At 41.3% G+C, this 508,194-nt stretch overlaps 8 protein-coding genes and 2 long non-coding RNA genes across 21 annotated transcripts; 3 read left to right on the plus strand and 7 right to left on the minus strand.

The window, feature by feature from the left end:
- Positions 1-294: 294 nt before the first annotated feature.
- On the minus strand, positions 295-22,683 carry man1b1a (mannosidase, alpha, class 1B, member 1a). The gene is made up of 14 exons (XM_004075104.5): positions 22,258-22,683; positions 18,151-18,291; positions 16,132-16,240; positions 15,623-15,810; positions 13,374-13,519; positions 13,132-13,253; positions 12,337-12,528; positions 11,761-11,909; positions 11,123-11,311; positions 6,669-6,859; positions 6,081-6,201; positions 5,340-5,534; positions 3,469-3,600; positions 295-2,145 (listed from the first exon to the last, which is right to left on the minus strand). The coding sequence occupies exons 2-14, from the start codon at positions 18,253-18,255 to the stop codon at positions 1,936-1,938; spliced, it is 2,049 nt and encodes a 682-aa protein (XP_004075152.1). The 5' UTR covers positions 18,256-18,291; positions 22,258-22,683; the 3' UTR covers positions 295-1,935.
- A 1,925-nt stretch (positions 22,684-24,608) lies between these two features.
- On the minus strand, positions 24,609-148,911 carry si:ch211-196i2.1 (uncharacterized). 4 transcript variants are annotated; one of them, XM_078955693.1, is made up of 68 exons: positions 148,668-148,911; positions 105,380-105,527; positions 104,357-104,515; positions 101,472-101,664; positions 99,534-99,671; positions 99,178-99,258; positions 79,895-80,545; positions 74,131-74,175; positions 72,806-72,925; positions 69,883-69,921; positions 69,601-69,654; positions 69,473-69,526; positions 68,118-68,225; positions 67,983-68,036; positions 66,653-66,706; positions 65,968-66,012; positions 65,598-65,651; positions 62,495-62,539; positions 62,353-62,406; positions 62,075-62,119; positions 61,931-61,984; positions 61,779-61,823; positions 59,879-59,932; positions 59,418-59,462; positions 59,284-59,337; positions 58,793-58,900; positions 58,315-58,368; positions 57,512-57,565; positions 57,362-57,406; positions 55,462-55,515; positions 54,144-54,188; positions 50,278-50,331; positions 49,893-49,946; positions 49,740-49,793; positions 49,375-49,428; positions 48,888-48,941; positions 47,872-47,916; positions 47,709-47,753; positions 47,313-47,420; positions 47,134-47,187; positions 46,979-47,032; positions 45,965-46,018; positions 45,406-45,513; positions 43,709-43,762; positions 43,514-43,621; positions 43,311-43,364; positions 43,132-43,185; positions 42,731-42,784; positions 42,594-42,647; positions 42,404-42,511; positions 42,234-42,287; positions 42,094-42,147; positions 41,950-42,003; positions 41,546-41,599; positions 41,404-41,457; positions 41,282-41,335; positions 41,096-41,149; positions 34,904-34,957; positions 34,725-34,778; positions 34,543-34,596; positions 33,975-33,992; positions 33,846-33,899; positions 32,510-32,572; positions 32,255-32,420; positions 30,207-30,316; positions 28,616-28,696; positions 27,711-27,893; positions 24,609-27,168 (listed from the first exon to the last, which is right to left on the minus strand). In XM_078955693.1, exons 1-68 carry the CDS (start codon positions 148,771-148,773, stop codon positions 27,019-27,021), a joined length of 5,448 nt encoding a protein of 1,815 aa, XP_078811819.1. In that variant the 5' UTR covers positions 148,774-148,911; the 3' UTR covers positions 24,609-27,018. The 4 variants fall into 4 exon arrangements, with proteins under 4 accessions (XP_078811819.1, XP_078811820.1, XP_078811821.1 ...); XM_078955694.1 differs by lacking the exons at positions 99,178-99,258; positions 99,534-99,671; positions 101,472-101,664; ... (1 more) ...; positions 105,380-105,527; positions 148,668-148,911 and adding an exon at positions 91,232-91,468; XM_078955695.1 differs by lacking the exons at positions 99,178-99,258; positions 99,534-99,671; positions 101,472-101,664; ... (1 more) ...; positions 105,380-105,527; positions 148,668-148,911 and adding an exon at positions 91,232-91,355 and having other exon boundaries at positions 66,661-66,706.
- A 14,833-nt stretch (positions 148,912-163,744) lies between these two features.
- On the minus strand, positions 163,745-390,409 carry cacna1bb (calcium channel, voltage-dependent, N type, alpha 1B subunit, b). 5 transcript variants are annotated; one of them, XM_078955697.1, is made up of 53 exons: positions 390,275-390,409; positions 388,284-388,593; positions 384,925-385,203; positions 383,556-383,661; positions 381,177-381,316; positions 302,190-302,281; positions 301,007-301,159; positions 290,548-290,735; positions 275,489-275,592; positions 269,447-269,562; positions 269,283-269,372; positions 262,751-262,840; positions 260,520-260,741; positions 260,331-260,443; positions 260,140-260,252; positions 258,553-258,684; positions 248,209-248,238; positions 240,613-240,685; positions 240,240-240,357; positions 238,858-238,925; positions 238,653-238,759; positions 234,552-234,614; positions 233,966-234,013; positions 230,643-231,350; positions 230,324-230,526; positions 229,564-229,693; positions 227,762-227,891; positions 227,194-227,253; positions 224,387-224,493; positions 223,657-223,668; positions 216,052-216,148; positions 213,647-213,807; positions 213,378-213,515; positions 211,694-211,895; positions 211,290-211,454; positions 210,453-210,563; positions 208,461-208,544; positions 206,323-206,439; positions 203,291-203,356; positions 198,073-198,164; positions 197,850-198,000; positions 196,775-196,902; positions 195,335-195,431; positions 190,822-190,927; positions 190,595-190,702; positions 189,389-189,498; positions 188,302-188,480; positions 187,745-187,874; positions 187,527-187,637; positions 183,158-183,196; positions 179,321-179,576; positions 172,176-172,387; positions 163,745-165,682 (listed from the first exon to the last, which is right to left on the minus strand). In XM_078955697.1, the coding sequence occupies exons 1-53, from the start codon at positions 390,330-390,332 to the stop codon at positions 165,134-165,136; spliced, it is 7,572 nt and encodes a 2,523-aa protein (XP_078811823.1). In that variant the 5' UTR covers positions 390,333-390,409; the 3' UTR covers positions 163,745-165,133. The 5 variants fall into 5 exon arrangements, with proteins under 5 accessions (XP_078811823.1, XP_078811825.1, XP_078811826.1 ...); XM_078955699.1 differs by lacking the exons at positions 388,284-388,593; positions 390,275-390,409 and adding an exon at positions 385,296-385,436; XM_078955700.1 differs by lacking the exons at positions 195,335-195,431; positions 223,657-223,668; positions 233,966-234,013; positions 248,209-248,238 and adding an exon at positions 194,631-194,727.
- On the minus strand, positions 242,470-244,651 carry LOC144996289 (uncharacterized). The gene is made up of 4 exons (XR_013659287.1): positions 244,453-244,651; positions 243,552-243,730; positions 243,343-243,472; positions 242,470-243,167 (listed from the first exon to the last, which is right to left on the minus strand). It is a non-coding gene; the product is annotated as an uncharacterized LOC144996289 (long non-coding RNA).
- LOC144996290 (uncharacterized) lies at positions 380,394-384,931 on the plus strand. 2 transcript variants are annotated; one of them, XR_013659288.1, is made up of 4 exons: positions 380,394-381,223; positions 381,323-381,379; positions 383,349-383,590; positions 384,436-384,931. It is a non-coding gene; the product is annotated as an uncharacterized LOC144996290 (long non-coding RNA). The 2 variants fall into 2 exon arrangements; XR_013659289.1 differs by lacking the exon at positions 381,323-381,379.
- Positions 390,410-392,607: 2,198 nt separating the features above from the next.
- ehmt1b (euchromatic histone-lysine N-methyltransferase 1b) lies at positions 392,608-445,577 on the minus strand. Of its 3 annotated transcripts, none has more exons than XM_020707861.2 (26): positions 445,503-445,577; positions 423,071-423,152; positions 422,466-422,980; positions 416,944-417,154; positions 416,708-416,856; positions 413,930-414,067; positions 411,228-411,299; positions 410,949-411,051; positions 408,804-408,926; positions 407,978-408,246; positions 403,398-403,630; positions 403,098-403,313; positions 402,928-403,010; positions 402,730-402,836; positions 402,517-402,639; positions 401,983-402,084; positions 400,571-400,675; positions 400,217-400,371; positions 399,973-400,143; positions 398,053-398,197; positions 397,891-397,968; positions 397,696-397,811; positions 397,239-397,325; positions 396,417-396,495; positions 396,165-396,340; positions 392,608-393,845 (listed from the first exon to the last, which is right to left on the minus strand). In XM_020707861.2, exons 1-26 carry the CDS (start codon positions 445,521-445,523, stop codon positions 393,665-393,667), a joined length of 3,840 nt encoding a protein of 1,279 aa, XP_020563520.1. In that variant the 5' UTR covers positions 445,524-445,577; the 3' UTR covers positions 392,608-393,664. The 3 variants fall into 3 exon arrangements, 2 of the variants coding, with proteins under 2 accessions (XP_020563520.1, XP_020563519.1); XM_020707860.1 differs by lacking the exon at positions 445,503-445,577 and adding an exon at positions 426,000-426,191; XR_013659290.1 differs by lacking the exons at positions 392,608-393,845; positions 396,165-396,340; positions 396,417-396,495; ... (2 more) ...; positions 397,891-397,968; positions 445,503-445,577 and adding exons at positions 398,389-398,479; positions 426,000-426,191 and having other exon boundaries at positions 398,061-398,197.
- Positions 445,578-463,260: 17,683 nt separating this feature from the next.
- On the plus strand, positions 463,261-466,815 carry ssna1 (Sjogren syndrome nuclear autoantigen 1). Its single transcript, XM_004075087.5, has 3 exons — positions 463,261-463,999; positions 464,718-464,917; positions 466,624-466,815. Exons 1-3 carry the CDS (start codon positions 463,948-463,950, stop codon positions 466,714-466,716), a joined length of 345 nt encoding a protein of 114 aa, XP_004075135.1. The 5' UTR covers positions 463,261-463,947; the 3' UTR covers positions 466,717-466,815.
- A 14-nt stretch (positions 466,816-466,829) lies between these two features.
- Positions 466,830-487,720, minus strand: tprn (taperin). The gene is made up of 4 exons (XM_011482058.4): positions 485,425-487,720; positions 472,957-473,146; positions 472,070-472,185; positions 466,830-469,577 (listed from the first exon to the last, which is right to left on the minus strand). Exons 1-4 carry the CDS (start codon positions 487,519-487,521, stop codon positions 469,515-469,517), a joined length of 2,466 nt encoding a protein of 821 aa, XP_011480360.1. The 5' UTR covers positions 487,522-487,720; the 3' UTR covers positions 466,830-469,514.
- A 675-nt stretch (positions 487,721-488,395) lies between these two features.
- On the minus strand, positions 488,396-491,369 carry tmem203 (transmembrane protein 203). Its single transcript, XM_004075086.4, has 2 exons — positions 491,233-491,369; positions 488,396-489,828 (listed from the first exon to the last, which is right to left on the minus strand). Exon 2 carries the CDS (start codon positions 489,738-489,740, stop codon positions 489,327-489,329), a length of 414 nt encoding a protein of 137 aa, XP_004075134.1. The 5' UTR covers positions 489,741-489,828; positions 491,233-491,369; the 3' UTR covers positions 488,396-489,326.
- A 5,293-nt stretch (positions 491,370-496,662) lies between these two features.
- On the plus strand, positions 496,663-505,318 carry alad (aminolevulinate dehydratase). 2 transcript variants are annotated; one of them, XM_078955701.1, is made up of 13 exons: positions 496,663-496,834; positions 498,110-498,195; positions 498,913-499,038; positions 499,183-499,233; positions 499,555-499,651; positions 500,762-500,897; positions 500,996-501,079; positions 502,339-502,427; positions 502,530-502,585; positions 502,665-502,752; positions 502,822-502,908; positions 502,981-503,110; positions 504,988-505,318. In XM_078955701.1, the coding sequence occupies exons 2-13, from the start codon at positions 498,110-498,112 to the stop codon at positions 505,047-505,049; spliced, it is 1,092 nt and encodes a 363-aa protein (XP_078811827.1). In that variant the 5' UTR covers positions 496,663-496,834; the 3' UTR covers positions 505,050-505,318. The 2 variants fall into 2 exon arrangements, with proteins under 2 accessions (XP_078811827.1, XP_023816677.1); XM_023960909.2 differs by lacking the exon at positions 496,663-496,834 and adding an exon at positions 496,922-497,114.
- The last annotated feature ends 2,876 nt before the right edge of the window (positions 505,319-508,194 follow it).

The raw sequence follows: 508,194 nt of genomic DNA on the forward strand, positions 1-508,194 counted from the left end.
TGCATTTACTCAGGCATCTGATTGGTCAGCTTGTAATTTGAATAAATTGCAATAAAGAAAAATATATCCTGGAAAAAAACAAGGATTATCATGAACGTTTTAAAAAAAAGGTAGGAGAGCAAGAATGGTGATTTTGACAGTCACATCGTCCAGTTCTCCTATACAGGCAATGCACATCACACATTCATCCACACACCAAATGAGGGGGACATTTGTTTGGCTTTAAGAAAAAACAAACTAAATGTAAAATGAAAAAGGTTTTACACTTTTGAGGAATGTAATTTTATAAAAAAGAAAAGAGAATTTCAGCAAAAATCCAACGTAGTGCTGTGTAATCCAGGAAAAGTGTTGCAAACAGACAGGATACACATGACAGCAGCATTTCTGAGTGTTTAAGAAATTCAGTGTAAGTGTAATATTAAGTTAAGTTATCTTATGCTAGCAGAAGGCTGGTTTAGACGAGTCTCTGTGTTAATGGTTGACAGGAAACTATTTGATTTTTGTGATCATGGCCACAAAAAAAAGGGAGGGGGCGTTTTTAAAGCAGAAGAAAAGTTTATGGCACAGGACTGAAACCCAATGATTAATATTAAGTTACATTATAAATAAATTCATCATATTAAGCACAAACCTTAATTGTCAACCCCCCCCGGATCAGCACTCAGAGCTGATGCTAAAACATCTGCATGACCTCTTGGTGTCAGAATAAAGCAGAAAAGATCCAAATGTAAACACCTTTATAAAAAAAAATATTATGTGATAATATAATATGAGTGAAGGATAGAAGAGCTTCTTCAAGAAGACCTTATTAGGGTGTGAAGGTCTTATTTGCCGGAGCTAAATCTTCATTTTCTGCACCATTATTCAAATAAATTCATGATAATTAAACAATGTGATTTCCTGGATGAAGATCAGAGTTCTCTGAGCTTTTTTAAGCTAAATCTGTGTCAAAGCAACCTAAAAATGACTTTTTCCAGTTGAAAAAGCATCACATTTAAATCAGTTTCTCTAGTGATGTAAAACAAAATTAGTTTCAGTAACTAGTTGGTCTCAACGCATATTTTACCGCCTGTTTTTACATGAGGCTCCAGTCCAGCCGACTTCAGTCCCTCTGCATGTTGTATGGTGACATTTTAGTTCAAGTCAAAAACCCATCACTGCTGCATTTCTGGACTTCCCATGGATAAATGGAATAACATGTTTTACGATGCCTCTCTTTGTAACTCTGTCATTTTTTTTTAAATTCTTGTGAAAAAGTGACGCTCTGTGAATCAAAAGTTATGAAAGCCGTTTTAACTGTTCCTCTTTACTGACATTAACCATGGTGAAGAGCGAACACTGACACCAGCACACAGGTTCGAGCCCCCAACGGGAGAAAAAGAGCATCCGCCCAGAATGACTATGGCTCCATTCAAAGTGGTGAGCTGACTGATGACTCTGGACCTTCAGGAACCCTGAGCAGACAAAGCTGCAGCAGCAGGCCACAGGAACTCCAACCACGGAAACCAGGACGGCTTTGGGTCAGCGGCCCGCTGGAACCGCCCGCTGGAACCGCCCACAAACTTCACTTTCAGGAGTCCGTTTAGAAAAAGCATGCATGTTTTGTCTTAAGAAGTGAGGGCCTCCATGAAGGAGGCTGAAGGCTCCGACTGCTGTTCTCCTTCAAACAGGAACTTGGTCCTTGACTCGTTTCAGTCACAGCCGAGGTGAAGATGTTCACGGTGCTCCATGATGAGGGCTCCGCCTCCTATATTCAGTGAACCTCTCCTGTCACAAACCAGCTCCATGTTTTTTTCCACAAACTTCTTTACATCAGAGGCCAGCTCCGTCACAGACTTTTCCTTAGGAAAAATAAAGCAAACCTAGGGGGCAGCGCAGATCCGCTGAGCGGTGCAGCCCAGACGGATGCCCGGAGGAGCATTTTCACACGCCTCGTCACTTGGGAGGAGACGGCCATATGGGGAGAGGGTGGGCCTCCGTGTTGAAGACGTACTTGTCTGGACTGAGCAGCTCCATGTCATCAGAGAAGAGCAGATACAAGTACTTCAGCGTCTCACCCAGAAAAAAACTCTCCATTTTGTCGCGGGGTCCAGGGTTGGCAGGGTCCCGGACATTGCTGATAGATGTGTAGCCTCCGTTCGGCACCTGCAGATAGACAGTTTTCAGTCAGAAGCCGTATGTCTCACTGAGAGGTCAACAAAGGTCAAGTCAATCTCCTCCCCCACAGTCCAGCAGTTACACATAAAACCACAACATTTCGTGTGTCCCCGATAAGAAAAATTGAAGACATGGAGACCGCTAGTCCCTTCTCTCTCTTTGGTGAAGTTCCACTAGGATCATCTATTTTTAAAGCGTTCCCAGTGGTCTTTTAAATGATGACGATGCTGTTTTTAGGCCAAATTTGAAAAACCTGTGTCGTTTTCTAGGACATACGGTGGGGAAAAAACCATTTAGTCAGCCACCAATTTGGCAAGTTCTCCCACTTAAAAAGATGACAGAGGCCTGTAATTTTCATCATAGGTAAACCTCAACAATATGAATTTACAAAAAAAAAACAGAAAATCACATTGTCTAATTTTAAAGAATTTATTTGTACATTTCGGTGGAAAATAAGTGTTTAGTAACAAAAGTTCAACTCAATACTTTGTTCTATACCCTTTGTTAGCAATGACAGCAGTCAACCTTTTTCTTTAAGTCTTCACAAGGTTTTCACAAACTGTCGCTGGTATTTTGGCCCATTCCTCCATGCAGGTCTCCTCTAGAGCAGCAATGTTTTGGGCCTGTCGCTGGGCAATGCAGACTTTCAACTCCCTGCAAAGATTTTCTATGGGGTTGACTGTACAGTATACTGTGATGAGAATTACAGGCCTCTCTCATCTTTTTAGGTGGGAGAACTTGCACAATTGGTGGCTTACGACCGTACATACGGTTTTGCTCCATTGTAGTTTTTGCAGAGCAGCAGAAGTTTACATCAGAGTTGTGGGCGAGGAGCAACCCCATCCCCCCCTTTTCCTCAATTTTTGCTGAGGGCTCTTTATGCGCTCTCCCACTAGCTTACAGCCCAAACCTAACATTAATGGTGTAACAAAAACGGTGAGCAATATTACAGCTATCCAGCCGTACAGTTCGGATCCAGATTCAATCTCAGAAAACAAAGACGTTCATGGATCTGTTTGTCTGCAAGTGGATGCATCAGAATGGAGTGGAGCAGCAGCCCGCCTAGTGGTTTTTCTACACAACAAATACAATGTTTTTCAAACTGCATTTTTTCATCTGCTCCTAATTCACAATGATCTGAATATAGAAATGTTCAGAAATGCAATTTTGAGCTTCATTTTCTTAATATTTGTCCTCCATCGTCAGAAAAATTCCACAAGAAAATGATAAAAACACCAATAATAATCCTTTTTTGCTGTTTTAAAACTCACTACCAAACACATGGCGTGGGCCTGTGAGGTGTGTTTGTACCTTTGTGTACTTGTTGAAGCTCTGCAGGATGTCCCACCCCCAGTCTCTGTACTTGGCGTTCTTGGTGAATCTGTACATGTAGAACAGGCTCTCCACGGTTTCTGGTCTCAGTAAATTGTGTCCATCTGCAGGCTAAAGGAAGATCTGCATTTTAGCTTCATGTTTCGTCTAATGCGACGGGTACCAGACGTTCTTCAGGAGACAGACGCTTTGTGAGATATGATGAAAATCTCATGAAGGAAAAGCACAAAGAACCAAAAAGCAAAGCCAGAACAGTGTGGACTTTTTTTAACCACATACGGCTATCAGGCACGGCTTTAGAGGAACAAAAGATAAAATAAAAAAAGAGTGAAAAACAACTGAATCAGAAATGGAAAAATGATGACAAGGACTTACTATATACAGACCCTTCCAAAAAACAAGACTATCATTAAAACGGTACATTCTTCTCCCTAATTCCAATTAAAAACTTCAGCTTTTATAGAATATAGATTCCAGCCCCATTGATTAATTGAATTCAAGTATTTGTTATTTACTTTCTTACATAAATTGGGGTTTTATCTCATAAAACCAACAAAAACAAGATGTCAAGAAATTAGAATAATGTAGAGAAATCCCCATTTACTTGTCTTTGAACCAAACGTAGTGAATTGAATGACCTGCGCAGGTGCTTTGAGTTAAGTGGAAGATTAGCTCGTTCAAAACATTCATGACCTCAGAAATTTCTCCACAGTATTGTAATTCTTTTGAAATCCTGTTTTTGCGGGCTTCATGAGCCAGAACCCTGATTTATGTAAAAGAAATAAATAAATACTTGAAATAAATGAGACAGTGTGTTTAAATGATAGACTGGAATTATGAAAATGAATAACCCCTTTTCTTGATATTCTAATTTTTGGGAAAGGGTCTGTATTTATTACTCAACACGTGACATATAACAACGTCTTCCTAGAAAAATATTTTCAGATTATAATCAATAAGAACTTCTTTTTTGAAAACGTAATCATAACTCTAAATAGAAGTGAAGCAGATAATTGCAGTAATTATGTTCTAAGAAAGGTTACGTAAAACATAATTGGGGTCAAAGTGTATAAGACTATTTCTTTCGTCTTACTTATTCATAAATCGTTACATGTAATGGATTCAATGTGTCGTGTGTACTGTATGTACAAGAGCAAATATGTCTATGATTAGGAGCTATTATAATGTCAGGAATATCCCTTTCTATGATTACACGGTAGATCAAGACCGATATTATGAATCCAACTCATCCAGCTATGGAGCTTCAACGAGTGAAACAAGTTTAGGAGGTTTCTGCGCTCGGCTGTTTTTTTTTTTTTAAGAACCATACATTGATTCAAACAACTGTTATCTGGCTACATTTCAATCCAAGCTGCTCGTGGCCAAACAGCATTAAACAGAGATAATCTCCTGAGCGTTCAAAAGCGGCTCGTTGGCTCAGGGTTCCTCATTAGAGACCAACTAAAGCTTTCATTAACCAGCGTTTGTTTTGTTCATTCATGGAATAGAAATGAGCTCTTTAAAAGGGTTTGATAATTATATCTGAGGAGGATAAAAGCAGCAGCGGACCAGAGAGAAAAATACACACCGATATGAAGAACATGACTCTTTGTAAAAACAAAAGAAACCCTCAGTATTGTTTTTAACCTGTAAGGTGTTCTCTTGGATTTTGTTTACTTTATATTGTTTTACGTAACAATATATGCAACAACTTTTAAATTGTTTAGTTGATGATAGTATGACTGTAGAAAATCTTTTAATGCGCTTCATTTAAAGAGAAGTTAAAGTGAAATATACATTTTGGCTCTTATTTTGAAATGATTTCCTCTATACCGAAGCATGCAAGTCACCTTGACAACCACATCCTGGCCAGCGCCGCCCTGCAGGCTGAAGTGTGCGATCTCTGGACTCAGCCCGGTCTCCATCTGTTTGTACATTTGGTAACAGGTCTCCATGAGCTGCACAGCTAGATCCATGTGGTCTCCTGGGAGACCGTTGTGGACCCCCAGAGCCAGGGTCCCTGGCAGGAAACACACCAGGTGATCCTGTGGAGCAGCCATAGACAGACAGCTGATGAAAGATGACAGAAGATGAGGGGAAGGAATTCAGTGGACTTATTCATGAAAGAAGGAAGCTGACTATGTATAATTGGATGGATGGAGTCTGATTTAATAAGGCAGTCATTGGCTGCGTTCAGGAATTAGTGGGTGCTGCGGCTTTTAACGGTGGCTTACAGGCTGGAAACGCCAAGGTCACTCATTGGTTTTCCCGCAAAGAAGCCAGGAGTGAATTATCAGAATTTTCTGGCTGCGTTATCAGTCACCGTTAACGTGTCCTTGACAAAGACACCGGAGGCTCCGGCTCTACCGGTGCAGGATGTGCACCTGCACAACTTTACTCGTCGGTGTGAAAAAGGCGGATGACACATTTCTGTTTGCATTCAAATATGCCGCCAACGGACAGATTCTTTTTTTTCCCCTCATCTCAAGAAGCGCTTGTGCTTTGAGCTGAGATTTGCCCTAATAAGCAACTTCTACGTCCCTGAAATTGGAACCAGAAGTGGGGGAAAGATGAAGGAAAAACGTTCCAACCATCTTGGCGCTGAAGCGGTAGTGAGACAGCTCTCCAACGATGGTCAGCCTGCTGGGTCCCGTCTGTCTCACAAGGTGCTTTTTCACTCCCTCTATGGCCTGCAGGTAGTCCTCCAACAAGCTGCACAAACACAGAGGACAGGGGTGAGGGTACTACACAACAACACAACAAAAAAATCCAGGAGAAGTCAAAAACCTGGGCTTAAACCATCCAGACTCGATGGATTGTTCTTTTTGTGCTAAACCCTTCGGGTGATACATTTATAAAATGATCAATAAGGTACACACTTTTATAACTATTCCTTTTTTTAATTTTTGAAAGGCTGAAACAGTAAGTCACAAAAAACATCTTCAGATATAAAAAAGGGGCTGAAGGGGCTAAAGCTCTAAAACAACTATAATCTTTTCTGTTTAAAGGAGCTTAACCAACTTTCTGACAGAAAATCCTTGACAAGTTCAATTAAAACTATGCACTTTGACAATAAGAACCCCCACAAACACATAATCCGTTTTACATTTTGTCTTCTCTGATTTTAAAACTTGTTATTTCTATGTTGGACAGACACCCAAAGTGAATGAGTGAATTACTGGTCCTCCGTCTTTCCGCCCTGGATCCACTGTTTGAGCAGGTATTCATAGTAGCTGTCTGCTCGGGCGCCCAGAGTGAAGACTCCTTTGTGGCTGAACTGGCCACTGTTGGTGTTGATGAACATGGGCACCAGGCCGTCATGTTTGCCCGGCAGTTGGTGGACCAGCTTTGATACTTCATTCACGACCTCCTGGAAAATGAAGACAGGATCACATCCGTAAGGAGAAAAATCAGAGCTGGTGATGCTGAGGATGCCTGAAAGTAACATCATGGATGACAGAGCTGAGACACATTTTGGCCCATAACTGACACCTCAGAGTGTTGGTGAGCTGATCTTAATGTTAAAGTTTCAATGAACTCAAACCTCCATCTGGACATAAGCATGGTAGTTTTTTTTCTAAAAGTCAATCTGATTCAAATAAGTTAAAACTCAATTTCCTGCATCAGGGCTCCAGACTGCGAGCAATTGGTTGCATTTTGCGACCAAAATTTGAGAGTGTGCGACTGAATTTTACATCCATTCGCACATGTGCGACCAGTAAATTTGCCTCCCCCACCCTTCATATTTTTTTATACATTAAACGTGGAAGGGGCACGTCAATGATCAATGAAATAATCAATGAGACGCGAGCGCACACGCACGCAGGCAGACACACACACTCGCGCACATACTCATGAAACGCGAGCACACACTCGCGTGATGCCTGTGTGTGAGGCGGCCACTGCGTGTGAGAAGAATAGGGAAAGCCACTGTGAGTGGCTAAAATGCGTGTAGGGGGAGGGGCCTAGAGCTGACCAACCAATCACAGTGGGGTATATGACTCTTGGGGGCGTGACAATGACAGGGTTTGAAAGCAGGACACCTGACAGCCCCCTCCCTCCCCGGACCACATTAAGAAGTTCCTTACTTTCCTTTAGAACGTATCTTTTCGCTCGTAATTTTCTAAATACATGCAGTCCGTGCTGAACTTTTCTCTGGGTCGCACAGACCCGGAGGAAGGTTTAGGTTTTGGTTACGGCGGCGCATCAAACGGTTATGCACGGCCGTTACGGCAGCACACCGCTCCCGCGGGAGTCGGGGCAGCTGAGGAGAATAAATGTCCCACACCTACATGCGTGACAGCTAACGGGGCTTGAACTTTAAACACGCTCGAGCAAAAACAACATTAGTTTTAGACACACTGAAAATACGTGGGGAAAATGCAACGATAGACGTGTTTGAGATGAACCGGCACCTCGCCTGGATCGTTTGGGGGGGGGGGGGGGGGGGGGGGGGGGGGGGCTGTAAGATGATAGCGAATCTGCAGCAAGACTGAAGGAGAACAGGAAATCGGAGTTGTCCTTAACATTCAGTTTAGTTTTAATATTCTTCTCCCCTTCAGTATGATCTGTGTTATTATATATTTTATGATTATTTAAGGTTTTGTGATGTATGTAGCCTTTTTTAATGAATTGGTATTTTAAATTATTTTAATTAATCACTCCACTACAAAAACCATCAGGACACATGTCCCATAATGCATTGTTTTGTAGTCTGTAGGGCAGCTTTCAGTCAGTTCAGTTTCCAGCTGTGTCCGGGTAGGTTTGCCCCTTGCTCCCACCCCTTTCTCCTGAAATTTTTGTGATGATTGACAGTTAATGTTGGAGCAAAAACAAAAATATATGTCTCACACCAGGTGATCTGCGCAGCGTTGAGTTCACCTGGGTGATCTCAAACACGCTTATTGTGCATCTTGGCTACACCTATTTGGTGTCACCAAGATAAATTTCCATCAGTTTTCTTAACTATTTGTATTGTCATGACAGCGATGCTTTTGTCAGTTTACCTTCTTTGTGCATCTTCAAAAGTGCAGAATAAAATGTGACACTGAATTTGAAACAGCACATTGTAATTTCTGCATCTATTTTTAAAGTATTTATTAGTAATACAGTGTAAATTAGTAGATTTGGTTAGAATTTTGATTTACGGTATGCACCCCTAAATTTTCTAGTTGTGCCCCTAAAATTTTCAGTTAGGGGCCACTGTGCTCCTAGTGAAAAAAGTTAGTCTGGAGCCCTGTGCATGTGAACCCCAGAGAGCGGAGGATTAAAGAGATGAAATAAGCTTTAAAAAGGTATCTGAGAGTCAGAAAGAAATCCAAAAACTTTGAAGTCACTTGAAATGTATAAACTCACTGAAGAATTTAAACAGAACCATAAAGACAGATGTACAAACACCATACTAAATAGCAAAAGGGAGTAGAAGTTGAATCACCTAAAAAAAAAGTAGTGCCTTGTTTGTCGTGGGAGTTACGTTCAGGGCTGAACGTAAGCCGGTACAGTCCGGTACCGTGTACCGGTATAAGATCTGGTGGAGGAACGCCGTACCGGCAGGAAGATCAGCTGTGCGGCGGCTCTTTGCTGCTTTAACATTTGCTCAAAAGCAGCTGCAGGCTAAAACTGTGAACCGGGCAGAACTTTATCACATCAGTTTAGTGTCTCTGTGGTTTTTAGTGTCTCATCATCGCTATGTGTTGTGATTTACGACCCTCTCTCCTTTCACACTTTCCGTTAATTCTCTCACTTACCGAAACAAACACATTAAACTGCGCGACTTGCAGGGTACCTTCAGGCTACGTTCACACCGCAGGCTGAAACAACCCAATTCCGATATTTTTGCCCCAATGTGACCTGTATCTGATCTTTACATGACAGTCTGAATGACACAGATCCGATCTTTTCAAATGCGACCCAGGCCACTTGGTGTGGTCCTGAATCCGATACGTATCCGATCTTTTGAAATGCGACCTCCGTCTGAACGGCCAGGCCACATGAATCTGACCCGTACGTCATCGATACGCTACAAACGTCTTAATTCTGCATTGAAGTAGGCGGGAACTAGAACATAAACATCAACTATGGCGGACGATGCTGCTGAGACCAGTCAGTGGAAGGGAAGCGAGGTCACCGATTGGATTCATATTTGGGCTGACAGCTCCATTCAGGCCAAACTCCACGGCTGTTATCGCAACCAGGCGGTTTTTGAAAATATTTCCAGAGAAATGGCAGAGCGTGGTGTTGAACCTTTCCCGGATTACTTTTTTTTCCTTTCCGACCCTGGTCAGAAGCGCGGGGGAGATTTTTCTCCAGGCTGAAGGCGGATCCTCCTTCGGGGTTCACTTCCCCGTTCGGACCCTCAGATTCTGCAGAGCGGGTTAATAAAGATTCAATAGCATTTATTCTGGGGGGAGCCTTCTGTTATTATCGTTCTTGTTCCTCCATAACACACAACATGAATGTGCGCCTCCACTGCCCCCCTCATTCCCTACTGCGCTGCACGCGCGCTCTCCTCTCTCTTACACACACGCGCGCGGTCCCAGCACATAAACATCCCCATTCCACAACAGTAGGTACAGACGATCCGGCTCCAATGCCTTCTTAAAATGAGAAGATTGTAATTGTGCTGGCTCCTTTGTGAAAATAAATGTATTAATGCAAAAAGAGCTCCGCTGTTGACAACACTGTTGTTGACATCCATTGTTAACGTTAGCTACTTAAGCAAACAACAGTGACGTTGTTCACCGTTGAGTCCTCTTCTGCGCATGCGGGTCATTTCACGGTCACACAGGAGATCACAAAAGTTTGCATTTAATTGGAAATGTGAACGACCCTGCAAAAAAAAAAAAAAAAAAAAAAAAAAAAATCGGATTTTTTCAAAAAACAATCGGAATTGAGCATTAAGCCCTTCAGTGTGAATGTAATTTGATGTGTGCGACCTCTCAATTCACTCACAGTCAAGAAGACAGATTTATATGCAAGCTAGTTTGCAACGTGACAAGAAAAACAATAAATGATTCCTACAGCCTTTACAATACTACTGTGATCAATAGTTCAAGATAAAACCTAAGAACAAATTAATTTATATTTAAAAAAAGAACAATGCAGAGGAAGATTGTTCAAGAAGCAGATTGCAGTGAGGATGCAGATGTACAAGCTAAAATAAGTAGAGAAGAAAATGAGAAAGAAAGAAAGAGGGCATTTCCTCATTTTCAAGTTCTTTAGTACAATAATCATTATCAAAGTATTTTTTTACACGAAGCCCCGTCAACATTTATACGTACAGTTAAGATTTATTCTTGACACGTCTTCAAACCAAAGACGTCTTCGTGGCAAAACAGGCACAAAATAAGCCCCGCCCCTTATCTTTCAGGGACTGTTTTAAAAACTGCTAGAGGTGGAAGAACTGGAGGAACAACTGTATACTAACTGGAAGATGCTTCATTAAACTTAAAAAAAAATATATATATATATATGCCCCAGCAGCAAATCAGATTACTGAATTACAATCTGACCAAGCTGTGTGATAACATCAACTTTATAGACTCTTGAATTTTCCACATTCATTTTATCAGAAGATTTAGAAAAGGCTGTAAAAAGTGTGACGCCTCATCACAGCGCCTCCTGTTGTCCTGACCTGGTACTGGGGGTCCTGGGTGAGATGGCTCAGCTCTCGAAACTCCAGCTGGATACTTGTGACTTCAGCCACTGTGCTGTCCGACGTCCACCTGGGGGGGTGTGCCGTCCCCTTCCCGATGTTGACATCAGAGTACGGGATCTTTGAGGGGGTTTTGAACGCTGGCATCAATCTGGAACCTAGGTCTTTCTTTTATGGGGAGAAAAACTTTCATTAAGACTAATGGTAATAATCTGCATAAAAGGACATCCGAGTTTTGGTCAGAGGAAGTCTTTTGTCACTTTCCTTTAAAATCTGAAAACACAATTTCTTATCATCTATAAAAATATTTTACATCCAAATATGCTGGTATGTATTAAGGGCTTTTTATAGTTAAACTGTGTAAGTCATGATGTTTCTGTGAATGAATTACTATTTATATTTAAAAGTAAAAAAAGTACATAAAATGTATAATGTGACATGTATTATAATTATATAATGGGTTTCTAAATGTCATAGTCTTTTTTTTTTACTTTTCCTAGTTTTTTATTCTATTATTATAATGTTTCCTTATTTTATTCTATTTATTTCCCATTCAATATTATTTTTCTTTGACATATTGACTTGTGATTGAGCTAAAAAGCTGCCAACAAACTCACAGCTTTCTCCAGAAAGACCTGCTCTCCTGATAGGTGGTAGGTGCTGAGCAGCCCCCCCAGGACTCGGATGGTGGTTTCAAAAAGATTCACGTCCACGTTCTTGTCGAAGGACAGCTCGTTTTCCACCCAGCTCTTTGCTTCAGCAAATTCTGCATCAGGGGGGATGAATCACAACAGGAGGAGACGGAAAAACCTTGAGAACGCAGAATAATGCATCTGCAAAAGCCCGCTTGACGGGAGATGATGGAGTGGTGGAGCGAGGCCTGCAGAGTGGGACTGCGGTTTGTTAGAAACACCAGTTTTCACAATGACATTACTGCTGAAAAGAAAAATAAAGCTGGGGTGTTTTTAGCTGAACATTTATCTCCTGTCCGCATCATTCAGCAGAACGAAGTGAAACTGCTGTGAAGCCAGCAGCTCAAATGAAGCCGTTACCTCGTTCAACATTTCATCATCCCTTTCATCCGAGCACTTTAGTGTAATCCATTTTTAAAAACAGAGTCTTCCTCCTGGCTTTGCGCTCCTCCCTCTGAATCAACCACATGCACGAGTCTGAGGCGTTTTGTGCCGTTTTACCTTCTTTCAGGCCCAGAATCCACATGGTGTCCAGCGAGTCGACGAGCGTCAGCCCCAGCCCAAACCACTCGCTGAAAGACTTTGAGATGGGCTTGAGCTCGTCGTGACCCCACGCATAGTCCTTATAGCCTTTCCACGCGTGCCTGAAGGCGTCACGCACCGCCTCCAGTCTGCTGACATTCCCAGAGGAAACTGAGGAAAATGCAGAATGGACATCAGTGGAGATATCCATGAGTCCATTCACTGCAAACTCTAAGGTTCTTTCATTTCGTTTCAAATGTGATCAATCTAATTAAAATTCAATTTTCTGTAGTTTCAAAATCTACTTTCTTTGGTTCAGTTTCACATGAACAAAACCTAATGGAAATAAACCCACAGAGTAAAATGAAATAAAATCAAACCCGCCAAAGAATTATGAATCAGACTCAAATTGACACAACCTTTGATTTGTTGTTATAAAGAATCCTCTTCTTGCAAAGAAAAATAAATGATTTCAGTGTCTGCAACAGACTGGCAACCTGTTCAATGTGAGCTCTGCCTTCACCCAACGGTATCCGCGTTTTCTCCAGCGACCCCAAAGCAGGTTCAGTAGATGGATGGATGCTATTTCGATTATATGACACTTTTAACCTCGTGAGACCATACAACACTCAGAACGAAGACATCAAACTGTGGGCTGCATTTTCACTGTAGTTCATTCTGATTACCTGGGGCCCTGTGACTACAAAGTAAAAAAAAGCAATTCAAACACAGATCTCGGGTCTCGAGAGGTTGAGAGTTGATGAAGTTACAGACCCTCCAGTGTGGCGGCGGCGGCGGTGGGGTCGATGGGTGGCGGGGGCGCCGCGGCTTCTTTTGGAGCGGCTGACGGGGAGGGCTCTGTGGCGCGGTCCGCTTCGATCATCGCCCCTCTCCAGCTGCGAGGAAAAAAAAGCAAAGTTTTGGATTCGGATCACTTCCGTCTACAGATGTTCAGTGAATGGTTTCTCAGTCTTCTGCGCCATTTTAACATGAGAGAGAAAAGGCAGAAGAACCACCTGACGATGGTCTTGTCTTTGTCCTCCTCCTCTTCTTCACCTGCTTCCTGTGGAGCCACGTCTGGTTTTCCCCCTCCGTTAAGGCGCGACACATTGGCATCTTTTTGAAGGCTGGGGGGACCTCTTTTGTTCAAAGATGTTTTTCTCTGTCGTTAGGAGGAAGTTAAACAGGATAAACAGTTAAGAGTCGGATGGTGTTGACTTTCCAACCTGTGTTAGACAACAGAGATGACTTTTAAAGCTTTTTCTTTTTTCATGGAAGACATCAAGTCTAATTTTTTAAGTTATGCTCTTCAGGAACTGTTAAAAGACAACCTAGCCTAAATAGGCTGATACGAACCTCTTCAAGCAATCATCTATCAAAAAAGATTATAAATAAAAACTCTGGAAGCTCAGGAGCATCTTTGAATTCTTAAACTCTGTGGAATCCTCACTGGAGTCCAGAATAAGAGCAGGCAGATCTTCCAACATTCGTCCCTCTTCAGTGTTAGTGGTTTTTGGCTGGAGAGGGATGGCTGCTGCTGAATTGTTGCGAGAACATTCACACGTGGTCGTTGAGGTGCCTAATATGGGCAGCAGCCAATGCAGCCCTGAAATGTGTACTTCCTTCCATGAGTGCACTTAACTTCTGGCAGAGATTTAGTGATGTATGGCACAGCTCCAGCTCAGAGCTGGTTTTTGAAGATTTTGAATCAAACAAAATCCATTTCTGATCAAGCTGAGACCCAGACAGCTCTGGATGGCTGGAAAACCCTTCCGATTCAGCGAGATAACTGTTTGTTTAGGACGATTCACAGGGACGACCTGTTAAGGTCACCCTCTGTTAACATGCAACACACTTTATTGATCCAAACAGTCTCTTCAATCTGAAATGACATAAAAGTCCTACAGGCTTAAGAAAAAAAAAACGAAAGAACACAGCATCTCCGGATCATTGCAGGCCCTTCAGGTGGTGCTTTGTCACTTTGACAACTTTAATAATGGAGATTTCTTTATCATCAAACAGGTCCTGTTGGTTTTATGCCGTGCTCCAGCTGCTGTCTCTCTACCAAAGCCTCATGTTATTATCAAACCAGTGTTCAAAACCTCAGTGTGTGGTACGCTTGGGGCTACATGTGGGGTAGGTGAACCCTGGAAGTAGCATTTCAGAGAATACATTTTAAAAAATACCATAACAATTCCGGAAATTCTTCATTTCAAATGTGTGCATCTAAAAAAAAGCTCAATCAGAACATGAACTTCATCAACAGTTATGATTCCTCTGGTTATTATCTCATCTGCAGTGCTGTAATCTATGTACAGAAAAGGATCCACAATTCTTTGGTAAGTCTTCAGTTATTTTTAACTTCCATGTGTTTTAAGATAAAGTCCTAAGCAAGTGACATTTTTTCAACAGTTTTAAAAGTTAATATATTGTGGATTGATATGATTCTTTAGTACAAACACAGGAGACAAAAGGGACAGACTTACCATTAGGGCAGAATATGAAATAAAAACATCCAAAATAATCTCTCACTATTATTTTACAGTCATTAAAAGACTGCCATTTTGTACTTTGTCCTCCCCGTCCATCTGCAGCAATAGACTATTCCATCAAACAGCAAGTTTACTAGCAGAGAAAGATGCTTTGAAGGAGATTAAAAAAATAAAATATATAAAAAATGATTAAGAAGGCGGTAAAATGAAGTGTAGTTGTCCAAGCGGATGAGGAAAAAGATGAGGCAAAGAAAAAGAAAGAAATTTGCTGCCACACTTTCAAAAGTTCAAAAAGACAAAACAGGAAAAAGAAGAACAGAATTTAAGCAACTAAAAAGAGGAAGAGAAAAGCGACTGAAAAAGAGAGGAAAGGCAACGGGAGGGGCAGAAAATGGTCATTTTGAGAATATTTTTCTTTTTATTCGACACCACTCCATAGCGTCCCGTTCTGATCCATCATTGAAGTATTTTTGTTTCTTTTTCCTTGTTTAGTACAACTTGACAAATAAAAGAAAAGCCCTCATTTGTTCATACCAGATATTGAGTGGGAAACTAAGAAGTGCATTCAAGACAGTTCACTGTTTTTAAATGCTTATGAAAAACATTTGGATTCTTGATATTCATTCCGTTTACAAGCTGACCAGTGAAGAACTTGTTCAATGTTTGACCCTTTGTAAGGAATAAAAAAAAATGTTAAAATACAACTGCTGCAGAGGGCCCCATGTTTTTGCTGGCCTGGTGTCCCCAAACTGTCTGACATTCACACATCTGACCTTTGCGGGAAGCTTGGCCAAAACGGGGACATGAGGCTCTTTGGGTTTTGCCAAAGCGACTGGATCCGCAGCAGCATCTCCCAAATGCGGCTGTACCACCGGAGCCGGAGCTCTTCCTGGTGCAGGACTCAGCTCCGCCTTAAAGCCTCTGTCGTTCAGCTCCAGCCACTCCTCCTTATCGGACCAACCTACACGCACAGACACATTCTGCAGTTTGAGCCAAAGATCCCACGGATCCTTCACGGCACATGCACAGTGCAACACGTCGACGACAAAAGCTCTGACTTCTGTCAATGAGGACATGTTTTCCCCGGGAAAATAAAAAAGTCCTTTGCTTATGTGAATGATGAAACTAAAGTTTCCCGATTCTGTGGTTTAATTTGAATGTAATTTGGTGCAGTGACAGAAACAGATAATCTGCATGTTGGACAGCAGTGTCGCTGGAATGAACGGCAGCCTGGTGTCTGCATGTGCACGCATGGGATTAGCCCTGAGCGGGGATGGTTTACCTCTCCACTGCTCTGACACGCTGGGGTAGAACAGCAGTCCTACCACGAGCAGCAGAATCAGCAGGAACAGGATGAGGCTCCGCTGCAGCCGAGACAGCTGCTTCCATTTCTGTGGGCAGATAAAACAAACATGTTTACAGCTTGGAACTACAACCGCACATTATCCAGGTACCTCCCTCCTTCCTCCAAAACAACCCAAGAACATTTTGTCACTTTTCCCAGGAAAGAAAAGAGTAAAGGCGGGATCCAGAGATGTCTTTAGAAAGAGCAACCTGACATCATTTCCCAGCAGAGAGCTGGACAACAGTGTAACCTGCTGTAATTATGCAACACCAAGAAACTGTTGAACCATACTAAGTGAGCCGTGGGATCAACACTTCCATTTCCACTGCGTCTCTAATGTTCAGACCTAACAAAGGTTTCAAACAGGTTGTTATGGCGCAAAAAGCAATCAGACCCGTTAAAGGGTGATCCACAACACCAGAACAACAGAATCAGGAGATAACTGCAGAAAAGAAACAACAGCAAAGCAGTAAATATAAGTGTGTGAGAACTGTTTCCCCTGAAATAGGAGACGCTTGTTGTTAAATCTATTATAAAGGAAAGCAAAAGCTTTCAGTTCTAAGCCATTTTACAAAAATCTTGTATTTCATTTTGTAGTTGCCATTTTTAAATTAGGAGAGTAAACTTCATGGCTTAGGGTGAGAAAGACCTCAGCAAAAAACACAGTTAGTTGTACTCGTTTAAAATCACTGTTACACACATTTTCTAGTTATTTATTTGCAAGAACATTTTAAAAAAGCAACAAACAAGTGAAGTTGAGGCAAAAGAAGAACATTCAGCCGTTTCAGCTCCTCTGTCCTTTCAAATGAATCCACAGAGACCAATGTCTGCAGCTTAAGACCCTTCTGCAAAATCTTCTTCAGACCTTTTTTTAAATAATATGCAGGTGGCGGTTAAGGAGGAAGCTGATCTTGCTTAAATAGTGTGCTCAGACAACCGTTTAGCTGTCAGAGAATCCTCTAAAGAAAGTAAAAGTCAAGTTAGTCGTTTATCCTACATGGCCCTGAAGGAGGCTTCCTCCAGAGCGATCCCATGTTATTCCTCTGACTTTGAAGATTTAAAACGGTTGGCACGAGCTCATGTCACCCATGTTGAGAACATTAAACACAAACAAGAAGCTACGTTCCATCTGTCCCGCTGGAAAGGTTTTGGAGACAGACGTCTGCTCCTCAGCCTCATTCCTTTTTTGTTGTAGAGAATCAGATTTTCCACATTTTCCCATAAGTGTAAAATATAAAGAAATGGATTCTATATTTTATTCCTAAACTTTTTCTTTGAAACACAGTTTTAATTTTACATTTCAATTTCTTGCTATTTAAAAGTTTGAGTTACATGCAAGACAAAAGATAAGATAAAGAAATGGATAAAAATGTCAAATATGACAGATTTTTATGAGAGCTGGATGCTTAAATGTTAGTGGTGCTCCCTAAAAACATCCAGGGTTCCAACACGTTTCCTCAAGTTTAAACTAAGACTATTTAAGACCTTTTTTGTGACATGGGCGGAGCCACCAATTAGTGCCAGAGGCGGAGCCAGCAATTTGTGACAGGGGCGGAGCCAGCTAGCATTCAGTGCCAGGGGCGGAGCCAGAAATTTGTGACAGGGGTGGAGCCAGCTAGCATTCTGTGGAGCCAGCATTTTTTTGTGATGGAGGCGGAGCCATCTTTGTGTGAAGTAGAATCGATTCTACGATTTACCTTTGAGTTCTCACTTCATTTACTTTCTTTACTTTCAGGTAAACAGTAGATCTCTGCAGAAAAGCATGTCAACCAGAACCCAGAAAAGGATCATCAACAGCTTCATGTGGTTCACAGAGCTTCATGCTTTCATTGACGAGATAAAAGCGATTGGAAGTGTCTGCAGGTCGTCTGGATCCACATCTGCACTGAAAAAAATGTTTTAACTTGTTTCTTTTAGAGAGCCCCCCCCCCCAGCCTGACCCGCAGCAGCACTCACCCTCCAGCAGGACCGTCTCCGGTGTTTTCCGTTGTTGTAGGCGTCGCGACTGTGTGGGTCACTTAGTGTCAGAGCGATGAAGTCCTTCCTGGGGGGCGGATACATCCTCTGATCAGATGGGATGATCGATCGTCATGGAGCCTGCAAGGAAAATAAACAAACCAACAAGAAAATAAGTTATCTTTTCCAATGTTGTTTCAAAAGCAAAGCTACAAAAGGCAAAAAGAAAAGAAAAAAAGGTTTAAATTCTGGTGATCTTAAAGAAAAACCTGCATTGCATGTTTGGAACTGTCTGGATTTAAGGTTTCATTGTCATATGCACAGCAAAGAAACAGGTTTCCCTGTACAATGAGATGCTTTCTTTGCTATGTTCACTCTGAATGCCATAAGGCGTTTAAGGTTAAATAAAAACATGGAGAAGGATATTCACAGGATATCTAAATATTAACAAAAATATAACTAGGCTTCAGTAAATGACTAAAGCTCCTCTCCTTCCTCATGTCCACTATCATGTCCTGGGTCTTGTCTGTGTTAAGGGTGAGGTTGTTGTCCTCACATCATGTCACCACAGCGGCCACCTCCCTCCTGTAGGCTGCCTCGTCCCCACCAGTGAGGTGTCCTATCACTGCGTTGTCGTCAGCAAACGTCAGGATGATGTTCTTGTGAGAGGCCACACAGCCGTGGGTGAACAGGATGTAGAGGATGGGACTGAGGACACAGCCCTGTGGTGTGCCAGTGTTTGGGACGTTTCAGTCGTGTTCCCTATTCTGACAGACTAAGACCTGCCACTCAAAAAGTCCAGGAGCCAGTCACAGATGATGGGGTGCAGTCCAAGGGAGAACAGTTTGTGGGTGAGCTTGTGGGGAACAACTGTGTTAAACACAGAACTGCAGTCAATAAAGAGCAGCCTGATGTAGAAGTCTTTATTCTCCAGGTGTGAGAGCATCTGAGGTGGACCGGTTGGACCGATAGGGGGGTCTAGTGTGTCTGGGATGCTGCCCTGAATATGGGTCGGCACCACTGTATTGAAGCACCTTATAGTGATTGGAGTACTGGTGTCTAGTCATTCAGGCAGGTGGGAGGGTTCTTCTTGGGGAGGGAAACAATGGTAGTGGTCTTGAAACAGTAGGGGACAGTGAGGTCTATGTCATGGAACTGGTTTCTTTTGTTTTGTTTTTTTTAAACTTTTCTGGCTCCTTAACTCCAGTTTAACATATTATAACCCAGGTTACAGAAAGAGATTAGCCTTGATTATATGAACCTCCACTCTGACAGACCAGGGGCCTCATTTATAAACGTTGCGTACGCACAAAAGAAGGCGTACGCCACTCTCTACGCAATAGTTGAGATTTATAAAAAGCAAACTTGACGGGAAAATGTGCGGTCATTCACGCAAGCTCTGACACAGGCGTACGCACAAAAACGGGTGAAATGAGAAACGGCGACACCGTCGGCAGATGGAAGAAACACGTGGAAGTGAAAATGACAATACAGCCTCTCATAAATAACATGAAGACTTCACAAAGCAAGTCTTACAATCAACAGCCTACACGAACACCCGTTTGACCGATCAGCAGTGAAACAAATAAAAAAATCAAACGAAAATTACAACAGAAATTCAAATGAACACTTATTTGCAGAAAGAAAAGTGAAATATGTTCTGCAATATTGGAATGTTGTGCAATTCATCCTCATAAATAATATAGTTTTACAGAACGAAATAATGTACAAAACTGATATTCTCGTCAGTGTGTCCGTCTGGCGGAGCAGATATAGGTGCGGGCGTGCGGACGGACGGACAGACGCGTTAATTGTCCACTGGGGAAAGTTGTTTTCATATTAAAACATTTCTTCATAAGCTATGGAATTATGGTATTCATACATATGCCTTTAGTTTGTTTTATTTTTGATAAAACAATGTATGGCGTATGTCTCACCATTCACAAAGCAACAAGAAATTACATTTGCGCTGATCAATTTCCCATTTCCACGTCGATTTTTACCGACATCTGTAGCTTGTCAGATGTAATTAAATGGAGGGAAATAAAATGCTCCATCACAATGCGTAATGACGCACAATGGCTGATCTTGCGCTCTTAGAAGATGTGGCAAATGGAAGAATTCGGAGTGAACGCATCTTTAGACAGCAAGAAGAGGACGAGTGGCTTATGAGCCGGTTCCGACTTCCACGAGCCGTCCTGTTGGAGCTTTTGGGGGGGTGTCAACCGGTGCATCTGGCGCGTCGGTGTTCCCCCCGCGCCTCAGTCACCACTCCACTTAAGGGATTCCCCAATTATTGCCGCCAGTCTGTCATCAAGAGGGGTCAGCTCCGGTGTCCCCCCCCCCCCCGTGGCAGACACACTCTGCAGATGCAGCGCCAGACGTTTTTTCGCCTCGACTTTGATGTCCGACCATTTCTTTTTTATTTCGGCCACGGTCCGAGGTTGTGAGGCTACAGCATTTACGGCGTCTGCCACCGTTTGCCGCTCACCTGCCTTTTTTGCATTAGTAATGCCCACCCTGTGCCCTCCAAACAACATTTTTCTCCTCTTTGCCACCTCGGCAACGATAACTTCTACTTCACACTGAGTGAAGATACGTTTTTTTGATTTCCTCTCTGTGTTTGCCATGATTTCGCAATCAATGAATATTCATTTGTGGGCGTTTCACGGACTATTTATGGGCAACTATGGGCGTGTCATGAAGCCGCAAAAGCTGCGCTGCATTTAGAATTGGATGTGATTTATTAAGGGAAAGATGCGTAGGATGTGGGTGCGCAGGGTTTTATAAATCCGAATACTTCTGTGCGTACGCACGTCCTATGTTTCATCCGTACGCCACTTCTGACGCAAATCCTACGCAAAGTTTTATAAATGAGGCCCACAAAAAAGTAAGAGTTTCCACGTGTAAAGGGGCTGCAGTAGTGCTGCACGCACCGCCTTTTCTCTTTATATAACAGGTGCATGACCTTAGGTGCTTCAACTTAAACTGTTCACAGGCAATTCAGTAAGTATGAGACATTACAGGAACATTTGGACTCATCCTGGCCGAGTCTATAAGATGAGATAAAGAAGAGTAAGAATCTAAATAGAGGCAGATTGATCGACACAAGATTGAGAATTATGGAAAAATATAGGCATCATAGATAAATGCTGCAAAATGATAGTTAATTATAAGTTAATATGAATTTTGATAAGTTCCATACATTATTTATAGTAACCGTCATAAAAGGCCAGCTGAACAATATTGCAGCTTGATGATTTAGTTTCATATTTAAGAAATTAGATTATTTCTTTCTGCTGCTCACATGTGACCCACTCATGTAAAAGCTCTGAAACATTCACTTTCTTCAGTTTCTATTTTTGATTTCTTTCAGAGGTTTTGTCACATTTCAATTTAACAGTTTCAAACTTCCTGATATCAAATCATTCAGCTCCTTCAGGAGACTCATCCATCATGTTTTGCTTTTTCTCACATTATTAAATAACTTCTATGTTAAAAAGTAACTAAAAAAAAAGTTTACAACTTTTCAGCAGTGTCCCAAGCTGACATTGTTTTAACCAACTTCCGAACAATACACATTTTTGATTATTCTTTTGCAATATGTTTTACATTTGTCAATATCTGGTTTGTAAAAATAACTGTAACCTCTTTACACCTTTTGATGCCAATATGCAAGGTAATAAAAAGTTTTTTGTAAAATGTTCTGTGTCAAACTTCTTTAAGAAAATCCACATCACTGTTTTCGCAATAAATAAAAAAGCTTTTTCCTATTTAGGGTGTCTGTTTCAGCACCAAGGACAGCGCAAATTATGATCCTAATCCATTTACATGAACACGAGCGTTTGATTTATCAGATTACTTTTTTTTTAATTAAATGTATAAAGAGCACACTGTCCTCTTTGAATATGTTTTAGTTCAAACGCAAGTTTAATGTTAAAGGGCGTCTCCGTCACGTGGAGTTGTTGACTGTTCACTTCTTTATGAATAAACAAACGGAACCGGAAACGAGATTAGGCAGAAAAACCAGCTTTTCTGGTTCTTTTTGTCTTTTATCAGTAAAAGATTCAAAATCGAACCTCATCCATGAACCTGAAAACGTCTCACCTGTTAGCAATCAGGTTGTTAGCCGAACGGCTAGCTGCCTCCAACTGCCCCTGGTTCCAGCGATGACCCGTTTTAAACGCCACACCTGCAGGGCGCTCAGGTGTTGCACCTCCACCTGCAGCCTGTCACCTTGGAGCTGCTCGGCTGCTTCACGCCTCCACGGCTCCGAACAGCTGTGTTAGCCCGACCGGGAAGCAGCGCCTCCGCGGCCCGGAGCTGACCGGAAGCTCGCAGCTTCGCTGTCAGGAGCTCAGACGGAGGCGTGTCTGCTGCTACACGAGCGGACAGCCGCTGCGCGGAGGTGAGCACACCTGAAAGGTCGAGAAAGACCGACTCCACCTGACGTGTTATTGCAGCATAACGGGGATGCGGAAGTGGACTGTGCGCGGGGGGTCACGTGACGCGTTCACGTGGTCTTCAGAGGGAGATTTAACTCTTTCAGCTGGGAATATTTAGAGAAGTTGTTCAAAAGTTGTATGCAACAATTAGATCATATTAGACCATCATGTGATCTTTTTTATTTATTTTTCTGTTTTGTTAACTGCTTTAAAGCTAGAATACATCAACCTTATTTTATTCAATAAAAAAAAAAAATCTAAAATTGTTGCCAATGTGTCTCCAGGCAAAGCCACAGTAATGAACTGCGGTGAAGTTAGTTTTACGTTGGATATTCGACATACATTCAGCGCGGATCTCCAGTGAGGACTCTTAGGGACAGTCAACAAATTCACGAGTGCATAAGATGGAGAAGATTTTAACTTGGCAAAAATTAATAAATTACTATTGAAAAAATTCTCCTTTTGTGTCTTAATAAAAAAAAATCTCATTTTGTGTCTTAATAATCTATCTCTTTTGAAAATCTTACATTACTTTTTGTTTTAAAATTACAGATGTTCACATATAAAATCTAATTCTTTCTTCAATAGCTCCCAAACCACCTGACCCAAAGATCTGAAACCTATGCCGAATTGTTGTACTGACATCCCAACATCAGACACACCTCTTTATTTTGTAATCAAAGATGTGAAATATTTTTTATGAATTATTATATGGAAATTCCTTAGATTTGTTTATGAAAGTTGGTCAATTTTTTTTAATAGCTCCCAAACCGTACAATCCAAATATATGAAACCTATGCCGAATTTTTGTACGGACATTCCAACATCAGTCATCATAGTTTAGTTTTTTTAGTTAGTTCAATTTGTTTTTTTCCTATTGAATTCTATGTATTCATGATCCTTTCGATTTTATGTTTACTTCAATTACCGATACGAAGCCCATTGAGACGACAGTTGTGAATTTGGGCTATACAAATAAAATGAAATTGAATTGAATTGAATTAAATTGAATTGACATGGTCACATGAGTCACTGCCATCCTAGTGGGCCCTGGCACTGTCTTTATTATGTTTTCTGCAGATATGTTTGTCTGACGCATATTTGGGCACGAAGACAAATGTATTTCACCATTCTTTGATATGAATGTCTTGCTTGGAGGAACAGGAATAGCAATTCCCTCATCTGGTTCAAAATCAGAATCAGAATCAGAATTTAGCTCAAGATAGTCTTCTTCTGATCATGATCAGTGATGACTTCCAGAGCCTCCTGGACTGTCACATTTCTGCTTCTGCTGCTCATTTTCTAAAGGTCTGCCTGTGTAATGCTGGAAGGACTCCCATGCAGAGAATCTTTTAAATGTTTTGCCCCTCCCCTGTTGAGTGTCCACTGAATGTGGGTTGAGTTTTCCCACTAGAACATAAAAGGTTCCTGTCAAAAGTCATAACAACTATGCACCTGTGTGTGTGGATGTGTGTTTGTGTGTGTGTCTGTGTGTGTGATTGGGTTAAAATATGTCTCACAGCTGCAAATAAAGGAAAACTAATAAGACATCCTTGTACCTCCAGTTTGACTGCCGGGTCAAATTGACCCGAACAGTATCTATGTAATATAAACATGGGGAAGGGGGGGTTGCATATATGTGAGATGAACCATTTTCATAATATATGTTGATTACGCTAATTAAGGCAAGCAGAAGAAGTTTGATGCTGAAAAAATACTTTTAACTATTTTTCCTAGATGTTCAAACTTTGAAACGGGTCAATTTGACCCGCAACATAACAGAAGGGTTAAACAAAAAAGCTGATCTTTCCTGAGGCCAGTGGCTTCAGGAACATGATCCACCTGATTCAAATCGTGTCTCCTGATCTTTTGGATGAAGTGCAACTCTTTTCATAGTCTGTATCAAAAAGCCTCCATTTAGGCTAAATTTGTAACTTGTGTCTCTTTGACTCCAAGTACACAATGTTTAAATTCACACGATTATAGAGCTAACAAAAAAAGCACACCAAACCATTTTCATGGGTACACATTTTTAATACGCCGATCACCGTCCTTTGAACAAGAGAGATGTCCAGCATTTAGTTGAATATTTTTTAAAGATCATTTTCACAGAGCCAGCAATGTAACAATGATCAGTCTCAGTCAGCTAAGGCAGTCTTTACAATGTTTCCACAAAAGTAAGTACAAAAAAAAAGATGAATCCAGAACACCGGGACAGAATGGACGACCTGTGACTCCCCTCTGAAGTTGAGTCTCTTCAAAACCAGATCAGGATAACTCAAAATACTTGTTTTGTTTCCCCCTGAGATCTCCCTCCAAGGCAACCAGCAGCGTGAAAACAGCAATGCTCTGTGCTAAAGAACACAAACAGCAACAGAGCTGAGTAGCTACAGGGTTTGCTCCTTTTCTCTTGTGGGATGGATGACGCAGAACGCAGGTTGAGCGAGTCCGTTCAGGGCTAAATGAGCACCAACATGCACCGATTTACAGTAAAACACAAACAGGTTAAAGAAGAAACTAGAAAGCTTCCATGCTACCAAGCTTTTCATGGGAAGATCACAACAATTAAATTCAGAATTACATTCAAAATTCAATAAAAAAAAAGAACAAAAAACAAAAATTTCAGTCTTGCTAATTTAAAAATTTCTGGTAAAAGTCTGATTAGGGCTCGTTTTTTTGTAAGAGGAAAGGGGAACAGCTGGATGCAGAAATCACAAAATTTAATATATGTTATTCAGTATATACCAATACAGCAAATCTGTGATGATTCATAATGAGAGATTTAACAGTGACGTCAAAAAGCCTAAACTTCAATCTAAAAGGTAGCCTGTGTTGACTTTTTTCCCTCACATACTGCCAACGTTTTCTTGACCTCTTAACATGTCTTGGTATTTTTCTTAAAGTATATCTATAACTAAGGTTGTGTCTGAACTCCCTCCCTACTCATTGAGTACAAAAAACAATAAAGCATAGACTCTTCAGTGCCCTGGATTTTAACAGCAATTCAGAAACCAAGTTGCTCGCTACTTTTTGTTTTTGAACGGAAAATACACCGTCACTGATTTCCCAAAGTAAATGGATCCACTGGGCTGTGATGATGGAAACTTAGATGGCTTATAAAAAGGTCAATTCTGAGGAAAATCTTTCAAACGCAAAGCATTGTGGTTAAATTCACCAATCTAGCTCACTGGATTTTTGCAGAGACTTCTTGGAAATTTCCAGGGCAATGAATTTTGGAATTGTAGATCCAGACAAATGGTGAGCCCCCTTATCGTGAACTAAGCAGTGAGAAGTGATGGAATTCTGACACAATTTTACATTTTCTAAAAGCAAGGCCCAAAATTCTGGTCCCAAAAGGGAGGAGGAAGTGTTAAACAATGGCACTGCATCACAAGTGATGAAGAGTAGAAGGAGCAGTATTTCACACCTCCACGTGTTTCAAACTAAGTCACATCTGAAGTTGACCCATAAATTTAAAATTTAGATTTCCTGAGGTAAAAATCATTGTCGTCTGTTGCAACCAATAAGATGTTGGGAGTTTTTATATTTGAGTTCTGCGTTAAAACATGCAAAGATTTTTGTTTGTCCTTTCTGCATTTGTCACCTGTAATCAATAGACCGGCGTGCAGCTCTTTTCTGGTCGATGGCACTAAAAAAAGTGCAAAAAAAATAGTTTCCAGCAAATGATTTAACTCCTTATTCTTTCAGCTATTGTAGTTGATTTATCCAATTACTTTTCCATCTAGCCCATATCGATTTATGAAACCAGAGCAGCTGACAGCGGCAGATAAGGTGCCATGGTGTGATATTGATTTATCATACCTGAGATTGAGAGAAAACACTTTTATTACATAAAGCTGTAAAAACTATAGCAGTTTTTTAAAGCTGAGGAATGTCGGTTAATGGACAGCACCAAGTGTGAGTTAGATAAACAAGTGTCCCTTTGTGCTGGGAATAAAAATATAGGTAATTTAAATAAAGCTCAATCAGCACCATCAGTTAAATGTGAGACGTTTGGATCCATTGCTGGCCTGGAGAAGTACCACCAACACAACAGAAGATGCTGCTGCTTCAGGAGCACACTGTGGAGGTCAGTGTGGTCTCACTCTAACACCAACAGTAATCGGAAGATCAACGAACCTCGAAGAACACATCACAACCGTACGAAACACGTTTTTCTAATCTGATACACATATTTAAATTAGTTCATAGAAGAGAAATGTCTCTGTAAACAAAATTGACGTCTCCGTGAAGAAAGCACTTGTGCTCTGTCAAATTCATTCAGACGGAGTCACTTGAGAGATTTCATCCCCCAAAATGCAGGGAAATCTTCAAAAGCTCCACACGTTCTCCTGGGGTCCTTAATAAAGTCTCATCTCCATGTTTTCTGAGGCCCCCCAGACGTCACAGTTTTGCCCCACCTTTAGCTGAAACACACGGGTCCAACTGTGAAGGCAAACTGGTGCGAGACCTTTGCTCCTCCCATCAGCGCCACGTCTCGTAGAGGAAGAAAGTGGAGGTCCTCGAACTCAAAGACAGTCTCCCGAGAGCCAAACTCCATCTCCTGTCCGGGCTGAAACGCAGAAAACAAACAAGAAACAGGCCTGAGACTTTAGTTCAGTGATCCCGTTGGGATGACTCAGTTACGGTGGCCCTGAAGTGCAAATCACTTCAATATTTTAAAGATCATAACAACAACTAAAAAAGGTGCAACAACTCCAGATTTTGGGCCGTGCATGCTGGAAACGTGCAACACTGGAGCATAAAGTAGATTTGCCCTGTTGGTGCCTGTCTGCTGCCTCATACAAACAGCAGGCCTTCTTCAGCTTGGTGGAGTGTCCCACCAGTGGTTTTCACAAGAGTTTGCAGACACAGACAAGTTCAGCTCGGCCAAATGCCTCAAGATGGGAGGTGGTATAATCAGCAATCTCAGTAAACCAGATCAGAATGCGGCTGAAGTTCTATCATCATTTTTCTTTAGTTTGACCCAGACTTTCAGACAAACATAAAAAAAACACCACATCTCCCTCTTCCAGCCAACTTTTTCAAACAGCTGTTTACATATTTTAAAAAAAGAAAAGAAACATCTTTTCTCTGCCTCTGATGAATACGTACCATACAGTCTCTCAGAGCTCCGAGGTAGCTTTGCCTTCTTGTGTCTGTAAGAAATTTCACGCTTCGTTCTGTTGGGCCTTGTCTAGATCCTGGATGACATGAATAGGTCACCCTCTGTACAGCGGTGACGCTGTGCAACCTCAGGAAACGCATCTGGACCACGCTGGCATCTGGATAGGAGAACTGATGAGACATGACCGAAAAAAGTCTTTCAGAGATGAAAGCTGCAGCAGGAGTTGGACAACCTGACCAATGAAAAGTGAGTGGCAAAGTAAACGGCCTCCTTAACCTCTATATTTACAAATGATGACGTTCAAGTAACCATGAAAAATGTTGTCATAAGATGAAGAAGTACGTGTTCTTTGTTCTTTCTGCTAGAATTGATGAGGTAAATTGTAAAAAAGTTTACAGTTTACTGTGTCTGTTGTGTTGGATTGTCAGGACGCCAGGAGGAAACGGGTTCGGCTGGTGAAACAGTTAATTCTGAATGAAATCTGATGTTCAGACTTCCTGAAGAGGATTCTCTTTTATGACCTTCTGCATTTTGGTGGTTTGATTCTCCTTTGTGCAGTTTTCTCCATCCCTGGAGCTGCAGAAAAGTCTTTAGGTCCCTTTCAGGCTGACACGGGTCACAGACCTACTGGCTCTTTCTGTAGACCCAGAGTTTCTGTTTCTCTGTGGGCTAAATGGGCTAAAATTCCATTTATTTAAAAGTGACAAATGTATGAAAACCTTCTGAAGGAAACAAAGACCCTTTAACAGCACTTCACCTTTCAATCTGTTCGTCAACTGAACTTTGACCATGAAGTCCCTTTTTTAATTGTATAGGATTTTAGTCCTCCAATGATCGACAGCATAAGTTGTCATAAAAAAAACAATATATTTTTTTAAGCTTAGCTGCTTACCTGATAGCCCTGATCCATTTTGCTGAGCCACTGAAAGGACTCTTCTTCAGGAAATCCCTCCATCCAGGCCTTCATGGGAAGCTGAGGTAAAGATAAAAGACAAAGTTAAACTGATTAAAATTCAATGAATAAAGGCTGATTCTGCCAAGGCTGACCCAAGCAACAGTGTGAATGTCCTGACAGTTTCAGTGTCATTTCAAAAAGGGAATTTAATTGTTTTATTTGTTACAGTTATTTTGTGTTTTTTCTGTCTTATATATGTTGGCTTGTTTTCTTTGTTTCTTTATATTTTCCAACACTTTTGCTGTGTCTGGTTTCCCTCAGCACTCCCTAAAAGAAAATGTAATGTGGGACTCTCGAGACTCAAGCTTCTGTATCCCCTTCTGCCTACCAGAGGGAGCCATCTCTTGAGTGTTGACTTCACTACATCTCCCATCAGCCACCGGTCACTGTTCCCGGACTTTCCACCGGCTGTTCTGCATAATCACCACCAGTGTATTTGATCAGGCTTTGCTCTTTGTAAAGTCTTGTTTTGCATTTGCTGACAGGCTGAGCGTTACTTCTCTGTTTATTCCTTCGTCTATTTTGACCTTTGCATGTTTTGACTTCGCTTGCCATCACCCATGTCTGTTTACCCATTCTCTTCTCGGCTCCTTGATTAACCTCTTGAGCCCTGTTTGTGTTAATCAATAAACACAGTTGCACATGGATCCAAACGCCTCTGCCTCTTCATCACAGGGATGATCTTGAACTCTTGATTTTAATGTAATTCAGATACGTGCTCACTACTTAAAAATAAATGTAACTGCAAATACGATAGCATCCATTTGTCAAAGGAAACCTTAAAAATATGAAGACCATTCATGATTTGATGATGTAAACTTGGATGATTTATATGAAACAAGATCAAATACATTTTTTCAGAGGAAAAATCATTTAAACAAAATGCATTGTGGTCTATATTCGCCAAATAAGTGAGTATCAATGCACACAGTTTTTTTTTTTCTGCAAAGAGTTCTGGGAAATTTCCAGAGCACTGGATTTTGGAATGTAGAGCACTGAGTAGTGTGTGGTGGGGGAATTTGGACACAACGCTTAGTTATTTTATTGTGTGAAAAATACAGCAAAAAACAAAGTGTATTAATTCACATAAAAGACAAATAACATCCTTGAGGACAAAGGTTGTAGATGTTTCATAAAATGTTTTTTTTAATCATAAAAAAATTGCAGTTAAATATATAGAGCTCAGTCAGCTCTGGTTTTAGCATCCTATACATCCATCAGGGGGTCATGGATGTTGTTGGAGTCTGTCCCAGGCGGGGTACACCCTGGACACTTCCCCGGTCCCAATTTAAGCATTTTATCTAAAATGATAAGTATTTATTTTACCTGTAGATGTGCCAGCAGTAAATGCATTTTTATAGCTGCCTCACCACCAACTGCATTCTAAAAATGTAGAATTAGTTAAAAAAACACAAAAACTGGATACTGGATCGTGGCTGATCCAGAGTCCTTACAGTGAGACGGAGCTATTACAATGCGGCTGCATTTGTTCAGCAGGACATCATCGATCGATCTGATGCGGTCATACCTGAGGGTTTTCAGGATGAAGGCAGGTCTCTTTTGATGAAGAGGAGAAGCTGCAGTAGGCCAGCAAAGCGTCGGCTGGGCTACCCTGGTTGGGGTCGATGTAATACATTCCTGCAGGGCCAAAGGTCAGCAGGATATAATCAAACCTGCTGTGATCCAAGGGTCACACCGAGCATTACTGGACGACCCGACAAGCTCGCTCTTTTCAGCACACACGACGGCAGTCTCCTGTTCAACATAGCTCTTTTTTAACTACATTTTACACAATAACAATCACAACTGAAAACAAAAAAATACAAATTTATATTGTTGATTTTTTTTTCTTTTTTTGTTTCTTTTGTACAGGGTAAAATCAACTCAACAAAAATTTTTGGTGACGTGGCACCCCCTTATTGAATATGTGAAAACATTTACTTTTGACATTTGAGGATTGCAGGTGGGAAATTGAGACTGTTATCAACCATATCTCTTTTGTTTCTCTTTGTGTTCCTTCATCTGTTTTTAGAGCCTAGGGTGGGTTGGGTGGGAGGGTTTTTTATTTTTTGATTTTTTTGTTTGTTTTGGTTTTCTTTTTGTCTGTTCTTGCTTATTTCTTAGTTATATTCTACTTTCTACCTGTTACCTGTTTATGTATAACAAAATTTTTTGTTTTTGTTTCTGTTTCCGGTCTATATCTAAAAATATGAGCCCAACAATACTGTAACAGGATACTGTGAATGAAAAAGCTGAAAAATAAAGTTTGAAAAATAAAAGGAAACATTTGTGAGGATCAGTACCTTAACATTTGTTTTGCATTTTTATTTTAATCAGTTACATCATGTTTAGTTCATCTCACCTCTAGTTTGTTTGGTTTTGTTTGGTTATGGTAACTAGTTTGGCTTTCTGCTCCTGTCCCAGAGCTCACACTATTATTACTAATACTCAAGTCCTGAGTTATTACAAATAAAAATAAGCACTTTGCTTTCTGCATTGAAGCAATTTTTTTAAAGACCCACTCCAACAAAAACTGTGTTTTTCGTGTTTTTTTTTAACAAGTTCTTGTAGTATTTTTCTGATGTTGGAGGACAATGGTGTTTCTAAGGAGCAATGCTATTTAAAAAGCTTGTAGTTGTTAAGTACAAACTACAGTCAGCAGGCCTCAGCATTCCTGCTCCGCTCCATTCTGATGCATGAACTTGCAGACAAATAGATCCATGAACGTCTTTGTTTTCCTCGTCGGAGATGGAATCTAGATCAGAACTGGACGGCTGGATAGCTCTGATATTGCCCACCATTTTGTTGCACCTGTAATGTTGGGTTGGGGGTGTGAGGGGTTATAAGCTAGTGGAAGAGAGTGAACGTAGCACTATCACTATCACATTGTCGATTCATGACAATGAACTTAGACTGTAGAACAGTTTTGTAGAGGCGGGCCGTGTGAGAGGCACGGCTGAAGTCCACAGCTAAGCCTGTGATGCTGCTTTAGGATCCTCAGTTAACTGCTTTTAACCCTTTGCTATCTAAGATGACCCCACCCTTGCATTGACGTGTTCTCCCTACCATGACAAAGGTGGATAAAGGTGGAAAGATTTCATGTAATCCATGGACACCAGTGAAGATCACAAATCATTGAAGAAAAAAGGTTCAGTGCACTGTCTAGTGGGTCTAGATGACCCAACTCCCAATGTTAAAGTGCCTAGGACAGCACAAGGGTTAAACAGATGTCCACAAACCCCAAAGTAAGAAAATAACCTATAAACTGCAGATCAAAGCACAATTTGGCTAATAAGACTAAATGCATGTTCCTCTATGGCTTTAAAATAAAAGGTCACAACAAAGTCATGAATAGATTATGATTTTTATCGTGAATGTTTTATCCTCTGGCTATAATGCTGCTGTCATAGCAATAAAAGTATACACACTTTAATGCACCCTGCTGGTATTAGACCTGAATGAACTCAAGCTACAACATTTAATTTCAGTAGAGTGTTTTGGAAGTCTAACATTTCTGCAACACAGATGAAACGAAGGGAAGTGGTCCAGCTAACTCTGTGAAATATGGCATCTTACCGCTGCTGTACTCTGGGTGACAGAGCCACAACTCCAGACAGGTAGTGGCGGGATGCTTCCGGCTGCCATCCGGAGGGTCCAGCAGCAGTCGCAACTCCAGCTGCAGAGAGTCCAGCAGCGTCTGGATCAGTGAGTATTTGGGCATGTCGGACATGTATATCAGATCCTGAACATGGGAGAGAGAGGAATATGAAAAACATTAAAAAAGCCAGAAACAAAACACAACCGACAACATACGAACACAAAGAGTTTTGCCTTGAGTTGAGTCAGGGTCATGTTCAGGGACTTTCCTGGAGGGCCTGGAACACCAGGTGGACCCTACAGATGAGACAGAAAACATACAAGAATGTGTCATTGAGTGGCAATTATGAAGCTTAGGAATATTCTTAAATCAGAAAAAACTGAGCAGTTCCACCAAAGATGAATGTAAATGCAGACAGCTGAAAATGTCGAATTAAGAATTAAAGGAAAAGTAGAAGTTAACCCTTTTTTTGGCAGAAAAAGATGTTTCTTAAGGGTTTGAAGCTTTTCTCAACAGTTTTTATTAGCCCTGTTACGCATTAAACCACTTAACGTGATTGATTTTTATTTTTCAGAGCTGGAAATAAATTCAGAGGTCAAGGGGTTAAAACCAGGATCTTCAACCTTCAACACTTAAAGAGGCATTTCGGTCAATTTCCCACTAACTACAACCCATTAGGTGCCACAGAGACTTATTTCACCGTTTGGAAAAATAAGACACCAGTTTGCATTTATGCTATTGTTAAAATGAAAATTTTTTTTTTTGGCATAAATAAAACAAAGAAAGTAGCCTTTTTTTTAAGTTTACATCTTTAGACAGGTATATTTGATAAGTTCAATAAAAAAAAAGACAGAATTACTTTTTTCAAAATAAAAGACCCTGTGGTGCTCATCTCAGTGCAGCAAAAGTAGTACTGTGATGTCAGCAGTAATGCTTAAAAAAACTGTTTATTTTTCTCTCTGTGGTGCATCTCAGCCAGATGAAATCAGAGTTAAATATGTAATCCCTACCGGAGGCCCACTTAAAATCCTTGAATTTGGTAAAAATAAAAAGAAAATCTGCCTTATATTCTTGTGCGCCTTAGGTATGAGTTCTAGTTTTGCTTACTGGCTTAAAATTTATTTTCTGCTCAAAAATCAGTTAAAGTGTTTTGGTACAACGTTGGAAAACTACAAAGGATTGATTGGAGAATTACAGCTACCATAGTGAGGAACCTTTTGGAGTGATGAATACTCCAAACTGTTGTCCTTCAACAGTTTGTGAATGAATTGAATAAAGTTTGACTTTGCATTTTTACTTTACTAACTTGCTTTAAAACTTTTGACTTTTCTTCAATCGGAGTTCCAGATTTATGACTGGAAGTGTATGAAAAAAGGATCCCTCTTTAAGCATTTACAAAATAAAGAATTTTTATAATAATGTTGTGTCTGTACATAAAACTATTCTATCAATAAATGTATTAAAAACAGTTTTTAATAAATGCAAACATGAGAACACAGCCCTTTTATTGTATTGGAATAACCTGTAAGTTAAGTTTAACTTTTGCAGTCTCCTTCCTTGGTAACTCACCGGCAGCCCCTTTCTGCCAGGCTGTCCGGGTGGACCTTGGTAGCCTTTCAAGCCCTGAAAACCAAAATTGAATTTATTAATTCCGTAGCAAACCATCAAAACAGGTTGAACACAGAGATGGTTCCATACCTTCAATCCGAACAATCCCTGCAACAGAGAACACAGGAGAGTTTAAACACTGAGTGAGGGCAACCGCCTGAGAAAGAGCTCACAGGTAGCTTTACCTGCTGCTCTCAGACCCTGACAGACAGTGCCTCCTGTAGGCCTCGCTAAACTAAAAAGGAATCGTCTGATAAAAAACTAGTATCAGGTCGAAGTTAACAATGTGACATGATTTTTTATTTATTTATGAATGTTTTTTGTGTTAAACTATTTTGTTTTAATGAACAAGTGCAAGAATATTTTTGTGTGTATTTAGTGGAAAAAGAGGCAGAATTATTGTTTTTCCTAAATGACTGAATAAGGAAGAAGCAGAAAACAAAAAGAGAGACATGAAAACTTGAGGAAAAGACAGCAAAACAATGTGAAGTAAAGCATTAGTATAGTTTATCATACATTTGTTTGGAGTGAAAGACACTGAGTGCAGGAGGACATATGCGGTTGTGAACGCAGGTAAGCACTTTGAGGACATGAGCATGCTCAATGTCAAGTCTGGCTTAGCCATAAATTGATGGTGGAGGGGGGGGCGGGCACCTACGGGTAATCCTGGCATCCCCAGCGATCCTCTTGGTCCTGGAGGACCAATGTTTCCCTGCAACAACAGAAACCAGAGAGGTCCAGTGTTTAATCTAGCAGAAACAATAATGAAGTGAGGACATGACAGCAGCGTTTTCAAAGGGACAGTTCACGGGTGAAAACAGCTTCTGTTGGTTTTTTTACCTGTTCCCCCTTTTTACCCACTGGGCCAGGTGCTCCAACTGGACCTCGAATCCCCTAAAAAAACATTTAAGATAGCAATCACATAAGAGTTCTAATGTTTAATTACTGATTATTTATTTTATAGGATCCCACATCCAGGCTACTGTCTGAAGATTAAACAGTTTGTTTTGCAGAATTACCTTTAGACCATCTTGACCAGGGGGACCTGTCAGTCCTGCGTCTCCCTTCTGACCCTGATGGGACAAGTGGTAGAATTAAACCTCATCATGTGAAAGTAAATCTTTACAACTGAAGATAAACCTTTACAATGTAGGTATAGAAACAAAAGCGGGAAAGGTTTCTCTGCTGCCCAGGTTCATCTGGTGGACTCCGCTGGTGATGTTTCAGGGACTGGTGTTGGAGAGTAAACACCTGTGAGGAACTGTGGCTTCAGTTCTTAGCTTCATCCTGTTAATTTGATCCTTTTCTCGCAGTTTCTGATCATCAAATCAAATTGTTTTCGGATTTTCATATTTGATCAAAACTGCGTTTCTTGAAATAATCCATTCTTATCTCTGGCGAAAAACATGAAGATGGGCGGGAATCACTTGCTGTAGACCTTCAGTAGTGGTTCTGGAAGGTCCACATTGGGACTTCCATCAGTAATCACTGCTGTCCACACCTTTGGAAGAACACTACATCCTCTAGGGACGTGAGCTCTCTATCAAAATACAACTTGCTCAGTCAGACCATGGTGGCAGTCACTTCTTCCACAATGGTCTGGGGTTCTGTAAGGACCCAGAATTCTTGTTCAGATACGTTTTTCTTAAGCTAAGCAATTTTTCTTTAAAGTCCCACTTTGATCATCTTTTGATCCTATTTATAAGTATTCCAGCGGGTTTTTTTTTTTTTTTAAATTCATGATTAGGGTGTTTTTTAGGGCAAAATAAAAAAAAAAAACCTGTGTCATTTTCTATGACAGTTTCTGCAGGGCAGCAGTAAAACATAAGAAATTTGTAGCCGAGTTGAATGTGGGACGGTTGCCACGGAGCAACCCCGCCTCCCCTTCCCATTGCTGACAGCTCGGAGCAGGTTCCTTCTGGCTATCCCAGTGTTATCTCTGTTACGAATAAGATCTTTTTCAAACAGCAGGTTTTTTTTGTTTCCTTTTTTTTTCTTTTTTTTAATTTAACCATGTTTGAAAATCTTGGGTGTTGGACCGGACGGAAAAGGAAAAAAGGGAAGAAGAGAGAGGGACGTTAGAGAGGGGGGGGGGGTGTAGGAGGGTGATAATAGGAGGGGAGGGGGGATAAGACCATGAAGCAGCATAAAGCAACAAGTTTACTGGTTGTTTATCATTACGGTAAGGTTCAAATGTAGTACAAAAAGGGCAGGGCCTATCCACACACACACTCAGATGTTATCAACACACCTGCTAGCTGCAAAAATGTCCACATGTCAACATGTACACAAAACAGATAGTGTTCACACGCATACTTATGCCTTAAAACCAACTAGTGTGAAATCTTTCATTCATTCAATCATGCAAACTGTTAGTGCAAAGGTGAGCTAACACCTGTGCTCAGGTGAGTGTTTATGTTCTTCTAAAATGGATGGTGGAATGTGAAAAGAAGGAGGGAGAGTGCCCAGCCATCCCCACCCCCAGACCCCCGCCTCAGCGGCAGCCGGAATCTCCCCAATGCCACACGGGAGCCGGCAGGGAACAACCGCCCCCCGGGCGACCAAGCCCGCCACCCAAGCCAGGGCCAGCAGGACCGCCGCGAGGCCCCCAGAGCAAGAGAGCAGGGAGGCATGGAGGGAAAGAGAGCGCCGTCCCAGCCCAACCAGGAGAGCGGCCCCCCCAGCCGCGCCGGGAGAGCCCAACGCAGGGCCCCACCGGAGAAGGACGCCCACAGCCCCAGAGGAGCACCCCATCACCACCCAGGAGTTCCGGGCATCCCCCCGCCCCAACCCCAGGTACGAGCCAGGACCCCCCAAGGGAGACCCGCTCCGCACTCCAGGCAGCCACCCACCCGCCCCACAGTTGGTCCAGGGAGGAGCAAGGCAGGGGCCCGCCGCCCCCGCCCAGGAGGGGGGAACCCCGGGGAAAAAAGGGTGCCCACAAGGGGTGTTGTAAATATGGCCCGACCAGGCTCGGCCACAGTTGGAAATTTGGCAGGGCCCAGCGCTCAGGGGCAAGGACCAGAACCCAGCCCCCAGGGACACGAACACCCCCGGCTCAGGTGTAATGTGAACCCCCCCGCGCGCGCGGAGAGAGCACCGCCGGGCCCAGGTGACGTCCAAGCAGCCCCCCTACCAAGGGCCCTACATGTCGAAGGTCAAACAGCAGTTTTTAAATCTGCTACTGATTCACAATGACAAAGAAATACTCAAAGACAATGTCATTTTAATCTTAATTTTGTTTATGTATGTCCTCCATCAATTTTTCATTATTTCACGGATCTTCAAGAGAATAAGATTTTAAATATCATGAACTCCTCTCTACAGACGGGTATTTTTCCTGCTGCCTTTAAAACTGCAGTGATGAAACTGTTACTTAAGAAAACCAATTTAGACCCTTCAGTTTTTAATAACTTCAGGCCTGTGTCCAACTTGCCATTTTTAAGTAAGGTTTAGGAAAACTTGTTTTTATTCAGCTGAATGAGTTTCTCTTACAAAACATTTTTTTTTTAGATAAACCACTCTGGCTTTAGAACAAACCACAGTACTGAGACAGCCTTGTTAAAAATCATTCATGATGTCAGGTGTGCCTTGGATTCAGGTCAGATCTCAGTACTAGTTCTGTTAGCTCTAAGTGCAGCTTTTGATACTGTTGATCACCTGATCCTTGTAAACAGACTTAAAAGTCTTGGCCTTTCAGGGACTGTTCTCAAGTGGTTCGAATCGCATCTCATGGAGAGAAACTTTATGGTACGCATGGACAGACACCTTTCTGGGGTCCATGAAATTAATTGTGGTGTGCCTCAAGGTTCCATCCTTGACCCCTTGCTTTTTAACATTTACATGCTTCCTCTGGGGAATGTAATCAGAAGCCACAACATCAGTTTTCATAGCTATGCTGATGATACCCAGCTGTACATAGCTATTTCTCCTGATGACACAAGACCAATAGAAGCACGTTTTAACTGTATTTTAGATGTGAAATTATGGATGGCACATAATTTTCTGCAGCTTAACCAGGAAAAAGCTGAAATTTTAGTTATCGGTCTCGAAGCTAAGAGAGAGAAATAGTTTCTGAAGTTAAAAGAACTTTCATTAAGCCATTCAGAAACAGTCAGAAACCTGGGCGTTTTTTCCGACTCTAAAGGCCCGTACACACCGGGACGAATATTCGCCAGGCGTTATTCGCCAGCGTTTTTCGCCACGTCTTTTGTGTTCACACCCAGGCGATTTTCGCTGACGATGAGCCGAGCGAACATGCAATTTCATTCCCTGACATTAGATGGCGCTTAATGTAAACAGAAATACTCCTGTACACAAGGTGGCGCTGCGCAACTTTACGATTCTTAAAGTCGCTTTTCACTCAGAAGAAGAGAGCAAGTATTTACGCGCTTGTCAGAATCATACAAAGAAAACATGAATATTTCAAGCATCAGTAGCTCCAACTGGTACTTGGTAAGGGGATATTTAAGAATGTCCGTCATTATTTCTTCGCGGCAGTGTAGACGCTACTTGGCGTCTATCTTCTTCGCTGGTATATGTGCTCAGAAAGGCAGTTTTGTGTTTGAGCGCCCCCAAGTTGTGTTTTACTGTAACTTCAGAAGCTCCAGACACGTGTGCAAAAGCGCAATTCTCATTGGTCGAATAGATTTCGACGCAACGCGTCGAAAAAAAAAAACGAACCCGAGGCGTTTTTTTTTTTTTTGACGCTTTGGCGCGTGGCGTTTTTTCGCGTCGGTGTGCACACTCACATTGGTGCCCTTTGTTTAGTCACGAGGCGTTAAACGTCGGCGAAAATCGCCGGCGAAATTCGTCCCGGTGTGAACAGGCCTTAAGCTAACTTTTATCCCACATATAAAACAGGTGGTTAAAACTGTTTTTTATCATCTCAGTAATCTAGCTGGGGTCCACCCAATACTCTCTCTTGCTAATATGGAGATGGCAATGCATGCTTTCATCATGAGTAAAATTGATTAATGCCCTGCTTGCTGGTCTTCCAAAAACCAACATTAAGAACCTTCAGCTTCTCCAAAATTCTGCTGCTCGAGTTCTCACCAGGACCAGGAGGCGGGCTCACATCACCCCAATTTTAAAATCCCTGCATTGGCTCCACATATGCTTCCGGATTGATTTTGAGATACTTTTATCAGTTTCTAAATGTTTTAACGGTCTTGGACCTTCTTATTTATCAGACCTTTTAGTAAAGTATGAACCCTCGCGGACCCTGAGGTCCTCTGGCACTGGTCTGTTAACCATTCCGACTTTAAAAACCTAAACCTACGGAGAGGCATCTTTTTAACACTATGGACCCCGTTTATGGAACAGTCTGCCAGAGGACCTGAGAGCCGCAGAGAGCATTGAAGTTTTTAAGAAAAGGCTAAAGACCCATCTTTTTAACCTGGGTTTTAGCTAATTTTTAACTACGTACTTTTATTTATTGTTTTTGTTATTTATTTATTTTCCTTTATTTACTTTTTATTTTTTCAGTTATTCATTAGATGACAATTTCCAACAACAAACATCTTGTTTTCGTGCCTAGCCTATTTCTTATTGTCTTTCCCCATCAGTTAGGGGGTGGGAGGTGTGAAAGGAGTGGGGGGTTGTCTGTAGGTACGGGGAGGAGGCCCTATTTTTTTATTTTTGTGCTTGTTTATTTTAATTTTCATGCTTGTTTTATATTATTTATTTTGTTATGTTTTACTGTAAAGCACTTAGTTTTATTCTTTTATATGAAAAGAAATAAAGTTGATTGATTGATTGATTGATCAGCAGAAAAACGCAGCAAGAACATGATAAAACGCCAAACATGGGATCACATCTGCTTTATGGTTTTCTACCGGCAGATTTGCACATCTACTGTTTCTTGTTCTTCTTTTTTTATCTTATACCTTTTTATCCTTTCAGTTCAGTTTTTATGTCATACTTTGTACAAAAATATTTGTCACGAACTGGTGGTGGAGGATCCAAAATGCAGGAGACCAGGATTGGTGACAGGAAATAAAACATTAACAAACTCAAAAGCATGACAAAACAGGAAACCTTTCAAAATAAAACAGGAAACAGAACTCAAACATGACAGAACAAGATATAAAGCAAAACCCAATACTAAGATACCCAAACCATGACAGTACCCCCCCCTCAAGGAACCGCACTGAGGTTCCAAAAGTAAACCAAGGAGGAGGGGGCCTGTGAGACGAACTTTGAATGGTGACAGAGTACAGGGAGGCCGGGCTGGGCACACCAGTGAGGCCAAGAAAATGAGTCTAGAGGACAGCCGGGAGGCCGTGCTGTCCGCCGTGGCAGGTCCGGAGGACGGCAGGGAGGCCGCGCTGTCCAGCTTGGCAGGACCGGAGGACAGCCGGGAGGCCACACTTTCCGGCGAGGCAGCTCAGGAGGACGGCCGGGAGGCCGCGCTGTACTCTGTCACCATTCAAAGTTCGTCTCACAGGCCCCCTCCTCCTTGGTTTACTTTTGGAACTTCAGTGCGGTTCCTTGAGGGGGGGGGGGGGGGGGGGGTTACTGTCATGGTTTGGGTTTTTTTTTGTATTGGGTTTTACTTTATATCTTGTTCTGTCTTGTTTGAGTTCTGTTCCCTGTTTTATTTTGAAAGGTTTCCTGTTTTGTCATGCTTTTGAGTTTTACTTCCTCCCAATTTTCCTGATCATGTTCACCTGTGTCTTGTCTGTATTTAAGTCTTGTCTCTGCTTTCCTCTTGTGCTGGTCCATTATCGTCTCGTCTCTTCTGCCATGTTCATGTTTTGCCCACAGTGAGTTTAGTTTTGTTTTCCTGCTCTGCAGTGCTTTTTGTTACGTTAATAAACCCCTTGCCCTGGAACCGCGTGCTTCCGTCTCTGCATTTTGGGTCCTTCCTGCTCACCAGCCCCTCCCAACCTGACAATATTTAATTTCTGTGCCTTCCACAAACACTGTCTGTTTCATCAGTTTTCTTTTTCATTCAATTTTCATTTTTTTGTTGTTGACTTTTGACCATTCTATTAAATTTTCAAATAAAAATATATTTTTGAGGCACTTTAATCCTTTTTAGGAATCAGCATAAATGCTAGAAGAAAAAACAATTTTATTATAAATAAAGAAGTTTTCTCATTTCCCACTGATTCACAAAGAAGACATGTGGTCTGCAGCATCGTAATTCAGCTCCTGCCCTCTGGACCTGCATACAGAAGTATCTGAGTTTGTGTCCTCCCTGTTACCTCTTGGCCAGGTTCCCCTTTATCCCCCGGCTCTCCTTGTAAGCCAGGGAGTCCCTTGATAAAAGAAATAAAAAAATAAAAAATCATAAATACTTTAAAAAAACAGACAAATCAGGTTTTGGGTACTCAAACAGGGAAATGTCATATTTGTAATGTGCATAAAAGCGAGTGCATAAAGTAACTCACCAAGACTCCCGGCCAGCCTGGGAGGCCCGCTGGCCCCACGTCACCTTTTTCACCCTTAATAACACAATCTTCAGTTAGGTGACTCTTTATTAAGGTGTGGTGCTGCTTTGCAGCTGTCCCACCTTTGGTCCAGTATCTCCTCTGATCCCCCTGATGCCGGCTTTCCCTCGTTTTCCCTGTTGATGAATTTCCCAACAGAAATGTTATTTTAAGTTTTGATTACTTCCTTTTATCAACTAAAGCCTTTAAACCGTGAGGCCTTACTCTCCGCCCAATGTGACCTTTCTTCCCTGATGGTCCAACCTGTCCATCATCTCCCTGATGACAGAAAACAACTTTAAGGACTGAGGAATTCACTAAAAAGCACTGAAAGGATTATGATTCAGACATATTGTAGCTAAAATACTCTGAGGAGGATTAAATTAAGCAAAATTAAGCAAAGACAATTGAAAGACAAAAATGTCAGAGTGAATAAGACCAGCACGTGTTTAAGTTTCTGTTCCAGTTCCATAATGAAAGGATCACAGGTAATACCAATAAGAAATATTGGAAGTTTCAGTTATCATTTTAAATTTTATTTTTCCTACTATTCAACCATAAAGTTGAACTAAAATTGAATTGCCCCCCTCCCCCCCCAATGAAAGTCACTTTTTAACTAAGCAATTTACCTTTTCTCCTTTCATTCCCTGTTTTCCTTCAGATCCTGGTCCTCCTTGCTTTCCCTGCAAAATCAGAATTTCCTAAATGTTAAGCCACAAAGCAAAAGACAATCTCAGCATGACAAAATCCACATTTCATCTTAAGACTCTTACAGGAGTTCCTTCAGGACCTGGGGGGCCAATGAACCCCATTTCTCCAGACAGTCCCTGGAAGAAAGATGCCAGCGTCAGAAGTATTACAGCAATAAGCAGTCTGCAGTTCTTTGCTGTTTTCTGTTCAAAGCAGTTTTCACCTCAGATCCTGGAAGACCTGCAGGACCTTGGATTCCTGGAGGTCCATCGTCACCCTGCAAACAGAAATGTTTACTGAGGTTTGAACAATAGCACACAGACTTAAAAACAAAACAAGAAGAAGAGCCTAATGTATCTGAGACACAAACAAGAGTACTACACAGACACTTACCTGATCTCCAGGAAGACCTACAGCTCCCATTTCTCCCTTTGGTCCTTGTGTACCAGGTTCTCCTTTGGCTCCTTGGTCACCTTGAGGTCCAGCCAGTCCGACTGATCCCTGATAAGCAGGTGCCACAAAAGCATGAGAAATTCGTCCTGGTAAATGGGTCAGGTTCAAAGAAACTTGCTCCTGTCCTTACAGGTGGGCCCAGTTTCCCAGGGTCACCTCGAACACCCGGCAATCCACTTGCTCCCTGAGAAAGAAACAATGAAATAGGAATGATTGGTTCTCAGAACAGCTGCGGTAGTGAAACAGTGAAGTCTAATTGAAATTTACCTGAGGACCTGGTGGTCCCGGAGGTCCGGTAACTCCTAGAGATCCAAACTCCCCCTGCAGAGAAGAGTTTTGTATTTTTTGTTGAAGTTTAGCTCATATTTGATTCTGCAAAAGTGCATCCTGAACATTTTAACCATAATAAAACAAAACAAAAACAAAAAACCCTGAAATGTCATAAAACATATATTGTTCAACAAATCTGCATTTTTACTTCTTCAAAGTAAGACTTCCTGTTTCAGAGGAAATAACTTGTCTTCAAATTCATCAAACTCCAATTCCATTATTAAACCTGCTTATCTTTGAGAAATGGTGCATATTTACAAAGACCTAAAATATGCCGCTAACCTCTTTCTGTTCCACCGTGACGATTACTTTGTCTAATTATAAACTATTTCAGTTACCTTCTCTCCTGGAGGTCCATCAGGTCCTGGATGTCCTGGAGGACCAGAGGTTCCCTGAAACGAGCATGAATAACAACAAATACGTTTGTGGATTCAGTGTTGGCTGTAAATCTTTCAGTAAAATCAGTAAATGAGAATTTAGAGCAGATTCTGCACAGCATTTATCTCTACATCCTTACCTGAAAACCAACCAGTCCTGCAGGACCCAAGTCACCAACAGGTCCTGGTTCACCCTGAGAGAGACTGCCGTTAAGGAGTTTCCATTCAGCCAATACGTTCAACACTCATAACATTCATGCTGCCAAATGTTATGCACCAGTGGCTACTGACAGATGTCTCTTCCTGCTTTAGATCTTTTCTTAAAGGGCTTGTCTGTGCTCACCATGAACCCAATGAAGCCTTTTTCCCCCTTTGGACCCCTGTTTCCATTTTCCCCAACAGCTCCCCAGGGGCCCTCTCGCCCGGACAAACCGACAGGACCAACTTCTCCCTGCACACAATTTGGTCTGAATCACTGAGGATGTACACAAAAAAACATGCAGCATCTTCACCAGAAAACAGTGTTGGATAAGTTCACCTTGTCCCCTCTGGGTCCAGGATCCCCACTCCCACCGGGACGCCCAACATCCCCCTGTACAGCACAGGTAGAGTGGAGATAAACGGATGTCTGATTTACCAAATAGAAGAATAGGTTTAACACATTTGCAGATTAATGCATGTAGAATCGAAATTAAAATAAAGCCAGACATGCTGCTATATTTTCAAATAAAATCTGATTATAATGAATAGGTTGAATATTTTTGAGTAAAAATATGGTTGAAGAAAATAATTTGATATCATGTAAAGACTACACAAGTTTATGGACACATCTCCAGGAGAAGCACTCCTGCAAAGGTGAAGCTGAGACTTCAGGGAGGAACACAGAGTGGAGCTTCTACCTCTCCACAGCCAGATGAGGAATTTTAGGGGTTTAGGCAGGTGAAAGAACCACCTGAACACCTAGAGAGGTATCAAGGCCATGTCCAACCCAGCAGACTAGTTCAAATCCCGTTGCTCGCCTGGGAACGCCTCGGCATCCTGCTGGAAGAGGTGGAGGAGCAAGGGCATCCCTGCTAATACTTCTGTCCCCAGGAGCCAAACTCCTGGAGAGGCAGCTGATGATGCCACTGATGCTGATCCTTATTTCATGATGCTAGATTCTAACATCATGAGCAGCAAGAACATGGTTTATGTTTTCATGTTGAAGCATCCAGGTTTTTACATATTTTTAGTGTATGCATGTAGCCGGGGCTAAACGGTGGTATTGTAGTTGGCACTCTAGCCTTGCAGCAAGGAGGTTCTGGTTCAAATCCCAGCTGTGGAGTTTGCATGTTCTCCTCGTGCCTACATGGATGTTCTCTGGTTTCCTCCCAAAGACCTAAAGTTTCCCTTGGATGTGAGTGAGTAAGTGTGTGTGGTTCTGAACCCCACCTTCACCCAAAAATAGCTGGAATTGGCACCCCCAAAAGGGATTAAGTGGGATCCAAAAATGGAGGGAGGAATGACTGTATGTATGTATGTGAAAAAAGTTTTTCTTGTTCAGTTTATTTCAATATTACCCGTGGAAAAGACTCGACTTTTAGCATCACTTCTATCATACATGCAGTGACTGACATTTAACCTGAGACCTGATGAGTAATAGTTTCATTCACTCATTTTTGTTCCTTTCATAACAAGTGTTGAATGCCAAATATGTTTACATGATTTTTGCACAATTGAACATTTTCACAATTGGAAAGGGGCAGAAGTGAAGAATACAATTCTTGTAGTTGTCTGCCCCCTTTTAAACGTTGCATAATTTCTACATTTCTCACACCATCACCTGCGCTCAGATTTCTCCATACACAGTTCAAATGAACACATATTTTAGTAAACGCACAGTCATGAACAATCCCAACCTGTTCTGGTGAGTTTTGGACTTCAGTGCTTTGCTGACGGGAGTCTGTCAGACAGTGTTCTTTAGGTAAATAGCAGCACACTGCCGCCCCCCGTTGGTTGCTCTCATTTCTGCAACCATGTACTGCTTCTGTCCAACTATCAGACTCATTTTTAGTTTATGAAGATCTCTGTTACCACCAGAAGCTCCTCTGTGAGGCTAAGAAGTCAGTGAATCAGAATATGGGATGAAGTCCCAAAATTCTGAATTTTCAGCCTAATAAAAGACAAAACTATCAAAGGGAGACCGGCTAAACAGGTCTCTCTAACAATTTTTAAGTAGTTTGAATGAAAGCCTACCTGTTTACCAGGTGGTCCAGGTGGTCCCTGTAGTCCTTTTATCCCCTCAAGGCCCCGTGGTCCCATGATCCCCCGAGGCCCCTGTTTCCCAAAGGGACCTTGGTCTCCCTGTTAAAGACGGAAAAAAAACCATAAAGTTAATGTTCTCTGTTCACTAATTCTAAACACATTTAGAGTGACAGGGCTGGTAAAATGCAGCAAATCCTGATAAAATGATTACTTGTTAGACAATAAATCCTTATCTTATCTTATCTACCTGATTTTTTTTAATATTGAGTGAAATTAGTTGGTTAGGAATGTTCATAAATATGACATTTTACAAGATATTAAGATTTCTCATTGGTTCTCTTGTTGTTATTGCCTAAAACAGACTTACTGTACTCAAATTACAATTAAACAGAATTTGTCAGTTCAATTAAGTTTTGTACTTATATTCCTGCTAATGTTTGATGAACAATCTCAGCTTTGAGAGGCTTTTTTTTTCTCAGTAGCTTTTTGTGTTTTGTACAACACTCAACATGCAAAAATGCAAAGAGTAATACATGATGTTTCGTCTGACCTGATCTCCTTTCTTTCCAGGTGGTCCTTCAGTTCCTGTCAGTCCGGGCAGACCCTTAAGAGACAACAGTGGAGATTCAGGTGATTTTACTCTAAATTCTTAAGAATGCTTTTTTTTTTTTACCGCAATAAACTTTCTCACACCAACATTTTTTGGGTCACATGTGCTTAAGCTCACTGTAAGTCCAAGAATGGAGTTAAAACACAAACAAAAAAAACAAATTTGGTTGGCAATATAAAGGTTCTCAGGTTTCCTGTAGGTTGAGTCATGGCATCTGGACTTTTTTCTTTCAATGTTTCACCACTCATCCCGGTGTAATTAGAAGCTGCTTTCACTAGGAACTTTCTGTTTTCGTCTGAGACACAAAGGCTTTAGGTTTTGAACTTTTTCCTCTCTATGCCACTGAAGCAGAGAGCTGCAGTAACAACTGCGCTCTTCCATTAAACTACAGTGTCATCAACTAAAGCCTCAGTCACATGCGCCTGCAGGGTTGATCCGTATGGGTGCGGTGGGTTTTTGGGTTGTTCGGGCCTGTGGAGAGTCATAAACACGAGCGGCTGCCTCTTAAGGGGAGTGCAGGTGTCTTACAATTCCTTGGAGGCTCATAGAGCCACCGTGATTTCCTCATTTTTTCCATCATCCTTCACTTAAACAGCACCAACAGGCTCCCTGCGCAGTGCAGGAGGTAAATAAATCCAAATTATGACGTATCTCACCTACTTCACCCTTACCTACCCTTACGTGTTGCTTAAGTGTTCACTGGAAGCTGATGCACACAGCAAGAAAAGTGAATTTTTGCCTTACGGATTTATCAGGTTTTCTAGTATCTTCCAATTTTGTTTGGTTTACCTGCGGCGCACAAGTTTGCCCATTTTTCCGTGCAGACAGCCCGTATCCACTCGTACGGATAGTTCTGACTAAGGCAGAACATCCATAATGTGATGCAGGAAGAAGATGAACCATGATACTTGTGTGGGGAACAACGTATGCTTTTTATAACATTGAAAAGCCAACCTGGGGTCCGCTTTGTCCTGGGGGGCCATCACTCCCTGGTGGCCCTGGTAGACCCTGATTGTACAATTAACAGTTTAGTGATTAAAATGACATAGAAGCAGATTTTATGCATAGTATGTAAACAATACAGTTCCATTGCATGCATGTTTTTGCACCCTCTGTCCTTTGTCCCCTGTGGTTCCAGGTAACCCAGAGTCCCCCTGGAGGCCCTGAAGAGATCAACACGAAAGTCTGTTTTTATGCTTTTCTTGCTGCAATCCTGCACAACTTAAATAATAAACTGAGCAGAGTTTTTGTGAAGAAAGACAGTGGTCAACTGTAGGTACCCACTCACTGGGATTCCTGCTGGTCCCTGTGGGCCCTGAGGCCCTGGGGTTCCAATGCTTCCAATGGGACCATGTTTGCCAGTTGCACCATTGGGACCCGGAAGACCAGGAAGGCCCTGAAAAGCAGGGAGGAGTCAAGTTATGACCGTATTGTTCTGTCTTTCCATATTGAGATGAAAGGTTCTGTGGGAAGAACAAAGGGCTTGTAGAAGCCCAAAGTAAAATAGAAAAAAAAAACTTGAAAAGTGTTTAAGTCTCTAGAGTCAGCTCTCTTGGACAAGTCAAAGTTGTTACACTTTTAAATGTTTTACGATTTTGTACATTTCATTCTGTTCCCCACATTCCATGACAGGGACCTATTATTCAGAAGAACACATAGTATTCCCTGCATTTTGAAAACTTACCGTTGGGCCGTTAATCCCTTTCAACCCATCATCACCAGGCCGTCCCTGAAGGAAACAAAGCAATTAAGTACAAATCGAAAGTAAACCTGGACCCTAAAAATGCTCAGGCTTTTTCCACATATATGCAAAAAAAAAAAAAAAAAATCATTAGAATTTTTCTCACCTGAGGACCCCGGGGCCCGTTCTCTCCTGGAGGGCCTGGGGGGCCCTGAAAACCCAAAAAAGATAAAATCTGATCCAGAATTGTTTTGCTTCTTGGTAAACAAACAAAAATCAAAACTAGCATTGGAGAAAAAAGCCTTTAATCTTATTTGTATCTCAGACTAAAACAATCAAAACTTCTTCCAGCGTTTTTCAGTTTCAATGTAGATCTCTGTACAAGTGTCAAAACCGCCCATGGTAAAGAAGACAAAGTCCATTAACCAACTAACCTACCTGTCAGACTGTTTACAAATCAAATTTTGGACGGCAAAACCTGTCATTATTAAAGACCCCCTCTGATTATTTTTCCAGTGGTATTTTAATTATGATTATTTCATTTTTGGCCAAAATCAAAAAACTTTGTAATGTTTTCTAGGAAATATAAAAGGACATCAGTTGTGGGTGAGACTGTTGGCATTGAGTAAGTCTTCCCCCATTTCCCATCATCTATTTGTTTACACTTTCTTCCACTAACTTACAGGCCCTCACAACCCCAACCCAACATTAGTGGTGCAAAAAAAAAAAAAAAAAAAAAAAAAAAAATGGTGCGCAATATTGGAGCTATGCAGCCCTTTTGATCCAAATTCCAGCTCGGATTAGGAAAACAAAGACTCACATGGATCTACTCGAATGTTAGTGGATGCATCAGAATGGAGCGGCGCAGGGAGCTCCACCCATTGTATTGTCAACATCACAAATAAGCTCTTTTAAAGGAAATGCTTTTTATCTTCTCCTGATATACAACTTAGCTTAAAATTGCATTTCTGAGTATTTCTTTCTGAAATACTCAGAAATGCAATTTTAAACCTAATTTTCTTTATACGTGTCCTGCTTCATGACAAAAATGCCACAAGAGCATGTTTAAAAAAACAACAAAATACATGTTTCATTTGAATGGATCTCTAAGCAACATTCACTTAGAGATGAAGAAATAAAGTTGAAGTCAAACGAGTCGTTTTGGACTGATGACACACTTACAGCAGGCCCTGGTTTTCCAGGAGAACCAGGGAAGCCCTTCAAACCCGGCCCACCCTAGTAAGAAGATCAGAGACAGTCTTTGATGTGTTTTTTAATTTAAATTCATGATCTTTTAGTTTAATAATAATCCATTTTATTTAGCAGTACCATTCAATAAACAATAAGACACTGTATGACATAAACTGAAACTCTTAAAATGATGTCAGGGGTGTTAAACTCCAAGCCGCGATGGCCTGTGTCCTACATGCTTTTCAACTAATCTGCCACTGAAGCTTCTTATTGGCAGAACACACCTGATCCAAGAAACCAGTAGCAGGTGGGACTGTGTTATCACAATAACCAGCAGGCCTGGTGTCTGACACCTCTGCTTTGGTGCTTTTTTAGGATTTTACAAAATACTCAACAACATTTTAGAAGTCTCTTTCTCTCAAAAAACAAGATCTGCTTCTGTTGGCATGCAAGAGAGGTGAAAGCAGAAAGACCGTACCCTGTTTCCTGTGAAGCCCGGGAGCCCACGCATGCCCACATTACCCTGAATGCCCTGGTGGCCAAGAAAAGCAGAAATACATATTCACAGAAACTGACTTGTTCAAATGCCCAACATCTATCAGAAAAACAGAGAAAGTGCCCTTTGGCAACTCTTCCGATACTGTGAAAACGCAAGATTAAACACAACAGTTTCTTAGTTTAAGTTCAGAATTTACAAAAACATGAAATGAGAAAATGAGAAATATCTTTAAAAATCCTCTTTTTCCTGAAATACACAAACATTACAAGTGCAAAAATGTTTTGCTCGTTTATCCATTTTCACACGAGAAGGGCACACACAGTGCAAAAGCATGAATCACTTACATACATGCCAACTGGGCCCTGTGGTCCTTCCAAGCCAGGCTTCCCTGGAAAACCCTGGAAACAAAACACTTCCATAAAAAAAAACATGGCAAACATGCAGGATACTGTCCCATACGTGTTACTTGGGATATGAATTCTCCATGGGGCTCTAACCTTCAGTCCCGGGGAGCCTGGTTGACCTGGGGCTCCTGTCCCTCCTTGAGGGCCCTGTTGAATATTTATCTGACAGTGACTACAAAAGCCAAAGGTTTAACCATAGTCACGTTGGCTAATTTCAATGATTAATCAGCTTCACAAACTTTACGTCGCCCAGTGAGAAACACTGAAACCTTTGATTTCTGCCTGTGTGATGAGCAGCAGTTCTGTGCGTGCTAAAACTCATCAGATCTGATGAAAACCAAAACTTCAGTACTTTCAATATCTGCATTCAATATCAAATCTACTAGGCTTAAAGATAATCCCTGTATTAGTGACTTTTACATTGCAATGTCCCTCTATTTCTCAGACACTGCGAGTGTAAAATGAACAGACAACACACCTGTGAACCTGGTGGACCATCAATTCCTCTTTCTCCTGCAATGCCTTCAAATCCCTAAAAAAAGACCCAAACAAACAACAAAAGAAGTTCACAGAAGTTTAAAAAAAAATCTCTGCTACTCTGCTGATAAAAAACTATGTTCCCATGTAAAGAAAGTTTGAAGGTATTTTGGGAAAGCTAAAATAAAATAGCTTTATAGTCCCTTGAGTTTTTGAGAAGAATGGGAGCAAGGAAGCACAATTTTCACACCTTTTTTAATTTGTATTCACGTGTTTGAAAGGTTTAAGAATGTCAATGTAGTAAAGGAACTTAAAAAAACGTAATTATAGAGTTTGACGTGGCCCAATGATGTCTCCATACACAGGGACAAGTACATCAGCCACATCTCCCACTATAAGGACTCCATCTCTAAAGCCAAGTCAGCATATTACTCCTCTTTAATAAACACCTGTGAAGGGAATTCTAAGGCCCTGTTTTCCCTCTTTTCCAAAATGACACAGCCTACTAACCAACTGCCTCCCCATCTGTACACCTCTGACTTCTGTGACACCTTGGCTTCCTTCTTCAGCTCAAAAATAGAAAACATCCATCAGGAACTATTAGTAAATCCTGACTCAGATCTAGCTCCCCTATTCCTGTTGGTCCCACTTCACTCATTTTTATCATTTTCTCTACCATCAGTCACCGAAATTGCTGAGCTAATTAAACATTCTAAATCATTGACCAGTCAACTTGATCCATTTCCTACAGCTTTGGTTAAAGCTACTCTTTCCTCTCTGTCCCCCCTCATCACCAACGTGATTCAGTCCTGTCTCACCACTAGAATTGTTCCCTCTAGTCTCAAAAAGGCTGCTGTAATCTTCCGTTCATCTCTAAAATCCTTGAAAAAACTGTTGCAGAACAACTTCGCATGCATCTCTCTCAGAATAACCTTTATGAACAATTCCAGTCTGGCTTCCGTCCCCTTCACAGCACAGAAACGGCTCTCCTAAAAATCTCCAATGACCTCCTCCTTGCTGCCGACTGCCTACTCTCCATCCTCCTCCTACTTGATTTAAGCTCAGCCTTCGATACCATCTCCCACACCATCCTCCTAGACAGACTATCCGCCATAGGTGTCACAAACATACCTCTCAACTGTTTCCACTCTTACCTCTCTAGTCGCACCCAATTTATTCAATTAAAACAATTCCCTTCTCACACAGTTCCTGTCACTACAGGTGTGCCCCAGGGCTCCGTCCTGGGACCCCTGCTATTTGTCATTTACCTTCTCCCTCTTGGTCAAATCCTCCGTAAATACAAAACTCACTTCCATTGTTATGCAAGACGATACTCAGCTTTACGTCTCCACAAAGCCTAATTCCTCTTTACCTCCCACTTCCCTCACTGACTGCCTTCTTGAAATAAAATCCTGGTTAATACTAATTTCTTAAAACTAAACAACGATAAAACTGAACTTCTCCTGATCGGTACCAAATCCGTTATAAACAGCATCCAGAACTTCTCCATTCCCTTTGAAACCTCCTCCATTTCCCCCTCCCCTCATGTTAAGAGTCTGGGTGTCATCCTCAACAGCACCCTTTCCTTCACTTCACACATGAATAGCATCACCCGGTCTGCCTATTTCCACCTTCGCAGCATCCGTCGTCTTCGCCCTTCCCTCAGTCCGCATTCCACAGCCGTTCTGGTGCACAGTCTTGTCACTTCCCACCTGGATTATTGCAACTCCCTTCTTTTTGGCCTACCACAAAAAACTCTACGAAAACTACAGTATTTTCAGAAATCAGCTGCCAGAATTATCTCTCAAACACCTTCCACCCAACACATCACACCTGTTCTGCAGCAGCTCCACTGGCTACCAATCACACACCGGATTACATACAAAATACTTCTCCTGACCTTTAAATCCATCCACAACCTTGCTCCTTTATATCTTTCAGATCTTGTTCATGTTGCCACACCCACCCGTACCCTCAGATCCTCCTCCTCCCTTCATCTGAATGTCCCCACTGCTCGCCTTGTCACTATGGGGCGCATAGAATTGCGCCTTCAGCTGCTCTGCCCTTCCGGCTCTGGAATTCTCTACCCACTGACCTCAGAAACACTGGCTCTCTCTCACAATTCGCCAAGAAACTGAAAACTCATCTTTACCAACTTGCCTATTTCCCTCATAACTTCTTATTTCTGGCCTATCTAAATCTATATTTTATTGTGCATTTTATTGCTTTTATTTTCACTTTTATGTACGGCGACCTTGGGTTCCTTGAAAGGGGCCTAACAGATAAAATGTATTATTATTATTGTTAATGATGCATTGGCCGCCTGTCCCCAGTGTTCCCCTCCATCAGCCTAGCTGGGATAGGCTCCAATGACCCCTGTGACCTCCGTGCACAGCACTAAGAGGGAATGGAAAATGAACGGATGGGATTTGATTCAAAAATATGACAAACTTGCTTCTAAAGATGACTGTAATTTGCATTCTTCTGGTTTTGCTTATTTCCACAACTTTTCACAATAGTAGGAACTCAGTGGCTTGTTTTCAGAGGGGGATTCCTGGACAGTTTGACAGCTGGTAAAGCTGCAGGGAATTTTGGCTCTCATTGTCACATCTGTTTTGTGGTCATGCAAATGATTAATGGGAGGAATGTCCATGATCATGCAGAACTGAAGACTAGAATGGAATTTGGTAATTCGGCAAAAGCATATAATCAGTCTGTGATTTATGAAAGAGACTTAGACACACCCAAGAAAGAAAAATATGTTCTTCTTTTTGTCTATGTGAACGTTTTACAAATGACACTGTTATTGTTTATGTAGGTGTTGGACTCCTTTACAATATATACAGAACATCTGGGATATAATTTTTAAATAGTATTAGCATATTAGTTGGAGTAGAGTTTGTTTATTAAATTGTTTTGGTATTCATCATGGGGTTGAGATTCCAGCTGCACAGATAAAAGATGAGATAAAGAAAATGAAACAAGAAGAGGGATGAAAAATACACAGACTCCAGGTTGGAGAGGATGTTGCATTAAACTGTCAAATTAAATTTGAGACGTATTCAAAAAATACTCAAAAAAATGCAACAGTCTTATACGCTCTCCCTTTAGCTTACAGCCCCTCACAACCCCAACCTAACATTAGCGGTACAACAAAAATGGCGAGCAATATTGGAGCTAAAGTTCTGATCCAGATTCCGGCTCAGACGAGGAAAACAAAGACGTCCGTGGATCTAGTCGTCTGTCAGTGGATGCATCAGGATGGAGCAGAGCAGGGACCTTGCGGCTCATCGACTGTAGTTTTTATGCAACATTTTTTTTGTCTGTTCCTGTTTCACCGCGATTTGAATAAATAAATACTCAGAAATGCAATTATAAGCCTAATTTATTTTTATAAGTCCTCTGTTATGAGAATGTTTTGAGAACTTGTCGAAATCACACACACACAAACATGATTTTAATCAGTGTGGTTTCACGATGTCCCTCCATCACATAATTACCGTAGGTGAATACCACGGCCGTCTAAGAGGCTCTAAGAAAAGTTGACCATTGTAGCATCAGCATTGTGTCTGCATGCTGAAAAGTACACACAACTCTGTTCCAAGATAGGTTCAGAGAAGAAAAATGTCTCTGCATGTCTGGAATGTTTTTAGAAAAGCCCTTTTAATGTTTAATGTTCAAAAAGATTTTAATAATTTGGATAGATAGTACTTTTTGTCAACACACTCATTCAGTCCCTGTGACCTGCAGGCACTGGAATCCTGTTTTTATATTTAATTAAATCTGAAGATTATAACATAGAGTACAAAGCTGAGCTATTAGAGTGGTATCATGTCCTTAAGGACCCCCAGGGGACAACAGTCTTACCATTGGTCCTTTACTGCCAGGACCCCCATCTGCACCAGGTGGGCCCTGAAATGCAGAAAAGAGCAAAGAGCATATGAATGTTTAGATCTTTCCTTCACATACTCATTATTTTTCTAAAAAGCATAATTTTTACTCTTTTACCAGCAGTAAAATATGATTTTTTTATAAAAATCTACTAGAATGCTAACAACGAAAGCTAGGTACAATCATGCGGAAGATGCTTTAGCACAAAAGGACATAGATGAGCTGAAACCAGATGTAGCTTAAAAGGTCAACAATGCTTTAAAAAGCTGTTAAAAGATGCAGGAATCAAATATAAATCACAAATGCTTTTAAGTCATGGAGTCCTGCAAATGCAACAATAACTGCACGCATTGCTAAAATGCTGAATTAACTGGAAACATTTTGTTTTTTTTAATTTTTGAATAAATCCAATTCTGAGGACTGAAAGAGTCCCAAATATTGAATATAAGTGATGCAAACCTAATTGAATATCTTGATTAAAAGCTTGCAGTTGTAAAAGCAACATGATTTATAAACACAATGTACAAAAAAATTTCCTTACAGGCAAAACTCCCACAAAGAGTTTATTGCCAACTGACTGTCAGGAAATTCTCGGGAAATCTGACACTTCTATGAAAAATAAACCTCAATAAATGTAAAAAACCCAACAGAGTTTATACAAACCAAAAAAAAAGTCAAGAAGCCCAATGTTTTTGTTCCAAACTTAACCTTTTCAACTAAAATGATGATGACGTTGTCAGCACTTAAGAAGCATAAATAACTTTTTAGGACAGCCCAGTATTTCTAAACATGGAGAGTGAACCAAAGCATCAAGCGGGAATCTCCAGAAGAGGCGGAGAAAAATGTAAAAAACAAGAAAAATAGATTTTGAACAAAAAAAACTGAACAGAGAAATCACATTTGATCTATTTTAACCCAGAAAGTGAGTGTGTGAAACATTTCCTTCCCTTGCCCCTGGATGGGGTCAGATGGGGAGAACAAATTTTACACTCACATGACTTCAGATTGTGTATAAAATTGTGAGCGCCAAATGCAAAAAGCTTTGTGTTTAACAAACTGCACCTAAATCTCCTCACTGTCAGACTGAAAGCAGATTTTGCGGAGATTATTAATAAAAGGAACAATGTGAGGGATAAGTAAACGGAAATGTACACTTTAGTGAGCACACACACACACAGGAATAAATATGCCCAAAAAGATTAACATACATATAAGCACATACAACACATAAGCAAAAACCAAAACACACACAGTTCTTTCATTTGATGGGATTGAAATATGATAGAATGGGAACCTGTGTACCAGGCTTTCCTTCTGGTCCCTGTGGTCCAGGCAGTCCTTGTAAGCCCTGAAACAAATACACACATGTAAAACAATAAAGAGTTTAATAGCTTGTAGGCGTGTTACACTGCTCTCTTGGTTTTCCAGCTTTTGTTTGTGAACTGACTAAAGATACGAGAAACCACATCCTATGACGGGCCGTACAACACAAATTTCATTCTGAACCTCTCACATACGTACATTCATACATGTCCCTCTCACATATATTCACGTTTCTAAGTGCTTCATGTTCAACAATTATCTTGATGCAGCAGATTAAGAAACCTGTTCAATTCATATGAAGAGACAGTTGTGAACACCAACTCAATGGCCAAGTGGTGGAGTGTCCCCAACTAAGACTGTAAAATTGTGGGTTTGAATCCAGTCAGGTCACATCAAAGTTAGGACCTTCCCTTCTTGGCACGTAGCATTAAGACTTGGACTGATGGGGTAAACCACCACAACAAGTTTCATTCACCCAGATTCTTACTGTAAGCAATATAAATTCACTGGCCACCTTGATAGTACCAGGTTGGACCCCCTTTTACCTTCAGAGCTGCCTTAATCCTTGGTGGTATAGATTTAACAAGCTTCTGGAAACATTTCTCAGAGATTTTGGTCCATGTTGACATGAAAGCATCACGCAGTCGCTGCCGATTTGTCGGCTGCACATCCATGATGCCGATCTCCCATTCCAGCGCATTCCATAGGTGCTCTATTGGGTAGAGATCTGGTTACTATAGAGGGCATTTAAGTCCAGTGAACTCATTGTCACTTTCAAGAAACCGGCCTGAGATGATTCCAGCTTTATGGCGTCTTACCCTGCTGGAAGTAGCCATTAGAAGATGGTCCACTGTGGTCATAAAGGTATGGACATGTTCAGCAACGATACTCAGGTAGGCTGTGGCGTTGGAACCATGCTCAAAGGTGTGAAAAAAAAAACATCCCCATACCATGACACTACCACCGCCAGCCTGAACTGTTGATAGAAGGCAGGATGGAATCATGCTTTTATGGTGTTGACGCCAAATTCTGACCCGACCATCTGAATGTGGCGGCAGAAATGGAGACTCATCAGACCAGACAACATTTTTCCATCTTCCATTGTCCAGTTTTGGTGAGTCTGTGTGAATTGTAGCCTCAGATTCCTGTTCTTAGCTGACAGGAGTTGCACCCAGTGTGGTCTTCTGCTGCTGTAGCCCATCTGCCACAAGGTTGGACGTGTTTTGCATTTAGAGATGCTCTTTTGCAGACCTCGGTTATGACCAGTGGTTCTTGAATTTCTGTTGCCTTTCTGTCAGCTTGAACCAGACTGGACATTCTCCTCTGACCTCTGGCATCAACAAAGCATTTATGCCCACAGAACAGTGCTGTTCACTGGATATTTTCTCTTTTTCGGACCATTCTCTATAAACTCTAGAGATGGTTGTGGGTGAAATTCCCAGTAGATCAGCAGTTTCTGAAATCCTCATACCAGCCCGTCTAGCACCAACAACCATGTCACAAACAAAGTCACATTAATCACCTTTCTTCCCCATTCTGATGCTCTGAACTGCAGCAGATCATCTTGAACATATCTATATTCCTAATTGCATTGAGTTGCTGCCGTGTGATTGGCTGATTAGAAATGTGCATCAGTGAGCAGTTGGACAGGTGTGCCTAATAAAGTAGCCAGAAAGTGTATTTTTAAAATGCTAGCCTGTTGGTGTGAGGACTGAGTGGCACCAGCCAAAGATCAAACCTGGATTTTTCTGGTTGTGCAGCCTCCGTACTGAACCCCTATACCAGTCCTGCCCCTCTCAGATTTGGTAGATTTGACAATATAAGAAATATTTTTTCAGACATTTGCCAGGAGCCTCAGGATTAAAGCTCACCGATGGACCAGGCTGACCGGAATGTCCCCTGTTTCCAGTCACACCCTGTAAAAAAAAAAAAAATGCGACAGACTAAACACGATAAAATCACACATGTACTCCAAATTACAGGTGGATTTTAGGATGTGTGCAGCTTTGCACATGGTCTACCTTGTTCCCTCTGGGTCCTGGTTTCCCGGTGCGTCCATCGAGTCCTCTGTTCCCCTTGAGGAAGGATAAACATGTTTAATTCTGAGCTCCAACAGCACACAATCTAAAGTGGTTTTAATCACAGTTTCACAGCAAAGTTAGAGTTTTATATTAACATATCTTTTTAGTTTTTTTTTACATTAAAATCTTGAAGACGTTTGCTCCAGATTTAGCTACATGTGATTTCACATCTTCCCATAGCATCTTAGGAAAACAAATACAAAACATTCAACAACACAAACATCTGCTTACAATTGTCACAATTATCATTATCATAATAATTTTCAGAATGTGGAAAAAAAAACAGAAACCGCATTAATTGTTTTCTCATACAGTCCTTAACAGATAAATTAAAGAGTAAATTGGTAATGATGGTGATGATGTTAATGATTTTGTCAAAGAAAAAAAAAAGATAAATGAAGCTGTCATGTGAGAAACAAACAGCTGTTTGAAGGTTTGATTCCTCCTGGGGGAATTCTACATTCAACATTGACCATGTTAGTATGAAGGCAACATCCATTTCTTTCATGGAGACCACAGTCATTTCACGGATTTCACAGTCATCATAGATCTTCTTAAGTCCTCTGGATATTAGAGGTCATAAATTACTGAATAGCTGTACGGTCAAACAAAACCCTGTTTTGAAGACCATTCAAAAGTAAACATCCTTCAGCACATGAAGTTCATCATGAAGTACAGCAGTTTGTGACATTTCGATTTCAGCAGATGAGATCTGACATGTGTTGGTTGGAATATTCTCTGACCTTCAACCCGATGCTTCCTTTCTTCCCCAGAAGACCACTTTCACCATCGAGTCCCTGAGTGAAGATCATTACAGTTTGTGTCATTATTTACCTTCACCAGGCTGGTTTCAGATTTTATATGAACAGCAAAAGTAGATAAAAAGTTCTTTAAATTCAAATTTCAAAATTGTATTTGACGAGCAAAACTGCCTTTTTTATTCTACTGATCTCAGTTCATTTACAAGGTGCTCTAAAATCAATTATTCTTAAATGTTTTAAATGCCATTAAAAATTCATAAAATTACCAGAGTTTTGGCACATGATCGAAAATTTTATATTTTGTTTTTTTCTCTAAACGCAAATTCTACATAAAAATTACAATAAGTTTGAAGTTTTTTTCCAACGTCAAACTGTGAGGAAGCATATTCTCATTTTCTTCTTTGTAGAATAATATCTTTTTGTCTTTACTTTATACTTGTACTTGTACTTCACTGTGTACCTCGCTGCCTCGAGGGCCAGGAGGGCCAGCGACTCCTGAAAAACCTGGCAGACCGATGAGACCCCTTTCTCCTTGAGGACCCCGAATACCTGTGGCTCCCTGAAAACCCTGAACCAGGAAGACAGACATTTGAATGCATCTGAAGCGATTTTGAAAAAGCTCAAACACATTTTGGGTTATCAAATTTGTTTTATACGTTTAAAAAATAAAATTAAACTAAAGAAATACCTTTCCTGGTGCATAATTTAAATATAATGTAAAAACACTGACGTTTTCAAATTTCAAAATACTTGATTATTTATTGCAATAAATATAGTTTACATAAATTGTTTCTTTAAGGATTCAGTGAAGGCTTATAAATTCTTGAATATTCCAGTCAGCGAAGAACAACTCAGCTTCACATCATTATGGTGTGAAGAGCAGCTTTTCCGAGAACCCTGAAGAAAAAAGTACTTCTCAATTTTCTTTAGAGTTATTTATTAAGTTCCTACTTTGTCCCCTTTGGATCCTGGATCTCCCTTGTCCCCATCTGCGCCTCTTTTGCCCTGATAGCAAGAAAACCAGGTAAAGACTGAGAGGACCAAAGAATGCAAAAACATTTGTAAAGCTTGGAAAGGTTACACACCATCGCTCCTGGGAAACCTGCATGACCACGGATCCCTCTTTCACCCTACAAGAGTGGGAGAGCAACGGTCATCAAGCAGCGATCAGCAGTGATCATCAAAACATCACAACCATCAATAAAAGATATGAAAACTAAGAAAAGTACAATAATGGAGGCATTTAGGAATTCCAAAATTGGAAAGTTAACCTATTAAGTCTTCTGTGAAATGACATTTATTGCAAAATAAAGGTATAAAATACTTGAGGTTGAGAGTTTCTGCAGTTGTGAATAAAAACGGTCATTATTGACTCATCACCAGCAGAGGGCGCTGTAGTGCCTTAAGGACATACAGTCCATTGCAGTCTGAACTCTAGAAACAGCTGACACTAGAGCAACTCCCCCTTAAGTCTCCCTGACTGTCTGGAACTCCATCCTCAGAGGAAGGAGCTCAAAGAGGGACGTAGGTCTGAAATGGAACCTACCATGGGTCCTTCAAAGCCAGGTTCCCCCCGGGCACCCATCGGGCCCACAGGTCCCTGATTCAAAAAAGAAGCAATCATTTCAGTAAAACATTTGGTAAAACAGGAAGACCATTTTTAAACACTACGGAAGAAAGCTACAAGAGCAATTTAAAAATCAGACGTGATGCTTTAAGTTAATTATTCTACAGCAGTAAAGTTGATTTAAAATATTGTCTTGCACACAGACAGTACTTTCCAATAACATAAAATGTAATTAGGATTAGGGATGTGAGGTTTTTTGGCTCCAATCCGATTCTGAGTCATTTGCTTTTGAGTATCTGCCGTTGTCAAGTCCAGATCCGATACTTTTGTAACACATTTACAAAATGAACAAATTTAATAAAGAGATTCAGGTTGTCTCTGATTTTTAACCGTATTTTAACACTTACACATGGCACCTCTCTGAAGTAACTTGAACAATCAAGTAAAAACAGTACAGCTGTTACCTAGGAAAATGGGAAACGGCCATGGGATTCTTTTTTAACCTTGTAAGACTTTTAACCTCTTCACATATCACATTTTGGGTTTCATCACGACAGTTCATTTTCTTAACTCTCTGCCAGAGAAACAAATAAGGAATGTCATAGAAGAGCTTAGGCGTTGTTTAAGGGGTTGAATCGTGGAGCTGGCAGTTAGCAGCTGCTGTGCAGCCGTCTCTCCGTCTGCAGGACGGAGACGTTAACATTAATGAGAAAAATGCATTTGTAGGTCGTTGTTTGCGTTAAGGCAGGCCAATATAGATAATTTTTATTAGTTTAAAATGTTTTTAAGAGAGTTGTTAATCCGGAAAGTCCAAATTTGTGAACATCCGGCTCATTTGACTGAAGTGTTTCTGCTAGCTTCCTGATTGAACTGCCGCCGTGTTCTGGTGCGTGCAAACTTCTAGTGGAGCATTTATACAGAATAGTAAGCTTTAAGTATAAAACCTTGTGTGATGATAGAGCTCATATTTATCCCTGGTGTAAAGATGTGTTTAACATTTTGTCCTCTGTGAACCTACAATCAATATTTTTAACTGTTTGAAATGTAAGATAGTTAATGTTAAAGAAACTCTAGTTGATTATTATGAAAAACACTGGAAAATGAAACTGCTTCAAAAATCAAAATTACGAACTTATTTGCAAATTAAAGACAATTTTCGACTGAGCCATATGTTATGAACAAATTAAAAAGAGGACAAAGATCCTTATGTGCTCAACTTAGAGCAGGAGTGCTCCCCCTGCAGGTGGAAGTAGGGCGCTTTAAAGGCATTCCTGAGGAGGAAAGACTCTGTGAGGTCTGTGAACTGCAAGTGGTGGAGGATGAATTTCATTTTTTGTTTTATTGTTTTTTGTATGGACAACACAGACTTTGGATGTATGAGGTAATAGAAAAGAAATGTCCTGATTTATTACCTGAAGATGAAATTTTACGTTGGCTTTTTAAAAATTACATTTTTTGTTTGGCAATTTTTGTGGCAAAGGCTTGGACAATAAGAATGGACACTTAGTACTCTGTTAGACTCTGATTGGGTGGGTCATTGTATTTTTGTGATGGACATTTTCCTGTATTTTGTCTTCCAGTCTCGTATAAGCCCATGAAGGCTGGGCACATTAGTGCATGACAATTAAATAAAATCAAACTCAAACTCTAAAGTGCTGTTCATAATACAAACATATTAAATGATTGGGAGACGACATCCAATATGGATGGGCCAGTTTTCCGATCATGTGATCGGATCGGCACATACCTAGATGTAAATCCCGAAACAATGGAGGTAAACTTTCAAACACAGCATTTTCTGACATGATTTTGTCAGTGACCCCGAAAGAGACAAAAATGGGTTTAGAAGATGAATGAATGAATGAAATTGTAAACTTACAGGATCTCCTTTAGTTCCTGGGCCCCCCATCCTTCCAGGATGTCCCTGTTAACACATGTAGACTGGAATCACCCTTAAGCAATTTTCAGGCAGTAAAGTCATCGGCCCAGCGGCTCAGATCATTCTTTCCGCCCTCATGTACCGGTACTCACTTGTGGCCCTCTGCACCCTGGAGGTCCAATCTGTCCCTCTAAACCTGGAGGCCCCTGGTAAATAAAAGAAGGGACAGGTAAGGCAGTGACGTCAAACATTTTCAGAACCTGTCCAGTGTGTACATACTGTAAGCCTGTGCATACCTGAGGTCCCTGGGGGCCAATGCTGCCAGCCGGCCCCATGTCCCCCTGAAGGAAAGATTGAATGCTTTGTAAACAAACCTGTCAAATTAGTCTGAACATTCAGTTTCATGTTTATGAAAGCATAAAACAGGTTTTTTGGCATCTCTTTGATGAGAGTGGAGGTGAAAAGCATAATTGAAAGGAGCTGGAGTTCATTAGAACAGATCCTTGGGGATGGAGGAATGTAAACATTCCTCTTCCACAAATGGAAATAGTTCATATTTTGGATTCATGCCTACCCTCGAGCCATTAACCCCCTGAGCGCCGACTCGTCCGGTCATTCCCGGAGCCCCCTGAAACACATCAAACCCCCAAACGTTTGTGCAAAACACCATAAAGGGGAACAAGAAAATGCTTGTTTTCACGTGCTGGTGTCCTTACCGGAAGCCCAGGCAGACCTGGGGGGCCGTCCAGTCCACTCTCCCCCTGAAGATGAGCGTGAAAAAGTGACAACCTCTCACGGAGAACAAAGCAGCTTGATTAAATAAAGCTAATAAATAGTGTCTATTTTTGAGTTGTTTTACTGCAAATGAAAAAAACGTTCTACTAATTATGACAGAGTGAGGAAAATATTTCCCCCCTACTTGGCCTCTGGCGGCATCTGGGACACTTTGATCCCCAAAGAAAACCTTTTTTATGCGGCTACATCTCTGTTAGAGGGAAGTCAAACAAATAAAAGGACGAGTTCTTGTTTAACAAGTTACCAAATGTTTTCCATCTACACTGACCAAAAATATAAACGCAACACTTTTGTTATTGCTCCCATTTTTTATGGTATGAACTCAAAGATGTGAAACATTTTCCACATACATAAAATAACCAGTTCTCTGAAATATTGTTCACAAATCTGTCTAAATCTGTGATAGTGAGCACTTCTTTGCAAGACAATCCATCCCACCTAGCAGGTGTGCCATATCAAGATGCTGATTAGACAGCATGATTATTGCACAGGGGGGCCCTTTGACTGGCCACAAGAAAAGGCCACTCTGAAATCTTCAGTTGTATCACACAGCACAATGCCACAGGTGTTGCATGTTTTGAGGGAGCGTGCAATTGGCATGCTGATAGCAGGAATGTCCACCAGAGCTGTTGCTAGGGGAATTGAATGTCCATTTCTCCACCATAAGCCGTCTCCAAAGGCGTTTCCGAGAATTTGGCAGCACATCCAACCGGCCTTACAACCGCAGACCACGTGTAACCACACCAGCTCAAGACCTCCACATCCAGCAAGTCCACCTCCAAGATCGTCTGAGACCAGCCACTCGGACAGCTGCTGAAACAATCGGTTTGCATAACCACAGAATTTCTGCACAAACTGTCAGAAACCGTCTCAGGGAAGCTCTTCTGCATGCTTGTCGTCCTCATCGAGGTCTCGACCTCACTCCAGTTCGTCGTCGTAACCGACTTGAGTGGGCAAATGCTCACATGCGATGGCGTCTGGCACGTTGGAGAGGTGTTCTCTTCACGGATGAATCCCGGTTTACACTGTTCAGGGCAGATGGCAGACACCGTGTGGGTGAGCGGTTTTCTGATGTCAATGTTGTGGATCGAGTAGCCCATGGTGGTGGTGGGGTTATGGTATGGGCAGGCATACAGTATGTTACGGGCGAAGAACACAGGTGCATTTCATTGATGGCATTTTGAATGCACAGAGATACCGTGACGACCTGGGGCCCATTGTTGTGCTGTACATCCAACAACATCACCTCATGTTGCAGCATGATAATGCACAGCCCCATGTTGCAAGGATCTGTACACAATTCTTGGAAGCTAAAAACATCCCAGTTCTTGCATGGCCAGCATACTCACCGGACATGTCACCCATTGAGCATGTTTGGGATGCTCTGGATCGGCGTATACGACAGCGTGTTCTAGTTCCTGCCAATATCCAGCAACTTCACACAGCCATTGAAGAAGAGTGGACCAACATTCCACAGGCCACAATAGACCAGTGTTTTTCAACCAGTGTGCCGCGGCACACTAGTGTGCCGTGGGAGATGGCCAAGTGTGCCGTGGGAAATTGCCCTCATTAACTGATCTAAAAACATTTCCCATCTCCAGGATTTTAGCTCTCTGTTCATCCAAACAGGCCCTGATAAAACACTGAGGAGTTAGGAATATAAAAGATCGTAAAATACCTTTTCTTTGCGTTTATTTTATTTTATTAAAGACATTTTGATAAGAATGACGTACCGCGATTCAGCTGCACCTTCGGCTGTAGTTTGGAAAAGTCCCGTTTTGGGGGGGTTAATCACATGTCATCGGTCTGACCAAATAGAAGTGCTTAAAGTCTTCACTTCCTTGTCCCGATTTAGCTCGTAAAGTCGCTCAGTTCCGACAGAAATACCAGCTAAAGCTCGTCTTTAGCGGTGTAGCTTTCCACAGAATCCGGTATCAGACCGTGGAACAAGTGAACAAAACAATGAAGCTCCGAAAACCGATCTTCGGCCGTTTAATGCACTACATTTCCCATGATGCATTGGGTTGTGAGAGTGACAGCGCAAAAGGAGATCTGTTGTTAAACATCTTGAAACTAACAAACACACAAACTGTTTTTAAATCTTCTAACTTAACTTTTATTGCATCTTTTAGAAAAGAACAGCTGCAGTTTCCAGCTTTTTCTGTAACAATTATCTCAAAAATGCATGTGAGATTGTGCAGGGGCTGTAGATCAATACAGACTATGAGTTTCTCCTTTTTTTTAAATTTTTGGATGCAAGTGTGCCGTGGCTCAGAAAAGGTTGAAAAACACTGCAATAGACAACCTGATCAACTCTATGCGAAGGAGATGTGTCGCACTTCATGAGGCAAATGGTGGTCACACCAGATACTGACTGGTTGTCTGAGTCCCCTGACCCCCTCAATAAAACAAAACTGAAGATTTCAGAGTTGCCTTTTCTTGTGGCCAGTCTAAGGGCCCCCCTGTGCAATAATCATGCTGTCTAATCAGCATCTTGATATGGCACACCTGCGAGGTGGGATGGATTGTCTTGGCAAATCACAGATTTAAACAGATTTGTGAACAATATTTCAGAGAACTGGTCATTTTGTGTATGTGGAAATTGTTTCACATCTTTGAGTTCATACCATAAAAAATGGGAGCAATAACAAAAGTGTTGCGTTTATATTTTTGGTCAGTGTAAAACTAGTGATGAGGACTTGAATCCGACTTAAGATAAGTCTCACATGCAGAAACTTGAGATTTGAAATGGAAATGATGTATTTAAATGTTTTGCTATTTGTTCATGTATCGCAAGTTTTATCATCATCACAATGTTGATCATTAATATAGCAAATCGCAAGTTTTCCTTATATCGTGCAGCCCTAATCTTGATATGCCATGTTGACACCCTGCACAGAGATTTGACTATTTTTCGCCCTTGGACAGCCCATATCCACCTGTAAGGACAGTTGCAACGCCAAGACCTGACACTTGACTTGGACTGCGAAAGGTGACTTGTGAGCATCTCTGTCTGATACTCACATCAGGACCCAGGGGCCCCTCTGGCCCGGTCCCACCACGAAACCCAGGTGATCCCTGCAAAAAATTAAACTAATGTCAAATAATAATGTTAGAATTGAATACAGTGCTTTTTAAAGAATAGTTAATTAATCATAAAAAGGCCTGCAGTTTAATGGAACGCATTCTGTCTGGCAAATTGTAAAGGTCATTTCTGTCAAGTTTAGAGAAATTCCCTTTTCAGTTTAAAGTCTTAGATTCCTTTACCAGGGAATACGAAACTTGTAAGTTTTTAACTCATACTTCAGTTCTTTCATGTAAAGCCAAAAGTAAGTGTCACATAAAAAAGATCCAGATTATTTTTTAGAAAATAAGAGGATTTTCTGAAACTCACTGAAAGGCCGACAGCTCCAGGGGGGCCAGGCAAACCTTTTGATCCCTGTAAGATTTAAAAAAAACCTCAACAACGTTATTATCTTACAGATAAAATAGTTAAACGTTTGTTTCTTTCAAACCACGTTAGATATATTAATTACATTTCAATCCTTAGCTAAGGTTGTACTAAAAATGGGGGGGGGGGGGGGGGGGGGTAACCTTTTCACCTCCATACAGCCTGATCAAAAACTAGTTCTAGTCAAAGTTTTACAGTTAAAAAAAATTATTTTCCCAATAACATTTCCTTGATATCTTTACGGTAATCAAAATCTTTATTTTATATTGTTTTTCTTTATTCTAGCATAATTTCTGTTATTTATGCAGAATATCATTAATAGAGAGAATATCCCTGAATTATTATTGTTATTCTTTTTTAACATTATTCTTTATTATTTCAAAGTATTAAACTGAAATGTACAACATTGCAGACCGGGTTCACACTCTGCAGGTAAAAAAAAGTAAACTTACTTTCTGATTAAGGAACAAAACTACGATTATGGGATGTTTTCAACCCATTAAAACCACCTGCTGTGAATTTGAGTGCAGAGCTCACTTTAATAAGACTCTTTAACCATGTGAGCTCAGAAACAGGCAGATGGCCCAAACATAAGAGACGGAGGAGGAATAAATGTATGAAGGACTACCTTCTCACCGGGTTCTCCGGTTTCTCCTTTTGGACCCTGCAGACCCAAGAAACCCTGCAAAAAAACACATGGGTTGACTTTTTATTTTTCACCAACTTCTGTTTTCCTCTATAGGTGAACTAGACGAATGTCTATCGCCCCCAAGCCACCAGGGGTCCCCAAAGCTGCATGTTCAGCCTCTTCTGAGAATTAAAATGTATGTTTTTACCTCTAGCTACCTCCTGTTTATTTTTCCCCCCATATATGCATAAAAATAAACGTTGGCTATGAATGAATAAAAAAACTGCAATAATAAGCTGTGGCTAATGTTTTTAGGCATTATTAGGTCTTTGGACAATACTGTCACACAGTTGATTAGAGAGACGGCGACACCCACAGATATGGTGGGAATGATTGACAGCTACTATTCAGTTTTAATAGAGAGGGTTTATTAAAAAAAAAAAAAAATCAAAGACTGTTGAGACACGCCATCAATCATGAGCTCTCCTAGCGGTGTGAGAAAAACTCAAGACAGGGAAACCTGATGAAAAAAAACAGGCAAAGGTCAGTCATTTGTTGATGATGTGGGCTGTAGAGGTAGAACATAGCTTTATCCCCCAAGTTTGCTGCCCTGCTAGCTAATTAGCAAACATTAAATACTGGTCCCGCCAAAATCCAAAAGGTATCCTGACCATTGCCTGTATATGAGAACTGTAGTAGGTGAAATGGTTTAATTCTGGATCCAATCAAATCGAGTCAATTCAGTCGCCATTTTTCTTGCAGTATGGACACCACCATGTTGGAGCCAGACAATGTCAGTAAGCAGTGATTGGTCAGAGTTAGTCAATAAATGTTTCTATGACAACCACTGTCATCAATCAGGAGTGAGCTTGTTGGAAGTCAACAGCCCTGCCAGCAGTTACTGTAACACTAACACAGCATCTTTCCCCCATGGAGCTAGAACCGGTCCTGGTTTCTCTATATATGTTTATTTGTTGATAGTACATTTTTCTAAATTTTTGTGTGAAGTGAATATGAAAGCTTCGAATCATATGTAAAATGTTAGAAGGTGTTGTACTGAACCTAGCTTTTTATAGTGATGCAAAAGGTTCATCAAATGAGACATCACTGTGAAAATTTGCTGTCCTCCTTCTCCCCAGTAAGGGACACGACATTCATTATTAACCAGACTGTGTGTTTCAATTTGACTATTTTTCTTTTTTGCACAATTTTATGTCAGATTATATCAGTGTAGTAATAATTGGGCCAAAAATCTGGTAAGACTCAGTTAAAACAGTCGACTCCAGCATCATCAAACAACAACCCCCGTTTTTTTGGGGATAATTCTCACCTCATCCCCTTTTTCCCCTTTGGATCCTCGTTCTCCCCTGTATCCCCACAGACCCTGATGTTGCACAACCAATGAGTTGATTAGCATTCACAGAACAATTGGACTTTTTGGATCTGTCAAAATTTCAGCACACACTTGTGATCCAGGAGCACCAGGTGATCCCGGCTGACCATCTTCCCCATTTTCCCCATCTTTTCCCGGCATTCCAGCTCGTCCTGGAGGGCCCCTGGGGCCTCGTTCGCCCTGTCAGACAACAGTGGGACAGTCCAGTTTGTAATGAAATTCAAACCTGCTGTTTTGTCCCTTAAAGTGACTTTTAGGATCGGAAATGGATTAACACAACTTTGCAGCATCCTTTAAGATTGACTTGCACAAAATTACAAAATAAAAAATTGTGTTTTTGATAAAATTATTATTTCGTGATTAAATTTAAAGTTTCAAGCCTTTGTATTTAATCAGGTTTTATTAAGTTTCTTACAAAAAGTAAACAAGAACTTCCTGAAAGCCACAAAGAGATAAAAGAAAAAAAAATCAGAAAAAAAGCTGACAATATATTTCCAAAATATTTAAGTTACGATAGAAACAAAATATGGACATCAGAAATCTGCCAAAAACAAACTTATCACAGCTTTTCAGTTCAGGGGAACAACACGTTCTCTTTTTTATGTGGCGTTTTATCTCCGTTCTTGTCTCAGGCCTTTATAGTTCACTACCACTACAGATTTTTGGAACATTAAAAGTCATTCTTGATGGCCAATTCAAATTTTAATTCCCTCTTTATCGCACAATAACATCATGAATACATATGAATGTTGTTGTTGTTCACCTTTCAGCATATCCCTTCAGGGGTCGCCACAGTGAATCAGCTTTTACTGATTTACTGATGGATTGCCATCAGAGAGTTTTATACTGGATGCCCTTTCTGACAGAACCCTGTATTTTATCTGGGCAGGGGACCAGCACAGGGAGACCCACACTTGGGCCCCGTTGTGGCTACATAGTTAGGCAGTAGCACAAATGGTCTTGCATAAGGATCCACACTGGATGGAGCTCATTGCATCTCCTGGGACTCAAACCCTAGTTTTACATGTGGCAGTCCTGCATGCAGCCAACTGAGCCATCCAGATGCTACATATACATATCAAAGTAGTTTTTAACAACAAAATGCAATTAACTGGATTTGAATGAACTTTATTAAGACAATAAAATATTAAAAGAGTTTCTTCTTGCCACTTTGATTTGTTGGATGTCAGGCTAAATTTGAGGCCAAAACCTGTTAAAAAGTTGTTTTGTGGTGAAAGTTATGCAATGATTTTAGGTTTTTCACATCTCGGCTTTTCATATTTAAAATTTGGTATATAGCTGTATAATGGTCGTCATTTGGCCCACTGCTGCTCCAAATTCTGGTGCTGTTCATGACAGTATCAAACATTTCATTTAATTCATTTAATTGAATTTATCATTTCAACACCTCACACAAATGATCATACCGTCTCTCCTGGACTCCCTGGTTGTCCTCGCTGTCCAGGTTCTCCTGGTGGCCCCTAAACAAACAACGTCTGATAAACCAATAAACTCCACAAACATACTCAAAACAAGTCTTTGGCCCATGTCTGACCTCCATGCCAGGTTTGCCCATTTCTCCAGGGGGCCCTTGTGTGCCTTCCTGAGTCTACAAGCTCACAAAAAAGAAACCAGCCTCTGAATAAATACTTCTAACAAACTAGGTTGATTCATCTCAATAAGGAACAGCTGTTGTTCCACAGCATCAAAAATAGCAGTTTATGGTAACAGCTTGAATCTCATAAAAATGATGCATTATTTGAATTCCATGAACAGTGAATCCATAACATGCTAAAACATCTCAGTCTGGGCAAGAAAAGCTAGAGGACATACTTACAGGCCAACTGGAAGAAAGAAGTTGATAGAAGTTGGTTTGCTGCAGAAAAAAACAAGCACAAAAAAAAAAAGATTTGCAAATTCCATAATGAATGAGACAAAAACAGTTGTTGAAAAAACATAAAAATGTATAGTGTCCCTGTTTTATCAGCATTCAGTTTTTACAGGTTGAAAATGCTTTTTTTTTCATGACTCTCCCTTTTCAGGTTTCAATGTAAACCATTGGTTGTCCTCCTTAACACCTTATGTAATCTTCATAAAGCACAAACAGACTTCCACCTGTCCAGTCTTTTTTAACAATAAATCAAAAGTTCCCCATTATCAGAATCCATTGTTACAAAGTCATACAGCTGTGATCAGAGCTGAGAAGCAGCAAAAATAGACAGCAGGCCCAACGTGCAAAGACACTAACTGTTACGCTTAAAAACCCACTCTGATGAATAAGAGGTTTTTGGGTTTTTAACATGTTCTCGTGGCATTTTTCTCATGATGGATGGTATATCAAAAGAAGATTACGTTTTAAACTGCATTTCTGAGTACTTCTTTCTTCAAATTGTTGTGAATCAGGATCAGACGAAAAGATGCATTTTATCGTAGTTGTTTATTACGTAGAAGCTACAATCGGCAGGCCACAAGCTCCCTGCTCTGCCCCATTTTGATGGATTCACAAATAAATCAATGAATGTCTTTGTTTTCCTCGTCAGAGCTGGAATCTGTATCAAAACTGTGCGGCTGGAGAGTTGCAATATTGGTTGCCATTTTTGTTGAGAGAGTAAACAGATGGATGATGGGAAGTAGGAGGAAGGCTCACTCCGGGCCAATGGTCCCACCCACAACTCAAAGATGAATTTCTAATAAACTCCTGCCGCTCTGGAGAAACTATGTCCTTGAAGACAACACAGTTGTTTTTTTAAATAAATTGCAAAATAGTAAGTAAAAGACTACCGAAAACACTTTAAAACATTTTTGGGGAATGGGTCTTTAAATCAGAATTAGGTCTTAGTGGGTTAAACCATTTTCATCTTTTCTTTTGCTAAATGACAGTGACAAAAGAAAAAGTAAATCCGGCCCGCCAGATGGTTCAATCCGGCCCAGTCATGAAGAGTAAAAATTATAAGAATGTTTAAAAAAACAAGCACGTTTCTAGTCCATTCCTGTGAAGAGTTGTGATTTTTTAAAGAAATAACCGAAATGCGCAATTCCGCCACTAGGGGGAGCAAAGGCTGAGCAAAACAGGTGAAAATGCATATCTTTGCACCTGCCAAAAGTGAAACCTAATGGCTCTGTGTCTGAATAAGATGTAGTTTGGTTCCCCGCAAGCCCCACTGCTGTTACATTGTTATAAGAAGGATCAGTAGTGACACAATAATGACCGAAATGTGAAAAAAGAAAAAAAGGGTTGAAGTGAAGTGCTGAGCTTTCCAGGAAAAATGGACAGTTTTATTTGTTTACGGAATTGAATGCAAAACCGGCGTGCTTGTTATGTCATCAACAGGTGGCAGTGCTCAAAGAATATAAAATTCAGCACCACTTTGAGACAATGAGGAAAGTTTCACCATTTGCAGTTAAGAAAAGAGAGGATTTACCAACTAAAAGCTGGCCTGAAAAAAAACCCGTCTGCATTTACTGCAGCGTGACGTCAGTGATGGAGCAGTGACAGACACCTGATTGCAGACAAGTTGGAGCAAACATCCAAACCATTTTCAGATGGTGATCCTATAGAAAAATGCTGAAGGCTGCAGAAGTCTTGTTCCCAAAAAGCAGTCTGTCAAAGATTATGATTACAGACACAACATCTCTGAGGAGACTTGGGCGCCATATTAAGGAATTCAGTCATTTATTGTATTTGCGGTCACTATTAATGAAAGCACAGATTCAGATATTGCACAACTGTTCATATTTCTTAGAGGTGCTGAAGAGAACGTCATAGCGGAGTTTCTTGAGTTGATGGACACAACAACAGCTGATGACATAGTCAGCTCTCTAGTTACTGTGCTGGACTATTTTGGAGTAAACTGGTCACCTGACGTGAGTTTGGTCATTGATGGTGCCCATCAAAGGTCTGGAAAAAGGCAGGTGTTGCCACAAAATTGAGGCAGAAACCAGGAAAAGATTCTTGGACGTTTCATTGTGTTTTGCACACTTGAATGACAGTAAATAAGTTTCTGTACAGGATCTTAATCCTGATATTGATGGCTGGCTGAAGTTTGAGGGGAGAAAGGAGGTTAACTCCAAATTCTCGTTATGTTCACAAATGTTTGCAAGTTTAATTTAGTTTAATTATTCATTGATTTGAGGCAGGTGTTTCATTTTTTTTTCCGTAGTCCCTCTTGAGTTTATTATAAGGATTGATTCAGTGTCAGATGTAAAATATTTAGTCTGAATAAAATTAAATAAACCAATTTTTTAAGTGAAATACATTTTATTTTACATCCATTGGCCTCTGTGAATGAATGTGTAATAATAAGTGATTAGGCTACAATGTTGGTTGAGGCATTTTTTCCAACTGAGTAAAAAAACATATGTTTTTTGCTTCTATGTTACTGCTCCGGCCCACTTGGGATCAGACACCTTGAATGTGGCCCCCGAACCAAAATGAGTTTGACACCCCAGAGTTAAACGGTGTTGATGTAAACTCATATGGTTCAGTAATAGTTCCACCAACTTTGAGCAGCTTTTCCAAAGAAAGATTCTGATTGTTGCGAAAAAATGGATCCAAAACATTCCGAGAAATGAAAGGAAGAAGCATCATGAAAAGCTGAGTTTGGAATTTTCTTCACATTTACTTCTTGTTTTGAGTTTTCTTTATATTTTTTCTATGATGTGGTAAACTTTATTGATACGATCTTTTTTTTAGAATAAAGCAGACACATTTCTTATCATCAATAGTAGGTGTTTTAACGTGTGGTTTATTGAGAGTATACCTGGAAAGCAGTCCAATCCTCAGCAGTGTTTCTCCATAGGTAGAAGGTCGGTAAACCCGGTGGACCAGGAGGCCCCGGCACTCCTGGTTTTCCTCGTCTTCCTTCATCTCCTGTCTTACCCTGAGTGAAAAGAACGGCAACATTTAAGCAGGAGCAGGAAAAATCATTTCAGAATAAACATTAAACAATCAACTTCCATCCATCCATCTTCTTAACCCACTGTATCCCTTTCAGGGTTGCGGGTTGCTGGAGCCTATCCCAGCTACTATTGGGCAAAGGCGGGGTACACAGGTCACCAGTCTGTCTCGAACTGCCCAATCTCACACATGCACACCTAGGGACATTTTAAAGCAGTGTTTCTCAATTATTTTTTGCTAGCCCCCCCCCCCCCCCCAGGAGAAATAAAATGTTTGGCATCCCCCCCCCTACCCCCCCCCCACACACACACACAAATACACTTGCCGTGGTGACATTATATAGGTTAGTATCTATAAATATTGTGTAAGTATACCTAAAATTGTATCTTTCAACATAAACAAAAGAAAAAGCAATATAAATCCACTTTTAACAAATATTAACTTTATTTTGCCACACAGAAACCCTGTTATAGTCTAAAACAGAAAAAAAAAACTTAAAGTGCCTGAAATAAAAAAAATCTGTCAGTCCTTATTTAAACTAGAAACATTTTGACCAACTGAACCATTTGATGCTGAGAAAAATAATTCAATCAATAAATAATATTAAATGTAAATTGATCTGAAACATTAACACAGTTTTCCTGCATTACCTGCTGTCTTTCTGTCAAATACTGACACCAACTAAACGACAGACAGACAAAGAAAAACATTGATGGAAAATAAACACACATCATAAAGATGTCTACAATAGTTAATAAAGAATGACATTATTAGCATGAGCTGAGTCATCTAAAGGCACGTGATGATCCAGGTGTTGCACAACAGCCTGAGCCCACTATCCCTCCCCTCTCCTTCTCACACACGACTGCGTGTGTGAGAAGGAGACAGAAGCAGCTGCAGGGACGGCAGTTCACAGTTCCAGGCTGTTATAAACTCTGTGATACAACAGATAATAGTAAATCAATTGTAGCGCAGATTTTTTTCTAAGCACTGACCCGCTGTCACCGCCGCCCCCCTTTTGCACCCCAAGCAATTACCTATATAACCTGTGCCTAAAACCGCTACTACTAACCAATATTTAGAGGAAAGAAAAGAATACAGTGTTTTCTACAAGCTGCATATCATATGGTATCCATGACAACCCGTTTAGACTCTAGCAGCTCAATGATGGTTAGGAGGATCTGTTACCTTGTCACCTTTAAACCCCGGAGGTCCTGGCTCCCCGGGACAACCCTGTGGAAACAGAAAGTTTTGATAAAGCAGCAAAGAAAAAGAAAAAGGAGAACTATCAGGACAAGATGCACGTCTGAATATAAAATGTTTTTCCTTCTTTTTTAACTGTTACCTTTCAGATGATTCGCATCGAAAGCCATTTCTTTTGGTTCAACAGTTCTGCTTTCACACACACAAAATATGACTGGTTGGAGAAATTATCACCAGAACTAGGAAAGGTGCGAGCTCGAGTCAGAGGAGACTTTTTCTTTACATGAAAATTTTACAGTAGTTGATTTGATTTTCGTGAATTATTTTTTTGTGCTTCTAGCAGAAGAAATGGAGACTCAAGCCTGGCTTCATGGTCCATGCCTGAACAAAGGAGAAGCCACAAAGGCTGCCCCCCTCTCCCCCGCCCATTCACCAAAACATTCTCTTCATTTTAGCTCATGTGTCAGAGTGTCCCCTGTGTGCATTTTGATGTAAAAAAGCAAAATAACCTATCAGCACTTTTAGCTAAAGTAACTTTGATAAATGACTGCCAACGGTGGGTATAATTTTAGAGGCAGAAGGGCGAAACGGAGACATAACAGGTCGGGGTGGGATGATAACCGCATCACCGCATCATACGGTGAAGAGGTCATCACCCCATGTTTTTCTTTTTTAAAGTTCTGCATGTGGTGCGTGATTAGAACTATAATAAACACATTAAACACATTCATCTTTACTGATAATTTACTTTTTCTGCTAGTCCTGTGGTCAGACTAAGTGCTTCTGGGGGAAACCTTTTAATACTGTTCTCCTTCACTCCCTGCGCCTCTCACCTCTTGGGCTAGATGTGCTCCCTCTTCTTACACACACGCGAGCGGTTTCAGCAGCACACACACACCCTCAATTTACAACAGAAGTTTCCGTCTCGCGAGGAAATACTACAGATTTTCTGCGTTCTAATTATTAATTTCCATTGTATTCATTTTCATTACAAGCCGCGTGCGGCCACCCGCCGGAGGATTCTGCGTTGGGGGCGGGGGTCGCAATGCTGCTTTATCACAGCGGTGATCAAAAATCCCACACTGTCACAGCTGTACTAAAGAGCGGTTTAATAAAGATTCAGTCACTGTTTTTCGAAACTTTCATTACTGTTCTCCTTCACTCTGCAACACCAAACATGAAGGCATACTGTTAGATTTCGATGAATATAACTACATGTTTTGTTTGGGAACTATTTTGTGCAGCGCAAAGTTACGTGTCTGCATAAACAAAGGCAGAGCTTCGTGCCCCGTGTTCTTCATGGGTGTCAGGTTTCATGGCTACCAGAAAGGTGACAAAGTGTCGCAATCTCGTTTATTACTGGGCAATATATAATATTCTGGGAAGATGTCTGTACCAGAGGGCACAGGTGCAGCTAGAGAGTGGTCCGCTGCAGAAGAATCAACACGCACCCCCAACACACTTGTGTGCGCTCCTTCCTCTTAGACACGCAGCGCTTTGACACACATACACATATTCTTTCTACAACACCTATATAGTTAGTTTACTAGTTAGTTAGTTAGTTGTCACTGCTATTTGTTAATAAAGAATACTGCGCTGTAATTGTATTCTTTTCCGACGTGGCCGCCGGGGGATTTTGTGTTTGGCGGGGTGCGATTAACCACGACACTGCGCCCCCTCTACTGGTTCATCACCGCGTTGATCAAAAATCTCACACCGTCACAGCTCTAATAACAGGATTGGGTTCAGAATGGCAGGCGCCTAGAAAACAGATGTATTCCTCTTCGCCGCCTGCAATCTTCTTTCAAACAACATTAAATGCTGTAGAGACAGAAAAAATGAACTGCTGGATGTCCTCCATTGCTTTTGTTGTTAGCTTCACCCCCCCTATTCGCGGGAAGGTCCAACTTGGAGTAGAGAGCAGGCCATAGAGTCAAATGAGCTTTAGAGCATTTTTGGTGTGCAAATCAGGTCTAACTTTTTAAAGTGCGTTTATGGTTGTTATTCAGCCTACACTGCCCAATGTGTTAAACAGTGTTTCCCAACCCTGGTTCCTGGGGCACTATGTCCTTCATGTTTGCCATGATGCCCTGCTTATAAACACTTGCTGTGCACAGGCACAAGACTAATAACTAGACCAGGGCTGGCCAACCCTGGTCCTCAACAGCCACAATCCTGCCTGGTTTCCAGCTCTCCTTTACTATCTTTCTGCTGATTGGCTGACTCAAGTGATTCCACATCCTGGTTGACTGAACATACCTGGTTTAGGTTTTTAGCATCAAGCAGTCCAGGGAAAGCTGGAAACCAGGCAGGGCTGAGGCTCTGGAGGACCAGGTGTGGCCACCCCTTAACTAGACTATTAACTCCTTTCTGCGACCCACTTTTTTTATTTGAGGCAACTTTACTCACACTGAGTATTTTGCAAAAGCACTGTCCATTGACAAAAACTAGTCAGATCATGTGTACACATGTGGCTTATCACATAGAAAATTGTAAAGCCTGACTCTTTGATCCAGTCAAGGTGAAACAGCCAGGGTGGTGCGACAGGATGGACTTGTTTAGCATAAGCGAGCAGAAGCTTGGATGAGTCTACTGACAGTGGCAAATGAGAGTCTGGGCCCTAATAAAACAGGGCGTGTCTTGTGTTAGTGATGGATACTCTAAAGCACAGGTCTCAAACTCCAGACCTCGAGGGCCGGTACCCTACATGTTTTCTGCCATTGATGCTCCTTTTTGGTTAAACACACCTGATCCATCAACAGCTTGATACAAGGGAAGACTTGAAGCTGCAAAAACTATGACAGCATCACTTTTGTCTTGACTGACCTATATTTCAGTTGTGTATGTTGCATGAGACAGGTGAAACACTTGCAACAACCATGGGCTATAATGGGTGTAGATATCAAATGGCACTTTTTCCTCATGATCTCTGCAGCCGGCTCCAATCAGGCCCTCCTGGGGTGTTAAACCGTAAATCCAGATGGAAGCACATGTGCTTTGCATGGCCCAACAGTCACCAAAGTAACCTCCACAAGGTTGTGAACTGGATAAGATCACTTTATTCTTCCAAACGCACTTCCAGTCTGAGGTTAGGTCTGCCACACTAAATAAACATTTAACAAAGAGTTCCTCATGCATGCAGCTAATATGTGACAGAAATGATCAAAGAATTGTAGATGAGCAAGTGTCTGAAGCAGCATGACACCGCCCAATTAGATCCAGATGACAGCTGCTGCAGAGCAGAGCTTGTAATTTGTAAAAAAAATTCACAATCATCATGGTTGTTGAGATTCTTCTTCATCCAAGTTGCAGTATTCTGTTCTTCAGAGTAGCTAGACTGAAAAAAACACTTTCTTTGATCATCAGGGTATCTTCTTCAGTTCTAACAAATGTCAACAAACCAGTAATAATTAGAGTGGTCAGCTAACATGAGATCACAGGTTTGGTTCCTACCTTGCCTGCCCATGTGTCAAAGTGTCCTTGGCGAAGACACTGAACTCCACATTATAGGTTGGTGTCTTCAGTGACTGTATGTGTGTGAATGGGGTGAATAGGAGTGTGACTGTGAAGCACTTTGGGCCTTTAAAGAAGGTATTAAAAGGCAATCAAAAGATACGCCAGTGCTTTAAGTGGGCTGGTACTCCCCGGTACTCTTTAAAGTACCACCACTTTTTTTTGTCCACTTAAAGCGCTGGTATTCACAATTTACCATTCTGCTATTTGGTGGGGGTCTTACTGTAGTTTATTGAATGTGTGATGGATGTGAGTGGGGGCCTAGTCTGCTGTGTAAATATGTCAAACAAGATTGAACACAAGAGAAAATGTGCCCCCATACCCCCTCAGCAAGAAAAGGTTTCTTCCATCGCACAAAGATGTCTTCCTCAAGTCCTCTCTTAAGCCATCTGTCCTCTCTGTCCAGAATGTGGCTGTATTGTCTTAAATGAGTGTCTACTGTCCTTCAGTACTGGCCTGATGTTGTGATTCTTCTGTGATGTCATCCAGGGGGGTGGTCGTTGACTATTCAGGTGGGGTTTCTACTCCGAGTTGGACCTTCCCGCGTATAGGGGGGGTGAAGCTAACAACAAAAGCAATGGAGGACATCCAGCAGTTCATGTTTTCTGTATTTACAGCATTTAATGTTGTTTGAAAGAAGATTGCAGGCGGCGAAGAGGAAAACATCTGTTTTCTAGGCGCTTTCTTTTGACCTTCAGCCAATCAACAGGTTTTAACAGTAGCTCGGCCCTAACCACACCATTCCATTTTCTATCGATCTACAACCAATTGGGACCCAAAAATGGTACGATTCGGTCTGGCTTTATGAGTCCATTTTATAATGGAAACGCTAAAAATACTAGACTGGATCAGATTGTACAGCTCAATGGAAACGAGGGAAAAGAAGAGAAACCGAACTATACACCTCTCCTCTTTTATTCAATCTAGCCTCCTCACAGGGTCATTGGAAATGGTTGCGCTTGAGTTTTTGGTCTTCTTTGGATTTAAATGAAAGGGCAGCATGGTTAAAAAGCAGACACATTTTGTCTGAAGCCTCCCCTTCTGCTGAGGGGAGGGTTTTTACTTGTACATGTAGTACCTCTCTGACCCTTCTATCGAAACATCTGTCTTCTCTGACAAGAATCTGTGCATTTTGATTTTCAAATGAATGTCCCTCGTCTTTTATGTGGGATTAGACACCTGAAATTGGTACGAAAGTGTTGTTTATTCTGTGCTGGTTCATCCTCTTGTGCATTGGCTGTTTTGTTTCTCTAATTTACAGCTTTGAACAGTCTTCACTGAACTGGACTGAATTTCATTACTTTGTTTTTCTTGGTGTTATTTGGGGTGAACTCGCTTCTACTTTTGTGCATTGGTCGGTTGGAAATGGGCTTGTATTTGATAAGTTGGCCAAAATGTTCTCAGGTTTTCAGAAAAACTGGTGATGTATGAAATAACAATGTTCTTGTTTTGGTCTTTGGAGCCTTTCTCTGTATCCTTCCAATATGAGATGATGTCTTGCTAAAGATCTATTTAGAATAATCACAGGTTTTCAGAGTTTACATTAAATGGACCTCTTCCTTTTTTCTGCTTCCAGTGAGGCTTCCTACGTGTCAAAGTTATTTAAAGGTTGAAACCTGTGTTTGAATCTGGATGTGTTTAAGATCACCAAGCACGCTCGTAGAAAAGTGATATGATTGCTTTTTTCTTGTATAGATATGGTGTTGAATCACCAACAAAAGCCCCCACCTCTGGGCCACTCTAAGACTCCCACCAAGTAACAGGACATTAGCTGCTCATTCTAATAATCACTGGGTTGTTGAAATTTGCATCTTCTCACATGAGTTATTTCATTTTTTGACATATATATATATATATATATATATATATATATATATATATATATATATATATATATATATATATATATATATATATATATATATATATATATATATATAGTAAGTCAGCACAAAAATAACCAGAATTCTTTTATCAACAGTTAGAATGCTCATGTTGTCTTCATTCACAATGATCACTTGTAATCCCACATTCATCTGCAGATTAATGTGATGCCAAAACTGAGTTTGAGGCTTTAGCTTGTCTGTCAAAGAATCCCAAACACCTTGGTTATCTATGAGGGAGAAAAATGATCCCAGCTCTGGTTACTAAAAAAAATACACCCAGTCACCCCTGGATGGCAGCAGCATCTGCACAATGACAAAGGAAAAACAAGAGGAAAAACAAAGCCACTCACCTCTAAACCCGGGGGACCCATTCTGCCAGGTGGCCCTCTTTGAAGCCTGTACTTTTTCCCATCTGAGCCGATGGCCAGATCACCTTCTTTGGACACTATAGTTATAGTCCCAGAATGCCCCTGGTCTGGTTGTTTTCCTTTTCCTATATGCTTGATTCTTTGGTCAAAAGGCATGGTGGTCTGCACAGGTATAATGATCTTGGTAGGTGCTGAGGTAAAAGTTTTTGTCTCCTCTGTTTCTTCTAAGTTGTTGGAATCTTTGGATGTTCTGGGACTTGTTGGGGTGTTGGGAAGTGGAGAAACCCCAGCTGAAGGTTTTTTAGGGGTATTTCCAATGTCCAAGTCGATTATTTCATCTGAAGGTTTTTTGGGGAACTGCAGGGAAGTTCTCCCACTAGAATCTGTCTTTTTCTCTGTTGTGACATTGTCCTCAAACTTTTTCGGTATTTTGTCAATTTTTCCTTTCTGTCGTCCCTCAAGTCCATTTTTAAAAGGTTTCCATTGAGGGTTCACATATCCACCATTTTGGAAGACAGGATCCAACAAGTCGATGTCCTCGTCCACCACAAAGACATCTCCACGTCCAGCTGAGCCTTTTCGGTCGGGTCTGGAGGGTATGGTGCCATCGCCCCGGAGTCGTAGGAATGCAGCCTGTAGAGAGAGATAACAAAGTCAGACTTCTGAAAGGTTTATTCCCTGGTTTTTGTTTTCTTCTAAGAGGAATGGTGAACTAGATTGTTGCCACTCGGATAAACAAAGCTTTGTCTCCAGCTCATCTCACTGATAAGTGCATACACCTACACCTTCTTGCCATAAAACAGCAGAGAAGCACTCCAGTGCAAACAAACTCAAAACCCCATTGGTATGAGCTCTGAATACTGAAGTCTATATTAAATAGCTGCTCATTTGATTTATCTTGTGTTTAACTTAACCTCAGTGAAAATTGTGTTTTTGGTGTTTTAACGTGCTCTTGTAGCATCTCCACCTTCCACCAGTCACACCAAGGAGGAAATGATGACAAATTAACAGAGAAGAGGAAATATAATTCCCGGAGTCCTGCGAATGCCCAGATGTGAAAGCTTCTGTCAGGGAGAAAAAACACGTTTTTAGTGTTTTTAACATGTTCTTTAGCATTTTTTTGTCTCATGATGGAGGACATACAGTGGGGCAAAATAGTATTTGGTGAGCCACCAGTTGTTCAAGTTCTACCACCTAAAAAGATGAGAGAGGCCTGTAATTGTCATCATAGGTATACCTCAACTATGAGAGACAACACAAGAAAAATTGATCCCAAAAAATCTAATTGTCTGATTTTTAAAGAATTTGGTGGAAATGGGCACTCAATTTTGAAATTATACTATAGATTCATACAGTATGTCAGTGCAACCAACTCTCATGGATTAGTTGTGAAACTCAAGCATTTGATTGATCTCTTACGTTTTCACGCCACACCTCTATTTCTCACTTACCCACCAAAATACACTTTTTTTAAATGAATGAATCTGCTGAAGCTGAAGAAACACTCGTAGGATCCCGTGCTTTAATTACATGTTCCCAAAACTACACTTGACCCGTATAAAGTGACTTCTTTTGTCTGAGTCTCACTCCAACCTTTTATGAAAAGTTGGCAGCCCTCAGCATGTAGTAAATAGTGAACAGATTTGAATATGACCCAAGTTCATCCCCCAGGGGGCAAGGCTCAGGGTCACCAAGGTTAACAATCAGCAGGAAGGTTTGAAGTCCTACGAACGGTGACCGTGTCTATCTCTTGAACTAAAGCAGGAAGTTGGCTCCAAAGAAGAGGAGCCAGATAGCTAAAGGCTCCGCCTCCATTATAGTTTAGGGAGTTCTGAAACCACCAGGAATCCTATAGACTGAGAATAAAGTGATCTGTTCAGAAAATAATAATTATGAACCCTGACATAAAGTTAAAACCCTATTGTGCAAATTTTACCAGTTGGTAAATACATTTTTAAATCAGAAGACATTTTTATATTCATAATTTTCATTCATAATTTTTCAAATGGTCAACAAACATTTTAGTTTTTTTTTGTTTTGTATCTCAATCTGGTGCTTTTAATAAAAGAATGGTTGGTCTTTTTAGCAAACCTTGCCTCCCAAATGAGCATATGATTCTGTCATCCTCTACTGCATGACAATAAAGCTACACGCCTCCCATCCTTCACCCAAGGTTACTTCCTTCAGAAATGCACGTTGTCCTATGCTTGTCGGTTCTTGTTGCACAGACTTTACAAAGAACTTGAGAAGTTAAAGCTCTGTTCATTGAAATTTACTTTACAATGAAATATAATTTACACAGTGACTCATCTTGCTACACAACCCGCACAAAGATTTCACAGTTCAGCATTAAAATGACTTGCAATTCTTCAAAGTTATTTCAAATGGAAGCTGGTATATGTTCTGGAACTGTTGTTGCTGTATTTGTTTTCAGTCACTTCAGCGCCACCTGTCGCTTTCAAGCAAACACACGTCTTTGTGCAGCATCCAGAGGTGACTGCAAACACTCCAGAACCAGTAGTTCCCCCCTACAGACGACAAAGCAGCAACATGTTGGGCCTCAGGGACTGCTGGCTTAGCGAGAGGCCTCTCAGGGGAGGGGACCAGAGAGCCATACATTCAGTTTGATGCTGCTGCAGAGCACTTCAGTGGATGTGTAGCATATGGTAAACAGGACAATGGGGAGCCAAAAGGCAGGAAGAAAAGATGGATTTTTTGTTTATTATTGCAAAGAAGAGCTTCAATTTTATCCTGCATGAATTATGTATATATATATTTAAAGGAACTTAAAGCTGATTTAAAAAAATAAATAATCCATTTTAACATAAGTTATTATTTATTGTTTAGAATCAATCAAATCAGGAAGAAAAATAAAATTTGTGAAAATTCTGATATTTCCAAGTCTTCAAATAAAAAAGCAATAAAAAAAAATGTTTTTATGTGTAATACCTGAAAATGTCATTTTGATCAAATAGTTCCTTTTTATTTCACCATATTTATACATTTCAAGGACAGTGCATGTTTTTAAATAAACATATCTGTATCCATGCCAGAATTAACCAGATAGCTTTTTTATTATCTGTGGTCCCTCAAAGGGTCTTTTGCAGTGGCGGTTCTACCCTGAATTACTCCCCGGGCGAGACCCTCCTCTGGCGCCCCCCCAATAGAGTCACTTTGTCCATTTATTGTAACTGAAAATACAGTTAGGAAATATTTAATCAAACGCAAATAATCTGAAATAAATATTATAAACTACAAATCACACTAATAATACACTAGAATAAATGTAACTGCAGCACTAAGAACAGAAACACTAACTAAAACCTAACCTTTGTGGCCTTCCTGATGCAAGCTTGTCAATAACGTCATCATATGAAATCTGCTCCCCCCCTGAATGATTGATACTAACAACAGCAGGTTAGTGAGTTGCTCCTGAGACATTGGTGATCTCAGGTATGACTTGATCAACTGGAGTTTTGAAAAGCTAACAGCAGCAGCAGCAGCAGCAGCAGCATGCTACCATCACAGCTTATTTAACATTATGAACTAATATACAACAATAAAACACAACAAAAACTTTGTGTTACAGCAGAGCAGACAGACACACGAATCATAACTAATGTTACAAGTTGAGGCAGAGCAAACATTTAAGAAGAATATCTTAAAAATGACGTTATTTGCAATATTTGGGCCTACTTCAGTTTTTGTCATGATAGACCAAACAAGAGATTTTTCCTCTGCAACGTTGTTGTTGTTGTAGGGCAGGTAGCATTCGAATTTAGAAAACGTGCATCTAGCTATGCGATAATAACCTTTTCTTTGTCTCTTTTCTCCTCTTCTTCTCTTTTCTTTCTAAATTGGGCACCAGCTTTGACCTTTTTTCTCCATATTTCAGATGTTTTTGCATTTAGCATAAATGTCCTGACATGGGTATCAAGTCTGTCGACTAAACCAACTGACATCTAAGTGAATAATTTTTTTTGTTTTCCCATTTTTTATTTGGGCATTTCACACAAAAATAACCAAAAAAGCATGATTTTTTTTTATACCTTTTTTATACCCAAACTCTGTGATATAAGTAAACCAATAGTGGTGCATAAAGTATTTTAGAAGAGCTGAGCCGCTGGCGCCGCCCCTCCGTCATTTTTCCGCCCCGGGCGATCGCCCGTATGGCCCGTGCCTAAAACCGCTACTGGTCTTTTGTAACCCAAAATGGGAAAAAAAAGAAAAAGAAACAAGTGGGGGAAAAAGTAAAGGTGATTATTATGTTATTTTCTTGTATTTTAGCTGAAAAGAATCCAGCAAATAGATCGTAATGTTTTACTGGACAGGAAAACAACAGTCTTTATGCTTCTTGGGACTTAATATCATTCACAGTAAAAGGTTTTGGCACAAACCTGAAATAAAAACAATCAGCTCTAGACACCAGCGTGCAGATGTTGCTTAAGGTGACCAGCTGTTTTCTGCATGAAATTGTTTCTCTCAGCTCAAACCCAGTGAGGAAACCCGTCTAACAACAGCATTCTGTGAAAGGATTACATTTAGCTAAAAATCTGAGTAAAGGAAGACCGTTTCCTCATGAATGCAGCTCAGTTCTGGTTCCGTTCGGGAATTACTACATGTCTGTTCAGAATTAGATCTTAAAATAACTCCCCTCCGGTATTCAACCCTCCGTCTCTCGCTGCTGGTCAGGATACAAGACAGAGCTTTTCTAAACAAACTCAAATCCAGCAGAAATTAATAAACTGTTATGGCACTTTATTTATTATAAACGATATTAGAAACATCTGGAAGTGGACTTAAACAACCTGACAGGGCAGACTGCAAATGTAGATGCAGAAATTAGACTCAAAGTTATCTTTATTTCTAAAGATCAGAACGACAGCATAGAGCTGATTGGTGAGTCCTGCAGCTTCTCTGCCCAAAATAAAGACCATGACAGAACCCCGGAGTCGGCATGCTTGGGTATAACCTTGAAGAGGGTCGGGCTGCAGAAAGTTGGTTGGGGCAAGAGAAAATTGGGTCACAGAGTTGTGAGGACAGTAAGAAGAAGTCCGTGTATCTTCAGATGTTCAATGCACCTCATACGTAAGAGCCAAACGCTGTGTGTTTGACATAGGGCCAGATTTTAAACAATTACCTCTTCCAGTTTGGGAAAGCACTGGCTTGAATGAAAATCATTTTAAGATCATATTTCACCTTAATACAGTTTAGGCACCAAAACAACCTTTCCAAAGAAAAAAAAAGACTGGTTTCATGATTTAACTTTAAAAATTTTTAAGGCAGACATCAGTTGAACTTGCTTAAACCCCACCATAATTGTATGATTGAACATTTTACATCAACAACAGATTATTTTAATGTGCATTCCATTCATCAGGTCTAGAACATATCTGAGTTTGCATTCTGCATGTGCTGTGAAGCCCGGAGACGAGCAGGAGAACCAACACACGGCTGCAAGCCAAAACAAAAGCCCTTTCTCCTTCTCTTGTTCTGGGCTGCATCCAAGCAGCCGGTCTTAGCAGATAAAGCGACACCGGATCCTCTCAGGTCAACACTTCCCGTCTCCTTATCTCTGCTCCTGTCTGCCAGATATTCATTCAAACAGGAGCTTGGTCCATGCTTAGAAAATAATACGTGAAATGCTGAGTAGCCAGTCATCAATGCTGCATTAGGAGTGATCATCCTAGCACTCAGTTGTCATTAAAAACTCTGATTTTGGGCAGTGGTGTGACAAACGGTGCACTTCTTCAAGGAACTCACAAAGCAAATTTTCCCAGCAAAAAAATTCAGCTCAAAAGTGAAAAAGAACAAACGTATGGAAATGTTAGAGTTCTTTGGGGCGGCAGTGCATCAGGTGATAGATAGAGCAGGTCGTCCAATGACCGAAGGGTCAGCGGTTTGATCCCTGCTCCCCTCAGTCAAATGGCGTCGTGTCCTTGGGCAAGACAGTTCACCCTCCCTGCCTCCAGTGCGGCTCCACTGGTGTGTGAATGTGTATGAATGTCCTGGTGATGGTCAGAAAGGCAGTGGGCGCAAATTGGCCACCACGCCTCTGTCAGTCTGGCCCAGGGCAGCTGTGGCTTCATCCGTATTGACCATCACCCAGAATGAATGAAGAGGGAATGAATAATGGACACATTGTAAGCTCTTTGAGCACCAAGGAAAAGTGCAGATAAATCTAATCCCTTATTATTATTATCTTTCCTGAAACTAATTTAAGATGAGAAACACAAACTGGACCCCTAAAGTGGTGCAAAGGTCAAGCATGGCACACTGAGGGAGTATTGAGTGTTTGTCCATAAACTGGAGGTCAACCTGGAAGAACCAAATGTTATAGTTTTTCAGATGACCACTGGAAGCTGGTTGCAGAAGAGTATTTTCACACCATGCATACATACATGCATGCATGCATACATGCATACATACATATATATATATATACACACACATATATATATATACACACACACATATATATATATATATATATATATATATATATATATATATATATATATATATATATATATATATATATATATATATTTATATATATATATATATACATACATATATATATATATACACATATAAATATATATATGTTGCCTTGCTTCCAAGTCCACTGGAAAGTTGCACAAGCCAGTAATTTTTGAAGACTGAAGGGAATAAACCTACAGGAGCTATGCTAAAGCCAACACGCTAACGACCGACCGGTACAGAATCAAAGATGAGCAGGTCAATTAATTTACCATTGGCTAATGAATCTGTCAATCAAACTTATCAGCAAAGCGGCATGCTCACTTTCAGCCAATTGAATGGCCTCTTAGACTTTCTCTAAGCTTTCACACAGGTGACAAAAAAAGCCCCGCCCATCCTAAATCCTAACCATTTTGCACAATCTTCACTGTTTTATTTTTTCATTCATCCTCTCTCGTTTAGAGTGACTCAGGTCAGCTGGGACTCTCCAAAGCTTTCAATTTACAGTCTTTTTATTAGTTTAGATTCTAATTTAACAAGCAGAAGTGCAAAAGACCAAACAATCAGCAACTGATGCCAAAAACAAAACACAAAGTTACATAAAAATGCGCAGAGGGGATTCATCACAAATGATGAAGTTGTTGGGTTCTAGAAAATCCACAGTTTTTCTTCAAGTTTCAGACTTCCATGCCTGCGGCATCTGCTGCCTTAACAAGCAGGAACTGGATTTTTCTGATCCATCATGCTCTCTTGTTTGATTGCTCTCTCAGTAACAGGATCATTGTTTGGAAACGCCGTTGAGTAAATGTACATATCTAGATTGGTTTCATTGGACCTTTGTAAGCATTTCTCATGATTGCTGATATAAAATAAAAGGCCTTAAACTTCTTTTGGGCTCTGAAGAAAGGCAGGATAAAGGGTCAGATTATGACAGGTGCACCTGGTCTTGATTAATGGTTATGGTTAATCAGAGCAGCGTTTGTCAGCACGAGAACCCTCAGGCGTTTTCCTTTCATGTGAAGATCTTCTGTTACCTGAAGACGCCCGACAAAGGGGCTACAGGCTACGGCGCTCTCATCAACACACGTGCACGCGCACAAACAATGAAAGTGCTCCTAAAAAGAGCCAATCAGACCACAAGGACTGTAAATCTTACTGAGACACAGGCATGCATGCAGGCTGGCTGGGTCTTGCCCAGAAACAGTTTGATCTGGAAAACTTCAGGATGACACATTTCTGATGTTTCAGGACTCATGAAGACAGACGTCTACTGCTTATGTGAGAAGATGCAATAAACACAGAAACCAGATGTAAACAACAGAGGGAGCTGTTTGAAGTCTGGGCATGTCTGCACTGCTGTAGGTGATGAAATAAAGCAGAACTCACTGTTTGACACACCGGCGATCGTACATATGAACATGCGAGTGTTCACATGCATCCAAGTGAATCAAAGGTGGCATCAGGCTTATTGTGTTTGGGGGATTTTTATTATCCTGGAGCACTCATTTCAAAATAAAAGCACCTGGCAAACTGATTGTGGACTTCTCAGGATGTGCAATGAGACCATGAAGGGTTTAAGGGAGGGGCAGAGGGCCCCTTAGCTCTGCGTGCTGCGTTTACCTGCAGGAGCCAAACGTCTAACCTCTGTTCGCTGGATAAAAAGGTTACTTGAAAACGAAACAAGAAATGATTTAATTTCCTGATATTTCAGGGAAAACTCTGCAATGTTACAGTAGGGAAACAGAATCAAGTTATGCCTCTGGTTTGCCGTGACTGAGATTTAATAATGAAAACCCTGGAGAGCAAATTATGACGGAAACTGAAGCACAGGAGGCATCTTAAGGTTAAAATGTTTTTTTTTAAAGCATATAAAGTGGTAGAGTTAACAAATCTGCTGCTGAAAAGGCAAAGCAAATGTCCCGTTCAGATAAAGGTGAGTGCTACCTCAGAAATTATGAAGGCATATTTCTGAAATGTAGACTCGACATTTCATTAGAGAAGCAAGTTTGTCACTAAATGTTCATGGATCTTTCCTGCGTCTCCCACTGCTAACATCTTCATTTGTCTCTGCGTCTCCCTTAAAGTTATGTGTGATAGTAGCACACAAACACAAGGTCCCTATTAGAAAAGGAGAGTGAAAAAAGAAGGGTGGTGTGTTTGTGGAAACTACAGAGGAATAAAGCTGATGAGTCACAATAAAGGTATGAAGACTAGCAGAAGGTAGACTGAGATCAGAAGTGAACATTTGTGAGCAAAAGTGTGGATAAAGAGAACCACGGATGCAATATTTGAGGATTCTTCTGGAGAAGAACGGAGAAGGTCAGAAGGATCTGCATTGTGTCTTTGTAGATCTAGAGGAAATCTACGACAGGATCCAGAGAGAGGAGCTGTGGTTTGGATGAGGAAGTCTGGAGAACATAAGGGACAGTACACCCTAAAAATGGAAGCCAAAGATTAAAATTAGAACAATATTATATCAGTCTCTAAGAATAAAATATAAAGGCTGAATTGGTTCATATGAAAATATCTTAAAAATGTTTTGTTTTGTTTCCTGATTAAGGAGAATGTGTTACTATGAAACATTGTTTTACAGTGTTGTTGATGTTCTTCAAAGCGTATTGTCTTTGTCAGTTTGTGCAGTTTGATAGTCACACACACACAGACACACATGTCTAAGTCACAGATGCTGATTAACACACATGTAATATGAAAGTCCAGCCCTTCTGTTCTTTTTTCACACTTCTTGAGAACTTGCCTTAAAATGTTCATACGTGAGACAAACATCCATGTCTGCCCTCTGCAGGTGAACATCTTATTCTCATTTTACAAATGAATTCTATGCCAAACATTTCTGAAAAGAGAACTTTACTGGTGGGGAAGACCAGGACAAGGGGAGAGGGGATAGGAGGTCATCACAATTTAAAACCAAGTTCACCAATCAGAAAGCCAAAACGGTTTCTTGGAACATCAATCAGCCAATCAAAAATGAGAAGAGATCTACAATCAAGACAAGACAAGATTGATGAAAATATGAAAAAAAAACTGTGGTTTATGGTTTTTAAGAAAGAATGTGAATTTTATTTAAAATGTTTGAAAAAATGGTTGCCTAATAAATAAATATGTACTCAATACTTTTCTAATCCATTGTAAGATAGCAACTTCTAAATAATCGAGCAGTAACAAATAGGTTAAATCAATAGTATCCAAAGTCTAAGTCAGGGATCTCTGCAGAAATCTATAAACAGAGCGATCTATTTTTCTTTTAGGGTAATTATTTTTCAGTTTTTTTGGAGCCTAGATTTGGCTAAAACCTTTAGTTACTACTTCAATTTATATATAGTAATTTATAAAATTATATTAATATAAACAGGAACTTAAACACTCTTTGAAAAAACTGGACTTCTATTATGAAATGAAAAAAGAACAAGATAAACTCGCCTTTACATGCAAATCAATGCTGTGTTTTTTTTTATTTCTTCCTTTTTTCTTTCATAGCAGTTTTTGGTGCTCCATTTTCAATTGACTCTCACTTTGGACTGGCTGATTGAGGTCCTCCTCTGGTTACATGATCAATCAGCACGTCTGGTCCCTCTCCCGTCAAAGCCCCTTGATCTCCTCATTGGTTAATAGTGCTTGAAATGATTTGTTTTTTCTTGGTCATACAGCTTCAGAGGGCATCCTTGTGAATGCCTATCGACAGAGTTTGGGCAGCAAGTATGCTGCACTAATGGACGTTTTTCTCTCACAAATTCTGAAGCTGTTTGCTTGGGGAATATAAAATAAGAAAGCATGTGTGGCTTTCAAATGAAATCCGTGCAATTCAGCATCTGTGCTGAGTCACATGCAAAATCCCAGGTGTGTGGCTTTAACATTACATGTGGCTGACACAGACGCACACCTCCCAGCAACAGCTTTTCCTCCATTAGATCCAGCTTCATGCTGGACAGAGCTCCTCCAACATTGTACAGAAGTAGCTGCTGTTCCTGTTCATGTGAGCACAACTGTTACTCCAATTCCTAGACGTTACCCTCTTAAGCAGTTTCTATTACAAAAGTGGAGTTAATGATAAATGGTGGAACTCACTATAATGTGAGGCGCCACGGTCCACTGTAAAATTGTGAATGTGGTTAGGGTTAGGGTGAGCTCTGGACATTAAATTTAAAGATAAATGAAGTCTGTTGATCCTGATGTAAAAACATCTCAAGTTGATTCAAAATTGTTTGGATATTTGCAATTTGCAATAAGTTATCCAACACTACAACACTATTTTAAACTCAAAAGTAGGAGAGACTTGGTATTTTATCTCCTGTCAAAGGCAGAGGTTTAAATATCAATCCGTCAATGGAAATGTCCGCTAAAATCCAGTACTGTGCATCCTGAATTATGTTTATGTAATCTTCCTTTACCTAATCTAAAATTAGGGTTCATGACACCTCAGTAAAGATGTGTCCTTTGACTGTGAACAGAATTTAAAGTTGTTGTTTTTTTTTAATCCAACCAGCTTCTTTTTTTAAACCAGAGCAAAAGTTTTTTTTTTTTTTCATTTTGCAGTCATTTAACAAAGTTCACCTGAAAAGTTTTCCCTTCTACTTTCTTACTGATTAATTAGGTTGATTGATTAATTAGGATGATGACGATGCACACAACTGACGTTCAGCAGCATCACTACAGAAGTGCTGAGCTTTTTAAGTTTGTGTGAAAAGTTTTTCAAACCAAATGGACTGAATTTTGACGCCAGATGTTTAAAGACTGAGGCACTGCATGACAGAAAGAGTTAAAGGAAGCAAACCTATCCTGTGTTTCTATAGTATCTGTGCCGCATGCAGCACACATTACCTGTTCATGCTGTTGTCTTTCGCCTCGAACATGCAGGCCCTTTAAATCCAGCAGCAGGCAGCCCAGCAGAAGAGACCGTCCCACATGGCAGAACATGACTGCAGGAGACACAGCCGGTCTGTGCTCTGCTGCTCTGCTCAGGCAGGAGTCTGATCAGGCTGACACACCCACACACCTAAAGCCCCCCCAGAACGCACTCCAGAGCAGACAAAACCCAAACCCGTGAGCTCTCAGCCAGGCAACCCCAGCAAAGCTGTGTTCCAGAACAAGCTTTAAATAAAAACACATTCTGCTCTCGCATACATGCATCACTCTGCAAAAGGCTGATCTCCAAAATGTCCCAAATCACTGTCAGCCAGGGAACTTCCGATCACCCCCCCAAAAAAACAACGATTTCAACTGTTGATGAGGAAATGGAGAACGTCTCCAAACAGATGAGGTAAGGGAATCCCTGCTGTCTCCATGTATGGAAGGAGTTTGATGGGAGTTGGGAAAGCTCCAAAGATTCAGTGAAATAACCACAGCTGAAGGAATGAAGGTCCCCACAGACTCTCTGTGGCTGATTTTATCATCTAGTCAGACAAGAGACCTTCTCACTCCTCACAGTGGGAGCTGCTCATCCCAAGAAGCATTGCGTCACGTCTATCACGAACAAAAGGTTTGGAGCATAAACAACGATATGAGTAAACAAGTTCAGTGAGGTTGATCTGGGGGTAATAGAACCTCAGAAAGCGCTTTATACTTTCAGAGTCGATGTGCTGAGTTTGAATTTATAGGTTTTCTTCATGTCTGCCCCCATGCAGGCTCCTTTTTGAGAAATCTGCTGTGCCGCTCACTGAACTGCAGAGGCAGATTTTGGAACGTTTGTAATTTACTGATGTTTCATCAGCAAACAGTCGACCACATCTGCTCCATTTCTAATACCCCAGCTTTCAACCAAATGATTACATGCCGAAACAACTCATGCTGACAAAATGCTTCTTATCCTGACAAGAGCTTCATAGGTCTACCCAGACCCCCCCCCACACCCAAAATTCTGATTTCAGGGGGGTCCTTTCGTGCTTTAATTAGTTCACTATGGAAGAGTATCCAAACTTTCCAAACTGATGGAAAATTATAGCAGATCCTCCTTTGAAGTTCCCAGAAAAAAAAAAACGTACAGGGTGCAGAACTTTCCTGCTGATTAGAAGAAATGCTAGGCGTCTGTTCTTCAAAATTACAAACTGTTTGCAATAAGAACTGTCCGTCCTCCACTGACAGGGTCGTTTATTATGTGGCCTTTTGTCAGCACCCCGTCTGTCTGCTTCATGTCTGCCCGTTGGTGGAGAGGCATTAGAGAGCGTCTTACAGCTTTTTTCATTCAGTGGAGCTGAACACATGAAACAAATAAAAGTCGTCATTCCTCTTTTGCTGGGCTGGTCCCAGGGGCCTTCTGCCAGCCTGCTCTGCTCAGAAACCAGAAATCTAGATTTCCAGACTCAACTTTTTATGCTTTTTAGTACAAGATTACCATAAACATGCAACTCTTTTAAAACCACAAGAACATTATCAAAGTCCTTAAAGATCCACTCAAAAGAAAACTGTGTTCTTAACATGTTCTTGTGGCATTTCTATGATGATGGAGGACATATATAAAGAAAATTAAGATTAAAATTGCATGTTTTAATATTTATTTATTTATTTGAAATTATAGTGAATCGGGAGCAGACAAAAGTGTAGCTGTGATGTACAGCTACGATCTGTAGGCCACAGCTCCCTGCTCTGCTCCGTTCTGATGAAGACAAACAGATCCATGTACGTCTTTGTTTTCCTTGCCTGAACAGGCATCTGGTTCAAAACTGTACAGCTGGATTGTTAGCTTGAGCATGTGAGGGGCTGTCAGCTAGCAGGAGAGAGTGTAACCTAAGATCTGATGGGAAATGAGCAGAGGCCAACAGTCCTGCAAAATCTGGACAAAACAGACACTGTATATCGACCCGAACTGGCAGGAATTATTTTTTGGTTTCATTTTCATGATAAGATGCTTTTTTAGTTTGGTTGGACACAATTTGGCAGCGGTATCTGTGCTTTGATAATCCTGGATGCACAAAATCATTTAGAACAAGACTTGCCACGGAGAAAATCTGATTACATTAATGAGCAAAACATCTTGATAAATGCTTTGGTGGGATTTGAAGTTAATGATGTCAGGACAGAGAACGCAGCAAGCTTCATAACTATGTTGTCTCAAATGTGAAACTATGTTGCATAACATTTAATCATGCATTCAGCACTGAGTCTCCCAAAGCTTGAGCCGGCCATCAACTGATCGTAAAATGGGGTGTTCACACCATCCTAAAACCTCAACCAGTTCAGACGGAGACGCAGATTTATTCAACCAAGATGGGTCTGTCCTCAAAAATGTTGGCAAAAAAAAGTTAAAAACATTGTTATTGTAAAGCAGCAAGCAAAACTAAAACAGGAATGTTGGGAACATGGTCCGTTCTTATATGTGAAAATGTTCAGTTCACCACGGTTGATAAACACAAACATATGTTTCTATTTAGCTAAAAGTCAATTAATGGACAACTTGTCACTTTGGGATTTACGTCTCCAGATAAATGTATTTTTCCTGCACAATATTGGAAGGACCAAACAGTTCCATCAGCTAGTGTTCAATCAGAGGAGGGGGTAATTGATAAGTTTATCTTTATCCTTTTTAAAGTATCTACAGCTGCATTATACTTTGTTTGTAGACCAAATGTCATGTACGATCCATTCAAATGTGATCTGTATTTCCCCTTAGCCCATATCTGCGTCAGCCTTGCCCGACATTTAAAGTGTGATGAACAAACACAAAACAGAGGTCACTAAACCTGTAATTTTCTAAATATAATAATAAACTTGAATCCACCATTTCAGCAACCTTATTAGCAGCATTCTTGTAACATTTGACAGGTGATTGCTGCATATTCTGTATTATTAATATGGTGTGTGGGAACAATTGTTGCAATAAATCCTTATTTGGCTTTTATCTGCCAAAAGAAACTTTCCAAACTCTTTTTGTTATTGTTATCTTTATTAGCTTGGGGGTTTCAATTTAGTGGTCAGAGCAGTCGCTCAAAAGGATGGATGGATTTTCCACACGTGATCAAGTGACTTGACATGTGTCAAGAATGAGTCGGATGTGGCAAAGAGAATCCATATGTATCCCTGCCAAAAATGTTGCTTCAGAAACAAATTGTTAATAAAACAGAAAAAAATGAAGGTCATGTTATTTCACTTTCAGTAGCCAGGTACCAAAGGACTGTAGCTGGTTCGCGGTCTTGAGGACCACTGCACTACATCATATCCGAAAAATCTCATGCATTCCTGTGTGTCCTAGCCCTTCCTTAGCCAACAGAGTGGTCAAGGTCTGGTGAACCTGTTTTGCTCCATCTTGTCAGCATCGGTGTCAGTTTGTCCCTGGACCATATTCTGTCTATGGACACATTAGTTGGGAGACTGTGGTCAAAAACAGACATTGCTGTGGCCTTTTTACTACAGATTATCACTCTTTTCAAACTATTTTGTGCAGCTGGTGTTGACAATTGTACCAATACACAGGATGGTTTTAAAATGCTTCATCACAGTCTGAAAATGTTCCTCAGATTTTCAAATCCCACATTGGACTAAAGAATGACCCCAGGGTGGTGGCGTTAGGTGCTGGGCCTGCTTTGGTAGCTTTAAGGTGTTTCTTATAAAGTAGGAAACTGTGGAAAAAATGATGAGTTTCTCAAACGGGGGTCTTTTCTGATTGAAAATGCATTTTTCAGGGTTTAGTTGGAGACCAGATTTCTTAAATGCAGCTACTCACTGTTTTGCTTTTATTTCATGAACAAAAACGTTTGCCATGACAAACATCATGGAGGCCAGTGACAGCTCAAAGCCACAGAAATTATTTCATATAGATGGCAGACTCAGAGTTCAAAAACTCTGACCAACAGCAGAGCAGTGGACCGAGCATGGCAACACTCCTGGAGAGTCTGATCACTATGGCTGTTGATCTTACAGACACTAGTGACAGAAAAGCAATGACAAAGACAAAAGAATACAATGAAACCAATCCCTTGGCTGGTTCCCATTACTTTGCCAACAAACCCACAGCTGAATAAGTCCCCAGACATGCAGTCTGGGGACTTATGCCCGGATGGCATTCCTGGACGTGTGCTTAGGGCATGTGCAGAGCAGCTTGCAGGGGTCTTCACAGACATTTTCAACCTGTCCCTCTCCCAGGCAACTGTGCTAACATGTTTTAAGTCCACATCCATTGTGCCAGTACCGAAACACTCCTCCCCTACGTTTTTTTTTTTTTTTTATTTGAAATGGTTTATTTCAAGCAATCAAAATAGAAATAATACACAAAAACAATATAATCATCAGTTATACATTCATACAGTAACTAATCAAACTTAGGATAATTAGACATAATTAATAAATATTGCTTGAAAGGGAGTGGAAGGAAGCGAACTTATATAATCCCACCCCGTTATACTATAACCATTTTATTACATGATTTATCAATATCCGGTTCCTAGGTTTTATCAGACAGAATTAACAATCATAAGGTATCAATAAGGCACATGCCAAAGATGAATTACTTAAGTACTACGTCAAAAATAACTATTTTAGAAATCAACATGGCAAATGCAGCATCTGAAATATATGCAAATTATGTTGCTTTTAAAAGTCATTCGTATGCTTTAAAACATAATACTATATCAGTAAAATAGACACAACACTGTTTCAGGAATTTCCATAGCAAAATTTCATCAAGTATCAAAAGTTAAAAACATGTGCAAAGTTATGCTACATTAGGAAAGATTTTTGAATCAATTTATCAATTTTAGGAGCTAGTGAAGTAATATCATCAAAAGTCAATCAATTTAACAATTTTCAAAAGTGATAAATCATTTGTTTTACTCTTTTTATATTTTTTTTGTATTTTTATTTTATTTTTTTATATAATAAAGTAATGCTGTAGGGGAAAAATAAAAAGGGTCCATAAACTGTCGAATTGTCCAAGGTTGGCATTTCTTCTTTTAGTGATAACAGCTGATTTTCTTGGTTTAAACAGTTAATAGTTTTCTTCCATGTTATGTCTGCAGACATTAGATTCAGGTCCATATCCTTCTTCAGCTGATATCAGCTGCGGTGAAAGTTGAGGTCAAGTTGTCTGCAGGTCAGAACTCTGCTGTTATTCAGGTTACGTCAGACATACAGAGAAAGTGATGATTACAGGTGTCATATTTCTTGAAATTATTTGGCTCTTTGATTTATTACTCCACGTTGTTTCAGACATCCGTAATCAAGCACTTCTCAAAGTCCTTCATGGTGTTCACGACCAGAACCTTGGATCGGTCCTCTGGACCGAGTGGTTTGACGTAAATCCTGCAGCCTTTAACCCAAGTGTTCTCAATCTGCTTACGCTTCCTGAGAAGCCGTGCATGTTTTGAGATTTCAGCATTCCTTCTGGTCAGATGGTCGTTCAGATAAACAGCAGATCCTCTGAGATTTTTGCGTTGATTCATCAGAGCTAGCTTGTGTTTGAGATTCACAAACCTGATGAGGATCGCTGGTTTATCCGTCTCCTTTCTCCTGGGGAGCAGGTGGCAGGTCTCGATGGTATTGAGATCCAGGGAAATCCCTTTAGATGTGAGAAATGAATGTATTTGCTGTTGCAGCGTCGCTGCACCCATCTCCGTATTAGAACTGCTAGCTACGCTAGCGCTAGCATAAGCAGTACTAGCTCCAGCTGCATTCAGCTTCGCTCGAGGCTTGATTGGTACTCCAGTGAGAATGACATTATTCATCCTTACTTGCTGTTCCACATCGTCCAGTCTTTTCTCCAGAATCTCGACCCGGTTTTCTCGCTGCTCGTTTTGAGCCCGAAATCTTCGGAACTCTTCCATCATATCCCAGAGTGGTGTTAGCTTAGCCGACACTTGATCCATAAAACTTTTCAGCGTTTCTTGAATAATGTCAAGAGACTTTTTGAGATCTTCATATTCCTGGGGTTTCTTCGGGGGCATGGTCAGCTCTCTTTTTTGGAGAAAAATCAACTTTTTAAGTAATTTGAAGATAGTTGTATTCGCAGAGAGGCACGCCACGCGTCCTGCTGTATAACCCGGAACCGGAAATCCGTGACTGAATGACTACCGCCCCGTGGCACTCACACCCATCATTATGAAGTGCTTCGAGCGACTGGTCCTAGCACACCTCAAAGACTGCCTCCCACCCACACTGGACCCACACCAATTTGCCTACCGCAGAAATAGAAGCACAGAGGATGCAGTATGCACAGTGCTGCACTCTGCACTCACACACCTGGACAATAACAACACATATGTTAGGATGTTGTTTGTTGACTTCAGCTCAGCATTTAACACCGTCATTCCCTCCAAGCTGACCACTAAACTTGGAGACCATGAAATCAACACCTCCCTCTGCAACTGGATTATGGACTTTCTGACCAACAGGCCTCAGCATGTTCGGTCAGGTCACACCCACTCCACCAACATCACAATTAATACTGGCGTACCACAGGGCTGTGTGCTGAGCCCATTCCTCTACTCCCTTTACACCCACGACTGCAAGCCCGTGCATGGATCCAACTCCATCATTAAGTTTGCAGATGACACCACGGTGATTGGCCTCATCAGTGACAACGATGAGACTGCCTACAGGGAAGAGGTACAGCACCTGGCCACATGGTGCGCTGACAATAACCTGCTCCTTAACACCAACAAGACCAAGGAGCTCATTGTGGACTTCAGGAAGAAGAATGGAAGCACTCATGACCCCATCCACATTAACGGGATGGTTGTTGAACGTGTTTCCAGCTTCAAGTTCCTGGGAACCACCATCTCGGAGGAACTGTCCTGGGCCACAAACACCTCCAGCCTGGTCAAGAAGGCTCACCAGCGCCTTTTCTTCCTCAGGACACTGAAGAAGAACCAGCTGTCTTCATCCATCCTGGTGAACTTCTACCGGTGTGCGATCGAGAGCATCCTAACGAGTTGCATCTCAGTCTGGTATGGGAACTGCTCAGTGGCTGACCGCAAGGCACTGCAGGGGGTGGTGAAAACTGCGCAGCGCATCACAGGGACACCACTTCCTGCTCTTGAGGACATCCAGAAGAAACGCTGTCTACATCGAGCTCGCAGCATTCTCAAGGACTCCTCTCACCCTGACCACGGACTGTTTAACCTCCTCCCCTCCGGGTAGCGTTTCAGGAGCCTCCGGACAAGGACCACAAGATTCAGGAACAGCTTTTTCCCTAAAGCTGTCTCCTTGCTGAACTCTTCCCTCTGACACCCCTAAAACACCCCCCACACCACCATAGACTCCTCCCCCCCTCTTCAACACTCTGAATTATTTATCTATTCACAACAAGTAAAACAGTTACTTGTTATTACTTGCACTACTGTCTGTTCATCTGGGAACACTGTATAATCCATCTGCACATTGTAATATTTTCCATGCACTTTACTGTCCATTGCAATACTGTAAATTATGTTCATAGTTCTGCCTATAGTGTTCATACACTCTTACATAGCCCATCTGAATAGTTTGTTCATAGTACACCTATCTGTATATCGTGCTTATAGTATTAATATCTGTAAATTATGTCCATAATATTTACCTGTATAGTTATTGTACATACTATAGACCTTTATTCTGTACTTACTGCTTATTGCACTTCTGGTTAGATGCTAACTGCATTTCGTTGCCTTGTACCTACATGTGCAGTGACAATAAAGTTGAATCTAATCTAATCTAATCTAATGCAGTCCCCTGCCCATCAACCTCAGCTTAAGATGGGAAAGGCAGCTGCATACTTATTAATCTGTAACATAAATGCATGCTTTCCCAATGCTCTTAAAAAAGAGAAGCTGCTGGTTTGCTTTTTCTATTATTCTACTCACAGTTTGGTCAAAGCTCAAAATGGAGTCCTCCTTTGAATCCACCTGCAGGTCTTTCAGGTCATTTGAGGACAGCAGTAGTCTCTGAGAGGAAGAGAGGTGGTACACACTGATGAAGAACCAGACACTAGATTCATGCAACTGCTTCAAAAACCCACAGGATTAAGGAAAGTTTTGACCCTAAATCCACTGAAAGTCCATTCTAACGCTTAAGCCACTTTAAATGCAACAGTCAGCACATGGACTGCAGGAGTCAGAGCTGACTCCGCCTCAAACACGTTCATTTCCATGTTGGAGCATCATCTGTTCTGTTACCGAACTGTTCTTGGTTTCTGTCCTTTCCATTTACTGTTCCTCACCTCAGAGGCCTTCATGGTGTGTGCAGAGGCACGAGGGGACTTGGGGGCGGGCTTTTTGCAGAGGGGTGGGTGGTGGCTGCAGTGTTGATTGGCGCCGTTAGGGTCACCAAAGCGGATGACCAGCTGCCGAAGATGACCCTGCATCAAATATTGGAGAAACAAAAGATTTTATTTTTATTTTGTAAGAGTGAAGTTATCTTTAACTGAAGGTACTAATATACTACGCACTATGTAACAGAAGAATACTTACTTTATAATTTCACTAACAGAAAAAAAAAAATGTGAGAGGAAACGATAGTTGTCTAATAGGCCCATGATTTATTCCAAAACATCAGAAGTCATATTAAATCATTATGATAGGGAACTACCATTTTGTAAAGTTTTAAATAATATAGAAATGAATGGCAACAACTCAGCTTTAACAATACATATACTGTATGGGGCAGCAGTGGTGGAGAGGTAGAGCTGTCGACCTCTGATCAAGAACGTCCTGAATGCACATTACTAAACCTAGTTTTAGCATTGTGTGTATACTTGACTGTTGCCACTTGATACTACCACATGTAGCTAAAGTACAGTTGAAAGAAGTTTGGTGCGAAATGTTAAAGTGGTGCGAATCCCACAAATCTCACTCAGGCTTTTGCTTTCACAGATCTATTCTGATACATGAAAGAATTGGTGATATAAGTCTGGCTGGGCACAAACGGCAATTGATAATTTCTCCTCCATGATCAATTTTGTAACTTCCATCTATTAAAAAGGGCGCCATCCATACGTCAATGGCAAATCCGAGTCCCTGATTCGTCAAAGTTCAACTGGTTTAACTTTTAATCTGCGTTCAATGACTTTAGAGTTCAGTAAGATCCCACTTGACAAAGAGAAACCATTTTTTGATGGTACAAACAAATCCAGATGCAGAAGTCATCTCACCACAGTCCTCCTGCTCCTCAGATGACACGCTACAGTGGTTCTTGTAACTAAAGACATACCAGAATGATTGCTCTTTAGGCATTAACATAACAGTTTCATCCACTTAGATGAAAAATCACCACAGAAGGCTGCAGCTCCAGTTAGCAAAGGTCCTTTAGAAGTTCAGCAGACTTCAAGACTTTTGCAATTTAAAGCAAAGCCATTTTAGTTCTGTTCTTTGTCGAGAGGTTGCAGCAGAATCACTAGAAATGTTTAAAAGTGGCTTCCAAAGCCTTGAATAAAGATGTTGGAACGATGATTTTAATAAATGTTTGGTCATAAAGAGGACCAGAAAATACCCAACTATACAGGTCAAAACCCAGCCAAAACCCACTTTAATGCATGTCTAGTTTACTGACTGTATAATAAAATTGGACTGAATTACTCCACCCTCACATTCCAATTGCAGTACCTGCAAAGTCAAAGAAGACAATATCCCATAGACTTCTATAGCGAAATAAACAGCTGTTACTCAGCCACTATATTTGTCAGAATATCCATTCTTCCTCTAATACCTTTTTTTAAACGTTTTCTTTCCAGTGGGGGTGGCCTTTAAACAAGCTTACTTTTAATTGGCGACCATGGTTGCCATAGAAACATTTACTCAGACCAACTCAGACCAATCACCGTCATCTGGCTCCAAAAAAAATGGCGACTGAATTGATTTCATTAGGCTGTTTTCAATGGGTGATGTTACTCCTGCTCAGTCCTCTTCTGTTATACAGTCAATGGTCTAGATGCACTGAACTGCACAGCTATCAGTGCCTCATGTGTTCCTACACTGATGAAAGAATTCGAGCTGCACTTCTATGAGGTTACACTGATTTTTTGAAGGCTCAGAAAAAGCTGCAGTGTTTGATTGGGTGGGGTGTTGGTGGTTTCCGAGGGCGGTGTTGGAGTGGTTGGAGCTGCTTCAGTTCTTCTCTTAGTGTTTGGAAAAAAGCAAAATCTTGAAAAGCTGCCTCTTACTTCAAAAGGAGTCTCAAAAGCCTCGATGATGCCTCCAACCATGAGCAGGCCATCGGTGCCGATCCCCATACCGAGGTTCACCCAGTCCACGCTTTCTAGCAGAGAGCAGTCAGCGTACAGCGACAGGTGCTGGGAGGACACACTGACCCCCACATAATGCCACTCCCCGTCACACAGACCCCCCACCGGGAACCTGAAACACACATATAAGGTCTGATTACAAGATTTCTGAGTTTGATTTTTTAGATCAATAAACAAACAAACAAATATTATACAAAAAGTAGTTCTAAAAAAGAAGATTAGGGTTAAACTAAATTCTTAGGATAAAATGTATAAACAAACAAAATTGTGATTTGGAGCCACTTTTAAGCTGTATAGTTTTTATTTTTTAGTGTTATATCCACTGCGACTGGTGACCTTTCAAGGATGTCCCCTGCCTCCACCCATGGGCTCCAACAGCCCTGTGATTCCAAAAGGGACAAAACGTGGATGGTATCAATTCAGCGCCTAAAGTATTGAGCATCAAAACCGTAAAACTGCGAATCGAAACCCCAAATCCGCGAATCAAAATGCATAGTTTTTAGAATCAAAACCGCAAAAAATAAAACCACTCAAAAAAACAATTTCAGAATAAAACCGCAACTCAAAACGATGATTTCAGAATGGTGAGAAAACAAATCGGCAGCTGAGAAATATGATTGTGCTTTGGGTTATATCTTTTGGTTGCAAATTGTTGGTTTTGGTTCTCAATTTATACATTTTGATTCGCGGATTTGGGGTTTTGATTCGTGGTTTTACGGTTTTGATGTGCAATCTCTGTGAAGATATTGGATGTGTGGTAAAACATTCATCTCATTTTCCTACATTTTAATAAATCTGAACCTTCAAATAATGCATAAGACCAGCGACAGATGGTTGTGTCCACCAAACACAATCTAGCTGAATGAGGAACAATGACTCATAGGCATGGAAAACAAACTGCGCTCTACGGATTATCGCCTCAGTCAATTACCCCCAACCCCCGGGGCGTGAACCGGTACAGGTCTGTGGGTTGACATGACCTACATTTTTTCCTTTTATCTTGGTTTCTATTTGGAAAACTATTGGATTCCCCCCACAGCATTCAACTCTTTCTTGAAGCATGTCAAGATGTTTGGATGTGGAAAATCCATCCACTACTTTCTTAAAGCGTCTGCAACAACCGCTGCATTGAAACCCCCAGGCTAACAAAGTTATTAAAAAACAGACGTATTTTGGAAAGTTTTTTTTTTTTTTGCATAAAAAGCCAAACATAGATTTATTGTGTCAGTTGTTTCTATGCACTATAATAATGCATAACATTCAACAACTGGCTGTCTAATGTTACGTGGACCCTGCAGAGGATGGTGATCAAAGGGTGGATTCATGTTTAGTATTATATTTAGAAAATACCAGTTTTATTTACCATTTTTCTGGTATTTAATCATTGCACCTTTAAAAGTCACTCAAGGCTGGAGTTGGTGTCCAAATTTTTTAGCTTCCACTTTGACAATTATGGGTCAGTGGAAAATTTGGATCACATTTTGATGGTTCCTACACAAAGTCTAGTGTAAGAATAAAGTTTGAAGCAGCTCCAGATATTTTACTGAGGATGAAGATAAACTTTCAAAGAAAAGAGGCCGAAAAGATCAGCTGTCCACTTCAGCCTCATACAGGTCAGCCTGTGAAAATATTGTGTGATATAAAAAAGGTTGCAGATCACCTACCGAAGTTACCTGTGTTTCATTTTCAGGGGAACTTTGTAATTTAGCACTAAATTCATCCCATTTAATGCTCTTTCGTCAGTGTTATTTTAAATTCTGACTTGACAACATCCAACTGTATTTGCAAAATGAAAGACAATTAATGAGCAGCTCAGCTGCTGGAGAAACACCACAAAGGCCGAGTGGAAGAGGGTGATCCGCAGACAAAATGAACTTAATCTGTGAATCTGAAGCTCAGCTTGGACTCCACAAACACAAAAACAAAAGGGGAGCTGTGCAGATGCAATAAAGAGCAAGCAGACAGCATCAGGAAAAAAATAACTGGAGGGGAATTTACTTCTAAAACTCTCATTAATGGTGATAAAACTCTTAACACATTGATGCATATAAAAGGGAAGCCTGCATGTTTGAAGTGCCGCTATAAAAACTATAAAGCCTCCTCTTTGCTGACAGAGCAAAATAATACACAGTCTGTCAGCGTCCACATTTGTGTTTGGAGCCCATCAGTGAGGCATTTCATTCAAGCGCTGCGGTCCCCAAAAGGCAGGAATCAGCCAGAAGATGGCAAATAAATCATTACATCAAAGAGACAACCAATCTGAACCCTTTCCAAACAGAAACACATGCATAAAAACATGCTCTGTACAGGTTTTTCTGACTTTAAGACATATTTGCAAATAACTTAGACAAGTACCAGGTCTGGGCACACGACAGATGCTGTAAACATCTTGAAATCTGTATTTTTTCTAAGTAGGAAATGTGTAACAGTAAGAACATGCACGTGTTTGGAGCATCAACACAGAAATACTCTGGGCACTTTTACTCAATTATTCACCTAAGCTAATGTCTTTCATTTCCCAAAGGCTTCCCTTAACTCAGAACATGACATTTTAGATGCTGCCAAACAATTCTAACAGTTTTCCAAAGTTACTCTGAAAATAAATCACAGTTGCATTTAAAAAAAAAAGCCATGATGATCAGAGTTTTTGTGGTCGGAATTTTTCATTTCCACACAAGCCTTCTCTAATGAAAACCTGCTGATGAACATTATATTCGGATTTTGCCCGTAGATCATTTTAATTGTGCAGAGTGAGGCTTTTATTTCCAACTGGGAAAAGGGGGGAATGAGATGGGGTGACTTACTCGTAGTGTCGCTGCTGAGTTCCGATGAAGATGACAGCACGGGCGCTGATCCGCAGCTGCAGCATGATGTGGCTGTCAGGGCTCAGCACGGTCAAGACGCTGCATTCCTCCTTCTGATGACTCCGAAACTGCACCGACAAACTGAACTCATCTGCAAAACTAAGCGCAAGGCATTACTCTTTTACTTATTTGCATTTTAGTAGCTCCCTTTCGGGGATAATGTCTCCATCGAATCCTCTCCTCTACATCTTCTTTGTTCATACCATCCAACCACAGGTCCTCTTTCTCTACATCATGAACCTCTTTCTCTGGTCTTCTGTCCTGTTAGCTCAGCATCCTTTTACCAACATCCTAAACGTTCCTTCTCTCTACATGTCCGAACCATCTCAATCTGCTTCTCCGCATTTATCTTATATAACATTTCCCATGATCTGTTCCTCTGATGGATTCATCCCTGATCCTATCCATCCTGGTCAGAGAACCTTAAGATAATCATCTAAGCCTCCTGCTTTGCTTTCCCATTTTCAGAGCCATGTCCTCTGAATCAGGGATGGGGACCAAGTGGCCCATTCCTGCTTGTTTTCTAGCATAACCTGCTCTGCCATAATTGGATAGACACACCTGATCCAGGCAGTGAGCCTAGATTAGGGCGTAGATATCTGGAAATCCTTCAGAAACACCGGCCATTGAGGCCTGGCTCTAAACCAACAACATTGCTGCTATCGTCACAGTCTTCTACACCTTTCCCTTCAGTCTTGATGAACTCTTTAGTCACACATCACACCTGGCAAACCGAAGCCTTTCTTCTGTTTGAAAATAATTCAGGAGTAATGATACCTGTCATGAGTGCGTGTGTTTTTTTAAGTGAGGTGTCTTGTTCGGATGTCATTACATTTCAATAAATTAAAAATAAAAAACTTTGACCTACTGTCTGCATAATTATAAATAAGCACACGATCAGGATTAAATGATCGTAACAATCTTCCTACTGTTTTTCTTTTTTATAATAGTTTAGAAACCCACCTGTCAGGGAAGAGCTGCTGCATGGGAAGAGCCAGGGTGGAATACTGTCCCACCTGAAGGACCGGACACCTGCCATCCTCCACTGTCAAAGAGGCATTGCTGCTGTCTGACACTAGATGGGAAAGCTCCTGCAGAACATCCACTTCCTCTGTGGACAGGGAGGGAAAATACAATTCATGAAAAACGTGATAATATAAAAGAAAGATTTAACGGAACGTCATAAAACAAAAATAGAAAGAAAGTAAATGACCAATTGAAATAATTATGTCATCCACTAAAGAATGCTGGGTGTCTATTTAGGAAAGAGTTACAACGGGCTTTGGGAGATCAGAAAGTTGTCATAGATAGCCTGGACTAAGGTTATCTAGTAGACTGGGGGAAAGTTACTTTATGTGCCATCAGGAATGAGGAAAGTAGAGGAGAGTTGGTGGTGGAATGAAGAAGTTCAGGGGAGTGTTAAGAGTAAAAAGGCAAAGTGGGACACTGAGAGGAAGGAGGAGAACAGATAAGAGTACAGGGAGATGCAGCAAAAGGTGGACGTGGCAAAGGCCAAACAAAAGGTGTAGGCTTAGGGAACACAAATGAAGAAGATGAGGTTCTGACCAGGACGGATAGAAATTTTTGATTTTTGAATTGAAATGGTTTATTTCAAGCAATCAAGTAAGAATAATACACAAAAAACATTACAATAGGCAGTTTTACATTCATACAATGACGTATCAAACTTAGGATAATTAGACATAAAATTAAATATTGCTTAGAAGGGAGTGGAAGGAAGCAAATTTAAATAATCCCACCCCTGTTCTACCGTAACCATTTTATTACATGATTTATTATCAGCGGTTAATAACTTTTATCAGACAGAATTAAGAATCCTTAGGTATCAATAAAGCACATGACAAAGATGAATTACTAAATTTTTGTGTAAAAATAGACATAACTATTTTAGAAATCAACATAGCAAATGCAGATCAGTTATCTAAAATATATGCAGATTATATCCATTAGAAAAATCATGAATCATGAAATGAATCCATCAGAGGACCAGCTTATGTTTTTGGAGGTTTTGGAGATAAATTCAGGTAATTACATTGAGATGCTATGGACACATTGGTTAAAAGATGCAGAGGTTGTATCTACCAAGACAAAAATCTAGAGAAAAACCAAAGAGGAGGTTCATAAATGTAATGGAGGAGTACAGGAAGGTGGTTGGTGTTTGTGTGGAGGATCAAGAGAAGTGAATTATTGGGAGCCAGATGACTGCTGTATGGTAAGCAGCCAAAAGACAAAGAAGCTGAGTGAATCACAGACCTTCAGTCTTTCTGTAAACATCGGAACAACACAGTTATTTTGGGTACTGGTAGACATTTTGATGCAGCTAAAAACTATTGAGGCATAAAAACCTGAAGTGAATAAAACTCTGTCCAAGGTTGCAGCAACACCAATGTATTTTTTTGGCGTTTTTCCTCCAATCAGACCCTTCTATTAGCCATAATAGTAATGATTGAAGCCAAACATATCTTCATTTCGGAAAAGACTTGTTTTGTCATGATTACTGACCCAATGATCCGTGTTTCTGTATGATAGAGATAACCAAAGATCCACCAATTTTATCACAAGAAGAAATGAGACATCCCCCTATACACTTTCTGTTTAGGTTAATTTTTCCTGCAGTGTTCAGAGTATATAAATATATACCGTTTAACTCATATGTGAGGCTGTTAATTTCCTAAAATAGGCTTTTTTTTTCTTTTGCATCTTTGGCTTAAACGTTTTGGAAGTGAACCATGTTCATGCTGTTCTTAACCTGTAAATAAATCCTACTGTAGACACAGCTGAACTCGTAATCTTTTTTAAGCTTGAAATCTAAAGGGAAAAATGGTCTATCCTTATTCATTTCAGAACCTGAGAGTCAGCCGACCCGCATGGCAACTCCCTACAATATCAAAACCATATTAAGAGTAAAGGAAAAAAAGTAGCTTTTTTTTAAATCAGAAAGTGAAAAAAAGTGGAGAGAATCTTATGTGAAGTTAGCAACTTTTCAAACTAAAGAGCGATTGTTCAGAGACAGAAAATGAAACCCTTGGCCAGAGAAAAGCCATATGGTTTGCATGTCATTTGTGCAAGATCCATGTAAAGGTTTGGAACATTTGAAGCTTAAGTTCACTGCAGACCTTCAGCTCATTGAAAACATGAATTATCCATTATGTTGAACAATTCCCCTGCAACATGCAACAGGGACTGGGACAGGCTCTGGCTTCTTTGTAACTCCAAAACGTATTTCACTGGTTAAGAAAATGGAGTGGATGAATGAAATTTTGAAGTAAATTACATATTTCTTCAAAAATGTAGTCTCAATTCTGCAATTCAGTCTTGTCACTTGCAAATAACTTTTTTAAGATGGTTCAAAACTTGATTTCTTAGGTTGCTTTGTATCAGACAACTTGACAAATTGTTCGTTCAAAACCTTTTCGGGGACTCAAATTGTTCTTGCATAAGTGCAATAAAATTTCTCCTTGTTAGAGTTGGTTTTTATCATGTCTTTGGAACATTTATTGACAAATCTTCTCCAGATAGATTTGTTACAGGTATCTTAAACAGTTCTCACTCCCCTCAGTCAAATGTTCAAGACATGGAGCAAGCATTTTGGATAATCTTTTTCCAGGATTAGAATAGCATGCGATCAATTCAGCCAACAGAGAGGAAAGATTCAATGTATGGTTGGCCATAAGAAACCTGCACTAAATTTTGTGCTGAAAGGAATAAAACAGACAAAACATGTTTTGGTCAAAAAAAAAAAAAAAACACAAAAGAACACAAGGAATTTACAACAAACAGAAAACCAGTTAACTTTGACTCCAAGCTGAAGTGAAATATCTTGTGACTGCTATGACCCTCAGTAAAAGGAAAAGCTAGATTTTAAAATTAACAAATAACAAAACTGTGTCAAATAAGACATCAGCCCAACAGGCGTCTGTCATTGTCTAGACAGCTGATTCAACAAAGTCTGTTGAGCTGTCAATTGTTCCCCCAGGAAACGGAAAATGTTTTCTTCCACATATAGATTTGCTGCTCAGATAGTCTTAATTGTGCAACGGCAGCCTTCAGAGAAAATGTCTTGCCCTCAAGGAGAAACCTCAACAAAGACAGGAGCTTTTGCCCAAAACTGCAGCAAGGGATCAAGAGGGGAATGGGCCGATCACACAGTTCTTTTATGCAATATCAAAACACGTTTGAGTCACGCTGATGTGTAAAGAGCAAACTGTTGGCTAAAGCTTTGGAAAGTCTTCTACTCTTCAGGATAGACGTTAAGTTGTGTTTAAGCTGTTCAAAAGCAAAAATGTACATTTTAAGAAAGCACTGTAAGCCCAAGTTGTGATTTAAAATGTATTTTCAGGTGATTTGGGGAGATCAAATCTGCAAATGGACAAGGGTTTATGGGAGAACACAAGCATTTCTCATGGGGGGTGTGGGGTCAGGGGTCGTCAGTTTTGCTCCTAACCTGTTTGGTGCAGGGTCACTGCCCTTCATGCTCCAACAAGAACAGTGTTCGTCTGTCAGCTTGCTGACACCTCTGACAACCCAGCGGTGAACTTTCCATGCTCACAGCCTCCAGCTGAGGGCCACTCTGGCAGGTGAAGGCGGGGCTTACTCAGCCCTCACCTTTAGGGGAGGTCATTCCCACCTGGCAGGCGGCTCTAACAAGCCCAACATGTGACAACAAGAGCGGAGCTGAAGCACATAGGTTTATAAGCTCAGGACAGAAACACATTACACTGATAAGACAAGAACTCAAACACTTTGCTGCACTAAAGTCATGTGTCTGTGACATGCTGGATGGATGCACAATCTTTCACATTTGAGACGTAGCTAAGTCACTTGCACTTGCAGTCAACCGCTGACTTTTAAGGGGTAATCTGAGCATCAACCACCACTATATGTGGAACAAAAGCCAGAATTACGGTAAAAAAAAACAACCAAGAATTACGGTCAGCCGAACATTACTGTAAAACTGATATTATCGTGCCAGAAGGACAAGCGAAAACAATTATTAACTGGAACTTCTACTCATATCTAGAGAGATCCGTACTAAAGGATGGTCAGGCTCCTAGTCAGGCTTTTCCATAGCTAGCACTTAGATTGTCCATTAAGGATATGTTTGTTGTTCGAGCAGAGGTCGACTGCCCTACCGCTGCCCCCACGGCGTCACTCACAAGTGCGTCGACATTTTAGTTTTAGGAATATTTTATGATGCATTACCACACACACGTATGCTCCATTTTTAATTAGCCTCAAAGGAACCGCAACACACACCTTCGCTCAACTTTGGGCCAAGACAAACCAATAAACCCATAACGGTCAACCCCCAATCAGGTGCGCGTGACCATGGCTTAACCGGAGCACATTCTGAATTTAAAGGGCCTATCATCCAAAGATAAACTTTTTGAGCTTTTAGGTTGTATAACAGGTTATAATTCTGTCATTAAATGTTTGATTAGTCTGGCAGGCTGGGCCTTCTCCTGGACGTCCTCCCCTGTGAGAGTCACACCTGCTATCAATTCTCATTAAGCTCCTATATAAGATGTGGCTTTTCTGTGTTCTGTGTTGGAGCTACACTCGTGGCATTAAATCTATTTGCTGACTTGATGATCTGTGTTATGTCATTCCTAATCCTGGCTTTCATCCTTGGCCAATCCGTCACAAATTCCTCTCAAAAAACCAGCCCAAAGCTGTATTTTGATCCATTCACACAACGCTCAGTATTCTTTTTAAAAACCTGCACTCTGAGCACAAGCCTCTCCCAATCAACGAAAACAAGCGGGTCCTGACATTGTGACATATATAATGGAGGAAAAACCCCTTCCAGGTAGAGTCTGCGCTGCCAGCACCCTGTCCCCTAGGCTAACACACACACCCACTCTCTCCAAAGAGCTAGCTGTGATTGACTAAAACACTTTTATGTTATATGCACAGTATTTACATCTATCTTTGCAAAATTAGGATGTTCGTTTAAGTGGAGACACTGACACGCTGCTGAGGCTGGCTCCGGGTTGACATCAGGAAATGGGCGGCACCCCCAAGGAGCAAAAAGTGACGCTTCAGAGATCGAGTTGTCTTACTTCCGGGTACGAAAATAAGCTACTAAAAACGTTTTCCTTTAAAAAAAAATTGTTCCTTAGTGTGCCAAAGGTAAAATATTGTCATATATATGGATATAGTTTACGCTGAAAGGTTTAGCAAAAGCACAATGTAGGCTCTTTCCGTATTTAAAATCACTGGAAACTACATTTTCGAAATGGGACCTGTAAGGATGTAAACAAACCGTTAAAGTGTTCAGTTTAGAGAAGCCCTGTTCCTAAACTGAGTACTCCAGGAGCATCTTGAAAACAAATGATTGTACTAATATATTTAAGCGATTAAAGTAAAGAAATCTGCTACTTTATCATCTGCCTTGTTGTAAAACCTGTAATTTCTTGCAGAATGTATCTGTTCCTCTGTCAAACAGGACTGAGCGTAGATGTTTTCAATGTTGCTGAATGCTGAGGATAATGAGTGCTGATCATTATCAGTGCTTTTGGAAATTCTTTGCACTTTGGGGCTTGGGCAGATTGTTTCCATTCATCTGGCAGGGCTCCTACACTCAACACTCTTCACATTTCATTAAGAGCTGATGGATCTTTGCCCGGCTATGAAAAGATGTTTTACTCTTTCAACAAGCTGAGACTTGCTTCACAGCTTCACAAAGAAAACAGCAACGTAATAACAAGATCGAGCCAAGTTTGCTCTTCTCAGGAATGCAGTAATAATTACAGTTGGGTTCTAAATGTACAGTATGAAGTAAGGAGCCACCACAGAGGTGCTTTTGCTTCCATGTCTGTCTGAACATTTGCAAACATCCTTTAACCCTCAGACCTCCTGATGGGTGACAACTGACCACTAGTGCAGTAATCTACATGCACCTCCTGAAAAACAGACGGGCATTGAGCAGTCTGACATGGGTTTGGCACATGCACCTTTGTTTGATGAAATCTCTAACACAAACACAGACCTCCACACATGCTGGCTCTGCACAGCGTCTATCAGATCTTTCCCCTGTAACCCCGGCATATGAATCATGAACAGACTGTGCCCAAACAATGCCGTCTTCCAGAGCTGTCATGTAATCTGTGATAAATATCCCTCTGACAGAAATACAAACGACTTGTTGAAACTTTTACCAGACGGCGGAGGGGGGGTTACATTCAAAAATGCTTTACAGAATAGGTAAAGACTTGTTCATCTTCTGCAGAGTGAGGCCCCAAACATTTGCATAATGACATTTTCTCCAATATGTGCTACTAGTTGCTGTTGTTCTTCATCTTGTCTTTAATTTAGATGTTTTTTGGTTGAAACGTTTCCAATAGTTGTCCACTGGCTGTTTAAGTCCTGGCAAACTTACATCAAACATAATTCAGTCCGAAGTTGAAGAAATTATCTGAAAAGAATGTAATGTGGAAATGTAACTTTTTTGTTGCTCTCCTCATTTGGTGAACTCTGATTTTCTTTGTATTTAAAAAGTGGATTTGTGAAACAGAGAAGTCTCAAACATGAACAGACCTGCAAAAAATAGAAACAAAAATAATAAAACGCAGAAGAAGGAAGACAGGCGGCATTACAAAATGGATTCTATTGAATTAAATTGAACTTAATTGAATTAAACTTTATTTATCTCAGGCAGAAATTCACTCATGGCAGCTTAAAGAAATAAACAAGTGATTGTACAATTACAGCTCACTAGACATCAGATCAAGCAAACAAATAGGTAAATAAACATATTTGTGCACAATATCATTTAACATGATCTTATTCCTCTTTCACACACTACATTTTTGGTTTATGACTTTATTTTCCTCTGGATTTTGTTAAACTTCATTTCTGTTCAGTGCTGATATTTTTTTTACTTTCATTAGAGTGTGCCTATCTTCTTTACTGGTTATGATTTATCTGCAGATCATAATTTGTCTAGCTTTCCCATGGGTTTGAGTTTTGGAGGGTGGGGGGTTCCATTCATCCCAACAGCTCAACACTAGCTCATGTTAGTCATGTTAAGAGGAGATGAAATTGAACCGCCAGCAGTCCAGCCCGTTAATCGTGGATTTGTTCCACTGTTTGACACCCTGAGCCTTGAAGCTTGAGAACCCTCAGGGCAGAGAGTGGGAGGTCAAGGTCAGTGTGGCTGGAAGGGAACCAGTTTCAGAGTCAAGGTTGGAGAGCTTAAGATGGATGTGGTCCCTTTGGATGAAAAGACTTCATCAGGGTAAAGAGGTGTACTCAGTCTGGAAATGACTGTCAGGCTGAGACAATGAGGAGTTAGACTTAACAAATAACACAACATGAAAACGCTAAAGCGTAAACTGAACAAGAAAATACAAAAGTGGAGGCAGAGCCACTGAACCTGATTACTTATTGATCTGTCAGACACATAAGGAATAAGCAGTCAACTGTTTCACCTGCAGCTCCGGGAAGGCAAGTGCTGCAAACAAATCATTGTATTTTAAGTGATGTTTGCTGCAGAGCTGCAGGAAACCGCTTTGTGATGAAGAATTTCTTGTTTTAGCAGATGTGAGAGCTGAGGTGGAGGGTGTTTCACTATTCAGTGAGGGGATGCCAAACCTACATCCAGCTGCAAGTTTCATCCTGTAATGCACCTACAGGGATGCTGTGCAAATAAAGGGAAAGTGTCCTCACAAACTGAGGTACATCTGGATAAATGGAGTCTGCACACAGCAAGTCTCTAATGTCAAATAACCCTGAGTTCTGCGGGCAACATGAGTCCTTCTTTCACCATTTCAAGCCCAACGTTTAGCTTTACAAGTGAGTTTTATGTGATTCCAAATCTATTATCACTATTTGAACACAATTAAGTCTTTCTGTAGTTCCAGGAACCACACTGCCAGATGAGGAATGTGCCGCCTTACCCTGCAAACACATGCTGGGGTGGGGGGGGTGGGGGGGGTGGGGGGGTGGGGGGGTGGGGGGGGCGACACTCTGTGGGACGACAGTCTGACATACCAGCAAGAAAAATAAAGCTGAAGAGGGCAGAGGGGCTTGTAAATTAAGCTTTTACGTGAGATGAGGACAGGAGTGAAGGGCCGTCAGCATGTCCGGGGGGGTTGGAGTGTCAGGTAATGAGTGTCTTGGACCACTGAAGGTATCGTAACTGGATTGAAAAAGTGAACAAACCCAGCGAATCCACCTGGAAGAGATTATCCAGAAGATTACAAAACGAATGGCCAAGAAATCCACAGACAACCTTAAAATGTGTGCCAAACTGTCCCAACAAACATACAAAAAGCTTTAATGAGGCAAATATGAGTCATATTGGAACACAAAAGTGTGTTTTCCAGATCAAATGGCTGAATTGTTCTTAGATTTGTTCCTGTTCATGTTGATCTGAAAACATGTTTCTCTGTCAGTGATTGGATTCAAGAGATTTCTGTACTTGTGAAATATTTTAAATCATCTAAAAAACGACTAAATGCTTACGTTTCTATGATATTAATACAAGAATAATTAAATCACAACTAAAAAAAAATGTGAGTGGATTGGATGGATCATAGTTTTTTTGGGTCATTTATTTGTGTTTTAACAAAATGCTACAGAGAAACATCTGTAAGGACTTTGTAAAAGCAACTGCTGCTGCAAAATTTAAAAAAAAAACTGTCAAAGCACAGTGGTGGGAGTGTGATGGTTTGGGGTGTTGGACCTCGCCCCTAGCACAATACCATGGGGCCCTCTCCATCATTTGTATTAATTATCCTTACCTATAGGGTAAAACATCGAATAACTTCCTTCCTGGTCCACTTTTAGACAACATCAATTTCAAGAATCCAAAAGTTTTGATAAGAACTTAAAAAATGAAATCACGTTTAAATGTTAAAGAAGTGTATTTTAGGTTATATATTTTATTATTATGCAACATTTTTATGATATATATTTAAATTATTATTATTTTATTACAATTTATTTTTACTGAGGAAAAACATTACATTTATTAAATTCACTAATTTGTTAATCTCTCACTTCCTAGAAGGAACAAATTATGACTTTCTGTCTTTTTTTTTATTTGTCAGGTTTTACTAAAGAAGCAAAAGAAACCTTTTTTTTTAAACGTGAAACACATTACTTTTCAGTGTTTTTCTGAAAATCTGTATGTCAAACACTTATCATGCTGAGGTCTTATCAGCGAATAAAGTTGTTTTTCTGTTTTATTTGTCTTCCAGCCCTTTTGGAAGTTTTGTAGCAAATGTCTTGTTTTTTCTTTGCCCTCAGATCACTTGGCTTCATTTGACCACTTTTTAAAATTTGCTTTGAATTATCATTTATGTTTTCCAACCTAAAAGCTATCTAAAGGCCACCAGACCCAGCAAAAAACCCAAATATTAATCAGTGATTCATTAGCAGTAATTAATCATCCATTAATTATTACTTCTTGGTTTGATTGAAAGTCTAACTTTAACACATTTTTAATGATATTAAAACCGCCCTGTTTGCAGTCCGTCAGAGAAAAACATGAAATAATGGACTCTTATCGAACTTTACTAACAACCACTGATGTTCGCTCAGACATTAAGGTAAAAAAGGAAAGTGAAAAAAACACAAATAATAAAATATTATAGGAGTTCTAGTTTAACTTATCAGCCTAATATGAACTAAAGTGGAAATTGTTCTTGTACTTTTACTTTTCATAAATTTAGGTTTGGTAAAATAAAAGTAAATGTCCTTTTGAGAAGTAATAAAGCGGAGTTTAATTTAGAAAAACCTGTTCCTGTGAATATAAAAATATCCAAATAATAAATAAAACATTAAGAACTTTACAATATTAGCATTCGGTGACTAAACTAAAGAAACATCAACCTTCTCTGAGGATTGCGTAATCTCTCTTGCTTTAGAGCTCGCAGCCTGTACTGAACTTAAACAGGAAATAAAAAAATTAGTGATTTTGAATTAAAAAAATTATTAGAATCAAACTTATAAATTGCGTTTATGAAACGGTTTTGTGGACACATTCATATTATTATCAGTAGAGTTTAAATCTCGTGCTGGGAGGTGAGGAGACAACAGGTGAAGCATTCCCTGTCAGTTGGCTCTCCCCAGACTGCACTGCCCTGCTTGAAACGTGTTTCAACCAGAAACTAAAAACCCCTGAACTGATCTGAAACCTGCCCAAATTATGTCCATCCACCTAAATCAAAGTCAGATTAAAAGCCATGCTATGGGCTGGACACCTCCCAGACTGGTAATGCTGCCTCTGCTCGCTAATTTACATGTCTCTAGACTTGCTGTTTACTGGAATATACCACTGCTGCTGAAGGACGGGGGAGGACCAAACACTTTTACATGATCAGTTAATGCAAGTTCACTGATTTGGGGATGTTTTTTCATGACAGAGTTAAATAATAATGGTCGTAAAATTTATTTTAGAAACTTTATTAAGTGTTCAGCTCGGGGCCCCTAGAGAGTTGGGGGCCCCATGTGATCCCCTTGGTAAGTCCAGCCCTGCTCAGTCATTGTTTAAAGTGAAGACAGATCATCTGGGACAGAGTTTTTTCCTTCTGGTGGGTTTGAAAACGTAGAAAGAAAAAGTGATCTGTAAAGCATCAGAACAAGCAACAAGATCTCTGAAGAACAGCATGCTGACCACACAGGATGACTGAAAGTAGTGATTTGTGCTCAGGCATAGCATCACTAGGGGTATAGTTCTACACACAAAATACTACCTCTATGCTAACTGGACCGAAAAATATGGCACCAAAAGTGTGGAAGTTTGTGCCATGGTAGATTATTTCTGTGTTGAAACATTGCTTCTTGGTAATAAATCTTGTACATTTGGAAGGCCTGTTTATTTCCTAATTAAACTGGGCCATATGTGTAAGAAACATGCATTTGTGGGATAAGATGCAGAGCCAAGTATGTGGGTTGTGTCCATAAAAAACCCAAGTCTTCTCTCCCAAACAGCATATTCTTTCTGTTCATGTCGACTCCTGTTTTGGTCTTCTGGTGCCAGATTGGCGAAAGCGCGAGTCCAGCTGCAGAGGTGAGCAGGTGGTCCAAGAATCTGGATACCAGGATTTGCCGTACCAAACGACTGATTGCTCTCTTCACAGAAAATCAAGATGGTACTGACCCAATTAGTAGTTTCATGGAACTGTCTCAGCTGCCCCTCACCATCAGCATCATGTGCATTGGAACCTTAACATGTGGATGAACGTCATGTGGATGTGGATGAACGTCATGAAACTCATTATTTGCTCAATGTGGTAAACACAGAGTTAAACAAAATCAAATCATGGATGGATTAGAACAAATTATGTTTGAACTTAGATAAAACCAAAGTGATGTTTTTTGGTAACTACAAAGCCAATACCGAGCTCTCAATTGAAATAAATAATGACCTAATTGAAAGAGTTACAGAAATCAAATTCTTAGGGGGTGTTATCGATGACAAACTAAATTGGAAGCAACACATCAGACACATCCAAACTAAAGCCTCAAAAAGTATTTCAATCATAAATAAATATAAACATTTATTAGAATAAAACAGTGGATATTTATTGTCCTGCTCCTTAATATTACCATATTTCACCTACTGTATAGAAATTTGGGGGAATAATTATAAGAGCTCACTACATCCTTTCTTTTTACTTCAAAAACGAGCCGTCCGAATTGTACATAAAGCCGGATGTCTTGATCACACAAAAAAATTATTTTATCAATCTCGACTAAAACTCAAACTGTATGACCCTGTGGATTTTTACACCAACAACTTTTATACTGAGTCAGTGAGAAATCGTTACCATTCAACATCCAAAAACAGTTCTTAGAAAATGAAGGAGGCTACAAACTGAGGGTAAGTAGAAACTTCAAGATCAAACTGATAAGAACCACAAAGAAAAGTTTCTGTGTGTCGGTGTGTGGCACTAAACTTTGGAATGGGTTAAGTAATGAGCTCAAACAATGTTAAAATCTCCAAATATTCAAGACAAGGTGTAAAGAAACTCTAATTTCACAATATGAAGATACGAGGAGTTAAGGATCAACAGGTGTTTGAATAATTCAAAATGTCTTTCCAAAAATGTGTAAATTTGTTTTTTTTTTTTTTTTTAACTTGTCCTGTCCAACAGCTAGGCAAACAGATGAGAGCTGAGGGCTTCTTGTGTTGGACATATTTTATTTTAACAAGAGGGGTTATTCATCTTCAGACAAACCAAAGGTATGTCTGAATAAACCCCTTTTGTAATTGAGGCCAAAATTTATTAATTTCAATCATGCTTGAAAATCTTTGGTGTTGGACCGGACGGAAAAGGAAAGAGGGGAAGAAGAGAGAGGGACGTTAGAGAGAGGGGGGGGTAGGAGGGTGATAATAGGAGGGGAAGGGGGGTAAGACCATGAAGCAGCATAGAGCAGACAGGTTTACTGGTTGTTTATCGTTACGGTACGGTTCAAATGTAGTACAAAAAGGGCGGGGCCTGTTCACACACACTCAAATATTATCAACACACCTGCTAGCCGCAAAAATGTCCACATGTCAACATGCACACAAAACAGATAGTGTTCACGAACGCATACCTATGCCTTTAAACCAACTAGTGTGAAATCTTTCATTCATTCAATCATGCAAACTATTAGTGCAAAGGTGAGCTAACACCTGTGCTCAGGTGAGTGTTTATGTTCTTCTAAAATGGATGGTGGAATGTGAAAAGAAGGAGGAGGAGCGCCCAGCCACCCCCACACCCATACCCCCGCCGCAGCAGCAGCGGCAGCCGGAATTCCCCCAACGCCACACGGGAACAGGCAGGGAACAACCGCCCCCCGGGCGACCAAGACCGCCACCCAGGCCAGGGCCAGCTGGACCGCCGCGAGGCCCCCAGAGCCAGAGAGCAGGGAGGCGCAGAGGGAAAGAGAGCGCCGCCCCAGCCCAGCCAGGAAAGCAGCCCCCCGCCGCGCCGGAAGAGCCCAACGCAGGGCCCCACCGGAGAGGGACGCCCACAGCCCCAGACGAGCACCCCACCACCACCCAGGAGTTCCGGGCATCCCCCCGCCCCGACCCCAGGTACGAGCCAGGACCCCCCAAGGGAGACCCGCTCCGCACTCCAGGCAGCCACCCACCCGGCCCACGGTTGGTCCAGGTAGGAGCAAGGCAGGGGCCCGCCGCCCCCGCCCAGGAGGGGGGAACCCCGGGGAAAAAAGGGCGGCCCACAAAGGATGTTATAAATATGGCCCGACCAGGCTCGGCCATGTTGGAAGTTTGGCGGGGCCCAGCGCCCAGGGGCAAGGACCAGGACCCACCCCCCAGGGACACGAACACCCCCGGCTCAGGTGTAATATGAACCCCCCCACCGTGCGGAGAGAGCACCGCCGGGCCCAGGGAGCCGGCACCCAAGGGACACGGCCGCCATCGCCAAGGGGCCCGCACCCCCCACCAGGGAAGGGGTAGGGGACAGATGGACCCAGGTCCCACCTTCCTTGTAAAATGTGTGTGCGTGTATGGGTGTTTGAGAGGGTGTTTGTGTGCATGTGTGTGTGTTTATGTTTGAATGTATATATTGAAGGGGGAGGGGTGTGTGTACTAAGGGGGGTGCAGTTAAAATTGGCGAGTAGGGCACTAAGGGGACATCTCCTGATTACTCACAGTGATGTCCCCTCACCCTCCACACCAAGGGGCCCTAAATGTCTAAGGTGCGGTTAAAATTGGCGGGTAGGGTGCCAGGAGGACATCTGCTGCTTGCTTGCAGTGATGTCCAAGCACCCCCCCTACCAAGGACCCTACATGTCTAAGGTGCAAATAAAACCGAAAGAGGGGGGGCCCACTCCATACGGCAACCATAGGAGGGGGGCCACTCCCAAGTAGCCCCCCCCCCAAGGCGCATCGCAGGCTAGACCCCCCACCCCTTCACCCTAATATGAGGTTATATAAGGAAGGGGGTAAGTTGGGGACAGCTGGTAGACTGTCCCCCGGTGGTCAAACAGCCGTCCCCCAGCCCACCCCCAGCAAAGGGGCCAGGGCCACCCAGCCCAGGGGCCCACCCCCGGAGGCGCCGACACCCCAGGCCCGGCACCACCCACCCCACACAGAGAGAGAGGAGCCAGAAAGCGTCGCCCCCCCCCGGAGCAAGCCCAGGCCCCCACCCCCAGACGCCGGCCCTAGAAGAGCTCTGGTCAGGCCTCGACGGGACCGAGGAGGCCAACCGGCCGAGGCAACCACTGATTGCCTCAGCGGAGACCCCGACCCGCTAGCCCCCCCGACCCGTACTAATAATGGGCCCCCCCTCCCCCCCAGAACGCCCCCCCCACAGGGCAGGGCCGACAAGCCCCCCACCCCACCCCACCCCAGACCCCGCAGCCGAAGCGGGTGACACCCAGAGCGACCGGGGGCCCCGAGAGGGTTGTCCCGTCCCGTCCCAGAGCCAGGGAAGGGCCGATCCCAGCCCCAGGTGCAGATGGGCAGCCCATCCGGCGCCGCTGGGCCCCCCCCACCCGAGCAGGGCCCCCCGCCAACCCCCCCCAGCACAGGCAAAGGGACCACCCCCCCAAGCCAAGCCAGACCACCACCCCACCCCCCCACCACGCACCCCCACACCCAAGCCCAGAGGACCACGCAGCGCCCCAGCCCGCCCCACCCAGGCACCGGACCCGACCCCCCGACCAACGGAGCCCCCCACCGCCCCCGCCAGGCACCGGAAGCCCCGACCCCCACCCCAAACCACGGCAGAAGGGCAAGGAGCAGCGACGACCAAGCCCCCCACCCCCTAAGTCATGGAGTCAACCACAGGAGACCAGAGAGACTGAATTCTTTCAAAGTTACTTGAGCTTTGGGCTGACATTTTTTCCAAGCTGATATGATCAAACAGCAGATTTCTGTGTTGACTTATGTTTATATTTTTCTTGTTTTTCCAATTTATTAAAATAGTTTTTTTGGCAATACAAAGAGTTATGAAAATGATAGATGCTAATCCTTCTTCTATATCGATGGCACTCATGTCACCAAGCACACAAAGTGACGGTGAGGCAGTGATTGAAACCTTAAGCCAGACTGATAAATCGGCACATACCTGCTGCCAGAGAGCCTGGACAGGAGTGCAGAACCACAGTGCGTGCATGTAGCTGTCGGGTAGATTATTATCACAGTGCTCGCAAATGTCTGAGTTACTGAGACCCATCTTGAACATCCTCTGTCCAGTGTAGTAAATTCTGTGAAGAGTTTTGAGATGGATTAGCTGCAGATTTGGACTTTTTGTCAGTTTAAAGGTGTTTAGACAAAGTTCTGACCAGAAGCTTTCATCTGTGCTGATGCTCAAATCTGCATCCCATTTTTTTGTTGGAAGGGCAATATTGTTATCTAAATTACATAAAAGTTTGTATATTTTGGAGAGAGTTCTATTCATTGAAAAATTAATCAGAGTGGTAACTACATCTGGTAGCTTTAAATCGTCGTCTTTAATTTTATACTTTTTAGTAATACTTGATTTAAGTTGCTGATATTCCAAGAAGTTATTTATTCCATGTTTGTCTTGAAGTTCCTGGGGGGTTATGAATCTTCTATCAATAATTACGTGCTCTAGTTGTTTTATGCCCCCTGCTTGCCAAGCTGGGAAGTGAATCATTTTTTTGTTAATAAGGATGTCCGGGTTGTTCCAGATGGGTGTCATTTTGCACGGTTGAATTGATGATTTTGATATTTTGAGAAATTCCCACCAGGCTGTTAAGGTGGCATTTATATTAATGCTTTTGAAACAATCCTGTTTTTTAACTGTTTGGCTAATAAATGGTAGCTGTGACAGGTTGATCTTTCCACATAACGCCTGTTCCAAGTCTAACCATGAGTTGGTTTCTGGATTATTTTTTAACCATTTTAAGATGTATTGTAATCTATTTGCAAGAAAGTATTTGTGGAAGTTAGGTAATTCTAATCCTCCACAGTTTTTTGCAGATTTTAAAGTTTTTAGACTAATTCTTGCAGGTTTGTTGTTCCATAGAAAGCTTGATATGGATGAGTCTAATGTTTTGAACCATTTTAATGGCGGTTGTGTGGGAATCATTGAGAAGAGATAATTAACCTTGGGTAAGATTTTCATTTTAACCGTGGCTACCTTGCCCATAAGGGACAAAGGCAGGTTGGTCCAGCGTGTTAGATCGTCCTGTATGCTTTTCAGTAATGGGGTGTGGTTTAGCTGCACCAGTTCTGATAGTTTGGGGGAAAAGTAGATACCCAGATATTTGATATTTCCTGTTTTAACTGGAATTGTGAGTCTTTGTTCCATATTCCTGTTGAGTGGTAATAAAACAGACTTATTCCAATTAATGGAATAGTCTGATATGGAGGAGAATTAAAAAATGTGTAAATTTGATTGTGGTGAAGTAATCAACGCTCTTTTAATTACAATCAATGAGTATTACGTTGTAATGTGCAATAATGAATACTGAAATGTAGAAATTACAATCAATAAGCTATTGATTTTCTTTATTTGATCTGCAATGCTTAGCAATAATTACTGGTTTATTGTGATAATGTGTTCTAATAATGATCAATGATTATTACATAATGGTTACCGATACCGTTTACTAAAATCAAGAATGAATGTTTTCCGAAGATAATCAATCATTTTGTTACTTGAAGAGACTCTATGGGATCAGAACCGGATTACAAAAACTGTAAAACTATAAAATGTATTAACTCAGTAGGGGTGGGATTATATAAATTTACTTCTTCCCACTCCTTTTCAAGCAATAAATCAAGCTCTACTTGACTTTAGTTAATAATCACTGTATTTAATTAAGTAAAATGTGATTTAAGTGACTTTTTTGTTTTGTATTATTTTATGTCTTTTTTACGACGGAGTATTAGGGCCACCAAAAAAAATAAAAAAAATTAGAACCACCAAAAAAAAAAAAAAAGTAAAATTACGAGATTTTATCTAAAAAAAAAAAGTAAAATTACGAGATTTTATCTCGTAAATTTAGGAGATAAAAACTCGTAAATTTAGGAGAAAAAAAGTCGTAATTTTAGGAGATTACAGTGGAAGTTAGCATGCAGAGCAGCAGGTGAACGCCGTGCAGCAGCAGAGCAGACCGACTAAACTTTGTTGAACAGGTGAGGTGAATGTTTATTGATAACGTTCCAAATGTCTGGAAGGTCATTTGTTTTATTTACGATTCATTAAAGTTTTATTTATTGATGGTTGGTTTGCAGGATCTCTGCAGCCCGATGAAGCCGTCGTCGGTGTCCCTGCAGCTGTTCGCTTGAATCCTTTCTCCACCAAAGACAAGACTCTACGTCTGTGTGACGCTTCCGTCACACAAAAGGAGGAGCACTTTTTTTTGGCATTTTCAACGTTCCAAAGCTAATATGAAACACTATTTTCATTCCTCTTTATTGTTTTATGCTGAAACGGGACATTTCATCTGCAGGAGGGGGCGTTTGTAACACTGTTTACTTCCGCATTGGTGTTGGGATGACAGGTTCATGACGTAATGAGACAAATCAAATGAACTTCAGAAAATGTGAATGAAAAGGAGAATAAAGGCTGCAGCGATTGTCTACACCCAAACGTGTCTCTGAGCTCCTTATTTTACATATTAAACTCCGCTTTACTGACTCTGAACCCTGGAAAGACTGCTACACGGAAAATAATCTGATTTTGATTCAGAATCTCTTTGTTTTAAACCTATAATAATCCGGAAATGAAGCTTCACAAAAGGCTCCACATACTTCATCTTCAAGCTAGGTTCCGATAAACGGACAACTTCAGTGTTTTTTCCTTAATCTACGACTTTTTTCTCGTAAATTTATGAGATTTTAAGTCGTAAATTTATGAGATAAAAAGTCGTAAATTTACGAGTTTTTATCACCTAAATTTACGAGATAAAATCTCGTAATTTTACTTTTTTTTTTTTTTTTGGTGGCTCTAATTTTTTTTTTTTGGTGGCCCTAATACTCCGTCGTACTTTTTAAACTATGCATTTCAACATTTCTGTAATGATTTTGATAAATATGTGTAAAGTCTTTATTGCTTTGACTACAATGCTTGAAATAAATCAAATCAAATCAAAATGTACATAGGGGGAAAAAATAAAGCATTGTTGATTTCAACACTGATACTGTAGCATATTTTGGTGGAGGCAGTGTGATGGTGTGGGCCAACATCTCCTCAATGGAAAAATGAGATTTGTCATCACTGGAGGTTATTCTAGTGGAAAATATGAAAATATTATTTTACAACCAGTGATAAACCCATATGGACATGATCTGGAACTCTCTTCACACCTAAGTCACAATGCTTGCCCCACACAACGGGTTTGTCACTATAATTGAAATGATGAAATAACCTGCCAGCAGTTCTGACCATAAAACCCCACTGAACGTGTTTGTGTCACATGCATAACCCTTTGATAAAGATAATCCAAAATTCTCTATATGTTGTGTTGCCACAAAACATTGCACGTAGTTGCTTCATTTTGTTTTTGTTGTTTTCTTGACAACTGTGTTTCTATCTAATGCCATACTATTAATTTTTTCTAAAAGAAATTCTTTAAATTTTTATTTCTATTTTCTTTCTGAATTTCAGCCAGAGCAAAACCTCAGCTGGATGCCTGCGGCTGAAGATGAGGATATGTAAAACCATTTAAAATAAGAAAGTAAAGGCATAAATCTGAATCTTTACTCTCGTGGTAAAGTCGAAACTGCACTTCAGGCTATGGTGAGGGTACGAAAACACAACAGCAGAGTCATTAAAGTGCTTGTAAAGTCTCTAGTAAAAAGAGGAAAACTTTACAAGATTTGCTTCATTCTGACAGAACCGTATGAGCCCTGACCTTGAAGTCCAAAGCAGGCGTCTGTCTGAGTCCAAACAGAAGGAGAGACCTGTGAATAAGAGGTTTTGTCTTTTGAAAATGAATGAAAATGAAGTTAGGAGATTGAATGTCTTGTTTTTCTCTTCTGGAACCCTTGTGCTATCCTAGGCACTTTACCATTGGGAGTTGGGTCATCTAGACCCACTAGACAGAGCTCTGAACCTTTCTTCTTCAATGATTTGTGATCTTCACTGGTGTCCGTGGATTACATGAAATCTTTCCACCTTTATCCACCTTTGTCATGGTAGGGAGAACACGTCAATGGAAGGGTGGGGTCATCTAAGATAGCACAAGGGTTAATAGAAGAAACAGCAGGCCATTATTTCTGAGGAGACATACCATAATTCAATTCCACAGTCGTTGTGTTTCCAGCATTGAACCCAAAGTGATTACTGATCAGTCTTGATCACTGCAGAGAATCTTCAGACACATTTGTCATCGTCTTTCTGTCGTAAAAAATTGGCCAGGATTTACAAAGGCGGGCAAAGCAACGAGAGCATGACTAATGGAAGTCCTGCACTTTGGAATCCTTGTCAGGATAGTTCACTTTTTCTAACTTTATATTTCGCTGACTATTTTTAAAGACCTGTATTAACGTCAGGTTCAACACTTCACTTGCTGCTTTGGTCCAGTGGAGGCACGCTGCGAGGCGGTTACTGAGGAGGTCAAGGCTAAGAGGGTAAGCTGATCAGTGTTTGACATATAGATTTTCGAGAAAAACTGCGTGAAAAGTAATGTGTATCACATTAAAAGTTGTTTTGATGAGCCTGCATTCATCCGACCACATCCTAATGAGTTGCTGTTGCATCTCTGTTCCATGTTTGTCCGCTGCTCTCTGTTTACATCTCATAAAGACCGGCTACGGCAGCCGTTTTGGTCCGGTTGTTCTGCTCCGAGTACGGAGCGTATTCAGACTGAGGAAACTCAGAGGGAATGAAATATCTGATTGGAAATGAACCGAGAAAGATGTGCCTGAAAACGGATCCTGGTCTCGGACCAAAGTCTGCTTTTGTGTATTAAGACTGAAAATGTGTTCTGGATTTTCGGGGGAAACAAACTCTGGTTCCAGTCTAAATATAACTTAAAAATAGCAGCCAAAGACAAAAGTAATATTTGGGAATACTGGTTGTTTTCACCTCAATTAATTGAGAGCTGAGATTTTGATTTAACAGATTTTTTTTTCCAAAGCAAAATACATAGACAGACTTTCCTTCAGCACATTTAAACTTTTCTGTGCTTTTGAAGTTTCTCAAGTTAAGGCATGAATCCTGTTGCGTTTTTCTTAATAACAGCATTACGTTTCTTTGTTCTCATGTTGCCACAAATCCCGGGCCCCTACAGTGTTACACCTGTGTGGCAGATAAATCAAATGCAGTTAGGCAAACTGTTGATACACCAATGAATATGAATAATTTCAAGGATTAACTTGTCAAATATAATAAAATTGGCTGATGATGTGAATCAATCATTATGTGTTTTGTTTCTTCATCGAGTTATTCCTGGAATAAACTGTCTGGACAGCAACAAACGATTTTCATATAACATTGAAGTAATATGAATGGATTTTTGCAGGAAAAAAGGATTTATGTATCATCAACATAGAATGTGCTTTATTGACACTTAATGATTCTTAATTCTGTTTGATAAAGTTATGAACCGGATAATGATAAATCATGTAATAAAATGGTTACGGTAGAACAGGGGTGGGATTATATAAGTTCGCTTCCTTCCACTCCCTTTCAAGCAATATTTATTAAAATGTCTAATTATCCTAAGTTTGATTCGTCGTTGTATGAATGTATAACTGATGATTGTATTGTTTTTGAGTATTCTTATTTGCTTGCTTGAAATAAACCATTTCAAATCAAATCAAATCAAAAATCAAACACTAAAAAACTGCCATCTGGAAAAACACTCACAAATTTTAAGATGGTGTGCATACAACTCAGAATTTATTCCAAATAACCATGACAGCAGATTTAGAATTGGACTAGCAAAGGACTGACTAATTATAGTGCATTGGTCCACAAAGGGACATTTCAGGTATTTGATGCTCTTAAACAACAACATAATCTCGGCCAAGAACACTTCTTTAGGTATTTACAGGTTAGACATTATTTCAACCACAATATTAGAATCCCGCCAGAAAGGCATGGGTTCCTGCAAACATCATTAACTAAATCAAAGTCACTAAACACAATAATTTCAAGTTTATATAGTGGGAAAAAGAAGGGAATCTAACAATGTCAGAAGAAGACTGGGAATGGTCATGTCAGGTGCAATGAGTCACAACCGGGTCGTATTCTTGACGTGAATTCTACTAGAAAATTTTCATGAGATTTTTAATCACTCCAATTCAAAACTGGAATCAGAGCAGTGCAAATGAATGCTGGATATGTGGAAGCAAAGGGGCCAACCACTTTCATACATTCTGGAACAGTTCAGGTATTCAAAAATACTGGGTTAAAATTCACAAACATCTGCAGAACGTGTTTATGATTGATTTCCCATGTCCATTTGAAGCTATGTATATTTGTGACTGGACTTTGGATGGATTAAACCATATTGATGAAAAACTACTATACATTCTTCTGGCAGCAAGAAAAAAAAAGTTGTTACAAGATACAAGATAAAAAGGAACCGCCAACAAGAGAGAAGTGGATTGCCATTACTCACAGTATTTACAGAATACACACAGAAAGCCTATCAGACAGAATGGTTTTAAAATGAAATAATAATGGATTCCATTTATCCACGCTTTACTAAATGCTCAAATGCTTACAATGTGTCCATTATTCCTTCACTCCTCATTCATACTTGGTGATGAAATGTGGTCAAATGTATACATTTGTTAAACCTGTTCAGACAGATCAAAGGCTGTTGGTTGAAGGTTTTCAGTCTCTGTAGCCAACAGGTGATAAAAAAAAAACAAGTTTAAGATGAAGATAAAATGATAAAAATGATTTGGGCCATAATATGAAATAATTTTTAATAGATTATTGGCATTTGCTGTCATTTGCCTCCATCTAACCCAATTCTCTGAGTCTTCCTCGCTCACTCACCCCAACAAGCCTCCTCTACATCCACGAACCTCCTTTTTGATCTTTTAGACCTCTTCACTGGTAGCTCCAACCTCAGCATCCTTTTACCAACATCATCGCTGTCCCTCCTCTCAACGTGTCCAAAGCATCTCAATCTGCTTCCCTACAATCGTCTCCAAAACATCTACCATGAACTGTTCCTCTGATGGATTCATTCCTAAAAAAAAACAGAGTCTGAGGAAGCTGTGAGTGAGGAAGTTGTCGTACTACACTTTAGACAAAACCTACCTCAATAAATTTAACAAAAGTCTAAACAAACTAAACTTGACCTGACTGCCAAAAGCTGCCAAGACGTTCAGGAGAAAAGTCACAGGTCATCTGCAGAAGATGATAGAATAGGTGAAAATAAGACTTTCCCTCCAGCTCTTCCTTGCAGCATCTTCAAGCTAGAACAAAGCAGTTCATGTCAGCCATCAGTCAAATTCTGTCACACCAAGAAAGATAAGCATCAGCACATGCTCTTATCAGTGGTGAACACTCCAAGAGCTTTATATCCGCATTTTCCTGCTTCTGCATTCGACTAGAGTTAATGATGTGAGAAGTTTGCAAGTTTATTGTACTGTATAGATTATACTGTATAAAACTAAAATGTTTTCAGAAAAAGCTGAGGTTGAACATTACAAAAAGATGGTGAAACTAGCTCTCACTAATAGATCAGCGTGTGGTGCTACTAAAAGCCTGAAGCTACCTACACACTGCTCTCGGCAATGGACGTTCAAGCAACCACTTCCAACGAAATGTCTGTAACGCCCCTAAATGCACATTTCAGGCTTTTGCATTCATGCATAGCTTTGCACATTTTTAAGACAGCTTTTGGGCTCTACGTACAAACATATGGCCTTTGAACCTGCATAAAAAGTTAAACCAGGTCCAACTCTAACCAATCAGGTACATAATGTAGATCTATAGTGACCTATGGATGATGTCCCCTTCAATTCATACAAGTGCCAACCATTTAAAAATCGATCATGGAGGAGAAACAGATGATTGTTGTTTGTGCCCAACTGGAATTATTTGACACCAAGAATGTCATATATCAGAATAAAGATGTAAAAGAAAAAGCCGGGAGCAAAATTTGTGAGATTTAAACCATTTAGATATTTCACACAAAGCCTCTTCTAACTGGTAACAACTGGTCTAACTGGTCAAACAATTGAATATAAAGAATAAAAAAGAAGAAGAGGCCCTTCTCTGCTTATTCACCATGTGCTGAATGCTAGATGCACCTTCTTGAATGCATGTCACTTGCCCGATGGGAATGTAGCATTAGACTAAACTTGGACTGGCCTACCCTGGTCCTCAGGAGCCACAACTCTGCCTGTTTTTTCCAGTTCGACCAGTTTGATGCTGATTACCTGACTCAAGTAATTCCACATCTTGATTGACTGAACACACCTGATTTAGGTTGTCAGCATCAAGCAGTCCAGGGGGAACTGGAAATCTGGTAGGGTTGAAGCTTTTGAGGACAAGGGTTGGCCAGCCCTGGACTAAACTGTTAAAGAAGCTGCTGGTAGCAACACTCATATGCACAGGAAAAAAAAAAAAAACATTGCTAGTACTACAGATAAATGTGTTAGTGTTCTAGCTATTACTATGTATGCAGGGCAGAAAAAGCATCAATGTCAGGGTCTAAAAGAGCCAAGACAGGTCATCAAAACAATTCTGAGTTTTAAATTATCCACTTTGTGTCCTGGAAAGCTGTGTTCATGTGGCGTACAGGGAGACGGCAGTTATGTGTGAGCCTGTCTCATTTTGTGAGACAGCATTACCTCACCTGGCATCTATTTAGTGAAGCACAAGCCCATTACACCACTGACAGATGCCCCAGCTGCAGATGTTAGAACTGCCCTCCTGGCTCCACTTTGACTCTTTTAAATGATAAATTACGACAATACAATAGTTTCAAAGGTCCTGTGGGGCAAATGGTTGCTAAATAGAGTCAGGCGCTGCTATTAGACCCCATGTGCCAGTACTGTCACTGAGCCCTGTGCTCGCCATTGCTGTCAGGTGACGCCATTCAGTATGAGTTTATTTGGCCGATCAAACATCTGGCAGTCCCAAAAACATGACCTTTAACACACAGTTAGCACTGAAAAAGCACATGCCAAAGTGATGCTAATTTAAAATGAAGCATGTGGCATCCTGGTAACCCTGTTCCTATGTATTTTTAATCTAAAATTGTGGGTGGTCGTGGAGCTTCACCTTCTCTTAAAAGTTGATCGGCAGAATAATCTCCAGCTTACATGTTGAAGGGTCTGTAGGCAATTCACTGGGCCACATATGGCTGATGTGAAAATAGAGAAAACTGAGCAACATGAAGAACTCACAACAAAAAAATTAGACTGTAAAGAAATCAAAACAGAAACTCCACATTTTATAGCTTTTGTGTTTACAATTCTACTCTAATCATCTTTTGATTCCCAGTGCTCTTAATTATGATTATGCCATTTTAAGACAAAATTTAAAAAAAAATGTCATTTTCTAGGACACTGTAGAGGAGCATTAGTTCATTAGATATTCACCTCTAACTTGTGGGTGGAACCGATGGTGTGGAGTGAGCCTGCTCCCACTTTTCATCATCCCTTTGTTTACAGCTCCTCACAAGCCAAAGCTAACATTACCGTTGGACTATAAAGCTTATTGTTTTGAGCCAGATTCCATCTCATATGAGGAAAACCAAGCTGTACGTTGATCTATTTGTCTACGAGTGGATGCATCAGAATGGAGCGCAGCAGAGAACTTCTGGCTGTAGGTTCTACTTTACACCCACAGGCTTTTTCAAATTTTTTCGTCTGCGTCTGTTTCACCATAATTTGTATAAAGAAACACAAGTTTAAATTTGATTATCTTTCCTTGTGTCTTCCATCATTAGAAAAATGCTACAAGAACATGCTGATTTCTGTGCTACAGGTTTCCTGTGACGGTTTCCTGTGACGTCATTTCCGGGTGAGCTATTCCCAGTGCTAGTCGTGTGTGACTGCTGTCCTCTTGTTTGGCATTAGCCTTACTACTATTGCTTACTCTAAGGGTTATCTGGGTTAATATTCACATGTAGTACCTTTTATTAGCGAATTCACCACTGTTAAACCGCTTGCTGTTCACTTTCTCATTTTGCTAAATAAACCACTTCTCTTTACCTAAACACTGCTAGCCTTAGCTAACCTAGCATGGCCACCACTCCTTCCGCCTCTCCTCCTCTCTCCTGCCCCATGTGCCATATGTTTAGTGATGATCCTGCCTCCTTTAGTGAAGATAGCGGTAGGTGTGTTAAGTGTAGTCTTGTGTTAGACTTGGAGGCCAGGCTGGAGCAGTTAGAAGCGCGGCTCCGCACAGTGGAAGCTAAGCCGGCTAGCCAGGTCGTTACTCGTAGCGCGGGCCGCGCTACCAGGGCTAACTTAGCTAGCACCCCAGCGCCCTCCCAACAGCCGGGAGACAGTCAGGGGTTTGTACCGGTTGGGAGGAAACATAGTGCTAAACGCAAAAACTTAGAGCACCCGAGACTCCACGTTAGTAATAGGTTCTCCCCCCTCGGCGACACACCCGCTGAACACTCAACTCTGGTTATAGGCTCTTCTGAGGTTAGAAACGTGGAGCTCCCAGCGGCTACAGTCAGGTGTTATCCGGGGGCCAGAGTTGGTGACATCGAGGGGAACCTTAGGATGTTAGCTCAGAATAAGTCCAGGTTCCGTCGAGTCGTGATTCACGCAGGCGGTAATGATGCCCGACGGAGACAGTCAGAGGTGGTTAAGTTAAACGTAGTTTCGGTGTGTAAACTGGCTAAGACGATGTCCGACACTGTTATTTTCTCTGGTCCCCTGCCGAACTTAGTCAGTGATGAAATGTACAGCCGCTTTTCATCATTTAACCGCTGGCTTTCTAGATGGTGCCCAGAAAACGGCGTTGGTTTTGTGGATAACTGGAGCGCGTTTTGGGGGAAACCCGGTCTCATGCGGAGAGACGGCGTCCATCCCACCCGGGACGGTGCCGCTCTTCTTTCTAGAAACATTTCTGCTAGCCTTAGTCTGTTAACCTGACAATCCAGAGACGAGACCCGGGCGCAGAGCAGCAGTGTAAAACGCTCCTCTGAGCCTCCCTTAGGGTTAGTGCCGGTGCAAAACCCATGCAGGGAAAGTCAAGCAGGTCCGAGCTTTAGCTTATGTGCTGAAAGACAAATGAAAGGAGCGCGTCTTAGAAACTTAAAAGTGACAGACAGCCAGTGGCGGTTTTTGATATGGGTGATGTGGGCGGTCGCCCAGGGCGGCACTTCATTGGGGGCGGCATTTGCCGTGCCTGATGTGTTGCATTACGCACATATTGTGCTGTGGTACGATAGATGTCTACGATATTCAAAGAGGAAGCTTATAGCTTTTAATATGAAATTGCTTCAACTGCTAACACTTACCACTATCATTTTGATACATCAGACTCTTATGAATGTCTTCATCCTATTTGCTCTTCACACTTATGGTGCAAAAAAAAAAAAAGATGAAATAACTCAGAGTGAAACAACGTGAAACAGGCACATGAAAAGGAATTGGGCAGAACAATCACCCATGCTCAACCCAATTTTCGACAAAAGCAGGCAATGGGGATTATTTCCCACAATTCCTTGCTCTGACACGGCAGACCCGACACGCACGTGACCACCGCCCTCTGCTGCAAGACGTTTGCGGCCACACCTGTCTGCGGTAGTCTTTGGAACATAAGTCAAAAAACTCGAGAGAGGGGCGCAAATCGCCTTTGGCTGGCTGAATCACACTAACAGGTTATTGGGAGTCTTTTTCTATCTGACAATCAACTCTGGGCCGCAGCTGCGCATCCCGTCATAGAGACGGAGCCGCGTGTGTCAGAGGGAAGGGGAGGGGGAGGGGGAGGGGTGGTGGGCGCAGACCATTATTTATGGATTGAGGTTTTTTGGAGGATTTCTGCTGTTGGTGTTGCACAAATTTAGGGAAATGCCCAATATTTTTGGAGTAATCCCACTGATGAGTTCTAAGATTTAGTCTTTAATGTTTTATAAGACCTAAACATATTAATCAAAATAAGTTTGTTTTTTAGATCTAATCCCTCTGATATGTTTCACAAAGACACACACAGGACGTCACACATTAAGAAATTATTGCTAAAAATGAAGCAGGAGTCTAGCTCTAAAAAAATGCTCTAAAAAATGATAAAAGAGCAAAAATAAAACGGAATTATTTGATTTGTAATTTCTTATTAATATTTCCAAGCTTTCTTTGTTTTGTTCTGCAGCATGTTCATATTTGTATAATTTTGACAGAATATATTTCTATGGAGAGCAAAATATTACAAGTTATTTAAGGTTTAACTTGTGTTCCTGTTTTTATTCATATTTATGTTCAAAAAGTTCAGTTTAAAAGGTTTAAAAGTTTAAGTTTAGTGTGTTCAGTAAATGTTTATCTTCTTCGGCCCAAAACCTTAAGCGTGATTTTAACTTAGATCCCTGTGTGACTGAGTTTGACCCCCCTGTAATACGACTCTAGAACATTCATGCATCTTTTGTGTAAAATGGCTAAATAGAATATAGGGAACACAACAGATGTTGTTGTCAAATTTTGTATATGTGCGGGGGGGGGGGGGGGGGGGTTACTCGCCCAGGGAGTAAGTCAGTGTAGAACCACCACTGCAGACAGCAGTACTCACAAGCAAAATTATGATGTAATTAAATGCGGTTTATTAAACATTAGATCCATTTCCTCCAAGTCCCTCTTAGTCAACGAGTTAATTACTGATAACAACCTTAGTCTTTTAGCCTTAACAGAAACTTGGCTCCATCAGGATGACTATGTTAGATTGAATGAAGCAACCCCCCCAGTTATAATAACTATCAGAAATCCAGGATTTCAGGTAAAGGAGGGGGTTTGGCAGTAATATCACAGTCTAGCTTACTTCTCAGCCCTAAAGTTAAAAATGCTTATAATTCATTTGAAAACATCATATTGTCTTTAAGTCACCCAAACAGGAAAACTCCAAAACCTGTTTTACTCATAATTATTTATCGCCCCCCCGGCCCATATTCAGAATTTTTAACTGAGTTTTCCGACTTCCTATCGACTATTGTCTTAGATTCTGATCAAAATATAATATTAGGGGATTTTAATATTCATGTTGATGACCCCAGTGACTGCCTAGGAAAGGCTTTTGCAGCTTTATTAGATGATGTTGGTTTCACCCAAAGTGTGAATGAACCCACTCACTATCATAAGCACACCCCAGATCTTGTTCTAACCCATGGTATAGAGATCAGCCAGCTGAGTGTCCTTCCTCTTAACCCCATCATTTCTGATCACTTTATGATTACCTTCCGGTTTACACTGGAACATCCTTCTGCCCCAGTGAATAAGAAACAACTTAGAAGAACCTTAACTGACCGTTCTGTGTCTGAGTTTAAACACACAGTTCAGCCAGTACTTAGTGATATTCTGAGAAAATACTCTGAGACCAGCTCCCATAGTATCAGTCCTAATATAAATGACCACTTTGTTAATGATGCCTTACAAGCCCCCAGGAGTACACTCGATGTTGTTGCCCCCTTGAAACCTAAGTTCGTCAGACAAAACCGAGTAGCACCGTGGTTTAACGCTGAAACTCGTTCTCTTAAACAAGAAACCCGTAAGTTGGAAAGAGAATGGCGCCGCTCCGGTTCAGAGCAGTCTCTGGATATCTGGAAACATAGCCTATTAAATTATAAAAAAGCTCTGCGTAGAGCTAGAAGCCAGTACTATTCAACCTTAATATCAGAGAATGGAAATAATCCAAGATTTCTTTTTAGCACTATAGCTAAATTAACTCGCAGTCAGAGCTCAGTAGAACCACATGTTCCTGTTTCTCTCAGCTCTGATGATTTTCTTACATTTTTCGACAGTAAAATCTCAAATATTAGACATAAGTTAAATCAAGTTATTCCTACTATCAGCCCAGAACAGGCTGAAGCGGTAGAAATGGAGGCATCCATAGAAACCTCTGTAACATTGGACTGCTTCACTGCTGTGGATCAAGCGGAAATAACATCAATTATTACGTCCTCCAAATCCTCATCTTGTCTGTTAGACCCAATTCCCACTAGACTTTTTAAAGAAACCTTTCCCCTAATTAATGATCCCATATTAACAATGATAAATGCCTCTCTGGAAACGGGTTACGTGCCACAGTCTTTCAAAAATGCAGTTGTTAAACCTCTTCTGAAAAAGCCCAGTTTGGATCCTAGCATCTTGGCCAACTATAGACCGATATCAAACCTGCCCTTTATTTCTAAAATCCTAGAAAGAGTTGTAGTTAAGCAGCTTTACTGCCACCTACAGGACAACAGCCACTTTGAAGACTTTCAGTCGGGGTTTAGACCTCACCACAGTACGGAAACTGCACTAGTTAGAGTCTCTAATGACTTGTTATTGGCCTCAGAAATGGGACTACTTTCTATTCTGGTCCTGTTGGACCTCAGTGCAGCCTTTGACACTATCGACCACGGTATTTTACTCCATAGATTAGAGCAGGACATAGGGATCAGAGGATCTGCTCTCCAGTGGTTTAAATCCTATCTGTCCGATAGGTATCAGTTCGTTAATGTAAATGACCGTTCCTCTCAGTGCACTCGAGTCAACTATGGAGTCCCACAGGGCTCAGTCTTGGGACCGATCCTGTTTACGCTTTATATGTTACCCCTAGGAAACATAATCAGGAAACACAGCATTAATTTTCATTGTTATGCCGACGATACGCAGTTGTATTTATCCATGAAGCCTGACCAGAATGACCAGATAGAGAAACCGAATGCCTGCATCAGTGACATCAAGACCTGGATGACAATTAATTACCTCCTCTTGAACCCAGAAAAAACTGAGGTCATTATACTTGGTCCTAAAAACCTCAGAGATACTCTGTCTGCTCAGATAGTCTCCCTGGATGGCATAAGTATAGCCTCCAATTCCACAGTTAGAAACCTTGGGGTTTTACTTGACCAGGATTTATCATTTAAGGCTCACATATCTCAGGCGTGCAGAACTGCCTTTTTTCACCTGCGGAATATTGCTAAGATCAGAAATATACTTTCTAAGAGTGATGCTGAAAAACTCATCCATGCATTTGCTACGTCTAGGCTGGATTACTGTAACTCCTTGTTAGCAGCGTGTCCTAAGAGTTCCTTAAGAAGTCTCCAGCTTGTTCAGAACGCAGCAGCTAGATTGTTAGCTGGAACTAGCAGAAGAGATCACATCACTCCTGTGTTAGTTTCGCTCCATTGGCTCCCAGTTGATTCCAGAATCAAGTTCAAGATCCTCCTGTTAACCTATAAGGTCTTACATGGAATGGCCCCATCCTATATTAAGGACCTCATAGTCCCTTACCATCCAATGAGAACACTTCGCTCGCAAAATGCAGGACTGCTTGTGGTTCCTAGAATTAGTAAAAGTACGGTTGGAGGTAGAGCGTTTAGTCACCAAGCCCCTGTCTTATGGAATAAACTCCCAGCTCATGTAAGAGAGGCCGATTCAGTTTCTACATTCAAAGCTAGACTGAAAACATTCCTCTTTGGACAGGCTTATTGTCAGACTAGTTAGTATTCAGAGATTATTTAACTTATGGTTAATTTGTTTAAATTAAACTTAATAATAACTATTTCTTTTAAAAGGCTGCTAGAAGTTGAAGCTGGGGTAACTATGGTGCACTGGGGTTCTGTCCTCTTTCCTTTTTTTACTTCTACTCTTCCTCTCCTCTATTCTTGATCATAATTTATCATTTAGTTCTCCATGCCTCTGTTTGGTGCAGTGCGATTCATGTATTGTCCCTCTTTTCCTCTCCCCTCCTGGGGAGTGGGAGTGCTTCCAGACTCCAGTTGTTTCATCCGTGCTCCAGTTCCTGACCGTTTACCTCGCCTTTGCTCCTGCTCCTACACCTGGCTGTGGATCCTGCCTCTGGCTCATCTCTGGCTCGTCTCTGCTCTGTACCTGACCGAGTACCTCGCCTCTGCTCCTGCTCCTTCACCTGGCTGTGGATCCTGCCTCTGGCTCATCTCTGGCTCGTCTCTGCTCTGTACCTGACCGAGTACCTCGCCTCTGCTCCTGCTCCTACACCTGGCTGTGGTTCCTGTCTCCGGCTCGACTCGCGCCTTTGACTGTCCCCACAACCACGGCTGGATGAAGCTCGTCTGCTGGACTTTTATATATGTAGTTGTAGATTTAGATAAGTTAATTCTTCTCTAAGATTTCTGGTAAATCGCTTGTCCGTCCTGGGGGAGGATCCCTCCTTCATGTGGGCACCCCTGAGGTTTCTTCGTTTTTTCCGGAATCCGGTTTTTTGGGGAGTTTTTCCTTACCGCGAAGGGGGGTCTAAGGGCAGGGATGCCAGTATAGCTTAGTCAGTTTGTTAGTTCATTTTAGTATTTTCCTATTGAACTCTTTGTATTCGTGATCCTTTTGATTTCATGTTTTACTTCGAAGCCCATCGAGACGACTGTTGTTGTGATTTTGGGCTATACAAATAAAATTGAATTGAATTGAATTGAAAAAAAAAACACAATTTTCATCAAAGTGGGTCTTTAATCCAAACAACTGCTCTAATTTATGTTTTTCCTTAATTGCATGGACATATATCATGTAAAGAAAAACTCGCATTATAGCAATTTCCGGAAGCTGACTAGAATACATATTATTTAATATATTTTAATATATTATTTTTTTGACTGAATCTTGTTAAAAAAACTAGAATAACCATGCATTTGTTGCTTGAGTTCCTATGATGTATCTTAGAAACTATATAAATGCATAAAAGTGTGTCAATATAGTGCAAACACAGAATCTGCTCTAAATTAAAACACACTAATTCTTTAATTTGGAAATTAACCTTATTTGCTGTTAATTAATATGGCAGCAAAATTAACCTTTGTGCTATCTTAGATGACCCCACCCTTACATTGACGTGTTCTCCCTACCATGACAAAGGTGGATAAAGGTGGAAAGATTTGATGTAATCCATGGACACCAGTGAAGATCACAAATCATTGAAGAAAAAAGGTTCAGAGCACTGTCTAGTGGGTCTACATGACCCAACTCCCAATGCTTAAGTGCCTAGGACAGCACAAGGGTTAAAAAGTGCACCATTAATGAATGGTCTATTTTTGGCCTTATGTCTTATATAAAACACAAGGAAAAGATATAAGTCAGATATAATCAGACTTTACCAACTGTTTTCACAGTAACTTATACAGTAAGTGTAACACTACACTTTAGCAATGTTAGGAGTATAAGTGTACTACAATACCAGTAAATCCACACCTTGTTTGTAACATGAAAAAAAAACAAAAACACAGTCCCGCTACACTGCTGCGTGCTACCCGCATTAGCCTATTCACATTCCCACCCAATTTAGTTAGGATCTTGTAAAAAAAAAACAGACATGACATTTTCAGAGCAGTGTGCAGCTCTCAAAATCCCTTCCACACTAGTTAACACAACCAGAATGAATCCATGTATCAGGCGCAGGTGACTTTTCTTTGCATTTCATCTCTGTTCTGCCATCAGCATCCTCAAAAACAGCAGTGCAAAGCTTTGTTGAAAAAGTAGATCTACAGTTTGATGGCAAAAAAAGGAACATTTTCAACCTGTTAAATGCAACGTAAGAACCTCAAAAAAATCTCATTGGGCCTCCTTTCATCCCCTCACTTAGCTCACTATTTAAAATTGGCAGGCAGGTGGTTGACATTTGCAAACTACAAAGAAATATGCTATAATATCATATATCCACATGTAAGCAGATCTGTGCAGCACAAGAATAACAAGAGTGTTTAAAATTGCCCTCTCCGTCTGTTCACTGCAGGCTCCGGGTTCTGCAGCCTCTTCATTCAATCTGATCACCAGGTGACAAAATGATACAACAAAGTCATCCCTGACATAATGCTGTTAACACACAGGAAGTGGAAAAAGTATTTTGTTTTGTTCGTTCCCAACTTCAAACATCTAAAACAGTCTGGATGTTTCAGCCCACTTCTCCTGCCATCTGGTTCCAGTTGAAATGAGATTACATTGAAGAAGGCAGCTCTGGACCGACATGTGCTCTGCACCTATTCCCTCACATTACCTTTTCTTCATAAACAGCTAACCACAAGCTAAGACCTGCTCTGAACCCAGAACCAGACTGAGGACCCACTCTTCTTATAGAGCATGCAACAGCACATGTGAGCCCCGGTCTGGTTAAAAGGTACCTAATGAACTCCAGACTAGCCCCCCCTAAATCCCTTGATCTAGTTCAAATTAGATGCAGATGTCTGCTTATTGATCTGTCATTACATCGGCAATGACATCATGAGTTCAACTTGCAGGAAGAAAGTCTGAGCAACACGGCAAGGTCCTGTTTCTGAGCCCCTGTAACCCCACAGTGCTGACATGAAGCAGAAATCCGTCCGTGTGACAGGAACTCTGACTTACACACAAAATCAACACAGCAACTGTCAGCAAAAACTCGACATATGCCGAATATCCAGTTAACTTTACTTGTTACACTAAATATAAGGCAAACTGATCTGACAGGTACAATTTTACCAAAGCAAAGCATCTTGTTTAAGTAAAGCCATAAAACGTATACAAGCTTTTTACTTTGAATGGGCAAATGAATCTACGAGCAGCATAATTCTGTTTAACTCTGGAGAACCCAACAACAATTTTCTTCAGGGCTTTCAATTTGGTTTTTGTTTGTTCGCTTTGAGAAATGCAATTAACAGCATTCAACAAATGAAAAATAAAAACAAAACAAAAAAATACATCCACAAAAATGATAAATAAACAACACTCAAAAATAAACCCATGGGCCAAATTTGACCACTTGGGTTCTCCTGGGTCATAAAAAATGTCAGATTTGACCTATTCAACCGATTCGTGCCACCATAAATGTCCACGTGTTTTAATCAATACTTTTTTTTCTTTTATTTAGTAGTGTTGCGATTGTTTTTTCCAGAGTCAATATCTGGATTTTTTACCATTTTATGTTTTTGTTTTTTTTAATTACTGCTGTTCCTTTATGTTTACATGAGGTTTTAGGCCTTTGATAGTGTTCCTGTTGCTCATTTATATTTATACTGTATTCTTACCCTTTTACAAGGTAGATATGTACTCATTTATGTTTATGTTGTATTTTTGTTGTTAATTTAACATAGGTTTTAGGTAAACACATTTACCACCTGGCCATTGACAACAGATGATGAAAGATGCTTTTTAATGCCCGATGGCTCTCTTAAATAAACCAATTAATTAATAAAACTGTGTTTCATAACAAGTGAAATACATTTCATTAAAATTACTTGGCGAGATTTTAACTCTACAATGTTGGAATCAGATGAATGGAATTCATCACGTTTCACATCATAATATTAACTGTCTAAAAAAACACATTTTGGTGGAGTTCCTAAGAACCTCCAGTGAACCTCCAGTGTTCTGCAACAAACAAACAAACAAAGATTTGCTGAAGCCTCTCCTCATCCTGTTCTTCTCTTTTGTTTCCTTAATCACCAAACTTCTGAAATGTTGTTATACTGAAATCATCTGTCATTTTGGAGAGACGTTCTGTTCCAGCTCACAGCGATGGATGACGAAGGAAAAAGTATTTTAAAGAGTGATAAACTGAAGCATGTGTTCGACATCATCTGTGAGCAAACAGAGGGATGGAGGGGGGGGGGGGGGGTTACCATATATGTATGCTCATCCTCAAATCTCAACCTGTTGGGCGTCCACGTCAGAGTCACAAAAAAACATGAAAAGGATGGGACAGGATGCAAAAGATAGAGACAACCGGGACCCCTCTTAGGATCCTTCCCAGCAGTCCCTCCAGCTGCAAAGTCCCACAGGTCAGAGGTCACACACAGGTATTCCACTGCTGGGGGTCACAGCTGGAATTGATCCCAGGAGGAGTGGATTTAAGCTGAAGCAGATCAAGTCTTTTGCTTTTGATCCGAACTGCAGTTGTTGAATCACCTGACCTAGATTTGGACAGATCGTCATGAGCATATGGGGGAGCTTATTTTCTTAACAAAAACACGATATTCGGCCAAATCAGAATTCTTCCCCCACCCCTACGGCTTCTCTCTACGCCAGGGGTCGGGAACCTTTTTTGCCGAGGGGCCATAAACGCCACATATTTTTAAATGTAATTTCGAAAGAGCCATACATTTACGTAGTGTCCCTTTCCCACACTGAGGCACTGAGACTTAACCTCTTTTAAGGTTCTTTATTCTGGTTACTGCAGACCACAACAAACGCCGAACAATTAATTCAGCAACTCCTGAATCTCTCCCGCTGAGACGAGAGCGATTCTCCCAACTTTATATTCCCCTGATCCCGCTCCAGCCCTCCCATTTCCCTTATTCGGCCCATAGCTGAACCCCATTGGTCCAAACTACCTAACAACAGGCTGAGCGACAGAACTGAGGGCCAATCAGATCTCTGCTTGATGCGTTCAATGAACTCCAGAACTTTTAACGCGGCCCAACAGCCAAGTTAAACTCAGTCCGCGACAATATGTTTAAAACTAAATATACAAGTGAATGTGTGCATTTGATTTAATTTCAACATTTTTAAAGTACAATAAGTCTGTGGATTCTTTTTAATAACATTGTTATGCTGTTGCTAATAAATGATGAATATTTCTCGTGGTAGTTTTGCTGATGGTTTAGTCTGGTTGATCCGTGGTGAGTTTCTGCTTCATGCAGCCGTTGAGACGTTAAACGTGATCATAAGTTGGTCTGAATGTTCTGTAGATGTGAGACAGACTGATCACATGCAGACGGGGAGCCAAACACACACTCACACGCTGCAGTGAGTGACGGGCAGCGGGTTTTACGTTTTTACAATCCCAGCGCGATTCACCTGCTGCCTGTACCCATACCCCCCCACACTCTGCTTTCTTCCTCACACATCCCGTCCCCGCAACTGCGCGCTCTTTCTCAGAGACGGGAGGGCGCAGTTTTAGGCACGGCAATTCACAGGTTTCCGGCTGGCACAAACTCTGTGAAATAACAGATAATAGTAAACTGATAATGCTGGCGCTGAATTTTTCTCTCTAAGCACCGCTACTACTGCGCGCCTCTGGCATCGCATTGCGCCCGAGAAGGACTGGTCTAATGAAAAAAAAAACTATAATTAAAGATTTGTCTGCGAGCCACATGTGACCATCAAAAGAGCCATATATGGCTCGAGAGCCATAGGTTCCCGACCCCTGCCCTACGCTCATAGTTAGCCCTCCAGACGGAGAGTTATGGAAAACTAGTGGCTATGTCCGAATACCCACCCTACTCCCTTTCTACTAAAAAACTACACATTATGGGACTATCTAGTGGCCTGGATTTTAAAAGCAATTCGGACACGATGCTCACTACGTTTTTATTTTTTAAATGGTGAATATGACATCATTGATTTTACGAAGTTAAAATCTTATTGATATGAGCGTTTTGCGCATTAGTTTATGAGTCCACTGTCTTCTGAAGAAAAAAACATTGATATTTTATTTGAAAAATTACATTTAAATATATGTATTTTTTGGCAAGAATTGTTCCGATGCAATACATTGTGGGCTATATTCGCCAAATATAGTGAGCATCGATGCACACTGGTTTTTCGCAGAATCTTCTGGGAAATCTTTAGGGCACTCGGTTTTGGAATTGAAGATTCGGACAGCACTAGAAAATGTCGAACACCTTATATAGTGCACTGAGTAGTGAGTAGGAAAGGAATTCGGAAACAACCAGTGTCTTTGAATTTGGACGTTATTCCAATTGATTACTTACACTTGATGACATCATAAATAATCCCCGCTCAGCTATGTGTATGTTAGCACAGAGCGGCTAGACATCAGAAAACACATAACAACATTGGTATTATAACTTTCAAAAAGTCATGCTAAAACAAAAATTCATTCCTTATTGTACATTTATATGTAAACGTCTGTGCTTCTGAGCCCACCCACGTGAAAAAAAGCAAATCTCCTCTGAGGCACAGCGCAATACGGAGCACCCTAGCGGCAGAGGGATTGGCATCCTTCCACTGTGAGGGTTAGCTCTTAGGGTTAGGACCGTTTTTATGGTAGGATTTTAAACTGAATTATGGCAGGAAGGGCATCCGACGTAAAGTCTCTGATTCGCTGTGGCGACCCCTGAAAAGATATGCTGAAAGGTGACCACCAGTTTGCTTTGGAAAAACTATTAAACTCAAAATGTTACGAAATATTCTTACAGGAACAACAATAAAGGTGTAGCCTGAAGTATCTGCCAGAACAGTTGATGGAGAACGTGAATAGATGAGGTTTATTCATGAACATCAAAAACCTCACATGGTTTTTGTATTAATGCTGTGGCAAGCATGTTTTCACAGCAGTGCTCAAGACCCTTTACTGTTCAGCAGCTTCATTCAAATCTAATTAAATACTATCTGGATGCTGCACATTCATTCATCTTTTTCCGTTTATTCCCTTTCGGGGTCATGGGGGTGCCGGAGCCTATTGTGGGCGAAGGCAGGGGGCACCCTGGACAGGTTGCCAGTCTGTCGCGGGGTAGAGTGTTCACAATCACACACCTGCGCACTCTAACATCCACACCTAGCGACAATTTAGATTTACCAATTAACCTATGAAGGATGTTTTTGGACGGTGGGAGGAAAACAAAGTCCTGTAAAACAGGACTTTGGGGAAAAATATCAGTTTGAATGAACCAAAAATGCTTCATACAGTTCCTGTGATTTACAGCAGACAGAAGGTTACAATATGAAGGTGAGTGATTGCTCTGCAGCACTTTGCAGTGCATGAGCTTTGACCCCCTTTGTTCTCTTTTATCTGACAAATTCCTCAAACTCTGGCTGAATGATGTCAGGTTTTTCTTCAATGATAATTGAGGACCTCTCATATGGAATCACTCCATCTTCAAGTTAAGTCTGGTTCCTTTTGCAGAGACGGTCAAGTACAGCAGGAGCTGCGCAGCCTGCACAGAGGAGGCAGGAATGTTACCGAGAACTCTGGACCAAAAATTCAACACTCAATCTGTTCCGTGCCGACATCAAAGAACCAAAGAAAAGATCGCCCAGTTCTGTTTTACTGCGAAGACGAGAGGCTGAGGGCAGACAGGCGCATCATTGGATCCAGAGTTACGACAATCTCAAAGACAAACTGTTCTTTTCTTAGAAATCAGCAGAGAATTCACAAAAATAAAAATAAAAATCAAACAACAATTTAAAGAAATAAAATTTCATGCAGGTTTCAACTCCCAGCAAATACTGCTGTTTTAGGTACAGACCACTGATTACTGATTCGTGTAAATGAGCTTCTGCTTGCGCCTGACAAACCCATCACACACACTATACCTAATCTGGGATCAACCACCAGGAAAAATGTGGGGGTCAGTTTTTTGTCCAAGAGCACTGCAACACATGAGCGGGCCAAGCAAAAACCAAAACTGCAATAGTTTAATCAGAGGTCAACTGCTCTACTTCAGCAACACTTACAGGTTGCACCTGTTTACATTGACAAACTGCAGGATTCTCACAGACTTAATGATGTATTTGAATTTGTATTTATTTATTTAAGGGACAATGCATACAACGAACAGTGTGGAGTGCTTTAAAAGTAGTGAGACGCTGTAAATATGCAGGATTGTAGCCTAGGCTAATTTCCATCCTCTGTCCCGTTCTGACCATGGCCAGCCTTGATGATGTAAACTTATTGGTTTACATCTTATTGTATAAACTTGTTATTTTTACCATTAAAACACTCACAGTATTTTCCTCTGATTTTTCCAAAAGTTTGTGTGAGCAGATGATGAGAAACAGTGGTTTTGAGGCCTTCAGACTCCAAAGTGGACTTTGTGGATATAAAATGTAGGCTGTATTTTTTTTAACTAGTCCTGTCCAAAAACTGAGCAAACAGAAAACAGGTAAGAGCTGAAGGCCTCTTGTGTTGGACACATTTTACTTTTACAATAGGGGGTTATGCATTTTCTGATAGCCAAGGTGTATATTTATATAAACCCCTTTTGTTTTGTTTACTTATCCATCAAAGTTTTAGTTCTATCATCTCGTCACCCCTGGACAGAGTAGGTCAAGGCGCCCAACCCGGGCAGCTCGAAGACCACCAGGCAACCACAGCTCCACCCCTACCCCCACCCACTACCCTCTACAATCCTCCTCACCCTACTCCTGCCTCAACCCCTCCTCCCGTATCTGGCCCCAGTGCCCTCCCCATCATACAGAAAGGAGGGTGAGCCCGATCGGGCCCCAGAGAGGTAGCTCCTAGGATTGTCCCCACTCATGCACTCTCACACATTCTTCTACAGTCTCTAATTTGTATTATAAACATGCAAATGAGTGTTTTCTTCTCTAAGCAGCAGTGGGAGTCATGCGATGAATGCTATTAAATGTAATTGCCTGGAGTGAAAAATTATTGTTTCATTGTGGTCTGGGCTTAGCCAAACAAAGTTGAGTTCACTCTCATGCCTCGGTAATTAAAGGAAAGAGAACAGCTTATTTCTTTGGAGTCACGCAGCACCGAGCAACACTTGATGAGACCTTTCATTTGGGTCCAAACTGAGAGAACCAAATGTGGTCCAGCTGAGAAACCCGGATGTGCCCCAACCAACCTGAACCTGCGGTTCCTTCAGGAAGAATGATGACGAGCTGCTCATCACCAAGAAAGAATATGGCTTTAGTCTAAGTATACTCATAGTTTAATGAGTATATTCATTTAATCTACATACAAAACAGCCATTGAACGCCACTGAACACGCATTTAAGGTTAAACCAAGATGAACTTTGATCAGCCAGGGACACAGATTTGGTAATGACCTCTGAATGGCATTACTTTTCAGTTCACGCAAGCCCCAACTGTTGTAAATATGATCATGAATGAAAAAGTTGAGAAATTAATAATTGCAATTTGTGCCCGGCTGGAATTCTATGACACAAAGTCTTTCATTTATTGAAATAAAGCTACGAAAAAGAAAAGACTGGAGCAAGATTTGCGACATTTTGCAATTAACCTCTTCTAACTGTAGATGGCAGATATGCGCTGGTAAGCAGTACAAAAAGAAAAAGAAGCAAGAGAATCGCTGCCATGCTTGTCCAGTGTGAACCGTGGACTGAATGTTTGTTCAATAACCCATGCCGTCATGTGTCCTTTGCTTTAAACCAGTGCTTCTCAAATAGTTGGGCGCGCCCCAGCGGTTTTAGGCACAGGTAATACGGGCAATTGCCCGGGGCGCAACTTTAACGGGGTGCGGTGGTGGCAGCGGCTCAGTGCTTGGAAAAAAATCTGCGCCTCTATTGGTTTCCTCTCATCTGTTATATGACAAAGTTTGTAACAGCCTGAAACTGTGAACTGCCGTCCCTGCAGCTGCTCCTGTTTCCTGTCACACACGGATGTGTGTGTGAGAATGAGAGGGGAGGGGTAGTGGGCTCAGGCTGCCAGGTGGAATGCCCACGCTGCCTCTGTTCTCTGTTGTGCAACACAAGGATCATCATGTTCCTTTAGATGACTCAGCTCATGCTAATAATGTCATTCTTTATGAACTATTGTAGACATTTTGATGATGTGTCTTTATTTTCCATAAAGGTATTCTTTGTCTGCCTGTCGTTTAGTTGGTGTCAGTATTTGACATAAAGCCAGCAGGTAATGCAGTAAAACAGCTGCACTTTATGAGATCATAAATAAACAATCGATCATTTAGAAAAAAATTCAGCACAATGTTTTTTACCTGTTTCTTCAGACTAAAAGGGTTAAATATATTGGCGCTGCTGTGTTCATCTTTCAGATCAATTTACATTTAATATTATTTATTGATTGAATTATTTTTCTCAGCATCAAATGGTTCAGTTGGTCAAAATGTTTGTAGATTAAATAAGGACTAAGATTTTTTTATTTCAGGCACTTTAAGATACTTTTCTGTTTTACACTTTAACAGGGTTTCTGTGTGGCAAAATAAAGTTAATATTTGTTAAAAGTGGGTTTATATTGCTTTTCTTTTGTTAATGTAAAAGGAGGTGACCCAGCAATTTTAGCTAATTATAGACCTATATCTAATCTATCAGTATTGTGCAAAATTCTTGAATCTCTTGTAAGTGAGCAATTAAAAGACTTTTTATTTTCCAATTCAATCTTGTCAAAATATCAGTCAGGCTTTAGAAAAAAACATAGCACTGTTACAGCTGCAATGAAGGTGATAAATGATATTATTGTTGCTATTGACAAGAAACAATATTGTGCTTCGCTTTTTATTGATCTGTCAAAAGCATTTGATACTGTCAATCATGGTGTTTTAAAGATAAGACTTCTTCGGTCAGGATTGTCAGCTTAAGCAGTTGATTGGTTCTCTAATTATCTGAGTAATAGAACCCAGTGCATTAAACATGAAGGTCTATGTTCTGAATGTGTTACTGTCTACAGGGGGGTTCCACAGGGTTCTATATTAGGCCCCCTCCTATTCATTATTTATATTAATAATTTGGGACTAAATGTATCTGATGCCAATATGCATTTTTATCTGATGATACAGTTATTTATTGCTGTCAACTCTTGAGCAGGCCATTGAATCCTGGCAGAAAGCCTTTGGTGCTGTCCAGCAATCCTTACTTCAACTCAAATTAGTTCTCAATTCTGATAAAACCAAGCTTATGTTGTTTTCTAATTGTAAGAAGATGCCTCATACAATTCCCACAGTGTCGACTCTTGAAGGAAACAACATAGAGGTGGTTCATGAGTATAAATACCTTGGTGTATTGATTGATGACTCCCTCACTTTCAAACCTCATGTGGAGAATCTTGTCAAGAAACTGAGACTAAAATTGGGTTTTTATTTTCGAAATAAGCTGTGTTTTTCATTTGAAGTAAAGAAGCGACTTGTAGCTGCGACTTTCCTCTGTGTGTTGGATTATGGAGACCTGTTTTACATGAATGCTTCAGCTCAATGTCTTCAAAAAATTGACACGGTTTATCATGGTTCATCACTAACTGTAAAACAATGACACATCACTGTGAGTTGTATTCTCGAGTGGGTTGGCCTGCCCTGGCCATACGGAGGAGGATTCATTGGTACACTTTCATTTATAAGGCACTGCTTGGACTATTGCCGACCTACATCTGTTCCTTACTGTCACAGAGGAGCGTTGATTCTTATTCTCTTCGCTCACGTGATCATGTGTTGCTCTCTGTTCCATTTGCTCGCACCGAACTGGGCAAAAAGGCTTTTTTCCACTCTGCACCTTATGCATGGAACAGGTTGCAGAAGGATTGGAAGTTGACAGAGTTGATTTCCTTGAATGCTTTTAAAGTTAAACTGAGAGGTCTCGACGCTGACTCCTTAACATGCACTTGTTTTTTATAATCAGTTTGTTACTTCCTGTTATTTTGCTCTTTGTAATTATGTAACTGTATTTTAGTCGCTGCTGCCGCTTGGCCAGGACTCCCTTGGACTCCCTTGGCCAGGACTTTCCTGGTTAAATAAAGGTTAGATAAAATAAAATAAAAATAAAAATGTTAAAATATACAATTTTAGGTATACTTACACAATATTTATAGATACTAACCTATATATTGTCACCCCGCGTGTGTGTGTGTGGGGGGGGGGGGGGGGGGGGGGGGGGGCACGAAACATTTTCTTTTCCTCCCAAGGGGGGCCTTGCAAAAAATAATTGAGAAGCACTGCTTTAAACTATCATTGTTCTGAGAGAAAAAAAACATAAAAAAGTATGCAACATGTCATAATTGATCCTATTCCAAATTGTATTTGTCTATTTATTTTAGGGGTTTAAAAACATCAGAGGAATAAAATCTGGGGGAAAAAATTCAAATTTTCTGTAATTTTATTGGTGTAGTGGGCTTTAGAGGATTAAATCACTAAAGAAAGATTAAAATTACAAAGTGTAGGCTATAGAGCAATTCAATTCTGAACAAGACACCAATGGTAAAGTGCCCATGGTGGCCAGTTTTCACACTTGCAATGTTCAATGCCCATGATAAAGAAAACTAACACAAAATTAAATATGGAAATACAACACTGATAAAGTTTAACAGAAAAAAAGGCTCTGAAGGATTCTAGCAGAATATTTTTGTGGTTAAAGTGGCAAAGCAGAACAGAAAAAGAAAAAAAAGAAACTATTTATTTTCTTTTTTTGTTTGTTTGTGTTGCTAAATTACTGGAAAAACTAAAAGTAGCTTGAAAAAAAGGGTAAAATTTTTTAAAAAGAAGGCTTGGAACAATTATAAAGAGGAAATACTACCTCAGTGCAGGTTTTTGCACTGGTGTGATGCACCTGTATTACCTGTCAGCATCCCGGAGCCGGACCCTCCTTCAAAATCACCGGCAGGTAAAGCGGCGTGTGCCGTTAGGAGCCCGAGGAGGCACGCGGTCCATTCAAGTATCAGCATCTTCACAGATTCTAGACACTCTCTTCTGCTCTTAAGCTTCAAATTAGCAGCATGGTTGGTTCCCACAGCTGAACAAAAGAGACTAACTAACTTCTGCTCCTCTTCATCACTCCTCCTCCAGCAGCTGCATCACATCACTGAACAATCCGACATAAGTCCCGCCCCTTTCTTCTCATGCAAACCAAAAAAAAAGGGGAAATATCCTCCACCCATTCTTCCTAACATCCCAGTCCAGTCCACTCCAGCTGTATGGACTGGACTGGGGAGGAATCCAGATATTACAAACACATGGATGTTCAAAGTGGAAGAAACAGACTGGAGGTTCTGAAAAAAATGGGATTGAATCTGTCTGAACTTTAATGAAGTCAGTGCTTGGATCGGAGGACTCGGGAGCTGGAAGACTTAATAAAAGAGCCAAACAATGCAGTGTCATGGTTCACCTGCTCCAGAACATGGTTTTGGTTTAGGCAGCAGATTAGCAGCTTCCCTGTTTTTCTTGTGAGCAACTGTGAGCGTTGTCGGTCTGATCCAGTGATAGGCAGGTAAAGAAACCTGACTCAGCTGACCCTGAGAAAACCAAAATCAGAAAAATGTGGTTGATAATTCTCATTCTTTACAGATGATGCTGTCTTAAAGTCGAGTCTTGGCAACTGGACAGAAAATCTTCTTCCTTGTAGTCCAATGAACCACCTTCCTGATCACATTTGAATTTATCTGTCAGTGCTTCCATGCAGATGTTTTGGATTCTCCTCTGTGTCTGCATGTGTCTTCTTTCTTCTGTGAACACTTCCACCTGTGCTGTGATCTGCACTCTTTCCAGGTTTCTTGGAGAAGGAGGAGAGAAAAGACCGAAGACGGTGCCCCCACCCCCCCCCCCTCACCCACCTCAAGCCTCAGCGAGTAACATGAACTTTCCCTGCTGTAAATCTGTCTCGCCTTCGCCGGACATCTGAGCACGCATCTCGGGGCCGCAGGAGGGAGCTCCTCTCAGCTGCTCCTCCTGAGGCTTCTGGAGTATTTTCATTAAAATGCCAACAAAACATTTAGCTGCAGATTAGAGATGATTCCCTTGAAACCAAACTCTGAGTCCGGACACTTTTCAGTGCATCTCCTCACAAGATGCAGGTTAATCTGGCTTTCTCTTTATTCAATCACGGGTACAGTCAAAAAGACAGAGCCGGTTTTCAATCAGGCATCTGAGAATTTGCTAACGTTTCTTCTTCTTTGGCTGCACTTCAGAAATTCAATCAACTCATGTCGTCTTTTTTTTTCTTGATTTTTGTGTGTTCAGGTGAAAAAAATACAACAAATGGTCCCGCTGCTGGTCATGAAGACTTAAGCTACATTCACACCACCCTCGGAAACGCATGTTTAGACAGGCACTTCCAATGGAAAGTCAATGTAAATGCCAGTGACGTGAAGTGACGTTCAAGGCCGGTGAGGCACTGAGGTCATCACAACTCTTTTTCAGTCTGATTTACTCTGTAGGGTTAAGTGTTCCTTTTCTTTCTTCACTTTTAAAAGTCTCTCTGCCTCAATGGACTGACGTGTGTCCACTGCATTTGACTTGCTGCCACTAATTCTATTGCTCTTTAGCCGCGGTGCTGTATTCTTTGTGATCACCAGCGCCCTCTGCCTTGAGGCACAAAAACTGCGGTGAGGCAGGCGTGCTGTTGGCCTCAAATAGTATATTTCTAATGCACATTTTTGGAAGATAAAAAAAGACTGAATGAGTCTCAAACTGGCACCAACGTAATCAGACAGTTGGCCATAAATAGAAAAAGAATTAATTAAAGATGATGTGTATCTTATGATGATACAAAGACCAAAACAGCAAAGTGCATGTGTGGGGCAAAGCCTGGGTGCATGAGAGGCACAGGCGGCTGTTGCCTCACCTGCCGCTGTCTCGTGTTTTTGAACAGGAAACTCATAAATGTGCTATTTTTTTATTTTTTTTTTACCTAAGAAACACTGAAAACACATAACGAAAAACGTAACCATAGAATAGACATATCTAAAAAAAGTATATTCATCTTATTTGATTTATGTATTTCTTAAGCTATATTTTGCTGGTGAGACTGTGCCTTACCTGCCTCCCCTGACTGCATTTTGCATTTTGGGCTTCCACGTTCAAAACTCTCGCATTCACACACAGCAATGCAAGCTTATACACAAGTAAAAAATATGTAGCCAATGAACATGCATTAAAAATTAAATCAGGTCAAATTTTGACCAAGAAGGGGCTAGGACTTAGCACTGATATATGGATAAAGTCCCCTTTAATACACAGATGATCGAACCATTTGAAAACGGATCATGGGATAGAAATCATTAACTGTGGTTTGTGACCAGCTGTAATTCTATGAAACCAAGTCTAACATATTTTGGAGTAGAGCTGTGAAAGAAAAAGTCTGGAGAAAGATTCACCTGATTCCCACTACTTCAACATGTTGCACCAAGTCTCTACTGACTGTAGGTGATAGATATGCGCTAGTTAAGAGTAGAAAAAGAAGAAGAAGGCCCTCCCTGCTTCTCCAGTGTGAACACCACAGGCTAAGCGCATTCTTGAATGTGTGTCAAATGTAAACGTAATTCAATTTTCTTAGCAGGTGCATTTTCTTTCCAAGCAGACAGGGGGAATCATAAACACCAGCAGAGGAAAAACTTGGCAAAATGCATCTTTTTGTGGCTGACTGCGAGTCTACTCGCGAATGGATGTTTCTTTGGCAGTAGTGTTTTGTTTGATTTGCTCAGTCAGGAGTTTCCTTTCATAAAATCATTTAACCCTCACTGTAAATGGTAAATCATGTATACCATAATAAAAAAATAGTACAAAATAGTAATTTTTGTTTCTCTTTGGGAACAATTTCAGTACTTTTACTTGTTAAACTATTCCTCTGAAGACAAGGGTTATGATTAATGAACAACTGACTTCACAAAATTAAATGATAAATGTTCCAATAAGGTCATTTTTTATGTTTCATGTTATTACATGATTTAGAATAGCAAACTTTAAAAAAAATGATAAATGAGATACTTCATCTTAATAACCTAACGGACTGAACTGTAATTATTTTCTTTGATTAAATATAAGATATGGAAGTCATTGCTGCCTTACTTACGGGGTGGAAAATAAAACAGACACACAGTCAGATGATGGTCTGTGTCTAGCATTGACTGAATCAAGTGAGTGTGACGTCACCCACAGAGTCAATTCAGTCTCCATTTTATGGTGATATTGGAAGCAGAAATCTTCAGTCAGCAGTGATTGGTCCGAGTCGGTCTGAGTCAACATGGCACCACTCTTTCCAATTAGGAGCGAGCTTGTTGGCCACAGCCCTTTCGCTTGAAAATGGTATGTTTGACGTGAGACTACATGCTTTTATCGAGGCATCTGATTGGTCAGTTTATAACTTGAATAACTTGCCCTACAGAAAAAATGTTGTGAAAAATTGATACATGTTAAAAAGTTATCAGAGCAAAAACGGTTATTCTGACAAATAGAATAACTGAGTAACAGCTGTTCATTTCTCCACAGAAGTCTAAGGGATTTTGGCTTTTTTTGGAACCAGCGAATACTTCCTATTTTGAACACCTGGGGGGAGGAGTCACTCAGTCCAATTCTCATATACAAAAAAAAAAGCTTGGGAATGCCTCTTTGTTTGTTGATCATGTATTTTGGCAAATGCTTTCATCTCTTCCTGTCCACACCTTGGTTTTCTCACTGCTGACTCCTGCAGTCAAAATCCTGTTAAAAATCTTGTATTTTAACATTTATTGAAGGTTCATCCCTTGTGCTATCCTATGACCCCACCCTTACATTGACGTGTTATCCCTACCATGACAAAGGTGGATAAAGGTGAAGAGGATTTCATGTAATCCATGGACACCAGTGAAGATCACAAATCATTGAAGAAAAAAGGTTCAGAGCACTGTCTAGTGGGTCAAGATGACCCAACTCCCAATGTTAAAGTGCCTAGGATAGCACAAGGGTTACAAATAATAATAATAATAATAATAAATTTTATTTCAAGCGCCTTTCAGGTCACCCAAGGTCGCTGTACAAGGTTAAAATAAGAAAAAAAGAATAAAACGTCAATAAGAAATTATCAGAGTAAAACATGAGTAGACATAAAGACATAGTAAAAAAAAAATAAAAAATAAAAAATAAAAAAAAAAATTCAGGACTGCTTGAGGTTTCTAGAATTAGTAAAAGTACAGGTAGAGGTAGAGCGTTTAGCCACCAAGCCCCTGTTTTATGGACTAAGCTCCCAGCTCATGTAAGAGTGGCCGACACATTTTCCACATTCAGTGTTAGACTTAAAACATTCCTCTTTGGACAGGCTTATTGTCAGACTAGCTAGTGTTCAGAGAATATTTGCCTTACTGTTCATTTGTTTAAATTAAACTTGACAATAGAGGGCTGCATTGGGATTGGGTCCCGCCGGGTCCCGCGGGACCCAACCCAAATCTCGCGGGATTGGGCGGTTTCAATTGTGCTGCGGGCGGGAGCGGGCGGCGAAAAAAAAACCCTGCGGGATCAGTGCTGCCATGAATATGTCATGAATATATATTAGCGGACTACGTTAGGCTGTGCGGCTGTTGGATTCTTATGTACTGAAGCTCCGTGAAGGCACCAGGCAGAGACGCCCAATGGCCTCTGTCATCTAACCTGTTGTTGGGGGTGTGCAACGCCCCGCCCCGCCTCTTAGTGTGTTCCTTAAAGCCTGATACCGCGGTCAAGTGTAGGCGGAGCTACCAGCTAGAGGTTATGGTCTGATCGCTACATGGAGCGATGTGTGCATAAATGCATGATAGACACGAAGAATGTGGAGAGATCAGGTTTATAATTTTGAAGAGTTCTACTTGGTAATCATGTTTCCATGTTTGGGTTTATAAAATCATCCCAGAGAAAGTCTGCTTCAACTCCCGCAGTAAAAGCTGCATCTTAATCTGACGCCCGTGTTTCCATCTCTCTGACAGAGTTTGAAGCCAAAGCCCCTCCCCTGCCTCTATACCTGCTTTTCCTCTCTACCTGTTCATATACTCTGTAGCTGACAGTTGTTTTTCCCCGCGCTCCCAGTCTGTTCTACACAGAGAGCGCAAAATACAGTCATCATAGGTTAACACGATAGTCAGGGCGCTCTAGCGCAGCACACGGATGAAAGAGCTGTCAATCTATCCGGCAACACTGCGCGGATAAGGATGGAGCAGGTTACCTGGCAGTGACATGATGTCAATGGATGAAGCAGAAAAGAACCACAATCGAGGTTCATCGTGAGTCAGGCATGGTTCTCAGATCTGCGAATCAGCAAAACTGGAAAAGGCTGAAGCTAAAAGTATTTTTCTGTCAGGAAAAAAGTAATTCATAGATTTTCAGCTCTGTTGAACCATTAATGTTTTTTTCCTCCATAAATTCAAATGACTTTGACCTGCATCTTTACCGGCTGGTTCAGCGCGCTTCAGGCCGTCTGTCTGCGCGCGCACACACGCACACTTTTAACCGAACAGGATTTGTAAAAATATATTTAATAATTGTTAATTATTTAATAGCTGAGGAAGGAGGTGATGCTGTAGTATCGCGAGACCCAGCGAGACGAGTGTGGTGAGTCGACTTGGCGGCGCGTAAGCATTTGAACAAACATTTTCGATCTTGTTTCATTTTTCCGCCATATTAAAATATTTCCTGCTAACTAACATAACCTGTTAAGAGTATTAAGCTTCTGTCAGCCTGGAGGACCTGGAGAATTTCATTGACGAGTGTTTTAATACCTGCAACATGGTGAAGCCCAGAACCGCCACCACCACCCCCTCCGCCAAGCGTGAACGGCCTGAGGACTCTCCCGGGGCTGTGTCGTCTCCAGGCAGCGGAATGAGCGATATCCTGGATTCGATTGATAAAAAGCTCTCCAGCTTTGATGGCCGCCTCAATTTGCTGGAGATCCTCCATAGAGAATTTCAAGGTCTGCGGGAGTCTCTGGAATTCAGCCAGCAGCAGGTGCGGGAGCTCGCAGCGGAGAACCAGGCCCTCAGAGAGACCGTGAAGACCCTGGGCAATGACACCGCCCGTCTCTCCGAGGAGAACCGATCCATCAAGGAAACCCTCCTGGATCTTCAGTCGAGGAGCATGAGGGACAATCTAGTGGTCGCGGGGGTTCCAGAGGAGAAGACCCCGAGGCCACCGTTAGATCCTTTTTACAGGTCCACCTGAAGCTCCCCAAGGAGGAGGTGCAGAAGATCTCTTTCCACAGGGTTCACCGCCTCGGAGGAAGAAGGTCCGACCACCAGCGCCCGCGTCCTATTGTGGCTAAATTCGAACATTTCAAACAGAAGGAGTTGGTGAAGGGCCGCGGACGGGAACTGAGAGGCACGCATTACAGCGTGAATGACCAGTTCCCGGCAGAAATCCTCCGCAGAAGGAAGATCCTGTTCCCGCTGAGGAGGAAGCATCTTGCTGCTGCTTCGAGAGCGATTGTGGCCGTTGACAAACTTTACGTGGACGGCCGGCTGTTCCGGGACCCGGAGATCACCCCCTGGCTGTGCTGAAGGCTTTCAGATCCGCGCTGAGAACATCTGCGCTGCCCAGAAGAAACCCGCTAAACTAACTTCAATGAATGGAAAACCGGATCATCAATAATCCACACCTCGATCGCAGGAAAACAGTCTTTTTTTTTTCTTCGTCACCTCAGTCCCACTGATGTTTCTATTGTTGTTTTGTTGTTGTTTTCGTTTTCCCTTCTATCTCTTTTTTTCTTTCCTTTACTCTCCCCCCCCCTCTCCCCCTCATTATATGTAAATCACCTGGAAGCAACTCATCCTCGGTAAGTATTTATTTATGCACGGAGCGGGCGCGCGCACACACAAGCGCACACAGGGGCGTGCACATGCGATCCCGCACACACACGCCGACATACTGCAATCACCTCACACAGGCTCTCATAGGACGCACGCGACACGCAGCTCACATAGCCAGAAAACGTTCACGCGCACAGCGCTTCTCAATGCGGGCACGCGCACACGGACTGGTACACAAGCACTACTTAGCTTTACACCTTTTCAGTCAGAGCAGTTATGAACAGTCTTAACATCGTTAGCTGGAATGTGCGTGGACTTGGCTCTGAGCCAAAGAGACTGAAAGTGTTAAATCACCTGGATGGTCTAAAAGCAGATATAGCTCTACTGCAGGAGACCCATTTATCGAATTCTTTGAATCACCTTATGTGCTGCTTACAATTTCCAGTTATATACTCTGCCAGTTACAACTCCAAACAACGAGGAGTTGCTGTTTTAATTAATAAAAATCTTAATTTTACTCATAAGCATACAGTTACTGACCCAGAAGGCAGATTTGTAATCATTAATATATCCATTCAGAATAAGGACTTTTGTATAGTGAGTATTTATGGTCCTAATGTTGACGACTCTTCCTTCTTTCACAGATTCTTCACCTCACTCTCAGTCCACTCTGACTCCACAATCATTATAGGAGACTTCAACCTTGTTTTGGACCCTGAACTTGACAGACTCAGCACAGCAGCAAACCAGCGCACATGGAGGTCTGCAAGTATTCTAAAGCAGTACATGAATGATCTGGGTCTCTGCGACGCTTGGCGCTCATGTCACCCAAGCACTAAAGGGTTCACCTTTTTTTCTCCAGTTCACTATTCACACTCCCGTTTAGACTATTTATTAATCAGTAACTCTCTTTTAAAAAATATTCAAAGCTCCAATATCCATCCAATTAGTATCAGTGATCATGCACCAGTCTCTGTAAACATTTCTAGGGAAAAATCCACACCCTCTGGTATAACCTGGACGTTTAATACGTCTCTGTTAAAGGACCAGGAATTTCTTGAATTCTTTAAAAAAGAGTGGGCAACCTTCTTAGACTTCAACAATACTCCAGACATCCCACCGTGCGTTCTTTGGGAAGCAGCAAAGGCAGTCATGAGAGGGAAAATCATTTCTTATTCAACGCACAAAAAACGCAAAGAGAAAGCAGATTTATTAGAATTAGAAAATAAAATCAAAACCCTGGAGACTGCTTATGCTGCTTCTGCACAGGAACACATTCTGGGAGATCTGAAAAATTTAAAGCTGCAGTTAAATGACATCATTAATAAACAAACACAATTTCAAATACAAAGGCTACGACTTGAAAGATTTGAAAACTCTAATAAATCTGGCAAATTTCTGGCTAATCAGCTTAAAATTAACAGAGAAAAATCATCAATCACCTCTATTATGGACCAAACAGGAAATGTCACCCATGACCCGGTCAAAATTAATAACGCATTTGAAAACTTTTATAAAAACCTGTACACACCGCAGATCAATCCGTCAGAGCAAAGTATTGACTCATTTCTTAATAATGTAAACCTACCCAGGCTAAATGAGGATCAAATCACAAACTTAGATTCTCCGCTCTCGCCGTCTGAACTTCATGAAGCTCTGTTACTTATGCCCAATGGTAAAGCACCAGGGCCTGACGGCTTTCCTGCTGAGTTTTATAAAGAATTCTGGGAACAACTGGCACCAACATTTTATAAAACTGTCACATCTATTAATGAGAGCCAATCAATGCCACCTAACATGAACTCAGCCAACATAATTCTTCTTCTAAAACCAGACAAAGATCCCACTAGCCCTTCAAGCTATCGCCCTATTTCTTTAATCAATGCAGATGTAAAAATTATCTGCAAAGCACTAGCACAGAGAATAGAAAAAATCACTCCTCACATAATTCACTTCGACCAGACTGGATTCATCAAAGGCAGACACTCGGATGATAATGTCCGTAGACTAGTTAATATAATAGACTTTGCCACCATTAAAAACCAGGAAATGACGGTACTATCGCTGGATGCTGAAAAAGCCTTTGACAGAGTTAATTGGAAGTTCCTTATTGCTGCCCTCCATAAGTTTGGTTTTGGAGAAGCATTCATCAATTGGATCAAAATATTATATCACAACCCCAATGCATCAGTTAGAACTAATAAACAGACTTCAAACAGGTTTTTTCTTGGAAGAGGAACCAGACAGGGCTGCCCACTCTCTCCTTCTCTTTTTGCTATATTCATTGAGCCTTTAGCTGCAGCAATAAGACAGAATGAGAGCATTATAGGAATAAAAACCAAACACAGCCATCATAAAATTAGTCTTTATGCAGATGACATATTACTGTTTTTAAGGAATTTACATTCTGTAAATGAAACAGCAATGATCATAAATGAATTCTCCTCCATATCAGACTATTCCATTAATTGGAATAAGTCTGTTTTATTACCACTCAACAGGAATATGGAACAAAGACTCACAATTCCAGTTAAAACAGGAAACATCAAATATCTGGGTATCTACTTTTCCCCCAAACTATCAGAACTGGTGCAGCTAAACTACACCCCATTACTGAAAAGCATACAGGACGATCTAACACGCTGGACCAGCCTGCCTCTGTCCCTTATGGGCAAGGTAGCCACGGTTAAAATGAAAATCTTACCCAAAGTTAACTATCTCTTCTCAATGATTCCCACACAACCGCCATTAAAATGGTTCAAAACATTAGACTCATCCATATCAAGCTTTCTATGGAACAACAAACCTGCAAGAATTAGTCTAAAAACTTTAAAATCTGCAAAAAGCTGTGGAGGATTAGAACTACCTAATTTCCACAAATACTTTCTTGCAAATAGATTACAATATATCTTAAAATGGTTAAAAAATAATCCAGAAACCAACTCATGGTTAGACTTGGAAAAGGTGTTATGTGGAAAGATCAACCTGTCACAGCTACCATTTATTAGCCAAACAGCTAAAAAACAGGATTGTTTCAAAAGCATTAATATAAATGCCACCTTAACAGCCTGGTGGGAATTTCTCAAAATATCAAAATCATCAATTCAACCGTGCAAAATGACACCCATCTGGAACAACCCGGACATCCTTATTAACAAAAAAATGATTCACTTCCCAGCTTGGCAAGCAGGGGGCATAAAACAACTAGAGCACGTAATTATTGATAGAAGATTCATAACCCCCCAGGAACTTCAAGACAAACATGGAATAAATAACTTCTTGGAATATCAGCAACTTAAATCAAGTATTACTAAAAAGTATAAAATTAAAGACGACGATTTAAAGCTACCAGATGTAGTTACCACTCTGATTAATTTTTCAATGAATAGAACTCTCTCCAAAATATACAAACTTTTATGTAATTTAGATAACAATATTGCCCTTCCAACAAAAAAATGGGATGCAGATTTGAGCATCAGCACAGATGAAAGCTTCTGGTCAGAACTCTGTCTAAACACCTTTAAACTGACAAAAAGTCCAAATCTGCAGCTAATCCATCTCAAAACTCTTCACAGAATTTACTACACTGGACAGAGGATGTTCAAGATGGGTCTCAGTAACTCAGACATTTGCGAGCACTGTGATAATAATCTACCCGACAGCTACATGCACGCACTGTGGTTCTGCACTCCTGTCCAGGCTCTCTGGCAGCAGGTATGTGCCGATTTATCAGTCTGGCTTAAGGTTTCAATCACTGCCTCACCGTCACTTTGTGTGCTTGGTGACATGAGTGCCATCGATATAGAAGAAGGATTAGCATCTATCATTTTCATAACTCTTTGTATTGCCAAAAAAACTATTTTAATAAATTGGAAAAACAAGAAAAATATAAACATAAGTCAACACAGAAATCTGCTGTTTGATCATATCAGCTTGGAAAAAATGTCAGCCCAAAGCTCAAGTAACTTTGAAAGAATTCAGTCTCTCTGGTCTCCTGTGGTTGACTCCATGACTTAGGGGGTGGAGGGCTTGGTCGTCGCTGCTCCTTGTCCTTCTGCCGTGGTTTGGGGTGGGGGTCGGGGCTTCCGGGGCCTGGCGGGGGCGGTGGGGGGCTCCGTTGGTCGGGGGGTCGGGTCCGGTGCCTGGGTGGGGCGGGCTGGGGCGCTGCGTGGTCCTCTGGGCTTGGGTGCGGGGGTGCGTGGTGGGGGGGTGGGGTGGTGGTCTGGCTTGGCTTGGGGGGGTGGTCCCTTTGCCTGTGCTGGGGGGGGTTGGCGGGGGGCCCTGCTCGGGTGGGGGGGGCCCAGTGGCGCCGGATGGGCTGCCCATCTGCACCTGGGGCTGGGATCGGCCCTTCCCTGGCTCTGGGACGGGACGGGACAACCCTCTCGGGGCCCCCGGTCGCTCTGGGTGTCACCCGCTTCGGCTGCGGGGTCTGGGGTGGGGGGCTTGTCGGCCCTGTCCTGTGGGGGGGCGTTCTGGGGGGGAGGGGGGGCCCATTATTAGTACGGGTCGGGGGGGCTAGCGGGTCGGGGTCTCCGCTGAGGCAATCAGTGGTTGCCTCGGCCGGTTGGCCTCCTCGGTCCCGTCGAGGCCTGACCAGAGCTCTTCTAGGGCCGGCGTCTGGGGGTGGGGGCCTGGGCTTGCTCCGGGGGGGGCGACGCTTTCTGGCTCCTCTCTCTCTGTGTGGGGTGGGTGGTGCCGGGCCTGGGGTGTCGGCGCCTCCGGGGGTGGGCCCCTGGGCTGGGTGGCCCTGGCCCCTTTGCTGGGGGTGGGCTGGGGGACGGCTGTTTGACCACCGGGGGACAGTCTACCAGCTGTCCCCAACTTACCCCCTTCCTTATATAACCTCATATTAGGGTGAGGGGGTGGGGGGTCTAGCCTGCGATGCGCCTTGGGGGGGGGGGCTACTTGGGAGTGGCCCCCCTCCTATGGTTGCCGTATGGAGTTGGCCCCCCCTCTTTCGGTTTTATTTGCACCTTAAACATGTAGGGTCCTTGGTAGGGGGGGTGCTTGGACATCACTGCAAGCAAGCAGCAGATGTCCTCCTGGCACCCTACCCGCCAATTTTAACCGCACCTTAGACATTTAGGGCCCCTTGGTGTGGAGGGTGAGGGGACATCACTGTGAGTAATCAGGAGATGTCCCCTTAGTGCCCTACTCGCCAATTTTAACTGCACCCCCCTTAGTACACACACCCCTCCCCCTTCAATATATACATTCAAACATAAACACACACACATGCACACAAACACCCTCTCAAACACCCATACACGCACACACATTTTACAAGGAAGGTGGGACCTGGGTCCATCTGTCCCCTACCCCTTCCCTGGTGGGGGGTGCGGGCCCCTTGGCGATGGCGGCCGTGTCCCTTGGGTGCCGGCTCCCTGGGCCCGGCGGTGCTCTCTCCGCACGGTGGGGGGGTTCATATTACACCTGAGCCGGGGGTGTTCGTGTCCCTGGGGGGTGGGTCCTGGTCCTTGCCCCTGGGCGCTGGGCCCCGCCAAACTTCCAACATGGCCGAGCCTGGTCGGGCCATATTTATAACATCCCTTGTGGGCCGCCCTTTTTTCCCCGGGGTTCCCCCCTCCTGGGCGGGGGCGGCGGGCCCCTGCCTTGCTCCTACCTGGACCAACCGTGGGCCGGGTGGGTGGCTGCCTGGAGTGCAGAGCGGGTCTCCCTTGGGGGGTCCTGGCTCGTACCTGGGGTCGGGGCGGGGGGATGCCCGGAACTCCTGGGTGGTGGTGGTGTGCTCGTCTGGGGCTGTGGGCGTCCCTCTCCGGTGGGGCCCTGCGTTGGGCTCTTCCGGCGCGGCGGGGGGCTGCTTTCCTGGCTGGGCTGGGGCGGCGCTCTCTTTCCCTCTGCGCCTCCCTGCTCTCTGGCTCTGGGGGCCTCGCGGCGGTCCTGCTGGCCCTGGCCTGGGTGGCGGTCTTGGTCGCCCGGGGGGCGGTTGTTCCCTGCCTGTTCCCGTGTGGCGTTGGGGGAATTCCGGCTGCCGCTGCTGCTGCGGCGGGGGTATGGGTGTGGGGGTGGCTGGGCGCTCCTCCTCCTTCTTTTCACATTCCACCATCCATTTTAGAAGAACATATACACTCACCTGAGCACAGGTGTTAGCTCACCTTTGCACTAATAGTTTGCATGATTGAATGAATGAAAGATTTCACACTAGTTGGTTTAAAGGCATAGGTATGCGTTCGTGAACACTATCTGTCTTGTGTGCATGTTGACATGTGGACATTTTTTGCGGCTAGCAGGTGTGTTGATAATATTTGAGTGTGTGTGAACAGGCCCCGCCCTTTTTGTACTACATTTGAACCGTACCGTAACGATAAACAACCAGTAAACCTGTCTGCTCTATGCTGCTTCATGGTCTTACCCCCCCTCCCCTCCTATTATCACCCTCCTACCCCCCCCTCTCTCTAACGTCCCTCTCTCTTCTTCCCCTCTTTCCTTTTCCGTCCGGTCCAACACCAAAGATTTTCAAACATGATTGAAATTAATAAAGTTTGGCCTCAATTACAAAAGGGGTTTATTCAGACATACCTTTGGTTTGTCTGAAGATGAATAACCCCTCTTGTTAAAATAAAATATGTCCAACACAAGAGGCCCTCAGCTCTCATCTGTTTGCCTAGCTGTTGGACAGGACAAGTTAAAAAAGAAAAAAAAAAAAAAGAAAAAAAAATATATATATATTTAATAATTAAGTTGCAAATTTCAAAAAAGAGGAATGCATGAAAATATGAGGCTGGAGGAGGGACACGAATCTCTTTAATATCATCAATACAAAATACGTGTTTTTTCCTGCGGGACGGGAGATGATACAAAATCAATGCATCTCTATTACTGTGGGGGACTAAATTCTCTGAGTTTTGCGGGTGCGGGCGGGATTGGACATACATATTGCGGGAGCGGGCGGGAGTGTAACGCATACCTTGCGGGAGCGGGCGGGATTGGTCAGAAATTCAGCGGGCGCGGGCGGGAGCGGGATGAAGAAAATAGTCCCGCGCAGGGTTCTACTTGACAATAACAATAAAGTCGTCACTAGCCTGTAAAGGGGGGGGGTACCCAGGCGCAGAGAAGGAGAGGAGGCAGGAGGTTGCAGGAGAACGGGGTTTTAATAACAAAACTAAAGACAAAACCAAAACCACTGCATACAGCAGGCTAGAAACTCGAAACACTCTAAGAATGCACTAAGCTCAAAACCGGGGAAGAATGCAATATGGACCAGCCTAGGAGGAAGGGAAAGACAGGACTTAAATACATACAAGGCAACAAGACACAGGTGGAAACACTCAGGACTGATGGGGCAAGGTAAAACTCAAAATAACAACGAAACAGGAAACCCTACAAAACAAAACAGGAAGTGAAACTCATACCACAAGGGCAAAGAAACAGAAACCGTAACATAGCCTGCTAGAAGTTTGAAGCTGGTGAAACCATGGTGCACTGGGGTTCTGTCCTCTACTCTCATCTACTTCTCCTCTCCTTCTCTCCTCTATTGTCATAATTTATTCATCATTTCGTTCTCCATGCCTCTGTTTGGTGCAGTGCGATTCATGTGCCGATACTGTCCCTCTTTCCCACTCCCCTCCTCCCCTCCAGTTGGCTAATCTGTGCTCCTGTACCTGACCGTGTACCTCGTCTCTGGCTTGCCTCTACTACTGCTCCTACACCTGGCTGTGGATCCTGTCTCCGGCTCGTCTCGCGCCCCCAGCCATCTCCCAGCTTCATCTGGACTTTAAACATGTAGTTGTAGAGTTAGATACACTAATTCTTCTCTCTGAGTTCTGGTACATCGCCTGTCCGTCCTGGGGGAAGATCCTTCATCCATGTGGGCACCCCTGATGTTTCTTCATTTTTTCCAGAATACAGTTTTTTTAAGGAGTTTTTACTTACCGCGAAGGGGGGTCTAAGGGCAGGGAGGCCAGTTTAGTTAGTCTGTTTAGTTAAAGTTTTAGTATTATCCTATTGAATTCTGCATTTCTGATCCTTTTGGATTGAATGTTTACCTTACAATTACCAGTACGAAGCCCATTGAGACGACTGTTGTTTTTGGGCTGTACAAATAAAATTGAATTGAGTTGAATTGACTTATTCAAGACTTTGTGATTTTTTTTATCTTAGTGTGTGAACAGAGGTTTTCCCACCACACCTTTAAAAAGCTTAAAGACAAACATTTCAGTGTTTTGCTTTCTTTAATGAACGACATTGTTCCTCACACTTTACATATAGAAAGAATATGAATTTCCTGGCAAGTTTAAAGCCACTAAAAGGATTTAAAATACATCTTGATCCAGTTTTATTAACAGTGGTCCTTCAGAACAGACAGCCAACCTTTGAACCACAGAAATGCCCCGTATTTCAGCTTTGACTGTATTTGTGCCTGACTGTGTTGTCTGTACATCATTTAATACACGGATCATTTACACGTTGTCATACACAAAATTTGGTCACAAGAAAGCCTGAAACTTTCCGAGGGTAAAGCTACGGGCCAGGTGAAGTGTCGTCTTGTTGCATAGCCCTACGTTTGAGTCAACAGTCATCTGGGACAACACCAGACCTGTGAGTTCACACACAGGTACGTGAAACCCCGCCCCCCCCCGGCTCTGCTCTCAGGTCAAAGCTTGAGAGGAAGGACGCCTGCAATTGTCAGGCTAATATGGCAAACAGGAAATCGATACTGCATGCTCGACGAGGGATGTGTCTCTGATTTATTCCATGAATGGCACTGTTCCCGTTTTCAGAGACTTCATCTGGAACAGGCTGGCAGTAACAGTTAAAGAGAAAGGCAAATGTTTAGCACACACGCTTTAACCAAAGAACAGACAACAAATGTGACAACCCTATCATGCACTACAAAGCTTACTTTGGATTAACTGGACTAAATCACATGTATCTACCACAGAATTTAGTTAAAACATTGTTCATGTTTTTTTGCATCCTCACTTTCTTCTTGGGTTCCTCCTATTGTCTGCTTTTTAGAGCTTCTGCAACATCAGTTCATTTCTGAGCCACATCTCAACACGTTATGGTAAATGAGGCACTTGTTTTTTTAGCCACTTAATGCCTGAAAGCATTCGCTCCATCGACTCACCGTGAAAACTGCAGAAACTAAGCTGTAGTTTCCCTTGTAGCTCATGAATCATCAGGTTTGATGATGCTATGGCCGAACTTTGATGCCCTAATAAAGGATTCGTCACCCAAAAAGACAGATCAAACAAACACAAAAGTAAAACTGCAGTGAGCGGCCATGTCAGTATCAGAGCTGAGGCTCTCTGATTGGTCGGAATTTCCAGATACCACCTTTGTCCAGAGAAATGGAAATACTTTTCTCTTCTGCTGTGACTATATTAACTATGGCAGAATCGTTCATGTGCTGGAATTTCAGTGCAAATGTTTATTTCTATTCTTTCACATCATTTCTCCCTGACTTTTTTTTCCTAACACCCCTCTCTAAGTTCAGTCCAGCAGCCTCCTGCTGTTCTTGCTGAATGGAGCCGACATCGGGGCAAAAAAGCACTCATATGTAGCCGTGTCCAGCTGACACTCAGACCGATCAGAGGTTTCAGCACCAATCGTCTTTCTCCCTCTCCCTGAGGTTCCCCGTCCCTCTGTTCCCACTTCCAGAAGCAGCGTTGACACCGAGGGTGAAGTGGTACCCGTTGGGCACGCCTGCTGCGCGTCCCTGCATGGTGGTGGCTGTGGCAGCCTCAGCAGCACCGCGCTGCAAGGTTGTGGAGGAAGCAGCAGTATTGGCAAAGCGTCCTCCTCCGTGGCTGCTCAAAGCATCCTGGAAGTCCTCTGACTCTCCGAAGAGAGCCTGTCGAGAGGAGTCCAGGTGCTGCCTGTTTAAGTTCGGGTCTGAACCCATGCAGGTGATGGACAGCAGGCCCTCGCTGTGGCCCACAGGATGCCGGTCATGCTCTGAAAGGCCACGGCTCAAGCGAGCCTGGTGTCCCGACGCAACACCACTGCCTTGCAGAGCTGAGGAGCTGGCAGTCTTGTAAGCCACGCCTGGACGAGGTGTTAAGGGGGTCTGAGGGAGCTGCCGGCGCCCTCGACCTGCCGTGCTGGTACCAGTGGGGGGAGCAACTTTAGCCGCACCACTAACCTGCTGAAAAAGCAGAGAAAAGAACACAATGTTCAAGCAGTAGTACTCTTGTGTTCACCTGTTCAGGAACTTTGATCTGATCTTGTCTCCTCCTGACTGTAAAAAGCTGTTTGATGCCTATGAACATGACTGACAGACTACAAAACTTTTGAAACAACGATCAACCCCCCTGACACACACACGGCTGCTGAAAATGATTTTGTTTCTCTGATGGACTCTTTGTCTCCATCACTGTCTTCTCAAGTATAGTAAATGCTGCTTATTTCCTCTCTGTGCTGGAAGTTCATCTTTTTTGATAAGTCCTGCTCCACCTCAAGGTGTTTGGAGGCTCAAGTTATTTCCATCTTCCTCTCTTTTACAAAGGGAAGGGTCCAAAGTCCAAGTTATGGACTAATGTTTTTTTTCTTTTCTGGTACCAAGTTGTAACTGATTTAAATGGCGCCACCAGGGTCCCGCACATCGGCACTTCTGCCATACTCACACTCATCAAGTTGTGTAAACACCGGGCTTGTGACACACATTCAAGAACGAGCTACACGCGCACTTTTGTTCAGCCCATGGTGTTCACACTTGACAAGCAGGGAGGGGCTTCCTCTTCTTCTTCTTCTTCTTTTTCTACTGTTTACAAGTGCATCTCTGCCACCTATAGTCGGAAGAGGCTTGATGAAAAATGTTCAAGAGGTGCAAATCTAGTGAATTTTGAAAATGTTCATGAAGTAACCCTTGTGCTATCCTAGGCACTTTAACATTGGGAGTTGGGTCATCTAGACCCACTAGACAGTGCTCTGAACCTTTTTTTCTTCAATGATTTGTGATCTTCACTGGTTTCCATGGATTACATGAAATCTTTCCACCTTTATCCACCTTTGTCATGGTAGGGAGAACACGTCAATGTAAGGGTGGGGTCATCTAAGATAACACAAGGGTTAAGGAAGACGCCATCCATATGTCACTACCAAATCCGAGTCCCGGATTGGTCAAAGTTCAACCTGATTGAACTTGCCACACATTTAATGGCCACGCATTTTGTACGTAGAGCCCAAAATCTTGCAGTGTGTAAATGTGGGAGTTTGGAACGTGGAACCCAAAACACCTGTGTACGCTTGTCATTGGAAGTGGCCGCTTGAACGCGCAGTGCTCAAGACGGTGTAAACGTAACCTTAGGGTGTGGCAGCTGCTGGAGTTCTAGAGGATCTCTACAAAGTGTGTGGGGAGCATCACTGTTCCCTAAGCAGGGCTCCAGACTGCGACCAGATGGTCGCATTTTGCGACCAAAATTTGAGAGTGTGCGACTGAGTTTTACATCCAGTCGCACATGTGCAACCAGTTAATTTGCCTCCCCCACCCTCCGTATTTTTTTATATATTAAACGTGGAAGGGGCACGTCAATGATCAATGAAATGAGCAATGAAATAATCAATAAGACATGAGCGCACACGCACGCAAACACACACACACGCTCGCACACATACTCATGAGACGTGAGCACACACTTGCGTTTCATTGAGTGATGCCTGTCTGTGAGGCGGCCAATGCGTGTGAGAAGAACAGGGAGGGGGGGGAGGGGCCTAGAGATAATCAAGCGCGCGTAAACATCTGTGGGAAGGAAACGGAGACAAATATCACCACAGCCTGACATGTGCGTTTGAGCTATGAGCAAGTGAACTATTGATTCGTTCTTCCGACCTACGGCTAGTGTACCAGTGCCAGAGTCTACAGCAGGGGTCTCAAACTCGTGGCCCGCAGGCTATTTGCAGCCCCCAAGATGATATGAAAGTTTAATGTTAATGCGGCCCGCCAGTTTGTATGAATGACACCTTTTCTTTGTCGTGCGCGGAGCTGACAAAGCAACCAATCACAGTGGGGTAAATGACTCTTGGGGGCGTGACAATGATCGGGCTTGAAGCAGGAAAAACATTTAAGGCAGGAAACCTGACAGCCCCATCCTCGGACCACATTAAGGAGTTCCTCACTTTTCTTTTTAGGAGATATTTATGCGCTCGTAAATTTCTAAAAACATGCAGTCCGAGCTGAACTTTTCTCTGGGTCGTACAGACCTGGAGGAGGGTTAACGTTATGGTTTCGGTTAGGCGCGCGGCGGCAGATCAACCCCGACCAAACGGTTCTCGTGCACGGCTGTTACGGCAGCACACCGCTCCCGTGGGAGATGGTCAGCTGAGGAGAATAAGTGTCCCACACCTACATACGTGACAACTAACTGGGCTTGACCTTTAAACACGTGCGAGCAACAACATGTAGTCACACCTTAAAATACGTGGAGAAAATGCAGCGATAGACGTGTTTAAGATGAACCAGCGCATTGCCTAGATCAGTGTTTTTCAACCAGTGTGCCGCGGCACCAGTGGCGGTTTTTGATATGGGCGATGTGGGCGGTCGCCCAGGGCGGCACTTCATAGGGGGCGGCATTGGCCGTGTCCGATGAGTAATGTGCTACATACAAAATTCAAAGAGGTAGCTTGAAGTTTTAATTTGAAATTACTTCAGCAGCCAACACTTAATACTTTTGTTTTGACACATCAGACTCTTAATAATGTCTTTCTTCTGTTTCCTCTTCACACTTATGGTGCAAAAAAAAAAAAAAAAAAAAAAAAAGAATAATTTAGAGTGAAACAACGTAAAACAGGCAAATGAAAAGGATTTAGGCAGAACAAACACCCGTGCTCAACCCAATTTCGACAAAAGCAGGCAATGGGGATTATTTCCCACAATTCTTTGCTCCGACACAGCAGACCCGATGCGCACGTGACCACCGCCCTTTGCTGCAAGACGCTTGCGGCCACACCTCTTTGCGGTAGTCTTTGGAACATAAGTAAAAAAAACTCGAGAGGGGAGCGCAACTCGCCGGTGGCTGGCTGAATCACACTAACAGGTGATTGGGAGTCTTTTTTTGGAGTAATCCCACTGATGAGTTCTATGATTTAGTCTTTAATGTTTTATAAGACCTAAACATATTAATCACAATAAGTTTTATTTTTTAGATCTAATCCCTCTGATATGTTTCACAAAGACACACACAGGACGTCGCACATTAAGAAATTATTGCTAAAAATGAAGCAGGAGTCCAGCTCTAAAAAAAAAATGCTCTAAAAAATGATGAAAGAGCAAAAAAATGGAATTATTTGATATGTAATTTCTTATTAATATTTCCAGGCTTTCTTTGTTTTTTGTCCTGCAGCATGTTCATATTTGTATAATGTTGACAGAATATATTTAAATGGAGAACAAAATATTACAAGTTATTTAAGGTTTAACTTGAGTTATTCTGGATTAATGTTCCTGTTTTTATTCATATTTATGTTCAAAAAGTTCAGTGTAAAAGGTTTAAAAGTTTAGCTTTAGTGTGTAGTTCAGTAAATCTTTATCTTCTTCGGCTCAAAACTTTAAGCGTGTTTTTAACTTAGGCCCCTGTGTGACTGAGTTTGACCCCCCTGTAATACGAGTCTAGAAAATTCATGCATTTTTTGAGTAAAATGGCTAAATAGAAGATAGGGAACACAACAGGATGTTGTCAAATTTTGTATGTGTGCGCGGGGGGGGGGGGGGCTGGTGGGGTTACTCGCCCAGGGAGTAAATTAGTGTAGAACCGCTATAGGTACCGGATGTTCTCGGGTTGCCGGATGTTCTCGGGGTCCTTCAGGGTCCTTCAAATAAGTTATATCACTAGAGGAGACATCACGTGGTTCCTCATGGGAGGAGAGCACCGCCATCTTGGTGAGGTCAAGTTTTGAAGACCAAACCACTTTTATAACATATAATAAAGAGCTCTGTTTTTGCTTTCAATCACTTCATTATATGAAAAAGAAGAATGGCTTGAAATTGCTTAGTTTTGTTCAGAAATACAAACTTCACGAGTACCCCTAACTACTTAGATTTTTTCTATGTTCCTTTATTTTATTTTACTTATGTTTTTATTTATTTGTGTGTTATGTTCATTGTTTCTTTTTTTCCCCTCTATTCTTTATTTTCTATGTCAATATGTTATATTTGGCAATGGTGACTGATCTTCGAGGCAATATTGATTACATCGTTATTGTTCGTTGTTAACGTTAATGTCATTGTTAATGTATGATACCGCAATTGTCAATAAAGTTTTTTAAAAAAACTTAGCGACGTTAACTCATTGGTCGTGGCAACTTACAGCCAATCAAATAGTGTGACGTCATCATTGGTCGAAGGACCCCGAAGGACCCCGAGAACATTCGGCAACCCGAGAACATCCGGTACCCACACCGCCACTGCGCGGCACACTAGTGTGCCGTGGGAGATGGTCAAGTGTGCCGTGGAAAATTGCCCTCATTAACTGATCTAAAAGCATTTCCCATCTCCAGGAAATCAGCTCTTTGTTCATCCAAACAGGTCCTGATAAAACACTGAGTAGTTAGGAATATAAACGATCATAAAATACTTTTTTCTTTGTGTTTATTTGATTCTATTAAAGACATTTTGATAAGAATGACGGTAACGCGAAATAGCTGCAGCTATAACTGTGTAAGGAAAAGTCCCGCAGCTTTTACTGTCTCCACGACTCCACCAATCATTCTTGAAGGCTTAATCACATGTCATCAGTCTGACCAATCAGAAGTGGTTAAAGTCTCCACTTCCTTGTTCCAATTTAGCTCATAACTCAGTCAGTTCCGACAAAAACACCAGCTAAAGCTCGTCTTTAGCGGTGTAGCTTTCCACAGAATCCGGTATCAGACCGTGGAACAAGTGAACAAAACCATGAAGCTCAGAGACGCGAGTCTTTCTGCCGTTTTCTCGCAGTTTTCACACTACATCTCCCATGATGCATTGGCTTAAAGGGACAGCGTCTTGAAAACACAACGAACATACAGTTTGTATGTAACTTAACTTTTATTACATCTTTTAGAAAAACATCTGCAACTTCCTGCTTTTTCTGCCACAATTATCACAAAAATGCACGTCAGATTGCCGGGGGGGGGAGGGGGGGGCGGCTGTAGATCAAAACAGACTATGAGTTTCTGCTTTTTTTTTTTTTTTTTTGGGATGCTGGTGTGCCGCGGGATTTTTGTCAAGGTTAAAGTGTGCCGTGGCTCAAAAAAGGTTGAAAAACACTGGCCTAGATTGTTGGGCACACCAGGTGGGGGGGGGGGGGGGGGGGGGGGGGGGGTAGGGGGGTGAATGCAAATCTGCAGCGAGACAGAACAGAAAGTTGGAGTTCTCCCCTAAACATTCAATTTAGTTTTAATCTGCCTCTCCCCTCAGTATATATATATATATATATATATATTATATATATTTTATATTTATTTGAATGTTTTTTAATGTATGTAGCCTTTTTTTTAATCAATTGGTATTTTAAATTATTTTAATTGATCACTCATATACAATAACCCATCAGGACACATGTCCCATAATGCATTGTTTTGTAGTCATCAGGGCAGCTTTCAGTACTAAATTTCCAGCTGCGTTCGGTAGGTTGGAGCCTTGCTGCTCCCGCCCCTTTCTCGTGATATTTTTGTGATGATTGACAGGTGATGTTGGAGCAAAAACAGAAAAATACGTCACATACCAGGTGATCTGCGCAGCGTTGAGTTCACCTGGGTGATCTCAAACACGCTTATTGTGCATCTTGGCTGCACGTATTTGGTGTCACCAACATAAATTCCAATCAGTTTTTGAGCTTTTCACTGATCTCAGGTATCTGTATCGATTGTTCTTATTTCCAGTGAACAGTGCCTATTCTTTTACAAACCACAGTTTGAATTCAACTATGAAAATATAGGAGTGGATGACCGGCTGCTCTAAAACAACATGTGACCAGGGTTTAAATGTGCAAAAAGTCATAAGAAAAAAAATCCAAAAATGGTAACTCTGAATTTTGTTTTTCCTTTACTGATTTGTGGTTTAAAGAGTAGACTTTAAAAAAAAACATTCAACACAGACTCAGAATTGGGAGCACATACTCTCTGACGTCTCAAAACTGACAGCGATGGTGCTGTCAGTTTACCTTGTTGTTGCATATTCAAAAGTGCAGAATAAAATGTGACACTGAATTTGAAACAGCACATTGTAATTTCTGCATCTATTATTTAAGTATTTATAAGTAATACAGTGGAAAAAGTAGATTTGGTTAGCATGTTGATTTACGGTATGCGCCCCTAAATTTTCTGGTTGTGCCCCTAAAATTTTCCGTTGGGGGCCACTGTGCTCCTAGTGAAAAAAGTTAGTCTGGAGCCCTGCTAAGGCAACCCAAGTTGCCTTTGACTAAAAGAAGCTAACCTGTGATCTAGCTCAGATAATGTGGTTGTCTTTCAGAGTTACACAAATCCAACTTTTCTGCCAATGCTGTCTTATTTTTCCAGAACTACAGTTTTTCCATGGATCACAATCTGACAGTAAAATGATAAACTGTTTCTATATCGAACCAGTGACTGCAGGGTGGAAAAAAAAGAAGCTGCAGCTTGTTGAGGAAAGACAGGCTTCCTGGACACCTTTGTCACACAAACCTCACCTGTTTGAGGGAGCCAGAGTCCTGGCCTTCTCCTGGAGATGCGGACCGGCTGGGGCCGGCCGACCGGGCCTGGCAGGACTCTCTGCTGCCATAGCGTTCACAGGAGTAGTAGCGCTGCTTCTCCCCTGCAGAAGAGTGGTGCCTTCTTTCAAGGGGGCGACTGCGATCCCGCTCTCTCGGTCTTTCTCTGGGAAAAACGTCGGCTGAGGGGTCTAAATGGAGAGGGAAGGAGAAAAAAACATCCCATCTGTCACTTTATGGGGGATTATTGAAGAAACGTAAGATTTATTCACATCAGACACTTTAAATAGTGTGGAGCAGCTGCTGTTTTGCCTCCTCCGCTCCCCCCAAACTCACAGGGTCAAAGACAGTCAAATTCAACCCACATTTTGAAGGAAACTTTCAATCTTGACGTTTCACAAGTTCAGTTTTTACTGTTTTCCATTAACCCTTGTGCTACCTTAGATGACCCCACCCTTGCATTGACGTGTTCTCCCTACCATGACAAAGGTGGATAAAGGTGGAAAGATTTCATGTACTCCATGGACACCAGTGAGGTTCACAAATCATTGAAGAAAAAAGGTTCAGTGCACTGTCTAGTGGGTCTAAATGACCCAACTCCCAATGTTAAAGTGCCTAGAATAGCACAAGGGTTACATGTGTGGTTCTACTCAAGCTCTATTTGACTTCACATTTTACACACCATAAAACATTTGTGGAAATTCTGTTGGATTTAATTATAAAAGTCAAATGAGGGATTTAGTGAGCGTCCAACTCTTCCCTCTCATCTGTGAAACAACTAATCGCTCTGCGGGGAATTAACTTCTTCAATCCCGCATTTGGGCTGCAGATATATTAAGTCCACCAACAGATACCAATTCATCACAATCTCATAAGTCAAGTCTGCCAAAAAGTTTCATGGCCTTAAACTCAGTCTATCTCTACACCTAATGTTCTCCTTTCTCACCAAGTCGGGACAATAAATCCTGTTTGACCTGTCCTCAGCGGCCTTTCATCTTAGCAGTAAGACCCCCCTGCAGCCTTCATGCCACCGGCCCTCCAGCTCTGATCGCTTCAACAGATGAGCTCTAATGGGAAAAAAAACTGGAGCCGTGATACTAGAAACAGAAGGGGCTTTACTCTGGGGAAGGGTGCATTATGTAATAAAATTTTACAATTGAAACAATATTCATGAAATGAAGCTCAAATGGCTTATCACTGATGGAAAAAAGAAAAAAAAACTGAAAAGACTGTGATAAGGCTTTATTTTTCACAATGTTATACTAATGAAAATCTCCCACTGATCTCCTTGACTTCCTTCATCAGAAAAATCTGAGAGAATTATGAAGCAGCTGTACAGATTTGTGTGTTTGGCATTGACCATCCCCGTGTCCACTGCGTCTGTCTAGCGGACATTTTCGGCTCTAAAGCGGATTAAAACCTCCACAAAAACACAACTGGACAGACTGGGCTCTCAGCACTGGCCTTGATGGAATAGAAAAGAACTTCTTGAAAGAACTGAAGCACAATAATCCACACGACAGGGTGATGAAACTGTTTTTGAGGAGAGAAAGGAGGATGGATTTTGTCTTCAAATAATACGATTTTTTGATGATAGAAATGATAAATATCATAATAAATAATATTTTAAGTTTATGTGGTTGTTTTCAATGTTTTTTTGCTGGCTGTAGCTGCATAGTGAGATTTGTTTACTGTTTTGTTAATTCAGTTTATTTGGAGGCATAAAAATGCTAAATGAGGGAGGGGTTGAGTGATTCTGATGTAGCACGACTGAAGGCCCAGGTCTGTAATGCACGGTCCGCCACTGCTGTCCTTAGACCCTTCTTCTCAGTAAGAAAAAACTCCTAACAAAAGAAATTCCAGGAAAAAAAGAAAGAAACCTTAAGAATGTCCACATGCAGGAGGGATCCTCTCCCAGGACGGACAGGCGATGTACCAGGACCCCTCAGAGGAGAATTGGCTTATCTAACCTACAACTACATGTTTAAATAGTCCAGCAGCTGGACTTCATCCAGATGGAACTGGGGGATCACAAGTGTGCGGCTGGATGGTTCCAATACCGCTTGCCATTTTAGTTGCACAAGTGATGGGGGTGTGAGGCTATAAGACACACTCAAAAAACGTTCACTTTGAATGAACATAAAAAAATTATGGAAAGGATTTCCACATGATTAGATTGCGTTACTTGAACAAAAATGAATCATGTTGGTCCTACTTAATTTATTTAGGTTGGCTCAACTTAATGTATTTAGGTTGGGTCAACTTAATGTATTTAGGTTCAAACTAATAAATTTAAGTTGATTCAATTTAAATAGAGCAGTTGCACCCAACTTTAAATTGATATTGTTGCTCACTCTAAAAAGAAAAAAGTTGAACCAATTTAATTGAATCACTTCAATTGGTCACACCTAAGTAAATTAAGTTTATTTAACTTGAATTTCTATTTATTTCTATAATTTTATTTATTCATCTGTAATTGATATGTTGTTCCAAAGTTACAACCAATGGGTCTTTTAATTTTCACATCAAAGACATGAATTACCCAGCAAAGTCCCACATCACAAGACAGGAGCTCAATTACTGCGAACTCTGTGTTAAGTATTGGAACATTAACAGTTTGCCACACAAGGGGGTTGGTCTTCATCCTCTACCAAACTTTAACTCATGGTGCAAAAAAAAATAAACATAACAGTTTAAATCACTAGTTAAAACAGAGTAAAACAGCTAGACAATAAAACCCATGGACAAAAACTCACACTTAGACCCCAATCTGCCCAGATAGACAAAGAAAATGGAATCCCACAATTCCTTGCGATTACTAATGCATCCAATTTAATGGTATCATGTTGGATCAACATGATTGAAATTAGTAACTTTTAAATGGATTATTTTTATGTACAATCGACATGATTCATTCACGTAAGATTTACAAACATAAAATTTTCTGGTTGAAATGACAAGTTACTTTTTCGTTGACTTAATTGGCTGGTAATTTCCTTTTTTTGAGTGCAGCGAGAGAGTGTGAACAGAGAGCTCTCAGTTATGTGTGAGAGGAAGGGGGTATGTGGTTGTTCAGGGGTGAATTTCTAATGACCCACCACCGCTCTGCAGAAACTACATACATGTGCTAAAAAAGGACAAATATTTTTTTTGTGCTAAAACTGCACTAAAAAAACATTGGGAATGCTTTTACGATAGATAATTTAATAAATATGTGACCCAGTTCACAGAAATGAGTCCATTCAGCTATTATTGATAATAAATCTAAATCCTGTCTGTCCCTCAACTATAATAAGTAACAGGTTTTATTTTATTGCAAGGTTGTGATGTTTTGGATGGAAGCCTATTGTATTGAATTTAAAAAAAAATTGTAAACACACCTCTTAGACCACAACAATATACACTCCAACACACACATGCGCACACACACCAGCACACATACTTTATACAAGTAAGATGGACCTCTGACCTTGTGTCCCCTACCACATCCCAGGGGAGGGGGCGGGGTCCAGGCCCTCGTGTTTTTACTTTTACAAATATTAAAATTTTCTGCAGCTGAGCCACTTAAGCTTTAGTCAACTGGATCATGCAAACACTAAGCATGTTGAGTTAAAAGTCAGAGCTTCTCACCTTCTTCCCAAAAATAACACTGACATGTTCCGCCTGTTTTGTTTTTGGTTTTCACCTTTTGATCTTGTGCTGGGGGGTATTCCAAAAAGCAGGTTATGTGAGTTACCAAGGTAAGTTTGAGGTTAAGGGAGCAGTTAACTTCAGCTTTCGGTGTCCATTTGAAGATGATTTAGTGGATGAAGAAGCTCAGATAATACTTTTTCCACCTTGAGAGGGTGATAAGACCACGTATGGATGTTGGAAAGATAAACTTTCTTACTTTGATCTAACTTAATTATTTGCTTCAGTTAAGATAAATCAATTTTTTGAGTTCAGTCAACTTAAATTTAACACGTAGTTATCAGACAGTTATTTCACTTTCATTTAAATTAATTTTATTAAGTAGGTGTAACTTTGGTGCTGCTGTTAAGATTGGCAGCGCAAGGAATTGTGGGATACTATTCCCTTTGCCTGTCTGGATGGATTTGGGTTTAAGTCTGGGTTTCTGACCAAATGTGTTTAGATGTCTAGCTGTTTTATTGTGTATTGCCGAGTTATTTTGTCCTGTTATGTTTAATTCTTTCTGCACCATGAGCGAGAGGGAGGGAGATAATGATGAGTGTATTTAGCACCACTACTGCATTATAAAGTTGTAAGAACTGAAATTAAAGTCATGATAGAGTCATGATAACCAGAAGCATGTTTCATTATGCAAATCCACAGTGAAACATTCATTTTAATGTTATAAAAATGAGAATATCTGTGGCCTCAAACTTAGACATTTGAGAGTTGAAGAAGTACAATAACTTAAGATGAAAAAAACATTTAATTGAATTGGAGTAATATGACATTTAGTTAAATAAATATGTAAATTTGAGATGTATAAACAACTATTGAGTTGGACAGACATAAGAAATAAGGTTGAATAAATTTAACTCAATTACTTGTGACCAATTGAATTAATTCATTTAAGTTTGATAAGTATAAATATATATATATATATATATATATATATATATATATATATATATATATATATATATATATATATATATATATATATATATATATATATATATATATATATATATATGTGTGTTCCAATGTGTTTGGAAATGAGATAGAAACTCATGCTCTTACTTTGTTCTCTCTTTCTTTTGTTGATGCAGCCGTTTGACTTTTTTGATGGGTTTATAATCTTCATACGCCGTCATTAAAATCTCAGACTCCGTCTCACTGAAGTATAGCCCTCCCTTTTTTTCTCCACTCGTTTCCATGGTAACCCTGGAAATCTGCGATCCATTGAGAATGTATATACTTGCCGTGCACGTGCATTAACCCAGGGTTACCAAGTCGAGCGTAATTACGCTAACTCATATTTTCTTGTCTTCTTGTCTTTTGGAACCGACATACCCAGAGTAAGCAAGTTCAGGCGGATTTCAGCCAGAGTTCAGGGTTAAAGGCAGGGTAGCTTAAACGTGCCTTCTGGAATACCCCCCAGGTCTGCTGTGGCTTCTCTTTGCTGCTCCGCCCACTCACCTGTGTTTCCTGCTGGAGTCCTCAGCTGCACCTTGTTTAGTGATCGAGTTGTCTGCCTATTTCAGTCACCTTGTTTTGTGTCTCTGTGTTGGAGCGTTTTGTGTGCTATCTGGTTATCATTTGGTGATTCCGTCTCTGCGCCTTGGTGTCTTGACAAACTGTTATTAAACAGCCTTTCAACTTGCTCTATGCCTTAAAGCAGTGTTTTTCAACCTTTTCTGAGCCACGGCACACTTTAACCTTAAAAAAAATCCCGCGGCACACCAGGATCCAAAAATTAAAAAAAACAAAAAAAACGGAGAAACTCAGTCTGTATTGATCTACAGCCCCTCCACAGTCTCACATGCATTTTTGAGATAATTGTGGCAGAAAAGGCTTGAAACTGCAGCTGTTTTTTTCTAAAAGATGCAATAAAAGTTAAGTTAGAAGATGTAAAAACAGTTTGATGTGTGTTCGTTGATTTCAAGACGTTTAACAACAGATCTCCTTGAGCGCTGTCACTCTCACAACCCAATGCATCATGGGAGATGTAGTGCATTAAACGGCCGGCGGAGATCGCGTCTCTGAGCTTCCTTGTTTTGTTCATTTGTTCCACGGTCTGACATCGGATTCTGTGGAAAGCTGCACCGATAAAGACGAGCTTTAGCTGGTATTTTTGTTAGAACTGAGCGACTTTACGAGCTAAATCGGGACAAGGAAGTGAAGACTTTAAGCACTTCTGATTGGTCAGACTGATGACATGTGATTAAGCTCCCCAAGAATGATTGGTGGAGACAGTTAAAAGGACGGGACTTTTCCAAAATACAGCCGGAGTTGCAGCTGAATCGCGGTACGTCATTCTTATCAAAATGTCTTTAATAAAATAAAATAAACGCAAAGAAAAAGTATTTTACGATCTTTTATATTCCTAACTCCTCAGTGTTTTATCAGGGCCTGTTTGGATGAACAGAGAGCTGAAATCCTGGAGATGGGAAATGTTTAATTTTTCAGTTAATGAGGGCAATTTCCCACGGCACACTTGACCATCTCCCACGGCACACTAGTGTGCCGCGGCACACTGGTTGAAAAGCACTGCCTTAAAGTCTTGCTCTGCATCTGGGTTCTTGAGCTCCTTAACGTAACAAATACATGCCAATAATGGAAGCATAGAGTTGTTCACATTTCACAGGGATCACAATAAAAGGTTTCTGTCAAACATTGGAGAAAAGGAAGGAAGAACCGAAGAAAAAAAAACAAGAAATATGAGAAAAGCTGATTGTTTATACTGGATAGACAACAGCTAAACCTCCTTCACTTTCACCACCTGATAATGTAGGTAAAAACCTTTGGAGATGGACGATGTGGGCCGGGTCTGACACGGCTCACTGCTTAATGCCTCACCAGGGAGATTCCACATTTCAGTATGAAAACAATCCTGGTTGCAAACACAGGGCCAACACTTTATTCTTAGATTCCTTTAGGATACAACAAATCCTGTTTCCTTTAAAGACATCTTCATTAAATAAACACAAAAGAAATTCAAGTTTTCTGTATAGCCCTTGTGCTATCTTGTGGGGTCCAGATGACCCCACTCCCAATGCCTCCAAGGCACGTGAACATTGGGAGTGGGGTCATCTGGACCCCACTAGACAGTGCGCTGAACCTTTTTTCTTCAATGATTTGTGATCTTCCCTGGTGTCCATGGATTACATGGAATCCTCTTCACCTTTTGTCATGGTAGGGATAACACGTCAATGTAAGGGTGGGGTCATCCAGACCCCACAAGATAGCACAAGGGATAGACAGTTTTCACCTTGATTTACCAAAACGTGATGAAAAACATCAGCTCCTGTATTATGAAGTTATTTTTCCTGGTTTCAAGTCTTTGCTTTAAACTTTTTATACCTTAGAAGTATTATTGTTGTTTTTTAAACTTCACATCTCAGCTGAGCTTGACCATGACTGGATGGAATCTGAAAGGGTTCCGTCTGTCTCACCTGTGGTGCTGCCTGGTTGCCCAGATGCTGCTTTTTCCAAAGACCTGTGCTTCTTTTCCCTGTCCTTGTCCCTGCGCCGGTGGCAGCGGTGGTGGTGATGGTGGTGGTGGACCCTTTCCTCCTCCTGGATTTGCCCTGGTCCTGCCGGGAGCTGACCGTCACGCTCCAGGTCGTAATCCCTCAGCTCCACCTCGCGGTGGCTTTGAGGCGTCAGCGAGGACGCCGAGCGCTTTATGGGACTGAGGTCAACGATGGGCTGAAATAGTGAAGCAGAGGTTGCAGCGCTTGACCAGGCAGCACAAGTGGGAGCTTCACCCACTGCACCAACAAAATAGTCACCACTTACAAACAAAACAAAAAAAGAACACACGCAATAACAAGCAACCTTTGTCTGAAGGCTGACAATGAAGCCCTTCTTCTCCAGGCACAGACTGCAGAAGGTTTGAGGAGAATCAACACAGTTTTGCCCCAAATCTAGAACTTCATAGAACATAGAAAGCTAGTTGGGAGCTCTCTACTAGTTCAAGGAAGAGGTGAGTGTGTCACTGGCCTCTACTTTTCAATGCTTTTCATCTCTAGCTCTGTGAATGGGTTCAATTTTAAGCAAATGAGACAAGGAATAGAAATAGCACTAAATATCATTTAAGTAATTATGTAAATAGTTTCAATGTGAATGAACACTAAGCTGCACTTAACAGACCAAAACCTGATCACCTTTTTTAAAAAACAAAGAGGAAAAAGTCCAACTGTAGCGTACAAAGGGTCTGAAGAGGCTCCGCTCAGAGCTTCAGCTGTTCTTCAGCAGTCAGAGCTGCAAACCTGCAATCCATCAATGTCCTGAACGTCTTAGAATGAAATCCAATCCAATTTAGTTTAGTCATCATTAGATCCACTAAAATTATAACATTTTTATGAAATATACGCTTTGTTTTGTTCCAAGAAGAGTTATTTCATAACAATGGACTAAAGCAAAACACCGGTGGAAGTTGCGTTTAGTAAAACTATGAAAATATGAAGATGGTTCTCCGCCTCAAAAACACAAAAAATGATAACAAAGAACAACAGATTTCAATAACTGATTTCATACTTTAAAATGTAAGATTAATTTTATCTTTTAAACCATAAGTTTGTTAGCAAATTTTAAAAATGTGTGCTCTTTTTCTTTTTCCAGAAACAAATACCAGATTTCTCTACAAGTTAAAGCCTTAATGACATTTCTGTTGTTGTAAATAATCTCGTTGCATTTTTACATAGACAGTGATAAATAATTCTCCATTTAAAGTGACAGTCTGGAGTGAACTCAATATCCTCCCTCCACTCTTTAGATTATCCAGTACAGCTAACTTTTATTCCATTAATGAATTAACATTCTTACGTTCCAATCAGATCATCTTTCTGTGGCAAATTGTCAATTGAATTGTTTCACCATTGCAAATGAATCCCAGCTCATTTTTCTTCAAGCACCTTTATACTTTATGTTCCTGTTTGATGGAAACACAGTCGTTCTGCTGCTGGAGTTTAGGTTTGCTCATAAAGTGGAAGATAGGGGAGCAGAATGTTTTTCCAAACATCCTTTTTTCATAAATGCTTACTTCTTATTCTTTCTGTAAGAGGTCAGTGACACTCACCCTTCCTACTTCTTTATTCCTTGAGTTTACCACAGCCAGGCTAGTGAGAGAGGAAACCAAAACAGCAGCTGACTTACCACGCCACCTGGTGGCTGATTGGTGGCATTGAAGCTTTTAGGTTTCTTTTTTTCTTTTTATCTTTCTTTTAAAAATAAAACAAAAGCACTTACTTCAAAGGTTTTCTTTACATTTGCTGACAACAGAATAAATATGTGTCAAAAAGAAAATACAGTTGAGAACACTGCAATTCAGCATTTTTGCTGTTAATCTAAAATGGTAAGGTTCAAATAGATACAGCAACCTCCCCAAAAGATTATTTATTTCAATAGGTACCAGATTAATAGACAAAATAGATAATTTAAAAAAAAAACAAATTTAAAGATTTTTGTTTTTTATTGATTAAAAAATGTTTTCAAGATGATTATTTTTACAATGTCACATCACCTGAATCCTTCTTGTTCCTAATTGTTTTTATTTCTAAATAAACTTCTTATCTATATGTAATAAAGAAAATTCTGGAGTTCATATGTGCAGTATTAAGAAAAAAAATATATTTAAAATCCGGGAGCATGTAGACAGTGACTTGGAAGGTTATTGGCCAACAAATCAGAATTTACTCTTTCCTTTATCTAAAGATCGTTTAATCTAGGAAATCTTGTGCAGCAAACATGCACTTCTGTGTTTGTAAAGAAGAGTAAATCTCATGGGAGTTCCCAGCGTTGAGATGTTTTCCTGGAGGGGTTGGAAACACTCTCAGGTCCTGGTTAATGCTCACAAACAGAAGCTTGTTCGGCCAGGAAACCTGGCCGAACAAGCTTCTGTTTGTGAGCATTAACCTGCTTTCACCTGTGGAAACTCCAGGTTCTATAGACATACACTGAGGACCAACACACTGGTCAACTGAAGTGAAGTTACTAGAGTTTAGCCTCACTTTGCCTTAAATGTAAAAACAAAATAAATAAATAAAACACCCAACTTGTTAAGGAATATTAACAAAATGTGTTTTATGGAAGACACCTTATGATTAGTCCCTTTGGAAGCTGAGAGGGTTTGCCTCAGCTTTTCCACATGTGCAACATGTTAGGACAACAAGACTATTTAATAGCTGCTAAGACGGTTGACATGTGAAACTGTGACACGTGTGTGTTTGCCCGACTGCAGGATGTCTGCAGGGATGCCTTTCATTTGCAGGTTTGGGCTGCTGCGCTGTTCTGCTCGTTCCTGTCTCACAGTCTGGCCACTGACAACAACGTCACAACACGGTAAAAGTAACTAGATTACAGTTTCATTCTGTGAGTGTACAGTCTTAAAATCCCACCTTTGAAACAAGCGGTAAAACATGCTTCTACGCTTGGATTCTCCCTCTTTTAGTTCCCGCCACTGAGAGACGAAGTGACGCAAACTAAAAAGTCATTTTTCTGCTTCCCTTTTCAAGACATAAAGAGCCTTGAAATGAATGGAAGTGATGCGTTCAGGAGAGAATTCAGACTTGTTTGCTCTTCCCTTCAGTGTAAGAAAATCCGATTTTAAGACTGAACATCAAAGCAAAGAACAGCAAAAAGAACTGACAGAAGAAATTGTTATGCCAAAAGAGCAGCAGACGTTATTCTGCTGTTAAAGAATCACACATGCACGCTCACACGCACACCAAAACACACACGCACACACAAATTACATCTAAACTTCTGGACAGAGACACTCATGAGTCAAGTCCAAATCACCTTCAGAGTCTTTAAACTACTTTAAACATCTGAATGGGACAGAAATAAGGACATGTCTGTTCTGCAATTCAATGCACGGAAAAGGAACTTTTATTTTTAGATCTGACAAGTCCTTGTGTTTAAAGTCAAGTCCCAGGACTATTTGTGTGAGATTTAAGTGCGACTCGAGCCAGAGTCTTCATCTCTGGTTCTTAGCTGCTGCTTTGACTGGCTGATACAGAAACAGAGGACAATGCCCCTCGATGCAGACGCTTGTGTCTTTGATGAGCTATATTCAAATGTAAACGCTGCAGGTGTGGGGTTCTGTGACGAAGGTACACGTGTTGCTGCCGAGGGGGAATTTTCCATGATGGCAGGGGGTGTGAAGTGTGCGCTTGGATGTAAAGAACACAAATAAGGCAAACAGACATGGAAGTCGAAGGAGAGGACAGAAGGAGGGCAGAGAAGAAAAAAAGGGAAAGAGCAGTGGCACAACAGGTGGTACATACTGCCAGGTGGGTCCCGGGGGCGTGGCGAGGGTGGCTCCGCTATCAGACAGCACGCACAAAAGGAGGTGGGCAAAAACATTAGCAGTGAGCATCAAATAAGGAGAAAGGGGAGACAGAAATGGAGGGCAAGGGAGGGTGAAGGTGAAGTTAGTCAACACACAACTATTGGAGAAGAATGGCTCATCCGCATCACACCATTTTACAAAAGGGACCTCGACAGTACAAACAATAGTCATCAACACTATGCAGCTCCCTTATAGGGAGGGAAATAAGCATTTTATCCCTTGCTGACTTTGTAGATTTGCCCAACTAAAAAAAGAAATTGACTGTCTGTCATCCTATTAGTAGGTTCACTTAAACAGTAAGAGATAGAAAATCAAGAAATCTACTTTAAAGAATGTGTGTGAATTAATTTGCATTAAGAGTTCTGGTTTCATAAAGAGTAATTTGACTCTCCTAATCAAACTGTCACCCGGATTGAAGACACCTGTTTAAACTAATCACCTGTAGAAAAGACACCTGTCCACAGAATCAGTTCAACCGTCAGCCTCTAAACTCTCCAACATGGAAAGACTAAATAAAGAGCTTTCAGTGGATTTAAGGGAGAAGATTGTAGACTGGAATGGACTAGAAAACCATCAGCAAGAAGCTGGAGGTTAAAGGGACAACTGTTGCAGAAACATGACCATCAATCCACCTTTAGGTCTGGAGCTCCAAACCAGATCTAACCTGGTGGGGTTTCCATGATCATAAGAACGATGATGAATCGGCCCTAAAACAACATACCGTAACTCAGTGCTACTGATCTCAAGCACAGAGGGATATTCCAGAAAGCTGGTTATGTAAGATACCACGGTAAGTTTGAGGCCAAGGAAGCGGATAACCTCAGCTTTTGGTTCCAAAAACAGACGTATGTTTCAGGGTATGTCAAGTTGCCATAGCAACTCATGCTCTGAACATAACCTGGTCTGGAGCAGGTTTAGTTGAAGGTTAGTTTGTTTTCAGAGATGTGAAGCAGCATGCCGTGTCCATTTGAAGATGATTTAGTGGATAAAGAAGCTCAGATGATACTTTTTACACCATGAGAAGATGATTATACCGCGTATGGATGTTGGAAAAATACGCTTTTTTACATTAATCTAACTTAATTATTTGTTTCAGTTCAGATAAATAATTTTTTTGAGTTAAGTTAACTTAAAAATAACACGTAGTTATCAGACATTTATTTTACTTTCATTCAAATTAATTCAATTAAGTAGGTGTAACTTTGGTGCTGCTGTTAGATCGGCAGCGCAAGGAATTGTGGGATACCATTCCTTTTGCCTGTCTGGACGGATTTGGGTACAAGTGTAGGTTTTTGTCTAAATATTATTAGTTGTAGCTGTTTTACTGTGTTTTGCTGAGTTATTTTATCCTGTTATGTTTAATTCTTTCCCTCTCACATGAGTGAGAGGCTGATGAGTTTATTTAGCACCACTAGTGCAACGTTATGGTATAAGAACTAAAGGTACAGTTAGAGTTATGATAATTAAATGCATTGTATATAATGTTAATCCGCACTGTATCCTTTATTTTGTTTTTATAAAAATCAGAAAATCTGCAGCCTCTAACTTAGACATATTAGAGTTCAAGAAGTACAATAAATTAATATGGAAAAACATTTAATTGAATTGGAGTAATATGACATTTAGTTAGATAAATATGTAAATTTGAGTTGTATAAACAACTATTGAGTTGGATAGACATAAGAAATTATGTCTATCCATAAAGCAGCAGCTAATAAATTTAACTTAATTACTTTTTACCGACTGAATCAATTCCTTTAAGTTTTATACGTTGTAAATATATACATATATACATCACAATGTATTTGGAAATAAGATATGAAATTCTTGCGTTTATTTTGTCCGTTCTTTTTCCCTTAAACAGAAACTCTTTCTCTTGATGATGCAGCCGTTTTACTTTTGTAATGGACGTATAATCCTCATACAGCATCATTAAAATCTCAGACTCCGTCTCACTAAAGTACAGCACTCTCTTTTGTTCTCCACGCGTTTCCATGGTGACTCTGGGTATCGGCGATCCATTGAGAATGTCTTTATATACCTGCTGTGCACGTGCATTAACCCAGGGTTACCAAGTGGAGCGTAATTACGCTAACTCATATACGGTCTTTTGGAACCGACATACCCAGAATAAGCAAATTCAGGTGGATTTCAGCCAGAGTTCAGGGTTAAAGTCAGGGTAGTTTCGTAATCTTGCTTTCTGGAATACCCCCCAGGGCTACTTTACCATGTCAGTGGGAGAATGGGGGGAGCCATGTGCGGGGAAAACGTGAGTAGGAACCTTCTTCCCTCCACCAGGAGGCTTAAAATGGATCATGGATGGTACTTCCAACAGGATCATGACCTAAAACCTGTAGCCAAGGTAACCAGGGAATGGCTGAAGAAGATGCACATCAAGGTCATGGAGACAATTAACACCAACACGTCATTTATCTGAATGACATAGAAGGCATTTGCAAGATTCCTCCTAATATTTGCACAAACCCGCACATACAAAACATGTCCGACCTCTGTGCTTGTTAAGAACAGCTTGGCAACAAAATATTTCTGGCAAGAAAGATAAAATACGTATTTCCCTCAATGAAATGCAAATGAATTTAAATCAATTCTATAAAGTGAATTCCTTGATTATCCTTGTAATTTTCTATCTCTCACTGTTCAAATGAACCTACCGTAGGATGAAAGACTCTCAACTACTTTTTTTAGGTTGGCAGACCTACAAAATCAGAAAGGATCAAATGCTTATTTCCTCCCCTGTATTTCCCTACCTAGTTGCACACTTTCTTACAGAGTACCTTGATGGTTCCAGTGAAAAAACATTAATCTGCAGTCACCTTGTGAGAAACGTTGGCTAAAAAATTGCCACCATGTCCAGCTGGTTTACTGAAACAGCTTGGAAATAAAATGCAAACCGTCACAGCCTGTTGGCAGAAAACCGCAGCCTAAATCCTCCAGAGAGTCCGAGATGGAAGTAGAGCAACATAAAAATGAGAAAAGCTGGTGTTAAGAGTGTGGGAGAGGACAAAGAGACAGACGGACAGACAGACAGACAGACAGACAAACAGACAGACAGAAACAGTGCAACAGCAAAGACAACAACGGTTTGAAAACATGGAGACAAAAACAACAAGACCTGACATTTCATCAGCAGGAATTCAACAAAAAGTTCAGTTTCATTCATTAAATATAAATAATAATAAAAAAACAACATAGGTTTTTATGTAAAATGTGGCTGCTCTGTTTCCTGGTTTGTTTAATTTTAAAAAAAACAATGAATTAAGAGAAAAAGGGCCACCAGTCTAAAACACTGAAGAACACTGAGATGAGTGTGTGGTGAGGTCTTCTGTTACTCAGTAACATTAGCACTGAGCTTTGTGTTGTAATGCAGCTTCTTTATGAAAGTTTTACACCTTTGAAACTAGAATTCTTCTCCTGCATGCGTTCAAAACGATGTTCCCGGGATGTTATGCCGCAGGTCACCATCAACACTCTTTCACTCTCTGTTTCCATAGAAACAACACCCTGCTGCCCCCACATCTCACAGCCAGCCGACTCACAGCTAGATTCAAGCGTATTATTGAAAATCCTGCTGTTCTCACTTCAGTCACTTATGAAGATTTAAATTATGGCTTTCAAGTCAGTTATGTTCTCGATATGATGACATGACTGTTGAAAACGATCTATTTACATTTTGAAGAACAGTTTCACTTTTTAGGAAAAACTGTGATTGCTATTGGAGGTAATGTTGATTATATAGTTATTGTTCATTATTTTATGTATGATACCTCAATTGTCTATACAGTTTAAAAAAAAACTTTTAGGAAAAACATGTTTTAGGAGTCAAACAGAAACAGAAATGTTTAAAATGTTTAACACGGGGAGTGGGATCTTTTGGGTAATGGTCAACACATGCAATGTCTGCTCATCAACATGGAGCTTTTTGACTTTTAAACAGTCGGGAAAGTAGTTTTCTGAAATGCAGTGGGTCAAAAAGGGACAGAAACAAATCTGCCTTAACGGAGGTGCTTGAAAACGAAAACTTTCACTTCCTGGAACTTCTGTTTCTCCTTTGAATATTGACTGTAAGTAACATTACCAGCTCTTGATCTGGATTGTATCTCACAGAAAAGAAGTGTCTGTCAGACTGTGGGGGTCGGGGTGAGCAGGCTGGGCTGATGTGGGCTGACAGTGAGAGAACCTGTCTGCCTTTTCAGCCTCCTCCCTCATCTCAGCTGCCTCTCCATTATTCAAGCAGGCAAAACCAGAGCGGTAAAACAAAGAGAGGGGGGCGGTGAAGAGCTTACGTGGTGCTCGGCATTGAGTCGGGGCAGCGAGGCTGCTCTGCAGTGGCTCTCCAGGCTCGGAAATCTCTCCGAGTCAGAAATAATCTCCACCTGCCTCAGTTCCAGCTGTTCCTGAAGGATGCAGAGAGGAGCACAGGGACAATGCAGGCCACAGTGTGTGTCAGGACACATTAGGAGCGTGTGTGAAAGGCAGGAATTAAATATGGATGTTTTCATACCTGTGGTTTTGAGGAGTACTGCACGTCCTCAGACTGGCCTCTCTGCAGTCTCCTCCGGGCTTTGGGCCTCTGTGATGCCTGAGAAACATCTCCAGACTGGGAGTGCTTTATGGTATTTCTCTGGTTCAGTCTTTGAATCAAAAGGTAAAATATTACTGGACTTTAGGGGCTTTTTAGCCGTTGAAGGATCAGATCTGCTTGAAAACTTTGGCACACGTTAAAACAATAGGTTTGCAGGGTAGTGCAATGGAAGAGCTGTACTCCCATTTTTCTCATCTTAAATCTGGCTTATCTCAGTACTGCGTTCCTGACAGCTCTATTCATTTTTTTATGAAAAAACTGCATACGAAGACTTGCATCTTGGTGCGCCTGCACATACACAAGTCTTTAAGCCATAGAGGAAGTCCCAAACACGAAAACTTTTTGTCTTAGGAGGATTAGATGTGTTCATTTTATTCACATCTGGCTGAAATTCTCCTGAGATCTGATCTGCTTCTGACCAAAGCTCAGGCTATTTGCTTATTTATCCCTTATTTATCCCTATTTTAGTCACTTACAATGTGTCTCTGCTGGATGTCCTGTCGGCATTGGTGCTGGGAGTTGTGGGCGGGGCCTCTGCTTTGGTGACTGGCTCAGGCTGAGGTGGGAGGGGCTGTTTGGGGCTTGGCATCGGGGGCTCTGAAGCATGGATGTGAGTGAAGGGCAGGACAGGACGAAACAGGGCCCCCAGTTTATTCTGCAACCCAAATAGAGAATGCGTGGAGAAATGGTGAATACGTGTATTGGCTCAGTTAAATCAAGCATTTTGGTTTTTGCTTTATTTGTAAATTGTATTTGAATTAATTGCAATCAAGTAAAAGTTGACATTTAATAAAAATAAATGACAACATGTTTGATTTTTAACTTAAATAGGCAGAATGAGCAGTACAAAAAGGAGCAAAACTGTGTAAAATGTAAGCAGTCTCATGAGTCTTTACAATGATTTGAACTTCATAACCCAAAGGGTCAAATTTGACCCCCCCTTCAACAACACCACCACCACCTTAACTCAGTTTGTGGAAGTTTTTCTGCAGGTTTATGGAAATGTTTTTGCGCTAAGACTAAAGGTTTGACTCTCCGCTCAGGGGTTTCTCTTCCAGCTTGAGATCAGAACAGTGCAGACCAGTCAAGTTTTACCACATTTAGTAGAATTTTCTATGTCTTTATCGACGTTTATGCTGTGGTGTGCAGCCATGTTGGAACAGGTAGGGGAAATTTTCCAGCTGTTGCCAACCTTCATGTTCAGATATCTGTGAGCGATGCTGTCACTCCTGTTGGGTCCGATGCTGTTTATCTTTGAGGGGAGAAAGGTCATCAGCTCACCTGCCAAGTGACTAACTGGAATTTTCTCTTTTTGATTTGTTTTCGTCACAAGTAGCTGATTCAGCTGAGGGTTTATCAGTCCTAGCTCCAACACCTACATCTGGTTTTCTGTCGTACCAGACGGATTGTATCCAGAGATCATGCTAATTCGAGCTATCCTTTTTCAAATACTGACAGGCAACAACATTTGAAAGTTTGCTGTATTAAAAACATGTTAGAGCGTGGGAGAAGCGTCATTGTGACTACTGTGCTTTAACAGTTGGGTGCTCTGTAAAGTTTCACCTGGGACGCTCCTGTGGGGTTCTGCTGCTGGAGTTTCTTGGCTCGGTTTTGCTTGTAGTAGTCAAAGATCATATGAGCTGCATACACTTTCCCCACAGTCAGTTCATTATCTGCAGAGAAGAGCAGGGAGAAACAGCTCCTTTATGCAGACACAAGATGGAGCCAGCTGAGCAGCAATGAACAACATAAGCTGCTGGGGACAAATGAAGAATTGAGCTAGAAAAGTCAAGAAGGTGATTGTGGTTTTTGGATAACGAGTGACTTAAGCCTATTTCCGCAAAGTTGAAAACAGCGCATCCACAAAGGTTTGTTACTTCTAAGATCTTACTGATAAGCCCTAAGATGATGAAAATAATGCCACCTCAACAGATTTCAGTATCAGGGATCTGGATTTCTTTTTGTTTGTTTTTTTACTTCAGTGCTCATTTCTTCTGGTAACATTCTGTGCTGCAGCTGTAAAGCATTTTAAAGAGCATTCAAGACCCGCTCTAATAAAATGATATTTTTGATGGTTTTTTTTAAAGTCCTTGGAGAAATTTTCTATTGATGGACATATATAAATAAAAATTAAGCTCAAAATGTAATTTCTGAATATTTTTTTATTCAAATTGTTGTGGAGCAAAAGAAAGAATCTAGGAGAAAAAAAAAAGCTTATTTGTGACGTAGAAAATAAGCTGGGCAGGCCACAAGCTCTCTGCTCTGCTCCATTCTGATGCATCCACCTGCAGACAAATAGGTCCGTGGAGATCTTTGTTGTCCTCGTCTTAGGTGGAATCTAGATAAAAACTGTACGGTTGGACAACTCTGATATTGCTCACCATTTATGTTGTATTAGTATTGTTTGGTTGGGGTTTTAGGGGCTGTAATCCAGCAGTAAACAGAGAGGTTTCAGCAACGGGAAGGTGTTGCTCCGCACCAGCTGACACAGTGGTGTATATCTAACTACTGCCACTCTGCAGAAACTATTTCCTAGAAAACACAGGCTTTTGTATTTTGGCAAAGAACACCATAATCATAGAAAAAAGACCACTGGGAGCGCTTGTACAATAGATCAAAAGATGATTGGAGTGGGACTTTAGATGGATTAGGAGTAAAAAGTCAACAAGAACAAGTGGGATGGATCAAGTTGAAGCATTTCACTACAGTTACCGAGGATCTGACAGGCAGAGGGCCTCTGGAGGCTCTGCAGACACTGGTGTAGCTTACATTTATGCGGCGTCACCAGCAAGTCGGCAGTTTTTGGAGACAGGTTTGGCCAAACTTTGTTTATCTCCCTTCGCAGGTCAGCATCACAAAGTCTCTGTGCCAGGACCCCTGCGGATAGACCCACAAACATGTCACAGCGCATCTGCACCAAAGCCATCCCTGCCACTCACGTTGGCCTCACCGCCCCCGGTGGGGCCGCAGGGAACCCCGCCATGGTCGTCCCTTACCAGATGCAAGTTTGATCTCCAGGGCGGTGCGAATCAGAGCCATCAGCGTGGAAGTGAAATGAACAGTGTTGTCGTCCGCAATGGGCATGTTCATCTTTACCAGTCGCTGAGGAAAAGAAAGAATCGGTAGAGTCAGAATGCAGAGGGATATGAAGATAAAGGCTAAAACAATCATTTTTAATGACCATTTTCATATTATTTAATAAAATGAAAATAGTGATAGCTTTTAACTGTTTTGAACAAATAAATCCTTTTATCAGAGAACCACCAACCAGCAAACATACCTCCAAAGTCTGACTTTGTTTGGCAAAGTCAGATGTTTTCTGTCAGAATAATACAGCAATCGTAGTAAAGGTGGTTTATTGTTCTTTGTTGAACCTGCTCTGTTTCCCTTTTCTTCCATTTAAAATGGTCACATCAATTAAAAGTCCAAACAAGGAAGTAAATTTGAAAAAAATCAACTGTTTTCTCCATCTGGCGTTAGTTGCTGCTTCTGTTGCTATGACACCACTGTCATAGCAACGCTGCGGTGTCACAGTTTCATACACCCACTTTCTCCTGTTTGGGCCTGCAGGGGTTTGGGGGCGGAGTGAAATCTGGACGGTTTAAAGTTCACCACAGAGCCAAAACGGAGAAAAGCCGAAAAAGGGAGAAGATGAGCAAAGGAAAAGACCTGCAATCGGGCGAGCGTGCAAACACCACGCAGCTCACTGCATCCTACTCTGCCTCAAAAGCCTCTCACCTGATTCAGGTCAAACCATCAGTTCTTTAAAGCAAAATAAAAACCCGTATTGTGTCTGTAAACATGCAGTTTCTATCAGTCAAAAACAGGGTCAGCAATTAGACGCATTCGACTGTTTTTCTCGTCTGCTGTGTCCCAACACAGAAGCAGATCAGGGAAACTGCAAAAAGGAATGAAACGTATTAAACAACCAAACTTTTGAACCATTTTTAGCTCTTTTGTTTCCTCAGTCATTTCACATCTAAAGAAAGAAACCATCACTATCTGCTTCTTCATATAAAACATGACAACAAAAGAGTTTCGACATCTCATTGTCTGCAGAAGCATTGAAGCAGCAGTTTCACTGTTTTTTCCTGATGATAACTGTTCACAGTAACAAAGTCTGCACAGATGTTCCAAAGAGAGAAAAAGAAGACTATCTGGACTCTAAATATCTGCAGAATTTATAAGCATTTAAAAAAGAATACGCAGCAATTTATGACCCCCCCCCTCTCTGAGTTCTGCTCTGGTTGTTTTTTTGACAGCAAACATTCAAACTGTCTCAAATTCAGCTTGTTTTCCTTACATCTTTTTAATGAAAAGTGACGACTGTCTGACAGCTCCGATGAGAGATTCCTGAACACGTCTGTTTGAATTCAGAGCAGAGCTGCAGGTCAAACGCACAACGGATGCTTGTCAGTTTCTTCAAGTGGACGTGAAACGGGGATTTGGGGGGGAAAAAGAAGCACAATTTGCCTGCAGCGTCATCATGCAGATGATGAAGATGTGAAGCACACAGAATAAGAATATGTTGGGTTTGTACCTGGACTTGAGAAGATGAACACAACATGCAAAAGTCTAGATCTCAAACGACAAATGCAGATATGAAGCTATAAGCTCTCCTTCGACAAGTTTAACCCCAGTAGAGTGACGCCTGCATAGGCAGACTTTACATCACCCTCCTCCTCCTCACAAACACAGCACATAGTGGAGGGAAGGACACAACCCCCCAGAAAGAATTGAATGGAGATCGTTTTAAGGAAAAATCATAAAAATGGGGACTGCTATCGGAGGAACATGGGAGGCAGGTTTGCAAAGAGAGGATCAAAAACATCAGGGACAGAAACAGAGAAAATAGGAGAACGTCCTCGTCCTTAAGTGCACCGCTGCTCAGTCTTTGTTCATGTCTTTCCTTGCCGATTCACAACAGCAGCAGTTATATTTGGAGATGCGGCCACGTCAGACTCAGGCATCTTTAACCGGGGCGAGGGCAGGGCTGCTGCTTCACTGATTCACTGCGACAGCTGAGCACACACTGGAACCACTCACATTAAGGCGGCATGTTAAAAGGTAAGCAGCTGCCACAGGAGCCACCTGAGGATTGTTACAACACAAATCTGACTTCTTTCAAGAAACCATCATGCCAGGAGACACGGAGCTGACTCTCCTGCAGTCCATCAAAGAACAGGCGGAGGAGACACAGAGGCATTGGGGAATGTTTCATCTCACCTGCCAGAGTCCTCAAAAATGACAAATTTGGGCTTTTTTTCCAGACACAAAAAAAATGGAATTCCCTGAAAAAAATTTTTATCTGTTTATTTCTCAACACATCCTGGCATTGCTGTTTATTTGCTGAAGCCTAGCAGAAGGACAACTGTTTTGTGAAACAGCTTTTTGCTTTTTTAATTTGAAAAAACAAAATTGTGTCACTTTTTCTAGCGTTTTTTTCTTTCGGTGTAAACTCTGAACACAACAGTTTTTGTCAAGTCACCACTTGCGCACACACGTGCATACGAGTCAAGAATGGTAGAAATATGAACGTTATCGGGTCGCTCTTCCGGGCATCGCCTATTAAAACTCCTCCCTTGTTCTTAGTGCCTGCAGAGGGCAGTCACATGACCAGCCTTTTCCTGCATCTCCACCCTTGTTGAGGCTTCTTTCAGCCATTATAAAGGTAGAAGACGAAGCTTATTAACTCCATCAAAACTAAATAATCTTTGATTCCAAGTTATTAATGCAATATACTTTTTCTTAACATTATTGATTTAGTAAATCCGTTGTATTTAACTTGGTCCATGTTTTTCATCCTGTAGTTCATCATCATTGCACTAGGGGCAGTAGATGCTTCTCATTTCAAAATGGCTACTTCTACGAAATCCCAGAAGCTGTTTGGCTGGAAAAGTTTAGCTAAGTTTTAAAACTTTATGGTAACATTTAATTTATCTATTGTTAGTCATTTTTTACATGACTACCTTCTGCTTTGATAATATGCCACATTTATTATTTTTTAATACAGTTAAACCATGTTTAAAATGTGAGGATCACATTTGAGACAGTGGGTAAATAAGGCGCTATTCTGATGAACACTCATGTCAATAAACTAATATTTTATGACAAAGATTTACTAAATCACTTGATTTATCACTATATATTATAAAAATAGTGTTTTGACATTTCTTAGTGGATTATATCAAAGGGTTTGAAAGAATCGTAATTCCAAAAAATGTGAATTTTCTGTCATATATTTGATGTAGGCTCTACAGGATAAAAAAATATCCTGAGTACCGCAGAAGAAAAAAGGCTTTTTCTAAAGCCTTTTCTCAGCTAAACAAGTAAACTTGCTTACTTACTCTGCAAATAAACAAGGAAAAAAGGATCCAATAAACTCTGCAGAGCTGAGAAATAGATCCTTCTTTGTGTTCTGCCTAAAAAAGAAGCCGTTTGGTGCGTCTGCTGCCAAACACCAAGTTCATGTTTTCTTTTTTTGTCTGTTTTTCCTCAGAATCCAGAAGCGCAGGTGTGTTTTAAATTTAAATAAAACTTACAATTTATTCAAAGCACAAAAAAAAATTTAAAACTCAGAAATATTCCACTAATATTGACTGAAATAATAACTCATGTCCCACTTGAAGTTTCTGCAGGAGCTTTTAGAGGTTGTGTGTGTGAGCAGAACAGGACAGATCTTCACAGATAAACAGACAAATGTCACAACAGCAGAACATCCAGCTGCCTCACCAAGACAGAAGCTGGTTGATGTTTGGAAGATGGAGGCACACAGGAGAAGAGGGTTTAAACCAAAGATTTCTACCTTAAAGGCCACTCGGGGAGGGCATTTCTTTCCCAAACCCAGTGGAGGGCACATGTCGCGAAGCATCTCGTACATATTGCGGTAAGTCACGCGTCCGCTTCCAGGAGGGGAAGGTTGGAAGAAAACCATGGAGGAAGAGGGTGAGGGGATTACATCACAACACAAAATGGGGGGGGGGGGGGGACAAGAGGAAAAACACAGAAATCTTTGTTAATAAGATTTCTGGTTTGATCTGGAATGCCATACTAGATCAAGTAATGGATCCCAGAGAAACAGGAAAGGGATGTGCACCAAAGGATTCCTTGTGCCATGATGGTGGTTTAGGGGAAAAAAAGAGTTTGTTTTAAAAGGAAAACTCAACCCGAAATTAATCTTCCCAGCTGAGCTTTATACCTATACTTTGTGTTCAGGATTTTTTTCCATTACACTGCTCACAACAAATGATTTTTTAGGACAGAGACAGAGTTTGGGAAGTTTCCTGGAACTTTCAGTGGAGTTTTCCTTTAAGATAGCCTCTCTGTTTGCATGCAGACACATCCGCCACAACCAAAGAAGAAACAAAGCAGGTGAACATCTCTGATGCCTCTAGCTGGAGCCTGAAGGCTGTGCGCTGGCTGGTTAGTGAAGGACTGATGGACGCTCGGTCAGTCAGTCCAAAGCTATCACGGTCCCTTTCAAAACAAAGACTGTGTGGGTGTGCAAACCTTGTAGGCCACCCTGTTGGGGCACTTCTTGCCCAGGCCCAGGGGAGGCGAGATAAAACGCAATAATTTGTACATATCCCGATAGCAAATCCTCCCACTGAAAAAGATGAGACACGTTCAACAGGTTAGATCAGCCACTGCATCAGTTTCATCTGGAAGAACAAACTTCTGATGATGTCCTTCTGGCTGTTTTCCTGCAATATTTATGTAAAATAATCATTATTCTTTATGCGATAGATTTGATCATTTAGAACTGGACTAAGTGACCCCTGAAAAATAAACAGCTTTTATTCATATTTGTCAGAATAACCATTCTTGCTCTGATACATTTTTGAACACGTCTCGATAATCAACTTTTTTTTTCTTTATTGCAAGTTATTCAGGTTAAAAACGGACCAATCAGATGCCTCACCTTGAACGATCGAAACATTTGGTTGACAGATTTTGTGTAGCCCACTTTCCAGTCGTAGGGGTGCTGACTTCCAACCAACTCACTCCTGGTTGGCAGGAGTGGTTGCCATAGAAACGGTGACTCAGAACAACTCTGACCAATCACTGCTTTTAGATGTTAACTGGCTCCATTATGTTGGCGCCCGTATTGGGATAAAAATAGCGACTGAATCGACGTCCCTTCGCTGGAACCGGATGGGTGATGTCACTTGGTGCTGTTCTCATATACTGTCAATGGTTTGAAGTATCAGAAACTTAGCCTTCTAGATCAGAAAACTATGGTTTTGCTGAAATATATTTCCTCTCAGCACATAAAACCCAGAAAACGGTCAGACAGGAAGCCTCTAATTCACTCTGACAGAGTGACAAAGAAAAGCGTTGTCTGTATGGGGCTGAAGGCACTTTAGGGACCAGCTCACCACCATTCTAAGGCATTTATAATTCTTCCTCTCTGAATTGTCTGTCAGGTTCCAAAGTTCTGCACCTTTCCTGGGTTCTTGGCTCAGTGACAAAGCTCTTTAATAAGCCTTGAATAATTGGAGACAGATGATGCTTCGCACCGCCTGAATCAATTCTGCTGTTTCTTTTAGGATAAACTTGTCAATTGAGTGTAAAGGGTAGAAAGATGCAGACATAACCCTGCAGAGTCCTATCACAGACACAGGCAAAGGTCTGAGGCAGACAGGACTTTGGAGCCGACGGCTTATCAGGGAGTAAAACGGCTGAGCGGACATGGAGCAGAACGCTGGATTTACATACAAATCAGTCCAACGAGGAGGCTTGTCACCAGCTTCAGCAGACACTCCAAGCTCAGGCTTAATGTCGCTCACCCATCACTGCTTAGACGAGATTTTCCCCCAGTCATCCAACCGGAGCCCCAACACCCAACTGAGAACCCCGTCTCCAGGACAGCCTTTGACAGAGAAAAGTACCTCCTCCGCACTGCTGTGAAAGACCTGTTGATGCGGGAGCTGTGAGTGTGATTCCTACCAGGCAGCTGGGTCATATTCTGCCCAAACGCGGATGAACTCATCCAGGTGGTGAGGCCCCAGGATGGAGGCGTCCCGGGTCAGGTACTCAAAGTTGTCCATGATGACGGCGACGAACAAGTTTAGCATCTGGAAGGAAAAGGAATACAAGATATGACAATGACAAATATGACAATTAAAATAGCATTTACATTTCTGAAATTAAAACAAATTCCATGAACCAAAATGTAAAAAAAAAAAAAAAACATTTTGCAAAACAAAAGTAATTTCCAGAAATCAAAACTAAGTGTAGAGAAACATGAAGACAAAACAAGAAGCTGGAAACCGTAAATATGCAACATCACTGATTGGATGATGACGTTTGAGTTTTAAAGAAGAGGGAAAGCAGAAGCATGTTTTGTCTTAAGTGAGGTAAAGAGTTTATCCAGACTTTTGCAGTGGGCATAGCCAGAAGCTCAAAGAAATATTTTCTGACAGGGAACATTTTAATGACAAATAACTTTCCGTTGAAAAGGTGAACAAACGTCATCATCCAATCAGTGATGACCCAAAGTACCTACCTTTTCCGGTTTCTTATTTTGTTTCATGTCGTTTTACCGTTACCGTTTTTGGATTTTGAGAAAGTTTTGTTTCTGAAGTTTTTCCTTTTTAAATTGTTTCACTTTTTTAAATTGTTTTTTGGTCTCTGGAATTTTGTTATTTGTTGTTTTGATGTTTACTATATTTTTGCGTTGAGCGATTTGTTGATCTGATTTCAACTTCAGGGCCCACACAGGACCCCCCATAAAATAAATAAATAAAAGGAACCCTGCAGTTTGTTCCTGTCTAAACATTTACGATTTCTTTTCATCCGGGATCTTATTCCAAATAGTTTCCTTTTGTACCTTTGTCTCTGTCATGATTGGATGTGAAAAACAAAACAGTCAGCAAACCTGAAACACGTACATAAGACATTTAGAAGAAAGGCTATTTATTGTGAGTTTTCCTTTTTTCAATCATTACCATCTAATTGTTAAAACTGATGTAATAGGACAATTGAAATCAAAACTAAATGATGCCCTGAAGGATTTTCTGACCAGGAAGGAGCAGAGGAAGATGAAGGAGACAAAGTAGAAGTAGGCGAAGTCACTGCCGCACTCCTTCTCCGTGGTTCCTGACAGTTTGTCACACGGCCGGTTGCTGAGGCAGGCCAGCATGATCTCGTGCCACGCCTCGCCCGTGGCGCTCCTGAAAACCAAAAGCGCAGAGTTGGCAGCACACATCGACTGAGGTCATTTAACAGCTTCAGGTGCAGAGTACCTGAACAGAAGAGTCAAAGCCTGGAAGAAGGTCTGGAAGTTGTTGTGGTGATTGATGGCAGTCTCCTCGTTCAACTCGATGTTTCCAAACACCTGAGGGGAGTCAGCCAGCAAACCAAGGACACTGACGTGTTTTCAAAATCATTTTGCATAAATGTATAAACGCCACAAATTCTGGAATATCCGGAGTGGGCTTTGGAGACCCAGACCAAGTTTAGAGCTTCAGTTTAATTTGTGAAAACATGCATTCTGTTTAATGGCCAACAGGGGGAACCTCTCTGATAACAAATTGAAGCCTGACTGAAGAAATATAGAAATGAAGCATGAAAAAAACAACAAACAATCACTTCAGTTTCTAGTCTCAATTACTTTTATCACATGTTCTTTGCAGAAAAATCCTTCATTTTTATTTTACAAGATTGTAAAAAAAAGAAAAGAAAAAGGCCTGCATGGTGGCTCTTGCCTCACAGCAAGAAGGTCCCTGGTTCAAGTCCCGGCTGGGGGACCTGAAACAGAACACCAATGAGGGACCTTTCTGGGTGGAGTTTGCATGTTCTCCCCTGACCTGCATGGAATCCGGCTTCCTCCCACCGTCCAAAAAACATGCTTCATAGGTTCATTGGTCTCTCTAAATTGTCCATACGTGTGAATGTGAGAGTGCATGGTGATTGTGACTCTGCAACAGACTGGCAACCTGTCCAGGGTGACCCCAGCCTTCGCCTGCATGTGGCCGGGATAGGCTCCAGCAGCCCAGTAACCCCAAAAGGGAACAAACGGATTAGAAAACGGATGAATTAATGAAAGGTTGGAAGAAGATCATTCAAAAAATCCAAATTAAAACAAGTAAATACTTCTCCTAGATTTTCTTCCAACATTTTCTGCTCTGAGGCTTATGAGCCTTGTAAGTTGAACTTGTTTTGCACTGCAAAAAAAGGCCCCTTAGAAATCAGTCAAAAATTCCGACATAGGCAGATTTTCATTAAATAAGCAAAAACAAAACGAGCCATAAAGGGGAAGAAAATTAGTCTTACCAAATATTTTTATTTTAAGAAAAAACTTTAGTCATGTGTTTTCTTAAGCCAATAATATTATGCATTTGAGAAATATTAATGATAAAATTATTCTTCATGCAGACAGAAAATAAGACTAGTTTTCTTTTTTACTTTTTTTAAGATTCCCTTTATGCTGTATACTTTGATTTTCTCCTGCTGAGCAACGTGATGATTTATTCTGAATAAATGAAACGAAAATAGACATAAGACTACTCCTACTCTAGGAACTTCTAGATCCCTATAGTGCAAGAACATAGATATTTTTGCATCGTGATTACATCATACCCATGGTCTGCATCATACTCATAACTGCAAACAGTCCTAATCTGCAGTCAATCAATGAAAAAAATTACCACAGACTGTTCAGGTCCAGTTCATCTGGAAATCTCAGTCTCCACAGAAAAAGCCATATTAAACAACTTTAAATGTTCAAGAGCTCAATTTGCTGCTATCAAATTAACAAACTGGATACCAGTTAAGTGCAGAACTGAGGTGCAGGCAGTCTTAAAACCACGCCCACACTGCAAAAACAGAATCTTAAGAAAGTAAAAAATGTCTTATTTTCTGTTTTGCAAGAAAAACAATCTTGTCAAGAACGTTTTTCAATAGCAGAATAATCTTATTTTGAAAAAAAAATTTTATTGATTTTTAAGGGGCCCTTTTTTCTTTCTAGTCCTAGCATCGCGTTTAACAAAGAGCTGAACAACTGACTCAGCATTGCTCTGTCATTTCCACCAACTGCCAAAAAACACAAATGTTTCAGGAACAAGTTCCCCATGAAAATTTCATGACTCACTGAAATGTTCCTGAAACTCAGTGAACTGAATGTAAGAAGCAGGCCACAAACACCCCTCCCCATACCCTCTTTCATCAGAAAACAACATGAGCACAGAGGAGTTGACTTCCAACTATAGCCCAGATTTAAGAAGGTCTGCAGCTCACACCCATCTCTGGAAGGATGTAAGGGGGTCATTCTATGCCTTTCCCAGGGCTGTTCATGTTTATTAACCTATTTTCACAAAGAGGCACCTTTTTTTGAAGATGTACCGATCACTGTGTTGAATAAAAAACATCTGTTTGGAGGGTGAGCATGTTGGGAGGGCAGGAAAAACCAAAGCTTGGGAGGGGTAGTATCAAAAAAGTTTGAGAGCCACTGAGTTTAGTTGACTGACTTAAACCGACATAAAGAAACAGAAAATACTGACTTCAGACAATTTAACCTTTTTTTTTTAATTGAGGAGAGACAGATTCTGAAGAGCTCGGGTTGTGTCATACATAAATCTAAACATTGTTAATTTCTGTTAGTATTTTTGTTTTAAAGCAGATGTTGTTGCTCATATTTGCAGAACATTTTAGAATGTGCAGCAAAAAATGAAAAGAAAGGTAAATAATGCAAATAATATTTATAATTTTGTTTTAGTGAGTAAGTATTTGAATCCTTCCTGATATCATAGGCTTGCCCATTTAAAAAGAAACCGACAGTCTGTCATCCCAATAGTAGGTTAAGTAACCCTTGTGCTATCCTAGACACTTTAACATTGGGAGTTGGGTCATCTAGACCCACTAGACAGTGCTCTGAACCTTTTTTCTTCAATGATTTGTGATCTTCACTGGTGTCCATGGATGACATGAAATCTTTCCACCTTTATCCATCTTTGTCATGGTAGGGAGAACACGTCAATATAAGGGTGGGGTCATCTAAGATGGCACAAGGGTTTTAAATAGTAAGTGATAGAAAATCACATACAAAAAAAAACAACATCAGAAAATCCACTTGAAGACCTTAAATCTGAGTTAAAAAAATGTTTTGACTGCACAAATTTACCTGAGCAATAAATGTTTTTTTATATTTTCCAATTTGCAACAGCAAACTGTCCTTGAGTTAAAAAAAAAAAGAGTTGTGGCTGTGGAAATAGTTTTAATACAATTTTTGACAGATGTGTTTTACTGCCTCTACCAGAATTTTTAAAAGAAAATAATAATTGAAGGCATTTTAACAATGTCAGGCTCAGACAAACGCAGGGACACAGGAACAGGGACGCAGTTCCAGCTCACTTACTTAGGACCTCCTCTATGTGGGTTTTTAAGAACAACAAACACTTCTGGGCTGTGCCTCCCTGCACAGCCCAGAAGCTCAGTTGTGATATCCAAACACTTTTCATTCAGCAAAACAGAAAGTGGTACATATTTTCCTAGAATTTATGCATTTTTTTCAGATTGGGGGAGTCCATTGGTCTGGACTGAGTCTGCTTTAATTTGAGTCATTGGTCAAGAATTACAAGGGCGGGGCAAAGCAACAAGAGACAGAACAATGGAAGTCCTTTTGCAATCACTTATTCAAATTTTGCATTTCACTGACCAATTTTAAACATCTGTATCCACATCAGGTATAACCCTTTTTACCTGCCTCTTTGGTACGGTGGAGGCATGCTGAAAGGCCATGCATCGGTTAAGAGGGTATGCTGATAAGTGTTTATGACACAGAGATTGTCAGAAAAGCAGTGTGAGGTCAATGTATGTCACGTTAAAAGTTGTTTTAATAAGCTAGCATTCATACGACTACATTTCAATGAGTCACCGTGTCTCATCGTTTTCCTAATGTTTTTCTGAGGCTCATGGCTGCTTCCTTCCTACACTGTTTACATCCCGTGATGCCCGGCGTCATGATGGCGGACGTTTTGGTCCAGTTGTTCCACTCCGAGCACAGAGCGTATTCAGACTGAGGGATCTCAGAGCGAACCAAATCTCATTCCGTTTGGAAACTAACCAAGACCACCTCAAAAGATGGGTCTGAGAACGATTACTGATCCTGGTCCAGGAACCGCTTGGACCAGGACACGTGGCTGTCCTGGACCACGGAACGCCTGGGTGTATACAGACTGAAAATGTGTTTTGGAATATCGTGGGGAAACAAACTCTGGTTCACTTAAATGAACCAAATGTGTCCAGCCTGAATACACCCTAATTCTATTTTTTTCTGACCAGGAAGTCCAGGAAGATCCTTCTCCATCTGTCAGGATGGAGACCAGTAAACCCCAGATTACTGACTGAATGTTGCCATCATAAACCTTTCACGTACATCTGTATTTTTATCAATGTGTTGTTTTGTACAATTTGACTAATAGTTATCTATTGATAAGCACTGTTTGTCTCATTGATGCTCCCATCCAACACCCCCATGTGTTGAAGGTTCCTGTGTACAGCAGGAATGCCTGCAGAGCCAGATGTGCAGCTCTAACCTGGCCTCCTCTTCTTCATTATTACTATTAGTTGTTTTGCAACTCAGACAAGTACCTGAGTTGTTTTGATTAAATGAGGTTTGCTAAATTGATGGCGCCCCACAGCTCAAAGCCCCCCACACCCACTCCATACTGTGCTTGTTTGATAATGGACTCTGTGTCATCTCATTTGTTTCAATATTTTGACCTTTCTGATTGTTTACAAAGAAAAAGCAAGTAAAATTAAATTAAAATATAAAAGCATCGATTGAAGAAATTCCTGCTCTCATTTTGTCAAACAGGATCTGCTTTGTTGAGTTGATTTGAAAACAAAAATCCCTGGGATATCTGGATTTAAAGATGACTTACTTGTCTTGGAGTCTTTTTTTTCCCCAATTGAATCGGTTAGTTCAAAAGGGGCCCAAGTCCAAGAGGTTTGTTTTTCCAGGAAGTCATTTTAATTGCATAGCTTAAAAGGAGGCCACACCAAATGATTATTACTTTACCCAGATTTAGCACCAGTTCATGGCTTACAAATGCTATAATATGAAGCACCTCACTTTTATCATTTCAAAGGACTAGCAAACTAAAGTCTCTGGACTTGGGCCCTTCTTGAATTTAAAAGGGGCACTGTGATATTGGATAACAGTGCTGCCATCTATGGGATAAAGCTAAACCCATGCAAGAGAGGCCCAAGTCCAGGAATTTTGCACGTAATGCATTTTAAATGTCAAGCATAGTCAATACATTACAACAGACTTGGGACTTTTTTTGCACATAATCAGATAGCTTTTCCCTTGAAGACCATAGATATACATATAATATCTCTATTTAGAAAAATTGTGGACTTGGGCCCCTTGTGAACTAACCAATTCAATTATAAGGGCATCCAAACAGTAGTTCTAAAAAGGAGTTAGTGTTTCTTCCTGTGCTGGTCGTCTCCACTGACCTGCATCCCGATAATGGCGTAGATGAAGAACAGCATGGCGATGAGCAGGCAGACGTATGGCAGAGCCTGCAAACAAACAGAGTTTGAAGATGCTGCAGCAGAAACCACACACACATTTCCTTTCCCAGCTCCCATGAACTCATGCTCGGCCTCTGCTCTCATCTTGCCTCCCTTTCTGCATGCAGACTCACTAATCTGATTCTCCACAGAGGATGAGCCCCCCTGTAAGATTTCAGAGTCCTCTTTAGAAACCAGAGCAGTCACTTTGACCGCCAGGGTTGATTCTTTTAACAGACTATTTATACGACTGCAAGGAGGAGGAGGCCAACATTTGCTGTAATTAAAGAGCTTCCTTTTTCTCAATTTGACACTGCTGTCCATGCTCATTGGGTTTAAAGGATTTGACGATAAACCCACTGCACTCCTTATAAAACTCCACCCTCCTTGGGAACATTTCTGAGCAAAGTGTCTCCGTGTGGAAGTCCCAACTGCCGTGTTCTGTTGATAGACATCCAGGGCGGTTCCAGAGAGTTCTGCTACTCTTCTGGAGCCTTTGTCTGACGTCTGTCTTCAGTCTTCAGCAGATTTCCAGGATGATTTGATTTTGTCCTTCTGACATTAACAGGGGTGTGGAAATGAGCTCATAGGTCTCCACACCCCGGTGTAGCTTGATCAGTGATATCATTTTAAAATAGTGTTCTCATGTGACTGCGTGGTGGTGTAGTGGTTGCCTCACAGCAATAAGTCATTGGTTCAAATCCCTACGAGGTTCTTTCTGTGTGGAGTTTGCATGTTTTCCCCGTACATGTGTGCGTTTTCTCCAGACACTCCAGCTCCCTCCCACAGTCCAACAACATGTTTCATAAGTTAATTGGCACCAAGACAGATTGGGGACCTGTTTATGGTGTACTCCGCCTTCGATTTATGTGTTTACGTTGAACTCCGCCTTCGCCCAAAAGTTGCTGGGATAGGCAACAAAAACCAATGGCCCGAAAAGGATTTCTTGGGTTTGTTTACTGGGATGTATGGGTGGATTGTGACCACATGGGACTTATTTAATAACGATTTATAGGATTCAGATCATCGTGCACACATACACTTAAACCATAAAGGTAAATAAGGCAACTGTTCATGCATGCATTCAGTGGATAACAAATGTTTACATTGCTATAAACCACTGAGAGGCCAAGGAAACTACCATGGACAACCCAACCATGATATTGTCGTATCTGACAATATCACATCGTTTAAGTGTCATTACAGGTGAGGATCCGTGTATTTGGCTCCCACAGATGCTCCACTGGACTCAGACCTGGGGTTTTGACTTGTGTTAGGGCTGGATTATGATCAGCATGATCAGACATGGGGGATCTATGTAAATCACAACATACTGGACTAGCACTGAGTTCAAAAAGAACATCATTGCAAGTCATATTGACCTTTACTTGGAAAATGCCACACTGTCTATGAGTCAGATCTATAGATCGCTTTTCCTTGAGACTAATTTCTGAAGTCTTCCGACAGAACATTACTCAAAGTAACCTTCCACTCTCCACAAACCTGACTCATTGGACAAGAACCGTTCTGCTGCTGGTTTGAGGTTTAGTTCCAATGACCGCAGCAAATTATCTAGACATTTAGTCACCAATCAATAACTGATCCCGACTTGGATCTCTGAAGGAGATAAGTTGGATTTGAAACACTCAACTCAATTCTTTTTACGACTCACTTGAACTAAACTGTACAGTTCTTTCATTTTTCTGCACATCCTTGAATTTTCTTTTCTTTTTTTCTGTATTTCTGTGAGGATTTCACTTTCATTTGGTGCCCAACAGTTTACTACCATGAGGCGGCTCTTGAAAGAGCTGCGGTCACAGGTTAAGCTCAAAGGGGACAGGGCCTTCAGGCTTTGATCGCTACGCCCCTCCACATATATGAGCTGGGCCTCTGCTTTCTTGCAAAACCCCTTCGTAAGGGAAATATACAGTAAGTCATTTTTATTTCTTGCCTTTCAGAGATGTTTTTTTATATTTTCAATTAAAAAAAATTATTCAATGTTTTTCTTTTCACCACCGTGCTCTTCCGAACAATTTTTGCCTTCCCTTTTGTCCTTGCTTACAAATACAGCTGAGCCAAATGTTGTAAAGCTTTGGTTTAATTTCACTGAGGAAGAAGTACCTTGCTTCCAGGAAATCTGGGCTGCTGTTACTTTACTGTGCATGTCACTCATCAAACATGACTTTTGCACTTAGTAGTTTTTTTGTTGTAATTGTCACTGGTACAACAAAATTCAAAAAGTGCTCTTCGGTCAGTGCATCACTCATACATTAAAACAAGTATTTACTGTGATTTCATTTTCTAACAAAAGAAGAAAAATAAATAAATAAATAAAAAGTGCATTAATGGGTCATTGAAAACAAGAATTTAGAATCAATTCATTTGCAGCTAATTAAAAAGCGCATCAAAATTAAAACAGGGATATGCATCTATTACTAGCGTTAAAACCAGAATAAATAGTAATAAATGTATTTTTTACATTTATTACATTTATTACTTTGTCATTCACCATTGGGCAGTTTTAGCACATTCTTATTTTATTATTTTTCTGCTTTTATTTCCGCTTTAAATTAATGGATGTATGTTTTTCCACATTCTCAACACATTCTCCGGCCCTCCTCCACCCTGTTCTCCACCCTTTGGCATGGTCCCTGCATTTATTTACCTTTAGTGTCGAGACCAAGGCTTGCTTGACACCCAAACATACTAGATCTTTATCGACCTACGGCCTAAACATTAGGTTTTATGGACTTCTTTGTTTGTTTTTGTTTTTTACATATTTCTGTATCGCAGCTTTCATGTGGAAGTCAAGTCAAAATACAAAATTTCAAATGAACTCACAACCAGTTCTTTCCCCGATCTTTGTAAATCCATTTCCGTGTTTACCAATTGGAACAAACAGTGCTCCGCTCAGTAGAGGAGACTAGAGAGTTTCTAAGAAAAAGTGGGTTTCAGGTTCAGCAGTGTGATCCCACCTTAAAAGACTGAACGAAGGTCCACAGCAGGATGCGGATGGTGTAGCCCTGCCGCAGCAGCTTGATGAGGCGAGCTGCTCTGAACAGCCTCAGGAAACTCAGGTTTATCATCTTGTTCTATTGAAGGAGAAAAAGTCAAAATTACTTAAAAAAAAATAAGGATTGAAATGCTAAAAAACAAACAAATCAAAGACAGCTTCCAGTCTAGTTAACACATTTCTATGCAGATCTTAGTTTTAGTGCGACACAGTTAGACAGTATATCTTATGGTAATGTCATCAGGCTTCAGCTCAGTCACTAATTTGCTGAGTTTCTCAGATGTGTGTATTATCTGACACTGAGGATTTAGCAGACACTTTAGACTAAGACTGAGGCAGAAAGTGACACACACACTGACAGGGGAATTGAAAAGAAGTCAGCAGCCAACAAGAAAAGCCACTTACCGTCTGAAGGTGCCAGATGTGACAGAGGAAGCAGAGTGAGGGCACAGGCGCCAGCAAAGACACAAACAGCCACACAGAAACACGGGAGTAAAGCCAGAAAGGAGACAGAGAAGAAGACTAGTGACGGCATGAAGAAAAACGCAAACACCGAGAGAGCTGCAGTAACACAAACACTTCCTCTTTGTGTCGGTAACGGCGGTAACTGCTCCCGGTCTGCTTTGGCTTCATTTTAGGATTATGTATTATGATTAGTATTATTAGTAGTATTTTCTGCCAGGTCAGAGAAACCTCTACTAGACTTAAAGCCAGTGATTGGTTTAAATGTTTTAAAGTCAAAGTTTGACGTTATAGAAGTCTGCTTGGCAGGGTTTTCTCGAATAGTAGTGAGGCAGGCATCTTTGCAAAAGTTACCGTATTTTCCGCACTATAGGACACAGCATATTATAAGACACACCATCAATGAATGGTCTATTCTTGAAATGATGTCATATTATGACAATGAAGTGCTTTAAGCAAAAGAGTCAGAGGTAAGTCCGTCTGTCAGAAGTCAGAGCTCTATCTCCCCCTTTGGTAACCAGCGAGAATTGTCTCCCGAGTTCTAGCCACATGACAGCTCCCAGCATCCCCAGCGCACACACCTAACTCTCATTTGTTCATCACCTGCAGCATACTTAAGCACTGCACTAACCTGAGCTCTATTGTTTGTGCCACTCTGCCTTCCCCACCGAGCGTTAAATATGGACCTGATCTTTTGTCTCACGGCCCTGTTTCTGACTCTGTTTGCCTGCCGCCTGCCCCGACTCTCGCCTGGATCCTGACTACCCTGCCTCTCCTCTGATGATCTCATGCCTGTTATTGACTTCGGCCTTCCTGACCCTGATTTAGCTTTGTGGACTTTTAGCTAAGCTAATAAACCTGCTGCATTTGGATCCAACTGTGATACCGAGGTCAATCAGACTTTATTAACAGAGTTCCAGTAACTCTACCCACGTTAACATATTCACAATACCTGTAACTCTCAACCTTCTTTGCAATCTGGAAAAAAAACATACTCATTCCGCTAAAACAAACGTTATAGCAACTACGCTAACTCCCAACCCTGTTAGTAACACATAAAAAAAAAGTTCAGCACGCTACGTCTTAGCCATGTTAATGTATTGACAAAACACCCAACCAAACATTTTGACAGAGCGCCGTGTACCTCTCAAAATTGCATCAAAATCACTAAGCACAACCAGAATTAATCAACATATAAGGCGCATTTTCGTTTTTTTAAGAGCCACCTATAATTTTTTTAACAGCTTGAAGTAACGACGTTTGCAGAGCTGAAACCATGCCATACTAAATTTACTTTTTATTAATATTGTTTGGAGTTTCAATACTGTCTTGTTTGGGTTGTTATGCTTGTTACAGCCTTTCTCCCTTTCATTTTGGTGTGATGCTTGTAATGACTGCACCTAGCAAGAGTGCACACAGGTTGTCCACAAGTAGTGAGACAGAGGGATGCTTCAGATTAACTCCTCAGAGGCTTCGGACATCACAATCAAGCAAACTGCTTCCAGACTTCTACACGTCTTTCACTACAGTTTTCCTGATCTGTCTCTATCTACTTCGAGTGTGCTTCTGCAGCGTGAGGCAAAGCTTCAAACATACACAGCGATACTTTCTACGACCCACTCTGCCTGCAGCTCTTACATTTATCTCTGTGAACAAAATGTCGGTGATGCTTCCAATCACAGTCACAAAGTCGAAGACGTTCCAGGGTTCCTTCAGGTAGTTCTGCGACAAAAAAAATAAATAAAAGAAAGGTTAAACATTTGAATTGTAACTTAAAGAATGTCTGATCAAATGTAACTGTTTTAAGTTTGGCACTAATTCCTAGAAAGATAAAATCCTTAGATTATCTCACTAATTTGTTCTGACAGTCTCGGTTAGTCTAACTTTGTTAGTTTTAGTTTATGAAGATCCAAGAGTCCTCCATTTCCAGAGTCAACCCAGAAACTCAAGACCTCATTACAAATACTGTGAGGATCTAAGGACTTCAGGTAGATTTAAAAGGAGATTGGAGATTCTAAGAGTCTTGTGACTATTTTAATTTTGCTTGTAGGGTGTATTCATGCATTTTGCATAAATATTGGCTCTGGATCCTCTGGCAGTTCGTCAATCAAAGGTACAGCCTTAAGCATATCGCTTGAAGCTCTGTTAGCGTGACGGTTAGATTCCTCTGCGCAGGAGCACTTTTGGTAAATCGGCTTGGTCGGTAAGGAGCACCAGTGCTTGGAACTCAGTACCTGGGGAGGTCAAGTTGCCAACAACATTCAAGGGCTTCACAAAAAAATGAAAATGGCTTGTCATCTTCTGTAGCTCTCAGCACTAAAAGACAAATATGTTTTGGAGGCTGTGACTACATGTTGTGTTGTTTTAATGCTATAAATGTCGTTTTATGATGTCGGGTTTTATCTGTTTGTATAGAAAGTGTTTGTATGTGAACTTAGTATTTGTATTTATGCTTTTTAAGATCATGGCCAGGTGCTACAGATGAAAACTAGCCTGTGGGTTATTCTGACTTATTTAAACCATGTTCAATCATGTGGCTTTTAAAATTGCACTGTCCCCTTTTAAAAGAGATATTATTATTACCAATTTTATTATTATATTTTTTACATATTGTTTTGCAAATGTTTTTTGCTTTTATTAAGTGACAGTTACTAGTTTTATCCATTTAACATTTTTTTTACATTCATTGGATTAATAAGTAGTTCATTCATATTTAACTATGTTATAAATTGAAAACTTAAACTTTTACTTTATATCTTTTAACTCAAGTGTCTACCATGTACTTTAATTATTTGACAGTTTTCTGGGCTCTTTTTAATTCCTTGCTATTATTTTTAATTAATTTATTTGTGTATGGGATTTTTTCATTGAAATTCTGTGTGCCCATGGCTTCATTTTTGGATAATTTATATTTGGATTATTGGATAATTTCGAGATGCAAAATTGTGATAAAGGGGTTACATAAAAAGGAATTTGAGTTGATGTGATTTAAATTAATTGAACAAAAACCTAAAAAAAATGGCACGGCGTGCACATAGATCAGCATCTGCCTTCAGCTCCTGCTGGTGAAGGCTGGAGCGGCAGCTACACGTCAGCAATTGCAGAAACAGAGCATTCATAAAGCCAGACGTGAGCGCCACAGCCAAGCAGGTGGAGGTAAGTGGCGTGTGAGAAAAGCTATTTAATAAATGGGCCTTGTAAATGGAGCAGGACTGTCAATGAAAAGCCTCACCACGGGGAAAGATTTATCCTTCCTGTCTCTCTGCAGCCTGTCTTTGTTATTTTAGGGCAATAACAGATCCTGTTCATTAGTACATGAATAAATCATATTTTCCTCCTTTAAGAAAAATCCCTGCAAGTCAAAGATCATGATTTTTCATTACATTACAGTTCAGTAGCGTGACATTTAACTAAACTGTGTAAAATTAAACCGGCTTTGATAACAAAAATGATAATTACATAAAAGTGTGTTTTCATATGATTCATTTCTTGGCTCAAACAATGGGTCAATCAAAAGATCTGTCTGTTTGTGTTTGCAGTGACAGTTGGACAAGACCTGCTTTAAGTGAGTCCAAACGCCAGCGTGAGCAGTGAGCCGGCGTTTGGCAGCACACGGGCTCAGCGGCTCACCAGTGGGTTGAAGGCAATAATCTTGAGGATGCACTCCAGTGTGAAGAGGCCAGTGAAAACGATGTTCAGGTACTTCAGCATTGACTTATACAGGTCTGGCGCTCCATAGAACTGGGGGGCGGGGGTTGAAAAACACACTTCAATTACAGTTTTATTAGGGTGTGTGTGGAAATGACACATAAGTTTCCCTTATAGTCCCACTCTGATTATCTTGTGTTAAAGAGAGGGAGAAATACCGCCCCCACTTCCTATCACCCATCTTTTTACACACTCTCCCACTGGCTTACAGTCCATAATTATCACAGGTGATTATCTTATAATTAAAATGTATTTAGATAGAGTTTATACATTTTCTGGGTTAGTGTTGGTAATTTTCTTTACTAGTCCTTACTGTGTCTTTTTACCTCCAGATCAGATCTGGTGAAAAGTTAAATGCCTCATCCTCAGCATTTGATCACTGGAGCCTGGAAGCCACTAGGACATATTACGTATTACGGCCAGCGGAACATCTTTGGCCAATACAAATGGTCTCCATTTCAAACAAGGACCTGTTCAATCCATTTTCTTACTGTAGCGTTGATGGAACTAAGGGTTAGGAACTCAATAGACTCCATGCTCTGTCTGTGCCTGAGTACTTTGCTGTTCTCACCCTCTAGGTGGACATACAGTATATGCTGCATAATGATACATCAGATGAGATAATAATGAAGCACTGACATCAGAGACTTGAAATGGAACCAGCTGAGCAGTAAAGTAAAATTATTGTTTGGTGCAATTGTGACTGTTTTACCATTTTCTATTTGAAAAGAAGTTTACCCTGGAGGAAAAGAAACCCACCTTCATCATTAGCACAATGGTGTTAAGAGCGATTAAAGTCATGATGGCATACTCAAACGGCGGCGAGACCACAAACTTCCACATCTTGTACTGGAAGGACTTTTTGTTCTCTGGCATGTAACGTGTCAGGGGCTTGGCGTTGATGGCAAAGTCAATACAGGCCCTCTGTTGGCAGAGAAATGGTGTGAACGCTTCCAATAAAAGAGCTTCACTCTCAGGCTAGATATGACATTTTAAAACAAAAGAAAGGAGCACAAAGAAGATAAAGTCTTTATCTACTTTGGCTCTTTCACCAATTGGAAGTATTTGGTTGGTGAGAATTTTTTAGAGCATCAACGTCATGTTATTTCGGCAGATATGATCTGACCTGTTAGTATGTATCAGAGTCAGACTGTTTATTTCACCTCATTTTTCTCCAAGCTACAGTCCGACATGGCCTTGTCTCCTTGTTCCTGGAAGGTTATGATGATCAAGGCCACAAATATGTTGACAAAGAAGAAAGGAAAGACCACAAAGTAGACCACGTAAAAGATGGAGGTCTCCATGCGGAAGCCTGGGCTGGGTCCCTGATCCTCGTATGTGGCATCCACAGAGTGTTTTAGGACCCTGCAGAGGTGAAGAGGTTAATTTCAACCATGCAGCAGGAGGGAATAAAGACGTTATTTATAAAATTCTCCACCCTGAGAATCTAACCCACCCTAGACACACACACTCTGCATGATCAAAGCCTCCAAGTGCTTGTTAAAGCTTTAAATATCTCCTTAAGTCCTTAACATCAAGAGCCATTAAATCACTGAAAGAAGTTTTTTTCTGTTGCCATAATTCCGCCTAATGGAAGACAGAATGATAAAACTGAAAACGTTTTACATCAGGGACCACATTTTTCTATATGCCTGTAAAGTCAGCTGGGTGGGGGGAGTGTTAAAGAGCAGATGTTTTGGTTTTAAAGTCATTTCCAGTGGTCGTTTATTTATGATAATGCCGTTTCTTTTAGCCAAATTTAAAACCTTTGTCGTTTTCTAGGACAGAGTCTCTGCAGAGCAGCAGAAATTCATTAGCAATTCACCTCTGAGTTGTGGGTGGGATTGTTGATGCATAGTAACCCCCCCTTTGTTTACAAACTCTCCCACTAGCTTACAGCCCCTTACAGCCCCAACCTAACATTAGTGATGCAACAAAAATGGTGAACAACATTTGAACTATGCAGACGTACAGTTTAGATCCAGATTCCAGCTCAGACGAGGAAAACAAAGACGTTCATGGATCTATTTGTTTACAAATGAATCCATCAGAATGAAGCGGAGCACAATGCTTGTGGCCAGCCGATAGGAGCTTTTACCTCACAACTACAAACTTCTTCGAATGGCATATTTTCATCTGCTCCTGATTCACAACTATTTAAATAAAGAAATACTTTAAATTTTCTTTATATATATATATCCTCCATCATCAGAAAAATGCCACAAGAATATGTTAAAAATACCAAAAACACCATTTTCATCTGCATGGGTCTTTAAAGATTAAGTTATGTTTACACTTTAACATTCGTTTAAGTATAGTTTTCATTGGATTTTGTCTCTAATTGTCTTTGATACATAACTGATGGCTCTTTTGAAAAGACAGCAAAATGTGTGTATGGTTCTCCTATGATCATGGCTGAATTTAAACTTTGGGGCATCACTATTCATTAAATCAGCCCATCAACCTTGGTTTGACCTGCTGGCCGGAAAAAATGAAGGAAATAAGCAGAAACGTGTTAGTATTTGTTAACAAGGATGATATCGGTGATGAGTGAGTCTTCGGTTCTTTGAGTCAGACTGGTTTCTCTCGGAACCGCTGAATCAATGCGCCTTGATTGCATCCCCAGAGAACATGCAGTAATTAAGCCTGGAAGAAACCAGTTGGGTTTTATCTTCACTGTGCTGTTGCCTCAAATGGAGCTCAGTTTGTCTCAGGATGAATTACTTGTGAGAGAAAATAAAGCCTGCAGGACTGGGAGTTTATGAGATGAAAGCTGGCCATTGTTGGCTTTCATGTGTTCGACTCATTAGTCATATTTCAGGAGCAGACGTGTCTATCTGGACTTACACGGGCCAGCCTTCTCCAGTGGACACGGTGAAGAGAGTCAGAAAGGCCCAGAGGACGTTATCATAGTGAAACTCGTACTTCTTCCATTCTCTGGGCTGAGCCGTCACGTCGTCTCGGTCATAGTCCAAAAACTGACCCCTGGAATAAGGAAAAGAGAAAAAGGAGCAGAAGAGCGGGTCTGTGTGATAACCGTGACTGACTGAGCTCTGGGAGCAGACACAGGTCAGCTGAAGCAGGATAGAATAAAAGGGAGGTTTTTAGTCACACACCTGCAGTCCTTCTCCAGGCCCTTGGACTCGTCCGTGCAATAAAAGAATTTACCCTTGAAGAGCTGCACCGCGATAACAGCGAAGATGAACATGAAGAGCATGTAGACGATGAGGATGTTGAGGACGTTCTTCAGAGAGTTTACGACACAATCAAACACAGCCTGGAAAAAACACACACAGCAAATGGCTGTCAACAGGACATCTTTGACGGGTGTTCAAAAGAGATTTGTCAGCTAATCCTTTGCTTGGAACCCAAAGAAAAATGTAATGTTTGCTAATCGCTTATATTTTCTGTAATTACACATGGACCTTTAAGTCATGTAGATTGTGAGCTTCCTTCACAATTAAACCACCAACTGAAGTGTGTTCTATGGAGCCCCTAAAGGGACAAAGAAGTAAACATGTTCTGATGTGCACCGATAACTAGTGATTATTTAACTTTTTACTTTTTATATACTTTTATGTAAATACTTGCTCCGTAGTATTGAGGTTATTTTAGCACGAGGTCTTTCCAGATTCAAAGGTAAAAAAAAATGTTCATAGTCCAGAGTCTTCTACTAAAAACCTGTTTAAAAACATGAACTAAATAAATTAAAGACTGTTTTACTAAATACTCAGGCTTAAGCCATTGACCATTACAAAAAATTCTGAGGAAGACAATCTAAAAGTGTTCGAATTCGGTAGAGTCTCAAATTAAACTTTTGCTTGTGAGCTAAAACACATTTGTGAGGTGTGTGTGTGTAGGAGTGTGTGTATTTCTTCACACATATCAGTTAAATGAAGTACTTTAGCCGGATTTTCCTGACATGTGATCTTCAGTAACTGTTGAACATGGCGAGAGAAGGTTCAGCAAAAAACTATTTATGGCCAAAGTTCCAGTTCTGCTGGATAAAGTTTATTCAATAATTATGCTCTTTTTTTAATAATTTATTTTACCAAAAGTGTCTGTGTTAGGAGACAAGCAAAAGTTTTACTGTACTTTTTACTAATAAAACCGTTTTACAAAAAATGTATTTGTTTATTGTTATAATAGTAATGTTGCATTTTTTTCATTATAAATAAGCAGGAATTTTGTTTCTAGTAAACCCATTAATTAAGGCGTAGAGTAGAGGTTGCCATATAGGGCACATTCACCTCAGGAAAGTCCATTGGCTTACTTCATTTCTCGTTCTTGTTGCCCTTTTTTCAAGTGGACTAAACTTTGTAAACATCAACATGTGTGAATATTTCACTTCAGTCATTTGCCAAAAATCTTAAGGGCGGTGCAAGTACAAAAATGTGGAGGTAGTTCCCAAGAGAGGACGATTTGAAGAAGAGCAGGCTGATGCCCAAGAAGAACTTGATGAGCTCCTCTGAAGAGGCTCAGCTGTTTGTTATTGAAGAGAGCAGCAGTCCTGCAGAAGAGCCTGCATCAGATCATGTTGTTACTATTAATATAACCATTTTAACACAATTCAAAATGCTTTTCAGAAATTTGAAACCATAACAAGAGGATGATTGTCCACAGCAAAAAGACTTATGTAATTGTTTAACAGTCCCCCACAGGATTTGAGTGCAGCTTTCGTCACACATATAGTTCTGTTTAGAAGTATTAGTTCATCTTCAAAAGGGGCCTTACAAATACAAACAGAAGCAAAGGAAAAAGAACTCATGAGCACACACACAGCCTTTCTAGATTGTGAATATGTTTTTGGTCCAGCTTAGCAGCTGTTCTCCTCATCATACCTAAATGACTTTGTTTCAATTTAAGGAGTTTCTTCAGAGGATTCTCTGGAATTATTTATTTTAGAGATGTAAGTCAGGAAAATAAGTGTTTTTGTTCGCCATAAGTCTACTACTAAATCTACCAGTATGTGTGTTATTTTACTGTCAGTGAGGGCTGTCCATTGCTGGTCCTGGGGATCTCTTGTCCTGCCTGTTTTTTCAGTTCTCCTCATTGCTGATGATTTGATGACTCATGTGGCTCCTCATTCTGATTGACTGAACACGTCTAATCAGGTAATCGGCGACACAAAGTCTAGGGAGAGCTGCAGAAACAGCCAGGATGGTAGGCTGGATCTCCAGCCCTTGTGTAAGTAAAAATATTTGTGAAATGAAAGTACAGAGTGGGAATGAATGTCCTTGGTTTCATAAAACCGTGAATCCTGGCATGCCTGATGAACTCTTCAATGTCCTCTGCCTGTCTTTATTTTTTATTTCCAACCCTCCGGCATTCCTGTGCTGAGCACAACCAAGCACACTAAGAGTACACTGTACATTTAGTGTGTTTGTGTTCTGAAGGCCGTGTTTCTCCCCAGTAAGAGTACAAGCGTTGGTTGATGATCAGCCTCCCTGTGAGTGCATTGGTCTGATGTTAGTGCCTCGCTGTGGAGCCCTGGAATATTCAGCACATCTTCTTCCCGTACCTTCAGCTTAGGCAGCCGTTTAATGGTCTTGAGCGGCCGCAGGACTCGCAGGACCCTGAGGGACTTGATGGTGTTGATGTCCTTGCCTTTGGTCCCCCTGCGTGGAAGCAGTGCAGTTAGTGTTCAGTAGCAGTCAGGAGGATGTTTCTATAACTCTGTTTGTTTCTGGTTTTAGCCTGCTGATGTTGGTGGGTTTTTCTTCGGCTGACTATAATTCACAATGTTCTCTTCGTTCTTGTTGGCTGTGGTGAACTTTTGTGAATCTTTTTGTTCTTTATTCACAGATAATATTTTATTCTATTAGAAATTGTGCTGCTGTTTATACTCCAAATGTTCTATGTCTTTTTGTGAGTACAGCTCTCCACAGCTGCTTTTACTTACCCATTTTTTTAACCTGTCATCTTTTAAATCTTTTATTTTTTTCCCTGTATATACTTTTTAACTCTCTTCCTTTATTGTTTATTTTCCTTCTAATTGTTTCTACCACTCCCTTTTTTCTTCCTCTGTTATGACTTCTTTTCCACATTTGTTCCCTCTTGTGTTTTAACCTGGACATCATAAATGTTTCAAAAACGGTTTTGGTGAATAACAATGATAATGTCTTTACAGTTGCACTAAACAAAAGATGGAATAATGGAAAATACTACTTTAGGTTGGACTACAATGCCCTCAGTAAATTTGTTTTATGTACTCTACACTGTAATGAAAGTCTTTTTTTACTGACACTACAAAAATCGTGTTAATGAATTCAAACATAACATCTATGCTTGTATTGATGATTTTTGTTCCACAGGCATATATGTGTGCGAGAGAGAGAAAGAAGTGTGTGTGCGTGTGGGTGTGTTCAGGGTTTCCTTTTTCTACACTGTTGTCTTTTATAAAACACGTTTCCTGCAGATGATCTCTACAAAAAGTGCTTTCAAATTAAGTTTGATTGGAGTTTTAGTTAATTCTCTCTCTATCTGAGGTAGTTTTTGGATGCTCAAATCTCCCCTCTTTTTCTTTGTTTTTTAAAAAACATCTGTTTTTTAATTTCAGAAAAGATTTATACATCCCATGTCCCCATTCCAATCTGCCCGAGTAACACATATTTGAAAGTTTAGTTAAACGGGAGCCTAAAATATCTTATTTTGAAATGTTTTTTTTATTTCTTTGGAAAATATGTCAAGAGCTTTCCGTTTTTTGTCACTTTTACCAAAAATCTCCACAAAGAAAATTGATTAAAAACTATTTTTAGTAGACCCTGTCTAACTTTGGTAGCACATTGCTGTTTTGAGGACAAAAGGAGATGAGTCAGCTTTCCAGTTTTCTTGCTGGTGTTGCTCTAAAGGAGATTGGGGGGGGTGGCTCACCCATCCTCATAGTCTGTCAGTGTAGCACAACTGAGGGATTTCTAACACCATCATCACAAACAACCAGAAAACAAACCTTTGAGCCTTTAGTGAAAAATAAATGCAGCTGGAAAGAAATCATTAACTTTTTTTACCATGTGTTTGGTTAAGGGTTGGCCTTGAACTAGGAGGTTTTTACATCAAACATCCTGCTGGGGGGCATTTTCTTTCACACGGAAAATGCCCAGCAGAATGGCATGCAGCTCTCATGCTTGGATAACCTGCAGTTTGTGACATGCAATCTGCAAATGCTCTTTCAGCCTGCATATTCAAGGACCCTCAGCATGTTTACGTGCCAACAGCGGTCTGCCAAAAGCTTCCTGAAGCGCCTAGGGCCAGGAAGATGGGGGGCGGGTTCATGTGTGGTCACATGTTGCAGCATGAATCAGCACAGAGTGTGACGTGCTCTGCAGTGATGCATGTGAGGACAGCTTGAGTCTTTAGGCAGCTTGAAGAGCATCTTCATTTCTAAGGCATGACATCTCACATCCAGACAGAAGCTCTTCGCCGGTTCTGAAAACAGAGGCCGGGTCTGGCCATGTATCTCAGGGTGCCAGATATACTAATGCAGTCATCCCTCTAACTCCAACTTGTTTATGTGCTCGTCACGAAATCGCCAGTCTGTCTTGTTCTTACTACTTACTCTATCTACAAAAATTAAACATTGGGGGCGTATGGATTTTTGTTTTTGGTCATGCAGAGAATGAGTAACAGCCAGAGTTTTTCAATAAATATGATCTGCTTGTTCTAAGCTGAGAGGTTCGTCTGGATGTTGATGCTTGTGAGGCGGCAGAGGCAGGCAGGGGCTGTCAACAAAGTCGACGAAAACGCCCCAGACAAACTTTCTAAATTTATCAGTAATTCACCATAAATATTCTCTAAAACATCAAAAGTACTCATTATTGATAAAACCAACTCAACAGAAATCCCTAGTATCCATACTTAGGGAACCAGCGTGTTCAAGTATTGCAAGTTGTAAACGTGTTATTATCTTTTAGCTTTAGGAATACAATTGTTGAAGTCCTAAAACATTACTTAAAGAATTAATAAAATTATCTTAAAAACAAGTAAAATTGTTATCAAAAGTTAGATAAAAATGTCTCTCGAAAAACAAAAAAATACTCGAAACAAAAAAAAAATCTTGAAAAACAACAACAACAAAATCTCAAAAAACAAGAAAAAAATCAGATCGTAGAGTAAAAAAACGTATAAAAAGTATTTTGGAAATGAAAAAAAAATCTTGGAAAACAGGCTGCGTGCCACAAAGTTGACCACAGCACAGCATCCTGGTCACCCACAGGCTTTGCTGTTTTGCGCTCAACGTTGTCATCGGGGTTGACTCAAACAAAAATCAACAGTTCATGTTGGTCAAATATTTAATACTTCCCCAATGTTTTGGATCTGTAATGTTTGTGGATAAAGTAAGTAATAAGAACAAAATAGACTGGCATTTTCGCAAGCTAAACGGATCACGTCTGTGACACGGACACATTGTGGCCTTTCATCTTTATTTTCCTGGTTTTCACGAGCAGATGAGGTTAATGTCCACCCTGTTTGTAGTTCTTTGCTGTTGTAGTTCTCAAGAAATTAGAACAAAAAACACCCTTTATTTTTTTTAATAATTACAATACGCTTCCATACGCATCTGTCCAGCTTGATATAAAAATGTAAATTAAGTTGGTGCAAGATTTGTCCATCTTTAGGTTTGATATTAAAAAAAAACACCGCAACAGGAACAGAAAAAGACCTTTTCAGAGGGCAGAAGCTCCTGGCTGAGTCCTTTATTCCCCAACAGCTTCTGAAACTGTTTTTGGTCCAAATATGTTCCTATTTCAATAAAAAAGTTGCTCTAATTTGAAAAAGTCATATGAGATGGCACAAGACTGATAAACAAGCATTAACTTGAACTTGACATGAAATTTTGGCAGATGCATACTCGCACATAGCAGCAGCTTTGCAAGAAGTTCCTACAAGCTGTGAAGTCAACAATATTGGCTTTGGGTTGGAGATCTCAATATTGGCACAGCCAGCTACTTTCTACAAGAAGGAAGGCGGGAGACGGGGTCGTACTGCAAGCAGCTCAGGGTTAGAGGTTAAAGGACTGTTCTGCGTGGCACATGTGGGGGAGAGGGGGGGGGGGGGGGGTTGATTGAGGGTTTTGTTTGGTTTTTTTAGGCAAAAGACAGAGAGGGACAGTTCCCACCTGGTTACGCTTTGCTGTGATCTGATGAAGAAAAAAATCAACATAGAAAGCAGACAGCACAGGAAACAGCAGCATAGAAAAAAGAACAAAGAAGAAAGACTTAAAGCGGAAACCACAAGCGTGAAGATCCACAGACATCGTTGGACATTTACTACATGAGGACACGTGATCAGATGGGAGGACACAACTGGGGGAAAAAAAAAACTTTGTCTAAAAATTACTCAATGAAATACTGAAATACAGATGAAGCAGAAAGGATGGTTGAGACAGTTTTAAATGGAATCAGGAGATGCTTCAGTCTTTAAGACAGTGGGCCGTGGTGCAGCGGTAGGGCGGTCGACCCACAATCGTAAGGTTTGCAGGTTCGATTCCCGCTTTGTTCGGTTAAAGGACTGTGTCAAAGTGTCCTTGGGCAAGACACTGAACCCCACCCAACCTCTGGGAGGTTGGCGCCAGTGTTCGGCAGCTGAGCCGCCATCACTGTGTGAATATGTGAGTGCATGGGTGAATGGGACTGTGACTGTAAAGCGCTTTGGGCCTTCGAAAGAGGGTAGAAATTGCTATATAAGTATACGCCATTTACCATTACCATTTAAGACAGTGTGTGTGTTTCTGCATTCACATGCGCTGAAGGTCAAGCTTTATTGGATTTCACTTCAGGAGATGCTTCTTTTCTAAGAACCTGAAAAACTCTGCATTCTTTCATTAAAATGTTTCTATTGGACATCTAGACAGCCCCTTTTGTGGAGAACCAGTTCAGAGCACTGAGATCCAAACTGGAGTCTACCCAGAGCTTGTGCTTAAGTGCATAGGAGGAGACAAAAACCTGTTAGCATGATGCTCTTAGTTCATCCAAGCACAACTGTGCTGCTGCATATTTACCTAAACCAAACTATAAAGCTACAAAGAACTTGTGCTTGATTAAAGGCTGACCATAACATCAATCGTATTGCGTCCCTACCGCAATCGTGCAGTGTAGTTATATCAAGATTGACCAGTGTCGCTTGTGAGCATCTGTGATTACTGCCATGAACTTCTGGGCACTTGCTCTGCCATTGTTTCTTCTTATTGCTAAAAATAAGTATGGGTTAAATAGCAAATATGCATGTGCTTACACTACCGGCACAAAACTCCAACTATAGATGATCCCATCAACTTGTGTCACATTTCTCAGCAATAGGGGCGATTACCTTACCAACCTTAAGAAGTCCTATTTAAGTTTGAACACAGAAAGGATCCATTAATGCTTCAACCCTGTAATCAGATCTCTGAAACTCTCAGGTGTTTATGAACAGAAACCAGAAACTGCTGTAACTGCTACTAATCTTCCTGAAAAAACGCTGCAACCATTTACACAACAGTAAAGACTTTCAAAACTCTTGGATCTCTCTGAGCACCCGGAACTTTTGGTCCACGGCAAAATTAAAGGACTGAAAAAATGAATGGAACCAATCGGATTCAGAAAGAACATTAAAATTCAAAATAAGTAAATAATCGGATTTGACAAAGGGCTGCAAATGTGACTATGAGTCACAAACTTAGAGAAAATCTGGAGGTTAGTGTCTGTGTTTACCCAGAATCATACTTTGCTGGTATGATTCAAATACTGGATAAACCTTCCGTATGGAGAGAAAATAGACTCACTGGATTTGTGTGTGCATAATTATTGATTTGTAAATTGTTTGTGTGTAACTTTGGATAGCAATGGCAGACAGTGCCTCTCTCTCTCTCTAGCAGTGACGTGAGGTGAGGCAAGTGAGGCACAGCCTCACCTATCATAATCGTGATAAAATGGAAAAAGGTAAATTAAGTAAATATTATTTTAAATATTATTTTCCACTGATCTGTGTTAAATATACATTTTCAGTCAACTCAACACATTTTCCACAGTTTCAGAGGTTAAAATCACTGAATTTGAGCGTTGCGCGATCACAGACGGAGCGGAAACCCTTGGTGAAGATCTGAAGCGCTGTGCCTCATGTCTGACGGCACGACTCAATGTTAACAGAGACGTGCGGTGAAAACGCTGCTGTAGGCCTGCGGAAAAGGCTTCAGGTGAGGCATGCCTCACCAGCAGGGGGCAGATGTGAGATGACAGCTGCTTTGTAGCTAAACTGGTGCCGTAGAAAAACTATGAGAGGAAGAAACTGAAATAAACTATAGGAAAATATCGGCGGACAGACTCAAAAAGTAAGGCCAAACATGTTTGTTTTTTAAAAATAACATGGGAGTAAGTGGGGAAAAAAATGTAGGTTAAATAATTTATTTTATTTTCATGATCATTTTCACAGACAACATTTGATAACACTGATTAAAGCTGAACACATCTGTATACTTAAATTTGTTTACAGTACCTATGAATAATTCATACACAAGAAGAGTGTTCTATCAGTCTATAAAATAAATATTCTCTGTAGGACAAATATGTTCTTGTGTGTATTTTATAAGCTGTTAACTCAGCTGCTATTGGATGAATGGGGAAATATTCAGTTTTTATCATCATAAATCTGACTCCAGAGGATTCAGTGCCTCACCAGCCATTAACCTCACCGCACGTCACTGCTCCCTAGGTGTCCAGAAGGACCTGGCGCTTGCCTGCTATTGTCGTGATTGAGGACCAGAGCTCGGGGAAGAACTCAGCTGTTAGAGGTGGCGCTGCCGAGAGCGAGTGGTGAGCCCTGAAAAACCCTTTTTTTTTAAAGTGTTGAGTGTTTTAAAGATGGTATTTAGACTTTATTTATTTTTAATCTTAATTATTGGTGCATATCTGTATAAAAAAGTGGAAATATGTCATGCTTTTACTAGATATTATTCACAATCCAACTTCAAAGTGACTGATTAAAAAACTCTGATGGCCCAGCATTGTTCCAGCATTCAAACACATCATCTACGCACAAATCAAAGGAGTCTCACAACCCCCTAGTGCACTTGTAACTCTGATCTGTGCATAAATGTGATTTTGTCTGTGTGTTTCAAGCGATTGGTGAGTACTATTTAAAGATCTGTCAAGGCCATTTTGAGCTCACAGTTAGGTTTATGCCAGTGTAATTTCTGGTTATTCGTGCGTGAATTTGTGTTTTGGTATTTTTATATCCCATGTACATGTGAATACACAACTGCAAGTACACACAGGTACACACTAAATGTATTGTATGAGTTTGCAAATCCAGAATTACACACACAGAAATCCAGGAAGTCCATATTTCAGGTTTGTTTTGGTTTATTGCCCTCAGATGTCCCTATTCTTCTGCGCTCACTGACCAAGAGATGGTGATTCTGCAGAACTGTTGATCAAACTTGTGATGAATTCATGATCCAAGGACGGCAGTGCCTCCTCATTCAGGGAAATGAAAAAAAAGCTTTTTGAATGTCTTTTGACTCTGGCGTGAGACGAATTTGGTCTTAAATATCAATGTTTTAACTCATTGCGTGTGTACGCCTGCATGCCTGTGTGCATGCATGTATGAACGAAGGAGTGGCGACCCATTGATCCTCTTTGAATGGCTGTGAATGCAATCTGTCACATTGTTATGAAAGTCAGACGAGGAAGAGGGTGATCTAAAGGAGTGCGTGGGATGAAGGATGCTTAAATCAGATGATCTTTAAACCAATAAATTGTATTTTTATGAGCAGAAGTGTCATGGTGTTAGCAAAAAAGTATTTTTATGAAATAAAAACTAACATTCACTCCAAAATTTGTTTTTATCTTCATCATACATTTTGATTTAGACAACACTTTTAATAATAAACACTTTCTTTTTCACTCTGCTCAGATGAAGCAGGTGGACACAGTCTCTGACTTGAATGCAGAAATAGTTCAGTCACAGAGTGAATGCTAAGTTGATAAGAACAGCAAATAACACAATGTGACATTTGCTGGAAACATTTAGCTGCGAGAGCAAGACAGATGCAGATAATAAACTCAAGAGACATTGGCTTATGGACATGAAGGGAAGCAGGGTACACAAACAGGAAGGAAGCACGAAAACAAAAAGGCAGGAAAGGCTTTACCCCATAAGACTCCTGAAATCAATCCAAGCCAGAAAACAACCAGGAAAGAAGTGGCAGAGACAGCGTCAGCAACAGAGAAAACACAAGGAGCAGCGTCTGTCTGCAGCTCGCACAAGATTCAGACATTAGTCACAGAAACTGTTGCAAAAAAAAGGAGAAGGCGGTCACAATCCATGAAAAGTTACATCCCACATGAAGACAGAAAACATTTTCAAGCATGCTCACTTTTAATATTTAATCTGATCGATAATATTGAATTAAAGGAAAAAGTGAGAGTCACTCTGGTTGTGAATAAAAGGCAAGTCAGCAAAGGGCTGCAGGCTTTTACTAAAGTTCAAAAACTCCTTTAAGTCGTATTTACAGGATTCAGAACTCATACTTTCACCGCCACTCTGTGGTGAGACTTAAACATTCTACTTTTAATTTTTAGCTTGCAAATACTGTGCATCTAATGAAAACTCGTTTTTTATTTAACATCGGTCATGCCTAGTGAATAATAATGTTTTAACCAACAGCTACATCCTTGTTCAGTGATAAGTTACAAGAAAAAGTAAACCATTTCAATCTAGAGAAAAATTATTCTTATTATAGACAACTGTTAAACTGTTAGATTGACCAGGAATCTAGAGTTATGTGGGGCATCAGGGCCTATACTGCAACACAACACATTTCTAGTATGGATGACATATTTGTCCTTCAGAGACTGTGGGAAATAACTAAAGGGACTTACGAGCAGGCAAAGGCCACCAGAGCTCCACTGACCACAATGAAGTCTAGAATGTTCCACAGGTCACGGAAGTAGGAGCCCGGATGAAGGAGCAGACCCAGGTCAATCATCTGAAGTGACACCACACGGACACCGAGAGTGTTGAGAGGAAACGTGACACAGAGAGAGGGAAACAACATTATCCTGGACCTTAAACATCCTCTGGTGGATACATTTAGGATGGTTTGAGAAGAAGACATAGGCCTCCCTATATTGAATGATACTTTAGTTTTTGCTATTAAACTTATCTTCAATTTGTGCTCAACACCAGTTAATCCAGTTTAAGGTTGTACACCGGGTTCATGTTTCTAGGGTTATACTGGCTTCTAGGTACCCCACTGTTAGCCTACTGTACATTCGATGCAGCGGCGGACTTACCATTTGGGCAAAGGCAAGTGATTGCCTGGGGCTCCCAACTCTCTAGGGGTCCCTAGCTGAACACCTAATAAAAATGTCTAAAATTAATTTTACAACCATCATTATTTAATGACACCCAAATCACTAAACTCGCATGAGACTGATCATGTAAAAGTGTTTGGTCCTCCCCCGTCCTTCTGCAGCAATGGTATATTCCAATCAACAGCAAGTCGGAACACTCATAAATTGGCGAGCGGAAGCAGCATTGCCAGACTGGGCGGTTTCCAGCTCAATAGGATGGCTTTTGTTCTGATTTCTAATTTTAGGTGGACATAATTTGGATGGGTTTGGGATCAGTTTGGGGGGTTTTAGTTCCTGGTTGAAACATGTTTCAAGCAGTGGTCTGTAATCTGAGAAGAGGCAGGTGACAGTGTCGTCTTCCTCACCTGCCAGCATGAGATGTAAAGTCTACTGATAATAAAATAAATGCGTCTACACTAACCTGTTCCATATATTCAATTTATAAGTTTAATTCGAATCATTCTTTTCAGTTTTATCCACAAAATTGTTTTATTTTACATATTTCAGAGCAGGCTGTGAGCTCTGCCACACCAGAGATTATGCAATCCTGAGTGAAGTCGGGTTGATTGTTCCTTTAGTTGACTCAGTGTTTGCTAATAATGTCTTCTTCTTTCACTTTCTCCCATCAGGGGTCGCCACAGCGAAACAACCTCCCCATGAGGATGACTCACATGGTAAACTTGGCAATGTTTTACGCCGGATGCCCTTCCTGACGCAACCCTCTCAATCCAACCGGGCTTGGGACCGGCACAGCAGCAGAGAAGGGAACAGGGAATCGAACCCTGGTTTCACGGACGGAAGGCGCCGCAAACCAGCACAAGCTAATAATGTGCATCTTACTATTTGATAGGTCATGTACTTCATTTCAGATCTGATGTGAAGCTGGGCTAAAAAAGACAGAATGAGGCACGAAAACAACTTTTTGTAATATTAATATAAACAACAGATCATTTGTTTTATTAATGCAACTATATGTTTTTGGGAGGATTTTTACTGATGGTGTTGCGCAATATTCCTTTTAACCCTTGTGTTATCTTAGATGACCCCACCCTTACATTGACGTGTTCTCCCTACCATGACAAAGGTGGATAAAGGTGGAAAGATTTCATGTAATCCATGGACACCAGTGAAGATCACAAATCATTGAAGAAAAAAGGTTCAGCGCACTGTCTAGTGGGTCTAGATGACCCAACTCCCAATGTTAAAGTGCCTAGGATAGCACAAGGGTTAACACATAATTAGAAAAAAAAAGTAGTTATTTTGGAGAAATCAGGTGATATTTGATTTACTCCTTAATGTTTTATTTAATACTTGGAAAATGTAATATTGACAAGAACAGGTTTTTCTAAATCAAACTCTTCTTTATTACGTTTCAACAGGACATTTGCTTTTATTTTATTTTACCTCTCCTAAATTCATGAAAAGTAAAAAAACAAGAACAATTTCCAGTTCATGATAGACTAATAAGTTAAACTAGAACTCCTACAGTGTTTGTTTATTTGTGTTTTTTTCTTTTTACTTTCCTTTTTTTTATTGTTCTTAATATTTGAGCAAACATCGGTGGTTGTTAGTAAGGTTCAATAAGAGTCCATTATTTCATATTTTTCTCAGACTGACTGCAAACATGGTGGATGAAAAGAGGAAAAGGCAAAGGAAAAGCAAGAAATTTGCCACCAAACTTCCAAAAGGGCTGGACAAAAAAAAATAGGAAAAACAAGAACAGAATAAAAAAAAAAAAAAAAACATTTTTCTTTTGCTTCTTTCGGAAATTGCTGCCTGGATGATGACATTTGTAAATCCTTTTAACTAAAAGTTATTTGGCAAAAATTGATGCTGAATTTGCTCCCTACCAATCAGAAGACTTTTATTATTATACAGACACGTTAAAAAAAAACACTATAAAACTCAAACGTCAGTAATGACCAAATGTACATACCTTTTCCAGTTTCTTCTTTTGCCTTATTGTTTAATAATAATAATGATGATGATAATAATAATAATAGTAATTGTGATCTTTAATCTGTTTTTGTGTCGAGTGATTCGCACTTTCGGGCCACCGTAAGAGAAGGTCTGAGCCATGCACATGCAGAAATGAACAGGCTGTTGTTGTTCAAAAACAACAACATACTAAGGCTTATTGCAATTTTACAAAGAGGATGCATGTGCAGAGGCTACTTTTCTCCATAAAAATATTGTATTCACATCACATTAAACAGTTTCAGACTAAAAGCCTCACTCAGGAATCTTAAGGCTCAGTGCTCGGTTCACTCTGGAATCTTCTATCCATCTGAGTTTTTCAATAGTGTACAATGATGTCACAGCTTCTTCCTCACCTTAATCACCATCTCAAAGGTGAAGACTCCAGTGAAGACATAATCCAGATACTTAAGAACCTGCAAACACAGAGATGTTTTAAGATGATCTTCAGGAGAAAAAATCTGACGTCTTTTTTTTTTGTTTACGATAATCTGAAAGTTCATCTCTGCACTGTCTGATCTATTCAAACATTGACTGCCTGAAGGTCTACTCCAGCACATGCATGGAAAATGACCCCCCCCCAACCAGAACACTGATGTGCTTGTCTGTCACAGGAAGAAAAATCAGGTCACACCTCTAAGCACATGCACTTCATCCTCTGTCTGAATGCCTGTTACAGTGTCACATGGGGACACCAGTACATAGACATCTGTAGCTCATTTGAGATCTAAAGAGCAGTTTAGGACAAAAAAAATTAATAGCTGTGTTTCTGTGTTTACCTGTTTTCCCTTCAGCATCAATCTGACGAGTCAACTCAAATGAGGAGCATTTATAGTAAAGCAGTGCGTGTCTGTTTTCATTCGGGCCTGTGTGTCCCTGCAGATGTTTGTGTATGAAGTGTGTCTGCATGTCGGCTCGGCTCACGTTGTTGCGCGTTGCGTTGGCCTGGACGGGGTCTTCAGCTGCCAGGGTGATGCTGCTCATGGTGATGACCATCAGGATGCACATTTCAAAATAGCGGAGGTTGACCACATAATGACACAGGCGCCTTAGCCTGTAGAGGAGCACAGGTTTAAACTGCAGCCTGGTGGCGCTGTAACAGGCTGCAGGTTAGAGGAAAAGACCTGTACATGTCAAACAGCAAGCAAATCTAAACCTCATTTGCTTTAGCTCGAAGGTCTGTTAAAAACGTTCATCGAAAGTTTCACTTTCTGCTGAGCACATTTACGATAGCATGATGAGTTGAAGTCCCACACCTCCGATCGTCTTTTGATCTATTGTAAAAGCTCTCCAAGTGGTCTTTTGATTGTTTTAAGCCAAAATTAAAAACATCTGTGTTGTTTTCAAGGACAAAGTTCATGCAGAGCGGCAGAAGTTCATTAGAAAATCACCTCTGAGTTGTGGGCGGGTCTGTTGGCGTGGAGTACGCCTGCCCCAACCCAAGCTTACCAAACTAAGACGTACATGGATCGTTTTGTCTGAAAGAACAAACACAATTTTCATTCGAGTGGCTCCTTATAAAAAAATGAAAGAATTAATTAAAAGACAAAACAATTTCAGTCATTCTTTGTTAAAAAAAAAACACTGGTGTTTTTAACATTTTCTTGTAGCATCTTTTCTGATAAAGAATGACATATTAAGAAAATTAAGGTTAAAACTGCATTTCTTAGTATTTCTGTATTGATGTCATTGTGAATCATGAGCAGATGAAAAGAAGCCTGTAGAAGTAGCGTGACTATTGCAATTAGCCGGTCTCACGCTGCCCGCTCTGCTCCATTCTGATGCTTCCACTGTCTGACAAACAGACCCATGGACGTCTTTGTTTTCATCGTCTGAGCTGGAAGCTGGATCAAAACGGTACGGCAGGATTGGTTCAATATTGCTCACCATTTTGTTGCACCGATAATGTTACGTTGGGGGAGTGAGGGGCTGTGAGCTGGTGGGAGAGAGTGTAAACAAAGAAATGATAGGAAATAAGGGCAGGCTTCCTCTGCATCAACAGTCAACCGTCCACTCAGAGGTGAATTTCTGATGTACTCCTGCTGCTCTGCAGAAACTATATTCTAGAAAAGAACACAGGTGTGGGGATTGTGGCATTGTTGGCTAAATTGGCATAATCATAATTAAAAGACCATTGGGGGCGCTTTGAGAATAGATCAAAAGATGATCAGAGTGGCGAGACTAATGAAAATCTGCCTTGAAACAGTGCATTCAGTTGCGGACTTGACACCGAATTGTTAATGAAAAGCAAAAAAGTTTAGGAATCCACTGCACCTCAGTGACTTTCTAAGTCTATCTTGGTCTTGATTAAAGCATAAAAACACATGGGGAGAACATTTAAAGAAAACGACAAAAACAAAGATGACAAACCAACATTTTCACCAACAGTTCTGGATCCATTTGGGTGTTCTTAGGAGCATGCAGGGCCCAAAAATGTTTGACAAACTGTTCAGTTGTTGGAGCTCTTGCGTGTGTTTGTGGGTGTGGGGGGGCAGTAAGTGGGGATTCTTTACACTGTTGCTGCATAAAAGGCCAAATATGAATATGAAAATATACGTCAAATGTCAATATATATCAAATATGAAACAAGCCCAGCCTGAAAGGGTGATTCATGTGGGGAGGAAGCAAAAAGTCTCAAATGGTAGACACTTAATCCACAAAAGAAATGAGATTTTTTTTTCTCCTCAGTGAATAATCCTCTTGGACAGTGCCCTGTTGTAACTTACGGGTTTGTTTGTCCGAAGATGAACATGGAGCTGTAGGGAAGGATCTGCCGGGGCCCGTTAGTTCCCTCCTCTTCATCCAGATCCTTCTTCTCCTCGCTCAGTTGGAAGATGTCATCGTCAGTGTTGTTCACTGGTGTGCAAACATTCACAAGTATTATCTCCAAAGACGAATCCCCTGCTTCCCTGTGCTCTGTCTGTAGTTATCATTGGTTTCTTTGAAAATGAAGGGATGTTTGTCTGTGTCCAGCTGGTGAGGGAGGGGTGAGGAGCTTAAAAATGCCCCCAGAACATGCAGCAACAATTTTAGAGAGTTTCTCTTTAATTGAACAAATTTGAGACGGTACGTGTTAAATGTTAATGTCTGTAACGAGTATCAGAGAAATGTAAGTTGTATTGAATGAAGTGCAATAGATTGGGCATCAGAATAACACTTGAATGGGATTTAATTGAGATTTCAAAGCCATTTGACCTGTCTGTCATGATAAACGAAATCCACAAATATGTTTTTTTTTAGTCTACAGTGTGAGTGAAGCTAAATTAACTTCCCTGCAAGAAATATTAAACATTTCAAAGTCTGGTTAAAACTAATTATTTCAAGGTTCATCAGGAGCTGAAGGAAAATGTCTTTATTTAATGAGATACTGTCAGAAACTATTACAATTAAATAAATGTTCATCATCCAATTATCTGCAGAGTATGCGGTTTAACTCAATACTGAGCACTTCGTGACTTTGAGGGCAATTACAGGAAAAGTGCTCACTTGGTATGATGGTTTCTCCAGGGGGGGCGGTGACAGTGACGGGGATGCGGATGGCGTTGCTGTTAAGGCCCGCATGGCTGGCCCTGGTGGAGTTCTTCAGGTTGTCGGCATCCTCCTGCTTTTCGCTCAAGGTCAGGCTGCTGCGCGTTTGTAGCACGGGACTGCAGGCGGGGCTGTTCTCTTCCACACCCACCTGCCCCTCCCTGGGGATGAAGATCAGCACCACCTCTTTACACAAATTCAGCAAACTGCAGAAACATCTCTTGCTATAAAAGTCAGACTTGGCTGGGGCGTTGTATGAATGGTTTGTTCCTTTTACCTGTACACCCCCTGCTTTCTGCAGTCACCCCCTTCTAGGGTGGGCTGAGCTCTGGCCTTGCAGGAGTTACGCCCCCTCCTCTCTGCGATGGCGTCTCCCATGTCCCCTCCTCTGCCTCTGCACTCTCCCTGAGCGCCGTTTCCCATGATCCCATTTCCTTCTCTTGGGGGTCGAGAGTGATGGTGACGGTGCCCTCCTGGCTCCCCTCCTCGGCGTCCGTCACCGGCCCCCTCCTCGGGAGAGCTGGCCTGGCAGTGGTGCCTGCACCCCTGCCCCGCATCAAAGCCCTCCGTTCCCTCTCTCGAACCATCTGCTGCATTTTCTCGGCTCCTGCTGTGATGTGTGTGGTGTCTCTCTCGTCTGCTATCCCCCCCGTTTCCATTCCTATCCCGATGGCGGTGATGCTTCCTGGAATGAGCACGGAAGCTGTCCCCCACCTCATCCGGCCTGGGAGCCTCTGCCTCCTCCTGGCCTCCTTCAGATGGTCTGCCGGTTTGGTCTCCATTCTTGCCGTCTACCACAAGCGGCCGGTCCGTGTGCGTCTTCATGTCGGGGTGCAGATGAAGGAGGGTGGAGACCCGGAGCCGTTCCTCAGGGTTGAGCTCGCTGAAGAGCGCCTCGCTACTGGACTTCATGTTGTGCCTCCTCAGCTGATTCGTCCTCTGCTCCCACACCGACATACTCTTTGAGGACCGGTGCTGCTCTCTGCTGCGGACATCGAGTCAAACCCACAGGGAAACTCGAGTGACTTTAGGAAACAATCATTTGGAAGTTTTTAGGAATTCTTTTCACTTTTGTTAAAGCAGTTTGTTCTTCGATTGCATTCACACCCAGAGCTGCTCCACCCACCTGCTACAAACCTGTCCTACAACACTGAATGAAGCAAACGGAGTAAAGAGACGCAGAAATAGGCCTATGGATGGGTCTGCTCAAATGTGCAACATCCACCTACCATGCACGCATGATCAGAGCAGCTCAGGCAGCTGAGATGGTTGAATGTTCCAACTGATGACAGCTGTAACTAAGTCTGCTCAACGCTTCTCAGTTATGCAGTGTGACTCATTGTAAAGTATTAAGTTGAATCAGAAACTATTTTTTTAATATACAATATAAATTAATTGATATTAATTAATTAACATTAATTATATGAGTATATGTTTTAATATACAATATATGTTTAATATACATAATGTTTTACTTAATCTTTTAAACTCTGCAGGTTGGAACAAACAAAGTTTAAAGCGTTAGATGACACTAAAACTTCATGACAGCAACAAACTCAAAATAGCAGAGGGGAGAGAGACATTTAAGACAGGGGTGTCCAAATTCTTTTGCAAAGAGGGTCAGCATTGGTGAAAACGTAAAGGTCAACCAATCGGCCTGTATTCTATGAATACCTATAATAAAATCAAACGTAAACATACTATTCAATGACATTTTTTCACATAGGACAAAAATACATCTAAAAACATTTTTATCAACATCACTGTGACTTTCATATTTAAAGACCAGAAATAAAAGAAAGAAAAAGTCTGGAAAAAAATCTATCATCAACATTAAACTTGGGTTCAAATGAAACTTTTTTTCTGCGCTGTAAACCTCTGAATTTAAATCATCTGATCAGAAAAATTACATAAACGTTATCTTATTTAAACGTACAACGCATTGTGGTTTTAATCACAGAGACTAATCTTTTTACTTTGTTAGGAAATGAGCTAGAAAGTGTAAGAAAACGTCCCGCCACAGTCTTTTCACAGGTTTACAGCAGCATTTGATGAAATGGAGCCAATCACAATCAAGAAATCGTACACACAAATCTTAGAAAGTGCCGCGGGACGCATATTATTGATTTTATGCCAGGAACTTGCGGGTCTATAGTATTTTGAATGCCGGCTGCATTTGGCCAGCAGGCCAAACTTTAGTTATGCCTGATTTAGGAATTGATTGCTCCTCTTCTATATTATTGAAATGTGCTTCTGCCAAATATGGATGTTTAAGGAATAAAAGAGAAAGCTGACACATTTCCCAGGTTTGGTGAATGTCTAAACTCTGGTTCCATATCTGCAACAAAGACTGAGTCCGGGTTCCATGTACAGTCAATGGGCCAACATCAGAGAAGTTGGAGTTCTATTCCTCAGGATAAACTTTACTTTTTAGACTTTGGAGCTTTTTTAACAGGGCAAAAATAATGTAAAACCTTTGGACTAGTACAGCTGAGTTTAAATCTTTAGTAAACATTTCAAAGAAATAAATGAAAAAAAGGAAATACAATTGAAAAATTCTCCTGAAAGGCTTGTTTGGCTCTCAAACAATTGAAAAAAAAGGGCAAAAGTGAAACAATGTCATCTCCAACAGCTCTTTCTGGGTTTGTTGCTGGAATTAAATTTAACATTATGAGTCAAACTGAAAGATCAGGAGTAGAGGCTAAACAATATTTTCTTTGAGAGAACAAATAAGATGGTTGTTGTTCTGTTTTTTTTTTCTGAAGATGAATTTCTACAAATATGTTTGTCTCATGTTAAACAATCTGTTTCTGAGTTGAGTCACTCCAGGTGATATTAGGCAGACAAAGTTAGATGTCAAATCATCAGACAAATAAATTAGCAAAGATTTATTCTGCATTTGTTCAGAATAAATGTGCCACCATGGTTTCAATGCAGACTAATCATCATCATGACTGAATCAGTAAACATGGGAGCTGAGACCAGAAAGGATCTGAGCACAGACCTTCACAGAGGAGGTTTTTTTTTTTCAAACGTTGTTCAGTGAGTGGCAAAGCAAAAGAGCAAATCTGATGACCAAACGTTTAAATGAAAGCAGGCTTTTCATGCAGACAAAACTTTTAGCACATCTTTTATAACATGTTTACTGAACAACATTCTCTCGTGGACAACACCTACCTTCAGAAAGGCCCTCAGTTTTCTCAAGTTCTCCCCTTTTTGGGAAGATTATTTAACATTTTTTTCTATATGTAACAAAAACCTTTTTGATAACAATCTCCGGATGTGCCGCAAAAACACTTTCTGTCATCCTTTTATTAAGTTTAAAGCATTTTTAAATGCAGTCAAAAGCAGCTGTTGTGAGAGCAGAGTGGGCAGGAGGATCATGCTGGAGTTTATCGCCATTCAAAAACGTTATCAAGCAGATCAACAGGGAGAAGCGGCGGTGAGCAGAAATGGGGCCAATGAGAACAAGAACACGGCCAGGAAACTCTTGAATGAGTCTGCAGGCTTCAAGTCGGATGTGCCACGCTGCCACATCCTACTGCTCAGAGCACAGTATGATTAACGTGTGGAACAGCACTGCAATTTTAATTCGGTCACCTGTAGGTTAAGATATGTCGGGGGGGAGAGCAGTAGACAGTATAAGTCCTAAAAGACAGAAGAACACAGAAGACACAGGAAGCCACAGACAGGTGAAGCACACAGACCAAACTCCAGATGACCAACAGGAGGGGACAGGGAGTCTCAGGACAAGGATGCAAACCAAAAACACAAACAGAAAGAGACGGTCCTGAGAATCAATCATTAGAAGAAGAAGGGTTGAAATAAAGTGCACAGTTTCAACTAAGCTTGAAATTCGGAGAAGAAACTTCTGTATCATGATTTTATGTTTAACTGTGTCCTGCATGCTGGCAGAAAAGGAAGCAGGCGTGTTTGCCTACAGAAGGGGAATCAAAGTCACAAACAAGTTTTTATGTTTTTGTTTTTTTCTGGGACATCTGCATTTCAAGAACTTCATTTTACCAGAACGAAGCAGGGACAGTTTATTCTTAAGGATGGTCCACAAAGAAGAGAAGAAGATAGAACACCAGGGAAGAGAAATATGGGGAGCCACAAAAGAAAGGAGGAGAGAGAAAAGGAAGGAGTGAGGACCAGAGAGGGGTATTGTAACAGAGAGATAACTCACGGTGACTGAATGCTGCTGATGGACGACCTGCGAGAGAGCGGATCTCGATTTTGCTTTACAAAACTGTGCATGCAGAACAAAAACAACAAAAGAAAAAAAATGAGACAAAAATGAAAAGGGGACAGACTGAAGACAGTCCAGCCCCCCCATTTCACAGAGAAGAGATCATCTGTGCAGCTAAAAAAGCTGACTTAAGACTAATCTTAGGAGTGACAATAAGAAAAATTGAAATATGAGTCAGGAGTTTCATTACAAAATGACAAAAATAGATATTTTCTTCATCCCTTTTTTCTCATTTTAGTTCTAATTTTGTAATGAAACCCTGAGTTTTGTGTCAAGAAAAAAAGCACCAAAGACTTTATTAAAAAATAAAAAAAACATAAGCCTGCGAACCTGCTGAATAATGACAAAAACACAAAATATCACATAATAACAGTAAGGAGGACTGTGAGGATGGCCAACAGGTGATCACCTTCATCACCTTTCAGCTGTTCCCTCTGTAAAAGCCGATTCTTCCAGAGGGGGGAGCAAAAATCAGGAGCGAGACATCAAGAGCACTAACTGAGCATCATCTTCAGACAACTTGAGTATGGGGGCATCATTGTCAGGTCTCCGCACAGTTTATCAGAGGTCTTCATCACCAGCTCCACCTGCAGGGCCCACTGCTGTCAACCCTTTTAATTGCTCATTTGGACCTCATTACGCTTGAGAAAATAACTGCAGCTGCTCAAGAATACACATACACTCCTGCATTTTGGACAAATTGTGTCCAAAATTCACACCAACAATGTTTTCTCTCGGGTCAAAGTGGGAATAACTCTCTTGGACAGAGCTGCTGTGCAACTTTTACACTAATTCTAAACAGTTTCCTTCATCGGCATGCCTTATACGAATCTTCTGTTCTTAATACAAACATTTCCTGAATAAATTAAAGTAATCTCACTTCATTCAGGCAGTTTTAGTACATGAAAGCGGAAATAAGTTTTACAGCCACAAACCCGTGTCTGCACAGATTCATGTCAGCTTATCCACATTCTAAACCTACGTTTTATTTTCATCATTATGTGCAAAAAAAGAGAAAAAAAGTTTTTTGTTGATTTCTCATAAAAAGATATATTGGCTAATTTTTCATTTATTATTTTATAGGATAAAAAATAACTTATCATAAAAAATATTTTTTTAATTCCTTGAATATCAACAGTTTTATCAATGAAAAATGACATTCATATGTTTAAAAGATCTGATAAAATATGAATTTTCAGTATTTATTTTTATAATCTCAGAATCTGTCTGCTTGTGAGAGCAGCTTGATGTATCTATACGAATCCAAAACTATTTTTGCAACCACTTTGTATCCCAACAGACATTAGAGCCCGCTAATCAACTGACTATTGGTTGTTTGTGATTCAGATGACATTTTAATGTGTTAAATTGAGCCAAATATATTTGATCTTGAAAGTACAGTAGCAGGATTTGCAGTTCTGATAGCTGTCTGACTTTCAGATACAGTGGGGTAAAAAGTATTTATTCAGACACCAATTGTGTAAGTTCTCCCACTTAAAAAGATGAAGGACGCTTATAATTTTCATCATACCTTAATTATGAGAGATAAAATGAGAAAACAAATTGTCTGGCATTGTCTGATTTTTAAAGAATTCATTTGTAAATGTCGGTGAAAAATAAGTATTTGGACAAACAAGCAAGATTTCTGGCTCTCACAGACCTGTAGCTTGTTCTGTAAGATGATTCTCTGCCTCCACTCGTTACCTGTATTATTGGCACCAGCTTGAACTGGTTATCTATAGAAAAGACACCTGTCCACAACCTCAAACAGTCACACTCCAAACTCCACTATGGCCAAGACCAAAGAGCTGTCAAAGGAAACCAGAAACCAAATTATTGACCTGCACCAGGCTGGAATACTGAATCTGCAACAGGTAAGCAGCTTGGTGTGAAGAAATCAACTGTGGGAGCAATTATTAGGAAGTAAAAGACACACAAGACCACTGAGATTCTCCCACCATCTGGGGCTCCCCCCAAGATCTCACCTTGTGAGATCTAACCTTGTGAAGACTAACAAAAAGCATTTAACAGCTGTCATTGCCAAGAAAGGGTATAAAACAAAGTATTAAGTTGAACTTTTGTTATTGACCAAATACTTATTTTCCACCATAATTTACAAATAAATTCTTTAAAAATTAGAAAATGTCATTTTGTTCATTTTTTTTTCTCATTGTGTCTCTCATAGATGATACACCTATGAGGAAAATTACAGGCACCTCTCGTTTTTTTAAGTGGGAAAACTTGCATAATCGGTGGCTGACTAAAGACTTTATGCCCCACTGTAAATACCACACTGACAACAACCAGAAGGAAAAAACAAAAAAATCAAAGAAAAGGATAGCAGCCAACAGTGGGCTGGCTTCATATAATGCATTACGAACGAATTTTAAAATAGTATTTTTTGTGTTTTTTGCATGTTTTTGTGGCATTTTTCTGATGATGGAAGACTTTTATAGAGAAATTTAATCTTGAACTTACATTTCTGACTATTTATTTATTGAAGTCATTGTGAATCAGGAGAAGATAAAGAAATGTTGTTTGATAAAGATCCAATTTTTACGAAGTAAATACTCGGGGCAGGCCACAAGCTCCCTGCTCTGCTCCATTCTAAACCATTCACTTGCAGACAAATAAATCCACGTAAGGCCTTGTTTTCCTCGTCCGAACTGGAATCTGGCCTAATTAAAATAAAAAATAACCTGGAAACACTTTGTTAGACTTTGTTTCAAATTATCTATAAGATGATCGGAGTGGTACTCTAAGGCTACGTTCACACTGCAGGGCCTAATGCTCAATTCCGACTGTTTGAAAAAATTCTATTCTTTTGAAAGGTCATTCACTTTTCCAATTAAATCAGAACTTTTGTGATCTCCTGTGTGACCGTGAAATGACCCAGAAGTGACCCGCATGCCAGAAGAGTACTCATAGGCGAACGACGTCACTGTTGTTTGCGGAAGTAGCTAACGTTAACAATGGATGTCAACAACAGTGTTGTCAACAGAAAAGATCTTTTTGCATTAATACATTTATTTTCACAAAGGAGCCAGCACAATTACAATCTTCTCATTTTAAGAAGGCATTGGAGCCGGGATCGTCACTATTGTGAATTCTGAATATTCTGAATAGAGCTGTCACCCCAAATATTAATCCAATCGGTGACCTCGCTTCCCTTCCACTGACTGGTCTCAGCAGCATCGTCCGCCATGGTTGATGTCTATGTTATCGTTCCCGCCTACTTAAGCGCAGAATGATGACGTTTGTAGCAGATCAATGGCGTACGGGTCGAAAATATGTGGCCTGGCCGGTCAGACGGAGGTCGCATTTCAAAAGATCAGATACGTATCGGATTCAGGACCACATACCCAAGTGGCCTGGGTCCCTGGGTCTGCCTGTTCTTGCAACAAGTATGTTCCTGGAATCATTTGTTAACATGAAAGGCTTTAAAACTGAAAATGAAGCTCAAATGTAGATATTACATTAACAAATGAAGTTAAGTTTAAAGTTGTGGGATATTGATTAGATTCATTTGTATTGTAGTAAAAATAGAAGAAGTGTACAGTAGGTTAAGTACTTAGTGCTTAATCTGTTTACTTCTGAGCTTTTATGGTTTGTAATATCTAAGCGATGTTTATTCTGCAGGTAAAAAATGTTGTTTTAGTGTTAACATGCTGATGTCTTCCTCTTTCTATTAACAATTTTTTTCAGTAATTAGGAAACAGCAAGAACAACAATGTTTGCAGAGCAGGAACATTATTATTTAAATGTTTTAAATTTAAATAGTTTCTTGAATGGTGGCTACTTTTGCAGCAAGTCCACTGCTCACAGGTATACACTAAAAATCTTGAGGGGAATCTTTTCACTCTGGCTTTCTTGAAAGTCGGACAACCTCATCGGTGGGTGTTCATAAGAAAGGCAAAGGTACTCCTGTAACTGAAGTGAAAAGTTGGGACGGACATGCATGAACCACAATTCAAGTACATTCAGGAAATCCAGGCTGAGAGGCAAAATCCTGCAGGTTAGAGATGCTCTAAAACTTACGCAGCAATCGAAATGTTGGCAGCTGACATGGGGCTGACTTCCTTCACTTCCAACGCCTTCTGCAGTGCCAGCTTCTTATTGGCCGCCTCTTCCTGCTCCTCTTCATCCTTCAGCCACGCAACCAAAACAAAAAGGCACCACAATGGAAGCAAGGTACAACATAACTAATATTGGGCTTAGCTGACAGAAATCTGAGCCGCCCTACCTTCGTCAGCTCCTGGGCATTTGCAAGATTGTCCACAGCGATAGCCAGGAAGACGTTGAGGAGGGTATCTGAGTTACAGCAGCATTTAGAGAAACGGCTTGGCATTGGGTCAAAAGTGTGAATCTGCCTTCAATGCATCAACTGCAGAACGAATTTATGATGTTTCATTTTTTTTGTGTTTTTCAACGTATGGGTCAATGTCAGTTTAGCAGGCCAAGCTGCTAGCATAGCAGCCTAAGCTTCTCCCCATGTCCAACTTCTACATCTCTGGAGATGAATCCTACCAGATGAAAGTAGAAGGAAATCATATGATCAAAATGATTAGTGGTACATTGGGTGAAAAATGAGGTTGTTCCAGCTGTAAAGCATGGGGGGGCAGTATGATGTTGTGGGGACAAATGCATTTTGAAGAAAAATGACATCAAGAGTAAACATTGTGACTGTATTGAGACAAAATCTTTAAAAACTTTAGGAAAGGTTACTTGGCATAAGCGAAGGGCTACTCTCTCAGCTCACTTCCTGCTTCTGATGCCCATATTTGGTTGTGTCTGTTGCTGTCAGGTAGTAGACTGGTACTGTTCGACCGTTTGGCCCAGCAATGAAGAGGTCCTGCTTGTTATTCCTTGGCTCTGTTCAGTCTTGCCAGTTCTCTCTTCTCTTGAGTTTTAGCTTAGATTTGAAGCAAATAATTGCCCGTATGAACAGTTCAACTTAGAAACAGACCTGAACCTATACTGTGGTCACCACTAACTCTTGGGTCGCCATCATTTTTGGGTTTGTGGATTACAACCCTGTTATAGCAAAGGATTCCTGCCATATTTCCAGATTAGCCGTGAAGCTCTGCTGTGGACTCTACAAGCTTCACAAAAGACTTGGCAAACTTCCAGAAAAAAAGCATCTCGCAGAGCTTTGAGGAGATTCCACAAAGTTCTTACAAATGCTGTCATATTACTTTCTGACTGTGAGGAACCAAGAAAAGCTCAAACAAATGCCATTTCTGAAATATTTTAACTAAGAAGAACTTGAGACTTTCTCTCTTCATTCCGAAAGTACTTTACTTTACCTTCAATCCTAAAATTATGGCTATGAGAACACTGAAATTCCCAAAGTATTGCTGAGTCTTTAGCAGCCTCTGTGCCTGAAGCACCTGGATATAACTTGACGACTCAATCGGCAGCTAAAACTGAAGAAGATACTAGGATGAGCAGGGACACGTCTTCTAGATCAAAGTTGGTGTATCAAAGTTTGTTGTTGGTGTCTCATCTTCAGGTCTTCTAGATCAACCAAATTTCATAAGTGGTTAAACTTTATTTAAAAAACACTTCTTCCACCAGCCCATCACATGGCCCTCTGTCAGGAACTCCTGCTACCAGAGAGGATACAGTTTCCAAAGAGAGTGAGAACAATAAAGTAGATGGAGGAGAACATGCCACGGCGGACGCCTCCCTGGGACTCAATGCCATGGTACATCACGGCGTTCCAGTCCTCACCGGTCAGGATCTGAGCAGAACAGAGGGGAGCGTGAGTGAGGCTGCAGAGGAGATCTGATCCAGCACAAATGTAATGACTTCTCTGAGTGAGGGCCGATTAGACCAGCTGAGGGATTATCAGACACAAGAGACCTCGCAACACTCCTTCCTTTAAACTAGATGAAAGATCAGTTTAATTCATGCTTTAAGATAATTCTCAGTAGTTCCAGAGTGACCTGTGTTTGTGTGTGTGTGGGTGTGTGAGGGGGGGGGGGGGGGGTCTTACCTGGAACACAGTGAGAATTGCTGCAGGAAAAGTATCAAAGTTTGTTGTTGGTGTCTCATCTTCAAAATTAAACCTTGAGGGATCAAGAAAATGACAAAATTACAAAACAATCACCAAAAAGTGGACTTAAAACCATCTGGTAAACCATGAATCTGCAACTGATACTAAGAGTTCAAAGAGGTGAACCTCTGTTTGGACAAAGAAAACAAGCTCTTCTAAAGAAGCCAATCTAAAACCGGATCAATCAGACTTCACCTGGCTCTATGAGGTGCCGTGTAGGACATTATTCAGAATTAGCATTCACAAACACATGTGAAATCTCTCACACACACTAGTGAAATGCTTGTATACATACAACTGAAAATGTATTCATTCACATACACATGTGAAATGCTCTCACACACACTACTGAAAATGCTCACACACACACTACTGAAAATGCTCTCACACACACTACTGAAAATGCTCTCACATACACATGTCAAATGCTCTCACACACACTACTGAAAATGCTCTCACACACACTACTGAAAATGCTCTCACATACACATGTGAAATGCTCTCACACACTACTGAAAATGCTCTCACATACACATGTGAAATGCTCTCACACACACTACTGAAAATGCTCTCACACACACTACTGAAAATGCTCTCACACACACTACTGAAAATGCTCTCACATACACATGTCAAATGCTCTCACACACACTACTGAAAATGCTCTCACATACACATGTGAAATGCTCTCACACACACTACTTAAAATGCTCTCACACACTCTACTGAAAATGCTCTCACATACACATGTCAAATGCTCTCACACACACTACTGAAAATGCTCTCACATACACATGTCAAATGCTCTCACACACACTACTGAAAATGCTCTCACATACACATGTGAAAATGCTCTCACACACACTATCCAAAATGCTCTCACATACACATGTGAAAATTTCAATAGAAACGGAAGGCATTTCAGTAGAAACAACGTTTTTTTTTTACTTTATTGTTAGAAACGAAGTTGGTCGACTGAAGGCATTTCAGTGGAAATGAACCTGTGTCCGAATTCCTGCCCTGATCCCTAACTACTAAAACCCTATATAGTGCAGAACTATATATAGTTCTCTGAATTTAAAAGCAATTCAGACACCCGTGCTCAGTACTTTTTTCTTTTGGGTGTTGTTCATAACGCGCTTGACACGGAAACAAAGTGGCGCATTACCGCCACCACCTGGTCTGGAGGCGAACTACTCCTATTTAACGCGGAAAATGACACTTATTTGTCAGAGTAAAAACATAATAAATATGAACATTTTACAAAGACTATTTATGAATCTGCTGTGTTCTGATCATGGAAAACGTGACTGATTTATAAATAATTAAATTACAAACACTTTGGTGTTGATTTAATGTATTTGTTCATAAATAAACCCCCAAGTTATTTTTTCATGCCAATATTAATTTTGTTTTTGTGCCGCTGAACGATTACGGGCTCTTGCAAGGAGGCATTTTTTTCTGTAGTTTTCTTACACCTTACTGAAAATGGCTTTGAAAATTAATCTGTCCGTGTTCCTGGCAATAATTCAACCGTTTTTCGTGAGATCAAACTGAAAACGAGCAGATATGCAGCATCACAGGACGGCAAGGACAAGCAGACATCTCAGAAGATTTCCTCTGGATGCCCTGACCAGACAGAATAACTTGTGAGTTAAACTTAAAGCTTTTTTTTTAGTTAAACTTAAACTTTAACTTAAACTTTGTTACTAATCATGCTCAAGGTTACACAGTCTGCTGGGTAAGAGTTTAAGATTCTTTTTCAAGTGAGTTGTGTAGTCCAATTACATGAAACACTTGTGAGTTCAAAGTTTAGAATTTTTTATTCAGAGTCAAACCATATCACTTGTTTTAAACAAAAACAAAACAAAAACTTTCATTTTTAAAAGTTTAAATGACAATCCAAAAACCCAGCCAAATAAAAACCACGAGATTTTCCAGAATTAATAAATACTTCATAATCTAAAATGTAAGACATCAAAATAAATAGAAACATTAAAAAAATGTGATTTAATTTCCTCAATGAAATAATTAATGTTGCATTTTCCAGGGTCTTCCACGTCTCTACTGCTTTACCAACACAAAGGTGTCTGTCCTGGCCCTTTACGCTGACGGTCAGTCCGACACAAGACTGGATTTTCGGTTGACCCGCAGGACCATCGAGCATCTGGGTCGATGGTCCTGAAGCATCAGCTTCGGGTTCCTCACACTCTGGGGGGTCACAGGAGACTGACGTCCTGGTGTTTCTTTTCTGGCTGGCGTGTGGCACATCTTACAGTGTGGTAGCCAGAGTCTTTGACATGACACGGTCCACCGTGAGCGATGTTGTCCACAGGACGGCAGACCGCATCCTCCAGCTGATGAGCAGGGTCACCCAGCTTCCCAGTGGGAATGAACTACCATAAGTCGCCTCTGGATTTTAGCAGCTCGCTTGGTCTTTCTCCTTCCAAAGGGTCACAAGGAGCATTGATGGCTGCCACATAAGAATAAAGGCCCTAAAAGAAAATGCAGCTTGTTATTTTAACAGGAAGCTTTTTTATTCCATTAAAATGCATGCTGTATGTGACTCTAATGCCAAATTTATAGATATTTTTGTTGGGAATCCAGGATCAATCCATGATTCACGGGTTCTACGTAAAAGCCCAATTTATGTAAATCAAACAAACCCACCTGAAGGATCCTTTTGGGTGATGGTGGGTATCCCTGCATTGCACATCCCATCATGCTGCTGACACCCTACAGGGAACCCATGAGGAATGCCATTGAGGCAGTTACAACCAGAACCACTCCAGAACACGCTCTGTTGTGAAGAGAGCATTTGGCATGATAAAGATGAGGAGGAGAGCAATATTTCTGGGGGCACTGGAAGTAAAACCAACCTTTGCAATGAAAATCATTGCCTGCAGTTCAATTCTGCACATTCTGTGCATCAGCAAAGGCGACTGCTTAGCCACAGATGTTGAGCCACACCAGGAACATGCAGGACGAGCAGAGTCACGTCTGTCTGCAAGGACAAATCTTTGCTTTCCTTTCAGCTCCAACTGTGACACACATGACTCTAGAAGACCAGGATTATTGTTGACATGTATAAAAATAAATATTAACATATAAAACGAAATTCTAAATATGTACATCTGATATTTATATGAAATCCTTTTAAGATTGTTAAAAATAGCTCAGATTTAAATAATACATGTAAATTATTCATTTTTGTTCATACATTTATTAAACAAATTGGAAAAACAATGGCTGCATTACATTTTAGAACAATAATTTCAACTCAAGTAAACTTAACAGACTCTCCTGTCGCTGTTCCTCCCTTCTAGCCCTTTCCTCCTCTCTCTTCTGGGTCTTTAACATAAACCTTTAACCCAGTACGACAACGATTAACCGTTTATTAAAATGAAGTCAAATCTGATCATATGTCTCTACCCATCTGGCACGAGCTAGCTTGAAAACAAACAGGCTATCTTTCTCCATCCGCAAATGGATCGGATTTTCCTCATCCTCGTCTGTCCCTACATATATGAACACATTTAAAACATGTGTTAATAACTTGTGACTACGGTTAGAAGTCACTGCTTTTTGATGTAATATCTAGCGTTTGTTTTTAGCCTTCGGCGCTAATTCGCGTTAGCGTTAGCTTTAGCATTACTGAAATTGATGAGCTTCAAAACAATCTAGGTTGTTGATTGAGGAATATAACATATTAAACACATCATCTTAAGTATTTACAAATATATTTTACAACAGATACTGGATATTTTTTAATATACTTACACGTTTCGGTGGTTTTCCTTGCGCAACCGGCTGCCATTTTCGAATGATTCAGACGAATGATTATCTCGCGATAATCAGCCAACTTCCGTTTCTACTGAAATGCCTTCCGTTTCTGTCGAAAATTTCAGTAGTGTATGTGAGAGCATTTTGGATAGTGTATGTGAGAGCATTTTCACATGTGTATGTGAGAGGATTTTCACATGTGTATGTGAGAGCATTTTCAGTATTGTATGTGAGAGCATTTTGGATAGTGTATGTGAGAGCATTTTCAGTAGTGTGTGTGAGAGCATTTTCAGTAGTGTGTGTGAGAGCATTTTCAGTAGTGTGTGTGAGAGCATTTTCACATGTGTATGTGAGAGGATTTTCACATGTGTATGTGAGAGCATTTTCACATGTGTATGTGAGAGCATTTTCAGTAGTGTGTGTGAGAGCATTTTCGATAGTGTATGTGAGAGCATTTTCAGTAGTGTATGTGAGAGCATTTTCAGTAGTGTATGTGAGAGGATTTTCACATGTGTATGTGAGAGCATTTTCAGTAGTGTATGTGAGAGCATTTTCAGTAGTGTGTGTGAGAGCATTTTCAGTAGTGTGTGTGAGAGCATTTTCAGTAGTGTGTGTGAGAGCATTTCACATGTGTATGTGAGAGCATTTTCAGTAGTGTGTGTGAGAGCATTTTCAGTAGTGTGTGTGAGAGCATTTCAAATGTGTATGTGAGAGATTTCACATGTGTATGTGAATGAATACATTTTCAGTTGTATGTATACAAGCATTTCACTAGTGAGAGCTAGATTATGTCCTACACGGCACCTTATATGGCTCCACCAACACATATCCACTTACACAGACAAAGCTACACCCTTATTCTTGTGAGGACCCTTTAAACCAGGGGTGTCAAACTCATTTTCACTGAGGGCCACATCAGCATAGTGGCTGTCTTCAAAGGGCCAGAGAGAACTTATACATGTAACTAAATGTAATGAAAAATAAACGTAACTCCTCCTTAATGTTAAATAACTCATTATTTATTTATTATAACTTTTTAAAGTGACAATTAGAGTTGCATAACAAACGTATGTTTGCTTGTTACTCTAGCATTTCAAGTCTGATTCCCCCTAGATATGAATAAATACAAACCAATTTTTTATTTTCATTTCAAGAAGTTAATGTGCTCTAAACAAAAACACATAATTCCCCTAACCCTCGTATAAAATGGCAACAGTTTCTTGTTAGCCTATTTTTCCTAAAACTTCATGTCAGTTTCTGGTTTTCCCTTTTATTGACTGGTTCTCAAACTCAACTTTTTTAGATCACACCAACCGACATTTTCCTTCCAACAGAACATTGATTACAAAACCACTGTCCTCCTCTTCTTCTTTAGTCTGAAGACAGGTGGACATGGAGTTGATGAGTTTCTGTGTTGGATTTGGTTCCGTTCCTGTCTGGTGTAGGTTTGTGGTCATTTATTTTTCTTTAATAAAGCTTCAGATGTTGTCTGTGGATGAAAAGTATGGACTGCGGCAGGTCAGTTCAGACTTCTCCAGGACTCCTCCAAACTGTTGTAAAGCTGCAGTGTGTGATTCGGCATCTTCCTGCTGAAATAAGGCATTCACAGGAACAGATGCGGGCCAGATGTTGCTCTGAAGACCTTTGAGTGGTCCTACAAAATGGGAATCTGTTTGGACCATCCCATCAGAACAGCTGCTTTGACCTGAACTGTGAGAACAAGCTGGAAGGTCTCCCTCCTCTGTCCCCTGCAGGAAATGGAGTCTGTGAGTCCCAACGAGAATGTCACATTTGGACACGTTTGATCAGAGAATCCTTTAAAACAAATCTGAGTCTTCTGGATCATGTTCAAATATGGCTTCTTCCGTGATGCCAGAGCTTTAGATTCACCTGCAGACAAGGATGATGGAGTTTACCCATAAAGGTTCCTATAGAAGTTTCCTTCATAAATGTCCCTGACACACAGAGATTTCTCCAGTTTCTCTAAATCTGATAATGTTCTGCCCTGTAGAGGATGAGATGTGTAGAATCTTTGCAGTTTGATGTTGAAGAGCATTGTTTTTAAATTAATTCTGAGTATTTTTACGCACTTTTCCGCAGATTGAAGATCATCCATTCTTCTTCAACTTTGAGAGAGTCAAACTCTCTGAAACATCACTACATTAATAATGGTGTCACAGACCTGACATCAGTTAACTTTAGTAGTAGATCGATTAAAAAGACATCTTCTTTATTCATCCATTTGTTACCTCTGTCCTAATTACTCTGAGGCCTTTTCATCAAATTTAAAGTGAGCTTATTCAGCAGATAAAGGTTAAAAATCTTATCTGTGTTCTGTTGCTAGTAAAATGTTGGATTGTGATTTAAGTCTTTGGGTTTTTATTCCTTTTGAATCTACATAAATGTTTAAACTTTTCCTAATTCCTGCCGTCAAGAGCTAAATTTGACAAGTGTTGATGTTTGCCTCGCTCTGTGCTTCCTCTCATTTTAGCTTTCCTTCCCAATATTTTGCTTCTCTTTGCTAATGATTGTTTATTCCATCATAAATTATGTAGTATTTGCAACACCTGACTTTCTCGACCTGCAGACTTTCTGTCTGATCCCTGAATAAACTGTCGTCTTTTGGGAATTGACAATGCAAAATTCTTTTTTCTGTGCATTTAATTTAATGTAATCGATAAAACTTTAGAAAATGCTTAGTAAATAGTTTAAGAAGACCTTAATGAAAACCAACACAAACACTCTTCTGCTGCTTTTCCACAACTTCCCTTTGTCCTCACAAAGATAGAGGTTCAACACAAGAGCGTTAAAGTTGAATATTCCTCAACAGCTGCAGCCAAAGCTGCTGGTACATGAAAGGGGAAGGGGGTGTTATCTGCGAGGGTAGGTGAGACAGAGGGAAGGGCAAAAACACGCGTCACCACAACAGCTTCAAGTTTCAAGTCCAAAACACGCTGCCTCTGCAGAGCAGCGCAGCAGCGTGCTGCTCCATGTTTCCCTGTTTGTTTGCAGGATGAGTCAGAAAAGCCACACTCCACATTAGCATTCAAACAAACCCATTAGATTCAAATGAGGTCAGGTCTACTTTGAGACTTTTTCCTCCTGCCTTTGACATGATGTCTCCCCTTAGAGCTGTTTTTCCTTTTCTCAGCAGCATTAAGGGGAGTGTTTCAGCCCATCGTCTGGAACTGTTGAAGCATCACAGAAGAGGGGCTGGATGGCAGGAGTGGGACATCAAAGTAGTCTGTTTATTGTCAAACAAGGTGGAAATAATGCCGAGTGTGCAGGTTTCAACTCTTGAAATGACAAGAATGTGAGTCGTGTTCATGTAGGGTTCAGATGGCAGCACCGACTTGTTTCCTACAGAGCCAGTCCGTTTTGGGCTCAACACACAGCACATCTGAAGGGGCAGTTTAACATGGGACACACACATGGACACTCAACGAACGAGGAAGAAAGACAGGTTTTTTTCTTCACACCTTCACATTTTCTATTGATTTTCTCTGTAAGTACTTAAAGGTTTGAAGACTTCAGTCTATGAAAGAAGCTGAGCACAAAGCTTCAGGTCCTGAGGTCAATGCAGATACATCAAGCACACATGTAGCTGCAGGGCAAGTTTGCCTTAACTTGTGATTACTCATGAAAGCTGACAGAAGGGACTTGCTCAATAAAGAAGAACTTCCATGGAGCATGCACGCTTTCTACGCAAAGACGCTTTGTCTTTGCAGAAAGCTCCCAAAACAGCCAACAAACCTGCCAAAACCTGAGTCCGTGGTCTTGAAACTACAGGAGACAATCAGAGAATGACACAGAGGTTTACTAGGATGCGTTGCTCCTTCCAGTGAAGGTAACCCAAAACTACAACAATGAGTCAGCTTACAAAGCAAATGGCACAAACTAAAGAAATGTTAGACATGATAAAAATGACAAAAACAGATTGGGATCCTTAAGTTTATTTAACTTTTTTACATAAAATTTAAAACCGGATCTAAAGTTTTTGGACTGAATTTAATGTTTGGTTTTAATGTTTGGCTGCAGTGACATTTAACCAAAACGTTATTGATGAGTTTCTGATTTATCAAACCTTTTGAGTGAAAACTGATTTGTTTTTTCTCTGCCAGTGACGGAGTGAGTAACCGTGGTGGTATAAGTGCCGATATATGGAGATGCTTCTGTGTTTATGCCTCTGTATGTATGTGACTCTGTCTTCACAAAACAAAAAAAATAAAAAAACTCGCACTGACTCACAGCAATGCAAATGTGGCTTGACGGCTTGATCTACTATTCAAGCATCTTTTTAAAAACTTCACTGAAATTTGAGGTCAGTTGTCAGGCTGGGCTAATGTTTGTAAATCTGTGGGGACATTATGCAAAGTCCCTCTGAGTGAACATCACTTTGGCAGCACGTCACAAAGCTTCATCATTTACAACACCCACGTTCAGAGCAGCTCTCATTATCGGCCACATTTTTCTGTGACCTTGATATATAAGCTCTTTCATGAAAGACAGGTTTCTATAACCAACAGATCAGTCAATCAATAAATCACAGTTTATATGTATTTTTCTCCAGTTTAATGTAGCAGTTTGCCTCCTAACTTAGGAATTATTGAAAGAACTTTTTTAATACATGCCTAACAATAAAAGTTATGAACCAAACTTGGCGAGATTTCATTCAATCCATTTCAAGATAAAGCAGAAACACCTCTAAACACCAATCTTCACATGCAACAGATGCATGATAAAGTTTGGGAGTCATATCATCAGATTTGACGTGATCTTACCAGAAAGCATCACAGGAAAAAGCATTTGCTTAAGCTTAAATATTAAAAATCTGACAAGCATGTAATTCCAGACATGTGAATTGCCCTTGAAAGCAGCCCAAGGAGTGACCGCGGGAGATAACGATGTGAAGGAAGAGAGGGAGAAGGGAGACGGAAGGTCTGAAGGAGGAGGGCAGGATGTGCAGCAAACTGCTACCACGGTGACGGCCTGTACAGCTGACAGCTGGCTTGTCGTCTCAGTGTAGACCCACTGAGTGGACGTGTGTGATTTTATGGCTCCTATCAATGTACAGTGATAGGAAAACAAACATGGAACCATGAAAAGAATCACAGAAAACATCTGGCAGGACAAAAAATGAAATAAGAATAAAGAGTGTAAGACTATTGGATACTTTGATCATTTGTCACAAGCTGGAAATGAATCTTAAATCAATCTTGCACTCAAGTGGAACTTTGAGTTCTTTTTGCTCATCTTCTAAGAAACATCAAGTTCAGCAAAGACCTAGAAAAACAATTCTATTCTTAAGCTTTCTTCACCTGCCCTAAAATCACTTCCTCCATCTTCTCTCCTTCCAGCCTTTCCTCTTTGCCTTTTCTTCCTGCTCCCCGTCTCCTTTTCTTTTCTCTCCCCCTGCCTCTTAAGGGATTAGTCAATGCACTGCAGCAGCAGTTTGTGTGCATAGACCTTTATTTACTTAATAACAGGGATTGGAAGAAGCGACTTGGCTTTTGTGATCCACCCGCACAGACTCTCTGAACTTCATGCTGAAAACAGCAGTCAAGAGCGGCAAAACTTCCAGCAACCATCCCCTAGCTACTCTCTCTAATCCTAACTATACAAAAGAGGCAGATTTACATTTTTATAGGTAGAAGTGTAACACTTCAACAGCTGCACAGGCAGGGAACATGAGAATGTGTGATAGTAGAAGTGTGGGGAAATCCACCAAAGTAAATGTGGATCAGCAGATTCAGAACAATCCAACATGTAAACCAGGCCGTTTCTGTTCCAATGCAGGCTATACAACCTGTCAGGGAACAATCAAAGGCCAGCTAGCTTTAGTCCAAAGTGAATGAAACTCACATAAGTTAAAAAGAATCGAATATTTCGTTTTCCTGTGACTTAGCTAGTCTGAATGTGTCCTGGGGCGGGAATATGAGGAATTTAAATCGTTTTAAACGTAATTCAACCAAAAGGAGCACAATCCAGAGCTTTTGTGTGCCACTACAAAGTTTGGGTCAATGCGGAGAGTTGTGTTACGAGGGGCATACGATGGAAAAACCAGGTAAAAACCAAAGTCGAATCGTTCATGAAAACCACACACAGAACTTTCATACTGGACCAGTCATGGCCCGTTAACAATAACTGCCACAGGTACCGTTGACCTACAGGATGTATGAGAAAATTTGACTACTGTTGATGGAGGAAAGTGAGGAAAACAAGTGGAGAAAGAAAAGAAAGGCAGGAGTGACGGAATTAGAGGAGGAACTTTGAATGTAGTGCGTAAGGCTTCTAGTTCTGGAGCAGCTTGGATGGAAAGAGGAAAAGAGAACAAATTCTAAAGGAGAAGTTTGCTAAGAGAGGAATAGAGTGTCAGACACGGTGATGAGTCTGAAGCTGAAGTTGAAGTGTGCTGGTGAATGAGAAAGGAGAAAGAAAAAGGATCCAGGGTTTCCCTTGAGGGGAGGGTGGTGATTGAGACATACAGTGGTGGACAAAATTGTTGGTACCCCTCAGTTAAAGAAAGAAAGTCCACAATGCTCACTGAAATGACTTGAAACATTCAAAAGTAACAATAAATTAAAATGTATTGAAAGATAAATAATCAAAATCAGCCATTACTTTTGAGTTTTATTAACATAATTATATAAAAAAACAAACTAATGAAATAGGGCTGGAAAAAAATGATGGTACCTCCATAAAAGACTGAGAACTAATTGGCAAGGCGGTCATGATGAACTTAGGTATGTCCTTTAATTGCTTCCTTTAAATTATAATTAATTATAAGTATAATTATAGACAAACACAGTAAAGGTAAAGGTTCTATAACCATCTCTAAGCAGCTTGAAGATCCTGTGACGACAGTGGCACATATTATTCAGAAGTTTAAGACCCACGGGACAGTAGTCAACCTCCCTGGACGTGGCCGGAAGAACAAATTGAGGAGACAGATAGTTGGAACTGTATCCAAAGAGCCCAGAACAACCTCCAAAGACATTAAAGGTGAACTCCTAGATCAAGGTAGATCAGTGTCAGATCGCACCATTCGTCGTTGTTTGAGCCAGAGTGGACTTCATGGGAGACGACCAAGGAGGACACCACTGTTGAAAGGAAATCATTAAAAAGCCAGACTGGAATTTGCAAAAATGCATGTTGACAAGCCACAAAGGTTCTGGAAAAATGTCCTTTGGACAGATGAGACAAAACTGGAGCTTTGTGGTAAGGCACATCAGTTCTATCGTAGACTCAAAAATGAAGCATACAATGAAAAGAACACTGTCCCTACTGTGAAACATGGAGGAGGCTCAGTTCTGTTTTGGGGCTGCTTTGCTGCATCTGCCACAGGGTGTCTTGAAGTTGTGCAAGGTCAAATGAAATCTCAAGATTATCAAGGCATTCTGGATTAGGGATTGGGTACTGAGCCCCGGGGCAACATTCTTCAAGACAGCAGTATCGTTAAGATCTGACCTCAACGGTTCTGCTATCGGTACTGGAGAAGTCGCTTTTTTGGTGTCACACAAGATATAAACGTTATCTGCCATATTTAACTCACCAAGTCAGTCAATTTTTCGTTAATTAATTATTATGTTAATTTCGGTATTCTCGCTGAAGAGGAGAGGTCTGCCTGGCTATTTGTGTGCACGGGGGGCGGGGCTGTTGTTCAGACAGTATGAGGCACGCGCGTAAAATTAATAAAATCTGCGGTAGAGCGCCCCGACTATCGTGTCAACCTGCTGCTATGATGACCGTTTTTAGCGCTTTCTGTGTGGAACACACTGAAGGGAGCGGGAAATAATGACTCGCTGCTCTAGAGGATATGAACAGGTGAACAGCTAGAGAGGAAAAGCAGGTAGAGAGGAGGAGGGGCCTTGGCTTCAAACTGTCAGAGAGATGGAAACACGGGCGTCAGATTTAGACGCAGCTTTCACTGCGGGTGTTGAAGCAGAGACTTTCTCTGGGATGATTTTATGAACTCAAACATTTATTTAATTTGTTTTATCATGACATCCTGACAGCAATATGTCAAAACATTGCTGTTTATTTTTCTTTAAATAACTTCTTTCTTCATGTATTTTACTTTTCAAGTTGGAAAAATTTATTAAGTAAAATGTTTTGTCAAAAAACAAGGTTGTTGCATAATGAGGAAATAAAACACTTTGCTTTTAATTTGTAATTTATTTATTTTTCGTCCTCAAAAAGTGTCGATAAGAGTATTGTTAAAATAATGGATCAATAAGCAGTATCAATAAGAGTAGTAGTAGTATCGTTAAAACCTTAACGATACCCATCCCTATTCTGAATAGAAATATGCTGCCTAGTGTCAGAAATCTTGGTCTCAGTCGCAGGTCATGGGTCTTCCAACAGGACAACGATCCAAAACACACAGCCAAAAACCCCCAAGAATGGCTCAGAGAAAAGCGTTGGCCTATTCTGAAGTGGCCATCTATGAGCCCAGATCTGAATCCCATTGAACATCTGTGGAAAGAGCTGAAACATGCCATTTGGAGAAGACACCCGTCAAACCTGAGACAACTGGACCAGTTTGCTCATGAGGAGTGGGACAAAATACCTGTGGACAGGTGCAGAAGGCTCATTGACAAATACAGAAACCGTTTCATTGCAGTGATTGCCTCAAAAGGTTGTGCAACAAAATATTAAACTATGGGTACCATCACTTTTGTCCAGCCCTATTTCATTAGCTTTTTTTTTATATAATTCTGTTAATCAACAACTCAAAAGTAATGGCTGATTTTAATAATTTAAATTTCAATACATTTTAATTTATTGTTACTTTTGAACGTTTCAAGTCATTTCAGTGAGCATTGTGGATTTTCTTTCTTTAACTGAGGGGTACCAACAATTTTGTCCACGACTGTACATGGATGAGGTAAACAGAAGTGAGGAGGAAGAAGGAAAAGTTTAATGTCCAGGACAGGAATGCAGAAGGACAGATGGTGGTGGGCGTGGCAAAAAGAATAGACATGTCAGTAATAAACACATTTTCTCTAGAAAAGAGAGAAGCACGCATTGACATATCAAGCTATGTTCACACCCCCCTTGGCAATGCAAAGTCAAGCATCTACTTTCAATGAAATGTCTAAATTATTGCACGTTCAAAATTCTCCCATTCACATGTCACAATGCAAGTTCGTATGACAGTTTTTGGGCTCGACGTACAAAATATGTGGCCTATGAACGCATGTTTAAAGTAACACCAGGTTGAACATTGGCCAATCAGGGACTCAGATTTGGTAGTGACGTTTCGATGGCGTCTCTTTTAATTCAACGAAGTGCCAACCATTTGAAAACTGATCATGGAGGAGAAATTAATAACTGCAGTTTTTTCGCTCGGCGGACACCAAGTCTATCATACATCGGAATTCAGCCTCCAACTGTTGGTGGCGAACATGCGCAGGTTAGTGGTAGGCAGTGACAGTCCAGTGTGAACACCATAAACGTGCATTCAAGAGTGTGCTTTTAGCACACTTTTAAACAAGCATCACATGCTTGGTGTAAACGTAGCATAGAAGTGGAGAGATAACACAAGTTGATCACATCTTGTAGAGATGACGTAATCGGAAATAAACGAAAAAAGGGGGGAGAGTTTAGCCAAACGGCATAGAATGGTAGTTTTCTAGGATCACTTTAGTTGTGAAGAACATTGAAGGGGCATGAACGGAGCAGAGGACCAAATGATGCAAAAGAAGTGTGCTGCGTTGCTTTTTAAGGCATGTCACACAGCCATTATGTATATTTTGAACATATTCCACGTATCAAAATTCAGTCTTTCATGATACATGTATGTTATACTTAATTCCTAATTCTTTCTTGCGCTCAGGATTCCTCAATGTGCACAGATGTCCGTCGAACTGACGGCTGACGGATCGTTAAGTGAATTCGGTTTTAAGAATTATACAGTTTCTGCATAATTTATGTAGTTTATACACAATTATTACGTAAATGTTACGCAATTGTGCCTGATTTTTGCGAGATGCATACACAAATTTGTGGCTTTCCACGAACATTCCACGTATGTCCACGTTGTCACGATCTGCGGTGAGTTTGGTCATGCTCTCCACTCTCCCAGTCTTCACCTGGTGGGCCCAATTACTGTCATTCATTCCACCTGTGAGCCACAGTATTAAGGACTGACAGTGCCTCACACTCTTTGCCAGTTCGTTGTGCCTTAACTCACGTTTCAGCATTGCACAGTTCTCACAGTTTTTTTATTGTTGGTATTGAGCCTTTTTCTTGTCCTTGGTTAAGAGTTATTCTGTCCCGTTGGTGTTTTTGATCTGCCTTTTTTGCCTCTGAGTTTTACTGCCCCTGATTACTGATGTTGAATTAGTTTGATTCGCCTGACTGAATTTTGCCTCATTGACAACCAGATCACCAAGCATGAATGAGGAGTGAATGAATAATGGATACACGTTGTATGCACTTGCAGCATCTGGAAAAGCGCAGATGAATCCAGCCCATAATTATAATTATTAAGCTTCTGTTCGAAGAAACTGGATTATCTCTTGTTTGGAGCTGGACATATATTAACTTTTTTCTTCTGGTTTCAGGCTCCTCTGTAAAACTGGTGGTGCATTTGACTACTGGAGATCTCTAAATGAACTATATTTATTCCTGTGTATGCTTCTAATTTGGGTTTTACTGCTCGAGTCATTACACATATGTCTAACAGACTTTTCACGCATGCACCACCGATGTATAACTTTCATATCGCGTATATAGCGCACATATCATGTTAAATTGCATACTTGAAACACGAATGCCCAAGGAATTGCATATAAACAACGCATGAAATCACGCACAGTTCATGCAAGAGTGGCGTATTGTGTGACGGGTATATAAATGGGCTGATCTTTCACCCCTCCAGCTGTTGAGTGGGGCTTCGTATTTTAAGTTACCCTCTGACCCTCCAGCCAGGACAAGATGGACAGGGGGTCGGATCTTTCAAAGGGCGGTGTCCAGCGCGGAAGTCAGTTTGCGGGATGGGATCAGGAACGGCGGTCTCGCGGATCTCCCAGCTATGGCTCCCATTGGGGGTCCCCTGTCTCGGCAGGGATCCCCACCCCGGGGAAATAACAGAAGACTGCTGCAGACCAGGGGAATCTGACTGTTAATAGAACAAAGCATCACAAGGGCCCACAGTGGGTACTGACCACTGTGTGGGGTTGACACAATGCAATTTCTGCTTTTTGCTCCGAATGTCAAACAGAAGAAAGTTCTTTGTATGGTTTATTCGTACTTCTTCCCTGGTTTTGACGTGGTTGATTTGTGATATGTCTGTGAAAATTTCTCATCAAGAACAACCACAACTTTTTCTCACTTTTTCTACATATGTTCACCTATGACCAGTTTTCATTCGTCCAATATGCGCAAAATGTTCGTAGTGGCCGTGTGAAATGGCTTTTAAGCTGAAACAGACTTTAGAAAATTTGGAGGTTCTTTCAGATGAAAGGTCTGTTAGAGCTAAAATATTCAAGGAGTCTGGGAAGAAGGAACTTGGTGTCATCTGGAATGAAGAAAGGAGATCAGGAGGTTTGGTGGTAGAAAAGGTTGATTTGGAAAAGTGGAACACTGAGAAGAGAGAAGAGAGTGGAAGACAGCAGACATGAGTTCCAAAAGATGCAGATGGTGGATTTCACGCGTGGACGAAAGTACTAATAACATATGACTTTACCATAACATCCTGAACTACGGAAAGGAAACCTGAAAGGAGGCAGGCTCCTAACAATGTTCAGAAAAAATGATCAACCAGGGGGGTCAATGAAAAAAGAATTACAGTTTGATGTAGGAGACATCGGTAACTTGTTTTTTTTAAACCAGGACATGCTGAACATAATTGGTGCAGTGGTGCCGTGGTGCAGTGCTAGGGCGGTCAACCTCTAATTGTAATATTGCGGGTTCAGTTCTCGCCTTGCCCGCACATGTATTGAAGTGTCCTTTGGCAAGACACTGAACCCTACCTTGTTTCTGGTGGAAGGTTGGCGCCAGTGTTCTGCAGTGCGTGAATGGGTCTGTGACTGTGAAGCGCTTTGAGCCTTCGAAGAAGGTAGAAAAGCGCTATATAAGTATACGCCTTTTACCATTCTATCATTTTTGTGACTTTTTTTTAAAAGACATTCTGTACCTTTTAGAAAACAGAGCAAACATGAAAACATTCATTGTTCATTTGGTTTGAACTCACTGAATATTTGTTTCCCCAAACACGCTGTTTCCTGTCACTCTCAACGGGAGTGCCGTCCTCGCCGAGTGATGTTTATTTTTCAATTCTCACAGTTTTACCAGGAGATTACTTTTTGTGCTCTGAGAGCAGGAACATAATTACTTGGCCAAGAATAAAATAGATGTGACATAACAGTTCTTCCTCTTTTTTGGCAAGCAAAGGTTCTGATTTCCTGGCCAGTTTAGGTTTAAAAAACAGACACACAAAAAAATCATTTTAACTGCTTATTTAAAGTTTTCTGAATCATCGTCATAAAAAAAAAAAGATATGCAGGAACCATAAAGCAAAGATCATCATTCTTCTTACCCAATAGCTTGTTTTATACTCAATTCCAATGGATGAGTAAATAATCGTGTTGTAATGCTTTGTAAAAGTAAATAGATTATTCTCTGGCTCTGACTGATTCCAATGGCTTTTTGTCGAAGTGCTGCTGCTCTGGTCTGTTGTGCACCCTGAGTCAGAGCATGCTCAGTGGGACTGGGACATGACTGATATCAAATCAGTTTATGACAAATCTGGTCTGACTGACTTAAAAATGTGGTTATATGCTTGGATTGGTCTGCAGCCCTGCGTGTGCCACATTTAAAATAGTACACAAATAGACAGGAATGGAAAAAGTATGAACCATACGTGCGCTGTGGGTTTTTGGGCTGTCTGAGATCGTGTAGGGTAATAGACAAGGAATGAAATTCCTTAAGGTGCTTGTATGATTCTTGTGCATGGCAGTGTATTGAGAAGTATTTGTAAGGATTAAAGGACACACGTAGGATTCCCACACAAACTACACTCTGTCTAATTTCCTCATTTCTAACAGTCAAGTTGTTAGAAGGAGCACACCCTTATCTTGTGAACAACAATAATAAGCCCCTTGTGAGGTGCGTAGGATTGTGGGGTTAAAAAAAGGAAAAATCTGTGGAACACGCCTGCGACGCACGTACTTCACCCTTATTTAGCCTTACGTGTTGTTTAAGTGTTCGCTAGGACATGTTGTGCATGAACATTTTATCTCTGTAGGCCCACTGAGCGGTCTGCAACTTTAACGTTTTGTGTTTTGTTCTAATCACCATAACTTCTGACTCCAGTCAGCTCAATAAAAGAACCTCGATCCTCTTAAGTCCATTAAAAATAAAACCCCAAAAGTCAGTCTCATGATTGCTCTGAACCATTTTTTTTCTGTTCTTAATGTAATTAAGATCTTCCAATGTTTCAAATCACTATAGTGTCCCTGGTCGTTACAGTGTTCTTTTAGATAAATAAAAGAAAAAGTTTACTTGATTTATCCTGCAATGGGGAAATTATTCTCCGCATTTGACCCATCCCCTAGGGAGTGGTGAGCTGCAGACGAGCCGCGCCCGGGAGACAACAGCTTGCTGGGAAGAGCGGAATCGGACCGCCAACCCTTCGGTTAGTAGACGACCTGCTCTACCGCCTGGGCCACTTGCCACCTAGTCCATTAAAAATTACCACAGGTTTCATCTTCTACTTTAAAACTGCAAAGAGTATGTGGTTTGAATAACATAAAACAATGTTTAAACTGAAATAAGAAGTCAAGTGATGAACTCGGGACAGATCAAATGTGTGCAAATTGAGAGCATTTGAGGAAGTGCAGCCTGCCCTGCATCATGAGGTGTTCCAGTCACTGCAAGACATGGAGCTCCTGCTGGGAGCCAAATCAAAGGGCTGCAGTCGCTACTGCTGTTCTGCCAGCTACCTGCTGTGTCAACATGCCAGTCACCTGCGCCACGGCGGGCCGGGGGTGAACGGGGGGCGAAGAGGACAGGATCTGTGTGATCAAGTGAGGGGCGGCACACAGGGTGGGAGAAGGAAAAGGAGCAGGTGGAAGGTGGAAATGTACTCACTGTCCTCCAAAGAGCTGCATGCCCAGCAAGGCAAAGACGACGATGAAGAGGAAGAGGAGGAAAAGCAAACTGATGATGGACTTCATGGAGTTGAGGAGGGAAACCACAAGATTCCTCAGTGAGTTCCAATATCTGAGAGGAGACAAGAAACACACTAAAATACCAGGATATCTGTCTATCATGTAAAAAAACAAAGAAACAAAACTTTCTCAAGCTGATTCTCACAGAGACCAGATACAACAGTTCCTATTAAAAATGTCCTTCATCTGGAGATGAAGGACATCTTTTAACAACAGCTGTGAGTTTAAGAGGGCCAAAAGAAATTGTGTTCAGATTCAGTTTCAGTTCCAGAATAAAAGACCTTAAAGAGCCACCCCAAAGAAAGTTGTACGTAAAACAACACTTTGATTCCTCGATACAAGAAGCACAATCCTACACAATAAAAGACAAAGAAACACAATTAAAAATTAAAATAACATCACATAGTGTGTGCTTGTTCAGTTGAGTGTGTTGCACTGATTAGCAGGTATTGTTAGGTTAGTATTGTGAGTGGCTATAGGCTAGTGGGAGAGCATGTAGACAGGTAGCTCTCAGTTGTGGGTGATGGGAATAGGAGCGGGGTTCCTCCATGCCAACGGTCCCGCACACAACTCAATAGCAATTTTTTTATGAATTCCTGCCGCTCTGCAGAAAACACACTATGCCCTAGAAAACGACACAGGTTTTTGGATTTTGGCTAAAAACAGCAAAATTAAGAGACCCCCGGAAATGCTTTGAAAACAGATAAGTTGATCAAAGTGGGCCTTTAAATGACAATATTTGCCCCAAATCTTGTCTTCTGATGCTGAATAACTGAATATGTCATCAAGCTAAAGATTGAACCTTGGTGAACTCAAAGCTGGACATAAAGCACAGACTCTTCATTTCACTTGGATAACGCTTATCCAACAGCCTAACCAGCAGGATCATAGAGGTCCTATGGCCTTTCAATATACCTCTGTTTATCAGGTTTTTTTAATCTTTCTTATTAATTTGGTGTTTTACTGAATCTGAATGGTGTAACGCCATATGTTTGAACAATCCTCCAGTTTTTCTGTACGTTCTAGGTCGTTTAACTCTGCTTTCAGCTTTTTCAGCCATTCTAGTTTTGAACGTTTCAACTCCCTCTGGATGTTCTTGCTCTGTTAGTGGTTTATATGCTTTCACTTTCATATTGTGCTAAATGAAAAACCATGAGAAAACGTATTAAATGTTGGGCTCTTCAAGAGCTAGGAACCTCGACAAAAATGCAACTATAATATTAAACTTTTAATTTTTCAGTTACACTTTAACTAAATCAAATTTAAAAACCAGGTAATTTACCTTGGTAAATGTATCATCTTTAGTCAATTATTTAAAATCTATCCAGGTTGTTTTAGCTGTGATTGTAGCATTTTGTGCTATATTTAAAGCTGGAACATGCACGTTTACGTTTTTCCTCATAGTTTAGCATCTTCATTCAACAATAAAGAAAAATATGTGTTTTTAAACAAAAGATTAGGTTTAACATAGCAACTGTTGTATTGTAATTTTGCAGCACAAACTCACTTGGTGACTTTAAAAATCCTGAGAAGTCTAAGGGCCCTTAGCACGCTGATGCCAAACGAAGCTCCTGGTTTAATGATGTCCCAGATCACCTCGAAGATGCTTCCCACAATCACCTGGAGACCACAGTGAAGAGCACAGCAATGTCATGCAAACAGCACATGCTTTATATGTCCAAGCCTCCGCTTACTAACCCCAAAGTCAAAGCAGTTGAAGGAGGAGTGAAAGTAGTTTCTGGCTCCAAGGCCGTACATCTTCAGAGTCATCTCAGTCAGGAACAAACCCAAGAAGACAAACTCGGTTGTGTCTGCGAACGACAGGTACAGGTGAGCGAAACAAGCTGCTTCCCGTGCTAAACGCCAGGTTCCTGTTTTCAGACTCACAGAGGGCTCTTGTCAGCCACTCGGGCTGGTCGTAGTGGACGATGGCCACACAAAGAGTGTTCAGGCCCACCAAGCACAGAACGATCCAGTAGAAACTTTGGGCCTTCACCATGCGGCGGATGAAGAAGCGGATCCTTTTCTCTTTACGCCTGAAGTAGGAGGAGCTGTCCATCTTCCCGCTGCTTTTCACACTCGCCCGACCAAACGGAGAGCTGGGAGGAGCTAAACGGGAAACATGCAGTTATCCACTATTCTGCAGCTGAAGGTGAAGCCCAAATATCTAAAGCAAAACGTTTTTTGTCAATTATGTAAAATTCAATGATTGTTCCTTATTTAGCCCTTGTGCTATCCTAGGCACTTTAACGTTGGGAGTTGGGTCATCTAGACCCACTAGACAGTGCTCTGAACTTTTTTGCTTCAATGATTTGTGATCTTCACTGGTGTCCATGGATTACATGAAATCTTTCAAGGCAGTAAGGATTCTAAATGAGAGTGTATACAAAGAGCCCTGTATGTATCCATTTAAACCTGTAGAGATTTGATGAACAAGTAGGTTTAATATTCTGAAAGCTTATATAGGCTCAGGAGAAATCCTTACCAACTTTCAAAACAAATTTACAAAAGTAAAAGTAGTTATGCTCTGAAATGAAAGGAGGTTTTTGAAACACCAAGATTCAAAATACTAAATGCTGTATACTTAAATAGCGCTTTACTACCTTCTTTGAAGGCCAAAGTGTTTTACAGTCACTGTCTCATGCACACGTTCACACACTGACGGCGGCTCCACTGTCGAACCCTGGCACCAAACTATAAACCCAACGGAACAATGGGGGGTTCAGTGTCTTGCTCAAAGACACTTCAACACATGAGCGGGCAGGGTGGCAACAGAACCTGCGATCTTCCAATGAGAGGCCGACTGCTCTTTGATAGAAAGCTCTGTTTATGGAACAGTCTTGACAGTGAAATTAAAAAAATGAACCCTTTTCACCCCAATTACATGTTATGTGAGAAAAATGTCTGAGCTCCGACTTTCGTGATTCAATTTGGAACGTTTATAGTTCTATTTGCTCCTTTTCATTCTTAGGATTTAAATTCAATCAAAAATGTCACATTTGTTTGTAATGAATAAAAAAAATAAAATAAATGAAAATCTTAAATATAGCAAATTGTTAATTGACTCATTGCAGTCACTTTTGATCATAACATAAGTTTATTTTTAAAGTCAATTTTTAAACGTAATTTTTTACTTTAAATGTAATAATTTATCCTGAGTAAAGAAATGTGATACTTATACTTGGAAAGGTTTAGAGCTTTCCTTCTATTTATACAAATAAATGCTATTGTTTCAAAACCCCTAGCACATGTTGTGCTTCCCCACTGAGTTAATAAAAAATTAAAAAAAAGAAAGAAATATTTTTATTTTGATATGCTGACTTCTTTAAATAGGAGAGGTTAAAAAAAAAGACAAGTGAATGTATCTTGTTGTCTGAAACATAATTTGAAAATGGTGGTTAACATGCCTACCACAAATATAAAGCTGTTAAAAGCAAAGATTACCCCGGGTCATAAAAACAAGCATACAACCCTATAAACACTTGTTATTTACCTGCAGCTGCTCATTGTAAAAGTGCAGCTACTGCCTCACTCATTGCAGCCATCAAGCCTTAAAGGAGCGAGGTGGGAGACAGTCTGACATCAACTCTATCAGTACTTCACGAGGAACAGTACTTAAAGTCGAGACGGTAAAAGAGAAGCTGCATTCGTAATTTAAAGGAACCAACATGGCTTTAAATATCACCTGAATGTGCCACAGACAAGTAAAACCATGCGTGACCTCATATTAAAACGTAAAGCCCCAAATGCTGCAGGTGATTCTCTGTGCAGACTGAGTGGAACAGTCTAATTAAAAGTTAATTACTCTGTATTTCCTTTGCTTTAAAGGTGATAAACTTCAGGAATCAGCTTAAAGCCCACGAATCAGCTCGCTAAATGAACTTCTTTATTGTACTTTATTTTAAATCCTCAGTGTGACACCAACGTTTCAGGCTTCAGATCTTTAGGATGAAGTGATGTGACCCAATAATCTGACAGACAGCGCTCAGACAGTCTGGGTACAAGCGAGTGAACGACGACAGGCTTTCCCAGGGGCTTTTATTGTGAAGGTTGTTACTGCAAAGAGAAGATCAGAGGTCACCTGCTGCTGGCCGTTGATAAAAAGATGAAAGATTTACCAACAGAGGACATGTCGGCGAAAGGATCCTCTCCCTCCTCCGCACCCATTAAGTCATTTTTAACTTTCTTGATCTTGCCTCGCTTCAGAACTGTGGAGAGAAAGGCAGACGTGAGAAGGAAACGTGATTTCTAGTACAGTGGAGGAAATTAGTATTTTATACCGTTCTGATTTTGTTGGTTTGCCCGACTAAAAAAGGAATTGTCAATCCGTAGTCCTAATGTTAGATTCATTTCAACAGTGTGCGAGAAAGAAATCACATAAAAAAATTAAAAATCCCCTTTGTATACATTTTTTTTTTACATTTCATTGAGGAAAATAAGTGTTTGATCCCCTAGTAACCGTTAGAAGTTCTGATTCTCACAGAACAGTTTGACTCTCCTAATCAAACTGTCACCTGAATTGAAGACACCTGTTTAAACCAATCCCCTGTAGAAAAGACACCTGTCTACAAAATCGGTCCAACCGTCAGACTCCAAACTCTCCAATATGAGACTTAAGAGCTTTCAGTGGATTTAAGGGAGAAGATTGTAGACCGGAATGAACTCCAAAACCATCAGCAAGAAGCTGGATGTCAAGAGGACTTTAGGTCTGGAGCTCCAAACCAGATCTGACCTGGTGGGGTTTCCATGATCATGAGAACGGTGAGAAATCGGCCTAAAACAACACGGCAGGAGTTGGTTGATGATCTCAAAGCAGCTGGAACCACAGTTACCAAGAACACCATTGGAAAACTGTACAATCATTTAACAATTTTTTAGAGCTTGCAAAGAAAACACATTTGCAGGCGTCCTTGAAGTTTAGCAATGAACAGCTTCACGATTAGAGTGTGATTGGGAGAAGGTTTTGTGGTCAGATGAGACCAAAACTGAGCTCTTTTGCATCAACTCAACCCGTCGTGTTTGGAGGAAGAGAAATGCTGCCAATGTCCCCAAGAACACCGTTCTAACTGTCAAGTACGGAAGTGGAAGCATTATGATTTAGGTGGGTGGGGGTTCTGCACAGGGCTACTTGACTGTTTCCATTGATGGGAGGACGGGCGGCTCATGTACCGTACTTATTTCTTCTATTGTATGTGACACAGAAAAGAAGATAAGCAATCCTGAGGCTGCAGAATTACTGAGACAAAAACCAAGATCATTCATGGGTTCACTTCCTCACAAAAGAGTATAGATGAAAAAAAGACCACAATTGTTTTAGTGGAATATACAACCTTTCCGGGAAACAGAACACATGTCATCATGAGCCTGACTTGAAAACTGTAAACTGCAGATATCAATCTCGTTGTCTTTTTTTTGTTTTTGTTTTTGTTTCTCTGCCCTGCAGCTTGAAATCAGGGCTGGAACACAAATCTGCACACACACAAAAAAACAACAAGAAAAATGTAGAGGAGACACTTCATTCTATCATGGATAAATTACAAGACAGGACAAGGTTTGGCTACTTAAATATACAAGAGCTCACTTAAACATTCCTTAAGTTTCTAAGATGCAAAAGCATTTTAGAATGACGCTGTTTGAAATGCTATTCAACAAAACAGGCACCCATGATTGACATTTCTCTTTATTGCTCTGACCTGTCATTCCTCTCAGGAAGACCAAAGATGTCTGTTCCACTCTGAAAGAATCAGATTAATTTTTCCTGCAGCTTTGGAGTCAAATGTTTTAGTCCTCCATCGGTGACTAATTGAAAACACTGAGCCGCTGGCTTCTGTCTGGAATCATTGGGTGTGCGTGTCTGTTTCCTGGCAGATGCATGACAGAGTGTGTATTTATGAGTGTGCATGTGGTGAGAGATTTTTGTTTATCCAATCAGAGCGTGACTGAAAATGTCACAGTGCAGCTTCATGCCCCGGCCTGAAAGACTGAATTCATGAAATAAACTTAAATAAAAAAGAAAGAAAATAGAATGGAAAGAACAGAGCCCTGCTGCGGTATAGACTCAGGTAGACATGAACGCGTTCTTCTTGGTTCTCTGAGTATGATAACCTCTCAGCTGTGTTTCAGCAGATGCTTCCCTCTGCCAGGCAGATCTACCAACTTTTCAGGGGGCATGGTCCGTCCCGTAACGACTTGTTGACAATCTCACAACTTCTCCAAGAATGGAGGTTCTACCTAAAGTGGCCTAAAGTTATCTTTCAAGGCCTTTGTTTTAAGCCTGTGTTTTTCAACCTTTTTTGAGCCAAGGCCCACTCTATCCTTGACAAACCAGCATTCAAAAATTTAAAAAGGAGAAACTCATTGTCTGCATTGATGTACAGTCTCTCCACAATCTCACAGGCATTTTTGTGATAATTGTGGCAGAAAAAGCTGAAAGTTGCAGCTGTTTTTTCAAAGAAATGTATTTAAAGTTAAGTTAGTTTTCAACTAAATTATTTGAAATTGTACCCTGGAAGTTTATTAACATGCAATTGTATGTACCCTCACAAAAAAACAAATATATTCTTTCTAAATTGTGATTCTTTTTTTTTTTCCGTTGTTGGTGCAAAGGCAACTGTAATTTTTGAACACTGTTATTGTCACAACATGTTTGATACATTTTACACAAAAAAACTAACAATATATTTATGTTTATTGTAGCTACACAAAAATGAACATGTTGAAGTTTTATTAGTTTTTCTCTTGTCTTAATCAAAAATGAATTCTATAAAAACTTTTACAAAAATGTTTTATTTCTTTTTAGATGATTAGATTGTTTGAAACTAGTTTTATTGTGTTTGTTGGTCACTTCACCTTAATCCTGTTTCTTAAATGTTGTTATCACTTCTATTTAAGCTTAACTTTTCATTTTTCAAAAGTGACTGAAGTCTGAAAGCGAATTTGTCCTTCAATCCAGACCAGTATTAGAAAAGTATTTCAGTTAGAAAGATGACTTGGACCAAACTCTGGGATGTTTGGTTGTTAATAAACACAAACTTTGAAGGAGAACTAAACTGTTGACCTCTGATTTCATCAAGAAGATTTAAAAACTGTTTGATGTGTGTTCGTTGTGGTTTCAAGACATTTAACAGGGACGACTCATTGTAGCGAAGAGATGCTGTCACTTTAAGGCAAGGCAAGGCAAGTTTACTTGTATAGCACAATTCGTACACAAAGTAATTCAAGGTGCTTCACAAAACAGAAAAGTGCATTAAAATCACAATACATCATAGAAATAATCAACATAAAATTTACTTTAAAAGAAAAGGAAGAAAAAAAAAAAGATTTAAAAAGAAAGGAAGGAAAGAAAGGTGCAGATAGGACCTTTCAGTCATATACACGGCTAAACATGTTTTAAGTCTAGATTTGAACATGAACACAGAAGAGGCCTGTCTTACGCCTTCAGGGAGGCTGTTCCAGATTTTAGCTGCAGAATATTGAAACGCTGATTCCCCTTGTTTAGTTCTGACTCTGGGAATCAACAGGAGGCCGGTCCCTGAGGTCCTCAGAGTACGAGATGGTTCATATGGCACTAACATGTCAGAGATGTACTTTGGTGCGTGGCCATGGAGAGACTTGTACACAAGCAGAGCTGCTTTGAAGTCTATTCTTTGAGGTACAGGGAGCCAGTGCAAAGACCTGAGCACAGGACTAATGTGATCATACTTCCTGGTTTTGGTCAGGACTCGAGCAGCAGCATTCTGGATGTACTGAAGCTGTTTTACAGCTCGTTTGGACAGGCCGGTGAGCAGGCCGTTACAGTAGTCTAACCTACTGGAGACAAATGCATGGATAAGTATCTCCAGGTCTCGCTTTGAGATTATGTTTTTGATTTTGGCACAATGCATCAAGGGAGATGCAGTGCAAAAATTAACGCCGATGCCAGACAGACTCGCTTCTCTGAGCTTCGTTGTTTTGTTCACTTGTTCCACGGTCTGATACCAGATCCCGCGGAATACTACACCGCTAAAGACGAGCTTTAGCTGGTATTTTTGCTAGAACTGAGAGACTTAAGAGCTAAATCGGAAAAAGGAAGTGAAGACTTTAACCACTTCTGATTGGTCAGACTGATGACGTATGATTAGGGGTCCAGGAATGATTGGCAGAGACAGTTGAAAGGGCGGGACTTTTCCCAAAACAGAGCTAAAGCTGCGGTTAAGTCGCGGTGCCGTCATTCTAATCAAAGTGTCTTTAATAGAATCAAATAAACAGAAAGAAAAAAACCATATCTTAAACACACTGTTTTAAACTACCTTCACACCGCTTTTGGCAACACACGTTCAAGCGCCCACTTCCAAGGAAAAGTCTAAGGAGTCTAAAGAGTTTAAGGAAAAAGACACTGCTGGACGAGTTTCACTCCATGAGTGAATGTAGATGAAGTACACTCAGGACGAACATCTTCCATCTGTTTCTTTTACTGAAGACACGTAAGAGAAAGGCTTTATGTAGCGGGGTCAGATGTGTTGTAGTGTGTTTCAGATCTGAAAGATGGAAGTTATGGCGGTCTGTTCTGAAAATCTTTAGGATAAAGAGATGATATCTATCAATGAAGCACACTTTACCCAACAGGGACGCACTCTTTTGCTTAGACCAGCTGGGTTTTATTTCATACACCATTACAAAAGGAATAGAGCTAAAGCATAAACTGATATTGCAGCTGCTTTGTGGGATTTCTCCATATGACATGAATGTCGCCCATTTCTTCTAGCTTTTTCTTTGCATTTTCTCAAGGAAAAGACAGATCCACCAAATATTGACCAAGAGAGACCAACAAGGTGTAACCCCTTGATGCCTGAATTTATTTCCAGCAATGAAACATTAGTTTCCCTTATGTTTTTGTTTTTAAGTAGAGGCTACATTAAGGTAATTTGATGAAAAAGTATATATTTGCATCAATAGGTGTCAAGAGTTTAAAGTTGGAAAACAAGCAGGGTTGTGGCTGTTGAAAAAAAAATTTAACCCTGTCGATGTTCTTTGAATTGTGGTAGTGCAGTGTTGTGAAGTGTTCGCAATTTACTATAAACCAGCAATGCGACCAACCAGCAACCAGCACCGATGCCTCAGAGATCGAGTTGTCTTACTTCCGCATAAGGGAGCTGTGAAAATAACTAATATTTCATTTTAAAAATCGTGCTTTAGTGTGCCAAATTTAAAATACCCCCCTGAAACCCCAATCCTGTTTGGATCAGCTGGACTGTTCTTGGATTTCTGTATTTAGAAAAAATTGCTTGCTGGGAACTACAGAAGTAGTAAAGCATCTCCACGAAGACCTGCGACAATTCATGACCTTCACAGACGGGTCTAAACATGAAAGGGGACCGTGACCTCTGCCGTTACAAATGTCTGTACACCTGCTGATGAAGAGCTAAGTTTGAGCATCAAGCTAACAACACGCGGCAGCTTCTTACTTTCTCTATCCCTATGTCAAATCTTTCACATAATGTCTCCTGCTTCAGTTGTTTTTTATCAAAAGATTTACCCTGTTATGGGGCTGCACGGTGGCACAGTGGTTAGCGCTCTTGCCTCACAGCAAGAACTGTACATCAAGGACATCAATGGGAGACCTTTCTATGTGGAGTTTGCATGTTCTCCCCATGCATGCATGGGTTTTCTACGGGGACTCCAGTTTCCTCCCACCACCCAAAAACATGCTTCATAGTTTAATTGGTCACTCTAAATTGTCCATAGTTGTGAATGTGAGAGTGCATGGTGATCTTGGCCCTTTGACAGACTGGCGACCTGTCCAGGTCGGGATAGGCCCTTGCAGCCCCGTGACCCCAAAAAGGATAACAAAATATTTAGAGGTCGAAAAAGTCAGATGGCATCAATTCTTCATGCTGATGTAGGTGCAACAATCTGTAGGCCACAAGCTCCCTGCTCCGCCCCATTATGATACATCCATTTGTAGACAAAAAGATCCATGTATGTCTTTGTTTTCCCCGTCTGAGAAAGACATTTTGTCCAAAACTGTACAGCTGGGTAGCTCCAATTTGGTTGCATTTTTGTTGCATATTAAGTTGGGGGTGTGAGAGGCTGTAGGCTACCAGGAGACAGTGTAAACAAAACAGCGGTTTTCTACCTTCCTCGAAGGCTGAACATGCTTTACAGTTACAGTCCCATTCACCCATGCAGTCACACACTGATAGTGGCTGCAGAACACCGGCGCCAGCCTTCCACTAGAGGCAAAACGGCGGTATTGCCCAAGGACACTTCGACGCATGGGCGGGCAGAGCGGGAATCAAGCCTGCAATATTCCGATCGTAGGTCGACCACCCTACCACTGCACCACGGCCGCCCTAGATAAACAAAGTGATGTCAGGAAGCAGGCGATGTCCTCACCTATAGTCCAGCCAACTATTCAGGGGTGAAATACTAATGGGCTACTACCACTCTATGGGAACTGTGTCCTAGAAAATAAGAGTCTTCTTGATTTTGGCTAAAAATGGCAAAATCATAATGAAAAGACCACTGGGAATGCTTTTGCAAAAGATCAAAAGATGATCGGAGTATGGAGAGGCTGAAGTTTTTTGGGATACTGTTGGATGACAACCGGTCCTGTTTTGGTGCGGGACCATGGAAAAACAGACATCCCCCAACCCCCACCCCCGCCTTCACCTGAAAGATTCTGTTTCCTCTTGTACCAGGCACCGTCCAGCGGTGACTTTTCCTCTGCAATCTCATCTTCCTCCTCCAGCAAAACCTCTTCTGCACAGAGAACAAGGATTTTCCATCACCTGGTAATATTTTCTGAAGCTTCTAACTTTATTTCAGAGGCTAACCTGCTTTGCAGATCCACTCCAAGTATCCAGTGAGCTCCCTCTCAATCTGCTGCTGTCGACGGAGCTTCAGGAACTCCTGCCTCTTCTCCACACGCTCTCGCTCTTTGGCAAATTCTCTGTTGAGACAAACATTTTTTAGCAGAGTAAACAACCAAATGAGCCTTGATTAAACTTTTTTATACTACTTTTAGGCTGAATCCGCATTCCTCTCCCACCCTTCCGGCTTCTCCCTATCCCTCCAATCGTAGGAGCATTTGGAGGGATAGGTGTGTCCGAAATAGTTTTTGAATGGGAAATGCTCTGCATCCCTCCACCACGATAGTAATTCGCGTCACGCTGTGCAGCAAAGGAGAAATGCCTTTTTCACGCTAATGTGGATGACCAGCGACTATTGATGATGTCATAAAATTGGAGTAACGTTCGATTATAGGACAGTATTTTCCAATAACTCACTCTTACTCTGTATTTTAAATATGTTGATATTAACAGCCACATGTGACATCTATCCTAGAAAAAAACTATCCAACAAAAAATTTGCCAGTTACCTATATTTTATTTATTAAATGCTGCACACCCCATGTGTGCAGCATTTGCTCAAGGTCAGTACTTGCCCCTTACTACTGACCAGACTCTAGAGTGTGGCGTAAGGACACCATACGACAGCATCACCCACATTAGGGTTGGGCGATGTCCCTTAAATTGGCCGTTGACGATGTTTGCTGTCAACCATCGGGATGGACGATGATATCGTCGTGGGGGGGGGGCTATTTTTAATATTTCAGTCTTATATAATTGCTATTCGTTGTTTTACTTTATTACTTTATTTATTTTATTTCCCAACTAATGACTCATCCGCGATTATCCAGTATAAACTGAGGGAAGTGACTTTAACAAAAAAAAATAACAAACAAACTAAAAAAAGAAATGGTCCGCTCCCGCACTTAACTAGTCAAGTGGACCGGCGGAGCGCGGACTTACAGCTTTGTGTTTGAGTGGAAGTGGGGGGGTGCTTTGTTACATGAGCGGTATGTGTGGGAGATTTAAGACTGCGATCCGTCCCGCAGCTCTAGGGGAACGGGCTACCGAACTCAGAACGGGGTCTAAAAGTGTGTGTCTGAGCAGAGGATCGTGAGCACACACACAGTGCTTTGGGGCGGTGTGTGAGCTTCAAAGCAGAAAGGTCGCTCAGTCCTTAGAAATCGTTCAAACAATCACGTGGATTTGTGTTTGGAGTCGTGTCCCGACTAAATAAAGGCTGATGTTATTCCCACATGTTTACTTCATGCAACCAAGATGCAGATTGCAGCACCACCCAAAGCTAATGTTGTTAGCCCGTGTTAGCATACTGCTAATTCTGGCTTCTTTCCGGCTCCGTTTTTTAAACAGAAAAAGCAATGACCACACGGATTAAAAATAAAACGATGAGCGAACAGGCGTTTCATAATAATCGTAACATTATTAAAAGCCCGTTTAGAAGACAGTCTTGTATATTACCAAGCTGACATATCAATGTATAAAGCCGCTCGGCAACATTGTTTTGTATTGAATTGTTACATTCAATAAAGTTTGAGAAAAAAATAGCCACTCGCGGAACTGATATACGCTTCCGGTTTTTCAAACCCTACTGGGCATGTGCGAATGATTTATTCCGACCGAAAGTGTGACCCATGTCAACGATTGTTATATTCTGATAACATTTTTCTGGAGCCATGTACACGGTTGGATTCTAATCCGACCATTGATCCGGTCAAGGTATTTTTCACATGTAACCGTGGCTTATGGTGTCGACTCGCAGCGTGGCGGGGGCGTGGCATCACGATGGTGTCTCTCCATCGGGATGTCACTCACCCATCACGATGGATGATGGTATCGTCCATCGGCACAACCCTAACCCACATGTCATAAGTGTGAGTAATCTACATTATTCTTACAAATTATTCACAATATAGTTATGATACACTTACAATAATATGTTCCATTTACATGACATCTCCTCTGAAGGTCACAGTCTCAAGGAAACAGCAAAACACAACTGCACCCCCGTCAGACGCAGCCGTCCCACTCTATGACCCTTCATGGGCACAGACAACCCAAAACCTCACAAGGCAACTCCCATGCGAGTGCATCTGACTGAGGCTAATTGTCCGTAAAATTCCAAGCGAGAAAGTTTAACGCCAAAACTGGTTTCTGAAACACTCGAGGTTAAAACTGAATCTGGTCCTGACCAAAGATGTTGAGGTTTCCAATTAATGTATGGATCTCTCTGTTCATTTCTGAGTTTTCCCTGATGTTCTGGTTCTTTCTGCTGCCCAAAGACAGAAGTGGCTGTTAAAAGGAATGATTTGAATTACAACAGCTCAGTTTTTATTCAGCCTGTGAGTTTTTTACCCAGTTTAACATTAGGTTGTGTTGCTTTTCTGATGACTTTTACTGTAGGCGTCAGCAGCCAAATGACATGATTGCACCTGAGAAAGATGATTCCTCTCCTGCAGTAGAAAAGCTCAGTGGACGAACACTGGGAGAAAGTATTGAAAACTGTAGCTAGAGCATGGTAAAAACAATTATCTCACTGATTGTAATCAGTATACAGAACACCTTTGCTGTTAGACCTCTAAGTTAAAGAAAAAAGTCAGATGTGTTGTTTTTGCTAATTGTAGTAGGTTTAGGGGTTGTCATCTGGTCTTGGTTTTAAAGTTGGAAGACGTTTCACCTCTTACCCAAGAGGCCTTGTCAATTCTGAATTAGCTGGTTGAAGTGTGCCTCAACTCCACATATTTCTAATTCAGGGGAAACTTCTACAGGCAGAGGCACGGCTGTGCTATGGGCTCTCTAATCTCGCCCATTGTGGCCAATTTGTACATGGAAGAAGTCGAGAGAAGAGCCCTGGACTCTTTCCCAGGTACTACTCCAAGCCACTGGTTCAGATATGTGGATGACACTTGGGTCAAGATCAAAATCCAGGAAGTGGAGACTTTCACAGATCATATCAACGCAGTCGACAAGAACATAATTTCACCAGGGAAGACACAAAGGACAACACCCTAGCATTTCTAAACTGTGCTGTGATCATTGGAGAAGACAGACAGCTCCAGGTGGAAGTGTAGAGAAAGCCTACTCACACAGATCAGTACCTGTTATTTGACTCAAACCACCCTTTACAGCACAAACTAGGCGTTATCAGGACATTACAACACAGAGCCCAGGAGGTCCCCACAAGCTCTGACGGAAAGAGGAAAGAAGAGCAACATATCTGCCAAGCCCTCCGAACCTGTGGATATCCAAAGTGGGCATTCACCAGATCCCAACATGCAGGAAAACAAAACAAGAAGGAACAAGAGCCGAAACGGAACAGTATTTCAATTCCCTATATCTCAGGCTTGTCGGAAAAACTAAAAAGGATTTTCAAACAACATAACATCCCAGTTCATCTCAAACCAGTTAATACTCTCAGACAAAAACTGGTTCATCCAAAGGACAAAATTCCCAGCTACAAACAGAGTAATGTTGTGTACTCTATCCACTGCAAAAGAGAACTGCAATGAAGAGTATATAGGAGAAACCAAACAACCTCTACACAAGCGACTTTACCAACATCGCAGAGCCAACCCAAGTGGACCTGAGTCTGCAGTACATCTCCACCTGAAGGCCACAAACCACTCTTTCGAGGACAGTGAAGTCCGAATTCTAGCCAGAGAGAAAGGATGGTTTGAGCGAGGAGTGAAAGAAGCCATCTTTGTCAAGAAGGATAAACCTTCTCTTAATAAGAATGGTGGTCTCAGGTTTATTCTTCCAGCTATCTACGGCAGTGTTTTGAAACCTAAACAAACCAAACCAGTTCCACCTGGGTCGTTAATAGCTGAAAGAGATGACCAGTTGGGGAGGGAGTCACTGGCTCCCCAACCCCCAGCTGAGGACAAAGGACTCTAAACGACCCGAAACCATGGAGGCTAAGTTGACAATGGCATCCAGTTTCAGGTCTGACTCCTCCCCCATGAGCGCATATATATCAGCTCTTCGACCAGCTAATTCAGAATTGACAAAGCCTCTTGATTAAGAGGTGAAACGTCTTCTAACTTTAAAACCAAGTCCAGATGACAACCCCTAAACCTACTACAATGTAACCAACGTGGATGAATGAGAGTCTTCATAGACATGTTTTTGCTAATATTACCAACTGCAACATCAATGAATCTCGTGTTATGCTGTTGAAACGATACTACATTAATACCAACACAGTTAGCTGCTGATTTTTTTAATCTCATAACAAGTGCATTGAGTTTACTTTCTTCCTTTACAGAAAAAATACAAAACATCCGAACAATACAATCATCCATCACAAATGTAAACAGACCTCAGCTGCAGCCTGGCAGGAATAATCTGCTTAAAATATCAAATATACTGAAATCAGCGACACAATATGTTTCAGCTATTAACTGATCAACCTGCTCCCTGAACACCTTACTCACAAATTTCTTTAAAAAATGTTTTAAAAAATTGTGAAGAGCTCGCTCCATCCATTAAGGTTCTATTTTTCCACTTGCTTCAAGGTGCAGTTGTTGAACGCCTGCACAAGGGAAGCAGCCTGGATTCTCGCATGTTTAACAGTTACGGGACCGGTTCTAATCATCTTTTATTATAAGATCAATAATGATATCCAGTTCCCTATCCTATCCTATCAAGTTGTTCAGGTCCATCTGAAAACCATTTTAAACACCAATAACCTCTTAGACAAACTTCAGTCAGGGTGAACACCAAAAAACCGAAATGGCACTTCTTCAGGGTGCCCAAATCCAGGTCTCGAGGACCGGCCACCTGCTAGTTTTAGAAACCCTGCTTTATCTGCTGTGGATTTCCTGGATCAGGTGGGTAAAGCCGATAAGGAGCTTCAATGGCAGGATGGTAGGAAAACATGTAGGACAATGGCCCTCAAAGCCTGGATTTGGACACCCCTTTTACATTCATGTCAATGCTGACTCAGCAAAAAAATCAATTTTAGTGCTGCTAGACCTGAATTTTTGGGGTATCATGAAAACCTATATGACAGGCTAAAGTAGAGAGTGGGATTTTCTAGTGTCGTCCACAGTTGGCTCAGATCTTAATACTAAAGGGGACACTTAACTACCTCTTGAAGCTCATCAAGAGAATGCCAAGAGTATGCAAAGCAGCATTTAAAGAAAAAGGTGGCTACTTTGAAGAACCCAGAATATGTCATATTTTCAGTTGTTTAACACTTTTTTGTTATGTATATAATTCCACATGTGTTAGTTCACAGTTATAATGCCTGCAGTGTGAATCTACAATTTTCATAGTCATGAAAATAAAGAAAACTCTTTGAACGAAAAGGTGTGTCCAAACTTTTGGTCTGTACTGTGTGTTGTTTCCGATCCCTGAGACCCTCCAAACTGTAATATGAAGTACCTCATGGTTATTTGGACCTCTACATTTCAGAAGGTACCCTCTGGGTCAGACCACGCAAACTAATTATATTTCATACCACAGTTATGCAGATGACACTCAGCTTTATGTAACTCTTTTACAAAAACCATCACAGTTTATCAGCATCAGCTCCTCACAGATGGAAGCAGCTTCTTGATGAACTCACATCTCTAATTGTTTCTGTAAAGCTTTTTGGATTACTCACATGTATAAAAAAGGACTGTGGAAGTAAAACTGCTTCTCCTTCTGATCCCAGACACTTAGTGAGAATCCCAAGCATCAGAGCCAGAAGCACAGAGGATAAAGTGAGTGAAAGTCAACGAGATGAAGAAAGATTGAAAAAGATAGACGGCTTGTCTGTCAGTTCTGGATGTTGGAGCTCACCTGTGTGATGATTTTGACTTTGACTTTTACAGCAAAAACCAACCAGGCAGCACATTTCTAATGAGGACATGTAACCCCATCATGTCCACACAGAGATTTATGTTCAACAACATTACCTGTCACTGCTACCAACACTGGGTGCTCCTCCTTAAATGTAACAGTTGGTCAATAGTATTAATGTTAAAATGGGTAGTTTATTATTATTTTTTGGCATGAACTTACCCTGATAGGACGCCGAGCACCAGGTTGAGCATGAAAAAGGAGCCGATGATGATGAGGGGGATGAAGTAGAGCCAGTTCCACGTGTTTCCAACCACATCATTGGTCTAAAATCACACAGACAACAAAGCGAAATATTACAAGAGTACTGAGTTGTGGTCTAACTTGGTTCAACTTAAAGTATGGAAAGCACATAAGGATACATATGAAGTTCTACACCCTTTTAAGAATTATGTCATATGAATAAATCAGTAATATCCCTGTGTGATTTTCACCTGGAGTGTGGCAGTTTCTCAAAAATGCTCCACTGAGAACAGCTGCACACAAAGCTGAACAAAACAAATCATCAGTAAAGTCTCGAGTAAAAACATGACTTAATCAAGCCTGTTCCCACAGTTTAAATTGCATGTTTAATTTAAGTGGGGAGAAGTAATTGGAGAAAGCATCAAGGTTGCCTGAATGATTTTCACTTTGGAAGGAGTCAACGTGGGCATACAAGGAATAATAACTTCTCCAGCTTTTCTCTGCTGCCTCACAGACATACTTTTCTGTTCTGACAGTGGAAAGACTTCTGCAACTTCTTCTATTAGAGCGAGATCAGCAACAGTTCATTCTGACAACATAATTAAAGTTTTATCTGGCTGAGTTCCCAAAAACAAACCACAGACCTCACTTCTGTATCTCTGCAAAACAGAAACTTGTTAAAAGAAAAAGAAAAAAACATCTTCATTATTGCTATACAAGAAGTCTCTGCTTTGGGGGAAATTATGACAGTTTTATTTATGTAGGAATGAATTTAGTCACTTCCTGATGAACTGCATCAACAAATGCCGGAACTGTACCTTCAAGTTTTGTTTAAAAAAAACATATTTTATTAAAGACAGGTGTAAATATGCAACAAGTATGCTGCCGGTTTAAATCCCAGCTGAGGGACCTGAAACAGAACACCAATGGGGGACCTTTTCTGTGTGGAGTTTGTATGTTCTCCCCATGCATGAGTGGGTTTTCTCCAGGGACTCCAGCTTCCTCCCACCATCCAAAAACATGCTGTATAAGTTCATTGGTTACTCTAATTGTCCCTAGGTGTGAATGATGTGGTTTGTGATTTTTGGCCCTTAGACAGACTGGCGACCTGTCAAGGGTGTCCGGTTACTTTCGCCCAAGAGTGGCCAGGATAGGCTCCGGCAGCCCTGTGACCCCAAAAGGGACAAACAGGTTTAGAAAATGAATGAAAGGTGTAGAAAATATGTCCTCCATTATGCAACAAAACAGTCAGATGTTCTTGTTTTAGGACAGGAAGTGAGATTCATAACCCGAGATCCAGAAGCCGTGTTTACATGACACTTTGGGAAAAACTTTTAGAATCAAAGTACTTTTGTTGTCTTTTTTAATATGGACAATTTAATGTTTAGTTTCAAATCTAAAGCAACAAAAGCTCTTAGAAAGCGTTTGCTGGTTTGCTCTAAGAACCAGCAGAAACAGCAGAGAGCACAGATTCACTGGTGGTTAGTGATGCTTCATGGACTGTTAAAAAACAGGCTAAGTTTAATTTTGTGAGCTGTAAAGCAGCTCATCAAGGAAAGCACTGATGGAGAACCTAAACAGGAACGACAGAATTTAATACAGTTCCTTCTACGGTGGCCTGTAAGCAGGGATGGACCTACAGAGTCATAAGCTGCTGAAGCTTTAAATAAAGACATGCAGGAATCAGCCCTTTGCCTTGCTGCCAGCCAATGGTTGAGATGTTTTTTACTGAAAGAATTAAAGCACTTTTATGCTTCATTTGATCTATTTTATGTTTTAAAGTTTTATTGTTGAGTTGTTATTTCATGGTCCTCGTCTTTTGCACTGATCTTTCTCAGCTGAATGTCAGTGAGGATTGATCAGTGTTCTTCTGGATGAGAAGCTGATGAGTCTCACAGCAGATTCATTTCAGAAGCTAAAGATTGGATGGATCAAAAAAACCTGGGACTTTAAAAATTTGTTTGAACAAGTAGCTGACAGAAACATTTTTGTATTCTTCACCTGCAGGTGTAAGCCGAATAAGAGTAGCTACTGGATCATTTTCACCACCAACTTGACTGGAAAATACAGCCATTCAACAAACGAAGCCTTTATTTAAAAAAAAAATCAACACCATAAAGCATTTGTCACACTGACTCCACAAAGTTAACTAATTGTTAGCGAAGCTTTAGTTAGGATTTGATTTTACCATCAAAGCTGTTTGAAAGAGCTCTCCTCCTAAACTTGCATATCAGATGATTCAAAGGGAAGGTGGAACCTCCAACAATACTCCAACCATACACTCAACTGAGACCGACTACGCTAAGTCCAAACCGTTTCCATGAAGGGTCAGATTTAGTGAAATGAATCGTTTGAGGGATATCTATCCACCCCTTTTTAGTTTTTTTTTGCTTTTTAATTATTTATTATTTATTTGTTACATTTTGTATCGTAAGTTTACATGATGCCGGCTTTTGCGAAAGCTCCAAGAAAGCCGACACGCATTGAACCTTTCCTGGTTTGTCCTATGACCGTGGTCGGAAAAGGCAGTGGAGATCTTCTTTCCAGGGCCGAAGGCTGATCTTCCTCCGGGGTTCACCCCCCTTGTTCGGACCCTGCGAGCCTCCAGAGCGTGTTAAGCCAGAAAACCAGTCTTAGTTCTTTAAGAACTTTTTAAAAAACTTTTCTCAACTCCAAAACGGGGACTGGCTGCGCATATATGCACTCCACACACTCATCCCATAACACACGTTAGCCCAAGCATCTATACTCCATTAACAAATTGTGGCGTAACTCACCGGGCGCTGCCTGTCTTAATAAAAGTGTGATAGCTTGTGGTTTAAATTACATAAATTACCTGCACTTTTGTATTACTCAGGGGGGTGTCTTCTTTGACGTCCACACTGCCATCCCTACCATTCTCATGCTGTCCTCTACTACGTCCTCTTTACCAAAGTCACATAACAACACATTAGGCGCACCGCATCATAGGGCACTCCATACATTTTGGGCAAAATATAAGACTTTGAAGCGCGCCCTATAGTCGTGAAAATGCTGTACATGAAACAGTCCTTACCATTTTTCTAAAGTGTATTACTGGAATAAAAATTACAACAATGTTTTGAAAGATAACGTTTTTGCGTCAAGGTATTCTCTTTCCGTTAGCAGCTGCTCGCTTTCGTTATTTTATCTCCATCTTATGCTGTCGTGTTTTAGCTTAAGGTAAAGGGAATAACCATGTCTTGCACCTCTCGGCCAGCGTACAGATAAGTAATGCTGAATATTACTCAATCTAAGACTAATGTCTAAGTAACCTTTGAAATAAAAAAAAAATCCCCTCTTCAAATGTCTGTAAAGAATTTAAAAAAATATATGTTTAATGATTTTAGTGTCAACAGACATTTACAAAACTAATCAGAATATTAACCAATAAAGTTTCACCTGGACAGGTGTTTCTTTTCATGTACTTTTTTAGTAAAAAAAAAAACCTTCCTTCAATATTTTCTGCCACAACTGTCTCTGATGCTTCACACCAACAAAAATATCAGAAGACTGTTGAAAAGCAGGGGTGTTGAGAGGACCAGCAAATAGCAGATGTGCAGCAAAAGCATCAGAGGAGCAAAAGCAGACTATACTGATGTGTGTCCCAAATGCTATGAAGATCTTTGAGTAAGTGGATAAAACAAGCTTCAAAAGTCCTAAACTACTACACTGCAGGTTCAAATGCTTCAGTTAATAATCTGGTTAAAGTACACCAACTCTGTGAAGCAGAAAATATTCCTTAAATCAGACTGTAAGTTGGTTTATATCTGTTGCGTGAAACCATTTTAGATTTGAACGAACGGAGACAGACTTTCTTCTATAAAAGTCATCTAGTGACTCAAGTCATTTCTATTTTCAAGGAAGTTTCAGTAAAAATAATTGTAATTCAAATGCACTAGTAGGGTCAATTTAAAGTCCCCTTTTAACCTACAAAGCATGTTGTTGGATTTTGGAATGACGCACAAGGAGATCATGCAAACTCCAAACGGAAAGTTTCCAGCCGAGATTTGAATTGGAGCCTTTTTGACTGTGAGGAAGGAGTGCTAACCACTACACCACCATACAGTTATAAGTCAGGAGATACATAACCCATATGCTCAAAAATTTATCGAAATTCTAATCTTTTTAACTGAAGAAACACACTGCTTCAGTTAAATCATAATTATGCGAATGAACATAAAACCAACTCACACGATGTGTCATTTAGAAACGAAGCGACGGATGTGAACAAAACTTTGATTTACAGCAGATACATAAAAATTTCAGTCACGGCAGTAGCACTCATCTTCATCTATCAAAGATGATGTCGGCGTCTTATTCAGGCCATGGAGCAGCGAGCTCTCTACACCTGGGAGCGGCTACGGATGAAGCCATTTTGAGAAATGGTGGTTGGTGATTTTACAGAGGAGCTGTGCATCCAACAATTCCGCATGACACGTGATCTTTGCTGGCGCCCGCTGTGCAGTGCCCAAGGCAGCCAGTGATATCTGGTTGTTGGTTACGTGACTCATTTCAATTTAGGAAATGGTTTCCATTGTAGTTTTGCGAAATATGTCAATTTCTAAACGCCTCAAAAATCACCTCTTCCAAGCGCAAAAAAACATTTTTTCAATAAATGCAATTTTTTTTTAATTTGTCGTGTTTCCATAAGGCAAATCTGTATTTGTGTTGTAACAAATGTAACTGTTTTTTTGTTTTTATCTACTAATTTAACAATTTTCACTCGGTGTAATCTTTCTTGAGATGCTCAAAAGTCAGGAACTCATCCTCTAAAGTCTGAAGATTACTTGTTTTGGTACTGACCTCAGAAACCAGCCATTCTTTATGGGTGACTGAAGGCACAAAAAGATGTCAAGTGAAACAAACAAAACAAAAAAGGTTTGTGGCTTTCAATGTACAAAAAGCTTTCCTCTGACAAGTTTTCATTTTGCTCTGTCATCTTCATGATCCAAGTTCAGCTGCAGCCATTTCAAGTACAGTGTCTTCATGTTCAGTGAAAGGTCAAGTCACAAGCTAGACTTTGACAAATAAATCAGTCTTCAGGGTAATGTTCTTCTGATATGATCATTGAGTCCATGTGGATCTGAAGGAAAAGACAGATGCTCTCACTAAACATGAAGTCTTGCACCCTGCAGGTGAAAAAAAAGTCTCAGCTCACAGAGCCGACATTGCAAACCAGGAAGATGGATGCACAAACACAAACAAGGAAAGACACACAAAGAGAAGCTGCTGACAGTCGATTCCATCAAAGCAACAGATGGTGGTGAATTCACAACATGCAGGAGGGACTTCCACAAATGTGTTGGTCCTATAGCAGAAGGCACTCATTTACGCTTTGAGCGTCTGGAATAGCGCAGATAAATCGAATCCATTATTATTATTATTGTTATTATTATGATTATTATTATTATTGTAAGCTGAATGTATGAAATTTAAGCAGATGGTAAAAAATCTGTAACTATTTAATGTGGAAATAAAGTCAGAAAAATCCTAAAATAAAATAGAATTTTGCTGACATTCTGACATCGCTGTGGGAACTAAAACATTTACCTCTAACCCCTGAAGTCAAAAAGACACACCTAACCAGAGAGCCTCTTTGGTGGACAGGTTTCTGTGGAGATGACTCTCTAAAAAGTTTCTGAGGCACAAAATACTACGATATGACCAAAACCACTCCATTTAACCCTTGTGCTTTCTTAGATGACCCCACCCTTACATTGACGTGTTCTCCCTACCATGACAAAGGTGGAAAGATTTCATGTAATCCATGGACACCAGTGAAGATCACAATTCATTGAAGAAAAAAGGTTCAGAGCACTGTCTAGTGGGTCTAGATGACCCAACTCCCAATGTTAAAGTGCCTAGGATAGAACAAGGGTTACATCTATAAACTGATTGTCTGTGCAATGATGACTTGATACTTTCTAGTTAGATGTTTGCAGAAATTGTCATAACTTTCAATGGATGTGGTTTGGCTGGTTCAGAAAAATAAAGATTCGTAGACTTAATCTAGCAGAGTTCTGTGCAGGTGAAGGCTGAATACTATATGCAGCTGTGAGCAGGACTGTCAAAGTGCGATTACATGCACACCAGGGCTGGGTGACAGACATGGCATATTTTAAATCTATTCCATTTCTATTTACAATTTCAAAATTTCGTTTAGTTTCCAATTCAACACGATTCAGTTACTTAGAGAATAAATAGTCACATTTTCTTTGTCAAATGAACCCTTGTATTTTGTTCTTTGAAAGCAGATGGCATCTCTCTTTAAACCCTATCAATGCTGATCAACCAAATAGAAATCTGCAAATCTGTTTTTATGAGATGCAATTATCTAAACTCTTGCGGTGGGAAGTCTGAACATGGAACGTCTTAGATAATTAGTTACTAATTTCATGGCAACAGTCGGATCACCAAGAGATATAATAAAATTTAAGAGCCATGAAAAAAAATGACAACATTACTAAAGCTGAGAACCCCCACCCTCACAGATCCTGCTGATGCTAAAACAGTGTCGCTAAAGGAGGAGCTGAGAGCTGCAGGGGCGTGCACGCTGCACGTCAAGGCTATGCTTTCCTGTCTGTGTGTAGAACTGTTAAACAAGACAAACATATGTTCATTCATTTTCTATTCTGTCTATCCCTTTCGGGGTCACAGGGCTGCCGGCCACTTGTGGGCGAAAGCAGGGGATGCCCTGGACAGGTTGCCAGTCTGTCACAGGGTAGAATGTCCTCAATCACACACCCATTCACTCTCACAACTATGGACAATTAAGAGTTGCCAATTAACCTATGAAGCATATTTTTGGATGGTGGGAGGAAGCCGGAGATCCCGGAGAGAACCCACACGTGCACGGGGAGAACATACAAACTCCACACAGAAAGGTCCCCCATTGATGTTGTGTTTTTCATGTCCCCCAGCCGGGACTTGAACCAGGAGCCTACTTGCTGTGAGGCAAGAGCGCTAACCACTGCGCCACCGTGCAGCCACATGATGACAAACATATGTATTTATCTTATATATGTATGGGCTGCACTGTGGTGTAGTGGTTAGCACTCTATAGCCCAACAGCAAAAAGGCTGTGGTTCAAATTCCACCTGGGACCTTCTTCAGTATTAAAAAATACCATTTGGATTGAGACATAGTAGGTGTAGTAGGTGTATTTGTATCGAATTATTGTTAAAATGAATCATTAAACCCTATACTGTACATTATAAAGGGTTACGTATCACGTTGTTGTTGTTTTTTTTATGCAACATTGGATGAAATTGATTTTAAGTACAAGAAAATAAAGACCAGGATCCATCAAAAAGTTTCTCAGAAAACGGATGTGTGCTTAGCAGCAATGAAAGCTGTGAAATAATGAGCCTGGAAAAGCTGTGGGAGGTGTCACAGTTCCTGCCTCTGGCGCTTTAAACATGGCATACTGGCACTCTTTCTTTTTCCCTCCGTCTAATTACAGAAGTGGTTCAGGTGCAGAGCAGCTGCTCTTTTCAAGGAACTGTCTCCATAAACTCACTCCATCATTCAGTCTCTTCATGGTCTCATGTTCGCCTTCTCCATGTGGAGGCCCCCTTTTGTCTTCCCCTCACCACCATGTCATGTGGACTTGTGCATAAATCTTTGGCAACTCAACTTTCTCACAATGCTGTTGGTTTCTCACTGTGCTATATTTTCGTAGCAACAAACTGAGGATTATCCGCATAGCAGCAGTTGGGTGTCACTGACAAGTTCAGAGTTCTATTTCCATTGGATTTATAATGGGAAACAATGAATTCAAACAAGGCAAACAATTCTGTTCTAACTTGATCTTCAGGATCAATGAAAAACTGCATTTGGGAAAGTCAGTGAAGAGACTGTAAATATCCAGGTTTCTTCTCTCCCATCTCCAGGAAGCAGAGGTGTTAGGATCTGCAAGCTTAGTCCTGTCAGCTGGACTTCTTATTGTGCAGTTGAAATATTTTATTGCCCTGGTGCCACTAAAAAAAGAAAAGAAAAAAAAAACATCTAACCTTCCAGAAGTGGAGTCATTAGCTGGAGCTACAGAGGCTTAAAACACTTGTGTGGTCTAGAACAACCACAAGAGAGACAGATCCATCCTTCAAATTAAAACCACAGTGAGCAATCAGAGCAGGTCTGACAGACAAAAGGGACACTCCTCTTCACTTTACATAACATCTAACTTCAAGATGCAAAGCTTTACAAAGCTTTTCCCGTGCACATTGGCAAGAAAGTTTACTGGATCTCTAGATTTCTTAAAAGTAACATGAGTCTAAACCACTTCAGCGCTCTGCAGGTCTGGAAGTGGCTAAATCTTTACTGAATAGAGTGACAAACACAAACAAGCTAAACATAACAGAAACAAAGACCAAAACCCATCGTATGCAGCAAAAAAAAACACGACCGGCTGAACTGATTCAAAGAACTAAAAAAGACCTTAATCACAATAACACAAACTGTATCTTACTTCTTAACAGTTCACCATTTGTCTAAACCTTTGATTGCTTCAATTTGTCTTAATTCTCGGAACATATTGTAGGAGAATCTGAGGAAGGAGGTTGTAAAGTAGAAAGTAGAAGAACAGAGCAGGGAGCGGTTTGCAGCACAGGGCCAATTAGCTGCCGTCACAGCCAAAGAAGAAAAGAAGACGGGAAAAGGAGACGTGTTCCATGTATAATATGAAAAATGACCATGGCAGAGAGGAATGGGGGAAATGCTGACAGTAAAGAAAAAGGAACAATTAGGTCCATTAAAGAGCTGAAAAATGAACAGAAGTCAGAAAATTTAGCATTGGAACGACTTTGCAACATTCTTTATTTTTTTAACTGTAAAAAATCATTTTCCTGTGGAGCAGCTGACAGAGGAGCTGAAGACTGAACCCAGAAAAAAATGTGCAAAATGATTTTCCTTGCGTATCGCTAAAAATTATCCTTACCAAAAAGCTAGCAGGGAGGCTGTCAGTCCAGTCATCTGTATTTACCTCCATGTGGACACCGGGTGTCTGGATCTGCATGCGTCCTATGTTAAGCTTCGTTTCCATTTAAACATTCAACAACTTCGTTAAGACAAAGATACCTGCTTCCAACCACTGAAGATTTTCTTAGTGGAAGTTAGCTATTAACGCAGATGGCAGTAAACTGATTTTCATCTCAGCTTCACTCCTTGTTCTTAATACAATTATTTTCCAGGTAACGCTTTCTTTTACAGTACAGTACTTACAGTGTACTAAAGTGGTATTTACATGGTACTTATTGTGTAACTACTGGGTACTTACAGGGTATTCACATGGTACTTTTTATGGAATTTACTGGGTACTTACATGGTACTTTTTTGTGTCTACTCGGTACTTACATGGTACTTACTGTGTATTTATGTGGTACTATTTGGTTCATACTTATGTGGTACATACTGGGTATTTATAATATACTTACTGGGTATTTACATGTTGTGTAAAGGTGTCTTTTGTGGTACTTACCACATGTAAGAACAAGGTAAGTACAAATAAAGTACCTTGAGTTTAAGTTTGCACTCGTATGTTTCATGGTATTTACCATGAATTTACAAAAAAAAACTACCCCTACAGTACAATGAAACTGGATTGTAAAAGAAAGTCAGCCCTATTTCCACTATTATTTGGTACTTTCAGTAGTAAATGCTGGGTATGTTCACGTATTACCTTCCCGTACGTCAGAGTCATTTTCTCAAAGTTAAATTAATATTTTATATATATAAAGAAATGAAAGCTATTATTAACTTTGATGTTCACCCTTTGGCATATCCCTACAGGGGTCCCCACAGCGAGTGATTGTTTGGTAGATAGTTTTACGCCGAATCTGTATTTCATAAAGGCTGGGGACCAGCACAGGGAAACCCAGACTTGGGCCCCCTCGTGGCTACATAATTAGGCAGTAGCATGAAGGGTCTTTCCCAAGGACCCACACTGGATGAAGGTTATTGCGCCCTCTAGGACATAAACCCTGATATTCAATGTGCTGTTCCTGCAGTCAAAGTTTTTTTTTTTGCATTTAACACTAAAAAAGTGTCTGGCTAAAAAATTTCCCCTCAAACGTATTCACTGTCATTTCCTGTCATTTCTTGAAAAGAGTTTGGAAATCCCCCCTTCTAATTGAAATACAGAATCTTCTTTTGGAAAGACTTTTTTCGAATGTCAAGTATACTGACGTAAGAACACAGGAAAAAGAAAATTGGGTACTGAATTGTTTATGTAGGGCACTGATATCAAAGATTCGTCATCCATCAAATCCTTTTTTACGCCAGTCCAACAAATATCTCCAGTCGAAAAGCTCAGATTTATTCTTTTGAATGGCAAAGATTGTTGAATTTTTTTAAACTGGTTTGCAAAACCAACCAGATTATGCAATCCAACCAAGCTTAAATCTTTTTATGTGTCACAAACACAAACTCCCTTCTGACTTTCTTTCAACTCTTGTTTTTGCAGTTTTGGCATCTTCGCTTGCTTGTGTGGTCTTCTGAGCTTTCTGGTAGATTCTGGCATGTTATACACTTATGCTCTGTGTTTTTAATATACACTGTTCTTTAATAACAAACCAAAAAACAAAGAACAGCTGCATTCCTTGTCAGGATGGTAGTTTGGAGAACCCAAATGCAGAAAGCTGAAAAAAAACTGAAAGACGTTTTTCGGTGACTTTGCTTTTATGTAATCCCGACTGCAGGTCTTTTCCATTAAGACAGAGACCTCAAGCTATCCAACTGTCTACAGACCTGACACTGAACACAACATCGCCCATGGGTCAGTGTAAAGAAAGTTTTTTTGCCTCTTACACACTTTAAAGTCAAACAGATATTTTTAAAACCAAGAAAACTCTCAACCAAAAGCAGTGATCCTTTATCTGCTTATTATTATACAGGCAAAGAAAAAGAAATTCATCCATCCAGAGCAAAATAGAAAAAAAGATGTATCCTTTCCTTGATCTTAACCAAATTCTTTGTTTTTATTTTAAATCCTTACCAATCTGAAGCGACACTTCAAAAGAGTATCAGCATTCCGGCAAAAACCAACCAAAGATCTCTGAATCAGCCTAGGATTTCAAATAAAAACAGGGGTAAAGACACCAGAAAGGCCTCCAAACCCACCAGTGAGTCATGTTGTTTCAGAGCATAAATCTTTTATTTTTAGGACTCCGCACTCATTTTTAATGATATACATATTTACTGATCTGCTCCAAAGCTAATTTCCAACTTTTTAAACTGTTAAAAATATTTTGTCTTGAAAATGAGGCGGTTCGGTTTTGCTTTATTTAAATATTCAAGTCAAATTTGTCTTTGTTTAACTTAAAGTGGGGGGAAAAAGCAGGTCAGAGTGCGGTAGTGAGCCTGTCCCAAACAGGATTCGCCTTTTAGTTATGTGTCCCTGCCCTTATCCTGGGGGGGTTGTCTGACTGAACTGTTTTTCCATCTTAATTTATTGTACTTCTTGAACTATCATATGTCTAAGTTAAAGGCTGCAGATTTTCTCATTTTTTTAAAATTAAAATAAATAACACAGTCTGGATTTAAAATATATACCATGAATGTAATTCTATATCACGATGCTGACTGTATCTTCAGTTCATAAACCATATTGTTGCACTAGTGGTGCTAAATAAGCTCATCATCCTCTTCCTCCCTCTCACTCATGGTACAGAAACAATCCAACATAATAGGATAAAATAAATCAGCAAAACACAGTAAAACAGCTACAACTAAACATATTTAGACCAAAACCTATACTTGTTCCCAAATCCATCCAGACAGGCAAAGGGAATGGTATCCCACAATTCCTTGCGCTACCGATCTAACAGCAGCACCAAAGTTACACCCACTTAATTTAATTAATTTGAATGAAAGTAAAATAAATGTCTGATAACTACGTGTTATTTTTAATTTGACTGAACTCAAAAAAATATTTATCTTAACTGAAGCAAATAATTAAGTTAGATCAAAGTAAAAAGTTTATCTTTCCAACATCCATATGTGGTCTTATCACCCTCTCATGGTGGAAAAAGTATTATCTGAGCTTCTTCATCAACTAAATCATCTTCAAATGGACGCGTCATGCTGCTTCACCTCTCTGAAACCAAACTAACCTTCAACTAAACCTGCTTCAGACCAGGTTATGTGCAGAGCATGAGTTGCTATAGGAACTAAGCATACCCTGAAACATACCTCTGTTTTTGGGACCGAAAGCTGAGGTTATCCGCTTTCTTAGCCTCAAACTTACCGTGATAACTTACATAACCTGCTTTTTGGAATACCTCCCAGGTCATACCTGGAAAAACAAATAAGAGCTATCATTTATGTAATAAAGCTTTTGAGTAAGAAAAAGGTAACAGGAAGAGAAGCCTTGGTTTACCCACTGACCCATTTTTCCGAAACAGACTGCACAGTCATCTCTGTTACGCCTTTTTGACTCGTTTTCAAAAACAATAACAAATTAGAGTTTGAATTTCATTTATCGAATAATACATTTTAAAAGTCTTGAGCTCAATATCATGTATGCTTTTTCTTGAAGGCTGTAGTTCATTCCGGCCCTGTCGTGGTTAGGCGAAGCATCCAGGATGTACCTGCCTCTGCCCTTCAGGGGCTGGGATAGAAACCAGCCACCCATAACCCCGAAAGGGATTTGTTGGGTTTCAAAAAAAGACAAACCTGAGTCGTGCTTTAGACACCGCGCTTGTGATTTGTATCTTACACCTTTGTTTTCTTTATTAGATTTCTGGCTTGGTTAGTGTGCAGGAGAGCTGTGGCACCTGGATAGAACACTTTCTACAGTTGACTGTGGATCACTCACAGGTGACTGCACTTACTGTATTTTTCAGGTTACAAGTCGCGTTTTCAGTGTGTGCATATTTTTGCAGGGGGTGCAACTTATACTCAGGTGCAACCTATGTGTGATGTTTTATTTATTTATTTATTTATTAGTAGGCTCATGTGTTGATTATTTTCCTTCTAACAATCACCAGAGGGGGCACTGTAGGTATGTGTATCAGTATTTCCTACTGACAGCAACTTAGAAGAAGAGCCGGCCTTAACAGAATTGTTCCAAATCGCCACAGACGATGAAGAATTCCGCAGATTTAGTGATTTGAAGTGATAATGTGTTTTTCAAGCTTTTTTTAAGCCAATGTCTACTATTTCCTTAACAAAAATCCTGTGGCACACCATTATCCAAAAATGTTAAAAGGAGAATCTCCATAGTCTGTATTGATAATAATAGCTAAAGATAATTTCTTATAATTATTATCCTTTCTAAACGGTAATTTATTTTTTAAATGTTTCTGCAAGGGCAACTGTAATTTTTGAACGATTATATGATCACAACATGCATGTTTCAATTTAGCTTGAATGTTTCTGTTGGCCATTTTGCCTTAATCCTGTTTCTTGTATTTTTTATTACTTCTATTTAAGCTTAACTTCAACAGTTTCAAAAGTGAATGAAGTCTGAAACTGAATTTGTCCTTAAATACAGACATAATAAGGAAAGTGTTTCAGTTAGAAAGGTGACTTAAACAGAACACTGTGGTGTTTGGCTGTTAATAAAAAAAACACAAACATTGAACAAGAACTAAATTTTTAACCTCTGATTTCATCAAGAAGATTTAAAAACTGCTAGAACAGATTGATGTGTGCATCCGTTGTGCTTCCAAACAGTTAAACTGGTAGCGTCATTGCAGCTCAGAGACCCTCTTACTATAACCAAATGCGTCATGGTAGATGTAGTGCAAAAACTGACGCAGATGCGAAACAGAGTCACGTCTCTGAGCGTAATTATTTTGTTGACTTTTTCCACTATCTGACACCGCATCCCAGGGGAAGCTACTCCACTAAACACGAGCTTTAGCTCTCGGAACTGAGAGACTTTATGAGCCACTTCTGATTGGTCAAACTGATGACGCATGATTAAGCCTCCAAGAAAGATTGGTGAAGAAAGTTAAATGGGCAGGACTACTCCAAAAACAGGGCCTTAGGTATCTGCTAAAACTGGTGCTAAATTGCGGTACGGTCATGCTTAGAATCAAATAAACACACAAAAAAATGCCATGATCTTTCATGTTCCAAATTACTCAGTGTTTTATCAGGGCCTGTTTGGATGAACACAGAGCTGATATACTGGCGTTGATAAGTGTTTTTAGATCAGTGAAAATGAGTAATTTCCCACCGAAGAGCGGACCATATATCACGGCACACACTAGGCACACAGGTTTAAAACACTGTGTTGATATTTTATGTTTTATACCACAGTTATGCAGATGACACTCAGTTCTATGTAGTGATCTGTTTCAAAAACCATCATGGTCCATCAGACTCTGCTCCTGCTGTTTAAAGCAGCAAAACTATTGGATGCAGTCAAACTTTCTTCATTTCAACAACAACAGACAGAAACCAAAAAAAAAAAAGTTAAGATTACAGAAGAACTGATTTCTAGAAGGATAAAGACCAAAATGTAAAAATATTGGAGAACCTGAGTTGTGTTTCTCATTAAATACATTTTTTAGTATCTCAGCTAAACCGAGACTCAGAGTTCTGAAGTCCAAATTTAAGCTGCTATTTAGGCTGGACAACAGTAGAATTCTCCACAAAGCAGGATGTGGACCAGAACTCGGAGAACCAACCTCATCACTGCTGTTCTGTTTTCAAGTCTTTACGCTGAGTTCAAGGTAGATATGGAACTAGCTACTACTGAAGTCACTACTGATTGATAAATTCCTGTGTTGTGGGAACTAAACACCTTGGACCAACTTGAGCTCAATGATCTGCAGAAAACAGTCAACTGTAGAACCTCGGATCAGAACTGAACACGGTAAATCTGATAAAGCATGAACACAGATAAACTGTGCTGTAGAACCCACACTGACACAAACTTACAGATATACAGTAGAGCGCAACATCAGATATGAGAAAACTTTACACTTTTTTCAGAGGCTGCTGTCCCCCAGTCAACATTTTCATGCAGCAGCAGAAAACTGAGCTGCAGCAGCTTATATTTGTTCACTCACGCTGTAGAGGATGTCCACCCAGCCCTCCATAGTGATGCACTGGAACACAGTTAGCACCGCAAACAAGATGTTGTCGAAGTTGGTGATGCCAAAGTTGGGTCCAGTCCAGTACTCTTTGCATTGGGTTCCGTTGGGACAAGTCCTGGCTGGAGCCTCCTGACCACAAGGCCAGTCAGCTACTCTCTCATCTGAACAAAGAAGTAAGAGGAAAGGGTTCGATTCTTAATGTACATTTAAAGGTGGAGACATTTACATCAACCAGACTCATTCCAAGTCAAGAGGGCTACTACAGAGACATTTGACTGCGCTTAAAGATCCACTCTGAAGAAAATTGGCTTTTTGGTGTTTTTGTGGCATTTTTCTAATGATGGAGGATGCCAAAAGAAAGTTGTGCTTTGGTCCTCCTGCATTCAAAATTGCATTTCTGTGTATTTCTTTATTCAAACTGTTGTGAATCAGGAGCTGATGAAAATGTGTCATTAGAAAAAGGGATCATTATTGTGACATAAAAAATATTCTGGGTGGGCAACCATCACCCTACCCCGCCTTGCTCTGCAATGGGTAAGGCAAGGAATGCAGGACTGCACTGCGCCAATGGCCCTCAGACTCAGAGGTGATTTTCTGATGAACTCATGCCCCTCTGCAGAAACTATGTCATAGCAAATGACAGTAATTATTATTTATCTATTTTTGCTCAAAATGGCCAAATCCTAATGAAACAGTGTAGGTACCATAACCATTCAGCCTGGAACAACCGCTCAGGTCTTTCGATAAGTGCTGCATTACATTATGTGATTGGCTGTCCGTTGGTCTGATAACGTGTCAGATTGTGATTGGTCTGGACAAATTACGGTACGATACTACCATAAAAGAAGATATTATGCGGTCCATTGTAAACAAACAGAGCTCCGACATACAGCGAGATTATCTTCTAAAGGTGCTTTTATCCTTGTTGTTATCATTATTAAGTGCATTTTCACTGAAAAAAATGCCACAAAAACATTAATAAAGTGTTTTTTTTTTCTAACTGAAGTGGTATTTTATGGTTATCCCTGGGATTTTGGTCTGTAAGAAACTGGACCAAATGGCTCCTTTAGCGCTAAAGGTTGCAGACCCCTGGCCTGGGACAACCAAATGCTGTGAATTCCTGCAGCCCCATGGAGGCACCTTCGACCAGTGCACATCAATGTGCTTGTCCCAAGTCTGGAGAAGTGCAGATTGGGTCTACTCTTTCAGCAAAAATCGAATTGCCTGACTACGGCTTATACTTGATAAATGTTTTATTAAACGGGTTAACCTATGTAATAACCACATATATGGCGTTTCATCGCTGCCATAAAGTGAAAGGGTATAAAGACAACTGAGCTGGTGTATTCAGGAACTGAGTGAGCGGACCTTACAACAGCACAGGCGCAATTCTGGCCGAGCAACCCCGCTTTTTAAAGCTGCACCTGCGGCCGTGGTGCAGCGGTAGGGCGGTCGACCCCTGATCATAAGATTGCAGGTTCGATTCCCGCCTTGCACGCCCATGTGTCGAAGTGTCCTTGGGCAAGACACTGAACCCCACCTTGCCTCTGGTGGGAGGTTGGCGCCAGTGTTCGGCAGCGGAGCCGCCATCAGTGTGTGAATGTGTGTGTTTGTGTGTGAATGTGTGTGTGCATGGGTGAATGGGACTGTGACTGTAAAGCGCTTTGGGCCTTCGTAAGAAGGTAGAAAGCGCTATATAAGTATACGCCATTTACCATTACCATTTGCAATCCTAACTGAGTGGTGATCTTGCACGGTCAATTCCCCTTTTCGCCCTTGCTTGGATTTGCGCGTAGTGTTAAGGGGGCGTTTTTGTTACTGGGGGGGGGCAGTATTTAGGGGTGTGTTTGTCACTTGGGGGCAATTACCTTTTAGGTTGATCTGATTGGCTGTTTTTTTCTATTAAAGCCTCTAACAAAAACAGGGGTGGCGAACAACTTTAACAAAAAAGAGCCGAAATTTTTAACTGTCATGGTCAAAGAGCCACACCACACACTGACCTGCCAGACATCCACACATAAACACACAATGAAAACCATATTATTTTCCATAACACACTACTTTCCTTACAATACAACAGCACGGCGCCTTTTCAGTTATGAGTGTTTTTTTCTGTATTTAACGTTACCACACATACCAGTAAAACGTACATGCTGGTGTGTGTTTTAAAAAGGCAGCGAGTGCAAAACTGAGTTGGTTGTGATTTATTTTTTAGTCATCAATCAGCACCAAAAGATTCATCAAAGTCCTCATCTTCTGTATCTGAAATGAAGCCGGATTAGAATTCTGTTAAACACGCCAGCTTCCCTTGCGTCATCGCCAGAGTCGTTTCGTTGCCGTGCAGCTCCAAAGAACAGTGAAAGCAGACGCGTCAGCCCCAGCCTAAGTCCTACCGTCCAAAAGTGTGGCGTAACTTGCCTGGCGCTGCGTCCCAGTAAAAGGAGCGGAGGGTGGGCAGCTTTTTATTGCAGCCGGCTAGCTGCATGTCTGCATTCACAGCTTGAAGCAAACAATTCTGATTAAAAGCCAAAAAAAATGAAAGTCTGCTCGCTACCTTGCCGCATTTGAATAGCAAATTTCAGCCAATCAGATCAACCTGAAAGGTTACTGCCCCCAAGTGACAAACACACCCCTGAATTCCGCCCCCCCAAGTGACAAAAACGCCCCCTTAACACTGCGCGCAAATCCAAGCATGGGCGCAAAGAGGAATTGACCGCGCAAGATCCCCGCCCAGTTAGGATTGCAGGCGTGCAGCTTTAAAATACGGGGTCACTCGGCTAGAATTGCGCCTGCGCGGTTGTGAGGTTCACTCACTCAGTTCCTGAGTACACCCACTCAGTTGTCTGTACACCCTTTAACTTTAAAGCAGAGATGAAACACCATATACTTATAACTACAATGTTCTGAGTTTGTATTGCAGGTTCAGCTGTTTCCTTTACTTTCAAAGGCCTGCACTTTGAAACTGCAATCGAGTAACTATTAAATATTAACAGACAGGTTCATTTTGAATGCTTCCTGAATTACTTAACAGGAGACTTGTAAAAATTGACCTCCCATCGCTGAGCTTCATGCAGACTCACATTCTGGCTTGCATTGGTCTAACCGCTCACACACGTACATAATAATCATCCAGGGGTCATTACAAAAATGTGTCTTTTCCTCTGTGTCACTTCCTACCTTCTTTTCTATCTAAAACACACACTCAGACATCAGGCCTGGCTCAGCACAGTTGTTCCAAACCTTTCAGTGAAAATAAACCTGCGTCTCGGTGAGCAAATGACTCATTTACAGCCAGACTTTACATTAGCAGGCTGTCACAACAGCTAATGCAGCATCTCGGAGCTTGATTTTAGTCTAAAAAACACACACACACACTCCCCATAAAGCTGTTCTTCCAACAACCATCAAGTTCAGGAAACAGAGTATAAGGAAAATAAAGCCTAATAACAGTATTAACCGCTTGATTACACAATTAGTAATTTTAGCCCGGCTGCCTGACTGTTTTCTGTAATTACTGTAATGCTACTGTAATGCTCACATAACAAGACTTTAATGCTGGTTCTGGCTTTAAACCATAACAGACAGCTGCTGTGCTTTAAGAGTTTCCTCAGTCCCCTTTAGTTTCAAACCCCAATCACCACACAGAGCTTAGCACAGCTGTGATGCTTCCTTCACCTGCAGAGGTCAGCCTTCCTTAACTCTATTCTTCATGCTTCCATATGTTTTCAGATCATCCTGAATATGGTTTAAATCCTGTCAATCATAACATGATGTGGAATTATGTGGCCCAAAGATGACATGTAAGTTGAAACCATTTATTTAAAAATATTCTTATCATCCATCCTAACTTTTTAAACTTCCAGATGTTGGTGCATGTTAGTGGATCTATACTATACTTCAATACCAGATTTTTCATGCGCTCATCCCTTCCATCAAGAAGACAGTGGTGGGTGTGGTCTTGCATGATAAACAACAACTGCTTCAATTATTTTGAATAACTGATAATTATTAACATATACAGTATTTTTCAGTTATTTGTTAACCACCTACCAAGCCGATTTAAACCTCCAAACTACTATTTCCAAACAAAACTATTAAAAGTAACCAAAAGCATTTGCAGACAAACATATCTGTCGGGGTTCTTGTTCATCTGGGTCGTGTTGGATGTCAGATTCACGTCTTTCGCTCTAAACTGCTCAAAGTTACTCGACGGAGAGGCAAGATTTTTTTCCAAATGAAGCTTTTTCCAAATGAAGCCCCGCCATCTCAACGCTTATGGCGTTGAGATGGCGGGGCTTCAAGGACGCTGCGGCGCGCAAGGCGCGCAAGGACGCTGCGGCTTACGGCTCTCCTATTCAGTGCTACTTTTTGTTGTTTTTGTATGTTTTTTCTGTTTTTTTGAGGACTATCGGTTCTGCGAACCTCCTCTACACACGTTCGGACCTCATTGATATAGGAAAGCAACATCAGACATCTGTCTCGGACGACTTTCTCTACACGCACGACATCCCAGCCGAGATCGCCAGACCAGCGGGCTCTCCGTGGCTTGTTGTCGGCACTCGGAGGCGCCGTAGACGGCGGAGGGAGAGGAAGCAGAAACGGGGCCGCCGGTCTGGAGCTATGCTAAGGCTGAAGAACCAACCGCACAAGCCACCTCTTCCGAGCCTATATGTTGCCAACGCCAGATCCCTGGCACACAAAATGGATTATCTGCAACTACAACTCGCTAACAACCGTTATGTGCGCGACTGCTGTGTGATGATCATCACCGAGTCATGGCTACACCCGGGGATACCCGACGCTAGCATGCAGCTAGCAGGCCGCACTCTTCTACGCTGGGACAGAACAAAAGACTCCGGTAAGAGCAGAGGAGGGGGGCTCTGCATCTACATACACAACAACTGGTGTAACAATGGGACAATTATAAACAATTTCTGCTCTCCTGATCTGGAGTACATGACTGTTAGATGCCGGCCTTTCTTTCTACCGAGAGAGTTCACCGTTGTGATTGTTACGGCTGTGTACATCCCACCCGACGCAAACACAAACAAAGCTCTCTCTCTCCTGCTGAACATCATTAACAAACATCAACGGGCCCACCCTGACGGCGTTCACGTTATTGCAGGAGACTTCAACAGGGCCAATCTGAAAACTGTACTGCCGAATTTTTACCAGCATGTTAAGTGTGCCACGAGGGGTGAAAACACTCTGGATCATGTTTACACCAACATCAAACATGCATACAGAGCCATCCCCCTCCCCCACCTTGGGCAGTCAGACCACCTTTCCCTCCTGCTACCCCCAACCTACACCACCCTCAGACGCAGTGGGAGGCCCATCACAAAAACTATAACGACCTGGCCTGACGATGCACTCAGCAGATTACAAGACTGCTTTGAGCAGACGGACTGGAATATGTTTCAACACCAGGAGCTGGAAACACACACAAACACTGTATTGGATTACGTCAAGTTCTGCATCGGAAATGTGACTGTTGACAAAAGCATCCAGGTTTTCCCTAACCAGAAACCCTGGATGACCACCCAAGTCCGCAAACTCCTCAAAGCCCGTGACGCTGCTTTCCGGTCAGGCGACAGAGCTCTGTACAGAGCTGCTCGTGCTGACCTGAGGAAGGGGGTCAAAAATGCTAAGCTGGACCACAGGAGGATCATTGAGGCCCATCTGTCCAGCAACAACACACGTGAGGTATGGAAGGGCATACATGACATCACCAACTACAGGGGATGTCAAGTAACTGCAGACCATCTGAGCCCAGTGCTGGCAGAGGAGCTGAATAACCACTTTGCACGCTTTGAAGCTCCAAAACCAACAGAACTCTGCCCCCCCACCCCCACCCTCAATCCCATCCTGCTCCACTCCTCCTTCTTCTCCTTCACCAGTCATGCCACTAACTGTGACTGAGGATGACGTCAGGAAGGCGCTCCTAGCAGTGAACCCCAGAAAGGCAGCTGGCCCAGGGGGGGTTCCTGGCAAAGTGCTTAGAGCATGTGCTCCTCAGCTCGCACCCATCTTCACAGAAATCTTCAACCTCTCCCTGGCCCAGGCAGTGATACCTTCCTGCCTAAAATCTGCAACCATCATCCCAGTACCGAAGAAATCTCCCATCTCCAGCCTCAACGATTACCGTCCAGTGGCACTCACTCCAGTAATCATGAAGTGCTTCGAGAGACTGGTCCTCCAGCACATCAACGATCACCTCCCCCCAGACCTTGACCCCCACCAGTTTGCATACCGCACAAACCGGTCTACAGAAGATGCCATCGCCTTAGCCCTGCATGCTGCGCTGAGCCACCTGGAGGAGCAGCAGAGCTATGTCCGGATGCTCTTTGTGGACTACAGCTCTGCCTTTAATACAATCATCCCGGACATTCTGATCAGGAAACTGGACACTATAGGCCTGCCCCCCCACACATGTGCCTGGATAAAGGACTTCCTCACTGACCGTCCCCAGGCAGTGAGGCTGGGCCCCCACCTCTCCCCCACACGCACACTGAGCACTGGCTCCCCACAGGGCTGTGTGCTGAGCCCCCTCCTGTACTGCCTCTACACCTACGACTGCAGTCCGCAGCACGACAGCAACCTCATCGTGAAGTTTGCTGATGACACCACAGTCGTCGGACTCATCTCAAAGGGAGACGAGGTAGCCTACAGGGAGGAGGTCCTGAAGCTGGCAGCTTGGTGCTCAGACAACAACCTAGCTCTGAACACCAAGAAAACCAAAGAGATCATCGTGGACTTCAGGAGGCACAGCACCGACCCAGCTCCCCTCTACATCAATGGAGAGCATGTGGAGAGGGTCCACACCTTCCGGTTTCTGGGTGTTGTATTGTCCAACAACATCTCCTGGACAGAAAACATCACAGACGTCATCAAAAAGGCTCAGCAGAGACTCCACTTTCTGCTGGTCCTCAGGAAGCACAATCTGGACCCCAGCCTGCTGACAACCTTCTACCGTACGTCCATAGAAAGCCTTCTGACGTACTGCATTACAGTGTGGTACGGCAGCTGCACCATGGCGGACAGGGAGAGACTGCAGAGGGTAGTCAAAGCAGCTCAGAGGATCATCGGCTCCCCTCTTCCCTCCCTGTCGGACATCTATTCTTCCCGTTGTCTAGGCAGAGCTGGGAAGATCATAAAAGACAGTTCCCACCCTGGCTCTGGACTGTTTGACCTGTTGCCCTCAGGAAGGTGCTACAGGTGCATCAGGTCAAGGACAAACCGCCTTAAAAACAGTTTTTTCCCAAAAGCCATAACCATCCTGAACTCCCACATGCACGGTCACTGACAGCTCCACCCCCCATGTCTCTCTCTCTCACTATGCGCATCCCATCATGTCAAACCATCTCAATATGTGCAATACCATCTCATCATGTGCAATACATTATGTGCAATATATCTCTGCATTCATGGGCACAGCAGGATTTTTTGTGTTTGTTATAACTACCTCTCTGCAGAAATTTCTATTGTACATTTGTTCTTTTGTAGATTGTACTTCGTATATTGTGCTCTTCATTTTGTGAAATTATTTTATTTTATTATTATATTATTGTGCGAGTTTACTTCTCTCTTGCATGTTTGCACTGAATGGTGAGCGGCTTTAATTTCACTGCATGTGTGTGTGATGCGAATTGTACATGTGTACAGTGACAATAAAGGCATTCTATTCTATTCTATTCTATTCAAAGTCCAGTTACAGAAAACATCATTGTTTGCTGTCATGATTCTCTTTAATGTCTGTTTGTTATATTTTTTTCTTTATTTTTTCCTCTTTACAAAGTAGGAGTAAGAATATTTAGAATAAGTTAATCACAGAGGTGAGTCATTTTACTCCATTGTTCCCTTACACAAAACATGATGCAGACAGCTATTCGGTGTGTGGACGTCTCCAGGATAATATTATCTATCATGCACTAAGTGGTGTCTTATGTCTGTTTGAATATCTCAGTAAATAAAGATTTGATCATTAGACCCAACCTAAAAGTGTTTCCAGAGGATTTTTCTGGAAAAACTTTCACCGTACACCACCCCCATCTATCACCATGAGCTGTTGTTGCGAATCAGGTGGTAGATTTGCACTTTCTCAGTGGACCGTGTCTCCTTAAATTAAAGGGGAGAAACTCAGACATTCAGGAGGAGCTCAAAGTGAACCAGACCTCCTCTCTGTGGGGAGAGCAGCTGAGGTGGATGGGACACTTTTTCAGAACACTGTAAAAATCCCTTTGTTTGGGGAATATGTCAGCTTCCTGGATTACCTGGGGAAAGCGCCTGGACTTTCTAATTAAGAATGCTGTTCCTGTCACCCCATGAATATGATTAGGTAGATGGATGGAGTATTTCTTTATTTTTAATCCTTGCAGATGTGAAGTTGTTTTTTTTTAAATGTGTAGGTTGGAAGTAGAAGCTACAATCTGCAAGCTACCAGCTTCCTGCTCTGCTCCATTCTGATGCATCCACCTGTAGACGAGTAGGTCCATGTACTTTCCTCGTCTGAGCTGGACTTTGGCTCTAAACTGTACAGCTATGTAGGTCGAATATTGTTCACTGTTTGTTGCACCGGTAATGGTAGGTTGAGGGTGTGAGAGGCTGTAAGCAGGAGAGAGTGTAAACAAAGGAACAATGGAAAGTAGGGGTGGGGTTGCTCCACGCCAACAGTCCCACCCACAACTCTGATGTGAATTTCTCATGAATTTCTGCCGCTCTGCAGAAACGATGTCCTAGAAAATCACACAGGTTTTTTTTATTTTGTCAATAAACAACATAATTCTAATTAAAAGACCACTGGGAATGCTTTACAATTGATTAAAAGCTTATCAGAGTGGAACTTTAAATATTGAGTGTCTTACTAGTAGAATGTCAAATCCTAATCTGTGCAACACAAAAACGATCAGCTTTTAAAATATCATAAAAACACAGTAACAATTTGATTAAACATTGTCTTTTTATAGTGCAGATTTTTTTCATGAAAGATTTCAAAGAATAGAAAGAATTCTAGGTGTTTGCTAACAGTTTGTCAGTGTTTTTAAAGAAGGTTTTTGATAAAATCCCAGTTACTGGAAAATTCTCTGTAGGAGATTTGTACCATTGCCCTGAGGTGGAAATCACATCAACAAATATCTCGACGCAAAAACATTTGAAACATTTCAACGACAATTAAAAACATCCTCAAAAAACAGCATTACATTTTTAAAAAATCAAACAAAATTCCAGAAGCCGGAGAGGAGGGTGGGGTGACGAACGCAGAGCTTGCGGAAATGAAAGAAGAGGATTGGACCGCACCTGGACTTAAGTAGGACGCTGAAGAGGTGAGTTGATTAGACTGACCCCCCACAGGGAGGAGTAACCAGATAAGCTCCCTGCTCGAGTTGCCTGCCAGAAATACTCACAGGGTTGTTCACTTCTGCCAATGTCGTTATTAGCTGCTTCCTGTCTGACCACAGCTGCTTATGAATAGTTGTTTATTCATGGATCATCTATTGATAAAAGCGGTTGTGAGAGGGGAACATCACATGTGCATTTACACACAGCTTCTCCCACACAGCCCACCCTTTGATCATTGCTAGAGTAGCCGACATTTGATCCCAAAGTATGCTTTGCTCTGTTTGCTTTCTGTGTTTGTTGTGTTCTCAGTTGCAAAAAGGTTTTGTGAAGGGGTACCACAGCACCGTTCCATGAACTTCAGAATTTTCCATTTGGGCCCGGAGCTCAAACCGGGACAAAGGGCATTATGACAAAGTGACACTTGACCCATGATCTGCAACCTTTTTGGTCCTGTATGGAAGGGGAAGGGTCAGAAAGATAAAACATAAACTATGAGACAATTCGGACTGGAACAATGAAAAACTGGACAGGTCGCCACAATTACATACCCATGCACGCTCACATTTACACCTGCAGTATAGACAATTTAGAGTAACCAATTAACCTATGAAGCATGTTTTTGGACAGTGGGAGCAAGGCGGAATCTCCAAAGAAAACCCACGCATGCACAGGGAGAACATGCAAACTCCACTCTCCTCACGGTTCAAGTCCCAGCCAGAACACCCTTCTTGCAGTGAGGCAAAAGCACTAACCAATGCGCCACCGTGCAGCCCAAAAAAACTTTAAATAAAACCAAAGGGTCTTTCTAGTCTTGAGTTTTGGTTGATGTAAAAAAGACAGCAAACAATAATTAGGGCCGACTAGAGTAAATTGCCACAACTACCATCCTGCCATAAGTTACATCTATGCCCTGGAAAGTGCCGTAAAGGAGTGTTTTATAGTGCAGTCCAGCGCAATCAATCTGTTTCTGTCAGCTTTTTGGCATGGATTGGTACAGATGTTGTGCTTTCAATATTGAAAACACGGCTGATAAGAACACATCAGACAAATAAATGTTTTTCTGACAAAGGGCCAACAGAGCTGTTGCTCTTACCAGTGTCGCTCTTGAAGCAGGTTTTATGGAACTCTCCCATGTAGAACTCCACACCGATGATAGCAAACATCACAATGGCAAAGAACAGCAGCAAGCCAATCTGAAGCAGCGGCACCATGGCTTTCATTATAGACTTCAACACCACCTGAAGACCTGGGAGGAGGAGGAAAAGGAGCAGGGGTGTAAGGAAAGATAAAAAGTAAGAACTGCTGTGTCACACTGCTCATCACAAATTATTTTAACAACACGAGCAGCTTCTCAAAACCAGTTTCCAAAATAAATGTTCACAAATTCACCTTGCAACTTCAGGAACCAAAAGCAAAGAGAAGAATATCAACATACAGGGTACAGTAAAACAGCATTTTGTCCGACTCAAGTTTAATTTCGAATTATAAGTATGTGACAAAAAAGTCAGCATAAAATAAAAATTAAAAAGCTGAGACGTGAATTTTTTTTTTTTTTTTAAAGAAGAAATCTGTGTTTGCAAAAAAGTTATCAAACTCCTGAATTGGAAAAGGGCAGGGTGACAAATCAGTCCATTTAAACAGTGGTTAGGCCAAGAGAACTGTCCAGTTAGGAGAAGAGTTTGTTAAAAGTTAATTGTTCCCAAGAAAAGATGCTGTTCCGGGTTGTAAATTAACAAAAGGAAGTCATAAGTGGAAACTGGGGAATCAGAAAAACCTGTCTTGATGCCTGAGGATTTTACACACCCAGAAGTGACACTTGGAGAAACGTTTACTTTATGAAAATGCTGAGCTATATGATAAAGATGTGGGAGGGGTAGAATCACTCACTGCACATCAGTTCAGAGATTAGATTAGATTAGAAAAGTTTATATTCAGCAGAAGTCATTTTAATTAGCAAAACTATACAGATGTCCCAGAGATGGGATAGGTTACTGAGATGATTTGGTAAAATGAAATGCCTTCTTAAGTAATCCTTAAAACTAATCCGTGCTTTCGTTTTGACTAGATTTGACTGTTGTAGTGCTGCTGTGGTTTGGTGTTCACTCTGATTGGTGCTCGTTGAAGAGATCAGTTTTTCTTCAGCATCTCCCCTCTGCCAAATTCAAAATGTTTCCGATTACATAAAAGCATACAAAAATGGTTCTAATGAAACAGAAAAGCACAAAAATGGGTCTTGTTTTAAAAGAATTGGCTCATAAATTGTCAGACAGACTTACTGGGGATTCCTGACACCAGTTTCAGGGGCCTCAGCACTCTCACAGCTCGCAGGGTCCGTAGGTCAAAATCCGATCCTACCGTGGCGAGAATCCTGCACATCAGCAAAGAATTACATAATTATTATTATATCATAAGCAGTACAGAAACTCATTTACACATTAAACCATTTTAAACATTCATTTTAACCCTATATAATTAGTCGTATCATTTCTGATAAATGCGTTTCTGAGACCCCTTATCTTATTAACATGATCCAAACTTTCCTTCAAAACCCATTGTATATAACTTGGTCTGTGCTTTCCGCCCTGTAGTTCATCATCATTCCAATAGGGGGCAGTAGAAGGGTTTTTCCTGACCATTTCAAAATGGATGCTTCCATGAAATCACAAAAACATTTTTGGCGGGAAAAATTAAGCTAATTTTCAAAACTTTATGATGAAAATAACTCATCCATAGTTGGTGTTTTATTTTAAATAACTACTTGCTGTAATCAAAGGATGCAAATTTTGCTACACCATTTTAAAAATGTATTAAATTTGAGACAGTGCGTAAATAACGTTGTTTACTCCTGGACACTCATGTCAATATTTTTGCGTCTTAAACTAACATTGTTGTAAGCAAAAACGTACTAAATCATCGAACGTATCTTAAATTGATACTATCTATATTCCATTAAAAATGCTATTACAAAGCGTTTCTGTGTGGATTTCATCAAAGGGTTAAAAAGACTAGAATTTTCTGTCAATTCTTTGATTTAGTGGGCTCATTAAATGCTCATGTTTTAACTCAGTACAGAAATTAAATAATCATTAAAGTATGAAGAAATTATATTTGTTTAGATAACCAATGGATCCAGTCTGTTTTCTTTCAGGATCTATTAAACTTGTGATTTTTTTTACATTGACACTAGTTTAAGTACAATAAAAAGCTGTTTTTGTGTGTTTGTTTTGATAATTTAATGGTTTTTAAATTACACTGCAAAAATGTGCTTTTTCCAAAGGTCCATCGTGTTTGCTTTTACTGATAGTGGTGAGACACTGTGGAGAGCCCTTCTGTGTGGAGGGGTGCAGCTGCTGTTGCACAGCTGGCAGCCTTCATTACAGGCAACACACTGAGGGGGAGACTTAAGTGCTTCATTGAGACACATAAACCAAGCTTCAGGCTACGAAGGCTGAGAGAAGGAGAAGACATACGACGGAAGAGGGATGAGAATGAGAGTTGATATCAGCATATAGAGGTCAAAGAGAGCAGAATAAAAATTATATTAATTGGATTTGGAATCAGGGTGAGAAGAATTCATGTTCTTTTCCTACTTTTCAGGAACATTCCTCATGACAGATTCACATGCTTACATCTCTAGCAGGAAGTAATGAACATGTGATACGTTAATTTCTGGCAGAACACAAAAAACTGGGAGGAGTAGATGCAAATAGATGAATTCAGAGTGTGCAATGTGATTTATACAATTTGATAGGATTATGGCCGTGGGTGTTGCAGGTTAAGATTTGCTGTTGGATTCAATTATAATCTTAACTTGTCTGTGTTTGTCTTTTCTGCTTGGAGCTGACTCTGCATTCAGTGACAGACTGTGTAATGTTTACTCATAAAGCTCTGTTCTCACCGCCCTCGACAATGTGCGTTCAAGAAACCACTTTCAGTGCAGTGCAGTCTATGCATATATGCGTGTTTCAGGCTTCCGTGTTCAAACCTCTAAAGTTAACTTGTCCCTACGCAAGCTTCTACGACCGTTTTTTAGCATTACGTACAAAATGCGTGGCAATACAACATGCATTAAAATCAAACCAGGTGAACTTTGACCAAACAGAGTTTTGGGTTTTGTAGTGATGTACAATTTACGGAACTGCAAACCTTTTGAAAATTCATCCTGGAAGATAAATTAATAATTGCTGTCTGTTTCCGGTCGGAATTAGACAACACCAAGTTCTTTTTTATAATTTGGAATAGAGCTTTGAAAGAAAAAAAGCCTGAAACTTCAACTTTTTACATCAAACGTTTTCCAATTGTAGGTGCTGGATGTGCACTAGTTTTGGGTAACGATTGTCCAGTGTGAACACCATGGGTTAAATACTGTATGCGTTCAAGAATGCGCCTGGTAACAGTGTTTTTAGGCTTTAGGAAACACAGGAAATACAACACAACCAATCAGAAAAGAAGTAGATGTTGTTGCACCTGTTGAGCCTCGACTGTTTATAACACTTCCGTAAAAGTGCAATGATGATTTGATACAAAATTACAAAAAAATTTTCAAATTGTTTCTTTAAAAAAATCCTATTTTTAACATTTCTATGCGATACTGAAGTTCCACTTCAATTATCTTTAATTCTGTTGTAAAAGTGCTCCCAGTGGTCTTTTAATTAGGATTATGCTGTTTTTGTGACAAAATCCTTTTCAATGACATAGTTTCTGCAGAGGAGCAGTAGTTCATTAGAAAATCAAATCTGAGTTTGGGGCAGGACCATTGGCTTGGAGGAAGCCTGCCTTCATTTCCCATCAACCCTTTGCTAACACTCTCACCTAGGTTACAGTTAATCCTCAACCTTTACTGCAACAAAATGGTGAGCAAAATTGGAGCTATCCAGCCGTACAGTTTAGAGCCAGATTCCAGCTTAGGTGAGGAAAATGAAGATGGACATGGATCAATTTTTTTACAAGTGAATGCATCAGAATGGCATGGGGCAGGGTGCTTGTGGCTTGTCAATGGGAGTTTTACGTAAAAAATATAAGCTTTCTCAAACTGCATTTTTTTGTTCGCCCCTAATTCCCAACAATTGGAATAAAGAAATATTAAGAAACACATTAAATCTTAATTTTTCTTTATAATTGTCCTCCACCATCAAGAAAATGCCCAAAGAACTTGTTCAAAACACCAAAAACACAATTTTCATGGGAGGTTTGAGAAAAAAATCTGCTTGGGAAGTAAAATTTCTGCTTTGACTTCCCGGGGGGGCATGGCGGAGTGGCTGACGTCAGTCAGGCTGCCTTCAGACTGCTGAACACTGGAGCAACAACACCTGCAGGACGGGACTACGTAACTGCTCATGTAGTTCATGTGCTGTCAGAAAATGATGCTGAACCTGTTGGTATGGCAGCACCACACTGGGGGCATCCTTCCTCCTTTTTCAGTTGGAGAAATGTAGCTCAGCAACATACCAGATCTGAGCTGAAGTTTGAGCTTGAAGTGAGAGTGGCAGTTTCAAGCCTGCAGCTCTGTTGTGAGAAGATGCACTGTGAAAACAGTCAGGTTACAGCCACCACTGTGACGACAATGGGCTTCATGTTTTTTTGCCATGCCTCTGCAGTAGCACAATGATTTTGCACAGTTTGTAACTTTAGTGTTTGAAAACACTGTAGTGTTTAGACAGAAAAATCAGGTTGGTTGCAGCCATCTTGCTGTCATACAAAGTAATTGTGACAATGCTTATCATTTTTGAGCAATAACAATGCAGCACGCTTTATTTCAGAACAATTTGTTCTTCTTAAGATAGAAATTACTTTGGACCAATGAGTATGGATTTGTGCATTTTGAGTTTGTGCCCATGAAAAAGTTGCCAAATGTTGCTTGTGAACAACATTTCTCCAACTGAAAAATAGTAAGGATCCCTAGAGCTGTGATGGTGTGGGATTTTTGATCACCGCGGTGATGAACCAGCAGGGGGCGCAGTGTCGCGGTTAACTGCACATCCCCCGCCGCCAAACACAAAATCCCCCAGCAGCCACGTCGCAAATGAATACAATTACAATGCAGTATTCTTTATTAAGAAATAACAACTAACTAACTAACTAACTATATAGGTGTTGTAGAATGACTATGTGTATGTGTGTCAGCGCGCTGCGTGTGTAGGAGGAAGGATCACGCATTTAACGTGTGTTGGGGGTGCGTGTCGATTCTTCTGCAGCGGATCACTCTGGAGCTTCACGCAAGTTTCACCTGTGCTCTCTGGTACAGACATCTTCCTAGAATATTATGTATTGCCCAGTAATAAACAATACTGCAGACACTTTTTCACCTTTCTGGTAGCCATGAAGTCTGACACCCATGAAGAACACGGAAAACGAGGCTCTGCCTTTTTTTTCTATGGACACGTAACTTTGCGCTGCACAAAATAGTTCCCAAACAAAACATGTATTCATCGCACTCTAACAGTGCGCGTTCCTGTTTGGTGTTACAGAGTGAATGAGAACAGTGATCAAATGTTTCCGCCAGAATAACAGTGACTGATTCTTTATTAAACCGCTCTGGAGTACAGCTATGACGGTGTTGGATTTTCTATCAACGCTGTGATGAAACAGCAGGAGTCGCATTGTCAGGACTCTTGCGACACCCCACCCCAACACAAAATCCTCCAGCGGGCGGACGCGTCGCGCACTCAAGAACGCAGGCAGCTTGTAATGGAAATTAATACAATTAAAAATAATACTTAGAACGCAGTTAATTTGTCGTATTTCCTCGCGAGACGGAAACTTCTGTTGTAGAATGAGGATGTGTATGTGCTGCTGAAACCGCGCGCATGTGTTTTTAAGAAGAGGGAGCGCGTGCAGCGCAAGAGGGGGTGAGAGGCGCAGTGAAGGGAGTGAAGGAGAACAGTAATTTCCCCCAGAAACCCTTGCAGTCTGAACACAGGACAAGCAGAAAAAGTAAATTATCAGCAAAGATGAATGTGTTTAAGGTGTTTATTATAGTTCCAATCACGCACCACATGCAGACCTTTAAAAAAAAAAAGCTTTAAATAAATAAAAACAACGTGCGGTGATGTGGTTATCGTTACCCTCAGGATCCCCCCAGTGTGGTGGTGCCGTCCCAACAGGTACAGCATTACTTGGCAGCACATACGTAACTGGTGTTTGGTTCCAGGTGGCTTATTCCTACCAAATTCAAAATTTGTACCTGTATGAGAGTCATAACGGGCCGATGTGCACTGTTTCTAGGGAGGTTTGAACCACTTTTCATGGAAGTTTATGTGAACTTTTCCTTCTTTTTGTGCATTTTTCAAATGTTGGGGGGAGACAAAGAGGGAAAACTGAAACAGCAGTGTAATGTTGGTTTCTATTACGGTGTTCCGGTGCTCCAATACGGTGTTATCGTGTTTTATTCTAAGTGCTGTTGGGGGAGGTTCCGACAAGCATGCCAAATGTGGCTGAAGGGGCGAAACGGAGGGAAAACCATGACAGCAGTGTCATATTTTGTTTTCTGTTAACCAGAATAAAACGATCGACTCACCGACCAAGTTACATCTTTATTCACTAAAGCACAAGTTGAAACGGTTACACATAAATAACATGAAAAGCTGTGTAAGTACTCAATGCCAACACGCACTAAAAAATCATTGTTACAATGCAGAAATTGTTTATCTAATAACTTTTTATGTTTTCTCAGAGCAAGACACCTGACAGAACATAGACAAGAGCGAGGAGTCCAGAAGTCATTTTGTTACCACAACAAGGCACTTTGTTCTGATATGTGCTTATTTTTGTGTGTTCTATTTTGTGTGTTGGTGTTTGTTCCTGAAGTGGGGGGGGGGTCTAACAACTGTGCAGACAGTCCACCGACGACAAGGCTGTGACTTTTAATATCCTTTTATTATCACTTTAATACATCTGTAAGGGCTCCAGACACAAAGAGGAAATATAGAAGGTGATACTATCATCAGCAGCTCACTGTGACACATTCCTCAAGGCGCCTGACCACTAACACCACCACCGGATTATTGAAGCGCTTTTCCAACAGATACGTGCTGTTCCTTCCTTCCATCCATCCATCAGCAGTCTAAGCAGAAATGCCCAGACCCCCCTCTCCACAACTTTCTCCAGTTCTGCTGGAATCCTAAAAATCTCAAAGGCCAGCTGAGAGACACAACCCTCCCAGCTCATTTGGGTCTTTCCCAGGGCCTCCTTCCTGTGAAGCATGTTTAGAACACCTGAGGAGGGTTCCATGAGGACACTGAAAGAGTTGAATGGTCCACGGTAAGTGTCCAGATGATAATAGTAATAATAGTATTTTATTTGGTCAGAGCAACCATGTTGTTGGTTTAGAGACAGTGGTTCTAAACACTGACCTCTGGAGCTGAAGATGTTGAGGTTCTTTGGGAGTGATGAGGATGGATAGGATCAGGAATGAATCCATCAAAGGAATAGGTCATGGTAGACATTTAGGAGATAAATGCAGGGAAGCAGATGGAGATGGTTTGGACATGAGGTGGAACAGTGATGATGTTGGTAGAAGGATGCAGAGGTTGGAAGAGGTGGATGGATGTAGAGAAGGAGGAAATGTGGGTGGATGGTGTGATTAACCCTTGTGCTATCTTAGATGACCCCACCCTTACATTGATGTGTTCTTCCTACCATGAAAAAGGTGGATAAAGGTGAAAAGATTTCATGTAATCCATGGACACAGTGCAGATCACAAATCATTGAAGAAAAAAGGTTCAGTGCACTGTTTGGTGGGTCTAGATGACCCAACTCCCAATGTTAAAGTGTCTAGGATAGCACAAGGGTTACAGAGGATGGACATGAAGGATTAGAAGATTAATTCACAGAGCCAACTCCTAAAGGGAGCAGTAGAAAGACAAAGAAGAAGAATTTACACAGGTACAGTATTTCCCCCGAAGCCACTTTAAGGTGTTGTATTACCTGCAGCTAAGAAAAGACACACTATGGTTAACAGTGGCAGCCCAGACCAGTACTGTTATCTCCTTTCAGTGTGTCAAAAAAAGTTTCTGTATGACTTTTTTTAACCAAAATCAAAATATTAATTAATATTTAAGTGCATGTGTACTCAGTGGTATTTGAAGAAATGAAATAGTCATCATGACAATGTAGCAAACCACTCAATAATATTTAAGGAGAAGTATTTTAAATGTTTGACTCTTTTCTGTTAAAATTTGACTCTGATGAAAATGAAAAGCCGACACCTAAAAAGGATCATCTGCAAAGAGTACTTTCCATGCGGTAGAGTAGTGTGGTAAAAGTACAGCGACCCCGCTCAGCTGGGGGCCGGGGGCTGTGATTGAGTTCTTCACACGTCCCTCCAGGAAAGTGGTGTTCTCCAAGGACAGACATGAGAACATGGCGCTGACAACCTGATGAAATAACTGCTTGCTGTCTGTGTGATCATTACCAGCTGGTCACAGACTGTCTGTCTCAACATCGGCCTGTCTGCTTGTTTCTCTGCCTCTGAGCTGACCAGTGAATCTTTTAATGCGACACCTGCCTGTCTGCCTGAGGCGCTTTTGTTCCTTCAAAAATAGCTTTCCTCCCTCGCTACAACTTCTTCAGGTCAATGGTGTCACCTATCAATGTCAAGGTTTTTACTACTCAGTAGAGTAAAGTGCCTGAAGGTTTGCTGTTAATGTTTTGCATCAGAATAACTACAAATTACTTATTTTAGGAAGACTGTGACCAGCTGTACCAAGCTGTGGGCTTTATTGCTGCACTCAAAACCCCGGTTTACCATGTGTGCCACAGCACAGTAAGTACATGACGCTACATTAGGTGACTGTAGTTGATTTGTTAAGCAGAAATTTGTATTTTATTATAGCGTCAAATTAAACCCCATTTATTTTTCAGGCTAGTAATGTTACTCCATAAATTACTTTGCTATATTGATTAAAGTGAAAGTGGTAGAGGTCTGAGCATGCTGGCTGCATAATCTGGTGTTAATGGGGTCTTAAAGCACACACACACCAACAGTGATGTGAATTTACAATTGTTAGTGTCCAAACATAAAATAGGGACAAAAACAATTAAGTAAAGAAAACTTTTTCTTGGAAGACCAAACTCCTCATCTACCTACTGCAACTTGGAGTTGACCCCAATAAATCTGTGAGTGAGCCTGCTTCCACTGTTGGACTAGAGGTCAATCGATTATCGGGGAGGCCGATTTTGACGTATATCGGGATCAGGACCTTTTTTTTTATCCAACAGGCTCATTTTGAACTGGTTATGTTGGCTCAGATGCAGCCTCACCTCTGTCTCCAGCATGGCCCCATCCACTGCGCCATCCTATTGGTTATGCAAACGACGCACAGGTAGGAGGGAGAGCCAATCAGAAGCCGAAACAGTTAGCAGGGTCTCAAACATGACGGAGAGGAAAGTTTTCTCGTGTGGAAGGTTTACAAAGACTGAAAACTCTCCTGTGATTGTACGAAACATGTCAGTCCTCTTGATGTCACACTACTACCAACTAGTGCCTTCAGCTTTAATGCATTGATAACTCGTTAACACAAATGGCTTTTAACCCTGTTTTTTGCGCGTTAAAAAATGAATGTTTATCTTTCCTATACTGAGAAACAAACAGCACGAGTGCCTCAGCTTTCCGTGCTCGGTGAGAAAAATACGGCCCCTCTGTGATTCAAGCGACTTGCAAAACATGCATGAAAGTTTCTTTGTTCACAACCCTCTTCAGCGAGGTCTCTGCAATTTACGTACCCAAAATAAGCCGTTTGGTTGGAGAACACGTTGAACAACTTTGCTGCTGCCTAACTGGTACTATTGACGATTTTAACACTAACATTTTGCTCAAACTATATCTAACTTTATTTTATTGACTGATTGAAAATTCAGGGAGCTTTTTATTTATTTATTAACATTTTTATTTATATGCTACTGGGGCATAGAACTCCCTTTTTTGTTTCAATTTTTCACCTAGATATGTCTTTCAGTTATGGAAACCTGGGATGTGCCAGAAGGTTAACAAAAACAACAACATGCCATCACACTTATTGTTAGACTTTTGCTTTATTTGACATGAAAAAAATGTTAGGGAACTATTTAACTTAAAAAAAAGCTATAACAAGCTGCTGAGACTGTTACTCTCTGCACTTTTAGGAGATATATATTTGCCTTTTTATTGACTTGACTACAAATAAATATTGATCAATCTCTATTGGTTGGACTGTCAATATTTGGGCTGTAAGGGAGGGGGGAGTCAACCACTGTTTCCATTTCTGGTTGAGAAAAATAAAAACGTTTTGCTTTTCAGAATTCGGTCTCCATAATCCTCCACCAACATAAGAAAATGCTGTCAGTTATTGTTAACTGCCGTTTTTCGAGAAACTGAAAATGTGAAATGTAAGACGAGAATTGACCTAAAGGCAGGGAGAAAACCGATGTTTGGGATGTCTGATGGGAGTCAATACCGGAGTTGAAGAGGAGCGGGGGGACGTAAAGCTCCGGCCCCCATGGTGCTGAGTCAGACTGAGGGCACAGTCAGGTGGAGACGGTGATGTGAAGTAAACAGACCCTGTGGTCACATGATTCTTCGGGTCTTTTTTATTTATTTATTTGTTAATTTATTTATTTATGTATTGCAGATTCAAAGCTTTTTTTTTTTTATTTAAGCTTATCAGTTGTTACCATCTTGAAGAAATATCACAACCCCCAACAACTATCAGAACGCACGTCGGTTGTTGGAACTTGCCCGGTAATCTGTTCCAAAGCAGAGAACCTGATTTTTCAACTAAAACAACACGACTCATTTGAGCACAACTGCTATATGCATCTTTACATCTTGTTTTCCTTTTCTTTTTCTTTCTTTTGTTGAAAAGTGCGGTGTGTTCTGGATCCTGAAGTCTTGCTAATTATTCCTAATGAAGGGATGTGAGAAAATCACTTATTTCTTCACACCCAGACTGTTCCTCATCAACCCTGCAGTCTTTGTATCATCTCATTAAAAACAGACCAACCAATCATGAAACAGTCTTTCTCTGTCACATCTTATTTGTTTGGACAAATACAGTGAGCGTGCCTTGATTTATGTGTAAGAATGGCGGTGGGCCATATCGCCGTGACATTACAGATGTGAGTGGACAGCTGTGACAGTAAGGACAGCGAGCATTTCCCACAATGCACTGAGGACAGAAGGGGCTACTCATGAACTCAACGTGCCTGCCAGAGCAACTTGCCGTCAAACACGGTTGCTGTGGTTTTAAATTCACACAGGATGCATGCCAAACACATGCACACACGCGCGCGTAGACACACACATTAATGTGTGTACAGGTGTAGTTCTTATCAGACTCATGAATAAATCAAGGGAAGAACATTTACAGAACTACTCAGGCACACTGAAGTCTGCCTGAGTATTTTTTCAACAGCCAAAATCCGAGAAAAGGTAAATCATTTGGAAACTATCTAGTGCATGCGTTACATCATTTCAAAGATAATTTCAGATTATGCAGCATAAATGGAATGTTAAACACTTGATAAATAGAGTGAACAGATGATTCACTTGTTTTTCTGCTCCAACACTTCTGATTCAAAGGTCTGGCACTCCAAACAGCCTGCGGATGAGCTGAACTGGGTGTTGGAGCGGGAGAAATGGGGAACCTGGTTATGGACAATTCAGAAAGTCTGATTTAGCTTTATATCTGAAGCTGTAGATCTTTCAAATAAAAGGAATAATTTCTGCCTTAGCCAAGTTGAGAAGTAAAAGCTTCAAAGTCTAAACTAAGAATGTAGACTGTTGGGAAAGCACAGGTTCTTTTAAGCACAATTCTATTCTGAAACAGGGTTAAACGCTAGTTTACATGACATGGGAATTCCTTAGTTGTCCTATTGTCATTCATGGTATTTAATACATATCATTTAAATATTGAAGTGGAAAAAAATACATTTTTAGACTACTCTATTGCTAAGCATTCTTTTAGGACTAAGCTATATGTTCACTCTAAATTACCACCTTACTTGTTTAATAGGCAATTTATTCCAAAAACTGACCAAAAAAATAAACCAGTCATCCACGTAACCATAATGTGCCTCCTTATTTGTGTTATCGGTTTTGGGTTTAGTTGCAAAAATGTTCTTCTTTGTAAATCTTTCAGGAGGCAGGTGCAAGGCTCCATTTAAATTATTGAACCCTTTAATACGGAGCTTTAGCTCCACTGAGTGACTACCGTAACTCTTCAACTGCTTAGGCAATCAACGTAATTCCAGCAAACTCTAATATGGAGAAAACAGTCTACATGAAAAGCCGCTTTTTACTGTGTCAAGTTACTTTCACAGCGGCCTCGGCAAGTCTATGTAAATGCGCGTCACAGGCTTCTGGGTTCAAAACTCTGCGTCACTACGCAGGTTCTTAGGTTCCTTTTTGGGCTCTACGCACAAAATGCGCGGCCAGAGAATGTGCATTGAAGGTAAAACCAGTTGAACTTTGACCAATCAGGGACTCGAATTTGGCTGTGTACTTTTTATTTCACAGAAGTGCCAAACGGTTGAAAATTGATCATGAAGGAGAAATTAATAGCAGTTTGTGCCTGGATGGTATTATATGACACTAGATCTTTAATATATTGGAATAGAGCTGTGATAGAAAAAGCCTGGAGCAAGATTCTCAACATTTCCAACGCTTCAACATTTTGCACCAAGTTTTTTCTAATTGTTGGTAGATGTGTTAATATCAGTGTGAACACCACATGGTAAAAGCACGTTCAAGAACCCGTGTTCAGCAAGTCCTTTAACACGTAACACATGCCCGGTGTGAACGTGGCAGGAAAATTGCTTGTTTACACAATAAACATGAATCAGCCAGAGTTAGGATATGCCAATAAACGTGTTCTATGCAGGTGTTGCTGACAACAGCTTAGGTGTTAAAGGCTTAAATAGACTTGAAATCAGTCACTTGAACATGAGGAAAAACTCAAGATTTTTAGGTTTATCCACCCCTTTCTTTGATTTTCCAAAAGGCCCAATGTAAAACTGTGAGAGAAATCTCCTGAACAGAGAGGCGCATCGCTGCAAAGACACTGAATTTGTAGTTGGACCAAGGTCGTCCTGCCTCAATAAGCACATGCAGCTGAGCAAAAGAGGAAAAGTAAAACGTCATGTGTTTGCCCTCCACCACCCCACTCACTCATTACCCTGTCTCTCATGAAAATGCTAATTAACCCAGAGAACAGAGAAAGAAGTTGTCAGAACATAAAACAGCTTCAGTGTCACGACCAGATCTCTGTAAGTGGCATCCTAACCAAGGTTGCTGCTTCCCTCTTTTTCTTCTCATGTAAACCCGTTGGCTGAGAAATGATAGATGAGAAATGATAGATCCAGACGGAAAGAGAGAAAACAGACGGAAAGAAACAGACGGAGAGAAGTACTTGCAGAGCAAGAAAAGGCTTGCTGAGTGTTGGGAGCACGCTGGTTATTGTCAGAGCGCCTTTTCAGCCAAAAGGGGTTGTGATGTTTGTACAGTCAGTACTTTTTATATTGTTCATCCTCAGACACAGAAGAACTGATGACCTTTTGGACAGAACACAATCATCGTTCCAATGTAAATGACAGTTTCTGCACCTGATGAATGTCACCAAGCCTCTTCCTATATATTTGCATTCTGCAGAATCATCAAGCAAACCTGTTTTTTTTCCTTGTGTTCTTGTTTAAGGGTTTGGACCAGAAACACAACAGAGGAATCCAATTGTAAAGTTTCTTTCACACAGTTGCATTCTGACCCACTGCTAACCAACTGTGCCATGTATTTATTTATTTCTTCGTTTCAAAGGAACTTTACTCAAAAGTGGACCAATTAAAATATGAAACACCAAGCTTCATCATTAAACCTTTGAACAACAAAGAGATTTTTTGGACGATTTCCCACGACCTAACCCAGATGGAAACCTTTGCTAAAACATCTAAAAACAATTAACTAAAGTTCCAATTGTAGTTCATACAAACAGGCTCCAATACAGGAAAAAGACAACAACATGAGCAGCAGTGCTCATATATCCCAGTTCTAAAGCAAAAAAAGAGAAAAAAATAAAAGCTAGCAAGCCCCGCTTATGCAGTTCCTAGTTAATTTCTTTTTAGCTCTGGAGGGTATTCCAAAAAGCAGATTATGTGAGTTACCACGGTAATTTTGAAGCTAAGAATGCGGATAACCTCAGCTTTCGGTTCCAAAAACAGATGTGTGTTTCAGGGTATGCTTAGTTCCCATAGCAATTCATGCTCTGAACATAACCTGGTCTGAATCGGGTTTAGTTGAAGGTTAGTTTGTTTTCAGAGAGGTGAAGCAGCATGGCGTGTCCATTTGAAGATGATTTAGTGGATGAAGAAGCTCAGATAAGACTTTTTACAACGTGAGAGGATGATAAGACCACATATGGATGTTGGAAAGATACAATTTTACTTTAATCTAACTTAATTATTTGCTTCAGTTCAGATAAATACTTTTATTGAGTTCAGTCAACTTAAAAATAACACGTAGTTATCAGACATTTATTTTACTTTCATTCAAATGAATTCAATTAAGTGGGTGTAACTTTGATGCTGCTGTTAGATCGGCAGTCCAAGGAATTGTGGGATACCATTCCCTTTGCCTGTCTGGACGGATTTGGGAACAAGTGTAGGTTTTGGTCTAAATACGTTTAGTTGTAGCTGTTTTACTGTGTTTTGCCGAGTTATTTTACCCTGTTATGTTTAATTCTTTCTGCACCATGAGTGAGAGGATGATGAGTTTATTTAGCACCACTAGTGCAACAAAATGGAATCAGAACTGGAGTTACAGTCAGAATCATGATAATTAAATGTATGGTATATATTGTAAATCCACATATTAAAAATTATTTTAGTTTTATAAACATGAGAATATCTGCAGTCTCTAACTTAGACATATTAGAGTTCAAGAAGTATAATAAATTAATATGAAAAAACATTTAATTGAACTGGAGTAATATGACATTTAGTTAGATTAATATGTAAATTTGAGATGTATAAACAACTATTGAGTTGGATAGACCTAAGAAATTAGGTTCAATAAATGTAATCTATTACTTGTTACCAATTGAATCAATTAATTTAATTTTTATAATTTGTATATATAAACATCACAATGTAATTGGAAGTAAGATCAGAAACTCGTGCGTTTACTTTGTCCGTTATTTTTCTCCAAGCAGAAACTCGCCGTTTTACTTTTTTGTTGGGTTTATAATCTTCATGCACCATCATTAAAATCTCAAACTCCGTCTCACTGAAGTATAGCACTCTCTTTTGTTCTCCACGCGTTTCCATGGTGACTTCGGATATCGGCGATCCATTGAGAATGTATGTACTTGCCGTGCACGTGCATTAATCCAGGGTTACCAAGTCTAGCGTAATTACTCTAACTCATATCCGGTCTTTTGGAACCGACATACCCAGACTAAGCAAGTTCAGGCGGATTTCAGCCAGAGCTCAGGGTTAAAGTCAGGGTATTTTAATCTTGCTTTCTGGAATACCCCCCTGGAGAAAGAGTAAAAGAACAGCTAACTGAGTTTTCTTAGATTTATCTGGGTGCATTTTACTCTCTAAGCAACATTTAGACTGAAGATATTTCGGACTGAATCCATTTCGGGTCACTAAACCTATTAACTTATGGAGACTTCCTGGACTGTCTGACGGGAAATAGTTTTATTAGAATAAGCATGATAGATGTCTGCTGAAATCCCCTCACTATTCACCAGTTTGTTACCGTCAGCGCTGAAGCTAACGGAGTGCATTAGGTAAAGCAGAATAACATATTCTTCCAAACTTTAACCCGGTAGCTAGTAACCAAGTGCTGCATTTCAGACAAAATCTTCTTCTAGATTCATATGACACTTTTTATGGATACATTTTCAAGAAACTTCATAGTTAAACATCATACAGTCCTTAAAGAGTTCTCATCAGCAAAGTACTCTGCACTCAGGGTCAAATTCAAATGGCCAAAAGCAATCAACATCCACAGAGTCCGACCCTCATGTCCTCCCACTCAGAAAACACGCTTCAATGATCACTGACAGAAAAGAGGGTCATAACCTAAAGGAACATTTAATTTCTAAGCTATGAGGACAAATGCAACAAAACATGTTTTGTGTTTCTATTTGTGGGGTAAACTCAAGAAATGCCTAGACAAACAATCTTTTATTTTTTTAATTTATTTTTTTTGAAGTGTAAATTTAGGACTTTAAAGGCCACATTTTAAGTAAGATGTTTATTTAGCTTCCAAATAAAATTCCATTTATCACATTTAAAATCACACTCTGGTCGGTGTGTGGATTAGTCTGTAGTTTTTAGAGGCTCAACAGCCTGTGAAAAACGTTTCATCTCAGAAATTTATTCTCAGAAACTTAAAAATGTTAAGTTAATTTTTTATAGAAATCATTTGCAATAAACATTTTAGACTTTCTCTATCCTTTCTGAAGACCATGAACTATATATCTACATTTTTCAGTCTGTTTTTGTTGATTCATGTTGGGTATGTATCCATTTGTCTATTTTACATTTTTAAAAAACGTTGTTACATGCATTACAACCCTTTGATGGGAGGATTGGTACCTGCTCTGTTGAAGTACCCTTGAGCTAAACACTTAACCCCACATTGCTCCCGGTGGCCTGTTTGGCGCCTTGCATGAGTATGTAAACCTGTGAATGGAACTGTGACTAAAGATATTTGATCCGTAAGGAGGATGAAAACGCACCCTATTAGTAGACACTTAATCTTTTAAAAACGACAATTCTTTTGGAGCACCATATATGGACAAAGCTTTAACATCTCAGCAACAAAGACTTTAACAACACTGAATTAAAAGAAAATTCAAGTAGGCTTTATTGCTGAGTTGCAGCTGGATAGTTTAGTTGGTTAAGCACCAAACATGTGGATATACCAGCGTTTGATTTCCAGATGCCACAATGACCTTCATCCAGTGTGGGTCCTTGGGCAAGACCCTTAAACACTACTGCCAAACTATGTAGTCAGAAAGGGGCCCAAGTCTGGGTTTCCCTGTGCCTGTCCCCAGCCCAGATAAAACACGGGGCTGTGGCAATCCCTGAAGGTATATGCCGACCATAACTGAAGTGGCTGATATCAAGAAGTCCTACCAATGGCTAGAAAGGGCTGGCCTACAGGACAGCACTGAAGCACTCATCCTGGCAGCTCAGGAGCAAGCCATGAGCACTAGAGCAATAGAGGCTCAGATCTACCACACCAGACAAGACCCAAGGTGTAGGCTGTGCAAAGAGGCACCTGACACAATCCAGCACATAACTGCAGGGTGTAAGATGCTGGCAGGGAAAGCATACATGGAGCGCCACAATCAAGTGGCTGGAAAAATATACAGGAACATGTGTGCAGAATATGAACTGGAAACCCCAAAGTTAAAATGGGAAACACCTCCAAAGGTGGTAGAGAATGAGAGGGCAAAGATCCTGTGGGACTTCCAGATCCAGACTGATAGGATGGTAATGGCAAACCAACCAGACATTGTAATGGTGGTGATGGGAACATCAGGAAGAGGGAACATTAGAAGCTGGGGCGGCCGTGGTGCAGCGGTAGGGCGGTCGATATTAAGATTGCAGGTTCGACTCCCGCCTTGCACGCCCATGAGTTGAAGTGTCGTTGGGCAAGACACTGAACCCCACCTTGCCTCTGGTGGTCCGCTGTTTTTGGCAGCGGAGCCGCTACCAGTGTGTGAATGGGTCTGTGACTGTAAAGCGCTTTGTCCTTGTCGGTAGAAAAGCGCTATATAAGTGTACGCCATTTACGCCTACTGGAGAAATACCAGGGGACTCAGAGAAGAATTGGAGAAAGCATGGAAAATGAAGGTGACAGTGGTGCCTGTGGTAATTGAAGCACTTGGGGCAGTAACCCCCAAGCTGGAGGAGTGGCTACAACAGATACCTGGAAAGACCTCAGACCTCTCAGTCCAGAAAAATGCAGTGATAGAAACAGCTAAGATACTGCACAGGACATAGGCCTCTGGTGGAGGACCCGGGCTTTGGTGTGAAACCACCCGTGGAGGGGGAAAAGGGATGTTTTTTTTAGTATGTTTTTTAGGTATATAAATATTTTGGAGCATGCCCTCTCAAAAGTAGCTTGCATGCCAAAAAAAAGTGTGAGCACTCCTGCTTTACAGTAACCCAGGGGTGGGCAATTCCAGGCCTCGAGGGCCGGTGTGTCTGCATGATTTCCAGATAGTCTTGCCCTACTCATGGCTGATTACCTGGTTCAGGTGTGTCCAGCCAATAATCTTGCCCTACTCATGGCTGATTACCTGGTTCAGGTGTGTCCAGCCAATTAGAACATGCCAGAGCAGGGTATGCTGGAAAACGTGCAGGAATGCGGCCTTCAGTGCCCACCTCTGCAGTAACCAATGAGCCTATGAAGCATGTTTATAGACTGTGGGAGGAAGCCAGAATGCCGGGAGAAAACCCACGCATGTAAAAGAAGAAAATGCAAACTCAACACAGACAGGGCAGTCACAGGTCAGTACAGTAAGTAAAACTTATTGCTAAGTTACTTCTCTAAGGGGGATATTGGAAACTGTCAGAGGGAAGTTGCAGAGAGTAACAGCTGAGACTTTTCTTATTTGATGACTATAGCATAGACTGAGACATGTGGCAGAGTATTAAATAGGCAGGTGAACAGGTTTATGTGATGAGGGTGTTTGTCCGAGATGTCAGACACAGGGCAGGACAGAGTCCTGACATGGAGACGTGTAAGGTAAAAAGTACAGGTAAAACAGGTGAGAAAAACAAGCTTGATTCTTCTAGAAGAGGAGCAGATGCACAATCTAGACAAATGAGTGAAGGCTGCACAGCAGGGACTCATGGAAAAGAAGACATTTTTATAGATGACTATCAAGAAGGGTATCATCTCATTTGGATCCAGACAAAAAGGAGTTGCCACAGGTATTAGTCATCCAAAGTATTCATCAAATGTCCTTACGTTTAATATTGTTTATTTTAATACTGCATTTTTAAGGCACTCAATCGTCCCTGCAAGTAGCTGAAGGCAATGGTTCCACCAACAAGAAAAAGTGTGCAGTAAGGTAGACCAGCTAGTGCATTCTGAAGAGGTGTTACGTTGAGGATCATGAGTGGGATTTGAAGCAGGAGAACACATAAACAAGCTTCTCAACTTCAAATTAGTCTTCCAACATCCAATGCTATTTTTTAACCAAATAGAGAAGAAAAAAATAACACGCGCATGTACTGTAAAGTTTTTTATTTTAAAATACATTATGTGTCTTGGAAATGTAAGGCAACATGTGTGTTAAATTGTTGCTTCAGTCTACAAAGGCGAAATCTCTCATTGAATAATGATGCAGGGACATAAAGTATATTTTTGTTTTAGTCACTTTTGAAAACGAAACTTTTAACAAAGCGTCTAATAATGAGCAACATCAATAAAAATGAAGAAACAGACTGTGAGACATAGAAACAATATAAAGGAAGATTAATATGAAGCCAAAGATATTGCCTGGAATATCAGACAGCCCTTGTGTCGCATCCAGGAGGAAATGTTACAGAGGAACAGGCTGTAATTGAAAACTGTCTGAGAGAACAACATGTGGATGCTAGTTTGTTTAAAGGCACTAAAAATAATGACACATCAAACTTGTGTTTTGGCCACTATCAATTTTAAAAGTGTGCTGACAAGTACGCCTATGACCTTGTTTAACAGTTAAACCCAAGAAAAATACTGCACCTTTCATTCAGATTCACTCTGACAGGTTTGGTTCTGGAATCGGTCCTTGTTTGGTCTAGTTCTGTGAGGAGTATGCTCTTAAATATGGTTTTGTTAGTTATGTTGTTTGATTTTGATCTTGTTCTGTTTTGAGCTGTCTCCCCAGCCAGTCCCACCAGGTGTACACTCACATTTTAGGTTCACCTTGCTCATATCGGCATCACCTTGCTCCATGATGCCAATCTCCTATTCCACCACATCCCAAAGGTTCTCTATTGGGTTGAGATCTGGTGACTGGAGGCCATTTGAGTCCAGAGAACTCAATGGCATGTTCAAGAAACCAGTCTGAGATGATTCCACTTTCATGACACAGTGCCTTATCCTGCTGGTAGTGGCCATCAGAAGATGGTACACTGTTGTCAGAAAGGGATGGACATGGTCCGCAACATTACTCAGGTAGGGTGTGGCATTGAAACCATAAAAGTTTTCTTTTTGTGGTTTCCTTTTTTTTTTTTTCTTGCAAATGTCCGTGTGCAGGTTTGGGGCTGCGATTGTTGTGGTGCTCCAGCACCAGGAGTGGATTAGTTACCGGAAGTCACACCTGGAATCACACCTAATATAAAAAGAACCAGGAAGAAGGCCCAAGGAGGCTCATTTGACATCCCCCACCTCTTCCAAAACCAGTTATATAGAGTTTAGAGTTGTAGGAGTGTACTGCCATTTATTTTTAATCATGTTTTCTCTTGTTTTTGTTATGTTAGTGAGGTAAGTTATTGTCTTTTGGTTTATGCTGTTTTACTAGGTAAGATTTGGGTTCTTATTAAGTAGGCCAATTTTTGTTTATTATTTTGGCCTTGGTCCAATCTGGAGTAAATACTCTAGCTATTAGAGCTTCAATCAAAATAAAATCTCTTAACCTTAAGTGTGCTGGATTTTGAGACTGGGGAGAGATGGGGCCCCCTTTTTTTGTTGCATCCTCTTTGTGCCGCTGGAAGGGGGGATTGGGGGCGTAACACAGGGTTGTGTCAGGAAGGGCATCTGGTATAAAAACCTCTGCCATACCACATGTGTGACTCCTGTGGGATATGTTGAAAGGTGAACAACAACCTCAATATAAGGTGATCTAGTTCAGCAGGCCAGCTTAAACGGTTTTATGAGCAGCATAAGGCCCTCGGGCCGTTGTCTGCCCACCCCTGGCCTAGGCTCTGCGGCCTCTTCGCTAGGATCCGAGGTCATCCTAAGCATGCAGGATGTTTCTGGCCCTGAGCCTAACCACCAAAGACTACTGACTATTTCATGCAAAAATTCCTGTTTTACTGTTAAATCTTTCAGTCCTATTGATTGTACTCTCTGCGTAGCTGGTGTGAAAAGGCATTAGCGTGTGTGTGTGTGTGTGTGTGTGGGTGTGTGTGTGTGTGTGTGTGTGTGTGTGTGTGGGTGGGTGCTGTTTTTTTTTTTTGTGGCAGTGGTGGTAGTGATGGGGGGGGGGGTCACAGTCACAGCCTGAATCCCAATAAGCTGTAAAAATAAAAATAAAGTTTTAAAATGTCATTTATGATAGTTGGAGGACTAGCAAGACTAGCTGCTATTTTCTGTTTTGGTCAGAGATCTTTTTAGACTATAGAGCCCCCAAAAAGAGCTGTGGTTCCGATTCTGTTATTTCTTTCAGGCTGTTTGGTCTGCTTTAGTCTTTGGTTCTCCCCTGGGAGCACAGTCTGTGAAGTCAAACTGAATTAGATGAAAGGGGGGGCGGGGGTCTTAGTAAAAAAAACAACCCATTAAACAAAATATAGTTAATAGTGATTTGCCTTTGTTTGCAAACAAATACATCTGCAACATGGAATAAAAACAATTTTGTGTAACAGCACTGTCCTGAGTTGACAGTTCTGCTGCCCTCATTTGTTATTTTTTTGCTTCAGAAGATTCTAATCCACAGATGGATGTCTTTTTTATAGGGGTGTAACTAGGGATGAACGATATGAGGAAAACTCACGATATGCGATATTAGAGATTAATATTGCGATAACGATATAATTTGTGGTACATAAACAAATAGAAAAATAACCAAAGACATCATTCCCATTTCATTGCAACAGTTTAAAAATTATACTCCAAATGACCCTGATCGACATAGGTGACAAACATCTAACATAATAGGCCTCCATCTGATTGGTAAACAATGGGAAGGCGTCCATCTGCTTGGTCAAATGGGATTTATTTGATTCGGTAAATGCTTCAAGCTTCCATAAGATTGTTTTAGGGTTTACGATTTATTGCGATATTTGTCGTCTTTTGCTATATGCATATTGCAGTGCTGGATTTCGCGATAATGATAAATTTGCGGTATATTGTTAAGGCCTAGGTGTAACGATTATTCAACGTAATCATTGAATCGATATGTATGGGTATACAATCCAACCAGATCAATCTGTCTGAGGGAAATTGGTAATGGAATCGAATCGACCTGTACCATTATGAAATTGTTTCAAAATGAAATAAATTGATTATATTTTGTCCACTGTGCGTCCCGGCGGACAACATGTATGTGATGCAGCAAAAAATGATCAAGCCATCATTCCTTGAGTTCCTGTGACCATACAGTGTGGTAGAATGTCTTAATAATGTTCTGTTTGTATTGTTTTGATGAGGAAAATCAACAGTGGGCTGAACTTTAAGAAACTAAAATATGAATGGATTTGCAATTAATTCTTGTTTACTGAATTGCTGTTGTTTTTTCTGTACACATATTTATTTTACACTTGGTCATCTTGCAAGAAATACAAGGAATCTGAAACTCTTCACCTGCACTGTTCATTACCCAAGTATTCATCTGAGTCACACTGGTTGACGTTTTGGCTGATGATGTGCTGATCGATTCTAGTCTGTGAATTAGATCATTCAAGATGAACCAATATCAATAATAAATTGTATCGTCAACCACAAATTAGGACATAAATTAAATCGTTGTTAAAAGGAATCAGTACACCTCAAAGTTTTTTGCCCTAGGTCTGTAGGATTACAGGCGAGAACTCCCAACACACTTTCATCTTTCCTTTGCATTTATCTTAGCTGTAGTTAACATGAGTTCTTTCAGTGACCATCAGCTAAAACTGGTATAAAACTCACTTCAGAGCTAAATGATGACTGCCACTTGACCTGGTTTGACCTTGTTCTTGTATATTTGCAGTTGTGAGTAAACTTTTTCTGACTGGAAAGAAATGCTGTTAGTTTGTACCCAGTTTTCCAGACATACAAAAAAATTCAATAAGACTCAAATGTCAAAAACTTGTCTTTGGGGGCTTTACACGCAAGCAAGGAGTGGACAGACAATGGTTACATTCAATCTGTACACACATTTGAAAATCACTTATACCATATTGGACATACACACACATACAGTTCAAGAGTTCAGCCTCTCCTCACAGCTGCATGTCTGCGGCCTTAGTGAAGTCAGAGCAGGGGTTGTTTTGAAGCTGCTGCGAGTGGGTGCCGACCAATGTCTGTCATTTAACAAAAACAAAGAATTTAGTGTCTAACAATTCTACAAACTCAAAGACTAAATACAACTATGTTAAACTATGTTAATACCAGTTAAAGAAAAACATCGTACACACTCAGGATGCCTACAAACTATGATGTGGTATGATAAAATCAAAGACTTTGAATAAATAAATAGAAAATAATGAGAATGGAAATGCCTTTTCTTAACAGCAGAAAACCTGAATCCTGGACTTTTTCTGCTTACAAACAGCAGCACAGAACCCATATGACCCTACACCTCAGTAAACAGATTTTCCAGATTACTCTGCGGTCTCTATTCATCAGAAAAGGACAAATATCTCTCTTCATAACTTGTCTACAAGCATTTTGGTGGCAGACAGCATTGGCTGTTTCAGTGGATTTGGGACTGAAACGTTAAACCAATACTTTTATTGTTTGTCAGACTCTGACAATAAACAGACATTGTAGTTTGAGCTTTGCTGCCACACAATAACTTCCCATTACAGACTAAGCAGACAATCCTGAAAATCTTCAAGCGGGACGACAGTTCATTGTCAGTAAGAAACAGTTTTATTGATCTCAGCAGAGTAACACTAAGCTTCATAACCACAACACCTGACACATGCGCATTTGGGTAATTAAACAAACTAGACTTCACCAAAATGGTTTTCTTCTTCTACCACGGAAACTGTTTTTAATGTTTTCTTGTGATAATGACATTGACTATCTCATTATCGCGAGAAGTAAGATGTAATCTGTTTTAAATCTTTATTTTATGTTTAGTGCAAGTCATAACCAACACTGTACAGTATAAACCAGTAACTATCAACAGAAACAAAAAACCTTAACCAATTATTTTTTATTCATTAGTAGAGCTAGGCTCCTTAAACAGCTTAATTCTGTCTCTTGCACCAGCCCCCCTTCCTTTATCTCTCAAATCCCCTGACACCAGGTCAAATGAAAGAACCCGGAGCCGACAGACGACTCTGCGTGGAACTCATGACATTACCAGAACCCAAAAAGCCCCCCAGCACAACTTAATCCACTACAATACTTTTTTTTGTTTTTCTACAATCTGCAGCTAAACAAAGCAGTTTTTCAGAAGAAATGTCAAACAACAGAAGAACTGATCGATTTATAATTGGTCGGTTTAATCGTGGTCCAACTTAGGCAGAGATTTTTTTGATGCTGTTGGTCATGAACAACGTTCAAATCAGTTATCGTCATTTGAGTAGAAGAATGGCCCAGCTGCAACTGCGCAGTTGACTGCAGGTCAGTGGTCCTGCGGTTGTTGTCACTTTCATCAGTGATCAGATGAAGGGATCAGGCCGTCTACATGGTTACAGAATTATGCATGAGAGGTGCAGGATGGATTCTGCTTGTCATTTAGGACTTAGTCTTTCATCATAAGAAACAAATACTGGTATGTTCATTTTTGATAACAAAATGATCTCGTTATCATGGGAAAACGGACAAAAATAAATAAACGTAAGGGTAGGGTGTTTTTGCCTTCCGCACCAAACTTAGGAGTGTAATTTAATTGTAACCGAATTCCAGTTGTTCACTTAAAGTGATATCATTTCGCCAGTCTTTTTGCAGTTGGGGACAATGTGGGGTTTTGTCTCCTGGCAAAAAACTCAGTGAGTGCTTAGCTTTAGCAGTATAAATGTCAAAGGGTCTTTTCAGACTGTAAACATTTAGTTCGCTTAAAGTGAACCTGAGTTCTGTCAGACAACTCTTGCAGTAAGAAATATTTATTTCCACATACTTAATATTCACATTCTTTAAGTTGGCATTCACAACTTTCGTTTTGGCATAAGGCTCCGTTCAATTCCATAATATAATTTTCCATAAAACTTTTGGGTAACAAAAACCCCCCTTAACGGAGCCCAAAGATGGAAGCCGGGGAGGAGGGAAGGGGGACGAATGAGCGCTGAAGGTAAGAAAGAGAATGAACAACTGCGCACCTGGCTTAAATAGGACGCTGAGCAGGTGAGTTAATTAAGTGAACCGCCCTATGAGTAACCTGTAAAACACTGCCGAGTGTGCCTTCCAGAAATTGCGACGGGTCGCTTATTTAGTTTCCCCAAATAATCCGGGACAGATTTTCAGTCTGAATACACCCAGACAGACCCTGAACCAGGACCAGGAACAACTCTCGGATCTATCTTTGTAGGTGATCTCGGTTTGTTTCCAATCAGACTGAGCTTCGGTTCACTCTGAGTTTACTCAGTCTGAATACAATCCGCTCTCGGAGCGAATCAACGGGACCAGAGCGGCCACCATAGCCGGTGGTTACGTGATTTAAACAGAGTAGGAATGTAGCAAAAGATGAGTCGCGGACAATATAAAGCAATGATTGTCATGTCATCAAAGGTTAAAGGGTTTAACTGCTTATTTGTTAGAACGTTTATTTGACACCACTAAAACGTTTCGTACATGTTTTTTCTCTTGTTACGCGGTACGCGACTGACAGGCGCTGCTGTAATGTCATCCTAAAAGGAACTTTGTAGTTCCTTAAAAAAATTCTCTTAAAACAATGCCATAAGACAACAACGATGACACACAGTAGCTCACTAAAATGTGATCAGGTGAATTCTGACTCATTTAAACAGCTTTTAACGTGACCCTTTGACCACCAGACAAAAAAAGACAGTAAAAAGTGTTGATACTTTCTGATGTTGATACAGATGTTTGAAAATTTTCAGTGAAATATAGAGTTTGAATGAGCGCAGTACTGCCATAATTTCTGCCTCTGGTTTCTTTGCCCCACCCTTATAATTCCTGGCTAGCCCTTGTGCTATCCTAGGCACTTTAACGTTGGGAGTTGGGTCATTTAGACCCACTAGACAGTGCTCTGAACCTTTTTTCTTCAATGATTTGTGATCATCACTGGTGTGCACGGATTACATGAAATCTTTCCACCTTTATCCAACTTTGTCATGGTAGGGAGAACACCTCAATGGAAGGGTAGGGTCATCTAAGATAGCACAAGGGCTAGATAGATAGATAGATAGATAGATAGATAGATAGATAGATAGATAGATAGATAGATAGATAGATAGATAGATAGATAGATAGATAGATAGATAGATAGATAGATAGATAGATAGATAGATAGATAGATAGATAGATAGATAGATAGATAGATAGATAGATAGATAGATAGAGCTTTATTGTCATTGTACAATCACACTTGGTACAACAGTACAACGAAATTGCAAATTGTAGCTGATGGCTAATGACTGAAGAGATCTTTAGTCATATGGTTTTGTTTAAAGCTCAAGTCAGAAAAAGAAGAAATTTCCTTTGACTGCAGTCTGAATACAGACCAAACGCAAGGTTCAGGACTCAATCTGTACCAAATGAAGCGGACTGGGTCCAGACCAATGGATTTTCCCAGATCAAAGAAATCATTTTTACTTTTACACTTTCAAGCATACACTGAACCTTGAGATGAGCAGATAAATACCTTCCTTAAAGCATGCTTTTCTTTAAAAATTTTACGGCTAATCTTTGACTGCATGCTGTTATTTATACTTCTGGAAAGATTTCTTTTCATTTCACTTTGGATTCAGATTTTAATCAAAGTTTTTTTGTGCTTCATAATCTTAATTTGGCTCAACATGTTCCTTTAGGACCACAACTGTAGAAAAGATGTAGCTGATGAGTATGAAGGACCTGAAACTCTAGCTGATGAGGCTTGACAGTTTCATTTGTGCTCATGCTTTCTGATTATCATAAATAACTGCTATAAGTGGCTTCTTCTCTTTCTCTCTGCTCTTTCTCTTCTGTGCTCAGCTTTTTTTTCCTCAACCCCTGTGGTTACAGAGGCTGCCTCAAATGCAATTCCATCATTAAAGCAATTATCATAAGTCCCAGTTTAATATCACTTACCAAAACAACCTGAAGTCTTCTCCTCACATTAGGACTGAATGTGCTGATGTGTTGCTGACAAAAGGCTGTTTCAGCCCTCTGCCTGAACTCAGCACCCTTAAAATCCCACGTCTTCTGTTGCTGATCGTGAAAACAGACTCTGGGCCTTTTGATGTGCAAAGATCCACGCTGCATTTGACAATGGAGCAATCAGTGGGGGGACTTTCCCATTTTTCACCACAGAGCCAACACTTTCAGAATTTGGATCTTTGTGACAGTCAGTGAAAACGGCGGCAGCAGAACTGTTGTCTTCGTCAAACAGTTTCATTGGTTTAACTCAAACCAACTCATTAATATTGACGTCCACGTCTAATTCAGACCATGGACCAGCACGAGGAAGCGGCCATTTTGGGAAAGGGTGGTTGGTGATTTTACAGAGGAACAGTGGTTTTATAAATGCAAGTTTTTTTTCGAAATTGTCGTGTTTCCATTAGGCAAATGTATTTTTTGAAAATCCAATTTGCGCAGTTTCATAATCAAAGGAAACTCAGCTCTTCTCTGTGACATTACATTAGGAAGAGGAGAGGGGACTCTTCCTTCAGCTTAACCAGTGTGAGGATTAAGTTTTTTTTCTCTTTTTGTTTTTACAGTCTGCTCTTGTGAACTCTGGGAATGTTTTAAGCTTTTCTATGCTGAAACACACAAACAGTGTACTAACAAACCTTTATGAATTAGTTATGAAGAATTACATGATCGTTATGGTGGCAATACGCCAACAGATTTAGCAGTAGTTTGGGAAGCAAGGACACAGAATCAAATCTCCATCTGTTATTGACCCTGGAAATGGGTCAAAAACACATTTAAACATGCTTATCAGAATATAGCTTAATTCAGAACATATTCTTTTTACTGTATGTGTGAATCTTTTTAAGCTTGATGTGTCAAAAAAAGACTGACTAGCACTAAAAAAACTCAGTGTCTGTCTCATACATCCGTTATCGAGCTGTTCTGATGCTGTAGAAACACATGAAGAGGACGTTGCTGGTAAAACGTCAAAATCAATGACGATTTTTCAAATCTGCCAATTACCCAAGACTCACAGATTCTAATCGTGATATCGTTTTCAGAAAAACTGAGAACGAGTATCTGCTCAGACCAACCTATTTCTTTCTGTTTAATGGGAGGATCAATTATTGATTGACTTTCAACAAATGTTAAGAAATCCATCAAACTGTGCAATGATTGACCTTGGCAGGTGACGCATTGTCTTTCTGGATTTACCCATAAGCAGTCCTGTATGAAAGCTTAGATTGCAGCTCAGACTGTTAGAAAATAAAAACTGTCCCCTTTATTCTTCCCTTTACTCAGATCACGGAGTAATTTTTGCATGAGATAAACATCTATTTTTCCCATGAGAGCAGTTCCTGTGTTTGACTTATATTCAGATCTTGTATTTATTGCACAGATTGATTTATGTTGTTGTTTACTTAACATTATAGAAGATAAAGTGAACGCATTAATCCTTGAACCCTTTTTAAAAACAAAATGCAAAAAATGGGTCAACTGTTCTTTACTTACTTCCTTTACTTTACAGACTGATGTAAAGCAGAGACTGTAAATAATATGTAATGTTTTGTTTTTTTTATGAAAGGAGGGGTCTTTCTTTTGCAGTCAGTTCCGATGGGAGCTTGCATTGCAAATAAGAACACGGAAAAGTCAGTTACAGATAATAGATCAGCTGTGTTTGCACAGCAGCAGCAGGCCTCAAGTGAACGTGTCCCAGTGTCCAGCCACTGCACTAAAGCCAGAGAAAACCAAAGAGAAGCAGCTTTTCTGCTGACAGAAACTATAGTTGCCGATCAAATTTTCTTTAAATCATGACCTCAATTAATTGACAGAAATACAATTGTTCCAGATTTTTACCTTAACCAGCATTAAAAAATAATTCATTTCACAACATTAAGATTTTCACTGAAAGATTCCAATTTTCTGCTGCTTTGTGGGATCATATTTGGGCCAAGATGGCAGTCTATGTCTTAATTCTGGACAGTTTCTTTGTATAAAAACATACATTCAACTTTGTTTTTGAAAACTTTTTTACCTGAGGATGCACTGAACCAGGTTAGAGTTCTGACAAGTCCCAGGCGAGAGTCTGATTTTGTTCACGGATGCAGAACAAGCAAACCGGGATTTAGACTAACGATGGGACCACCTGAACCAGCAACGCCTGGTGTCTCTCTGACTGATTCCTGCTCCTTAAACAATGGGATGGATGCTGCGGATTGTTCATGGCACGGTGAGCTGTTGTATTCTGATCACAGAAGCATGGTTAAATGAAAATATTTTAAAGAGAGCCGTCAAGTTGGATTTTTAGACCAGACAGTTTTCGACCGGACTGTGAAAGTCGAAATAATACTGATCGCTTTAACATAGAAAAAGCAAGACCTTAGACAAGGTTTCCACAAAACGTGATATCAGGCACATCCTTTTTCTAACCTTTAATCTCCAGAAATGGATCAAACTATTTAATCAAATTGCTCTTAAATAAACATGTTCTTAAATAAATAAAAATGTAAAACTGGAACAATTGTTGCGCAAGTGTGTCACTGTTATTTTTGAATCACAATAAAAAAAATCTCAAAGGTAGTAATACAACTTTCACACCTATATGCTAGTATGCAACTCATTCATCAGTGCTGATCTTTTTGAATTATTTCCAGATGATTTCTATCTCATGACATCAATTGCTATTTGTTCCTTATGGCTAAATACATAACTGATGCAAGTCTAGCTCAAACCTCTTCCTATTTTTCATTTAAATGAGGGTTTGATATTGACTACCAACAACACAGTTTTTTATTGGTAAGGTGGGGGCTAAGGGACAATGAAAGAATATGACAATTTGCTTTTTTAACCATTAAAGTTATTCATCAACCATTACACAAAAATGTGATTTGAGGAAAAACCAGCTTCAGTCTAGTTAAATAATTTAAACACACAAGATAAACCTCACTGATTTACTTATTTAAACAGATATTATAATCTTAGGGCTATGTACTTCAAAATGACCAAAAATGCACAATAATACCAACAACTTCAAGCTTTTTTTTAATAAATAAAAAACACTTAATGTGATTTAAATTTTATTTAATTGTCAAAACATTAAGCACTACAAATGTATGTCACATCAAAGTTACTTTTACCAAAGCAAATTCCTACTGCTTTTATTTTGGTAAATGAAAAATTGTTTTTTCAATCCTCAACATTCTCTGGTTTCCCCCACAAAGTATTCTGACAAAGCTAAAACCCCCAGGAGCAATGTGAGGTTCTTCCCCAAGGACACTTTGACACATGGGTGGACAAGGCAGGAACCAAACTTACAGTTTTCCAATCAAAGGTCGACCGCTCTACCTCTGCACCATGGAGCCACCACCACTTCAGTGTCCAGTGTCCAGTATTAGATTAAAACTACCTCTAGAGGAACGTCTATACACATCCGTGAGTTAGCATTAAATAATTGTCCTGTCAGAGTTCAAACATCAAACCTCTTCTTACAAAATGTGAAAACATAAAATGATAGCTGGAGGAAACAGCTAATCAACGTTTAAAAATAGACCCGTGCGGTCAGCTCTGTTTTGAACATCCCATAAATCACCTTGTCTATACAAGGCCGTTACACAGAGCTTTAAACCAAGCAGCAATCAGCCTTCAGCTCATTATCACTGAGAAGATAAATCAGCAGAGTGACCATTGCATAATGAAGACTGTTTCACGGCCACTTTGGTCAGGGACTAATGAGCAGCAGACGCTCAGCCTGATTTTTTTCCATACCTACACTAAATTCTACTCTGTCCTCACATTGTTATACATATACAATATTTGGATTAATTAAGTAATAATGCATTAAGAAATAAGTCAAAACAGAAAAACATAATAGCCCAGGAAGACAGTTGGCATCACGATGTTAATCTTTATCTGTTTGGAAAAAATCATATCTTGACTTCCTATCTCGGTTCTCTCCGGTCATCAGGTTCAGGCTTTTCAGCTGTTCTCAGAGCCTGATCCATCTCTGCTGTGGGGCTTTCAGTTGCTATCCTGCTGACCACAGTTGGCAGATCTTTGTACATTTGAACTCTGAAACCAACACTTTCTATTAAAAAAAAAAACACTCCATTGAAAATCCTGTTTTTGGTTTTTTTAACATGTTCTTGTGGATTTTTCTTCTTGTGAAAAAAGACAATTAATATTTAAAACTGTTTCTGAGTGCTCCTTTATTTAAATCGTTGTGAATCAGAAGCTGATGAAAAAATGCCATTGGAAAAAGGTTGTATTTGTGACTCAGAAAATACGCTGGGCGACTTTCTTTTCCTCTTCTAAACTTTCTGAATCAAAACTGTACTCTGCAAAGACTAGGATCTAGAAAACAACAAAGGTTTTTTGATTTTGGTTAAAAGTAGCAAAATGATAAAACCGACTAATTACAGTATAATTACAGCGCATTGTCAATGAATGGCCTTTTTTCAAATGTATGTCATAAGGCATACTGAACTACAATTAAGCGTTACAAAAGATTCAGAGACAATTCTGTTAGCTTTATTAACTGTGTTCACTGTACAGTCATGGCCAAAAATTTTGAGAATGACACAAATATTAGTTACCGCAAGTTGCTATTATAGACACTTAAGCAGCAACTTTCCACATTTCCAATATTTATGTACCGGTAAGTCTCCAAACCTTTGGCCACGACTGTAATTCTAGAGCCACTTTAGAAGTGTTAGACACTTTAGTGCATTCACAATATCTGTGACTCCCAACTTTGTTTGCATCCCAAAAGAACAGACTGATACTGCTAAAATAAACGTTGTGTGTCTATGCCAACTCCCAGCCGATGAAAAAAACATGAGAAAAAAAATCTCACATCGCTACATGTTGGCCGCATTGGAGTATTCACAATTTACCCAATCAAACATTTAAACAGAGTGCCGTGTACCTTTCAAAATTGCTTAAAAAACAGAATTAATCCATAAATTAGGCACTCCAGATTTTCAGGAATGTTGTAGTTTTCTGAGGAAAAAAAAGGCTTTTAAATGTGCCTTATAGTCCTGAAAATACAGTAAAAGACCACTGGGGACACTTTTAAACTACCCCAGAAGATGATTGGAGTCACGTTTTGACAAGAAATCCACTTAGAAATGTTACACTTTACGCTTAATTTGGATGTGAGTTGACATCAACGTGTTAAAGAGAGTTGTATTGGATATTTTATTGTATTTAAAAATTGAAATTGAAAGTTGGTTCAATTATGCTTGGTGGTGCGCTGAAGGGATTTTTGCTGTGAACTGGCAACAGATGCTGTACATGTGAAGGTTCCAACATTTGCACGCCTCGTGCATATTTGTGTGGGTCCCTTTGAGCATCTTTGGAAGCTAGTTTTCTTTCTACCCTGTTGAGCACGTTGAGTTTGTGCGCAATAATTGGTGGTAGGTGTATAAATAAAACTGCCATTGTGACCACGGCTGTGTCATAATGTATTCTGTATGCACTGTCTGCAGACCTTTCATGATTAATTACATTCAATATCATTTCATTAGTTACACATCAGCTGCAACAACACATCATTTATCTGCAGATAGCTGTGAGCCATTCTTAGCCATCAAGACAAGAAAGGAACGGCACGCTCACTTTATCATAAGCACGTCTAAACATGAACTGCACGTGCACAGAAACTATTTCTTCGTGGTTTCATTTGGTTCTGTACTCTCCCCCACCGCCACCACCATTGCACTCTTCGTGTCTCACTATTATGTTGGTGAACTGGAGCTGAAGAGAAAGCGCAGAGCTGAGCTGCACATGCAGCCGTTGCTCCATCGAATCGTAGTCATGGAGAGAACAGCGGGAATCACGGCACCAATGCTACTGTCACACGTGTACACTATTTCAAGATCCACGCATCATTATGGAGCTGATTTACACTCAACTCGATGCAGACTGACACCATCACAGGTGTGAGGTCACCTCCATCAATTATCTTCTTGACTGGCTAATGAACAGGCCTTATGTAAATCCATATGTGCACAGCAACACAAAACACTGGGCTGTTACAAACCTGAGAGGTAAAAGAATCTGCTCTGAGTATTTATTGGAAGAAAAATCCAGTGTGTGACCCAAGTCCACAGGGCAGATCCACATCTGCAGCTTCATCTAAGTAAAGTAATGAAAGCCATTAAATAATTTTAATCAAAGTATTATTAAGTACACATCCCGACACAGGCATAATTATCATTATGCTGCTTAACGGCTGCTCCTGGTTCACCAGGATTTGAGTAAAGAAATACAGTTATATGTCCTCCATCCTGAAAAAAATGCTACATAAACATGAGCAACAGGCAAAAACAGATAGCTGTAAACAAAGTTCCCAGCATTTAGTTCAGTTGTCAACAAATTCAAGCATCTTCATTCAGTTTTTGTTTTACTTTAATAAATCCACAGGAGATCATTTGGCACTTGTACCGCTGATGAAAGTCTCCCTGAGTCCTTCTAATAATTTAAAGTTTATTTCAAATGTTTTGTATTGATGCACCAACATTCCTAAAGCTTTAGTATGTTCAAACAAACAAGCCTCTCTAATAAAATCAAGTGACAGTGTAGACGTTTGTACCACATTTGACTGTTAAGCAGAAACTGTAAGCAAACTCATGTCTGCCAAAGCCGAGCAAAGAAACTGTGATGATGACCAATGAGAAGAAATGCTTCTGTTGGACCTGACGCCTTCCTCTGCGGCTGACGGCCAAAGTTTGTACGTCAACACATCATGGTGTATGAAAACACACAAACAACACATGAAATGTGAAATGGAGGAGTATCAATGTTATTGTGATATTGTCATCTGAAAGAATGACTATACAGCAGAAGGAGCAATTTCATGACAGACATTTAGTTTTCCGGGAGAAAGGCAGCTGTCAATAACAGACAAAAATAAATGGGATGAGAATAAATGTATGATGTCTGCACAATTATTAGGCAAAATGTATTTTTGAGGATTAATTTTATCATTGTCAAACTAAATTGACTTCATTTTTCTGGAGCCAGAAGTAGGGCGACATCACACTTACTCATTCCAGTTCTCTTGAACAGTCAATGGTGTAAAGTTAAACCAGGTTAAACTTCGAACAATCAGGGACTCAGCATTGGTAAAGACGTATGGATATCCCCCTTCATTGACGAAGTGCCAAATGTCTGATAATTAAACATGGAAAAGAAATCAATTATTGCGGTTTTTGCCCAGCAGGATTTCTATGAAACCAAATCCATCATATATCGGCATAGAGCTGTGAAAGAAAAAGCCTGGAGCAAAATTTACTAGATTTGCACGGCTATGACATTTCACACCAAGCCTCTTTTAATTTTATCTGGAGGGCATGTAATGGGTAACTACAGTCCAGTGTGAACTGCTAAGAGCTAACATGCGTTTAAGAATGTGAACATAACATAAGAGTTAAGGGGAGGAAGTCAGTTATCCCAGACGAACTAGGAGAAGAACGGCAGCTCCTCCACATTTAGAGGAACCATTTGAAATGGATTGAGAATCACTTTTTTTTCACTTGTCCTGTCCAGCAGCTGAGCAAACAGATGAGAGCTAAAGGCCTCTTGTGTTAGATATATTTTACTTTTAAAACAGAGGGTTATTAATCTTCTGACACTCCAGATGTATATTTGAATAAACCCCTTTTGTAATTAAGACTCAACTTTATTCATGTTAATTACATCTGTGACAGTTTTTTGTTGGACCGGAGGGAAAAGAAAAGGAGGGAAGAAGAGAGAGGGGGTAGGAGGGGATTACAGAAGGGGACGGGGGGTTAAAATGATAAAGCATCATAAAGCAACAAGCTGCTAGATTTTTATAATCATTACAGTCAGGTTTATAAGTAATACAAATCTAGAGGGGGCAGGGCCTGTCCACACACATTCAAATGTTATAAATATATTTATTGGCTCCAAAAATGTTCACATACAAACAAATAAGCATGGACATAATAAAAATAATGTTCACACATGCATACTTATGCATTCAGACCAACACATGTAAAACATTTCATTCAGTCACGCAAACTATTTGTGCAAATGTGAGCTAACACCTGTGCTTGAGTGGGTGTTTATGTTCTTCTGAGGTGGATGTTGGAATTTAAAAACAAGGAGGGAGAGTGCCCAGTCATCCCCACACCAAGGCCCCCGCCGCAGCGGCAGCAAAGCCCCCTCCAACACCCACATGGTAGCAGATAGAGAGAAAAAACATCAGCCCCCGGGGCCAGGGCCAGCATGATTGCCACAGGGGCCCCAATGCCAGAGAGCAGGGAGGCATAGGGGGACAGAGAGCGCACGCTCCAGCCCAACCAGAAGGGCAACCCCCCCCCCGCCGTGCCTTGAGGGCCCAACGCAGGGCCCCGCCCCAGGGGAGCATCCCCGGCCAAAGACCAGCAGCACACCACCCAGGAGTTCTGAGCATCCCCCCAACCCAACCCCAGGTACGAACTAGGGCCCCAACCAAGGGAGACCCGCCCCATTGAGCATCACTTTTGGATACCCCACATTATCACCCCTGGGAAAGAAGGTGGATCTGTGGAAGACCCATTGACAGTAAATGAGAACTGGACTAAACAACCCCTTCCTCCTCGCATTAGGAAGTACCTAATGGTCCCAAAAAGCCAGAATTCCATACACTTCAATTGAGAAATAAACAGCTATTATTATTATATATGCCAGAATAACCATTCTTGCTCTACTACCTTTTAATAACATGTTGTTGCTAATCCTATTTTTGTAGCGCAAGTTACTCAAGTTATAAACTGACCAATCAGATGCCTCAATAAAAGTAAGGGGGCTTGCGTCGAACGGTCGAAGCGTTTGACAAATTCTCCAGACCCAACTCTCAGTGGAGGGGGTGTGGCCTTCTAACATGCTCACTTCTGATTGGAGAAAATGCTTGCCCAAGAAATGTAGACAGACTAATAACGGATTATTGAGAACGTCTGGCTCCACCATGACGACTGATATATCTTGGAAAAATGGCGACTGAATTGACTTCATTTGGTTGGAACCGGCAGCAAGGCATTTTCTACGGGTGGTGTCAGACACTATACGTGCAGTTATACAATTTAATACAGTCAATGGGAAGACCCGGAAGACACTGGAGGGACTAAGTCTCTCAGCGCGCCTATAGGAGGGCATTGGGATTCCTCTAGCGTAACTGGAGGAAGTCTGTGGAGAGGGAGGTCTGGGCATCTCCACTGGGACTGTTGTCCTCAGATAATCAGAAGATTGACAGATGGATGATATACTGGACATAAAATCATGATTAATAGAAGAAAGAACCAAGATCATGATTCATGCTGTGTTTTAGAATGTTGCCACTGACATTCAATGACATTTCACCCCAAGTATTTCCCTTTTTTTTTAGAAAAAGAGCCATTTCATTTCACCTGTTCCTGTCCTCTTTGCATTGACAATAAAGGCAATTCATTCATTTATCAAGGTCAATGTTCTCTTCTCTGATAAAAGATGTTGATGCTTTATTAAGACAAAAGCATAGACATTGTCGTTTTGTCCTGCAGCGTTATTTGAAAAATTTCTTTTCAATGTTTTTTCTCTTTGATTTTTATCAAATGAACCTAAGAACAGCTGCTGGAGCATACTCCAGCTGGAGCAAACCACTCCATAGTCTTCATGCTGTGTGGCTCAACAGACCGCTGACCTGTTCTCTGAGGGCTTTTATGTTTGTTTCTACTAAGCAGCCCATTTACTGGTTGCCCCCTCAGTTCTTTGTAATGTCAAACCTGCCTCCTCTGAAAAACATTTGCAGATTGCAAAAATCCACAAAATGGAAAGCTTTTGAAAATTAATGTTCTTTTAAAGTTTTTGAAGTTTTCTTTATTCTTTAAAACTTCAAATTTTTAATCGTTTTTAACATTAACCAACATTAAACAAAAAAGACTTGACTAAGGCTGTGCATTATTACTTTTTAACGCACGCCGTCTTTTTCGATTTGGTTCGCTTTTGTCACAAAAAGCAGACTATTTCTTACGTCGTGCACCACACCACCGCTGCAGTCAAGATTCGGCGATAAATATATGCTGATCTTTCCGATGGCTTGAATAAAGCATCAGTTCAGAGAGAAAGTTCACCTCTTACCGCTTGTTTTTATCCAAATGATGAAGCAAAAGGTTGTTTTAAAGAAGCCGGCGCAGTGATATAAAACATTTAAGCTAGGTGACCGGAACTTCTTTTTTCACCGCGCGGTTATCACTGTGGTATATCACTTTTTAATGCACACCCGCAGCCAATCAGAATCGAGTGTTCACCATAGTATAATATTGGATAAACTACAAGGAAATGCACAAAAAGAACAGCATTTAGGACAATAACCTGATTAAAGAACTGAGTTTAGAGTTTTGTTTTACTATAAATGACTGTATTCTCTTAGCAGCACCTGAAATCCCCATAAGCCGATGTTAAAAGTGTTCAATGTAGAAACAAAACTTACAGCACCGACAGTGTCTGGAAAGGACAAGTGATGTGAAGGCAGCAGTGAAAAAATAGGATTCCCATGATAAAGTTTGAGTTTCAAACTAAACACAGATTACCACCTCATCAGGTTCTGATTAAGGAAAGTAATACAACTCTTCACACTGACCTCTGCCGACACTGCTGGAGTAGAAAAACGCACGCACACACACACCTTTTCCCTGCTCCAATTTATCCGTGAAGCTTTTGTTCATGGGAAAGGAACAACCACCTTAATTAGCTTTGTTTATCCAAACTGAAACTGAACATTGAAACATCAACTGATGAAAGCTGCACCAAAGAGAAACAGACATAGTAGACTTCACCTCGCATTTGTAGCAGCATACTGCTGCAGAAATACACATCTGGACATATAGACACAATAAATCTTAAGAGGCTAAAAAGTTCATTTGTTCATGCTTGGTAATACAATTAACTGTGGGCTGAGGGGGAAAAAAAAACATCAGTCATGAATTTATAACAGATAAGAATAAAAACAGTCAGGTACACCCTGACATCGAGGGTTGTTTTCTGTCCCTACCTTTTGTTCCAGCCTGGAAACTAACATCTGTAGATATCTGCAGGGTTTTTTTGTACAAAATTTTTGTGTGACACTGAAAACAAACATGTTTGTGGTTTGTGTGCATTGAATAACTGGGCTGTAGTGACTCAAATCAAAGACGTCTAGAGAGTTGGTGATGGAAACTCTACTTTCTTTTTTTTTTACACAAACTCAAATTTGGAAAAAGTAGAAGTGATTCACCTAAATGGGCAGGAAAAAACAGAAACATGCAGGAGATCTGACAGAAAGCAATGAAGCCAAGGGGGCAAATATGCTCAGGACAAAAACAGGAACACCTGCATGATCAGATAGTTTGAACCTACAGTGGCAAAGAACAGAAACAGCAAGCTCAACATGAAATCCTAAACTAACAAAAAAGCTAAATTAAAAAAGCTAAACTGAAAGCAAAGTCATGATCTTATCAGCAAATGACATCCTAATGGTCTTGGAGAGTTTGGTCAAAGCTTAAAAAACTCAAATACGGATTCATTCCAAAACTCTTTCGGCTGGTGGTTCATAGTAAAACTGCAGGAAAATACAGTGAGTTTTCACATTCCCTCTGATGCTGCTAGTTTATATACTACATATACTACAGACATTTTTACATTTTTGATATCTGGACTGATATCAGCATTTTTGCCTCGTCTTGTCTAGATGATGACTTTTGCGTATATTGTTACTTAAATGAATGACTTCAGACCCCTTCAGAGAGCATTTTTCAGAACAGCAACCAGATCATAGCAGACAGCGTTTTATGAAAATGATGCTGCAGCCCAAGGTATAGTAGCATGCAACCATGTGGGGGGTCAACACGTACGGGTGCCGTGGGTTTCTGGGTTGTCCAGCCTGTGGACGGCTGTAGAGAGGAGCAGTCAGCTCACTTGAGGTTTGTTGAAACTGTAAGGTACGATTGTTGGGCATGCGGTAAGTGTATTTGTAAGGCTAATGTAAGTTGCTCGCACTAATGATGAATGGGTAATGCTGGCATATGGTGCCCATATGCACAACTCTTGGTAAAGTATTAGTCACCACTGGCCCTTATGGGTGGATACAGGCTGTCTGAGGGAGAAAAATGGGGAAACCTGTATGTACTTATCACATAAACTAAACTTCCAGGCCCCTTGCAAAGTTAACATTATTGAAAAAAAGGATCTGATGCGCCTGTGTCTCACCTATTTCACCAATACTTACCCTTGCATTTTTGAAGTGTTCACTACGATCTGTTATCTGCAGCATGCTCGTAGAAAACATGTGCATGTACATTTTTGCTCCACAGGCTCACGGAGCGGAGTACAACCTTGCTGCTGTAGATACGCACGCCGATCGGCCGTTTCCACCCGAGAGGGGAGTTGTGACGAAGGCTATAGGTGTGTTTAACACCTACAGGTATGTATCTGTTCTGTGCAAACATGTGTGTTATCCAGATATTTATGTGCAAACTGCATCTGTGTGTTCAATGCATGTGTGTGTGTGTTCACGTTGGCGTGGTGCTATATCAGCACGTTCCCATGTGCTCCCGTTGCCTATCATGGTCACCCACAGCTTGCCTGAGGATCAGTACCATCTGGCCGGGTGACAGCTTAACGGGCTCTGTTGTCATTTCACAGCTTCCTCTCTGGGAGGAGCGCAGGTGTGCGCTTAGCTCCATACCTCCAGCTAAGAGACATCTATTTCCACAGTTCCTGCTTGGCATCATCATTACAACATGAGACAAAGTGAGGGAAAGACAGCAGAAAAGGGTGGACTGCGCCTCCATGGGTCTTATTGTGTCTCTATAAATGCCTGTCTGGCTGTCTTGGACCACACATGCTTTGACTCCTGCATGGTGAGGAACAAATGACAGCAAGCAGTGGTGAAAAAGACAGTACACTTCCTAAAATTCATAACTTTGGAATCGTGAAGATGGCAGAAAAAAACCTGCTGCCTCAAAATGTGAGGAGTCTTCCTCTGCCCTGAAATCTGGAGCTGTTTCAGTACCAATTAGAACCGACTGAACTCTGGAGGAGGCTTCAGGCCCTCAGAGCTTCAGACCATCCTCCAAAATGATTGGAGTAGTTTGGGGACTAGCCCCTCCTGTTTCAATATGGCTTCACACCAGAGCACAAAGAAGCTCCATGAAGCCATGCTTGATCCAGTTTGATCTGGAAGAACAGAACTGGTTTGAGTCCTGAACTCATCCACAAATTGAGAGAAGACTGAGAGACAGATCTTTTGTGCAAGATCTGCAGTCCTTTTATGGAGCCAAAAAGGCACATTTTAAATCTGTCTTTGTTTCTTCTCAACTCAAAGTGACCCCCAAAATCCTACCCTGGTGTGGTCCAGTATGTTAGACCACACCAGAACCAAGAAGGTGTCACCTGTGAGACTCATGGTCAGAAACTGTGACAAACCAGACATGAGGTGTAAAAACCCAACAGGCCAAAAAAAAGAGTACAAGGCTGTGCATGTGTTTCTGTGTGTGTTTCAAATCTGCCTCATCCTGCAGACTCACAGCTGCTCTGTCATGATTGAACATTTGAAGTAGTGGGATCAGTTTGGATTACTTCAAGGAGAGAGTAAAGAGCATGAAGGCTGCAGGTGAGCAGACCTGAACTTGGGGACATGATGGTCACAAATATTGGGGAAAAACTTGAACCTGGATCAGACTGACTTCTATGTCTGCGTATGCACAGCTTTGAAATATGAGATTAGTTTCACCCCTTTATCACCGGAAATGCCGCCGGCAACACCTTCATAACATGCGCTCTTTGACATATCGTAACTCTTTGACCGTTCATGCGATCAATGGGGAATCAGCTGATCTACTGTCAGCACACGGCTGCTTATCTCTTCTTCAGAATCGCTGGAATTACGCTAAATGCGTAATTGGTTGAAGAGTTACGGTAGTCGAAAGAAAGAAAGCTCCACTGTTAAAGGATTCATCTCTGTTTTGTCTCTGACCACACAGTGGTCACATTCCCAAGTGCATGGAAATTCCTTTTACTGTTTGAAATATCAATTCTATGAGGGAATTCATAATCTGTGTTAACTAGGACAACATAAACACTAAATAAAGGCGATCTGCTGTTCAGTCTGTTTTCCTTTGTTAAAGCTCTCCTGTTGTCGTCCATACAGCAGGAAATCAAATCGCAAAATCTGATCAAGACATGAAAACATTTTCCAAAAGAAGATGGTGGCAGCATCATCGTTCTCTTGAGCAACTCTCAGATGTTTCACCGTTCATGCTGCACCCCTTCCTCCTCTGGTCCTCCTCTCAGACTTCCCCCGGAGGCTCAGGGATTCAAACAAAGACAACAGCGTTGCGGAACGGACTCTTTATTGAACACAGTGAAGCGTGAGAAAGATGGAGAGGATTCACTGCATGAAAAGGGCTTCTGCAAGGATGGTCAGTCTCATAAACAGCCCCCTATCCTGTTGAGAGAATTCCTAAAGCACTGAAGCTTTTATGGCTTCAGCTCTTTTATAAATACTGTATTCTTATGCACAATCATAAGAAAACCCCTGTTTCTATTTCACGCACTGTAATAATGTGATTTCCTGATGTTTTAGAGCATCACTCTTAAATTATGTGCAGCTGTTTTATGAGTCCACCACATCTGCCTGGTGACAAAGTCTTTGCAAAGAAAGCGAATTGTACATTTAAAAGAGAGAAAGACATCCTAAAACAAATTTCACCAAGCCCCAACCTTCTGCTGTAGATTTGGAAACAACCAGAAAGCATCAATGAGTGTAGTTCCTTAAAAAACACAAGGGGGTTCTGAATGAGACGGAAGCATAATTCCTCAATAACTTTCATGATAAAAGATGTGATTTTACAACAAATAAACATTTCAGTCAGACAACTCATACAGTAGAAAAAGCTTTATTTTCCATATTAATTTCTTTTAGTTTGGCATAAGGCTCCGTTCAGATCTAATAAAACAGGGGTGTCAAACTCATTTTTACCGAGGGCCACATCAGCGTAGTGGTTGTCCTCAAAGGGCCAGATATAACTTATACGTGTAACTAAATGTCATGACAAATAAATGTAACTAGTCCTTAATGTTAAATATTACTCATTATTTACATATTATAACTTTTTAAAGTGACATTTACAGTTGCATAGATAGCATATGTTTGCTTGTTACTCTAGCATAAATCCTTTTAAAATTTGATTTTGACAGGTTAGGTTATATGGACAGTGTTTAAGACCTAATGCATAGTTGGCCAATCTGATATTTCAGGTCTAATTCCCCCTAGATATGAATAAATACACGGCATTTTTTATTTTTTTATTTTAAGAAATTAAAAACTTTTATGCTCTCACAGGCCACATAAAATGACATGGAGGGCCACATTTGGCCCCCGGGCCTTGAGTTTGACACATGTCCAATAAAACAAGATCTCCATTAAAAACTTCGGGTATAAAACAAACCCTAACAGAGCTCACAGGTGGCAGCCGGGAGGAGGGTGGGGCAACAAACGCAGAGCTCGTGGAAATAGATGAAGAGGGCGTAAAGCGCACACCTGGTTCTTAAGTAGGACGCAGAACAGGTGAGTTAATTGGGTGGAACCGCCTGCGGGGAGGAGTAAACACACTGCTGAGCTGCCTGCCTGAAATTCTTCCAAGGTCGTTGATTTGTAATTCCTGTTTACAAGCACTTTTTTTTTTACTGAAACTCAGATTTTTGCATTGTTAGAAGTGTTTTTGATTGGCAGGTGGGAGGACCCAACTAAACTCCAGTACTATGGCTGAGCCACTTCAAACTCAATTTCTGCTATTCTCATCCTCTGGAGTCAGACATTATGGCAGCATTTAGTTTGTGTCTAAAGGTTAGACACAGGCCACATCCAAATACACAGTGCAGTCATCAGTTCTTTGTATAAAGGTTTACATAAATGTATTTTAAAATATCTTGTGTTTTTTGTGTGTGTTCCACATTGTGCAAATTGAATCCAAGTGTCAAAAAGATCAGATTCTTGTTTTCAATTAAACTCATGGATGATATTGTGTCTCGGGACTCTTTGGATCACTGAAATCAATCACAGACATTCCACATTATTAACCAGAGCAACATTTTCAAGCAATATAAGACGGATAAAGGATCTCTGCTCCTGAAAAGCATGAATTACTTCAATGATTTGGACAAGGTATGAAAATATTGGATATTTCACGAAAATTTAAAGGGATTGTTTCTATGAAAAGATTTGTGGCTTATTCAGAGCACTCACAGGTTGGTGCAGATAAAGGGAGAATGAGGAAGGTTTCTGCCAGACAAACAAAGCAGCAAGCACATATTTAAGGCTGCTGGTGTCTTTGGAGTCCCACAAACATCAAGCTGTAGGATCCTCAAGAGGCTTGCAGATATGAGAATATTTTATATTTTTGCAGCTTTCTCTTATTTGTCTCCGCTAAATTGTTTAAAGCAGATGATAAATATGCAAGGTTTAAGGCTTATTAAAAAGCCTGGCCTGGACTCCTCCATTTTGTCAAACTTTACACCAATTTCTAAGCTCCCCTTCCTTTCGAAGGTTTTGGAGAAAATTGTGTACTGTCAGTTAACAACGTTTTTAGAGGAGAACAGCATTCTTGAGGTGTTTCAGTCAGGATTTAAACCCCGTCACAGTACCGAGTCTGCGCTATTGAGGGTTTCAAATGACATTTTTCTAGCATCGGATGCCGGTCACCATGTTGTTTTGGTCCTGCTCGATCTGGCAGCTGCATTCGACACAGTTGACCACCAAATCCTTTTGTCTCGCCTGGAAAGCTGGGTGGGTCTTCGAGGTAGTGCTTTAGAATGGCTCAGATCGTACTTAAATGAGAGGAGCTTCTGTGTCCGTCTTGGACGTGCAGGATCCCGTAGAGCAACTTTCACATGTGGCGTACCTCAGGGCTCTGTTCTGGGGCCTCTTCTTTTTTCATTGTACCTGCTTCCACTTGGGTCTATTCTCCGCAAACACGGGATTTCATTCCACCTCTATGCTGACGACAGTCAGATTTACATACCGTTAAAACAGGAAGAAACATATTCTGCTCACCAGTTATTACAATGTCTTGATAACATTCAGACATGGATGTCATGTAACTTCTTGCACTTAAACCAGGAAAAAACAGAGGTTCTGCTATTTGGTCCAAGTGACGTCTCTAAGGCACATGTCGACTTAGGCGTTTTAAATGATCACCTTAAACAGACAGCAACAAGTCTAGGTGTGAAACTGGATAGCAATTTAACTTTTAATGCTCATATCAACTCAGTGGTGAAATCCAGTTTTTTTCACCTGAGACAACTGGCCAAGGTTAAACCTCTCCTCTCTCGCCATGACTTTGAGATTTTAATCCATGCTTTTATTTCAACACGTTTGGACTACTGTAATGCTCTCTATGTTGGGCTTTCCCAGAAATTACTTGCTCGTTTGCAGCTAGTCCAAAATGCAGCTGCCCGTCTTCTAACTGGTACACGGAAACAAGAACATATCACTCCCATTTTAGCATCTCTTCATTGGCTCCCAGTTCGCTTACGCATTGATTTTAAAATTCTCCTATTTGTTTTTAAAAGTCTCCATGGACTCGCTCGAAAATTTCTGTCTGACCTGATTCAGGTGTACAATCCCCCCCGCTCCCTTAGGTCAACAAATCAGACACAGCTGGTCGTCTCGAAGACCAGGAGAAAACTGAGAGGTGACCGAGCCTTCTCAGTCTTCGGACCAAAAATCTGGAACGAATTGCCCCTGTACCTCAGACAGATAGACTCACTTAGTATTTTTAAATCTGCTCTTAAAACATATTCTTTCCCTTTGGCTTTTAACTGAGTTGGAATCCGGACCTATTTTATGTGTTTTATGCTTTATATTTTCATGTGCTTTTATTAATTTTTGTGTTGTTCAGCACTTTGGTGAACCTTGTTCTGTTTAAAGTGCTTTATAAATAAAGTTGAGTTGAGTTGAGATATACTGTATGTAAACCTTCTATTCTGCCCCTAAACAACGCTCACAAGTACAAACAGCTGCAGTGGGCCCAGACATGCATGTGTAATTTAAAAAAGTTTGTTCACTGATAAGTGCCGTGCAGCCCAGGATGGTCCAGATGGATGGAGTGGTGGGTGGTTGATGGATGGCCACCATGTCCCAACAAGTCTGTGACGTCAACAAGGAGATGCGGAGTCGTGTTTTGGGGCGTAATAAGGGGGACAGAGCTGTTCTGCGTCTTTAGGGTCCCTGAAGTTGTGAAAATGACAGTAGGTGGACTTTCTGAATGACCACTTTCTTCCGTGGTTCAGAAAGAGGAACCATGCTTTCTGTAACAAAATCATCTTCATGCATGACAATACACCATTTCACACTGCAAGGAATACCTCTGCATCATTGGCTGCTACGGCCATAAAAGGAGACGGTTTGGCCCCCACTCTTCCCTGACCTCAACCCTATTGAGAACCATTGGAGCATCCTCAAGCAAAATAACTGTGGTGGGGTGGGGGGGGAAAGGTCACATCCAAACAGCAGCTCTGGGAGGCTGGGAGCAGAAAACTCCCCCAAAACTCACAAGTTCAATGGATGCAAGAATTGTGAGTCTGCTACAATATGGGTGATCATATGTACAAATGGAACTTGGCCTATCAAGCTGTTTTTGATTGGAATAGCCTTGAATTTCAGTAAATCTGACTTCCTAATTCAGCAAATTCAACAAATGACCATTTTTTAGTTCTTTAGAATCTACAAAATGTTGTGGAATGCTGTTGAGATTTTGAAGGTTTTTATTAAAAATATATAAAACTTATCTTTACAAGGTTTTTTCAATAACATTAAATGTACTGTCTACTCTAATGGTTAGTGACTTGAAAACTATGCTGACTGTCATTTGCACTGAGTATTTAGAAAAATCATGGAAAACATTTGATAGTTAGCCAGTAAATTGTTATTTATATACCAATCATTTCAATTTGAACTTCTGTGAGGCAGAGAAATCGGCAGTTTTAATAACTCTTTGTGTTTTTGTTTCATAACTAGGTAGAGAGGAAGATGAGCAGAGAGGGTCGCTAATGGAGAGAAAAGCCATCTTAATGGCTATGCAGATGTCAGAAAACAGAAACAGGCTTTCACACCCAGCTGGTTCAAAGGTGTTGCGTACAGCAGACAGACTTTAAATATTTGTGTGACTGATCTGTCAGCACAGAAAACAACATCACAGCTGAGATTTTATCTGCAGCAGATGAGCTCTGTGAGCTGCCATCGCATCACACCGAACTGCAAACACTCACCGGCCACGGCATCACTTGCAACTGTTCAGCTGTGCGCTGACACAAAGCTAATCGGCTCATTACATGGTTGATTTAAGAAACAGGCTGTTTTTCCTTGAAATTTTCATGTAAGGAACTGCTGTTTAGCAGGTTCTATTTTTCTTCTGCCTGTTTAAACCTTTCAGCAGAATTCCTCCTCCTGAAATACTGAGACCAGTCGCTACATTTAAAGTCAATGAACTCACCTTTCCCCTCAGTGCTCAGACTGAACTGAGCAGCTCATTTTGGACATCAGTGCCTGAATGCACTGAGCTGCTGCCATAAGGACGGCTGATTACATGGAAACATCAAAGTGTACTTCAACCTAAGACACAATCAATTGGTTTGTTTTAAGTCAGTGTGGGGCAGGAAGGAGGTCAAACTCCTCCACAGACAAGGCAGGAGAGCAAAGGCCAATGCACCCTGGAGGCAGTGCAGCATCGTCATGTAACATGTCATGTGACACGAGTGGGAACATCTGAAATTAGAGAAATGTATCATTTTCAAGTCTGTGTGAACTGTTAAATGTAGCAAAATTAGAAATATGATGATCTTTTTCTGACTGCAGATGAGGGGGGGTCAGCTCTGCATGTTAGACTCTGGCTCTTTAGGCCCACCCATACCGTAACAGCGTCCAACAGACCCCAGAGACTGCTTGTTTATCTGCTGTGCAAAGATTTATAGAGTCTGTAAAGTCTCACTTCAATCATCTTTTGATCTATTTTCAAAGTCTTCCCACTGATCTTTTAATTATCATTATGATACTTTTAGCCAAAATCAAAAACCTGTGTTGTTTTCTATAACATAGTTTCTGCAGGTCAGCAGGAGTTCATTCAAAATTCACCTCTGAGCTGTTTACTGTTGTCAAGGAGTAAGCCCACCTCCTTCTCATTATCCACCTGTGTACACCACCTCCTACGAGCTTACAGCCCCTCACACCCCCAACCTAATATCACCGGAGCAACCAAAATGGCGAGCAATATCTGAGCTATTCAGATGTACAGTTTTGAGCCAGATTCCAGCTCAGATGAGGAAAACTAAGACGTTTATGGATCTATTTGTCTGTAAGTGGATGCAGCAGAATGGAGGAGAGCATAAAGCTCGTGGCAGGCCGTAGAGACTTGTATCTCACACTTACAAGCTTATTCCAATGACATCTGCTCCTCATTTATTATATTCCACGCCTGTGGAAGCGATGGAAACCATGATCAAGTGACCATCAGAGTGTTTGTGAGGGGTTAACATGAAAAAAACAAACCGCAAACTGAATTAAGCCCTCTGTCACTTAGCAGTTAACACAAATCCTTAAAAGTCATAGGGGCGAGTGTGGATCGCTGTGGAAAAGGCCTCACTAGAAACACATCACGCCTCGTCACCATAGCAACAAGCGGAGGACAAGACAATGGCTCCACTGGGTATGTGGAAGATGTACAGCACCGGTTGGGAATGAGCATGAGAGTCGGCTTTAGGGAGACATCCATGAGAAGAGTAAGGATGGGGAAGGAAAAAGACTGAATCTTATGTCTTTGTGCTTCTGCAGAACAAATCCTACAATAATACTAGGATGCAATAATACATGTTTCCTGGCCCAGTTCACCTTGTGGGGGGGCAAGTGACCAGATTTATTTCAAAAGAATTTAACTTGATCTTAAATCTTTTAGTTCCCACAATCAGGCTTTTTCCCAAATGCACATCTCATTACGAATAGTTCTCTGAAACAGATTTTTTAAAATAATATTTGCATAATGAAAGGAAATGGACAAATGCAACATTTTTTTTTTATGTCCTGCAGCAGTCCTGGACTGCAAAGACCAGTCAGCTGTTGCAATTCTTCTTTCTTATTGCACGTTTGAGTGAAAAATTCATCCCCGGCACAAACTCAGATTCGTACAGAGCGCGTGATCAGACATAGGTAAAAAAAAATTAAAAAAATGTGTTACCACGAAATAATTTGAATAATGAAATAAATAATTCGTGGGAACGAAATAATAATTCATGTTATAAGTCATTCAAAAACACGGAAGTGAGCAATACTTGGATTTGCAGCAGATACCTTCACATTTCTGTCTGTGTATTTCTCATTACAATGCATGGAAGACAGGGAGGATGTTTAGAGATTATTAAAAAGTTCTACAAAAGCAGCGATGATCACATCTCCACGCCTGGGTTCATTCACATCCTGCTACACACTCCATCCTGCTGCAAAAGCTGTGTCTCTGTGACCCCCATTAATTCAAGAGGGGAAAAATAAAAAACAATAAGCAAACCAGAGGATCTATTTATTTTTGTCTCGATGAAAATAAGAAAACTATCATAAGATTTAGGATGCCTGAGCTGGCTGCTTCCACACACCACAGCAACTATCCGTCTGCCGGCATGACAAGCAAACGAGCTCTGGCTGGCTGTGGAGCTAGCTACTCTCGGCTGCAGGCGAGCTCCACCCGGTCAGCTACGGGCGAGCTCCAAAACAGATTTTTAAAAATCTGTTTTTTTAATGAATTTGTCAGGCTAGGCCGGCTAAGAAGGGGAGGGGGGGGGGAGTAAGGGGCATGTAGCAGCCGCTTAATCAATGAGGGCAGGTCATAAGGGGGCAGTGGGGGCAGGTAGTGTCTGTGGACCATAAAGCACTGCTTATGGCTTCATTTATTTATTTAAATTTTGATTGAATTTAAGTACAGTTTATCTATGAATTTATTCAGTCAAACCAGCTATTTTAATGTACTTTTGACCAACTGCACTTCATTAGCTGGTGTCCTGAATTGTCAGAAGTTACAATACAGAGTCTAAACACACAACATCATACAGATTAAATAAACAACACTTTCAAACGAAAAGCCCTGTCATTTGACACAGTTGTGTCTTGTTTCTGTTCAGTGCAGAGTGGGTCAAAAAGTCACCGCTCAGGTTGACTTATCCATGCTGGGACTGTTGATTGCCAGTCAGAGCAGCCGCATCAGCTGCAACAGCCGCCCTGCATTAAATTTAGAAGAGCCAAAAGCCCCCCGGAGACTGTGGAGTGCAACCAACAATATCTGCTCTATCTTCCTGACATGTTGCTCCTTTCAAGATGCTCAAAGATCTGAGCTGGAGTCGATGTTACTTGTTCTGCTATACTATGAGGAACAAAAAAAGCACAACATTTTGGTGGATAATTCAACAAAATACATATCTGTGTCCTTCAGAAATGAAAAATAATACAGATTCAGAAGTGTTTTTCCTCAGAGACTATCACTGATGAGCATGCATGTTTAGCCAATCTAAAAAAAAAACAAGAAGAAAGACACTCAGAGTGGCAGATGCATGTGACGTCACTAGTCAATGTTCCTGTTTTGCTCTTTGTGACCAGAGGAGGTCCAGAAAGCACATTTGCACTGGATGGTGGTCTCTGACATCAGGCTGCTCTTTATGAGGCGAGGAGGAGGAGGAGGGGCTGCTACTGTTTATCGTTCATTTTTACACAATCTAAGCAGTTCTCTTAAGGTTTACACACATCCAACTCCTCATATCAAATGTGGAGACAGGAGGTTGAGCATGCAGGACAAGGCAGCCTCTCGTGTTTCCAATGCAGCTGTTCAGCAAACAGAAACACTCATATGAGCAGGAAATGATCAAACCGACATTAAAAGAGCCTGCTGTGTTCATAACATGCATTTGCATCAGTTTTCAATTCTCCTGTTACATTACTGTGTGAAAGAGAGGAGCTATTAAAAAAGAGAAAATAACACAAATATGAATAAGAGCGACAGACCATCCTGTATAACATCCGTACCTCTGACTGAGCTGGAAAACAACAGCTTCTATGGAGGAGAGCAATAAGCACTGATTCCCCATAAGAGCCATTTTGACAACATGCGCAGTGATTTATGTCCGGGAATGTAATCAAGTTGGCCCAATAACATCCTCAGCAGAAACATTTCTGCAAGGCCACATGGACAGAAAATTACAGGCCTCGTTAATACACCAGAGCAGGGTTTCTGTTCGGGCTGCAGTCTGACTGAGCTCTGAGTCTCTGCTTCCTTAAAACCCCACTCAGATCATGATTTGATCTATTGTAAAAGTGTTCTCAGTGGTCGTTTAATTATGATTATGCAGTCTTTAGCCAAAATCAAACAAACCTGTGTCGTTTTCTAGGACAGTTTCTGCAGAGCGGCAGGAGTTTATCAGAAATTCACCTCCGAGCGAGCATTACAGTTTTGAGCACTTTAAATCTGCAGTTCTTTACAAAACATGGTCAGCCCTAAAAACATTTGTATTTGACTTTGATTCTCTAAATGGACAAGAAAAAGGAAAAGGCTCATGTTTGCTATTACAGCTCTGAAGGTGCACAGGCTAGTCCTTATTTTCCGATCGTAGGACATTTCCACCTCCGTCTGTCTTCACGTTGTCGTCCCCTGAAGTTTCGCTTCGAAAACTTCAAAAAACCATCAGCCCCTTAAGGTTGGGGCTTTTTTTTTTCTTTTCTTTCTTCTTTTTTGGGGGCTTTTTTTTAAAAAGCCATATAGCAGTTGTTCCATTGAAGGTGACAGAGAAGAGCCTCATCTGCTAAAGCTAAAGGTGGATTTTAGCGAACGCTCAAAGTGGAAAAGAAGCTTAAAATCCTCAGATTTGTGTGTGTTTTCACAGTCTTCTCTGTGAACAAAAACCAACACTGAGCTGTAGCTAAACATGCGTGCATATTCCTCACCTTCCACACCACATTCATCAAATTTAAGGTTATTAACCAAAGTTTAGCAGTAAGGAGTTGTAAATTGTAAGCATTTCACTGTAATAACATAGAATTAAAAAGAATAAAGTAAAATAATAAAAGATACATTTACAGAACAGTTTTTCGAATTACTGCCCACTCAAAAAATGATTGCCATGGTGAACATTTTTCATTAAAAAAACAAAAACCCTCCTTAAGCATCTGTTATTTATTTTGGATCTGTGCTAGATAAAAAAAATTAAGGGGGGGGGGGGGGGTGATGACTGTGACAGACCAGAAGCCTCCAGTGTTCTCGTTTACCCTCCAGGACAGTCTGGTGTTTACAGCGGCTTTGCTTCAGAAGTCAATAAATGAAACGATGCACAGGTTGGCGGATCAGCACCGTGGACGCCTCACCTTCATTACTTGTTGAAGACTTAGTCTGTTTTGATGTCTGAATTCAGAGGAGGCGAACGCCCAGTCTGTTTCAGTACCAGGTGCTTCCACTTGATTTGGGTAAAACTAGTGATTTTAATCATTCCTGCTTTTTCTTAATTTCTAATTAGAACCATGAACTCATGCTGCTTTATTGCATGTGTCTAGACTAGAACCACGAGCTGCAGAAGCTTTCTGCTCGACAATGTCCTCTGAATCCAAATGTCCTCCTGAGATGTGAGTTTATGGAAAAGGAACCTCCTCACCATCATTATCCAATGCTTGTTTTGAAACGTGTTTCAGACAGACAGACCCATGCTGCCCCTCCACAGGCTGCTTCTCTAAGAGAGGATGAGGTGCAGCAATGTGTTGACCCACAGTCACTAAGCTGTCCAATCAGAACATGAGATCTGGACCTGCACAGACGATTCTGACAGAACACGTAAGAAAAAGGAAAGTGAAGTAAGAAAGAGCATCCAGATGAACTAATCAAAAACTTTCGACGGGACTGCACATGTACCGATTTTAGCAGGGGGACACGTCTGCCACTGCGGGGTTTGAGTGTGTGTTACTGATGGTAGCCTTTGTTACTTTGGCCGCAGCTCTCTGCAGGTCAGTCACTAGGTCCCCCGTGGGGTTCTGGGATTTTTTGCTCACCGTTCTTGTGATCATTTTGACCCCACGGGGTGAGATCTTGCGGGGAGCCCCAGATGGAGGGAGATTATCAGTGGTCATGTTTGTCTTTTATTTCCTAATAAATGCTCCCACAGATGATTTCTTCGCACCAAGCTGCTTACCTGTTGCAGATTCACTCTTCCCAGCTTGGTGCAGGTCAACAATTTGGTATCATGGTGTCCTTAGACAGCTCTTTGGTCTTGGCCGTGGTGGAGTTTGGAATGTGACTGTTTGAGGTTGTGGACCAGTGACTTGCGGTCAGATGAGGCAAGTGAGGTTTGGCCTCACCTGTCATTGTGATGAAATGACGATTTATCGTATTTCGGGCAGATACTTGCTGCAGTGTTTTACAGGTAAATACCCTAGGGCGGTTCAGTCAATTAACTCACCTGCTCAGCGTCCTATTTAAGCCCAGGTGCGCAGTCGTTCATTCTCTTTCTTACCTTCAGTGCTCATTCTTCGCCGGTCTCCGAGCCCGCGGGTCTCCTTCTCTTTCGGCGTCTTGCTGTGTTCCCCCCGTCCTTCGGATGGTTGATCCCCATTTTTCTGATATGGGGTTTTGGTTTCGCCGCGTCTGCTCTCCTTTTGCGGCGATCAGCGGGCGGCTGACGGCGCACAGCGCGTTCGTTTCGCCGTAGTCGCGTGCATTTGCAGGGGGTGTGCTTTCCGCGATGTTCGGGATGTCCGTGCCCCCCGATCAGGAGCAGTCTGGGTCTTCTCGTCTGCCGTGGCCACCCCAATTATCTACGGTGAGCATCATGCGGTTCTTTCCCGTGTAGTTTTCTAAGGCTGCGTTTTGCTTCCTGTTTACTTCGGTGACGTCACGCCCCTAAGGACCCTGGGAATTGTAGTTTTGACTCATGGTCCTTTATGATGCACTTCTGATTCCTTTTCTGCTGCGTAGTTCGGCGTCGTCCGGTTATTGTTTCAGGGGTTGTGGGGTCTCTTCTGTGGTTGTGAAGGCTGGCGGTCCTCGTTTGGACAGGTTTCTCATGCTGGCTGAATTTTTTTGTGGATTTTAGCATTTTTTCTGTTGCTGTTTTGTTCTTTGGGAGCTGAGTGTGAATCTTGACTGTTTTTAATTCGATACTGGCTTTATTATTTGGCAGTTCTGTTTATTTTCTTCGTTGTTGTAGCTGCTGGTTAGTCAGAATGTGAATCAGTGTCTCTTGGACCCGTCTGTGCTCTGTGGACATTTTCCCTATGATTGGTCTCTCTTATGCAGCGTCTATGGCTCATTTTATTCACTCAGTGATCCTCGTTCGTTGCCCCCGCACCTTCTGCATCTGGTTCTGTTCCGCCTGTTTTTCCCTGCTCTGTGTACCCCAGTGGGTCCTGCCCTGGCTCAGGGACTTGCGTCGGCCGCATTGGTGAGTGTGTTAGTCTCGTCGCGGCCTTGTTTTCTCGGCTGGACAGTTAATTTGTTATTCTCTCTCTGGTTTGGAGGTTTGTGGGGGCTATGTGATGGATTCTTCCAGGGCATCGTTTTCAAAGCCGCCACTGAGGGTGGCCCCTGGGAAGTTTTCAGGTTGACGTGACTTGATCTGGACCTGTTAGCGCCTCGCAGTTCATCTTCTGGGCATCAGTGGCCTGGTTCCCCATGCGCCTTCAGGATTGGTATATATTTTCTTCAGCTCCCCATGCTGTCTCCACGATTTTCCTCCGAAAGCGATATAAGGCTGAGGATGACTGTTATCACTGATGGTTTCACTGTTCTGCCTCTATGCCTCTCAGTGCCTCTCTTGGCCTTCAGTTGGCGCTCGAAGTATTTGTCGGTTTACTTTTCCGCTGTCGTGGCAGTCCTCATAAAATCAACTTTATTATCTGAAGCCCTGTCCTGGATATTTGTAGGCGATGGGTGCCCTTCATTTTGCATGTTATTGATGATTTCTTGGTGGCCAACTTTCCTCTGTATCCCTGGTCTTTTGAATCTCTGTGGAAAAAACTTCATTTTCAAATCTGGGTTTCCACGTTGTCTATAATTTATGGTTCTCCACCCATCCGGATTTGTTTTTTCTTCTGTGGATTTGGGTGGTTCATTGATGCTTGTCTCTCCCCATTATGTCATCTCTAGCTTTTGTGCAGCATGTCGTTTATTCAAATTTTGGTTGAATATGATTTTTCAATGATTGGGCCACCTGACATTTGCTGTAGCTTTGGTCTTATGGTCATCCGTTCATCTTGTGTTCTTGTTCTGGGTAGTTCGATCCTGGGCCCCGTGTTCCTGTTCTGGATTTTTGTGTTTTGCGTTTGATCTTTCCCTCTCTATGCTTGGAGTGGTTTTGTTATGATGACTGACGTGTCTTCAGGCTCCCTCCACTTGTTCTTCTGAGTCTGCGCCTACTGGTTTGGGGGAAAAGGATTTAAGAAGAGTGGTTTGTGTTTGTCCGGCCGCCAGAATCCACAGCTCTAAAGGTTTTAAGGGGTCGTCCGGTTATTTAATCCTTGGAGATTATATTAAGGCTGTTTCAATATTGAATGATAGTATTGTGTCATCGGTTGACTTGGTTAATATTTAAATAACACCTTGAGCAACTTCTACCCTGAACGTAGGAAATATATCACATGCGCTCTCAAGCTTAGTTCAAGAGTTAAATCTTGTGTCCACAAGTCAGTCTTCTGTCTGCCTTGCTTAAGCAGATGACACTCTGCTAGATACATCCCCATTTAGAGGCTTGTTTTACTCCGCCTCTAAATGCTTAAGGTTCAGTCTAGCAAAAATACTATCAAAACCTATGATCCCTCATGGCTCTCAAGTTCTCTTCTGCAGTATTCAGACGCCCTTGGCTAATTAAAATTTTAGTAGTCTGTACTTTGTTGTCCACCAATTTGAGAACCACTAATATAAAATCCAGCTGAGCTGTAATCCTTTGCTACGTGGGATGTTGACCTTCCTCATCTACAAATCTCCTTGGCTACTCTTCCCATCACCTACTCCTCGATGGCCTCCTGAAGGTGCGTCCCTCTGAAACTGTCAAAGTTTACTTTTCTTATCATTTGATTATATAAAAATTGGTGTTAAGATTTCGTGCAGGTTATATATTTCACTATCATTTCACTGTTGGAATTTGTAATTATGGTGGTTTCTAGGGTGCGATAAATCCACAATGGGTCTTTACCTTAACTATCTACTAAATTTCACTTTCTCAGATTTGTTCTTTAAAAGCACTGTTATTTAATTTATCTCAATCATTTTGAAACTGATCAGTTTCTGGGTTATTTATATATTCTTGTCAAGACTAATACTGCTTTGTTTTTATCTATGCATCGCATCCTGAGCCTGCGAACCCATACGCCCCGATCAGCTTCTCCGTTTCCAGGAAATGATGTCACCCATGCATTCCTTGATCTGGTGCTGCAACGATGACTGCTCGACGTACCTATTGCTGCACTGAAAGTGACGGAGCGGTGGACCTCCTCTGCATTCCAATGACACTTCTGACTGAATTAATTAATCAATGTCAGCCGCAGAATGAATGTAAATTATTCGATTATAGATGTTAAAAGAAAATTATAGCTAGGTGGAAGCCTCAAAATTTAGGATGTTCTAAGTTGTATCATAGTATGCGCGGAGCTCGAATCTGATTCTTAAGTTCATTTGTTTATAGTATGCCAATGAAGCATAGTAATTATGGGTGTTGAACCCGTTCTTAATATTTGGATGGAACCTCAATTAAATGGATGTTCCTTGAGCGCTTATAATTGGTATGCCAAATGGAGAAAATTATGGCTATTAAGCTCGTTCGTGGTACTGTGGTTGGGAGCTTCGAAATAATGGATGTTACTTAAGCGCGTGTATATATAATTGCCAAAATGGAAAAAGTTTATGGCCATCAAGCTTGTTCTTAGTTTAATAGAAGTTTGAATAATGGTTGTTAAGCATGTCATAATACGCCATCAGAAGCTTTGGATTGGATGTTAAGTTAGTGTCTCATACGGGTTGTTTGGCGGTTTAAATTATAGTTCTGCACAGCGTTTTGCGGAAGTGAGCTTACGTTCTAAGATCAGGTATGAGTAATTTTATTTTGGCTCCCCTTTTATTTCTTTCCCTCTCTCTTTCAGATAGTATGTTCCTCTAGTGGTTTCCACGAACAGGAGCGACCCTACGGTCAATGGTGCCGGGTCACACATAGCAGATCCACTAGTTAGCATGTTCCCTTCGTGGCGCTGTACTCGAACGGGGGCGGCCCAAACGGTCAATGGTGCCGGGTCACACATAGCAGATCCACTAGATTGCATGTTCCCTTCGTGGCGCTGTACTCGAACGGGGGCGGCCCAAACGGTCAATGGTGCCGGGTCACACATAGCAGATCCACTAGATAGCATGTTCCCTTCGTGGCGCTGTACTCGAACGGGGGCGGCCCAAACGGTCAATGGTGCCGGGTCACACATAGCAGTCATACTGGGAAATGAAATGAAAATGGAATGCTGCCGAAAACACACCCCATTTTATTACACACTGATTATACATTCACATTTTTCTTCTTCTGGATGATTTTAGTGTTGGGGGTTTTGTTACCCGAAAGTGTTATGGAAATTTCTCATGGAATTGAACGGAGCTTTATGCCAAACGAAAATATGTGAATGCCAACTAAAAGAATGTGGAAAATGTCAAATAAATATTTCTTACTGCAAGAGTTGTCTGACTGAAATAGAATAAAGTACATAAAGTAAATCTTATTTTGCACTGACTCGTGTTAAAGATACATTTTCAGTTGACTCCACACGTTTTCCACAGTTTCTAAGGTTAAAATCGCCGAATTTGAGTGTTGTGCGATCACGTATGGAGTGGAAACTCCGGGTGAGGCCCCGGAGTGCTTCACCTCATGTCTGACTGCAGGACTTTTAGACTTTTAGAGTTTTAACAGAGACGTGCCGTCAGAGAGCTGACTAAGGGCGGAGAAAAGGCTGCTGGTGAGACGAGCCTCGCCAGCAGGGTGCAGGCGTGAGCTGACAGTTGCTTTGTAGCTACAATGGTACAGTAGAAACAGAACAGACTAATGACGTATTTCTCCATTGAGAGACTTATTAAACTAAAGGAAAATAAGGAAGACTTTTACAACAGAACATAGAGCTTTTTGTGGAGAAGGATCGGCGCATGGACTCAAAAAGTGAGGCCAAACATGGTTTTCAATTTTTGTTTTTTAATAAAAACATGGGAGTAATAGATCAGTATCTATATACCTACTTACATTTGTGCATGTATGCTGAACACATCAGTAAACTTGAATTTGTTTACAGTATATATGAATAATTTATGGTAAATGATAAATGGCATATACTTATATAGCGCCTTTCTTCCTACAAGGACAAAGCGCTTTACAGTCACAGACCCATTCACCCAGTCACACACACATTCACACACTGGTGGTGGCTCCGCTGCCAAACACAGGCGCCCGCCTACCACCAGAGGCAAGGTGGGGTGCAGTGTCTTGCCCAAGGACACTTCGACTCATGGGTGTGCAAGGCGGGAATCGAACCTGCAATCTTACAATCATGGGTCGGCCGCCCTACCGCTGCACCACGGCCGCCCCAAGATACAAGAAGAGTGTTCTATCCAATGTCTATAGAAGAAATATTCTTTTTAGGACAAATATGTTCTTGTACGACGGAGTATTAGGGTAATCAAAAAAAAAAGTAAATTTACGAGATTTTATCTCGTAAAGTTATGAGATAAAAACTCATAAATTTATGAGGAAAAAAACTCGTAAATTTACAAGATTTTGAGTCGTAAATGTATTAGAAAAAATTCGTAAATCTACAAGATTAAAGTGGAGGTAAGTATGCAGAGCAGCAGGTGCACGCTGCGCAGCAGCAGATCAGACCGACTAAACTTAGTTGAACAGGTGATCTGAATGTTTATTGATAACGTTCCAAATGTCTGGAAGCTCATTTGTTTGATTTATGAGTTATTAAAGTTTTATTTATTGATGGTTGGTTTGCAGGATCTCTGCAGCCCGATGAAGCCGTCGGTATCCCTGCAGATGTCCACTTCAATCCTTTCTTCCTCCACCAAAGACCACATCTCTACGTCTGTGTGACGCTTCTGTCTGAGGAGGAGCACTTCTTTTGGCATTTTCAACGTTGTAATGCTAATACAAAAGACTATTTTCATTCCTCTTTATTGTTTTATGCTGAAACGGGACATTTCATCTGCAGCAGTGGGCGTGTGGAACACTGTTTACTTCCGCATTGGTGTTCGGATGACAGGTTCATGACGTAAGGTGACAGATGAACTTCAGTTTCTATACTTTTAACACAAGAGAATGGGTGTGAGTGTGTGTATCTATGAGTGCATGCATGTGTGTGTGTCTATGAGTGCATGCATTTGTGCATGTGTGCGTGTGTATGAGTGCCCATGTGAGTGTGTGTATTTGTGCGTGTGTACATACGAGTGATATAATGAGTGCGCGTGAACCTGTGTGTATTTTTGTGTCATGTGTTTGATCACACGAGTGTGTGTGTGTGAACTGAGTGTGTGAATGCGAGTGTGTACACGTGTGTTTGTGCGTGTGATTGTGGGTATTTGTGTACATGTGTAGAGGTGTGTGTGTGTGCAGCAGATTTCCCAGAGCATCATAAAAAGAGATGCAGCTGAACACAAACTGTTTGTGTGTTTGTGTTGATGCGCTTCCTTCCCAGGAGACATCACTTCACTGAACGCTCACAAGCATTGAACCCGTCACCCTTAGAGAATGACTGAACTTTATAGTACATTATCACTACTACAACAAAACACTGTACTGTAGTTATCACAGTACCTATTCACACTATTGCCTTTTTATTCTATTTTATTTCTCGCATAATATTACCTCATTTTAATTTTCATTGTGTTTAATAATTAGTTTTTAGTAATCCTCTTCTTTTGTTTTTCTGACTGAAATTTTGGTTCTGGTGGAGGATCCTGGTTTTTGTTTAATGTTTTATACATTTGATCAAAAGCATTTTAATGCATTTTATCAATACAAATTACTAGCTTAAAAATTGTTTTTGTATCAACAAATGGCTTAAAAGATTTCTAAGTCCTGTTTTTGTTATATTAGATTGTCCTGTTTGTGGACTGATCCTCTTTTTGAATCTCTGACATCTTAACTTGCTTTTTGGGTCCGACTTTTGGCAAATCTAAACAGAGATGCAGCTGCTTTGTTGGCTAAATAAGGAATTGCAATCGTGACTGAGCTCCATGGAGGACGTCCCTCCAGCTCGTCCTCTTGCTCCGAGGTTCGGCTGCTCCTCTTCCCATTTTCACTCCAGTATTAGCCAGACTCGCCACCAATCCTCCGGGAGTCACACAACACTCAGCCCCATGTTTCCTGGGAGACTTTCCCATCTCGGTGAACACGCACGTCACTCAGAAACCAATGTTCTGTTCTGGTTTTAAAGTCCATCTAGGTTTGGAGCAAATGTAATTCAGGTCTGGGGCTGAACTTCCATTCCACAAATCGACAGGATATAAAAACTTCATAAATCCTAAATAAAAGTCATAAAGTGAACATCTTTTGCTCCTTTTTTAAGCCCTGATCGTTCTGAAACAAACAAATGCCTCTACTTTAATGTCTTCGTTTGAAACGAAGCACTGAACCGCATGATGCAGAAACACCGTATGCTTCCACACCACTATGAAAGGTTACACAGGAATTTCCACGCTTCAAGCTAACTTGCACGTTTGCTCTAAGAAAGCATAAATGTCAGCAGGCATGACCTTCCTGAGGTCAAAGTATTTTTAGACGTACAGGAGAGATGCTGCTTAAATACCGTTCACAGATAAAACTAAAGCTCCTGATCAGCCCATCTTTGTCCTGCCTCTTTCTCAATATATTCAACATTTTATGATTGTTAAAGCAGAAAAAGTTCCAGTAATATGTGGCCAAATACAATGACAACCATCAGAGAAACAGAAGATGGGGATGTTTGGCTTCTCAATCAATAACACAGCAGAGTTCTTTAAAAGGATCTAAGCAAAGCATGTGAGAAGAGACCAGCAGCTGAGAAGGGCAGTCTGCGTGCTGATGTGCCCTCTGGCAAAGGGATCCATGTGTTCATTGGTGTATCAGATAAAAACATGCAGCTTAAAGGGCCAAATAAAGGCTCTTGTGTCAATCAGCTCCACAGGAAAAGGATGATGGAAAAACTCAAGTAATTACCAGATCCACCTTAAAACTGAGATCGCCATATTAACAGTTTTATCTGATCGTATTTCTGTTTAAAAACGTGTGAATGATCTGTTCAGCATGAGCCAATTTAGCTGTTATTTGTGCAGCACTCCTTTCAGTTTCCCACATTTCGTAGTTTTAATCAAAAAAGCCACTATTAACTTAATAGACATTAAACAGCCAGTGCTGATACAAAACAGCTAATCCGACACAACAAAGCACACAATTTGTAATATTTTGCTGTAGCTCTAAATTGATAAATATATAGACACACGGAGAGTTTAAAGACCCACTCCAATGAAAATTGCGAGGTGAATTTCTAATGAACTACTACTGCTCTGCAGAAACGATGTCCTAGAAAACGATACAGGTTTTTTGATTATGGCTAAAGTGGCACAATCATTATTGAAAGACTAGTGGAAACACTTTGAAATTATATCAAAAGATGATCAGAGTGGGACTTTAAGTATTCCTGTTTTCTTTTTTTTTTTTAATCAGAAAAACGTTTTAGCATTTGAATTGTAAGGTTTCTCACTGGATTCTTATTTTTATCCCGGATGGCAGTTATTAGTGAAGAAACATCAGAACTAAATGAAGCTCATCTGTGCTGCTGACAATTGCCTCCTTCTGATAGTCCAGGGGCTTGGTTCACTTGCTTCCTTTACCAAAAACCCCTGACCTGACTGACCCCTGACTGACCCCAACGTTATCTCTTGACAGTCACATTGGGTCACTTGTTTGTTCTTGTTTTTATCATTTAAAAAACATTACCAAACTGAGTCCCATTGTGTCCTGTTCTGAGACAGAGATGCTCATCCATGCTTTTCTATCCTCTCGCCTTGATTATTGTAACTCCATCTTCACATGTCTAAGAATTCCCTCGAACAGCTCCAGGTTGTCCAGAACGCTGCTGAAAGGCTTTTAACCAAATCTTCCAAGCATTCACACGTCATCCTGTTAGTAATCCAGCTGCACTGGCTCCCTATCCGTTTCCGTGTACATTTTAGAATCTTGGTTTTAATATATAAAGCTCTTAACAACGAAGCACCGGTCTATATAAAAGCCCTTGTGCAGCCACACATTCCCAGCAGCTCCCTGAGATCATGTGACCAGAATGTGCTTGCTGATAAGAGAACATGGCTAAAAAGTAAAGGTGACAGAGCATTTGCAGCAATGGCTCCATCCCTCTGGAACTCCCAACTCAGCCTCAGGTCTGTAGACTCAGTGTTTTACAAAAAAACAAAAAAAACGTATCTTTTTATAATAGCATTTTCCTAATTCTTTTTTTACTTTTGTGTTTTATTGTTTGTGATTTTTTTCTAAAAAAGTGCTGTATAAATTAAGTTTATTATTATTAATATTATTATTATTATTATTATTATTACTTTACTCTTTTTCTTTCATTGTTGCCATCATCCAGTTTTCATGGCTTTTCTTCTGTCTCTGTGAGAACTGTTAGTGATGTGTTTAGGCTCAGAAATGCTGTCAATTTTGTGCGGTAACATAAGGATGTTTTTGTTACCGATCAACACCCTGACTGACCCCCCAAAGCCTCCCCACCTTCAACTATAGGGGCTGGAAGAGTCGCCCATCAGAGGCCTCTGCTTCCACGCCTGTCGTTCTGTCAGTGGAAGAATGAGGGATAACAAACGTGTGTGATTCATTCTTCACTTCAGATGAACTGCTCATTCCCAGCAAAGTCAGAAGGTTGTGTAAAGTGTTTGCTGTGATGGTTAATCTCTCAGCACTTTGCGCCTTGGCATCTCTTTACTTCCTCGTTTCAGTCTGCCTCTGATGTGACCCACACCTTTGTGTGTGGCTCTTCTTCCACAGTGGAAGAGCTGTTTGGGCTGGAGAACAGTCAAGAGGCTCTCCACAGACAAAACAGCAGGCAGACCAACAGCCACCTCGTCCTTATAGATCTAAAAATAAAAATAAAAAGCTAAAACAGGGAGGAATACAGAGCAAAACGCAGATGCTTTTGCACAACAGCAGAAGCAAAAACCAAACACCCTCCGCTCAGTACGCAGCTGGAGGCGGCAGGGATGAGATACTCTCTCTGTGCCACAATTCACTTCAATACACAGATGTTTGGGAACTGGAGAGGAGACCGCAAGAAAGCCACTCTCAGCCCTTTTAGGAGCTGCTCAGAAAAAGAAAACACAAGATATAAAAACAAGAGACAGTCCAGTCATCCAGTACACTGGTAATATGAGCAAGTGGGACCCATCTTGTGGCAAAGCCTGTAGGTGGACTTGAAAAAGTGTAGAGCAGGATCCTGCAGAGAGCAGAATGTGGTTAGATAATTCAATCTCCAGGTTTCTTCTCTGCTTTTGATGTGAAAGGCCCCTGGGGGGAGCTGGAAGTAGTGCCAGAGTAAAAAGCAGTAAAGGGTTCTGAACCTGGCGTAAACAAAAATACTACATATTATATACACAGCGTGATGTACAAAGATCACGTATGAGTGACTTCATGTGAAAATTGTGTTTTTGGTGTTTCTAACACATTCTTGTGGCATTTTCCTGACGATGGAGGATACAGTAGTGGACAAAATTGTTGGTACCCCTCAGTTAAAGAAAGAAAATCCACAATGCTCACTGAAATGACTTGAAACGTTCAAAAGTAACAATAAATTAAAATGTATTGAAAATTAAATAATGAAATCAGCCATTCCTTTTGAGTTTCACTGCAATGAAATAGTTTCTGTATTTGTCAATGAGCCTTCTGCACCTGTCCACAGGTATTCTGACCCACTCCTCATGTGCAAACTGCTCCAGTTGTCTCAGGTTTGATGGGAGTCTTCTCCAAATGGCATGTTTCAGCTCCGTCCACTGATGTTCAATGGGATTCAGATCTGGGCTCATAGAAGGCCACTTCAGAATAGTCCAATGCTTTTCTCTTAGCCATTCTTGAGGTTTTTTGGCTGTGTGTTTTGGATCGTTGTCCTGTTGGAAGACCCATGACCTGCAACTGAGACCTAGCTTTCTGACACTAGGCAGCACATTTCTACCCAGAATGTCTTGATAATCTTGAGATTTCATTTTACCTTGTACAACTTCAAGACACCCTGTGGCAGATGCAGCAAAGCAGCCCCAAAACAGAACTGAGCCTCCTCCATGTTTCACACTAGGGACAGTGTTCTTTTCGTCGTATGCTTCATTTTTGAGTCTACAAATATAGAGCTGATGTGCCTTACCAAAAAGTTCCAGTTTTGTCTCGTCTGTCCAAAGGAGGTTGTTCTGGGCTCTTTGGATACAGTTCCAACTATCCGTCTCCTCAATGTTTCATCAATTTTCCTCTTCCGGCCACGTCCAGGGAGGTTGGCTACTGTCCCGTGGGTCTTAAACTTCTGAATAATATGTGCCACTGTCGTCACAGGATCTTCAAGCTGCTTAGAGATGGTTTTATAGCCTTTTTACCCTTGCGATGTTTGTCTATAATTGTGTTTCTAATGTCCTGGGACAATTCTCTCCTTGGCTTTCTGTTGTCCATGTTCAGTGTGGTTCACACCTTTTCACCAAACAGCAACATGACTATTTGTCTCCCTTTAAATAGGCAGACTGACTGATTATGGGTTTGAAAACAGCTGTGATGTCAATTAAAGGACATACCTGAGTTCATCATGACCCCCTGGACAATTAGTTCTCAGTCTTTTATGGAGGTACCATCATTTTTGTCCAGCCCTATTTCATTAGTTTTTTTTTTAATGATTCTGTTAATCAACAACTCAAAAGTAATGGCTGATTTTAATTATTTAATTTTCAATAAATTTTAATTTATTGTTACTTTTGAACGTTTCAAGACATTTCAGTGAGCATTGTGGACTTTCTTTCTTTAACTGAGGGGTACCAACAATTTTGTCCACCACTGTATGTATATAATCAGAGAGAGAATTAAGAAGAGATTTTTTGAGTATCTCTTTAGTCAAATTGTTGTGAATCAGGAACAGATTCACAACCATCTCTTCTGATTCAAACAAAATCCCCTTTTCTGTGTGTATGCGTGGGTTTTGTCCGGGGACTCCGGCGTCCTCCCACCGTCCACAAACACGCTTCATAGGTTAATTGTCCATAGGTGTGAATGGGATTTTGCATGGGTGTGTGATTGTGGCCCTGAGACAGACTGGCGACCTGTCCAGGATGTCCCCTGCCTTCGTCCACAAGTGGCCGGGAAAGGCTCCGGCAGCCCCGTGACCCCAAAAAGAGCAAACCAGGTTTAGAAGATGGATGGACTGTCAATCTAGGAAAGGCAGTGACAAAGCTGCAGAGAGCTTAATAAGAACACTAAACTGCTCAGTAAAAGATTGTAGAAAATCAGTTGTCTGGTTTGATGAGACTCACTTCAGCAGCATTCAGATGGTTGGGTCAGAAGGATAACTCAAGACTTTTCTGCCCTGTCAGACTGCTGCTGGTGGTGGTGGTGTAATGGTGTGGGGATTTTTCCTTGGCCCCCCGATGTACCAAATGAACACCTCAACTGACCTCAGTGTTGTTGATGTCCATCCCCGTCATGACAACACCTATGATAGCTGCGTCCAGCTTCAAGACCAAGACAAGAAGGCTTTAGGACAAGACGGCGACTTTCAGAGGTCCAAAGGTTTTCCAGTCAGAGGATCACGGACCAGCGGAGCACATTTGGCATGTGGAAGAACGTTTCCTGTCAAAGGGGACCAGAATCTATGACAAAAACCATGTTAAATTTACACAGTGAAGAGTGAATGAGTTTTCTGAACACAGTGACCTGTGAGTGCATGTACTAGAATTTGTAATGTTACTGAGTATTTCAGGGCTCCCGCTCCTGATGTAAATGTGAGCTGGATGTTCCTGTAGCCCTCTGGCCCTCAAGCTTGACCCAATTTGGCTCTTCCATACAAAAACCCAGCTTGAAGCCCAAGCGCCCAATGTGAAATAAAAAAAAGACAAAAAATAAAATATAATTAGCTCCTTTTCACTTTTTAAATCTGCAAATACAAAGTCCCAGCTTGTCATAAAAAAATAAACATAGTTGCTCCTTTATCTCTGTGCAGAATGCTGTGGGGGAAGCCGTACAACCACTCCTGTGTGCCAGACAACAACACTGCTTGTAATTAGCTTTGGACTGAGTCATGTGTGAAGACGGAAACCTGCCAGCTTGCTGCAAGAGCGGCGTTGCAGTGAACCTCCTCTGCCTACGGGAAGCAACAAGCATCACTTTCGGCTGCGTTTGCCCAGAACTGCAGTTGTGAAGCCAGCAGAGACTTAAGGCATCGAGTTGGTCTGCATGCACCAAAGGAGCCGTGGAACAGCTCCTGGTGTCCTGCAGTAGACATGCCTTCATGTTTGCAGACGTGCATGAGTGCTCGTGCGCTCACTCACGCCCTTTCCTGGCGACGATTGGTTCCACCAATGTTCGTGTAATGGGATTTCTGAGCACTCGCCAATTTCCCACTGAGTCAAATGAAGTCACGTATTTCTTCAAAAGCAGCAGCATCATGAGCCGTGCCGCTTTCACTCAGGGCTGCCTGCCACATTACTAGCAGATGATGCAAATGTGAACAAGGCGCCAAAAACCTGCCAGATATATGTCAGTGTGATAACTGGACTGGATGCAAAGCCTCCTACCATGCAGGCATTTCAGTCAGCAGAGGATGAAGGCTGGATTATTGGTTGGAGACACTGTGGGCTTCCTGGATCTCTGTGCTCATAAATGGAAATGAGGTGCTTGCTCATGGTTTGAGCTCAGATTAGTCACATGTGGTTTTCTTGGGAGATCATGAAAAGCTGCATCCTAAAATGACATTTTTCAACTCATTTTAGATTATAAAAATTAGATTTTTTTGTTTTTTACTTCTCATGTTCTGTTTGCTGAAATATTTCTTACACTGGTGAATCTATGAAGAAAAAGCCTTTGAAGTTCACATGTTTTTATCTTTATTCTTGTATTTGTAACAACAAGTAATTCCAGCACATGCTGGACAGACTATGCCTCTCGGCTGGCCTGAGAACGCCTCGGGGTCCCCCCAGAGGACGTGGAGGAAGTGGCCAGGGAGAGGGAAGTCTGGGCATTTTTGCTAAGACTGCCCCCCCTCACGACCCGGCCCCAGATAAGCAGAGGAGATAAAGTAATTCTTTTCAGATTCATGTAGCATCCACCTCCTCTTTTTGTCCCATTCGGAAGAAGCGTTTGGTACAATGGAGTATTAAAGGCACCATGAAAATAAAATAAATACAAAATATTGGTGAAAAATGTTGGAAAATTATTGTAAGTCAATAAATCATGAAAAAAGTCTCCATTTTATGAAAATGAAGTCATTCAGTTATTAGAAAAAAGGCACATTTTACGAGAATGAAATCAAAAATGTATCATTTAAAAAGTTGTAATTTTTAAAAGCAAAAAGTTATGCTTTTTTGAAAATAAAGTTGTAAATTTCCCAAAAAAAGTAAAGCAGATTCTGCGAGGATGTCCGTCAGTCAGTGTGATGTCCTTCTGATCTCTGAATTGTCTGAAACATAAATGAATCCGGTAATGTTTGTCTTTTTAATAATCTGAAAACTAAATGTAAGATTTCTTGCAAACAGAACAGCTTTTTCTTTGCAAAATTACAAATTCATTCATTCATCTTCTTTTACCGTTTATTCCCTTTTTGGGGTCACGGGGTTGCCGGAGCCTATCCCGGCCACTTGGGCGTAGGCAAGGGATGCCCTGGACTGGTTGCCAGTCTGTCGCAGGGTAGAATATCCTCAATCACACATCCATTCACTCTCACACTCACACCTATGGACAATTTAGAGTTGCCAATCAACCTATTAAGCATATTTTTGGATGGTGGGAGGAAGCCGGAGATCCCGGAGAAAACCCACACGTGCACGGGGAGAACATGCAAACTCCACACAGAAAGGTCCCCCATTGATGTTGTGTTTTTCATGTCCCCCAGCCGGGACTTGAACCAGGGGCCTTCTTGCTGTGAGGCAAGAGCGCTAACCACTGCGCCACCGTGCAGCCCAAAACTTACAAATTATCAAAGGAAATAATTTTGCAACTTTGTTCCCATGATTTTTTTGTATAACTTTACAACTTATTTCCTTGTAAAATTTTGAGTTATTTTATAATTTATATAATATAATTTCATATAGATATTTGGTCATTCTTATCTTTTAGGGCCGCCCTAATACTCCATAGTTTGGACAAAGTAAATGGTAAATGGCATATACTTATTATGGGATATAAAGTGCTTCACAGCCCCTTTCTCCCACACATTCACACACAGATGGCGGCTGCGCTGACAAACACTGCCGCCAACCTATAACCACCAGGAGCAATGACACAGGTGGACACTTAGAGGTGTAGAGGCCGCCACTAAAGGAAAAGCAATACTTCAGTTTCTTCTGATTAAACTAAATCACATCCGTTTCAAACAGGCATTCATACTGATCGAAAGCATCCATTTTGAATTGATATGTGGTTAGAAATATCTGCAGCATTAGAGGATGCTACTATTATTGAAATAGATAAGGAGGAACAGTTTTAACCTCAGGGCTGTTGTGGATCCACGCAACCTCCAAAAACATTCAATGAAGACTCTGGATGAAGATAAATAACCTTTTTAATTCTGTTATCCACTTAGAGCCTATCAGCAGTCATATGTGACTGTGTTTGGGATTTTTTATTATGTCCCAAGATTCAAAAAAATGAAAAAGCTCTGTCACTGTCCTACGTTGTTTCCCTCTATTACCCTTTGACTTTTAACAGTTTTCTCTATCATTATCCCAAAAGAAATGATTTCGAATTGCACTTTTTTGTGTTTAAACTAATCGGGAACAGAAAGGAGCATCTAAAATGAGCTTGTACTGTGCCATAGTACAAATGCACCCCCACATCATCTTTTCACACATCATCAAATATGCTGGATGAATCAGAAAGCTAACTGTTAGCAGCTACAACCACATCATTCAACTATCACAAATGTATGTGCCTCTTTTTAAAACCTTCAGTTAAACCTTCCTTTTCTTCGGCGTGTTTGTTTCTTCCATTTGTTGTGCACAAAAAGAGGCATCCAGTGTTGGTGCATTTCCAGCGTGATCGTGTTAGGAGTGAGCTCCAAATTTAACCGCAGTTCATTTCACCAAATTGATGTCAAGCCTGGGCACCGACTGTATCCTGCTCAGTGAACAGCACAGAGAACAACAGGCAGCACTGCAGCTTACGAGGCATGAAAGTGACAGAGAGGAACAGTCATTATAGCACACGAGATCATTAAGAAAAACTCTGTTTATTTCTGAAAGTGTCCCCCACCCATCCCGAACCATCACAAGTACAATCTGCGTCTGTATACGTAATGAATCTGCTTATTCTACTCTTGGTTTTGTCTTTGCTGGTATACTTTCGTTGATGTGTTGAGGTTTTATAAACTGCAGGTCACAGAATGACTCCTGCCAGCAGCTTGATCAATCCCAAAAAGGCTTGTTTTTGCAGCCCTGAGTACTGACAGTGTCCATGTGAGCATGAGAAGGGAAAGCATGAAGCTGCTTCTCTGTGCTCCTGCGGCCGACAGCGGGCACAGGTATCAGCCACGGCGGCGGCAGCAGAGCGCTCAGTGGAGCGCTCACTGAAGCCAATCGCCTGCAGGCTGCGATGCCCCCCGACAGGAGGAGTTGGGGGGGGGGGGGCACGGCTGCTGGATCCACCCACATATGTCGGTGGATCCAGCACATCACGTTCTAGATCACACTCCAGCAACCGTCCAATAGAACAGCCCCCCTTAAGAGAAGTAAGTTATTACTCCATGTTATTTTGATTGGTACACAACCCCCCTCGCCCCACCCCCACGTTTGGCTGTGGCCAAGAGAAGAGCATTACAAGTAAATGGTATATCATATATAAATGATTATCCCCCCCACCCATCTCAGTTAAGATCCCACTCCAATCATCTTTTAATCTATTGCAATAGCATTCCCAGTGGTCTTCTAATTATGATTTTGTCGATTATAGCCAAAATAATAAAACTGTCATTTCCTAGAAAATAGGAAGTAGTAGTTAATTAGAAATTCCCCTTTGAGTTGTGGGCAGGACTGTTGGTGCAGAGTAAGCCTGTCTTTATTTCCCATCATCCCTTTGTTTACACTGTGTCAAGCTAGCTTAAAGCACTTTACACTCCAAAGCTAACATTAGCCGTGCAACAAAATTGGTGAGCTATATCCGAGCTATCCAGCCGTTCAGTATAAATCCAGATCCCAGCTCAGACGAGGAAAACCAAGACGTTCTTGAATCTATTTGTCTGACCACCAGTCCCGCTGCTTTAGCAGAGTGACTAGCATCACCACTCACTCCCCCCATCCTGCTTTCCCCGTTTGAACTGCTGCCCTCTGGCAGGAGGTACATGTCCATCAGAACCAGGACAAACAGACGAAGGAACAGCTTTTTTCCACAGGCAATAATCATCATACTTCCACCAACTACACCCCACTCTGACTTTTTATAAACACTAAATTACTGGCTACTATGCATGTGTGAATTAACTGACTTGTGTGCAATAACCGGGTCTCTGTGCAATAACACACACTATTTATTAAGCTGCGCTCATGGAAGCTCAACTCATTCCATTCTATTTTGTTCAGACGTATTTAATATTTAACTGTTTCTGAACATATTGTACATTTTTTGATTAGAGATGTGAGTTACAGTATTTTTTTTTTATTTTATCTTCAACACTCCAAGGCTGCTACAATTTCATTGTATCACCATGTACAATGACAATAAAGGATTCTGATCAGAATGGAGCAGGGCAGGAAGCTTGTGGCCTGCCGACTACACTCCTACTGTACGTCACTGCTACAGGCTTTTTCATCTGCTCTTGATTCAAAACGATATGGACAAAGAAATAGAAACAACGTTATAAATTTAATTCTCTTAATATATATGTCATCAATCATTGCTACAATGCTGCAAGACCATGTTAAAAAAAAAACATATTTTTCTTTGGAGTGGATTTTAAAGCTTTTGTTTCTCCAAAGGGCGTGCTCGGTCCAGCAATGGCCACGCCCAAAACAAACAGCTGATGGTTCTCCGTCATGCCAGGTTTCAGCACTGGTCAAAATTCTTACCCCATTGGCAACTTTTCTTTGAATAAGCAAACGAACCTAGTCACTAAGACATGATTTCTTTGCTTTTGAAAATCTTTCTAAATACAATTATTGTTTCTTTCAAGACAGTAAATAAGACAATTTTACTTAAAACAAGAGTCTTTTTACTTTCTTGTGAGGCCCTCTTTGGCATCTGAGCAGGTTAAATGTAGTTGAACGCGACTCAAACACATGAGATCCACTAACTTAAAAAGGGGCCCACTGCACCACGGGTACACATTTTCCTATTTGAATCCATAGCATACTAGTTTCCTGCTCCATGTTCTTTTAAAGCCTGTTGTCTCTAGGATTAAAAATAAACAAAATAACCTGAGACCAAATAACATGCTGCATGGGAATCACAGCATGTTTCACACTTTCATAAAATACTGAGGATATCGATGCATGGATATCCTCGGTTGTGACGGTATGCAGCACTAAGCTCACAGTGCCATAAGAAGTGAACACACAAATCAAAAATGATCAAAACCTGACCCGCACCTACAATACACCCACTAAAAACACAAACCTAAGCAGAGCGACATGATCACAGGGCAGCACTTTAGCAAAAGTTCAAAGGCTGAATTTTATTCATGTTGCAGGGCAGAGGCTAAAATGACCCCCTCTCTTCAGCAACTGTACTTTGAAGCTTCCTGTTGTGTTGACCCGCCGCCTGAGAGACACACATGAAAGGACACCACAACTTTGAAGTTGTCACAAGCACCGACTGTCCAGCCGGCATCTTGAGGGGGGGGCGGGGGCTCAAATCAGACATGCAGATTCAAAAAATGAAAACCAAATTCTGCCACAATACCCTCTCTGAAAATGACAGAGAGGGTATTGTTTCCCAGAACAGGCCTCACATGTGGAAGTGTTCACACGTGTAAAAAAAAAAAAAAAAAGCCCAGCCACAACACACCAACAGGTTTCTCTTTATATCCCACCTTATTTTAAACTAGAAAACCGTCAAATGGTAAATTGTGTATACTTACATAGTGCTTTATTACCTTCCTTGGAGGCCCAAAGCACTTTACAGTCACTGTCGCATTCACCCATGCACATACACATTGACACAATCTGCTGCCTTAAACTGGCACCAATAACAACCAGGAGCAATAGCTTGGCAACGTACGTTTCGATTCAAGGGTGGGTAGGATGGGAACCAAACCTACGATCTTTCAATCAGAGGTTGACTGCTCTTATAATTATAATAATAATTATAATAATGATAATGGATTTCGTTTTCCAGACGCTCAAAGCAGTTCCAATGTGTCCATTAGTCATTCACGCATAGTTCATACTTGGTGATGGTAAACCACTGATGCAGCCACAGCTGCCCTAGGCTGCCAGTGTGCACCTTCAGCTCCTCTGACCATCACCAGGAAACAACCTTTCCTTCATCATTTGGACAAAAACAAGCAGTAAGAGGTGAACTTTCTCTCTGAACTGATGCTTTATTCAACCCATCGGAAAGATCAGCATATATATATATCGCAGAATCTTGACTGCAGCGGTGGTGTGGCGCACGACGTAATAAATAGTCTGCTTTTTGTGAGAAAAGCAGACAAAAAACAAGAATTAAGGCCTAAAAACTGGTTAATATGTATTGCCTTTGTAAGTGACCATGGCATAAGCGGGTTAATGGCCTTCGAAGTGTGCATTATCACTTTTTAACGCTTCGCGTCGGACAGTTCAGGCTTCCACGGCGTGCGTTAAAAGTAATAATGCACACTTCGTCGGCCGTTAACCCTTATATATTTCACAATACATTTACGTACCATTGATAAATTTACCATTTACCAATGGTACGTTCCGTTTTTTATGTCATCAGGAGCCTTAAGATGTGGCCACATCTGCCTACGATCCTCCACACCCTGGTACAACCCAAAAACCTGCAACACTTGAACGAGTCAAACCTCCGTACGGGTGCATGTGGCTATGCCTTTAGAGAAACACGCCGTCATAAATCTGCGGGGTTGAACAATAACAGCCCCCCTTCGCTTCCTGTCCAAACAAAGGGCATTCAGATCTATCTGATGTAACTCTTCTGCATCACAACGGTTTTTGTGAGTGATCTTCACACAATGAGAGAGGCACGGAGGAAGCGCAGGTCATGTGATCGCACGTGAAGCCAGTTTTTCAGCTTTGTGGTCAGAGCATGGAAACTCTTTCATTTCAAAAGGACAGGTTTGATACTGGCTTCTCTGGCGTTTCAATGGTCTTTTGCTTCTATCTTTGTGTGAAGATCTACAGTTTTTGCTTGTCCGTTTTCCATACAGATAAGTTTACAGTGAAAGTGTTTACGGCTCAATAGACGGACCATTTCACACGTTACGCAACAGTTTTTATGAATCAGCAGAGATGAGGACAAAAAATTAGGAGGAGTTAGTGGACTCAGATTTCAGCTTCTCCTCTTCCCTCGCTCGACTGGGCTGGCTTTCTTTCAGATGAGCATGTAATGACTTTTAGAAGAAAAAAAGCCACATCTGCCCAACATCATGGTGCAATTAGTCCACAAGACAGATTTCTGTGGCACCCCCAAATGAAAATTATTTATTAAACAAATAAAATACTTTATAATCTAACAATTAAACCAATAAAAACACATGTTCAACCTTACGAAATTGAAATATGTTTCAGTTAGCTTTAATAAAGAGCTCATTATTCCATTTCAGCAATTTAATAATACAAATTATATACAACGGTACATATTATTTCAGTTTTATTTTTGTTGCACAGTTTGTAATTCCAAAAGGCCTATTTATTTTACAGTGACCCTTTTATGCAGAATGATTTCCTGTCAATCAGTAAAAGTGGGTGGGGCATAAATGATTGGTTGACCTGCCCATGGCTGTTTGCTGCACAGCTTGAAGCAGGTACGTGTCTTCTTTATGTGATCAATTGCAGACTGTCAGCAGATACTCAATTGTATTGTTCCTAAATATTTTTGAAATGTTCAGGCTTGTTTAGGCCACACCCACTTTCACGGGTTTACATCCATCCATTTTCTTAACCTGCTGTATCGCTTTCGGGGGTCATTGGGTTGCTAGGGCCCATCCTAGCATCTGTTGGGCAAAGGGGGGTTCACCCTGGAGAGCTCGCCAGTCTGTCACACAGCAACATGATCACTCAGGGATACTTTTGAGTGACCAATTAACCCATAAAGCATGCTTTTATTGGTCAATTATTAGTTGTAACTACTTTCTGTTTAGCTACCAAATAATAAACATTCTGAAGTTTCATAAATTTCAGTTGTTTTCCATACAGTATGTATTAATGGCCTTTTCTACCTAAAGTTTTAAAAAATACATGAGTTTTTAAAGAGTTTACACTTAAAGACTTATTCCAATATAAATTGTGTTTTTGGTGTCCTTAACATCTTCTTTTAGTATTTTTCTCATGATGGAGGACAAATATGAAGAAAATTAAGATTACATTTTCCTCTTCTGTTTGCCCAGCTGTTGGACAGGACAAGTTTAAAAAAAATAAAATAAAAAAAGACTAAATTTTCATTGTTGAATATTTCTTTATTCTAATTGTGGTGAATCAGGTGCAGAAAAAAAAATTGTACTTGTTACAAACAGCGGGCCACAAGTTACCTGCTCTGTTCTATTTTGACGGACCCACTTGTAGACCAATAGATCCATGGACGTCTTTGTTTTCCTCGTCTGTGCTAACATCTGGCTCAAAACTGTACGGCTGGATAGCTCCAATATAGCTCGCTTTTTTTTTCACACCACTAATGCACCACAAAGGTTAACTTGGGCTGTAAGCTAGTGGGAAAGAGTGTAGACAAAGGGATGATGGGAAAATCAGTCCCAAACACAACTAAGAGGCAAATTTCTGATGAACTCCTGCCACTCTGCAGAAACTATGTCCTAGAAAACGATGCAGGTTTTTTGATTCTGGCTAAAAACTGTATAATCATAATTAAAGACCACTGGGAACGCTTTGGAAATAGATGAAAAGATGATTGGAAGACAGGAGCCCTAGGATTCCGTACTGCTTCCCAAGCTTTAGTGAGCAAATGTCCATGGTCCTTTTCTATGGAGTCCTATACTGTTCATAATTAAATAAATAAATATTTAATTAAATAAATAAATAAATATTTAATTAAATAAACAAATATAACCTCATGCAAATACACAATAAACTAATAAATCTCTCATAAATATATAAAAAGATCATGAAATTGTGAAAAACCTGCACACAAATTTTAAATTAGCTATTATATTATTCAATATATTTCATTTTGCTTTAAAAACCTGTTTATTAATTTAAAAATCGCATTTTTAAATATTCATTTTTAATAATGTTGAATATTATTATAATTCTGTCTTTTTTCAGAAGCTCGTATTTCAAAATCAACATTTTCCAAAGTAGCTTTGTTTTTATTTCATGTTGCTGTTTTTCACATTGGCTCATTTATTTCATGAAGAGCTTTTTCAGGAGAATAGGTCTGTCTGTCAATCAGTGAAAGTGGGCGGGATCTAAACGCTCATTGGCTCATCCATGGAAATCGACTCATATTGCTCGATACCCGCACAGCGGTGTACCAGTCAGAGAGATTACATCTTACAGTGATATCTGCACGGCTTTGCTGACATTAGAGATCAAATAGAGACAAACAATCTGTCTGCTGCAGAAGATGCAAACATCGACAACTCTGTTTTTGTAGTTTGAGGGTTTGTGTGGACCAAACCACAGAGGAGCTCCGGTCGTCCACATCTTGAAGTCCCCCGATTAAAAATTCCTCATTCTTATGCCATTCATTCAGAGCTCACACTGTGTTGGCTCGCAGGAGGCGAGCTGGCGGACCGACAGAGTCAGACCAGGCAGCTGCGCAAAGCGGGACAAGCCTACTCGTGCCTCCTGAACCTTATATTTTTCTATTTTCATTGAGACAATGATTATAATCAGGTCCTCTGATTTTATTTTTCCCTCTCAGGGAAAATGTTGAACCTTTCCTGCGATGACGTTTCTGACATCTTAACACTCTCCATGTGCATTGTGCATCCATGCATTGTTACTGAGATAAGCACAAGCAACCGCTCCATGTGGCTATCAGGCTTAAAACATTAGCTGATAGCTCCTCCCATACGTGGCATGGTCCATTCATGGAAACTCCAGTTCACAGAAGCTTAGTGGAACTCCAACCACCACTCAGCCTAATTTAGACCACTACTAGATGTTCATGAGAAGATGAAAATTGCCGAACCGACCACAAAATCACCCGAATTATGCACACTCGCCCCAAGCCACTTTTATCCGCAAATTTAGAACCAAAACTGCCCAATTTCTGGTAACACTGTAGATGTGTTGAGGTGCACACTCCCCCTAGTGTTGAGGGGTATGCATTGCGCCGTCACGTTTGCTGAAGCATCTTCGATCGATGTAGTCAGGGTGCTGCTGCTCATGTCTGAGTAAAGGAATAGCCAATCACAAAAGTGTCTCCGCCTTATCAAGTTTGATTGACAGACAGACCCATTCTCCGGAAAAAGCTCTTCATGAAATAAATAAGCCATTGTGAAAAACAGCAACATGAAATAAAAACAAAGCTACTTTGGAAAATATTGATTTTGAAATCCAAGGTTCTGAAAAAGGACGTAGAATAATAATATTCCACATGATTAAAATGAATATTTTAAAATGCTGTTTTAAAATAATGAACAGGTTTTTAAAGCAAAATGAAATATATTGAATAATACAATGGCTAATTTAAAATCAGTGTGCAGTTTTTTCATAATTTCATGATCTTTTTATATATTTATGAGAGGTTTATTGGTTGATTGTGTATTTGCATGAGGTCATATTTATTTATTTAATTAAATATTTATTTATTTAATTATGAACAGTATAGGACTCCATACTTTTCAACCCCTCCCACTGAGTAAAAGTAAACTGACGTCCCGATTTGATGGGTGACCCTCACTGTTCACTGCCCCCTACGCCTGTCTGTGCACCACGATTCTCTGTCCTCTGCTCACCCGTGTCGTCCTGATGCAGTTCCAAAAGCAGAATTGTGTTTTTACACTAGAATGGCAGTTTCTGTTTTTGGCTTCAAACCCGGAGTCTCAGTGATGATGCCGCATGAGGATGCCCCGCCCTCATCTTTTCTCCTCTTGTCGTGCTCAAACTGACTCTGTGTTTAGAAAGTAGCAGGCTCATTGTTGTATTGATTAAGCTTTCGGCCACCCGGGCAGATTTATGCTCTTATTAGGGGCCACTAATGCCTGATCAGGACAGATTAAAGGTCTGCCTCTGCTTCCAGCTACCCCATCATTTAGAGCCCGTCATTAGGAGTGGATGCCTGTCTCCACATAATTAACCCAAGAACAAAGAGATGAGTTTTCTAATTTTTAAAATAATTGAAATGTTACTTGTATGAACTGTAAAATGATTCCCAGCATTACTAACACTTTCAGAACAGTTATTTTCCTTCTTGGGAGTCTCAGTTACATCTCCTGAAGACAAATGCTTCATTAGATCTGTGACCAGAAGATCAATAAATGCTCCTGGGCCTCCCATTGATTAAAAGCATTTTTAATGTGATGCTTTTATGAATTTCAAATGCCACGGAGAGTAAAGTTAATGCTAAGCAGGACTCTGTTTGTTCGTGAATTTCCAAACAACAGAAGAAATAACTTCCATCTTTCCAAACATTTTTTAAATCCTCCTTTAATCTATAAACTGAACTTAACTGTGACCACAAATCCTCTCCTGCAAATGACGGACTAGCTTCAGGTCTCAGAACAGCAGCTCACAGATGAGACACAAATAAAGGTAATGTTTACATGGACGTAAATCCTCCAGGCCAAAGTGAAAATGATCTTTAAAAAGAAAAAACTATCAGAGATCACAAATCAGCCGATGCACATGCAGAAGTTTTACAGAAATTGTATCTTCTGTGGTTGCCTGGTTACCAAAATGTCTCTTACACACACTTACACAAATACAACATAATGGCCAATTTGTATCCAGCTGTGTCAGCAATGAGGAGCCAAAACTCAAGAGCTCCTTTATTTTCACTTTGGTTTGGAGGCGCATGTGTGATGCATTTCACTACAGCAGTATCAACACAACATGCAGTCAACAGTCTTTCTAATGTTCTGCAGAGAAATGCAAAAACAAGGATAAAAGCAAGATTCTTTAAGATCTCTCTCAGGTTTTTCAAGCCGGGGTGTCATTTGAGCAGACGTATCTGATGGCTTCACTCTGCCGTCGCTGCGCCTCCATCTTGATTCATTTGTTTGGAAACAGTCAATATTATCCTCCAGCATCAGGAGGCAGTTCAGCTTCATGGAAGCCACTGTGAAGCTTTGATGTGCTGAAAACGTCACAGCTTTTGCTCTGAACTGTGACTTCAACAGCTTTTCACTGGTGAGCTGATCATCTGGAAGGTTTGCTGTGACGTTTCCTGAGGGGGCTCTAACACTGACTCACAGTGACTCACAAATGAAAAACTCTGCATGGTGATTTTCCTCTGACCACCATAAAGGAAACTGCATCGAATGCATTCAAAACATTTAAACCCTTTGAGTAAATGCAGACAAAATGAAAGTGCTCCTTAGAACAGGTGGAGTAAATTATGGTCCACGGCATCTGAGAACTGGACAAAGTGAGTGTGATGTCACCCATAGAAAAGGGTTTACTTCCAGCTCCAACCAAATGAGGTCGACTCACTTGCTATTTTTCCCGATACGATTGTCGGCATGTTGTTTTCACGTCAGTAAGTTGGTCAGAGTTTTTTTGAGTCAATGTTTCTATGGCAACCGCTCTAGCCAATCAGGAATTAGCTTGTTGGAAGTCCACACCACTACCACTTGAAAGCGAGTTCCATGAACTGTCAATCAAAGTTTTGATTGTTCGACATGAGACCGTACACTTTTTTGAGGCATCTGATTGATTACACCATGGTCAGGTGAATATTTTTTTTTTAACCCAATCCAAGTATTAGATTAGATTAGAAAGCAAATCTAATCTAATCTAATCTAATACTTGATTTTGATTGGCTGTAGGGAGTGGATTAAAAAGTGATAATCCACAGTGATAATGCACACCTACAAAAACAAAGTTCCGGTCACTTAGCCTAGATTTTCTATATTATTACGCTGGCCTAAACGCCAGTTGGTACCAGAGCAACAGAAACGTGGAACATCGATGGACAAACTTTATTCCACAGTTTATCACAACAACAAGACTAACTAAGAATAACTAAATAAAAATACTAATTATTGATTTAATATTTATTTTTATTGTAAGTGACGATGGTATAAGCCGAATATTGCCCTTCCAGGTGTGAATTATCAGAAATGAACAGATGTCCATCCTCCGCGTTGCTTCCACGAAGTGCGTTTAAAAGTAATAATGCACACTTTAAAGGCCACTAACCCGCTTTTACCATGGACACTTACCAAAGCAATATATATTAACCAGTTTTTAGTCCTTAATTCTTGTTTTTTTTACGATTTGGATCGCTTTTCTCACAAAAAGCGGACTATTATAGTCCACGTCGTGCCGCACCACCGCTGCAGTCAAGATTCAGCGATATATATATATATATATATATATATATATATATATATATATATATATATATATATATATATATATGCTGATCTTTCCAATGGGTTGAATAAAGCATCAGTTCAGAGAGAAAGTTCACCTCTTACCGCTTGGTTTTGTCCAAATGATGAAGCAAAAGGTTGTTTTAAAGAAGCCAGGGCAGTGATACAAAACATTTAAGCTAGGTGACCGGAACTTCTTTTTTCACCGCACAGTTATCAGGTTTTAATGTAAATCCAGCAGCCAATCAGAATCGAGTATTCACCCGGACCATGGTATAATTTCTTATAATGTACACCTCCTCAGGCATCATCTCTTATGTAACTTGCAGTACAGAAAAACAATTTGAAAAATTAGGATCATCAACAGTGTGTTCAAAAAAACTGTAATCAGGGTAGGAATGGTTATTCTGACCAATAGAATGACTGAGTAACAGTCGGTTATTTCTCTATAGAAGTCTAGGGGATTTTGGCTTCTTGTAGCCAGCGGGGAACTTCCTGTTTGGAACGCCAAGGGGGAGGGGCCACTGAGTCCAGTTCTGGTCCACAGACAATAAGCATCAAAGCACTAATGATGTGTTTCTGTTTGTGTGCTCCATCAAACAACTGTACATGCTTAGAAAAGATGTGAAAAATGATTTTTGCCTTCTGCCTGGGAGCTGCCTAACAAGCCTAAGAGTAAATCACTCAGAGCAAGCTCTTTGACTTTTCTATAGCAGACAACATGGCACAAACTATGCATCACTCTCCTTATAGTGGCAGACAGGTGTTAATTCGGAATGGCTTTGGACGGGACAATCTGTTCCATCATTCAGCTTTTAAATCCAAAAACATCTGAACAGTATATGGTTCCCGGACAGACACCAGGCAAGAGCCCTCCTCAACAAACTGGTACAAAGCACTCCCCCATGTGACAGCTGGACGTTTACTCAACAAAGAAGCTCTTCTGCCCGCCGCCACAGAGTGCTGTCTGTGAACAGGCTGTCCTGGCAGTGCAGAGTACTACACAAACTGAAAAGACCAAAGAGGCCGTCACATCATTTTTATCCAGAACAGACTCCAGTTACTTGTTGGGTAACGTCAGCGCTGGAAGGCAGCAGCAGGGAGAGGGTGATTCCGCTGAGCGAGCTGCCGTCTCACAAAGAAGAGAAACCACTCTTTCACTCACGACCAGCATCGACACCCGGCGGGCGAGGGACTCACCCCGTAAGGACGACCACGAAGTCCATTACATTCCAACCGTTGCGGAGGTAGGAGCCTTTGTGAAAAGCAAAGCCCAGGGCAATGATCTTAATGGCAGCCTCAAAACAGAATATTCCAATAAAGTAGGGCTCTGTGTCATCCTGCAGAGAAACAGAGAGTTTTGAAGAGAGCATGAGACTCACAGAAGACCTTTTTTCTGAGAGGTAATGAAGCATTACATGAAAGGGATGAGGGTCTGTAAAAGAAATAAAAACAGAAAAGATGAGGTTTCTTTTCGAGTCAACATGAGCACAGAAAAGAGAGCTGCCTTTCAGTAAACACAACTAAATCAAATGTTTACAACTAAGGAATGTCATGTATATACATTTATGCATATATATTCAATGACTGCCAACTAGCAAAAGATCAGGAACTGACTGGATAGAAAATCTTAAAGAGGAAGACCTACAGGAAAATAGAAATTAAATTTAGAAACTGCATCCAAAAATGTTAAGGTTGCAACTGACACTTGATGTATAAATATAACACTTTTTAAACACGATAACAGTAGATAAAAAAAGAAAATAAAACATATGTGGAAAAAAAAAAGTTCTGCAACAGTCAAATCTCACAATTGACTGTATATGAGAACTGGACTGAGTGAGTGTGACATCACCCATAGAAAATGGTTCACATCTGGCTCCAACAAGGTGAAGTCAACCAAGTCGCTATTTTTTTGTGATATGGAAGCCGCCATTTTGGAGCCATAAGTCATCCGTAATCAGTGATTGGTCCAAGTTGGTCTGAGTTATTGTCTCTATGGTGACAACGCTTGCCAATCAGGAGGGAGCTTGTTGGAAGGCCACATCCCTACCACTAGGACAGGGGCTTGCGTTAATCTATTAAGCAAATGTTTCAAATGTCAAACATGAGACCACATGCTTTACCGAGGCATCGGATTGTTCAGTTAATAACTTAAATAACTTGCAATAAAAAAATACCATGAAAAAAAGAGTAGCATGAACATGTTAAAAAAAGGTTAAAGAGCGAGAACAGTTCTTCTGAGCAATAGAATGACTGAGTATTAGCCGTTTGTTTATATATAGAAGTCTATGGGTTTTTGTAGGTACCTCCTATGTGGACTGAGGGATCACTCAGTCCAGTTCCCATATACAGTCAATGTATAAGACAAAATAGTTTATGAACATTCAAATAAAAATGTCTACGTTCCATTCCAAGTTCAAAGGCAACGAAAAACGCTGAGCTCTTAAATGTGAGGTAAAGACAGGTGGAGATGAGGTCAGACTGTTGCACCAGAACAGCCCAGAGTTCTGGAGCTGCAACCGAAAAGGTTCTCATTCATTCAGGGACACGCGGGACGTGCTGGTCAGTAAACCCGAGGGACCCTGGAGGAGAATGTGAATGCGGGAGTTTAGAGAGCTGAAATGGAGCATTAAACATTAAAAAAAAGAAAAGAACCTCAAAATTGGTCTTAAATTGCACATGAGGAGAGGATACAGCAAGTGCTTAGCTTTACAATTGCCAGTTAATAGCTTTACTGTATGCTCAGAAGAAAACAAAAATAAACAAAAAAACACAACTGGGCATTTTTTCTAAAATTAAGGTCAAACAGCAAAGTTTACTGGACCGGCTTCTCCAGCAAATCTGGACCTTTCTCTCCTGTTCACAGCACGTGCACACCTTACAGGTTGTACAGGCACCACATAAACAGCCACACAAAAGCAGGACAACAGGCCGGTCGAGCGTTGTTAAAAAAAAACCCTGACCTTTCGCTCAGCGCTGAACATGCAATGATATGTTATGCAGAAGGAGCCAGAAAGAGTGTGCACGCTGTAACAGACAACTGTTGATGTTGCAAAGAACCAGGCCGGCCTAAAGGTCAGACAAACTTAACAAGCCTTCAGTGGGAAAAACAGGAACCTGTAGGTTTATCTTCCAGCACCAAATGTGGAAAACTGTTGAGGAATACTCCAGGAATGGCAAAGACCTGCTCAGAGGGTGAAGAGACCTGTTTACCAACACTAACAGCAGCCGCTCACTCCATTGGCTTCACCAATAATAGCCGATCCCTTCTAATTAGCAGGCATCTTGCTGCATTAGGGCTCGGTGAAGCAGGGCCTGTTCTTCCTTTGTAACCACACTAATCACCTTCTCTTTTTTCTCTCCTTACAGAGTCTACCCTGCTGGAATTACATCCCAGCTGCTGAAATGAGTCAAAACAGCAGCAGGTGGCTTTTTGCCATTCATCCTGTTTTCTAAACACAAGAGTCAAACTTTTTTCTTTTCTGTTCTGCTTCAGCTGCAGCTGAGGGACCAGGGCTCGTTGCGATCAGGCTACACAGATCAGTCACTTGAAAGGAAGGAAAGCTGTGAACTCACCAGGCGCTCTGACATTGGCGTCTTGTCACTTGCTGGTAAATGTTGCTCCAAAGCCAGGACGATACAGTTGGCGATGATTGTAGCCAGGATCATGTACTCAAAGGGAGTGTGAGGGTTAAGGAGAAGCTGCACAAACATGCACACATTTCATTTGACAGAACAGCTTTTACATCTACAGGCTTTGATTTTATGAAGAAAACAGTCACAAAAAATCCAAACTGTGCTGTAAAGCATGAGTGTCTGATCCCAGACCTGCATGGCTTAAGGCAGACATTTCGGTCACACAAGAGAGCGTGGAGAGTGAGGAGCATCAAACCACGACTCTGATCCTTCTGTCCACAAACGCATGACGGCTTTGTCATCCTCTGGATAAAGCTTTATCCTGATCCCTACAGAAGGAAGAACGTTCCCAACCGTTTTAATGGTTGGAACATCCTGTCAGTTCTGACTGAGACCCAACAACTCGAAAGGGAACAGGTCGCTCATGAGCATAACACTAATCATCCAATAAGATGTTTGGATAAAAAAACTTCAATCAGAGGCACATCAGGATAAAAGACTGGATTCTCTGTTTCCCAAGCTTTCAGGGATTTTTTTTTCTATTGAGTAAGAAGGTTATCAGGAAGTTCAGTTTAGCTCAGGGAGGCACAGATGTAATGATAACCACCTCATTAGATTAGTGATAATCTTGTTGTGATTGTTGCCCACAGAGTTCCTGTATGGCAGTCTTTGTTTTCTATTTTACCATATATATATATATATATATATATATATATATATATATATATATATATATATATATATATATATATGGGTGGTTTGGTGATGACCCGTCACTTCCTGACTTCCTGAGGTCTGGCTCTGCTTTTTTGCTGTTTAGAAGCGTGGGAGCGATCAGCACCATGGACAGAGACATCGAGGCAGTGCACGCGGGCACGCGAACCTTCCCATGCCATTCAAGTCCAGAAGTATGGATTTCTGTTAAAGAGAGACTGGAGACGGGGAGTCAAGTGGGGAGGGGTCCTTTACGCACACCGATTTTTGCAGAAATCATGCGTTTGGACATTAATTCCTGGGGGGTTGGGGGTCGGAACTGCTGTCTGTCCGCGACAGACGCGCTAACAAAAGAACTTGTCTGCACGTGAGCAGCGCCGTGGAGCTTCAGGAGGCGCGCGTGCCACGCAGAGCTCAGATAAGAGCGACAGGTGCGGTCAGCGTTGCGCGCAGAGGATAAAGGGCGTGAATGTTTGGATCTGAGAGCAGAGCCAACATCTGCAACTTAACTTGACAAACAAGCTTAAAGGGGGGATGGGGGGTTAAAGTGCGCGCGCGCTCCTCAACCACTGCTGCACCTTGTCAGAAAGGATATGGCCACTCTGTTATCCGCTTGGCGTACTTCCTGATGAGGTTGTCCTCGCGGAAGATGAAAAGGGAGCGGTTGACAGTGAGGCAGTTCTGCTTAACGGGGTTCGGGTTGTAGATGGCCATGGTCCGGGCTCTCTGGGCCATTGACTGCTTGTACATCCTCTGGCCGCCCGGAGCGCCGCCACCCCGGGCGCCCCCTCGGCCAGCGCCCGGGCCCCCTCTCCCTCCGCCGCCCGCGCCTCCTCCATACCGGCTGGGAAGATCATCTGCGAAGCGAGCCATTCTGGAAACGCACAGATCCAACAGGGAAAATCCGAGCGGGTGTCAGTGGAAACGGAGGGGAGACGCATCACAACAGGCACGCTTCATCCAAACCTCTGCTGGCGTCAGGTGGAAGGATGAAGAACAAGGTGGCCTTACTGGAAAGCGCGCTCCCTGCATCCTCTCCATCTGTTCATCTCCTAAAGTTCAGATGAGACAGAGCACGCTCCTCATCCGCCTCTGAGAGGAAGGAAAACCTGATCACCAGCCGGTCTCCGCTCCAGATCCTGACAGCATCGTGTCAGCATCCAAACACCAGTTGAAGAGCTCCGAGTCAGTTCAGCAGCGTCCAACCAAACAATGACAGCGCTTCCGGCGAGGATCGAACCCCTGTTCTTCTGCCTCCCAGCAGCTCCAGCCGGAGCATCTGCCCTGTGGTTCCTGTTTGATCGCTCGCTGCGTGGGGTCTGACGAGACAAGTGCTCCGTGGAACAGGGAAGAGGGCACGTGACCCAAATGAGCCAATCGGTGAATGGAGCGCACACACGCGCGCACCGTGTGAACCCGTGATGAAGCTGCGAGGAGCACCGAGGGTCACATCATCAACCCCGTCAGTGTTCCAAGGCACCGTGTCGCGTGATCACGCAGAATCTGGTCACGCAGCTCCCAATTAATCCGACACGCGCTCTGACAATGAAGGTACCCCCCACCCCCTCTCAACCCGCTGCAGATGTTCAGTTGTGCCTGTCAGACCGGTTTGGTCACCTCTACAGGTTTATTTCAGCTTCAGACGTCAGCAGAATGTCAATCTATAGTCGTAGAGTCTTCCTCTTTTTCTATAATTCCAAAATCCCGGGATTTTTCAATTCTCTAAAAAAAAAATCCCATTTTGACTGTAGTGTGGCCTGTTTTTCTGTTGTTATAAATACAGTAAAACAAAACCGTTAACTTTAGCTGAAGAACTTGATTCAATTTGAGAAAAACTGCACAAAATTATTAACTTTTATCATCAAAGCAACACTTAGTTATTTGGTTGTATGTGTCTGAAAAACCTTTCCTCGGAGTTTACTTTCTGTATTTTTTGGGAGCTTGATGGAGGATATTGTGGTTATGAAGCGCTACAATTGTTTACATTTATTAGATTTTTTTTCTGCACATCGCAGAATACTTATTGGTACTTCAAAGATTTTTCTCAGCAAGTTTGAGATTTGAATCAGCAAAGGTGTGCAGAAAACTTCTGGTCTCTGCAAGTGAGACTGCAGAGACCTCTAGCGGCGGTGTCTTTGTATTGCATTAGAAGCAAAGTTTATATATATATATATATATATATATATATATATATATATATATATATATATATATATATATATATATATATATATATATATATATATATATATATATATATATATATATATATATATATATATATATATATATATATATACACACACATATACATATATACTGTTGTAGAAAAACAAACTATTGGAACATTTTTCGTTTCCTACTCGTCAAGTTGGGAGGGGGCCTTCCTAGGGGAGGTTTCTTTTTTCCAAAACATTTAAGCCACATATTTATTCATTTTAGTGCAACTTTATTTAAAATTTGACAAATGAATAAAACATGATTTGTTCTGGAGTCAGACTGTCCTCTGATGGATGTAAATGTAGAAAATATCCACATGAAGATCAAAGTGGAATCATTCTGTTTATTTTTCTATCTCTGTTTATCTTTGCTTTAAAGTTCTTTTAGAAATGTAATCTTTTAAAAAATTACATGTTAATCCCGTTTTCTGTATGCTCAGAATTTATTCATCTAGATCTAAACAGATGGATATGTACATAACAGAACAAAAAACGTATAGATTGATTTGTCTTCAATATTTTTATTTGGTCTACCAAAAGGGAAGTGGAGGAGGAGGACTCTGCATATTTGGGCAGATGACCCTCCAAAACGTGCGTTCAATCGACGGCTTCCAATGAAAAGTCTACGTAAACGGAACGCTTTTGCATTCAAGACTCTTGCGTTCACACGACGCTACACAAGTTTTTACGACTGCTTTGGCGTTTTACGTTCAAAACACACAACCAGTGAATGGCTATTGAAAGTTAAACCAGGTTGAACTTTGACCAATCCCGGGGTTGGATTTGGTAGTGACGTTTGGATGGCGTCCTTTTTTTAATTCACGGAAGTGACAACTGTTTGAAAATTGATCATGAAGGAGAAATGAATTATTGTGGTTCGTGTCTGGCTGCAATTCTCCAAGTCTTTCATAAATCACAATAGAGCTTTGAAAGACAAAGCTTGGAGCAAGATTCGCCAGATTTGCTCCGCTTCAACATTTCGCACCAAGACTCGTAGAACTAATTGTAGGTGGCGAGCATGTGCTAATAAACGTGCTCTCCCGGGACCAGAGAGCCTAATTTCGTTTTATCATGATAAAATGACAATAAAGTTTCCTGATTCCTGAAAAACTGTTTAGAAAAAAAAAAATCAAAAAAGTCCCTCTCTGCTTGTCCAGTCTGAACATCATCCCAAACGTGCGTTCAAGAACCTGCGTTTAGCGCGTTTTTGCATCGCATTCCTGGTATGAATATAGCATGACAGTTTCCATTCTCAGTTTGAAATTTGGGTCAGAAAAAGTGTGATGCCCTGGAAATTAAAATGCATCACACCTCTGGGCGCTGTTTTATTTTTCTCTCTTTCGAATTAGACACACCTAAACAAATTAAAATGCAATAGATTTTAAGTCACTTTAAGGAATTGAAATGTAATTTTTTAACATTGAATTGTAAATTGCAAAATACATTCTCATTTGAATTATGGAACCAAAAACCCCTGACAATGTAAAATACAATTTATTATTACATTAATTTTTAAATCTATGATTGAAATGTAATTTTTCATAGCCTATTGAATTCTGATACAAAATGCATTTTCTAATTGGATGGTCAGCAAATTCAATTGTCAGTTACAAAATGAGTATCAGCCTGCTTTGAATTATGGGTAAAAAAATAGTTCCATAGACATGAAAAGCAATCAGTTGTTGATGAATCTATTGGGCTTGTATGGCTGTAAAACTGTGCCACAGACACAAACCTGGCGTGAGTCAGCGGGCTGCTGTTCAGAGCCTCGTGTGTCCACACCGCCCACCGGACGCCGCCTCCAGGTCCCGCCTCTTCAGCCCCCTCCAGGTGCAGAACTGTGTCGAACTTGTGCGTGGGACCATCGTGGGCGGGCCCCCATGAGGGCCCTACGCATCCCGCAGCGCAGATGTCGGTCTCCTCGGGAGGGGCCTCAGCATATTTCGGCTGCGTGCGCCTTCTGTCAGGTGGCAGAGCCCAGATGCCCTCGTACTCCGCCCCCAGGGTGAGCATCCTCCAGGAACCGAAGGTAGCAGTCCGGACCGCTGGGGGGTGAAGAGCGGGGATGTGGGAAGGGTTTCAGTTTCAGATCAAATAATGTGGTGGGGTTTTCATGATCATAAGAACGGTGAGAAACGGGCTGGTTTCACGTCTTTCTGTTTAAGAAGACACATGTGTTGGCCCACCTGAAGTTCAGCAATCAACACCTTCATGATTAGAGAGCGATTGGGAGAAGGTGCTGTGGTCAGATGAGACCAAAACAGAGCTCTTTGGCATCAACTCAACCAGTCGTGTTTAGAGGAAGAGAAATGCTACCAATGACCCCCAAGAACACCATCCCCACTGTCAAGCATGGAGGTGGTAACATTATGATTAGCCTTTTATGCACAGGGCTACTTTACTGTGTAGATGGGAGGATAGGCAGAGCCAGGTACCGTCACCTCCTGAGTGAGAACCTCCTTCCCTCCACCAGGAAGCTTAAAATGTGGTGGTGGATGGTTCTTCCAACAAGATCATGACCCAAAACAATCAGCCAAGACGACAAAAGGCTGAAGAAGAAGCATATCAAGGTCATGGAGTGGTCCAGTTAGTCTCTGGACCTCAATCCTATAGAAAACCCATGGAGGGAGCTGAAGCTTAGAGTTGCTAAGCAACAGCCACCAAATCTAAATGACCTAGATGTCATTTCAAAAGAAAAGTGGAGCAAAATTCCTCCTGAAATGTGCAGAAACCTGCTCATCAACTACAAGAAACATCTGACCTCTGTGCTGTCAATAAGGGTTTCTTTCCAGCAAGAGGGTTCAAATACTTATTGTCCTCAATGAAAAGCAAGTAAATCTAACAAATTCTTGGATTTCTTGATTTTCTTTGTGGTTTTCGATCTCACTGTTCAAATGAACGTAAAATTAGGATGACAGACTAGAAATTTCATTTTTTAGCGGGCAAACCTTCAAAATAAGCAAAGGATAAAATACTTTTTTGCCTTCTATAGAGGTGTATTTTTGACACATTCATGCAAAGAAATGTCTATAAAATGACCTTTGGGGTCAGGAGGGGGTATCCAGTAAAAACAATAATGAATGTGAAATTATCTATCTCTTCAGGTTATTTACACTTCTTAGATCAGATACAGGCCACGCCCAGCTTTTTGAATAAAACTTAAACTCCTCGTAGCCCCTTTTTGCACCATAGTTTCACTTTTACCTGAGTAGATTTCATTTGAAGAAGCGGCGCTCTTATTCAGCAGCTCACTTAGTGATGGTGAAAGCCCGCAGGCCTTCCAAAGAAATTGTAATGTGACAGTGCAGCTAGCCGGATTTGGTCCAAATTGACTGATGGAAGACATAAAAAGTGCTTTATGAAATAAAACCTTTAACTTTTGGATTAAAAAGCAAACTAACTTCTGACTGCCAGTAAAGCAGACCCAGAGAAAAAGTCAGCCAGTCTCATGTGTGGATTTTGGTCCAGAATTTTCATTTTCCCACCTGTTTTTGCTCTTCAACCGGAGATATGAAGCTCTCAAAATTGGACCTGCCTGCATCAAAGCTGCAGGAATGATCAGTGAGAAAAGGGGCTGAGAGTGCAGCATACATTACTGTTCATGCACCAATTTCTTCCATAAAAACCCACCGTGAGCTTCCAGCTGCAAAGCTCTCAGAGCACAGCTCGTACTTTGCAGGCATTTTGCTCAAATGAAACAAGGTGAAAAAGAATCCATCAAATTACCGTACACCACTGTGGATCTTCTCTCTGCCCATCTGGAGCTGTGGGGAACTCTCTTCATGCCTGCGGTCCCTCTGAGCTGCGTGGGGTCAGGCCTCCACTCGGTCTGCTGACGGGTCTGAGCTCTGCTGGGGCACCAAAGCCCGTTTTTTTCCCCACCTTGGAATGCGGAAAGCCTGCTTCCTGCCCTGCCAAGTTAAAGAGCCTGTTATCAGATCAGCATCTTTTGACGCTCACAGAAAAATGTCTCTGATTCATTTATCGACTCTGTTTTCTGGTAATCAGGAAGAGCGCAATCATGAGCTCGTTGAAAGGCGCGCACATGAAACAAACACTCACTTCCTGATGTTTTTCTCCTCCCTGCTGCTCCATCAGACAACATTTCCAGTTCAAATCCAGGGTTTCTTTCTGGCAACAGGTGACAGGAGCCTGATTCTACTGGAACAGAAAGGTTTGGGGACGTGTTGTACTGTAAACTGAGAGGGGTGGTTTGTCTCTTCAGAGGCTTCAACTTTGTACTTTTTATGAATGTAAGACCTGCTGCTATCCCAGCTTTAAGTAAACAGTTTTGCTAATCATTTGCCTCCGTCTAATCTTATTAGCTGCAACCTACTTCTCTACATCCACTAGCTTGTCTTTGGTCTTCATCTAGCTCCAACCTCGGCATCCTTTCACATCCTTTCGACAGCAGTCAACATCACACCTTCATCTTCCAGCTTCAGAGTCATCACCCCATCTTCACTGTGAGATAAACTCCGGAAAACAAGGATGAAGGACTACCTCACAAACAGACCACAGTCAGGTGTTCAGCAGCACAGGTGTACCACGGGTGACTGTGGCCTCATCCTTCCTTTTAACCAAGTACACCTCTGACTTTCAGGAAAGGTCAAGAGTCCTGTACCTGCAGAAATACTCTGATTACGTCATAGTTGTTGGGTGTATCAGAGATGGACAACAGGATGAAAAATGAGAACATACAATAAAGGTCTGTAATCAGAAAGGAAACCATCTTCGAATATCATCCAAAAGAACTGTGGTGTCCTGTGGACCCAGACTTGTTTTAGAGGAAGCTGTGATGCTTTGGAGGCAGAGGTCCGGGTTAGGGTCTGTTGTTTCAGCAGGAAGATCCAGCTTTACAACAGCATGGAGAAAGAAGTCCGGGAAAAGTCCAGATCTTTTACCTACAGAGAACACCTGGAACTTAATTTATGGAAAAATACATCACAGATATGAATCCAGCAAAAATGGAACCAAATCCAACATGGACATTCTGAACCTACACGTCTAGACACCTTCAGACTGAGGACATGCCGCACCTTGGTCCCCATAATCCTGCAGGTGCATCACATTTGAAATGAGCTCTTTCAGCGGATGAACATGGCAGTTTTCTAAAACATGTATTAACGTTCCTGTGTGAATATATCATAGTGATTCATAAGTATTTTAGTTTTCATTTAGTCCAAATTCAAAGTAAATTGTCCCAAATTTCTCTGGAACGTAATTTGCAGGGAAAAAAGAAAGTTAAAAAGACCTACTCTGACAAGAATGGTGTTTTTAACATTTTTTGAAATTTTTGTTGCACCACAAATGTAAAGTCGGGTTTGTGAGGGGCTGTGAGCTAGTGGGAGAGCATGTAAACAGAGAGCTCTCAGCAACGGAGAGGGGAAGCAGGGCAGGCTTGCTCTGCCCACAACTCAGAGGTGAAGTTCTGATGAACTCCTGCTGCTCTGCAGAAATCATGTTCTAAAAAACAAGACAGGTTTTTCTATTAATGGCAGAAACGTAACGCAAAGACCCATGGGAACGCTTTGGAGTCGGACATCAGGTCACGGGGGGAAATGTTAGCTGTTGGTGCATTCTCCACTTTGGTTATGGCAGCAAACCACCAAACACCTTCAGTTTATAAGACGTTTGTGCATCGGTGCGCTTACATGTCGCATGCTTCAGTGGTTCTTCATCAGGCACCACAGACAGTCAAAAGACGCCCCAAAGGATTTTGCATCATGAGTGACTTTTACCCTGAAGCACAAACATTCGGGTGTCAGAAGGACTTGGCAGCAGTCCTCTTCCTTTCATCCCAAATCTTCTCACCAGATAAAATCCTGCTGCTGCCTTTGTGTCTGCAGTCCCAAAAGAACATGGAGCTGTGAACAAACCTGCTCTGAATAGCCTCAGTGTTGAAGCTCAGAGATCTCTCCATCGTTTTCCTCTGGTGGACCAGAAGTGGAGAACAGCGTGGACGTGAGGATTTATGGCAAAAAGGAAGATCAATTAACTTGTTGTTCACATCAGACAATCTTTCTTTTGTGCAGGTAATAAATGGGAATCAAGACAAGTGCATTAGTAATAAATTTATTGAAAAAGATACAACCAATCAGATGGATGGTTCACTGTCCAGAGATAATGTAACAGAACATAATGGAAGTGCACGTCTAACCCCGCCTCCCATTTCCCACCTGCAAGCTCGGTTTCCTACAAACAGTTAAAACGACAGTTTGGCTTCTGTCTGCAAAATCATCAAAACCCGACCAGGATGTCTACGATTAGAAAACTGGAGATAAAATTAAACATAAAAAACATAAAAACGTTCTCTTATTTTACAAACTATGTTCACTTGGACAATAAAAATGAAAACAAAAGTAAAAACCTTTGTCAGCACCATGTTCTTGTTGATGTTTTAGAAAGTTGAAACCTTTAGTTCCTCCAGTACTGCCCTAAATTTATGACACATTTCAGCCCCCACCCACCCTAAAGGGTTTCATAAAAAAAATGCTTAGCCAATTGGTGCGGACCACAAACGCCTCACTTCAAAAAGGCGGTCGGTCTGCGAGAAAAAAAAAAATCTTATTTAAAAGTCGACCTTTTGCTTCACTTCTTTGTTGGTTTCAACCCTGATTCAACCCTCAACACGTCTTTTCAATCACAACAAAGAAGATCAGAAGAGACCAAAGTGGCAACATATTCGAAAGTGATCAGCTGATCTCGCTGGAATGGTTCGTGGTTAAAGATGGCGAAGGTTTGAGCGCGGGCGCCTCAAAACTCCTGGATCGCAGCAAAGTCAGCTCCTTTTCTTAACGTAAGAAGAAAAACACAGGTGCCCTGCCCAGCACAGGGGAGTATGAAATGTACAGACGGTTTCTGTCCTGGGGGGGGGGGGTCTGCTGTGCATGATGCAACTCCCTCCTGTTCTTCATCAGCTCGGACTTCTTCCAGGATTTGATTGTGCATCTGAGTCTGTGTCATCTGAGTCTGTGTCAGAGTGTCTCCGTCCTCATGAAGGTCGGGGAACCAACGTATCAAGGGGAAGCGGATACAGTACAAGTTCATATAAGGTCAGGAGCCCCCGTGTGGCCAAACGTAGTGTGTGTGTGTAGGTGGGTGTGTGTGTTGGTTTTAGCAGGGGCTGCTGGAAGAGCTGGTGTCAGGCGAGGCGCTGGGCTGCTGCTGGTCCTCGGGGGTGCTGTCAGCCTGCAGGGACGCCATGGCGGAAGAGGAGAACTTACACTTGGGGGAGCCGCATTCACATGTGAACAGCTTGCTTTTGACCTCCCAGAAGTGATCGCCATAATTAAATCTGAAGGGGAGGACAGAGAGAAGGTCAGTGTTGACAAACAAGCACCTTTAGACACCCTGAGATGTCACCGTGACGCCTAGATCAAGCGCCCTGTGACGTACTGTAACGCCACGCTTGATCCCACCATCAACGTAAATCAGCAGATTCTGACGGGGAGTAATGTGGCTTTTCATGTCGGCTTACCATTGGAATGTAAAGTGTGGCATCACTAAGCGAAACATCTTTTCTGCGCTTCGGAGTCTGCAGGAATTATATTAACTGAGTTCACAGTCAAAGAGTTACAGTGGTGGAAAAATGTAAACACTGGAGCTAAAGCTCTGGTGTTTAAGGGTTAATGAGAAAAAACCTAAACAGACTTGACACGAGAACAAGATTTAGCTAAAGTAAGAAAAAAAAGTCATAGAATAAGTTTCTCTATCTAACACATCAATACTCGAGCTGCTCTCCGGCGCTGCTGGGGCGGGTCTGGAGGTACAGAAAACGTTGAGCCGTCTTCATCATTAGTTTTCAGAAATGCTGCTGTGGATGAATGCTCCAAATCCACTCCTAAAATCATACACTCGCCCACAGAAACAACTATGTTCATGTCTTCAGACGCTTCCTCATCCACAGATGGATGAAATTATGCAGACAGCTTCCCAAAACAAGTCCACTGTCAACCAGTCAGAGGGATTAACCCAAAGAAAATGACTATTTGGAGGACGGATGGACGGACGGACGGACGGATGGATGGATGGATGGATGGATGGATGGATGGATGGATGGATGGACGATCTAGTTTTAATTGTGTTTTAAACCTTATTTGATTCAGAAAATGATCTGAATGAGGTCACTATAGAGATTCTTTCTCAGGTGAACTCCATCCAGAGAAGGTCAACATCCATAAAAGGATCTGTGTTTTTTTAGGTTAGCTGTGGTTCTGGTTCAACCCAGTCATTTTAGAACTTTTGGTCTTGTTTGAATTATTAATAATTACATTTCAAATTTACTGAATAATATAAATCTCATAAAACATGGAGGAAGAAGGAGAAAGAAAAAGGGAACTGTTTGGAAAGATGAATTAATTATGGAATAACTCAGTCCGGCTCGACAACAAACTTTTATATTTTCTTCATAAAAGAAAAAATACCAACATAACAATGTTTGTATTATTTTCTACTGGTCATTAAGTGCGAACAAAAATAACAGTGTTGAATTTTCTTTGATGAGTATTATGTGAATTCTTTTGAAACATTTAAAGTATTTTAGTGGATATTGTCAACAGCTTTTTATATTCTTTGAGTCCAGCTGGCCTCCTTTTTATTTTAACACAAAAAATTAGAGATTAAGTCAAATTAAGCATTTAAAACCTCACCACAGAGATCATTTATAGGAAAAATCAAATCAACCTTTATGCCAGAAGAAATGCAAAACCCGTTCATCGACCAAAATGTCCTTTATATTCTCTATTTATTCAGACAAAAGAGGCTTCTTTGTAACTTTTTAGAATAAAAATGAATGTTATATCTGAAAAGGTTTTTAATTAAACAAAATTGTTAATTAAATATAACAAATAAATCAGTTTTATAATTCAATTAGCAAATTGAATAAGTGTTTACATTTAAATCAATCCGGTCAGTTTTGGCAGCAACAGATGTTCCACCAAAACGACAACAAAAACCCCGACGTTCACCAGAAACTGAGCTGCAGACATGGAAACACTCAAGAACTCACCTTTGGAACCTACAGGCAATAAAATCCCTGACAAATCATCACCATAGTAACAGCAGAGGCCAACAGTCTCCGCACGATGCATTCAATGACAATTGTGAATGACACAAACCCCCACCAACACCAGACTTTACTCTGCCAACCACAGCTGTCCCCACAGCCGTGGGACACTTTTTATCATTCAGTCTGAGTGATCGGTCAAAGACTTCTTTGCTACTGAACTCGTTTTTTTCCTGGAATTCAAGACAGAGACGGACCAAAAACTATTCTTGCTAACAATACGGTCAATCAAAAGGCTTCTTTTGTTTATTGCATCTTCGGCTTGTGCAGTTAATGCAAGAAATGCTGCTAACGTTCTGCTTTAAAGACTTTTACATATTGTTCTACATTTATTTCCAAGTGTTTCGTTTTGTTTTTTTATTTACCAATAGGTGATCACTGCAAAGTCGTCAAAGTGATGACTATAGGTGGTCAAACGAACAAATAAAGGTCAAAGATGTGAAACAACAGAAAGGCCATAAAACAGCCTCAAAGTAAACTCTGTATGGATATGAAAGCCAGATTTCACAGGATATTTCACATCACAGCAGAAAAATCCTTCAAACGTACCCGAGCTCTTCCCCTGCCTTGATGTTCTCACTGGCAAAGAAGGCAACGTGTGGGAAACGGAGGTCCTGGTGTGTGGTGAACACTCGACAAGCAAACAAGTTGGGCTCGCACATGTGGTTCAAAAAGCGGCTGATGTTGCCGTAGAAACGGGCATCGATGCAGTACAGGTCTTGAGGCTGAGGAGAAGTGCAGACAGCTGAGAACACACATTTCTGAGCTGGTTTCTCCCTTAGATTTCCTTTAATGTCTTACCTTGTCGTCCAGACTGAACAGGTAAGCGTCCATCTGCCTCATGTCTGCCTCTGCTTCAGAGATGATCTCACCCACATACCTGTAAAAAAACAAACAAATCACTGCTTTTCACTTTTTTTCCTTCCTGAAAACATTTACTGTTGGATTCAAGATTTACCTGAGTTATGTAGATTTTTTTTATTCAAATATCTGTTTCAGATAAAAAAAATAGCCACTAATATTCAAAACTTTACATTGAGATTTTCTGGATACAAATGTGGAAAATCAATATTTTGAAAAGTATTTTTTCAAATAATATCCTAATATCCTGAAATTTTCTAGATTTTTCTCAATAATATTCTGAAAGAGAAATGTAGAGATTATTTATTTCCCTATGACATTCCAAAAAGGGGAATTGAACAATAGCCCCCAAAATTCTACATCATCCAAAAATAGATAGCATTCAGAAAAGTTTGCTAAAAACACAGAATATTGTTTTATTTCTTCTTTTAAATAAAGATAAAAAGAGTTAAATGTACTTTATGAAAATATTTAGGAAAACTATCTGAATAAGAAATACATCTTTAAAAATATTATTTATTTAAAATAGATACTATTAAAATGATTTTCAATCATATCAAATATGAATTTTAGGTTTAATATAATTTTGAACCTGCATTCTTGAAGGTGCATGACAGAGGAGCAGAGACTGTGTGGTAATGCTATTTAAATATAAAACTGATAACTTGACTGTTTAGCCTCTCTGCTAGAAAGCAAAGGCAGATGAGTAAACAAAGGAAAGTTGTTGTGCAAAAGAGCACTGCAGTGTTGTGATTCACTCACTCGCAGACAAAGGTCCCCTTCGGTATGTCCTGCAGAGCCCGGACACCCCAGCCCTTTTTTCTTGTCCTGAAAAGCTGAAGTCTGGTTCTGGAAGAGCCAGAGACTCTGTAAGCAAGACTCTTTGAGCAGGACGCACACAAGCACACAAGCAGACTCCTCCTATGTGTGAGGATTTTAAACTCCTAGATAACCACAGTGCAGTTTGTTTAGCATAAAAAGACTAACTTGAATCCAAAACCAAACAGACCGAGCGTCATAAAAGTCTGCAGATGAACAGAGAATAAATCCTCTTTGCTAAATTACCCCATGATTTACTGAGATGAATGTCTCGTTTTTAGAGGGAAAACCACAAATATAGAGTTTTTCACTTCCTGCTTTGGCAAGTTTACTAGCTCATTTTTTAACTCTTCATATTTCAGCGTTTTGCTTAATGGTTCTTATTAAAAGAAAGAAACACCTGAGTCCTTTTTGGACTACGCGGTTCCTGCAGGTCTTCCAGCAGGAGCATGCGTGGTTGCACTCGAAGATGAGGGGGGGCTCCTCCCGGCAGAACTCGGGCAGCAGGCGGCCGTGCTGTGCAGAGAAAACAACGCATGGATGAAGAAAAGCGAGCAGACCCGCTGAAAGAGTCGCCGCAGACGCGTGTCCTTACCTTGTCGTACCAGCAGCGCAGACTCAGCTGTCCGCACATGCAGATGCTGGAGGAGCAGTCCTCCTTACAAACACAGTACTGGTGGGGAGGAGGAACACCAACAGACACATGTCACCTCCTCTGCTTTCTCCTTCACTAGGTCCCACACAAAAAGAAACTCACTTGCAGGTGTGTAATGTTGCGATCGATGTTCAAAGGGGAGGTGACGCAGTTTTCAGAGATGTACTTGTAGTCTTCTGGGTGGGGCTCATTGTCAACAGAATTGACACATGGAATGGGAACTCTTTCCTGCCCTAAAGAAACGTCTCTGTGAAGACAAAAACTCTCAGATAAGAACCTGTTTTCATAGTCACTTCTTCTTCTTCTTCTTCTTTTCCTTTGGGATTTTCCCTACAGGGGTCGCCGCAGCCAATCAGCTTCCTCCATCTAACCCTGTCTTCTGCATCCTCTCCTCTAACACCAGCTACCTTCATTTCTACGTCCACTGCATCCACAAACCTTCTCTTTGGTCTTCCTGTAGATCTCTTGCCTGGCAGCTCTAGACTCAACCTCCTCCTACCAGGCCCTAAAATCTGATTTTAAAGTTCAGCTATGAATGAAAGAAAAAAGTTAGGAAGAAAACTGTGAATAAGTCAGTCATTTTTCCTCAGAGAGGAAAAAAACAAACATGATCTACTAATATTCTGCTTGCTCTCTAAAATAAAAAAAAAATCTATTTCCCACAGAGAAACAACACTTTAAAACATTTTAAAATGTTAGTAATTTTTTTTTTTTTTGCATCTCACAGAGTGAAGGACATCATGGCTCAATGTTTGGGAGTCACAAAGGTTAATCTGATTTTCATTTATCCCATTTAAAAAAAAATACCAGGGCACTAAATAATGCGGTTTAAAGTTATTTAAATAGTTTGCTCTGAAATTCTGAACCCCTATAACTTTATACCTGCTTGTAGATCAACCAAATGATAAAACCAAACTATAAAGCTACGTTCACACCGCCTTACATGCGTTCAAGCGGTCCCATTAAATAAAAAGTCTATGAAACACGCCTAGATGCACATTTCAGGCTTCCGTGTTCAAAACTCTCATGTTCATGTGTAGCTACGTACGTTTCTACGACTGCTTTCAGGCTCTATGTACAAAACAAATGTGCATTGAACACACGTTGGAAGGTTAGACCAGGTTGAACTTTGACCAATCAGGGACTCTGATTTGGTAGTGCCGTATGGATGCCATTCTTTCTAATTCACAGAAGTCCCAACAGTTTGAGAATTGATCACGGAGGAGAAAAGAATGGCCTGGACGGAATTATATGGTATCAAGTCTTTTATATGTTAGAATAGAGCTGTGAAAGAAGAACCCTGGAGCGAGATTCATGGGATTTGCACCGCTTGGACATTTCCCACCAAGCCTCTTCCACCTGTAGGAGGCGGACAGAAGTAAGCTATGAATAGTAGAACAAAGAAGCGCCCCCCCCCCCCCCCCCCCCCCCCCCCCCCCCCCGCTTGTCCAGCGTCCAGCGTCACACGTCCGGTGTGTCTGTAGCTCGATGCTGTACATTTCTGCAGCCTCCTCCACACATCTGCTGCTGAGGAAAATGAGTGAGGAGCGCCGCAGACCGGTTTGCAGGCGAGGATGCAGAAAACTTTTACTGCAATATTAACAATACAGGACGTCATTCCTGCCATCAGCCATCAGACTCTCCAACTCATCGTGCCGCCATGTGTGCACATGTAAATAAGAGTTTTCCTTCCATGTTTATTTCCTATTCATTTTATTTTATGAAGCTGCTACTACAACTGATTTTCCCTACGGGGAGTAATAAAGTCAATCAAAATGATCATATGTTTGAAAATTAAGGGGACGAAAAAAGGCATTTTTAGCCTTTTTGTTTTTGCTTGTTTGTCAGTAAAAAAAAAAAGTTTTAAAGACTTCATCTGAATTTTTTACTTAAAATATAAATACATTGTATGGATCCTTCTGTGTCTGACAAACATAGTAGAGTTTCAATGTTGTGTTAAAAATGAAAGCACCCAAAACGATTGGATAAACGTGTTTTAGAGATAAGACACGTTATGGTAACCTGTGAAGAAGCTTCTGCTCCGCCTGGTTGAGCCTGGAGTTCCTGGCATCCCTGTCCCTCCTGCCGGCCTGCAGGGCAGCCCAGGCCTTGGAGTTGTGGCTGCAGCAGTCTGGAGGAGTTTCTCCCTCACGATTCTTCAGAAACACATCTGCACCTCGAGACAAGAAGAGTCTGAGGAGAAGAAAACAGAATTTCAATGATGACGAGCTGAGGAATTGTCTCAGCTCTGAAGTTTTGGACTCACGTGACACAGTCCAGGCGGTTCTCCCGTGCAGCGATGTGCAAAGGAGAGTCTCCGTGGATGTTCACTGCGTGCAGATCGCTGCTGGCGTTCAGCAGCAGCTCGGCGATGTCTACACTGCCAGAAAACGCCGCCCAGTGAAGGCAAATGTTCTCCTCCTAAAGAGAAAATCAAACCATGTTGTTTTACTAGAAAAAACCACAACTAGTGTGTCTTCCTCATTCTAAAAGATTTTACTCAGCTGTGTTTGTTCTAACAGACCTGTGTGTGGAACCACTGCAGCTAACCTGTTAAGGCTACACGTTTCCTGTTGTGAACAAACACTAAGGAGCAGAGTGAGGGGAGCTGTGTGCTGACCTTATCCCTGATGCTGATGTCAGCTCCTTTGGAGAGCAGCAGCTTCACCTGGTCTGCATGTTTGTACTCGGTGGCCCAGATTATTGCCGTCCAGCCTCCATCATCCTAAGGGCAAAAACAAAAAAATCGATAAGAAAAAGGAATCGGAATGACACCAGCTTTGGGAATCCATCCGTTTTATGGATCCACTTTAGTAACTAACACCATATAACCCAAAACAATTCACAAACCAAAGTTCATTCATTCATCTTCTTCCGTTTTGTCCCTTTCGGGGTCATGGGGCTGCTGGAGCCTATCCCAGCCACTTATGGGCGGCAGGGTATATCCTGGACTGTTCGCTAACCCTAACCCATCACACACACATTCACTCTCACACTCACACCTCGGGACAATTCAGAGTTTCCAATTCAGCTCGAAGCATGGTTTTGGACAGTGGGAAGAAGCCGGAGACCCCGGAGAGAACCCACGCATGCACAGGGAGAACATGCAAACTCCACACAGAAAGGCCACCCACTGATGTTCTGTTACAGGTCCCCCAGCAGAGACTTAAACTGGTGAGGCAAGAGCGCTAACCACTGCGCCACCGTGCAACCCTTGGTAAAATGCCTTGGTAATGCATCTTAATTAAAAACTGGCATTTTATAATGAATGTAACATTTGAATGCTCTGAATTTGGGGTCACAAGCTGGCGCAGTCTTCTCTAACTGTAAACACTGAAATGTTTACAGTACAGGAGGCACAGCTCAACTCTTTCGCTTGCTCTTATTATTATTATTATTATTATTATTATCTTGGATTACTTGTTTGCTGATCAAGGTGCATGAGAGGATGGCTCGTCTTTACCTGCATCTCAGGCAAAACAGCAGTTTGTGCTCATTTCATTTGCTCCGGTCTGAGGCAGTTCCGTGTGCATCACACAAAGAAAGAACTGCAGGCACACAGAAGCATCCAGCCACCAGGTCTATGTGCTAGAAGTTCTTAAGAGCGCCTTTCCGTGTCAGAGTGACATCATTTCACAAACCCACACACACCAGGGGGTAGCTGTACTTGTGTAAGATAGGGGGAGCTTCCTCTGTTATCAGAGGGATGGCTCAGAAGGAAGTCAACTCAGAAAGGAAAGGGAAGGAAAAACCCATAAAAACAAAAACTCACTAAATAAAATAAAAACATAAATTTTGCATAGCTGGGAACATTCTTCTGAAGCATCTGGGAGGACGGTTTGGGAGAACAGGGGAGTTCTGCTCCGTGTGTGTCGCAGGAAAAACAGATGACATCTAGCTGATCTGTTGTCTCTCTTATTGCCATGGTAACAGAACCAGTTTGATCCCATCAGCAATAAAGCGTTTCTTTCCTCAAAGGTTTTGACCTTCAGTTTTCAATAATGCCCCAATTAAAAAAAGACTTGTGCTGACCTGACAGTTGACGTTGATCAGGCCTGTGGACAGAAGATGCTGAACTATGTTGTAGTGACCTGACTTTGCAGCTAGGTGGAGACACGTGAACCCTTCAACATCCTAGAAACACAGACAGGATGGAGAATGAGGAGATCTTAGGTTTAATTAAACAAAATTACTATTACAAATAAGAAAGAAAAAAAATATATTTTTGTTTGGTAAATCAAAAAAGACAAGAGAAAAAAAAAACTCCCCCTAAAAATATATCAAATTTCTTAATAATATTTAATAATGATACAGTTAACAAGAAAGTTACTGAAAAACACCTAGAATCTGTCATTTAAAAATTTTTTTTATTTTATTTAACTTTTATTTTACCAGGCGATCCCATTGAGATAAGATCTCTTTTCCGAGGGAAATCTGGACCAAAAGCCGAATTAATCTTTATAATTTTAGACATTATAAGACGTTTTTCTTGCAGATTTCCGGAGAACGGCTTGCTCCTGATGTAGAGTGGATTCCACATCCACGACAACCCTGTCGCCAGCTTACCTTATGGTTGGCACTGGCTCCGGCTCTCAGCAAGTACAGCACAACCTCCATGTTGTTGTTCTCACAGGCGTCCATCAGCGGAGTCCGCTGGTCTTCGTCACACATGTCCAAGTTTGCTCCAGACTTGGGTTTAAACACAGAACAGCTTCTATAAACATCTGCGATTGAAGATCCTAACCAGCCTGGAGGCTCCTGCCAAACCTCAGATCGTACCTGCACCAGCATGTGGCAGATGTCTTTGTGCCCCCCCTCGGCGGCTGCGTGCAGTGGTGTGCGCTTGTTTTGAGACTCCATTTTAAAGTTTGGGTCAATACCATCCACTGCACAATAAAGAGTTTAACTCAAGGATAAACCACTGGGTTAAAATGATAATAACGATGGGTAAAACAACACTGAAGAAGCTTTTCCTACCCAACATCAGGACCACCTTCTTTAACTCTCCCTGCTTGGCAGAGAGATACAGCTGTTTGGGATGAAACCGCAGCTTCTTGGGCCTAAAGAAGGATTCAGATAAAGAAATGTAAGAAAACCCGTGGGGGTTGTCATATTTACATGTTTATCCTTTGAGCAGAACTATGTACTTCTCTGTGTCCAGAGCAACCAGGACGCTCTCCAGAGTTTCCCTGGGTGCTCCCTGAAGGAGTGTAGGTGAAGCTGTTGATCTGCTGTCGCTCTGCAGAGATGTGCTCCTGGATGAACCAGGAACAGCCGAGCTGTTGAGTCCATGCGCAGAAGGAAGGGAAATGGAACTGTCAGCCTTCCCTCCAGCTTCAGCGCCAACCGCCACGCTCACAGAGCTGGAAACATGTGAGGAGCGAGGACACTCGGGTGAAAACTAGAAATAAAAGGAGGCCCTTGATCCGCAGCAGTCGGCCTTTTACCTGCCGGTAGTGGTGTCTGCCCGGCCCTCAGGAGCGCAGAGCGGGGCCGAGCCGAGCACGGCGGCTGAGGGCACAGTGGAGGTGGTGTCCGCCTTGGCGATGGTTACCTCCTTGGCCTTGCTGACCTCTTCGCCACAGTGGGGACAGAAGCTTTGACCCTTCAGCACCGAGGCGCACGCTCGATGGAAACGGTGAGAGATGCTGACGTCTGGCTGGCACTCCATGAAGGTTCCCTGAAGAAGGGGAACGCAGGCTGAGCAAGCTAAAGGTTGACAAACGTAAGCATCTCCGAAGATTTGTGAAAGTTTGAAGTTTTCCTGACACTTTATAGAATTGTGGATCCTGTTTTGGCTTGGAAAAATGCATATTGCAATTTAAACGTGTTAACCAACACGAAAAACAGTTCCATCTCCTTGTTTGGATCAGTTCCCATCCATCAAGTTGGGCTGAAGCAAAACCTTCATTTTCACTCTGAACTAAATACGAGTTTGTTCACGATTGGAACCAAACTAGCAGGAATTCTAACGTGCCTTTAACGGCAACCTGAGACCCTAAACACACAAAAGATTCAAACTTAGTAAAAAAAATAGAGGGAATGAGTTACCAATGGAGAAAGGGGATTTGTAAGTCACTTTATAAACGCATATTCATGATGACTTTCTCTGGCTTTCATACTGTGGAGGAAATACGTTTTTGATCCTTTGCTGATTTTGTAAGATTCCCCACTTAAAAAGGAAATTTCCAGTCTGTCATCATAATGGTAGGTTCATTTGAACAGTGGAAGATACAAAAGCACAAAGAAAATCAAGAAATGTATTTTAAAGAAGTTATTTTAAGTGTATTTGCTTTTCATTGAGGACAGTAAGTATTTGAACCCTCTTGCCGGAAAGACTTCGTACTTTGTGGCAAAACCCTCATTAGCAGCACAGAGGTCAGGTGCTTCTTGCAGTTCATGAACAGGTTTCTGCACATTTCAGGAGGAATGTTGCTCCACTTTTCTTCACAAATGACTTCTAAATCATTCAGATTTGGTGGCTGTTGCTTAGCAACTCTGAGCTTCAGCTCTCTCCATAGGTTTTCTGATATTTTTGACATTAAAAAGGGAAAATCTTTTATCACAAAGTCTACGTTTAAATTTAAGCAAATACAGTTGCTGATTTTTGGAAGTTGTTTCTGATTTGTGTAAACTTGTAAAAAAAGGACGTTTATGAATTTTCCTACAGCAACTTAACAGGCATCTGTTAAGAAACTTTAGCACAGAAAATTAAAAATAACACAGGATTTATGTAAAAACCAAATTTGAAAAATATTTTTTCCCTGAAAGACGATCTGAGACTGGGTTGAGTTCTCAGTGTTATAATGGTATTCTATCAAAACAAAACTGCTTTTTTATAAATAAAGTTTGATTTGATTTGCTTTAATTGAAGTTTTACAAATCAGAAACATCTACAAATCAACAACTTTGTTTCATTGAATCTTTGTCATCTTTAAAAAGAAATCTACAAATGTTTTCAGATTATTTTAAACTAATTTTCTAGTAGAAGCATTTTAATATAAAAATAGGTTTTTCAGAAATCAGAAGCGTCAAAATTTTAAAAGTAAACTTTGGCCCTGTTTGGACCGGTCCGTGAAAATATGGTCTGACATTAAACCGGTCTGCGGCCTGAAAAAGGTTGCTCAATCTACAGGATTGAGGTCAGAGACCAGTTGGGGCCCTTCCATGACACTGTTATGCTTCTTCTTCTTCAGCCATGCCTTGGTTGCCTTGGCTGATCGTTTTGGGTCATGATCCTGTTGGAAGAACCATCCACCACCACATTTTAATCCTCCTGGTGGAGGGACGGAGGTTCTTACTCAGGATGTGACGGTACCTGGCCCATCATGGGCTCCGCCCATCTTCCTGTCCACACAGTGAAAAAGGCCTGTGCAGAAAAACCCCCACAAAGCATAATGCTTCCACCTCCATGCTTGACAGTGGGGTTGGTGTTCTTGGGGGTCATTGACTTTTAATAGAAATGGACTGAGTAAGTGTGACATCACCTATAAGAAAATGACTTGCTTCTGGTTCCAATCAAACTAAGTCAATTCAGTTGCCATTTTTTTGCAATACGGTTGTTGCCATGTTGGCACCAGAAATCGTCAGTAAGCAGTAATTGGTCCGAGTTGGTCTAAGTCCACATTTCTTTAGAAACCACTCTCTCCAATTAATAGTGTTAGAAGACCACACCCCTTCTACTGAAAGTGGGCTTGGGAGAATCTGTCAATCAAACGCATGTTAAACATGTTAATGTCATGGTTTGGGTTAACCTGACAGTTAAAAAAAAAAGGAATCAGAGCAAGAATGGTTACTCTGACAAAGAGAATGGCTGAATAATAGCTGTTTATTTTTCTAAAGAAGACTATTGAATTCCTGCTTTTTTGGGGCCAATGGTTACTACTTGCTTGGAATGTCAGGGGGGAGGGGTCACTCAGCCCAGTTGTAATAAACAGTCATCAGGTCATGGACAGCATTTCTCTTCCTCCAAACACGACGGGTTGAGTTGATGCCAAAGACCTCCGGTTTGGTCTCATCTGACCACAGAACCTTCTCCTAATCTCTCTGTAATCATGAAGGTGTTCATTGCTAAACTTCAGGCAGGACTGCACGTGTCTTCTTAAGCAGGCGGACATCGCGATGTTAAACTGTTGCGGTGTAACGTATTTCCAATGGTTTTCTTGGTAACTGTGGTTCCAGCTGCTTTGAGATCATCAAGTAAGTCCTGCCGTGTTGTTTTAGGCCGATTTCTCACCGTTCTCATGATCATGGAAACCTCACCAGGTGAGATCTGGTTTGGATCCCCAAACCTAAAGGTGGATTGATGGTCATGTTGCACCAACAGTTGTCCCTTTAACCTCCAGGTTCTTGCTGATGGTTTTGGAGTTCATTCCGGTCTTGTGCAGGTCTACAATCTTCTCCCTTAAATCCACTGAAAGCTCTTTAGTCTTTCCATGTTTGAGAGTTTGGAGTCTGACAGTAGGACTGATTCTGTGGACAGGTGTCTTTTCTACAGGTGATTAGTTCAAACAGGTTTCTTCAATTCAAGTGGCAAGTTGAACAGGAGAGTCTAACTGCTCTTTGTGAACCAGAACTCATCATGTCTGTATTTTCCTCAATGAAATGCAAATAAATTGGTGTAGATTCTTTAAAGTTGATTTCATTATTGTTTTCTCTCACTGTTCAAATGAACCTTCCATTAAGATGAAAGTCTGTCAGTTTCTTTTTAAGTACGCAAACCTACAATATCAGTAAGGGATGAAATACCGTAATTTCCGGACTACAAGCCGCTACTTTTTTCCTGCGCTTACAGCCTTGCGGCTTATTCAGTGACGCGGCTAATTTATGGATTTAATTGGCGGCAGCCATGTACGTACTTTCGAACTCAGTGAATAGTTTGAATTCTCTATCTAACACCAAGCACAAGGCATTTATATTCAACACACCTCTAAGCAGCCAAACAGCATGGAGTTGACTTCGGGTCTTAGACACTTCAGTCATGGTTCAACAAAATGAAACACGCATGCCCGGCCGCATCCCAGAATCCTTTGGGGCCATTAGACCCAACGTGCACGTGATCGCCGCTACATTATGATGAAGCTTTCAAGTTAAAAGCAATCGTTAAAAGCAGCGTGAAAAAGTCCACCGTCACCAACGGGTTTGGAAAAGTCGGTTTGCTGCGTGACGGAGAGAACAGCGCATGGAGTGAATTTACACTCCATTTACGGTTTCTAAGGAAACCGTAAAAGCGAAATTTTGCTTTGAAAAACTCACAGCCTCCGTGTGAGCTGGAGACATCTTCTCCTGCTGATTGAGCTGCGGGGCCGATGGCAGTCTGATGGCTCCCACACGTAACAACGCACCCGCCCCTCATACACAAAACGTACAGTTTTAAGTCCGATTGCTTTGCACAGAAACTATTTGCTCCTTACACCGGTGCAACGGGGACGAAGTGCTCCTCCTTGAAGCTGCCCTGGCCAGAGGTGTCGGAGTAGATAGGAAGGGGAGACAAGGAGCGCGTAATTATAATGATTATATGGTTACTGTTTGTAATTTTATGTATGATACCTAGATTGTCAATAAGTAAAAAAAAAATGAAATAAAAACACCATAACTGAGGAACTTGTGAACAGAATATAGGTCCATGCTGTTTGACAGATGTCGATACACTCAAATACGTGAGCCAGAGGCAAAGCTGGCACAACCCACAATGTGCTAATAAATTGCACTCACTCTGGGATACTGGCCTTGATCTGTCAGGACGACAATATCGCCTAACACATGCGCGGCTTGTACTCTGACGCAGCTTGTGTATGTATAAAAGCAGTCAAACACGTGAAAATGGGTGGGTGCGGCTTGTAATCGGGTGCGCTTTGTAGTCCGGAATTTACGGTACTTATTTCCTTTCCTGTAGTTCAGATGTGAACAGAGACTGAATGAAACTGACCAGGATTTTATAGCTTTCAAGGGAATGAAGAACAGATGAGAAAATGTTTTTGTCAACATGAAAAACCGTGAAAATATGAGACCTAAACAGAATACTCACTGCTCTGCAGAAGAAGCCACAGCCTGGACAGCACTGGTGCTTCACCATGCCGTTGCGGTGGTCCTCACACAGAACCAGCAGCTGAACGGAGTTGGAGGGTCGCATCATTTCGTGCTTCATCACAGCGCTTTGACAGCGGGTTAGCTGGCCATCGACGCTCTCTGTGGCCATGCACTTCCTGTCAGCGAGGATGAGAATCTCTCGACTCTTTGGGGTCTCCATACGACAGCTGCAGAGCGGCAGCTCATGCGCCTCCTCCATCACTGGAGCTGATGTGTTTGAAATAAAGAAAAACACGGAAGGAATTAAAAATACTCTAAAGATGAATTCTGTCTAAATATCGTCAAATGTAAAAACAATTCAATATCCAAACTAACGGATAAAACCCTTTTTGCATCAGTAATTATGATCTAATAAGGGCGGCAGCGGCTCAGGCGGTTGAGCAGGTCGCCCAATAATCGAAGGCTCGGCGGTTCAATCGCTGCTCCCCCCAGTCTACTGTCGTTGTGTCCTTGGGCAAGACACTTTACCCTCCCTGCCTCCAGTGTGGCTTCACTGGTGTCTGAATGTGTATGAATGCCCGGGTGATGGTGAGAGATGCCGTAGGCGCACACTGGCAGCCACGCCTCCGTCTGTCTGCCCCAGGGCAGTACTTACCATCACCCAGTATGAATGAGGAAGGAATGAATAATGGACACACTGTAAGCGCTTTGAGCGTCTGGATAAATCCAATCCATTATTATTATATTTATTATTATCTAAAACTTGTTCATCTTCAGAGATAGAAGCAGCTGCAGACAAATGCCCTGATGTTTCCACGGCTCACCTTTGCTTTCTGACGTTGTGTTTGTGCTGAAGGGCTCCAGGGGCCCGATGTGTGTGTACTCTTTGTCACCATGTGGACCAGAGGGGTGAGACACTTGAGGCTGACCCCCCGCCTCTGGGCCGTCTAAGCCAAACAGGAAACAGGAAGAAAATGAAAACACAATCAACCCAAAGAAAAATATGGAACAAAAATCAAGCAGACCTGGAGTGGGAGCAAGTTTCCTATACTTAAAGATGCGACACAGATGGAAAAATGCATGATTTTGATCAAGATCCTCGTTTCTGCTGTTCTTTAAAGGGGCTACATCATGCAAAATAAACTTTTTGAGCTATTAATTGTTTTTTTTGTATTTTCCAGCCCCTTCCAGGAAGATTCTGCGCAGCCAGCTCCGCCCCCGAGCTAACACACACACCCACTTTCTCTGAGGAGCTAGCAATGTTTGGGAAAAACACTTTTATATGCACAATGCACATGCATCTTTGCAAACGTTTGGATGTTGTTTGTTTTCCGGGGCGAGACGCAGACACGCTGCCGAGGCTGACTAGGTAGATGTCATGAAATGGGCGGCACCCACAAGGAGCGAAAGGCGGAGCCTTAGAGATCGAGTCATCTAACTCAGTGTTTTTTTCAACCTTTTTTGAGCCACGGCACATTTTAACCTTGATAAAAATCCCGCGGCACACCAGTATAAAAAGAAAAAAAAGGAGAAACTCATAGTCTGTATTGATCTACAGTCCCTCGACAATCTCACATGCATTTTTGTGATAATTTTGGCAGAAAAAGCTGGAAGTCCCAGCTGTTTTTTCTAAAAGATGTAATAAAAGTTAAGTTAGAAGATTTAAAAACTGTTTGATGTGTGTTCGTGTTTGTTTTTAGACGTTTAACAAGAAAGACTCATTGTGCGCTGAGACGCTGTCACTTTAACCCAATGCATCATGGGAGATGTAGTGTGAAAACTGCTGCAAAAGGGCTGAAAGACTGGCGTCTCTGAGCTTCATGGTTTGTTCAATTGTTCCACGGTCTGATACCGGATCCCGCGAAAAGCTACACTGCCAAAGACAAGCTTTAGCTGTTATTCTTTTTAGAACTGAGAGACTTTATGAGTAGAATCGGGACAAGGAAGTGAAAACTTTAACCACTTCTGATTGGTCAGAATGATGACGAGCAATTAAGCCTCCAAGAATGATTGGTGGAGACAGTTAAAGGTGCACTGACTTTTCCGAAAACAGCTGACGCTACGGCTGAATCGCGTTACCATCATTCTTATCAAAATGCATTTAATTTAATCTAATAAAAAATATTTTATTATCTTTCATATTCCTAAATACTCTGTGTTTTATCAGGGCCTGTTTGGATGAACACAGAGCTGATATCCTGGAGATGGGAAATGTTTTTAGATCAGACGAGCACCCTGGTTGAAAAACCTTGGTCTCACTTCCTTTGTGTGTGAAAGGTAATATATTATCATGTGGATATTGTTTGCTATACAAGGCTTGAGTATAGCATGGGACAAGCCCTTTAAACCCAGCAAATTGAAAACCTTGTTGTGTTTATCTGCACTTTGCTATCCAAAGCAACATTCACAATCTAATGTTTGTGCAGCTCCAACAGCCTAAAAAGTGTGGATGACATCAAGTTTGAAACTTTTCTCTAGAAATAGTATTAATAAAAAAAACAAGTGTGACTCTAGGTAGATGTCATACTTCAAGTGATGTACTAAGTGGAAACAAGATCTTTTTTTTTTTTGAAGTAGTCCCTTTTTTTTTAGTTTTTCTTGACAAAATGCAGATAAATAGAGAATTTTTTGCCGAATTAATTATCTAAATTAATAAAGCAAGCTCAAAATATTCCATCCTGTTTTTTTTTTCCTAAAACATATAAATCAATCTTCTTTCTCTTTTGAAGACTAGTTTTTGCTTTATCTGAAGTAATTTGATCAAACAAAAATTAAAAAGTGTGTTGTTCTGAGAATTTTCAGATTCAAATGCGTCTGGAAAATAAATTATGAAAAAATAAAAAAATCAAGAACACCTCCAGGACTTTTAGTTAAAGTCCCCAAGCCCTCAAGAATAAATAGTAGAGGTTTATCAAAAATACAACAATTTTCACGTTGTTTTCTATGAAGCCAGAGAGGAAGCAGATCACCTTTGGTCTTCATCCTCCTCTTCCTTTTCCTGGAAGGCCTTAGCCAGGCGCTGTCTGCCTTGCTTTTCTTCTTCAGCCTTTTCTTTAATGCAGACTCAGTGCTCTGCAGTGGACAGACGGACTTCAGTCAGGGATTAAGCCAGTGACAGACAGAGAGCATAACAACGAGAGGAAAATCTTTGTCAGAACTCACTTCTGCTCCGTCCTCAGTCAACAGAGGCAGTATGAGATTTAAAACCCTGATAAAGGAAGGATGAAAATGATGGGAGAGGGTCTTACCAAGTCCGACTCTGTGCCCTCCTCCTCTCCCTCCTCCTCCCCGGACTCTTCAGACTCGTGCTCGTCCTTCACCTCCACCGTAAAAATGTAAAAGACTATTAGCAGCATTTTACAGAGAATTCACAAAATTTAACGCCGACTGTAAACAATCTCTGCCGGCGTTTTGGAGTTATGCAAATACAGATGGGATTCTAGTACATCTTCATTTATTTTTTTAAAGTGAGTTAGCATTTGCTACAAACAATTATTTTTTAGCTGTTATTTTTACAATAAATATCATTTTAAAAAAATACTTTTCAAATAAAGTTAGAAAATGTTTTTTTTCAGTTTAATGCAATTAAACTGCGACGGAAGGTGTAAGGTCAGGGATTCCCAGTTTATTTGAGTCTGTTTAGTTAGTTTAGTTTAGAATCTACCGATTGAATTGTATGACTACATGATCCTTGTGATTTTATGTTTACTATACAATTGCTGGTATGAAGTCCGTTTAAATAACTATTGTTGTGATTTTGGGCTATATAAAAAAATTGAATTGAGTCATTAAAAAATGCATTTTTTCTTTTGTTTAGGAGGCTGGAAAAGGGCCTTATTCATCTTCATATTGTTGCTAAGGTAATGCAGATTCTCCCCATCGTTTTTCTCATCCTTAAACATAAAAATAAAGAATTGGACACAAAAAATGGTAAAGAGTTACTAAGTGGGTCCATCTACAGCTCCCTACAGCTGGTACAGCTGGGAATCGGGAAAATCAAAGTGAAACTCTTGAAAGAAAACCCCGAAACTTGTAGAACAAAAGGTAAGAGTAAGACATTGATTGACTTAATGCACAAAAAGTCTTAGTGTGGGGCAAAAATGACGTCATTCTTTCTGTCAGGATGAGAAGTTCGGCAGCAGGACTTTGCTCGCAAAGCTGCATTTCATATGCTGAAAATGTGATCACAGAGGCATTGATTGCACTCAAACTGTGCATTGATGGGGAAACATCAGCCCTTTGGAGCTTGCTTAACTGAGCTCTACTTGGTCAACAGGTCTGTCATGAGTGGCTTCCACATTAACATTTAGAAATACTGCATGAAACTAAACTGGATTGTGTTCAGATTACTTCAGCATTTTTCTGTGGATAAATGGTTTTATAAATGTTCAAGACAAAAACAGACCTATCCAATAAGTACCGGGATTTTGTCTGCAAGTTTACTTTAAAGTTAACTACTGACAGTACAGTGTTCCCCCGTGTATTTGCAGTTCAATATTCCCGGTTTCACGCATCACGTGACTCCTCTGGTTCATCACAAAAACTCAGCTCAAGACGCTTGCATGAGACTTTTGATCCGAATGAGGTGCTGCGGGGGAGGAGGGGAGGGCAGATGAAGAGCACACAGGCCCGCTGGTTTCCTTGCTGGCTGCTAAGGAATATTTCACAGCTACTCCCATCAGTTCCTGAATCGCTATAACCAAAGTTTGTGCCCCTGCACGGAGAAATGGCATCAGCTGACTCAGAAGCGGTCAGAAAATATCCTGAAACGCTGAAGAAGAGGATTCTGGAGAATAATTATCATACGGATGTAAGATTGATGGATGAAACCGGCCCCTTATGAAAGAAGATGACCTCCCGCACTTAACTGATGAAGGAGGAAGCACAGGCTCCTGGTTTTAGGGCACAGAGACTCCTTTACTGTGCGTTATAAAGAATGCTACAGTACAGTCTATTGCTCTGAATAAAAAAAACTATGTAAAGCAATACTTAAATGTTCTTCAATAAACGTTTTACAAAGCATCATAAATGTTTCAAAAGGGTTTGTGACGCGTAAGGATCGGTGACGGACATTCGTTAGTGCAGGGGTGAGGGTAGTTCTCCATATTCCCGGGTGTCCCTAACCCCTGTGGATAAGGGGGGGAATACGGTACATGAGAACTGGACTGAGTGACCCCGCCCCTCTGGCGTTCCAAACAGGAAGCACCTGCTGACTCATACAAGCCGAAATAAACAGCTGTTACTCAGTCATTATATTTGTCAGAATAAGCATTCTTGCTCCGATACATATTTTTGCTAATCGATTTTTTTTCATTATTTTTTTTCTGTAGTTCAAGTTATTCAAATTATAAACAGACCAATCAGATGCCTCAATAAAAGCCTGTGGTCTCACATCAAATTCAAACATTTGATTGACAGATTTTCCAGAGAAAACTTTTAAGTGGAAGGGGTGTGGTCTTCCAACAAGCTCACTCCTGATTGGTGAGAGTGGTTGCCATAGTAATAATGACTTCAGACCAACACGTACCAATCCCTGCTTACTGACGATTTCTGGTTCCAGAATGGCAACATCCACATTGTAAAAAGTAAATAAATAAATATATAAAAATAAAGGCGACTGAATTGAACAAACACAAAACCGTTTTTCTTTGGGTGACGTCACACTAAGTCCAGTTCTCAGATACAGTCAATGAGTTTAACAGAGAATAAAAAAACAGTTACAGGAAATTGCATCCAGTGGTTTTGCTGTGCAACATTATCCCCGTGTACTGTTAAGATGTTCCTAATGTGTTGGTCAATTATTGGTAAACTTCAGAAATCTTGTTTTTATGTACCGTCTGTCTTTGTCGAAGTGGTATTCCTCCACTTCAAATTTAGTAAACAAAGTTTATTAAAACATTCATGTATTGTCAGAGTATAAAGAAAAAGTACTCAGCTGCTCTAGCCCCACCTTGTCATTGGGTTCTGCGGTTTCCTGCTCCGCAGAAGTTTGATGTGCCCGCCGTCGCTCCTCTTCCTCTGACTCCATCTCTTCTGACTCTTCTTCCTCGGATGCATTTGCTACTTTTTCCCCATTAATGTCTTTAGTCTAGAAGACAAGAATTAAAGAGCAGAGAACTCAAAAACTGCTGAGTGGAAGAATCTGAAATTAATTACAGTGCCTTGCGAAAGTATTCTCCCCTTGAACATTTCAACCTTTTGCCACATTTCAGGCTTCAAACATGAAGATATTAACCTGTAATTTTTTGTGAAGAATCAACAACAAGTGGGACACAATCATGAAGTGGAATGAAATGTATTGGATATTTCAAACTTGTTTAACAAATAAAAACTGAAATATTGGGCGTGCGAAATGATTCAGCCCCTTTACTTTCAGTACAGCAAACTCTTTCCAGATGTTCAGTGAGAATCTCTGAATGATCCAATGTTGACCTTAATGACTAATGATGATATATAAAATCCACCTGGATGTAATCAAGTCTCCGTATAAATGCACCTGCTCTGTGATAGACTCAGAGGTCCGTTCAAAGCACAGAGACCATCATGAAGAACAAGCAACACACCAGGCAGGTCCGACATACTGTTGTGGAGAAGTTCTGGATACAAAAGATTTCCCAAGCTTTAACATCCCAAGGAGCACTGTGCAAGTGATAATATATATGGAAATGGAAGGAGTATCAGACCACTGCAAATCAACAAAGATGCAGCCAAGAGGCCCATGATAACTCTGGACGAACTGCAGAGATCTGGTGGGAGAGTCTGTCCATAGGAAGACAATCAGTGGTATACTCCACAAATCTGGCCTTTATGGAAGAGTGGAAGGAAGAAAGCAATTTCTTAAAGATATGCATAAAAAGTGTTGTTTAAAGTTTGCCACAAGCCACCTGGGAGACGGTGTGAACATGTGGAAGAAAGAGCTCTGATCTGATGAAACTAAATTCTTTTTTGCAAGATGTTATGTTTGGCATACAAGCAACACAGCTCATCACCCTGAACACAACATTCCCACTGTCAAACATGGGGGTGGCAGCATCATGGTTTGGGTCTGTGCTCTTCAGCAGGGACAGGGAGGATGGTTAGAATTGATGGGAAGATGGATGGAGCCAAATACAGGAGCATTCTGGAAGAAAACCTGATGGAGTCTGCAAAAGACCTGAGACTGGGACGGAGATTTGTCTTCCAACAAGACAATGATCCAAAACATAAAGCAAAATCTACAGTGGAATGGTTCACAAATAAACATATCCAGGAGTTAGAATGGCCAAGTCCAAGTCCAGACCTGAATCCAATCAAGAATCTGTGGAAAGAACTGAAAACTGCTGTTCACGAACGCTCTCCATCCAACCTCACTGAGCTCCAGCTGTTTTGCAAGGAGGACTGGGCAAAAATGTCAGTCTCTTGATGTGAAAACACTGAGAGACAAACCCCAAGAGACTTACAGCTGTAATCACAGCAAAAGGTGGCGCTACAAAGTATTAACTTAAGGCTGAATAACTTTGTACGCCCAATTTTTCAGTTTTTATTTGTTAAAAAAGTTTGAAATATCCAATAAATTTCATTCCACTTCATGATTGTGTCCCACTTGTTGTTGATTCTTCACTAAAAATTACAGTTTTATATCTTTATGTTTGCCTGAAATGTGGCAAAAGGTTGAAAAGGTCACTGGGACCGAATACTTTCGCAAGCCACTATAACTTGCCATTCAATAAGACATTTTTCTTTGGAGAAATCTTTTTTAACCGTTTGTGGTTAAATGTAACTGAAGACTAAGCAGCACTGAGAAGGAAAGACTGGAAAGAAATTTAAACTTTATGAAAAATGTAGACTTAGAAATGGGACAAATATTGTGCATTTTACCTGTTGAACTGTCGAAACTACAGATTAAGTTTTGCATAAATAATGTTATCATAGGTGTGCTGCACAAATAGTGGGAGACGTTTGTTGAAAGTTCTTGGAAAATTTGCTCTATTTATTGGCAAAAACTATTACACAATCTTCTGGAGCCTATGTACAGCTTAAGTCCAAAAAATGTTAAGAATACTTCATTCCACCAGGGAATATTAGAACATCCAGGAAGAACACATTTTGTGGGGAAATTGTGACTCGCATACTCATTTTTAGCTGCTTCTAATTCTATTGACCAGACATATTTTTCTCAAAAGGCTTAAAAAAAGGGTGTTTAAAATCTGTGTATGACATATCAAATTAATGTGGAGTTCATCAGAGCTCAGTTCTGGCCCCACCTGGTTGACTATTATCAAACTAGTATCAAACCAGATAACTATGTAGATGATGCAATATGTATCTGGAGGTCCTGCTCTTTCATTAAGATCAAAGTGGCTAGCTAGGATAGCTAGGATAGTCCGTTAGAAACAGTTTTTATTGTTTGAAAAATACTTCCAAACAAGTGAAAATGCTGATGTGGACATGACCAGATTGACATTTATTTACTCACATTTCAATTATTGCAACTCATTTTTCATTTTCGTCAATAAATCCGACTTGTTTCACTTCTTCAGATTAATTTGTTTTATTAGTTTATTGTCTGCAAACCTTTCATCTGTAGTTCCACATAAATGAAACCTTCTAACTAACCAAGAGACATTTTCAGACTGTTTTTTTGTTACAAAGAGAAAAGATGCATGTTTTTTTTTTATTTTCCCCAAAAGTTTTCAAAATTTCCTCCAATTCTACGTTACTAAGAGGGGAGATGAAGAGATGCCGTTACCTGGGGGCTCTTGGCAGATTGCTGCAGTTCCTTAAACATTTCCAGTACAGTTCTCTGCTTTAGCACTTTGGTTTTCTTTTTGGGAACCAGACTGTATGTTCCCATCCTCCTCTTCTTTTTCCGAGATGACAATCCTGACGAGAATGCCCCTACATGACCGCAGAACAACATTTAAAGTGATGCACCTAGGACTCCTCTAAGACGTCAGTCTCAGCTGTCACCTGAGTGCGTCTCACCTAGCTGGAGCTTGTAGGCAGCTGGAGAAGCCGAAGACGCAGCAGGTTCTGCAGTAACTGCTGGTGGAGTTAATGGAGCGGTTTGTTCTGAAGATGGCGTATCAGATGGATTCTGAGGTAGATGAGACCGAGCGGGAAGCTGCTGTGCGTCCGCTGCACAAATATTCTCCATTTTGGCGTTCTTTGCCTCACGCAGCTCCTTGTTAAGAAGCTGAGAAGACAGAAATGAAAAGCTGTTTCTTCACTGCACTTCATGGTTAAATTCAAAGTCTGCTACTGTCAACAAAACCAGCAGTTTTGGGTTTGTCCAGTTTTTACAGACATTTAAATATTAGAAATATGAAAAAAGACAATGTGTTTCAGGCATAATTCATTTCCAAGTTTGCAAATCATGATTCAACAGCATCCAGGAAACAAGATTTATATCCTTTTAAGCTAACAAACAATTTAAAACCAAAGAAACAATAATAAGAATTATTATTATTATTATTATAATGGAAAGGATTTTTATGCTCAAAGTGCTTACAATGTGCATCCACTATTCATTCACACCTTATTCATATTTAGTGATGGAAATGTTATATCAACAATGAGGACTTTTTCTTTCAGCTGCTGTTTATTATTTCATTCTTTAACTGATTCTATTAAAAAACATTTTTACAACATTTTTATAACATTTGTAGAAAAAGTTTTCTGCACAAATGGATTTGTCAGTAAAATCCATTTGTGCAGAAGGGTTATAAATAACCCTTAAGACCAACTCCAATGGAAATCATGTTTTGGGTGTTTATAGCATGTTTCTGGTGGCATTTTTCTCATGATGAAGGACACATATAAAGCTATTTAAATTAAAACTGCATTCTGATTATTTCTTGTTTACAATTGTAATGAATGAAAAGTAGATGAAAAAAAAAGCAGATGGGAAAAGCTCTAAATTATGACAGAAACTGAAATGTGCGTGCCACAAGTTCCCTGCTCTGCTCTATTCTGATGCATCAACTTGCAGACAAATGTACGTCTTTGTTTTCTGAGCTGGAATCTGGCTCTAAACCAGGGGTCACCAACCCTGTGCCCGCGGGCGCCAGTGCGCCCGCGAGCACCCTTGTGGCGCCCGCAGGGAATGCACCCCAAAAAATGTTTTTTATTTTTATTTTTTTTTTTTTTTTTTTTTTTTAATTGAAGCAAATATTCAACAAACAACCACGGCATATATATCAATGACAACAATATTATTTCTGAGATAAAGGTAAACAAAAAAAACAAATATGAAAACAAATATAACTTAAGAAATAATAAAGTAAGGGTCTATTACAAAAGTTTAAATATATCAAATAAATTACACAATTTCTGGGCGTTCTTATGATTCATGTAATGTAAAGATTTAGAGAATAGGTTGAGACAGTTGAGTAATCCAGATTTTTGTCAATTACTTGTAATCAAATTTTAATTGTATTCCAATTTAAAGGGTCAATGATGATTTTTTTTTGGCTTAAAGCCAATTATTAAAAAGAAGACCAAAACTTTTTTACATGAAAACATTCAAAGAAAAGATGTTCCACAGTTTCTACATCATTTCCACAAAAGACACAAAGTTCACTGTCCCAGTTAAAGCCAGAATATAAAAAAGGATTGGAAGGGTAAATATCATTTGACGGGAATGCTCCAAAAATAGCACTGCTCATGTAGCAAATCAATATATTGTGGCGATCTGGGGGTTAGCCCCGCCTTCAGCTTCTAAGACTCATGGGAAGTGGGGAATCTTGGTGTGTTAAATGGCTCACCATAAGTGAGGGAGCTGTGAGCAGAAGTGAAGTTAATGCTGTTTGGCTGGTGGTGGGTGTGCTCAAAATAAACGGACAGATATGATTGTCCGCTAACTTATGTGAGTGTCATTTTTGACAAACGGGGGTTGTATGTTACATGAGGCATGGGTAGCAGATGTCCAGTGGAGCTGCTTCTAAGTAAGAGGATGGTGAATCAAGACTTGAGCTCAACAGTAGCGGCCTGGATAGTAGGGGTGGTGATTCAGTGCTTGCTATTAGTAACTGATGCACTTTAGTTCTGCTATCGTGAAATTTATGGCAGAGTATGGAACGGCCTGAAACTTGCGAATCGGCACTCCCGCCTTTGAGAAAAAGGCGTGCGTGTGTGTGTGTGAGGAGGAGAGGGGGAGGGATAGTGGGCGCAGCTTGCGAGGTGAAACGTCGCATGGACACCGTTGCGCAACACCTGGATCATAGGGTGGCTTAAATGACTCAGCTCATTCTAATAATGTCATTCTTCACTAATTATTGCGGACATTTACAATACTTGTCTGTATTTTCCATATAAATTTCTTTTTACGGTTGTTTATTTGGTGATTACTTATAAATAAAGACAGCAGGTAATGCAGGCTAGAAAACAGCTGCGCTTTTTCAGACCATAAATAAACAAAAGATCATTTATTTATGAAAATATTGAGGATTTTGGAGGATTTTTGCTGTTGGTGTTGCACTAAATTAGAAAAATGCCAAATAATTTTGGAGTAATCCCAGTGATGAGCTCTGTGATTTAGTTTTTAATGTTTTATGAGACCTAAACATGATTTTCACAATAACAGGTTTTTAAATAATCACATCCCTCTGATATGTTTCACAAAGACACACACACACAGGACCAAAGACGCACACACAGGACCAAAGACACACACACAGGACCAGAGACTCTCACAGAACATCACACACCAAGCAGAAATGAACTTATTGCTAAAAATGATGTCAGGAGTTGAGCTCTAAGAAAATGACAAAAGAGCAAAGAAAATGGAACAATTTGATTTATTATTTCTAATTATTCATATTTCCTGGCTTTGTTTGTTCATATTTTCATCATTTGACAGAAGATATTTATAATTCTGGATTTACATTCCTGTCTGTTTTTATTCACATTTATGTTTAAAAAGTTAAAATTAAGTTAAAGTTTTAAAGGTTTAAAAGTTTAGCTTTAGTGTGTTCAATAAATATTTATCTTGTTTGGCTGCAACTTAAAGTGTGTTTTGGATTTAGGCCCCCTCTGCAACTGACTTTAAACCCCCCTGTAATACGAGTCTAGAAAATTCATGCACGTTTTTGTGTGTAAAATGAGGAAATAAAAATGGGTCACACAAAAGGAAGTACTCAGATTGTGTTTTGTTTTTTCGTTGTTTTGTTTTTTTGTTTTTTTTTTTTGGGGGGGGGGGCGGGGGGGCTAGGGTTTTTTTAGTTGCGCCCTTCATACCACTTATTGCCCATGAAATAGGCCCTCGGTCTCAAAAAGGTTGGTGACCCCTGCTCTAAACTGTACAGCTGGATGGCTGCAATATTACTCACCATGTTTGTTGCACCGCTAACGAAGTTGTGAGAGGCTGTAAGCTAGCAAGGGAGAATGAAAACAAAGGGATGATGGGATATCTGCGGAGATTAACTTCCGCACACAACTCAGTGGCAAATTTCTAATGTACTACTGCCACTCTGCACAAACTTTGTCCAAGAAAATTAACAGGTTTTTTTGTTAGTTTTTTTTTGCCTAAAAATGGCATAATCTAAATGAAATATATTAAATCAAAAGAAGATTGGAGTTGGACTTGAAAGCAAACACTTTAAAAACACATTTTAAACTTAGAAAGTAGAATGGTTTTCAATCTAAAACAGAAATCAATTCATTTCCAAATAGTTTACACAAGGGTTGCCACGATTCACTCTTCCAATTTATCGGTTCAAACCTTGATTTTTGGGTCATGATTTGGTTTTGGTTCCATATATGATTTGTGTTTTACAAAATAACAAAAGACAAAAAAATTAGGAAAAATCTTTTTTTTTCTTTTTTTGTGATGCATTAATAAATCTCCCTTTTTAAAATCTCCCAACTAAAAATGCATTAACTTATCTGCCAAGTAAAGGCAGGCATAAAACAGGCAGTCACAAAAAAGCCTGATGCACCTGACTAGACTCAGCTTTATTTTGAAGGGCATTGAAGCAGCTGAGAAGAAACTTTTTGGGGCGGTAGTGGCTTAGGCGGTTGAGCCGGTTGGCCAATGTGAACGGTTGTTGTGTCCTTGGGCAGGACACTTCACCCTCCCTGCCTTCGGTGCAGCTCCCCTGGTGTGTGAATGTGCATGAATGTCCTGGTGATGGTCAGAGGGTATTGGTTTGTACTGGCAGCCACGCCTCCGTCAGTCTGCACCAGGGCAGCTGTGGCTACATCAGTGGTTACCATTAGCAAGTATGAACGAGGAGCGAATGAATAATGGACACATTGTAAGCGCTTTGAGCATCTGAAAAAGCGTCCGAATGCTTTAAGCATTCAATCCAGTGTTTTCCTGTTTGTCTTTCTTTATTATAGTATCTTCTGCCATTTTTTGCCGCTTACCTCCTTCTACAATTTTTCAGATATTTTAATCATTCAACTAATGAAATGTTCTGCTCTTTCAGCTTTTTCCAGCTATGACTTTTGGTCCTTCAAATCTTTTAACTTTTCTAGATATTCCAGGATTTTTGCCTCCATTGACACACATGGGGAATCCTTGGTGCAGAAACACACCAGGTCAATCAAGACTGGCATTTTTCACAAAAATATCATTTTTGTTATTGTGCTGTTTTCACTTTATTTATGATTACCTTTGATCATGTCTTTGTTTCTTTATTTTTTGGCAATTTATTACCCTTTGAGTTTCATTTTCATTCAGAAATATAGCATTGAACCCTGTTTTTCTTCTGGGCTAATATAGTATCTTCCGCCATTTTTTGGCGTTTAACTCCTAATCTTTTTTAACCATTCAACTATTAAAATGTGTAGCTCTTTCAGTTTTTGCAGTTATGACTTGTGATCCATCAAATCCTTGAACATTTTTTAAAGATTTTCCAGGATTATATTGATTACATGTCCTGTCCACTGTATCTGCTTGGTGATGTCATGGCATGGCGTGTTGGCTGTGATGCACAAGGTCGCCAATTCAACACCTGGCGCAGGCAATTTTCACAAAGATATCTTTTTTTGTTATTGTGCTGTTTTTCCTTTATTTATGGTAAACTTTAATCATTTCTTCCTTTATTTGTTGCCAATTATTACCCTTTAAGTTTCATTTTCGTTCAGGAATATAGCATTCAACCCTGCATTTTCTTCTGGAAAAGCAGCTCCTTCTAGTTATTTTTATTATTATCAATAAAAGACAGATAGATTGGTAAAATAGGGCTAGATGGCAATTTTAATGTCAAAATTGTTTCAATGTAATGCAGTTTGATGTTTTTCTTTCTTTGTGGGACAGGCACATCCTAAGACAGCTATGCCTGGACTCACCTGGCTCCTTCTCATAAATAGATTTACTAGCACTTTAATAAAAAGCTTTAAAAGCATTAAGACTGTGCTGCTCGCTCAGAATCATATCTAATGGTGTCTGATTAAGTTTTTGGATTACGTCACATTAGTGGGGAGTTTCATTCTAAAACCTCGGGCTCAGCAAAAAACATAAAGTCTTACTTGTTAGACAAAGCCACAGATTTCAGGGTTACCTTCTGTGCCGGGCTGACAGCAGGTCTGGACATGGTTTTACGTGCTCTGTGTACGGTAGCAGGACCTGAAGGTGAGGTGGGACTGGAAACTGTGCCATTTTTAATGTCCGACGTTCCCTGCCCTGTTGTGGTCCCCGTACCAGTGGCAGTCCTTAAAGCGCCTGGGTCCCGCCCACACCCCGATAGCGCAGTAGGGGCAGGTTTGGCTATGGGTCCCCCTCCTGCCTGGCCCAAAGGTGACCAGCTAGTCCTGTGAGGGGAAACTCCTGAAGCAGGGTTCACTGCAGCTGCGCTGCCGTCCTGCTGCTGCTGCTTTGCCAGAATGAATCCATTGCTTCCAGTGACAGAACCGTGGGGTGGCTCCGTGTCAGACATACCATTCTCATTCACCAACAGTGCAGTCTTATTGTTGCTAATTGTCAGGTTCTTGTGCCTTGTGTCGTCAAACTCATTGCCATTGAGCATCGCCTCTGTGCCTGGAGGGGACATCCTGCCTGGTACCTCCTCAACTCCACCTGAGCATGAAACCCAAAAGCATGAGGCAAAAATTAGTCACTAAATTACAAAAATGAACATGACGTGTTCAAGTGTTTTTGATGTGGTACCTGACATTTCTTCTCCATCGCTTGCTGGATCCAGTTCCTCTTTCGTTGAGGACCCAGACCGATCCACGGCTAGACCAGCGGGCTGGCGGAAGAAAGTACAAGTACATGAAGTAAGAAAGTACATGAAGCGAAAAACCTGCATTTACCACTGGAATATTATTTACATGTTTGTGAATTATGAATTGATTGCTTAGCAAGTAGCTTGCACAAACCAGACCTGAACATACTGAATATACAGCATAACAACAGAAAAAACTATTTAAAAAAAAAAAAAAAAAAAATCAAGAAATTCCACTGAAGCAATAACACAATTTCAGCTCATTGTACAGACTTTAAGCTTTTCTTTTATTTAAAAACGTTATGTAAAACAAACATCTGTGAAGTGGTGGGGGATAAAAGATAATAGTTAGACAAAGACAGCTCTGCACAAGTTCATTGCTTGTCTTTAAGTCTGAAAAACCACCTAGTAGAAACGTAGAGGCAAGAAAAACTCAACCACCCACTGATCAGCAAACCCGGGCCTTCCAGAGGCCCCAGAGGACTGGGGAGGCCCGGGTAACTCACTGGTGCTTTCTTTAAGGCTTTGCCTCCCAAAGCCAGCCGCCTCTTCAAAAACTATTCCATCTTCGGCAGCCTTTCAGTTGAAACTTCAAAGAAACACTGACCTATTTCAGATGATCAGACGCACGTTCAGCCCCTCATTCCCAGCAGTGTAAAATGTTAACTGGGCGCAGGGGTCATATTTAGCTAGAACTAAAAATCAGCCTATAAATCAGATTTTCCCCATAAAATGCAACATTTTTCATTTCAAACAAGAGAACTAAAATAAAAGAAAGCCAGTTGAAGAATCTGCACATTCACCAACCAAACTCCCAACTCAAGGATCCATCAGGACACAACCCAAATCACTCTTTGAACAAATTCTAGCAAGCACTTTGTCTAAAAAGCTAACAGATTTGGCCTACTGCTTCCCTGCAAGCACAGGAGTGGAGGATGTTTGCCAAAGACCGACCGGTCTGGGACAGTCCTGCCTGGTGCAGCATCTACAGGAAGGAGCGGTGTGCACATGAGGAGAAGAAGAAGCCTTTGGGTCCCGCATTTCACACATTGGAAAGCCAGTTGGGAAAATCAAAATACTGCAACACCAGTCTCTTCTCTCCCCCTAGTGGTGAAAGGTGGAACGCTCACAAAGGAGACAGAGCAGAGAGGGGGGAAGGGAGGCAGAGAAGGCTGTCTGCAGATCTCCGCCATTTCGCAACCAGACTGTTTACTGACATAGCGCGGCCATTGCAGCAGGTTTCCACTAGAGGGGGATTGGAAGGGCCTGGAGGCCTGTGGATGGGAACATGGAAGCTGCTGTACCGAGCACCAAATGTGAAGCCAAAGCTGTGAGAGCTGCCCAGGTCTTTCCAATGGATCAGCAAATGTGACATCAAAGAAAAATCAGAAAAACTGCAAATCCAATGGTTAAGAACTACATTTTAATGTAAACCCTACTTTTCATTTCATGAAGATGATCTACCCCCTTTATGTCAATCACCATGCCATTCTAAAGGCCTTCAATTATTTGAGCAGCCTAGTCTTTTGCTATGCCTACAATATCATGTTAGCTGTGAAGGCCTGGGCGTTCATACTGATGTGACCTATCTTTAGATCTGTTCCAAGAAACCTTAAAAGAAGTCAGAGCTGTTGAAACACAGAGCAGAACTGCATTTCACAGTAAACTCTTACCCTGCAAGGTTCAGACACTGAGAGTCAACGCCCAAAAGACAGGCAATCATCTACCGTTTTTCTCTCAGGCATTAAACTCATCAGTTTGGAGACGCTTGATACAAGGACACGACTTCCTACGTCTCCGGGAAACTGATACTGCTCAGTTGCTGTCCAGCCAAACACCAAATACGTTCCCTTTGTCTTGCAAATGCCCCTTGAATGTATCTGTGTGCTGGGTATTGTTCTGAAGAAATGAAAGATTGCTTTTCCAAATATAAAAGAAAGAGCCAGAAGGAAAAGAAAACACTCTAAAGCTGCTGCCTGTGCGGTCACAAAAGCTGCCGTTTTTCCCGTCACGTCTCCTCTCCAGTTCACCTCAGGCCAACTCCAAGACCACTGGCAGGGAAAACGTCCAGCCGACATCATCAACACTACCCTAATTTGCAAACAAACCAAAAGGTTGAATACAAAGAATCAAACAGCAGCATGGTGATGATTTAAGAACGGTGACAAGTCAAAGCCTTAAACATGACCAACATTTGACAGCAGCTTTCATCTCAATTGATTTACAAGAGAGACACACATTAAAGAGGGAATGCAGGTTTTAGCGTCTCTTAGGAACATGTACACCGGGTGAGTGAGGGCTCCGGCAGCCATCTCCAACCAAACAGCAGGTCTGTTCCGATTAAATATACTTTTCGTATCTACAGCCGTATGTGCACACATGTTCTCCTGATGACAGCTCCGGAGCTGCACATGCATCACCTCCACAGGGGCCTCATTACATACACTCAACTGAGAGCAAAGAAGGTGAGAGTGACAAAGAAGTCAGGATTTGTATTCTGGAAATCAAAGCCGATTCCAGATCTCCAGTGGATGGGACTCCTCTTACCATGTCACAGAGCAAACACAGGTGTGTCAATGCATTAGGAGCTTCCTGTAAAATCACCTCTTTTGAAACATCTGCACTGCCATCACTCACAATTATTAGCTACATAGAGTACGTCCTTCCACGCCAAGAATCAAAGGCAGTTTTTGCTTCTAAATGCATTTTACACACAAACACTGAATTGCATGATTTGTTCAGAATATGACCAAATGGAGAAGTCAATGAAGTGTATTATCCTCCTTAGCTCATCATAAACAAACCAAGAATGAAGAGCATTAAGCTAGCATGTCTTTTTTCCCCCCTATGTGCCTACAGGAAGCATCATACCTGCTTTCTTCTCATGGCCTCCATTGAGAAGAAGGCGGCGTCAAAGAGAGAGAGAGTGAGTGACGAAGAGTGTGTGGGTTTGAAGAACGGCAGAGGAAGAGAGTGCCAGAATGCCTCCAACAGATTGCTCTTCTTTTCCTTTTCTTTCCCCGCATGCACATTTACCTCACTGGTCATGTGACCTAATGGCTCCCTCTGTCGGTCCTCCTCTCTGAGTGTCTCCACAGAGCATGCTCAGTCAGTTTCCCAACCCAATCCTTGTTGTTAAACTCAAAGTCCTCATAGACACTGAAGGCACCAAGGACAATTCCAACACCTAAGCACGGTGAGTACTTGAGATGCCTTTAAAACCCCACACAATCAATGAATAAGCATATTTATATGTGACTCATCAGACCAACACTCATTCTGCCGATACATGAAGTTCAGCTTTGTGTGCTTCAAAAACTCATCTTTAATCTACATCCCCTCTTTGTGTGTTATTGTGTTCACGTTGTGCTTTATCGGTTTAGGGCAGAAAACACTTCTATACCAAAAACCAGCACCAAACATAAAGAGCAGAAGATTAAAAGCTGTGGTCATCAGTGGAACTGCTGCCAACATTAAACTTCTCAACAGGAGTCTTCTATCTCCAATAAGCCTTAGACCAATAAATGACCTCGCTTCAGGCCAAACAACACAAAAGCACAGATTTAATATTCAATTTTCCCATCAAAATCTGAGTTGTCAAAACATCCAAACATCAATAGGAAAAAATACCACATCTTACATCAAGACTTCAAATTTTCGACTGAAATTACTGCGCATTTAGCAACTTCAACAGCTGACAGAAAATCTGTAAGAATTTCTAACCCTTTGATGTCATAAATCAGTGTTAAAGCCAAACTGGAAGAACTGTTCCACATGGTTCAAAAGACAAAAAGGCTCCCCCCTCAGGTGATATGCTAGGGGAGACTGGAATGCAGATCGAGAAATTCCGGCTGCTTCTTTTGTATCATACCTTAACAATGACAAGTCTGTTCTAAATTACCAGAGTATGTTTGTACACCATGAGCAATACAACACGCAAAGGCCACAATGGCAGGCCATTTCCACAATGCAAACAGAAGAGAAATAACCTCTGCAATGCTACAGTGTAAACACAGATTATCTATTACATTACAATTGTTTGACGGCACATATTCTTTTCATTAATTTTTAATAATTTTAGTGCACACATAAACAGCAGATCTGACCTTAACCTGAACAAAAGAGATAGAGCAGACTTCTGTCCTTGTGTAGGACGGGGCTATGCCATTTCATCAAGTCTTTGTTCGACATGTTCATTGTTTAAACATGCATGCTAACATTATCAGCATGTTGCTGAATATACTAAGTAGCAACACCCATGTTTAGCACCAGCAAGCAAAACTTGTTGACTAACATTTTCAAACACAAATAGATTCAATTTTCTCTCGGTTATCATTGAACTAATAAACAATCTTATTTGCAACAATTGATCTGCAGTCTCACCACAATCTTGTGCATTTTTTGACATCATTGAGGCACAAAAAATGTAAAGTTTCAGCTTTTTTTGTCAACTAATTTAGTTGAAAATTTGCCCAGGTAGTTGTTTTTTGCTCCAGTTTATTAAAATGCTATTTCATGTCAACCTAATAAAAACCACATAAAAGGACCTTCTTACTAAATTGTAATTCATAAAAAAATTTTTTTTTTGCTTGTGCAAGAGCAAGCTTTGAACAAATATATAATTACAACATGCTTAATTAATTTGAGACAAAAAAGAACAACATTTTATTCATGTTTATAAGTTCAGTTGTTTTATTAGTTGTTCTTTCATTTAAATAAAGAAGGTTTTATTTAATTTTGGGCGAGTAAATTGTTTAATTTTAGTTAAATGCGTTTCCTGGCCACTTAACCTTAATCCTGTTTATTTTATTTTGTTATTACTTATATTTAAACTTAACTTCAAATTTTACAAGAGTGAATAAAGTCCAAAATAGAATTTGTCCTTTAATCAGGAAGATCAAAAGAAACGCATTAAGAGATAAACACCTTAAAATTGTTAGATTATTTGCTAGCTTTCAAGTAGACCAGGGTTCATTTATTCGGCCCACACCAAACTTGCGACAAGCCTCACACTTACTAAACACAATCGACTGTATGAAAAAGAAACCACTGAGGACCAAAAGTGCCAATGTGGATGCAAACTGAGCTAGAAGACAAAAAAACAAATCCATGTGCAATCGACCTCGACCTAAGACAACACCACAGGCAACTTTCCGTGTTCACCACCTCGTCATACATTACCAAATATGTAGAACATTTATCTATCAAAATCGGTGCCGGTACGCTATAAACTCGATGAATTTATGCTACTTCAACGGACATTGCTTACAAACAAACCACCACACACAAAGACTCACAATTTTTTTCAGCAGACCTCTGGCAAAGTAAATGAAACACACACGAAAAACTATGACTTAAAAAACAACGCATAAAAATCTAGCTTCACTTTGCCTTTTGCTTGAATTTTGTTAGTAAAAAGCTACGTACAAACCGAGGTATTTGATGCGTGTTCAGCCTATGCTGTTCACATTAGTCAAGCAGTAAGGGGCTTCTAGATTTTCTGATCATAGAAGTCGACCTCTGATTACAGGATTGCAGGTTTGGTTCCATGTGTCAAAGTGTCCTAAAGCAAAACACTAAACCCTATGTTGCTCCTGGTAGTTATAGGTTGGCGCCTGTGTTAGGCAGTGGAGCTGCCATCAGTGTAGGAATTTGTGTGTCAATGGCTGAATGAGACTGTGGGTGTGATAAAAAGTATAAGCTATTAGGTATAAACCAGGGGTCGGCAACCCATGGCTCCGGAGCCACATGTGGCTCTTTCATCCTTCTGTTGTGGCTCCCTGTGACTTTGGAAAATAATGAGTATTTTATAATAATTAAATTTTGTTTTAGTTTGTTCATTTTTCATGGCATTTCAAAAGCGCTGCTGGCTCCGCACGAAGCGAGTGCCACGTAAAAAACAGCTTCCTTAATGAATGAGCTCGTATTTATCGGGCGAGAACTGCAGAGCTGATAGCAGGAAGAGACACGCGGGGCGGCTTCAATAACTCTGATCTTCTGCCGGGAACTTGACGTGCTGCGGGGCAGAGAGCAACTCTGATGACAGAGTTCGCGCCAGTGTTGCCAGATAGTCACAGTTTTCCAGCCCAAAAGTCATCTGAAAACCTCCAAACCCAGCCAAAAACTGCCCAACACAGCTTTTGTTGATGTTTTTTTTCCTACTGGACTGATAAGATAAAAGATTTTTTAAATAAAAGATAGTTCAGACTAATAATAAAATGTGTACAATATTGAATATTTCTTCAGCGGGCCGCCTTCTTCCATTCATTTGCTTAACCCGCTCTATCCCCCACCTGTGTCCTGCTCTTTCATCCTTGTGCGGCGCTGGAGCGACCCGACTATCGTATTTTGCTCTCTCTGTGTAGGACACACTGAGGAGCGCGGGGGAAACAAATCTCAGCTGCAGAGGATGTGAACAGGTGAACAGGTAGAGAGTAAAAGCAGGTACAGAGGCGGAGGAGGGTCTTTGGCTTCAAACTCTGTCAGAGAGACACAAACACGGGCGTCAGATTGAGACGCAGCTTTCACTGCGGGAGTTGAAGCAGAGACTTTCCCTGGGATGATTTTATGAACTCAAACATGGAAACAGGATTACCAAGTAGAACTCTTCAAAATAATAAACCTGATCTCTCCACATTCTCAGTGTCTACCATGCATTGATGAACACATCGCTCCATGCAGCGATCAGACCAGAACTAGTAGCTCCGCCCACACGCGGCCGCGGTATCATCCTTTAAAGAACATGAGCATTTGCAGCGACGTATGCTTCAGACGATGTCCGATTGGCCAATCTACATGTCAATCAAGTCCCGTACTTCTCAGTGAGGATTTTGATTGGCTGGTGGATTTTAAAGAAGTACTTTTTTTTTTTTTTTTATCTTTTCTGGCCCGCGATCTACACAAATGTCATTGAAGATCGACCGGTCGATCGATAGCGATCGACGTAATGAGCACCTTTGAATAATATGTACATGCATAATATATATAATGATGTTAAAACGGGTTGTGGCTCCGAGTGCTTTCTTTTTTATTAGGGGCGGTCCCAAATGGCTCTTTGAGTAAAAAAGGTTGCCGACCCCTGGTATAAACCATTCATGGAAATTTCTTTCTCTAATATTTGCTAGCCCATGTCTGCCACCTACATTTGGAAGAGGCTTGGTGCGAAACGTTAAAGCGGTGCAAACCTTAGGATTTGGGCACAAAACGGAAACGGCGAAATTTAGAATTGGATCCGATATTAGTGATCAATATTGCAATGACAACATAACTTGCGGTATATAAATAGCAGAACAACCAAAAACACAATTTTCATTTCAATGCAACAGTTTAATTTAAATAAGAGTTAAGCCTAGTCTACATAGGAGGCCAAGATCTAACATTAAAGGGCTCCATCAGATTGATCAACAACGTGAAGGCATTAGGGTGGGGCGATGTCCCTTAAATTGGCAGTTGAGGATGTTGCAGTAAACCATTATGGCTATTCTTAATTTTTTGTTATTATATAATTATTATTTCTTATTTTACTTTATTACTTAATTTATTTAATTTCCCAACTAATGACTCATCCGCGATGATCCAGTATAAACTGAGGGAAGTGACTTTAACAAAAAACTAAAAATAAGAATAAACAAAATAGAAAAGAAATAGTCTGCTACTGCACTTGATTAGTCAAGTGGACCAGTGGACCGAGCGACCGTGCCTCTGAGCAGAGCAGTCGGACTTTTTATTTGGGGGAAGGGAGGATGCTTTGTTACGTTTGCGCTGTTACGGAGACTTCGGACTGCGATCCGTCCCGCAGCTCTAGGTGAACAACCTACCTAACTCAGGAGAACCGGGTCTTCCGGTAAAAGTGTGTGTCCGGGCAGAGCTCGGACCATCAGCTCACACAACGGATTTGGGGCGGTGTGTGAGCTTTTCAAAGCAGAAATGTTGCTCAGTCCTTAGAAACCGTTCAATCAATCACGTGGATTTGTGTTTCCAGTCGTGTCCCAACAAAATAAAGGCTGATGTTATTCCTACATTTTTACGTTCAGCCAAGCTTCAGATTGCAGCATTTCCCGCATGGATTTTATGTTCATAAAAGGCTAAATGTTGTTAGCGCGCGTTAGCCTCTCTTAGTCCTGGCTTCTTCCAGCTCCGTTCTTCAACAAAAAAAGCACTGACCACACGGATTAAAATAAAAATGATGAGGGAACAGGCGCTTTAAAAAGACCGTAACAATAATAAAAGCACTTTTAGAAGATCATCTAGGATATTACGGAGCTGCCAGATATCTATGTATGTAGCCTCTCAGCGGAACTGATTTATTCCGACCGAAAGTGTGCCTCATTTGAACGTTTGTTCTAATCGGAAAAAGTTTTTCTGGGCCGATGCACACGGTTGAATTCTAATGCGACCACTGATCCGATCGAGATATTTTGCACATGTGACCTCGGCTTATGGTGTCGACTCGCAGCGTGGCGGGGGCGTGGCATCACGATGGTGTCTCTCCATCGTGATGTTGGCAGAACCCTAGAAGGCGTCCATCCGATTGGTCAAATGCATAAAGGGATTTACTTAATTTGTTAGATACGTCAAGCTGCCATAAGATTGTTTTAGCACATTTAAGTTTACCGTTTATCACAATTTTTACCATCTTTTGCGATATGCGTATTGCACAGCTTGATATCGCGATAACGATAAATCTGCGATTTATTTGGCAGGCCTACTTCAGACCATTTATTGAATATTGGACATAACCGTAAATCATAGGCTCCCCATTGCCAGGGATCTATAAGAAAACAACAATTACCTGAAAGCAGTCACTTACTGACTTCTTTTTTATAAATAAAACATAGCTATGGTGGTTCCTTTTAATAGGTGATGCAATATGGATTCATAAAATCCTTAAATCGATTACCGTAATTTCCGGGTCATAGAGCGCACCTGATTACAAGCCACACCTACTCAATTTAAGGAGGTTGAGATGGATAATGCACTGTAGGCAGGGGGGGAGCCTTCTGCCCTGCATTAAAGATAATGTTCTGTGGCTGACCATCCAAAAAAGGAATACTTATGTAAACTCTTATGTACTCTTATATAAGGTTCTATGTTGCTAATAACCAAAAAAGGAGAATGTCTTGATATGTTTATGATGTTTCTATGACTGACCCCCAAAAGGAATGTTTAATATAGAATTTTATCCTGTTACTGACCCGTAAAAGGAGTGCTCTGTAGAAGATAGTCTGACATGTTTATGATGGTATAGGATGAGTCTACGTGCAGGGTGAGCCTGCGGGAAGGGACCGGCCCTCCTTTTCCTCACGCTCATCAAAGAATATAAAAGATAAGGAAGCCCAAATTAATTCAGAGTCTGCTGTGGGTTACGTACGAACGCCCAGCCGGAGTTTTGTTTCAAGCCACTCTATCGGGACTGTTGGCTCTCCAGTCCGTGTGTCACGGTAGGGGCAGATGAAATGTTTTCTGTTGAAACTGCATGGCTTAAACTCCTGTGTTATGTTGTGTGACTGTTTTGAAGCGGGGAATAAAAAGACACATTTTATTCTAGCTTGCAGTCTTTGAGTCATTTGTTTCTGCTCAGTGCCTACCTCCCTCGAACCTGCAAAAATTATTTCATAAAACATTTTGGCGTCACGAACAGGATCAACAAATTGGTGGGAGGATACACTGAATAGAAACAATGTTTAAGAGGAAAACCCAGAAAAAATCTGAGGAAAAAGAGGAAGATATTTGTCCAGGATGGACCGGTCCGTGGAAAGAGGTCGCTATGTGCCTGCGGGACGGGGGAGGGCGATCAGAGGACTGGTCCAGTGAGTGTGATGACGGGTCTCCAGCCGCCGTGCTGGCTGCATTACGTCGCATTACTGTTCAGCCGAAAGCTCCGTTGGGAGGGGCTCAGAGGCGCATGTGGATGTGTGCCTGTGCATGGAAAGATCAGTATCAGAGGAGAATGCAGCAGGAGACGCAGATGCTGCAGCAAGCAAACGATCTCTCTGCGCAGACAGCAGAGATTTCATTGCTGAAACAAAAAATCATGAAGTTAGAAATAAAGGCTCAAACTCATGCCAGGCTGGCTGAGCGAGCCATTGCTCATGTGTCAAAAGTAAACAGGAGGAAAAATAATAAACCTCCACGCAAGCTCGAGGGGCCTCAAATCAGAGCCTTTATGGCTAAACTCGGAAACGGGGATGATTGGGACCCTGAGAGCTGGGATGGCAACATCTGGGACGACTCCCATGAAGGAGTAGGATTTTTTGAGTGGGGTGACGGAGGGCCCTCGCTTAGGGCTAATCCGGTAATAAGGAGACGCCGTGTAGAGCAACAGGTGCCTCCTTTAATGAGACCATTAACAGACGTTAATGGACATCCTGTTATGGATGAGCACGGACATCAAATGTATGAAGCAGTGCCACAGGATCAACCACAGCCTGTTTTAACCAGAACTTTGGAGGATTACATCTCTGAGGAGGTGGCTCATCTGGTTAATAGGTTGAGGAGAAAAGGGGATGAACCTCTTGACCTGTGGATAGTCAGACTGTCAGAGGAGGGCGGTGGCCCCTCCCTTCGAGATATCTGGTCAGCTTTAGTGAAGGGGGGAGTTCCTCTCTCAGAGATTGATGGGAAACCAACTGCGGAGCTGCGAGAAATGTGCAGAAAAAGGGGGCTAAAAGTCTCCTGTGCAGAATGGGCTGACTTTAAGGGATTTTTACAGTCTCTTACACACTCTCAAACACTGAGTGATGATAGAAGCTCAGTACAGAGTGATGTCAGAACTAACGAACGAAAGCAACAAGAGTCAACCTCTGAATCTTCAAGCAGTGAGGATGAAGACGAATCTTATCAAATAGCAAAAGCATCTAGAGAAAGAAACAGAAAAAGAAAGAGAAAAAAGGGTAAAAATAAAGACAAAAAGAAAAGCCGTCTTTACCCAAATCTGTTGGATCTCCCTAATTTTGATTAGGGATTAGGCCAAGCCCCAGTAATTTGATCTGTTAAATGGTCTGCTGATGACATTAGACCCCATGTCATGGTAGACATTTATTGGAAGAAATCAATTCAATCAGTGGTGGCTCTGATTGACACTGGGGCAGCAGCCACCTTGCTACATGGAAACCCTCATAAATTTAAAGGTTCAACTGTAACATTGACTGGGTTAGGGGGGTGCGTAGTGATGGGTAAAACAGTAACGCTGCCCTTAAAAAAATTGAAAATATGCCAATAAAGCAATACTCCGTTATAATAACACCCATTAAAGAATGGATAATTGGAATGGATGTTTTACCAGGACTGACTAACTGTGATGTATCCTGGGGAAGATAAGTGGGATAATGTTCCTGCCAATAAATGTTATTTGAGGGAAGATTAATTTGTGTGTTAAGTAACCATATTTTACAGGATGTTCCCGTGGAGACTGCTGATCGGACGGTCACCACCTAAGAACCATGGTTCTCTCCCTACGCCAGTCCTTCCGCCACGGAGGTTGCAGTACTGGCTCATGGGGCATGGGGGTCCACGCACTCGGTGCTATCCTGGTCCTCGTCAGCCTCTGCTGCGGCAGCAGCGGAACACCAGCTACACGACTTGCAGTAATTAAGCAACCCTTCCAGATTGCATGGTTCCGGTAATAAATACCTGCCAAAAGCTGGCTCAACAAAGAAATCATGTGGATGTCACTTGGACTGTGCTCCATGCCACCCATACCTGCCTGCCATGGAGTTCATCGAAAGCGGGCATGGTATGACAGCCTGCTGGGTGGAGCTGGAACAATCCTTGGTCTGTCTGACACTGCGAATACGGAGGTAACTCGCTCTATGCTGTCAAGCGCTGGTCAAGATGCTTCACAGGCCTTGCATTCTGTGGGTGCATGGATGCCAACCACTGTCTTGACCCAACAGCAGGCGGCGAAAGTTTTCTTCGCTCAGTTTGGATGGACTGTGACTGCGGTTAACGAGGCAGCCACGGTGTTGAAAAATGTGACAAAAGCATTGGATATGACGATCTGTAACGTGCAAGGATTACATGCACGTCTACAACAGGACAGATTCAAGAGGATTGTAACAACTAACAATCCTCACGAGTGGAGGAATTTGTGGAATATCTCTGACGGACTATGGTTGCACATACATCCTGAGAAGACCATATGTAATGCTACCGCTTGCACTGTCAGATGGGTGCAAATGAATGTTACTGAACATACGCCAGTATGTAAGTATCATGTTTTGCCTGTCGTAACCCTCACAGGTTATTGGTATGTGATCCTGAAAGGCGACTGGTTTAGTCCACAGACTAATCTTACCTATGACCTTAGTACATGTGATCAGACGGATCAAGGGATGGCCTGTTTAGTGACAAGTAGATATCGAGAACCATGTTTAACCGAAGACACGGCACTATGCGAATGGTATGTAGAAAAACCTTCTGACTTGCTATGGCAGATAGCTCCCCACACTATCTGTATAGCCACGATTAACCCCCATCCGATGTTGCTGTGGACACCTTTTTCTGGATGTTTAAAGAACGTGAATATCTGGAAATGGAAAAATGTGACCTATCAATTGACCAATTTTACTTCAGAATCTCACCTTACCATGTTGCAGTGGAATGTTCTTCACATGCCATGGAAGGTATCCCTGGAGCGATTCATATGCGCACTGAACCGTTCCACGGACGTCCAAAAGATAATCAATTCTTATAGGTCCAACGTTTCCAGACTCATGATATCCACGGTCATAACAAAGAATAAGGTGGTACATGCCGCTAGAATGGTGGAACAACACTCTGCGCACCACTGGTGGGATATCTTTTCTGGGATGTCTGTAACAGCTCGGACAACCGTTGTGCCTCCCTTGATCATATTAATAGTTATTATCGCTGTTTTGACGCTTTGCAATATCCTAACCTGTGTGTACATTCGTCACGTGCGACGCGAGGTTTCTAAATTGATCTATAATTTGGCTTTCAAATGAAAATTATTCTATCTACCAGAGATGATTCATTTGGAACAGAAAAATATTCTGTCCGCCTTGATCCTTCATGTCAACAGGAAATTTTTGTAGATGATTACTGGATTTCATGTAATTATCGCCGTACCATCAGGCATTTTCCGTCTCGGGTAGATTTACTTGATTTTGTTGTGCATCATATCCAGAATGAATGCTTATATTATTTAGGAGCACGAGAATATCGTTTTATTACTTGGGATTCACATGCCGGGGATGGGAATCATTTCCTTAATTGATGGTCAGCCCCAGACCAAGGGGTGGAATGAGATGGATAATGCACTGTAGGCAGGGGGGGAGCCTTCTGCCCTGCATTAAAGATAATGTTCTGTGGCTGACCATCCAAAAAAGGAATACTTATGTAAACTCTTATGTACTCTTATATAAGGTTCTATGTTGCTAATAACCAAAAAAGGAGAATGTCTTGATATGTTTATGATGTTTCTATGACTGACCCCCAAAAGGAATGTTTAATATAGAATTTTATCCTGTTACTGACCCGTAAAAGGAGTGCTCTGTAGAAGATAGTCTGACATGTTTATGATGGTATAGGATGAGTCTACGTGCAGGGTGAGCCTGCGGGAAGGGACCGGCCCTCCTTTTCCTCACGCTCATCAAAGAATATAAAAGATAAGGAAGCCCAAATTAATTCAGAGTCTGCTGTGGGTTACGTACGAACGCCCAGCCGGAGTTTTGTTTCAAGCCACTCTATCGGGACTGTTGGCTCTCCAGTCCGTGTGTCACGGTAGGGGCAGATGAAATGTTTTCTGTTGAAACTGCATGGCTTAAACTCCTGTGTTATGTTGTGTGACTGTTTTGAAGCGGGGAATAAAAAGACACATTTTATTCTAGCTTGCAGTCTTTGAGTCATTTGTTTCTGCTCAGTGCCTACCTCCCTCGAACCTGCAAAAATTATTTCATAAAACAGAGGTTGAGTCATACTTTACATACACAAGCCGCACCTGTATGCAAGCCACATGTTGTTACCAACACTATCGGCACGTCACTGATTATCCTGACCCACAGACTGCCTTCAGTCTCGTTGAGGGAGGAGCTAACAGCGCGTCAGCCCATTTATTTGAACACACCCACATCTGCCAAGCAGCATGCACCGCACTTCTGCTCACAGCTCCCTCAGTTATGGTGAGGAAATTTACATCCACTTCGCATGAGTCTTAGGGGCTTAAGGTGGGGCTAGCCCCCAGGTCGCCACACGGTGTTGTAGATTGAGGATGTATATGTACTGAAACCGAGTCCGTGTTTAAGAAGGAGCACGGAGCGGCAGCAGAAGGAGGGGAGAACGGGAGAGCAGCTCTCCTCTATTTCCGCCTGTGACACAGCAATATTATGGTAGTAACAGGGCTGGTTAAAAAAACATACCAGTAAAAGAGAGCAGCAGTGACTTAAAAGCGCGCACCTCACCCGTTGGTGATGGTGGATTTTTTCACACTGCTTTTAAGGATTGCTTTTAACTTGAAAGCTGCGTCATATTGTAGTGGCGGTCACGTGCACGTTGGGTCTAATGGCACCAAAGGATTGTGGGATGCGGCTGGACATGGGCGTTTCTTTTTGTTGAACCATCACTGAAGGGTCTAAGAGCAGAAGTGAGGTCCATGTTGTTTGGCTGCTTGTAGGTGTGTCTAAAACAAATAAGCTTATTGGTGGAAGCAGGATAATGCATTCAATCTCCCCTCCGAGACTGCACGAGTGCTCCCGGCGGCCGGCCGTCAAATAAATCCATAAATTAGCCGCAGCATTGAATAAGCCGCATGGTCGAAAGCGTATGACAAAAGTGGCGGCTTATAATTCGGAAATTACCGAACTTGTTCTCACTTATTGCAAGTAGGGCTGGGTGATAAAACGATAATTAAATATATTATGATTTAACTTTTTCTCTATAGTAGAAAAAGTCGATCGCGATAGACTTATTCTGAAGGCTCCGAAATTAACACTTGGCAGTAGCGAGTATTTTCTCCTCTTTGGCGAGTAAAGGTTAGAGCGTTAGTCGCCACATAGCGAGTAAACGTTTGCTTAAAATTAGTAATGTTAATTTGCTTTCTTTTTGGTGAATTTATTTTGTCCTCTCCGCCTCCACCATCTGCACACATGATAAATGGACAAGAGTTACGGTCGACCCCCACAGTTACTTCACCTGTGTAGCCTTTGGATTAAGCTGATGAAACAGCAGAACATGCAGTGATTTTTAACAGTTTCCAGTCAGAACTGGAGGATAAAGCTGCTTCACTTACAAGCAGCAACAGACAGATTAACAAAGTGTTGATTTGGAGACAGCGTTGTTGTTAGACGCTTGTACTCGGCAAATAATCGATTAAATCAATCTGGTCGAAAATTTTTGTTTTAGACGATTTATTTGGGGGGAAATCGAGATTTTATTTTTCCAGCTCTCTGCTTTCTAGCGCTTTCATTGTTCCGAGTAAAGTCAGTCCGCCGGTCTCTCGCAAAGAGCAGGAAGCAAAATAGAGCTACTTTCGCAAGGCTGAAAAATAATCGAATAATTTGGTTGGTAGATTTTATTTTTTACTACCAGCCAAGCTGGAAATTTTGATCGCTGAGGTTGTGCCTTCACACTTGGAGCATCAAGGCACAAGCGGCAAAATCCGCTTCAGGGCTGTTGCTACCAAAAACGCTCTGCCGAGTGTGTTCTACTATATCTCTATATGAGATGCTAAAGCTAGCGGTAGCTCTCATTTTTACAGCTTGTATTTAGTTTAACTTTATGTTGGAACCAATATCCACAGAAGATGTTAAAATAAAATAGTTTTAGGTAAATGTAATCCATCAGTTGCAATTTTTGTTAAAGAAAGTGAAAACGCAGGGGGGGTGTTGATTAAGATCAAAAATCGCATTTAGAATGGAAACAAATCGAAGATTTTATTTTTTGGCTTTGTCGCACAGCTCTACTAGACGCTTTGATGCTAAACCAACAAGCTGTTCCATCTGTCATCTATGTATAAATACGGATCGTCAGATGTGCTGAATCTCCCGCCCCCGTCCCTCATGGGAAATCTGCAGCTATAATATTAATCACATAAAAAAAACAATAATCCAAAATTTTATACTGTTTTTTTATGATTTAATGTAAAATGCGATCACCTGGAAGCAGAATTAGAAAATCTGTTTTTGTCTTTTTTAGTATGTTTTAATTTGAGTTTACAGCAGTCGAGACCAGGGGGGTATTCCAGAAGGAACGTTTAAACTACCCTGACTTTAGCCCTGAACTCTGGCTGAAGTCCGCCTGAACTTGCTTACTCTGTGTATGTGGGTTCCAAAAGACCGGATATGAGTTAGCGTAATTACGCTCGATAACGCTGGTAACGCTGGGTTAATGCGGTTGCACGGCAAGTACATAAAGGCATTCTCAATGGATCGTCAATTTCCGGAGTCACCATGGAAACGTGTGTAGAACAAAAGAGAGCGCTGTACTTCAGTGAGACGGAGTCGGAGATTTTAATGACGGCGTATGAAGATTATACGTCCATCAAAAAAGTAATACGGCTGCATCATCAGCAAAACAAAGAGTTTCTGCTTGGAGAAAAAGAACGGACTAGTAAACGCATGAGTTTCTGATCTTATTTGCAAATACATTGTGATGCAAAATGCTTGTGGGAATATATATATATATATACACACACAACTTATCCAAAGTAAATGAATTAATTCAATTGGTAACAAGTAATTGAGTTACATCTGTTCAACCTAATGTCTTATGTGTATCCAACTCAATTGTTGTTTATCCAACTCAAATTTACATATTTATCTAACTAAATGTAATTTTACTCCAATTGAATTAAATGTTTTTCCATCAAAATTCATTGTACTTCTTTAACTCTCATATGTCTAGTTTGGGCCCACTGATATTCTCATTTTATAAAACTGAAAAAAAAAGCTCTAACTTTTACTTCAGCACTTACAACATTAGCAAGTACTAGGGGTGCTAAATAACCTCATCATCCTCTTCCTTCCTCCCACTCATGGTGCAGAAAGAATTAAACATAACAGGATAAAATAACTCGGCATGGTTCATACCATTTATAAATTACTATTACATTTTTCTGTGTAAAATAGTGGACGGTAAAAAAATATGTTGACCAGTGACTCAAAAATTAAATTTCAGTCCCTGTGTGGAGGTATTTCAGTTATTTTAAATCTGACATAAAACAAAGTAACGTGCACTACAAATTGTAGAAGGCATGTTCCTTCTAAAACTGGAAATACCACCAACCGTTTTTTATCTCCAGAAGCAGAGTCATCCAGCTATGGAAGCGATTGTGTAGCATAATTAAAAATAAAAGTCAAAACCAGAAATGCTTATTCATTTTCAAAACGAAGCTGCATTTTTTGACTCAAAATTAAAATGAAAAAGCAATCCACCAAAATGCTTTTTCATTTTCTTCTTCAACACCAGTTATTCTGTCACTTAATTAACATGATAAAGAAAATGGTATTTGACATTACAAAAGTTTCTCTGGTAAATGTGTAGCTAAATTCATTTAGAAATGTCTAATTTGACAATTAAAATGGATCAACAGAAATGCTTTTTAATTTTCAAAATGTAACTGCATCAAATGACTCAAAATTAAAATGAAAAATCAATACTTCAAATGCTTTTTCATTTTATACTTAAAACCGCTTATTCTGTGTCATAATTAAAACAAAAATGCAAAGAGGGGATTGCATTTTCATTCTAACATCCACCCTGCAAACATTTTCGCATTATTCAATTCGAATAAGCATTTCCAGCGGGGAGGCGGGCCGATGACGTCAGTGCTATCTCCGTGTGTCCGGCTGCTAAGAGACGCAGACATGCTAGGAGCAGTGGAGCTTTGTGTTAGCGGCAGAGAAGAGGGCTTTGTGATGGTTGTGAACTTCTGATGATTTTACACAGCTTCTCGGGACTACTAAGCACTATTTCCGCCTTCTGCAGACGCACCGCGGTTCGTCGAACCCCCCCCCCCAAATTTATGTAGAACAAATGTTTCGTTTTTAAATGGAACTGATCAAGCAGTTTAGCATTCTGCTTTAATTATGTTCCCATTTGAAACTTGAAAGCTTTTGTTTTAATTGTTTTCCTGCAGTGCATCTGTTATGTTTAAAGTATGATAGGAAATAAATATTTAAATCAAAACAACCTGCTGACGATTACACATTTCTCTTATGAGTGTTCAAATTTGACAAATATAGGTATTGGGAATATATCGTGATATATATCGTTATCCTCAAATATAAAAAAAATGATATTGTATATTTTGATCTAAAAAACTCTATATCATCCACAATTGCAAGTACAGCAAGAAAGAAGCTTCTCTGAAAGTCCTAAACAGTCAATCTAACTCCTTTGTTTTCATATGGAAATTCTTAAAATCAAGCTTATCAAGCTTAATTTGTTTTAGAAAATACTTCAAAGTCCCATCCAATCTATTTTGATCTATTTTAAATGTTTCCACTGGTCTTTTAAATTATGATTATGCAGCTTTTAATCCAAAATCCTGTGCTGCAGAGCAGCAGAAATTAATCAGAAATTGCCCTCCGAGTTGTGGCACGACTGTTGGCTGTAAGCCTTCCCTGACTTCCCATGATCCCTTCGTTTTCCCTCTGTCCCATTACCCTTAAGCCCCTTACAACCCCAAACTAAGAGTACAGATGAAACTAAAAACGCAAGCAAAATAGAAGCTATCCAGCCGTAAAACTTTGAACCAGATGCCAGCTTAGACAAGGAAAACAATAAACAGTGCCTCCTCGCATATTTGTATTGTACTATTCACAGTCTCACGTATTCGCTGATTTTTTTTCAGTTATGCGACTCCTCCAGTTCATCACAAAAACTCAGCCTTAAGACGCTTGCTTGAGACTTTTGCGTCCGAAGAGGTTTCAGAAGATGAGTAAGGACCGGTGACGGACATTCTTCAGCCACGGGGTGGGTGGCGCTCCGTAGTCTCGGATTTGTCTTGCATATACGGGAGGGAATACTGTATATGTATTTTATTTGCATCCGAATAGAGCAGAGCATGGAGACTATTCCGGCCGTGGTACAGCGGTAGGGCAGTCGGCCCATGATCGTTATATTGCAGGTTCGATTCCCGCTCATGAGTCAAAGTGTCCTTGGGCAAGACACTGAACCCCACCTTGCCTCTGGTGGGAGGTTGGCGCCAGTGTGTGAATGTGTGTGTGACTGGGTCTGTGACTGTAAAGCGCTTTGGGCCTTGTAGGTAGAAAAGCGCTTTATAAGTTTACGCCACTTACCATTTACCATTGCCCAACGACTGTGGCAGCTGTCTGAGCTACAGGCTTTTTTTAAACTGCATTTTTTCACCACCATTTCAATAAAGAAATGGTAAATGTGCAGTGGTAGAGCGGTCGATCTCCGATTAGATTTTCGCAGGTTAGATTCCCACATCGCCCGCTCATGTGTCAAAGTGTCTTTGGCCAAGACACTGAACCCCTTGCCTCTGGGGGGGGAAGGTTCGCGCCAGTTTTCAGGAAGCAGAGCCGCCCCCAGTGTGTGACTGTGTGTGTGACTGGGTTTGTGATTGTAAAGCGCTTTGGGCCTTCGAGGCAAGGTAGAAAGCGCCATACAAGTATACGCCATTTACCATTAAAAAAATATTCAGAAATTCAATTTTCAGCTTAATTTTCTTGATATATGTCCTCCATCATGAGACAAATTGTACAAAAACATTTTAAAAACACACCAAATTTTTTTTTAAAGGAGTGGCTCTTTAACGTGACTTCAACAATGCGGAATATGGCTTTTGTTTTATTCTTTACTATCCAGTTTATTAGAAGTAAAGCAATGTTTTTGTGTCACGTGTGAATGAATCCAAGTTTTGGTTTTCTAATGAGTAACAACGTTTTTTCAGTTTTTTTTTTTTTGCTGTAGTTTTCTTTTTGAAGCTTGATAAAGTAAATATACTCATTTTGACTAGTGTGTTGTACATTTTTGATAACATTTGGCATTTCAGGAAGCAATTATTAATGTTTGGGGTGTTGAAACTCCCTGTGAATTCTGCACCTGGATGCTGAACACTTGAGCCTTGTTTCCACCGAGCGGTTCGGTTTAGAATGGTGCAGGCAATTCAGGTGAGTGTTTCCACTCAAAGTTGGACCATCACGGCGCATGCGGGGTGAAGCTAACAACAGCAACAATGCAGGTCATCCAGCAGTTCCATTTTTTCCCCACTTGGTGTCTGGTACTTCGTGTGTACAAAGCATTTAATGTTGTTTGAGAGAAGATTGCGGCGGCGAAGAGGAACACAGCCAGTTTCTTTATTTTTCATAATGACTATTAGCCAATCAACGTGTGTACAATAGCACCACCTTACCGGATCCACAGCCAATGGGGGCCCAAAAATGGCACGATTCACTCAGTCCATTTTATAATGGAAAAACTTAAAATACCGGACTGGTCTGGACCATACCATGCCGCTCAGTGGGAACGAGACTTAAAAGACATCTTTTGATCCATTTTAAAACGTTACCAGTGGTCTTTAGTTATGATTTTAGGCAATTTTTTTAAAACTCTATGTGGTTTTCTAGGACATTTGGAGCAACAATAGCTCATTAGAAATTTGTCTTAATTGTGGGTGGGACTGTTGGCAGTGTGTGCCTGTGCTCAGTCCCACATTATTCATTTATGTACACTTTCTCTCGCTAGCTTACAGCCTCTCACAACCCCAAGCCAACATTAGCGGTGCAACAAAAATGGCGAGCAATTTTGCAGCTGTCTAGCCGTACAGTTGATCCAGTGGAGTAGATCCAGATGCCAGCTCGGACAATTAAAAAAGACGTCCATGGATCTATTTGTCTACAAGTCCACGCGTCAAAATGGAGCAGAGCAGGGAGCTTGTGGTCTGACAATTGTAGTTTGTACGTAACAAAAAGCTTTTATAAATGGCATTTTTTTCGTTTGCTCCTGATTCACCACGATTTGACTATAGACATGCACAGAAAAACAGTTTTAATCCTAATTTTCTTTAAATATGTCCTCCATGATGAGAAAAATGCAACACGAACAAGTTAAAAAACACTATTTTCATTGGAGTGGGTCTTAAAAAAAAATAGACCAATCCCGCTCTACCTAAATTCATGCTTGTCTGACAAGAAAGGCATATTCCGTCATCTTAAAAGGATAGTTTGTAAATTCTAATTCGGGTATGAGTGGAAAAATAAACAAGCAGATGTGTTACTATGAAACCATGTAAGCTTGTTGTAGTTTCTACTTTTTCTTTGTCATTGTGGCAAGCTAAGCCACTGTGCTTCGCCAAAAACATACATATTCCATACATGTATGTGAAAATAAAGCAGGTATCTGTCTGCTGAACCCTGTGACACTCAGCTGTCCTGAATGGCTCTCATGCTGTAGCTTGAGCGACCTCTGCTGAACACATCAATCATCTACTAAAGCTGTTAAAACTGAAACAAAGACTGAAGATCCGAACTTATATGTGATTTTGTAACGACAGATTTGGGTTAAAATACCCCCACCGTTTTATTTATAAAAAGGATTTTGGTGCCAACTAGCACCATGTAGCAGCTAGCCGAGTGCTAACTCCATATCCTGGTAGAAAATAGGCGGCGGACAGCAGCAGGAGGCTATGGCAAGATAACAGAGCGGAAAATAACTTCAGAGAAACGATGTAATACATCGAAGAGCAGCGAGGAGAGTGGCTTTGAAAGATGAAAGCGCCTGAGGAGCTCCGTGCTGAGGAGGCAGTAGCAGCAGCAGTGCTACCTTCATTTGCCTGCATCAATTAGCCAACACATAGTGGAACAAATGAGGCCAACACCCTCAAATGAGAAATTATCTGTCAAATTCCAGACACACTTTAGATAGGTCTGGGCGTTTTGGAACCAACAACGTAAAAATAATTTAACCTTTGGGGAGGGGATTTGAAGAAGAAAAAAATGAACAATTTGCTAGCTAGCATCGCTGCTAGTTAGCTTAGAGACCGGATTCAGTTATTTAGCTGTAAGCCGGCAACAGACCACAATGGACGTCCTCAATTCCTCAAACCACACAGTATTTGCAGTTTATTAGGCAGCGCTAATGCTGGACGCCGTCATTATGGTGTTGTGACTCTGTACCATGAATGACAAACCCCCAGCAGAAGGCTCACAACGCGCCAGCAGCAATCATTCAGGTTTCGGGGCGCAGCATCTTCCTGCACATTCAGTTGCCCTCCGGTCCAGCACAAAAGCAGAAGACTCCGGGCCAGCAGCGGCTCTTTACGGCAGGGCGACAACGGGAAATGACCCATTCACACGGAGCCCCCTCACGCGGACGCGGCACACGTCCTCCGAGAAAGACTGGAATGTGGGACTGAAACAAGCTACACATTGATAAAGCTCTCAGACTCACCTCGGTTCCTACCGAAGCCATGGTGCCCGGACGTTAGCTCCGCCCACTCGCCTATACGTCACACATATTGATTTGCTATCAATGGAATAGGTGATAAATAATCTGTGTTAACAACCAATTAAAAAAATCTCCAATAATTTAGTGTTAAACAAATAAAAGGCAATTACATTAAATTATTATTTCAGGTGATAGAAAGCATTATTTGTTCTGGAAACGAAATAAAATTAAATTAAAAAGTAATGTGATATTATTTAATTTAAAAAGTACTTTTATTGGCTTTAATAATTACTCAAACGTATCACATATTAGTATGTTAACCTAGTTTGGATATGTTAACCCATCTATTCATCCAATTTCTTCCCTTTTGGGGATATCACAGTGTCATTCATAAATTATTCCAACAATTATTGACTGTATATGAGATCTGGAGTGAGTGAGTGAGTGAGTGTAACGTCACATATGAAAAATGGTTTCATTCCTTCTCCAACCAAATAGAGTCAAGCATTTTCAAAGTGTTCTCAGTGGACCTTTAACTATAATTATGCAATTTCTTGGCAAAACTAAAAAAAAAAAAAAACTTGCTTCATTTTCTAGGACATTTTTCTGCCGAGCAGCAGGAGTTCTCTCGAAATTTACCTCTGAGCAGGTAAATTCTCTGACTACTGCCGCGGAGTAAGCCTGCCTCCACTTTCCATCATCTCTTTTTTCACTCTCTCTACTACTAGCTTACAGCCCCCCACAACCCAACCCCACATTACTGGTGCCACAAAAATGCCGAGCAATATTGGAGCTATCAAGCCGTGCAGTTTTTAACCAGATTCCAGCTCAGATGAGGAAAATTTAGACATACACGAATCTATTTGTCTGTAATTGGACGCGTTAGAATGGAGCGGAGCAGGGAGCTTGTGGCGCACTAAGTGTAGTTTGTACATAAAAACAACAAGCTTTTTCCAATTGAAATTTTTGGCCTGTTTAGGATTCACCAGTTATATAAAAAAATTACTCAGAAATGCAAATTTAAGCTTAATTTGCTTTATACATATTCTCCATCATGAGAAAATTATCACAAGAACTTGTTAAAACACCATTTTCATCAGAGTGGCTCTTAAAGATCAAACACGAGTGATTCAACTACCCAGAAGACCCAAAAGAGACGGATACATCTATAATTCAACATGACTAGTCCAGATACAGGAAACTATCAATTTAAAAAAAAAAAATATTTCTGATCACATTTTCTTAGTAAAGTTACAGAAGAACTAAAAATACTTCAAAATGTTTACATCGAAGTCTTTTTTAGAACTGAATAAAAAACAAGATAAAAATTTGCATATTTACACTTTTAATAATCAACATAAATACGTTTCAAACCAACAGTCCTCTTTACTGAGTGATTTTTATTATTTTTTTAGAGCTGAAGCTCTTCTGATCTCATCATCATCAAGATCAAGTGAATCTGTCCAACTCATCCAGAGCCTTCTCCGGTATCACCTGAAGAAAATAAGAGTTCCTTCTTCTTTATCAGACTGAGGGAGATGTTGACACTTTGATCAGGGAAGTCGTTAGAACGTCTCATCTTCTTTAGGTTGTGGATGAGCTCCTAAGCTGTTTGGGAATAATGCTTTGTTTGAAGTCCTCCTAACAACCTCTGATTTGACTTCACAGAAAGACCATGAAGGGAAAACACAAACAGGTTTAGGTGTCCCGTTTCTCTCCCCAAGGGTTGCGTAGAAATATGTCTAGAGGTGGAACTAGCTGAGTCTTTTTGGAGAACTTCATTATCTACCCTTAAAAAGGTTTGGATTTGGCTCCATGTTTTTGTTTTCTCCCAGGAAGTTCCCATCGCCTCTGTGCTCCTGTTAGTGTCACAGTGAATCATGTAGACTGCAGACAGAAACTGCTGAATGCTCAGATGGAGACGAAGATGTAGATCCTGACAGATCCCACAATCCAGGTCTTCTTTGTAGAACATGATGTTTCCTTTCCTCAGATGTTTAAATGTCAGCCTCCACAGCTTCCTTCAGAGGAACATCCCTGGGAGCCTCTGTCAGCTCCTCTGAACTCTTCTCCTGTTTCTGCTGGTACATCTTCTTCTTCCTCTTTGTCTGGACCATTGGAGAAGTGTGAGTCAGGTCCATCAGGGTTGTTGGCAGCTCTCCACTCTGTTCTGTGGTCAACGTGTCCTTCAAAACCCCAGCAGTGATCCAACAGAACAGGAGCTCACACATATCAAAGATGCTCTTGAATGTAGGAGGTGATTCTGCTGAACTTCATCATTGAATATTCTCTTGAAGTACTCCTCATTTTTGGAGTCAGTGAAGCCTTGTGCCTCTGTTACCCTGGAAACACATAAAGGAGGGATCTGATTGGCTGCTGCAAGCCTGGAAGCGATCCAGGGCTGAGGGGAAGCAGCTGTCCCCAGATGAGGCATGGCAGACGAACATTGACCGAGCACTTCTTGGTGACATCTGACACCACCTGAGCGTTGTTGAAGTCCAGACAGTCTGCTTCCATCCAGACCGTCAAGGATGATCAGACGTTTACAGACAGACGAACAGCTGCTCTGCTGGGATCTGTTGGAACAGCTGGATCAGAGCCAGAAGACTGTGCCGGTGAGGTTTTGAGGCTGGTGAGACGCTGATTTTTTCAGAGTCAGATTTACAAACATTGGAACCCAAAATATTAACCAACCACTGATTGTGTTTTATTTCTCCTATCAGCATCTTTTTATAAACACACCATGTTCAAATTGGGCTAAGGAAGAATGTAAATAGCTGTTTAGTATCACTCCTAAAAAGCACCAATGTGAATTGTACACACTATAACAGACACAGCACCATAGAGGATTTATTTTTTTATTTATTTCATTTATCACATATCAAAAAAAGTAAATAAAAACAGAATATACAACAATGCAGATGTGATGGATGTTTGCCAAAAACCCACAAGGGGCTTAACATGTGGCAACCACCATAATGAGTCTATAAGCTAAAAAACAATACCATTCAGTAAATACAATACATAAAAAATCCAAACATATTCAATTCATGCACTTACATTCTTTTATCAAACTAAAAATACATGCCATATGGAAAAATACAGCGGGGAAAATAAGTATTGAACACGTCAACATTTCTCTCAAAAAACATATTTCTAATCGAGCTATTGACACGAAATTTTCAGATGTCTGCATCAACCCAAGTAATGCGCACATAGAAAGAAATCCAAACATTTATGTCCATAAATGAAGTTATGTGTAATAAAGTGAACACAGGGAATAAGTATTGAACACGCTTACTGAAATTTATTTAATACTTAGTGCAAAAACCTTTGTTGGTGATTACAGCCTCAAGACGCCTCCTGTATGGAGAAACCAGTCGAATACATTGCTCAGGTGTGATTTTGGCCCATTCATCCACACAAACTGCCTTCAAATCTTCAGGGTTCCGGGGGTCTCTTCTGTGAACCCGGATCTTCAGTTCTTTCCAAAGATTTTCAATTGGATTCAAGTCTGGTGATTGACTGGGCCAGGTTAGCAGCTTTATTTTCTTTGTTTTCAACCAGTTGAGTGTTACCTTGGCTGTGTGCTTGGGATCGTTGTCTTGCTGAAAGATCCACCCTCTTTTCATCTTCAGCAGCCTGGCAGATGACAGCAGATTCTGATCAAGAATGTCTCGATACTTTTCTCCAGTCATTATTCCTTCAATGATATGAAGTCTACCAGTACCACATGCTGGAAAAACAGCCCCATGCCATGATGCTCCCACCTCCAAACTTGGCTGTTGGTATGGTGTTTTGGGGGTGATGTGCGGTGCCATTTTTCCTCCAAACATGTCGTGTCTTGTGACATTCGAAGAGTTCAATTTTGGTCTCATCTGACCAGAGTATCTTCTCCCAGAATGTCATGGGTTTATCCAAATGTTGTGTCGCAAACTCCAAACGAGCTTCAACATGCTTCTTCTTCAAAAATGGAGTCTTGCGTGGTGTGCGTGCATGGAGGCCATGGTGGTTGATTGCATTACTTATTATTTTCTTTGAAACAACGGTACCTGCTGATTCCAGGTCTTTCTGAAGCTCTCCACGAGTGCTCCTGGGCTGTTGGAGAACCCTTCTGATGATTGTTCTGACTCCTCTGTCTGAATTCTTGCGAGGAGCACCTGGCCGTGGCAGGTTTATGGTAATGCCGTGTTCTTTCCACTTCCGGTACTCACTGGAACTTTCAGAAGTTTAGAAATGCGCCTGTCACCAATGCCTTCAGTGTGTTTTGCAACAATAAGGTTGTGTAGGTCTTTGGACAGCTCTTTGCTTTTACCCATCATGCAATGCTTCTTGTCTAACACCTTGCTGGTGAGAAACCTTTTTTTAAATGCACCAATCAGGACTATACCAGCTGATATTACTTTGCACTAATAGGGGGCAGGTTAACCTTCTGAATACTGACAAACTCCAGCTGCTTTCTTGGCTTGCCAGACCTTTTTACCCCTCCTTTTCTTCATGTGTTCAATACTTATTCCCTGTGCCATTTCACTTTATTACACATACCTTCATTTATGGACATAAATGTTTGGATTTCTTTCTATGTGTGCATTACTTGGGTTGATGCCGACATCTGGTGAAAATTTCATGTCAATAGCTCGATTAGAAATATGTTTTTTGAGAGAAATGTTGACGTGTTCAATACTTATTTTCCCCGCTGTAACATTGTTAAGAAGAAAGCTTTTTAGGGCTTTTTTAAACTGGCTTTGTGAAAGTACTTTGAAAGAAGAAGGAAGACTGTTCCAAATTTTACATCCTCTGTATAAGACACTAAACTGTGACTGAGTTATGCGAGAGAAAGGTGCTCTGATGAGACAGCCACCCCGAGTGGGATATTCATGAAATTCATTATTAAAATTGAACATGTTAGTGAAATGCTGGGAAGAAGTTTTCCAATAGAATTGAAAACAAACTGACCATTTTGAAGTTGGTTGACTTGATAGACACTCAGGACACTGGCCTAACAAAACACAGGTTGAGATGAATGCCTATGTCCTACATTGAATATTGTTCTCAGAGCTCGTTTTTGTAGACGCAGAATAGGTTCAAGTATAGTTTGATGTGTACTAGCCCAAGCAATATCGCAGTAACTAATATATGGATATATCATTGAATAGTACAACATAATTGCAACCTTTGTATTCATCAAATGACGGGTTTTACCTAGGATACCCACCATTTTGGCAATTTTGAGGATGAACACACTCTCACACACACACTGGTCTAACCGTCCCTCCATCTTCTTAACCTGCTATACTGTATTTCTTTTGGGGTCACAGGGTTGTCCCGGCTACTTTTGGGCAAGGGACAGGTTGCCAGTCTGTCGCAGGGCACACAATCACTCCCACACCCACACACCAAGGGACACTCTACCAATGAGACACTCTACCTATGAACCATGTATTTGGACACTGGAAGGTAGCAGGCGTGCCCAAAGAAAAGCCACAAATGCTCAAGGAACACATGCAAACTCCAAAAGAAAGGATCCAGCTGGGATTTGAACCAGGGTGCTAATCACTGCACCAACCTGCAGCCCCACTGGTCTAACCCTTACTGAAGTCCATGCATCTCTCCTTCTGGGCATAAATGGCTGTGAATTTTGCATCAAAGTTCTCCTAAAACTTTTAGAAGTCTCTCAGTCTCAATGTTGATGTCTTGGTCTGGCATTGTTCATTCAATATTAGTTCACATTTTAATGGAAAGGCCAACTTTGAGACAGTTTTATAAACATTTTTGAGATTTTTGCAGTCAGTCACATCAAAACATAAAATAATGGACTCCTATTCAAATGCCGGCCTCACTTTCTGTCTCTTCAGTGCAGCTTTATGCCAGACCCAAACACTAAATAAATGACAGACAAACATGAAATACATGGCCTATTTAATAGAGACTGAGGACATGTAATAAAAACGTTAAGAATGTATACATTTTGAATAAAGCATTACATTATTAGCATACACTGATTAAGCTAAAGGCACATAATCAATTCTGTTTTCATGGGAATGTGCAATTTAACATGAGTCAGAGCTCGGACTTGGAGCTGCCACACCTCACAACCTACACTGTAATGGAACAGGAAGTATGCAGAGATTTTGAGGATTAAAATGATTAGAATCATAAATTGAATTTATACTACAGATTGGAGGACAGATTTATTTTGTAAAAGCTTTAGTGTCACTCCCAGTTATTTACAAAAAAAACTTATATTCATAATAATGTACAAAACTATAAAAAAGATTCACATGTTCGGGGTTATTTGTCTTAAGCGAAGCCCATTCTGAGCACAGTCACCTTTGTTAGACAAGCCTAAAGGTTAGAGGAGAACAGAAAATCTCCCAGAATCTGCGTCTCTCACATGTTTCCAAGCTGAGACCAGGAGTTGCCAGTGAAGTTATCTTTTAGGAATCAACAGCCTGCTGGTAGGATGACTATGGAGAGTTAGCTGAGGGAAGAAAGTCCAAGCACCATCAGCTATTTAGGGATGGCAGGAATAAAGGGAGGGTGGTGGACACAGTAGCAGACAGGAAGACTGAGCATAATCCAGGACCTTCTCTGCAAACGGTGGCTCCAAGCATTATGGGGGAATGCTGAATGGTTAAACTATTACCATTTAGGTTTTTTTTGGCTTACATCAATCAATTATTGAAATATTTTATTTACATAGCACCTTTCATTAACATGCAACAGAACACAAGGAGTTTGATATAAAAGACGTGTGTATATACAGTGGTGGAAAAAATTGTTGGTACCCCTCAGTTAAAAGAAGAAAGTCCACAACGCTCACTGAAATGACTTTAAACGTTCAAAAGTAACAATAAATTAAAATTTATTGAAAATTAAATAATCAAAATCAGCCATTACTTTTGAGTTGTTGATTAACCTGTCCGCAGGTATTTTGGCCCACTCCTCATGAGCAAACTGCTCCAGTTGTCTCAGGTTTGACGGATGTCTTCTCCAAATGGCATGTTTCAGCTCCGTCCACTGATGTTCAATGGGATTCAGATCTGGGCTCATAGAAGGCCACTTCAGAATAGTCCAATGCTTTTCTCTGAGCCATTCTTGGGGGTTTTTGGCTGTGTGTTTTGGATCGTTGTCCTGTTGGAAGACCCATGACCTGCGACTGAGACCAAGATTTCTAACACTAGGCAGCACATTTCTATCCAGAATGCCTTGAAAATCTGGAGATTTCATTTTACCTTGTACAACTTCAAGACACCCTGTGCCAGATGCAGCAAAGGAGCCCCAAAACAGAACTGAGCCTCCTCCATGTTTCACAGTAGGGACAGTGTTCTTTTGGTTGGATGCTTCATTTGTGAGTCTACCAACATAGAGCTGATGTGCCTTACCAAAAAGCTCCAGTTTTGTCTCATCTGTCCAAAGGACATTTTCCCAGAAGCTTTGTGGCTTGTCAACATGCATTTTTGCAAATTCCAGTCTGGCTTTTTTATGATTTTTTTTCAACAGTGGTGTCCTCCTTGGTCATCTTCCATGAAGTCCACTCTGGCTCAAACAACGACGAATGGTGCGATCTGACACTGATGTACCTTGATCTAGGAGTTCACCTTTAATGTCTTTGGAGGTTGTTCTGGGCTCTTTGGATACAGTTCCAACTATCCGTCTCCTCAATTTGTCATCAGTTTTCCACTTCCATCGTCCAGGGAGGTTGGCTACTGTCCCGTGGGTCTTAAACTTCTAAATAATATGTCCCACTGTCGTCACAGGAACTTCAAGCTGCTTAGAGATGGTTTTACAGCCTTTTTACCTTTACGATATTTGTCTATAATTGTGTTTCTAATGTCCTGGGACAATTCTCTCCTTGGCTTTCTGTTGTCCATCTTCAGTGTGGTTCACACCTTTTCACCAAACAGCAACGTGACTTTGGCTACGTTCACACTGCAGGCTGAAACGACCCAATTCCGAATTTTTTGCCCCTAAGCGGCCCAATTCCGATCTTTTCATGACAGTCTGAATGACACAGATCCGATCTTTTCAATTGCGACCCAGGCCCCGTGGGTTTGCCGGCCTGATTCCGAATTGTAGCCGTTCTTTTCAATTGCGACCTCCGTCTGACCGGCCAGGCGACTTGATTCCGAACTGTACGTCATCGACACGCAACAAACGTCATCATTTTGCGTTAAAGTAGGCAGGAACGAGAACGTAAACATCAACCATGGTGGACGATGCTGCTGAGATCAGTCAGTGGAAGGGAAGCGAGATCCCCGATTGGATTAATATTTGGGCTGATCGCTCTTTTCAGGCCAAACTCCAGGGCTCTTATTGCAACTGGGCGGTTTTTGAAAAAATGTCCAGATAAATGGCAGAGCGTGGTGTTGAACCTTTACAGCTATAACTTTTTTTTCTTTCTCCCCTTTGACCGTGCTCAAGCGCGGGGGACCCGAGGCGATCCTCCTCCTCCTCCCTGTTCTGATCCTTATATTCTCCAGAACGGGTTAATAAAGAGTCCATAGCATTTATTTTGGGGGAAACCTTCTTTTATTACCGTCCTCCGTAACACACAACATGAATGCGCGCACACACTGCCCCCCCCCCCCCCCCCCCCCTATTCTCTATCGCGGCACGCGCTTGCACACACGCGGGCGAGCGGCTCCAACACATACACATTTCCATTCCACAACAGTGGGTACAGACGATCCAGACTCCATTGCCTTCTTAAAATGAGAAGATTGTAATTGTGCTGCTCCTTCGTGAAAATAAATTTAATATTACAAAAAGAGCTCCGCTTTTGACAACACTGTTGTTGACATCTGCTCCGCAAACAAGTGACGTCGTTCACCGTTGAGTATTCTTCTGGCTTCTGCGCATGCGGGTCTCGTTTGGGTCGTGTCACGGTCACACTGGAGATCACAAAAGTTCGGATTTACTTGGAAATGTGAACGGTCTAGCAAACAATTCGGATTTTTTCAAAAAATCCGAATTGAGCATTAAGCCCTGCAGTGTGAACGTAGCCTATTTGTCTCCCTTTAAATAGGCAGACTGACTGATTATGGGTTTGATAAAAGCTGTGATGTCAATTAAAGGACATACCTGAGTTCATCATGACCCCCTGGACAATTAGTTCTCAGTCTTTTATGGAGGTACCATCACTTTTGTCCAGCCATATTTCATTAGTTTTTTTTAAATATAATTCTGTTAATCAACAACTCAAAAGTAATGGCTGATTTTGATTATTTAATTTTCAATAAATTTTAATTTATTGTTACTTTTGAACGTTTCAAGTCATTTCAGTGAGCATTGTGGACTTTCTTTCTTTAACTGAGGGGTACCAACAATTTTGTCCACCACTGTAAACATGAGTCAAAACAATAAAGTCATGAAACAGAATAAACTAAAAGCAACAACATTCAAAAAATAAAAATATGCTTTCATCTCTGACAAACATACCGGTAAGTTGGGATGTCCCACCGTATCCTTAAGGATCCATTATATCATCCTGCTGTTAGAACCTTATGTGTCAAATGCAATCTGGTTGTAATAGGATCAATAAAAATATGAAAACTTTCCTTTAGTTGCTCCTAAGGTACACAACCTGTTGAGCTTTGCAGCTTCAACAGCGATGAACTTCAAGGAGAGAAAAAGGGACGAAAGAAAAAAATTCTTCTGGCGCTGCGGGGGGTATTCCTCTGGCTGGGCTGGAGCCTGCAGTTTCTGTGCTCCTGTGTCTCCCTCAAGTGGGGCCCCTGTAGCAGTCCTGCTGTCTCTGGTCTGGGTGGCAGATGTGATTGCCCAGCAGGCAGGTTTCCTCTATCTATCATACTGCGCAGGTGTTGGGTTGAGGGGCCCTGGCTGCTGGTGCTGTAACGGCGGAGATGTTGGTGTGGGAATGATCAGGCATTCTCCCTATTCTTAGGGTTTATCTTAGGGTTTTAGGGGGTCCAGGGAGCCTTACTGAGGGCTGTCCAGTCTCTGTATGAGAGCTTGGTTCGCATAGCCACCAGTAAGTCAGACCTGTTCTCGGTGCATGTTAGACTACGGCAGGGCTGCCCTTTATCACTGGTTCTGGCCATAGTTTCCATTGACAGAATTTCTAGAAAACTAACAGTAATTTTCTAGAAGCAGGGAGTCTGATTTGGGACCACAGGATTTTCTCTCTGCTCTTTGCAGATGATGTTGTCCTGTTGGCTTCATCGAGCCAGGACCTCCAGCGTGCATTGGGGCGGTTTGCGGCCGAGTGTGAAGTGACTGGGATGAGGTCAGGACCACTAAATCTGAGGCCATGGTTCTTGATCGGAGAAAGGTACTTTGAGGTACCTACCTCAGGTGGAGGAGTTAAAATATCTTGGGGTCTTGTTCATGAGTGAGGGAAGACCAGAGCAGGATTGGAGCGGCGTCCGTAGTTATGTGGTCGCTGTATCAATCCGTTGTGGTGAAGAGAGAGCTGAGCCAAAAAGCAAAGCTCTCAATTTACCGGTCGATCTTCGTTCCAATTCTCAAACCATGGCCATGAGCTCTGGGTCATGACCGAAAGAACGAGGTCCTGAATACAAGTGGCTGAAAATAGCTTCCTCCGTAGAGGAACTGTATGTACCTGTTGCTCCTGGTGGTTACAGGTTGGTTCCAGTGTTTGTCAGCGGAGCCGCCATCAGTGTGTGAATGCGTGTGTGCATGTTTGAATGGGACTGTGACGGTAAAGCACTTTGGGCCCTCTAAGAAAGTACTAAAGTACTATATAAGTTTACAGCATATTTATTATTTATATTTAGCTCCCCGTGCATGCCTGGGTTTTCCCTGGTCACTTCCTCCCACAGTCCAAAAAATTACTTCTTGGGTTTAAAAGTGATTCTCAGGTGTCACTAGGTGTGCATGTAAGAGTGTGAAAGTTATTGCGTAGCCCTGTTACAGACTGGGGACCTGTCCAGGGTGTGCCTCCCCTTTGTCCAGTATTAGTTGGGACAGGCTCCAGCAGCCCCATGACCACAAAAGGGATGTAGCAAGTTAAGAAAATTGATGGATGGAATTTGTGCAAAAATTAGTTGCTGCTGAGTAAAATCTTGTTAAAAACTCAATAGTTATTTCTGCTAAATTACAGCCAAAAAATTAAAACCATGATGATTTATTTTTTCTCTAGACAGTGAAGGAATTTATTTTTGTGGTTCTTATTTCTCCTAGGTTTTTATCTTATCTTTATTTCTTTGAAGGTTTTCTTTCAGGTTTACTGTGTGTGGGTTTCAGTCATTTCAATTAAAAGGGACTTCCTGATAATTGCATATGTAAAGAGGTTTCAGGAATGCAGCTCCAACCTCCAACCCCTTCAGGAGAAAACGGTCTTTGATCTTCTGGGGCCATTTGGTTGTAGGTCTGACTTGGATCATAAATCAATCATCTCAATCCCTGGGAACCGCCACAGGCATCTGCTCCCGTGTGGGGAACAAAGGTGTATTGTCTACTGTATGTTAAGAAGATCCGGCCACACGTGGGGGCCACCTAGGGAGCCATTTGGTTGCGGGACCATGTCAGTCTGGGAGGTGACTTCAGACGCGGGAAAACGGATGCTGACTCCTAACATGGACTGACAGAAGTGGGCAGGCTCCCTGCCAGCCAATCTCTAGCGACCAGAGGCGGAGATTCGGCGGCCATCTTGCTCCCGGGGGAGGATGTTCTGCCCACATGCTTAAAAGTCTGAACTCAAGGAATTTTCCTGTGTCTCCAGACAAGCTGCATGTGAATTCGGAATGTAACCTCTTGCGTATTGCAGGCCTTGATTTTGGACACCCAGATCGATCTGTTTTATTCTGTTTTATTCTGTTTTTACTATGTTTTTAGAAATATTGTTAGGGAATAAATTTGTTAATCTTTAATCCGGACGAATCCCGTGGTTTTCTTCTTCTCGACTTTATTGGACATGCAACAAAGGAAAGTAATCTCAAAGCGACAGATTATATTTTTCCTACATTAATTGGTGACCCCGACGTGATAAGTGGGGAAGAAACGCGGAAGCGCAACGCGGGTAAGTGGACCGATAGTGGTTTATTAGGACCGATAGTGGTTTATTATGAGAATTCTGGGACTTTCGGCGAAAAGTCGGTGACGCTCCCCCCACGTGCTTGACTTCCCTCGAGGCCTCACAAACAAAAGGTAAAGCAGGAACCTGTTCGTAAATTCTGCATATTGTTTACGTTATTCTTTTAGTGAATAACTCAAATTGTGGGGAAGTGAAGTATGTGGACGGCATAGCGCACCTGTATAAGTTTTGTGGTTCACCCTCCTGAAACAGCAGATTGGATCTAGGAAATTTATGAAATTGAATCTAAGGAAATTGTGCAGGTTTTGTGTCTGTTCAGCCTGTCAAAATTGAAAATATTAAATTGGGAGCGGGTGATATTTGGATTACGTTAAAATTTAGGAGGTTTTGCGTCTGTTTGAGCCTGTACGAAATCCCGTACGAAAACAACAGTGTTACTATAGGAACTAATTTTGCGCGTTTTAGGATTTTCGGAAAAACCAGGAAGGCAGCGAACCTTCACAAATTATTTTTAATGCGTAGAGAAACCACAGAGGGATTCACAGTAAAAATGAAAGGTGCGTTAGACAGAAAAAATGAGGAAACCGGTGAATTTTCTTTTGACGACAGACTTAATGACGTAGACGACTTGACTTTACAACAGCGGTGAAAATGGCTTGAATGAGAATGAATGGAATGAAATGTATGCGATTTTGGAAAGAATGGGATGAAAATGTTTGAAATCTGTGTATTTTAACTGTATTTTCCACATTTCCCTGTGTATTGTCTGCTCCATGGACGCAGCCATCTTGTTCATCATGTTTACATCGAACGGACCAATGACGGGACGTTTTACTTGTTTTCGAATGTGTAGACGATTGTGATTGGTTTTGTCTGTACCACGTGGTAAGCGTGACGGAGTCCTAGCCAAAATGGCGACGGTGGCTGTGATTTGCTTTGTTCGTACCACGTGGTTAGCGAGTCGGCGTTCCTAGCGACCAACATGGCGGACCGGCGCTGAACTTTCACAAACAAATCTGGAGAATTTGGGACCTAGTTTGCGGTACAATCATCGCGGGGATTGTCTTATTGGGCTTAATCATGACCTCGGTTGTAAAACAGCGTTGAAAAACAAATTTCAGTGGGTTTTCGGTTCGCCGAAAAAGGTTTTTATGTTGCACAGCGCCTCCGACGGGAGCCTCTGCTGCAACGGCGATCAGCGTGCATGGTTGCAGGGTCTAATACATTTGGGGTAAAATAATTTTGTAATTATTTCGGTTTTCTTATTGTGAATACATGTCTCTAATTTGTTTGTATGTCCTAATAACCGCGATTAAGTTCAGCTTTGTTTAAAGAAGTATTATTGACATTTTTAATTTGTTTAAGTTCGTTTTTCTGTTTGTTTTGATCTTGACTTGTGCACTGCTGTTTGAATGAGAAGCGAATGAGTGGCGGTTTTGTTTGTTTGAATCGTAATCAATAGTATTTGAAAATTGTTTTCAGAATGGGGAAAAGGACGAGGTAAAGGAAAGGGAAACATGGTTTTTGAGGATTTGGAAGGATGTTGCAATGTAGAGACAAGAAATGTGAGGTGAAAAGCAGGAGAAATGAAAGGCATTGTAAGTAAAATGGAGGGTCTGTGGGCATGGAAAAGTGTGGTATGAAAGTGCAGGGTATGGTAGAACAGGAGAAGAGGGAACATGAATGTGAAAACGCTAGTTATGAACGATTCATTTCAGTGAAATGGTTTAATTTTGTGTAAGGTACCTAATTTGTTGTGTTATGTCTTTTGCAAAAACGGTTAAAAGTTATAGTCTTTGTATTGATTGTCTGTGTTTTAGAGTGAGAATTGTGTTTTTGGTTAAATAAGGAAAAGCTTAAATTGTGGGATTTTGTTGCTTTTAGTACTTCTCCAAATTCTTTTTGTAGGGCAAAAACAGTCCTTAAGGGTAAGTCAAAACCATTTGTCTTTGTTTCTTGATTAAGAGTGAAGGAAAAGCTGCCAGAATGCATGTAAGACAACATATTTTCCAAAGATTTTACTCCAGGTCCGTCATTTCGGCCAAAGAAAATTTTAGGGATTTTTTCCCCTTGCTGGCTTTCATTACTGATCAACTGACGGTGTTGGAGACGGTGAAGACTGAACATGACTAATACATTTCTAAATCTCTTTCCAAGCAGAAGAGCAGACCTCATAAATCTTTACGCAGAAAACCACCCTCTGCTTCAAACCCCCCTCTGCTACGTGGGTGAGTGACAAAGGCGCATAAGTTTACCATCCTCCGCAGCTCTATACCTTCACAGGAGGGAGCCGAGTCAGCAGTGACTGACCCCCAGAGCACATTTGAAGAAACAGGACAGGAGAGAGGGGGAGGTTGAGCAACTGAAGAAAAACAATTCTTTACCTTGCTGAAACGATTCACACAGGGTAAAAGGTGTTTTAAAAAAGAAAAGGAAACTAACATGAATTTTGACTTTTGATGCCCTCAGAGACAGCAGTAATGACGTGTCATGCTCAGCCATTCGGAGACCAAAACAGGAGGACTGGTGGAAAAATCCTGGGAGAAGCAGGCCACCCAGGGGACCCCAGCAGCAGTTGGAAATGGCATCTATGGCGCTCTGACCCCTGACAGCCCACAACGAGGTGCCCAACAGCAGAATGTACAGACCAAGAGGCAGATGGTCTGGAGGAAAAATGAACAGTACCCATGACCACTCCAAGCCCTCCTCCACCGTGGCGAGGACCACAGGGCAAGTCGGACAACACCACTTGATGCAGGAGCCATTGTCTTTTTCAAGCTCAAAGGTAACCACTGATGAGTCTACTGGACACTCTACCTGCTCTGACAAATGAACAAATGACTCCTCAAAACCTGCAAAAGACCATCCGAATGACTTTTGACCAGATGGTGGAACATTCATGCGTGCATTCACCAAACACGCCTGCAAATCTGTTGGGATGGGACAGTCTTGTCAAAACAGGAGACAGCAGACTGGATGCCATGCCGGACACCACAGCCGACCCCCACTGCAGACATGTAAAGGGCCCTGAAACGCCAGGTGGTTTCGTTAATTTCAGGTTTGAAGCCTGGACTCCTGTGTTTGAAGCCTCCGAATGGTCTGACCGGTACACTCCATTATGACAGAGAGCATGATTAACAGTAAGAAATATTTCAGCAGGTATTTGAACTACACTGACATATATTAACCCTGAGGGCGAGCGGCTTATTGTGCATTCATACACTCACAAATGCAATGATACTAGCTGTCAGACACAGCTGTATCTCACATAGGATTAGACTAAGCAGGACATTAACAACACATTGGTTGAGTTGTGTTTTTCAGGTGTTCACTTTCCTCCCTCAATAAAAATGTACAGGTTAATTTTGCCGTTCAACAACTGAGCAGAGAGGAGACGGCTCATGAAGATGCAGAGGTGATGTTAAAACGCTCTCTGATGCTTCATGGTCCACAGGTTCAGTTGATGTTGGTTCATTCTTCATCGTCCCCCCGGTGGTGATTCAGGTAACTGCAGGAGCACAGGTTTTTAGATCTCAGTGCAGCTGAGTGACTGATGCAGATGAAGGGAGGAAGGAAACTCAGTCTGGGCTGTAGAACTATAGTGTCATTGAATATTCGTATTCTTCATAGTTTACTTTAGGAAAGCGGTTTTAAAAGCTGATGGATCGTATGGCATATAATTTAAGCTAATGTTAATTTAAGTTGATGACGTCACCATTATTATAAAACCTATACGTCCCTGATCCATATTGCATGCTGTCACCTTTAACCTCACAAGGTGTGTTGTTTGTTGCTATTGCTTTAGCACACGTTTTCTTTTAATGGAATCATTACATAAAAATAGCAGACCATTGTTCGCATTATTGTACAGAGGGGTTCATAAAATCCTTCTTGCATTTTTGATCACTGTTTAAAGTCTCTCTGACAGAACATTATGCTATAAGAGGTTTGTGTTTTGCTAATACAGGTGGATGACATCTGCCTGCAATTAATGAAAGATCTTCTGTTGCAGTTGTATTATTTCTTCTTGTGACCTTGCCTTTTACAGGAACGTGGACAGGACGCCTGTTCACCTTATCGATGCACCAAACAGTTTATTGTTTTTATGTTCTTGCTTTACATTTAATTCGTTTTATGTGTTTGTCCTGGAGCTTAGCCCCAGGCCAAGAGAGGGAGGTAGACAAAAGAGGTCTTAATGATTAAAAGAAGGACATTATTTTATTATCGTTTAAATGTATTTGTCTAGAAAGAGATTGACCATTTAGAAAGAATGTTTAAATAGTAACACAGATTGACCATTTTTAAAAATTTTAAAGCTTTGTGTGTCTGTTCATCTGATTTTCTCTCATCCACAGCAAGGATGAGTAGGTTCTACGACTGGGTCATTACACAACAGCCCATAATAAACTTTTTTCTTTTTTCTTGAATTTGTATTTTCCCCACTTGTGTTCTTCATAAAACAGCACGAGGGGAAGCAGACCTTTGAGAAGAGAAATGTGGTGGACCTTTTCCATCATATTTTCTCTTACTGCGCATGCGTAAATTGATTCTTGTCTCATTGTCTTTTGTGTTTTATTGTTTTTTATTTTTTAATTTCCTGACCCTAACACTAACAAAAACTTAGACCCACAGCAGAATCATCTTGGCAGAACAGTACCACAGCAGTGGACACCCCAAGTCCTTTTGCAGCCGTTCTGTTGTATCAGATGTGTCAGATCTCTAACAGGCTTATTGAGAAGTCCATAGGAGGCCAGGTCCAAGCTTGCCAGAGCTTGTGGGACATGCAGAAGGAGGACGCGAGTGTTCGAGGCCCGGAATGACCTTTTTTGGACTTTGTTACATTTTATAAAATTGCTTACTGTTATGTTTGACAATTTTCTTTTCTCTTTTCATCGTCTGTGTGATTTTGTTCTGCTTTAACATTTCTCAATTCCCCCCCTTAATTCTAGGTGTTTTCTTTTCTTTATAGGAAGTGTTATCTTTGTTGTATTTTTTACCTTTTTACTTTTATATTTTGACTTTTTAAATTTGAATTTGACTTTTATATTTTTACTTTTTTAAACTTAAGTTTGACTTTGAATGTTTTATTTTTCTGTACTTTTATATTTTGATGATGTGTTTTTATTTTTTGTGTGACCTCACTTCGTGAGGTCAAGAGAGGGAAACTGAAGGAATTTATTTTTGTGGTTCTTATTTCTCCTAGGTTTTTATCTTATCTTTATTTCTTTGAAGGTTTTCTTTCAGGTTTACTGTGTGTGGGTTTCAGTCATTTCAATTAAAAGGGACTTCCTGATAATTGCATATGTAAAGAGGTTTCAGGAATGCAGCTCCAACCTCCAACCCCTTCAGGAGAAAACGGTCTTTGATCTTCTGGGGCCATTTGGTTGTAGGTCTGACTTGGATCATAAATCAATCATCTCAATCCCTGGGAACCGCCACAGGCATCTGCTCCCGTGTGGGGAACAAAGGTGTATTGTCTACTGTATGTTAAGAAGATCCGGCCACACGTGGGGGCCACCTAGGGAGCCATTTGGTTGCGGGACCATGTCAGTCTGGGAGGTGACTTCAGACGCGGGAAAACGGATGCTGACTCCTAACATGGACTGACAGAAGTGGGCAGGCTCCCTGCCAGCCAATCTCTAGCGACCAGAGGCGGAGATTCGGCGGCCATCTTGCTCCCGGGGGAGGATGTTCTGCCCACATGCTTAAAAGTCTGAACTCAAGGAATTTTCCTGTGTCTCCAGACAAGCTGCATGTGAATTCGGAATGTAACCTCTTGCGTATTGCAGGCCTTGATTTTGGACACCCAGATCGATCTGTTTTATTCTGTTTTATTCTGTTTTTACTATGTTTTTAGAAATATTGTTAGGGAATAAATTTGTTAATCTTTAATCCGGACGAATCCCGTGGTTTTCTTCTTCTCGACTTTATTGGACATGCAACAAAGGAAAGTAATCTCAAAGCGACAGATTATATTTTCCAACAACAGCTAATAATGAAAACAGTTCATTGTTGAAATCAGGTTAGTGAAATCCATAGAACTGGGTAAGGGGGTTCATTATAAAATTAAAGCACGATGTATCAGATTTTAAATGTTTGATTTTCTGAACCCCTGTTAAATGAAAAGCCAAAGCAGCCGAAGCAAAAATACGTTTCCACTCGAGGGCGCCACCACTATCCCGTCCGTCATCGTGCATTTAAATTAACCGCAGAAGAAGTCTCCTAATCTGACCGGGAAATTGCTCCAGCCCCGCTGTCCTGAATGAGGAGGGGACCTTGGACCAGCGGAGGAGGCTGAATCTGTCCGGACGTTTTCCGCCTCTCAGCTCAGAGGCATCGATGGCGCGTTAGCTCGTCGCCCGCACCGAGCATCGCTAGGACGGCGGGAGAGTTCAGAAGCGGCCGTTACTTTGCTAGCTAGCAGCGGACATGACTCAACAAGCTGCCGCCCTGCAGACCTACAACAACGAGCTGGTCAAATGTGAGCGATTTTCCCACTTTCCCTTTTCTAAATAGACTTTAAAAAAAAAGTAGGAATATTTTTTTATAATTATTTGTTTTTCTCAGATATATAAGTAACGTGGCAGGTTTTGATGACATGTTTCCCCTATTAGGAGACTCCTGAATTAATTTTTCCATAATAATCCATCGAGTTTTGTTGTTTTCCTCTTTTTTGTCCCTCATTTATCAGAAAGTTTTGCACCACCTCGTTAAATCCCAAAGATTATACCTTCACCCAGTTTAACCAGGTTAACTCTCTGACTTAATGCAAACGTAAATGGCTGCTTTTATCTTCAGCACGTTGGACAGTTAGCTTGTCGATTATATCCGACATTTATGTCTTTATTTACCCTTAAAAATAGGTGTGCTTTTGTGGAAAATGTGTTTCAGAGATGCACAAATCTGGCTAGTGCTAAACAAAATGTTTTGTGAAATTCCTTTTTTGTTTTTTAACGCAATCAATATTTGTAATATCCTAAAATCAAATCAAAGATTGATCCAGAATTGTTGACGGCGAAGACCTTAGTGTAAAGCATTCACAATTCTTATTGCATCTTTTTTTTTTCTTACGTTGAATTAAGAGTTTAAACGAACAGTAAATCCTTTGATACTGTGAAGCGGTGCAGGTTTAAGGGTGTTTTTTTTGGGGGGAGCAGCAGCAGACCCACAGAAACTCCACCCGTGCTTCTGCCCCTCAGGCATCGAGGACCTGTACTCCAAACGGGAGGAGCTGAACCGTCAGATCAAGCTGGAGGAAGAGGAGAAAGAGCGGCTGCAGCACGACATCCAGATCCTGTCGGAGAAGCTGAGCCGAGTGGAGAAGAGTCTGGCTCAAAGGCTGGCCGCTCGGGCCACGTTCGACCGCACCATCGCAGAGACGGAGACGGCGTACACCAAGGTGAGCCGCCTCCGCATGTGTGCATCTGCAGCCAAACCCCTTCAGGTGTTCACATGTCGGTGAAAAGAGCTGTGAAAACCAACAACTATGTGACAAAATATTAGAGTAAACATATTTTTGAAACCTAAACTCTTCTGCCGGAGGAGAAATGGGACGACAATTTCTATTTGAGAGGTTTCCTCATTTTAATAACCAAGACTGTCTTTGTATTTAGTTTTGAACTGATTTAAAACCGAAATGACAGGAAGAGGAGGCACGAACCCCAAAGTTAAAGATCCACTCTGATGAAAATTGTGTTTTTTTACGTTCTTGTAACATTTATCGGATGGACATGTTTTAAAGAAAATTAAGCTTAAAACTGTTTTTCTGTGTATTTGATTACTGAAATTGTTGTGAATCAAAGCAGACATTAAAAAAAACATCTTATTTTAGATGTAGAAAGCACACTGGGTGTGGACGGGCATGCCTACAACCCTGTCACGCTTTTATCTTCACCGTCAATAAAGTTTATTGAGTTTAGCGGAAAACAGCCCGAGCACCGGAATAGCTGAAGCTCATTTCATCCTCGGATTCACCTTTTCATCCGCCCTGTTGTGAAAAGGATTCTTGATAGTTGTCTTCTTCCCAAAGTGCTGTGAGAGGCTGCAGAGTCACTCGCATCGTTTCATCCAAACTTATCAGCACGTTTGATGTCATCTGCTGCCTGCATTCCCATCATGCATCGTGTTGTTATGGTTTAACAAAAGCTGCAGATGGTGCACATCCCACACGCTGATGCTGACCTCCCCGCGTGCCAGCAGTGATCACTGCAAACACCCTCCCAAACGCCCTGCTCGAGGAACACAAGCTGCTGCGTCGGCAGAGACCCGTCACTTTGGCAGAAGATGCTTCTGCTTCTGCTTCTGCTTGGGTGCGCGTATCATCTGTGCAGAAAAAAGACGTCCCAAATCAAATCCCTAACCATAACCCATAGAAAGGCTTTGCTTTCAGTTTCAACCAAAGGAAGTCAATTCAGTCGCCATTTTTCCACATTATGTCCGTCGCCATATTGGAACCGGACATCCGCAGTAAGCCGTGATTGGTCCGTCTTCATTTCTTGGGCAACCATTCTCTCCAATCAGCAGTGAGCACGTTAGAAGGCCACACCCCTTCCACTGAAAGTGCGCTCTGGAGAACTGTGAAACGCTTCGGACGTTTGATGCAAGGCCGCCTACTTCTATGGAGGCATCTGATTGGTCAGTTTATAACTGGAATAACTTGAGCTACAGAAAAAATATGAAAAAAATAGGATTAGCAAGAACGTGTTAATAAAAGGTGGCAGGGAAAGAATGTTTGCTCTGGCCAACATAATGACTGAGTAACAGCGGTTTATTTCTCAATAGAACTCTATAGGAACTTTGGTGCACATATTGGTCGTAGTAGCAAATAAGCAAATGGCTTTCCAAACACGTACTTCCTGTTTGGAACGCCAGGGCGAGGAGTCACCCAGTCCGGTTCTTGTTTTACTGTGGGTGGGCGGGACTTGTCTTTGCCTGCTGAGGACCAGCGTGAATGTTGGTAGAGCCACAGCCTCCCGTCCAGACGAGCTCATGGATTCACCTGATAGATTTTTAGTGTTTAGTTTGGACCTTTGACACACTGACAGACTCCTGTCTGTGGAGCTCAGTTGGGACTCATGGGGGGGGGGTCTTTGTTTCCTCTTGTAGATCTTGGAGAGTTCCCAGTCTCTGCTGAGCGTCCTGAAGCAGGAAGCGGGGAACCTCAGCAGAGCCACAGAGCCGCGCAGGAAGGAGCATTAAGGCCCGAAGGATGTGCCGGCGCTCGCCTTCAGCCGCCGTGTCAAATATGTCACTGATTTCTTAGAGGTTATTTAAATAAACGTGTTTGTTCAGTAAAAAGGACTCATCGCTGCTTTTGTTCCAACTTCTCTATTTATTCAGTTTTTCTTTGTACAAGTGCAACGTCTTTCTTTCCCAAATGAATACAAGAAGTTTACAGTGAGCAGATGCCCTGCGATGCAGCTTTAAAGACGAGAAGAAACCCGAAGGTGACCCTGCACTCTGCAGTGGGAAACCCCTGACATTCTTCACCAACCATCAGCAAAAACCTGCTGCGTCTGAGGAACCCGGTCCGCCTGTGGGCTTCACGACCTGAAAGCCATGATTGTAGAAAACATTCAGAAGAGTTGTGCTGGATGAAAATGCGTCCCTCTGATGGAAACGGTTGGCGTGGCACTCTGAGCACACAGCGCAATTTACGGCTCTTTTCTGGTGTTGGAGATCGGAGCAGAACCTCGGACCTGCCTTTCTGCTCCAAGTCAGACTGAAGACAAAACGAGGAAAATGAAACGTAAAACGAGTGGCGTTGGATGGCCGATGATGGCAGATGCTACTTGCCCCCGCCGCCCTCACTGACCGAACTGCTGCTACACGCCCCTCGCTCTCCCCCTCCGCCACCCTGGTCAGAGCTGCACGTGACAAATTCGTGGAAAAGGAAAAACGTCAAAATGGTGGCTTTCCGTGACTTTTATCTCCATAGCAACCATTTCATGTTTTGGTCGCCTGGGGGTGACGAACAGGTCTAGTGATTTTTACAAGAAAATTTACGTAAATGTTTGGATTTCCTTGGCAACGAAGGTTTTTTTTTGTTAGCCACGCCCCCCTTTCCTGATACAGTCATATTGCATGTTATGTTGTTCAGAGATTCACGTTTTACATTTTCTGGTTTAAAAAACCAAACAAAACGTGCGAGCAGCAGGGAAACGACCTTTTGGCGAGTTTGATCAAAATCTACAACCTTTATTTCCAACTTTTTTTTTATCAAAATAGGTGACCTCCTCCTGAGGTCAAAGGTCAACAGAACTTTGGATGTGGTTTCTCACTACTTTCTTTTTTTAAACGGCAAATACGACACCGTCACCGATTTCACAAAGTAAAAACCTGACAAATATTTACGAATCCACTGTGTTCTGATGATCACACCTAAGATCAAACAATCGTTCAAACGCAATGCATTGTGGTCTATAGTAGTGAGCATCCATGCACACTGGTTCTTGGCAGAGACTTCTGGGAAATTTCCAGTGCGCTGGATTTTGGGGCTGTAGATTCGAGAAGCACTACAAACTGGCGAACGCGTTATACGGTGAGCAGTGAAGCAATTTGGATGCAACCTTCACTTTGTGGCGTGTGTTAAGTTTTAAGGAACAATCCTTTTCGTTCCCCATATTTGATAAAAGTGTGAAAATCACCAAATTACACACTTTGCCCCTAAATGGTGGCCAAGCTGTAGGTCCTGTTGCCACCCCATAATCATTTTTAAACTTCCTTTGGATCTCTCCGACACGGGCCTTTTGGTTTCATTCGTGGATTTTGACATTTTGGCTCCATTCACTGTTTGAGAGTTTCACCCGCTGTGATGTCATCATTTTTTGTATCCACCATGTCCAATATTTGTTGGTGATTTAAAAAAAAAAATTTTGAGTATGTGGCAGAGGTCAAAGAAAGAAGAATTAGGAAAATCTGGACCGCTGCGGATCCGAAAAGGCAGCTGTCGGCAGCGCATCACCGCGAACAACGACCACTTGATTCATTGAAAGACGATTCATTACAGAAGAGGAGCTGCAGCTGAAATCCTTCATCCTTCAGGTGCACGTTTCCCCACTTCTTCCTCCCGAGGTGCAAAATTCAGCTAAAAGCGAGACAGTGCAAAGACATCAGACAGGACAGAGGTACCACAGATCGACTCGACACTGAGGGAGGGGGGCAACAGCAATGTCCAGCACCCCCCCTGCTTGGAAACTGTACAGCAATACTGGCCGAAGGGAAGGAGGCTCTGACGGTGAGCCTTTCATCCGTTGGCAACATGATTTAAAAAAACAAAAGAAAATCTGGAGACTCGGTGCATTTCTTGCATATAAAACAACGGAATAAAAAAAAGAACATTTATCAAAAGCATTCACACACTGTCCTGCTTGCACCCCCCCACCCCCCCCGTTATGGGCGGAGCAACTGCTCTGGAATGTGGGAGTGATGACGCGTCTCGTGTCAAACGCGACTCACGAATGAAGACGTGGAGGATTCCTCCGCAGAGGGACTCCATTCGGACGCACGCGGGATTGGCGAAGGGCACTTTTTCCAGCATTCATCGGGATATGAGAGCTGACCCCACCCCACCCCCTGACCCCACCCACCAGCAGGCCTGTTGTTGGCTGAAACAAAAACTAGAACTGGCACCCTTTTTGGTCCTGCATCCAAACTGCCCTCTGCCGGAGCAATAATGTCCCCCGGATCTCAGAGGAAGAGGGAGAAAAGGCCGTGTTTCCATGGTAACACCGGACTCCATCACACACCGACAGCAGCTGCTTCCTCTCATCACATCTGAAACTGAAGCTTGAAGCCAGCAGGAAGCGTCCAGAGAGGCGGTGCCAGGCGTGGTGATGACGGCGGAGGCGACAGTTCAACTGTCCCGGATGGCAAACAGCCCAGCTGCTTTCAGGAGAAGGCGGAGAGCCAGCAGCACCGACGGGGAACGCCGGCTGGCCCGCTGAGCGGGAGTCCGGCTGGGGCGGGGGTGGGGTCAGCACCGTCGGCCGCAGGGATCAGAAGTAAAGAGCCGGCTCGCTGCTGTAGTCAGACAGGGAGGAGCTGTCCGCCGGCGTGAGCTGCAGACAGGAAACACAAACGCCGTCATTCTTTCTTTCACAATAAAACGTCAGTCTCCCCTTCAAATCTGCCGTCTGTCCACGCAAGAATGAAGAGAGAGCCCCCCAGCACCGAGTACCCTCCCCACCACACGACCCCTTCAGACACTACTGATCCCCCCATATTATTAATATGCAGTCAAAAAAAAAGACCAGGCAGTTCTGCTTTCAGCCTCTTTCCTAAATGTTCATTTCCATCATTTAAGGGGTGGAGCCATGAATGGGATTAGGGGTTGTGTGTGGGTCGGGGGCTTTATTGGAATTTTTATATTGTTGTGCTTGTTTTATGTTTTAGTTCTGGTGTTAATCTCTTTGTGTTCCGTTCTATATGGAAAGTGCTACATAAATAACACTTGATATGTTCGGTGATGTTCTGATCCAGATGAGTTCTGCCCGGTTCTCTGGTTCGGTTTTCTCATCCCGCATGCAACATCACAACTACATCAACCTTCAAGGCCTGTTCACACCGGGACGAATTAACGCCTCGTGACTAAACAAAGGGCACCAACGAGAGTGTGCACACCGACGCGAAAAAACGCCAGGCGTTAAAGCGTAAAAAAAAAAAAAACGCCTCGGGTTCGTTTTTTTTTTTCGACGCGTCGCGTCGAAATCTACTCGACCAATGAGAATGGCGCTTTTGCTCACGTGTCTGGAGCTTCTGAAGTTACAGTAAAACACAACTTGGGGGCGCTCAAACACAAAACTGCCTTGCTGAGCACACATACCAGCGAAGAAGATAGACGCCAAGTAGCGTCTACACTGCCGCGAAGAAATAATGACGGACATTCTAAAATATCCCCGAACCAAGCACCAGTTGGAGCAACTGGTGCTTGAAATATTCATGTTTTTTTTGTTTGATTCTGACAAGCGTGTAAAAACTTGCTCTCTTCTTCTGAGTGAAAAGCGACTTTAAGAAGCGTAAAGTTGCGCAGCGCCACCTTGTGTACAGGAGTATTTCTGTTTACATTAAGCGCCATCTAATGTCAGGGAATGAAATTGCATGTTCACTCCACTCATCGTCAGCGAAAATCGCCTGGGTGTGAACACAAAAAACGTGGCGAAAAACGCTGGCGAATAACGCCTGGCGAATATTCGTCCCGGTGTGTACGGGCCTTTAGTGTGTGGATCAGCTGTGCTGATGCAGCCCTTAACGAATACAAAAGATAAAAACATTCCAGAAGGGAAATTTTCCTGCATTCCAGTGTTACCTGGCAAAACTGCGGTTCACCTTTTCGCAGTCTCACTGCGTCACTCACACCCTTAATTCAGGGCACGTTTTTTCTCAGCACAGTGTTCTGCATCCTGGCTGGTTGTTGACCTTGTCAATCAATCCCCTCCAGGCCCCGTCTCCCGTAGAGACACGTTTGAGACCTACATAAACCTTCGATGGCGATCAGATGACGGTTTGAACTAGGCCTGCACAATTAATCGCAAATTTATTGTTATCGCGATTTCAAGCTGTAAGCAATATCTATATCGCAAAAGTCGGCAAAAATCGCAAAGAATGGTAAACCTTAAATGTGCTAAAACAATCTTATGGCAAATTGAACTATTTAATGAATTGAATAAATCCCTTTATGCATTTGACCAATCAGATGGAGCTTTTATGTTAGATGTTGCCCTCCTTCTTAGACGAGGGTCATTTGGAGAATAATTTAAGGTATTTTGACTCTTACTTAATTTGAACTTTTGCAGTGAAATGAAAATGTTTTTGTTGTTTTTGCTATTTGTTCATTTATCGCAAGTTATATCGTCATCGCAATATTGATCACTAATATCGCATATCACGAGTTTTCCTCATATCGTGCAGCCCTAGTTTGAACTCTGAGAGTTGACGCAAGAGAAAAAGTGAGAAACTGTTTATGTCTGTCTGAGAAAAGTGTAGGACAGTCTACGTCACAGACTTCACAGGTTATTTGAGAACATAACCCCAGCGATAAACCGGAAAACGCTGCATTTCCGTTCCTGTGTTTCCTCCTGTGATCTATAAATTCGTACTTCTTTTAAACCCCAGCAGTGGAAAACCGTAACGACGTTTCCTCAATAGATAAACGTCCGCCAGCATCAGATGTTCTGAGTGGGACATCTGATCCCTGATGAAGGACTTCACTGCTGGAGCTGCAGGTGAGATTCGAACCCTCAGCAAAGACGACCCACACAGAAACATTTCTGATCAGTGCTGGATGTTTCACGCCGGCGTCTTCTGCCCGTTCAGACCACAGATGTTTAGAGCTGACACGTCTTGATCGTTTCGGAAAGATTGGGTTTCCCCACAGACTGTCCGCATCTGGACTTTGACTGCTGGACCGTTCAGTTATTTTAGAGGAGAGCTCCGGATTCTAGGAGCACACATCTCTCAAACATCTCAACTGGATGAACAAAAATCGGGTTGTAGTCCTCAAGAAACGTGCAGCCGACACATCCAGCATCTCCAGGCTGACATAAAAGCTCACCATGACTTCCGCCGTCGTCTGCGCATCCGCATCCACTTGGTGAACGCCGTCGTCGTGTTTGTGTTCCTGCCAGGAGCTGAAGTCCACCGAGTGTTTAGGGACGTAGCTGGAAAGGTCTGCACGCCACCCAAAAAACAGGCGGTTAGTTTCTGATGACGCCTTTACTCTTTAACAAGCCATTTTCATACATTTATAAATATAAATTCTGCTTTAGTCTCATCATTAGTATTCAATGTTATATTGAATGTAAAACGAAAAAAAAAATGTATAATTTATTTATTACTTTATATTAATGTAATAACAGTGGAGATTTAAAAAAAATCCCCCAAATTAAAGAATTAGAAAAACACATTTTTTGTTCTTCCTTTTTTATTCAATAATTTATTTTAGTGACTCATGAAAGCAACAGAAATAATGCATAATAAATATCTTAGTTTAGTTCCTTACTTTATTATTTTAAAGGATTGTTTTTATTTTCACGAATCCTGATTGATGCAGATTTAGATGAAGTTCATCTTTTGTCCAGCAGGGGTCTCTGTCCTCTAACTTGTGTGTATGATTTGTCACATCGACTGAATATTTTTTATTTTGGTTAATGTTCCTGATCCAAAAGTAATCTGGAATTCCTGATAGGGAACATGAGACGCCCTCTTTGAATTTTCATGCCTATTTGAGCTGCAGGACTGCGTCTGAACGATGCTTCATGATGTTTCCACAGAACGTCGGCGCTCTCATGGAGTGACTTTCCTCTCATGATGTAACCCCACATAAACCCCCAGCTAAACTGTTTTATGGGATAATTTTTTTCCCCGTCTCTAAAAGATCAAATAGACGTTTCTGCTTGATTCAGTTCAAGCACCAGTTGTAGAATCGGGAACACATCTCACCGCTGCTGCTGTTGTTGCTGTGGGTTGGCGTGGTGATGATGCTGGGGCGCGGGATGTGGATGCGTCCCACCATGCTGGGCGGCTCTTCCTCCTGCTCCTCCTCGTCCTCGTCTCCACTGTCCCACACGCTGCTCTCAGACGGATACTCGTACGTGCTGTGGAGGCTCGACTCGTTGAAGGAGATCTTCAGCTGCAGAGAAAAACAACAGAGATCATCGGTGAGCTTCAGGATCATGAGGAGAAGATGGAAAACAGCAGGACGCCCGGCTTCCGGACTAAATATTACATCATTTCGAATTTAAAAAAACGTAATTTCCTGTAAAAAGACAGACGTGCTCAATTGACTTGAATATTGCTGAATAAATAAAAAAACTGAAAGCTAAATAATGCGGGAGATAAATCCATCCATCCGTTCTTTAAATCCCTTTCGGGGTCACGGGGCTGCCGGAGACTAACCCTGCTTCAGTTGGGCGAAGGCGGGGCACACCCTGGACAGGTCGCTGGTATGTCGCAGGGCCACAATCACACCCTCACAGTCACACTTTGGAACAATTTAGAGTCATCAATGCACCTATGAAGCACGTTTATGGAGCGTGGGAGGAAGACGGCGTGCCCGGCGGAAACCCACGAACGCAGGGACAGGTCCCAGCTGGGATTTGATCACTAAATCCAGAAAGATCCATTATTTGAGCAGAATATTGTTACTATTGTTCACTCATTTTAAATTATGATGGAAAAGCAGCAAAATAGCTTGAAACGCCAAAGTTCCCTCTTAAAACAAAAGACAATAGCTTTTTTTTTCTGGATTTGCAGCCTTCGACACTCTTTTAATGAGCATGTGACGGTTTCTTAACCAGGAAAAACCAACATGAAGCTCCTGAAGGAGCGGAGAGCTCAAAGGGAGCCTGAAGGATTTACAGGAAGAAGTTCCTGATGAAGCTGTTAGATGTTTTAGCGTGCACGCCTCGTGCTAATAAAACGACAACAATAGCTTGTTTTCTTACATCCTTGTTTCCATGGAGATGAAAAGCGTGCAGAAAGGTTGCCCGTGCGTTTCCGGGGGGCGAGGTTCATCCTGACCAAAGTGCCTGGCACCATAATCTCTGATCTGATCCAGATCTGTTCTAACTTCGGTTTTATGGCCCAAACCTAAAGATAGCAAGGCCTCAAGCTTCCTCACTTCAGGTCTCTATCATCATCATCATACGGATGGGTTTCTGGGAAACAACTAGTCCTTCCATGACATCTCTGCGTGGCGTTGCAGACACACCCACTAATCACATGACCCACCTGACGGAGAAGGACTGCAGGGCGGGGATTCCACCTGAGAGGACAAAGGTTGAAAGGTGGCGCTCCACAAACAGCCAGAAGACTGAAGGAGTGACAGAAGACATGGAGGAAACCCCGCCCCCTTTTAAAGGCGAGGAGCTGCGCTGGAACCGTCAATCAACGAGGACATGCAGGAAAAAAGTGTGTGAACTTTTATCAGCTCCACTGTTCCATCAGGGTCGTTCAGATTAGACATATTCAGATAAGCTGATAACAGCCTCAGATCTGTGTCACGTGAGGGGAAGGAGGGACTCAAAGAAACCACAGAAGAATGCCAGGCCCGTCAAGCGCCTGATCTGCTCCTTCCTCCCAGAGGACGCCTGGACGTGCCCTACTTTCTGCCCAGAAACATCCCCGGCTCCGTCCTGTCTTTGAGGAAGTCTCCGGACGCCAGACGCCAGACGAGCAGCGCTCTGACCTCTGCTCACAGCTGGAGCACAGATGAGCGCCTCAGCTTTTCCACCGACAGACGGAAAAACTAGTTCCGATTCAGGCCCGCGGTTGTTCACCCGTTCCAACAGAACGCAGGACTTCAGACCACATCTGAGGCCAGCAGAGGCAGAAACTGTTGGACCCCCGTGACTCCCTGACCCTCAGATGCAGCCACACACCAACTTCCCACAGAAGAAACATCTTCTTCTTTCATCTCAAACAAAGACATATTTCCGTTTGGAAGGGAAATGTGAGCAAACAGACCAGTTACAGGTCTGGGCCTGAACTGCTGCAGTCCCTTTTGAGTTCAGTTTGCAGTTTCACAGAACGTGATGGAGACGCTACCAGGCCGACGTGGAGCAAAGCCAGGAGTTTATTCCAGGCCACCCAGCATGGCATGTCCTCATTTAGTGGAACAACCCCCCCCCAACAACAATGGCACAAAGATGTAACGGCTCAGCACCGAGCTGCAGCAACGTCACAGAGTCTCGTCTGCATTCACAAAGTGCTCCGTCACTTAAAGAAAAAAAGAAAAAAAATCAAGCAGATTATTTCAGATTATGAGTCCGAACCGAGGCGGAACTAAAACAACAACATGTCAGCTGGAAGAGGACTGAGCAGGTGCCAGATTAGAGCTAATCTCCAGTCAGAGGATAATATTAGAACACAACCTGCAGTTTGGCTGCAGCTGCATGAAGAACGCGGCCGTCGTCTGAGATTGCAGGCGAAGCCTCAGAGGCTTCAAATGTGAGAAAACAGAGCAGATTTTGAAATCAAGTCTGCAAAGAAAAACTGATCCTCTGACATGACGGGAGAAAATCTGTCTGAGAGAGCAGAAGCATGGAATCCAGATGATCTGATGGAGAAATATCAACTATTAAGAGGAGTTTTGACCATTTTTTTACTAACAAAAACTAACAACTCAACTCGTTTAATTTGTAATGCATTTAAAAATTTTGTAATTTTCAGAATACTTGTTGGGGAAAAAGTTTAGAAAAATATCCATATCAGAGTCCTAAAGCAATCATAAAAACAAGCTTTCGCTAATTGGTTAGTAGCGGTAAATCTTAGGGGCGGAGCCAGTGCCCCATACCCCCCGTCCGTTGGTCAACAGAGTCTAGTTTGGCACCTCTGACTGTATAAAAGAGCTGGACAGAGCGAGTGCGGCGTCAGCCATAGAAGAGGGTTTCTACTCAGTGGCCATTTTTTCATGATACGGACGTCAGTAAGCAGTCAATTCTGAGTCAACGTTTCTATGGCAACCACTCTCACCAATTAGTTTGCTGAGCTTGTTGAAAACAGACTCACGAGAATTTGTCAATCCAACGGGGGGGCCAGCGAACACCACCTACATTTATGGAGGCATCTGATTGGTCCGTTTATAACTTCCATAAAAAAGAGTATTATCAAGAGGTCATTGGGAATTTTGCTTCAGGGAACTAGTAGGTACTTCCTGGAATGCCAGAGGGGAGGGGTCCCTTAGTCCAGTTCTTATATACAGTCAATGGTTGGTATGTAGGAAGCTAAAGAAAAAAAGGACAGAACTTAGCCAGTTGATACACTGAAGAAAGGTTTGATTTCATCCTCAGAGGCTCACAGCATCCTGGTCAGGTCAGATGCTGAAGCTTCATGACGCCTCTGGATGAAGTGAAAGCCGCTGCAGCTGAAGCTGGAGGACTGTTGCACATCTTCGCTTCTACCGACACGTTTGTGGGAGGCGGGCCCTGGCGGCATCTGTGTTCAGCTTGCAGACTCCCTGTAACCCTTGTGGTCCATATGACCCCACAAGGAAGGTATCGGCTTGTTCGGCCTTGGAGGCACGTTAACGTTGGGAGTTGGGTCATCTGGACCCCACTCGACAGTGCGCTGAACCTTTTTTCTTCAATGATTTGTGATCTTCACTGGTGTCCATGGATTACATGAAATCCTCTTTACCTTCATCCACCTTTGTCACGGTAGGAATAACACATCAATGTAAGGGTGGGGTCATCTGGACCCCACAAGATAGCACAAAGGCTGTAGCGGTTTGTGAAGGCCCCGTGTGAGTGCTGGAGAGCCGCTGTGCAGCCGACGCCGGATTATGGCACTGATAAGGAGCCGGATATTGTGCGTGTCTTATCAAACGGCGTCAGGTACAAATATTTTTGTAGCAGCGGAGAAGGGTTTTGACCAGCGGTTTTGCAGACGTGAAGGATTCGGTTCACACCAAGAAGAGCCTTCAGTGTGAAGCAGAACCAACAACAGTCTAATCCTAAACGCACATAAACACACTTATTGTGCGAATGTGGCGAGAGTGTCCGTGTTTGTGAAGAGCTGTAATCGGCGCAAAGGAAAGCCCCGTGCACACGGTAGGAAATCAGACCTTTCATCAAAATAAAACGATGACCTTTAACCTTTTCTCCTTGACTCTTCAAAGATGAAGAAGAGCAACACAAACTGCTGAAGTCAGGAAGTGAGCTCGTGCTCAGGTAGTAGTGTGTGGTAGCACCGATCATTCACAGGAGGGTGTGGTTTAGGGCCGCAGAGTACAAAGATCCTCTGGAGATCCAGACATGCAACCGTGACACCGACCGACATCCTCACAGATCGTTACTCCTCAGGATCAGACAGATCCGTCAGATCCAGGAGGAAGGGGCTCAAACAGAGCCGGGATCCCTCTGCAGCGTCAGGTGATGAAAACCTCATCGCGGCAGGAAAAAGACGAAAGCATCAGCCGCTTGAAGAAGTGGAGGTGTGGCCTAACGGAGCGTCAAAAGTGCGACTTTGCAGCTCTCCCATGAAAGTTCCAAATCTATTGAGATCACGTGTACCGGAACGGCTGTGTTTTATTTATGTAGACCGGCTGTGAAGCAAAGTGAAACGTGGCGAGAAGGAAACCGTAAAATACTGCAATGTTGCATTCGTGCAGTGACCTCAGTCTGAAAATGACAGCTTCATAAGTTCATTCAAACATCTGCAGGGATGGTTCCACCCGCTCTTCATGGCGTGACTCATCTATTTTTAGCCATCTTGACAGGATATGACAGCGGTGTCACAACTTTTTGCAAAGAGAGCCAAATTTGGCGAGGTGAGAATGATCGAAGGCCGACCAATCGGCCTGCATTCTTTGAACTACTTTAACAACATTACATGCAAATGAACCATTTATCGCAATCGTCTACTTTTCATTTCTTGGCCTAGAAATCCATGGAATTACTTTTTTCAATTGTGAACTTTTGGCACCGTTAGTTATTGTAGTTTTGTCTCCCTCTGGATATTGAACTCCGTGAAAACAGGCACATCCTCTTTTTTCATAGTTAACTGAAGAAATATGCCAGCGTCCACTTGTCCTGGAAGCCGCGGCTCTCGCCGTCAACTCTACAGTTGGCATTTTAGAAATGTGCTGCAAAGCATCACAGAAAGGTCACATGACAGTGTCGCCACAAGTATAGAGGACCACTTCATGGATTTTACCTATCGCAGGTTATTTTTAGAACGCAACTACCACGATAGATGAGGCTACCCTGCAGACACAAATCGGGCAGTGTTTAAAAAAAAGTTTATTTCTGTTATAGTGATTGACTTGTTTTTGCATTGAAGTCAATGGGGGAAAAATGTGCTCATCTCGCAAGCCCCCTAGTGGTTCTCCGGTGAACTGACTTCACTTGTGATTTCAAATGGGCTTCAATCTGGAAGTCAAGAGTTATGAACGCTGAGCAAATGTACTGAAACATGAAAGAATTCATGCAAAACTGCATTCATGGAAAGTCTTAAAACAAACATAAAGAAAGGGAAGAAGAAAAAACACTTCTGTTTTTTTTTTTCAAAATAAAAGTCTTTACACTGTAAATGCAACAGAATCCACCATCAGAGATTGAAGTTGGACCTCAGGAAGACACAGCAGAAGGTCTGCAGCCTCTGAAACATCTGATGGCTCAGCTGTTTGTCACACACACACTACATTTGCTGACTAGAGCACAACCTCATCATTCAAACAAATTGATCTACTCCGTTTCAGATGCATGTCACTGTTCCTCAGACTAAAATACTAAAGATGGCCATGGACCAGAGGGAACTGACAGCCACAGTGACATGAAGACACCTGTATGTGTGTGTGTGCCTCTTCATCCTAGAATCCTAATGACAGGATAGAATGGCTGCGGCTGGTGTTGCCCTGGCGACAGGCGCCATGGATATGTGACAGAGGGAAATGGGAGAGTGGAGGTGCAGACAGAGACGGCTCGGAGACAGACGGCAGCTTTTCACGGACTAAAAAAGAAATCGAATTATTAGTGACCTTTCCCAACAAAGTACCCGATAAAAACCACGTTAATGCGTGTGTAGGCGCCACTCCCAGGCTGGCTGGGGGATCGTGTGCAGCTTCCATTGGGAATATTTGAATAAAAGGCATATGGGACAGAAAGCAAACAGCAAATACAGCAGAAGATTACCCACACACGTTTGCATTTGCGATCAAGGGAGCGGAGCTCGGTGTGGTTTTTCCCTCGCACAGTTAGGCAGGTTTTCCATAAAAGTGGTGCCAGTCAGAGAGGCTGGAGGGGGAACAGGCTGAGACCTCCTCCTGTTTCTCCCACCACCTTTCTTTTTATAAACGGCCGTATCCGTGCGCGTCCTCCGCTCCTATAATCTCTGCAGCATCTTACTCACGCACTCCAAAAAGACCTGCACAAAGACGCACACACGCTGAATTAAACATGACTATGATAGTGGGGCTTTGCTGGATGAATTCTAATTACACTGACTTTGCAGTCGGTGGTTGGTGGGGCATGAGCGTAACACCTTCAGGCATGGCCGTCTGCTCAGGAGCTGCATGTTTGAGCACGAGCGGAGGACAGACTGACTGGATGTGCGAGAAACAAGCTTGAAATGTTTTTTCATAGAAATTTAAAATCTCTAAATCTGTGCTGTCTAAACACCAAACAGAGACTTTACTATTCACAGCAGGTTACCGTACCAAGTACAGTACATCTGACCGCAATCCAACGTTTAGGACTTTCCGTGTGAGACCACTGTTACCGAGGCCTCTGATTGGTCCGTTTGTAACTTGAATAACTTGAGCTACTGGTATCAGCAGGAATGGTTCTTCTGACCAACAGAACGACTGAGTTACAGCTGTTCATTTCTCTCTGGAAGTCTATTTTGGCTCATTGAAGGTGGCGGGTACTTCCTGTCTGGAATGCGAGGAGGAAGGGTTGCTCAGCTCCAGTTCTCATATAGTCAATGGGTAGCCTTTTGTTAATAATAGTAATAATAATAATAATTGATACTTTATTGATCCCTCAATGGGGAAATTCTTCTCCACATTTTGACCCATCCCCTGGGGGAGCGGTGAGCTGCAGTCTAACCGCGCTCGCGAGGCGGTAGCGTTAAGGGTCTTGCCTAAGGACCCTCACTGGGTGATGTTCATTGCTCGCCATTGATATGGTAATTGACCCAGTACCATTGTTTATCCCCCTCCGGGAATCGAACCCTGGATTCCTGCATTCTCACCTCACCAACCGAGCTACCCAGCCGTAAATGGGTTCTTTTAAATGCTTTTTTGATCGTTTATAGTCCTGGTCATCCAAACACCTTTAAAGACAAATAAATAAATAAAAAACACTAGTCACAAAGTAATTGACACTACTGGTTAAAAAGCAAAGTTGTAATTTTTTTATAAACAAGGGCAATTGGAAGGGTAGATGCTACAACAACTGTAAACCTACAAATTCCTCCAAACTAAAACTAAAAAAAGATGCAGCTTTGCCTCGTTAAAAATATTAACGATTCTTGTTCTCATCATGGATCCATCGACACTTTCTGAGGCTCCACACATTTATGATCGCTCTCATCGGAGATTACCGCAAATAAATCCAGGTCGTTTACTATGTTTGGACTCGTTTATATAATTCGATCATCATTTAAGGATTTAGAACTACGGTCAACAACAAACACCATAAACCTGTAACACCAAGCAGGTAGAGCTTAGAGCCAATAGTATTTTCATTTTTACTAACCTTTCCCTTAACATTTAATTCACCTGATTAAACTGAAAAGCGCTGTTCGGGACAGGAGGGAGGATGTTAGGATTTCAGGAAGGGAGGAGAGATGGGAAGGTCTTCTGGGTGGTGAATTATTAAACACAATGGACTTTCACACCTGTAGTCCTGCTGCACAATGTAAATGTAGGAGTGTGCCCTTTCAGTGGCCTTCCGGTGTGACGGAGCGTTTAACCCTTTGGCCGTTTTCTATTCGCTTTATGCAGAAAAGCTGGCCTCAGACAAGGATGGACCTCAGGCTCTTACTTTAAAGAAATGACAGAATTTTTCATATTTGGTTCAAATGTTAACAACAGACGTCTGTGCATTCTGAATGAGAGCAGGTTCTCGTGGCGTAACATGCCAGCCCGCTGCACTCGTGGACCGTCACATTTTCCTCATAAAACTTTCACAAAGTACCTACTGGGATGTAAACGGCACTTATTTCCTGCTGTTTCTGGGAGACTGCCAGCTCCAAGCTAAAGGTGAATCCTTTGGGACAAAACAACCCTGGCAGAGAGTGTAGCCCCTCAAATGACCACTGGGGGCAACATCTCTAGTGTCTGACTTTACACCAAAAACAAACACGCAGCCTGGTAACAAAATACAGTGAAATACGGTAATTTTCTATTTCTTACAGCTGTGTAAATGTGATGCTACGTTCACACCAGGCATGTGTAACGGGTTCTTGACTCCCCGTTTAGCCTGCAGTGTTCACACTGGGCTGTCAGTCGCTACCCGATCCGAGCCCGAGCCCTACAGTTGGAAGAGACTTGTTGCAAAATGTTAAAGTGGTGCAAATCAGGCGAATCTTCCCGCAGACGTTTTCTTTCCCGGCTCTTTCCCGATACATAAAAGACTTGGTGTCACAGAAATCAGCCATCTTTAGTCGTCAAGGCCGACCCATATCAGGCTTTCTCGTTCAGATCCGTCTTTTGAGGACTTGATTCTATTGTGTAACGTTGTCAAGTCATTGTAAAGAAAATTCTAAACTCCTACTGTGAAAGTCTGTGATGTGGACGTGGTTAGATGTGGGGCTGCGGGACCTTTTGGTGCTGCTGAGATTTACAAAGATGTAATTGGAAACTTTAACACACTTAAGTGCCGATTCAGACTTATGGTTCGGATTCAGAAAAGAGACTACAAGACTGTCCCTAAGAGGAAAAAGGAGAAGGAGGGTCTAAGGCAGGGATGCCCAGTTTAGTTTAGTCGGTTTAGTTTAGCCAATATCTATTGAATTCTATGACTTTGTGTTCTTCATGATTGATGTATATTACACAATTACAGGTATGAAGCCCTTTGAGATGACTATTGTTGTAAATATTGGGCTTTATAAATAAAATTGAATTGAAAAAAAAAAAGTCAATTTATTTTTTACATAAAAAACAATCAAAGTACAATATTTTCCACCCAGAAACAGCTCGAAACACGGTAGATCCTTCATGACCAACACCAGCTGAAATCTCAACCAAACTGAGAGTTTTCTCAGAATGCACAGAGTGGGGGGGTGGGGGGGGTGGCATGAGTCCATAACAAGCAGTCCTTGGGAACAACTTGAAAAGCAAACTGCAGCTCCTCCCACATCTACTGCTGGTCATAAAAAGCAAACAGCTGCTGTAAACCCAGATCTCAAAGTGTAGACGGAAACTGATTTCATTCTGGACCGACTTCACGGAAAGTGACGTCCCTGCTTGACCTACATCACTTTTACAACATCTTCCCCACCAGAACCAGGTGACAAAAAAGCAGGACAGGCTGATTCACCGCTATCCACGGGAATGAAGAAACACATCATTCAATTCTTCATAGACTTGAAAAAGCAGAACATGAGGAAAAGGAGGAGTTAATAATGTGTAGAGGATCTGAAGAGAGCTTCTCTGAAGGCTCCCTGAGTAGCACTGGCTCATGGGAAAAAAAACAGTTCCAGACCAGAGAGCTGCGCTGTGGTCGTTCTTGAAGGTCGCTCTCACACACGGACGCCAATGAACAGCGAATTCCACACAAATTGCCGGCTTGGCCAAGCCTCTGCGCTTTTGTAATTGCCCGCACGACCCTTCCCTCCAATGAAAAGGACCAGAAAACAATCCAGAGCTTGATGTGACTCAGTCAAACCCGAATGCAGAGATGGAAAAATGGTTTTGTTTGCGGGTGAGAACAATGTGCAGGATGTTTGTGCGTGTCGTAGCAACACTCGGTGGTAATCTGCATGCACAGTAGAGCTGAACAACCACAGCCTTTACCATCAACCCACAGGGCTGTTTTTAATTTCTGTTTCCCCTGAAATCTAAGGCTGAAACAGAGAGCTTTCAGATGACTCAGAAAACACCCAAAGAGGAGAAACCAGACAGATTCCCGTGCAGAAATCTAAATTAGAAGCTTCCTCCTTCTAAAAAAGGAACACGTTTTAAACACAGTTCTGAAAAAGTCTTTTAAATTTGAAGTTTTTAAGCTTAAATAACTGTAAAACTGGAAATAGCTCTGCTTGTAAAAGGTGGTGTGCGCGAAGAGCAGCAAGTCAGGGAGCAGCTATCTGTAACACTGGCCTACATTACAACCCTGCTTTGCAGTCACTGCATTAAACATTCTGCACCTCTTTGGAATGGAAAGCTGAAGAGGATGCATGGTGACTCCAAATAAAGTTAAACTAGGGACCCGCTCTGATGAAAACCATGTTCTTGTGCCATTTTTCTGACGGAGAACATAGAAAAATATACAATGACATTTAAGATTGCATTTCTGAGTGCTTCTTTATCTAAATCATTGTAAAACAGTAAGGTCAGGACAGACAGACACAAGAGGGTCTCGTTCCCAAAGCCAGAACAGTTTCTTCAGTTCTCTGGAATTGGTTCGGTTTTGTCACTTCAGACTTGCTGCAGAATCGGTTTGAAAGCTGTTGCTACCAAAAGTGGGATTTGTTTTAAACAGAGACTCTGTCGAGTCTTTTCGAGATGCTCGAGCTACCAAACATTTCTCCCGCTTGAATTTAGATGCACTCTGTGTTCAGGTCAACTTTAAAATGTAGATGTTAACATATAAAAGTTTTTTTTCATTACAGCCTCTCCTCTTTTAAGCCTAGCCCTGACCTGAACCCTAAGCCTGACCTTTACCAGCAGCTGGGGAACGTATGAGTTCTGTCCTCTACTCTGGTCTACTTCTCCTCTCCTCCATTCTTAATCATTTATTTATCATTTGGTCCTCTGTGTCTCTGTTTGGTGCAGTGTGATTCATGTACTGTCCCTCTGTCCCACTCCCCTCCGGCGGAGTGATTCCAGATTCTGTGCCCCTGAACCTGACCGTGTCCTACACTTGGCTGTGGATCCCCCTCCTCTGGATGAAGCCCATCTGCTGGACTATTTAAGCATGTAGTTGTAGAGTTAGATAAGTTAATTCTTCTCTATGAATTCTGGTACATTGCCTGTCTGTCCTGGGGGAGGATCCCTCCTTCGTGTAGACACCCCTGAGGTTTCTTATTTTTTTTCCAGAATCATTTTCATTTTTTCTTCTCCTTACCGCGAAGGGGGGGTCTGAGAGTAGGGATGCCCAGTTTAGTTTAGTCTGTTTAGTTCAGTTTAGCCATCTATTCAATTATGTGACTTCATGTTCTTTATGATTGATGTTTATTATACAATTATCAGTGTGAAGCCCATTGAGGCGACTATTGTTGTAAATATTGGATTATATTAATAAAATTGAATTGAATTAAAGAAAGGGAGAAACAAACCAATTAAAATCAGAAATTAAATTTGTTTTTATAAAAAAATCAAAGATTGTATTATTTGGCCACATCCCCCAGCCCTAGTTGGGGGTGTGAGAGGCTGTCAGCTAGTGGGGGAGCGTGCAAACAGATGAGTGATGGGAAGTGGGGATACTTTGCACCAACTGCTCCGCCCCCAGCTCAGAGGTGAATTTCTATTGAACTCCTGCCGCTCTGCAGAAACTATGTCCTAGAAAACTACACAAGTTTTTTGAATTATCTAAAAAAGGCATCATTATCATTAAAAGACCAGTGGGAACAGATCGAAAGATGATCGGAGTGGGACTTTAAAGCTATCCAGCGTAAAATATAAGAGCAGCCTGCGGCACTGTGTTGAATATGATAGAAAACTCATACATACTGCATACAATGGGCTGGGTTTTTTTTCAGTGAGGCGCAGCTAAACCCTCAGACATTGGCAGCAGGTAAAGGCTGAGGCCTGAACACGGTCCTGATGAGATTTGCCCACTTCCTTTGGCTTGAAGAGCCACCTCACCCAGTAATCAGCCCCGTCACAAATAACAGGTTTGTGCGGGACGCAGCGCAGGAAAAAAAGCCTGCGTGTTGATCCGAGTGGCCGTGTGAACACAGCATCTTAATCCACTTATGCAAACCGGCTGCTGCAGGTCAAGCGATGAGACGCGGCGGTTTAGCGGCATGCGGATGTGTGCAAGCGCGCATGTGGAGGCGTGAGCTTCAACAACAACTACGGAGGTGTGCAATGAAAACAACAGGTGCAAACAAAACCAGAACCGTGACATTTGACTGCTAAATTTAGACCTCAAGAAAAATTTGACGAACACGCGTCTCACGACATGATGTGTGTTGCCATGGGGATGTGTGTCTGTGGGGGGGTTCTGCCTTCGTGAGGAGGCTCCACATTTCTGAAAGACTGGTTTAGGAAAAGCAAAACAGAACATTTGAGTCTGTGCTCACCTTCTTCCCATTGGAGCCCGTTTTGGAGAGGCAGGACTTTGGGAGGGACAGGTATCCACCGATGACCTGGATGTCCTCCACAGCGGGGTAGCGCTTCTTCAGCAGGGTTCCCAGCTGAGCGTACGGGGCCTGTGGGGGAGTGGACCCCGGTGGGGCCCCCCTTGGTGCTTCTGGCTGGGTCTCAGGTGAGCTTGGCTGGGTGTCGGCCTCCACCCTGCGCTTTGGCACCACAGTGAAGGTGTTGCCCTTCTTCCTCTGAACAAGGGGGCTGGGGACAGAGACGCGCTGTGGGGGCTCCACCTCAATGTCATCTATGTTCGTTACTGGCAGCTGATCCAAAGAGGGGGGCCGGTGCGTCGGGGAGGGGGTGGATGTGAGCGGCAATGGGGCAGGGGAGTCTGTTGGAGCTGGTGAAGATGGGGGTGAAGCTAGAGCAGGTGAGGAAAAAGGAGGTGGGGTAACAACAGCAGGTGGAGACAAAAGGTCAGAGGTCACAGGAGAACCAGGACTTGTTTCAGTGGTAGGAGAGGCGTCGGGCTTGGGGGTCCCCACCAGCCTCTCCGTCTCATTTTCCTCCAATAAATTTTCAGCTTTTTTCTCCGTGGACTTCACAGGGAGTGTTGGGGAGGGGGGCACTCTGTTGGAGGAGGAGGCCTTGACTGTGCTGGCCGCTGCAGGCGGGGCCGTAAGGCGGCCTTTGGGGACCACGGTGAAGGAGTTCCGGGACTGCAGGCGGAGGTTTGCGAGGGCTCGTGCCTGGGTGTCCCCGTCAGGGATCTGAGCCAGGTCTGGCTTTGGGGAGGCCCGGATCTCAAAGTCCTGTGAGGGACGGGACGCCTTGAAGGAAAAGGGAGCTGTGGGGGACTCGGCACGGGCACGGCGGGTCTCCGGAGAGCATGGCACCTTTGGTTTGGGGGACACCTCGGTGACCTCCCAATCTCGCTCCCTGGTGACCTTGTTTGGCCCCCTGTCTGGCTCGTCTCGTGGGGGGGCCGCTGGGCCTTCCTCGAACCGCTGACGGAAGGATGACACTGGATGAGGGCCCCCGGGGATGTGCTGGGGGCTGCTGTGCTCCGGAACAGGATGCTTTGGTGTGGAAGAGCAGGAACTCTGGAAGAGCGGTGAAGACAGCTGGCTGCTGACCGACTGACCCGGCCCCTGTTTTGGCCCCAGGTCTGGCTGTGGTCTGGACCAGAGTCTGGATCTGCTGCTGGAGTTGCTGTCCAGGTCCAGCAGGTTCTCCGTGCTGTGGGACTTCTTCTGCAGTTTCCCATAGTTGCTGTCAAACTTCTGCAGGATCCGGCTGACCCGGCCATGGCCCTCCCCTGCAGCATACGCGGCCTCATACTCGGGTCGGCCCAGGGTGCTCAGGTTCTCCTCGCTCTTGCTCAGCGTGGTGTCGTAGATGACCACCTCCTTGGCTCGGATCTCGGTGACAGCGCTGCCCCTGCGGTCCAGAAGGTCGTTCAGGGAGCTGTAGCCCCCCACCCCGTTCTGCTGCCACTTGGCCCCCGTCTGAGCGTCTCCAGCTTCTGGGAAGTAATCTGGATCCGTCTCGATGATGATGATGTTGTCGGCTCGGATAGTCCGTATTCCCGGGACGCTGCCGTACAGTTCCAGGATGTGCTGGACCGGGCGGCCGGTGTGTTCTCGCTCCTCCTGCCGCTCCTGCCGCCTCCTCCGCTCCTTCTCCAGCTTGATGAACGGGTTCTCCTCGAGGGGCCCCAGACTCTCCTGCAGAACCAGGCTCTCGTGCCGGTCGTTCTCCCTCGGAGTCCTGTCGGAGGCCGTCGGTCGCGGCTCTTTGTTGTTTGCGAAGTGTTGGCTGGCTGTGGTGATGGTGTAGTTCCGTCCGGACCCACCGGCCGCCCCGCCGTCCCTCGTGAGTCCGCCGCTCCCGTTCACATTCCCCGTTAGCTCGCCGTTTACCCGTTGTGGGCCCGCACTGCCAGGGCTGGTCTCCGGGGACCCGGTTCCCCCCGAACCGCCGCCCTTAGCCTTCCTCCTCTCCAAGATTTCTCGCTTCCAGGCCGGCATCCTCGGACTTTCTTGGCCGGCATCTTGGCGGAGGAGGCGAACCTCAGCCCCGCCGGACATCGTGGTGGCTACCTCGGAAGGAATGAGGCACTGCTGCCGCGGAGCGCTGCGGCTGTGAAGGGCTGAGTGTGCCGCCGAGCGTACCCACAGGACCGTTCAGGGCGCACGCATCCCTGCCTCCCCCCGCGCTCTCTCTGTCGCCTTCACGGTACACTACTCTGTTTCTCCCACAGCCCCTGAACGCGACTCCTCCTCTCCACCGGACCGTAGCCCCTCCTCCCCATCCGTTCATCGGCCCCAAGGCTTTACAGACACGCCCATTTGCTTCCCTTAAACCGCCCCACAATCTCCCAAACCACGCCCCATCAATTGTTAACCGCATAAAATGGACTGTCAGTCAAAAAAAAAAAAAGGTTGCATTCAAGGCCGGTCCATCCTTTCAGGCAACTAAAGACGAATTCACACTTTGAGCTGCGTCCTTTCTCATTTACGGCTTTGTCGCCTGACTTTTAGTTCATAAAGAAGTTCAAGTTCACGAAGAAAACTCAAATATGACCTATTTTGGCTGAAGTTTAGGTCTCCCCAGGTGTCCCCTGTCGGTACCCGAGCGAAGCAGCTTTTTTCCTGCACGTGAATCAGCGCTAAGTGTTCTATTCTTGGGGACAACAACAGATTAATGTACCTGATCAAATATTAATCGCGCGGCTATAATTAAACACAGCTCGACATAAGTGGCCAGAACAATAACCAGTTTATTTGTTAGGTTCGCCCTGTTTGCTGAACAACAAAGGCTTCGGTACATGTTGATGGATACTACTGTACCAAAGTTTGGCTTCAGTGATTGATTTATTAGGAATTTGACCTTCTACGGGCTGTTAGGAAATACTAGTCATTAAAATAAGAAGTAAAATCAGAAAAAAACATTTACACGACATTTGGAAATCGTGAGATTTTAATAACTGATTGACCAGCATACTAGACTTTTACATGACAAACAGCGACCCCTTGTGGTCACTCTTTACACACACAGATTTAAATTATTCATTAGACAATATTAGTTTCGTTTTTATTCACAAATTTGCAAAGTCCAAGAAATAAAACAAAAACAAAAAACTGCATGTGCCAACTTCATTTAAAACTTCTCACATAACATACTTTGACATCAATACAATAAATAAAAATAAAGTCTTAAATACATGCAGATACATATAACACACAGTAAAGTATAAACCAAACATAGCTTCTGAAAATAAACAGCTCTCAGGGTGAGGCGTGAAAACAATCTACTGCTTGTTGCAATGAGGGGGTTCAAGCACAAACAGGTTTCTGTGAGGGTCATTCTCACAAACAGGAGCCAGCGAGGGGAGTATAAAGGTTGAATGAACAACACCACAGACAGAGAAAAGATGAAAAAAATTGAGCAAAATGTGTTTTTTTCTTTTTTTTTCTGGGCAAACAAAACCAGTAACCAACTGAAGTTTCTCAAACTGCAAAGACCATTACAGTTTTAGATTGTTGCAATGTATTGTCTTTAAACAAATCAGCAGGTGAACAGATACATGAAAGTATAGCTGATATTTCCCGTAAGGCTCATAATTTTCTGTTGATTGCGCATCTGACATTTTCCGTTTAATTCTCACAAAGTTCCAAAAATGAAGTTACATGGGAAAGCAACTGATTGAAATGACTTCCAATAATTGTTTCAGAACAAAAAAAACCAACGTAACTCAAGCAGGCACATAAAATTGTCCCTCAAGCTACACCGTAGCGGTTTGAAAACAAGAGGAAATGAGCCATGGGGAGAAAAATGTGTTGCGTTAATGCTTTCAATCTCTAATGGCAGATGGGTATCAGACCTGCCCCCCTCAGTTGACCCGGCAGGCCCGTATCATCAGCAGCTGCAGCAGGATGAAGAGGGGGGAAACAATGAGACCAAACCAGAGATCTCTGGCTTGGTCTTGTTCGGCCAACTTCTGGCACAGCAGAACCTCACACACCAGCTTGAGGCAGAGCACCGTCAGCACCCAGAGGAGCCGCAGCACCGCCAGGCGCTTCTCCTTCTCGTAGAGTCTTATGGACACAATGGTGGTGAAGTAGGTGCTCAGGCCGTCTGCAGCAAACAGCGGGACGAAAACCAGCCACCAACTGAGTTTGGGGGAGGGCAGGTCAGCCTGCAGGGCGACCAGCATGCTGAAGACCAGCAGAGCCAGCAGGTGGAGGAACAACTCAAAGGTTGCAAAGCCCAGCCACTGGACCAGCTCCCTCAGGGAGAACAGCATGGCGGAGGAGTCTGCAGCCGAAGACTGACCCGAAGGAAGCCCGGAGAGGAGAGGAGACTGCAGAGATGACTACATCTTCAGATCCAACCTGAAAACAACAATGAGGGTAAATAAAAACATAATATGCAGGCACATGACCTAGCTTAGCCACCAGAGCATTCTGCCAAACAAGCTATTAGACCTGTGCATGAGGCTGCAGCGTTCAGTTCTTCTTAGAATGAGCATCACTAGATCGGTGAGTAGTACACATGCAAACAAATCTAGTGATAAAATAGTCCACAATTTTGTCTTCAACCTCCTCCTTGCAGTTTTTCAATCCATCCAAGTCCCGGATGAAAACTGTCAGCTTTCTAAGGCGAGTTAGTTATGATACTAGACGATTTTTGTTGTTGTGTTCTCCACCTCCTGCAACTGTCAAGAGAAAATAACGCTTGGCAGGTACTGTTTTCGCGTTCGCAAGCGTCTGTGTCCAGGCAGTGCATGCTGGAACATGAGGTCATGTGACCCGTTTTTAGTAAGCTGATTGGCTGCAACAAATGTTCACAGCATACAGGAGCAGATGGACCATCGTGAAATACTTTTAGAATATGGTATTTTTAATCAAATAACTGCTTTATCAATGTTTTATTTATTTATTAAAAATTAGCCATGATTTGATTTTAAATATTTAATAGTATAGCTTCAACGGTACCATTGTCTTGATTATATTCTTAATTAATTATACATGATAATACTGAAATAAAAATTGATTATCAACTATAACTCTTGCAGCTGACTAGCTTAGCAATGAAACCTCCTTTTATTGGATTGGACGAGTAACCAGAAGGTTATGACACTATGAACTCTAATCTCTGCTTATGTCACAAACATATTATTAGTACTGTTTTTTATTCAGGAATAAATATACATGCGATAACTTGAAATGCCATAACTTTCTTATAGGGATGCATAATACGAGGAGAATTCGCGATGTGCGATTTTAGTGATAGTAATATTGCGATGACGACACAATTAGCGACTATATTATTACTATTATAATTATTAATATTATTATTAGACCTATCTTAATGGTCTTCATAGTATCATACCATCGGGAATGTTTTTTAAGCCATTTCCAATGACAAAGATCAGGGCAATCCAGTGAATTTGCCATTTAGTCACATACCTATATTATATGGCAGTTTTTTTTCTCCTTTTGTTTTGACAGACGTAACCAGTCCTGATGGGATTACCTCATAACAGGCTCCATACTGAGTGCGACCATCGTTTAACCTCGTTAATCTCATTCATGTCGTAGTTTACGTTTTGTTCTTCCAACTAATTGACACGTTTATGTTTCGAAAGGTGAGGCCAACCAAAGTAGAAAGCAACCATTATCAACTATCCCGGTTGTGTTTTCTACTGCTAACGTCGGCTAATTACGGACAGGTGACGCTGGTGCATAATCACAAACACAACTAACGGAAATTGTGTTTAGTTAAAGTCAGTTTACCTAAGAAACAGAAGGTTCTTTATCTCCAGCCAGTTTAATATGAAGAGGGGGGAAAGAGCTAAACTGCTGTTAACATCTTAGCCCCTCACCAGATCCCACTCTCGTACAATATCGCGATAAGACAAAACCAAACAATCATTGTCCCAAGGTTTTGTCGCCAGCATCTGGACAGGAGGAGTAATGGCGACTGAACGTTTAGCTCCGTGTTGTTTTTTTTCTTCATTAGAAACTGTCTGTACTCATATTTTGTATGTATATATATATATATATGACATATATGTGTATATATATATATATATATATATATATATATATATATATATATATATATATATATATATATATATATATATATATATATATATATATATATATATATATATATATATATATATATATATATATATATATATTTATATATATATATATACATATATATATAAATATATATAAAAATATATAAATATATATATATATATATATATATATATATATATATATATATATATATATATATATATATTTATATATATATATATACATATATATATAAATATATATAAAAATATATAAATATATATATATATATATATATATATATATATATATATATATATATATATATATATATATATATATATATATATATTTAATGGCTTAAAAAACATATATATAGCTCAGTGAATGTCTCAGGCAATGGAGAGCAGAGGATACAGTGCTGGAGGACAGATCCTCATGGGAGGACAAACCCCTGCATGGGATGTCTGAGCCTCTATTGCTCTGGTACTCTGGGTTTGTGGGAGGACAAACCCCTTCATGGGATGTACCACCGGACCATAACTGAAGTGGCTGATATCAAGAAGTCCTACCAATGGCTAGAAAGGGCTGGCCTACAGGACAGCACTGAAGAACTCATCCTGGCAGCCCAGGAACAAGCCCTGAGCACCAGAGCCATAGAGGCTCAGATCTACCACACCAGACAAGACCCAAGGTGTAGGCTGTGCAAAGAGGTGCTTGAAACAATCCAGCACATAACTGCAGGGTGTAAGATGCTGGCAGGTAAAGCATATATGGAGCGCCACAATCAAGTGGCTGGAATAATATACAGGAACATGTGTGCAGAATATGGACTGGAAACCCCAAGGTCAAAATGGGAAACACCTCCGAAGGTGGTAGAGAATGAGAGGGCAAAGATCCTGTGGGACTTCCAGATCCAGACTGATAGGATGGTAATGGCGAACCAACCAGACATTGTAGTGGTGGATAAAGAACAGAGGAAAGCCGTTGTGGTGGATGTGGCAGTGCCAAGCGATGGGAACATCAGGAAGAAGGAACATGAGAAACTGGAGAAATATCAGGGACTCAGAGAAGAACTGGAGAAAGCCTGGAAAGTGAAGGTGACAGTGGTGCCTGTGGTAATTGGAGCACTCGGGGCAGTAACCCCCAAGCTGGAGGAGTGGCTACAACAGATACCTGGAAAGACCTCAGACCTCTCAGTCCAGAAAAGCGCAGTGCTAGGAACAGCTAAGATACTGCAGGACCCTCAAGCTCCCAGGCCTCTGGTAGAGGACCCGAGCTTGGAGGAGAAACCACCCGCGGAGGGTGAGAGGGGCGTTTTTTTTTTTTATAACTACTACTACTATTTCATCTACAAAAAATATATATTACCAGTTACTAATGCCATTAATACAAATAACGAATGGCTTTAGTTTATTGTAAGAATCCAAATGCCAAATATAATATGGACGCTTTTTTGAAACAAACCACATGACTTTAAGACTCATTTAAGATGACGTTCAGAGATGATGTAATTGTGACGGTAAGCAAGCACAGCTGCAATCTCTTTGTCAAAAAACAAAGTAAAACTCAATAAGCTCAGTTAGGGGTTCCGTACTATTGTCTTTGTTTTAAATGTTCAAAATAAAATGATCATCTACACAGACATTATGATGAAGATAAGAAGTAGAAAGTGCTTTAGGAGGACCAGCCATGTAACATGTTGGTGTGGTGGCAAACCAAGAAACACTTTCTGTTCTTTAGCATGTCTGTCATGTTTTTCCCCTTTAAAAAGGTGGTTGCAGGGAAGTTTTTTTTCTTAAAACTGTTAATTAGATAAGGGCCTTGACCCTTGTGTGCAGTGGTAGGGCGGTCAGGCTTTGATAGGAATATTCCAGGCTTGATTCCCGCATGCCTGCCCATAGGTCAAAGTGTCCTTGGGCGAGACACTGAGCCCCTACCTTGCCTCTGGTGGAAGGTGGAAGGTTGGCGCCAGTGTTCAGTGGAGCCACCATCAGTGAATGAGTGAATGTGACTGTTAAGTGCTTTGGGCCTCAAGGAAAGTAGAAAAGCGCTATACAAGTATTTACCATTTAAATGCCAACTTGTGTTGTTTTTGTCACGAAATCGACATAGTTTTTGTCCCCTTTTCATGAGTGAAGAGCAACAGCAAAGGTGTCCTCCTCCTGTTGGCTGAAGGGTACCAGTTAGTGGCTGGGTATAGGACTGTCATGCTAGAAACCCTGGATTTGAAGTCCAAGCTAAAAGGACCCAGTGTGGGTCCTTGAGCAAGACCCTTCTTCCTGCTGAAAACTCAGGGTTGTGTCAGGGAGAGGCACACCACCTATGCCACCCATGATGACCCCTAACTGATTTGACCGAAATGTGAACAACAACGTTGGATATTGGCTGAAAGGTACTGGATGAAACCAATAATGCAATGCAGGTTTTTGTCGTCTTTCTCTGGAGCTTAACCCTTGTGCTATCTTAGATGACCCCACCCTTACATTGACGTGTTCTCCCTACCATGACAAAGGTGGAAAGATTTCATGTAATCCATGGACTCCAGTGAAGATCACATATCATTGAAGAAAAAAGGTTCAGAGCACTGTCTAGTGGGTCTAGATGACCCCACCCTTACATTGACGTGTTCTTCCTACCATGACAAAGGTGGATAAAGGTGGAAAGATTTCATGTAATCCATGGACACCAGTGAAGATCACAAATCATTGAAGAAAAAAGGTTCAGAGCACTGTCTAGTGGGTCTAGATGACCCAACTCCCAATGGTAAAGTGCCTAGGATAGCACAAGGGATAATGGGGCATTTTTTAACAATTATTTCCTAGTATGTATTACTGTAAAAATGTTACTTAGTTAGTGTTTAGTCTCAGTTTTTTAACCCCAGCTGTGGAGGATCTTCATCTGTGAAGGCAGCACTTCCTTTGGTAAGTTAAAGTTTTTTTTTATTTTGTTGCTGTTGTTTTTGTTTAATCCAAACAACCTTATGACCCTTTATTTATTTGTTCTTTCATTTATGTAATGTCATGAAATGCCCTCACTTTATTCATAAAAGGCACAGTTGCTCCATGTATTTATTTAGTTTGAGTTGTTTTTTTACAATTATTTTGTTTTTATATTATTGTATTTAATTTATTTTATGATTACAAATTTCCCATGTGTGGGATCAATAAAGTACTTTTGATTCTGAAAACTTTATCTGCACATGCATCAGCAAGCAGACTCAACAATGACTCTTTCGACAGACGTTTGTTGTTCATTGTCCTATACGTGTTCTAAATAAAGTTAAATTTTAAAAATTTTCATCGCAATCATCGCAGAAGATGAAGCTAAGTCTCTATCAGTCTTGTCTTTTACATCTGCAGACAGGAATTTTGCTTCATTCGTCTTTGCAAAACTGCACAAGTTCTGTCAGGTTGCGTGGATACTGGGCACAAACAGCCCTTTTCAAGTTCAGCCACAAATTCTCCTTTGGATTTAATTCTGGGCTTTGACTCGGCCCCTCCAGAACATTTACCTGGTTCTTTTTGAACCATTCCTGTGTAGTTTTGCAGTTTGCTTTGGATCGTTGTCTTGCTGGAAAATGAATCTCCTCCCAAGCCGTAGTTCTCCTGCAGACCAAAAAAAATTGGCCTGTGTATTTTGCAGCATTCATTTTGCCCTCTATCTTTACTAGCCTTCCAGGACCTGCTGCTGAGAAACATCCCCACAGCATGATGCTGCCACCACCATGCATCACAGTGGGAATGGTGTGTTTTTTTATGATATGCTGTCTTGTCTGATGGCCAAAAAGCTCAATTTTGGTCTCATCGGACCAAAGGATCTTCTTCCACTTGATCATGGAGTCTTCCATTGACAATGACTGGTACAGAGACCATTGTTGAGACTGTTGTTGTGAATTTGGGCTATACAAATAAAATTGAATTGAATTTTACTGAATGTTCACTGGTGTTGAATGTGGTGTTTTAATGAAGTTTGTGGAACGATTTAATAGTGTTTTTTTGGCGTTTTGTCCCCTGTTCCTCTCGGTTTTGCTTGATCTAGCAGAATAAAATTCTATTTTTAGTTTTTGAAATGAATCATTTTATGTTTTGGAGGTTAAATGTGGCATTTGTTCTGCAGAACTGTCAAACATAAAAGCACCTCCTCAATGCTGGGGCATCATAGAGCGAGACATGGGAATGAGAAACTATACAATGAAAAATATTGTGTTTAGATTAAATTGAATTAGTATATCAGCAGAGTTTTTTTCTCTTGGTTGCCTGCAATGATGTTTTTGGTCAAGCAGGAGTTGGTATTAAGTGACACAGTATCAATGCAGTTTGGGCAATGTGCCGAAACGCTTCACGAGGCCTCATATACCCATCACTAGTATCCCGCCCCTGACTTGTACCTTTCAACAACCCTTTCTCTGAATTGCTTGGAGTTGGGGACGGCCCGTTTGACACAGACGCTCCGGCGCGTGTTTCACCTTCATGAAGCAGAGTGGTTCGGCACAATGTTTCGGGGCGTGTGTCAACTAGCATGGTTGACGTATGAAGCGCCAAATGCTCGTTTGGTCGAACCACGGTTCATATGTCACTTGTGTTTCAACAGTTGGGCAGGCTATTCTCTGTAAATACAAATAAATCCCGAATGTTTCCCCGACAAGTTCTTTTGTTTCCCCTGTATTGGAATCAGCGTCAGTTCATTGCACTTTACCATGGCTCCTGGTAAAAAAAAAAAAAAAAAGTACTGTGGCTCAGGATCATTTCAATTCAGTTTCTCCTAATAAGACAATTCACTATGAACATTATTTACAAGAAAAATACTTGTACCAATATATGATGGCAAAAAATCATTGTACTGATAGATCAGTGGAATAATCAGTGTTTGAATTCTGGAATCCTGAGTTCAAAGATAGTGCTTTACTTTTTTTTGTTGTAATTTGCTTTGCTTTTATTTTCTTCATGTGATGTGTGTTTTGCTTTGTCAAGCACTTCTCACAGCAAACGTATCTCATTGTGTTGTTTTTTTTCCATTTACACATTGAAGTGTTACAAGGAGCTTGGTTGAAGCATATGACACATGTCCAGTCCGCCACCAGATGCCGCTGTTCTGTGTGGTTTCAAAGCCCTGAATGGTTGGTTCATTTTTCCAACACAATTACATGAACCCCAATGAGGCTTCATGGGGCTTCTACTCCCATCCCTAGTTGGAGTGTTCCTCTGTCTTCTTGGTGAATTGGTAGCCAGGAATTCCACTCCACCAGTATCTGGACCCTGGTGTTTTACTACTCAGTCTCTTGGGACACACCCACACCACTCAGGTGATCTTTATTTCACTAATTTATATGACTATGGACTATTGGCACTGATTGGATGGACTTTTATTGAATTTGACAATAAATTTTAAAGGGGGGAGAATAATTATGCATACAATTATATTTCATTTTATATTTTTGTTTCATTGACGTTACTTTGTAAAAATCTGTTTTCACATTTACATTGAAGGTTTTTTTTTCTAGTAAATTCTTGTGTGAGGAAAGACAAACTTTATTGACCACATGGGATTTATGAAAGCAGCAAAAGGGACAAACATCCAAGGGGGTGAATACGTTTTTCTCATCAGAGAAGCTTGAATAAGCTCTGAGATGCAGTGTCTAAGAACAGTTGTATAAGAACACGAAGAAAAAGCAGCAGTTAAAGAATACTGTAAAGAAAAGGCATAGCAGGAGGAATGGGAAATGTTAAAATGTAAATAACTGAAAAGAGGAGGATCAGTGACTGTCAAAACAACAGATCAACAATAAATCAATTGAACTACCTATGGACTTCACTGTTATCAGTGGTGTGGTGGATCAATGGGCCTTTAAAAATTCAAATAAACATATAAGTAAATAGGGATGCAACAATTCAGTTTCCCTTCAATTCGGTTCGAAAATGTTTTTTTTGTTTTTGCTGATGAGCAAAATGAAGAAAAGGCTTTCTGTTGGCTCATAGTAAGCCTGGTGTAATGTAATAATGCAAAATACACGTTTGACAGTTAAACGTACTGGTATGCAATGGGGATGTAACAGTTCACTTTCTCTATGATTTGGTTCATTGGTGTGATAGGTTTTAAACCGAGAATTGTGTAAAAAACAAATGATGAATGACTAAGCAATAAGTTTTTTCTTAAACAATAAGTTAACCATAAATCAGGCCCAAAGACCTGCAGGGTTTTCACACCCTCTGTTGTCTGAAGGGTGCAGACGGTGCCCCGAGTGAAAATGAGGAGAGCTACATTTGATTCATACCGATTTCCTCATAACAAATAGATGAACTGCACTGAACCCTGCAGGTTCACAGACCTTTGAACCAACAGACACTCTGCTGTCTGATGCTTGTGACTGTTTTTTGCATTTCTACTGTTTTTGTTCCAGAAATGTGGACTATATAGCTCATGCCCCATTGGTTCAATCCCACTTTAATTGTGTTTTTGAGTAAAAGTAATCAAATCTGCTTCTAACTTGAATTTGTTCTTTATTATCAAAACAGATTTTATAAATAAAAACAGTTATTAGTGTTGATAATCACATGTTGTTAACATTTCCCGCCACCAGATGGCGGAAGTGGCACTGCAGCAAACAAACCACAGAAGAAGAAAGACTTCCAAGTGTGCAGAAGTGGACAGCTTCCTCCTCCGAAGGTGAGCCACTAGATTTTAGTAAATATTGGTAAAATGTGGTCGTGATTTTTTTATAGCTGTAATCTTGGTCGTTAACAGCAGAGATTGCTACTTAAAGAGCCTTGTTTTGGTTAGAGATGACCCTTTATTTGAGGAGATAAACGGCGTCATTCTCGAAAAAGTTTGAGATGTTTCCAATTCCTGTAACTAAACTTACAGCTTTCACTAAAATGAAAGCTGTCACCTCGCAGCTCTTTGGTAGTTTTTTTAAGTTCTTACATAAGAGACGTAATATTTAACAATGTGAAATAAACAGATTAAGAAAATTTGTTAAAGAATACACGTTTTGATGACAAAAAAGCTCCTCCTCTAAATTATCAAAGTTTTGAATGAGCTTCCGCCATTAAACATATCTAGTATGGAAAGTGGCCTGATGCTGTGCACATTTATATTGAATAAAAACTCACATTTTTTTTATATAAATCCCCATTTAGCTGATACTTTTATCCAAACTGAGTTGGGGATGTTTTTGCAGACGGGGGTATTTGGGGCATTTGGGGCATCTGTCTCCAGGGCACAATGTCAATAGTCTGATCAAAGGCTGCAGCTGCAGACCGGAGCCTTGTTGACTCTGCAGTGAGGCTGAGCTGCCATGTTTTCATGGGGACGGCACAAAAGCAGCAGGGCCTGAGGGTAGAGTTCCCCTCACGGCTGCCCGGCTTTGTCTCTCTGCTGAAGGTCAGAGATGCAGACTCCAGCACAGTCGGTCCTCCACAGCGGATACTTCCACCAGACGCTTCGATTCTGGCAGACGTGTGCGACCAATCTCAGACCCGAGAATCTCATTTACCCCATCTTTGTCACGTGAGTGAAGTCTGTCAGACGTTTCTGCAGTGCAGACGTTCCGACCGATTCTCCTGAAATCATAGATTCAGGCGCGTAAAGTAGATCTCTGAGCTGTGCGGCTTGTTTCATGCTTGATTTTTCTTTTGTCGCTCTCTGTTGCAGAGATGCCGCTGATGCAGTGGAGCCCATCAACAGTCTGCCGGGCCAGGCCAGGTGAGAACCGGAAAGAACGCCTGACACAAACCAGATGAGCTCATTATTGTTTGAGGATTGATGAAGCGCCGTCCCGAATGGATATACGAATGTGTGACGGCGTGCACCACCAGGGGAGTGACCTCAGATAAGAGAAGGGTGGAGTCAGAGTCACACAGTGGACTAAGATAAGACGGGGATCCGTTAGCCCATTATAATCAGCTGATCCACCTTTAGTAACATGGCGCCTCTAACATAACGCTGATGAGCTGCTGTGTCTTGAAAAGAGCGCGGGGCTTTCTGGCTCCCTGCTGCAGCTCAGTCATGTTTTGTCCTTTGCAGATACGGGGTGAACAAACTGGAGGAAATGCTGAAGCCTCTTGTGGCCAAAGGCTTGAAATGTGTGCTGATCTTTGGGGTCCCGGCAAAAATCGCTAAGGTCTGTTGAACCAAAAGAAGGAAGGAGAAAAAAAGAAGAGCTGCTGACTTGGCATCTTAAAGAAAAAGAATGAATGACTGGAAAAACGACACATTTTGACAATAGATGGGAAAAAGATAGTCCTGTAGAATCGACAATCTTCAGATTTGTTGTTTAAATCAATAATGAAAGGCTCTGGGTTTTGCTACTTTATTCTGTGCGTACTATCTTTTATTTGAGTGTCTAGTTCAAACGTGTGGTCAGGGGGAGGAGTTTGACAGACAACAAGCCTGCGGTTTGTTTGTGATGGATTTTTTTGTTTTGTTATAATAAGTTATTGACCCTAAAATTGACAATCATATTTAAAAAAAATGAAACTGATATTCCAGTGTGAGATATTGGATAGATGGATGTATAAACTGGTGGATGAATAGATGGATGAGGTGGTGGATGGATGGACTGAAGGATGGATAGATGTGCAGATGGATGAGTGGATTGCAGGGTGGATAGTTTCATGGGTGGATGCAGAGATGAATGAATAGACAGATGTGTGGATTATTAGATGAATGGATCTGTTGAAGGATGAATGGAGGGATGCATTGATGGATTGGTCGATGGATGGATGGATGGATGGATGGATGGATGGATGGATGGATGGGCAGACAAATGGATAGGTAGGTGGCTGGGTAAATGGAGGAATGTAAAAAATGGATGGGTGGGATAAGGATTGGCTAGATGGAAAGGAGATGTGATTGATAAGTTTACAAGTGAATGGAGACATGGATGGATAGATGGATGGACAGTTGGTTGGATGAATTATTGGGTGGAAGAATGGATAAATGAATTGCATGCAACGATAGATTTAAAGAAAAAAATAAATAGATGGTTGGGAAGACAGATTGATGGAAAGATGAATGGATGGATGAATAGACTATAGATGAGATGGATAAACGGGTGATGCAATGATAGATAGACTGAAGGATAAATGAATGGATGGAAGTAAGAATCCGTAGATGGAAAGAGTGATGGAATGACGGATGGAGAGAAGTAAAAAAGAATGAATGGAAGGATGGAAGAAGAGATGAATGTTCGGGCGTGTCTCCTGGCTTTGACCTTCCCTGTCTTCATAAGGATGACCGGGGCTCCGGGGCCGACACGGACGACACACCGGCTGTTCTGGCGGTTAAAAAAATCCGCTCCCTGTTTCCGGAGCTGCTGGTTTCCTGTGACGTTTGCTTGTGTCCGTACACGTCACATGGACACTGTGGTCAGTGTCTCCTCACGACGTCGCCCTGCTCCAGCTCCTTCATGAACCGCGGGATGATGACGCTCGGGCTTTGCTTGTTTTTCTCATCTGGTCTCCAGGCATTCTGAACGATGACGGCACTCTGAACAACGACGCCAGCTGTCTCAGGCTGGCAGAGGTCGCGCTGGCCTACGCCAGGGCTGGTAAGCTTCACCGTACCACTGTCTTACAAACACACATGCTGGTTTGGGGAAAAGGCAAAGACTACTTTGCAAAGCATCTTGGGAACTTTGAGTTGTGTACTTAAGAAAAAAAGTTCTTGTGTATTTACTGTCATGAAGGGAACTGAGCTGTCCTCTGAAGGAAAGATGTTTGAATTTTTATATTTACGTTTAACGCTGCTTATACAATTGACTGTATATGAGAACCGGACTGAGTGACCCCACCCCCCTCTTGTTCCAAACAGGAAGTACCTGCTGGTCCCTAAGAAGCCAAAATCCCACAGACTTCTATAAAGAAATAAACAGCTATTACTGAGTCGTTCTATTGGTCAGAATAACACTTCTTGCTCTGATGCCTTTTTTTTAACGTGTTCTTGATAATCCTCATTTTTTAAAAGTTATTCAAGTTTTAAAGTGACCAATCAGAAGCCTTGATTAAAATTTGTCGACTCAAAGCGAACGTCTGAACTTTTGATTGATAGATTCTCCAGAGCCCACTTTCTAGTGGGCAGGGTGTGGCCTTTTAACACACCCACGTCTGATTGGTAAGTGGTTGTTATTAAAACGATGACTCACAACGACTCGGACCAATGACTGCTCACTGGACGTCAGCTGGCTCCAACATGGATCACAAAACAATGCGACTGACTTGACTTCATTTAGCTGAAACAAATCATTTTCTATGGGCGACGTCACGCTCACTCCAGGTCCCGTATGCAGTCAATGGGTTATAGTTTTTAAATTATAGTCCTAAAAGTGCAGATCAAATCCAGCTCTCAGTGTCCTACATGTTTTCGAAATAACCTGCCATTAAAATGTCTTACTGGACACACCTGGTCCAGGTTATAAGCAGCGAGCAGGTTTTGAACCGATCAGCAGGACGTTGGACCCCCCCCCCCCCCCCCCCCCCGATGCCTGGAGTCTGACACCCCTGTCCCATATGAATTCCAGCCAAAGTGTTTGGGAAAGGAGGAATTCATGAGGGTTGGCATCAAGGGTGTTCAAATTAAAAGGAAATCCTTGTGTTTTATATTTTCCAGTCAGTTGGCAGGTTATAGACCCCCCCCCCCCCCCCCCACACACACACACACACACACACACACACACACACACACACACACACATGGACTGTCTTTAGGAATCCCTGTGTCTTTGATCTTTTTCTTTTTGGTGTCTTTGTTTGCTGGTGGGGGGTTTCTGTAGCCTTTTGTCTTTTTGTCTGATGGTGTGCTATTCTGCAGGTTGCCACATCATCGCTCCCTCTGACATGATGGATGGAAGGGTCGGAGCCATCAAGCAGGCTCTGCTCTCCAACGGTTTGGGAAACAAGGTACATGAATGAGACGCCGGACGTCTCTGCGGCGAGACAAACCTGTGAGCTCGGAGGACGAAGGCGTCCCACATGTCTGCTGACCTTTGGCTTCTCCTGCAGGTGTCAGTGCTGAGCTACAGCGCAAAGTTTGCTTCATGTTATTACGGCCCTTTCCGGTAGGTGAGCGGTACTTTAGCACATGTTGGGGGCTGTGTGGCCTTAAAGTAACTCAGCCCCCACTGTGTTTGCACGCAGGGACGCTGCACAGTCCAAGCCTGCCTTTGGGGACAGGCGCTGCTATCAGCTGCCCCCTGGAGCCCGGGGGCTGGCCCTCCGAGCTGTGGTAGGTGGGTTTGGGGGTAAGTTCAGGTGTTTTCAGCTCCTGTCGTCATGCTGCCGCTCTATCCTGCAGGAACGGGATGTGAGGGAGGGGGCCGACATGCTGATGGTGAAGCCTGGCCTCCCGTACCTGGACATCCTGAGGGAAGTCAAAGACAAGGTGAGTTTTGCAGGTTATTCTCTGCCGTCACATACGTGTTAAATGTTCTGCTCTGGTCGCCCCCCCCCGCAGTTCCCCACCCACCCCCTCGCTGTGTATAACGTGTCTGGAGAGTTCGCCATGATGTGGCACGGAGCGAAGGCTGGCGCCTTCGACCTCCGAGCTGCTGTGATGGAAGCCATGACCGCCTTCCGGCGGGCAGGTGAGAGGAACTCCAGCCTCCTCATTTTCTCTGCTCCACCTCTAGTTATGCAGGAAATGTAAAGGTTACACATCATATTTCAGGAAACCATACCAAGAGAGCACACAAGCAAACGAACGAGACAAATGAGCTGTTTTGTTTGTAAAAGTTTAGTCCAAGAAACAAAATATGACAGACCTGTTGGCTTCAAATACAACACAAAGACAGGACTTTTTGTGACCCATAATTCTAGATAATCTTAGTTTATGTGGAAGAACAAAGATCTGTTCAGTATCAGAAATTCATATTCTTTCTGTTTCTCTATGCAAACATCTGTTGTAGTAAAAAATAAATGAATAAAATCACAGATGAAGGTAAGAAAACAGCTAAAAATCTTCTCGGTACAAATTCACTCCAGTGTCCGATGCTGAAGCTTCAGGAAAAACAGTCCTTCAGCTTCCAAAAGAGTTTCCAAGTTTTCCCACTTCTATTTCCTCTCATTTCTCCTGACACTTTTGGAGAGGTTTTGCTCTTGGCTCTGTTTTCCCTTCCAGTGCCAGAGTGACACAGCCACTTCGATCCGTCGAGGCTCACACGTGTAGCGGAGCGGTCCAGGGCCATCCTCTTCACTTCTGTTTATTCCGAGAACTGCAGCTGTGTCTGAATCTAATGTGCATCTGTTGACCTGTGGACCTCAGATCCTTCATGAAAACGATTCCATCCCCCACACTGTCGACTCCACAACCTTCTCTCTGCAGCAGACGGATCAGAGGGATTTAGTCGAATGTTGACGGGATCAGCCATTGGCTGACAACCATACATCCATTCATAGATGAAATCTCAAGTCTTACTGTTTACCATAAATTCCGGATTATAAGCCGCTACTTTTGTCATACGCTTTCAATCCTGCGGGTTATTCAATGATGCGGCTAATTTATGCACTTTTTTCATCAGTTTTTTCTATGCCTTTTTTCTAACGGCCGCTAGGGGCGCTCAAGCAGAAAGGGTAAAATCCACCATCATCAACGGGTTTGGAGAAGCCGGTCCGCTGGGTTTGGATCACTTTTATCACAAAAAGCGGACTATTTGTTACGCGGTGCGGCGCGTAGTCACGTTACCGACCTCAACTCCAGCGGCAAAGCAAAGCTGATGGTCACGATGTGATAAATAAAGCATCGGTTCAGAGAGAAAGTTCACGTCTTACCGCTTGTTTTTGTCCAGATGATGAAGCTAAAGTTTGATTAAAAGAATCCAGAGCAGTGATACAAAACATTGAAGCTCTGTGACCGGAACTACTTTTTTCAGGCGTACGGTTATCACTGTGCATTATCACTATTTATACCATGGATGAATACTCGATTCTGATTGGCTGCTGGGTGTGCATTAAAACCTGATAACCGCACGGTAAAAAAAGGTGTTCCTGAACCGTCCGAACCGTTATTACTGTATTAAAAAGTAATAACGCACACTTCGTCAGCCATTAACCTTTACTTAATTCACACCCAGCAGCCAATCAGAATCAAGTCTTTTCCCAGACCATGGTATAATTTAAAGCTCTAAAATCATCGATTTCGGACCTCTCAAATATTTGTGCTCGTTTTTTCTGGAACAGCTCGTGAGTATCCGAGTATTCGGATACTCGTTACAGCTGTAATCCGTCAAACCTGCTCTGTTCCAGACCTTGGAGAGCTGAAGGAAATGTTCTCAAATGCAGAGCGCCACCTTTCCCATCTCTCTGTTTCCTCCATCTGTGATGTTTTGGGTCTTTTTCAGATGCTTCCAGTGATTCAGCTTTAAAATGTTACAGTTTTTGGTTGAAAGAATGTTCATTTGTGTCATCAGACGGTCTTGGAAGTCTCCATCTCAGGTTTACAAAGCTTTCCTAATGTGTGCTGCAGGAGCCGACATCATCATCACCTACTTCACACCTGAGCTGCTCTCCTGGTTAAATGAGTCCTGAAGACATACTGACGGATGGATGGACAGATGGATGGGCGGGGCCGACCACCGCAGACCACCAGCTGTTGACCGAGTCGCTTCTAAAAACGACTTCTGTGTTAGACATTCTATAATCAGCGTTTTCTTTAAAGTCCCTGTCAGGTTTTCCCTGCAGAAGATGTGATTCCTGTACATTAAGTAGTCAGTTTCCGACCAGATCAAATGCATTTATGCTGAAGAGCTGCCTGGAAAAACTGAATAGAAATAAAATGGATCATTTCTTTAAGCTGACATGCTTGTGAGTGTATGGATTCTGAAATATCTTTCATGGTGATTTAACCCCCACTCATCCATCTGTGGTACGGCCAGTAAGAGCAAAATATGGTTAAAATATAAACTATTTTCTGCATTTTGAATCATCACTTGCATTTATTTGCATTTTGTTTGAGCATAAATATGAATTTTCCTCTTCAAGACTTGATTTATAGACGATAAATATGAGAAGCAAATTTTCAAATGAATTCATTTAGTGTTTTTTCACAGTTACAATACGTTTAATGAAGTGTCTTAAAGCTGTTTAAACTTAGAAAATGGAGCAAAAGTTTTTTTTTTCCTGCTGTTTCAGCTGAGATAAAAACCATGCATGACTTTTATCGGACACTGCAATGGTTTAAATTAAGATTTATGCATTTCGCTTTAATACTTTCAGTAGAAGTATGTGGAAGAAGTATTGAGCATTTTCAATAGGCACTACACCTATACACTAACACTAAACAGTGGTGTAGTGGTCAGCACTCTTGCTTCACAGCGAGTTCAAATCCTGACCACATTCTCTCTGTGTGGAGTTTGCATGTTCTTGTCGTGCATGTGTGGGTTTTCTTCAGTTTCCTCTCACAGTCCAAAAACATGCATCATAGGTGTGTTGTCACTGAATTGCCCCTAGGGGTGCATGTCATCGTTTGGGGACTTGGACGGGCTGTACCCCGTCTCTGCCTGACGGTGACTAGGTTAGGCTCCAGCAACCCAGTGAGCCCGAAAGGCATAAAGCAGGTTTAGAAGACGGATAGACATTGTCAATGGAATGGAAATAATGTCACCATTCACTTCTTTCACTAGTAAAAGGTGTTTTAGGCTCAAAATATTACATCTGTGTTCATATATCTGCCATTTCCTTGATTCTTTTGAATGAAAATGCTGTTCAACACACGAAGCTACATGTTGTTGTTTTGATGCCAGTTTCTGAGACTGTTTAACTCCAGGCAAATACGAGTAGAAATGTTCTCTGAATGTAGAATTTTGTGATTATTATTTTCTGTGAAAAAAATAACACACACACAAACAATTTAGAAACTGCAGTGTTTATTTTATTTATCAATTAAATGTTTTTTAAAGACTTTCTGACAGACATGTAAAAATATCCAAAGATTAAATGGCTCCATGTAGACGCGTAGAAGACCTCTACATGCAGAACACTGTTGGAAAAGCTCTAATAGAGTAACACAATAGAGTTGTCTGAGATGTGCAGTAGACATCTACAACATATGTTTGTTAGTTATCTAATAGACAACTTGTTCTTGGAGGGGTAGGCCTCCTCCAGTTCTCGTTCTTTCTTGGTTTCTCTTTTATCTCTGGCAAACATCAAGTGTGAAGTAATCTGAGTATTGCTCTAAGTAGGACTCTGATTAGGAGTATAATTCTGAAAGTGGTGAAAAGGCAGGGTGAGAGAACAGCGCCATGTTCTGCTGATCACTTGCTCAGACTGTGTCTGTCAGGTTTCCCTTCATCCAGGTGATTGTGAGGCCTCAGTCTATTCACCACTATATCTTCAGAGGAACTAAAAAAAAGTTCATTTGTGATTTGCTTCCAGTGGAAATCTGTAAAAGTAAAGCACTTTTTTTTTTAAATATAAAGTTATTTCTGTTGGATAAAAGTTTGTCCATCTTCCTCCATTACTCCGGTCTTCCTGGTCTGGGCAGATTTTGACAGGCTCATCAACCTGCTGCATCTGCTCAGCATCATGACTTAACCTGCAATTAAAAAAAAAGAAGAAGCTTCCTGTAAATTAGCATTTCAGACCAAGTCCAACCTGCATCTATTTTTATCGTGACTAATCCGCTACTGAACAACCAACTTTCTGTATTTATATCTAGAAGTTGCAGTTTAAGTGGCTTCATCAAGCCATGTGAATGAAGCGTTTCAAGAAAGATTTTAAATCCAGATACCATGACTCAACTTGAAGACATCGCCTGGATAAACAAGAACTTTCACCAACACCCTTCAGTCTTTTTTTGTTGTTGTTGACCTTTGTGCTTCTTTTCTCTTAGGACTTAAATAAACAAGGATTTTGTATTGTCAGTCTTGATTGAGAGAAATGTGCAGAACTTAGACAGGTGAAATTAAAATCACAAGGTCTTCCTGCTTCTGAAAATGTTCTTGAATTCACTCATTTTCCAGCATATTGGATCTACTTTTTCCTCTGCCTGCAGAAGTTTGAGCAAATGATTATACAAAAGTTATGATGGGAAGTTTATCATTTACTGAAGGAAATATAAATGAAATATTAGGATCTAGTCATTTAAGCCCATGTGGGTTCTATGTTTATACTCTGTTTTATTGCAGACGTCTTGGAGCAAATGTGTATTTTTCACACTTTTTCTTCTCACCAGATACGAAGCTCTTTGACCCTTCCCTCTCAGCTGAAAGTGCAGATGAATCTTGAACTACATTTCCTAAATTATAGCCAAACAAAGTCATCCAAGATGACTTAGTATCAATAAATTCCCCTGAAGTGTCATATAATTTTGCAATCTGACTGTAATTACATTAAAGTGGTATAAGGAGTGACATCATTCCACAAAACCTGATTCCAAACAAATATTTCAAAGCAAATGTGTACGTTTATCTTTATTGGTTCTTAATCTGACAGATGTTTTAGATTAATCCAAACTTTACAGGAGATGCACGCAGGTTGGCTCTTCACCTGCGTGCATCTCCGGCAGGGGGCGCCTCACCTCAGTTTTCATTCGAAAGATTTGGTCTCCCCGCTCTGACGCTGTAAGAAAATAGTGAAGGTGATGATACTTTAAAGTTTTTCTTTTGTTGTTTCTGTTTTTTAAAACCCATGGGCAGTTGGTTTTATGTCCAAATGCAAAGTTAGCAGCGTCTAT

The sequence above is a fragment of the Oryzias latipes genome, chromosome 12, assembly GCF_053564925.1.
Source record: "Oryzias latipes strain Hd-rR chromosome 12, Olatipes_Hd-rR_3.1".
NCBI lineage: Eukaryota > Metazoa > Chordata > Actinopteri > Beloniformes > Adrianichthyidae > Oryzias > Oryzias latipes.

What these genes read in the sequence shown, in the direction of transcription:
- alad (XM_078955701.1), top strand. Translation starts at nt 498,110, where the DNA reads ATGGCGGAAGTGGCACTGCAGCAAACAAACCACAGAAGAAGAAAGACT. An exon ending in TGAGGGAAGTCAAAGACAAG is followed by an intron (nt 502,909 to 502,980) that starts GTGAGTTTTGCA and finishes CCCCCCCCGCAG; the next exon opens with TTCCCCACCCACCCCCTCGC. An exon ending in GACCGCCTTCCGGCGGGCAG is followed by an intron (nt 503,111 to 504,987) that starts GTGAGAGGAACT and finishes TGTGTGCTGCAG; the next exon opens with GAGCCGACATCATCATCACC.
- cacna1bb (XM_078955697.1), bottom strand. Translation starts at nt 390,332, where the DNA reads ATGAAGAGAGTTCCCCACAGCTCCAGATGGGCAGAGAGAAGATCCACA. An exon ending in TCTTCCTCTGCTCCTTCCTG is followed by an intron (nt 196,903 to 197,849) that starts GTCAGAAAATCC and finishes TTTTCCTTCCAG; the next exon opens with ATGCTAAACTTGTTCGTCGC. An exon ending in AGTACTCCTCAAAACCACAG is followed by an intron (nt 187,638 to 187,744) that starts GTATGAAAACAT and finishes TGCATCCTTCAG; the next exon opens with GAACAGCTGGAACTGAGGCA.
- tprn (XM_011482058.4), bottom strand. Translation starts at nt 487,521, where the DNA reads ATGTCCGGCGGGGCTGAGGTTCGCCTCCTCCGCCAAGATGCCGGCCAA. An exon ending in CAGCAACAACAGCAGCAGCG is followed by an intron (nt 472,186 to 472,956) that starts GTGAGATGTGTT and finishes GGTGGCGTGCAG; the next exon opens with ACCTTTCCAGCTACGTCCCT. An exon ending in AGACGACGGCGGAAGTCATG is followed by an intron (nt 469,578 to 472,069) that starts GTGAGCTTTTAT and finishes TCCTGTCTGCAG; the next exon opens with CTCACGCCGGCGGACAGCTC.
- ehmt1b (XM_020707860.1), bottom strand. Translation starts at nt 426,176, where the DNA reads ATGACCAGTGAGGTAAATGTGCATGCGGGGAAAGAAAAGGAAAAGAAG. An exon ending in CCGCAGAACCCAATGACAAG is followed by an intron (nt 411,300 to 413,929) that starts GTGGGGCTAGAG and finishes TTTACGGTGGAG; the next exon opens with GTGAAGGACGAGCACGAGTC. An exon ending in GCAGACACCACTACCGGCAG is followed by an intron (nt 403,314 to 403,397) that starts GTAAAAGGCCGA and finishes ACATGTTTCCAG; the next exon opens with CTCTGTGAGCGTGGCGGTTG.
- tmem203 (XM_004075086.4), bottom strand. Translation starts at nt 489,740, where the DNA reads ATGCTGTTCTCCCTGAGGGAGCTGGTCCAGTGGCTGGGCTTTGCAACC.
- ssna1 (XM_004075087.5), top strand. Translation starts at nt 463,948, where the DNA reads ATGACTCAACAAGCTGCCGCCCTGCAGACCTACAACAACGAGCTGGTC. An exon ending in CAACAACGAGCTGGTCAAAT is followed by an intron (nt 464,000 to 464,717) that starts GTGAGCGATTTT and finishes TCTGCCCCTCAG; the next exon opens with GCATCGAGGACCTGTACTCC. An exon ending in CGGAGACGGCGTACACCAAG is followed by an intron (nt 464,918 to 466,623) that starts GTGAGCCGCCTC and finishes TTCCTCTTGTAG; the next exon opens with ATCTTGGAGAGTTCCCAGTC.
- man1b1a (XM_004075104.5), bottom strand. Translation starts at nt 18,255, where the DNA reads ATGTATCCGCCCCCCAGGAAGGACTTCATCGCTCTGACACTAAGTGAC. An exon ending in CCCAGGACCCCCAGTACCAG is followed by an intron (nt 6,860 to 11,122) that starts GTCAGGACAACA and finishes TTCATTTTCCAG; the next exon opens with GAGGTCGTGAATGAAGTATC. An exon ending in ACCGCTTCAGCGCCAAGATG is followed by an intron (nt 5,535 to 6,080) that starts GTTGGAACGTTT and finishes GCTGCTCCACAG; the next exon opens with GATCACCTGGTGTGTTTCCT.
- si:ch211-196i2.1 (XM_078955693.1), bottom strand. Translation starts at nt 148,773, where the DNA reads ATGCTGATACTTGAATGGACCGCGTGCCTCCTCGGGCTCCTAACGGCA. An exon ending in CGGGGTTTAAAGGTGACAAG is followed by an intron (nt 72,926 to 74,130) that starts GTAACAGATCCT and finishes CTTTTCACTCAG; the next exon opens with GGTAAGACAGGAGATGAAGG. An exon ending in TGGGTAAAAAGGGGGAACAG is followed by an intron (nt 34,597 to 34,724) that starts GTAAAAAAACCA and finishes CTGTTGTTGCAG; the next exon opens with GGAAACATTGGTCCTCCAGG.